This window comes from Rhinolophus hipposideros (assembly GCF_964194185.1).
Source record: "Rhinolophus hipposideros genome assembly, chromosome: 17".
Lineage (NCBI taxonomy): Eukaryota > Metazoa > Chordata > Mammalia > Chiroptera > Rhinolophidae > Rhinolophus > Rhinolophus hipposideros.
The window spans coordinates 37709700-38286415 of record NC_138063.1 but is presented as its reverse complement, the minus strand read 5'-3'; the positions used below and the strand labels follow the sequence as shown (position 1 = coordinate 38286415).

General features: G+C 39.1%; 4 protein-coding genes, 2 long non-coding RNA genes and 1 pseudogene across 21 annotated transcripts in view; 3 read left to right on the top strand and 4 right to left on the bottom strand.

Moving 5' to 3' along the window:
- Nucleotides 1-68071, top strand: part of TAF4B (TATA-box binding protein associated factor 4b) — a 108747-nt gene extending 40676 nt beyond the window's left edge. For all 4 annotated transcript variants that reach the window (XM_081078423.1, XM_081078422.1, XM_081078421.1 and 1 more), the window contains 6 exons: nt 13538-13707; nt 18817-18947; nt 23832-23957; nt 30354-30410; nt 44863-44973; nt 66244-68071. In XM_081078423.1, the coding sequence (XP_080934549.1) occupies nt 13538-13707; nt 18817-18947; nt 23832-23957; nt 30354-30410; nt 44863-44973; nt 66244-66411 (763 nt within the window). In that variant the 3' untranslated portion in view covers nt 66412-68071. The remainder of the gene's footprint in view (nt 1-13537; nt 13708-18816; nt 18948-23831; nt 23958-30353; nt 30411-44862; nt 44974-66243) is intronic.
- A 49932-nt stretch (nt 68072-118003) lies between these two features.
- Nucleotides 118004-292119, bottom strand: KCTD1 (potassium channel tetramerization domain containing 1). Of its 3 annotated transcripts, none has more exons than XM_081078324.1 (5): nt 292029-292119; nt 163523-163701; nt 140572-140716; nt 125575-125880; nt 118004-121704 (listed from the first exon to the last, which is right to left on the bottom strand). In XM_081078324.1, exons 1-5 carry the CDS (start codon nt 292035-292037, stop codon nt 121546-121548), a joined length of 798 nt encoding a protein of 265 aa, XP_080934450.1. In that variant the 5' UTR covers nt 292038-292119; the 3' UTR covers nt 118004-121545. The 3 variants fall into 3 exon arrangements, with proteins under 3 accessions (XP_080934450.1, XP_080934451.1, XP_080934449.1); XM_081078325.1 differs by lacking the exon at nt 292029-292119 and adding an exon at nt 209836-216775; XM_081078323.1 differs by lacking the exon at nt 292029-292119 and adding an exon at nt 207680-209748.
- On the top strand, nt 236569-247823 carry LOC308509796. The gene is made up of 4 exons (XR_013995254.1): nt 236569-237995; nt 242176-242344; nt 243939-244116; nt 247003-247823. It is a non-coding gene; the product is annotated as an uncharacterized lncRNA (long non-coding RNA).
- LOC308509797 lies at nt 284336-388925 on the top strand. Its single transcript, XR_013995255.1, has 4 exons — nt 284336-284726; nt 341075-341168; nt 369916-370146; nt 388193-388925. It is a non-coding gene; the product is annotated as an uncharacterized lncRNA (long non-coding RNA).
- On the bottom strand, nt 353841-354154 carry LOC308509727 (large ribosomal subunit protein eL42-like; annotated as a pseudogene). The gene has a single exon. The product of its transcript is annotated as a large ribosomal subunit protein eL42-like (transcript).
- A 64507-nt stretch (nt 388926-453432) lies between the features above and the next one.
- Nucleotides 453433-467829, bottom strand: AQP4 (aquaporin 4). 7 transcript variants are annotated; one of them, XM_081078321.1, is made up of 6 exons: nt 467717-467807; nt 464195-464609; nt 463085-463249; nt 462712-462792; nt 459162-459326; nt 453433-453679 (listed from the first exon to the last, which is right to left on the bottom strand). In XM_081078321.1, the coding sequence occupies exons 1-6, from the start codon at nt 467746-467748 to the stop codon at nt 453650-453652; spliced, it is 888 nt and encodes a 295-aa protein (XP_080934447.1). In that variant the 5' UTR covers nt 467749-467807; the 3' UTR covers nt 453433-453649. The 7 variants fall into 7 exon arrangements, with proteins under 7 accessions (XP_080934447.1, XP_080934444.1, XP_080934448.1 ...); XM_081078318.1 differs by lacking the exon at nt 453433-453679 and adding an exon at nt 466677-466744 and having other exon boundaries at nt 454864-459326; nt 467717-467782; XM_081078322.1 differs by lacking the exon at nt 453433-453679 and having other exon boundaries at nt 454864-459326; nt 464195-464486; nt 467717-467829.
- Nucleotides 467830-496768: 28939 nt separating this feature from the next.
- Nucleotides 496769-576716, bottom strand: part of CHST9 (carbohydrate sulfotransferase 9) — a 250880-nt gene continuing 170932 nt past the window's right edge. For all 4 annotated transcript variants that reach the window (XM_081078312.1, XM_081078311.1, XM_081078313.1 and 1 more), the window contains 2 exons: nt 531949-531986; nt 496769-507521 (listed from right to left, as the gene is read on the bottom strand). In XM_081078312.1, coding sequence (XP_080934438.1) covers nt 506430-507521; nt 531949-531986 — 1130 coding nt within the window. In that variant the 3' untranslated portion in view covers nt 496769-506429. The remainder of the gene's footprint in view (nt 507522-531948; nt 531987-576716) is intronic.

The window sequence follows — 576716 nt, the reverse complement described above, 5'->3', positions numbered from 1 at the left end:
GGATCTTATATTAAAGTTTGCTCCAAAAAACTCATTAGGGCTTATATTCAGGGGATGTCATCCTGAAAAATCATAGCTAGGGCTTATTTTCCGTTTAGGTCTTACTATATACTAGCTTAACCTATATAATGTACAAAAACTTTGCTCCTTTGTTGCTCTTTCCCGATCCTTTTAGGTTGTTGATGTCACAGTTACATCTTTATACCTTGTGTGCCCCAAAATATAAACTTACAATCTTTTAAATGCATTAGTGTCTTAGGTTATGTATTATAGAAAACAAAATGTGGAGTTATAAATCAAAGTTTCAGTAATTCCAGCTTTTAGACTAACAATTGTCTTTATCTAATGTGTCTCCAAAGTCATAGAAAACAAAAAAATGGAGTTACAAACCATTATTAAAATAATACTAGCTTTTATAAATGCTCATGCATTTACCTTTATTGAAATTTTAATTTCTTCATGTGGCTTCAAGTTCCTGTCTAGTGTCCTCTCATTTTGCCCTGCCAGACTCCCTTGAGCATTTCTTGTAAGGTACATCTACTGGTACAACAAAACCTGAACTCTCTCAGGTTTTGTTTATCTGGGAATATCTTAATTTATCCCTTACATTTGGAGGTAAGGGGTACAAGAATCTAGATTGACTTTTTTTTTTCTTTTAGCACTTTGAATATATCAGCGCATGACTTCTAGCCTCCAAAGTTTCTGATGAGAAATCTGCTCAGAATCTTATTGAGGATCCCTTTTATGTGATAAGTCACTTCTCTCTTGCTGCTTTCAAGATTCCCTCTTTGTCTCTTGAAAGTTTTATTAGTGTCTCATCCTGGGTCTCTGAGTTCATCTTACTTGGAGTGCGTTAAGCTTCTTAGATGTTTATATTTATATCATTCCTCAAATTTGAGATGTTGTCAGCCATTATTTCTTTAAATATTCTTTCTTCCCCTTCTGACACCCGTACAATGCATGTGTTTGACCGTGTGATGGTGTCCCATAGGTCCCGTAGGCTTTGTTCACTTCTCAACCTTTTTTCTTTCTGTTCCTCACACTCAATAATTTCCATTTTCTTACCTGCAAGTTCACTGATTCTTCTGCTTTCTCTAATTTGCTTTGAATTCTCTAGTAAATTTTTCATTTTAGTCACTGTACTTTTCAGCTCCAGAATTTCTTTTTGGTTTCTTTCTCAGTTTTCTCTCTCTTCATTGATACTGTGTTTCCCCCAAAATAAGACCTAGCCGGAAAATCAGCTCTAATGTGTCTTTTGGAGCAAAAATTAATATAAGACCTAGTCTTATTTTACTATAATGTAAAACCGGGTATAATATAATATAATACCGGGTCTTATATTAATTTTTGCTCCAAAAGTTACATTAGAGCTGATTGTCCAGCTAGGTCTTATTTTCGGAGAAACAGGATAGTTCCATTTTGTTCATACATCACTTTCTTGACTCTCCCCATATCTTCATTGTGTTCTTTGAACATCTTTAAAACAGTTCACACCCTTTTCCCTTACTCATTTCCTTGGCTGTTCTTGGGATTTTGCTGTTCTGTATAAATTTAAACATCAGTTTAAATCCCACCAAAATCTCCGCTGGAATTTGAATTGGCATGGCCTTGAGCCCGTAAGTCCACTGTCCTTCAGCTGATTTTTGTATATTTTTGAGCCTTCAATCTATGCACATGATTTTTGTCTCCATTTACACATGCCTTCTTTAACAGATTGCAATAAAGTGATGTATTTTTATTTGTATAGGTTGCACACAATTTGTTGCATTTATCTGTTGTATTTATTCCTAGGCACCTTTTTATTCCTATTATGAATAATATTTGTGGTAATTGCCTATTCTGTTCCTAGTATATAGAAAGCAGATTGTTTATTTTTTTAAACCATATGCCAATTGCCTTGTTAATCCTTCTGATAATTTTTAGATTATTTTAGGTTATTTATGTAGACAATGATGTCAGCAGTGAGATTAGAATTGTGCACTGACTGTTTTTCTCCTTTTCTTTTCAGTACTTTAAAAATACCTTTCCATTGTTTTCTGGTATCCATGTATGTGTTCACTTTCAAAGATAAAACATGTAAAGAAAAGTCACCCTGAGTTAAACTACAGGGAAACAGCAACACATTTGGAACTCCAATGACTTCAAACATTGGATAATCAAATATTCATTATTAAAAGCTGTTATAAAATGGTTAAAAATAAAATGTGGAATCACAAAAATGAGCAAGTAACAATTATCTATGAAGAAATGAATATAAAGATTTGAAAAAGAACCAAATAGGACATTGAGAAGTGAAAAATGTAATCGTTGAATTTAAAACTTCATTGGATGGGTGAAGCAGATTAAACCTGAGGGCCCAAATCAGGTTTGTTTTACTCCATAGAGGATTTATGACTTTCTTACAGGAACTAAGGATGACTATTGACTTGAGACCACTGTAGCCATGTTCTAGGGAAGCTGACTTATTAACCAGCAGTCTCAGATAAAATTTCTCCACCTAACAGAGGCCCAAGAACTAGTGCTAGCCACAGGCATTTGCTCCTGAGGCAGTTCTGCCTTTACAGTGTGTGTGCTCATTGCTTATTTTTGCTGACACCTTTTTGACAACTTATGTGCACCCAACACTGGAATGAAAATGTCTTATGCTGGTCTAGTTATAATACCATGTAATGTCTCCTCAGTAAATCTACTCCACTTACTGCCTAAAGCCAAAGTGTCACCATTAGTATTTTTGGGGGGAAATTTCTAGCTTATTACTTTTGCTCATTTTTCTATTGAGTGCTTATTGCTTTCTAGATTTATATATATGTAATTATTTGTTATATATGTTATAAACATTTTTCTCCTAATCTTTTGTTTAATGTATAAGTTTGTTTTTAATGTCTTGTTATATGAAGATTTTCAAGTCATAATACTAGATATATCAGTCTCTTTCTATATGACTTTTGAATTTTACTTTATTCTAAGAAATTCTTCCTTGTCCTGTGCTCAAAATGATGTGCACCTATATTTTCTTTCAAGACATCTATACACACACAGCTCACATGTGCACACATACCTTTTCATCTTCAGTAATTCTTGATTTCATTTTTGTGAATGTTAGAAGCAGAAATTAACTTTTCCCCAATTGGATTGCTCGTCTCAAAAGTAGTTACTGAAGAATTCATCATCCTGACCTTTCTGACTTGAAATGCCACCTTTATCATATGGTAATTTCCCAATTACACAAAGGTGCATTGCTAGCATTTCATTGTAAGGCTATGTATTTGTTTTATTTCTATGTTAATATTTTTGTATTTCCAATTATACCTTCATTATTGGTTTTTATATCTGATAGAGTAAGTCCTTTTTCTTTCTTCCTTTTTAATCCAAGATGTCTTGTTATTTTTCTGTCACACATGAATTTTAGAAACGGCAGTTCTATGAAAGTTTTCCTTTGAGATTATGTGATTAGGTTAATGTTGGGGAGAATTGACTATTTTATGATGTGAACCATTTTGAACTATAGTTGTAGTTGTTAGAATTCCGTAAGGTTGTAGATACAAGAAAAACTGAAGGCAGTGGCATAAGCAAGATAGAAGATTCTCTCTCATATTCAGGAAAAATGGAAGTAGGCAGACCATTGCAGGTATAATAGTTCATGGTTTTAGGGACCTGGGCTTCTTCTTCAGTTTCTTTCTGTTCTTCAGTCACACTAATCATATTCCCACTGTACATTATTTAGATGTGATATTTCCTGGATTCTGTCCCCCAGTCTTCATATGGTTTGGTCATTCTTATTTCAGTTTAAAAGTTTCAGTTATCTTTATTTAGAGAGTCTTTGCTTGGCCAGTCAATGTAAAGTGGCTTCTTAAACCATATCCACTGCCTTAAAGCACTTACCTAAAATTATCCTATTCATTTGTTTACTCTTCCTTGTTTCCTACTCCTTTTTAAATCTGTCTGAGAATTTATAATAACTTGTTCACCATTGTATAATGTTTAGAACAATGCCTGGTTCATAATAAGCATTCAAGTGTTTGTTGAAATAATGAATTTTGAAAAAGAGGAGTACCTATAATCTTAACTATTTTTAAGATATTTTTTGTTTTTGCACAAAGATAGTTTTTAATTTTGTATAATGCTTTCTAGTAATTTGGGTCATACGTGGTTTATTCATATCTTCTTATGGTGATATTTTTTTTTTTATTAAGTTTGCTTTTTGGATATTAATATCACTTCAGTTATTGCTGAAATGAAGCTTAAAATAGACCCTTGATTTTGACTCTTGTTAAATAAGAAGAGGTATTAGTGTTTGGCATTAAATCTTGTCTTGACTTGACTGGAAGAGGTTTAGTAACATAGAATGGTATCTACTTACTTTTTCAAAACTACTCGTTTAACTGAAAATTTTTTTCTGTTTGGGACTTTCCACTAAGAAAATCATACTTTCTATTCAGCCTGCCAGTACCCTAGGATGAATAAGGGAAGCTATATAGTGCTTAAACACCAGAGGGTGCCAGAGATTCATGTTTATTCTTCAGATTTCAGAATCAGAAGTGACAAATATAGTAACCTGTGCATATTTGTATAGTTAGCCCTATTGAAACTTGAGTGGCTGTTTGATAATAATAAGAAATTGTTGATTTTTTGAAGATATGATAAGGCTTTATGGTTAAGTGGTGTTTTTTGTCATATTTTAGAGAGAAATAAAATATGCATATATATATTTCTTTTGTTAGAGAAGACATTTTAACAGCTAAGAGTTTAGTGTGGCTTTTTAAAATTTTTCCTTTAAAAGCTGCTTTTAGAAAATAATATAGGAAGGGTGGCCAGTTAGCTCAGTTCGTTAGAGCAAGGTACTAATAAGACCAAGATTGCTGGTTCGATCCCCGCATGGGCCATTGTGAGCTGCATCCTTCTTAGAAAAAAAAGAAAATAACATAGGACAAGATTGCGTGCTATTTGCATAAATAGTATTATTCCACCAACTGTAATGTCCATTTTTTCATATTTCAGGAGTCAGATTCTCTAGTGTAAATTAAATATGTGTTCTACCTTGCTTCATATGTAATTTATGTTTGGTTATGTATTTATTAAGAGTCCATCCTTATATGTACAAGTGTAGCAATGATGTACATTGGTTATATATATGGTTAAATCATTCCAGAGCAAGGACTTAAAGAGAAAACAGTTTCTGGCAACAAAAAAAACCCCTCTCATCTTGTAAAGACAAAAGAGACAGGGTTTAAGCATCCATGTGAGCTGTGCCCAGGTAAATTTAGTGTTAAAATTCAACAAAAGAAGTCTTCTTGGAGTGGTTGCCTTATGCTAGATCTTGTTAGAAAATAGGTTATTAAATATTCCTCACAGGGAAATTACAGAATGAGGACTTGGAGATGAGATTGAAGTCTTTCAAAGTTTTTAGCCAGATTTTGTCATAGTAAAATGTCATTTAAGAAAAATTATGTTTGTACTTGAAAAGTATGTTTGTGCTTACATACAGAACAAACTGGGAAGGAAAGACATTAGAAGTAGATACACTATAAAACAAAGGTTAAAGTTAGGTGGGCAGGAGACAGGCATATCTTTTTTATGTCATGGGTATCCTCAAGAAAGATCAAAGCCAGGAGATAGTGATAATGTTATGGTATGCTCATATAGTAAAAATTTTTTAACATGATTCGTCATTTAATTAATATACAAATATAGGAAAGGGATGGTAGATAATTTTGAAACAATTTATAAATACTTGCTAGTATAGATGAACAATTTCAGAATTACCCAGGGAACTTGTTAAAATTCTTGATTGCGGGGCTTTTCCAGAATGAAATCTCTGGAAACTGGACCTGGGCAGGAATCTGTAGTTTTAAAATGGTATCCCTGATATTCAGTATAGGTTTAGGACTGTAAGTATAGACCATCAGGTCTCAAAATGTGGTCTATAGAAAATCGTTTTGAAACTGAGATTCTTTCAGGGGTTTTGTGGGGTCAAAACAATTTTCATAATAATAATAATGTTATTTGCTCTTTTCAGTATATTATTTTAATTGATGGTTTAAAAGCTACGGTGGTAAAACAACTGACATCTTAGCATTGATCAAGGCAGGGACACCAAGCCACACTTATAACCATTTATTTTTACCTTCACACACTCACAGTAAATAAAAAGAAACGCAGCTAGTTTATTTTTTTAATGTTTTTAATGAGGCAGCACACATTATTAAGTCTCTACCCTTGAGTATACACCTTTTTAACATTCTTTATAACAAAATGGGAAGTTTGATAAAGTTGTTCTGTGCATGTCAAAGTATTGTGGTTGCTTCAAACACTTGTGCCTGTGTTTCATTTGCGAGCTGAACTAACCATTTTTTTCACGGAGCACCATTTTTAAAGAAAAACTGATGAACTACAATTACTTAAACTTAGGAATTTGACAGGCATTTTCTTGAAAATGAAAAAATGAGTCTGTCTCTTCAGGGAAAACAACTGACAGTATTTTTTGCCAGTGATAAGGTTTGAGCTTTTCAACAAAATTGGAAAACTTATGAGTTTAATGACTTCCCCAAACTTAGATTTTCTTTTTTATTTTTTTTAAAGATTTTATTGGGGAAGGGGAACAGGACTTTATTGGGGAACAGTGTGTACTTCCAGGCCTTTTTTCTGAGTCAAGTTGTTGTCCTTTCAATCTTAGTTGTGGAGGGTGCTGTTCAGCTTCAAGTTGTTGTCCTTTCAGTCTTAGTTGTGGAGGGCACAGCTCAGCTCCAGGTCCAGTTGCCCTAGTTGCAGGGGGCGCAGCCCACCATCCCTTGTGGGAGTCGAACCGGCAGCCTTATGGTTGAGAGGACGCGCTCCAACCAACTGAGCCATTCGGACCGCAGCTCAGTTCAAGGTGCCGTGTTCAATCTTAGTTGCAGGGGGCGCTGCCCACCATCCCTTGCGGGACTTGAGGAATCGAACTGGCAACCTTGTGGTTGAGAGCCCACTGGCCCATGTGGGATTCAAACCAGCAGCCTTCGGGATTAGGAGCACGGAACTCTAACCGCCTGAGCCACCGGGCTGGCCGATTTTCTTATTAGATTGGTGCAGATATTAACATGTGAGTTTGAATTATGTGTCTAAATTTGGAAGATCTGTATAAGTCTGAACCCACTATTTTTCGAATTACCAATACCTGATGTTACAAAACCATGCATCAGGAAAAGATCCATTAAAAATTAAGAGAACCAATGGATTTTTAAAGAGATTTGAAAAAATAGAAAATATTGCCACTCTTTTCATTATTTTTTAGTTTTGGTATTGTTAGTTTTCATAAAAATGGTATTTATGTTAACATGTAATTGTTTTATTTTTCAGTGAGTAATACCTATTTTTAGTTTCTAATACAGTTTTTATTTAAAATTGCATAATAGGTACAGTTGTCACCTCCATTTTGCAGATAAGGGGATTGATGAATAGAGATGGAAAGAAAGTTGTTCAGTCATCCTTTTAATAATTGTCAGAATGGGGACTGAAACCTTGATTTCTCTCCTATAGAATTGGTACTCTTAATTTTGTTAGCTCAGTATTTTTCTAAGCCTGTGTAGTCCACAGACTATTTCCATCACAGTTACTTAAGTGTATTTGTTAAAAAAAAATACTCCGGGTAGACCCACTGAATGAGGATCATGAATGCTGTATGTGTGATTGTGAGACCTGCATTTTAAATATACTCTTAGGTGGTTCCTAAAAATCACTAGTTTGAGAAGCACTGCAGTATACTATATTACATTTGAATTAGTAATAAGAAAGACAAAAGAGAATCTCCCCTGAGAAAAATAACTTCAAAAAAGGTATAGAAGGAGGAATAAACAGAATGTGGTGTGAGTTTGCATGCTGGCTACAGTAGATTAGAGTATGCCTGAGAGTGGTGAAAAAAGAATATGGAAGTCAAACTTCTTTCCCGGGGATTAGTAATCTAAGGGGACAGTTTGATCTTTTTAAAATAAAATTTTTGTTTATGTTTTTAAAGCAATTTATTTATTTGACTAGGTAATACATACATTTTTGCATGCAATTCAAAAGGTACAAAGGGACATATAGTGGGGAAAATAAGGTTCTCCCTTGCTTGTTTTCCCCTCTGCTACCCAGAACCAACTCGGTGCCAACCACTGTTAGCAATTGATTATGTATCTTTGTAGGTATAACCTTTTCAACATAGATGATAGTATATAATATATATGTTTTACATTTTGGTTTCTAGTTTGGTAGTAAAACTACATATTAATTGTTATTTGGTGTTTTTAACAGTTACATGATGATGGACATTAGGTTGTTTCCAGTGTTTTGTACAGGGAAAACAAAACGGCAATGACTGTCATTTCACCTAGTTTCTAAGAAGAACAGGTATTCATTTTAAATTGTCAGACAATATTAAATAACTCTCCATGGAGGTTGTATTAACAAATTATATTCTACCAACAAAGCTTAAGATAACATATTTTCACATGTTCTGGTAAACTTTAAAAAAAAATTGCCAATCTAATAGGTGAAAAATTTTGTATTTCTCTTATGAGTAGGATATAACATCATATATTGAGTCATTTTAAGTTTTCTGTTAATTGAAGATTCTCATGCTGTCTTTGGATCATTGGTCTTTTCCTTAGGGATTTGTAGGAGCTCTTTATGTATCAAGGTAATTTTTCCATGATATGAATTACTTCCTTCAATCCTCTGTCTAAGATGTAGGGACTATAATGTCCCCATTTTACTGAAGACGCAGGTTTAAAGAGGTTAATTGATTTGCCTTATTTCACAAAAATAATAAGTGTCAGAATCAGGATTTTACAGTAGGCAGTTTGACTCAGAGCCCTCATCATTTTTACCTACTGTTCTACTTCCCAGTACGTTGTAATAGAAAACAACACACTGCTCTGAGCACATAGCAATTACTCAACTATTTAAGTACCATTTACATACCATTCTCAGAAGAATGATATGTGATAAAGATGATTAACATGACCAATAAAATTAATCTAGTTGGAGTTTAAGGCCACTCCATTGATTATTAGAAAACAGTAAGACCTGCCATAACCAAGACAAAACTTGCTCTCAGAAGTTAAAAGTTATAGCAATTGGACAAAAATTTTAAAAGTATAAAAACAGATTAAACCAGCAGTTCTAAAGTAGGCATTGGAGGTAGGCCTGGGATATAGATAAGGCTTTGACAACTGAAAAGATAATAATGCAAAAGGAGTTGAAGACTAGGACGGGGGAGGAAATAAATAGCCTGAGCAAAGACTAGAATCAGTAGGAGCTATTTGGTAGTGAATAATGGGAGGGAGGAGGGCTAGGTTAAGGTTATTACCTGGAAGACATTGAATATCAGGTCAAGTTCATGGGAACAGGAAGGTTTTTGAACAGGAAAGTGATGTGATTCACTCTGCTTTAGAAGAATTAGTAGTCTGGTGCTATTTTTTAAAGAGGGTAGGAGACATTTAAGGCAGGCATAAGCAGTAGTTAACTCTATCAAAAGCTAAAGAATTTGATCAGTTTCAGAAGCCAGACTACAAGGCATTCATGAAAATTAAATAATACTTCTTTAATTTTTATATAGTACCCTATTACACCCCACGGAATCATAAGTTGGAAGCCTTTTTCTACTGACACACTATTAGATTTGTTTTTTGTATGTCTTATTAAAACAAAATAGATTGTTTTTCATAGAGCCTTCATCAAAAGGCACCGCATTAGACCAGAAGACTTGAAGACGTGGTTCAGAGATTCTCACTTTCTTTTTGAAAATTAAAACCAAACCAGAATCACACACACGCATCAATATCTAAGCCTTTATTACTGCCCTGGCCTGTCTCAGCCTTATTGGTAATGCTGCTACAACACTGTGTCTTTACTTTCCTACAGTCTGCTCCCTTTCTTCGGGGAAATTTGAAATGGCTTAGGTGCTGTTTATTGTGGCACCTTTTCCTCCTCCCTCAGGAGGGTTTTCCTCTACTCCTGCTGCCCTCTGTAACCATAGCAACTGGCAGCTATACTAGAGGGAGTTGTGTTCAGCTTGGGGCCAAATAGGAGGGAAGACAGGCAAAAACAAACCTCATCGGGCGGTTTGTTCCCTGCTTATTTGGAGAGAAGGGCTGCAAGAAGATTCTAAAAAAACATGAGATTGTCTTCTCATTGATGAATTCTATTCCATTCTGGTACTATGCTAACTACTGGTAGTAAGTGGGCCTGGTATTGGTCTCTGCAGCCTGTGTGAGATCTTGCAGTTTGCAAGGCCTGTGTACCTGGCATACAACTGAAATTGTAAACATTCAGTGTTCTGTGCATGTGTATAAAGGCCATGTGTTTTATACCTTAAACAATTCTGATTTTATTTTTAAGGGAAGGATAAGGTTATAAGTCTAAGCTTCATCTTATTTTTTTCTATATCAAGTTTTCTTTAAATGTTTGTTTTTTTCTTAAATCACTAATCACTAATTTTGTACATAATACAAAATTCAAAAGGCAGAAAGGAGTATAATATAGTTTAAATCTTCCTATCTCTGTTTCTCTATTTCCCTCTCCAAAGGAGAATATCTCATGTATCTTTCCATATAAGTGTATGTTTGTGTATAATTTTTGCAAGGTGCAGCGTATTCTGTACTTTGTTTTTCTTTTCTTTTTTGTTTCTTCAGTGTACAACTTGGCGATTGTTCTGTATCAGGTCAAAGAGAGCTGCCTCGTTCTTTAAGTGCCTGAGAGGGACCTTAGAAAGTACCTACTCTAAGTTACTTGTTTTTCAGAGGAGGAAAAATTTGAGTCCCAGAGATACTGAGTAACTGGTTAGAATTCTGTTTCAGAGTGAACTGACTTTTCACTGATGTGCATTTGGTCATTTTTTAAAATAGGCTTTGTTTATTAGAGCAGTTTTATGTTCACAGTAAAATCAAATGTAGAGAATTCCCCCTACTCCCACCCAAGCACAACCTCCCTCATCAATGTCCCCAATCAGAGTGGCATGTTTGTTCCAATTGATGAACCTGCACTGACACATCGTTACCAACCAGAGTCCATAGCTTACATTATGGTTCACTCTTGGTGCTGTACATTCTTTGGGTTTTGCAAATGTATAAGGACATGTATCTACATATTCATCTCTCCCTCACCTTTAATTCCTGGCAGCCACTGGTCATACTGTTGCCATACTTTTGCCTTTACCAGAATCTCATATAGTTGAAATTACCAGTATGTAGCCTTTTCAGATTGACTTCCTTCATTTAATAATATGCATTTAAGTTCCCTTCATGTCTTTTCATTGTGTGATGGCTCATATCTTTGTAGTGCTAAATAATATTTCATTGTTTCGACGTACCACAATTTATCCATTTACTTACTGAAGACATATTGGCTGTTTCCAAGTTTGGGCAATAATGAATAAAGCTGCTACAAACATTCATGCACAGGTTTTTGTGTGGACATAAATATTTAGCTCCTTTAAGTGAATACTAAGGAGAGCAGTTGCTGAATCATGTGGTATGTTTAGTTTTGTAATAAATCGTCAAACTGTCTCTCAGAGTAGCTGTACCATTCTGTATTCCCACGAGCAATGAAGGAAAGTTCCTGTTGCTTCACATCTTTCTAAGCATTTGGTTTTGTCAGTGTTCAGAATTTTGGCCATTTAATAGGTGTGTAGTTATCTCGTTTTAATTTGCATTTCCCTGGTGACATAAGATGTATACACTCTTTTCATATGCTTATTTGCCATCTATATACCTACCTATATTCTTTGGTGAGATTTCTGTTCACATATTCCAATGTTTTTAATTGGGTTTGTTTTCTTATTGTTGAAACTTAAGAGTTCTTTGTATATTTTTTATGACACTCCTTTATCAGATGTGGTTTTGTTTTGGTTTTTTTGATATTTTCTTCTAGTCTGGCTTATCTTTTCATTCTCTTGGTTTTTAAAAAATACTTTTTACTCAGACTTCTTAAAATACTTTTTATTCTGATCTTGCTTCATCTTTAGGTTTATAGTTCCACCATCCTTACACTTTAGATGTTTAAATGTTTCAATGTTTCTGGACATACTACTTTATTTACATAGGTGGCAAATTGATTCGTAGAACCATTCTGAGCCTCTTATACCTCTGACAATACTTGCTCTGTGACAGTTGATAAGGTGGAGTTCAACCATTTTTGTGTAGTTTTTTAATATTGCATATTTCATTTGGTGATTTGATATACTAATTTTTTTGCTTTTTTTCCCCATTGCAGAAACATACTTTTTAATGTTGAGCTTTTAAATATACTGTTTTGATTATACAACCATTGTTCTTTGTCTTTACTTTCAACTACTGTGTCTAACACTTAACTTTTTTTCACTTAGTTTGCATCTCTTATATGTTTTGAGTATGAACCCTTCCCCACTGCCAATGTGCTGTATTTTAAAGTTGAACACCAGGAACCTTCATTTTTTGAGCTCTTGACAATCACAATTTATTTACCTTGTCTGTAGATAAATATGTTATCACAGAGAGGTTCATGATTCAAATCTATTAACGTGAGACCACATGATAATACCATTTGAACTATGCAATAAAGAGAAACACCATTTTTTATATAATAATGGTTGTGTAAATTATGTTATGCATTGTGTGTGAGTTATGATCAGTAATGTACTTGTTATATAGGTGATGCAAGAATTTTAGTATTTTCTCTCTCTCTCTCTCTCTCTCCCCCTCCCTCTCTCCCTCTCCCTCTCCCTCTCCCTCTCCCTCTCCCTCTCCCTCTCCCTCTCCCCCCTTTAAATATATACACGCATCTTAGTACTGTAGCCATATAGCAATTTTGTTAAAAACCACTATTTAATTTTGCTTGTTCAAATAAAGGGCTTAAACATATTTTGTGTTTTATATGTATGCCTTTTATACATGTATGTGTATAATTTTATATGTTATATATAGGCTCTTTGCAGCCGTTTGTTCAAGGATGCAGTTTAATGAATTCAATTGGTACAGACGGGAAAGACCAAAAGTCTGAAGCAGAGACACAAAACTAGTTTTAACTGTTTGGTTTCAGAATAGCTAGTCAAGAAAGCTTCTTCTCAAGGCCCTTTATGTGTGTATTGATCTCTTAGGACTGGGTGATTTCTCCTGCCCCTTAGTGAAACACTGGAGTGCACTGGGGCTTTTAATCATTTTGGATAAAAATAAAGAAGTCTGTTTTCATTTCTGTGTCTTTCATTTCAGGGGATTTGTGGATAACTTAGTATAAGTTCCACATTCCTTTTGGTGTATCTCATTTACTAAACAAAGGGAGAGATGGGCACTAGAAGACAAAGTTGCTTATGATTTATTTTTCTGATATTAAATTTACACACTGATTGGAGACACCAATTAATTTTAAAGAATTACAGGGAAGATAGTCATCCTTTAGTTCTTCTCTTGCTTGGATAAATTGAATAAAATCATGTCTTTAGTTATAAGGAGAGATCTATCTATAATTCTTTGCTCTTTTAAATCATTCATACAGAAAGCACCACCACCACCAGTACCAAAAAAGCTCTATCTTTGTTTTCTAATAGAGAGGAAGATGACATCAATGATGTGACTTCCATGGCAGGGGTCAGCCTTCATGAAGAAAATGCCTGCATCTTAGCAACAAACTCTGAATTGGTTGGCACACTTGTTCAGTCATGTAAAGATGAACCATTTCTTCTCATTGGAGCTCTACAAAAGAGAATTTTAGACATTGGTAAGTGCAAACTTATGATTATTGACCTAATGGGACTGTCTGTTCCATGGAAAATGTTATCAAAGAGAGAGCTTTGATTGGTATTCCTGGAGCTCTGAGGCTTACATAAAGCTCTGGAAATAATTAAGATGTCATAGGTGTTATAGAAAGAAGTATTTTAAAAATTATTAACATAACTTCAATCACATAATGTATGGTTTCTGGTTTAGATAATAAAAGTTAATATTTTATTTATATTTCTTAATGGGAGAATAGATGTATATAGTTTTATATGAATATATACAAATGATACACTATTTTTTTCTGTCCGGTTTCTTCCTTGGTTGGCCTTTAGATGTGTATGTTTACAAATGCACACTTAGGTTACAAGTTTGTTTTTATGAAATAAATAAACAGCTAACAAGATTAAGTCCTTTTTCTTTTTTTTTTTTAAATCTCAACCCTGAAATTCAAACCCAACCTTGGCTTAGAAGAATATTAGGGTTCTCTCTAGGTCCAGGAGTAGTTGTTAGGTGGCTGCAGTGTATGAAAGGAACTGAAAGAGAACATAACCAGTTTTATTCTGGAGCCAAACAGCTTTTTTTGTTGTTATTTAATACCAAACTCGCAATAATGTAAAAGACTACAATCTCCCTAAATTAACTGAAAAAAGAGACAGTTGGGAGAGATATTATTGTGTGAGTTATCAATATTTGTGTCCTGACCCTGGGTCTTATTTGAGACCAGCTTTCCTCCTTCACCCATATCAAATTTGGGGGCCAGTACTAGTGACCTTTGAATATATTTGACTGTGAACCTTTACATTTTATATTGAAGGACTAACACAAAAGTGTGAAGACTTCTGATTTTAGACGTGTCCATGATATGTTTAAGGACTATACAGCGCATTACTATTACATATTTTAAGTTTACTTTATAAAATACTAAAAAAAGAAATGTTTGAGCTCCTACTGTATGCTATATGAATTACTACTTTTTTTTAATCTCTATGTTGGGCATATATTATGTTTTTTTGATCATGAAAAAACTAGAATTTACAAGTAATCCAAAAGGATGGGAATTCAGAAGAGCTAATTGTAAAGTGTTTATTTGCTATTGGCTTGTGTTTTGTTTGACTTTCCTCCCCCACCCCTCTTCCCTCTCTCTCATTCTCTCTGTTTTGTTCTTTGCATATGTATTTTGTACTGTACAGTAGCTAGTTCCTTAATTTTGGAGCTAAATTAAGTTCAAAATTAATTGGAGTTAATTAATTAAGCTTAGGCACTATACCTTCCTGTGACAGCTTGGGAAATTTCCTGGTGTTTGAACTCCTTGTAGCCTTATAATTATGTGGAGCTTAGGTAGAGTGGAAGTAAATACTTAATTTTTTCAATTCCCTGCCTCCCTTAAACAAATTTTATTTCTAGCATTATTTAAACCTTGATTATATGATAGGAAAATTTTTAGCATTGACAGACCAATTTTGATCGTTTAGGACAGGGACCGGCAAATTTTTTTCCATGAAGGGCCAGATAGTAGTAAATATTTGCCTCTTTGTGGGCCATGTGGTCTGTGTCACGACCACACAACTTGGCTGTTACTTTGCAAAAGCAGCCATAGACTGTAAGTGCATAGATCAGATTGTGTTCCCATCAAATGTTCTACCCTAAAAGAGACTACATTTAGTTTGTAGCCTCTGCTTTCAAGGAGAATTCTGGGGACAACTATTTGTATTTTCAGTTCTTAATGATGAAGCATAAAATTGTCATTTAATATGATGGGAAATTGCAAAACTTCTTAATTACCAACCCTTTAAAAAAAGAAAAAACTGAATAGAGTTATGTATTTTTAGAAATGTTTTCTATTTATAGTAAAATATTATCTTTATAGAACAGGTCAGAACCAAGACAATTCCTTAATAACAGGAATTATAAATTTACCCAAAGAATCTTTTTAGAAGATTTTTCTACTCGAATATGTTAGGAGAGTAAACGTGCCATGTTCTCCCTTTTTTGCTAATTACCTAAATTAAATTACACAGACATTCTGTAAAATCACAGAACAAACTTGCAAGCACCAGTTATATCTCCTTAATCAGTTAATGTTGACTTTGTTGAAGCGGGTGTTTATTTAAAAGTGGGAATTTTTCCTTGTTCGAGAAAAGCGAGAAAAGCGTCTAGGAGCTGGTTTGGGAAACAAGGGTTTTTTGAATACTTGAATATGCTAATCACCATTTGAATTTCCCAGCCCCCACTAGCCACATTGGCACATTGCTAGTTTCTCAGACAGGAATTTTGTACAACTGGTTTTGTATACTGACAAGACATGTTTTAAAGTAAGCAACCAAAGGCCTCAGGTTGTGTCTTCTTGGTTGTGACACCTAAAAAGGTGTAAAGTTTATACTACCCCCTAGATTCTCAATTCAATATACTCTTAGCAATGGCTAAGAAAAAGTAAAATAAAGCAAAAAGTTTTAAAAAAAAAGTGGGAATTTTTTCTTACAGTATTTAACTTTGTAACTGTCATTTTTTTAATACTAAGTTTATTGGGGTGACAATGGTTAGTAAAGTTACACAGTTTTCAGGTGTTACAATTCTGTAACACATCATCTATACATTATGTTGTGTGTTCACCACCTGGAGTCAGTTCTCTTTCTGTCATCATATGTTTGATCCCTTTTACCCTCATCTACCACCACTCCCCTCCCCTTACCCTCTGGTAACCACTAAACTATTGTCTGTGTCTATGAGTTTTTGTCTCTTTATTTGTTTGTCTTGTTCCTTTGTTGCTTTCAGTTTTATATCCCACATATCAGTGAAATCATAAGGTTCTTGACTTTTTCTGTGTGATTTACTTCGCTTAGCATAATAATCCCAAGATGCATCCATGTTGTCGCAAATAGCACTATTTCATCTTTTCTTACGGCAGAATAGTATTCTATAGCGTATATATACCACAACTTCATGCAATCATCTATATACCACAACTTCATCCAATCATCTATCGAAGGGCACTTCGGTTGTTTGCATGTCTTGGTCACCGTAAATAAAACCGCAATGAACATTGGAGCATATATATCAACTAAAAAGCTTCTGCACAGCAAAAGAAACCGTCGATAAAATAAAGAGGCATCTAACGAATGGAAAAAGATATTTGCAAACAATGCCTCTGATAAGGGGCTAATATCCAAAATATATAAGGAACTCGTACAACTCAACAACAGAAAAGTAAACAATCCAATTAAAAAATGGGCAGAGGATCTGAATAGACATTTCTCCAAAGAGGTTATACATATGGCCAATAGACATATGAAAAGATGCTCACCATCACTAATCATCAGAGAAATGCAAATAAGAACCACAATGAGCTATCATCTCACACAGATTAGAATGGCTATCATCAACAAGACAAATAGTAACAAGTGGTAGAGAGGCTGGAATGAGCAATGCAGATGGGTGCGGCCGCTATGGAAGGCAGTGTGGATGTTCCTCAAAAAATTAAGAATAGAATTACCATATGACCCAGCAATCCCTCTCCTGGTTATATACCCCCAAAATCTGAAAACATTTATCCCTAAAGATATAAGTGCTCTGATTTTCACTTTGTCATGTTTTATTACTGGGTTAGTGAAGATACTAGAACATTTCATTGTTCATTAAGCCTTGGAATTTTTGCATATCCTAGCGTTGTTTATTTCTAGTATTTAAAAAAATATGGTCTTTTATATAGGATGAGTTATCTATTTTATAAATACATATGAAATTATTTTCAAAGTTTCCCTCCAAAACACTTCAGTATTTGTAAATGTTCATTTTCTTTAATTAAACATGAACTGGCATGTCATTCCCTATCTACCCTATTTTTAGTTGTAATTTTAATTATTGGGTTGTTTTAAAACTGTTACTGCCCCTTATGTAGAAGGCCCCCACTATTTGTTTATGCTAACGGTTTTAGTAAAGTAGATTTGACTTTGTAGTGTGTTTTCCCCTCTTGAATCTAAAATTGGTGATAAATTCAGTTTTGCTAGAAAATAATGGACTGCATTTTGAAGGTTTGGCATAAGAGAAACTGGATAATTTTATGTCTTCTTCCTGTCTGGTTTACTATAGCCTGCATTTTGAATTAAAATTTAACTTTTATTATGGAATAATATCAAAGGATGTATTTCAGATTTGTTAGCTTTTAAGTTTATTTTTGCTATACTCATTCACACTTTGATTAGTATACAAGAGTATATTTCAGATGGAGTCCAAAATCAGTGATATTTTTTAAATTCCTGTGTATTTGCACGTTACAAAGAAACAACAGCACTATTAAAAGCTCATTTAATTAGAGTACCTAATTGCCTATATCTTTAGATTTAGGTCTCTGTTGATACAGGTGGTTTCACTGAGCTGGAGAATTACTATTTAAATTGTGATAAGGCTGATTTATAAATGAACTTTTGCCTTTGGGTATGTGGTCCAAATTGTTTTCCTGAAAGTTTCTTCCTAGTTAGCAAAAGGAAGACTAGAAGTTTGGTTTATTTATGGAAGGAGATATAGTGGAAAAAAAGTTATCCAGGCTTTGAACCCATTTCAACTTGTAATTTAATTACCAGGTCAATTTATCACAATGAGTTAGTGCAAAATAAGTATGATTGGTAATGGACAAAAGGAATATAGGTATGTCTTGTAGACAAGGCATTAACAGAGACTCATAATCTGAATCCATTGAAATAAATGTCATAAATTGTTAACAGTGTCAAAAAGGACAAAATGTAATTTTCTATTTTTTTAATTACTAAAATTAACAGAATATGGCACTGATTTCTGCAGTTACCATTTTTCTCCCTGAATGCTAGCCTTGATTTGTGTTCTTATTAACTTTGTCCTATAAATGACCTTGCAAGGAGAATGATTCTAGAGGCTAAGTGAAACAATGTCTATATTTTCTGAGGCTTCAGGCTAGGTTTTATTAATATAATGTCTTAAGATCTTTGAAGTTGTGACTTTACCAGGAAAATCATAATCTGCAAACCTTTATTCATAATGGGTATGACTTCCAGAGGGAACCGAGTACCTGCTGTGCTAATTATTTCAATTATCAGCCTCCACTAAAACACGTAATGGATTTTCTCTGCTTCCACAGGTAAAAAGCATGACATTACGGAACTTAACTCTGATGCTGTGAACTTGATCTCCCATGCAACACAGGAGCGATTACGAGGCCTTCTAGAAAAACTGACGACAATTGCTCAGCATCGAATGACAACTTACAAGGTAAAGGAAATCGTTGAAGTACAGACTCCTCTCTTATTATGTTCAAGGTAGTTTTCTCAATATAGATTTATATTAAAGTATATTTTTAAAGAAAATGATTGACATATTTCATGTTGGTAGAAAAATCAGTCTCATTCCTAATTTGCCTTATTTAGATACGCTTACGTGACAAATAAAATAGAGCTTAAAATGGTATCCAAAGCTTCCGTGTCAGGTAGATTGAAATATACATCTGTTCTGCTTGAGGCTTCTCCTAAAGCTTTTGATTGGGGAGCAGGCTATGTTAGAATGGAATATTGGATAGTTTTGTTCTCTTCAGTGATCTTTTCTGCTAATGCTTCTGTCCTTTTTAGAAAGTTAAATGATTACATTGAGTGCTAATACTGGTGCTACTCATTACCGTTATTGGCTGCTTTTATAAAAAATTGAATGTAAGAATACCCTAGTGGTGTGAACCAAATCACTTGCCATTATCAAGATGAACGCATTTGATTTATTTGAATTATGGTTTTGGTGGAGAGTGAATATATTGGGTGATGAGGGATGAAAAAAGAAAGCAATAACCTTTTTCCCTGATACCAAAAAATGTTCATAGCTAGATTTTTACAACATAGTGTCTGTAACCTTACGAGGTTTTTAGCTTGCAAGAATGGTCATTGTCATGATGTCCTAGCCATAGCGTAAAAGGAATCCAGGGCAATATCAGCTACTATACCACTGGTAAGTTCCCTGGAGGAATCATTCTATTTTCTCTCCTTTCTGCGTCATTTAGAACTTTGGAAGGGCTGTTTATAGTTGCTGAAGTCCTCACTTGTATAAATCTTTGTGAGAATTGGCTGGACTGACTTAAAAATATGTGATCATCAGGAGAAAAAGAAAAACAAAAAACCCAGTATCAGTTTTTCTTTGTGTGTGTTTCTGGAATTTATCCATTCTAGGTCATCTAATTTGTTGGTATATAATTGTTCATAGTATTATAATCCATTTTATTTCCTTCTGTAAGGTTAGTAGTAATGATCCCACTTTGATTTTTGATATTAGTTCCTTAAAGTATAAAGTAATTTACTGATTTGAGATCTTCCTTTTTAAATATGAGCATTAACTGCTATAAATTTCCCTCTGAGCACTGCTTTCACTGCATTCTATGAGTTTCGATACACTGTGTTTTTGTTTTCATTCATCTCTTAAGTATTTTCAGTTACTCTTGAGATTTCTTTGATCCATTGGTTATTTGAGAGTATGTTGTTTAATTTCCACGTTTGTGAGATTTCCAGGTTTCCTCCTATTGTTGATTTCTAGCTTCATTTTATTGCCACCAGAGAAGAGTCTTTGTATGATTCAATCATTTTAAGTTTATTGAGGCTTGTTTTGTGACCTTACAGTCTGTCTTGGAGAATGTTCTTTGTGCACTTGGGAAGAATGTATTCTGCTGTTGCTAGGTGGAGTGTTCATATGTGTCTGTTATATCTAGTTGGTTTGTAGTGTTAAGTTCTCTATTTTCTTACTGATCTTCTGTCTAGGTATTCTATCCAGTATCGAAAGTTGAATATTGAAGACTTCAGCTATTATTGTAGAACTATCTATTTCCCTTTTCAGTTCTGTCAACACTAAAGTTCAGTTTGCTTCATATATTTGGGGGCTCTGTTGTCTGGTGTGTATATCTTCTTGTTATATCTTTTTGATGAATTGGCCTTTTTGTCAATATATAATGGTCTTGTTTATCTTTTAACTGTTTTTGACTTACAGTCTATCTTGCATGATATTAATATAGTCACCTTTGCTGTCTTTTGATTCTTTTTTGCATGGAATATCTTTCACCATTTTTTTCACTTCCAACCTATTTATGTGTGCTTTAATCTCTTGTAAACAGCAGATAGTTGGATCGTGTTTTTTATTCTGCCAGTCTCTACCTTTTGATTGGGGAGTTTAATCTATTTGTCTTTAAAGTAATTACTGATAAGGAAGAACTGCTATTTCACTCTTCTGTATGCCGTATAGCTTTTTTTGTCCTTCATTTCCTCTATTTCTGCCTTTTTTTTGTTTGTTTCATTGATTTGTTCTTGTTGTATACTGTTTTGATTCTCTTCTCATTCACTTTTGTATATTTTTTTTAGATGTTTTCTTAGTTGTTACCTAGGGATTACATTAACATGCTAAATTTGTAATAATTTAATTTGAATTGGTAACGGTTTACATTCAATTTGGGGATATGGAGGAATTAGCCTCCCCTTTGGGCTCTTTACTGTAACTTTTAAAAGAGTCTTATAATTTTTCAAACCTGGATTCTTCCCAATTCCCACCTCAGTTACCGTGATATTTCAGAGATACATTGGGCACTTTCATTTAAGATGGGCAGTTTGTATACAAAATGTAGCACGTACAATTTAGTATAGAGTAGAATTTTTCCAGGTAGTGTTTACTATTCTGAGTGCTATCCAAAGCTCTATTGTGTACAGCCTTCAGATGAAATTTCATCTGTTCGTATGTCAATTATATGTTCCAAGAATTTAGTTCCTTTGTGCAAAATGGATAGTATCTACCTCACCTGGAACCTCCCTCAATAACTTAGCTTAACACTAACACTTCCCTAACCTTAACACTAACTCTTAAATACTGCCTATCCTGATTGATTTTTCCCCTTCCCACCTTTACCCACACTTATTTCGTAATACAGCTAATGTCATTGTCTGAATTTGTACATATAGAAATGCAAGTATGTTATCATTCTTCTTTTAACAGAAATAATAATCATTTAATTACATTTGAATCTACTTTAAAATTATACTTATTTTTAGACTTTGACTATAGTAATCTTTGTATCACAGATTTAGCCCTGTCTTTGTATTTCAGTTCATCACTGATAGAATTTATTTTTATCTATATACAGTGTGGGAAATTTTGCTCCATGAATTTCACAAAAGCTAGCTACATTTAATAAAAGCAAAATCCCACCATCTTTTTCCATTTGATATTCATCTACTTTTTTTTTTTTCGGGGGAGCTGTATATTAGCATTGAGTTTTATAATCGCTACCTACGATATCCATCTACTTTTGATCATCTTTCACCTGGTTAGGTATAGTTCTCTCATTAATCACAGTCCATAGCCTAAGATTTCAGTAAAGAAGTAGAAAGTGACATGTGAGGTACAAAGCTTTTGATCTTTCTGCCAGGTGTTTTCCCACCAAATATATATTATAGTCTTCTGCATGTCAGTGGCTGTGGACAAGCTTCAGTGTTTTCCTGTTGAAAGAGGTTAGAGTGCTTTCTTTACGTGGGATTCACTTGATGTTGTTATCATTTAGTCTAGGTCCTTATATTTTCATTGTTAAACCACCATGCTTTGGTGCGTGAAGACTTCAGTTAGGCCAGCTGGGTAGACAGGAAGGAACGTGATAAGGTTGGGATTACTGTTGTTTAAATAAGGTTGGGAACTCAGTAGGAAGAAATAGGTGAGGCACTCATTTGTTTAGTTTCTGGAAGAGCAAAGGAAGAATGCATTCATTAAGCCAGATGCGAGTTAGAGAGAGAGAAGGAATCTTAGCATGGGAATGAGATTAGGTTAAAGTTTAGAAAGTCTGTTCTTCTTTTTAATTTAGTGTTTGTTGTCTTTTTAAAATTAAATCCTGTCAGTAAGCTATCTGCAGTGTATCTGAATACAAAAAATGGTAAAGATGAGATATTTAAGAAACCTCTGTTTATTATGTTTATACCTCTATGGTTGGCCTATTATGTAGTTCATATTCTAGTCTGTATTATTTAACTTTAAAAGCATTTGAGAATTCTTTTTATATTACATATGAAGTAAAACAACTAGCACTAATACATCCTTATTCATTATACTATGTAATACTCTTTTGATCTAGTTAAATACAAACAACAAAAATTTAATTTAAAAAGAATCTTGGGCATATTGAAATCCCAGTTAATTGAATCAGCCATAAGCATGAGATAAAACAAAGATGGGAGTGGAATTGTACCCATGATTTCCAAGCCAGACACTGACTGTGGGACTGAATGTTTTAGAACATTCCAATTTTCAATTATACAGTTTTCCTTAGTCCCTCTACTTATAGCTGAGATGTCTGAATTACTGAGATGAGTAGATGGCAGGATGTCTTAAATGCTGATTGGGAAGACTGCCCACTACCACCTCTCCCTCCCACAAGCATACGCACATATATATATTAGAGAGGAGAGAGGTGGTTGTATCAGATAAAGAAAATGAAAAAATATTTAGATTGGAAAGCCATGTCTTATACTCTAGGAGATTAAATGGAACAATGTAAATTTTATCATTTTATGGAACAACTAAGACAAATAATGACATTTCTGTTATGGATGGCTCTCATTTATAAATTGTATACTTAATTTCTTTGTATTTTTCTACCAAGTTCATAGTTTAAGGGAATCCTCAAAATGGTTTAGGATGTTAATGTTTGCCATTAATCTTATGTTGTTATTTTGATAGAAGCTATATTCACTTGACAAGATAGACCAATCCAACAATAAACAAGGGTGATAACTTTCGTATTTGGTATATTTTTCTGTGAGGTGATTGTTTTTCTTGTTTTTTGTCTTTCTCTGGCCTAAGATTTAATTAATCATGTTAAGGTCTGCTCAGATAAGGTCTGTCCCTCTACCCCAGATGATGCTAACTGGGAAAGCTCTTTGAAATTTAAATGCTTAATCACCACTCAAATTTTAAGGATGATTAAAGTTCTTTTTTTCTTAAGTTTGTGTAACAGCAATAAAAATATTACCTCTTGAAAATTTAGCTCCCTGTGTACATTGGTGTTGTTGCCTTAAGCTGATTTATAGCAATACCTAATGTAGAATGTGTTGCTTGGGATCATCATAAGGCTTTCTTTTCTTTTTTTTCCAGACAAGTGAAAATTACATCCTGTCTAGTGATACCAGGTCACAGCTCAAATTTCTTGAAAAGCTGGATCAATTGGAGAAGCAAAGAAAGGATTTAGAAGAAAGAGAAATGTTACTTAAGGCAGCCAAGGTAAGGTCCTACCTGATTTATGAGTGAGCATGACCTTGCAAGGAGGTCAGAATTGGCTTTATCATTGGTTGACTGTCTTTAGATTTCTCTGAAGGATTCCTTAAAATTACTAATAAAATCTCTCACTGGGATGGTATGGTACAGTGGCTTTCAGTTAATTTAGTTTAATGAGACGTAATCTTTTGTCTCCTCATTCTCAATATCTGTGTGCCTAGTAGCATCGTACTTACCACCCTCACAAGTAAAAATCCTTTCTAAAATTTTCACAGTGTTTTTAGGGATATGATTTGAAAAGTGCCAAGTCGTAGTTGAGAGAGGAAAATTTGGAGAATGGATAGGCAGGATATGGGTAAGTATAAGAGTAATTAGGATTATATGGAACAAAATATAGCATGCCAGAAATGAGTTAGAGAGTGAAAGAGAGAACAGGTGAGGATATTGTTTATTTATTTCCTTTCTCCCTTATTTAAACATTTTCCTGGACTCTTAGTGGCTGATGGAGTGAAAGCTAAGTCTATTACAGTTTGTATTTTTGTTCCTCCACATTTCTTTTTAGGCCTAGGGACTTTGCACATAGTCGTAAAGGTTGGGCACTAGTCTTATTTTGTGTTCTAAACACCTTAGTTTTAATTTCTAGTGTTTTTGGCAGCCTCCCCTTTTGGAGTATTTGTTCGTAATCATAAACCAATCACTTTTTAGAAACTAACTTTGTTTTGAAATTGTATCCTAGCTAACAGAAAACTAGCCAGAACTATACAAAGAAGTCTCATCTTCTTTTCCTAGATTCCTCATTTTTAACATTTTACTGCATTTGCTTCTACTCCACCTTTTCTATACACATACATGTGCACACACAATCATTCTTTCATTCTCCTGTCTTTCAATTCAGATATTTTTGTATATTCATAAGGTTGTACAACTATCTCTAATTAGTTTTTTTCTGAACCTTTTGAAAGCAATCTTCAAATCATGTTCCATTACTCCTAAACATTCTAGTTTGTATTTACGAAAGCAAGGACATTCTGTGGTATAACCCTGAAAGTCAAGACGTGAGCATTGTAACACCACCATCTAATCCACAGACCCCATTCAAATTTCATCGGTTGTCTCAGCTCTGTCTCTTTTTCCTTCATGGTCCATTTTCCCATTCAGGATATATGTTACATATAGTTGCCATCTCTTTTCAGACTCCTTCTGCAGATTTTCTCAGTCTTTCTTTTTCTTTCATGTCTTTGACAGGTTTCAAGATCTGTAGGGTGACTCTCAATCTTGATTAAACTCATATTTCCTCATGACTTATCTTAGATCATGCATTCTTGGCACGAACAGATAGAAATGATGCTACATTGTTCTCAGCTGATCATATCAAAAGGTTGTGTGGGTACCTACCAATTCTCTCCATTTTAAGTTTGCATTTTCCCCTTTGTAATCAGTGAATTTTTCACAGGAAGGCATTCCAAGATAAACCAATATATCTCATTCTTTATTCACACCTCTATGTATCAACTTGAGTATCCATAGATGATATCTGCCTGAATCAGCCACCTCTATGATGGTTGTCAAATGGTGGTTCTTTATTGTCATCATCTCTCTACATTTATTTGCCCTCTACTATGTGGGAGGGCTTTCCTTTTTCTCTTATTCATTCATTCATGCATGCATTCATTTATATCAGTACGGACTTAGGGATTTTTATTTGATCCAACAGATTGTAATCCATTACTATTGTTATTTATTTTGACACTCAGATTGCTCCTGCTTGGGAGAACTTCTCAGCAGGTACTTCTGTCCATTCGTCACGTCTCTATCATTCAGTGAGCACGTCTTTACTTTCTGGCACAAGATATTCCAGGCCCAGCTTTTACTCTTCCTTCCCAGGCCTGGAAGCAGCCATTTCTGCAAGAAACCCTGTATCTTTTTAATTGAGGATGATATCCACAGACCAAGATTAGAGCATACAGTGTGTTCATTGCTAACGGGGCCGTCTCAATGGACAAATCTAGGAAATATATGTATGGTATGTATATGTGTATACATGTGTGTATATCTATAGACATACATCTGTATTTCTTTGTGTGTATATATCATTAAACCATGAGTTTATATGGATACCTCCAACTACAGTCAATATCTTAGGTTCTTTCTAGCCTTAACCTTTCCATGTTTACAAATACTTTCTCTATAGTCAGAAACTTGGCTCTCACTATCCTTGATATATTTACTTATGTTCTCAATTTACTTATTTGATCATTGTCACTAACCTCTCAAACAGCCATGCTGGTTGACTCCTCTGTCTGCTGTTACTATTACCTCTGCCCTTATCTCATTGTCCATGTAATTGGCTGCCATGCCCAGTGGCCCTTGCCTTGGTGAGTCTCCCCAAACCCTCATCACCCTGCATTCCTAGCCACTGTTTCATACCTTCATGTGCCTTAATCTCCTGCAAGGCTGTGGGCACTACAGCCTTGTCACTGTGCAGCTTCCCGGTGTCCCACAGTCTGTCTTCATGCTGAGCCCTCCTGCAATGGAAAGGGCAGCTGGGAGAGGAAGATGCGCTTTCTTGAACCCTCAAGTGTTGTAAGGAAAGCACAACAAAGTGTAACGAAGTGGTGTATTGGTATTTTATTTCCAATTATTGTGCTGCAAACAAGGTGACAAACTATTAAATATTTGTTTAGTTATTACTGGATATAATGTATTATACTTGCTCTGACTCCCACTTGGCTCTTCCGCCTGTATCAGACTTCTAAAAATTGGAATGTCCCAGGATTTACTCCTAGGCCTTCTTTATCTGCATTCCCTCATAAATTTGTATTTCCCACTCAGTCTACATTTTGGAATTCTGGACTCATACAGCTAACTGCCTACTTGAAATTTCCATTCAGTTGGCCAATAGGCACCTCAAATTTAATGTGTCCAAAAGAATTCCTGATTTTCCTCCCCACTCAAAATACCTTGACTAGGGGCCGGCCCGGTGGCTCAGGCGGTTAGAGTTCCCTGCTCCTAACTCCAAAGGCTGCCAGTTCGATTCCCACATGGGCCAGTGGGCTCTCAACCACAAGGTTGCCAGTTCGATTCCTCAAGTCCCGCAAGGGATGGTGGGCAGCGCCCCCTGCAACTAAGATTGAACACGGCACCTTGAACTGAGCTGCCTCCCGAATGGCTCAGTTGGTTGGAGCTCATCCTCTCAACCATAAGGTTGCCGGTTCGACTCCCGCAAGGGATGGTGGGCTGCGCCCCCTGCAACTAGGGCAACTGGACCTGGAGCTGAGCTGTGCCCTCCACAACTAAGACTGAAAGGACAACAACTTGACTTGGAAAAAAGGCCTAGAAGTACACACTGTTCCCCAATAAAGTCCTGTTCCCCTTCCCCAATAAAATCTTTAAAAAAAAAAATACCAAAAAAAATACCAAAAAAAAATTCACTAAAGGCAATATATGCATTTGAAAATTAAAATGCATCTTTTTGTTGACATATATTTTCCACTTCATATACATATATATATATATGTACATATATATATATATATTTCTTTTTCTTAATTGGAATTATTTTACCTTTTTCAAATTAGGATACATTTTTTTAAATGCAATGAGTGAAGTGACTTTGAAAAATAATGTAAGCCTGGAAAAAAATAAACACTATCGAACATTTAAAAAAAAAAAATACCTTGACTTGAACCGGGTGAATAGAAACCTAGGAGTCTTCTTTAACTCCTTTTTCTCTCCTCAGTCAAGTTTTTTTTATAGTCTTTCCAAAATGTATCCAACTTCTATTCATCACTATTGTCACTGCTCTAGTCTAAGTTATCTTTCACGTGGACTTTTATATAATATCTTCTAACTGATCCCCTTTTTCTTCTACAACCGTTTTTCATCCTATCTTCAGAATAATGTTTTCATAAAAAGCTGTGTATGTCTCTGTTGCTTAAAAGCCTTCAGTAGCTTCCCTCTGCATTAAAATAAAACCCAAACTTACTAAGTTTTTTAAGGTCTTACGTGACCTGGCACCCCCTCACTTTCTGAGCTCGCCTCATATCACTCCTTTCTTCACTCACTCTGCTCCAGTCCCACTAACTTTTCTTTGTGCCAAGCTTGTGCCTCCCACCCCCTTCAGATATTAGACAACTAATTAGGCATCTAAAACTGAACATTGAGTTCCCGTTTCCCAAATCTGCTCTGGTCTTCATCCACTCAGAAAGTTGGCATTATCCTTCCAGCTGCTTAGGACAGAATTCTAGGAGTCATCCTTGATTCTTCTCTTTACTTCATACCCTACATTCAATCCATCAGTTAACCTGGTTGGCTCTCCCTCTAACATATTTGAATCTAATCAGTTATCTTATGGCCAATGACACTAGTTCAAGATGCCCTCTTCTTTTTTCCAGCCTTGCATTCACACAGTTGTTTTTGGACAGTGTCCTAATTGCTCTGTGGGCCTGTGCCTCCCGCCTGGGATCCCTACGTGTACCATCCACATAGCAGCCAGACTGGTCTTTTGAAAGTGGCATGTCAGTGGCATCTCACTCCTGTGCTCCAGACCCTCGGGTGGCTTGTTCTTACAAGTACAATTGAACCCCCACTCCTTATCATGGCCTACAAGGCAAGACGTATTTAACCTTGTCTCCTTCAACTCTTCTCTATGCTCTAACCACACAGGCCTTTTTTCTTTCAAGTATGCCAAGCTTGTTTCCATTTTAAGTTTTGGCAATTACTGTGCCTTCTGCTTGGAGTGCTCTTCCCCCAGATCTTTGCATGGCTGCCTCCTTCTTGACATTCAGATCTCTACTGAAATGTCACTGCTCACAGATGTCTTTCCTCCCATCCTAGCTGAAGAAATGCCGCCCACTCCTTTCTTCCTATCACATTGTCCTATTTTATTTTTTTTATATCTCTTATCACTTTCAGTAATTGCTTTTTTATTTTTCCCCATCATAAATGTTTTACATATTATGTGTTTAATTTTTATAAAATTGTTTTATTTTTCTTTTCTTAAAATGTAAGTTACTTGAAAACAGGGGCTTTGTCTTGTTATTTCGTTGGTCTATGTCAAAGGCCTAGAACAGTGGTACACAGAGTAGAATTTTTACTGGGGATAATCAATGAATATTGATTGACTGACAAAGACTGGATACCCAATGTGTCCATTTTATAGTGAGCAAAAAATTATATATTAATACATACACATATGCACATATTTTTATATAAATACATATATACAGTAGATTTTATGTATTTACAAGTGTATAAAATACTCATTCTTTCCTAATATTACAGGTGGAATAACAAAGGAGTTTGTCTTAGTTTGGGCTGAAATGAAGTTGTTTTAGTAGAGTAGGGACAAAATGAAGAAAAAGAATTACTAGTTTTGGGTATGATCCTAGGTAAGTATTTAGCTAAGGTTTAAAATTAGAAGGCACTCTTAAACAATTTGTTTCTTGTATCTCCTTTTAACAAAAGTACTGATAAACCAGTAAAGCTATCAGGTAAACTTAGTGAAATAGGAAAATTCTTTTAACTTTTATTTTGTGAGCTATCTTTGATTAGCTGGTATTGCATTGCATAGAACAAATATTTAGCTTTATAAGGCGTCAGCTTTGTTAGAATGAGAAGGATACACCTATCCCAAGCATGTTTTTCAATGGACAGATGTTCACGGTGTCAGAAATAAAGTTCCTTACCATTCATTCCATCATATCATTACATATAGAAGGTAGCTCTCTTCTTAATAGCAGTTCTGTAAGATTGTTCATTTTCAGAATGTTCAACTGAATCAGCATGGAAAGCGACATTCAGTAAACATTTAATGAACATTTACTTGTGCATAGCATTCTGTTAAGTGCTTGTAGAGGACCCAAATATGGGAAGACTCTCTAATGGAAACATTGCGATGTATCTGCTGCTTAATTTTTTTTAAATTACACTTTCGAAGGGAGAGAGGTTTAGTTCAAAGCTAGTCAGGCTCTTGATTATAATAGTCTTTGAAATACCATATGCTTTTCCAAAATCGTTTCACCAGAAGATCAGCCAGTATTGATTGTTTTTTTTTTTCATTTAAGCCAACAGGTATCCTTCTTTTCTTTTTCTTCATCTGTACCAGTCGTTTTTCAGTATGTAGTGTCCAAACAAGAACAACGTCATGCCTCAACTGGGCATGACTGACATTGTTAGCATCATTTTCAGTGTGAGCTTCCTCTGGGCTAGAACTGCAGCAGTCGCCCAGATGATGGGGGTGGGGTGGGGCGGGGAGGGAGTGCACTGGACTGGATTGAGGCGTTTTCCCCTGGAGCTAAGGTTTTCGATCACAAGAGAAAATTGTCATTTATTAAATATTTAACGCAACTGTGATGTTTAGATGCTAGCAATTTCTATTAAAATTTTTGTTTCCTTTGATAGAGTCGTTCCAATAAAGAAGATCCAGAACAGCTGAGATTAAAGCAGAAAGCCAAAGAGGTAGGACTTTCCAGTTACCATGTTTGTCTTTGTGTTTGAGGGAAGGCTGGCAGCTCTCTCCTGGCAATTAGGTCAGGGTTTATTTTGCTGTTGCATACCATTTGCAGAAGCCTTGGGGAAGGACAGGAACTGCTGAAGGCAAGGGCAGTACTTCAAATGAGGTCAATGAGTGATGTGCTCTCTTTTTAAAATTTATTTTCAAGGCTTAGGCCTGTCTAGAAATGGCTCTTTGTGAACTGCAGCAGTGCACTTGGAGGAATATAATGTGGGATTAAAAAAAAAGAAAAAAAAAAGAAACTTCTGAGATTTAGCATCTGGGACTGTACAATAGGCTACATTTTTCCAGGGTAATTGTTCGTTTTGTAAATCTGATACTGCTTATAATTCTTTGGCTGGGAGGCGGTACTGGGATTTAGTTTCAAATGGAAAATGCCTCTGGCTTTTAATTTTCTGGGCCCAGCAGTTTTCTGTTCTGGAATGGAGCCCTTGTTTCACACAGTTCATGTTTAGCTGCAGGGGTTTTAGTTTATAGCTTAGACTGGTTAAGCTTTTACTCCCAGAGGCCTCTGCATAGCAACTGTAGAAATCAACAAATAAGTTCATTTATGTCTGCAGCCTCCTCTCACTAGCTGACTTTTTACATTTCCCAATATCCATTTCCTGACTTTTCTAGCCCCAGAGAAAAAAGCTCCACTAATTGGAGCTTATTTTAATTGAGCCTTAATATTGGATCTCACTGGAGTTGCCCCCAGAGCTGCTGAGAACAGAAGGAAATGAAAGTACCTAAGGTTGAAGATGCGGTGTGTGTGTGGGTGTGTGTGTGTGTGAAATTTTTCACTTGACCTACAGATTCTTTTCCCTGCTGAATAAATCATCAAGCCTGTTCACTTTTCTGATTAAGGATCTGACAGCAGACAATAATAAAGACAATTGAGGTGTGAGACGTGTGATATGGAGCTGAAGAAATTGGTTTCTATAGTTACTTGACTGATTTCATGCAATTTTTAAGGATCTTTGTGCTAAATAAGAGTGACTTCCTGAGCAACCTTTTTTCTTAACTGTGCCTCTTGAACTATGAAATTTGTTGTTGCTTAACATTGCTGCATTCAGTTCCTAGGTGCCAGCAGCAGCTGGTTATTTATGAATGTTTTAAAGGCCCTTATTGTTTGGATTAATGTAGGAGCTGAGGCAAAACAAATGGAAATCTAGTAAGATTCTTACAGTCAGCCTGGTGGGTTTTGTTGTTGTTTTTGTTTTTGTTTTTCTTTCACTAAAATGAAGGAAAATATGTGAACTCTGGATGGGGGCGCTTCTGGATTGGGATGAGGAGAACTGGAAAGGGAGAACATTAAAAAGAAATGAAACCAGAAACATTTTATTCAACAGCAAAAATTTCTCATACTCATTTCTTTCAACAGCAAAATTTTCTCATACTCATTTCTTTCCAGTGGAAAATTTATCTAAAAAATATCTACAAAATTAATATGAGAACTGGACCTATAGTCCTTTATAAGCAAGCCTGGCTTGAGGATAGATTATTTGGGGATGGGCAACCTGTTACTGCTCTGAGTCATGGATAGCCCTCTTTGATTTAATTAAGGGCTGAGAAGATGCTTATGCACTGTCTTCTAATTGAATCCCCTTTTTCGAAAATATATATCACAAAGTTCACCCTTTTATCCTTAGAGATCTTATCCTGTCTGTTTCCCCTTCATAAATCTTCCTAAACAACTGGATCTTAATTGTTTTCTTCAGGTTTGTATCGGATGGGTTTGTTTGATTTTTCTCTTAATATTGCTTTTCAGTATTCCCTGAGGAATGAACAGTGGACAGCATTTAAAACAAAAAATTGTAAGAGGAAATGTGAAAAAACAACAGCTCTCTTAATAAGAGCAGGTGGTACCAAACCTGTTTTTCTCTCTCCGTTGCACCTCCATTTAGTTCTTTTTCAAAGCAAAATTAAATGGACTCGATATAATTTTTCCAAAATATTTCGAAAGTTTTCTAGTTGCTTCCTATCTTGAATCCGCTTGATTAAAAAACAAATCAAATACATTGGCCCCATTCCAACAACAGAGGCAGGCTGTATTAGTTGTAAATGTTTGATATAAGGAAAAAATTGCCATTTTGTGTCATCCCCCTGTCCCTGGATCTCTTAATAACTTGAATGTTCTAAGGGGCTGTAATTTAGAATCAAACACGCGGGCATACCATATTTTGTCTAGTTGAAAAAATCATTGCCCCCTATCTTACTATAGAGTTGAATTCTCTTGTATGGTAATTTGTAACATTATCATTTGGGATATGCTAATTGTTATCAAGCTGGTATAAAGTATAAAGCTTTGGTTTGTGATTTTGTATAAAGATTTGGTTTGAGAGAGTGGTATTTAGCTATTTAGGAAGTTTTCTTTGTACAATTGTAAAAATTAGCATAGATTCCTTACAGTTGCTTGATTTAGAACTGCTTTGCTTTCTTTTTCCTACCTACCTATCATGCAGGTCATAGGAAATAGATTAATGACAGTATTTTATGAATGTAGAACTCTGAAGAACTGTTTAGAAAAGTTTCAGCCTTTATTGATGCTGGGAAATGTTTCAGCAATGCTATTTGTCATATAAATATTAAATCATTATTTGAATCCTTTTCATGCATAATTTTGTAACCCATGTTTGCTTTTACCTGTTAAGGACTAGAGTTTGGATCTTGATCATTTTTCCTGTGGGAAAAAGCAACTAACCCACTTTTAGAGGATATTTGGTTCTTTTATTCTGTGTGTAAGGACAAACTTAAATTGGGCCGGTTTATATAAACGTGTCTAATAATTTTTTTTCCTCTTTTCTATTGACTTCTTCCAATGTTGTCATTTTCATTTGGCACTTAAAAAAAAATAGACTGCCTTTGGCTTTACCTCCAGCCTCGTCTCAATCCATTGCAGTAGCTCCCGCTCCTTACTGTTCTTACTGGCCTGACAGGTTATCTATCTATTTGAAAACCGTATTGTTGTCTGTCTAAAATGTCTGTGGGTATCTCTGTAATTCACGCATTTTAGTCTAAATTTTGGGGTTTTTCCCTTTTACTGTTTTTGTCTGAAATAATGTGTTCTCTCTGTTGTAACTTTATATTTTAAATGCTGATACTTTTAAATTTTGATTTTTAAAAAGTTTTCCTAAATACCTTTCCTAAAATGAAAGTACTGACGTTCTTCCATTTCACCCACTACTTGTGAAAGGTTTTAAATAGATTACTAATTGCCAAATTCTAATTTCAAACAAGCAGGCGGATCTTTGTGAAATGCAGCTGCAGACTTGTGTGAAATGTGTGCTGTGTCCTAGATTACCATCTAGCCCTCAGTGTTTTCCTTGCTTACCACGTCATCCAGAATTCTGCAGAGCAAGCCATCTGACCTTGGAGTTCAAAGATCTTGATTCCTTACACATTTGTTATATATATTGTGACCCTTATTTCCTTTTGAATATCTTCTTTCTTCTTTGGGAAATGTGAGTTGAGTGCATCTGTGAGACAAAGAATTCATTTACTTTTAAATTGTTCCTAGCATTCCCACTTTCATTTGTTATCAGACAATGGAAAGAAAGATAAAAAGGAAAGCAAGACATGTACCTGCTGGCACATTAGCTTCACACTGCAAGAGAATAAGTATTAAATGATTAAAATGCATAACAGATTAGAAAACTTGTACCCTGAAATATTTAGGATTTTTGTTTATAGAAAATATAGAATATAAAAACTCTTAAGAAGTACAATTCTCCATAAAGCGTTATCGTACAAGAAAAAAGATACCGCATAATAAGGGCCATTACTGATTAGAAAAATATATGATTTAGATATGAAAAAGTCAAGGGATATTTTTGGAATGAAATTTAAAAAGATACGGAGTCAGCGAAACATGACATTTAATGTGATTAAATTAGAGCAATTTATATTTCAACTTTATGCTAGTTCTGTGTGAGCGAAAACTCATGACACTGGAGAGGGAAAAATGAAAAATTTCTTATTAAAAGTACTTTCTAGCAATCAGATTAGTACAGTATGGAGAAGACATTCTTAAAACGACTAGTTATAAAGAAGTTGTATAGGTAGCAGAGAAACACAGATACAGATATTTCAAAGCATTGATTGTCTAGGATAGTGGTTCTTAAACTGGCATGCATGAAAATAATCTGGAGCACTTGGTAAAAATCCAGATTGCTAAACCCCTCCACCAGAGTTTATGATATAGTAAGTCTGAGTGAGGCCTGAGAATTTGAATTTCCAGCAAATTTCCAAGTGATTCTGCTATTGATGCTTCTGCTCTGGAGATCACACTTAGAATCATTGGTCTTAGGAGGAGAAAGAAGGAGGGTTTTGAAATCTGTCACTTAATTTTCTGTTGACTAAATGGACATAGAAGGTTAAACAAAATACTGTGATTAGGGAATCTAAGAATTGGCGTCTTGAACTGGCATAGTTCGTTTACCATCCAATTACCATTTCAATAGATTCTCTCTTGGAACCAGGAAAGCTACACTAAGGTTTTCTGTTTTGTTTTTTTTCTTTAATGGATATTTTTATAAGAGACTATTATTGATTGTATCTCTTGATTGGTGTACCTTACATTGAAAAAATAATATTTTATTTAGAGCTTCATTGGAATGTTACATGCATCCTTAATTTTAATAGTATAAGATCTGTGTGTCTGAGAGACATGTTACCCATTTGGTAGAAGAGGTGTATATTATTTTTTTTTAAAAAAGCATTGAACTAGAAGTTAGGAGTCTTAGATTCTGGATTCAGTCTGCCATTATCTAGATATCACTTTGGGGAAGTTAGCTTTACCTCTTTGAACTTAGCTCAAGTACCTTGCATTTTAAAAAGAATGTAATAATTCATGCTCTGCTTATGTTATACAGTTGTCATAATTTAAGGAAAGGTGAGGTACAAGAGGAAAAACCAATAGCTTCAAAACATTAGCTATAAGAAAGATGCCATTTAAAATAGATGCCTCCAAGCTCTTAAATGTAAACTTGAGAATGACCATGGATATGTTAGGTATTTTTCCTTCCAGAGGACTGGAAAGGAGAGATGAGAAAAATGTAAGGGTGAGAACTGGGGGGGGAAAGTTCTGTAATCTAATATGAAAACAGCAGAATATATTTGTTTTGAACACTACATAAATCAAATATTATGTTTAAGGGCAAGGGAGGACATGTCTAATTGAGATTATGTGGAATATGCTATTTTCCTGAAAGATAGGGATGGATTAGAAACGGTGACTAGCAAGGCCTCAGAGTGTACATTTCAAATCCAAGAATCTCAGGTGTTCTGGACAGTCTCCTGATATATGAACTAGCCTTTGTGGTTGGGAGAAAAAAATAATCAGACCCAATACGGTTTGAATTGGTGGAATGTCTATGTAGTAATTGTCTTTGATGGGTTGAAAAATATAACTGTGTTCCTGTTGTGGTATCCTTGAATTTTGAGTGTGGTGGGTGGGGAGTGGTGATTTTTTTTATATATACCTTGCTTTTTTGGTTTTTTTGATTGAAGATTCATCTGTTAACAGGGTTTGGTCTGATATTGTTTATGTGTTCTATAGTATAATATTTTGGGATTTAACCTTGCTTTCCCCATAAGTTATAGTAATTCAGAAGTAACTATAAGTATGGTTGAGATTTTAGTTTGGTCAATTAATTTTTCCAAAGCATACCTAAAATTCTTTTTAAGTTTTTATTATTTAAAAAATGTCTATTGTTTGATGGTAGGTTTTCACTATTATTTCTATGTATACTTAACCTTAATTGTGAAATCTAAAGATATCATTCTTAATTTTTTGTATGCTGAATTCAAAACTCCTTATTTCTTTAGATTTTATTCAAATATTCCTATTTGGAAGCATTAGCTGTTTTACATTGCTGCTAATATATTTTTTATTGGACAGCGTACATAATCCTTGGAAGAGACATTAATTTACCACTCTTTTCCTTTGCTTTATACCTTATTATCTCTTTCTAAAAGTTTGTAGCAAAATCCGACTGAAATTGACACCACATCATATTTTTGGATCATTTGTTATGGACAGTTCTTTGTTGTCTTTTGTACTTTCAGTGGCTGCATTTTTTTTTTTTTAAATATCTTGCCTTTCTTAAGCATGGAAAAGAAACACATTTTTTGGGTTTTCCATACTGTCTGTCATAACTGTCTAGATAATATCATCCTTCCTGTTACATATGTCTTTGTATCTGTTGAGAGTTGGCTCTATGACTCTTGGTTTTTTCACTCTTCATTTAGCTCTTCTGATTCTTCCTAAGCTTTTGCTTTCTGTTTTCATTAATTGTTATTTTTCAATATGTTTTGTTCTTAAAAACTGTGTGTTTAGCATCAAGAAGTACCTCTGTTGAACTTTACCTCTGAGAGTTTGTGTGATCTTTAAGGTAATCTATTAATGTGTTTTGGGTCTTGATTAAAGTCAGTACTACTATAGTTGTACTTTAAAACGAACAGAGACAATTACTAAACACCAGGGATGAAATAATCTTCAAGTACTATTGCTCTGTTGTGCCCTAGGACACTGACTTGAATTTTATGGGACCTCTACTTGATATCAGAGGTACTGTAATAAAGGAAATGAAGGCTTCTGCTTTTTATGCTAGCTATAAAGAAAGGAGTGAGGGTTCTCTCAAAAAATATGCCAAGTCTGTTAGTTCTCTTTGCTGCTATAGGTGAGCTGGCAGGCTTGAATTTTATTAAACAAAGTCTAGTTGGAATATAACAGAAGCCTGTTGTCAGAATTCTGGTTAAACTAGCATTTAAAAGTTCCAGCGAAAATGGAGTAAAATCACTCCACATTGTCTCTACCACTGAATACATCCGTAAAACCTGGACAGAGTACATGGAGCAGCTATTTGAGGGCTCTGAAAAGTAAATAGTAGGCAAATTGTGGAAGAAGATGAGAATTCAAAATAGCACCAACGTGTAGGGTTACCATCTCTCCACTTCCCACTCCCTGCCCCTCTCCCTCATTCTTTCTGCCACTTAACCCTAGACATGGTCAAAATGACTGAAGTGTGCAGCAAAGCATAATAACTAAAGCTCCAGCTTACTGGCTGGAGTACTATAAAGAGGAGCTCCAGGGAACCAGAAATTACAGGGAAGATTGTGGAAAGGGAATAGCTCAGGAAAGCAACCCCATGTCATTGTTTTAAACTCCTATGCGTACTCTTGAGCTACACATTTGTCGTATGTAAATCTGATTGTAATTAGCATACAAAGACTTTTAAGTACTGAATTAACAAACCATTGCCAAGTCCTAAACTGACCACTGAGTGACACATATTTCGTACAGATCCAAACAGCATTGCAAAGGTTTTGAAAACTGAACTGACGTTGGAGTCATAGACCATAGAAGTCAAGTTTGAACTTGCGGGGTAAACCTAACTGACCTGTTCTGTATGCTAAAACAAAAATATGAACATTCTCCAAGGGATTTAAAGAAGACCCAGAGTCTTGCAACATAATATTCAAATATTCAGGATATGATCTGAAATTACTTGGCGTGAAAAACCAGGAACATCTCAACTCTCATGGGAAGAAACAATGGACAGATGCCAACCCCGGGATGGTACAGATGTTAGAGTTATCTGACAAACACTTTAAAGTAGCTACTGTAAAAATGCTTCAGGAAGCAAGTGCACACACTTTTGAAATGATTGGAAAAATAGAAAGTTCCAGCAAAAAAGTAGCTGATATAAAGAATAAAGTTCTAACATGGAAATTTTGTAACTGAAAATGACAATAGAAATAAAACACTCACTGGATGGGCTGGATATCAGGAAAGAGATCACAGAGGAAAGAGTGAGGGAACTTGAAGATGGATAAATAGAATTTACCTAATCTGAAAAACAGAGATGAAAATAGATTTAACAAAAGAAAAACATAGCGATCCAAAATGGCAGAGTGGATCAGTGCTGAGCTTGCTTTCTGCCATGACCACATTAAAATTAACAACTAAACTACAAAACAATCAACCTGCAAAACCATCTGAAGTCTGGCTGATCATAAGTTTTATAACTAAGAATATAAAGAAGAAGCCACATTGAGACTTATAGGATGGGCAATGACATGGAACAGGCTGGCCAAATACTTGCATGTGGCAGCTGAGAATAAGGAAGGATATCTCGACCACAGAGGTTCCCTCCAGAGCAGCGGGGGACCCTAACCTCACACTGGCCTCCCCAGCCTGGAGTACCACTGCCGGGAAGAAGAACCCATACAACATCTGACTGGGACAGAAGTCTGCAGGAAACCCAGACATCCTCTTCATGGGTTCGTACACAGACTTGCTCACAGGCACTCACCCTGAGCTCTGATGGAGGGACAATGATTTGGGAGGCATCAATGACATACAGGGAGAAACTGAGTTGCATGACCTCAGGGTGAGGACTGGAGGAACAGCCACCATTTTCCCTGTGTAGAATCCTGCTCCCGTGCAGTGGGCAGGCAGGTGCCATCATTCCTGTGTTGGCCCTCTCCCACATGGCCAAATCTGAGTCTTCACTGCCTAGTGAATTCCACTCCACCCTGGTGACTTCATGGGACCCGGAATAGTCTAAAATAACCAAAACGTTTAATCCATTTATACACTGCTTTTTCTTCATGGCATTATCCCCATAAACTTGGACTAACATGTCCCTGATTTCACTTCCACTCTTGCTAAGTTTAACAAGAAATTTAATGTTTGTTCGTTGCTCTAATTCAAGCTCAGACATTCTCGCAATGGCACACAAAAACATTGAAAAATAATAATGAACACCACTGAGGAAGACACCGCCACACGTTGACAGGAACCCAGCTGTGAACAATGATATGCCAAGGTTACGAAACCTTACCGGCTATTTGTACAGTGCTGCCAGTGTAAGCACATGGTGGCCAGTTCACAAACTTAATTGTCAGACCTCATACAGTGAGATAGAGACAGACAGTCTATTCAATAAATGGTGTTGGGAAAACTTTACTCACACATGCAGAAAATGAAACTGGGCCACCTTCTTACACCATATTAAAAAATAAACTTAAAATGGTTTAAAGATTTAAATATAAAACCGAAACCACAAACCTCCTAGAAGGAAACATAAGCAGTAAAGTCTTTGACGTTGCTCTTATTGATATTTTTTCTGATCTATCTCCTCAGGCAAGGGAAACAATAAAAATAAACAAATGGGACTACATTAAAATAAAACGTTTTTGCATAGCAAAGGAAACCATTAAAAAAAAAAGACATCCTACTGAATGGGAAAAGATATTCACCAATGATATATCTGGTAAGGGGTTAATATCCAAAATTTGTAAAACACTCATACAACTCAACACCAAAAAGTAATTCAATGAACAAATGGACAGGGGACCTGAATAGAAATTTCTCCAAAGAGTACATATAGATGGCTAATGGACATATGAAAAGATGCGGCACGTCACTAATCATCAGAGAAATGCAAAGGAAAAAAAGCACAAGACCTGTCTGGGTGGCTATCACCGATAAATCAACAAACAACAAGTGATTTTGAGGATATGGAGAAAGGGATCTCTTGTGCACTGTGGGTGGGATTGCAAATTAATGCCACCACTATGAAAAATCATTTTGCGGTTTCTCAAAAAAATTAAAAATAGAACTATCTTATGACCCAGCAATTCCACTTCTGATTATTTTCAATCTGAAGAAATCCAGAACATGAATTTAAAAAGATATATGCATCCCTATGTTCACTGCAGCATTATTTACAATAGCCAAGGTATGGAAGCAACAGAAATGCCCATCATTAAATTGATTGGTAGAGAATATATGGTATATATATACACACACTGGAATATTATCTAGCCATAATCAAGAATAAAATCTTACCATTTGCAACAACATCGATGGACCTAGAGAGTATTATACTAAGTGAAATAAGTCAGACTCAAAAAGACAAATACCATATGATCTTACTTATATGTGGAATCTAAAGAACAAAATAAATGAACGAACAGAAAAGAAACAGACTCAGAAACAAAAAACAAACTGTTGGTTTCCAGAGGAGAGGAAGGTTGGGGAGCTGGGTGAAAAAGGTGAAGGGATTAGGAAATATAAATTGGTAGTTACAAAATAGTCACGGGGATGTAAAGTACATCATAGAGGATATAGTCAATCATACAACTATTTATAATGCCAGGTCTATACTAGACTACTCAGGTGGATCAGTGCATAAATTATATATAACTGCCTAACCACTATGCTGTACACCTGAAACTAATATAAAGTAATATTGAATGCCAACTGTAACATAAACAAATAAATACATAAATAAATTAAAAAACAAAAAATCCTGAACCTCAGAGTCCTGCAGGACAGTGATCAAAGTATTGACAGTTGTGTCATTGAAGTCTCAGACGAAGAGAAAGAGGCAGTTCCTAAAAATTTTTTTGAAAAAATAAAGCATAAACCCTCCTTACCCCCAAATTTAGAGAAAGCCATAACCCTAAAGATTCCAGAAGCTTGGTCAGCCTCCAAACAGGATAATCACAAGGAAACTCTGGCTAAGTCACATCATAATCAATCCAAGAAAACTAAAGACAGGAAAAATTTTGAGACTAGCCTTAGGAAAGGATCCCTTTCTAATAGGGGAACAATAATTCAAATGACTGTAGATTTCAGAAACCATGGAGACCAAAAGGAAGTAGTAAAATTTTTTTTTAATTAAAGTTTACTGGGGTGACAATTGTTAGTAAAGTTACATATGTTTCAAGTATACAATTCTGGAATACGTACGTCACCTATGTATCATGTTATGTGTTCACCACCCAGAGTCAGTTCTCCTTCCATCACCATATAATTGATCCCTTTAACCCTCATCTACCACCTCCCTCGTAAAATATTTTTAAAGTGCTGGGAGAAAAGAACTGTCAACCAACCTAGAATTTTATATCCAGTAAAAATATCCTGCAGAAATGAAGGTGAAATAAAGACATTCTCAGATGAGGAAGATGAGTAGTATCTGTTACCAGCAAACCTACTCTAAAAGAATTGCTTAAGAAAGTTCTTCAGAATAAAGTGAAATAATACCAAAGGAAAACTTTCAATACCAGGAAGAAAGTAACAGAAATGATATTATAGACTATTCTTCTGTTTTTGAGTTTTTTAAATATGTTTAATTGAAAGCAAAATAATATTGTCAGGAAATTTCAATGTATGTATATGTAATCTATCAAACCAAGTACGAGTATTAAAATATTACCACTAATATTCTTAATGGTGACAAGTCTGACTCCTTTCTTCCGAAGATTAATAAAAAGGCAAGGATGTCTGCTTTTATCACTGTTATTCAACATTATATTGTAAATCCTGGCCAGTCCAATAGGCAAGAAAAAAGAAATAGAAGGCATATAGATTGGAGAGGAGAAGTAAAATTTGGTTGTCCTTTCATTCTCGTAACTGTATCTTTTTTAAAAACAAAAGTTTTAAATTATGATGAAGCCCAGTTTGTTAAAAAATAACTAAATAAAAAATAAATTTTTTTAGACCCATTTTGGGTGTCACGTCTAAGAACTCTTTGCTGGGCCCCAAGTTATGGAGATTTTCTCTTCTGCCTTTTACTAGAAGTATAATTTATAGTTTACATTTGGAGTTAATTTTTGTATAAGTTGTGAGGTGTGAGGTCAAGATAGATATTTTTTGCATGTGGATGTCCAGTTGCTCCAACACTTGTTGAAAATACTTTCAACAAATGAATTGTTTTCCACCCTGGTCAAAAATCAATTAACCATATTTATGTGGATCTACTTCCTAATTCTTTGTTCTGTCCTATTAATTTATGTGTCTATTCTTTGTTAATACCACATTATTTTTATTACTGTAACCTTACAGTTCTTTAAATTGAGTGATGTAATTCTTCCAATTATTTTCCCTTTTGTTTTCAAAACAGACTTAGCTTTTCTAGTTCCTTTGCCTTCCCATGTAAATTTTAGAATCAACTTATTCATAACTATAAAAACCTATTGGAATTATGTTAAATCTGTAGATCAATTTGGAGAGAATTGAAATCTTTACTATGTTTAGTCTTGCAATCCATGAACACAGCACGTCTCCACTTATTTGGTTTTTTTTTCAATTTTCATTTCCATTTTATGATTTATAGCATACAAATACCTGTACATGGTAGATTTATACATATTTAATTTTGAGGGGAGCTATTATATAAGTGGCATTTTAAAAAATTTTTGTTTCCAGTTGTACCTTAATGGTATTTAGAAATATTATTGTGTATATGTTGACCTGTGTTTTGAAACCTTGCTAAACTAATTAATTTGACCTAGGAGGATTTTGGTTTTTAGGTTTTTTTTGTAGCCAAGTAGAGGTTTTCTGTGTAGATGATCATGTCATTTGCAATCCTGTTTCCAAGCCTCTAACTCAATTGCTGGCTGTTTTTACTGAACTGAACTTGTCATCTTGGCCCACTGGTGTATGCGAAATCTGCATTAATGCCCAGAAATTCCTCCTGTTCCAGTTAAAAATGCTTGTTTTTCTGTATTGTGCTGGCCAAGATACATTCTTTTTGAGAAAGTGTTGTAGATATAGAGCCAACCAAAACTATAGTCAGTTTCATTTTTGTTAGGGTTTTACAGAATTTTCTATAACATTGTATGTGAGATTTCAGAAAACTAAAGTATAATTTGCAGAGTGGGAGAAAATGTTTTACTACATAGGAAGAGGATTTGAACATAGAGGTCAATTTAAAAACTTTTTATTTGGTGTGACTGTCTTGCAAATAGCATTTGTCTACAGGGAATGACTTTGAAATATAGCTTGTTGTTTGATTTGTGCTGCAGGGTAGATTAACTAAAATCATATTTTGTCACCTTGAATTTCAGAATGTGACAGCATCAGACTGTAAAATTATATATTTTATTAAAAATGCCAGCATCAATAAAAGATGGTTTACAACTCTTGAAACAGTTTTCTATTCTAGCAATTTATATATAAGGAAACACGCAATTTAAAAGACTGGTAACTGCCCTGTAATTGTGGGCATTACACAGTGGGAAATGGGAAAATGGTTCTTAATTTATTTTCTTTAGTTAAGTGTTTTCTGTTTTATTAAAGATTCAATTACCTATGGCTTATTCTTTGTCATTGTCTAAAATAATCTGAAATGATCTTTAGTTTGTATCTCCTAGAGCTGCCTATATCACCACACTATTTTCTGTTTTCATCCTGCTCTTTTTTTTTTTAATATGTTAAAAATTTGATTGGTGCTCTTTTAAAAAGAATATTCTCAGTATACATGTAAGGTTCCCCAGCAGATTACTTCCAGTTGACAATCTTGGAGTCTGATCTTTTTTGAATATTTGTCTAGCAACCAGAGCCAGGTTCTTTCTTCCTTACCCTCCATAGTAATAAGATTTTAACAGGAATTGAGCATTTTTTCTCTTCTGGAAAAGCTTGGGGACCTGTGTAGTGATATTTTCTTTTGACTTCCTCACCTTGTTTTTCTTTTTAAATACCATTTGACACTTATCTGTCATGGTTAAATGATGCTATATTTCATGCTTTTATTTTTCAGTTTTAATGTTTTATTTATCTGACTTTTAGAGGGTATCTTTCATAAGTACCCCTGGAAAATTTAGTACTTACATGCTAAAAACTTATACCTTGCAGATTTGGTCATTCTGGTTTAAATATGATGAAAGTATACAGCAAAACAGTACTAACTCACGTTCGATTTTTGGCATGAAGATAATAGAGTAAATCCATGAGAAAATGTGCTGCATTGAAAAGGGTTGTAATGAGAACATTTGACTCTGAGTTCTGTTTCTCCCACTTTCTATTTGTGTGACCTTTACGAAGTTTTTCTAACCTCTTAGGAGCCTCACTGTCTCCTAGTTAAAAAAAAAAAAATAATAGTATATTTATAATTTTCATGTTATTATAACAGTACGTACTTTTCATTGTGGTTGTGAGTTAAATGAGTTAATTTTTAGGGAAGTGCTTTATAAAATCATAGAACTATTTACTGTAAAATATAAAAACTTTTTATTTTTTAAGTAATTTTCTTTGAATCTGAGAAGCTTGACAATAGTTTGGCCATTTTCTTTGCAATCTACTGTTCAATTCTTCAGTCATTTCTTACCTGTGCTTAAACAAAGAGATTAAGCTCTAAATGCCTTTCTTTCCTTCTTTTTCTCTTCTTTGTTTCTTCCTTACCTAAATTCTGCCTCTTCAATTTAGAGATTCAGGACTGAAAAGTTTGTTGTAGTAAATGAATCAGGAAATGATGTGCCTTTACCTCTTAGGGGAATCGAGTATTTATTTTACACTGTAACTTATGTGGTGAAGAACACAGACATAGGCTTAGTGATCAGTTTCTTCCTCCCTCTGAGAATATGTGTAAATACTCCTTTTTGTTTTTTCATTCTATATTCTAGTTACAACAGCTGGAGCTCGCACAGATACAGCACAGAGATGCTAACATCACAGCTCTTGCAGCTATTGGACCAAGGAAGAAGAGACCACTAGAATCTGGGCCTGGAAATGAGGTATTGAAATAATATTTATTTTATTTTTCGTGTCAAGAAAGCAAGCCAAAAGGAAGCAATGACATGCAAAGAGTTTACCCTCCCTTGCATGCTATTACTGTAAAATGCTTTTGAAAACTCGCCTTTGCCTATTTTATAAAATCTTATTTTTTATCTCATTTTAAAGAAGTGTATTGCCTTGAACTTTACTCCTACTTATGAGTTATTTTATACTTCTTTCTGTCCCCCATCTCTAGTCATAGTGAGTTCACTATCTCAGATTTTTATTTCTGTGCATTGTTTCTAGCCATTTTATGTAATCTTCTCCCCTCTGTGTATCTAAATCCAGTTTGTCTGTTAAGATTGAATCTACCCTCTTATTTTTTTTCCATGAACTTTGACTATTCTTTCCCCTACTGACTTCTGCTTTTCTGAGCACATAATATGTTTGCATGGCATTAATTATTCTCCATTCCTTGTATGCATATTTTTTCTTCTTTGAGATTTTAAATTTCATGAGCAAGACTGTAATCCCATTTTTTTATATTTCCCACAGACCTAGGCACATATATACTCAATAAATATCGTTAATTATTTGATTAACACCCATGAAGGTTCTTACTCACGTCTTTAGAACAATTATTTGATACCATGTTAGATTTTCAGTTGATCATCGGGGCTGAGACAGAGGTACATAAGAGTCCAGAGATAGGGTCAGCAGTAAGATCCACAGCTTATCTGTTCTGCTCTGTAAAATTTAAGTGTGCTTTGAGACAAGCTCCCCCCTAGCATTGACCCTTAACATGGACCCTTAACATGAAGGACAATCATCTCAGTAGAGGACAGATTTTAAAAATCCAGTTTGTTGTTCATTATAAATGTAATTAATGCAATGTGTTCATAAGCAAGAAAAAAGGTTTCACAGTTATAAAAATGTTTAAAAAAGATAAATGTTTACTCCTTACAGATTTCCAGAACCCCATCCCCTGCTCAGTCAATTGTAACCACCATTAAGATTTTGACATAGCCTTATAGAATTTGGTTATGAATGTGGGCTTGTATCTCATATGGGTTCACAAATGCACATTTTTGTTTTTACTTAAATCTATACCTGTTGTTCTGCCTTTAAGATTTTCCCACCTTTCCATAATCTCTCTCATGTAATTTACCTCCATACTTTTAAAAGGATGATTTACAGTCAGCCCGCTGTATTTGCCGAATCCATATCCTCGGATTCAACAAACCATAGATTGAAAATATTCTAAAGAAAATGTTAATGTTATTGTTGATGTGTATGGTATAGTTAGGCCTACGATGGTTGCATCTGTACTGAAAGTGTGCAGACCATTTTCTTGTCATTATTCCCTAAACAGCACAGGATAACAATAATTTACATAGCATTTACATTTAGGTATTATAAGTACTCTAGAGATTATTAAAGTACATGGGAGGATGTGTATGCAAATACTATGCCATTTTGTATAAAAGACTTGAGCATCTCTCTGTGGGGGTCCTGGAACCAATCCCCCATGGATACCGAGGGATGACCGTACTATGTTTACATAAACATAATTTATCTAACCAGTTCTCAGATGGGCATTTTGGTTGTTTCCATGTTTTTTATTGCCTCATTGAACATCCTTGTACTTACATTGTTGTATGCTTGTCCAAGTAACTCTAGGCCAAATTCCTAGACATGGAATTCCTGAATTAAGGGGTTTGCATAATAGAAAAAGCATTTATAAAGATAGCATAGTATAATGAATCCCTGTATACCCAGCACCCTGCTACAACTACTATCAATTTATGCCTAATCTTGTTTCACTGATATCCACACCAACTTCCTCAGGTAAGGTTTGTGTTCCTTGGGTTATTTTAAAGTCAGTCCTAGAGTCAATATGATTTTGTTCATAAGTGTTATTTGTTGCTATTGATTTTTGATAAATAGTTTTAAAGTGCCCTCTAAGTTGTATCGATTTTTACACTCATCCATGCCTATTTTGCCACTCTCTCATTAACACTGGGGATTATCTTTGCCATCTGTGCTTGAAAATGCAATTTTTAATAGTGTTTAAATTATGAGTAAAACCAAGGTTTTTTTCCTATGTATAGTGACACTTTCAATTCACTTTTTTTTCTACTGAGTTATATTTTTTAATTGATTAAGAAAATGGAATATTCCATACCCACCCCCAGTTTTCTTTCAATTTGGGCATTATTCGTCTAAAAGTCTTTTTTTTTGCCCTCCTTTAGAAATGAGTCTTGTTTTTGTTTTCTGGGCTTTCAGTGTATTTATTAGAAAGGCTTTCTTTTTTTTTAATTGAGATGTAATTCTCATATAACGTTATATTAGTTTCACATGTACAATATGATTTCATATACTATTTATGTATTGCAAAATGATCACCACAATAAGTCTAGTTGACATTCATCATCACACAGTACAATTTTTTTTTCTTATGATGAGAAATTTTAAGATTTACTCTCCTAGCAACTTTCAAATATATGAAACAGTATTATTAACTATAGGTACCATGCTGTACTTTATATCTCTAGGACTTATTTATTTTATAACTGGAAGTTTGTACCTTTCTTAATTAGAATTATATTAGTACTTTTATCATTTTACTTTTGAAGTACAAATCATTGATTCATTCAGAATTTCTTTTGAATGAGAGTTGAGATATGGATTTATCTCTATTCAGTTCATCTTCATTCTCCCGCAGACTAGCAAATTATCCCAACACTGTTTACTCAGGAATTCTTTCCCCACTGATTTGAAATGCCACCTTTATCACACATAGTTTTGTGTTGAATACAAATTCCCATATGTATTGAGTTTGTTTCTGTATACTATGAGCCAGTGTTATCTAATAGAACTTTCTGTGATGAAATGTTCTGTGTCTGGTGTTCTGAATAGCCACATATGGCTGTCGCTGTATAATAAAGTTTTAATTTTTATAAATTAATGTAAATTTTAATAGTCACATGCAGCTAGTAGCTATTATATTAGTGCAGCAAGACTAACCCCTTTATGTATATCTATTTGTGGCTATGTATTAGTACCAAATCTTTTTTTTTTTTTTAACCATCTTAACCATTTTTAAGTGTACATTCAGTAGTGTTAAGCATATTTACATTGTTGTGCAACAGATCTCCAGAACATTTTCATCTGGCAGCACAACTCCCCATTTTCCCCTTCTTCAGCCTCTGGTAACTACCATTCATGCCCCTTTGAGTCTATGAATTTGACTACTTAGATGCCTCATGTGAGTGGAATCATACATTATTTGTCTTTTTCTGATTGGTTTATTTCACTTAGCATAATGTCCTCAAGATTCCAAATCTTAATTTAATACTGCATATTCAAAAATATGGTAAAATTAGTCCAGTAGATTTTTTTATGTTTCTACTTTTCTGGCACAGGATGACCCACTGCCCTTTATTTTTGGTCTATCTGTGTAGAAATATGTAAGTATTTTATTAAGACTGGGGCATGCTATTTCATCATTAAGCCTATTCCTATAAATAGACCTAGTTAGCATATTTTTTTCTTTGGGGCAAGAATAGTTATTTGTATTTTTTTTCATTCACATAGTTCATATTATTTCTAATATTATAACACCTTTGAGAAAGAGTTCAGGAATGGCTAAGTTCCCGTCCTACTTTTCTATATGGTAGCATTATGCAACCAGTTCTGTTAAATGTTTGTTTTGTGGGAAGCATAGTAGCATGTGGGATAAGTACATGTGCTTTGGGTTCAGACAAATCTGGGTTTGGTTCTTCTCGCTTAAGTTTTATAACCATTGACAAGTTCTTTAAACCTCTTACTTCAATTATCCCTATCTGGAAAAAGGGTATAATGGTATAATGCCTGCCTTATAACATTTTAAGGGTTGGATTATGTAAAGTGCTTAATTACTTCCTGGTCTAAAGGATAGGCTTAATAAATTGGTCATAGTTGTCATTATAGTACATAATAGTATCATTATTTTAGCATTTAATAGTATTTTATAACTAATATTAATGATCCATAGTGAATTTGAAATGTTACTCGTTAATCTCTCTAGAGCATTGCTTCTCTGTCTCATTTGAATTTGTCAGAAATTTCGGAAACATTACACATTTTCTGGTTTATAAGCAGAGAGTTTTAAGCGTTTTCATTGATTACACACTTGAATCTAAGAAAGTCCATAGGGTGGGGAAGAGAAATGTATTGTTAGTGTTCAAAACAGCGATAAAAATCTGTTCATATGATTGTCAGCATCAAAACGCAAAATTATTTTTAAGTTCAAACCAGATGTGTTCTAACTTGAGAATATAAATATATTTGTCTGTTTGCTTGGTGCTTCTTCAGTTTTGAGAGTTTAGCCATGTGTGTTTTCCTGTATTTTCTGAACTTGAAGCTTATATAGTTGTTCAGGCTTTTGCTGAATTATTCAACAGCCAATACTTTCAGTAATGATGACCTGAATTGAAAACATCCATTTCTTTAACGAGCTGGTAACATTTTAATACAATCCTTATTTTGAAATTAGCAGAAGACTGCTATCTTTTTTGTTGATATTTACTTAGGTGTTTTAACTTTAAAGGCAATATTTTAAAAACAGGAAACTATAGAGAACACTTTCAGTGTTTAAGAATACTACTTCTGACTTATTAGGTTGGTGCAAAAGTAATTGCGGTTTAAAACGTTAAAAATAATTGCAAAACCTGCAATATTTGCCCCTCTAGTAACAAATTGTATTAGTCAAGATTGTTAAAAGCTCTTTAGTCACTTGTTTTATTCCCTCACAACACAAAGACGATGTTGTGTGAAACCATTTATATTTTTAATATTCTCTACCTTGGAAACTGAAGCTTTAGTTTTTGTTTGTTCCTTTCTTTACAGATGGGAACCTAAAATCTTACATTTTTAATTTAAATTTGCTAGAATAAGCATGTAATCCCAGAGGGGAGAGAGGTACAGTCTAGTTCTTTGAAGAGTAACTTCTTAGTTCAAATGTAGGTTTTTTTATACTGAAGGGGAGAGCTTTCAGTTTAGAAGGCTGAGTAGAATGATGGAGGTTTAAAAACTGGTAAAATTCAGATTAAGCTTAGTACCTTTACCATTTATAAATTACCATTTTTGTATGTAATAAATCAAAAATAATAAAAACTTGGGAGAAATTAGTTATAGACCTTCATCCTTTAGTGCTTTTTTCTGTTATGTAAAACAAAGCAAAACTGCCATATATCCTTGAAAAGATCTGTTTGTACAATTTATATATTAAACTGACCTCTTACAGATTTAAATTCGGTATCCTCAGAAGTCTTGGTAAAGTTGAAATACATCAGCTACTGTCTCCTCATTATCCTGGCAAAAAGCAACACGTACCAGCTATCATTTTGAACCAAATATTTATACCATAAGCCTGTTGGTTTTAAGGGAGGAAAATAGTTAAAATTTACCACTTGGAGTACTTGAATTTGTCCTTAATTTACTGCTGTGATTTGAATTTACATATAAGAATATATACATATAGATATGTATATGAAGTTAGTTTTTAAATTAATGTAAGCTATGCAGATACTTTAATAAGATATAGAATATTTACGTATTTACGAATGTATGTATTGTATATATATATATATATATTGCTTAGGTGATGTGTTCGGGGTACTTTGGAATGTTAACACATTAATAACTTTACTTCCAGCACTAATTTTAGATCCTTGGATTAGAAAGCATCCTTTTTTCTTTCCTATTAGTAATACATTCAAATAGTTCATATAACTTATTAATGATCCAACATTCATAACAATTTTTGTTGACTATAAAGATAGGTTTTATTTTAACCATGTAACATATCTAAAAAATAATATCATTAGACATAAAAGTGATTTTTGGAGCTATAAAAGTGCAAGTTTTGGAATGTCAGCATGCAGTTTTAGTTTTAGTGCTTTTTTACAAACAAATGAGGCTTCCTGAGATCATTAAATTATTCAATTGGTTTGAAAATCCTTATATTTCTTTAAAAATTGAGCGGTTACAGTACCAAATCAGCTGTGCTTATAATACTCATGTGTCTAGTATGTAGTGTTTAAAATAGTGTTCATTTACTAACCAAAACAAAGAAATTATCGTGTGGGTAAGTATATGCTTTTTCTATCTAGAAGCAGGTTAGAATGCTACCCTGTATAATTCTAACTCTTGGCGATAAGAGAAGAAAGGGCTTTTATGAAACTTTGTTTAGCGATACATTAGAAAATTTGAAAATCAATTCTAATTTCAGAGAAGTTAGAATTTTAATTCAGAGATGAATGTCAGATATTGATAACAGTTTTGCTCTCTCTCCCCACGGTTAAGGGTCCATTCCTAAAGTGTGTTTTCTCTGTATTATACGTTTTTATTTGTGTGCATTAAAAATAAGGCATTTTATTTTGGGCATTCTTGTAAATATTTATTTTTAAATCAAGCATTCTTTAAATATTATTAACTAGGAAAATATTTGGATAGAATCTATAAAAAATTCTAGTGCAGAACCCTAAGTCTATATTCCTAACCATTTATATTTGATGGTCTCACTATAAGATTAATAATAGAAATCATCTTATTGCAGTATTTTATGAGCAAACTTAATGAATATAGGGGAAAAAGAAGGACCATTTTAGAATAACATATTAAGTTCTACTGTCAGGTATATTTCATGCTGTGGCTTACAGAAGAGTGATTGTTGGAAAAGAGATGAACTTTTGAAAAATCCTGTGCCATAAATAGTATCCCACAGTAGTTTGTTGTAGGTATTGTTAGAACTTTTTGTATAAACCTTAAGGTCTTGTTAGTATCTATTTAGCAGCTACCTTTTGTGTCAATTTACCTTTCCCTTTAGCTCTGATTTGGTGTTTAAAGTATTAGTTTGTTTAATTTGTGGGGGGGAAGAGGATGAGATGGGCAGAGGGAAAGCAGTTTTCAGAAAATTAGGGGCAAACGACAATTAAAAATCAGGATAAAGAAATACATGATGATGCTATTAAGGAAACAGAAGAGTTTTAACAATTTTTCCCATCTGTTTTCTTTGTTGTTATTTGGCATATCTGAGTGTGTTTAAAAAAAAAAAAGAAAGAAAGAAAGAAAAGAAAAAAAAAGGTGGTTCTGCTCTGCTAGATGCCTGGTCCTCTGAAAAACAAAGCATATCATTAGGGCTTAGCTCATTTTAGGTAAAGATATCTCAGGATTCAAAAATTCACTCTATCATTATTTTTGGTACCAGATATACAACTTTAAAAATTATGTAGAAAATACAGCCCTTTTTAGGAAATAAACTGGACATACTTGAAGAAAAATCAGAAGTTATCTATGAATCAGTGCTAAGGCAGTAAAAATAATTAAATGCATAGTGTTTTGAAAAAAATTTTCTTGAGTTTTGTTACATAACAAGTGTATGAGAGGGTTTGAGACAGATAAGGAATAATTTGTATTAATTTGGCAAATTTATATTGAGTGCCTATTATTTGAAAAATTTCCTTTCATTCGTATGAAAAAATAAACCTATAGTCATTTTAATAGACAGACAGAAATCACCTGACCATGCAACTAATTTGAGTATATCTGAGAAAAAAATTATCAGTCATAGTTAGTTAGTAGCATAAACATCCTCTCCCTGTTCCTTATGATTTAATATTATACTGTCAGTGTCTTAGGATGTCCTAGCTACTCATTAGAATTACTTAATGGAGTCCCAGAACTACCTCATGAGTTTTTGAAGAAATCTGTGTAGTAAATAGCCATTTTCCCCACCAACAGTATTCTCTCTCCCTCCCATTATTTCTGTGCTTGGATTGTGTGTTCCTTCTGGGAAGTGAAAGTCAGCTAATTAAGTGCTAGGTAATGATGCATCTATTTTTTTTAATTAAAGTTTATTGGGGTGATAATTGTTAGTAAAGTTACATAGGATTTAGGTGTACAATTCGGAAACAACCAAAGTGTCCTTCGATAGATGATTGGAGAAATAAGATGTGGTATATATACACAATGGAATACTATTCTGCCATAAGAAAAGATGAAAAATAGTACCATTTGTGACAACATGGATGGATCTTGAGATTATTATGCTAAGTGAAATAAGTCAGACAGAAAAAGTTGAGATGCATCTATTTTTTAAAACACGCACAGAAAGCACTCAGCTTCCTGCTCACAGCCAAAAATGAAGTCTGGGGGAAGATGGGATATCTTGCAAAGACAGTGATAGTTCTGTCCAAGAGCAGAGGATACTCTGATAGTTATTGTGTGTGTCTGTATCAGGTAAGAGGAAAAGTCAGGAGACAGAGTGAGATGGAATCCATTGCTTTGTCTTCTTCAGAGAGAATGGTATTAGGAATTTCTGGACTTAATTATTTTCCCCATTATTACCTTTCCAAGAATTATTGCAGCATGGTACAGGATAAAGCTTCCAGAGTAGTAGGCCTGCGGTGGCCTTCTCAGAGCACACCACACATTTCTTTGTACCTGTCAGAAAATATTTTGTTTTTATTTCTTGACTGTTCTTCACTATTTCCACCCATCTTTACCTAAGGATAGTTATATAGAATTATTAAAACCAGAGCTCTTTGAAATACAGTATTTAGATTAGATTTCAGGGATAACTTTTCTGACAGTGTTTAAGCTTGCATGAATTTACCTAGGTATATAATCTCTAAGATCCTTTCTACTGCCAGCATTCTTAAGTCTTTAAATTTCTCTGAAATGGAAAGGGTTCCCCCTAGAAGAGCACTATCAGAAGGTAGATTGCTCATTCAACAAATGATTTGCGGAGGGAAGAAGGAGGTCTCCCATGTCTGCCATGCTTTTAAGATAGTACTACTTCAAGCAAAGAGAGTAGAGTAGATAGGTTTTTATTTGGGAGAGAAGAATGTTTAACTCTGGTCATGTTGAAACTGTCTAAATGGTGTAGAAGAGTATTAAAAACAGCTCCTGTTTCTTGGGTATCCTTTCTGAAAAATTTCCATGTATGTATCAGTTTAAATAATATAAACTTACCATTTTTATAGGTGAAAACCTACTGAGTATTTATCGACAAGTACATATAGTTCAACCTAATGCAGTTGTGTGTGTGTATAATGCATATATAATAGTTGACCTTTATCAAGCACTTAGAATGTATTTATCTTTAGTCCTCATAACTCTTCTCTAAGATCATACTATTGTTTTCCCTAAATGAAAAAATTAAGATACAGAGGATTAGTTACTTTTCTAGAGTTCCGCAATTAGTAGGTAAAGGAGCCCAGATACGTATCAAGAAAATTTGATGTTAATCATTGTAATGGGATCCTCCTAAAAGTACAATTCTACAAATTGTGGAGTGTGTCTTGGACATTTTCCCATACTGGTACATACTTTTGTGCTATAATTTACTGATGCACTAATAGGCATTTAGAATGTTTTCATTTGTTTATTATAAATAGTGAACATCCTGTATCTTCGTGTACTCATTTATTTTGCAGATTGATTTCTAGAAGTAGAGAACTTCTGGGTCAAAGGGTATGCACATCTTAAATTTTAATAGATATTTCCACAATGCTTTCCAAAATGTTTGTGCCAGTTTCCACCACTGTGTGAATGTGAATTTTTCCATTCCCTTGTTAGCAACAGATTGATCAAATATTTTTAAATGTTCCAGTTACTGCAACTTCTCATTTATTGTATCTGCCATGCCTGTGTGCCTTCTTCAAAGATTGAGGTTCTATTTTCTATCTGGAAATGTGATGTAGAAGTGTTGAACAACCTCTAAAATACCCTATGAGGGAAATTCTTGAATTTTTAAACTTTATTTAAGTATTAAAATTATTGATGGACAATTTTTTCATAACTTAGATATGTGTGTATTTTGAAATAGAGAACCAAGTTGAATTCTTATGGGTATTTGAATCACCTTACATCAATGTCGTTCTATTTACCAGATTTAGTAGTTTTCATCATTTGAGGATATTAGTAGATTATAATCGAAATATTAAGCCTGAAATGGTTTGGGGAAATTCAGTGGCTTAACCTCTGTTAGGGGACAAACAGAATTTCTCAAAGACGTTTGTCTCTTTCTGGTTGTTACTATGGGTGATTGTTCGTTCCCGCAAGTGCATAGTAATTTAACTAAAAGGCTATTGACATGAAAGGGCACAGCTTTAATCTTCACGTCCTTGAGGGCACAGGCAGTGCCATTCTTTACCTCTCGGTTCTCTTTTGCCAGGCTACAGGGGAACCATAATTTCTGAAGTGTGCATTGTTATCTATTACAGCTGACTTACTACAGATTTAAACAGATTTATTATCATCTAACACTTTCTGTAAATATCATGTAGATTCATTAGGTTTTAGAGCATGCTATTATTACTTTAGATAAAGAAGCCAAGATATATATTTTTTACATTTTATTTTGTTCACACTTCCCTAAATAAATCTGCCTTTTTCATTAATGACTTAAACATAAATCTAAATGTTAGTTGGCTCTTTTAAATTTTCCAGAGATTTAAAAGTTAACTCTGTCACCTATCTTCAGGGACTTCCTGGAAATATGTTGAACTGCACATTATGGGTTTATCTTTCCTCCTTCCCAGATTCCCTTAAATGTTAGTAAAGGAGTGAAAACAATATAAATATATAAGAATAAAGAAGAGAGGAGAGAACAGCACTGAGGGTATTCATTGGTATTTGAGTTGAAATTGACTTAGATTGGAGACTAGAAGCATTCTTTCTGGGGGAAAAAAAACAAAACAAAAACAAACTAGCCAAAAGAGGAGGCCTCAAATATTACTAGTTAAGTGCCTTTTAAATATAAACACATTGGCAGGGAAACCAGATATTTGAGGAAAGCCTCTTACATGAAAGATAAAAAGGGAAAGATGGAAGAAAAACAAAGCATGAAGAAGCAGAAGGAAACTGGGGGAGGTAGGGGATGTGGAGCGATGAAGAATATATTGCAACCATATTGAAACAAAAATAAAAAGCTATTTTAAAAATTACTAGAAAAAAAATGAATGACCACTTAGAAATTGAATGTATGATAGCAGAAATAAGCAATGATATATGGATTAGAAGTTAAAACTCAAGGTAGATCCAAGAGAGTTTTTTAAAAACAAACAAACAAAGATGGTATGATGGATTTGTATTGTGTCAGATTAACTAACATAGTAGTTTCCCAGAGCTCTTTTTGTTTCCCAGAATTCTTTTTCTTGCATAGTTCCTGATTAGTGTGGGCCATGAGGCATTTTGATTTTGAAAGTCAGAAGTGAAACTACACCCATATTCTTCTTCTTAGGAGGTCAGTGTGGGGATACTGGGAGCTATTGCAGCGCACACATGTTGGCGTGGGAGCAGTGGCGCTCCTCAGCTCCCCCCACACCCTCGCTTTTGGCTTCACCTAAACCTGGTGCAGGCCCGACACCAGAGTCAGCAACTGAACATAAATTGTTTGATCAGGCTCACATTTACGTAAGACCAAATCTCTGTAATAATGCTGTGTTCTGTCATCCCTAGTGTTCTCTGATCAAATGCTGACTTATACAAAAGATTGTACCATAGAAGCTGCAAAGAAACAGCACCTTGATGTTGGGTTCCTGAATCAGTTCTGGGGTTTCCACAATTGGTTCTCTAATTAGGTTTAAAGTTGTTACTGACCTTGTTTCTAGAAGCAAAAGGAACACGGGTGGGTAATCCATGGCATACAGTGGCAAAACAATTACTTTATCATGGATAGGCACTAATAATCAAGTTCCCATAGAAGGCAAGGCTTTGGGAGACTATTTACTATCACAGAACATTTTAGTGAAAATGAAAATAATGGGATAGGTTGATCCCTTCCTTCACTGTACACTGGGAAACTTAGGGAAGGAAAAAGCTTTAGATTCTGAACTCAGTATCCACATGAGGGAGTGAAAGCCTCTGCAATTGCGTTAAAAGAAACCCTTATTTCCTGTAGCCAAAGACAAGATTTCTGAAAATCAAACCAAAAGTGTTGTCCTACAGGTGGCTGAATTATAATGCAAATTAAAATCTAGTCTTGTAGAGTCTCTTGTGTTAAAGTTACTGACATTGGGAAAGAATGGAAAACTGAAAATCGAGGTGGGAATATGGTCAGATTCCAATGAAACGAGATACCTTGAACTCTTCAATTCTGTCTCGCCACCTTTGTCAGTCCTTCTGCCCCTGTCTGAGGGAGCTTAGTCTCCTGAGGAGTCAATATGGCTTCCCTTAAGTAGTTGCCTTGCAAGAGGTCCTCAGGACCTGTCCTCACTACCTCCCATTGCTTCTATACCTATAACCAGACTCAAGTTCCAGCAGCCCCAAGAGAGTGAGATGCTAAGTGGTATTAATACTACCCATAAGGAGGTATGATATACAGGAAAAGAATTGCATGATTTTGCCTGCAGTTACCTGGAGAATGCTCTGGGAATGGATCCTGAAGGTGTGGGATCAGAATAGAAGGAATGTAAAGTTGGATCAAGCTGAATTTTGATGTGGACTCACTAAACAGAGATTCCAGATTGAAGGTATTAGGTCAGAGAGCTAGGAGTAGCTCTAACAGTTTGCTTGGTTGGTTGAGTGAAAACTACATTAAAGGTGGCCTAAGTTAAGTAAAGTTGGATTGATGTTAGAACTTTATTTGTGTTCTGTAGGGGAGATTATTCAAAGGCTTAGGGAGATTAGAATGCTGGGGTGAATTTTTCATTAAAAAAGGGGCTTCATCAAACATGTTCCCTTGGGTCTAGAGGGCACTCCTTTTCTCAAAAGTTCTGAGATATACATTCATTAGGGGAACCTCTTGGCATCCTTGAAGAGCTCAGTTGGCTAACTTCTTTAAGCCAGTAATGACAGGGGAATTGTTGTCATCAAACTAGGATCCTAAATTCAGTGGGAATGATGTTATCTCAGGTGGCTGAGGCAGGTGGCATTTCATTGCTAAAGGTGAAATGAATGTGGTTAGGATGAAGGTCAGCAAAGCCAAAGCACTAATCAGAATAGTCTGAGAGTCAGGGATCTTTGGCACTGGCTAGTTGATCATAGCATCCCTAGAACCGAATAGGTGAGCATCCTGGTAAGTCTTCATTGATTTGTACAAACAGAAGAGCTGTAGACCTGGGGGACAGAAGTGTGACTTGGATGTCCTCAGTAAAGAGTTAAAGCCCCTCAACCAGTCTTCACACTTAAACCAGTTCACAGACCCAGAGACCTTTGAATGAAAGGAAAGCCAGGTCCTCTTGAGGAAAGACCCTGATGTAGAGCCAAAAATTTATGCTGTGAGTCTCCTTCTGGCCTGTCCCCAAAAGACTTGTAGCCATTTACTAGAGTGACTGGGCATTGGGAAGAGGAAATTACTAGACATTTTAGGGATTGCTGAACACTGACTCTGAACCTAATGAATTCTAGGAGACTCAAAACACCACTGTTTTTAATCAGTCAATGGAGTTTTGGCTTAGGTTCATCTCACAGTGGGCCCAATGTGATTATTTCTATATTTTTGGAATGTATAATTGGAACAGACATACTTAACAACTAACAGAGTGCTCACATTGGTTTACTGACCTATGGAAGTGAAAGCCAAATGGAAACCACTAGAATGTCATCTACCTACCAAAACTGGAAACTGTTACCTTGAGAGATTATATAGAGCCACCATTAAAGATTTGAAAGATGCAGACTTGGTGATTTCTACCATATCCCCATTCAACTCACCTATTTGGCATGGAAGAAGACAGACGAGAATGATGGTGTTAATCAGGTGTTCACTTCAGTGGAAGTTATTATTCCAGATGTGGTTTTGTTGCTGGAGCAAATCAGTGCAATCTGTGGCATTTGGTATGCAGATACTGATCTGGCATATGCTTTTTTCCCTCTATGCTTATTAGTAAAGCCATCAGAATTAGTTTGCTTTCAGTTGGCAGACTCAGCCGTGCACCTTGACTAACCTGTCTCTGGGCTAAATCAAGCCTTATGTTATAAGATAGGCTGCAAGGACCTGGATAGCCTCTCCCTTCCACAGGTCATTATGCTAATCCAAATATTGATACCATGCTTATTGGAGCTGGTGAGCTAGAAGGAACATCTCCTATAGACATTTTGGTAAGATGCATGCATGCCAGAGGGTGAGGATATATCCCACAAAAATTCAGGAGCCTGTAATCTTGATGAACTTGCTGGGTGTCCAGTGGTTTGGTGCATGTTGAGATAACCTTTCCAAGGTAAAAGGCAACTTGCTGTATCTGTCTTCTCCCATCACAAGGAAAGGGGCACCTTTAGATTTTAAAAGCAACATATGCAGTTGTACCTCGGTTTTCGAACATAATCCATTCCGGAAAACCGTTCGAGTTCTGAAACGTTCGAAAACCGAGGCACAGTTTTCCCATAGAAAGTAATGCAAAATGGATTAATCCATTCCAGACCTTTAAAATCAACCCCTAAAACTGCAAATTTAGTATTGATGTTACTATCTAATGATACCATAGATCCATAAAATTTACGGCGTTCGTAAGCCGAAATGTTCGTCAACGGAGACATTCGAAAACCGAGGTACTACTGTACCTCATTTGATCTGAAATGGGGACTGTCCACAAGCATTACTCTATTGCCCTAATCAGGAGTTCAAAGCTTACCCCTTTCTTTTTTCATGTAGTGTCTGGAGTCTATTCTGTCTACTTCTCCTCTGTTTTATTTCCAGTGGGTCCATCATTGTCAATTCTTCCCATTTCCCTTTCCTTTCCCTGTCACTTAAGCCTGTTGGTTCCTCAGACTAATGATTTCTTTAAGCATTCCTCCCCTGTGTCTGTAATACGAATTTTTATATTTAAAATTTTTATTTTCATCAAAATGTTTATTGTAGAAAACTTAGAGAAGGAAATTAAAGTTCTCTACATCTATTACGTTTTTACAAAATTCATAGTGTAGTAATATTTTTTGTTAACCTACTTTTTTACTTAATAATATAATGTATCTTACCATGTCATTAATGTTCTACACATTTCATTGGTGAACTACAATTTTTCCATCTCCCTTATTGGACACGTTGTAGCTTCCAATATAATGTGTGGTGGCAGCTTCATGGGGATGAGTAGGTGAGATAAGTTGTTAGAGGGCTGTGTGATGCTTGGGAACAAGCCATCAAAGGAGTTTATATTTTTCTTCCAGATTTATTTGGCTTAAAGCTAAGAATGACAGCAAGATCTTGATATTGAAATCCCAAAGCCCATACTTTGGCTTATTTTCACTGTTCATTTATATAAGTGACATTATTAGGTGGCACTAGACACACAATCATACTACAGACATTCGTTGGATACCAACTAAGTTCCAGACACTATATAAAATATTGAGAGGTACAAAATCCTTCCCTCTTAGGGAACTAGAAAGAGGTAGTTGCGTTGTACTGAATACATGTTATGGTAGAGTGAAATACAGAGTACTATTAAAGTACACGGGAGTTGTACCTCGTCTAGACTTAGGCTGTGTTAGTGTTTGTAGCATTGGGGAAGCATGCTACCTGAGTTGAGTCTTAAAGAGAACTTAGTTGATATGATACAAGGATAGGACAGAGAGATTAGAGAAGGAGTTCCAGGAAGAGAGAATTACTGTCTGGCGCAAAGAGGAAAGGTGTTCTGTGGCATGATCAGTAGTTTGAGACAGGAAGAAAGGAATGAGATGAGACCGTGGGGAGAGGCTTTAGCAGGCTCCTAGATGAGAGTATATGTCATGCTTGGGTACTTGGACTTGGTCCTGTGGGAGATTTTTAGGCACCGGATTATTTTAAGCAGGAAGACAGTATTATCAGAGTATTTACTATTTTAGAAAGATCATTCTTACTGCAGTGTGAGCAATATTAATACTGGTAATACGGAGTTTTTTTAGAATGTTGTTGGAGTTTTCTAAGCAGAAAATAATGGAAGTGAAAATGTAGAAAGAAGTAGATGATTTGGAAATTGTTAAGGAGGTAGAACTCGTAAGTGACAAAATGCAGAAAAAGAAAGGGTTATGGATGACACCCACTTTTCTGACTTGGGCATTGGAGGTTGAGTGGTATTACCTCTCCTTTAAATAAGAAAGGGAAGGAATATGATTTGAAACATGTTGAATTTAGGATACATCAATTGGAGACTTCATTAGGAAATTGAACAGTGAGGTCTTGAATTTAAGAGAGCATTCTTTTGTAGATAAAGATGGGATGGGGGGTGATCATTAGTATAGGACAAACCAGTATTATCTTTATTGCTCTCATAATAACACAACTAGTTAGAATTCAAAGCCCGTGGTTACACATCACATCCGTCTGTTTTGACATGTTAATTCTGTAAAGGACTGTGGAAACAGACTTAGAAGTGACAAAATTCTATGGCAGGCATTAACATTCAGGGTTGTCAATACTCTGAAACAACTCAAAAGGAATAACAGGAAGGTGATAAAGGGGAGATCTGTGGCTTCAGAAGTTCTGCTTGTTGACCAGCAGAGGGCAGTAAGTCTCGCAGCTCAGTATTTTCTTCTCTGCTGTCCTTAAGGCCTAGAAGCTCAGATCTTTTGAATATAGATTTTCTGTGTTCTTGTTACAAAAGGCCAAGTATCCAGGGCACTTTTATGTATCCTTGCTTCCGAGACTTAGAAGATGGTTGATTTTTTTGTTGTTGTTCTGAATCGTCATTTCACCCTCTATCCCCATGTCTAGTTCTTTTTTCCTCCGTAGGACTTGAGTCGTTTTTTAAGAGCTGCCATGGTAACATGGGGTTTGGGTAAAACCAGGTAAAGAGTCTGAGAAATGTAATGAATCTTCTTGTTTCTCTCTTAAAAATGTCATTTTTTCCTAGTTTATTACTAAGATTCAGGGACACATTTGTGTTTTCTTAAAGTCTTATAATTCAGGGAATAGAATGGAAGTTGACATTAACTTCTAGAGACAGTATTGATAAGTTTGGTTGATTCTGCAAAGCAGCAAGCTCTTCCACTGTTTGATTGGAGGAGCCTTTGGAAAACTTCCTGTCCCAAGATACACTCTTCATTTGCCTGCCACATGTCTGAAATGCCCATTAGTGTATTTTTTAGCTTAGGCGTTCAAAGTCCACTAAATTCAAAATTCTCACTGGGAGGGACAAGGTAAGTGTGGCAGGATAAACAGTTTCTTTAAGTTAGCTAGGACTTAAGAGAATAGAACATGGGCAGGAAAGTTTAGTTAGTTTTAACTAGGGGATGGAAGAAAAGGCCTGGAACTAAGATTACACTGTTTCCTGTTTATAAACCTTCAGTGTCTCCCAGTTGACTAATGAATTTATTATGGTAAGTGCCAACATTTATAGAGTATAGATTGTACACCAGATATTGTTCTCATTTAATTTTCAAGCCAACCCTGTGACATAATTACTGTTACTATCCGTATTGTGCAGATTAGGAAACTGAAGCACAGAGAAGTTAAGTGATTTGTCAGAGGTTGCTTATGGCGGAGACAGCGGGTGTTTACCACTGTTCAGTCCTTCTGTGTGTCTTATGCTGCCTAGAGCAGTTCCTTGTCCATAGTAGGAGCCCAGTGACCCAGCTAACTTCTGAATTGAATCAACACAGGGACTAGCAGGAAGCTAAGTTGCCTTGGATTCCGGTTCTTGGAAACAGGCCCATATGAAGTTATTGAGAACTTCAGGATTCATGAAACCCTTGGGCTCATAAAGACCTTATTTCTGCTTCTCACTTGGTATAGCAGTAACATAATTTAAGGAAATGTGGAAAAAAGAAGTAGAGAATCTTCGAAAGGCTTTACTTCACAGCACCCACTCTGTTGAGGGAATAAAAATTTGGGTACCTGTGATTTTTAATTACTTAGTGTCATTTTTAAAATGGTGTTATTTTTTTGAAATTGGTAAGTGATGATGTTCAGTTTTTTCTTATTGGGGCAGAAGAGTACCTCAAAAGTTTTGTTACAAAAATAAGGAACTTTGTTTAGTGATATAATTGAACAAACTAATCGAGGCTAACGTAATTGACCTGGCAGTGTTAGAGTACATTAACATTTAGGTTGGATTACACTTCGAAGAACATCTGTTGTGCACTAGATAAGTGAATTATTTCTTTCATCTTCATTGAACTTCGTGTTCCATGCTACCTTCTTTTCATACAGGTGAAGAATCCAAATTAAAGAATATCCTCATGTAGAAAATCAATTGGGAAACCCCTCTATTTCAGAAATAAATAGTACATTGTCACACAAGTGTTTTTTGTTTTTTTTCTTAACAAATTCTGGTTTCTTAACTACGTTAGTGTACTTTGGCATTGACAGTATAGTGTGACCGACCAGAAATCAGTCCTGAGTGGCTTGGGGGAAAGGACTTGGTGGGGTAGAAGAAAATTAATGCTGATGGTAAAAAGACAGGTTTGAGTTTTTATGGCTTGAAGTTAACTGTGCACATTCTGCCCTCTTTACCATGGTTAATTGAGAAGTAGCTGATTATTCTGCCAGGTCACTGTGAAACTAATAAGTCAGGTGGTGGACTTCCCCAAATCATAAGCACATGAATAAAAATGCTATGTATTTACATACAGGTTCAAGAAAGATAGGCTTTCTAAGTCAGTTACTATTTGGGTGAAGAGACTGCTATCACCTTTGTAAAGTTGTGAATTATGAAAGACATTTCTGTTGGGTTACTGAATGTCCCTTGGGGTTGGTTTCATTTATAACATTGCCTCAGGCCTTCTGCTGCATCCTGTTGGAATGACCTTTTTAACCCAGGCTGGCAGCTGTAATATGGCTCTGTCCCCTGGATTCTTTAGGCTTGTCACATGACAAACATGAACTGTGACCCCTTCGTTCCTTACTAAGATCATTAGGTAGGTCTCTTTAAATTTTTTGTGTTTAACAGTTTTGCCTTGTTTTCTTTCCTGTTTTTTTCTTTGTTCTTGTTATTATTTCCTACTTGGCCAAGAGTTTTTGGTAGTGCTTTATTTTTTTTTAATTGAAGTATAACATTGATGCAGAAAAGTACACAAATCATAAGTTCACTGAATTTTCACAGTGCAAACACACCAGTGCAGACAGTACTTCATACAAGAAAACCTTTCCTATCCCCTTCTGGCTACTGGTCCTCTCCCTCAGTGGGAATCATTATCCTGACTTCTGTTGCTTTGCCTGTTTTTGAACTTTATAAAACTGGAATAAAACTGTATGTATTCCTTTGTGTCTGCACCCTTTCATTTAAAATTTTTGTGACATTCATCCATGTTACTCAGCTTATTATTGCTGTGTACTATTCCATTTGTATAAATATTCCACAGTGTATCTATTCTACTCTTTGGGCATTTGGGTTTTTTCTAATTTAGGGCTGTTACAAATAGTACTGCAGAACATTCTCAGACAGGTCTTTGGAGGAATATATGACATATTTCTGGGCGTTTATGTAGAAGTGGAATTGCCAAGACATAGTGTATCCATCTATTTAATTTCAAAATTCATAGAACACACTATAAACAACTGATGTTAGACAAACTCTTGGTAGGAAACGTTTATAAACATATATAGATTCACCTTTAGCATAATATATCCGATTTTTGGCTAAGAAAAGTGCCTCTGCGTTTAACTCTAGTATACAAACAAAATTGCCACTCATTGCCCGTGACACATTTTGCTAACTTTCTAGTGCATACTTTTTTATCCAGTTTCTAAAGCTGAGGTGTTGGGCCCTTTCTGCAAAAATCGTAGGAAAATATGTTGACGGTGATCATTTACAATAGTTAAGCTTACATCTGAGTTACACCACCTCTAAGCGGTGATGTTAGCAGGGAAGAGTGAGATGCTGGTGCTTGACTGGCACGCTTAGCCGAAGTTACAGAGGCTGACACTTGTATTTGTACAAATTGCATTCATTACCCAGCACCCTGCAGAAATAGTGAGAGCCTGCCTTATACTGTGTGTGCATGGGCTCCATGATAAGCAGCAGGCAATTGTGCAGCCGATCGTAATCATTTTGTCCTTTTTTTAATGTGGTTTTTGAAAATTTGTTCCATAGCTACTTTTGTACAGGTTTAACCTAATGAGTGTAGAAATGCGATTGTGCTATCATATCCCACCAGAACTGAATAGTATCTTTTAAGGAGATTTTATTTGACCATCAGATAAAATGCCTCCCAGTCATTCTGTGAATGTGCATGGAATTAAGTTGACTTGTTTTGACCATAGTGTTTTAAACCAGTACATTCAATTCAAAAAATATTGCTGGTAATCTACATTGGTCTGTGCATTCTACTTAGTCCTAGATGGCATAGAAATGATCGTCCCCATCCTCAGAAAGCTGATGATCTAGTGGGTTTGGGGTAGTGGTGGTAGCCATTTATAAGGCAGTTGGCACAGTGAGGGTTAGTAGACCCATTGGAAACGGGTCTTAAAAGATGAGTAGGTTGACCTGGGATGGCCTTTTGCTGATCTTTGCCTATTGTCTAGAGTCAAGATGCTTTGTAAAGGAGCAATGGTAAGTAAGGCTGGAGGGAAGCCAGTGATGAATTTGTACCTGATTTGATGAATAATACAGCACAGTGACAAAGAGTACTCTCTTTAGATCAAATTAGAAGTTGAGTACAAGATCAGTTTTTCTGTGTGACCTCAAATAGGTTGCTTACCCTCTCTGAACTCAGTTTCCTCATTTGATAAATGGGGCAGCACGAATATATCATGCTGCAGTTTTGTATGAAAGAGCTTATGTGTGGAAGAAGATATAATGTGTGGAAGGTGCTTAACAAGTGCTCGAGTGGCTACTCTGGACAGTGGGGAGCCATTGAAGATTTTTGATCCATGAAGTGATAGGATCTGAACCATGTAAGGCTTTTATTTTTATAATTGACACAAAAAAGACTGCACACATTTAAAGTGTATAATCTGATAGGTTTTTAACATACTCATCGTATACATACACCTGTGAAATCATCACCACAATCAAAATAACGACCATATCCATTATTCCCAAAAGTTTTGTCTAAGACCTTTAAAGAAGAAAGCCTGATCTGCAATGTGCAGCAAAGAAAAAAGTGAAGTAGAGCCTGGAAGTGGGGAAATCAGTGAAGAGGCTATGGCCACGGCCCTGGTGGGACAGAAAGAATGAAGGAGGTCACGAACTAGGTGTGGCAGCCAGGTGCCCCCCCCAAGAGACCAGGCTCTTGGAGGATAGGGTTAAGCCCCCATCATGGTGTTCTCTCCTGCACCTAACTCAGTGGCCAGAGGCTAGTGAGCTCTTACATGCTGAATTGACAGGTTTCCCTTTATGAATGATTGCTTATTTGAAATTTATTTCTCCCTTTATTATGTTTAGGGCTTAAAAGACAACCTTCTTGCTCCTGGAACATCCAGCCTGACAGCCACCAAGCAGTTGCTTCGTCCAAGAATCACGAGAATCTGCCTCAGGGACTTGATATTCTGTATGGAACAGGAAAGGGACATGAAGTATTCTCGAGCCCTGTACCTGGCCCTTCTGAAGTGACCACTCCACTTTCCATCCAGATCCTTGCTGTTTACTGCCAAAGAAGACATAAAGAGTATTGTTGCACTGTCCTGCAATTTCAGTTTCTGGAAAATAATTATTGCTAGGGAAGACCATTCTTTACAGTTATATACTGTTATTAAATCTTACTTATACGTCCCATGGGGTTCTTAATGACCAGAATTCGGCTTTGCCATCTGAAAATGGTTATGAAATACAGTTTACACAGCAGTAGGCATCTGCCTACCTGTGCGCTTAGTCACAGCAAGGCAAGGCCCTGTTTGTTACGGCCTGTTTCATGTGCCACACTGTTCACAGGTGAGGTGTCTTTCCCTAATGCAGCCTGCATTGAGGTGTAGGGGAAAGAGAGGGTCACTGCTTACCAAAGAAAATTGTATTTCACCATGTACTGAACCTATCTCAAAGTGCTAGGTTTTCTGGGCTGGAATCAAGTTGCTTAGTGAATTATGACAGTCACCTTCTGTAGTTGAATGTGACAAGCCACAGAGTAAGGCCTGTGGTAACTTTGGTCGGCCGAGTCCCAGTATTGTCAAAACTGAGACAAATGGGGATACTTTGTGCCTGAGATTGCTATTCTCTGGTTCACATCACCATATGCTGCTTCTGATACCAAGTGAGGGGACATCCTTGTCAGAGAAACCTTAAAATTGAAGCTGCTAATATACCTCATTGAAAAATGGAAAAGGTGGAAAGTATTGGAAGGAATGATGGGACATTGTGTTCAAACTGATGAGGGGAAAATGAAAATGGAATCATAAAATGGGAAATGCACTGCATATGCCTAAGGGAAGCAGTGGTGGAATTGGAACTCCAAAGCAACTGTACATGTTTTAGTGACAAAAAAAATCACAACCCAACCAAAAAGGAAAATGTTATCAAACATTTTCAAATTACAGTATTTCAAAACGAAGTTATTTTTTGTTTTTGTTTTTTTTGTGTGTTGTTTTAAAACACAAGGACAGTTTTGTAAAATCTTTTAGTTACCCTGTTTTAAACATCTTGTTGCATTTAAAAAAATCCTAAGTGATGATTTTAAAAACTTAATAAGGACTCCAAAAGGATTCTATACTGAAAAGTAATGTCGGCATCTCCCTCTTGGAGATCTTGTCTCTAAATATATTATGAGAAGCATGTTATATATATTCATCTGAGGAGGAAGCTGATATTTTGCAAACCAAACCTGTTTTTTTTTAAATTCCACCTGTGTGGCATGTAGCTGGTGACAAATAATAGCTGTAGTTACAATCACATACAGAATAAATCCTCGGAGAAGTTTTAAAAAAATGGGAAAGCTGTGCTTCTTAGAAAAAGAATTCAGGGGGGAAAAAAACACCTCAAGTATGTTCCTCTTCATCCTGTTCTTCCCGTTGGGACTGTTATGGCCATATTCTATACTCTAGTAAGTTTTAAATTGGCCACATTTTTGTTTCAGCAAGTTATTATGTAAAATGCTGTAAATTATGTATGTGTTAAAAGAGTACTTTACGAAGAGATGTATACCTAAAGTTGCTTTTGTATATTTAAATGCTTAGCTTTATTTTTTGTAAAGTACAGCATACTCCCATATTTGTGTATGATCTTATTGATCAGGTGTTTAAAGTGATTTAAAATACTTCATTAAAATAATTATTTTATTATAAGAATAACTTTCTTCGGTCACTGACTTTGAAAACCAGCTCAGAAGCGGGGAGCTGGGCAGTGGAACTCTCTTGTCTCTGATTAATTGGGAGTGGCAGCTTTGGGGTTCCAGAACCTCACTTCAGATCCAGGTTTTACTATATCACTTTCTGTGAAATAGTTGTAAATTTGCATGCTATTTGACTCTCAAAGAAAGCTTAGCGCATTCTTTACAAAAGCTTTTCTTGGCCCTACAAGGTTTTCTTACTAAGGTGTTCTTTTTTCAAAGTTTATTTTTAATATACATTTTAAAACTTTGTGTCTTGAAGCATATCTTACACACAAAAGAACAAATACAGTATATCCAAGGTATTCTTTTGCTCAATTTGCAAATGCATTCTCTGTGACTCACATGGTGTTGCCAATTTTTCAATTCACAAAAACCTAAATTTCCACTTCTTTCGAAAAAGTACAAGATCCGGAATCACTACATATACCCTTTTGTATAGCAATCCCCTGGAACCAACCAATGGCTGTCCAGTTTCGAGATGGGGCATACATCTACCTTCCCTTGACTTATCCTTTTAAGCATTGAGGTTTGTGATCCTCTGCCTTCAATAGTTATCTTGGGTGATCAACAGTAAAATGGGAACATACCAGAAATTCTCCACTCCATCTAATATTTTAAGCAACTTTATTGAGGCATATTTTACATACAAAATTCACCCATTTCATCCATTTTGCTTTTATTATGTCTGACTTTTTAAATGATCCCCTGAACAGCTTTAAGATTCTTCTCTTAAAAAGAAGCCAAGTTTGACATTAAAGCCTGTACTTCTTAAAACCTGTATTTCTTATAAACCACATTTGAATTTTGGCAAAACTTTGTTTAGAACTAAGACCATTTATACTAGTTATGTCATGGTTGCAAGCAAAGAATGCAAGCGATGTTAGGGCATATTCTGGAGAACAGTATGGAACCAAGATCTCAGGTTGATTAAGGTAGACTTTATTCCTAGTTGTACGATGAACCAACTACGTGTTTATAAAACTTTGACTTCAACAAGACTCACTGATTCTGCAGGAGATAAAGGTATAAAACATCGTGTTAATACATGCCCTGGTAGCCCGTTCCTATTTTGTTGTTTTTAGCATTATTTCCAGATAGTTTCCTGTGCCTTGCTGAACTGAAATGGCTTTTATTTTTTACATTTGGGCATGATTTACATCTGGTATCAATCGTTTTCTCTGACTTTTTAACCACCTCTTAGTATTTTCGTATGCATTTCAGATTGCATTTGTATTGTACTGGTGCATTTGCTTTTTCACTGAAGTTGTTCCACCAGTTGGAAATTGGTCCTCAGCAAAACATTTTTGCCATACTTTTGGGGGTGGAGGAATAGTGAGAGACCTGTGCTGTGAAAGCAGGAAAACTAAAGTGTTCACCGCCATGTACTGGAACACTGTCAGGGTTAGGTGACAGGAACAGATATATAACAGTATTAGGTTTAGAATTTATGTAGACCTTATACATTGAATATTTGTGGGAAGAAAAGCCTCCTAAGAAACTCATTTTAAGATTTTTGACTTTGTTGGTAAACCATGATGAGAGCAATTATAATGGCAACTCTTCTTTAAAATAGAATGCCCGATTAACACCTTCCAGAGTTCTCTTATTGTAGGTGATACTGAGGCAGTGTTGCCCTGTCTCGCGTCTGCCTCCTGCACATGCAGCTGGACCATGTTTCTGAGCCTCCCTATAGTTCAATGTGGCCAAGTGCCTGAGGACTGGCCAGTGAGGTGTAGGCAGAAGTGATGTGTGACATTTCAGAGCTGGCTCTGAAACTTGCTGTGTGACAACTTGCTGTGTATGATCTCGTGTTCTCTTTTCCTCTTCACAGAGACCTCAGAAGGCTCCTGATGAAGATGACAGAGTCGCCAAATTGAAGGAGCCTTGGTCACAGTTGTGGCAACAAAAGTGCCTGCTAATCAAAAACACTTATTTTGGATACAAGTGAGAAATAAACATCTAAAGTATAAACCACTAACACAATATATCTTAGAGCAGTTAATTAAGTATATATGATAACTATAATATGTTTTATAATCTGTAATATGACTAAATTAGCTAATACAGATAGCTACTGCTATTGTTATTTCTGTCTTACTGATAAGGATGCTGGTGTGTGAAGAGATTTGGCAATTTAGTGGAAGTCACTAGAGGAAGTAATGGAGTTGAGATTTCATCCTAGGTGTCTCCAACCCCAGAGCCTACTCTCTAGATCCCTACACTAAGTTGGGGGTTTGTTGTGTTGTGCTTTGTTGGTTTTTTAATGCTTCAGAACTGATCTGTCCCATGTGATAGCAGCTTAAATATCTAAGGATAGCTATCCATTTCTTTTCCTACATTTAGTATTCCCCCTCTATAGGCGGAAAAGTCCCAGTTCTTTCATTTCTAACGATATAGATTCCAGGTCTCAGTATTTTAATTGTCCTCTTGGTCATATTTTGCTATGCTAAAGGCCACATTAAAATGTGGATCCGTATGCCAAATACAACCCCAGCAGATGGGACTGGAGAGTAGGGAGGGTAATGGACCCATGACTGCTTAGGTCCGAATTTCATATTGTTATCAGGTATGCAAGGTCAGATTGCGGTAGTGTGAACTTGTGGTTAACCAGTCACCCCAGGACGTTTTCCCTCGATACTGGAGAGTAGCCAGACGACCAGCAGCAGCATCTTCACCTAGGAACTTGTTGGAAACAAAGGATCTCCAGCCCCACTCCAGACCTACTAAGTCAGAACCTGCATTTGAGCAAGATTCCCAGGTGACTTCTGTGCTCACTCGAGTTTGAGAAGCACTTCTTACTGATCAGTTGCCTTGTCAACCTAAAGAGAAAATTCTACTGCTCTGCTCTGTTCTGCTATGCTTCGTTTGGTTGGTTTGGGCCTGTTGTTCTAGCCAGTCATGATCTTTTTTTTTTTTGTAACTTTTATTTATTTGTGTTTTTCCAGGACCCATCAGCTCCATCCAAGTCAAGTAGTTGTTTCCATCTAGTTGTGGAGGGTGCAGCTCACAGTGGCCCAAGTGGGGATCGAACCGGCAACCTTGTTGTTAAGAGCACCGCGCTCTAACCAGCTGAGCTAACCGGCTGCCCCACGTCATGATCATGTAAAGGTTGATTCTGTCACTTATTGAGAACATTTGGGTCTGAGTGGCTAAATCAACTACGCAACTCCTTATCCCTCTCTGCCTTGTGTCACCCACAGATTTCATAAGCATACCTTCTGTGTTCATTCAGCGTGTCCAGCAATGTGTTGAACATGACAGGCCCAGCTGTAAAACCACGCAGCCTGTTGCTGCCCTCCAACATCAGTCTATTCATTAGCAGTGTTACCACCCTGCAGCTGGCTGGGACTGCATCTAGCTGATAGTGCTATTGCAGAGTTCACAGAGCTTGCATGAGCACCTCTAGCGAACTTGCTGAGTTACAGGCACCACCTAGCACATGGTTAACCAGACATTTCGCAGAAGAGCATGACAACGGCTTGGGAGAGCCCCAATTGTTATGAGCTAAATTGCATCCCCCACTCCCCAGATTCCTATGTTGATGTCCTAACCTCCAGAACCTCGGAACGTGACTGTATTTAGAGATGGGGTCTTTAAAGAGGCACGTAAGTTAAAATGAGGTCATTAGGGCAGCTGTAATCCAGTATGACTGTGTCCTTACAAGAAGAGACTAGGACACACATGGGTACAGAGGGAAGAACATGTGGGGACACAGCAAAAAGACAGCCATCTACAAGCCAATGAGACAGGCCTCAGAAACCCAACCCTGCTGACACCTTGGTCTTAGACTTCTAGGCCCCAAAGTCATGAGAAAATAAATGTCCGTTGTTTAAGCCCCCCAGTTTGTGGTACTTTGGTAGCCCAAGCAAACTGCTACACCATCCTCTCCCCTCTTCCGCCATTGCTCTTTAGGGGGATTGGTCACCTGGCTAAGGCAAGATGATCTGAGGTGGTACCTTACTATCTGTGTGAGACTCTTGGACATAAACTATATTACATTAAAATGTCTCGGGGGTGTTTGCTATAGTAAAATCCTAGTGGAAGTAAAGGATTGCCTCAAAGGGAAGAATCACCTCTAGATGTAAAGATATAGAGAAGAGTGCTCAAAGTGGGTCTTAATGAGACCTTCCAGGGAAAGTCAGAATGCAACACCTGAGCCAAGCCTTGTATTCTGTTTTCTGGGAGAATGAGAAAGGCATTCACCATTCAGCACAAACTCCCGCAGCCCCATCATCTTGTCCCCTCAATGTCACAATCCCTTTCTGTCAACTCTAGTGCTTCTGATGTGACAGTGCCTCACTGCTCTGTGCTTTTCCTACGAAGTCTTCTGCTACCGCTTTTGTTCTCAATTTAGTGCTTTCTCCTCATATTTTTGCACCTGGGTACAATGCTCTGTGTGTGACATTCAAACCTCCTAAGAGAGAGGAAGTGGTTGGGCATATTAAATGCTCTTCCTTTTGGATCTCAAGTGGCTGGCCAGCCTGCAGATGGCTACACTGGACTTAGATGCTGGTCCTCGGTGCAGACAGCCGGGACCAGTACGGCAATGTCACAAGTATAAAGCAAGACAGGTCACGTGCAAGGAAGCTCCCTTGGCCGTGTTGTTTAGAGGGAGGCTTTAACATGGCAGGCGTGATACACCCTTGCCACTCAAAGTGTGGTACGTGGACCAGCAGCGTGGGTCTCACCAGGAGCGTGTTAGATGTAGAACCTCAGCCCCCCCGCCCCCGAGCTGCTCAGTGAGAATCTGTATTTTAACAAGGTGCCCAGGGCATTTGTGCATGTGGTAAATTTGACAAATACTGCTCTACCAACACTCTCATTGATTTGTAGTAAATCTGGACATTTCTGTATGTTGGATTTGCTTAAAACTGCCTACCCCTGTGGGTCAGATCAGAGCCAAGCTTAAGAATTTCAAACCTGTACTGAACCTTGGCCATCTAATCAGATTGCAGAACGAAAAGTTGAAGCCCGGAGAATTTGGGTAGTTTGCCTGAGGGCACAGCACTAGAATGCATTTAATTATGCACAATTTTCTAGGAACACGTAATATAAAAATATATTTTCTTATGCAACCTGGCAATGCCGAGTCCATCTCTGAGCCAGATAAATTGAAGAACTGGGCCTAAACTTACTAAAGTAATGTACGAATTAGCTGGCTACATACATTAACTGCATTCAAAGGGGTTAGTGTAATAGAGGGTTAGAGAAGTTTGAAGTTAGAAGGATTGTCTGTCTTCCAAAGAGAAGCAGCACCATTCTTTCAGTGAAAGGGCCAATATTTGGCAGTTCACTCTATCTGGTCTTACTCTCTTAGAGATTATTGAAGTCTGTCTCATTTCTAAGCAGATCCTTCCACATCTTTTATATTTTAAATTTCCATTTTGATTCATATCAGAATGCTTTTGACCTACAGAAGTTATTAAGCAGAAGCCATAATAATAAAAGTAATTTTAGTAGTAGCACAGATAGCAATAATGGTAACTACAGATTTTCGTTCCACTGTATGAGTGAGCTGTGTATGTCACATTGATATAATCCTGAAAAAAATGTGTCATTACAATCTGGAGAGTTTTCCCTGATTAATTTTGCATTTTATTCATAAATTGGGTATAGTTTTCTTAGGTTCTGTAGGTCACTGTTCATTCAATATTTAGCTACAGAATATCCATTTTACAGAGCTTTTGAGGTGGTGGAATTATACGTATGAATTACTCAAAGGAATTTTAGAGAGGCTGAAACAGACACCTCTTTTGACAGGTGAGGAAAATAATGTCCAAAAATGGTTGATGGCAAAGCAGAAAGTAGAGCCCAGGGGGACAGAAATTTGAATCAGCCAACAAGCCAATCAGGCGTTCCCTGTGGTCACGAGCCTGGACTTGGGACATCGGGCATTTGCTTGGGCCACCTGGTAAAATATTTACCCCTGTTCCCTAATGACAGGCCTTCACTTTGGCTCTTGTTTTCAGGTCTACAGGTTTCTTGTTTGTCCATTGGACACTTCAATTCACTCTACCGTTTTTCCCAATGTGAATGAAGCACTACTGCTCTTGTCTATGGGTTTCTGTGTTCATTGGTTTTGTCATGCATCCGACAGACGTATAGTTGATGCCTACTGTGTACCAAGCACTGCATCTTATACAGTCAGATTCCAGGAGGAAGAAGACATCCGCCCTGCCTCTAGGAGCTCCCTGCATAGTAGACAGAACACACAGGAAGCAGGTGACCGGAACACAGTGTGGCACGCGTGAAGGATAAACCAGGTACTGTGGGAAGTGTTTTGTTGTTTGCATCAACCTCTGTTTGTTTCACTTGCTGACTTGTTTTTCAGTTTCTTTTTCTTCTTGAAAAAAGAATAAATATCAAATAGCTTGAGGATAGTGATACCTTCTTTTATTTTATCACACGTCCATTGTACCCAAGCACAGTGATGAGTATGTGGAGAGAAAGCACGTGGGAAAGACAAACCTGTCACCAAATAACGGCATGGGGTGTGCTACGTTTTGTGACAGTGGGTATGCAGGCCCCTTGGGGTACACAGGAGGAGGGCCTGCTCTGGAAGACGTGGGGACTTGGGAACTTTTACACTAACGCATGAAGAATAAAGAGCAGTGACCCAGGCTAGGAAGAAGGTTGTCCAAGCAGAAGGAAAAGGTGCCATGACATGTCCTATTTGAGGCGTTGTTACTTGACTACTGAATGCTGGAGCATGACAGCTTTCTTAAGCCAAGCTAAGGAGTACAGGACTTAACAGACTGCCTTGCCAGACCCCTCTGGTGGTCACACAGGACCTGTATCCCAAACTCCCTTGACCCTGGACCCCTTTAAATTAGAATATGTTGATGGTACATATAACAGGCCTCTCATGAAAGGTAATGCCCACTTGATTTTATGTATAAGAAGTCCTCAGCTTTCACATACTCTCTACTTTTGCTCACTGTTCACGCACACATCGGCCAAGCTCCATCCATTGGCTTTGGTCTTCCATGTATGGCAGATCTAATGATACGGCATCTCATGGCAGCCCTGCCTGCCTGCCAAGCCCCATCACTGAGAGAGTGGCCAGTGCATGGGTCACTACTTAGCTGCCTGAGCCAGCATTTGAAGGGGACCCCACTGAGCCCCCGCCTTATAGAACTCTGGGCCTCTTTCTGGGGACTCCCCTACCCCACCCTCTCTTCCTCTTTGGTGGGAATTATGAGGGAAGGTTAGGGTAGGGACATAGCTTCAGGTTGTCTACAGATGGCCTTACATGTGGGGTTGGCCCTGTGAGGCCCTACTGGACTTGTGACAAGCGAAAGAACTGCCCCTTCACTGCAACCTCACTTCGGGAGAAACCCACATCTGGTTAGAGGTTTGAAGGTTGAGGGAGGACGTATGGGCCCTGGCAGGACTGGTGGGGGGGGCCTCAGCACCAGCAGGGGCCCTCTCCCCAGGCACTGGGCACCTGGGAAGCTTCTTAGCTGCCTGCCAGGTAGCTTAAGCCTGGGGGAGGAAGTGCTACAGAAGCCATAATTAGGGACTTTATCATCTTTTTTTAGTTCCTCTAGAATGGAAATTCTGAAAGTCAGCAGGAGCCAAACCGGCTGAGCAGGGCCTGGTGGTTCTTCTAACTGTTGGTGGCAGCATAGGCCACTTTTGAGTCACAGGCACTGCCTTCTAGGCTCTTCCCTGAGGGTTCAGGTGGGTCTTCTGAGTGCAGAACCCTTTTAAGTCACCTGGAAGTGCCATTTAAACCATGAACCATGGCTAAGCATGTTCAAATGTGTTCTGTTATGAAGACGCCCCCCACCCACCACCTACTCCCCACTTTCTGTCCATGGGTCCATGGGCTTGTCACAGCGGTTCTTTGCAGCGTGCACTTCCAACCTGCAGAGCTGGCTGTGTCTCCTGTCTTGCTGTAGCCCCTTCTCCTCCCACAGGTTGATGGTCATAGGATACCCAGCCATTTCTCCCCCACAGGATTGGAAGTTGTCCTTCAAACTGGAAAATAGAGGAGACAAGCTTGGTGTTTTCCCCTCACATTCCCCTGTTCTGAGAGTGAAGCCTCTGGCTCCACAATCAAGGTGGATAGACCTGTTTTACTTCCAGATCCTTATACCTCTAACCAGAGCCCCACATCTTCCCCTCTGGCACCAGATAAAGGCCTATTAACCAACAACTGGCTCCCTACTCGTTTGGGAGGCACTAGTTTATTGCCCAGTAGCCTAGTCTGTTGCAGGAAGGGATTCAAGGGAAGTAATGCCTTCCAAATACCATTGGCTCCTGGTTGTGCCCCAAGGGTTTATGAGGGGCCAGGTGGGCATTAATAGGTGCCAGGGAGATTAGTATGTCTCCTGAGCCCCTTGAAGCCCTATGGGTATAGCAGTCACAATCTACAAAAGGCTGGAAGGGAAGCCCTGAGTTACATCAGGTCCAGGGGATGTTACCTGAGCGACTAATACTGGGCTGAGGCTGGGCCTGGCTCACGACCACGTGTCAGAAATGTGGTACTGGAGGTCAGAATGATAAAGACATTTGTTTTGCGCCTCAGTGTGAGACAGGAGGCCAGCAATGAATGTTCTTGGGATTCACTCCTAGGCATGTCCCCAAGGAGAGCGTACAAAGGGCAGAGAGAGGGTCACTGGTCCTACACTCAGTGCCATATCTTCCTACCCCAAATCTAGATTGGTAGCTTGACACGGGGGCTGCATAGCTGCTATCTCCGTAGTACAGGAGCTTGAGGAATCAGGCCGGGTTCATGCTGCATGCCATGGGTGCCCGTTTGTCTCACAACTCGCCCCCAGGATGGCGGAGGGGCCCGAGTGAGAGGAGCACAGAAGGTTACGTGGGAGCGAGTGAGCACTGGACAGTATCTGCCTCAGTCCTGAGCGACGCAGCACCTGGACACCTGTCTCGCCTCCCACCTCTGCGGATCTGTCTGTGCGAGGGGAGAGATGTGCTTGTGTGATCATTGGCTGATTCAGTATGCAAACACCCAGGGCCGAGGCTAGGGCACGTGAGTTGCTTAGGAAACCAAGAGGTAAGGGAACAAACTTCCTACCAAATCGGACACCCGATGGATATTTTCTTCCAACCCAGGACAACCTTTGCCTCAAGAATTGCAGCTTTCGGGGAGTTTAATGGAAAAGAGTTGTGAAATCTTCCCTGGCAGGAAGCACGGCGTTTTAGAAATGTCTTAGGCTGAGCAGTGGGCAAGCGCAGGAAAGATGGGACTGGGGGGGCTCGCTGCCTCTGCAGCGCCCTCTGCCAGCTCATTGGTGTCCACGCCAAACGTCTTCAGGTCTAAATAAAGAACATCGAATGCAATATGAGAAACAGAACCACGGGAGTGTCTTTTCATCCTCGATTTAACAATTTCAAAGGTTCATCTGCTGTGTTTTCAGGGGGAGGGTGAGGAGGGCCCCTCACTTATAATAAAAAAACAGACCTCAGCGTCTTCTGTAGAGCCGAGGCCTCTGGTTGGAGCCTTTGAGCTCTGGGAGCTTATTGTAAACATCAGTATCGCCAAAACCCACAACTGAGTGCTATTACTGGGAAGTAGGTGGATGAGTAAATTTTATTTATTTATTTATTTATTTTTAATTCAGCAAATAACGTGGCTTCAATCTGTATCTTTACTTCTCACGCGCTCTGAATTTGCCAAGCTGTTCAATCTCTTTTACAGAAAAGTATGTGCCTATTTTATTAAAACAAAAGCCTCTTAAAATGCAGATGGTATGCTTCCTGCTTGCTAGTCTCACAGATTCCTTGTTGCAACTGAAGCGGGCGTGTTACTTTGATAGTCATATGAAATAACCTTAACTTTGCCTGGGGATATTTATAACAAAACATGCAGAATTATTGCACCATAAAGCCTGCTTCACTGATTCTTGCTGATTAAAAACTTTTTTTTTTTTAAGACTAATGTAATAAAAGCCAAAAGACCCACCAGCTGGAGCTCTGAAGACAGCCAAAGTGGAGCCACGGAGACTCCCCCTCTGCCCTTTGATTCCAACCCTGTGCGGGTAGAAGCCCCGCCAGCTCCAGGGGCCTCTTCCCAGAGGCACTTCATGCATCACCTACCTTCCCCATCCCAAGCAGAGGCGAAGAATGAATGGCCTGGGAGGGACAGGCTTGTCTTTCTGCCACACTAGAGGCCAGTGCCAAGTTTTGCTTCAGGAAAAAAAACTACGGCAGAGCCATCCCTGGTATTAGGCGAGGCCATCGTATTTCCACCCTGTCCCTGGGCAGACAGGCTGAACAGGACTGAGGCATTTTTAATTGATGCTAGAACCTTGCAAGGATAAGAAACTGGCAGGAACTGACATAACCCTTTATTCATCCTTCCAAGATGCCCATTTACCAGCACATGCTCAAGGGCACTGTGAAATCGGGCCCAGTGGAGTTTTTCCCTTGGCTGTTGGCCAGAAGCAAGCTGGTTTCATCAGGCCCTGAGTGTAGACGCAATGTGCGTTGTTAATTGGTGCATTCAGCGTTAATCCTCATTTTCTTTGGGTGCTGTGAGGAGTTTTCCCATGACCTCTGACATTTGGTGCCTGGTCTTTTGGGTCCTAAGCAGCAATACCACCACCCTCTTTTTTCATTTCCTCTCATTCTTCAACCACCCCCTGTCAACCCCCACGTGGCCACACATACGTAACTCTTAATCGTCACAGAGATTTTCCTGAATCTAGCTCAAGTGGAAAACCTGTTTAAAGAAAAGAAAAAAAAAGCATTGTCTTATCCTGAGGGATGATTGAAGAATATTACAACACATTCCTCCCAAGGCTCTTCTGGCTGGAAGCTGGGGCTGAGTAGGAATTGCCATTCTGTAGAGGCACCTTTCGGCCATTATCAACTGCCAATCCTGGGTGACCCTCACAGATTGTTTTTAATAAGATTGAATAGAATAAAAAGACTAATGATTCAGGGAACGCTGTTGTACCCAACACCCATTTTTTAAAAAAAGATCATCGCTCTTACCTCTGGCGTTTCCTAGGTGCCCGCCTTGTTCCATCTCCTCTCAAGCCCCCTTAGAAGTGATTCATTGTGCTGAGTTTGTGTGTTCACCATTCCCTTGCTTTTCTTTGTATTTTCACATATATTAGTATCTCTAACCAAAAGATTCAGTTTATATATTTCTGGACTTTACAGGACGGAATAATATTCTTCTGCAACTTGCTTCTTTCTGCCAACATCAGGCACCTGAGCAACGTCTTTTGGGCTGGGCTGTGAATCGTTAGGTTTCACTGCTGCATTGAATCCCATTGTATGGAGATGTTGATGCTGAGGGACTTGTAGGTTGTTTTCAGGTTTTTACTATTACAGACTTCCCTGCTACGCTCTGTACATGCTGGATATGTCTCCTGGTTCAAGACTTTCTCCAGAAGTGAAATTACTGGGTTCTAGGATATGTACTAGGAGTGGCTAGGTCAGTTTCCATTCTGCCATGGCAGTGTAGTAAATGTATTGTTTCCTTACCAACACTTGATAATTGTTTTAAACGTTTGCCAGTCTAGTGTGCAGAAAGTGATAGCTCACTATGGCTTCAATTTGAATTTCCCTGATGGTTAATGAGGATGAGTATCTTTTAATATGCAACTTATATATTGGGAAGCACCTATTCAACCCTTTTGCCATTTTTTTGTTGTTGTTAATGGATTTGTAGGTGTTCTTTATGTATTTTGGATACCAATCCTTAGTCAATTATGTGTGGTGCAAATATATACTCCCAATTTTGGAGTATTATTTTACTCTCTTTAAAGTGCCTTTTGATGAACAGAAGTTATTAATTGTAACATAGTTAAATTCTTTAACCTTTCCTTTTAGAATTTGTATAATTGTGTCTGGTTTCAGGAATCCCTCCCTACGACTTCCCTACTATGTATGAGTTCATAAAGATAGTCTCCTATGTTGTTTTTAAAAAAGTTTTATAGTTTTATCTTTTGCATTTAGCTCTTTAGCCCACCTGAAATTGATTTTTTTTAATGGTCTGAATTTAGGGTCCAATTTAAAAATTTGGGTTATCCAAATGGGTTGGATAAGCCATTATTCCACCAATTTATTGAATAGTCTATCCTTTCAATTGATATGTATGATGCCAATTTCATATGTACATTGATCTCTTTGAGGCTCTCAGTTCTATTGGTCAATTTGTCTATCTCCAATACTGCACTATTTTATTTATTATGGCTTAAAATGAATATTGATATGATATAAGTTCCACCCTCTTCCTCCCCCATTCTTCTTCAGGAATGTGTTGGTTACTATGCTGTTTTTGTCCCGTTTCACTTCCATATAAATTTTAGAGTTAGTTTGTCAAGTTTCACAAAAACTCTGTTGGTATTTTGACTGGAATTGAACTAAATCTGTAGATGAATTTGAGGAAAACTGGCATCTTTGTTGATTAAAAATTTCTGATATTACTTTAAATTATATTCTTAAAACAAATGTTCTAGCATTTGTTGTCAACAGATGAAAATAAAATTGATTTTTGTATATTACTTGTATATCCATCCAGGACCTTACTAAAATTCCATCAATACTAATAATCTTTCTGTTGATTTTTTAGGGTTGTTTTTGAAGACAGCTGTATCATCTGCAAATAACAACAGCTTTTCTTTTTTCCTTTGTGATCCTTTCTCTCTCTCTCTCTCTCTCTCTCTCTCTCTCTCTCTCTCTCTCTCTCTCTCTCTCTCTCATTTATTTCCTTCCTCTTCCCTTGGCTTGAATCTCCAGTACAAAATAAATTAGAAATAGTGGAATGGACACATTTGTCTCGTACCTGGTATTAAAGGAAATACATATGATGTTTCACCCTAAGGATGATGTCTGTAGAATGACATCTAGGCTGAAGAAGTTCCTTTATACCTTTAGGTTAAGAGTTTTTTGTTTGCTTTGTTTCGTTTTTTAATTATGAATGGATGTAGTATTTTAACAGCGACTTTTTCTGCTTTAACTGATAGAAAACTGTTTTCTGCTTTAATCTGTTAATAGAGTAAATTATATTAATTGAGTTTTCTAATGTTTATGACCAACTAGGTCATAATGATTTTATACAGTGCTGGAGTTTTTAGTCTTCTGCTTATCTCTTGCTGCATAAAAAAACTACCCTCAAACTTAGTTGATCAGAACAATATCTATTTTGTCTATAATTTTGTAGATCAGAAACTTGGGCAAGACTCAGCTCGGGATTTTCCTGCTCCATACGGGCTCATTAAGGTCACTTGGTGGAATTAAACTGGCAGATGGGCTGCTCAGGCAGGTCCAAGAGAGCCTCATTCATATGTCTGGCGCCTTGATAGAGATGGCTGAAAAACTGGAATCCTCCGGAATTGTCAGTTACAATGCCTTCATGTTGCCTCTCCAGCTGGCATTTTCAGGGTAGTCTTACTTCTTACATGGCAGCTAAGGGCTCCTCGAGAATGTCTCTAAGAGATTGAGGCAAAAGCTACAAGCTTCTTCTCACTAGCCTAGGAAGTCATGCAGTTGATGAAGTGCTTTTCTAGAGCCAACCTAGATTCAAGGGGGAAGAGTCTAACCAATTTGAGTAGAGTCTAACCAATTTGACTCTACTTATTAGTAGAAGTAGCAAAAAATGTGCAGTCATTTTAATCTGCCATAGTTAGCTAACAGTTTATAATTTTTACATTTGTATTTCGTAAATGAGATTATAGCTTCCCTTTCTATTATTGTCCTTATCTGCTTTTGATACCAAAGTTATTGTAGCCTCATTAAAATGAGATAGTGAGTCTTAACCACTTTTCTCTATTTTAAAATAATTTAAGATGAGTTTCATTCTCGAATGTTGGTAGAACTTGCTGATAAAATCATCTGAACTTGGGGTTTCCTTTGTAGAAAACTTTTAATCTATTATTTTAATTTAGTAAATGGTTCCATTACTATTTGAGTTTTCTATTTTTTGAGTCAGTTATGTAAAGTTATATTTATCTAGTAATTTGTCCATTTCGTTTACATTTCAAATTTATTGGCATAAGTTGTTTATGACAACCTCTTAAATCTTTGTAATGTCAGCAGCATCTGTAATTGTGTCTCATTTTTCATTTCTGATATCTGTGTCTACTCTTTTTCTGGATTGATTTTGTCAGAAATCTATCAATTTTATTAGCTTTGTCTACAAAACAACTTTTGACACTTGATTCTATTATGTTTTTGTCTTCTATTTTATTAATTTCTTCTCTTCTCTTTATTTCTTTCATCTTTCTTTGGGTTTATTCTATTCTTATTCCATCTTCATAAGCTCAATTAATTCTATTATAAGTTGTATGCTTTAGCATGTTTGAGCCATTGGGTATAAACATATTTTAAAATTTCCAACCATTAAGGAACTATCTTTTTGTTATTGATTTCTCATTTAACTACGTTGTAGTCAGAATGTGGTCTGTATGATACTAATGCTTTAAAATCTATTGAGGCTTTTTCTTGACTCACTGTGTTGTCACTGAAAATAATTTATATTCTATAGTTGTTGGGTACAATTTTCTATAAATATATATTAGATCAATCTTATGGTGTTCATAATTTCTAGATTTGTTCCATGCTTTTTTGCGTTTTTCTTATATTCTTGATATTTCAATTACTGGAACAGGTATAATAAATTATCCTGCCATAAGAGTAGATTTACTCATTTACCCTTGTAATTATGTATATTTTTGTTTGTATATTTAGAAGCTATATGTGTTACACATGTGTGAAGTTGCTATATTTCCCCAGTGAACTAAAACTTTAATCACTGTGTGGTGATCCTGTTTATTTCTAGTAATGCTTCCTGCCTTGGTGTCTATTTTGTCTGTTGTTAAGTACACCAAATTTTTGATTAACATTTGCCTAGAATATCATTTTCAGTTGTTTTACTTTCAACCTTTTATGTTCCTATGTTTTAAATGTGTTACCTATTAATAACATATAGACAAAAATTTTTAAACTGAAACTTTGTCAATTTATTTTGATTATGATTACTGATATATTTTCCATTTTATTGAAAGCTTTCTATTCGTCTTACCACCTGTTTATTTTTCTCTCCTTCATTGTCTTCTTTTAGTTTTTTAGTATTTGTTTTCTTATTTTAACTTTTCATTATAGAAAATTTTAAACACATACGAAAATGGAGAAGTCATCTCTCAGCTTCACCAAAGATCAACACTTCTTTTTTTAAATTTTATTGGGGAATATTGGGGGATAGTATGTTTCTCCAGGATCCGTCAGCTCCAAGTCATTGTCCTTCAATCTAGTTGTGGAGGGCGCAGCTCAGCTCCAAGTCCAGTCACCATTTTTAATCTTAGTTGCAGGGGGCGCAGCCCACCATTCCATGAGGGAATTGAACCAGCAACCTTGTTGTAGAGAGCTGGCGCTCTAACCAACTGAGCCATCCGGCCACCCCTCCAGAAGCTCAGCGGCAGCTCATTGTCTTCAATCTAGTCGTGGAGGGTGCAGCTCACTGGCCCATGTAGTAATCGAACCAGCAACACTGTTGCTCAGAGCTCACGCTCTAACCAGTTGAAGCATCTGGCCACCCCAAAGATCAACACATTTTATCCATCCTCTGTATCTTCCCCACAACCCAACACTGGATGATTTTAAAGCAAAACCAAATTATCATATAATTTTATTTATAAATTCTTCAGTGTACGTCTATAATATTTAAGGTCTTTTATAAAACAAAACCACATTACCATTATTACACCTTTAAAAAATAGTAATTATGTAATATCATTGAATATCCAGTTAGTGTTCAAATTTTCCTAATTGTCTCATGCACACAGGTTTTTGTTTGATGGTTGGTTGTTGTTGTTTTTTTTAATTGGATTCAATAACTTCTACGCACTTATTCTTTTAGAAGAAACATTATTTTTCTTATCTTATTTCCCTGTTACTATCTTTGAAATTATACACTTAATTTCAATATTTTTATTATTATTCTAGAAATTCTAACTTACCAATTTGGTCTGAAGTTAATCAGTATTTTTCCCCTCTTTTTGAACAGTATGTGATTTTCAGAACAATTTAAATCCTACCAAGAAACCCCTCCTCTAATCTAATATTATGTTACTGATGTTTTCTGTTTTGGTTTATTAATTCTCACTTTGATTGTATCCAATCAACTTTTATTTTTTAAAGGAAGGAGTATTATAATAGCTTTTCAATGTATTGGGGATATTCTTCTTTTTTTATTTTTTTATTTGAGAATATTGGGGAACAGTGTGTCTTTTCAGGGCCCATCAGCTCCAAGTCAAGTGGCCATCCTTCAATCTAGTTGTGGAGGGCGCAGTTCAACTCCAAGTCCAGTTGCCATTTTTTGATCTTTAGTTTCAGGGGCGCAGCCCACCATCCCATGGGGGAATTGAACCAGGAACTCTGTGGCTCAGAGCTCACGCTCTAACCCACTGAGCCGTTCAGCTGCCCCTCCAATCTACTCTTAAACTCAACTACTGAGTTTCACATCTAATTATCGTTTTCATTTTTTGAAGTTTTATTTGGTTCTTTTTCAAATATGGCCACTTAAAAAAAATATGGCCACTCTTGCTCTTTACTCATATTTTAAATTTCTTATTTTATCTTTTAAAACATACTAAACATTTATTTCATATTCTATATCTGATAATTCCGTGGATTTGATCCTCTGTTTGTTTGTTTTCCCCTGCTCGAACTCATTTGTGCTTTGTTTACTTTTGTATTTCATGATTCTTTCTTGTGAGCTCATATCTGTGGGAATTATTTGAGGCTTGGTTGATGAGTTTCTCTTAGGTAGATTTCTATTTGCCTTTCAGGAATCAGGGGGAACCTCCAATCATAGACATCTTTAAACTAAATATTCAACTTGAAGTTTTTCCATCCTCCTTAATTCAAGGTTCAAGGAGGCAAATTCTTTGCACCCCCTTGCTGGAAGCAGTAGGTGGGTCTCTTTCTCAGTTCACTGTATCTTACATGCAAGATACAACCCACTGGGGTTCTAACTTTATGCAAGTGGATCTTCAATTAGACTTCATACCTTTTTTTTTTTCATTTACTTTTTAAAATATTTTAATTACAGTTGACATTCAATATTGTATTAGTTTCAGGGGCACAGCATAGTAGTTAGATAATTATATAACTTACAAAGTGATCCCCCCTTATATACCTAGTACCCACTTGACACCATACATACCATGTTTCCTGAAAATAAGACCGGGTCTTATATTAATTTTTGCTCCAAAAGATGCATTAGGGCTTATGTTCAGGGGATGTCATCCTGAAAAATCATGCTAGGGCTTGTTTTCCGGTTAGGTCTTATTTTCAGGGAAACATGGTAGTTATTACAATATTATTAGTTATATTCCCTTTATATCCCTGTGACTGTTTTGTAATTGCCAGTTTATATTTCTTAATCCCTTCAACTTTCTCACCCAGTCCCCCAACCCATCTGGCAACCATCAAATTCTTCTCTATGCCTATGAGTTTGTTTCTATTTTGTTTGTTCATTTATTTTGTTCTTTAGATTCCACTATAAATGAAATCATATGGTATTTGTCTTTGACTTATTTCACTTAGCATAATACCCTCTAGGCCCATCCATTTTGTCACAAATGGTTGACTAATATTCTTTTTTATGGCCAAGTAATATTCCATTGTATATATGTACCACATCTTCTTCAACCAATCCTCTATGGATGGACACTTAGGTTGTTTCCATATGTTGGCTATTTTAAATAATGTTGCAATGAACATACAGATGCATATATCTTTTTGAATTAGTGTTCTGGATTTTTTTCAGATAAATACATGTATCCAAAAGTGGAATTGCTGAATCACATGGTAGTTCTATTTTTAACTTTTTGAGGAATCTCCAAAGTATTTTCCATAGAGGCTGCATAATTTGCAATTCCTCCAACAGTGCACAATCGTTCCCTTTTCTCCACATCCTCACCAACATTTGTTGTTTATTGATTTATTTATAATCGCCATTCTACCAGGTGTGAGGTGATTTCTCATTGTAATTTTAATTTGCATTTCTCTGATGATTTGTGTCATTGATCATCTTTTCATATGTGTATGGGCCATCTGTATGTCCTCTTTGGAGAAATTTAGACTCCCCACCTTGATTGAGCCCAATTTCCTCACCCAACAAGGCTGAGAAAATCAGAATTCAAGTTCACTGTTCTAGCGAATGTCATCAAGGTATAAACTGGCTTTAGAATTTTGCTTATATCTTTGGGGGATTTTTTTTTACTATCACTTACTTTTCAATTTTGCCATTTTTCTGGCCAAATTCAACAGTGATTTTTATATCAGCATTGTTAATTGTTTTCCAAAGGAAGATATGCCAGTGTATCTTCTCCATCATGCTTCCAGAAATATGCTCCCAATATTTACTTACTACAACAGTACTTACGACTCCAGTTCCTATTCCCAGAGTGCTAATTTTTGCTAGACAAAGATTTGGGAGTTTGTCACTTCAATAGACCAAGCCCATCTGGCTGCTTTGCAATCCCTGTCTCCATCTCTTTCAAATTCACCTTTTTATTTTTTTCACTTTAACCCCTGACCCGCTACTTTCAAGGCTTCCCTGATCATCAGATATGACTTCTCTCTCATACTCTGTCCACTCTGCTTTACAATATCTCTTTATCCTATTTATTCCCCCTACTTATTTTTTCTCTAAGTCCCATTCAGAGAGTTGTTTCTCCTTCAAAGGCCAACTCTTCTATCTTACTATGAATTCCAGCTTTGCAGCTGAATTCCTCCTTCTCCATACTCACAGCTCTGCATGTTTTACCAGTCATATAGTTGCTAATCTTCCAAGGCTGAATATAGTACTTCCTCTTCTGTGATGTCCCTTTTGAGATGTCCCTTCCCCTTTCATCCCAAATGTTCTCTCTGAACTTCAATAACACTTTATTGTTAACATGAATATAGGGTTTCCACCACCAGGCGATATTACTATTTGCATAACTATCATCTCTCCTACTACACTGTGTGCTCCTCAGAAAAGGCACTGGTTTTGTTTTATTCTGATTATTTCATACTGTGCTGACCAAAATAGTTTGCTCGTTTTAGATGCTATCAGTCTAACAAGTGACTCCGTTCCTGACCTCTCTAGAGATCAGCATTTTGTAACGATCTCTTTTTCTTACTTGCTCTCCATCTTTACTAGATCCCTCCCTCCTATGGTCAGACACACTCAAGCATTTCACTTTGAAGAGACATAAAAATATCTTTTATTAGTCCTGCTGTTCTCTTTTCTGTCTTTTCCTTTCTAAATATCTTAAATATAGGGTCTATGACTTCTGTCTTCTTTCTTTGCTCTGAGTCTTTCTTTCCCCATCTGTGATCTGACTTCCACCCTCACCACTCTATTGAGATTACACTCCTAAAAATGAGTTTTCTTTCTGTTACCACCACATCCTCCATCAGCTTCTTGTACCGGATTCTGAGCACTCCTGCTGGGAAAGTGTTCTCTGTCCCAGGAGACCCTGCTGTGCTAGGTTCTCCTCCTGCCGTCTAACTGCTCTTCTTTTATGCCCACCCCTCCACCCAAGCCTGTTCTCAGCTTGAAGCTTTCCTCTCTGTACTGGAGGATCCCACTTCCTTCGTGACTTTAGCTATTATTAATGTGGCTGCATTTCACATCTTGATTCTCTGTCCCTTATCTCTTTTAAATCTAAAATCTTGCACCCCTAAATTCTTCTCAGACATTTTCTTTAGTATCCCTATGCTCAAGATGGCTCTCCTTCCTAAATATTTTTGCATTCATCTCTTCTATTACATCCTGGGTCATTTAGGCTCAAAATTCTCCACTTAGGTCCCTCCTAGTTTCATACTCCACTCTCCCTCGCCTACTATCAAGTTGGTTCAACCTTCACAGTATCTTTTTCCCTTCCAGTTGCCATTCCCCTGGTTTAGGACTTCATCTTCTGTATTAGTGTGCCAGGCTCCCTGCCCCTGCCTCTGCTATCCATTTCTTTCTCAGGTATCCTGTACATCATTGCCTAGTATTCCAGAAATTCGCCACCCCACCCCCAGGATATTATGGAGGGCTATGGCAAAAGAGTATGGATTTTGGAATCAGACAAATCAGGCTCTGAATCCCAACTCCACTGTGTCCTGGCTGGGTAGTGTCACTTTATTACACTTCTATGAGGCTAATATCACCCATCTCATAGGATTTCAGTGATTATTAAATGAGATGATATAATAAAGTTATTTTTCTATATTTAAAAAAAATGTTAACAGATGAATAAGCAGTTTTAGAGCAATTAAATAATTTTCTTTATGTTACAGTCTGTAAAGCAGAGCGCAGTGTGTAAAGAGGTTTTTTCACACATCTCACAGGTCAAGGTGACTGACTATAAGCCTGCATTGATCTCTATTAATGTGTCTATATTCCTAATGTCCAGAAACATATTCTAGATCCATCTTCAGGATCCACGAAAACACTGACCGTGATGGGGCTGGAACAGATCCAGATTGATATCAGAGGCTGAGAGCAGGGAGGGAAGACAAAGCCATGTGGAGATGGTGTGGAAGCCAACAGATGTGAACCCTGGGAGGTGGACACAGTGAGGTGAGAGAAGGACGCCTGCCCAGCACGTCACTGGAGAAGGAGAAAGGATGTGGAGTTCATTGTGTATTTTTATGATGTGGAGTGAATTTAATCTTGTTCTACCTACAGCAATTCACTCTTTATAAGGGTCGTGGGGATTTGGCCAATTGTGAGAATGTGGTGATACTAAAGCTCATTTTATGAGATTGGCAGTCCTAACTTTTAAACCATAAATATCATCCTTTAAAACAATGAGGATGATGGCTTTGAAAAATTCCATTTGATGATGGAAAGTGCAGTCATAGAAAACACGAAAACAAAATTTGGGATCCCCACTTGTGCCTCAGTCCTGGATGTGGGCTGTGTAGGCACCCAGTGCCATGTGACAGCCTGGGGGAGCCTCCCACCTGGGAGCCGTTGTGATTAATGCTGCCGTCAAGCAACCAAAACACCCAGGAGCAGAAACTTTTAGAAAGATGGGAGAGAAAAAGGAAGGGGAATGCATTTCAATTCATGACAACCCAGCCTTTGCTTGTCTCCATGGATCGTGGGTCATGCGTCTCACTCCTTCAATATGGCGGCAATGTGGCCTCAACTTACTTGCCTTTTGCTTGTGTCCAGGAGCTGTGTCTTCTCCCTGTGCCTCACGCCCCTAGATCAATGCTTGAGGAAACCATTCATTCAGAGTTCCTCAAACAAAAGTATTTTGTGGTGGATTTTGTTTGGGAAATGCTGCATGTTATTCTCCCCGTCTGGAGATTCACAGTGAACATTAGCAGTTATTAAGACTCTGGAGGGTTTTTTTGCTAATAACCTCCAGAGCCAGGGTGATAGTTCTTGGGTTGTTTCTAGGGCCCAAGCCCTATAGGAGTTGGGCTTAAGGAGTCACAGAAATTCTCACATCTCCAGAGATTTCTGTTATTTCTATTATTTTCTGGCAGTAGCTCACCAGCAGGCCGGTCAGAGCACACTGTGGAAGGAGGAGCAGAGTCTCACCTCCAACCTGCCGAGGACCAAGAGGTTTCAGTCATCATTTCTAAAAATGCTTTAAATAATTTTCTTCCCCATTCATTTCTCTGTCTGGTAGAAGGGAGAAACCCCACTTTTCTGTGCGGATGGACATTTCGTTGCTCGTTTAAACATGTAAAGTATGGTTCCGGGACGTAAAACTTGAAGTAGTGTTTTTGGAGCCGCTTGCATTGTGATGGCAACTAAAGACATTTGCTGGTGTGCAGTGTGCATGGGGCAGTGGAGATGGTGGATAAGCTCAGGAGAATCAGGGGGAGGGCCATCCACTGCCATTACTAGAGGCCAAAGGACAGATAAATCCAGGACAGTGAACTCACAGGGGAAAACTGGTGCCATTGGGTGGGCATACCACAGGGGTTGTTACGGGGGTAGTGAAGACAGTAATTTTACGAAAAATCAATTTTCCGTTCAGACCATTTCTAACTGTTTGACTGCTCTGAAGCCTCCAGATTGAGAATATTTGGTTTAGGGAATTGGGCAGAAATTGTAACAGCTCACTTTGATTAGACTCTCTCTGTGTGCCAGACACAGGGTTAGAAAATGCTTCATGTCCATCTTCCCACTTCATACTCATGGCACCGCTGTGACTCATGACAACAGAGTATTATTATGCCCATTTTACAGATGAGGAAAGCGAGGCTTAGTGGAGCTAAGTCATACCCTCCTTGAAACCCAGACATGTTCTGCTTCAGGGTACAGTGGAGTATTGTGTGGAAACTTCCTCTCATTCCAGGCAGAAATGGAAGCACTAGAGAAATAAGAGCCTAATAAATTACATCTATGTTCAAAAGGCTGCCTTCTTACACACTGTCCGCTAGGAGAGGTCCTGGCTCACTTCTCAGAAGGGTGGGAACAAGCAGAGTCTTCTCTTTGCCGGGCTTCTTATGTGAAGAAGGGGAGACTGTGGGTCTGACCCTGAAACCTGATGGGATTCTGCAGGGCACACAGAGCAAAGGGGACCCAGGGTCAAAGGGGAGGTATGAGTGCTCCCAAAAAGAGGATTCTCACCTACCTTTTTAAATGCAATTTCAATTCTACATCTCCCAGGGATGTAGTGAGAGAAATTCTTAGCGAGTTTCGGAATGAATTTGGCTGGTTTTCCTGTAAAATATGTAGAAGAGTTTCAAAACTCTGCTGCTGCCAGAGCTCAGACTTTAGGTGTTGCTACACAAAACAATCAAGTCCACGCGGCCCCTGACCCTGGCAGTGAGCTGTATGCAGGGCCCCCGGGGAACCTTGGATAACTTCCTTGGGCTGTGGCAGCGAGCCTCACCATCTGGAGAAGAGCGATTTCTGGAAAAATTGTCTCTGAAAGACGTTTCTGTTAGTATAATAATTTGTGTATTTATAACATGTAACATTAAAAAAAGCCAATATCCCATAAAAGATTAAAATATATATTTTTGAATCCTGTATTTGAAGAAAAACTAAAATAGCTATAATACAAAGAAAATACACATACACGTTCTCTTCTGGCCAAGACTGGAAATTGTCACCTGTTGGGGGTGGATTCATGCACCCAGAGCTGGCTTCCAGGAATGCGGTCTGGCCGGTCATGCTCAGGGCTCACATTCAGGACCCTGAAATTGGTTTAATACTCTCCTGTTGCAGTCTGGAAATTCTGGGCACTCTTTTGGGCCCCCCACATTTTCACTTTGTACTGGGCCCCATGAGCTATGTAGCCTGTCCCCCCTCACTGGTTTCTGTCCTTGCAGAATGAAGTAGAAGCCTGTATATCTCTTAACCCATCCTGAGCCCACTTCCCCCACCTGCTTTCTCTGCTTCAGCAGGACCCAGGGCTGCTGGTTCCATGGACAGTTCCTGGCTCTCCCCACACAGTTTCTTGCCTCTGACTTTGCTCCTGGGCAGTCCTTTCACCCTGGCCTGGGCAGTCTCCCTTCCCACTCCACCCTCCTTAAGCATCCTTCCTCCCTGCTGCTGGCCTGGCTTGGGTGCTCACACCCCAGCGCAATCTCCCAGCATACCTGCTGTGTTACACCCCCATTCTTGGCATCTGTCCCCCACTACCCAGTAGCCTCTCCAGGCAAGCACTGCCTCCCAGCCATCCCACCCAAATATCAGGCAGTGCCTGATACGCCTCAGGAGTCAGCCAGTGCCTGAACGACTACAGCCGCTTCATTCATTCAGGGGCACTCAGTGGGAACACCATAGAGGGGCTTGTTCTCTCTCTGGATAACATCCCAAACATCCCTTATTCAAACTAAACTCGTTTCCTAGCTAAAAACCGTTGTCAAACACTAGGCTCTCACCTCTTAAAGTGTGTGTGTGTGTGTGTGTGTGTGTGTGTGTGTGTGTGTGTGTGTTTACTAAAGCTACCAATAAATTCAAAACACTTTGTTTAAACCTACCTTCTCTCATTTTTCATGGAGTTAGTGTTCTAGTGGAGCTTCAGTTTTTGTTAAAAGGAGGCCATCTCTCATTTCTTACTTCAGCACATGCAGACTTTTGCATGGAGGGTTCTTTTATTCACCCAACTTAACATCTCAGGGCGATGGTTGGCTCAGTCCAAGGGGCAATGGGCTTTGGGCTGTGGGCATCGCCAGCTCTTCAATTGTCCTAGTTTCAGAGCCAGCTTATCCACTAGGTACAGCACACACAGGGCGTAGGTCCCAAGAAAATGTTTTAATTTCTTTTGAAATCGGAAGAAAAACATGAATATAATACTATATAACATATAACATACAAATCCAGTCTGGATTATGTTTGTCTTCATGCCAGTGCAGTCAGAAAATACAACTTTTAATATTTTTTTGTGAAGGAAGGGGCCCGGGGAGATAAAGGTGACTTGGGCCCCCCAAAAGCAGAATGTGGCTCTGCATGTTTGGCCTTACCTATGTTACCAGACACCTCACCACTTCTGCCTTCAGGGTCTATCAGCAGCAAGAAGGTAAGACAGACAGTTCAGAGGTTTCATAAGAGCGGGTGGGAACGTGTTCTGAGATCCCTCTGCCCCCTATGGCAGCCCTAAGAGAACACTAGTATGATCGTGGCTTGAGGGAGGGAGGGCTGCTGTGATTGCTTATCCCCGACAAGCGTGATGAGATGACTCAGCACAGAGGCCGAAGCTGGGCAAGCCCCCGCCTGGTGAGGTGTGGAGCAGGGGGCACACTGCCCACTCTCCTTCCCTGGGATGAACGCCCTCTGGTATCCTGGGGACCCAGGCAGCTCTCAGGAGTCTTTGTCGGAGTGGATGCTTATCGTGAAAGCTTAATTTGTGCATTTATTCAGGAAAATTTATTTTAACTCCTGGAGTTTTGAAGGATTGAGAAGCATGTGTTGAATAGAATTGATTCTCTATGCCTCGTGGGTAAAGCCCTGAGCTCCACTGTATCCTTGGGCAGCTTGTGCCTTGGGACAGATGCCTATTGGTAAGTCATGAAGCTACCCTGAGGTCAAGCACATGGAGCTGACAGTGCAATGGACCTAGGGGGACAGGTCTCACTGTAGCTGCTCTGGACCAGCACCTAGGCAATCTGACTGAGATGCCAGCTCCAGTACTTTTAGCTGTGGGCCCCAGTACATTTCCAAGCACTAAAAGTATGCCAGGTTTTGGACAAAAAACTCTACATGCACTTCCCACTTCAACCTCACCACATTCCTTTCAGGGAGGTGCTATTGTGCCCATTTTACAGATGAGGAAACTGAGATGTAGTGAGGATGTGGAGACACAAGTGAATTTTTCAATGGATGACACTCAAGTTCCCCGGCAAAAGGTTCTCTGGTACCCGGTGCTCCTCTCCCTGAGGAAGGAGGGACTGTGTGTGGTCCTCATGTCCCCTCTGTCTTCATGTTCCGGCCCTGGCATTTCCCATACCTCCCTGAAGAGCCTACATTTGTGCTCAAATTTCTGGTACCCTGGAATGATTTGGTCCTCACCCTCCAAGGCTGCTTGCATGCCCAGTAGGAAAGGAGAGCCGTCCTCCCCTGGATTACAAACATGGCGGTCGATGACCAGGGAAGGCAGCACCCAGACCCCAGCTGACCCCTAGGAGTACCAGCCTGCTTTCCCCCACCCCATGCCTGCAGTTGCTTGTGTCCATTAGCATAATCGAGGTCAAGCAGAGTTCCCACAGTCACACAGATAGCACAGGGCAGAGCCAGGACTTACACCGGGCTGAGTGATTCTAGAACATGTGAGCTAAACCATGGCATTCTTTCTGCTTAGGCAGTTTCTTCATCAGAAACAACTTAAACAATCCTTGCCCTGGCTTTTTCACTAGGTTTTTGGAAAAGAAAATGAGATAATGTATGTGAAAGCACTTTATACTCACCCTTCTTCATCTTCAAATTCCTCAGTCAACAGTTGGTTTTGTTGTCTCGATTGGAGCAGTAACAATTTCTGAAAAGCAAAGTTATTGATATGTGCAAGGTCAAAGTCCTTGAGGGGTTGCATTTCAGCCTGGTGTAGAGATAGGAAGACAGAAGGCTGACATCAGGATATCTGATTTCTAGTCTTGGCAATGTCATTGTACTTATTTTCCACCTTTAAATGTGAGAATCACCCTGTCATTATGGAGCACTCTAACCATATTCTGTGCAAGCCCTGGGGGCACAGCAGAAGTCACAGTTCTGGCCTTCAATATGTTCAGCCTAGTCTTCCTGGCAATGTTTGGAGAAGTGTGGTAGCCCATACTATTTTTTCCAATTAATTGCTGCCCTTCTTGTGAGAAGATGATTTTCTCTACCCTATTGACATTGGCTTAGGCATGTGACTTACACTGGCCAATGAGACGTGAGTGAACATGGCATATGCCACTTCTGAGCCACTGCATTTCACCACTAGTTCTCTTATTCTTTTTTCCTTCCTTCCTTCCTTCCTTCCTTCCTTCCTTCCTTCCTTCCTTCCTTCCTTCCTTCCTTCCTTCCTTTCTCCTTCCTTTTCTCCTTCCCTCCCTTCCTCCCTACCTCTCTACTTTCTTTCTTTATCCTTTCTTCCATTTTTTAAATTCCAGCAAATATTTATTGAGCTCCTGTGATATTCCAAGGCACTGGGCACTAGCGTGACCACAGTGAACAAATCAGTGGTTCCTCTCAAGGGGCTGGCGGAATGGTATGGAGTGAGTGGGCAGGGAGGACAACACCCACCTATTTTGTGGGTTTTTTTTTGACATAGAAACCTGAAATATTGGTATAATCTTCGTATATTTTAGTTATTCTAAATGTAGACCTCTGATTGAAGATGAGATAATGTGGAAAGATGAGGAGATGAAGGAGAAAAATGGTAACAGAAAATCACTAATGGTGTCTCCTGAAAAATCTCTGTAGGTCTATCGGGCTGGGCCCTGGCATCTTCTGAAGGCTGGTGCTACATGGGGATAAAAGATCATTAGATCCAGTACTCCCCAGACTTTCCACAAAGTGGCCCTAGGGGCACAGCAGAGTGAATCACTGTTCCTGAGGGAGACTTAAACTGAGCATGAAGCTGCCAGATACAAGAAAAATTTCTTTGAAGCATCTTCTGTGATTTAAAAATTGATGTAATTTTTGCATGCTTTTCATAGCATAATTGTTTGTTTTAATATAAAAAATTGTCCTCCCACAACCACATATTGTACAATTCCATTTATATGAAATGCCCAAAATAAGCAATTCTATAGAGACAGAAAGTAGATTAGTGGTTGCCTAGGACTGTGAGAGCTGGGGGACATGGGAGGTGATGGCTCAAGGGTACAGGTTTCTTTTTGGGTGATGGAAATGATCTAACATTGTGTGATGGTTACACAATCTTTGAATACATTAAAAATCACTGAATGGTATGCTTAAATGGGTGGATTGTATAGGACATGAGTTACATCTCATAAAGCTGTTTAAAAAAATTGTCCCTCCCAATATTCAAATAAAATTGGAATTCTGGAAAGATGAATAACTTATAGCTTTTCACCACTGAGTAAGCTGGGGTTAAATGCACCAATTTAGTAAGTAAGATTCTCGTCCAATTCCATCAATTTACAGATGTATAGAAACCTGAGGAGGTGACATGACTTGCCCAAAGCCACCCAGAGTAGGGAGCAGAGCCAGGTTTCCTGAGTCCCTGCCCAGGACAACAGGGCAAGCTTCCAAATGTACTTTACACTGGACTTGCATTTGCCTTGTTTCCCGTTCCTAAACCACTTACTTACCAAGTTGGTTCAGCCACACATGTTCTCTGGTCCATGTTGTTTGCCCTTCTCTGGCTATCCACATCCTAGGTGTTCCCAAAACAAGTGGCTAAGCTGCAGATCCCTCACCCCCACCTTCCAGAGGGCTGAGTGGGAGTGGCAGGAGAAGGAGGGGCCTCATGCATTTCTGCTTGGGTCCCACTAAGCCAAAGCCCAGTTCTGCCTTCCTTAGAGAAGCTGTGGGAGTAGGATCCATTATCTGTTGAATCATGGAAGAACCAATGGTATCTGGATGGAATCTCAGCCAGGACACTTTCATCCTAACCTGCCCGGCATTGGGCAAGCCGTGAAAGTAAACTGCTAAAATCAGATAGGAGGAGAGATCATGTAATAACCTGCAATCCCCACGGCCTTGTCTCCTCCAGGTGACCTCATGCCTGGGGATCCATGGGTGTGTCTGGAGCACAGACCCTTCCTGCAGGACCTTTCCACTGAGGGACTGGCTCAAATGCTATCTGGTAACTTTGAGGCCTCCCTTCTGTGTGGCTCTATATGCTTTTTGCATCCATTCTTTCATGAGACCTTTACAAAGGTCCTGCAAGGTGGACAAAGTGGATATTATTTACCTTCATTTTTCAGATGTGGAAATCAAGGCTTAAGAATGCAAATTGCTTGTCCAAGGTTTTTAAGCCAACAAATGAAGGAGCTGGGTCTGCTCCATACATCTAGTCCCAGGCTATTTCCACCAGGTCCTGAGCTCAGATTAGCAGCAGTCCTGGAGAAGAGTGAAAAGGTTGCCGGTGGCCCGAAGGACAGTGTGAGCATTAATCATCCTTTTGCATTTGAAGCCCACCTCTAGGATAGCTTTGTTTTAAATTCATGCCCAGGGCTGAAGTTGGATCGAAAGGATGTGAGAGATAGCAGTCCTAAGTGTACTCAGAAGTTTTTCCTAATAACTAACTCTCTCCCCCCTTCTCCCTTTCTTGAATGCGAGAGGATAAAGAATGAGGGGTCATAGGCAGAGACGTCAGTGAGAGATATTTCATTGAGGAGGAGGTGTTCCACTACTGTTTTTCTAGCCGGTTAGCAACTGGTCCTGGAGGTTACTCTCATAGAGAACTGTCTAGTCCTTACACAGCCCCGTGAAGGAAGTGTGGAAAGTTTGGAGTCTGGAATTCTGGGGCTGGGCTGTCACACTTTCCCTGCCAGATGAGAACCCCCCGTCCGACTGATTAGAGTTCAGACATCTATCTTTTAATTCAATTTGTAGAATTAAAAATTATCTGGTTATCTAGTCCAGAATTTTTAAAGCACTTTTAAAACTCTACAGAATCCCTTTTTTTATTTTTTCAAAATAAATAAAATATTCATAAATCTGAGAAAAGGAGAGCTGGAAAAAAAGAGGTGGGGTGAGCCAGACAATACAAAGTAATCCTAATAATGTCTTCAAAGTTTGTTGACCATGCAAACTGGGATTACAAAGTTATTAATAATGTTCCTCAAATGTAAGTCTATTTATTTTTAAATTACGTACATGTGCTATTCTACGATATGTATATTTAAATCTATTCCCACATAGAAAAAGTTAAAGAATGAATTAAAATATACACATAGAAATTCTACTATTTGTTTTTTTCCCTCCTCAGTTGCGATGTGTTATTGTGTTTCCCCGAAAATAAGACCGGTCTTATACTAATTTTTGCTCCAAAAGACGCATTAGGGCTTATGTTCAGGGGATGTGATCCTGAAAAATTATGCTAGGGCTTATTTTCGGTTAGGTCTTATTTTCAGGGAAACACAGTAGGAATAGACTTAAAGTGCTCATTTTGGAAAACTGTGCATCAGTCACTCTACAAGCTGGAAAACTTAAGAGCCCTGAGGTCAGATGTTCAGTTTTAGGTTAACTTTTGTTCTGAGTTGCAGCCCTCCCTTATAATATTACTTCATTCCATTTTTTATTGTGATAAAATATACATAACATAAAACTTACCATTCTTACGTGTACAGTTCAGCGGCATTAATTATATTTGCAGTGTTGTGCAGGCATCATCACCATCCATCTCTAGAACTTTTTCATCTCCCCAAACTGAAACTTTGTGCTCATTAAACAATAACTCCCACTCCCTCCGGCCCTGATAACCACCCTTCTACTTTCCGCCTCTGCAATTTGACTACTCTAGGTCAGTAATTATTTGTAAGCTCCAGTGTTGACTCAGGTGGTGGTTTGGCGCATGGGATTCAGTGGTGAGCAAACGAAGTTCCCGCCCTCTAACCGCCAGTCAAGTCTGCCTTAATTCAACTAACTGAACCTAGCACTGCTTTAGGTTAGTGTCTTTGGGGAGGCAAGGAGGTGGACTGTATCCAAACTTGTGGCCAAGTGTGGTCGTCAGGGGTAGATGAGATAAGAGGTGTGGGAGAATGAGGCTGGAACTGAGGTAGGTGTGACAGATGATTACCAGATAAAAGAGAAATACCTTCCTATGGAATTCCTAAAAAAAATTGGGAGAAAGGTGGGACTTCCTGCGTTATGTAGCTTGAGGCTGTATTTATTTTAATTGAATGCTTTAGGGAAAGGTGATCCCAAAAGGCTGGGGGACATGGAACATTAGTTGTCTCATTATCAGTAAACTTCTGATGACTCAGGCTTCAGGACTTAGGAGGAACAGGTTCCAGGTGTGGAAAGAACAGGAGAGGGACAGGGGCTGCACGTCTCAGGGTAAAGCTTTGCTGTGTGGCTGAAAGGCTCGCCACATCTACTGGGTTCCATATTCTGCCCGTCTTTACTTTACGATAAAATTATTCATTTCCAGTGTGGCCAGTTACTCAGTTGGTTAGAGCATGGTGCTAATAATACTCAGGTTGCCGGTTCGATCCCTGCATGGGCCACTATGAGTTGTGAGCCCTCCTTAATAAATAAATAAAGACTTGCTAGTTCTGCTCTTACTAGAAAAAAAAATTATTCATTTCCAATTACAGGGCTGGTCAAAAATCAATACTAAGGTGGGAGAGAACAGATCATTTTTCTTGAGGAAGTAACGGTTTTCATTAATTTTTCATTAGTGCTGCCTTTGTTTTGCTATCCATCACTGGTGGACCTATAGTCTGCATTTCAGCAAGTGTGCGTGATTCTTGGATTCAGGAGATACTGGTTGATGAAGCCAGCAGGTTACTGCCCAGGACTACTGCCTGTGGAACCGGTTTAGGTGATTGTTTTAAGATCATCATCTTGGTCTTAGAAGCATCTTATTTCCACTCACTGAAACTCAGTCCTAATTCTATTGTGCAAATTCTAGTCATAGAGTAAATGTGTTTTGAGCTTCTGTCAATTTATTTTCAGGAGACAAGTCAGTCTCTCCATGGGCACTCTTGGTGTGGATTGCTATGACAGGTACACTTGTCTGAGGGTTGCCAGCTTTATGCCTTTGGGATCTGTGGTCTCGAATGGGGAAGAGGGGGAGGGCAGTTTCTTGTGGCTTTGCATATGTGCTTCCCTGTGCTTTTAATGCAGTTATTTTATTTTTAACACTTCTCCTCTGTTCCTTAACCTCAGCCTGCCGCATCGTCTCAGAAGCTTAAGCATCTTCTCTATGAAGCCTTCTCAACTCCGCCCCTTAGCAGAATTGCTCGACTGGTTAACCTATCCTCTCGCCCTACAGTATTAAGCTCTTTATACGATAGTGTACTGTCTGTTCACGTGGGTCTTCCCTAACCAAACTTCAGTTATCTGAGGACAGGGGCAGTGCCTTTTAATTTTTTTATTTTTAGCACCTAACAGTGCCTGGGCAATGGTAGGTGATCAATGAATGTTTATTAAATGGAAAAAAAAAGACTGAAAGTCATTCCCGGGTTTTCTAAGCAACAGTCCTCAATAGCAGTGGGAGGTGAAGCAAGCCTGACCCTACCTCAATTGATGTAAAAAAACTAAGTGCTAATCTTCACTCTGTGTCTAATTAGCTGTGTAACAATAAGTTACCAACACGGGGTCCTTATCTATAAAGAGGGGGGCATTCTCTCCTAGCTGTAACATCCGTAACCCCAAGAACCTCTGCCCTTGGAAAAGAACTCTACCCTGTGCTCGCTCCTCAACCTGTATGACACATGAGCCTCCTAATGCTGCCTTGCTGAGCTGGTCCCTGCCGAGGCCACTGGTCCCTACTTCTCAGATCTCCAGACAAGCCTCGGGAGCTAAGCCTATCTCTGGTTGTTAACCCAGCCTCTCAGCCAGCTCCTCAGCCTTGCTTCATCAATTATCTCTGGACCCTTTTTTGTTTTCTAAAATCTATTTAGATATGACTACATTTGGGACAACCACCCTCATAGAAAACATTTTAATTACTCCAGAAAATTCCCTCAAGCCCCTGTCTAGCCTCTAGCCACTAGCCCCCACTCCTCACCTCCCTCCAATTGGGAACCACTATTCCGACTATTATCACTGGTGACTAGTGTTGCCAGTTCTGGAACTTCAGAAGTGGAACCAAACAGCATGTATTCCTTTAGTTGCTCAGTTTTTCGTTCAACACAATCTTGAGATTCATTCATGTTGTTGCAGGTGTCAGTTGTTCATTCTTTTTAATCAGTGAGTAGTATTATGTTGTTTGAATAAACCACAATTTATTTACAGACTCTCTTCTTGGAGGACATTTGGATTGTTTCTGAGTTAGGCCTTCTTGTGTTTTTAACTTCTTTTACATTTGGCCATTTCCCCTTTATTTCTAAATCTATTAAAGTCATTTAAAAAATTCACCCCACTTACTAGCTATGTGACCTTGAGCAGGGGACTTAGGCTCTCTGAGCTACAGTTTCCTTACCTGTAAAATGGGAGGATAATAGTATCTTTGCATAAAATTGTGTGGGGCATTGTTTGGGGTAATAGTATCTTTTTTTATAAGATTGTTTTGTGTATTTTTTTCCTTTTTCATATTGCAATGTTTTCAAAGAGAGTCACATAAGAATACAAAAAAATGTTATCATCCCCTCATTCTAGAAATAAATAAGAAGGGCATAAAATTTCTTTTTAAATTGTGACACTTGGAAGGTTAGCACCAGCATCCAAAATGAAGAAAAAAGGGGAAAAATCATTTAATATATTTCAGATTACTTTGGTTGGGATTCTCCCCATTAATATTTCTTCTTTCATTTCATATTATCAAAACAGTAAAAACCAGAGGACAAAATATATATATATTTCATATTTATATGAATACATACCCAAGTTATAGTTATTAGGTTCATATATTGAAGCACTTAGGATATTACCTAAAATATAGCAAAGATGATATAAATGTTTGTTATTATTATTGAGCTGTTGTGAGGATTAAGTGGGTCATATCCTATTCATAGCAACATCCAAGAAGCATGGATTTTGAATCTCATTCTTGTTACTTATATCCCTTCTTATAAACATCAGGTAAGGTCACTTGTAAGTCTGGTATTAATTGTTTTTTGCAAGAATAAGAGATGATATGAACAGATACGGTTCTCAAATATTTAAACTGAAACTCATTATGACCCTAACTTGCTGAGCCTGTACCCTCTGCAAAGACATTGTTAGGAATTGCTGGGGTAAAAAATATTTCTAGTAATTCTTGGTCTGTAGAATGTAGACAATAAAAACTATATCAAATGACTCATGTTAAGACATGCCATTTTAACAAAAGAAAAAGTTAAAAACAAACAAAAAAAAGGATCTCTTTTTGAATGCTTTAGGGAAAGCATTTTCCCTAATAGGGAAAGCATTTCACTCTGCTCTTTCCTCTGGCTACTTCCTTGGCCCTCTTTTCCTTCACAAGGTCTTAAAAGAATAGTCTGCAATCACTGTCTTTGCCTCCTCGCCTCTGACTCCCTCTCAGTCTGCTGTGTCTGCCTGTGGATCTCAGCGCTTCACAACTGCCTTCTCCAGGGTCGGCAATGGACCTCGTATTTGCCTAACCTGATGGTTTCAGTCCTATTCTCATTTGACCTCTCTCAGACATTGGATACTTTCATTCTGTTTGAAATTCTCTCTCCACCTGAATTTCCCACCCCATTTCACCCTGGTTTTTCCCCTCTTTCTGGGCCCTTCCTTCTGGGTCTCCACTCATCTCTAAGAGTTGGTGGCCTCTCCAGGCCAGGACCATGCCTGCCTGTACACTCTCCCTGGCTCCATGGGCAACCTCTTGCCAGTCACCACTCCAAAGCCACATGTTTAAGCTTAATTCCTCTCCCCAGTGCCCAGTCTGACTGCCCCGTCTCTGAACCTCTGGTTGCCCACAGGCACATCCTCAGCCACCGGCTGAAAACTAAACCCTGTTGAGAGAGCTTTTACCTGCCCTGCCAAGGCAGCTTCTTCCTGGCCTCCATTTCTTTCTTCTCTTAAGGGCTCCCCAACCATCTGGGAGCCTGGGGTAGAAACTTTGGAATCATTCTTGATTTTTTTTTCTCTCCTTCACCATCCACATCTAATCGCTCATCACATTCTGTTGTTTCTACCTTGGAAATACCTCATGAATTTACCCCCTCTCCCGCCTCCCAATTGCTTTCATTTATCATAGCTCCATGAGACAGCTGGAATAATCTCCTGATTTATCTCTTCAGTCTCTGTCTGCTCTACTTCCTACTCCATTCTGCCACAAAAATAGTGTTTCTTAAAAACAAATCTAGTTATATCACTCTTCTGCTTAAAAATGCCAATGATTTCTTGTTGCCTGTGGCTGGTTCCTACACTGAGCCCACCTGGCTTCCGGGTCACCCTGGAGGTAGAACTCTGGGGCCCACCTCATGGATTCTGAGACAGGCCCTGGGGCCTGGATATCTGCAGTAAAAAGAGCTCCCTTCCTAACTTCCCCGGGAGGGTCTCCAGCTCTCTTCCCTGCCCCTGCCTCTGTCCTGCGAGGAACTGGCTATTTTTAGTACACTGGCATCGTGCTTGTTGGAGCCTTTGTCCTTTGCCAGGCTATTGTCTCTACCTGCAACACCTCCTGCTTCCTACTCCCCTGCCTTTGTCTTCCTGGTGGGATCATCCTACAAGATTTCACTCTTATCCTGTAATGCAGGATCTTAGCTCCTGCTCCCCGCACAAGAATGCAGGATGTGGTGAGGCCAAAAAGGAACCGCAACAGAGCCATGGATAGGGGAGTCATACCACTATATTCTCTCTGGCGGCTGGGTTGGAGATACAGGAAGCAGGCTCCACATGATGCACAATCCACCGACACTTCTCTGCCAACCAACCCACCAACCCCACTTGCTAGCTGCAATCTGCAGTCCGCTTCTCTGCCAACCAACCAACCCCCTAATGTAGCCATGACAGTTACATTGGTGGCTAATGGCTGACCGGTAACAGCTGATGGCCAACTAGCCACAGCTGATGGCCATCTACTACCTAAGCCAGCACCTTTCCACGTGAGGCTGAGAGGCTGAAAACTGCTCTCTGGGACTCTGTCTCCACATATCCCTAGCTCTGTGAAGACTTCTTCTGGCTTCCCTAGGATGAATTCGTTGTTCCTTCCTCTGTGTTCCCAGGGCAGTCTGCACATACCCCCATCAGGGCATTTACCAACTCGGCTGACATACCACAAGGCCATTCACTTCCTCTTGCTGGGAGCGTCTTCCTCAAAGGCAGGACACCATCTCCTCCTGCCTGCACCCTTGGTGTCTGGCACAGTGCTTGGCATGCCAGCCCCACTAAATGCTTGGCCAATGAGTTAATGAATGAACCTCCCTTTTTCCTTCTTATTTTAAGCACTGTTTGTCAGATGGCACCATCAACAGTGCTAAGATTTAAAAGCTAGGTGTGGTTTTGTAAATGTTGCTTTAGTTAGGGCCTCCAGTTTCTGGAGTCAGTTTTGATAAATTTTGTTTCACTTGTTTCTTTTATTTCAGTAGAAGAACATTAAGGAGAGGTTGAGGAAGGCCAACAGGAAAGAGAATTTCAAGCCTATCATATGAGCCTTCTCAACTCTGACGCCTACCAAGGCTGTTTTATTTGGGTATAAAAGATTCCCCTATTTCACTGTGAAGAACTTTATAGCTGACAAACCCCACTGAGGAGTTTTCCTAGCTCCTGTGAGGTAACGTTCATTTCTTCACCGGCAGGGCACTGCCTTCTGGCCTAACTTTTGTAGCCATCATAGGGAAGGTAGCAGCAGCAATGTTCAAGTCGAGCTGAGGGTGACGTCTGGAAAAAAAAAAAGGTAGTCTGGAAAGACAAATGTAGGGTCAAGCACCCATTTGGAGGTCAAGCACCCATTTGGAGTGGAACAATCTCGGAGTGAATTTTTCTTATCGGTGGGCTAGGTCATTTAAGTTAGCAGTCAGCCTTGATTTTATTTTATTATTCACAAGAAAGCAGGAAGATCCCAAGGAAAAGTAAGAAATGTGAAAAAATGACAAGAAGACTAAAAGTGAAGCTTTTAGTTTTGGATTCCTATCCAAAACTATAGGAATTTTGAACGCACACACCAAAGAAGGCTCTTTTAACTTTAGTCAAAATAGAAGAGGAAAAAAATAATAGTGAAAATTTATCGAGCCCTGTCCTCTACGTGTATTTAATTCATTTATCCAAATCCTCACAAGAGGCCTATGGGGTAGACACTGCCATTACCCCTAGTTTATAGATGAAAACTCAGAGGCACAGAGAGGTTGCCTAACTTTCTAAAGGTCACACAGCCAGTGAGCACAGCTCAGGGATCTAAACATAGACTGGTATCCATTGCACACAATGCTCCTCAAGAAAGGAAGGAGGGAGAGGTCTGCTGCTGAGATGAGTGCAATGTTATTTGTGGTGCATTTTGCTGCTGTGCTATTTCTGCCTTCCTGATCTCAGAGAAGGGACTTCAACTTGGAAGGAGGAGAACAAATACAGGAAGGAAGGAACTGGACTTTGGGATTGGTGCAGACTGCGGGCAGGCACCTGCAGCTTTACATGAATTTAAGTCTCTTGGTTCAGACGAAATACATTTCCACATAAGGAAAGGACTTGTAGATGTGTTAACTAGTGAGCTTTCCTAGAGAAAGGGGGTGAGGGGAAACATTGAAAGTCAGTAAGTGTCCAGTTATTAAAAAAGATCTAAAACCAGACTATTAATGGCACCTTTTCTGTATTACGTAGGATGTATAAATTGAAAACAACACAAACCAATGTAAGCAGTTTAAGTAAAATAGAGCTTATTCTGAGGTTACAGAGCTGTCTCACAGAAATGAGAGGAGGGAGCCACCAGGTCTCAGGAGTGAACCAGAACCAGAGAATCGCTTGCTGTCAGGGCTGCTTCTACTGTACGTTCTCTGAATTTCCTCTGTGCTGTGAACTTGGTGGCCCATAGAGCCCAGGTTGATAGTTCCTCTTTCTGAGAGCCTAGTCAAATTGAGACCAGATTCTCTTGGTGGACCCAATTATATATTGGAAGGTAAAGGACGCTGGGCTGGTCAGTGGTGGGGAAGGTCCTGGATAAACAGCGGCGTCGCCTGTATTGGGGGTGGGATGAGGAAAGGGTGCCTGTACGTGGTCAGTTCACAGGGTTATTGGGCAGGGGGATAGGGAACTGTTCTCAGATGGGGGGTATCTAATCTGATACCCAAATTTCTCATAGACTAAATGTTTATAAATATCCCCAAAAAAGCAGACACTACCCCGACACCCCTCGGAATAAAGTCATTTCCTTTTTGATGGACTTACAGATAGACAAGGAGAATGGTGTAGACATGATAATCAGGGTGATTTTGTGGAAAAGCTATAAGGGCACCCACTTCACCTTCTTTTTTTGTCTTTGAGTGGCTGGTGCATAGTGCAGTGCTGGTAAGTATTTCAGAACTGAATGAATGAATGAATGAATGAATAAATGAATGAACTGTGTTAAGTGATAGCACAGTCCTGTGAGGTCATAGCTGTTGAGAACGCCTGTCCCCACAGAATACTGATTAATGGACTGGTGTCATCCTGGAGAGAGAACTTTGTGTGCTGCAGTTAGACAATTGCGTCAGTGGCTTGGGGGAAAGACTGACAGGCCATGCTTACAGGATTCTCAGGCGACTCAAGACTTGAAGGAGACTGAATCATATCCCAAAGGACAGATGCAAGATTCCCAAAGCACCCAAGAGGCAGGATGAAACATCAATTCTGTGTAATTTCACTGAGACGAGTGGCAAGTTCTTTATTTGGTTATAAATGATCAGTTGTTACAGGGATACAAGATAACTGGCTTGATGGAAGTTAAGCTCAGGGTGGCGTCTGCTTCTTGGGCTGCATTGAGTATACGGTTGACCTTTCACAACACAGGTTTGAACTAGGTGGGTCTACGCATACAAGGATTTTTTTTCAATAAATATACAGTTGGCCCTGCATATCCCCAGGTTTCAAATCGGCTGATTCAACTAACCGTGGATTGAAACAGTATTTTCGGTCTGTGGCTGGGAATCTGCATATGCGGAGGGTTGACTTTATGCATTGTTCTATACCATTTTACATAACGAATTTGAGCATCTTTGGATTTGGGTTTCAGCAGGGGGCCTGGAACTAATCCCCTGAAGATGGATGACAACTATAGGTGAGTTTTTAGGAAGTACAAAGTTATAGTGGATTTTTTACTGTGGGATGGGTAGATATTTGTAATGCCCGGGTTGTCCAGTGGTTAGCTGTAGTCAAAATCAAGGGCATTTTAGTTGAAGAAAATGGGACTGCTTAATCTGGTGAAGAGAATATTAAGGGAGGATCCAATGCCTTTCTTCGAACAATACAGGCCAATAGACCAAGGGGAAGATGAGCAACTAAGGGCAAGTTGCCTTTGACAGCAGCGAGCTCCCCATAATGGTCGCAATGGCTTACATTTGTGCAGGGCTTAGCTGTTAAACATTCTCTTTCTTGTTTGTTCCCCACACAGCCTTTGGGAAGACTTGAGGCAGATGACGATGTGCTCTTATTATAACTAAAGAAAATGTACAGCTAAAGAATGTTTAAGTGACCTGCCCAAGGTCACATATAGCTCAGAAGTGGCAGAGCTTAGACTGGAACCCAGGTGTTCTGCTTTCCAGTCTGAGGGACTCCCTGAGTTTCCAATGATCAGGGTGATCCAAACCCAGGATCAACCCATCCAAACCCAGGGTGTTGAAGGTGTTGAGGAGAAGCTGGAAGACCATGGCAGTGATGCCATGGAGGTGAGTGCGTCCTTGCCCCCGCTCTGAGTGTCTGTGATTGTGAGGATGCCCGTGTAGGATGTTAGGATATCTGTGTTCGTGACTACGGTATGCAGATGATGAGAGATTAGAAGCCATTGACGCCCCTCTTCCACCCCCACCCACTGCCAACACCAACATGGCTGTGAGGGGAATGCTCAATATGAGGGCTGGAAGACAGCGATTTCCCTGACTTCAGGGTCCTGCACCATTTTTCAGTGAGTTATGTCATTTATTCAAAAGGGGGATTTAATGAAAAAGGAACAATGTGTCTGATACCTGGGGCTTTACTTCAAGTGTTATTACTTCTGAATTAATTGCAAATTTAAGCTTTCATTTATCTGAAACTTCCTAATTGGTGGGAGTGGCAAATCAGACAGACTGAAAACCCACTTTTTATGGGTTAAAAAGTGCTGGGCAATATGACAATTAAATGCAATGTGTAGTCCTTGACTGGTTCCAGAGTCCACAAACAAAACAGTTGGGAGAATTTGAATATTGACTCTGTGTGTGTGTGTGTGTGTGTGTGTGTGTGTGTGTGTGTGATATTATTGCATCAATGTTAAATTTATTGGGACTTATGTAGGAGTATGTTCTTTTTCTGAGGAGATTTCATGCTGAAGTACTTAGGGGTGGATTGTCATGATGGTTGCAATTTATTTTCAAATGGTTCAGCAAAAAAATACACACACACACAGAAGGGAGAGAGCAAATGTTAACAACTGGTGAATCTAAGTGAAAAGTATATGGTATAATTTGTACTATTGTTTCAACATTTCTGTAGGTTTGAATATTTTCTAAAGAAAGTTGGGGCAAAAATGGTTAACACGGAAATAAAGGCAAATTTTAAGAAATACATTTACTGTATTGTGTGCCTGAAAATGAAAAGCTCCAGTGGTAAGTAGGCAAGTTGAGGCAAACCATATTTCCTCTTTTCTCAGCAGTGGAAAGCCAGTAAGCTACATAATAAAACAAAGGCTATTTTGTGTGGTAGATGAACTCATTTATCAGCTGCATTCAGACTAGAGAGGCAGAAGGAGAGATCAGACTGTTTAATTTTCTTTTCTCCACCCCATCCCATCACTCTGATTAACCCTATAGTTACTTCTCCACACTGCTAAGAGGAGGCAGCCTTACCTAAAACTCGAAAATAGCAGGATTCAAGTATGATGTTGCCAGGCATAAAACATCTTTTAAATACAAGCCGTAATCACTTTTGTATTTCTGGCAAATACTCATAGTTTTAAAAAAGTTCAGAATCTGAGAATCTATTTTTAAAAGATGTTTTAATGTTTAAATTCAGATAATTTGCAAGTAATGTTTTTAAAATTTATTATTATAAATTTATTAGTACAAATGCATCTAGAGAGTAATATAATTATTTTACAAAAAAAAGTTGCTGTGAAGTGTTTGGGTTGCAAATGTGTAATTTGGAACGTTATTAAACTTGTAGAGATACTTTTATAGATCTGGGAAAAGTTACACAAGCAGCATCCAACATGTTTGTCAATCTGGTGTACCTCTCTGAACCCCGAGATACCTGTGGGACATGAGCGTGATGGTTGACCAGCCCTGCCTTAGTCTCTGATTTCCTTCACTGATTCACTGTTTAGTTCATCCAGGACACTACTATTTGTGTCCTCTCACTTTTTTTTACCTCATCTGTCTGGCTAGAGGTTTTCTGATTTTCTTAAAGAACCAACTTTTGATTTCATTGCTTTTGTCTATTGTTTTCTGTTTTTCTAGTTTATTGATTTCTATTTTTTATTATTTTTGTTCTTCTGTTTACTTTGGATTTCACTGGCTCTTCTTTTTCTAGTATCTTAAGGTGGAAAAAGCTGGGGTCATTGATTGGAAATCTCTCATCTTTTCTCATATAAATGTTTAGTACTCCAAATTTCCCCCTAAGTACTCCTTTGGTAGAATCCCACACATTTTGATATGTTGTATTTTCATTTTTGTTCAGTTTAAAATACTTTCTAATTGCACTTTTGATTTAGTCTTCAAATATTTGGGAATTTTCCAGAAATCTTTTTGTTATTAATTTCTTTTTAATTTAATTCCATTGTGGTTAGAAAACATTCTTTGTATGACTTAACTCATTTCTTTTTTACATTATTATATAAGTCATCTATATCCTTACCAATTTTTTGTATACTTTTTCTATCAATTCTGGAGAGAGCTGTGTAAAAATCTCTAACAATAATTGTCATTTTCCTATATCTCCTTGCAATTCCATCAATTTTTAGTTACCATATTCTAATGCTCTGTTATTATGTGCCAAAAAAAAAGTGTGGTGTATATTTTCTTGACCTCTGTATAATTATAAAATATCCTTTTCATCCTTGGTAATATTCTTTGCTCTAAAATCCGCTTTGTATTAGTATAGCAACTCTGACTTTCTTTTGATTAGTGTTAATTTAGTATATCTTTTTCCATCCTTTTACTTTTAACCCACATTTTATTGAAAGTGGGTTTCTTGTAGACAGCATATAGTTGGATGTTATATTTTCATCTGATCTGACGATCTTTGTCTCTCAATTGAGGTGTTAGGCCATTTACATTTAATGTGAGTATTGATATAGTTTGGTTTAATTCTAGCTGGAGGCTCATTGTTTTTAAACTTATTCTATTTCTATCATACTTTGTTTACTTTTCTTCATTTTCTACCTTCTTTTGGATAAAATGAGTATTTTTTTATGATTTCATTTTATCCCTATGTGCTTATCAGCTATAACTCTTTGTTGCATTATTTTCATGGCTGCTTTCGTGTTTATAATAGCATCTTTAACGTATCACAGTCTGCCTTCAAGTGATATTACATCATTTGACATGTAATATGAGAACCTTCTACTTCCATTTCTCCCTTCCTTGTGCTATTGTCATATGTTTTACTTCTACAAATGCTATAAATCCACAATGCAGTGTTGTTATTTGTCTTCAAATAGTCAATTAACATAAACATATTTTAAAAATGAAGACTAAAGCCTTTTATGTTTACCCATGTAGTTATAATTTCTGGTGTTCTTCTTTCTTTGTATATATGCAGGTTTCCATCTGGTATCATTTTCCTTCTGGCTGAAGGATTTCCTTCAACATTTTTTGCAGAGAGGTCTGTTTGTGATGAATTCTTTTAGTCTTTGTATGTCTAGAACAGTCTTTATCTTGCCATTATTTTTGGAAGCTGTTTTTACTGAGTATAGAAATCTAGGTTGACAGTTTTGTCTTTCAGCACTTTACTGTGGTCCCAATGTCTTCTGGCTTGCATTGTTTCTGACAAGAAAGCTGCTATTATTTTTGTCTTTCTTCCTCTGTTTGTAATGTATCTTCCCTCTCCCATGGCTGCTTTTAAGATTTTTTTTCTGTATCACTAGTTTTAAGCAATTTGTTTTTCTTCATGTTTCTTTTGCTTAAAAAGTTCATTGAGCTTCTGGGATCTGTGCATCGATCATCATCTTCAAATCTGGAAAATATTCAACCAGTATTTCTTCAAATATATTTCTGTTTCTCTCCCCATATTCCTTGAGAGAGACCCCAACTACATGTATATTTGGCTGCTTGAAGTTGTCCCACAGCTCACTGATGCTCTATTCATTTTGTTTCAGCCTTTAAAAAAATCTGTCTCAATGTAGATAATTTCTAATACTTTTATCTTCAAGTTCACTATTTTTGTTTCTTCCCTAATACGTATTCTGCTATAATCCTATGAGATGTGTTTTTCAGTGTCTGAATTACAGACACTGTAATTTCCATTTCTAGAAATTTGATTTTGTTCTTTTTTTTATATTATCCATGTTACCATATAGCATATTCATTCTTTACTTTAGCTCCTTAGACATATGGAATACATTTTAATAACTGTTTTAATGTCTTTGTCAACTGATTCTATCATCTCTATCATTTCTAGATTAGTTTATATTGATGGATTTTTCTTCTTAATATGGATTGTACTTTCCTGCTTCTTTGCCTGCCTGGTAATTGTTTTTTTAACATTTTTTATTTTTCATTTTTTTGTTGGGGAATGTTGGCGAACAGTGTGTTTTCTCCAGGGCCCATCAGCTCCAAGTCATTGTCCTTCAGTCTAGTTGTGGAGGGCGCAGCTCAGCTCCAAGTCCAGCTTCATCTTAGTTGCAGCGGCGCAGCCCACTGTCTCATGTGGGAATTGAACCGGCAACCTTGTTGTTAAGCGCTCACGCTCTAACCAACTGAGCCATCCGGCTGCCCCACTGGCTGGCAGGTCAGCGGCAGCTCGCTGTCTTCAATCTAGTTGTGGAGGGCGCAGCTCACTGGCCCATGTGGGAATCGAACTGGCAACCCTGTTGTTCAGAGCACGTGCTCTAACCAACTGAGCCATCCGGCCGCCCCTGTCTGGTCATTTTTTAGTAGATGCCAGATATTGTGAATTTTACCTTTTAGGGTGATGGGTATATTTGTATTCCTATAAATATTCTTGAACTTTGTTGTAGCATGAGGTTGAGTTACTTGGAAAGAGTTTGATCCTTTGGGATTTACTTTGAAGCTTTGTTAGGTGAGATCAGAGCTATGTTTAGTCTAGGGCTAATTTTTCCCCTACCACTGAAGTATTCTGAGTATTCTAGCCAATGCCCCATTAATTATGAGGTTTTCTACTCTGGCTGGTGGAAATAGGAACAATTGCTGGCCCTGTGTGAGTTATAGGGATTGTTTTCTCTAATTCTCCTGCATAGCTCTTTGCCTAGCCATGGGTAGTTTTCTCAGACACATGCACTAATCAGTACTCAGCTGAAGACTCCACAGATACACTCTTCAGTTCTTTCGCCTTCTCTCTCAGAGCTCTCTCCTTTCCATTGCTGTGAACTCTGGCTGCCTTAGTTCCTTAGACAGCAACCTCTGTCTCTTGCACTCAGGAAGACCACTGACCCAGAGGCCTGGATAACCCTACCCTGAACCATGTCTGGAAACTTTCTCAAGGCAGTTAGGGAAACCGCAGGGCTCACCTCTCAGAAATCATTATCCACCTCTCAGAAATCATTTGTCTCATGTTCAATGTCTTCAAAGGCATTGTTTCATGTATTTTGTCCAGTTTTTTAGTTGTTTCAGGTGGGCGAGTAAATCTGTTATTCCATATTAGTCAAATATTAAAGTTGTCTATGACTTTTAATTGGACAAAATCCAAGTAAATATTTAAAAACTCATAGTGCTTGAGGGACTTAATATTGCTAATTAACGATGCCCTATTATATGTTATTTTACATATTTTAATTTAATCTAGTTCTTATGAGTACTAACAAGTTCTCCAAGTGATGGAATTAGTAACATGAAACCCATATTATGCTTTGTTCTAAAAATAATAGATTTCATTTGCTTATTTCATCTGTCATCAACAAACATTTCTTTAGCACCTATTAGGTGTGACATAAATACAAATAAGTTAGATTTCTTCCATTGAAGATCTTAAGTTTGGCCCTTAGATATAGGCATGTAAATAGATATTTCAATATTATGCAGTAAGTGCAATAATAAAAGTACAAATGGGGTGATTTAGAATCACAGGAAAAGGTCAGCGAGCTGAGGGGCACATGGGAAGTTGGTAATAGGTGAAAGAGGACTTGAAGAATGAGTGTATGTGATTAAGCAAATAAGGACAAATAAATTGCAAAGCAGGGAGACTTAAAACAATATGACACGTGGGGGTGCTAAAAGCATTAGGCAGGAGGTCAGGGGTGGCCACAGATGAGGTTGAGGGGTAGGCAGAGTTAGATGAAAAAAGACCTTGGATGCCCCCTGAAGGAGATGAGATGATTCTGAAAGCAATGAGGAGATATTTTTGGGCTTTTAACAGGGCCGTGAGGAGCAAGCTATAACGTGGAAGATGTGTTTTAGGGGCAACACTCCAATTCCCAACAGAAAAACTATTTAAGATCTTATGGAAACAGTCCACACAAGAGGAACGGATAATATGACATTGGGAAGTGGTTGTAGAGGCGCAGAGGAAGAGAAGGATTTGAGAAACATTTAAGAAATACTTTCTGTAGAACTTGATGAGTGACTATCGTGGGGAAGGCAGGAAATGGATTCCTGGTTTGGATGAAAGGAAGCATCTTGAACTGAGATAGGAAATCTAACAGGAGAAAGGAAAAGTCTCAAGGCCAAAGTAAGTTCAGGTCTGGATAGCCAAATGAAAACATTCTGCAGACTGTACACCTGTCATTGCTTTTTATACAATACAGTGAAATGATCTGATTATGTCTTAATCATCTGCCTAATTAAAAGTTGAATGGTAGGATGATGTCTTATTTTTCACTGTATCCCCATTGCTGGTTACCTTGCCTGAAGCTCTGGGAGAAGTCAGGCCTAAACCACAGGTGATAAGGAAATCACTGATGGATGCCATCACCCAGGGAGAGAGTAGACCGAGAAAAGCAGTGACACAGAAAAAGATGTCCATGCCGAGAATTTGAGAAATGAATGACCTGTGGCCTCACATTGTTATGTGGCTCTTCCATGGGCCCTGAAATGCCACCTAGATGCAGTCCTATTGCTTTGTCAGTGTTTTTTGACTTAGGTAAGGCATTCCCTTTGTGCATTTTAAATATTAACATAAAGGCTTTTAGTGATTGCACAGAAATCATTTTGATTTATCATGACTAGCTTTGCTTGGAAGAAAAGTTCCAAGTAGTGGGCATGGCTGTGAGTTGGGGGTGGAGGGCAGTTAATGCAGACTGGACAGACACCGAAATCTATTGAAAGAAAGGATTGGGGTCCAGGGTATATGTACTCTGCCCCTTGGTCCACAACTATGAGAAATAACTCTGATTGTAAAAATTATAATGGCAGTAGGAAAAAGATTATACGGTCAAAGTACTATTTTAGAAACACATCTATTCTGCTTAAAGTAAGAGGTATAACTGAATGATTTTCATGAATACACAACCTACTTGACATAATTCCATAATTTTAAGTAAGAGACCAAACATTTTAGAATTTGACTTGTAAGTAAACAATATTTTAAATAACAAAATAACATTTCAAATAAAGATTAATAATGAATGAAAAATGTAAATTTTAGTGCTCATGAGCTATTTACCTCTCATCATTTCCTCTTGCCAATCCACTTGTCCATTACTGGTGACTAATAGGAAAACTAGCTCCATCAAATAGATTGTTTAAGTTGCAGGCCTTTAGATGATCCTTTAAGGCGTCCTCAGACAGGATTTAGTCAACTGTCCCTACTGGCCTTGCTTCTTTTCCAACTAATGTGATGCTTCCGTGACAAGGATTTGGTCTTCAGATTCCAGAACAGGCTTTCCAAGTCAAGTTCCAGTTTGAATGGAATGCACAGCAAATGTTTCTCTGGCTTTTTCAGTCCTGCTAATCAACAGCATGATTTAATATCTGTACTGCCTGTTCCTTATTCTGACAAGCACAATCTAATAGATGGAGGGGAAGGAGTGATGAAACACTGTGTTTCACACTGAGAGTGAAGGGGGAAAGGAGAAAGAGAGAGGGAATGAACTTGGAGTCATGTGAAATACAGTCAGATTGAGCTCTCTGAATCTAACATATCAAAGCATATGCAAAGGAGTTTTGTGGTAAATGGTTAGGGTTATAGACTTATACACCTCTTCAAATTCTAAAGGTTTGAAATCATCATTTAAATGTCAAAGAAACGCACACAAATTAAAATAGGGGGAAAAGGGATTCCTGCACAGCTGTGGCAAGCTATAGTTACAGGTGGTAGATGCTATTATAAGTATTTCCTATCTGTAAAGTTTCTGTTGATTCAAGTCTCTGATAGTTTCCTAAGAGGAGGTGAAGAATTCCGTAGCTGGTGGACTATTTCCCAAGGATCAGGCAGTTATCTACCTAAGTAGGAAAGGATGAAGGCTCTCAGGTTAACTTTCAGGTAAATACTTCCTCCTGCCCCCACTAACTCCGCCTGAAGTATTTAATCCGGCCTTCAAAAGAACAGAAGCCAGCTGTTATTTAATAAACATCGATGAAGTCATAAAAAGGCATGTCACAAAAGTACCCTCAGAAGATTCTCATCTATGGTTCCTAGCCTAGATTGACGGAGCACAATTCTATTACCCAGTCTTTTCCAAACTTGCCTCATAGAGTTGCCTGTGATGGGCATTGTTAAAATACAGATTCCCAGGTTCTTCCCTTAGAAGTTGAAATTCAGGACATTTATGGGGAAATGGGGTGAAGAGGATGGTAATGGACTAGAATTTATAACTTTTAACAAGTGCTTTTTGTGTGTCTTACAAACAGGCAAGTTTAGGGAACCCTGACATAACCAATGTAAACTTTTTATTGAGAAGAGCTGCTTGACAGTTTCAAAGTCAGAGACAACACATCTTCTCAGAGCTTTAGTCATGCATATTAATATTAGTTGGTTTTGAATGTTATTAGTAATTCCTATTCTACAACCAGTAAGTTATTGCAGCGGTATTTTTGTCTAGTGTCTTATAGTGAAGTACATTACAGTTGCCAATCGCAGAGTGTCATGCGGGCGGCCTGCGGGGTCTCAGCTCCCGCTCCCCACACAAGAACACGGGACATGGTGAGGCCAAAAAGGAACACCCACGGAGCCATAGGTAGGGGAATCACACCATTATAGTCTCACTGGACGTTGGATACACACGACGTGGGACCAGCTGTCCACTTTTCTGCCAACTGACCGACTCCACTTGCTAACTGTAATCCGCTGTACGAACTGCAATCCGTGTTTGCTAGCTCAGCCACCATCTTCTTGCTAGCCCCCATTTTCCTGCTAGCGTAGCCACGGCAGTTATATTAGTGGCCAATGGCTCACTGGTTACAGCTGACGGCCAACTAGCCACAGCTGATGGCCTTCCAATCACAGCTGATGGCCATTTACTACCTGAGCCAGCACCTTTCCACATGAGGCTGAGAGCCTGGAAACTGCACTCCTGGCTCTGTCCCCACACAGAGTAAAGTCATTTTTTTTGCATGAGTTAGGAAATCAAAAAGAGTGCAAGGTATTAATCTAACGTGTGTGTGTGTGTGTGTGTGTGTGTATGTGTATTGTTCCAAGTTTCTTTTGAACTTTGCAAAATTTTTGACTCACCCGTGTTGTCACCTATAAAACTGGGCTAGTATTGAATGCCAACTTCCTAAGTTTCTATGAGGACTGAAGGAAAGAACACTTGTAAAGCTCTTAGCACAGTGCCTGGCACATGGTAAGCATTCAAGGAGGGTAGTTTATTGTTGATATTGTCAGTTATATACCAGGATTGAAATCTTTGCAATCAAATGGTAGTATGCCTAAAAGTTTGCCTCAATTTTTCATTTTTTTATAAAAGTTATGTCCGCAATTTAGTTCTGTGCCATCACATGTAATTCCACCCAAATGGGATTTTTCTAGAATGTTTAATCTGTTTTATTACTTCATAACTCTCAGAATTATAAACTCTGCAAACGCTTTGTTTGGTCTGTACATTGGAAAAAATAAATTGGTTTCAACATTTGCTTATCTAGAGAGTTCACACAAAAACATCATCTCCAGTTTTTCTAGAATAACGAGGTTTAAGTGTTCAGAACCTCTTGTTCTGCAGGAGAACCTGTGGAGTTGAGTAGGGGCTGCCCCATTGAATGGGGCACACATGCTCCTGCTTGTTTCTCTCCTAACTGAAGTGACTCATCTGACCCTTGTAGATATCTGAGTTTGTCACCCGTACACCCATGGTGATGTCGTATTTTCTCATATATCTTTGGATTGTCATTTTTCTCATATATCTTTGGATTGTCAGCACTTAGACAGCTAAGTCATGATGGATGAACTGGAAAAACAGCGACTTAACTGCCCCTCATTCTACAGACTGTTCCCAGCCAATCAAGACAGCACACCCCCAGGTGAATACGAGTCTGACAATTAAGTTTGAGAACTTGTTGCCACAATGTTGCTAACCTTTTTTGATATCAGCAGGATTATTCATTATGAATTTGTACCAACTGGACAAGCAGTTAACCAAGTTGACTATTTGTAAGTGCTGAAAAAGCTGCGTGAAAAAGATGACCTGAACTTTTCACCAACAATTCATGGCTCTTACATCACGACAATGCACGAGCTCATAAGGCACTGTCTGTGAGGGAGTTTTTAGCCAGTAAACAATAACTGTATTGGAACACCTTCCCTACTCACCTGATCAGGCCCCCAATGACTCCTTTCTTTACCTGAAGATAAAGGAAATACTGAAAGGAAGACATTTTGATGACATTCAGGACATCAAGGGCAATATGACGACAGCTCTGATGGCCATTCCAGGAAAAGAGTTCCAAAATTGCTTTGAAGGGTGGACTAAGCACTGGCATCAGTGCATAGCTTCCCAAGGAGAGTATTCCGGTGACCGTAGTGATATTCAGCAATAAAGTATGTAGCACTTTTTATAGGATGAGTTCACAAACTTAATTGTCTGATCTCATATCTACAGAGCCCACCTTCTATGATTCTTCAACACCTCCTGACTGAAGTTGAATCCCTAGCCTGGCATTCAATTCCTCTCTCCAGTCCAATTCCACCTTCCTTTTCCAGCCATGTTCCACCCTTCCCCAATTAACGCAGCTGCAGCCCACTCCATGCTCTGAACCCACCTTATGCTTCCCCAGCTCTGAGCCTCTGACCTTCCTCTATCCTTGCGAAAGCTTACCCATCTTTTAAGTGCCACTTCCCTTATGATGCTTCTCTAATTTCCCCAAGCAGATGTACTCCCTTATCATTTAGCATTGCTATAATCTTTGGTTTATAAATATGAAATGACACATATCCCATAGTACCTTGTACTATGTAATTCCCCTAATTCTGCCACTTGATGAGTAGGTCCCCCCCGCCCCCCGTACCCTATGGCAAAAACCATGTCACGGTCATCATAGTACCACCAGACTAAGTGGCCAACATATTGTTAGGGATGCTCAAAATATTTAAATACAGGAATACATTTCCACGCAGAAGAGAAAATGCTATTAATTCATAATCTACCTTCTTCCTCATCCTATTACAACATGAAAATTTACTTTTTCTCAGTTTGTTTTGAGCCGTCTCTATAAAGCTGAAATGAACATTAGCCTTTATCATATCATTTATTTGCTGTCTTAGAGTTTTAGTTTCTTTAACTGAGAAATGGGGATAATACAACTTCTAGTGCGGTCAAAAGGATTCAATGAGTTAATGCAAATTAAGGTGATTGGCACAGAGCAAACATTAAGTGCATAGCTGTTATTATTATTTCTATGTAGAAACTCACCTAATATTTAGAAACCAGTTTAGAAGTGGCTTGCTTCGTTCTATTTTTCTAAAATGCTTCTTAGAAAAGGGCAGATCAGAGGTTGATGTTTGTGTGCCCTAGACTAAGGAAATGTATTTTGCTAAAACAAAAATGGGTTATTTCAAATACCAAAGGTGCAGGCAACAGTAGCTTTTTTAAAAGTACATTTTTATAACCACCAGGGTAATCATTGATTCAGGAAAAGATTACCAATGAATGTTCAAATCATTAGGTGAAAGTGTGTCGAGGAACAGAATATTTGCACAGCCTCACGGATTTATCCCACAGATTACTTATTAATTACAAAGAGGAAAGCTACTTTTACATTGGAGAAATCTGGTGACTGTTATTTCAACCAAGGGGTCAAAATTAGCATCACCAAAGAAAAACCGTAACTGACATGCAATAAGATTTACATTAGCAGAAAATAAAAACAGATAGAAAAAAAATCACTGTCACTATTATGGGCCAAACTGACCCTTGCGATGTGAAGCAATGAGAAGGACATAACATCACCTATGTTGTACACATATAAAAAAGAAAAAAAATTAACCTGACTCTACCAATGAGGGAACAGCCAGACAAATCCAGATTGACAACAAACTACAAAACAATTGACCTAGATTCTTCAAATAAATCAGTGCCATAGAAGACCAAAAAAAATAAAGGGGGAAGGGTGGGGGGAATCTTTCTAATTTAGAGTCTAATAAATGCAACACATGGATCTTAATCAGATCCTCTAGAGGGAAAGTAAGCATAGCTGTAAAGATTCTTATTGGGACAACTGATGAAATATGAATACGAGCTGTGTATTGGATAATAAAAGGTAGGGAAAAATACATCTGTGACTCAATTATATTTTGATTGATCAGCTCTTTCCTGAAGTACTTTGGTATCTAAGAATCCATATGTTTTAAGACCTACAAACGTGAAAATTACATGTGATATGGTTGCTCCCTTGAATTGGATCAGAGTTTTTGTAGAATGTGTAGATGGGTTATAGTTATATAAATGGGCATAAGAACTTAGAAAAGAACAAAGTGGATTAATAGCTAAGGCACGGAATTCGGTGAAATAATTTATTGGGACTGTACCAAGTGCACACAGGGAATGTTGGGTAAATGTTAACCGATGACAATAATCAGCAGAAAGTCCCAAAGTGGGGGCCCTTGCTTTGATTTAGGGAAATTCTGCCTAATGAGAATAGATTATAAGTAAAATCATACAGCAATTTCATTCTCTTTTCAGGACAAGGATGACCAAGCAGCCAGTGGGAGCAGTCCTGGCTCCCATCGGAGACAGTGGTGTATTAGTCTCAAATAAGGGGAAATTAAACAACTATGTGGAAGACTGGCTGGCAGTCATTAGAGTAATTCAGCATTTGGGCTGCCTCTCTGTTTCAGGGGGTGATAGGAGCTATTATCAGCTTACTTTTAGTTTCAGAAGCCAGAGATATTTTCATTATTAGTGTCCTTAGGCACAGACTTTTTAATTTAAAAAAAGAAAGGAAGCTCTGGATGGAAATAGCCCATCACCACAGGAACGTCTTCATAGCAGAAACAGATTACAGTTTACCTGTCAATCTTATCATCGTGCCAGTTTGACTGTCTGGAATGAGGAAGTAGGGAAGAGAGGTGTTGGCAGGGCTGACAGAGGAGCCTCCAGAATCACTCCTGCTGTGAAAAAGCTGAGGGTTTAATTCCAAAGCGGTATTGAAATCTCAGGTTTCTTACCTCTTTGGCTAATAAGAAAGTGATCATCTGGCCCTGAGATTTTCCTCTACTTCTTCCCAAGCCAAAATACACTACTTTTTGGATCTTTTGGACAGGTGCTATAGTAGGTTCAAGCTGGCTAAAAATTCTTTGTCACTGTCTCCATCAGAAGGTGGGTATTATTTTCACTCCCCTTGAATTTGGGCTGGCTCTGGGTCTATTGAACCAACAGAAGTTCCCCTCGCCGTTCCAGGCCTAGCCTTTCAGAAGACTGCAGCTTCTGCTTGCTCCCTCTGGGAACACTTGCGCTTGGGACACTCCCTCTTGGAACCCAGCTCCCATTCTGGGAGGGGCTCAAGCCACACACACCCAGAGGCCCACAGCCAGAATCAAATGGCAGTCCCGTGGGGGAGCCGTCTTGAATATCCCAGCCAGTCACAGCCCAGATGACATCACAGCCTAGAAGCAGCTCAGTGAAGGCCAGTCCACAAGAGAACCACACTCACAAGAGAACAAAATGTTTTTTCAGCTGCAATCTTAGTGTGATTTGCACTGTAGCAATAGAGAACTTGAAATTGTAAACAAAAAGTTCACAAGAAGGAAGATTTATCTTGCTAACCAATGCAAAATAACAACGCACAAGAGAGAATACTTGTTGAGTGGAAACACAACTGTTCAGAACAGGTGACAACATCCTTATCCTTTAGTGGGTTTTGACCTCAAAACTGGCCTCAGCTTTTAGGCCTCTTTTTGATGTTCAGCACCGAACATTTTAAAGAGGAAAATTTCATTTTAATATAACCTCACTCCAACATGTGTGTTTCACACAGACCTTGTTTTTTAAACAGAGTTTATTGTATTTAATACATTATAAAATTTGAAAAATTGTAGGAAAGCAGCAGACTCAAACTGGAGCAACTCTAACAAGTAATAATTCTGGCCCCTTTGCAAAACTGATCAGTTTAAAAACAAAGTAAAGTTCACATCTGTGAGGCGAACAAAAAGTGTGACTTCTGTACAAACTACATTTAAAATGTCATGTCTAACATCTTTTGAATGCAATGTGCTCATAAGAGTTTTTCTGACATCCTGCCTGGTCCCTGCCTAAAGAGAGACATAAAACCTCCATATGCAAACAAACTCAATTCAAGGTATGTTTTTTTCAAAAAAAAAAAAAAAAGGAAAAAGAAAGACAAAAGAAAAAGAAACAATGGATGGCTGTTGGCAATGGAAACTGTAAGGAGATGCGTCCTCACTGCTCATGGCTTGTTTATTGGTCAGAGGCCTTGGGAGGCCCAGGACACTTCACGGCCATCACAGCACCAACTGTAGCTACCACCTTTTTTTTCTTTACTTTTATTTTTTTTTTGCATTTCCTACCTTTTGACATATATATATATGTATATATATATATATATTTATATATTTTTTACACCTTGAGGATATCACTATTCCAATTGTTCCCATGTGAATACAGGTGTGGTCTCTATTGGATATAAATGTGTCTTTTTATTCAATTCTAGGTCCAGGACTTGGTTTGCTGTCCCAACTGCATGTAAATGTCCCTTTTTTGTTTTGTCCCCTGTTATTCGTTATGTATGGTTTTTCCTTTTTGCATAAGAAATATGTCCGTTTAGTCCAGAGGCTCTTGCTTTATCCGGATGACAGAGGGCCCACGGGGTGTTCGCCTCAGTTCTCGCCGCAGGACATATTCGCTGAACTGAGACGAGTCCACTCCTCCCCCACAGGAGCCCACGATTTCAAATCCTCTTTGCTGCAACCTCTCGAGGACCTGCGAGGGGCCAAGACAACCATCTGGTTAGGGGTGAGATATGCCCTTTGGCCACATAATCAACCCAAAGAACTGTCCCAAAGTTTGAGATCATGTGCAGCTCTGGTTAAGCTTATCCAACCTCTAAATCTCTTTTGAGTTTCTGCTTTCAAATGAAGATTCTGGATTAAAGGGCAGGAGGGAAAGAGCAAATGTTTCTAATACCTAAATTGTGCCTATACATGCTAGCTTTCCACATGCCAAGTTCATTTAATCATTACAACCACTTGGCATAATGGGTGGTGGTAGCTCATTTTATAGATGAGAAAATTGAGGCTCACAGTTAGTAAGTGATGGAATTGGGTTTCCAACTCAGGTCTGTTTGGAAACGTGTGACACTACCTTCTCTGCAAAAAACAAACAAACAAAAAAAAAAGTTTCATGTTTCAAAGCTTACTTACCACAAAAATATATTCTATGAGATGAAGGATATGGAAAGTCAGTGATATTATCTGAATTTACTAACCGTGATTCACTCTCAACTCATCCACTCTTAACTCTGCCATTGTTCAAGTTTCCCAATACCGAGTTGATATATTTCAGCTTGGAAGATTGATGTCATTTCAAATAGCAGAACAAATGGACTACTGGAGACAATGGAGGTTTGTCTCCAGGTTTTCAAGTTTGTGACATTTGGAATAGATTTATTGCCTTGCGTGCATTCAGGAAGGCAGGAATAAATGCAATGGTGATATATTAGAATACATATCCAAAATAAAGAAATTCTAAATGTTTCCTATAAACATAAGCCTAATCTATTCTTTAATTCTGAAATCAAATACCTAATGCCAGAAAGATCCCCGGGTTTGTCACTACACACTCTTAAACTCCGTAAACAGTTCCTACCTACATCTCTTAGATAAGCAAAATTAGAGGAAACTGAACTCGAGCATTCTGTTTCTTTAGGAATCCAACAAATATTAGACTTGCAAATATTCCCTGCCAGGATCTGAATATAATTAAATTACTTCTATATCTGTCTACAGGCAAGATGACAACCATAACTTTAGAAAAATGTCTGCCTAATGTCTTTCTGAATGAAGTAAAATGTTATTAAATAACTTTCAAAATGTAGTCAATGTAAAGTGAACCCTTACTGTTTTTTAAAATTATTATTCTTTTTTGGTCGCCTGCTTTTATATGGAGTATAATCAATCTTGTAAAATAGGTTATCTATTATAATAGATAAGATTAGATATAATATAATAGATAAGACTGGACAGCAAGAGTACGCTTTCTGAAAATTAAAACTTCAACTGTTGGCAAATTAAAGCAAAAGTCCTCATGAGAACAAAATGAACGTTCTACCCTGCATGGCTCTCTTTCTGGAGATACAGTCACAGTGCATACCCATGTATACCAGTCAGGAGAAGAACGAAGACACTCCGTAAGTTCAAAATCAGTATGAGCTGTGGTGAATAAAAAGGCAAAGAACAGCTCACTCTCAGATTTCCCCAGTAGGGACAGGAATGTAGCCTGTCAGCAAGAAAAAGTCCAGTTTGTTTGGCCAAACCCTCTTACTGGAAAGGATTCATTGCTGCGATGAGGACAGGAATTACAAAGGTAGAGGGATCTTTGAACGATAAAGAACTGAACTCTGATCATGTCTTTCAGTTATAGTTGCTAAATTGCTAATATAAGGAAATCCCTAAGCTTCCCTGGGAGTTCAATATGCATAAGATAATTATTCAGTATGATCCAATGTTACCTTGGATGTGGTCAAAGCTTATTCCAACAGGATGCAAATAGCTTATGCTCCTTGGCCATTATTTTTTTATTTTTTATTTTTTTAAGATTTTATTGGGGAAGGGGAACAGGACTTTATTGGGGAACAGTGTGTACTTCCAGGACATTTTTTTCCCCCAAGTCAAGTTGTTTCCTTTCAGTCTTAGTTGTGGAGGGCGCAGCTCAGCTCCAGGTCCAGTTGCCATTGCTCGTTGCAGGGGGCACAGCCCACCATCCCTTGCGGGATGGCCTTTATTTTTTAAACATCTATAGCAAAGTTCCTTCATGTTAATGATCATTGGACAATATTAAAATCACTCCATGGGGTCTTGGGTCTCTGGTGCCTTATCTGGAAGTCTCTGAAAGCCTAGAGGACCGTGCCTATTTTTTGGTTGGAGGAGCAGGAAGCTAGAGTGGGTCATGGCTGTGTCATATGACAACGTTAATCCATGGGAAAATTTCCACATCTCATCAGACTTGAATGATGAGGAAACTTGTCAGGCACATGAATTTATGTTAGTTATTCAGTGGCCTGAGGGGTGGGGCAGAGGCTTTCTGTATGAGAGATGGAGCCTTAGAGAAGTGATGAAATTCTGTCCGGGCTCTGAATAGCTCGGCTCTGCCCCTTCCTCCGTGCAGAGGAGAGGAGAGGGGAAGGCCTGTCAGGAGGTCTGACTCAGGAACACTGCATGGGTGCACTTCTGGACCTGGGCACCCCCCGAGAGTGTGCCTTCCTCTGGCATGGCCCAGGCTTAGCTTCTGCCAACAGTTTCTGCTGTTCTGCTCTCAGACATCTGTTCATCAATTTAAAAAATTATAAATAGTTGTGGAATACTCAAGAGGCAGAATGACAGAGTGGGTGCTTCTAGTCTTTGAAGTTTGGGAGAGGTTTTGTTGGGTCAATATTGATTGAACAAAGTCATGGGCCCATTCCAATTAAAAAGGAGGTGGAACCCCTATTCCATTGTCTTCAAATCGTTTTGAGTCCTGTAGACCTGCAGTCAAGACTCAAGTATGCCTCTGTTTTCTCATCAGCAAGATAGAGGGATTAACAGTGTTCACCTATCAGGGTTGTTATAAGAAGACAGTGCATGCACAACCCTGAGCCCAGGGCTGGCACACATTAGTTAAGATGATGGCCATGCCCACCAATGTCTGAGGCACATGGCACCATACATGGTGTAAACCAAACTTCTGAATTCCACCCTTAAGTCTCCTTCTCCCATAGATTTCTCCATCTCGGAAAATGGCAATTCCATCTAGTTCCTCCATCAAAAATCTTAGCTTCCATCTCACAACTTGCAGCCATCATTAGAAAACTTTGTTAGTTCTACATTCAAGATATTCAGAATTGGACACTTCTCAACTCTTGCTTGGACCATCACTTTCCCCTTGGTGATGTGCGACTGGTCCCCTTGCTTGCACTGTCTTCCACAAGCTGCTGGAATACTCATTTTCAAATCCGAGTTGCATCACGTGACTCTTTTGATCAAAATCCTCATATGGCTTTCCATTTTACTCATGCCAGCAAATGAACCAAAACCCAAATAAACCCAAACCAAACATGCCAGAGTGCTTACCAGCCTCTCTGAGGCAATCCACGATCTGCCCCTGGCTATCGCTGGCTTCTTGGCCCTTCCTGTCCCAGCTGCACTTTCTTCAAGCCGCACTGGCTTTCCTGATATTCCTCAATATGCCAGACATACTCCTGTCTCAGGGTCTTCAGAATGTGCTGGTCCCTCTGCCAGATACTCTATCCCAGATATCCTCTTCTCACGACCTAACATTTTTATGTTGGTTATTGTTTACCCCCCACTCCAGTCCCATAATGTAAGTTCCATGAAAATAGAGCTGTTGTCTCTCTTTTTCTTTTCTCTATCTCCAGTGCTCATACCAGCAACCGGGAACATAGCAGAAGTTCAATAAATATCTGTGGAACAATTGAATGAATGCTGTGGAGGGGTGAATATGTGTATCTACCCAACAGAAGCGTTACCACAAGAGAGTTTTCCAGTTCTTTGGAGGAAAGATACCATGGGAAGGCAAGGTTAAGTAACAGCATTAAGAGTGACATTCGATGCCACACAATGTATGACAATGCTATACCTGGACAGAGTTGAGGTGACAGTAGCCATTCAGGGGAAATCTGATGACGTGCGTTGAGTCGTGATTCCAGCCTGCGTTGACAGAGTTACACATCACGTCGCCGATCTCTGGAAACACTTCTTCTATCAAGGATTTGTCACCACTGAGTGTGATCCTTTCTCCGAGGTCTGGGGCAACACGTACCACAAGGCACTCACAGGGCCTTGAAAAGCGACCAGTTTCTCTGTCCTGCTTCCATCTTTCCATCTCCAATAACATGGGCTGAAGCTGAAAATATTTTGCCTCTTCATATAACAAAGTGTAGTCCTGAAAAAAAAAACACCCACACATTTTACAGTGCAAAATACAAACGGAAAGTACTGAAAATGTCCACATATAAGAGGACATTGATATTATACCCCTGTTATATCAATAATCAAATCTGGGTGTAAATTTCTCACTTATAACACATTTGTACAGATTTAATTTTCATTCATTCATTCATTCATTCAGTGATTATAAAAGGAACTAAAACTATTAAGAGCCAGGTGGACCCTCTTTTAATTGCTTTACATGAATTAAGTCTTATAATCCCCATCATTGCCCAGTGACTTGGGAATCATTTATTATTCCTATTTTGCAGATGAGGAAACTGGTACGTGAAAGGATTCGCCCAAGACTTTTCTCTTTTCGTAGGAAAATGCCTTTGGGTATTTAAGGTTTGGTGCCGGATGGAACCCAACATTGACTGAGGTGAAGGAGGCACAGCTGTGCTCTGTTCACTGGCAGCCTATACACCAGGTCACCTTCAGGGGCAGCTCCAGAACTTCTCGCAGGAGATTTGGGGGTGGTGCGTGTATGCCCGGAGGGTACGCTACTTTCATCTACACTTGGGAGTTGATCTGTGATGGTTTGACGGAGGCTGAAGGACCTATGGAGACTGACACAACGTCCTCAGCCACCCATTGGTGCCGCCCATCATGAAGTGAGAGAGGCAAACAACATTAGGCCTCGACTCCTATAAGACAGGTGCAGTAAAGGAAGCTAGTCCACTTCTGAAAGCGCCATCACCCAGTCTTTAGGTATGGTTTCTTTTTCTCTTGCGTTTAAAAAAAATCTGTTGAATTAAAACAGAAATCTAACAAACAGGTATCAAGACACACAAACAAGCTACTAAAGAGGAGGACAAAGCAGGATGTGGGGAGGCAACCACCTAGGAACACTGTTATCAAGCAGGTCAATATTATGTCTACACGTAGCTATGGCCACAATCATCTCTGCGTGTGAGGTAAGTGGATACTTGTCCAGACATGTCAACTGAGAACATTTTAATCAACTGACGTAGGCATTTCTGCCTTGGTTCCCCGGGCTGCAGTTGGCAGGCGGTGCCTGGTGGTTGCAGGAAGGTCAGTGCTGTAACCCAGGGCGTGAGCGCTGTCAGAGGCCTCTGCCTTTTGGAAGGGATGGAGCCTGGGGAGAGGATGACCACAGAACTGTTTTAATTTGGCACTTGGCGCTTTCTCTTGCAAATGAAGCAGCAACTGCAGCATTATTGAAGGCTTCCAGAGAAAACAGTGTGGAGAGGTGAGAGAGTACTAGTCGGCCTCTAGCTGGATCATCCACTTTCTATTGAGAAACCTGGGCCCTGCACGAGATGCTATCATCGATACTCGTCAGCGGAATGGGCTGCTGCCTTATTCTGTGCTCTCCATGCAGCTCCATCACTATAGGAGTCTTAGTGCCCTACAGGAGAGAGTCCCATTGCGCTGAGAATCTTCATTCCACATATTTCTCCCTGCTTAGACTCCGGACCCACAGAGATACTGTTTGGTTTGAGGACTCAGAACTAGTCTGAGGGGTGGCCACTGTTAAGACAGGGCAGAACTGAGGTTCCCTAGCTCAGCCTGAGGATAGGAGTGGGGAGACTTCAGGTTCCTCCTGGTCAACCTGTGGCCCCCCACGATGGTGGCCTTGCCAACTTTGGAGTACACCAACATCTGGTATGTACCTGACTTTGTCAACTGTGAGAAGCTGACCTCAATCCTTCACTTACTTATCAAGATGACAGCTCTTAAAAAGATTTAAATGCTACTTTGAAAGTTACACAAGCAGCAGAAGCGCGAAGTCCTGCTACTGCTTTTTATTTTTCTATGAAATTTAATTACAAGTTTCAGCACAAGGAAGATTTGGACTCGAGTGAAAATATGTATTGTCTTTCTAGAGTCCTCAAGTCCTCAAATCTTAAAGATACTTAGAGCAGTCTACTTGACCAGTCTGGACCCTATGGAGGAATCCTTTCTAACGTCACTAAATAGTGACCATTCAGCCTCTGATCAATTACTTTCAGTGATGGGAAGTCTACTACCTAATAAGGCATAGCATTTACTCTGTATCTCTGGTTATTGTAAATGTCTTCGCTAAAATAATCTGAATTTCCCTGTAATTGCAATTTATTTGTCCTAATTCTGCCCTCTGGGGTTTCAGTGATCTTAATCCTTCAAACATTTGAAGACAACTGTGATGTCTCCAGATTATTCAGGCTGAAAATACCCAATCTTTTCAGCTCCTCTTTATTTGTTATGACTTTGAAGTTCTTCAACATCTGGTATGTACTTGACCTTCTCAACATGTTCTCTGAACCCAAACCAGAACTGACCCTAATACTGTAGATGTGACCTCATGAGCACATTGTACCACCTTTGCTGGGTTAGACACTCTAACCACTGTTAATGCAGTCTGTATTAGTTTCCTATGGCTGCTGTAACACTTACCACAAATTTATTGGCTTAAAACAACATAAATTTATTCTCTTACAGTTCTGGAAGCCAGAACTCTAAAAAGGGGTTATGAAAGCTGTGTTTCTTCTGGAAGCTCTAGGGGAGAATCCATTGTCTTGTCTTTTCCAGCTTTCAGAGGCTGCCTGTGTTCCTTGGCTTAGGGTCCTGCATCAATCAGCCCTATCTCTGCTTCTGTTGCCACATCTCCTCTTACTTTGATCTTTCTGCCTTTTTTCATTCATAACAACCCCTGTGAGTACATTGAATCCCCCTGGATTATCTGGGATAATCTTCCTCTCTCAAGATCCTTAATTTAGTCATATCTACAAAGTCCTTTTTGCCATGTAAAATGGCATATTCATAGCTTCCAGGAATTAGGAAGTGGACATCTTTTGGGGGCCATTATTTTGCCTACCACACAGCATAAGGCTATATTAGCTTTCTTGGCAGTGCCATTACTCTGTTCACATTTTGCTTACAGTGAAATCCCTATGCCTTTTTCACAAGAGCTGCTCTTGAGCTAGGTCTTCCTCATTCAGAATTTGTGAAAAATTTTAAATCCTCTTATTATTTATCCCTCTTTGAATTGCATACTGTAGGTTCTGAATTGGTTCCAATGTACTGAGAAAATATGGATGCCCTTTCTCAACGTTCCAGGTCTCCCTCTCATTTTTGTGTCGTTTCCAACTAGGTGTCCTGTTTCTATACATGAATCATTTCTTAGAGGACTGAGAGGACAGGCTTTTGGTCAGGTTGATGCTCAGGTAATAAATCATGACTCCGGCTTTTGACTGTTCAAGCAGTTATAAAACCTGTAAGTCTAAGATCATCCAGCCCATAATTGTGGCCTTTGCCAGAGTTTTGTTGAAATACCATGTGTTTGGGTGGGACTCCTGAGGGGGAAGGCTGCAGGTGTGAGAGGCCCAAGTCTCCAAATGGCCTAGATAGTCTCCTTGACTATTTAGGGCTCTAGTCTCCTTATCTGTAAAGTGTATTAAAGTTGCTGCCAGCCCTGATATTCTGTGAGTCTAGTCTACGACAATCCCTGATCTACCAGTTTGTCTAGCATAATAACCCAAAGGCACTGAGGCTACCAAGTCCCTTTATGCTGACTCTGAATCTTCACTACCTTTTGGTTTCCTCTGAGTTCACAAACCACGTATGTAATAATACACTTGGAAATCTCACTATGGACTGACAGAGTACCTCTCTACGTAATGGTCATAGTCATCATTATGTTCTCTTGGAACACTAGAGAAACACTGGCCCTTATTAGACGTTTGGCCCCGCTCAGTGATTTCTCAAGGACTCTGTAGTGTTATTAAAGTGAAGGTTTAAAAAGGCTCCCCCAAAGGTCATCTGTCACCTGGGACGTAATCTCATGGGCATGGAAGTACTTCAAGTCACCAGGCGTTCGTTCTTTTACTCTCCTGACTACATGGGCTCCATTTCTTTACCACACTGTTCTGTCTAGTCTACGCTGGGGGGAGCGGACGCTGGAGAACAGCTGAGCACATGGGTTTCACTCCTCCATCAGCTTCTGGCGCTGAATTGCCTCCAAGAGTCGGCCAGCCCTAGAACTAAAAAGGTTCCCTTTTGTTGTTGTTACCATTTTCTGCACGGTTAAGTGCATGCTGGCCATTCATTTTCCTGGCAGCCTCCTTTGTATTTGTCTTTCTCCATTTCCCAAGTACGCTTCCAACCTCGGCTTCTCCAAGTACCTGCAGAGCAAACTCAGCCCCAAGGCTGCTTTCTTTAGAAACCTCATCCTCCTTTCCTTACTCAATCAGGATCATTTCACTTTATTATCTAAATCCCATATTTTTTAGGGTTTATCATGTTTCCTTTCAGATTTTCTAGTCTTGTGCTCATTTCCTTCTGGTCTCTGAATCTTTTGAAATCTTTCCTCAAGACTCTGTTCTTATCTGACAATGCCCACCATTCTTTTCTTTGGTTTTTATAAACGCTAGCCGACTCATTCTTTTATGCGCAAGGTACGAAGTGGAAATGGGCAGGAGTTTATGGGGCAGCAGCAGGTTCTGCCCCAGTTCTTCTTTTAAAGGAAATGAATCCAAAGCATCCACGTTTGCTTTCAGCAAAGCAACTCCAGAATGTTCTAAATGCCACTCTTCTCTGCTCCCATACCAATTTTATCTTCTCTAATTAAGAAACCATCATCCATATTTCTTGCTTAGCCTCATATCTAGTTAAAGGGAAATAGGTTATTCACAGACCTATTACGTATCATGGTTAAATAATTTTAAAATCTTAGAGTATATATTTTAAAAATAATTATTCTTTGGGAATTTACAATAGTTTTTCAAGGCAGGAAGGTCAAGATCTCATTTTAGAGATGAATAAACTGAGCTTCCCTAAGACTCTGGAGACAGGTATATGGAACAAGAAGGTAAATATGAGTGGACTTCAAAAATGCAAATGGGCCATGTTTCAAAAGCTTATTTCTTGATTAAATTTTGGAATTCAGAAAACATTTTCCCTAGAGGGAGCAAAGTGATATATACAGTGGATTGGTTTCCTGTGGCTGCTGTAAGAAATGACCACAAATTGGTGGCTTAAAACAACACAGATTTATTCTCTCACATTTCTGGAGGTCAGAAGTCTGTAATGGGTCTATTTAGCACGGGGCTAAAATAAGGTGTCAGCAGGGCTGCCTTCCTTCTTGAGGTTCTAGGGAGAATTGGTTTCCTTGTCTTCTTCAGCTTCCAGAGGCTGCCCACACTCCTCGGTTTGTGGACAGCAATCACAGCACTTCCTTCATCACTTCTCTGACTCTGGCCCTCCTGCCTCCTTCTTTCACTTATAAAGACCCCTATGATTCCCTGGGTCCACCTGGATGATCCAGGATACTCTCCCATCTCAAGACCCTTAATCACATCAGCAAGGTCTCTTTTGCCACAAGATAATATAGTCATAGGTTCTGGGGATTAGGATATAGACACCTTTGGGGCATAATTCAACTTACAACACACAGGTGCTAGTTCCACAAAACAGTTCAAAGGCTTATTTAACTCCTAATGTACTTGAAGTTTTACATAGTAGTTGACAGGTTCTCATACTCAAAAGGCAACTCAACCTCTCAGTCTTTTTAAGATTCCATGCCGGGCACTGTGGGCGCAAAGCAGGGTTCTTCTATGGGGAATGCTTCAATTCCTCCCAAGGGCTCTAGAAGCTATTCTCCTATCCCTGCTGGGGACAGTGGGGTCCTGCTCCTGGCCCTCTTGGCAGTGCTTGCATGCCCAGAAGGCAGGCTATGTATAGATCAGGGTACCCGCCAAGTAGACGTGCCAAGAAAAGGAGGGGTAATGCAAATATTTTATATTTTACATGTCAAACATAGCACACAAGTAGTGGTCATCTTAAGAAAGAAAAAAAGAAAAAATAACAACAACAAAAACACAAAGCAGAACTCTGCAGGACTTACTTCCCTGTAAAGATTGTTTTTTGAGCTGGAGGTGGCCACAATAGTTTTTCCAGTGTTCACCTATCCAGTGGCACCCACTTCCAGCTTTTCCTGTCTACTCTTGTTTTTCTGGGGGCAAGGATACCCAGCCTCAGATTTATCCTGATGGCTATTAAAGGAAACAGAAAAGGGGCAGTGTCTTTTCTCTACCCAGGCACGATCTCCACCCCCGACCTTCCAAATCTCAGAGAAAGATTAAAGTATACATAGGTGATAATGACCAGGTGCTGATGGCAGAGCTGAAGGCAGATTCATCTGCATTTTGAAGCCATACCCTGGCTTAGCAAGTTACCTAGACACTACGCTGCAGGAGTGAGACCTGATGTGTAGAGTGTGGCCAGGGCAGGGGCTAGAGATGCTGGGTCTGGGGGAGCTGGGGGGGCTGGGGCTGGCTGCCTTGCCCGCCTCCCAGTCTTCTTTCTTGGTTCCTGCAGCTGGTCCTGCCTCTGAGGGAGTAACCTTGGGAGAGGGAGAGAACTGGGCCTGGATAGGAATACTAAGAGTAACAGTCTCTGTACCAGGGATGCAAATTTTACGTGGCAGCAGCTGAGAGTATGGGCTGGAGCAGACGTTCTAAGTGGGTACTCTCTCAGGTACTGGAGAAGAACGAACTTCTTGCGGGTCCACCCAACTCATCACTCTGCCTTCTCTGAGAAGGTCTGAACTTCAGGAGTGGGTACTTAGAAGCCATGTCTGTGTTGCCACAGATGATTGGCTAAAGCATAAGCATCAGAGCCAAACTGAACCAATCATATGGTCTCTCTGTAAAACCAAGGAAGGGAAAAGAGACCCTGGCATGGTTGGCGCACAGCCAAATTAAGGGCAGTGCTCTAGAAACCCACAAAGTCTCATGACAGATCTTCAGAGTTCCACCTGAGAGATCTCTCCCACTAGTTCGATGAGATAAACTAGTATCCTTCCCATAAATATTTTCTTCCTTTTTTCCTTAAGCTAGACTACTGGGCTTCAGCTGGAAGTGATTTTGACCCTAGAGGACCCCTAGAGGACATTGAGTATCTGGAGACATTCTTGGTTGTCATAACTAGGAAGGGGAGTGCTACTGGCACCTAGTGGGTAGAGGCCAGGGATGCTGCCCGATAGCCTACAACGCACAGCACAGCCACAAAGAATTTAAATTCTACCACAAAGAATGATTTGGCTCAAGATGTTAGTAGTACAAGCTGAGAACCTCTGAGCTTGACAGAGATCATTTTTGATGCACCCTAAGTAAGCCAGCCTGATCAAATGGTTGTGGTGTCATTAACGGAGATTCAACCACATGTATCTGCAAATGTGATGTAATATGAAGTACACAATATCACTTCTCCCCAAGATGTTTCACCCCAACAAGTTTTTATATATAACTTACAGTTTACAGGACATAAGGGGGTCGAGTAATGGGCTGAAGTGCATATGACAAGGCCACCAGACAAATCCAGATGGTGGGACATTCTGTAGGACAACTGACCCAGTTTCTTTAGCAAGTTAGCATCACATGAAAAGGGACTATGGTAGATAATAAAAGGAAGGGACCTAACTGGATCCAATATGTGATCTTGGAGCAAATACCATCTTGGAAAAATCATCTGTAAAGGACATTTTGGGGTCAACAAGGGAAATTTGAATATGGTTGCAGTATTAAATGAAATGAAGTTTTACTAAAATGGAAAGGTAGAGATTATTGTCTAAAATAAGCATAGAAAATTCAGAAGGCTGTGTACTAACGTTTTGTCACTGACAATCTCTGAGCGGTGGGAATATGCTATTTAAACTATGTTTTCCTTGTCTATATTTTCAAATTTTCTACAATGTACATATACTTCTTCTATAATATTAAAAGTTATTTAGGGGCCGGCCCAATGGCTCAGGGGGTTAGAGCTCCGTGCTCCTAACTCCGAAGGCTGACGGTTCGATTCCCACATGGGCCAGTGGGCTCTCAGCCACAAGGTTGCCAGTTCAATTCCTCGAGTCCCGCAAAGGATGGTGGGCGGCGCCCCCCGCAACTAGCAACGGCAACTGGACCTGGAGCTGAGCTGCGCCCTCCACAACTAAGACTGAAAGGACACCAACTTGACTTGGAAAAAAGTCCTGGAAGTACACACTGTTCCCCAATAAAGTACTGTTCCCCTTCCCCAATAAAATCTTTTTTTTTTTAAGTTATTTAAAGATAGGTAATAGAATTTTAACTTAAGCCAGGAATAGGTAAGTTGGGGGCTGCCTGCCAGCAAATTTCTCTATAACTAGAAAGGGTGGGACATTCATCCAGAGACCACAAAAGATGTTAGCAACAGGGGGGGACACTTACCAAAGATGTTCAGAATAAAAGCTAGAGAGAGTTTTGTGGTTCTCCATCAAAAAGGGAAACAGAGGTCTGGACTCCTGGTGTTACTGGGAATTAGAACTGTGTGTGTGTGCATGCGTACATGCATAAGCAGAAAATAAAGCAACAATGAACAAATCAGTATAACTGGTGGGGAGGGGAAATTAAGGGAAGAGGGATAACACAGTCATATCCATAATAAAACATTGCAGAGAAGTTCTATAACAGCTTTATCTAGAGAACAGATTCCAACAGCTTTCAGTGGGTACAGAGCACAAGTGGCTGCCACTTAAGTAGTGTTCTGAAATACAAAATTCCCTAAATTTTGTATTTGTAAATGTCACATGGGCATCTAGCTCAGTCAGCACATTTGCAGAATGAGATTTTTAAGGGGCATGCAATTGCTCAATCCAGCATTGAACTGCTGGAGAGGAAAGCAGGTAATCGAGGAATGCTCTCCCTAGTAAATGTTGTAAAAGAAATCCTCTCCAAATGCCAAATGCTATGTCCCTTTCCCAAGGTCAGGAAATAAACTCCGATGAGGAAGAAAGAACCTATTATATTGTTCCGGGACAGGCAGACTAAGAGCTCACCTGTGCGCCCGTGTCTGTGATTCATACAGACTGGCTGCAGTTGGTGCAATTCTACCACCAGCCGCAAGGGCTGAACGGCCACCTCAGATTCCATTCTCCTGCTGCTCCCTCCTGCAGGTTCCAGAACACCCTGTAATTTATAACCTGTCACCCAGAGGTTTCGTGGGAAACATTTCAGGGCCCTGGGATACGTGAGTTTCACTTGACATGCTTTTTATCTTTTTCCCGAAGCATGGGCTACAGCTAAATCCTCAGACAAGTAAAGGGTGTGTTCTGTACTTAGAATTGATGAAGAGCAGGTCTCTCAGGTCTCTGGGATCCTAAGGGAGTAAGAAACGGTGACTGGGTGAGTCCTCAAGGGACTGTCCTCTGCAATCCACCACTGCTTAACTCCGGAAGTTCTTCCCTCCTCAGCATCTAACCTGAATGCTCTTGGAGGAAAAATAATGCCTGCCATATTTAAATGTATTTAAAATACCTAGTTCACTTTCTGGAACATAATACAATTAAACACAACTAAATACAACTAAAAGCTATTATCACTTCTCTAATTGTAATTTCCCACAAATTGTTTTGTATTCCCTGGAGTCTGCATCTCTTTTAATTGTGAGAATTATAAATTCATATATTACCCTGATAAGTAGCTTAAGATGATGATATTCTATACATACAAGTTTTATATTTTCCATTTAGTCCTATATGACTCTAAGTAGAAGTGAAGTGCCTTATATTTAGCTTCTGGTCTCCTATTATTCTTTTGATCCTTTTCTGCCGTGTTTAAAAATCACTTTTTCAGCCTCCTTTGCAGCTAGGGGAGGCTCAGTTCTGGCTAGAGCTATAAAGGGAAGTCTCCTTGGGATCTTCTGACAAGGACGAAGTATTATTGCCCCTATTACACACCCTGAATGAGGATATTATGCCTGGAGCTGTGGCAGTCACCTTATGACCTTGAGGTGACAAGCACGTGGCTAAAACATCCGCACGGAAACCAAAAAATCAGAGTTCTAGTCCTTGATAACATTACTGAGCAGATATCCCTGCCAACAACTACGGACCTCTGACTTCCTACGTGAGAAAAACAAATCTCCATTCGTTTAAGGCACTGTTGATCAACTATTCCAACACTTGTAGCTGAAAGCATTTGGAACTTACAGCTGGGTGTATAGTGTTAAACAACAGAGATGAGTAATTACAAATGTACTGTGTGTGACGACAGAGAATCAGGGGGATACAGGAAAACCTAAACTAGACTAGGCACAGGACGTCTTAGTAATGAATACAATGAGCCCTGAGTGACAAATAAAGGCCAGGGAAAGAGCATCAGGCAGACAGAACGGTCTGTTCTGAAGGGGGCAAAAAGATGATGTGTTTGAGAAACCACGAAGTCCTATAAGGCATATGTGTAGGTTAAGAGTCAAGTGAGGTAGGCAGGGGCCAGAGCCTTCTGGACCTTGTGGGCTCTCACAAGGATACGGTGCTTTCCTCCGTGAACACTGGGAAGCTCCTTATGAGTTTTAAGCAGGAGTGAGTCATGATGCACTATCGTTTTTAAAAAGTGTCTCTTGATGAGAGATGGGGTGGAAGATGGAGGAGGGGAAGAGGGAGGATGGTATGGCTATAAAGGGGCAACAGGAGGGATCTTTGTGGTGATGGAAATGTCCTGTGCTTCCACTGTATCAATGTTAATATCCTGGTTGTGATGTTGTACTGTAATTTTTCAAGATGTTACTATTGGCGGGAACTGGGTAACAGGAGCTCTCTGTTACTTCTTACAACTGCATGAGAATTTACAATGATCTCAAAATAAAAAGTTTAATGGAAAAAAGTGTCTCCCGGTTTCAACATGGAGAGTGGATGAGAGAGTCGAGGGACGGGAGACCAACTATGAAGCGACTCTAGGTCACCCACAGAGTGGCTGGGCCTTGGACTGGGAAGGTGTGATAAGGAGTGGATTGATTCAAGAAATATCCTGAAGGTACTATGGATAGTCTCACTGATGAACTGTATGTGGGAGGTGATGCATCTTTTACTGAGATAGGACACGAAGGAAAGGAGCAGGTTTCACGGTGGTGGCGGTGGGGAAGGGGAGGTGGGCATGGCCAGCTCATGTTTGGGCAGCATAATTTAAGTAGCCAATGAACTATCCAGGTGGAGATTCTGAGAGGGCATTTGGAAATGCAATCACCTGAAAACAGAAATAAAATTAAAATTTCCCTCCTTCACCCCCTTTTCCAACTCCACTATCTTCCTTCCAGGAAAACATGAGAGAGTAAGAAAAAGTTCACCGCCCCCTTGCCGCTATGTCACACCTTCAACCCTTCTCTCTCTACTCGCTTAATTGCTCTCCCACACAGGAAAAACTTCACGCCTGATTGGTGAACGCCTGTCATGGGTGGTGCCAGGTTTGATTAGTGGGGCTGAAGTCCGTGCCTCCATACAGCAGGCCCTCTCCAGACTTCTTCTTGTGCCCAGGGCAGGGCTCAGCCCTGTTCACCTTCATTTTGGGGTCAGTGTTTGTTTTCTAGAAGCAGTTCTGACTTTCTTCTTAGCCCTCTGTCCACCTGCAGCTAGTGTGTGAAGCGGTCTGCTGTCCTCAACTATGCAGCTGATCATCCAAGCAGCCTGGGGGCCTGCTGTCTAAGCCCGGCCAGCTAGCTTTCTCTGTGGTCCTGTCTGAGCATGTGTGTCCCCAGATTTAGACTGAGGGCTGGAGGAAGGAGACTTCACTTCGGCCTCTGCATAAGGTGCTTGCCAGATGGAATGGCATGAGGGGAAGGCCGGTTTGAAAATTGTCATGGAAAGAAAGAGTATATACAGTACAGTACATTAAAGATTATCCTCCAAAACCTTTTGGGAAGGCGCTATATTAGAAAGAGATTCTCAGTACGTTTTCCTTCCTGAGGTGGAAGCGATCGTCATTGATGAAACAGCTGACTTTCATCTAGGAGCCATGCTGCACAAACTAACTTCATATATCTTTAAATCCCGGAATCACGCCCAGCACCATTAGATGCACACTCTTTGAGAGGCTCTGGGACTTGCCATTGACTGGGGAGTAACAAGGTCTCAAATCTTCCTCAGGCGCATTCCACGGCTGCAGGGGACTGCACACACTGGTTGCAGTTATGACTCTTATTTCCCAGCCCAATGTATATAATTGTTTTCATGTAGATAAATGTGTACATGCCCTGTTGCTCAACAGTCTGAAGGAGAAGATGGATGAGAGGTCCCCTGAACCCCTTATTAATTTGGGGTCTATTCTTCTACATCTTTTTATGTTTATACGTACATATACATAATTTTTTACATAAATAGGCACATACAATACATATTGTGAACTTAACATTTTCACTGAACAACAAAATTTTGGTGATTCCCCCCCCACACACACATCAACAGACAGAGAACTACCACATTCTTTTAAAACAGTCCATAGTGTGGATATTCTGTATTTGTAAGCACCTGCCATTGTTGAACATTTTTTTTAAGTTCTGTTCAGTTTTTAGTGTTACAAATATGGCCACAATAAATATCCTATGCACCTATATCTTTGCATATATATGTGACTATTTCTAAAAGATAAATCAATAGACATGGCATTGATAGATCAAAGAGTATGTATGTTTGAAAACGTAAATACTACTGCTGAATTGCCCTCCAAAAATGTTTAATAATTTTCAACTCCCAACCACAATGGATATTCCCCAAGACTGTATATTATCAATTTCTTTAAAAAAATTTTGGACAATCTGTTGGATAAAAAGGAGTATCTCATTTAAGTTTTGTTTCTCTGATACTAGGAAGATTGAATATCTTTCCAAATGATTATAGGTGATTTCTATGTTTTTCTTTGGGAAATTCTTGCAGGTTGATTTTTAGGAGCTCTTTTATGATAGGCATTGATTTTCCATTGCAAATATTTTTCTAGTCTGACACATTGTTTATTTGCATATGGTATCTTTAATTCAAAAAGATATTTAAAGGATACCTTCTGGGTATTAAGTCTTGCTTAGGTAGGCCCTTTGTGCCTCAAAATTATATTTTTAGAAATTCCTTTATATATTTTCTAATACTTTTACAGCTTTAATTTTTATCCTTATTTCTGGAATATTTGTGAACTTGTGATATGAGATAGGGCTCTGGCTTTATAATTTCCCAAAATGTCTGGGCGCTAATTATCTCAGTGCCAATTTCTGGTTATTCTTTTCTCACCTTTAGAACATGTGAAATTCCTATACACACACACATCTGTCTCTGGACCCGGTTCTCCACTGGTCTATTTGTAAATTTTATTTTATTTTATTTTTCCCCTTCTTCTGCCTCCCCTCCAACCCATTCCAGTTCAAGTCGTTATTTCTTAGTCTAGTTGTGTAGGACACAGCTCCCTGGCCCATGCTGGTATTATGAGCCTTGCGCCACCGACCCTCCCCGCTGAGGCAGTCGGTTGGTTGACTGTCATCGGTTGGCTACTCACAGCAGCTCACGGCAGTCCTTGCCCGCTGCCGGCCACTCACACTGGCCACTGGCCGCTCATGGCCGCACATGGTAGCCCACGGCAGCACACTGCAGCCCGGGGCAGCACATGCCGACATCCGGCTGCTCACAGCAGCCCAGCTCCAGGGAGAGCCGTTGTTCACAGTCTTAGCTATAGAGGGCGCAGCTCACTGGCCCACGTAGGAATCCAACCAGAGACCTCGGCAAACCACGTGAGCCACTGGGCGGGCCCCTATTTGTAAATTTTAGCGCTGTCAGAATCAGACTTTTTTATTACTATAACTCCATAGTATGTTTTGACGTCCGGTAAGACACATCTATCGCTGCCCACCACTATTACAACTCCAATAATCTATTCAGCTATTCTTAAGCATTTTCCACTACACAAACTTTATAAATGGATCAAATTTCATTTTAAAAACAAATGATCAAATTTCATTTTAAAAATAAAATGCGTTTGCATTGAATATGTAGAGTAATTTTGGGACAGCTGACATCTTAACAATATTGAGGTTTCCTGTGCAGGTACACAGAATGTCCCTTCATTTATTCAATTCTTCTTTTATAACTGTAGGTAGACATTTGCAGTTTTCTTAACCAGGCTTTACATTTTTCTTGTTATGTTTATTCCTAGGTGTTAAGAGTTTTTGTTACTGCTGTGAATGGTATATTTTCCGTTATATCTTATTTTTCCATTATATCTTGCTATTCTATAGAAAAGCTATTGATGGTAATATACTGATCCTAAATTTAAATGCTTTAATGAGTTCTTTATTAGTTCTAATAGAATTTAGTTGATTCCTTAGAATTTTCTTTTTAAAGAAGTATTAACAGCTCCAAAGATTACATTTTTGCATATTCACTTTTAATATTAACACTTTCTATTTGCTCTTCTTATCTGATTCCATTGCCTCAACTTGCCAGCATAATGTGGGACTAACTTTAACATTTTTTACTAACTTGAAAGGGAACAATTCTAAAATTTTAGTGTAAGTATGTTTCCTTTAAATTTCTCGGAGGAAAAAAGTCTCTATTGAGCTAAGGAAGTTTTCTTTTATTCTCTACCTCACTAAGATGTGTCAGAAATAAGCTTTGGATTTAACCAACTTATTTTCAATGAATTAAAATGAATTGCAATTCAATTCTTTAACTAAAAAGCAGTGTTCTTGGGTAATATAAACCTTTAATGACCATGTACTCTATTTCATGAAGAAAGTATAATCAAGTCAGAGACCTCTGATGCCTCTCAAGTTGTTATATGTTAAAAATGTAAAACTAGAAATATTTTGAGGGGGAGCACATCAAAACAAATCATATATTTATGCTATTGGTAATTTAAAAAGAATCCCTCACCTTGAAATCATCAGGAATGAGGAGTTTTGATGTTCGTAGAAAATTCAAGATATATCTGAACATCTGTCCATCTCTGTCAATGAAATAGTGCTGTTTGAGACTGTCCAAAACAATGGGCTCTGTACCATCAAAAAGTCTTCCGATTCTGTGACAGAAAAGAGGGAACAGTGAAGACAATTAGAATCAATTGTTCGGCTACTAAAACTAAGAGCTACCATTTTGTGTTACTGTAAAAGGTAGCAGTTTCGAAAAGGGAAGGCAAAAAATCACCCCTTAAGTAGTTATAGTTCTTTGAGAAGTACTGGTCCCTGCTTGATAAATATCTCAGGACCAGACAACTCAAAATAGTCTTAGGCTTTCTCAAGTAAATTCTTTTATTCACAGTCTTTTACCTTTAATGTTCCTGTCATGATGATTATGGCTAAGTGCTGTCACTGTAATGGACGACCATGTCTTCCCCCTTGTGTTACTTAAAACAACCTTCTCTGTTATTTAAAAAATGTATTGCTCCAAAGTGTCTTTTAAATAGATTCTATGGAAAAAGCAATTTTGTTTTTAAGAAACCTGTTTTCTGAGCTTTTCCCACCCATGAATCCCAAACTTGCCAAATACAAATCAATGTCTATATGCTAACATCTACATTTAATTATAAAAAAGAATAAATGAAAATATCACTCGTCTAGGAGAGTATGTTTTCCATTAACAATATACAGTCTAGTTTCTTAGGTCTCAACAAAAATCATTTGCAACTGCAGGCATCATTATAAAAAATACATATTTGACCACCCCCAAAATATGACCTAGTTCTGGAATGTAAATGGCTATGCATAATTTTTAAAAACAGGAATCCATTTGTTTTTCCCATTTATAGAGTAAACATTTGAACAGTGTGCTACAGTTAAAGTATTTTGCATTCACTATCATTTATACCTTTAAGGAAGGCTGAACCTAGACACTTTAGTATATATTTAGTTAATAGAAAGTGGTTACATCTATACTATGAGCAAGTAAAGGGTTGGCTAATGACAAACAAATATCCTTTATCAAAAAATAGAATTTACACACTAGAAATCACTTCCTTTACCAAAAGGTGCCTTTTATTTTTCATTAACAGTGTAGGCAGGCAAATGGCTCCATTTTTTAAGGAAAAGGTTTTGCAGAACTCATAACAGCTGTATCTCTGATTTGGAACATCATTTTGTTGCTTTGAAGATGATTTTAAAATCATACATTTTCTAATCTTATGTAGAAATGGGACAGATGTAATGGTAAATCAGTAATTTCACCCCTCTTAAAATACAACAAACAAACAAATAAGAAAGCTGCTCCCTTCCCTCCCCAAAAGAAAGGTGTATGAATTTCTGTTTCAATAAAAACCTTTTAAAGATAATTAGAAAACTCCTGTCCTATGTTAAAGTAGTAAATGCAAAGAAGAAAGCAACTAATTATGGTCACATCACATTTCTAAAACTCAATATATTTTTCTCAGCTAATGTTTTAGTCCAACTTTCCATGAAGTGAGGTGATTAACCAGGGTGTGGATTGCAACCATCCTAGGATTGTTGCCCTGCATGCTACCTTGTCACTCATTTCTCATTAACACATCGATCAAATGGTAGGCTACAAACAAAAGAGACAGTGAAACTAAAATATACTTAGTCACTTATTTATAGTGTTTCCAGGATAGTTTGATGCACGATGGGAAAGAATGAGACTGGTTTGCCTGTTATTAAAACATTTTACTCCTCACTGTGAATAACATGATAAATTTACAGTTGACGGGTAAGAAAAGGCAGCTATATTTATTAAGTGCTTTCCAGGTAACTCGCACTATCCTAAGCACTTTATATATGTAGCAAAACCATTATTCTCCTTTTAAAGATGAAGAATAGGCTTAAAATGATGACTAACTTGTCCAACTAGTTAAGTAGCATTGGAGGATTTGTGCACAGTCTGTTTGATCTTAAAGGGGCCTCCTTACAATGATTGGTATGAAAAGAATTACCACTACCTAATGAAAGCTTTTGGTCTAGTTTTTATTTCTATCTTATATTTGTTCAGCAAGAGCCTTACAATGAAGCCCAAATGTATATACTGATTATTTTTGTGGCTTGAAATAAATTGGTATCAAGGACTACAAATCACTTTCGCAAAGAGATGAAAAGTAAATATTTTATTCTTAAACAAATCCTATGCTTTTTATACTGAAGTGCTCATTTCCAAAATCTAGATGGATGTACACTGGCACAAAGTGAGTGATTACTAAATCTCTGTGGAGTGAAGAAGTAGAGACTGAGCAGGGGGTGGAATGAGGCTCGGCCAGTTACCAGTTGTAACCTGGGTGAAATGAATTCTCTGTGTCTCCATTTCTTTTATACAATTGTGTTTGTTTTTTTAAAAATTGCACTAACTTATTCTCCGAGTTGGTGAGAAAATCAAATCAGGTCACGATATACTCAAAACCAGTACAGCAATGGAAGGTATCCCAAAATAGCAAACAAAAATGTCTATAAAACCAGTTTTTAGAAGGGTGCAGGCACTAAAAGGAACAGGATTTGAGGAGTAAAAGAGCAGTCTTGGCTGAAATGTCAAGACCTCTTAGGTCTTATTGTCATCGACCTAAGATGGGAGAGACATACCATTTGAATGGCTCAAATCCCAAAAAGACAAAACAAAACAAAAAAACTGCCTCTGGCAGATAGAGGAAATGTGGCATAGTTGCAATCAGAAGCACCTTTACCTCTGACTTAGACGAAATAGGAAAGGCTGCAAAGGAAAAAGCAGGAGGGAAATCTGAAAGGAGGCCCAGTGCGGGGACTGACTGGTGGCTACAGCCTCTGAATGAGGCGGTGGGAGAAATGGAGTCTCCAGGAGGAATCACTTGAGAAGCTGAGAAAAAAGACTGGACTCCACCAGGCAACTGAGAAACTCCAGTCGGACAGCGGTCCTGTGTGCGGAGCTGCGAGGGCCCGGAACCTGCAAGAGACCCTGGAACCTTGGCGGCGAGCTCGCACCAGCGGGGGAGGGAACTCTTGGCGGACCGGAAGGCCTGAGTGTGGCCGGAAGTCCCCGCAGGCTTCCTGCTCAGCCAGACACAGCGGCGTGGGTGACCCCGGGGCTGAGAGGGCAGGGGCTGCGACGAGAAGAGGGGACCGGCTTGGAAAGGAAGAGCCTGAGCACCTCGCCCGATGCACATTCCTGACCGAGGTGAAAGGCCTCTCAGAGAAGAAAGAGGCCCCCGTGTCTGAAGCAACCAAGGGATGGGAGTAATGAAAGTAAACACAGTGCTGCTCAGTTTTGCTAACTTTAAAGGGAATGAATCGTGAAAACAATGTGTAAAGGACAAGGCTCTGCCAACGGTCGTAAAATGGCGTCCCGGGGTGGGTGTTTGAGATTGGGCTGAATGTGCTGTTGAAACGCATTGTTTGGCTAAGCACATAAAGGGGAAAATCGACACAGGCAGTATTTCTTATGGACATATGAATGGAGTTACAAATCAAAACTGCTGTGATTTGTAAACTCTGGTGCCTGAAAACTATGTGGAACTGATTACAGTTTACTAACCTTAGAGAACATTCCTGTTTTTCAACTGACCAAGACCAAGCTGGCTCCAGATGATGTATCACTGCCGTGTTGTTGTTGTTTTTTTTTTTTAACACGCGTTGATGCAAGTGGCAATGCTCAGAAAACTTCCTTCCACAATTTTATCTTTTTTACATTTATCTTTTAACATTTTATTTTGGACATTTTCAAACTTATGCCAAAGCAGAGAAAATAATATAATGAACCCCCTGTTGTGTCCATCTAGCTTCAGAAGCTGTCAACTCTTCGCCAATCTTGTTTCACTTATACCTGGATGCCTCACTCTTCCCCCACTGGGATTTTTGAAGTAAATGCCAAACATGCTGTCATTTGATCTGTCAATATTTCATTGACTAATAGGATTACAAGGGTTCGTTAAAAATATGCATGCATTAACAGATATGGAAATAAAATACACGCCTGCTTTTTTTTTCTTTCTTCAAATTGGGGAATATTTGGGAACAGTCTGTTTCTCTTCTTTCAGTCTAGTTGTGGAGGGCGCAGCTCACTGGCCCATGTGGGAATCGAACCGGCAACCCTGTTGTTCAGAGCTTGCATTCTAACCAACTGAGCCATCCGGCCGCCCCTCCTCCTGCTTTTTAATATTAACATTCTGTTGATTACTCTTGTTTATAGAGCAAATAATGCAGGACCAATCTCCAAGGAAATTAATCTTCTTTTGGTAGAAAAATGAGTCTCGTTCCCCACTATGGCTCCTCCTCTCCCTGGCATTAAAGAATGGCCTTAAATGAAAGAGAGTACAGGGCTAGGACCTGATTTACCTGGCTTAGTATGAATCAGTCACTAAGAATTTATTTTTTCTTGTGCAGTCATTAATTTATAGAACCTGGTTTCTCTAATTTACTGTGACTCGGTTCCTTAAGAATTTCTCTTCCCTCCTTTATTGTGTAGTCATTCAGTTATTCAGTCATTCTTTTTGCCAGTATTCACTGAGCCTCACTATGTGAAATACAGGGGATGCAGCAGTAAATAAGCCACACTCCTCGCTTTCATGGAATTTAATAGTCTATGGGGTAGGAGTACAGATCAAGTGCAGTGAGATGGAGTATGTCACTGGGTGTATAGAGAGGGCTATGGGAGTACACAAGAAGTGCACCCAACTAAGTTTTGGGAAAGCAGGGAAGAAAGAAAAAGTTCACTAGAGACCTGAGAGACAAGCAGAAATTGGCCAAGTACAGGGGTGGGAGGTAAGGTTAGATAAGAAAGGAAAGGGGTAAGGAAGCTACAAAGGCTTGCAGCTGAGAAAAACCTGGCATGTGATTACTCTTCACTGGGGTGTAGAATCAGGCCCGCGTCTGAGGCTGGAGCAGCAAAAATCAAATCTTGAAGAGTTGCATAATTCAGGTCAATAAGTTTGGATTTGGTTTTGAGGGCCATGGGAACTGCAGTCAGGCTATGCCCTCGGCAATGTCAAGGAAAAGAGCAAATTTAGAAGTGAGAATTGAAATACTGTATCTGAAGTCACATCTCCTCACAGATGCAATTTGTGGCTTATCCAGATTGTTGTCTCCTTTGCCTTGTTTTTGACTGTGTCATTTGCATAGAGCAGTGGTTCTTAAACCTGGCTGCACAACTGAATCACCTGCTGGGCTTTTAAAAAACACGGATGCCTGCCACCAGATATTCTGAGGTCATGGCTGCGGCCCAGGCACCTATCTGCGCTTCTTAAAAAGCTCCTCACATAAATCTAACGAACATTTGAGTTGAGAACCAGTGCAAAGGAGGGTGAGCAGAGAGACTGACGAGGAGCAAGTCACTGTCGTCGACTCGAGATGCTTTCAGTTAGTCATTCTGTCACTTTGAACTGTCACAGCACTTCTTAAATAGCCCACCATCATTTTAGAAGCGAAGGATCTCCAGGACCACCTACTTTAGCCTCCCGTTTTACAAATGGAGAAGAAGACTTCCAAATATGTACTGCTCAAGAATGCACAGCTGACTAGACACTGAACTGGCTCTAAACTGGCTCTGCACCTTAGGGCAACTGCTCTAATGATAGTTACTATTTATTGAGTAGTATTATCTGCCAAAGAGTGAGCTGGCTATTTTATGGGCTTTATCTCATTTAATTCTTATAATGATCCTAGGAGGCGGCCATATTATTCCCATTTGACAGATGAGGAAATTGAAGCCCAGAATGGCTGTCACTTGGCTTAGGTTACAACCTAGGTCTTATGCTAAAGCCTGTATTCTTGACTATGAAATATATTACCTTTTCATTTACAATTTAAACACACACACACACACACACAAACAACAACAAAAAGATAACAACTGAATAACTTCCCTTGGGAAATGCACAATTTTTACTGTTCTGAAGAGTCTGCTAATAGTGTTGTGTGTTATCCCAAGAAAGTTTGTTTATTATCAACCTTGTAAAGAAACTACTTAATAGCTGGGATACAACAAGTTGAGGCACAGGGGCTTAGTGTAGTTGAGGTCTGGGTATACTGAGAAGATACCCTAAACTGAAATGAACCAAACACCCCAAGACTTTCAAACTGTTGGTACAACCTTGAAGGGGTATAATAAGGGATAGGAAAGTGAGGATTTTTAGTACAATGAAAACTTTTCTGAGAGGAATACACATGAGATTCCATCTCCATTTACCTTGCAGCTTTTGTGTTCTATTATGTGCTGTGTCCCTACATTTAATCCTGAAAAATCCCAGTGGGATTTGACACTTTACAGCTAAGGAAATTTAACTTAAAGAGGTTTCCAACCCTTCTGAGACACCACACACCCAATCCTCCCTGTGCTGTTTGGTGAACACAATGTCCTTGCCCACCCAGCACTATGGCAACTCTTGCCTCTGGTAAAGCAGGGCCTGTAACACAACCGCAGGCCCTGCTTTACCAGAGGCAAGAGTTAATTCTTTCCACTATCCAGAACTGGAAATTACACAGGCAGGGAGGTGGTAAGAGAAGGGCTCAGCTGCAGTGCCCGAGGGAGGGTGGAGAAGACCCACCCAGGGGTGGGGTGGAGAATGAAATGCCAAAGACAGACTAAGGGATAAAGATGGTGAGAAAAGGGCAGGACAATGGTTGTTGGGCCATTTCACCCGTTTGGCACTTGTTGGCCAAGACATACCTTTTTGCTTCACCTCTGGACTTTCAAGCCATGGAAAATATAGTTTGGACTTGAGGAAAACATTTAATATAGTTTCTGGTCCAGATTTATTTTGCTAAGCAATTCAGAGGCAACCTCTAAATTACCTTTTTAGCATCAGTTTTTGGGGATAGTTTTAAATTATAAAAGTAATACTTATTCATTGTTGAAAATTGGAAGAGTACATAGAATGAAGCAGCAAAACAGAAAAACAATCTTATAAGTCCAACAACCAGTAGAGCATTACTTAAACAAAAACATCCAATTTAAAGAGTATTTTTCTTTTGGATAATTTTGTTTTCAGAAGCAGCTATGACTTCATATTTTTTTCTGTCTAATCCAAGTTAGTAGATTCCCAATCAAGTTTTTGTCCTAATATTTGAAACCTAAGAAAAATGGCAAATGGGGTAGAGGCCTGGGTGAGGATGTGTATGTTTGTGCATGCACAGTTGTGTGTGGGGGTGGGTGTGTATGTGCATGTGCAGCTGTGTGTGGGGGTGGGTGTGTATGTGCATGTGCAGCTGTGTGTGGGGATAGGTGTGTATGTGTGCATGCACAGCTGTGTGTGTAGGGTGGGTGTGTATGTGTGCCTGAGCAGCTGTGTGTGGGGGTGGGTGGGTATGTGTGCATGAACAAGAGGTGTGTGGAGAGCTGTCACTGCAGGTGGGACATGAACTTAAATAGAAAAGCAGGGAAGAAAGGAGACAGGAATACAGGGGACAGCATTGCAACCAATGGGGACTTTTTCCTCTAAAGAGGAAAAGGAAACAAAGTAGGTAGACCAAAAGAGGACAGCTAGGTTGGTATCTGAAACTTTTTGAAATGTGAGGGTTCAACAATGTATTCTCTCTCTTTTTGCATATATTTTTAAATGCCCATCGTAAAACGTTTTTCTTTTTTTTTTAAAAAAAGGGAATGTTATGCTGGATGTTATTATAATGTAAAAGAATAAAAAGAAATCACCAGTCAACTTACTGTTTTAGAAGTCTGAATGATCATAAACAGCGTTTAATTTGCTTAAAGTATTATAACTGTTTAAAAGTCTTTATAATTCTTTATAATTTCCGCACTTGGGAAATTTCATCTATGTTTCATGAACACAGATAAAAATTAATTCAGAGCTTGTTACAGAGATGGATAGAAGTAATTTAAGAAAAGGGAGAACGTACCTTCTTAGTAAAAACAAACAAAATAAATTATATCTACTTATGGGGAAGTAATGTTTCCAGAACATGTTCCCTGAGGCGGCATCATTTTCTTAAATGATACACAGAACTGAGGAACGTAAGGGAGAAAGGAAAGGCAAGTTTAAAATGTAAGAGAAAGTCTGAAGAGCAAAGCCAACTCAGAAACTCAGCATTTTGGAGAACTGATCATGGATGGTGCAGGCAGAGCTCAAGGCCACTCCGGGGGCTGCTAATCCTCCAGGAAATCCATGAGTCTTACCCATGACTCTTTGGCTAGAAACATATTTTAAATTAGGAGAGTTACATTGTCTGTTTACTATAAACAATGTATTATTGTAATTAACCTGATTAAAAAAAACACCAGGATTTACATACGTAGGTTTTTTATTTCTACATTTATTGAATGCTTACCATGTTCCTGGTGCTCTGCCAGGCCTCTTAAAATGAGCACCACACAGTCCCACTGGGAGCCATGGAAGGGCAACAAGAGAGGGCCCTAAGCAGCCCTGAGGCAGGCAGGGAAGGCTTCCTGTAGGAGGCAATGCCTACGCAGGGCTTCAACAATCACTAGGTGTAAGGAGAAGGGCACAGAGGCTTGGAAAAGGGATTTCGACAAGAAAGAAAATGATGGGTGAGATCCCCATCAGCAAGTGAAGAGCATCACTCTCAAAGCGCTGCACTGAGCAGAGCCTCTAAGGGCACTATCGTTCACAAGAGTTTGGGCACAGTGCTTTCAGTCATGTCTTAGGAGTCCCTGGCACATTCAGCTCTAAAACTCCTAGACCTGGGTTTGAATCCTGGCTTTACCATCTTTAAGACTCAATCAGTTTGAGTTTTGACTTCTTCATCTGAGAAATGGGTAATACTAGCCCAAAGACTTCTTATGAGGAATAAATGACTGTAATAAAAAGCTACATCTACTGAGTGTTCACCACATGCAGGGCACAGTATTAAGACTTCCTAACAACACTGCCTGATAAATACTATCACCCCCATTTAATAGGTGAGGGTGCTGCAGCCAGCAATTCGCCGCGGAGGCCAGCCCAGAGTCACTCCCTTATTGCCCGCTCTGCTCCTCAGTAAAGCGCTGGGCCTGCTGGCATGGGCTCAGTAAACGCTGACCGATTTTCGCCCTCTGAAGAGTATGTGCTATGCTAAAACAGGGTCTTGACTGTATGTAGAATCCTGTCGTGCATCTGGAATTGGAGGAAAGCTTTTCAGATAACCTAGTCCTGCTTTCTGGTTGAACACGTGCCTGCTTAAAAATGACTTCTAGGGCAAAGGGCTATTTTTCTATGCTCAGTCCAGGATCAGACACCATCATAACCTCCCTTGGGAGCCCACTTTGGTATTTTCAGCTCCAGTGGTTTCTGTTTAGGTTTTGTCTTGCTTTCTGTTTGGGCAGGCAAGCATGCACATGTACACGAGCCTGCCCCCCACAACCTGCCCCCCACCCTCGCCCAATAGTCTGCTCTGTATCTGGAGGAATTTCTGTCACACTCCATTTTTCTCTTGATTTCAAACTCTAGAATATGCTTTTCATTAATAATTACTATTCGGAAAAAAGTTATAATAACTTTTTGTTATAATAATGTTATATAATCATGTTATAATTTTGTTGTAAAACGTTACAATAGCTAAGATTTTTTGAGTTTGTGTTAGGCATTCTGCTTCCTTTATGGATGATCTGATTTAATCCTGAAGACAACTATATAAAGTATTTACAGGTAACATTTTTTTCCCTCTAAGGAGGGCGCAGCTCACAGCGGCCCATGCGGGGATCGAACCAGGTATTAGCACTACACTCTAACCAACTGAGCTCACTGGCCACCCCTTACAGGTAACATTTTGAATTTACTGATGGAGAAGAAGGCACTGAGCCGTCAGGTAACTTGCCAAAGGTTGCTGAGCTATACAGACTCTCTTCCCCAAAGAGTGAGGGCCAGCCGATCCTCCACGCCATCCCTCACTCTCAGTGTCCATCTGTGCCAGAACGTCCCGCTCCTTTCCCGCCCTGGCACCTCCTGCCAATCTTTCTTCATCTTGCAGTTGCACTCCAGTTTTCTTGTTACATAAGCACACTCTTTTGCATGTGTTCCCAATGAATTGAATCTGTTTTTGAGTAATCGCTCTTATTCCTGGGCTTCTGAATATCAGCACTCCTACCTATTGAACTAGTGCATCCCTATCTGATGATATGTTCCCGATTCTTCCATCTGCACCATCCATCTCTCTACTACATGGTATGGACTCTTGGCCCATCCCTCATGATAACTGCTCTTCCAGTGGCCCCTCTCTCTCTGCCGTACTTTGACATTACTGGTGATAACAGCATGTGGAATGGAACCTAGCCCCATTTCCTTTGGTATTTACTATTCCAGACAGTTGGAATTCACTTACAATGTCATAACAGTCACTTCAAATAAAAGCATCATATTAATTATATGACAGTACAAGAGGACTATGGCAAAGCCACCTGTCTCAATTTTCAATTTATCAGTTTTTTCCTACTGGTAATGGGGCCAGCAAAACAGCAGTCTACAACGAAGTATTTAAATCTTTTGTTTAATACCTATAAGTGAAAAAACCTCAGGCTTAACACAGTGCTTAATAAAAAAGAAAGAACAAGAAAGATATAACTTACCTAGAGTCTAGGTAAATGCTCTTCAAAAACCTAACAGAAGATGTATGGAAGAAAATAAGTGAATCCACCCTGACTGCTTTCTACCCCTCCCCTTCATCCCCCCCCCCCCACACACATTACTGATACCATTCAAGGTGTTACAACAGCAACAGAGAATCATACAAATACTCACGAGTATGGAAAGGTAGTTGGATGAACGAAAAATGAATGAATTATTCTGTCACTGTATGACTTCAGAATGACTAGCTAGCTTAAGAATGCTTTCAGAAACTAGGTTTTACGATGACAAAGCCAAAGGGAGGAGATAATAGCCTCAGGACTGTGAGTTATACCTCCTTAGAAGAAGGAAAGAAAGCTGAACATTGGAGAAGAGTCATATTTATATGGCTTCAAAAGTACATAAACATCTTAAAGAATATATAAAATGTCCATACCACCCTTGTGTTTGGAAAAATGTCTAATTGCTTCTTCAAATCATGATGGATGATGTGCCTCGTTGGCTTGAGAAGCTAAAGATTTCTAATTTATGTCGAAAGACTGCTTAATTAAATTGTCACCAAATCAAAATGACATGTGCAAAATATTAAGTATATATCAGCTCATGATTCAAAGACAACATGCTTGGTGTGTGTGTGGTTGGGAAATAATGAAAGAGACTGCTGACAGCATTTTGCCTTTGGCAGCACCATGGCCAACAATACACTGTCGTAGGTGTGTGTCTTGTGTAACTGTCTACACCCTTCTGGGGCTCAGGCTCGGTTTATCATAGTGCAAGAATTTACCCAGAGGCACCAAGCCGGTCTCTAGACACACTGGGAGGTAGGTGTATCTATTGATATTTCTCCCATCCCTTTCAACAAAAAACCCAAACCAAGCCCTAACCTGCAAAACAGTTAAAGAAACAAAAGTTTCCCAGCTAATAATAAGAATTCTTCCTTTTTTTTCTATTCCTTTTAAGATGACCACATACATAAGTAGATAAGATTTAGTCGTCATTTGATATCATTATTTCCCATACTTATTATTCCTATAACTTTTCATTTGAAGTCCTGGGTGACAAATCCACTAAAATCAAATATCATCTTCCAAATAAATACTTTTGCTAAATTTTAAAATCTACATAAAAGATTACAAATGGGCTGGCTCTTCAAGAGTCTGACAGGACGTGTACTTGGAAATACAAACCGTATCGTCACTGTTTGGTTTTCTAATCATCTTGCCATGGTGAAGAACAGAGCTTTGTTCATATTTAACGTAATTCACTAGGTTTGCTTGGTTGTTACAACCTTATTCCAGTCTATTTTAATGTCTCCAACATTTTTCTCTGAATTCCACCTTTCATGCCATCTTGTTCCTTCTGCAATGTATCATCAAAATGGTGATGTTTTGATGAAATAGCTTCCTTAGGGCCCCTGAGATTGTGGATCAGTGGGATACACTACGAGATCCTTCTTTTTTTCTTTGATATTGACTGTTCGCACTGCTTTGAGACTAGAAGAATTTTCATTTTTTAGGTAAGCTCTAAAGCCAGCAGGGCTTTCTAAGCTGTTGCTTAAAAAAATCAATTTTCAGAGGAGTGGCAGGGGGCTAGCCAAGCCTAATGAGGCTGGGTGGGAGTTCCGGAATACAATTCAGCTCAAATCACGGAAACAAGTTTGGGCGAGCTCAGATTCACCTTTCAGTTATAAAGCTCCCTCAGCCTGGCAAGGTTTGCCACTGTTTGAAAGTTGTGGGTAGCTGTTATGCACAGTTGTAATTTATCTTCTGAATATGGGGAACACAATAACAAAAGTTGCACAAAAGTAAAAATAATCATTACCACCAAAAAAGATAAACAGCAATATCATTATGAAGCAAACTGACACATGACATTTATGTATCAACGGGAAGCCATTATCCAGTGACAGTGTGATTTCCACTGACACTGCATTCTGATTAGATTAAGACAGTCCAGCAACTAGCCAATATAATTGTGGATCTGAACTACAGCTTTTTAAAAAAACACTTTCTTTTGCAAATGGGATTGCCACCAGATTGGAGCTTCTGGGTGTCTGTCTGCCTTTGGAATATGAATACGTGAAATGCGCACACCTTGTAAGAGTACAACTGACTTCTCATCCTCCACCGCCTACCACACTCCCTCATTCTCCCACCAGGACCCCTCTGGGCACATTCGGAAGACCGGCAGGTAAAGCACTGCACACCTACTACTGTACACTCTTTGGGGACCAGTTATTGCTACTATGTATCTGCAGGCATCTTGAAAGTAATGTTCCAGGAGCTGGATATTGATAATTCATCTACTTAAGGCCATGAATCCTGCATTTGTAATGAAAAGGAACGGCATTTTAATGGGTTATTTATATAATAATAGACTGAACTGTCTGGCAGGAGTAGTGAACCGGACTTTTCTATGAACACACCTCAGGTTTCAGCAGAGGGCATTTGTGTGTTCAGTGGAGCCATAAGGTATCCTTCAGTGCGACTTTCTGAATTTTGTTGTAAGTTCTCAAAGTTCAAGTGCAAGTTACAGCATCATGGGTTTGGGGTGTGAATAAATGCTTCTTTTTGGAAGTTAAGGAGGGAAGTTTATTTTCTGCATTGGCTTAATAAAAAGAGATTCCCTCAACTTGAGAATAACTTGCACATTGTTTTATTACAGCAAGAATATACACAAAATGGACAGCTCACCGTGTCCTGAAACAGCGGTGCTTCCTTTCCGATATAAGATTTTATGTCTATACGCAGTAGATCATGGTGGTCTGGGGAGATGATATCAGAGCTATACAGTAAACGCAGCAGTAACATTGTGGGGTGTAATTTTCCTGCCCATGAAGTTCTCTACATGGCCAAAGTGCAGTTTGTCTTTTGGAAATTCATCTAAAATGTTTTAATGTTGGTCCTCATCCGCCATAAAGAAGCTCTTAAACAAAATGCTAAACCTGAATCAGCGTCTTAAGACTGACAGAAACTCCAGGGTTTGAGGGGCCAACGTTAATGAGATTTGCGAGTGGGGTTGTATGAAATAACAATGCCAATTTTAAGCCAGCCCTTTTGATGATATTGGTCTCAAGACCACAGTAAAGTGGAGCATATTTTTCACACACTTTACCTTGTAAGAGGTCACTCGAATCTTCTATAAAATACCTTACTAATTCACTTTTCAGACAAGTAAATAGAACATACAATTTATTATTATAAGAGTACTTCCTTATGTGATGAGAGGAAGCACGAAAATATGATTTAAAAAAAGAGCAAAGTGACCTTGGCCTTGCTGTATGACACTGTTTATCATGATAGATCAAAATGAGTACAGCAGTATTATTGTCCCAAGGGATAAGAAGCAAGCCACAATCAATAAGAAACGCTTTGCTGTAAGAACCTGTCCCCGCCACACCAACATACTGCATGTAGACAAATTTATGTTTCATCACCCTTCTCTGAAGATCTGATGACCAAACTCTGAGACGCAGGTGAATCGTCTGGTGTTAATGAAAGCTGCAGATTCCCCTCACATCCTGAGATACAGATCATGTAAATGGTGGATAGAGCTTAGGAATCTGCATTTTTAAAGCATTTCCAGATGACCCTGATATGGAGGGATTAGGGACTCGGTATGAAGGAAAACATTCTGAAGGCAAGTGTCACCATTCTGTTCACCTGTTCCCTTGGTGTCTGGGTTGTAACAGGATTAATTTATTCCCTTCTCCTTACTTTTTCCCTTCAGGGTAAACAGACTAGAAAATCCCCTTCTGGGCTCTGCCTTGAAGAAAAAAGGATGTAAATCTTTGTGGCCCAGATTGGACTAGGCCTGCCATTACATCCCAAGCTCATCCTAGCACCTGATGATTCGAAATGTTTGAGCTTCATGCTGCGTCAGCCCGATGGTGTCTGAGTTGTTCTAGGTCATAGCAAAACTCATTCAACTAAACTAAGCAAACTCATTCAACATTCAACAAATATTTATCAAGCATTTGCTGTGTGGCAGGTACAGAGTGCAAGGCATTAAAGACTATTGGTGGGTCTACTATTGTTTAAAAACCAAGGGGATGGCTTTAGAGAGCAAGTTTTACAAATGAAGTTTTAAAAATCTTTGTAATTTTTTTCTGATTGGTACATCCATTGTTTTGTGCACAAGTGTGAACCCTAAGATAGTTTGCTGCTTTGGTGAACACTTGGGTCTACAGTTCTGTTAGCAACAGGAGGGGAGGACCCAGCAGGTAGGGGGTGACTAAGGCATCAAGGAGCTCAGACACTCCCAATGTGGTGAGCAGCCCTCCCTATCCCAGTGTTACACAGGGTACCATTCCTCTTGGTGGGCTCAGCCTGCTAGGGCCAAAGCTGGTCATTGACTACTGTGCTAATGATTTTCTCTTCAAAGGTATAACCAAGCAGCCATCTGCAAGTGGCAAGGTCACTGGTCCAAAGCTAACTTTGTCTCTTGCTGTAGGCAGACTTTGTACCCTGGACACAGGAGGCTGCAAAGAACTTTCTGAAACCCACAGGCAAATAAGAACAAGGCTTTATCCCATTGCCCATTTAAGGCGGTGCTTTTCATACTTTTTAAAGTTATGACACACATAGAAAATGACAGCACTGTATTTGTAAGACATGGGGGAACAAGAGAAGGCTGCTTGTGGCCGGAGCTGACCAGCCTGGACGCACCAGGTACCTCAAGGGCTGAAGGGATATTAGGTGAAGGCCATTTTGAGAATACAGTGGCTTGAAATACCTGCCCTCTTGGCTAAAGACCACCTTGAGAACATAGTTCCAGAAGGTGGTAAGATAGACTACGCGGCTGAATATGGGAAGCATTAAAACATCCCATGGCCAGGCCCCGCCTTAGACCAATAAAGTTGGAATCTTTGTGGGTAGGGCCAGGCTTTTTTTCCTAAAGAGTTCCAGTGGATTCTAACATGCCCCTGGGGTTGGGAAGCAGGCTATAAAAGAGGGAAAAACAAAGTGCCTGGAGTCAGAGTAGGAGTTGGAATCACGGTGGTTTGCAGAATAAGACTGAACAAGGTTGCTTAACCTGTGTTCTCATTTGTAAATGGGGATAAAGAACAGCCCCTACCTATGACGTTACTACAGCACATTAAATGAGATAACATGTAGGAACCCAGCCCAGGCTTTACACTTAACTTTCTATTTTGAATAGTTCTACTCAGATATTTACCCTTCATGGTGTTGAGGCTCTGGCCTCTATCTACAATATTTTACCCACTAATTAATTCGCATATTAAGCAAACTTTTGAATGTTCTCTCTGTGGCAGGTACGATACTAGGTACCAAGGACACAAGGATGAAAATGAACTGAGAAAGAGCTCTCCAGGGAGAGGGTTTCTTTCTAAGCTGAGATCGAGTTCTTGGTAAGTGAGAAGTTAATAAAAATGAAGAACATGTCCCACAGTCCTTCTCTGATTTGTTTTCATGCAAGATACCCAGTGTTGTTCCCATGGTCTCTGCTCTGCCACCCCTCACCTTCTTCCTGCTCTAACCTAGTAGTGGGCTAAGGGATCAACCAGCCTGGTTATTACTGGCCTCCAAGGGGCTTCTGCCCACATTTATTTCAACATCTTTTAACTCTCTTTTGGTCAAAACCAAATATAACTTTAGTGACTAACAAATGCAAAATTAAAGAAAATATACCAGAAACAGTACTGTGGTTAACATACTAGTGAGGTGATCTGAAGATGATTTGACCTCGAGCTGTTCCACATCCATGGAAAGTTCACTATGGATTTCCCTCCCACTGTAATGCAGGGTGAATATATATGAATAGATTCACATATATTAGCCAAACATCAGGTAACAGGAGGTGAATAACAAAACAGGTATTGATGATAGATTAGGGGTGACTTGTGACAAAAATCTGTTTCTAAATCTACACTAAAATGTAAACTTGATTTTGTTTTGAAAATTCAGATGAGCAAATAAAGATGTTCCCTGAAAAAAAATAAAACAAAATATAGGAATAAAATTATCTTTAGGCTGACAAGAAGGGGCAAACTACATCCCAAAGTGGGCCTGTTTATTCTGTTATTTTTTTCTTACTTCTTACTTCACTTGGTACTAACTCATATACTGAGTTCATTGATTGTTTACTTGTTGATGATCTGTCCTCCCCCTCCCCCACATATATGGCCTGGCTGATGGGGAGCACAGAATCAATCTGTTGAATGAATGAAAAAACATGCCAGGGAAAAACTAAAGGCAACGGCATACGGCTGCATTTTTCTTTGAATCATCCTCTAAGACAAGACTTTATGAGTTAGATTACTTGAAAAGCCAGGTTTATTTTCTCCCCAACTGGCAAAGGAAGTTTGCTGAATTCTCTTGTAACTCAGTGTAAGTTACCGAAGGACTGGTTTTTCAGAACTAAACAGAAAATCCAGTTTCATCATTTAAAAAAAAACACACACTTCTCTTGAAGTTGGTTTCATTTACTCTTTGTATAACTGAGGAACAATTTTAGGAAAGCCATATTGGAAGATGAACAGACCAGAAGAGGAAAATTTCCCCTATTACCCAAGAGAAACTTTCCATGTTTCGTTTGCGAGGCGCTTTTCCTCCTTTAAATCTCTCCATAAACGAATTTTCTTATTTTTAAGATCAACTGATCTTAATAATCAAAACTGTTTCCGTTAAGTAGACTGTGCTCATTTTACGCATTTCCAGAAGCGCTTTTCACAGCAGCAGGAATATGCCTTCTTTATCCACTTGTGCTGAAACGATGGATTTCAGGTTGACTTCTACTTGTCTAAAAACCCCAATAACCTATTCCATGACTTTTTAACTTGATATAGACATTGAATTATAAATCATGCTGATCTAAGGAACAGGTTATAATGAAAAGATTTCTGTCAGTGCCATGCAATCATTCTGAAAGAAAGCTCGGGGAACTGTTTGGCAAATAGGATGCATTTCTTTTTTGGCATTTTTGTTGAGATCCTGAAACATGGGCCTGTGTGATGACGCTGCTGAGCTATATGTCCAGGGATGGTAGTGTTACTTACATCTGTGAAGTCATAAAGTCCCACATGGAATCCTCAACCCTAACACAGGATTACAGAAAGCTCCCTAGGTCAGCATATGACAATCACGTGGAAATCCAAATGTTAGAATTCAGTGGTCATGAGAGTGTTTGTACCAATCCCTTAATGTTGCTCTCATCCAACTTTCCTTTCAACGTAGCTCCACATAAACCATTCCTTAATGGCTGACACATCTGAGAGTGAAGCAAGCCAGAAGCCGGATCTCTGCTGGCAAAGCATCTCCATCCTCAAGCTCCAAATACACACAACCCCTTGGGTGGCCATGGGTGTGGACTGTAAGGCTGAAAGCCCGGTCTCTTGAATTTTGCAATTACCTACATATGCCAGTGTGCTTAGTAACTCTGCTACTATTTAGGAGAGACCAATTTAGCATAATCTACTTATGTGGGAGTTAACTCATGTACTGGGTTTAAAATATACAAAAGCTCTGTCAAGCTGTCAGATTGAATGGCTCAGGGGATTGTAACATGAGATCTTGTCTTTCACCTCTAGGTCTCTGGCTGGCAGTCAGCTCTTTCAGCCAAGACCCCTGCCTTATTACCACCCCATAGGTTTGGTTAATTAGCAGTATCAGCCCACTTTCTGGCTTTAAAAAAATCCACATCTGAATAACCATCAATACAGCTGCTATTAATATTGTTTTTGTTTGAGGTGACAATAAAGGATAAAATAGACCTAACTTTGCATTCAGGCTGTCTTCTTTTAAAGTAATCATACAGCATTTCTTTAATATCACACACATGTGCCTCAGAGGACATTTCAGAATGTCAACAGATTTTAAGAAGACCATGTAATTTGGTACCAATCTTAATTACTTACGACAAATTATTCAGATACCTAGGTTGTTTGTTATCAATGATACGAAGAATGATGCCTTGGATTTCTGAATCAGATATATCAGATCTGTCCTTAAAATTTGCAGGGCCCAGGGCAAGTGTACAAGTGAGGCCCACCTCCTTCCCATATGTCTAGATATTTACAACGTATAAATCAAGCTAACAAACTGTTAAATAAAATACATTCCATCTTCTTTGTATATCCATTTAAAATCTTTTCATGATGGTGATATATTTTTCTTGACTTTTTTTGTTTTATTTATTTAATGTAAAATTATTGCAGATCTGAATGGGTTTTTTTCTTGGCAATTGCAATTCAAAACAGCATCCAGAACTGGAGACTCATAGGCTCCTCTAAAAGGGAACAGTGTTTATCACTGAGGTGGTGTGGATCAGCCTCTGTCTCATAAACACATCCAAAGAGCTGTTTTGTATCTTACACAAAACATTGGTAAAAACAGAGCACATCACTGATGTATGCAAAACCTCAGTTAATTTCAAAACATCAGTCCCTTTAGTGAAAAAAAAAAACAAAAACCACCTGATGTGTGATTAACTTTGTGAGATGTAAAATTAACTTGCTTATTGAATCCCTACTCAGGGCTTACAAGCCAACAAAGACAATTTTTAAAAAGCACATGGTTACACATACAGTGGAACCAGGTAACACTGGTAATCAAAGAAATGAAGACCAACGGTATTTTCTTTTGACAGAAGGGTCATTATGATATAGAAGAAATATTCATGAGGAAGAGCCTTCTATTTGCTTGACAGGACCATACATTTTAGTGTTGTTCAAAGCCAGTTGGTGAAAATCAGGATCTCTTAGGAAAATCGCAGAGATTCCTATTTTATTTGTCTGGGGCAGGGCCTTGGATGGCCTTTTAATGCTTCCCAGGTGCGTCTAATGTTTAGCCATGAGGTCCACTGTACCACTTTCTGGGGAAGATGTTCTAAAGGTGGTCTTTAGCCAAGGGGGCAGCGCATAGAGACAGAATAAAAAGTCACCTATAGTATTTCAAAACGGAGTCAAAGCCCTTTGCAGGACCTTTGAAATTGTAGAAAGCCATTACATCTTTTAAGACCACTTGTTATAAAGAAATGATACTACAAATCTGCCCTTGAAATCCTAGAAAACCAAACCGAGAAAAAGCCCTCTTCCCCTCTGGGCTACACCAAGGAAAAGGCAGGGGAGAGAGGAACCATGTGCTCTTTGGGGGGTGGGGTAAGGCAGGGTCCCATAGGGTGAAAAGGGTTCAATGTACCCTAGAATCTAGAGAATTCGAATTGGAGTTATTTGTAATTCTATGTTCATGGGCATTGTAACATCCTAGGATTTATCCCAAAAAGATTGATGATATGCAATAGATTTGCTCAGAAGTTAGAGGAAGCACCTGACATCTATGGGAAAAGCATGAAGACCTATTTCTTCCTGGTATGTTTGACTACTAATATTTGCATATGGATCCCATTAAATTGATTGTTGCTTGGAAATGAACATTTAATTACTTACCAAAAACAAAAATCAAAATACCAAGAGGGAGTAAAGCAACACACAGTGGTCAATTAAATATCTACACCTGTGTCATCTGCTCTAAGTGTAAGCAACAGAAACAAAAGTTACTTTACAATGCTTGTTTCGAAGAGTCTTGGCATATGTTTCAAAAGATCTCCTAATGATAAAGATGATCTGGGAATGCTCTGCAGTGCTGTGACAGGTGGGGGCATTTAGACAAAGGGCCAGAGGTGCAGGCGAAGAGTCCCTTGGCCTGTAGTAATTCAGGCAGAATCCAGAAGTGAGGCTGTTTCCATAGTCTGGGAAGCAAAGGAATGAAATATATCTGGAATTTGGAGGCAGTTTGAAAAAAAAGCAACTGCTGGGTTTGGCAGAAGATTAAGTACAAAGGTAATATTATGTGTTGGGCGCAGGGCCATGGCGGACTTTTCGTAATCACATTTAATCCTCCCAATAACCTTGCAAGAAGATATATTTGTGTCAACTTTACAAGAGAGAAGACAGGCACTCAGAAATTGGACCTATCCCTGGACAAACAACTATCAGATAAATGGCAGCATCAACATTCAAACCCGGCACTAATGAACCGCCAATTATGTTTGATGTAGCTCCCATTGTACTGTGGCCTGTTGGTGACAAGAAAGCATAGGGAAAAGGAAGATAAACAATTTTATTTTTTCTCATTAAGTTGGCGAAGGGGATATTAAATTTATGATGATATACGCATCAGGTTGGGGGAGGAATAGGCTCATTCTCTTTAAAAATCAGTGTATACTTCAGGACTGTCCAACAGAAATAAAAGGAAGACACATATGTCATTTTGTGTTTTCTAGTAGCCACATTAAACAAGTAAAAATAAACAGGTGAAATTAATTTTAATGACATTTTATTTAACTCAATATATTATCATTCCAACATGAAATCAATATAAAAAAATATCGAGAGTTCACATTTTTTTTTGTACTAAGTCTTTAAAATCTAGTGTATATTTCACACTTAGAGGACATTTCCGTTTGGACCAGCCAGATGTGCAGTGCTCATTAGCTCACCTGACTAGTTAGTGGCTGTCATGAGACAGTGCAGGTACCAAGAGTACTGAGATGCATGGAATGTGATGCATGTCCCGAGGTGGGGCTAGTGAGGGTCACAAAGTAGTCTCTTAGAAATACCCATGGAGAGGTGGCCAGAGGAAGACTCTCCCAATGAGACACTAGTCAAGGACTTTAATAATGTGAAGCACCAGAATGATTAAAGTGACAAATAATTTGAGAGAGAGGAACTGAATAAACGGAGTCTCTGACACTACCTTCTACCACTGCCAATGGGCAAAGTGATACCAGGGAGATTCCCCACAGCCAAAAACCCCGTACGTAGGGCCTCAGGCAGTGGGAAGAGACCTACCTAGCTACAATGAACTCTAGAAGGAAACCTGCTGCTTACGTCACATGCAAATGGTGTCGTTATTAACTTCCCTCCTGTATGTATCAAAGTTTTAACATCAGATAGAAGCAAAAGGTCATCAGACCAGACCAGGGAATGTTGTTACAGATGAAGATTTACTTTTCGACTCTTATATATGTTTTCTGACTTGCTGCCTAGAATTAAGTGTTCACCTGAAGAGGCACAGTGATTTTCTATTATTGCTGCTGCTATTAGCAGAAGGTTAGAAGAAATGGAAACAGACATTTAAAAAAAAGAACACTACTTATATAATGATATTCTTGCAAATTTTAGCTATCATGTAACATGATTTTGTAGCACCTACTACAATGCACTTAGGGAAGGTGGGGACTTTATAATACTAATAAGTGACTGATATGATCATTTCATTTAAAAATACATAGTTACTTTGGATAACTGATTAGATATCTATTTTTAAAAAATCATTTCATTTTGACTGTAGAATCTGGAAATCGAGAGGGAAAATATTTCATCTTTCTTCTTCTCAACCTTTACATTCTCTCATAAAATATCAGGTAGTGGAATGAGATTAACCAAACCAAAACAAAAATCCAATCTTCATGCAGTTATTAAGGTGACAGTGATTTTTATGTTAGTGCTATCTACTTAGGCTGCAAGCTATCTGTCACTTCCTAAGAGGGTCCTGAAAATGCAATTGGTGCCCTTCTGAAGGCCAAGCAGTGCGCTTCCATTTCATATGAACAGAAACAAGTACAGAAACACACTTTTTCCTGACATCAGGCCATGTGAGTTCATGCCTCCTACCCTATCCACCAGCAGAGCTGGTGAAGATAAATTCCCCTATAGGATCTGGGCATGGCCTCCAAATCTAAGCAGAACCAGGCGGGTTGTCCTGGGGTGCAAAGTAAATTGTTTCCTTGGAACTCCTTTAGAAATGAGTGTGTGGGGGCATGGGAGAGAGTATTGCATAAGCATGGTGTATACTGTCTATTTGTAAACCAATCACCATCTTCATACAGTTTCTATGCTTACTTACCTGCCTTGAACTCTCGTGAGTTCCACTGCCCTTCATTTTTTTTTTTTTTTAAACAAGACTATCTTGGCTTCCTGAACTTTTGAATACTGTTTTAAATATATTGTCTCACTGGTAAGTCTCTCTTACTTTTCTTTTTCTCTCTAGTTCACGAGATGGTAGGCCAAGTTGTCTGTAAAATTCTAAGAACTGATAAGAAAGTACGTTTTAGAAGAAGAGGACAGAAAAAAGGTACGGGGTAGAAATCACTGTCCTTTACGTACTACACTGAAAACATGTGAAGATCTTTGCAGAGTGAAATATCCCAGAACTCCATTCTTACGTGACATTTTTACGTGTACTTGACTAAGCTATGAGTCAAGCCCTGACTCGTAGAAGATTTACAGCATGTCCAGGAGCAGCCCTGGTAGCAGGGTGGCCCGCACGGTGCTTTTATGTCCTAAGCCCGGCCCTGGTGAGGCCAGGCTGCTATGCTGGTCAAAAGGAAAACAGTTAGATCATCAAATACATGCACTCCTGAGCGTGACATTTCTGTTTTTTGGATTACCTTGATTCAGGGTATTTGGTGAGGGTGGCCAGGCTGCTGGTGTACATGTGGCCGCCCACATCGATGTGGACGGGCGCATTGGATTTTGTGAGTTGTGCTGGAGTAGGAATGCCTTGGTTGTTCAGTGGAGATGCAGGAGATCTAGTGATCAGAGGTCTTGACATATTGGGCCGACTGTCCTACAGAGAGACAAGCAAGTTAGACATGTTTTCTTTTTTCAGTGGAGAGAAAGGAAACACATACATCATCAAGAATAAGCCAGTGACTAAAGCTGATATTCATTTGGCAATAAAATCTAGAAAATCAGCAAGCTCTCACTTTTATTATAATGAATGTTAGAAAACCAAATTCTGTAACAAAGAGAAGGAAAACTTCTCATGCTCAGAATCAAGAAGCTGGACTAGTGTTCATTTCAAATCATCCTGAGTCCTATGGTGAGTTTTACTAATGGATTCTCACACTTAACAACTGGCAAATGGCATGTAGAGAAGTACCATTCATTCCAAATGAAAAGGTAATCAACACTTAAAGCACATTTAAATAAAACACGTACGCTTTATCCTTCTCTTTGAAAACTTCCTTATTGCTATGCAGTTGGAATACAGACTTTTCAACCCTCGTGTTCTACAAAATGTTTTCCTCGTTTTCTATTTTTCAAATCAGGAAAAAGTGGGCATGACTGGTCTAGCCATCAGCTCACACACTTAAAGCAGGCTTGTAAATAGATACCACAAGTTTCTAAGTCAAAAAATTAAAAAACAAAATCTATCCACACTCTACCCATTAGTTCCCTGTTTCTCTTCCTGAAAGACTGTGGGCCTCGGGACGCTTTCAAAAGAGTATATAGTAGGACCGGCCCGGTGGCTCAGGTGGTTAGAGCTCCATGCTCCTAACTCCGAAGGCTGCTGGTTCGATTCCCACATGGGCCAGTGGGCTCTCAACCACAAGGTTGCTGGTACAACTCCTCTAGTCCCTCAAGGAATGGTGGGCTCCACCCCCTGCAACTAAAATTGAACATGGCACCTTGAGCTGAGCTGCCTCCTGGATGGCTCAGTTGGTTGGAGCGCATCTTCTCAACCATAAGGTTGCCAGTTCAATTCCTCAAGTCCCACAAGGGATGGTGGGCAGTGCCCCCTGCAACTAAGATTGAACACGGCACCTTGAGCTGAGCTGCTGCTGAGCTTCTAGATGGTTCAGTTGGTTGGAGAGCATCCTCTCAATTACAAGGTTGCCAGTTCAATGCCTCGACTCTCGCAAGGGATGGTGGGCTGTCCCCCTGCAACTAGAAATGGCAACTGGACCTGGCGCTGAGCTGCGCCCTCCACAACTAAGACTGAAAGGACAACAACTTGACTTGGAAAAAAGGCCTGGAAGTGCACACTGTTCCCCAATAAAGTCCTGTTCCCCTTCCCCAATAAAATAAAATAAAAAAGAGTGTATAGTAGTCCCCCCTTATTCACGGTTTTACTTTCCGAGGTTCCAATTATCCACAGTCAACTGCAATTTGAAAATATTACATGGAAAATTCCAGAAATAAAGTTCATAAGTTTTAAACTGTGTGCCATTCTGAGTGGCGTGATGAAATCTCCTGCCATCCTGCTCTGTAGTACATGGGACGTGAATCATCCCTTTGTCCAGGGTATCCAGGCTCTAGATGTTCCCCACCCTTAGTCCCTTTATCAGATGGTCTGTTATCAGATCGAGTTATGCAGCATGGCCATACGAGTTCAAGTAATCCTCTTGTACTTAACAATGGCCCCAAAGCACGAGAGTAGTTTAAACCTTATCATAGGTACGTGTGTATAGGAAAAACACCAGTACATACAAGGTTTGGTACTATCTGAGTTTTAGGTGTCCTGCAGGTAAGTTTGTACCCTCTAGTGATGAGTATGTGCTTATGAACCCCGAGCAAGCTGCTCTTCTGTATGCTGGACTTCTTGAAGAAACCAAGTTTCCAAGTGGAGCTGAGGCAGATGTCAAGGTACAGTGTTTCGTTCCACAGGCAAAGGTACAATGTGAGCCAACGGCAGGAGGAGGAGATCACACGGTGGCAGCAAGAACATGTGAAAGAAACCATACTCTTGAGAAAATGAAATATCACATCCTTCCCATGGACATAATATAAATATTTCAAATACTATCCAAACATGGTTGGCTGCTTCGAGAGCCCAAACCACAGACAAGCCAGGTCAGGTCTCCGGCACTCAGTGAAGGCGTCAAATATTTAGAATCCACAATTGAGGAATAAGCTAAAATAGCCTTTATGACTGAATTCTGAACACCACAAATATACTCTCAGATTTATAATTTAGCCAGAGATTGTTTTCAAACATGCAAACAATGTGTGCCAAAGCCAGTGATGAGGCATAATAAAGGGATTTTGAAAAATGCCTTTGATGGAGATTACAAAGGGGAAGTCATCTAATTTTTGTGCATAAAACCCAGCACGATAAAATATAAATCTGCAAAACATCATAGATTTTATGATCTGAAACAGCTTTAGGAGTTACCTGGGGTACAACTGTTAGACTACTTAGCATTAACCACATGTCCAGGCAAGACGGTGAATGCTACCCGGGCTTTCTGAAACCCTGCATCTACTGTGAATGGAGTGGTGTCTGGGTCTTTCCACAAAACTCTGACCATCTGTGTTGTGCTTTTCTCCATGCTGAATTAAACAGAGCCCAGAAGCAGTCACAGAAAACGAGTTAAGATTTTATTTCTTCAACTGAGTGGTGGGTTCATGGGTGTTCATTATATTATTCTTTATATGTTCCTGTATATTTTAAACAATGGAAAATAGATATTGAAAAGCACAAAAGGATATTTGTAACATAGAAAAACGAAGTCAAAGAGGTACTGGGTTGAGGGAAAGAACTGAAAAACAAAGACACCGTTGGTGGGAAATATAAAACAGTTAAGGGTCAGAAATGTTAAAAGTTGCATTTTACAATCTGGATGACAGAAAACACCTATTTCCTTTGAAAAGGCAATCATATAACGTCTATTTTTAAGAGATACATACGACCTGACTTCCTTTTAGAAAATGATTTCCTGGCTAAAGACACACCCCCCACACACTTCACCCTTCGTTATAGTTCAGCCCATCATAGCACTGCAGGGTCTGTACTAGTTTTTCAATTGGACGCATTCTATAGCCTGCCTGAGGGCGCTCGGGCGAAAACGAACAGATTTGTGGGGTTAATAGTGTAGTTAGACTGTGACCTCATCCAGCACAGCTCTAACACTGCAAGGTCTATCTAGCAGAAAAAGCATAACCGATCAGTTGAAGGATTCCAGATTTGTCAGAATATACACCATTTACGTTGTAAATCATACATGTATGGATATTGTTAAATTTAAAATCAAACCAGTGTTTCTTCAGCTGGGGTGTGGGGATTAATCCTTAAGGGCAAGGAGGGAGTTTCATGATGGCTGGGCTTGGGCTGACTCTAGTAGGACTGTGAAGTGTTAGAAATGGTCTCTGGTGAGCCTTCCCAGCTCTTCTTCTCCTAGTCTCTCTCTTTCCATCCTGGTCTGTCTGCGTCCCCTAGTTAAGATCACTTCTAAGGCATTAACTGGTATTACCTAACAGAGTCAAGGGTTTCCCAATCAGCATTTTCTGTATTGGTGGGCGCTGAAAGCACTTTTAAAATCCACAGGCTGGGGTTGGGGAGGCTATTTGGGGCTGGAAGGTCTTGGTGCTTAGAGCAGCCACCTCAGGAGTTACTGCATCTACTCTAGATGCCTCGCTGAGCACACTTCTGGAACCCGCTTCCCTCACCTGTGACAGGAGCTGACACTTTCTTCATCTGGGCACTGAGGTCCCAGATGGGATGCCTGTTCCTGCAGTAGTCATGTCCCTACCAGCCGGAGGATGAGACTAACACTCAGAATGGCTGACTGAGCATTGCAGAGAACCTGGGCTCTCATTGACGTTGAGACACCGAGACAAGGGACTCGGAGCCTCCTAGTCTAGATTTCCTGTTGCTTGGGCAAAAACGTTTATTTTTAAAGTGAATTTGAGTTAGGATTCCTGTTACCTATTCTGAAAGAATACCCTGCCTTTCCATGGCTGCCTTTCTGTGAGGTCATTTGGCTTGGGGAGACCTGGCCCGTGGTGCCAAGGACAGCTGCCTGGTGATAGATGCAGCAGAATTTTCTATCATATTATCGCCATTCTTTAATTCTACTTTCCCATCTGTCCTTCCCTAGAATCACTCACCCCTTAGCATCTCAGTTTGCCTATGTCTTTCAGTATTACTTCTCACTAAATGAAAACCACGAACTTGAACCAGGAAGGGTGTGCAAATGTCTTAGATGTGCCATCCTCACTACGGAGGAAACAGCTCAGAGCACTGATGTATACTCTGAAAGGTGTCCAGACAGAAAGTCGTCTCTAATAAACCCCTTTCTGGAACAGACTCCTCACTCAGGTGGGAGGAACTCTGCCTTAACACTAAACTACGGGGTTATTGCCCCTTCCTTCTGCAGCCCTTGGTTCCTTCCTTCCCCATTATTTACGAACAGCTCCTAAGTGCCAGGCACTGTACCACGGAGCGGACATACAACAGCGAGCGTGACAGACGGCTCCTTGGCCTTATCAGGCTTGCTGTTCAGTGCGAGAAAGAAGCCAGAAAACAAGCAACTACTAAGAGGCCGAGGAAGGCCAGGTTACTATGGTAGCTTAATTGAGAAAACACGTAACCCAGGCTGGAGGTCAGGGCATGGAGCAGAGTGGGGAAGCTTTCCTGGAGACAGTCTGAGCTGAGATCTGATGGATGAGAAGTCCGCACACAATGGGAAGCTGGAAGGAGAATTCCAAGCAGTCTTGCCAAGGCCCCAAAGTGAAAGAGCATGTGGAACATTCTAGAAATTAAAAGTTCAGCAGATTGTTTAAGAATGCTCCCACTTATTTTTTTCCCAAGGTGGGGAGGGGAGGCTAATGCAGGGAACAGAAGCTTATAACATCATCATCTGAGAACCACAGAATTGCAGTTGATCTTTGAACAACATGGGTTTGAACTACACAGTTCCACTTATATGCAGATTTTTTTCAATAAATACCTGCACTGTGTTCAATCTGTGGCTGGGAGTCCGCAGATGCAGAGGACCAACTGAATGCACTGATGTACGCCATTTTATATAGGGGACGTGAGCATTCTCAAACTTTAGTATCTGTGGGGGATCCTGGAACCAACCCCCTATGGATACTGAGGGACAACTTACGCTTTGGGGGGGGTCAAAAGTTATACTAGTGTTTTTGACAGTGCAGGGGTCAATGCCCTTAACCCCTACCTTATTCAAGTCTCATCTGTAAATGATAATTTACAATGAAAAAATAAAACACACCATAACATCCTTATGTCTGGAAAAGAGGAAGAAAAAGAGGAAGAGTGCTAACAGCCACCTTCCTAAACAGCACTGTCCAAGAGAACTTTCTGCAATAATGACAAAAACCTTCTATATGTGCGCCATTCAGTATGGGAACCATGAGCTATATGTGGCTCTCCGAGTATTTGAAGTATGGCTAGTGAAAAGTGAGGAACTGAATTTTTAATTTAATTAATTTAAATTTGAATTTCGGTAGCCACATGTGGCTAGTGGCTATCATACTGGACAGTACGGTAAACTCTGCTTGAATTTTTGTTAATACATGGAAACCCAAATCATGACAAATATGAACTGATCACTCATGGGGAAATGGAGAGGCAGGGGTGTTTTCGAACTGAATACAAATGGTTCACGACCCCACAACACATGCATTTCCCTCTTCCCTTCCAACACTATTTCTCCTTCTTTACTGATTTTATGAAAATAAAAGAAATTAACAGCCACACAGTGAGGAAAAAGAATGTTGCACACACAACATCTATGGGTCTCACAGAGAGAGAGGACAAGACACCAGACACAAAAGCACATTCTGTAGGATTCCATTCACACCAAGTTACAGCCAGCAAAATGAATCTGATCAGAACGCGGGCCACCGGTGGTGGGGTAAGGAGCCTTCTGGAGAGCCAGAAAAGTGCTAAATCTTGATCTGGGTGGTTACATAGTTGTATCCACATGGACACCTAAGATGGATTTACCTCTTGTCTAAGTTCTACTGAAAAAGAAAATAAACCAAAAATAATCCTGGAAAAAAAAACTCCTCCAACAAAACATTTTACTGTTAAGATACTCATTTAAATTTGTGTGAAACGTTGACTTTTTTTAAAAGCCAAAAAGATGTTTATTATTTCCTCTCATAGGAGTCACCAAATGTGATTAAAATACTCTTGACATGAAACAGCGCCTGAAATTTTATTTCTAATTCTTCTTTACCCCATTTCTATCCTGGATGGATTTTCCAGGCATGTTGATCAGTTTACCTTTAACATTCCCATTTCTCAGCTGCCTTCAGTCTGTGGCTTCCTTGTAGCTTAATTATCCATCTCACCTACCTAACAGAGCGGCAATGATTTTTTTGGTAGGAGAATCCTTCCAGGGATTTGACTCCAGGCATCTTTCAAAGAAGCTAACGAAAAATTTGCCTCCTAAATCTAACCTAGCTGTGTGCTGTTCAAACAGGAGCCCCAGGGGCACTGCCTTGAACAAATGAGCTGAAGTTTAAACTGAAAGTCTTAATGACTTTATTTGTTAAGAATGTCTTACGTCATGTTTCACTATCAAGTTGAACTATATTACCTTTTTCGCTGGGAAAAGAAACAGATTTCTTAGAGATATTTCCAGAGAAGCACATCAATAGTAAAATGCTTATCTATATTATTTTATATTGTAATTCATATCATTCAATACAGCAGCAAAGGAATTTAATACAAATCATACCTTTCCCACAATTTTCAACCTGGATTTAAAATACATGTATTTATCTCTTTCTCTCCCCCCTCCGCCCCCACACCTCATACTCAAGTAGCGTCTATATAATTTGGAATGCTTGGAGAATGCAGTGTTCTGATTAATTATATTTTCTGATAGTGGGCCAATCATTTTTAGGGCATGCAAACTGTAATCAAAGTATCTTAGGCCAGGATCCTGTTTCCTGGGATGGTAATTTGTGGTTGCCTTGGGAATGTTATTTTAGGACTGACACAATCCTATTGGACTCACAATAATGGCTCTTGTAGAAAAACATCACTATACCGACCAGTTACCTAATCATATAACAAGACTCTCAACCACAATATCAATGTATTTTGTAAGAGGCCTCATTTGTTTCTTCATTCAAGTAATACTTATCGGACTCCCACCCTAAGTCAAGCTCTACGGTCTCTATTGACTAAATAGAATAATGACCCTGAAGAGAGAAAAAAAATGTTTTCTTATAATTTCACAAATTAAAAAAAAAAAAAGCCCCAGCCGTGCTTCAAAATTGATGAGTACTGTACATATAATTTATTTAGAGGAGGGTTCCTGTCAACTCTGAAGTAAGCAGAGAATTAGAATGAAAAGTCTTCTGAGCATCCAAATTTGATATCTTCAATTCACTTTATTCACAGAAGCCCCCTTCAAACTCATAGAACCTACTTACTCTTAATTCATACATTCATAACAAGTGTAGTCATTGGTTTTCTAGGCCATACAAAACTTATCCAAAAGTAAGTCATTCCAAAATCAAACCCCAGACCAACAGATCAAAAAGTATATAACATAGCGAAGAAAGATTTCTGCCTGAAAATAGTAAAGAAAAACATTTTTTTAAGGTAAGACAACTTTCACACTATATAGCTGGAAAAGTCACCTATGCACAATACTCAGAGGGTACAGGAGAAGGAGCCCTGGTTTTTGGACTCTGAAGACCTGGTTTGAGCTCAGGATCAGCCTTGGTGTCATCCTCAAGAAGTTACCAAACATGTCGGACTTTAGTTTCCTCATCTGTAAGACAGGGATGAATCTTCCCACTCTACACAGAGGGAAAGTCGGTAGCTGGTAAGTTATTTCATTGTGGGGTATAGATAAATAAAAAGAAAATAGGACAGAGCCTAACAAGATGCTAGTTATGCGCTTTGAACAAAGTGTATGAAAGGAAGTAGAGGATGAAATCATTATAGCAGGTTCAGAAAATGAAGTGGCGCTTGAACTGTATTGATCTTTCTTTTCAGGTCAAAATCTTAATTTCACAGCTTTGAAAAAAACAAAAAATAGGGGGCTTTAAAGTTTCAAAATGACTAACAATTGTGTTAAATTAATCTACAATTACTTCCTAAGCTGAAATACCAAAATGTTACTCTTCTTACTACTGTTTATCTATTTCAATGGACAGTCTCTGCCAGATCTGAAGTGAATGCCCTCAATGTGCCTTTTTGTTATTTCTTTTTCATAATGAAATACGTATCTGAGAAGCTCCCTTATTCACTTACCAAGCTGAGATCATGAAAAGAACAACTATTTGCCAAAATTTCTCTGCTTTTTTCCCCAAAAGGACAGTGAACTTGAAAAAAGAGAACATTTTGATAGAATTTTGCTGTGTTTTCTGTAGCTGGGTTAATTTTTAAATTAGATTTCTTGGATATTTTTAAATGCACTTAAAACATCACAAAGTATTTTTAGATGCACACTACAGCCCAACTATAAATGTTACTAATTTAAAAAAATTAAAACATTAAAGTTAAAGCATGCTCTGTAAAAGTTCTATGATCCTTGTAATGTGGAATCCTCAAATATGAGGTAGGTCTTATTTAAAAATAACGTGCCCTGGATTTATATGCTGGTGCATTCCTGGCTATATCAAAGTATTATCTGCCTCCCCCGCCCCCACAATGATTTGTTTAGAAGTGTCAATAAGTAGTTCTCAGAGCATTTAAAGCATAATTTGAGTTAAAAAAATTTTATTGACACAGGAAAAGGCCATTTTTGCAGAAGCATGAGTATGTACAATGAGAAATTCTGGAATTAGACTCCATCGAAATATTAAAAGAGCTTGGACTGGGTGATGATGTTACAGGTAAATTTTGGTTTTGGTTTTATTCTTTTGTATTTTATAATGTTGAATATTTATTACTTTTGAAATAAAAAAATGCTATTTTAGAAAAGGAAAAAACTTACTGCCCAATTAAATCAATTAGAACATACTTGGCATGCTGCTATATTTTACCTTCACAATCAGGATTTTTTTGGACATTTTTAAATGAAGGACTGAGTGAAGAAATACAGAAATGGAACTGAACTTAGGGATAATGCTTTCTTTCCCTTAACTTTCTTTCCAGGGAGGAAATTGTGCAGAAAAGAAAATTGAATAGGCCTCAGGTCATGGTATGCTCGTATTTAGCTGACACAGAAGTCTATTTAGTTTGATACTGAAAGAAAGGGGCAGGAGCCTATGGTTTCCACACTGTTGGGAACTATCCAGCCGTCAGCCTCCTGTCCCACCCCCTGCCCCAGGTCCCCTCCATTGCCAGATCTAAAACACAGCAAGAGCAAGATGATGAAAGCTGTACAGGTATACACCTCCTGGGTTTCCAGAAGCCGATGTTCTGCATGCACTCTCTTGGAGGAAGGTGCACATAGTAGCAACGGTTGGCAATGAAGCAATCTCTAGAGCTCTCAGAGGGCCTTCTAGTCTGAAACCAGAAACCTCTGCACAATGTTAAGTATTATCACCATTTCACAGAGAAGGAAGTTGACGCTGAGGTCAAGTGGCTCAGCCTATAATTATCTGGTAATGAATTTACTGGGATAGTTACATGCTAGCCATTGCGTACCAGGATAGGGTTTCCGCTCTCCATTACTAGGCTACCCGTGCTCTGGCTTTCACAAGAAAAGGGACAGATTTGCCTTGAATCATCCACATTCTTTCACTCAGTCTGTTCTGGGATGAACCCAATTGGTTGGACGGTCACTGGTCACACAGAAGGCAGGAGCCAGCTGGCCCAGGAAGTGAGCTCCTCCTCCCACCATGGACCCTTTATTTCCACACCACAGAGAAGTGGCATTTTATTTACTCCCCTAACTGCTACTCCTAGATGTTAACTACAGGACACATCTGCCTCTAAATAAGACAATAAACTTGACTTATTGACTTCGATGCGGTCATAAAAATTCCTTATCCGACAGTGTCAACAGCTAAATTCCTTCTAACCTTAACTGAGTCCCTGGGAACTTCCTCTTAGGGATTCTTAGATGTCTATTGGCCTGAACTTTTTGCATAAAAAAAATAAAAATTAAGATACACAGGTTTGTAAATGGCTGACTCTAACTTACATAGTAGCTGTGTTCAATAAGTTCATTTGCTCCCGTTCATTCATTTAGAAAATATTGGCTGGCTACACTATTTGGTGCTGGGCTGGGCACTGCATAAGTAAACTATTCAGGGAGTTGAGTCTAATTTGGTTGAGTCTAATTTGGCACAGGGAAATCCTGATGACAAGAGATCCCTATGTAAATAAAAAAAATTAAATCAAATTATGCTTTAAATGCTCTGAGAACTACTTATTGACACTCCTAAATGAATCATTTTGGAGGCAAACAATACTTTGGTATAGCCAGGAATGCACCCTTCTTGGTTATATGAATCCAGGACACATTATTTTGGAATAAGACCTACCTAAATTTGGGAATTCCACATTACAAGGATCATATTCCTAACTTTGACCCAATTACCTTTTAAAGAGGAAACTAGCTGTAGTGCTTCTCACAGCGTTGATATCAATAGAGGTTTCTAAATTCAGAAACGTTTTCCCCAGGATGTGAGAAAGCAGAGACCCAAGTTTTAGCAGGGGCCATGTCACTGATGAGTTATGTGGCCTTGGCAAATTATTTCATCTTTCACTTCAAGTTTTCCCATTTATAATATATGCAGTTGAATCAGTTGTTCTATAATGCTTTTTGCAGTCCGGATTTTTTTTAATACATATAATTCTGTGATTTTAAAAAGTTTAAATGATAGAAATTCAAATGTCTTAAGAAAGTTAGCATTTTAGGATGTCTGCATTGGACTTTAAAATTCCTTTGTACGAAAGGAGAACTGGCCATGAAATGAAAGGAATTCCAAGATTATAAGTGAAAGGAAAAAAAAGATACCAACAAAGAGATACTTCTTAACAATCACAGCATTTTCTCTAGCTGATTAGGAAGATTAAATTTTAATCACTACTGCTTTTTATTAGCCTTCACTGACAGGAGGAAATGGCCAATAAAATATGGTACTTAATGAGCAGAATGCCTACTTCAGAGAGATTCTTTACGTAGTATTGTTTTATTGGAATATTATTTATTTATATTTTGAATTGTTCTAAAATACTAGAGCCGTCTAAAAGCAGCTTATTTTAGATTCCCCTACAAAATAGAAAAAAAAATGTTTTAGTGCTGAAAAAAAAGGATGCTTTTTAAGTGAGAATCTCTTATAAACAGACTCAGTGTCATCTTTTCAAAAAGACATATTAAGTAATAAAAAAAGTTGGGACGACTGAGGAAAGTAGTCTCAATGTTTGCGCACCAGTTCCAGTGGGTGGTGTGTTGTGCTGAGCGGCATGCCAGAGGTCTAGTAGTTTGCCAAAAATGCTTCTCCTAGGTGAAATCTGCTGTTAGATGGGATCTTTTATCCTCATAGATGCAGACTGATTTTCTTCTGGTTCTTTGGGTCATCCTGGTTCTAAGTTACATTATTTCCAGTTGAATTACATTATTCCCATTTGAACTGGTATTCAATAAAAGTGGAGGTAAATCAATGGGCCACTTTGGCTTTGCTCCTGACGTGGCCAAAGCTGGATCTGCCAGCAGTCATCTGTGGCCACTGACCCTGGGAGCCCAACAGTGCCTGCAGCTGAACTGCTGGCCCTGGAATGAGCACAGTAGACTTGTTTCTCGGATATTTTAGAGGGGACATTGATTGATGAAACCTCCTGCTTAGGACCTGATGGGGGGAGGAGATAGCATTGAAAGCACAGATTAGGAAGAAGGCAAATGAGCAGTAAAGACAGCAGTGAGGCAATCATCCTCTTTGGTATTTTATTGCAATGAGCTATACTTTACAATTTTCACCCTGTAAAGGAGACATCTGTGTTCTTGGAGAAGTATCTTAAAATACCAACAAGAGTGAAAAAACAAACCAACTTTTTAAAGATCAATCTGAGTGGCGAGAAAAGGATGGTACAAAAAATGAAAATGCATTAGAAAAAAAGCATACCTGGAATTTATATACTACACGCCACCTTACTGCATATGAAGTAGTTATCTATGAGATACCAGAATGCCGAAGACTTTATGAACAATCGTAACCCATAAGTCTTTTAAAAGGTCCAGAGAGAGAAGAGAGCAAGGCAAATACTGCCTTTTGCAAAAAAGGAAAACTGAGGCAGGAATATTTCGATTAATTGCCCTAGGTCAAAAAAGTCAGTTGATTTAAAGTGAGAAGGAAAATACCCAGGATCTCAGCCTGCATTCTCCTGTCTCAAATGTGGTGTCTGGGTCTGCGGCAATCAGGGAGTGTCTGACCCACTAGGGGTTGGATCACTCTGAAAACAGGCCTTTCATTTGCCCGTGGCAGCAGACGGCATTGCACTGGAGCATTTCCGCTACAGGAAGTGAAATGTGTAGCAGAATGTCTTTGGTATTCTTAAAAGCCCCAGCTTAATTTTATTAGATGGTTATTTAACCACAAGCCACGGTATATAATGCCACCATAATGGTGGGGGTGACGGGATGAGATGGGTAATGAAATTTTCTCTAAGGAGAAAAGCGGTCAGTGTTAGAGAAGCAAGAGAGGGACAGAAAACAGCCCAAGAACAGAGGCCAAGAAGAAATGAGAAGACAAAAAGGAGCGGAAGTGGGGCAGGAAGTGAGAAAAGGCCAGTAATGTGGGAGGGAGAAGGGAAAAGAAATTAATGGTAAGGAAAACACAGGAAAGACAAGAAGACAGAAAGAAAACTGTGGGGTGGATCAGACTAGTTTTATCCCCTCAGTTTCCAACCACCTGTCTACTTCCATACTCAGGAGGTCAGTTTCTAGTGCCTGTCAGCTTACCCATAGCTCCTGTTGTTTATTCTACAGTAGAATCTTACGTGAGTAGGTAGCCCTGAGAGAGGTTTGGGAGGAGGGCTTAAAGCAGGGGTGTCCAAAACTGCGGCCCGCGGGCCAACTGCGGCCCGCAATCCATTGTTAATTGGCCCCCAGCAAATTCCAAAAATATATTTAGTTTACTTAAATAAACCAGGTGAGGCAATATGTACTTCACCTCGAGTGAGTGGCCCGGCTGTTTGTGTATTTTACCGCATATGGTCCTTGGTGAAAAACGTTGAAAAAAGTTTGAACACCCCTGGCTTAAAGGGTTCCCCAGCTCTTGCCATTTGCTGTTGTCTTCTTGATAACAAGTCTGAATGATCCCTGTACGGATTGCTTCCTTCTGAAGATGGTGGGGCTGAAACCTAATTTTTAGAGAACCTTGACCTAGATGGAAAATGTGCCAGTAAATGAGCTCACATATAAATGGGTCTAGCCTGTAGAATGGAAGATCACAGGCAGCAACTGAAGGCCTACAGATACAATCAGAATGAAATCCGGGGGTAAGCACTACTCAGTTATTCTTCCTCTCAACCCCCCACAGTACTTAATGAAATACTTTATTTTTGTACACAGTAGAAAATGAATAAACAGCCCTGATGATGACAAAGCCAAGTCTATAAGGCTCTATAATTGAGTGCTCTGATCTCCTTCCAGTAAATGATCTCAGTGATTTTTTTCCCTTAGGGCAGTGGGCCTCAAATGCCGTTTGTTACTTACCCATCCCGCCCATCAAATAAAAAGAAAAAACAAAACCCACAATCTCATGGCATTAATAGACACAACTGTCAACTAAGGAAAAATTAGGTTCTAGTGAAGTGAAAGAGATTTTGTGGAAATAAACGCCTAATACTTCCCAAGGCAGAAGCCCAATGCTGCCATACTGCACAGTAAAAACACCCATGCTGTGAGGAGCTAAGCCGTGCCAGGCTCGCCAAGGAAGCTCTGGGGTTCACAATCCACACCCTGAGAAGCAGGGAGGTAGGTTGAAGTGTTGGTGTTGCTGAGGTTTAGAAAAATGACAAGGTGGCAACCACCCAGCCCTGTGGAGCTGACTGAGTCCTGCAGCTCTGAGGGGCAGACGGAGGGTGGGCGGGGAGGGGGTGGTCAGCACCAGAGTCAAACTCCACCAAGTCCCAATCCAGAAGAAAGCATTTTCACGAATGAAATGTACTCAGAATCACCCTTGGAAATCAACCAGACTGCAGGCTCTGTGAGGATGGGAACTGTGTTTTGGTCACTGTATCCCCAGTCTCTGGCACAGAACCTGGCGTTTAGTAGGCACTCATAAACATTTGCAGAGTAACTTAACATTGAATTCCAGAAGCGCATGGAAAAGGTGGGTGCACCGCAGCTCCCCTCTTCCCTTCTGTCACAGACTTCCTTCTCTTCTCTCCTCTCCAATAACCATATAAGGTGTTAGATACACTTTAGTGTAGGGACTAGGAGCAGAAGGGGAAACAAAAAACTAACCTGGGGCTGAAACAGGCAGAATACTTCATGTAACGTAATATAGCAATATAGCTGCCCATTATTTAAACACAGAGACGGCGAGCAATGTTATGAATAACTTAGGTGGACATTTATTTCAGTAATAAAAGTAATAATATTTTTAAATGAAGTATTTTATGGTATGATCTTATGAACTGACAGCTACTCTTTATAAATTCTATTTGGGAACATATTACTAACGCATTAGTAACGGTACCCAGAGGCAAACCAGGATCATGAGCTCCAGGCCCACAGTGTTAGGCTTCAATCCTAGTGCTACCATGCGCCTGCTGTGCGATTTAACCCCTCTGTGCCTCAGTTTCCCTATCTTTAAGATGGTCATAATGCCTTTTATGATTATTGTGAAAAATCAGTAATTCATGTAAAAAAGTAGAAACTTATGAAAAGCATGTACCTAGTGCCTGGAATAGAACTAAAAAAGTTAAGCTATTATTTTTAATGATGGTTTTAAAGATTTAACAAATGATAATTTATTATTTTAAAGGATTTAATGATTATTTTTAAGGGATACTTAAAAAATACCAGTCCATACACATGTTGCTTAGACAACCTTTCTTATCTCTTTATGTCCTCTGTTTTCCAGTGGTTCTGAACGTGCTGTGATAGCCCCGCTTACACTACGTAGTAGGGAGTGCTATACAAACACTCTTTGTCCCTCCTGTCCATGGGTTGCGCAGTTGAAAATGCACAGATGTGGAGGGATGACTGTGTACCTTATTCTACGCCATTTCATACATGGGACTTGAGCATCTGCAGATTTCGGGAACCAATCCCCCCACAGATAGAGGTGTACCCAGAAACTTAAGCCTTACAAAGTATTATCTGATCTACACAATGTGTATCAACAAACTGCTGATATTAAGCACCAAGAATAATAAGCAGTAAATTCATTTATTCCCTGCTTTTCCTTTATTCTCAAATATGTTTAAGTACAACTTCCATCTCAATGAAGACAGTTAGTGGATGATAATTTGTCAGACTTTCACAAAAATGTTAAATCTCATTATGTAGTGTTTTTAACATGTCTTCAGAAACTCCTAACTCTAATGTGGCCTTTGGTGGCTACTACTTAAAGACTTCCCATGTGAATGCAGATGTCCTCAGAAATACGCAACACTCCTTCTTTCTGTAGTTCTTCTGTATGAGAAATATGCTCAAGATGAGACTCTGGCACGCAAGTGATGTTGAAATGTTAACTACTTTTTCTAAGTCAGTCCAGTATTTTATGGAAAAACGTTTTATTAAAACAACAAAAACAAAAATCTGTATCTTCACATTTGAAAATGACCTGGTTTTCTAATGGAAATCCTAAACTAAAAGGTAAGCAAACGAAGTTAATAATAATGGCACTTAACTTTCCGGCCTGTTTATCACCATTTGGAGAAGGTGATCTGAGTATTAATATTCACTCAACCATTTATACAAACTAAGACGCGAAGGAAATTCCATCACTGAAATTATTTTACCTGCTAATAATGTACTTGATATCCTGTTTCATGTAGTTGGGATAAGGAAATTAAAATGTTAAACAAATTATTCAGTGATTACCTCTTCTCTCTCTAAAGCTATCTTTGGTTGCACTAATATAATTTAGTTGAATGGTAATAAAGAAGGAGATAGGAAGAGGTAAGGAATTAGCATACTTGAAATGTAAAAATAATTGTGGAGAAGGACGGTAGCTGTTCTAGGTAAAAGTCTAATATTCGAAGCCAATTGCCATTTCTTACTCTTAATTTAAAAATCTGTAAGAAAGCATCAAAATCAATTCAATTCAGTCTTAATGAGACAGCTCCAGCAGAAGTCTATTCACTGTACCTGTTCTAATTAGCATGAATATGTCCTCAATGTCAAATCTGACAATACGCTTAACTAAATTAATGTTAATCCCGTAACACAGGATCATACTTGAGTTAGCAGCTCTAAAACAGAATTTGCATATTAATATTTTGATAATGAATAGCAAATAAACTCAGGACTGGAAAAGAGCTGGTTCTTGACTGTTTCCCAAAAAAGGGAAACTGAGGCTCAGGGGGACTCGGGAGCCTGTGCAGGGCACACAACTGAGAAGCATGGCTTCAATGCATGAGTGTGCCCAGCCATTTTCTCTCTGCCATCTCCCCAGAGAGGCCTGAAATCCTGTGTAACTTTGTAAATAAAGGAAGTCAGATGATATCCCATCCTAAATTATTGATGACAAATAGTATTTGTTAGGACTCCACAACAGAAGACCTCAGGTACCCCCATGGAGGTTATTAAGTATAATTCCTGCTTTTTAATTGCTACGTAAGCTGAAATTACTACCTTTTCAAGATTTATACGAAGATAATGTGAAGATTTAGTTTGAGGTGGATGTCAGCACATACTAATTGACCTTCATTCACACGTTTCAAAAGTGATATGAAGGAAGGATAAAGAATGAGGAAAATACGGCAATTGGAACTAAAAACCCCCAAAACTAAAATAACGCTAAAAAGATGGTGCTAGACAATTCCATATCTTAGCTTTAAAATGTTTAATATGTTCCAAATAAGAAACTATAAAATGATTTACTTGAAATTTATTCCTGTCAATGTTTACACCAGCCTGGCTGGCACTGGAAATATTGAGATAGGTCAGACAGTCCCCGCTTTGAACTGGATGACATGAAAACATCTCTATATTGGGCTGGCAACTCCTGTGTTAATTTCCTAAAGGCTGGAAATTTGGAGAGCTGGGTTCAAGTGTTCCTGGACACACTGGCTGTCCGAAGTCACTAAACCTTAACCTGTAATAAAATGAGGCAGAACTGCTCTCAGGAATGCCCACGTTTGTTCATGTGGAATCTTCTTTTCAGGGAAAGCTTACAATTTAGTCGTAGATGAAAAGCATAAAAAGGCAGTGCTGCTGGGGGAGGGGGTTAAGGAGGCAGACAGGCCCACCCTCCCCTGCCAGGCCCATGCCTCCTAGAGGAGGGCAGACTGTCCAGGGCAATGATGGGTGAAGAGCTCCTGTCTGGATGACCACAGAGGGCTTCCAGTGGTGACAGCCTCTGAGTCCACCAGTGACAATAATGACAAGTGGCATTTTGGGGGCCCTTGCTAAGCACCATGCTGAACACCTGACATGCATGATCTCATTTAACCTTTACAATAACCTGGTGACACTTCACTAAAAATACCATTACAGGCATATTCCAATATTATGAAGCTCTAATCTTGGCAAACGGTTCAACTTTCCTCAATTAAACCCATTTTCCAGGTAGCAGTAATCGAAGACAAAAAAAATGCCCCAATGAACCGTTCTTTTTAAAAATGGGGAAAATAATATTTCACAAGGCTGATCTGAGGATTTCATGAGCGTGTGAGGTGTCTAATACAGGACGACAGGCACAGTAAGGAAATGATAAATGTTTTTATAAAAGATCTATCAAACCCATGCTCCCATCTAGCTACAGAATTCTAAGGGTTGAATTCTTAGCTTAGAATTCTAAGCTAAGAATTCTAAGTTACTAAAAACATCTACACTATATTTCTGTGGATTAATGGTGTACTTTAAAAACAGACACAAGCAAAAAAAAAAAAAAAGCCAGCACAGAATATACGGGGGGAGGGGAGGGAAAGGCAAAAAAATGTATATACATTTTAAGAGACGTTATCTATGTGTTACTTTTTGAAGTTGAATTGAATTATGATAGCAATGTGTAGTATGACATTCGCTAAAAAGATGGCGTTAATCAAATGAATGCTACCCTGCTTCCCCCAAACTAAGACATAAACGGAAAATCACCTCTAATGCATCTTTTGGAGCAAAAATTAATATAAGACCCGGGATATTATATTATATTAATTATATTATATTAACTATATTATATTATATATCTCATATTAATTTTTGCTCCAAAACACACATTAGAGCTGATTGTCCAGCTAGGTCTTATTTTCGGGGAAACACGATAGCATCACTATGCGACTGGCAGGACAGTCAAAGAAAATGGTGAAAGCATGGTTGTTGTTGGAGGAGCACAAGAACATTTTGAAGTGGTATTTGAAATACAAGAACATTGTAGAAGTACGACGACAATGGAGGCGTGGGTGTGCAACAGAACCTCCAACACACCTAATTGCACGCATTCGTGATAAATTTGAGACACATGGTACTATGTGTGACGTGTACAACGGAAGATCCCGGAGGCTTCGCACAGCAACAAGTCCTGCTTCTTCTGCTATGGTGTTGGAACAGTTTACACTGATGGTAACCACTTTGAGCACCTCTTGTAATTGCAGAAGTCAAACGTGACTTGTATTCATCTTTCGTTATTAGTATATATTGAGTATTACAATTTTAATACAGTTTTTTCCTTTCTTAAATTGCGCACACATTTTTTTGGCACCCTCTCTATATATAATGTATAATTTCATTTATACAAAACACTAGAAAATGTACAACTACAACTAACCTCCAGAGGCAGGAAGAAGACCAGTGATTGTCATGGGAGGAGGGGTTGTCATGGGGAGGAACAGGAGAGAACTTTTAAAACGATGGAAATGATCTATAGTATTTTGACTGGAGTGATGCTTACATACATCTATACATTTGTTAAAACTCACTGAACTGTACACTTAAAATGATTGCATTTTGCTGTGTAAAGGTGATTCGAAAACTGAAGAAAACAAAAGTAATTCTAAGAAAAAAAAAAGCAAGCACAAAATTTCACAATTGGATGTTTAATCAAATCTCTTTTCTCTTGCATGTTCTTATTGGGATTGACGTACTATACTGCTGTTGTGGGTAGAATTGTGTCCCCCCAAATATTCACATGCTAAAGCCCTAACCTTCAGTACCTCAAAATGTGACCTTACTTGGAAATAGGGTCCTTGCAGATGTGATCAGTTAAGATGGTCACACTGAGTAGGGTGGGCCCTATTCCAATACAACTGGTGCCCTTCTCAAAGAGGGAAACTTGGACACAGGGCGGCACACAGAGAGAACGCCACATGAAGGTCAAGGCAGAGATCAGCGCAATGTGCCTACAAGCCAAGGAACACCAAAGATTGCCAGCAAATCACCGGAAGCTAGAAGCAAGGTCTGGAAGAGACTCTCCCTCACAGCTCTCAGAAGAAACCAACCCTGCCGCCACCTTGACTTCTGGCCTCCAGAGCTGAGAGACAATAAATTTCTGTTGTTTAAGCCACTTACGAGTAGTCTGTGGTATGTTGTTATGGCAACCCTGGGGAACTAATACAACAGGGTACATTTTGTTTCTAGTTACATGAGGTTTGAATGCTTTGGCCAACGGTAATTTTCTCAAGTGTAATCACATCTAGCTGGCCTCTATCCCCAAGACAAGAATCTACCACACTCTACTGAACAGCAAATCTGCATGGAGCTCATGAATAATAAAGGTTAGTGTTTTCTGAGCACTTACTATGCTCCAGGCACTGTGCCCAGTACTTTGAGTCAACTCATTTAATCTCTGCAATAACTATAAAGTAAGAATGAATATAACACCATTTTCCAATAGAGAGACTGAGATTGACAGAGGCTAAGTAATTTGGCCAAGATACAAAGCCAGTAAATGGCCGAGCCCTACGGTAGATTTCAAGCCTCTCCCAGGGGGCCAGTACACTGCTCCACGAATCTGAAAACAATATTGGTGGCTGACAGCCATGTGGGTAACTACTGCAGTTTCTAAATTATTAAGAGCTAAAATTATTAGAGCTAAAATTATTTTAAGTAGTGCCAACAAACTTTTACAGAGATGCTTTATTTTTTAAAGTTACTAAAAAGTTACATTTTTTCCTGGTGATGTTGTAGAGTTGTGTTTCCCAAAATGTTATGAGACATAGCACTGCTACATATTACCAGGCGGGTGGGGGGAGACAGGAGGGAGGGGAAGGTGGCAAGTTAGGGATCAAATAAATTTGGAAAACATTGAGTTAAACAGGTTTCTTTACACAGAGTTCCCAAGATGATGGCATCGTTCCCCAAACTTACCAGACCCAGAAACCCTGTGTTTACAGATGCCTATTACTGCAGGACCCGTGTTTCCCCCCACTTACTTTGGGGAAAGTCAACTGTGCAGTGACTTACTTTCTGTTTGAACTTGTTCGGCTATTGGAAGATCCAATGTTTGCATCTAGAAGATGTGGACCAATGTTTACTACCTCAAAAGGTTGTCATAAGAAAAAAATAGGTAATATACATGAAAGGGTATTAAATCTGAAAAGCACTGTGTAGTTTGCGAAAATCGTACTATTTTACACAGTTTTTGAGTTTGGAAAAACAGTGAGGGGGGGGCCTCCCTTAACATATGCAGATTGCTGACTCTTCTTTGTTCCTTTAAGAAAAGCTTCTAACATATTGGAAAATGCAATTTGTGGAACAAGGATTAAGATTTAGGTGATTGAACTCTGGCTGGAGCCATTCAGAACCACTCTCCGGTTCCAAGGTCTGAGCACCCTCACTAGAAAACCAGGCTGAGACCAGGGTGGCTCCAAGCAGAGAACAGACTAGAATCTACAGTGCAGGAACACCCTGACTGAACAGAATCTGAGGGCTTCAGGAGTGGCCGTGGACACAGGGTGTGGGGTAGGGAGGTGTTAATTCAAGGGCTTGTCAACTGTTACCCCTGTGGCTTCTAATGCAAATCTCTGAGGGCCCCTGCCTCCCATCCTGCTGCTGCCCTGTTCAGGACGTACATCTAGGAGCCTGCCTTGAGGTGAGGCACTCACCCAACAACTGGATTAGGATTTTGGACCCCCACTGTGCAAACTACCTGCTGTCCAGCAGGGGGGCCTGCTTGTCGCTGGGGACAGCTCCCAGGACCATATCAACCCTTACCCATGGACCACATTTGCCTGCTGGGAGTGCCAAGATGCAGGCGCTCACAGGCGTCCCTTATCAATTTTACATTTTGGTAAGGGAGAAAGAAAGACACCAAAAGATTCCAGTAGAGTATAAATAACGAGAATGTTCTAGGTCCCATTGTATTTCCAAAACACTGTGTCTCTGCAGATAGAATTAACTACATGATTTTTATTTTTCCCTTGGCAATGATTTGTATTATTTATGTGAGCCCCCAAATTCACTCATGCTCGGGAATCAATATCACCATGACATGATTCCATCTTCTTTCTATATTGTCCTATTCTTTCCAAACCTTTGAGCAGCTGCCATACACCCACACTTTTAAGAAAGCTCTACCTTTCAAAAATGAGGGAGGGAAATGGAGAAGTGGGGATCAGAAGTAGGAGGTAAGATTCTTTATGTTAAATTTTAGCACACACTGTATTAAACCACAAAACATTTTATATTAAAAAAATCTAAAGGTACAAAACTACATATGCCCTTCTGGAGTTATTTGTTAGAGCCACAACTTTTATTTGTCCTCTAACAAAATGCCTTGATCTCATGTTTGTATGTACCGCCTGGATGAACTCCACCCAAAAGGTCCTCTGGAAAGAATGCTAAATATCAAGAGCTCATTTCCCTAAAAAAAAAAAAAAATCTCTCCAATCTCTCAAAAGGCCCATTCCATCCCAGTCTTCCTTTGAGGAGTCCAGCAAAGAACAGAATTACCCCCAAACCAGTTCCTATCATCTTGGCTTATTTCTCACATGCAAATCTCTTTCTACCAGTAAGGACTTTCCAGAAGGCCTTACGGGTTAAAAGGAAGATACCACGAGCTAATCTTCAGTCTGTGTTGCAGTGTGCGAGGCATGGTGCTCAGGGTGGTACAGACCCTCCTCGTGAGGCAGGGCTGCTAGTATGGCTACCTCGTCAATCAAACGTACTTAGGGTGCGTAACCTGCTTCAGGCCTCACAACAAAATGCAACGACCCATGTGCTGCAGTGCGCTCTGCAATCTGCTTATTTCCAGGGCTGAATTCTGTGATAAGGTAAATCTGTGTAAGCCAGTGTTCATAACTCATCACTTCCAGTGATATCCAAATGACTATTCCACCTCATTCCCTTCTTTGCGCCCCAGAGTTAGTTACCGTGTTTCCCTGAAAATAAGACCGGGTCTTATATTATAGTTTGCTCCAAAGACGCATTAGGGCTTATGTTCAGTGGATGCCATCCTGAAAAATCAGGCTAGGGCTTATTTTCCAGCTAGGTCGTATTTTCAGGGAAACAGGGTAGATTGAACTAACTTGGTATTTCCCAAAGACTTTCTAAAACTTTTGCACAAGCTGTTTCTTCTGCCTGGAACGTTCTTCCGAGGGTAGACCCCTTCAAGTCTCTGAGATTTCTTTCCGGAATGCTGCATCTAAGCAGCGCCCCTCGCCCATAACCACCAGTCATGTCCCCTTGTTTTCATTTTCTACAGAACACTTACTGCTATGTTATATTTTCTTGCTGTTACCTATTTCTCCTTTTTTTCCGTCTCACACCTCCTAGAATACAAGCTCCGAGAGGGCAGGGCCCTAGTCAGTCTGGCAGATCACTGCCATTTCCAGAGCCTACGCAGCACTTGTGGTAGGTTTTTACTGAAGAGTAGTTGAGAGATGTGGAAATTATTTAGCTATCGCTAACACCCCATCCTCCAGGGCAGGGCCTTACAGTGCTGGAGGCAGGAGGCCAGTCCTTCACAGCATTTTCCTCTGGGTGGAAAACAAAAATCCAAGGAAGCACAAAATTGTGAGGTAGTTGAATGAGAGAAGAGACCAGCAAGGAAGCAGCCCTTCACTGACATGTTCAGCACCTGGAGCCCGGAGACCGCCTCTTGCACGCACAATGAACCTCAATCCCTGACCTTCAGGACATCTGGGGGTTCCTTCTAGCTCTATGAGGCTGTGGTCTGGATAGGCATGCCCCAACAGCGGAAGTGCAGGATTATTTCAGGGACTCCACTGATGACTATTTTCTTATTTCTCAATAGTTATAATGAGTGTGTTTCAGTAAGTATTAGAAAATATAACTGTGCATCGAACATGTGATTTCCCCCGGCTACTATCTCTGGGGATGAGTTGAAAATTGTGAATAGAAAGTACTAGATATAGATGAATACGCGCAACACGGGAAAGAGAACAAGTCAGCACAGTGGTGCACAGTGACGTCGGAGAAGCAACTCCTGTTACTCCTTTCTCCTCCAGGGCCTCCAGAGGGATGCTGGAGACAGAGGAGAGCTGGGAAAAGACTGGTCCTGAAAAGACTGGTTCTGAGATAAAGAAGGTTCACACCAGGGGCCCTTCCCTAAAGAACTGGTATTTTGGTCCAATTCACCCTGCACATTTCCCAACAACTTTCAAACAGCACAATTTATAGTTACCAGTTTCCCTGGCTTTACAGCAACATAGTTTCTGTACAGAGTAGCAATGAGTAAAAAGCAGAGTCCTGAACCTAGTGCTTTAACCCCTTAATCGCCAAACTACCTTTCTCTGTCTGTTTTAAGGTCTCTGCCAGGAATATTGGTCAGGGCCTTTGAGAAGCCACAGCTTCTCTTCCTTGGCCTTTTAGGAACAGAAATCGACTCTGCAATAGATAGGAGCGTACCAGAACACATCTTCAGTTGGACGCCAAGGTCAAGGGAGGCTCTCTCTGCCCTTTAATCCATCATCCAAAGAGGTAGGGAAAAAAAGCTTCTGGTGAAATGTTCACTACAGAGAAGCTACAACGGGGGGAGGGGGCGGGGAATGTAGTCCCACAGCAGCCTAGCCAACTGTCCCTCCATGTCTTTCCTTAAGGAAAGAAGAGTCTGTAAGACTGTGCCTTTCTGGGACTCTGTTCCATCCTTGTGTTTACACCTTATGTCTCTCTGTCTGATCCCCAAAAGATGGTTTGCAGCCAAAGACGGGTAAGATATCTCACGGGAGATACAACCTAAGCCAGGCGGAACAGAGTGGGGACCCCCAATAAGCTGCCTTAAACAAATATGGGAAAGGGCCTTGCCTCCCCTTCCCCCTGCTTGGGAAAGTCTGTTGCCGGCTCTGGCTTTTCCCTCACAGCTGTCAGTTAGAAAAGTAATGAGGAGAACGAAGACCAGTTATCTCTAATATCTGAGAGACTTAACACTGAGAAGATATTTACCTTAAGTAAGATATAGTGGGACCTTGTACTTCGGCTGTTTAAAGACTAAGATAAATTGGCTTGGGATGTTCATATGATAAGTGAGTCTCACAGACCGTGCCATAAAACACTGTTACTCCCTTGCATACTGGTCAATAAAAGCCTCCAGTCGGCTTTGTTCGGGGCTCCAGTCCTCTGAGACTGAGAGACCCCTGGCCTTCTGAGAGATTTAACAGCATTAAGTCTCTGTTTGTTTCTTTCTTAAAAACTTAACCCAAACCGCTCCTTCTTGCATTCTCACTGCCCGTGTTGCGCTGGACGCGACAGGGGAATACTTACAGAGAGAAGAGTAACGCTGGAATTAGATGTCATTGGCTTTAAAGTCATAATTCCAGGTCAGTGACTGCCTTTTCTTTTGTGTACAAAAGTACTCAAACCAAAACAAAGCTCTTATTAAGGTTCTATCGAGATCTTTAGAAAGGAGAGACTGAAAAACAACTTTTTATGTTTACATGGAAGAGGATGACTGCAAACAGAGGGAAGGGCGAGATGAATAGGGGGACAACAGAGGACTTCTGGGTCAGGGGAACAACTCTGTATAATACTATTAATACAATGGTAGACATGTCATTGCACATTTGTCAAAATCCATAGCATGCGCTACACCAAGAATGAACCCTAACATCAACTATGGAGTTTGGGTGCTAAGGAGGGATCAATGTAGGTTCATTCATTATAACAATGTGCCACCTCTTTGTTGTGGGTATGTTGCTAGTAGAGGAGGATGAACCTTTTTGGGGACAGGATGTATATATGGGTACTCTCTGAATTTTCTGCTCAATTTTGCTGTGAACCTGAAACTGCTCTAAAAAAATAGTTTATTAATCAAGAAAAAAATGAATTTAAAAAATCACCGTGGTTGCCAAGTGACACTAATGTTTTTTTTCCAGAAAAAGCCAACAACTAAAAGCCTATTTTTTTCCCTTATGAGCACCTACTTTACTCAAGCCCAACTCAGACTGAAGTCTGCAGACTTGCAAGATACTTAAAATCAGTTAAAGTGATGCTAACAAGAGCCTGTCAGAATTCCAAGAAACTCAAGACACAGCACATTTGTTGCACAAAACTCAACTCACTCGTTCTCTCCCTAGTCTGAGAAACGTTTTCAGACAGTGTTTCTAGCTTTTCTTTCAATGGGCCCCTATGTTGAATTTGCTCCTTGCTTTGTCACTGACTCCACTCAAATACAAAGAAAGGATGTGTTCTCCTCCTTAAATGGGGAGGACTTGAATGAGGACGGCCCTTTAAATGGGAAGTAAGATGCTCTTAGGACCATGAATTCAGACTCCCCAGGGAGCATGTCCAGTGGAAGTTAGAGGGGACTCTGAAGACCTTCCAGGGAGCTGAGGCTGCAGTGCTGTCTGAGTCTAACCTGAGTCTCTTTTCCTTCGGTGGTTTTACAAAAGTAAATAAAACAACCAAAGCCAGTCACTCAACTATCATTCAGATCCTGCCACCACCTGTCCTTATTCTCTATTGACTCTCTCCTTCCCACTGGCATGCAAACGTGTCCAGGTCTCTCCCATCTTAAAAAACTACAAGCTTTGTGCAGTGGCAGTATCGTAGCCAATGAGGTTTATCCTAGGCGCGATTATTGCTAATTGAAAAAAATACAAGATCTCCCACAAACGCTTCTCCAGCCCCCACCTACCTCCAGCTAGCTCCTGCTCTCCTGCTCCCTCTTACTGTCAAATCTGAAAGAAGCCCCCTCCCTTTCTGCTGGCTCTTCTTTCCTCACCTCTCATTGTTCCCTCAACTCACTACAGTGTGGCTCCTGCCCCCTGCACATCCTCACCCCATGAAACTGCTCTGCGCAGACGACTAAAAGCTTCCCTGGAGAGAAGCCAGAGGACATACGCTGAGGCCTCGTCTTACTTGAAGTGTCAGCTGCATTAACAAAACCAACCACTCCCTTGGCTCCTGGTACACTGTACCCCATGCGTCCCCTCCCTCTCTTCTGGCCCCTGTCGTGGCTCTATGCCAGCAACTCCTCTGCCCTGCCTCCGAATATTCAACTTTCTTGGGGGTCTTCTTCTATTCTCCCACTAAAATTTCTTTCAAGCAAAACAAGCCACCCCAAGGAGCGTCAACGATCATCTATAAACTGGTTAAAAATTCAACATCTCCAAAGCAGAACTCACCACATCCTCCGGTGCTCCTCTAGCCGTGGCTAGTTTCAAGCAGCACCTCTTTCGCCTTTTCCTCTGACAGAACACCTCCATCCCCCCCCACATCAGCATCCAAGTCCTATAAATTCTATCTGCTGAGTATCTCAGAACCATGTACTACTTCTCCCATCCCCACTGCAACCATCTTAATCCTTACATACCACAACCTCCACCCTTGCTCTAGGATTCCTTTGCAATCCATGGCCCAAGTCTCAACTGAAGAGAACTTGTTTAATAAAAATAAAAAAAAGACTCAAAAGCAAGTTGCATTCTGTCCTCATCTGCTAAAAGTCTTCATAACTGCCCAGACCACAAGATTAGGTCTGAAACCTTTAATACGGTCACGGTCGCGACACCACAGGGCCCTTGCTAAACCCTTCGGCTTTCTCTCTCCCCACGTCCCCATCACTCTCTATGCACAAAGTCCACAGAGTTCCTTTCTGTTCTGGAATATTCTGGAATGTTCCATACTTTTTTCTGTCTGGGCCCTTAGTGATGTACTTCCCTCTATTACCATGGCTCTCAGATCAAAAGCCTCCTTCCTTTCTCTGTTCTCTCTGTACCCCCCTGAAATGAAAACAAAAAGTAAAGCCCCAAAGAGAATAAGAACCAAGAGGGTTAGACTGGTTGAAAAAACAATTACCTAGTTGGAAAAACAGACAGGTAGGTTTATATCCTTTTCTTAACTGTACTTGCCTTCTCAGACGATGTTCTTTAAGTTTAAAAGAAAATGTAACCCAAGGAGGTGGTGACTAAACCAGAACAGACGTAAGTTCCCAAACAGTATTAAATAACTGTGAGAGGACTGACTTTATTTTCCATAGCTAAGAACAATCAAAAGGGAGTCAAGTCCATGATAGAATCTCGTAAAAGTAGAAAGGCATTAGTGTCAACAGTCATTGATATTTCTCAATACTGTATATGATATATCCTAATCGTCACAGAATTAACACAGGACAGCAAGAAGAGGGCAAATAAAAACCAGAAAAACCTAAGGTAGACAGCTGGATAGGCAGACAGCTGGATAGGCAGACAGAGACAAGTCAAAGGAACTCTGTTCTGTAAACCCAAATTATAACACTGACCCCCTAAATTTGGAGTTCCCTCCCTAAGAAATTCTCAGTTGTGCGCTGTCAACTCTATAATTTGAGCAAATACTGTATAGTGGATGACTCTGTGAAATCAAATGTATAACTTGTAAGACGGTTTCCCTTGGTTGTTATGGGGTTCGAGGTTGAGCCAGAGAAAGGCAGAAGAGAAATGTTGGTTATGGAGAAAGGAGAAAGAAAGAAAATCTGAGTTAGGCTGGAGGTAGAGAGTGAAGAACGCTGGTCCAGACCTAAAATCCAGGTTTGGCAACCTCGGGGCATGTCCGTCTTAGTCTTGACTCTCCCTCATCCCCAGAGGACGCAACCTCACCAACTAGACCCACACCTCTACTAGGAGAGCGCTGCTATCATCACCACATTTAATGAGGCTGGGGATTTATCTGAATGTATGTGATTCCCGCTGTAGCTAAGAAATCAACAGAAGAGAACAAATTAAATTTGGAACATATGCAACAGAGAACTTGCCTTAATCTTCAGGAGCACTGTCTTAAACCATCTGACCCTTCAGAGCATAGCTCAATGCCAGGTGTGCAACAAATATTTAAGGTGTGTTTTTTTACCTTATGTCCTATTGGAGGAACTTTTTATTTCTAACCTTCGTAACCAAGGAATTCATTTTCATTTTTTTCAAATAAGGGTGAAATATTAGATCCTTTCTGCTGAAAGGCTAGGCGGGTAAAGATTATAAATTAACTTTAAGATGTTATTATAAAATATCTATATTTATTCCCATAAATACTTTTGAGTACCCAAAATGTGCCAACCACTGCGCCACGCACTGGGAACAGAGCAGTGAGCAAAAGAGGCGACATCCCAGGAATGGACCTTATGTGAAAGGTAGAATGAATAAAAATCATGAAAATATTAACTCGCACTCTTAAAAATATACTACCATTCATTTTTAAAGGGCTACTGTGCATACAGCAAATAAAAGATAAAATAACCCTAAATCAATTAGAAAATTTCAACCACAAGTTGCAATACATTAAATCAAACACATTACTTTATATATCACCTTAAGTCAAATATTGCAAAAATAGCATCGTGTATATAGGTATACACATATATATCCTTAAAACATATCAATCCCAACCAGAAATGGCAACAGATACTGTAAGTATACTAAGGTACGTTTAACTTTAAACAGTCTGACCCAATTATCAAACCAAGGACAAACGAAGGCTCTAAAACAGAATTTCCCTCAGTGTATCTACACGGCGATCTAATTTGCAAACATTTGATTTGTAAAAAAATTGATGTGCAGATCTTTTTGCCAGAATAGAATCATAGGTTCTTTGGGTGGAAGGGATTCTAAAGGTGACCAGACCAGATATTCCTAGTAATAGTTGTCTTATTGAGAATGGCTTCTTGCTAATTGGTTTAAGTGAGTTGGCCAGATTAATCCCCAGTGAGGTTAGGATATAGTTTAGCACCATTTAGCCAGCAGCAGCCATGCCAGCTGATCCCTCATTCTCAAATGCTAATCCTACGATTCTTTAGCATCACAAATACAGACTGAGCATTTCACAAACAAGTACCTCCTTGTGTTAATATTTTCTTTTGATTCCATCAATAACACCTTAGCCACTTTCTTTTACTGGAGGTGGGGAAAAAAGCATGGATTTTCTGACAGACCTAGTTAGCAAGGCAGTTTGGGGAAGTGTGTACCCAAGAGAAAAAAGACCTCAGTCCCTTAGACACTCATGCAGCATTTGATGGCGTGGGAGAACCATGCCCAGGATTAGAATCAAGACTGAAGCGATCTCATGGTAGAGGTTACACAAAACCTTGCAAGTGAGAAGAAGGGGCTTTGTTTGCCAGAAAAGACACGTTTAGCCTGTGAATCGGGATCAGTTCCCAACTCGGGATCAGATTCTGATACTCAGTCTCTCTCTGGGCTTCTAGTTCCTCACCCCACCTACCAAGTTGAGGTGGTCACTTGATTTTTTAAGAAAGGAACTATGCTAACACCCATTCTATACAGTTTCCCCACCTTTCCCCTAGTATTTTAACCAGGGAAACTCTAAGTCTGATGTGGCTCTTCCAAAAGTGACCACCTTTACCTAGAACAGTGGAGAAGACCAGTCACGGCTCCATCTGCTCTGGGTTCATGCGGAGCCTTGTCTGTGATCATGTCAGCAGGGCTTGTCGGTGTGTGTGGCCTACTTCGTGGGACCCAACTGATGGAGGAAATGGCACATCAGGAGGAGGAAGGAGCCACCCCATCATTTCAGTCTACTTTAATGACAGTTTTGTTAGTTTTAATGTCCGTCATTTCCCCTTGAATGTCAAGTCCATGAGAAATGGGACCTTCTGTCTTGTTCTTTACTGGGTCATCGGTGACTAGCACATAGTAGGTGTTCAATAAATATTGGTTGAAAGAATGGACACGTGAGAGACCTGGGATACAGTCCTGGGACTGGCTGCTGAACCTCTCTAACCTGTAAGAGGGTTTATGAGGATTAGATGGAATTATGTGCACTGGGGATTGACAGGAACATGTTACATATTGTTGCAGCCCACGACAGGCCACCCCAAAATATTCCCCAGTGACATATTGATTACATTGAATTCAAGTTACTTAACCAACAGTTTGTGCCACAAGGGCACCTTGACCCTCCCTTGGCTCCTCGAATGCAGGAAATAAATCTTCCATATGAAAAGTGTCCTCCCTGCACCTGGAAGACACCGCTCATTGTTAAACACCTCAAAACCAAAAAGTGTGTGAGCAGATCTTAGTGCCTCTTTTCTAATTTACTACTTTGTTTAAATTCCCTACTAACAGATACCCAAACCTTGCTTAGATTCCTTTCTAATGAGCACTACCTTTTCTTTGTCCTGTCAATTTCTTACAAATTTATTGTTTCTTTGTCTAAAAAGTATAAAAAGGTGCCAGTTCGATTCCCGCTTTGAGCCTCATTTTATGACATGAGCAACACACTGTGATTCTCCCGTGTGCATATATGAAATTGGTTTTTCCCGTTAATCTGGTTTTGTGTTCATTTTATTACTTCATTCCTTGTCCAGCCCTAAGAATTCAAGAAGGGTAAGAGAGGGGAATTCCGCCCCCCTCCCAGACAGTATCTACGTTAGCTATTGGATCAGGTGGAGTTCTTTGGAAATGAGAGGTACAGCTGATACCAAGCAATGCATGGAAAGCTAACAATCTAATTAGAAGTCATACTTCATGGTGCAGATATTTACTGACTTTATTTCTAAACAAGTTGGTATAAACTAAGATGCAAATTGTTTCATGATTTATGTCAGTTGAGGAAGTATTTTATTTGTCAAGAAGGAAAAGAGAGTTAAGGGAATGACATAATCTCCCTCAAATTAGCACTTTAACACAAAGAGTACTACTGTCCCATGCAATCCACTGTCAGAAAGTTTCATACTCTTTATTGTATCTGGATGACATCTTTTCTCGTTGTAAAGTGGCCATGAGAATGTTTTTAAAACTTATTTTTCAAAATTACCTGCATTTTTATCATCTGGTCATATGTATTGCTTTTAATGATAGAAGTTTAAAAGATCCTAGTTGTATCTTCTATCCAATTAAGTATTTGTTTATTCAAACAAATTATAATGTGATTTGCTGGGATCACAACATTCTAATAAAAATTATTTAAAAAAATCAATTTCTATAAATTCATTGCTTATAATTAGGAAAAATCAAATTTATATTTTTAATGAAACGAATCATTTTATTGACTATTGAAGACTTATGCTGTCCATACGTGTAAGTCATTTCAACTTTTTTCTGTTTAAAACCTACTTAAAAGTTAATCCAAAATTAATCCTTTAAACATTTTATATAAAGGATATTTAAGTTATCCTCTTCATGATATAACTGAGGAGAGAACAAAAGCTTGAGGATATAATTTTATTTTTATATTTTAGTGAGTTATACACTGGTTCCAACAGGGATACCCAGAATATGCATCTTTCTCAAACTGTAGTTTTCATTATTTGCTTTTCGATTATTGTTATTTTACTCTTATCATAGATGTGGGTTCTCCATCTGGTTTCTTTGCATATTTCCATTCTTTCACTTATTTTTATGAATTTTGGGGCTCCCCTGTCTTAGCTTTAAGAGAATATTGAAGATCACTTGTAAACTGTCCATAATCCCTCTACTTTTCCTCTAGCCTGTCAATAATCTTTAACCAATAGAATTTTTTTTAAAGTTTATCAGTTATTGAGCACTTACTATGGGCTTTTGTTAATCACAACAGTAGCAATTCCCACTAACCCCACTTAACAGATGAGAAACTAAGTAACTTGCCTAAGGCCACTCAAGTTCATTATTCACATAACTTGAACTTGGTCTATCCTTTGGTGAGTCTAGTTAGAATGGACAGAGATTGTGTTTTGCTCCAAACTTCCCATAACACTAGAGGTGCCTTAGTTTCTTACCTCCCCTTTCCTTTTGTTCCTACAATCTTTTCCTCATTTTCCTTTTTGCACCTGTGTCACCAGTGTCCTTTATTCCTTGTGTTAACTGTATGTCTGTGGATGTCACTTCCCAAGGATGTGTTTGCAATAAGAAGTCAGGTGACCCCAGGACAACAGAATCAGCTTTGCTTGCCAGCTAAGCAAGTACTGCCTGCATTCAGGAAAAGCCTCTGCAGGAAACCCTGTCATCCTGTGCCAAGGGGTACAAGCCTTGCCCCACAAAGCACCTTAGTATTATTAAACATATTCTATTTGTCAGGCATTTTATAGTCATTTTTATTGGCTCTTTTTACTAGTCATAACTCTGCATCAGAACTGTATTCACTTTTCTTTTAATTAAGTGCTCTGAGTGAAGTGGAAAAGACTGAAAGCCTTGGGGAGCAAGTCTTCAATTGCCAAACAGTCGGGGAGCAGATACAGAACCACAGAGACCTGCCACCTGCTCCCAGGGCGTGTCAGACCCAACCAGGAACCAGCAGGCACTCCACCATTGCAGAAAGGGCTCCTCACAGAGCTCAGCTTTATATTAAGAAAAGACCCTCAAATTACTATAGCTTTCAGCCACTGATGTCTTGAGCATGTGCTGACATTTGGAAGACCGGGCCATTCTATGTCATCCTAATCTAGAATGTTCCCTTTTCTTTTCCTGAAAAACCGAGAGCACAAAAACTCATGTCCTTTTTTTTCTAATGCCTAACTACACCGCTTTTATAACTTTAATTATAGACTAAAGTTAAAAAGTACCACTGTATAAGAAGGCTAGACCTGAAGTTGGAACTGGAACTTTTAACTTTGCTCCTCGGTAGCGAAGTGAACTTGAGAAATTGCTTAACTTCTCGTCAGTTTTTCTTATCTGTAGAACGGGTATAATCATAGTTCCTATCCTTCCCCCTTTAGCTTGCTCATGCTGTGTGTGTACAGAGTATCACAGGACTTACCCCACAGTCAGGGTTTATTCTTCAGGTTGCTTGTCTACCTCCCCACAAGACTGAGTGAGTCTTCAAGGATGAGGATTATATGTATGTCTCCACCGTCTATCTATCCCAGTACCTGACACTAGGAAGTACCCTACAAAGTTTCCTTAGCATGAAATCACATACAAGAAAGCCCTTTGCAAACTGTAAAGTGTTATTCACAAGTACCTCAGTAATTGATTATTCACAGAATGGGACCACAGACCAGAGATGTGGAAGAAATAATGCAGGGTATAAAAGGAGCCAGGCTTTCAGTAATCATAAAAGCTACAATTAAAATGTAAACTGTACAATACCAGTTCTGAATTTCTTTGGATTACTGCACAATATTCAATCATCCACTATGTGGATTAACAACACAGGGAACATTTAGAGGGGGTGATATGTAGGAAGATGTGGCAGCCTACCTCATGTTGGGAGACCTACAGTTGGAGAGTACTAAGACTTTCCCAAGAGGTCTCAATGTGAGAGCAAAGAAAAGGCTTAAATTTTTGACAAGGCAACATTTTATTTTTTCCAAGTTTTCACATTCTCCTTACACACTTTTAAAGTTTAAATGTTTAGTCTTTCAGTTTGGTTCATCCAACTTTGGTCCCATTTCTTAGGTAGTATACACACTGTTGACTCGCCAGGGTTTATTTGTGAGCAGTCATTAAACAAGATAAGACCCCCTTCTTCCTCTCCAACAGTCTTCTTTCTGGCATGCCCTAGGTATTCCCATGCAATTTCTCCAGGTCACCTCTGAACTATTTCTAAATTATTCTTTAGCTTCAAATTCCTACCGTGGTACATAGGAAGTGCTCAATAAACGCTTTTGTAAATGAATCCTGTGTTCAGAGTATTTCTGTATAGGATTCTCCTTCACCTTGACTTTTCACTTCTTAGATCACTCACATCCCAAGAGGTGGTTCTAAAATAGCTCATTCGAGACAGTAGTTAAATGCCAGGCATAGAATCTATGATTCGTGATTCTCTTCATAATTAAACAAACAAACAAAAAAAACCCCTTAGAAACATACCTGGAACTTTACCACTTCCCCTCCCTTATAAAATAATCCTGAAAACACTAGCACTATGAATATCCTACTGCTAATTATAAAAAATTAACATGTTAATAAACACCAAGTTGAGGGGAAATGAAATGAAGCCAGCACAATCAGTTTTCTAATACTGTTGTTATACTTTTATTTAGGTCTGTGTGCTTCTGCAGCAGCATGTTTTTAAACTGCTACCTCGAACTACTGAAAAATAAATATTCTACGAGTCATTTTTTCTAGAGTAAAAAAAAAAAAGAGATATTTGTTCAACATGGAATGTCAAAAATCTATTTATATGTAATTGTCAAAAAGAATGTCACAAAATAGAAAATGACATTCCTGATAAGCTGGCTTAATAAAATTAATAGAATTATTAGTTATTAATTATGAACTAATAAAATTCTAAAAGCCCATGAACTTATCCTATAAGGAGTATGGTGGCTAAGTACTGTGAATATTTGAAGGGCAAATTAAATTAGAGGTAATAAATCCTGCATCATCATATCAATCATTTCTATTTTATAAGAACAACTTGTCAAACTAACAACAAATTATAAGTGGCTAATTGGTCTGTAATGTTGCATCAAAACACCAACTAATTACTGATTCTGCAGTCTTTTGAAAACACATATTAGTACACATCAACTTGAAGTGGAACTTCCACGGATTTATACCGTCTCCAAGACGGTAGTCAAGTATTAGAAAATCATAGCCCAATTATGTATGCACCAGGGAAATACAAATACCACAACATACAATCTAGCCAAATACAGGCCCGACTTCTAGAATACTTAAATTAGAACTTAACAAAAGTTATTGCTATAATGACCGTCATAATGTTTTAAGAATCCCAGTATTATGACCACTCTCCTAATCCCAAAATATTCCAGATAAAATTCAATCATTTGTGAAAAGCTGTTGATTTCATTCTAAGTCAACTTCCATGAATCCGCTGGAGTTCAGGCAGCAATTATGCCCATCAGAGCTCCCCTACCTCCTTTAGCACTTGAAATTTTCCAAGGCTCTGTAAAGAGAAATGGGAAAGGTCTGCAGAACAAACCTAGAAGCAGATGTGGACATAAATCCAGCCTGGGCCACAGCATATGCAAATCTTAAAGAAAAATAGAGGAGAGAAAACCAGGCTTTGGGGTACATAGAGCATCCACATGGATGGGCTTTCTGAGGTAACAGTGAGAGGGAGGAGGGTCTGGGTAAGCCAGGACGCAAGAGGCCTTGGGAGATTTCCTATCTACTAGGAGACCAGAGGAAGGGCTACTAAGCTGAGTCAATGGACGCCCCAGAAGAACCAGCAGAGAGGCCTTGCACAGCACCTGGATAAGATATTTATAAGAGAAAACGTGAAGACTGAAACTGGGACTTTATCATCCGATCAGTAGTTTCTCAAACGTAAAACATTCTGTGCTAAGATAATAAAATGACAGAACATGTTTTTAGCACTTTTCATTTAGCAGTTCATTTAGCACTGAGGACCACAGACCCTACGAAGTATCACCACTGTCCCCATCTGATGGAGGAGGAAACTGGAGCATAGGAGGTTCAGCGCCACGCGGAGATCTGGCCCTGTAAGTCTGGCCTGCTCTCAACCACTGCAGGACAGGGCTTCTCAAAAGAGACTGACACAGTCTCAGTGAAGTCTCAGTGAAGGCCGGAACCACATACAGCGAAACAGAAGCATTACATGCTGGTAATATTTTTTTGTGTTCTCTGCTTTTCGTCTTGTCCTGTATTTTAACAAGTTCTCTATTCTTACACGACTCTAGGAAAGTAGTGAAGGTAGTGATATGAATCTAATGTTATATCACCTTCTCTTTACTGGATTCTTTTATTTGAACAGTTGGTAAGAATTTGGGAATCAACAGACCATGGATTTAAAAGCAGAGACTGTGGAATCAGACAGGCCTGGATTCAAATCCCCACAGTTACTTACCAGTTCCTAGCCTTTAAGCAAGTTAATCAACCAACCCGTTAACCTTAGCTTGTTCCTTTGGAAAATGGAGATAACCGTAACTTCTTGAAGGGCTGTGAGAGGATTAAATGAGAGAACACAGAGCACGGCTCATCAGGATGTTCTGTGCATATCGATTGCCTGGGAATCTTGTTATAAGGCAGGTGCTGATTCAACCGGACACACTGGTGAGATTCTATATTTCTGATAAGCTCCCAAATGAGGAAAAGGCTGCCAATACGGGGACCCCTTTAAAGCCCTTGGTACATGTTGGCTATTACTAATGATTACACTCCACTTCCTAACTCCAGAATCAGAGAGAGGACGGCAGAGATGAGGACGGCAGAGTTGACATTAAAATCCTGCCAAGAAGGAAATCACGTTAATCTCTAGAGGCTGCAGCCCACTGAAATGAGTGCCTCATGGCCCCAACACTCCCTTCAATTGGATCTCCACTCCTGGCTGGATCGGGTCCAACTGTCCACTCACTGACTCAGAACAGCTAGGAAGCTAGGAATGATGAAATAGTTCACACTTCTGAGTTATGTTCCTGAAAAGCTACATGGCAAAAACCATAACAAGTCCACAAGCTCAAGAAACTCACCCTGAACACTTATTTCTCAGACTACAAAATGAGGGTTTTCTCATGGATCAAATTTCTGTGTGTGTGTGTGTGTGTGTGTGTGTGTGTGTGTGTGTGTATGAATATATTATCCATGAACATTTTATATAAACAGAAGGGGAGGTAGAGAAATTTAATTATTAAGTTAGAATATATATTGTTTACTTACTAGCTTGGTCCCTGGCATGCTTCGGTGAACAGTGGCCAAGTGGATAACGGCGCTATAAGTAATAGTTCCCTTTTTCTCATGTTAAGAGAGGAAGGATGGGGATTAAATGATGGGACACCTGAGTAAACTGGGTTAACCTGGACGGGGGACATGGAGGTAAACTAGAAACTGATGATTACCATCTGCCAAACTAGTCCTGACATTCTAATTTGGTAACCGAATTACTCACAAAGGAAGTGACATTTATCTCTGTCATCCTTCAGCATTCCTTTCCAAATTCCTCTCCTTTTTCCCAGCAGCCTACCACCTAATACTCTCTTAAATCTGTCAGCCCGTTCAGGTAAGCACATTTTTACCTCCTTCCTCATAGACAGGTTCAAAATGCCCCTCCTCCAGTGTTCACTGCCAGGTGATCAGGGGAAAGCAATTATTAAAGGTATGAAAGAGCTGAGATACTCCCAAGGAATGGATTGCATTATAAAGATGATTTCTGAACGTCTATCTTTGGGTGGAAACGGAGCTGAAGGGGTGAGAGGCAGAGAATGGTCTGGTGATGTGGGAATAACTGAGCACATCCCATCCTCTCCTTCAAGGTCTCCCCAAGTTCCCTCAGTTTTCCAGAGTTATAAAATGGACTCAACATGGGAGAACGGAATCCTCAGACTGCTCCTTCAGCACACTTCGGGACTTCCTTGTACCCCATATATTAAAGACAACCCAACTTACTGCCTGGCGACCCAGCAGCAGCTGAACTGTTTGAATCACTAAACAGGAGTCACAAATCTTAGAATGTAGAGGGTTTTCAGAAAAAGGAAGTTCCCACTGGGGTTCCCACAGCAAACTGCTGTGATGAAAACTCCAATTAAAGCTCAGACATTCTGGACTTACAATACTGTAAGATATCTCCTACTTCCATTATTTTTGAAAAATCTGTTACCCAAGACTTGGGCAAAGTTTAGGATGTGCTATGAATAAAAATTTATCAGTCACTAATGAAAGTTTGCTGTCATATATAAATGTACCTTTTTTAGGGAGAAGGAAAAGGCTCTGTCGGGTTGTTAAAATACAACCTGAAAGGAGGAAGTCTGACTGTAAAAGAAGTGTTGAACAGAAGGATGTGGAGAATTACTGAAAACCTAAAACATGTCCAATTAGGTTAGGCCTCCTACAGTACTAGGGATATACTACTGTGGTCTGCTGTTTAATTTACAGCCATGAGCGTGAAACAATACAACCTCATATGCAGATTTAATCTCAGCCCAGAGCCCTGCTGTAGTGAAGTATCTCAAATGGCTGAAACACTCATTCATTTCTAGACCATACAGAATAGAAGCTCATTCTGTTATAACTCGACACAATTCAGAGCCCACCGTCTCTCAAAGGTGAATAGGAGGCAAAGAGAAACTTCTATAAATCTGAAAAACCAGAGCCTAAAACTTTACAGAGCTTAAAACTTTCAAAGTGCATCTGTTTCCACTGTGATGTTCAGGCATCAAGCAGAGAAGCACTTCAGCTTGACGTCCACAAACTTGCCCATCCTCTGCAAACCCCTACTGAGGGCTAGCAGGGAATCCTGTTCCTCTTGGCAGCACTTTCAAGGTACAAAGAGACTCAAGTAACAGCGGTTGAATTGAATTAAACATCTTTAGAACACCACTAGTGTTAAATTAAAAACTGCAAAAAAAAAAAAAAAGTGCTTATCGGCACAATGCTTCAAATCCTGAAGTTGTATTTTCTTTCATTTTAGTTTATCAAGGTCAATCAATATCCATTCTTGGACCAATTAATCCCCACTTCCCTATCCCCTACCTAAATTCCCTCAATGAAGTCTTTACAAAGGTATCCCGACTGATGGGTATGATGCAGTGCAAGATCAATCACGAGAAGTAAAATAGGCCCTAGAAATAAAAGTTTGCGCATATGACAGACCCACAGATTACTAGTTTATATGTTTAGTTTATATGTTTAGTTCTAAAATTTTCAACATAGGTAACCACAGAGCAACTCCTGTATCAATTTTCCTTTTGAAATGGCAGTTAAGATATGGAAAGGTAACTTGAAACTGAACTTTTTTTTTTGGTTTATAAAATATAACTTTATTTCCTTATTCTGCTACTACTAGGGCAAAACTGAGCTTTTTATTAAATAACTGGAGTTTTGACTGGGCAATGCCAAGGTGAGGACCTGCCTAACTGGTCTCACGTACAACTAGTGGTCCTATTAGATGAAGGGGCTCTTACTAGAAATCCATTTTTGCAATGACAAGAAGATAGCCTTTTAGGTGACATTTGTTAGGGAAGCCAGATTTTAAAATCAGGGTGACAAAAAGATTTAAGTTTTAGATGAATGGGTTCCACTTTCTCTGTGGCAGCAAATACTTCTCTTTCCTGGATCAGATTTTTGTTTTTTTTTATAATTTATATGTTAAAGGTGTATAAGACAAGGTAATACTTAGACGTTCATCATTTATATCCCTCACACTGTGAACCCCCCCTCCCTCTTGGATCAGATTTAGTAGATAATGAGCTGACATACATGTGGGTTTATATCAATTTAAAATAATACACCTGAGTACTGATTCCCATATAACATCCAAGAGTAAAAAGTATAGATTTCTTTCCCAAATGTGACTGTTGCAAAACACTGAGTGCATATCTTTTAACTTTCTTTATTTTGATCTAGTTTTAATACTTAATGAGGCCAAAATCTTGCCAGTGAGACTACTTGCCAAGTGGAAAACAGATTAATTTATAGAGATTCCTAGTACAAGAGCCAAATTAGTAGGTGCTCAGTAATTGTTTCCTGAATGAATGAAAAAAGTTACATAGTTAATGTTAATGACATTTAGTTTCTCCACCAATCTGAACTTTCCATAAAGGAGAGCAAACATCCCTGCAGCAGAAAAAGGAACTTAGCCACACGATAACATTAAAAATCAGGAAAACATCCATTTTGAACAGAGCAGTTAATCCTAATAACTTCAGAAAACCATTGCAAAAAAAAAATGTTTTCTCACAATGGCTGTAGCTGTTAAACAAACTACTCCTTTCACATTTATAGTTTGTATCCATCTTTAAGTAGAAAAGAGTATCCATTCTCCTAGTCTCCAAATGCAAAATAAGACTGGCGATTATTTCAATAATACATAAAATGCATGTTTTTTTTTCTATTATTAGGTTGGTGCAAAAGTAATTGCGGTTTAAAAGGTTAAAATTGCAAAAACCGCAATTACTTTTGTACCAACCTAATGGAGAGCTGCAGTATTCCTTCTCCCTTCCCACACTGCAGCACCCGAATGTGAATGAAAGCTGGTTACTTAGTGCTATCAGCATCTGGCTTCCCCTGAAAGCAAGGTCATGAACGACTCTGTGTGCCCCACAGGGAAGCTGCTCCAATTTTCAGCTTGGAAACTTAAGGACCAACTCTGACTCTCCAGTGAAGACAATGAAACAGAAACAATGGATGTGCACCACTGACTCCAGAATCTTTCCACTAACAGATTTCCTACTTACAGAGTGTATCTGGAAATAATCTGGGTTAGGGTCAAGGAAGTGAATTTACTTGCAGCTTTGTCACTAGCTTCCTAAGGCTTCTAAGTGTATTTTAGGGAGCTAATTTTCACTTTTTCTTTTTTAAGGAGGGTGCAGCTCACAGTGGCCCATGCAGGGATCAAATCGGCAACCTTGGTGTTACTAGCACCATGCCCTAACCAACTGAGCTACCCGGCCACCCCAATTTTCACATTTTTTGTTTGGTACTGGAAAGAGGCACAATCCAGAAAAACTTAAAGTAACAAACTATGATATTTAGAACCTAAATTCCAATAAAATATAGCATTCTCCTTTTGGGTAAATGATAAAGACCAAAGTTACAAATCTCTATCACCTAGCTAAGCTGAAGTACTATTCTCTGAGGCAGAAAAAATGCTGCATTTTCATGCAAAGAGGCTAGCTATGAAGATGTAGGCTAGGCCTACTACTCCTCTTAAAATGCTCTCCTGTTGCCTCAATAACTGGATCATCTTAGATCACAACAGCAACATGAGGAAAAAGGGAACTAAAACCACCCTTTACTTTGAAAGCCATTCAAGAGAATTAAAAAGTGAATCAATTAAAGCATCCATCACCACCCCCAAAAACAAATGCCACGTACATCACGAGTAAAAGCACAAATTCCATATCTGTTAATCCTTGAGTGTATTCATTTTTTAAATCAGTCCCATAAATGACACACTTATTAACACCCTCAAGAAGTAAAGACTCAATGCATTTAAAGTAACAGGCTCCTCATTTTTTGAGAAACTTGCAATATTAGAAGAGAGGCAAACCATCAGGGTGTGACTAATTTAAGAAGTCTAGAATAATATGGTCAATAGTGGAATTCAGTGTCACACCACTTTGATGAGGTCCAGTCAGAATTAAGGGTAGACAGTCTATGTTTATAATTAAGTAATAATGACTGAAACTTGACATATACATGGCATTTCCTGGGGATTAATGGCCAGCTACAGGAATTGACAACCCAGGGCAATGCCTTGGGACAGTAACCCCAGCCATTAATCCCCAGGAAATGCCCTGGACCTCAGTTGTTACAGTGACTTTAGTAAATATAGGAACAAAAAGTTTAATATCAGCTTTCTACTTAAACATTTGTTTCATACTTAGAATGCTCACACTTCATAGAGTTCTACAGGAGTTACCAAAGAGTTCCTGTAACCTTCTGAATGCTGATTAAAAAATAAATAAATAAATACATAAATTATCGGGCCAGCCTGGTGGCTCAGGTGGTTGGAGCGCCGGGCTCCTAATGCCAACGTTGCCGGTTCAATTCCCACATGGGGCAGTGAGCTGTGCCCTCTACAGCTAAGATTGTGAACAACAGCTCTCCCTGGAGCTAAGCTGCTGTGGGCTGCCAGGGATTGCCAGGAACGGCCAGTGGCCAACGTGGGCTGTGTGCTGCCGTGGGTGGCCGTCAGCCATTGTGAGCGGCTGGCAGCAGGCAAGAGCTACTGTGAGTGGCCAACCAAAGGATCGGTGAACGACTGCCTCAGCTGGGGGAGCACAAGGCTCATAATACCAGCATGGGCCAGGGAGCTGTGTCCTACACAACTAGACTTGAGAAACAACAGTTTGAACCAGAGTGTGGGGGGAGGGGAGGCAGAAGAAGAGGGGAAAAAGAATTTACTCTAACATTAAGTGAAAAGCTTGCTATTAAATAGGTGCAAAGAGAACAACTTTTTGTAGTATTTTTTACAGGGGACTTAGCTAAGATAATCTTTGAGAGCTACAATAATAATGTAACCAACATATGGACATTCAAATCTATATTTAACTTGGGAGTTAACTGACAACTCAAAAAAATAATAAAAGAATCAGCATTCAGGTTTATAGGACTGACTTATCTCACTCAGTTAAAATAAGACTGAGACAAAGTGATGGCATTACTTAGAATAAAACAAAACCAACAAAACAACCCCACAATCATTTGCGGATTTTAAGGCATGATTCTATATAACACTAGTGTCAAGAAACCAGCAGACAGAAAGATGCCAGTTGACAAACTGTTATTCTAAGTAGATATATACTTTAATAAAATTTCTTAGGCTTTTAATTCTTAATCAGATGCTATTCTGAACCGACATTTTAAGGGTTTTTACTTTAGCAGAAGAATGTGAATATTTTTGCTTTCAAAAGAAAAAACAAACCCAAATTCTCCAAAGAAGAGAAAAAATTTTCCTCTTCACCCTTTCAACTCCCTAAAGCAATCTCCTGGTCTGTCAGAAATGTACTACACACACTAGAAGTACAGAAAGGAAGACACAAAGCCTACAGGTCTTGTGTATTTTAGAGAACTTTGGTGTTTATATTACCATTCACAGCCCCTTTCTCAGTTGGCCTTGAAGCTTGCTGATTAGCTGGTAAACGTCTGAAAGGGTCAGTTTGTCCAGAACTGGAATTTCCACTTTGGAAAAAGCACAGAGGTACCTGACATCTGTTCCTTGAAGGGCCTGCACTACACCTCCAGACTTACAGCTGAAATTCCTACTTTTGCTTGATGGCAGGGAGGTCACAATTGTAAAACCTCCAGTGGCTACTCCTGCCTGCAGAACAGAGCATAGTCCCCTAAGACCTCTGGTTTGTGGCTCCTAGAGTATCCAAAAGATGAAGCATCCACTTAAGCCCTGAGTCTAGACCTAGAATTTGACACTGCTTAGAATAAACTAATTTTAATGTTGAAACAGTTCCCTCATCTATGATGAGGACACTGAAGCCCAGAGAGGTGAACTGTTTTGCCCAAGGTGCCTCAGCTTGAGCTACTATTCTTATTTGTTCTTGCCACACTCCGGTGCTGTTTGTCTTAATTACCTAGATTCCTAAGTCTTATCTGCCCCCTAGATAGTGAGCTCTGTAGGGCTAAGAGAAGACAGCAATGTTCAGTGCCCACAGTGCTGGACACTACAGAGCATGCTCTAATTTGGAGCCTGGCTGGTAGGACAGATACCCTTTCCATCTAATGTTAGCAACTGACTTAGTTTATGGAAGCTTCCCCCCAAAATCACTTTACATTCAACTACACGTTACTGGCACTCAACTGCCAGTCTCTACACTCCCCACCCCCTTAACAGGAAGTGGAATTGGCATGTTTTCTATTTAATAACTTATAACTGCTTTTCTAACTTCATAAATTATGGTGAATATGTAACAGAGTATTTTAATGGTTACTTTATTCAAATATATTTTAAGTAACTGCTTCCTTTATATGTGCCCTATTCCTGCACTCTTTGCTTTATAAAACTCATGCATTCAATGGGGAGACGCTGCCAGGGCCAAGCTAACCCTTCTCGTTCTGCGAACTTGGAAGATTCTAGCGTTACTGCGCAGCCGTGATTGTTAGGGCGCTTGCCCTCTCACATCTTTTAAGGTGAGGAGTAAACTTTTCTGAAAAGCACCCAAGAGAGTTAAGTTGCTAAGGGTGAAAGCGAATCCGATTCAGTCTATTTGCTACTTTTTCAAACTTCCCCCAACCCAGACCTCCATTAGCACAAGTTAGTCCCGAAGTGGTACCACAGAAACATTTCATGCATAGAGTTTAGTTTGGTTACCTGGGTGGGGGAAACAATGGCAGGTGAAACTACTGTGGGAGAATTGGTGCTTCTGTGCCCATTGGCTTCTGGAAGAAGAGGCAGGGGGTCGTGTTTCACGGAAACCACCACCACCGCATCCACAGGTTCCGAGGGGCGGATACAAAGTCTTTTGGGGGAAGAGGGACCGCAGATTTCCCCCGACCCGAACACCGACTCGTACAGGGCGCGCTTGGGCGCAGCCTCGGATTTAACGTCGGGCCCGATCTGGCTGTCTTTGGGGAGGATATAGGTGTTCCCCAGCGAGGGCGGCTGGGCGCGGTGGTGGTGGGAGGGATGTGTAGGGGGGTGGTGGGAGTGGTGGCGAGCCGCCCCATTCAGAGCCTCGGCATAGCAGCCCTGCGGGGGGGGCGCGCCCAGTTTGGTGCCGATGCCCGCGATGCTGTTGAGCGTGGCGATGGAGACGGCGCCGATGCAGTGGTTGGTGTAGGTCTTGGAGAGCTTGGCCGCCTTGGAGAGCATCTGCATCCTGGTGCCCAGCAAGTTCTTGCCGATGGCTTTGTTCTCGTACCAGGTCACATCGCCCTCGCTGCAGTGGTCCCGGGGCCGCTGGAAGAACGCCTTGCAGAGGGGGTTGCGCTTCGAGAGGTACTTCACGAAGCTGGCGTAGGGGCAGAACTCGGTGCCGGTCTCGTACATGCGGGGCAAGTTCTCCTCGTCGCTGCTTTCGGCGCGCTTCTTGCTCCACGACGACGAGCGCGACTTGTGGTAGGGCCCGAGGGACTTAAAGTAGACGAACTTGCGGCCGTCCTCATCCATGGCCAGCCCAAAAGAGTCTTCCTCCAGCTCGCGCTGGTTCTCGCGGCCGCGCGTGCAGAAGTACATGCACGTCTCGAACCAGACCTTGTTGAGCAGCCCGAAGGGCGTGTTGGTGCTGAAGACGCTGGAGGTGTAGAGCTTGCGCAGGTCCGCGCGCGTGATGGCTTGCTTCTGCACCACGGGCCCGGCGCCCTGCTCCTCGAGCTTGCGGATGACTGCGGCCAGCGTCAGGTTGGCGCTGCGCAGCTCCGGGTCCTTGGTGAGGTCGAGCGTGCGGCAGTACGGGGGCTCGTTGAGGTAGCGGTTGAGGGAGCTGCGGATGCTGATGAGTGAGGACTTGCTGTAGAGCTGGCCGCTTTTGGAGCGGGCCTCGGCGTAGAAGGAGCGCAGCACGCGACACAGCGCCCCCTTGTCCATGGTCTCGAAGTCCGGGCTCTGCGCCTTCTCGCTCAGGTACTCCCGGAAGATGCGCACGGCGTAGCGGGTGGCCAGCCGGGTGTTCTCGCTCAGCCGGGCCCGCTCGGGGCGCTGCAGCACGTCGGGGTCCAGCTCGCCGCCGTCCCCGGGCGGCCCACCGCGGGCCCGGGGCGCCAGCAGTCGCGGCGGCGCCTCGGGCTCCAGCGCCGCGCTCTGGTCCATATTGATCATATGGACCGGCTCGGGCTCCAGCTCCTCCCCGGCCGAGTCCTCGGGCTCCAGGGGCTCATCCCAGTCCAGCCCCATCTCTTCTTCCTCCTCCTCCTCGTCCTCCTCCAGCCCCCCACCTCCGTCCTCCTCCTCCTCGTCCCCCGTTATCTGCACCTCTTGGATCTCGTCGTCCTCCTCTTCCTCCTCCTCCTCCTCCTCCTCCTCCTCTCCCGCGCTGCAGTAGTGCGGGCGGCCGTGGCGGCGGCCGCGGCCCCCAGCTCGGCGCTCGCCCTCGCCCCGCTCCCCATTGTTCTCGGCGGCGGCGGCGGCGCTGGCGCTGCCGCCCGCGCTGGTGTTACAGTCCCCGCTGCCAGGCATTCTCGCCATATTGCCGTCTCTCTGCCAGTCCTCGGGCAGGGCGCATGCGCTATATTGGACCGCAGCGCTGAGAGCTTTTGTGTTTAATGACCTTCAGCTACCGGGAGGCAAAGCCGGGCTCTTAAAGGAGCCGCGCTCCAATTGTCAGTTCGGAGCGCTGCTCCAGAGGGGCAGCGACGCGCAGGGGATGGAGGGGAGGCGGGAAGAAGTTAGGCAGGGAGAGGGTAAGGACGGAGGCTGGCTGGACCCTCTTCCTCCCCCATCCCTCTCCCCACTCCTAAGAAAACTTGGAAGGGAAAAAAGGGGGGGCGGGAGGGAGAGCTGTCGGTGGGGGTGAAACACTCCCAACTTACCCTCTGGCTGAGTGGCGCGCGGGCCCGGGCGGGAGAGAGGGTGGGCCGGCGGGAGGGCGGGGCGGTCTCGCTTCTCTAAGTAATGCCCGAGGAGCAGTGCCCCTTCCACCGCCCCTTCATTGCCCCCCGGAGCCGGGGGTTCAGGGAGGCGGCTGCGCCTGGCGGGCCTCGGGTGTTGCTTTGAGAAGCCCGTGTCTGTGGCCGCCCGGAGCGGAGTGGAGCAGGCAGGTTAATGAGCAGGGTGGAGGAGGCTCTGCGAGGCCCCGCACCCTCTCTGCGCCCGCGGCCAGGGCGCAGCGGGCGAGGCTTGGGAGCGGGATTGGGCTGGCGGCGGCGGCGGCTCCCCCACCTACTTGCTGGCGGCGAGGCGCGGGGGCCTGGGGCCAGCCGCACAGCTCCCAGCTCCCTTTCCGACTCTTGCAAAGGAGCGAAACACGCCCCACCTCAGCCTCTTCCCTTTCGACTTATCCAACAGCCACTTTTAAGCTGTCATTAAAGACCTGGGGCGCTCCCCGTAGGTTTGGGGCAAGTCCGCGCGGGTCCAGCCAGCCTGGGGAAGGAGCGAGAAAGAAAGACTTGGGAGGGGCAGGTAGGAGGGGAGACGCGGGGAGAGGCTCTCGGGACCCCAGGGACCCCTCCCCACCCGCCCAGGTCATCGCCCGCCCTGCCTCGGAGCAAATTCACACAACTCCCTCTAGCGAGGCGCTCCACCTGGTAGGAGCTAGAGCAATGCCGGTCCCTAAGGCCCGCGAGGCGGGCGGGCGGAAAAAGTGAACTTGGGTCTCGGCCGCCCCCGCTGCCGTCACAATTCCGGCAATTCGGATCACCAGCGCTCTCTCGTTCCAAGTTTGCCAACCGCCATTCGTTCGCCCTCCGGGCTGCGCTGCCTCCGGCGCGCGGGGGCGGGCACCTCCGAAACTGGAAAAGCAGCCAAAGAGCTCGCCGGGTCCCGCTTTCCCATAGGAGACACTGTCCCACTTCCAGCCAAACGCCCGCCTCCGGCGCGCCCAGGCTCTGTGCGCGTCCTCGCGTCGCCGCCTCCTGCTCCGCGGGCCCAGGGGCAGCGTCCCCAGAGACGCCAGAGATCTCGGCTGTTTACTCGGCGGCACAGCCCGGCCACCTCCGGAGCTCGCACTGCATCCTAACTTTCTCCTCTTTCGGGCAGCCTGGCGCGCGGGCCAGCTCCGAGCCTCAGAGACTAGGGGGAACCGATGGAGTCAGGTCCCCACGTTGCGACCCCGGGCCGGGCGGCCCTTCTGTGAGGCAGCCTTGCCAGCACGAGTGCGTCCTCAGATTTGTCTCCCAGTCCGAATTCTCTGCAGTTCGTCTGTGGGAGTCTTGTCAATTGTCCATTTCCCTCTCCCCGGCCCTCTGTCTTGCTTTCCAGCAGTTTATAATTTTACGCATCAATAGAAACCCATCCGTCAATTTGTAATTAAAAAAAAAAAAAAAGGGAGGAAGGAGGACAGGTCTCGGGGCCGCGTGGGCGTCTAAGTGGGAGTTGATGGTGTCTTCTCTAGAGATCAGTCCTCGCCCTCCGCATGCCTCCAGGCCTTGGACGCCGAGGAGCGTTGGGGAAACAACGCCAGGTGAGAACAAGTTACAGCAGGTCCCTGCCTCGCGGGCCCCCTCCTGCTCCTCGGGGAAACACACACACACACACACACACGCACACACACACTCCCTGCTGCTCTGCGCAGAAAACCATCACGCGAGGCGAGGAATCCGGAGGTCACACTCCTCGGGAATCGTCCCCAAGGTGCAGCCGGCTTTGTTCAAACTGCACTGCCCACCGCACCCCTCAAAATATATAGAAAGGCGTGTTTTGTTTTGTTTTTCCCCCCCGGAGCCCAGGGCAGTAGGCAGCTAAGTTACACACGCGGACCCGCGCACTCGAGCTGGCACACACCAGTCGCACACGGTTACTTCTGGAGGGCTGGCCCTTTGTCCCGGGATGCGCCCAGGTTTTCTGGCCGCCGGAACGCTAGGGCGAGAATTTCAGCGAGAGAACTCAGGTGGGCGCCAGTCAAGTTACCTACCAGGGGCTGCTCCCCCGCGGCCCTCACCGCGAGCGCAGTGAACCAAGGGACTGTGCTCCCAGCTCCGCCTGGGGAATCAGGCCCACGCTCCAGCCCAGGAGTTTGAAGCCGCTCCCCGGGTCTCCCCACTTCCGCGGGCAGTGGGAGTCCCTCCGTCCCCCAGCTCCCCTCCCTGCCCCGAGAGCTGCTTTGAATTGCTCGCAGTTTGCCGGAGGCGGTGTGCTGGGTTAGACGCTCCGGGAAACAAAGCAACCAAAAACAGCTCCCAGTTGACGTCAACTTATTTCCAGAAAAGAAAATAGTTTTGTGCTCCCAGGACAAAATAACCCCCAGGGCAGGTCTCCACTGGAAAAAGTCAGGGGGGCGGGGGTGGGGAATAGCAGAACAAGAAAACCCCAAGCATAGTAACTTTTTAACGGACTTGGAAAAACAACAGTTTCAGATGCTGCCTGAACAGTTTGCAAACCACAGGCGAGACCCCCGCTTACGTTAGATACGAAAAAAGCACCCTGGAAAGTGTGCCTTGGCCTGATTATAGGGCGACTGTGAATCTGTTTCGTGGCACCACCTCCTGCAACGTTACCGAAATTCTTTGCTCCATAATGATACTTCATCAAATATTGGGAAAGACCTCTTCAGATTAATACCTACAGTATTTACCAGGAAGAACACCCAGAAAAAAAAAAAAAGCAGTTATAAACCTCCCCTGTTCCCTGACCAAAAAAAAAAAAAAAATGTTGCTAAATTTTTAAAACACAATACAAAATTATAGTTGAGTTCATAAAGGTTTAATAAGTGATCCCTTAAAAACATCATGTGGTTCCATAAACTCAATTCCAAACTGAAAGAAATCAAAAACTTTCTTTTTATTTTATTGGAGAGGCCACATTGGTTGACTTCTGCCTATCGACCCCATCCAGGATTCCTTCACTTTGATTCTGCCCTATCATGAAGTCCATTCAGCCCACCACTTAACTGACAACTGCCAGTCTCTCCTTTATAAGGAAGCTTTCTTTACTTCTTGTGCAGAATGCAAAGCTTCTTTGTATAAAAAACAATTCCAGTACCTTATGGAACATTTATTGAATTTTTTTAACTCTTAGAAGTCTTTAAGCTATGCTAAGATGGTTACAATTTCAATAGGATGCTGCACATTTTTGTCTCTTTTGTCATCATTATAAAGTAGCCACTATATATGTGTGTTTCTTCATTTCTTAGATTACTTAAAAGTAGTGACATGGCTATTTTGGAAAGAAAAACTGCAAATGTTTCGTCCTCAGTTTATAACCCACCTACTCCCATTTTCAGGTTCACAATTTATTAAAGGTTATGCTCTCAAGAAACATTCAGCTCTTTCTCCTTTTGGCTTCCAATCTTCTGAGCATTATCTGTTATGTAATTGATACAGTTGCTTTTCATCTGCCTGTACTAAACCAATATACCTTTGTGGTTTAGGCTGCTACCTGGGACCTGGTGAGCAATCCAGTTGTTTACCTTGAACAAATGAATGAACAGGATCTGTGTTTAGTGAAATCCTATATTTAGCAAGAAACTTTTTTTTGTGTGAAAAATCTAAAATATCATGAATCTGAATTTCTATCTTAAAAATCAGGACGCTACCCAAATTCTTGGACAAATATATGGTGATGGAAGGAGAACGGACTCTAGGTGGTGAACACACGATGTGATGTATAGATGGTGTATTACAGAATTGTACACCTGAAACCTATATAACTTTACTAACCATTGTCATCCCAATAAACTTAAAAAAACCTTTTTTTTTAAATAGAAAAAACTCAGAAAAAAATCAGAACAAGGCAACATTATTGTTTGCAAGTGAACATGAATGTAATGACTGCTTTGGTTTATATTTCCGTACTGTGAATTCCCTTTCTAGTAGAACACATTGTAGGAAATTATTGCAGAAATAGAGTGAGTGACCAGGGAACGGAGGTATCTATGTACTAAGAGAAGTGGGTAGGGGAGGATTTAAACTGAGAGATTCAAGGAATTATGTGGCTTTTGGGGGGCCTCTGCCCCCCAGAAAAAGCATTTAGTTCATCACTTTAAGTCCCTTTTTAGTTTATAACTTGTTTTTAGTTCATTACCTTTAAGTCAGGCTCTCTTGATCACTAAAAGATTCATAAAGTATTTTGGAGGTAAAATATGAATTCCAATTGAAGCTATTATGACATATCTTTATTTCAGAGTTTCAGTACTAAATTGTTGAATTCAGTTGAAGACCATCTTGAGTAGTTTTTCTGAACTCAGATGGCAACAAAACCTATGTAATCTAATTCTACAAAGTGGAAGTAAACAAAACTCCACAAGAGCAGAAACTGTGTCTTATTTATTACTGCACCTCTGATTCATTTCCAGTACAGTTCCTTAGCATATTTTAGCATAGAGCTGGCACATAGTAGACACTCAATAAACCTACAGATGTTTATGTGTGGAGAGAGAGCCTTGGACATGGAAAGGTATGTCCACAAAAGGTATGTTGCAGACTGGTTAAAAGTCATCTTTGAAACCAGACTGCCTGTGTTTGACTCCTTCTTTGGTCTTACCAGCCACCCTCTTTTATATCTCACTTCTCTCATTATTTTATTATCTGGATGATAATAAAAACCCCTGCATCATAGGATTGTTGTGAGAATTAAATGGATTAATATGAGTAAAGGATGGAACATTAGTGTCTGGAACATTAGTAAGCATCCAATTGTTAGCCTTTCCTTGTTAATGCTCTAATATTTTCCAGGCTTGATTATAAACAAGCAACCCAAGGTCAGAAGGCTCACAAAGTTTAAGGCATTTGCTCAAAGTCTCCCAGACTTAGGTAAGGCAGGAAAGTTTGGGTCCATATCCCACGCTTGAGCCACTTACCCAACCACATTCAGCTTCTAGGAACCAAAGAATGAAAAAAAAAACAACAACAACAGAAAAAACAACAAGGGAACTATTTGCCATCTTTAAAGTAGTTCTGTATGTCATTTGATTTGGGAATCTTGGAAAGCCAGAATAGTACTAACATAAGGCCTTAGACTTGTGAGCACAGCAGAAGTGGCCTAAGAAAGAGTGTCACCTTTGTCACTTGGCACCTAAAAACACTGGTACTGTTTTCCTGGACTATTGGAAGTAGGGAACCATTTGTGTCTTAAAAGAATGACAATAAAGAGTTTAGAGGCAAAAGGAATACCCACAAACCCAACCAGACTAGAGGTGTTTTCTACTAAAATCCTGGGCTGTTCTGCCTAAATCTCCTGGGGGAAAGGAGGGTATTACCTATTTTTATCTTTGATGCTTTGTTAAAAAACAGGTCAGCTTGAACTTAACACTGTGATTGACAAGAGTAGAATTTTTAGTTTCTTATTGCTACCTGATAACTATAATTCTTTACCTTTTTACCTAATAATCACCTACCCCCACTCTCCTAGGTGTTTTGAAAACAAGTAATGTGTGAGGGGAGTGTAGTTTTCCTAAGTCAATTGTGTTTTTGTGTAGCTTAAAAGTGTGCTATCTCTGTTATAATATTCTGATAATGAAACTTTACTTGGTTAGTAAAGAAGTCAAATGTGAAGGCTGTCAAAGTTAAATGTAAAATTAATAATGATAATGGTTTCTTTATCTCCTAGTCATGCATTTTTAAAGGGCATGTGGTATTAAAGCGGATGTTAGTCCTATTATTAAAGATCATTTATTTCAATGCCATTGCAATACTAATTAAGGTGGGAAAGGAGATAAAGATATGTGCTAATGTCATGTAACAAATACATATATTTTAAATAATGGAGGAGACTTTTACAATTGTCTCAGAACAAAATGTTCCTGAAACTACCCGCTACATTTTTTTAAAGCCTATTAAGTTAGTAAAAGCAAATAAAACAACAAAAATGTAAAGAAAAAAAACCCAACACTTTATATTCAAATAATGGTATGAAAATGTTATTCTCATATTTTTTTTATTGTCAGTATCAAGTAAGATAGCCTTTTAAGGAAGCAATAGGCAACCTCTCAAAAACCATAAAAATATTCACATTCTATTACCCAGAAATTTGTTTCTGGAAATTCATCTTCTTAAGGAATATCTTGTTTGTATTTTGGTAAAATTTGGTTTATTGCATCTAGATAACTTGAACAAATGAGTTTTACAGTACACATCACAAAGTGTGCTCTAGAACTACATTTCACAATGTCTTGGAGACCTACCTTTGTTTACAAAAGTTTAGATTGTAAGTATTTGTTGGATGAAGGAAGGAGGAAGTTCAATTAGGGAGAGCCATGTTGTATAGCAATGTCAAGTGCTCTTTGATGAATAGCGATAAATGATGGTGAAGATAAAAGGACAAAATAAGATCCATTTTAAATCTCCTATTTCGATATCTTCATGACTTTGAGAAAGTTTAAGGACCAGATTTTGAAGCTCTAGATATCAGAAATTAGTATCTAGGTATGTTGTGGCAATTCACAGGATGTACTGACGAGTGGGTATGTACCTGCCCCGTGGCTATGTTTCTAAATGAACTAAAACAGAAAAGAAAAAAAATCCCCTTTTAAATACCCAGAAGCACTAACCCACATTTTGAACTAATTGACTTACTTTTTCTTAGGAAAGCTTAATTTAACTGGTAGGGGCACATGGGTTTATCTGAATATTTAAAGAAGCCCTGGGATGGGTTTGTTCTATTTCTTTAATTTGATGCCGGAGATCCAGGCTTTGTACCTGATGGAAGAGGGCAGCCTTGGAGGGGGGCAGAGAGCAGGCCACATTGTGACCTAATCCCTCTATTTTGGGATCTAAATGAGCAGAGCCAGGGCACGGTTGATACCAATAGCACTCATAATTTTTCATGTTTACTCTTCCTGCAGTCTGTGCTTTGATTAGGGTACCCCGAGGGTCACATGTTGTCATTACTCCAAATAAAAACAGACTCCCTTGATAGTAATTGCATCTGTTTGTTTTCCTATCTTTTCTCTCTTTATGTCTTAGCCCCTAAAATATAAAAAGAAAAACAAGAAAAGCTGTGGTTTATCATTCTTTTCTGATTATAAAAGAAGTCAGTCTTCATTGCAGAAGGTTTGGAAATTACAGAAATCTGGTGCATATATATATATATATATATATATATATATATATATGCACCATATTTCTTACTTGTTAACATTTAGTGAGTGCTTGCTGCGGGTCTGGTCTTTTATGTTAACACTCTTAAGTCATTCTCATGAGTATGTGTGAGGATTGTTCCTCTTTTCCAGATTAGTAGAAACCCTGAGAGATTAAATAACTTGCCCAACATCACACAGCTACTGAGGGTGGGACTCTAGAGCACACACATTTTCTTAACCAGACAAGTCCTTCAGTTCTATTTCCACTGCCCAGGGGAGAACAAAAACAAAAACAAAAATAATCCTCTTTACATCCAAGTGTATTTCTATGAATTCCATCTCACATGGTTTACTGTGTAAGTACTACATGTTTCAAAATCCATAATTCAAAATATGTCATCAGTGGATTTTTGGCGAACTCTGCGAAGCACATGCAAAGAGGCAGGAAGAGCCGAAGATTCTCTCCAGGAACACGCCTGGCCTGACTCCAGAGAGGGGTGAAATTTCAGTAGGTCCCTGTGGTCAATAGTTTGCCTTCTGCCTTTCTTGTAGTTCCCTTATTTCCATCTGCTACAGAAAACACACATTAATCTCTTCTTCACCTCTAGGAAGTTGAGTTGGACTGTCAGAGTTTGAGGACTGAACCTCCATTCAGGTCCTTTTTGCTGTCCATCTGGTAAAGCATAGAGAATACAGCTTTAAATGGATGATCAGTGAAATGCCAGGCAAGTGTTTGCTCGGGCTAATGTTCCCAGTTCTGTGGTATTTTGGTCATTGAAAGGCTTTTTGTGCCTCAGCTCCATGTTTTAGTGGCTCACATGCTTTCTAAATTCACTATTAATTTAGCTTTCCTGGAATTATTGGCTTTTTAGATTAAAGCCTGAGGCGGTTTGTGTACTTGAGAGGGCATCAGAACCAACCAGAATCACCTAGGGAACTTCTTTTAAAATGCAGATTCTTAGGGGCCAGCTCCAGAGATTCTGATTTAGTAGGTCTAAGGTACAGCCCAAGAATGTACATTTTTTAAACACACAGCTCAAACAGTTTAATACTAATCCAACAACACACCCCGAGAAACGCTGCCTCAAAAGCTAATATAATTTAGCAAGCAATAAAATAGTTTCCTCTCTAGCAGTGATTGATTACTAAATCATTTGGGGGCCATGAATTATTTGAAAATTGAAGGCAAGTTATGAAACCTCTTCCTTAGAAGATGCACAAGCACAATTTTGTCTACAATTTTGAGGGGCATCAGGGTCAATTTGCATTCTTAAAATGCTTTTACGTGGTCTCCAACACCATTTTAATACTCTTCCTCCTCTGGTCAAAAAGTCACCACAGCTCCTTTCTTTAGTTTCAAGTGCAAATTCCCTGGGATCTTGGCCCCCGTCTAATTTCCCAATGTTCTTCATTGCATCTTCCTTACAGGAATCCATCCCTGTGTGGGAGTGGGCTCCAGAGGGAACAGTGCTGGAAAGGGCAGAAACATGGCTGGGAGTCCCCAGGACACTGATCGTCAAACTTGAGTGTGTATCAGAATCCCCTGGAGGGCTTTGTCAAAACGCAGTGCTGGGCCCACCAGGATGTCTGAAGCAGCAGGTCCATAGTGGGACCTGCGAATGTGCAATGGCTCAGGGTATGCTGATGCTGCTAGTTCCCGGAACTCCACTTTGAAAACCACTGGCCTAGGAGAAAGATAAACATATCCAAAGGGAAGAATCAACCCAGGAAAGGAGGAAAGATGAGGATAGAGGTTGAGGGCGTGGAGTCCAGTGAGCCTCATTGAGTCAATTCAGTAGGACCAGGGGAAGGAATCTTTCATATGACTATGGCTGAGCCGGTGATGGAGGAGTTGTGAGGAGGCTTGAATCAGCCCTAACAACTAGCTTCCTTTCTGACTAGAAAATGTCTCCTCTCTTCCCCCCCTAAATTGTGTTGATTCTTTAATGCCTAGCTCCAAATCCTGTTTCTTCATGAAGTGTCCTCCCACCGTTGCAGCGTGAAACCAACTATCACTGCTTTTGACCCTGACGGCCAGGCCCTACTCTCAGTGTCACAGGATGGGGCACTGACCTTTGTCCTTTGGTGGTAAGTGGCAAGTTCTCAGGTTGCATTTGACTTTTCTTCTTCTACTCTTCACCCCTGGTTTCCTTCTCTTTGCCAGGCTTCACACTGCACAGTGACTCTCAACCTTGACCACACCTTAGAATCACTAGGGGGAGCTTTTATAAAGTACCAAAGCCACTGAATAAGAGAGAAATGTTAGCACTCGCCACACTCTCCCCAAGAAACAGAGCAAATAAGGCAAAATTCTAAAAAGTGTTTAACTTAGGTCACATGGTATTCTCTCTACTTTTGCGTTTTGAACGTTTTTCCAATGAAAACGTATCGATGCCAGATCCCCATCCCACCCTCTCTGACTTCTTAAAACAAAAGAGCCTGCAGTCAGGTCTGAGGCCCCTGAGAGCCACTTGTACACTCTCTGGTTTTCTGTCTCCCAGTTACTTCTTTTTACCCTTCTACAGGCCTCTCCTTACCATTGAGTGCATGTTAGAATCACCTGGAAAACTTGCAAAAAATACTGATGCCTAGATCCTTTCTCTAGAGAATCTGATCCAATTGATCTGGGAAGTGGCCTAGGCATGGGGATTTTCCTAAGCTCTCTGGGTGATTCAAATGTGCAGCTAAGATTGAGAGCCACTGTTCTAGACTGGAAGACCCATTCACACATGTCTGTGAATATTCAGGGGTCCTTAATATAAAGTCTTGGGGTTCCTGGGTGGTATTCAAGTGGTCTGTAAAGCTGCAAAAATTGTGTGCAAAATGTTCTATATATGTACATCTGTATATTTTCCTGGAACAAGGATTCATAGCTTTGAACAGAATCTAAAGGGGCCTATGACTCAGAATAGTTTAAGAAACATTTGTACAGATATGAAGAAATAAGCACATGTATCCTCTATTGCTAGAAGTATAAATTGATACAGTCCTTTTAGAGGACAATTTGGCAATAGCTATCAGCACACAAAATGCACATCCCTTTCAACCCAGCAATTCATTTCTAGGAATCTAGGCTGCACACAAAGAACAATGTATGAGGATGTTCTTGAAGCATTATTTGTAATAAAGCATCATCGGATCCAATCTAATTCTAGAGGTGGATGGTGAATAAATAATGTCTCATCTATTCAAGAGAATAGTAGCTGTAGATACAAAGTATAATGCAGGCTTGTGAATACTGAGTGGAATGAGCTCCAAGGCCTTTTTTTTTTTTTTTTTTAAGATTTTGTTGGAGAAGGGGAACAGGACTTTACTGGGGACATTCCAGGACATTTTCCCAAGTCAACTTATTGTCCTTTCGGTCTTAGTTATGGAGGGCGCAGCTCAGCTCCAGGTCCAGTTGCCATTTTCTAGTTGCAGGGGGCACAGCCCACCATCCCTTGCGGGAGTCAACCAGCAACCTTGTGGTTGAGAGGATGCACTCCAACCAACTGAGCCATCTGGGAGCTCAGCGGCAGCTCAGCTCAAGGTGCCGTGTTCAATTTTAGTTGCAAGGGGCGCTGCCCACCATCCCTTGCAGGAGTCGAGGAATCGAACTGACAACCTTGTGGTTGAGAGCCCACTGGCCCATGTGGGAATCCAACAGGCAGCCTTCGGAGTTAGGAGCATGGAGCTCTAACCGCCTGAGCCACCAGGCAGGCCCAAAGGCCTTTTATTAAATGAGTAAAGAATATAAATGTAAAGTAGAGTTCATTTGTTGAAAAAAACTGAACTAAAATGATATATGCATATTTTACAAATGTACCCAATAAGCCTAAAAAACCACAAGAATGATCTTCCTACCACTCCCAGCCTCCATTCTAGATATTTCAGTTATACTGCCAGACCTTCTAAGGAATGCTGCCTTAGAAAGGCAGTGGACGCTCACAGCCACTGAGGAAGGGACAGATGTCAAGTTCCATCACATGACCACCAGCCCTAACTGATTGCATCTGGGATAGGTTCCTGGACAACCAATCTGTAGGCTAATCAGAAGCTTGGATTTAAACTCCTGAGCCAGTCTATCTAGGAATTATGACTGAAGTTAAGTCAGCCAGTCGTAGTGAGAAGTCTGATCTCCCCATAATCTTGACTCTCGTCTAAATTCCCAACATTTGAGGGTGACCAGTTAGCTCAGTTGGTTAGAATGTGGCTCTAATAACACCAAGTTGCCGGTTTGATCCCCGCATGGGCCACTGTAAGCTGTGCCCTCCTTAAAACAACGACAAAAAATAAATTCCCAACATTCTTCATCGTGTCTTCAGAGCCACTGAGGCAGCCCAGTTGTGCTCCTGACTCCTGCTCCTGCTGAGAGCCTTGGTGGTGGGGGTGGTGGGCACAGGTAGGCACTACTCTACATCAAGACTCACATTCCAATCTGGCCTCCAGGAAGCCTGATGCTCCAAGAATCCTGACCTTGGTTTTCAGTGAGGTTCCACTTCCATTATAGTCCCTGTGCAGCCACCCATGACTTAAATTTCTCTTGCTTACAACCAAGAAATCCTAAATATGCCTTCAATGTTTGACCAGGTCCATCTCCCAAATTTCAGACTCAGTGAAAGTTACTGCAATTCACCCTTTATCCAAGATACAAAACTGGACATCTCTTCCTTCTCTTTCATACTCCTTCATACCTGCTACTTCTACTGAAGCACCAATTCTAACTAAAGACTTGCTTTAAATCCCTCTAGCATATCTTCGTCCAAGTATGAATTGTCTTTCCCTTCGTAATAGTTTAGACTGCCATAACAAAATACCACAGACTGGGTGGATTAAACAACAAAAATTTATTTTTTCACAGTTCTGGGGGCCGGGAAGTCCAAGATCAAGGTTCTGTCGGAGTTGTTTTCTGGTGAGACCTCTCCTCCTGGCTTGTAGATAGCTGCCTTCTCTCTGTATCCTCACATGGCTTCTTCTCTATTTGTGTGTGGAAAGAGATAGAGATATCTGGTGTCTCCTTATAAGAACAGCAGTCCTGTTGGATCAGGGCCCACCCTTAAGACGTCATTGAACCTAATTATCTCCTTAAAAGCCCAGTCTCCAAATATAGCTACACTGGGAGTTAGGTCTTCAACACATGAATTTGGGGAGGGGGAACACAATTCAGTTCATAACATCCTCCAAACCTGCTCCTCCCTTTGTTCTCGTTTCTGCAGTACAGACAAGCTAGGAACCCAACAGTCACCTTCACTGGTCCCTCATGTTCAAGTCAAATTAGTCTCATTCAGCTCCTGCTCTGCAGCACCAATGGCCTCATCCTGATTCAGGCCACCTCCACTGTTCTGTGACTCAGGGAACAGAGTGGAAGCTGAGCATGAGGCATCCCTCCCACAGAAGAGGGAGCAGCTCCACATGCATCCAGGCTCTGATTAGTTTCTTGTCCTTGGATAGCCATGGGATGCCTACCCATCCTTGAACTCTTGTGTCCCCTCCTTGGAAACCAACAAGCCCAGATTCAAATGCGCTCCCTGCCTACTCTTTTAGTGGAGCTCATCATCCCCCAACATCCACCCCAACCTCTAGCTACCAGAAGTAGCCATTTTTCCTTGAAAGCACTCCTCTTTTAGCCTGTATGCCTTGGCTCATATTCCCTTAGCCCGATAACCCCTTACTCAATGGCTGAACTCCGAGATCTTTTTGGAATGTTACTTCCTCTCGGAAGACTTTTCTGATTTCAGCAGGTTTGGAGTTCCCTTTATAACGAGACGGTATTATGTAATGGTTAAGTGCTTGGGCTCTGGTACTAAACAACTTGTATTTGAATTCTGGCTCTGCCACTTCTGTGTTGTGTTATCTTGGCAAAATTCTTCACCTCTCTCCGTCCATGTCTTTGTTTGTAGAATGGGGGATTGTTGTGACGATTGAGTTAATGGAACAGTGCCTGTCACACTATAAGTGCTTAATAAATGCTAGCCAAGATCATGATTCTGTGTAGTACCCATAGCCCTGCCCACTGAATTGTAAGCCTTCCAGTCTCCACTCAAGCCCTCTGAGGAACTTTCTCTGACTTCCTACAACCAGTCTCCCCATGCTTCCTGGCATTCTAGACAGACCCATGTTTTAGCAGTTGCATGTATTGCTATTGCTATTCTCTGCTTAACTAGACTCTTTGGCCTTCATGAAAAGAGAGGAGCTTAATTTCTCTTCTTTTGTATTCCCTTTGCCTAGCATGGTTACATAGAAGGTACTCAATAGATGTCTGTAACGTGTGTTGCAATTGTGAATTTATTTGCTGGCATCACCCATTAGTATGTGAGTTCCTTGAATCCATCTTATTCTTTGTATAAGAATTCTTTGTATATTCTTTGTGAGGTGATAAGTTAGACTGAACACAGACTTGGAGCCAGACAGCCTCATTGAAATCATGGCTGTGTCACTTCCTCGCTGTGTAACCTTGAAGAAGTCGCTCTTTCAGTCTCATTCCAATGAACTTGACCCATGCCCCCAGCCTGGGCTCTAGCTCTCTGCACTGTGCCTGACATCTGGACCATCAATGCCCATTCGCATCCTGGGCCTTTGTCCATGCAGTTCCCTTTTGCTTAGGAAGCCTTTTTCTATTACACACTTGTCACATTCCTACTTATCTGTTATGACTCAGCTCACATGTCTTAGAGGCTTTCACGAATCACCCCTGTTCTTTGTCCTATGCTAATACTTCTATATTATTTTATTATAATAATATTTCCACAGAGAGGTGTCAGTGTGCCTGTATGGGTTTTTTTTTTTTAGAACAGCTTTACAGGGTCATAGAATATACAAGGTCAGACAATTGAGATCTCGAACTCATCCTAGAAAAAGTGCTACACACCTCATTGCTGAACATCACTACGGTTGTTTTTGAAGTACTCCCCTTGGGAAGCTATGCACTGATGCCAGTGCCTAGTCCACCCTCCAAAGCAATTTTGGAACTCTTTTTCTGGAATAGCCATCAGAGCTGTCGTTGTATTACCCTTGATGTTTTGAATGTCATCAAAATGTCTTCCTTTCAATATTTCCTTTATCTTCGGGTAAAGAAAGAAGTCATTGGGGGCCAGGTGAGTAGGGAGGGTGTTCCAATACAGTTATTTGTTTACTGGCTGAAAACTCCCTCACAAACAGTGCCGTGTGAGCTGGTGCATTGTCGTGATGCAAGAGCCATGAATTGTTGGCAAAAAGTTCAGGTCGTCTAACTTTTTCACACGGCCTTTTCAGCACTTCCAAATAGTAAATTTGGTTAACTGTTTGTCCAGTTGGTACAAATTCATAATGAATAATCCTTCTGATATCAAAAAAGGTTAGCAACATTGTTGCAACAAGTTTGTAAACGTAATTGTCAGACCTCGTACAGTATCTATTCAAAACAAGGCAAAAAGAAACATCTCAAAACATCAAAAGGAAAGAGATACTTGTGATTATATCCTAGAATGATATGATAATGTCATTCAAGTCTTCTCAAGAGTTAGACCAACTTTTCTTTAAAGAGTGGCTATTTCAGGAGTAGATGAGAGGAAAGGAGGTGAAGAATTCATTAACATTGGTAAGGTCCTTTGAAGATGAAGACTGCCAGGTGAAAGTGCTAAGTATCAGATTACTATGTAATTAGGGATCAGGTCTGTTCCAGATCATCCCCATCTCTGGCAGAGTCTCTTGATTTTTGCAAACAATTGAATTCTTTCATCCATAACCTTTCCCTTCAAATGAATATGGTTCTGAGGGAACCATCAAAGGACTTGGGGATCATCAGCTGAATCAAGTTGCCTTTACATATTATGTTATGGAAATGAAATCTTTATCTTCCTTTCTGTTTGCAAGACAGGAGGAAGTGATTCTCTCTTTGAAAATGAAGCAAACCTTCCCAGAATGTATGCTGGACCTTAGAGAGAGAGAAAAAACCCAACAGGAATGCCCAAAGGTGCATTGAAGTTTTCCAAGGCCACCTGCAAGAAACAAACTTGCACTTCTTTTTTCAGTGACTTTCATTTTGTGGGCATTGGTTTGATTCTTCTGCATCACAGCTTACTTTTTGGAATAAATTAGACTGTCTTTAATTTGCTGCTCAATGCTTGTGAGGGGGTGAGCATGCTTTGTTTCCAGAACTTCTTCCCTGTGCGATGCTGACGTGTTAGTGCCAATTTTTCTTTTTTTTCAAATGGAGATGGAAGAGTCAGGTTTAGTACTAAGGATTAACTCAGCAGTAATTGCTAAACTCTTTGAAATCATTAGATGAAAGGCAAAAATAGATCTGTACTAAGTATATATGTCATTGCTGGTTTGTTATTATTGTGGGAATTTGCCATTCAAAGAGTATTTTATTACTGAACAATTTTCTCTCTGAATTTGTGACATCTTAAGTTTTACTTAGGAAATATATGTTTCTTTCACAAGTATTCTTTACATTTCTTATCCAAGTTAGCTTTTTATCTTAGTAGAGTGAGAAGCTTGTGGGATATAGTCGTATCTGTTTTTTTCATTCTATACCCAAACAAATCTAACACAAACCCAGGCACAGAGGGACCAACAATCATTGGTTGAACGGATCTGACTTTAATGGCTTGCCATTTTGAAATGTGATCAAATAGCTGTAATTAAATATTGTTTCCTCTTCAATTAAGTCAATGTAGGATTTTGGCATTTTGAACCATTTCTCTTCCTGACATTCCAATTTTCAAGGTTTCATGGACTGTGCAAAGATCCTAGCACTCTATCTGTGGTCTGAGCAGGGAAGCATGAAGCCGGATTCCATAAGGACAGCCATGTCTGCCCAGGCTCCTGCCTGTGTTTTCCCTGGCTGCACTTCCTACCCCACCAGGTCCACACCTGCACTGCAGAGGCACCAGACCAGCTTCTCAGAGCTCCTTCTGGCTGTCCTGAAACAAACCAACAAAAGCTTGCCACTCCGGGTATACTGCCAGGGCTGTGAGTTGTTTAACAATTCACCGAGAAGACAGCTCTGAAATTGCTCCTGCCTACAGAGGGTGAGGGTGGGTATATATAGAGATTTCTAACTTGACAAATGCATTTGGGAAGTCTGAATTTGCAGTTCGGAGAGGCAGCTTACTCATGGAGCATCTGTGTGCCGAAATCCACAAGGCTGGCATTTGGAGGTTCATCTTGACTCTACAGGTTCTGTGGTCTCATCTCAAAGTCACAGCCCACACAACTGGGCATTTCCCCTGGTGGCTTGGAGAACTGTGGTAATCTCTGAGATAAACCACAGTCCAAATAATCCCCAAATTCTGTTTTGGAGGCAAGATCTTGAAGGGGAGTGGGCGGGGTTGTGAGGAAGCCATCTGTTCCTTTCCATGCAGGAACCTGGGCCCCTATGTCCCAGGGCTGATGCAGGCATCAGCTTTGAGGTTGTTGTCACAAAGGGCTTCCTGAGGTAAAAGAGCAAGGGAAAGGCTTCTCTGCTATAAGAGGCTGTGTGGGAGCAAGGGAAGAGGAGAAATGACTCTGACGGTCTCCTGCAAATCCTCTCTTTCTCAGTAGAATCCAAATGCTGATCAGGCTTCCCTTGATACTAGTTGCCTAGTATTCCACACATTTTTAAAAGAGATATATCCAAACAAGACCAATGTCTCTATCTTTTAGTACATCCTATTGGACAGGGCATTGGATGATTTCTGCTGATCTTTATGTTAGGATAAGAAATCTTCAGTCATGTCTCACTGTTACAAGAAATGTGTTACTAATTCTAAACTGTTGAAATCAGAAAATTAGTTACATACAAATTATATAATAACCACCCTGGAATCTATTTGTAATTCCCATGTGATTTCTTGAGAATAACAGGGTAGAGTGGTTGGTGTAGCTCCAAAAGAAGACCCATCTTAGGGGTGACGTGGGAATGAGAGGGAACTATTATTCTAGAAACACAGACCATAGCAAATTGGAACTGAAGACACACTGTGAAGATGATTGTGACTTCTTCTAATCTATGTAAAACAAGAAAAAAGCAGTTCCTTTTCCGTCTCTCTATCTCTCCCTGTCTCTCCCCATTAGAAAATAACCATCAATTTTCAGAAAATATTGTTTATGCAACCAAAATCAAGATAACCAAGACCTTACTTTCTTAAACATTTGTAGGATTTTAAGTTAGGACATTTTAGATCACTTTTTTCTCAGGCCACTGGAAAATTCATTCCTTAACCTGTTTTCTTTCTACTTCACAAGGCACGATGAACAGATTCCAAAAGGTGATGTCAAATGAAACCCCCCAATACAGCAAAAGTAATGTAAGTGGAATTATCCAGAGGAAAAGAGTGGAGGAGTTAACAAATATAAAGCAGACCAGCTCATGAAGTTTTAAATAATTTTTTCCATCAACATAAAAAACAAGATAAAGAATAAAACCAGGAAGGTATGTGTAAAGTCAGTCATTTATATAACCGTTGCATTTAAAACCATTACACTGTAGGATAGTACAAGCAAAAAATGGAGTAATTAACATGATCCATTGAGAGCTTAATCAAGGCCAGCAGTCTGCTCCCTGTTCATTTGTAAGTGATTTGCTGCTACTAATACATTTTTGAGACAGAACTCTATAGAACAGAAGCAGAACCCTGGAAACCCAGCAAACAGCCCTCATATCTTCTTGTGCTCAACTGACCATTGTTGGTACACTTGAAAAAAATTTTTTTTACACTTGTAAAATTTAAAGTTGCATTTCAAATGTATTTTCTTGGTGAAAGTGAAGTGTTATTTTTCTTTTCTTTCTTTTCCTGACATGAAAATTTGGTTTGGGTTGGTGGTAAGGGAGAAGAATTACTATGTAACATTTTTTTAAACAGGCAATTAGCCTGTTAATTGATCCCTTCTCCACTGCACAAACAGCATTTTAGCATAAGAACTGAGCTGAGGCATCTTTAATAGTATGCAATTGACCTTTGTATGGAGATTTAGAGTTTACAAAGCACTTTCATATGTATCATCTCATCTAAATGTCACAACAAAGAATGGAGAAGTGCTATTGTTATTTCCCACTTGACATTAGAAAATTGAGGCAGAAAGCATTTAAATAACTTGCCCCAAATTATTTAATTCAGGTATTAAGATGCCGAGTCAAGAATTGAACTCAGTATTTCCATCCCAAATCCTATATTCCTTTACTGCACTACAGCCACCACCAAAAAGAAAAAAGAAAAAAGAAAGAAAGAGATAAGAAAAAAAAATGTAGCACCTTAGGGGGCCTCTGAGAAATAAGCTTAATGCTTTGAGCAGAGTTTCACTCAGTAACTGATAAAAACCCACTCAAATCTCTCCTTTCCTGACAACTCACAGCCAAAATGTCATGGAAAAGAAACACTTCCTACCTCCCTCGCTTTTTTCCCCCACCCAACACTCTTCTATTCAGGCTGTCAGATTCTTCTTGCAAAGCATTTGGGACTCAAATCAAGATGGGAGGGGGCACTTTGCCTTGATTCTCGTCAATGACAATCAAACTGTTACATTAATTGTTGAGGGGGAAGTAGGGGCACAGATTATTCACAAAGAACAGCTATTAGGTTGGTGCAAAAGTAACTGCGGTTTAAATTGCAAAAACCGCGATAACTTTTGCACCAACCTAATAATTCCCAGTTCACCTCTCGTTATGAAATACCTCCTCTAATTTGATCATAACTGTCTTCAGGTTCAGACCTGAAATTGCCAACTGGAACTTAGTTTTAGACAGAAAGACATATTGCTTATAAAGTTATTCACTCCCAGATAACTGATAGTAGTATATTGTCTGAGAAACTGAATTAATTAGATATCGGCAGTCAATTAAGGAAAAGATCATGTAGATTTGGCACTGAGGCCCACCAAAATCATGTGCAAGGCAAAGTTAGGGGAATGCCAAGGGCTCGTGAGTAAGAACAGACAATTGGTTTGCAGCAAGAACTTATCTTCTCTGCACTCAAAAGATCCTTGACTACAATACTGAGAAAAGACTTAGATTAGTAAAAATCATTGCCCAATAACACAAATCATGCTACACTCACATGTGAGGTAGTAAAGCAACTAAATTCCAAACAGGGAGAGCTACACCTAAGTTCCAAACAGAAAGAACAACCCAGGAGGGCTTCGTGAAAGCAGGGGTCCTTTGTGTTACCTTTTGGGAAGTGTTTGCTTAGCCTTGTGTAGCTCTCATATCAAGGCCAACACTCTGCTACCTGTTAATTTGTAAGTGTGCAAATTAACAGGGAGCACACTTTTAAAAAGTGTGCAGAGAAATTTGGCAAAGAAAGATGTTTAAGACAACCAAAGATGGAGGGCAAAATCTGAGGAACATTGGAAGGAGAGGCTCTAGAACGGACAATTGATTAAAAGGAATCCAACGAGGATGTCCTCACCAGGGAAGTGGTGAGGACATCTCCCTTGAGCCCTTCTTATTTACTATGAGACCACTGACTTTAGGGAAATCAAGACTTTCTGGACTAAAGTTCCTTCATCCGAAAACAACCAAATCGCCTTCTTTCTCTAACATGAAAGACTTCTGTGATTCCAGTAATTCTCACCTCAGGGACAGGGAAAATGGTGCTTTAATTGACTGAAATGAAGAAATTAGGAAAATGAGGAAATTTCGAAATTTCCTTCATTAGGGGGATTATAACTTTATTCTAAGAATGTTCCAGTCTTACTCTGTATTACTTTCTGAGAATGCCCCAGTATACTCTGCATATCATTTTCAGAGTTTAACTCCATTACTCTGAAGATACCCAGTCATACTCTGGGTATAACTCTATTATACTACTCTCTGAGTGTGCTCCAGGCACTTCCATGGTTGTAAGGATTTTTTTTGCCAGATGAAATTTTCAAATTCTTCACTTCTGTGCTACTAATTAGAAAATATTTTTACTGGAAAATATCCTTTGCATCTAAAATTCCTCAGCTTTCTTTTACAAAATGTAAGGGCTCAACAGTATATTTCCAAGTAACGCCTGAATATGGGGGGAAAAATTCTTTCTCTCGCTAGTTGGAGGGAGGGACTGAGTCTCATTCATTTTTTTCATTAACAGGAACCAGTGTTGCCCCTTGCACATACTAGGCCAGTGAATACACGATGAATGAATGAATGAATGAATGAACTAATTAAGTAAATGAATGACAGAGTTCCAATTCTTGAAACTTTGGAAAAACTGCCATAGCCTTAACAAAAAGAGAAGAAATAATCAAGAACACTATATATTACAATTTTTTAAAATGCCTATATCTGAGTGATTGTTCAAGGATAGTGTTTTATATAACATATAGGTAGGTATTCTGGAATCATGTATGGTGATTGTGCATATTAACTGGCAGTCATGGGGTAACCCATTTCAAATAGACATTCCTTAAAAAAAAAAATCACAGGGCAGCAAATGTAAGCTTTGCTAAAATGTACCTACATATAAAATGCTCCATGTTCTCTCTTTAAACAAGAGCATGAAGTGTTTGGCGTGGTAGCAAAGAAGAACAAATTAACCCACTGAGTGAGTTTCCTCTGTTTGAATGCGAAATAGTAGATGGTACCTAATTCTACATCTACTTTTTAAACTGAACCTAGTGGTAAGGTTTTTTATTCTTAGCTAGCACCATTACACAATGACAAATGAGATTTCTCTTGGTGTGAGAAAATTACCTCAGGTAATTCAAGGAAAGAGAAGTCACAGGCATGGTACAAACCAGTACATTAGTCAGATTATAACAAGGTCTTGTTATTGGTTTTGGGTGGTATTTTGTTAGGGCCAGAGTTATCAGAATATGTACTATATTTCACTTTCAAGTATGCCATCATCTCACAATCAATGAAGACAAATGTGAGTCTGAGGGAAGATCAAAACTCTTTATGGAGGTTATTCTTCCCGTGATTTCATTGTAGATAAAATGAGGTAACCTAATGACAGTATGGGGCTCCCATTAAAATCTATCAATGTGTGGGTCACGGCACCAGGTGAGGTGCTTGGCTGCTTCCAGAGGTAGGAACTGCAATGTGGGATGTAGAACAGTAGTGATGAGCCACTTGGGGTGGGGCTGCCAAACACTCCCGTTTTCTTCACTTTAAAATGTCTTTCAATCAAGCAACCAACAATTATTTATTCAGGAATTGCCCAGCATGGTGGTAATCTCTGAGATCAACTACAGTCCAGGCGAGGAGCTCCCATTTTTGTTGCCTACAGTAAATTCTATTTCATGATGGTCGTCATGTTTCTCAGAGCAGGTCAAACTAGAAGGTTAAACAATATTGAAAAAGCTCAAGTGAACAAAGGCCCTCTTCAAATGGCTATGGTTTGGAGGAAATGATTTTATTTTATCTTAAATATATTACTAAGTTAAAGGGTGGTTTTCCAAGATACAAACCATTCAAATGTACTGTTAGCTGATTCATCGATACCAGTGGTCCTAACCCTATCAAACTCCATGCCTCCTTTTCATAACATATATCTTGTAACTCCTCCGTACTGTCCTACAATGAAATTCATAGACAATATAATCTATGTACACACACATGGATGTTCAAAAATCATTATGTTGTGAGTACTAAAGTAGTCAAATTCATGGAGACAGAGAGTAGACTGATGGTTGCCAGGGGCTGGGGGAAGAAGGGAATGAATGGGGATTGTTTAGTGGGAACACAGTTTCAGTTGTGCAAAATGAAAAGAGTTCTATGGATAGAGGGTGATGAGGGTTGCACAACTATGTGTGTACTAAATACCATTAAACTGTAAACTTAAAAATGGTTAAGGTGGTAAATATTATGTTACATGTATTTCACCACAATTAAAAAAAATCATATTGATCTTCTTGTAGTATAAAAGAAAAATAAAGGGAAAGTAACATATTTCCAAATAATATGAACAACACAATATGGATGACTGGGCACAACGATACTAGAAGATGTAGGAGTTGGTTAGAAGCTGGCTGGATATGGAATCACCATGAATGTGAGCAACACAAACATAGTCTGATATGTGTGTTTCTAGAGCAGTGATACTGAGGATGGCTTTTATCAAATGGTGAACAACTTTTGGGAAGTTCTGCACAAAACAAAGCACAGTTTTGTCTCGATGTCTATGGTAGTTGCATTTTTGGAAAGATTCAGCATATTTAGAATTGTGCAAATGATACATTATGTTTATATGTAAAACACGTTAGATTCTTAGATAATTATACGCAGATTTTTCACATAAATACTGGGTTGTGAAGGATACAGGACGTCTTTGTGCTCCAAGACTTGTAGCACTGCAGGATATCTTCCATCCCTGGCCCCTGACCACCAAACACCAGTGGTACCCCAGTCATTGTGACAACCAAAAGTACTCCAAATTTTATCATTCCCTTTCTTGAGAGCTACCAACAAATGGTGACCCAACTTTATGCCCTAGATCCAACCACTCTCTCATTAATGCTGCCTCAGATTTCTCATTCCACAACGATTTCCTCATTCTTGGAACTCATTTGCTTGATCCATTTATTGATCCAAAGTAATAAATCATTAAGTGGCTTTTAATTTTGTTGCCCAATTAGCTGAAAAGCAGATAATAGAGAATCTTAAATAAACATTTTTCCTCTATCTACTTTTATAAAAATTGACAAATAAACGAGCTGATATCAGATATTGGTTCTAAAAGTTAACCTCAGTGCGAGTTGCCATGGGACCCCTCACCACTGCCTTTCAGGCAGGTACAGTGTCCTGGAATACCTCCGAGTCATTTAAGGAAGATTAACTCACATTCAAAGTGGGTCCGAGTTAACACATACTTTTACCATGTATGGTCTTGTCATGGAAAAAAGTTCATAATTCTCAAGAAGGCAAGTGCTTTGAGGGCAGGCCTTTGTTTTCACATTTCTCACGTCCCTCCCATGTAACCATTAGCGCAGAAGGCACTCAATAAACATCTGTTGAAATGGATTGAATTTATCCATGTAAATTATTTATGGTAACCACCAATATTGAATTCATCAAAACACCCTTGCTTCAATCCCTCCATATAGATGGAATTTTCGTGTACTATATTTCCCTTGCAAGTATGTCAGCATCTCACAATCAGTGAAGACAAATGTGAGTCAGTTGTAGTGAAGATCTAAATGCTTCATGTAGGTTATTCTTCCAGTGATTTCATTGTAGATAAAATGACGTAACTTGAAATCGGCAGAGTAATTACGTCAGATAGCCTCACTTCATCATTTATTCATTCCCAGGATAAAACTGATTCTCCTGGGCCTTCTAAGAAACACGTTTGGCTAAGACGAGCAACCCCCAATTTTAGTGATATCTTTGCTGTGGAAAAAAAAAATAATAAACATGTAATTAAAGTTTGCAGGTGCAACAATCCTGCCACCAGGAGCCATGGAGGAAACCTGTGAAGTTATCCTGAGCAATTTTCTCTACTGTAATTTGGAAATTAGCCCACCTGGAGACATAAACCCACAATTTCCTCTGCTATTGTCTTATCATGTTTATCTTGTCTTAAATGCGGAGACTCCTGTTGCAAAAAGAAACACGTTTGAACACCGAAATCTCAGCAATTGAGTAGAATATTTCAGAAGTTTGAATTCCGAGCCCATTGACCTTCATGGTGGCTGTGAAGACCATAAAAACCAACCGAAAGTACTGCAGGGCAAAACTAACCTGCCAGAGAAACACTGCTGAGTGCTGGCATCTCGGATACACGTGCAGACTTGAAACGCTGCGTGCTGTGCCAAAGCCTGCCTCCCTCGGAAACCACAGGCAGCCTCTGGAGAAGAACAGGGCATGCGTGTGTACAAGGCTTGGGAGACAAAGTCTGTTGACACCAAATTCAGAGACCCCCTGAGCAAAACCATTTGTAACTTTCCCCTCAGTCTCTTCAGGGGCGGAGGGAGGGGCCCATTTCACCAGAAGACAAACCAGAAATACTGTGGTCTATTTTGTTTCTGCAGGTCCCTATCTGAGTGACTTGGGGAAATGGCTTTCTTAGCCTCAGGCTCGCCACCTGTAAAAGGAGAGTCTTTATTTGCCAAAGTGCTTTAGGATCTTCAAAGGGATGACTCTCGACCATTATTCACGGTATTTGTACATCTTTTAGGCTGTGTTGGTCATACTTGATAGCGCTCTCCTACTTTCTCAGGGGGGTTGGATCATTCAAAAACTTGAGAATGTGGTCTTCCCTTTCTCCTCAGACCCGCCCCAAAGCCTCAGTGAACACACCCACGCTTTGATTATTGGAGCTCCTGAAATAGAGCCTAGGGTTGAGGCTCTAGTGTCAGTCATGGCAATGTTTGGTGTCACTTTTTAACATGACTTGTTTTCTTTTACTTCACACAAATATTTACACATAAAATACCTCCAGAAGTATACACTCCATACATGCCTTGACACCCATATACTCGTAGCTGTCCTCCATTTGGACATCATGGCTTCCAGGAAGCCTTACTAACACTGCCCCAACCATCTCAGTGAGGGTAGGCGTCCCTTTTATACTCTTCTCCAGCATTCTGTGCCTACATCTATCAGAATATCACCCTGTATTGTAATTGAAAGCCTTTTCTTTGCATTTATGAACACATATTTAATATATCAACAAAAATATTTTTGAAAACAGAACAGAGTGATATTTTAGGTATTTTCCCGTGTCTTGCTTTTTCCCCCTTCTGAATATGTAAAATACCTCGTTCTTATTTATTTATAGGCTCAGAATATTTCTTTATTCAGGTATTCATCTTCTTATTTGTTCATTATAAAACTGTTCAATACACTAATTTTAAAAATCAAACAGTGCAGAAGGTATAATATAAAATGCTTCTCTTGGCAGTTCCATACGTCAGAGGTAAACACTTATAATTGTGTCTAGTTTTCCTACTTTTGGTGTTTATCTCAACAACTCCAAATTACTTCTTGATTTCTCAACACTAGATATTATCTGTCAACTCCTTGATAAGAAAGTTGAAGAATTTCGTGTTTTTACTCCAACTCCTTCTACCTTTCCCCTACTGATTTTCTTTCTGTCCTTTATGTTTAGTCATTTTAGTGGTTACACTGTTGACCTTACATAAAGTCCTTAAAATTCTATTTCCCCCATAAGCCATAGCCAGCAACTACTGGTATTCTGTGTGTTTTCCAGATGTCAGAGCATTTACACATCCCCGCTCCTTCTACTTCTTCAAACTTCTCTCTGCGACACCATCACCAGCAATATTTGCGTCTGGGCTTTCGCAGTTTCCATTTCTCCTGTGCAATGCCCCTGCTTTTGGCATCCAGAAATTAGTTGAGATTTGTTGTCTACTAATGACACCTACCTTGTTGTTAGAGTTGTTATCAATCAATTCTTTTTTAGGATATCTTTTTAATGATCTCTATGGGGGTTGGGGAGGTAGTAGAGATACTTAACCCTTCAGCTTGAACTGGGCTCTTCTGCTTCTTTTGAATGTGCTTATTTCTTTCAGATAAGCGCTTTAATGTTTCTTAGTTTTGATTGCTCTTAAATACAATTGTGTATATGATTTGAATTGTGTTAGAAAGAATATAAGGATTTGGAAAGATGTCAGTCATGATCATTATTTCCATGCCATCACTGTACTCACTTCAGTCTTTCCTATTTATCCATCTCTACTCTGTTTCCCAATAAGCAATGATAGCAAAACTCTTCTGTAAATAGTCATATATTTTTGCTCTCCCATAAATCACTTTTACAAACCTTGGTAGCATCATGTGGTTTATAAAAGATCTGAACAGGCTTTAATGAAAATATGTTTATGCTAAAATTAAAAATCTATCAAAGAGTTGAAATTGCCTACATCACAAACTATTGTCACCGTTTGTTCTCATGTCCTATCTTCCCAAGTAGATAGTAAACTCTTTAATGAATTACAAAGAGCTTCTGAGGCTGCATTTTATTCTTTAAAAACAAAAAAGTGTACCCAACAAAATACATGTCATATAGTTGGTGTCCAATTAGGTTTGCTGAACATAAATGAACTGACTTCAGTTGACTCGTCACTACGGAATTCTGGGCTCTGTGCCATGGGAATAGCATGACTTTACCCATTTCCAGCCTAGATCATTGAAAGAAGGAGCCCTTGAAATGCCTGACAAACTCTCTTTTAATCATAATTATACATGACTTCTCTCCTCCTTCCTGGTATGGCAATATTAAATGCCACAGGGAAACTGATTTCAATTACGGTGATGCCTTACCCTTCTGGTTCATCAAATTACACACACACACCACTTCCGTGGAAGTTATCCAGTATAATTCTTAGTAGTAGGGAGCATGAACAGGGTGCCAAGTACGTAGGAAGTGCTTATTAGGAGTTAGAAAGCAATATAATTACCACATGCCAAATGTATAGGAAATAAGAATGCTTTTCAACAAAGCCAGGCTTATTTTATTTGTCCCATATAGCTCCCACAGGATCTGTTCTTACCTGTTTCACTCACTCCACCAAATACTGAATACATATGGAAGACAAAAACTTAATTAAGAAGTAGGAAACACTAGACTACAAACTCCTTATTTGTCTTCTTCTACCTTGCACTCCATAGGTACTCTAAACTTATCGGATTTTTTTAATAGCTAGTAGAAAGGAAGTTAATTTTTTACAACGTGGGCTTTTACTTGCCATCACACACACACACACACACACACACACACACACACACACACACACACACACATAATAAAAAAAAATTTTAAAGCATCCAAAAGCCTGGATGTGCTAGGGTGGTTTTTAAATTTATAAAGAGCTTTAGAACTGGAAATTGACTCTGAAACTAGAAGGAGAAAACCAAATCTCTCAGCTTCAGAGTTAAAAACAAAGCACTTAGGTGCCTACCTATCGTTCCAAGGCTTCAGTGTGGCCATTTCTGGATGATTTCATCCTTGGTGCTTAGGTCTCTAGAGGTGGGAAGGAACCTTGTTTATACTTTGAGTCATGGAAGAAGTGCAGAACAATGAAGAAAATGAGAGCTGCCCCCATATGTGCCTCTTCGCTATCTGACCAGCCAAATGGAGGTGTTGGCCAACAGTAACTTGGTCCTCACTGATTCTCTCTGAAGCAGGTAAGTTCCATTTGTAGTAAGACTTTCCATGTTTATGAGAGTTCAGGCTCCACCTGCCAATGCCAAGTGGGTGACTTGAGAAGAGACGTGATTCATTTAGTCAACAAATATCTATTGAGCACCCACCAAATGCCACACCCAGACCTATGCTGTGGGAATAAACAGCGAGTAGGGTAGGCAAAGGTCCTACCCTCATTCTGGTGGGGAAGACAAACAAGAAACAGGTGAATATACAATGTAATGTCAAAAGTGTCCTGAGTGCAATGAGGAAAAACAAAGCAGGGTTAGCCAACAGTTAACAAGGGAAAGGCTTTGCTACTGTAGGGGCAGAGCCTTTAAGGCCCAGAGAATATAGAGCTCAGTGAGCCATGATTGCAGAGTGAAACTGGTGCCTGAGTTATTCTACCAGATCTATATTTTGGTAAGGACAGGTCACACTGTGATCATCAACACTGCTGGGACAAACAGTGACTGGGAGCAGGCCTTTGTTTTTTGCAGTTGAGGATGTGATTTATTAGTACTGCTATTACTATAACGATTATTACCACTGTTGGGCTTGGCAATGAAGTTCTCATTGTTTCCTAATCTGATTCTAAAAGAGGCCACTGAGACTCATAGCTCACAGGGCATTCGGGAGGCAATGTAGCAGAATAGTGTAGAGTAGAGGTTATTGAACTATAGCCCACATGCCAAATGCAGCCTGCTGTCTGTTTTTATTAAAGTCTGTTTTATATGACTATGGGCTAAGAACTTTTTGTACATTTTTAAATGTCTGGGGAAAAATAAACATAACATTTTGTGACGTGTGCAAAGTATGTGAAATTCAAATTTCAGTGTTTATATATAAACTTTTATTGGACCATGCTCATTTTTTAGGTATTGTCTATGGCTGATCTTGTGCTACAACAATAGAGTTGGATAGCTGTGATGAGACTGTGTGGCCCGTGAAGTCTAAAATACTTATGATGTGGACCTACAAGAATAAATCTGCTGACCCCTGGGTAAGAGTATGGACTCAGCAAGAAACTGGCTATATAGCATTTATGGTATGTGCTGAAAGAAAAAGAATACTACAGCCATGAAAGAAATTAGATAAATCTCTATATATTGCAACAGGAAGATGTTTGTGATATAGTAAGTTAAACAAACACAAAAAAAAATTGAGTGCAGTACATTTGGCTTCTCCAAATATTCCACTGTGATACAACTGCTGTTTTTTTCACTGTCATGTCCTCAGTACCTAGAATCTTGGGACCCGAGTTACTCTCTCAATAAATATTTGTTGAATGACTATAACACGACATCTAGGGAGGGAGCTATAAAATAAAATGTAAGTTTGGCGGTATAAAAACTAATATATATATATATATATATATATATATATATATATATACATATATATTTTTTCTTTTCTTAAAAAATATATATTTATATATTTTTCCTTTCTTAAAAGGTGTAGACATATTTTTGGCTATATGTAGCCAAAAATATTAAAATTGTAATACTCAGTATATAACGATAACAAAAGATGAATACAAGTCACGTTTGACCTCTGCACTTACAAGAGGTGCTCAAAGTGGTTACCATCAGCGTCTAGACACTTCTGATTATGGCAAACTACTGCTTGAGCAATGTTGACCAATGCCCACTTGTATACATTTTCTTGGCACCCCAATATATGTATGTGTGTGTGTATATATATATATATATATATATACATATATATACATATATGTATGTATGTATGTATGTATACATATATGTGTATACATATATATGTGTATATGAATATATATACACATATATATGTGTATATATATATATATTTCTACCCGCTTGGCATGGCAAGATTACCATGAGCTAGGTCAAAAGACTAACGATAAACCTTAAAAAAAAGTATGAAGAGTTTGTCCTTAATTAGCTCCTACAAATCAATAAAAAGACCAACAATAACCCAATAGAAAAGTGGGCAAAGGATATCAACAGGTAATTCCCAGAAAAGGAACTGCAAATGCCTCTTTCACCTATGAAAAGATGATCAAGCTACTTATAAGAGGAAAACAAATTAAACTAAATGAGAGTATTTTTCCCACCTCTCAGCTAATGAGGACATATTGTATCAGTGGAATTGTGCACTAGCAAAACTTTCTAGGGAGTAAGTACAATTTGATAACATCTAACCAAAATTTAAAGTGCATACACTTTTTGACCTAAGGATTCTAATTCTAGAAAGTCATCCTCTAGAAATATTCACATTTGAAATAATACAATTGCACAGTTACTTATTGTGACATTGTTTTTAATCCTAAAAACATTGGAAATAACCTAAATGTCCATCAGTAGGAGAAATAAATTGTGCAGCCTAAAAAATACCGTGAAGCCCTAGAAAAGAATGAGGCAGATTTTCATGTACAGATATGGAAGGATCTCCAAATTATATTAGGTGAAAAAGGCATAAAGCATGTAAGTAGAATGATACATTGGTTTAAAAAAAGAATTAAATGGAGTTCCTTCCATAGACTATCTTTAGAAAAATACAGAAGAAAGTGGTAACAGTGGTAGCCTTTGAAAAGGGGAACTGTTTGGCTGGGGAACAGGGAAGAAAGGAGCCTCAAACTTTTACTTCATACCTTTTGGTCATCTTAATGTCATATTTAATAAATATTATTAACATTGAAATACGAATTGTATGAGTTTGATTTTGAAAAAATGCAGAATATACATAGGAAAATTTGAAAGAATATATACAATTAACATTATAGGGAACTTTTAAATCATACATTTCTATAATGTTTAGTAATGCGTAGATAGTAATAGAAAAATAAACTGTAATAAAGATACAAGAGAGCACAAGTCATCTGGGCTTCTATTTATTTATTCAGAATGTAAGACTTACTATGACAGCTGCTAAAACCACCAGTCATCTAAAATCTGTAATTTGGCTCCCTGCGACTTTATTCTGTGCAAATGGTTACTATCTGATGCACTCTACTGTACCTTACAGGAATTCAAAAGCACTTGGCCATAGATAAGTTGAATAAAAATGGATAAAAGTCCTTTCATCTGATCCTGTTATCGTCTAAATCTCAAAGACTCAGTGAGGTTACTTCTCAGTCATTTCAGCTATCATTTTGATTACATAACATTTTCTTAGCAGTTTTTTAAGGAAATTTTAAAATATCCTTTCTGTTTAAGACAAGTTACTTAAGAAAAGTATATCAAAATACAAAATCAACTCCTAAGGACCCTGGGGGAAGAGTATGATAATCTCAGAAGTGGTATCTACTCTCTTACTGCACAGGATAGCTGCCCAGTTTCCCTCCAAGAATGCCAGCCTTACCTCAGTTTTGAGTCTGGCTTGTTATTTTACATCCTCAAGTTAACATCAGTCCAAAGATCAAGGGACAAATCCTACACTGTGGCCTCTCTGTATTTTCCACATACCAGATGGGTTTGATGTCGGCCTGGAAAGTTTCGTTTAACTGGAGGCCATTCCTGGTCTGGAAGACCAGGATTCTGAGGCAATATTAGGATTGCAGTGACAGCCATAATAAGCCATGATGATAAAATCCTGGACAGAAATTTTCCTGGAGTTGATCTACCTACGTTTCCAATACCATAGCACTAGTTTTGAAATGTGACTAGAACAGATTGAGATGTGTTGTAAGTGTAAAATGAACACTGGGTTTTGAAGACTTAAAAAACTAAACTAAAATAGAACATATCATTAATCATGTTTTATATTTGAGTGGATGTTGAAAAATAATATTTTGGCTATAGTGGGTTAAACAAAATGTATTAATAAAATTAATTTCATCTGTTTCTTTTTACTTTTTTCATCTGGTCACTAGAAAATTAAAAACGGCATATGTGACTTTCACAGAGTCCAGTAACCGATATCTCGCAGATAAAGAATTACCTAACTAGGGTAAGTCCAGGTACAAGGGCAAGAAGGCAAAAAATGGGATTGTATTCAGTTTAATGGTCCGAGTCAGAGAACTAATTACATATTTTGCAACTATTATTCAAAGTGTCATATTTTATTGAATTATGCCATGAGATGCATCTGATTATTTTTTTTACAAAGCAAAATTGGCAAAATGAGAGCAATAAGCACCATTTGGACAGACTGTCCCTGATGATAATTTTTAAATCTATCAAATTTGATTAACTGTGGTTAACACTTAGGAAGTATTATATTTCAATAAAAGTATATTATAAAAATATTAAATAAGCAAACAAAACTAGCACAGTTTTGACCCAATAGATTTTCTAGGAGCTTTGGAGGCTTTTCCGACCCAAGTCAGTGGTCAGCAGTCATCACAGAGAATAGAAAAATGGTTGCCAGGGATTGAGGGAAATAGAGAGAGGTTGGTAAGAAAGTGCAGACTTTAAGCTTAAGATGAATAAGGTCTGAGGAGCTAACGTGTACATGGTGAGTAAAGTTGATAGCCCTATGTCATATAACTTAATTTAAATTTGCTTAGAAAATAGAACTTAAATGTTTTCACCAAAAAAATAATAATATGTGAGGTGATGGATATGTTAATTAATTAGATGGGGGAATCCTTTCACAATGTACAAGGTGTGATAAAAAGATACAGTGAATTGTGCTGCTGAGTGCCATCCAACGGAAAATCAGGGATACAGTGGTGCCTCGGTTTTCGAACGTGTCCACTGATGAACATTTAGATTTACAAACTCTGTAAATTTTATGGATCTATGGTATCATTAGATAGTAAAATTCATTCTAAATTTGCAGTTTTAGAGGTTGATTTTAAAGGCCTGGAACAGATTAATCCATTTTGCATGACTTTCTATGGGGAAACCGTGCCTCAGTCTTCAAATGTTTCAGAACTCGAACTGTCTTCCTGAACAGATTATGTTAAAAAACCAAGGTCCCACCGTATACAATATGGGAAGTAGCACATTGCATCTTAGTAACAGTGTGTGGTGAGTTTCACCTTGTTCAGTGTAGTCATTCAGGTGTGAGCTATGGTTGAGAGAAGATGTGTTTTAAAGTGTGCCGTAGATCATGGATCACGAACAAATGCATTAACATGAAATGGGCAAATGTTTTCCTCCATCATGACAACATTCCCTGTCACACATCGCTTCTGGTATGGCAATTTCTGTCAAATAAAAACATTACAGTGTGTCCTCATCCACCTTATTCACCAGATCAGGCATTGCACCACTTCTGGCTTTTCCCCAAAGTCAAAATGACCATGAAAAGTAAACGTTTTGAATCGACTCAGGACACTGAAGCAGCCATGACAGCGCAACTAAAGACACTCACGAAGGAGGACTTCTAGAACTTTTTCAGAAAGTGGCAAGAATGATGAGATAAGTATGTTTAAAACAAGGGGGAGTGTTTTGAGGGGGATTAATGGCAATGTGTCTTTTACTGTAATACATTTTTTTAAAATTTAAGCATTCACCATAGTTTTTGATCACACTTTATATATACATCAAATCATCACATTGTATACTTTAAATATATTACAATTTTGTCAATTATACCTCAATAAAGCTGAAAGAAAAATATTTTTATTTTTTAAAATTCTGAAGTAATGAAAGCCTTGGAAAAGTTATTTAGATATTGTCCTGGTATTTGGTATTATATTCTTTAAAACTAATCAATGTTCCCATAATACTTGCACCACATTTCTGAAATTCTCAAGAAAAACTAGTTATAGAAACTTTTTCAGACTTTAAACTTCAAATGGTTATCTAAAACGTGCTAACAATGCTTTCAAAATTTCTTGGTCACTGTGGTAGTTATGAATGGCCTACTGATTAGCTATTCCCTTTCTTTCTTGCTAACAGAATCCCAGTTTTGTTCAGGCATCTGGTGGCCATGTGTACCAAGGGAGGCTGGGCCCCTTCCTGGCTCTAGGGTCCGTCTTGACTGGTTTAAGCCCAGCAGGGTGATTCTATCCCCTTGCCAGCTCAGAAATGGGCAGGCAAGGCAGTTCTGACCAGTGAGAGATGAGGACAAGTTTACTGGAGTAATGTTATGTGCTCCTGCTGATAAAAGGGTGCATGAGAAGAAACAGCTCCTTTCCCCACTTCATGTAGTCCTGCTACGTGTGATACCTGGATCTGTAGCAGACCTCTTGTGACCACAAGCGGAGCCCATCTGAGAAGGCAGAACTGAAAGGAGGAGGCAAAGCTTTTGTTGTTGAGCTCCTGAATTAGGAAACCCTGAAACAACCCAACCTCTGTACTTCTTCAGTAACAATACGTTTTTCTTATGTATTAGAAATGAGTTAGACCATTTTTGAGTCCATTATAATTTGCAGCCCAAAGCATCCTAAATGACGTTACTTATGTTGCTTATCTATTTAGAAAAGTAGCTGATCAAGCAATAACTTAAAATGTACAGTTGTTTTGTTTTAGCAAGGCTTCTCTTAGAAAATATAAACTCAGTCAGGCTTTCTTTTCTGCTTGTCTGGCACCACTGTACCTGCTGAAAAATGAATAGCTACTTGCAGGGCAATGTTAAAAGGTTACATGATGCATCTGCAAATATTTACTTATTTAGGTTACTATTTATGTTCTAGACAAAAATGCCTATATGCATTTTTGTTTTTCTAACTCCAGAAATCTGGATCTATTATAACATCAAATACAGGATTTTGTCATATGTTCAATAGATTTTGGCTAGATACCATATTGTCCCTCTCACAGGGATTAATTTAAAAAGAAAACCATCTAAATAATGATTAAAAAAAAACAAACTTCCATGTCCAATAGTCCTGATAGTAAGATCATTGTTGGTTTATTTGACAGACCAGGAGAGCTAATTATCGATTATCCATACTAAGGGGAATGTAAAGATCAATGGCTCTGATTAGATAATGCACATGAAAATACTCTGAAAAACTAATTTATTTTCTATCTCTTTAGCCATCTTTAAGGACTATTTTATCCTCTTGCAGAAAAGGTAACTGAAGATGAATGATACAGCATATTGCCCAAGGTCTCCCCAGCTGGTAAAGAAGAGGCCCTGAACTGGGATTGAACCCCACGTCCATCTCATGGTCGAGCCCAGATGCAACCCAAATTGCTGGAATTACCCCTTTGCCTTCACCATGGCCACCTGCCTGCAAAAATTGTGTACGTAGCAAACTGCTCAAAAGGTGTGTAGAAGGAGAGGGTAGGAGTCAAAGACTTCCATCACCTCCACTCCTAGAAATCAGCTGTACAAATTCTCTAATTACTCTTAAGTCTTATCAAAGTAATTAAATAAATATTCTGGTACAATGAATTATATATAACATTAGAGCCTAAAATCACACACTTACACAGGAACCATAACTACTGGTTACTTTGGTACTCATTAACAAAGGATCAAGCTCTCAGTTACCATCTATTAAGATTAGAATTGTCTCCATTCTTAAAACCCATCCTTTAAAAACTCCTTTTTATTACAAAAACTGAGAAACATGGTTTTGTTCCACTTTACTGGAAAAACAATTTAAACAATCCTGCAAAACTGTTTAGTTCTTCTGCCATGAAGTATATGAAGACGCCTGTGGTCCTGTGAAACTGCAACATATCCTTTGCAGAGAAAAACATGAAAAGGATAAAAACCGAGAATTCTACAGTTACTTTAGGATTGTTCATTCACAATATTTCCATGGTGACCATATCACCAAGCTGTAATGGTCTTATGCCTATCCTTCCATGCTTACCAATCTCTAGGTCTCTCTCCAACATCTGGTTGGGATTTCTACCTGACATCCTTACTCTACCCCTATTCAGACAAGCCTCCTAGACGAGTTCACAGTCCGTGCTGATGGTCCATTCAACAGGAGCCCCATATTCTCCTGGCCTTCGCTACTCCAAAGATCTTGACCTCCACGCCACTTCAGCCACCCACGTCCACGGCCTTGACTTACAGCTCTGAAAGTTTAAACATTAGTCTCTTTTTCTCTGCAATTTCTTATTTTCTAGTTTTCTCATGGCCCTAAAGGCAGCGATGCAATGGGCAAATAAAACACAGGTTTTGGACCCAGAGAGATCTGAGTTTAAATATTGGTTCTGCCACTTGATAGCTGTGGGACCTCAAGCAAATGACTTTATGTTTCTAAGTCTCATGTTCTTTAGCTGTGAAAGAGGGATAACAGCACCTGTTTCGCAGGATTGTAATGTGGGTTCAATCCTGGGACTGAAAGGACCAAGAAATGCATTTAGCTGATGCTCAACAAAACTAGTTTCTCCCCTCCCTTTCCCTATTTTCTAGTTCTCTGAGATCTCAAAGAGAATGCTAGTCTCTTGACCCTTCCAGTCTCTCACCCTCTCTGGGCTTTAAGGTCAGTCATTTTATTCGCTCTCCCTGGTGGTCCTCTGTTGTCCCTCCACATGGTCCTGGTTAACACTTAGCCCTGGAAAAATGTGACACTTCCATGGCTCACTCTTGCTGAGGCCATTCAGCTTGGCCAGGAGGCCCTGGGCATTTCTGTTTTTGAAACTTCTCATCTATTTACTTAAGGCGTAGGAGAGGGGTAGGGGTAGGAATAAAAGGATAAGGAGCAGCAGGAGGAGGGGAGAAGAAATGTGAAAAAATTGGTATCTATTCAAGTGTTTCTGTTTGGGGGAAATACTTTGTCGCTGGCCCTGAACCATTAGCATAACAAGTGGCCATGAATCAGCTGGGTGAGTTGGGAAGCGGAAAGTGGACAGCATAGCTCCTCCCCTTCTGTCCTTCAGGCATTCCCCTGTGCTTTTCCACACCATAGTCTTAAAGGGTTGCTTCCTCTCCTGCAATGGGGGAAGGCCTAGGTCAAAGGTTGCCAGCGATAGGGTGGGTAAGTTTGCCTAAATCAATATTAGGAATCCCATTTACCTGTAGCTGTGAGCTGCATTCTCCAATAGAAGCTTATTTATTAGTAAAGGTTAAATATTAGCATCTCTATGCTGACTCTTATTTCTTAATTGATGTTAGAAGTCAGTGAAGAGAATAATTTTTTATTGGGTTCCCTTAAAAATCCTAAAGTTTGTACTTTACACAAATTAGGTTTTTAAAGTTAAAATATAGTGAGTGCATTGTGACTGTGCTATTCATATGACAGAAATTGAAACAAACCACAGTGTATGGTAGGTAGTGCAAACTGGATGACTACAGCACAAACGCCATGGGGTGAGAGTATTTCCATGCTGCCACTGTATCCTCATGATCCTGAGATGGTTAATTGTTTGTGTCATCTTGGCTGGGCTGTGGTGCCCTGCTATTTGGTCAAACACCCGTCTAGATGTTGTTGTGAAGGTATTTTTTAGATGTGATTAACATTTAAATCAGTGGACACTGAGTAAAGCAGATTATCCCCCATAACATGGGTGGGCCTCATTCAATCAGTTGAAAGCCTTAAGAGAAAAGACTGGAAAAAGGAATTCTGATTCCAGACTGCATTTGAACTCAAGACTGCAGCATCAACTCCTGTTGGAATTTCTAGCCTGCCCTGCAGATTTTGAACATGGCAGCCCTCACAACCACATGAGCCAATTCCTTAGTGTGTGCGTGTGTCTCTCTCTCCATCGAGTCCATTTCTCTGGAGAATCCTGAGTAATAACACAGAGCCCTGTATATAGCTATACTTAAACACAAAGTTGAAAGTCTAAATTTGAGGACGTTCATGAATAATGTCAGGCCAGGCACAGGGGTCTTCCCCTCTCCCCCCAGTGCATTCCCATGATAGGCCCTGGGCATCACTATATATTTATTTCCATCTACTGTTCAGCCCTTAGGTTCACTAGGATTCCTTCATTCTTCTCTGCGGTGGCAGAAGCCCCTAGTGTACTGCCAATAACCTTTCTCTTACTCTTTGGTAGAAACAGAATCCTCGCTTTTTAGGTGAACACTTGGCGGCTATCTAGAATCAGAACTACATTTCCTTGCAGGTAGAGGTTGCCATGTTATTACATTCTGGCCAATGGGATGTAAGAGGACGCAGTCTGCGCAACTTTCAGGCACTGTTCTTCCTTTCTCTTTCTTGCTGGCAGAATACAATTGTGATGGCTAGATCTCCACGAGGTGACTTTGGGATGGGCAGCCATGCACAGAGGAGCAATCACAAAGAAGCCTGGGCACCAAGGACTCCGTGTCTTCACCTACCTGAGCACAACTACTACTGGATTTCTTGGGCTTCTATCTATTTTAATTAGGCCCTCTTAAAGTTCCAAGGTTTGTGTAATAAGGGAAGCCTTTAAGAGTAAACACGTAATGTAACCTAATCCTGACTAATGTACCCAGTAGGGGATTTCTAGCAAGGGAATTTAGTGATTAAACAACTCATGTTTTGAATTCAGATAGAGCTACATTGGGTTCCACCTTGCTTTTAGGAACTGCCAAATTAATTTCAAAGTGGCTGCATCATTTTACATTCCTACCAGCAGTGTAGGAGATTCCAATTTCTCCACATCCTCACAAACACTTGTTATTGACTCTGTTTTCGATTATAACCATCCTAGAGGGTGTGAAAAGGTATCTTGTGTTTCCATTTGCATTTCCCTAATGACTAATGATATTGAACATCTTTTCATGCGATTATTGGCCATTTGTATATCTACTTTGAAGAAATGTCTATTCATATCCTTTGCCCATTTTTAAATTGTTTGAATAAGTTTTATTTTGTTGAGTTCCAAGAGTTCTTTATGTGTATTCTGGATACAAGTCCCTTATCTGGTTGTGATTTATAAATATTTTCTCCTATTTTATGTATTGTCTTTTCATTTTCTTGACAGTGCCCTTTGAAGCAAAAAAAAAAAAAAAGCTTATAATTTAGATGAAGTTCAAATTATCTATTTTTTTTAATTGCTTGTGTTTTTGGTGTCATATCTAAGAAATCATTACCAAATCTGATTTATTTCTATATTTCCTTCTAAGAATTTTACTGTTTTAGCTTTTACACTTAGGTGGAAGAATTAACTTTTTGTATATGGGATATATATGGCATATATATATATATATATATATATATATATATATATATATATATACAATTTTGTATGTTGTAAGGTAGGATACTTTTTATTTCATTTTCTAGTCACATGTTTTGCATGTGGCTATCCAGCTGTCTCAGCATCATTTATTAAAATGACTATTCCTGCTTCATTGATTTGTCTTGACAACCTTATTGAAATTCAGTAACAATAAATGTAATGGCTTATTTATGGACTCTCAATTCTATTGCATTGATCTATGTCTTATTCTTAAGCCAGTATAACACTGTTTTGATTACTGGAGCCTTGTATTAAGTTTTAAAATTGAGAAGTGTGAGTCTTCCAACTTTATTATTATTCTTTTTCAAGGTTGCTTTGGCTATTCTGAGTTCTTTGCATTTTTACATGAATTTCAAGATGACTTTGCCAATTTCTGAAATGTAAGCAGCTGTGATGGGGGGGTATAATTTCAATTTTATTTTACACTTTTACTTTTTCTCATAGATATTGCAGAATATATTGAATTAAGAGAACCTAGGGAGTGATAACTGTCTACACATTTAGTGGCACAACTAGGGACAGGTAGACAATTGCAATGTAAAACTTGCAATTGGAGGTAAAACTGCTTCTACAGTGAACTGAAATCCTTGGTTGCTGACAGAATGCCCCCTGGCTTTCAAACACTAAGTCTTTGTCCGTATACAAAAACCAATTGTACAAAATCCCTGTCAGGACAAACAGTAGCAACGGGAGTTATCGGCACGTGCCAATCTGGATGGTGGGGGCTAGCCAGTCTGAAGGGAGCAGGACCGGCAGGAGGCTGGAAAGTTCAGGATTTAGGGTAGAAGAGCAGCCTGGGAAAGTCAAATGGTTAGTGCACTCCTCAAAAACCTTCGTTTTCCAAACCAGGTCTTTGGATGCTTTTCTCAAACATGGTAAGCAGCTGTGATTTTGGCAGAGACTGCGTGGAATCTATAGATCAATTGGGGGGGTGGGGAGAATTTCAATCTTAACAAAATTAAGTTTTCCAATCTGTGAACCTGGGGTGTCTTTCTATTTATTTAAGTTTTCTTTAATTCAAAATATTTTGTAGTTTTCAGTGTACAAGTCTTGCACTTTATTACATTTATTCCTAGGTATTTTATTTTTTGACACTGTTGTACATTAAATTGTTTTCTTAATTTCATTTGCAGAGTATTCATTGCTAGTGTATATAATTGATTTTTGTATTTTGATCCTATATCTTGTGACCTCGTATAACTTGTTTATTATAATATTTTTTGGTGGGTTCCTTAGTATTTTCTATATACAAAATCAGGTCATCTGCAAATAGAGATAGTTTAACTGCCCTTGCTAGAACCTCTAGTATAATATTAAATAGAAGTGGTGAGGGGAGACATTTTTGTTTTGTTGCTGATCTTAGGAAGAAAGCATTCATTCTTTCACCATTAAGTATGATTTTAATTGTGGGTTTTTTTTATAGATGCCATTTATCATGTTGAAGTTACTTATTGCTTTCATTATGAAATGGTGTTGAACTTTGTCAAATGATTTTTCTGCATTGATTGAAATGATCACATGATTTTGTCTTTTATTCTGGTAATATGGTATATTACACAATTGATTTTCATGTTAAGCCACATGCATTCTTGGGATAAATACCACTTGATCATAGTTTTTTATATGTGCTGGATTGAGTTTGTTAGTATTTTGTTGAGGATTTTTGCATCTATGTTTATTGGGAATATTGATGTAGTTTTGTTTTCAAGTTTTTTGTCTTTTTTGGTCTCAAAAAGAGTTAACACTGGCCTCATAGAACGAGCTGGGAAGTGTTTTGATCTCTTTTATTTTTTGGAAGTATTTGTTATTTATGCTTAACTAAAACAAGCAAATGGTACAAAATACATATCACAGTTATGAAAGTGTTTTAGTATAAGTCTTTTCAATGCCCTTCCCTAAGTTCTCCCGAGAGGTAAAGATCTTTATCTGTTTCTTCACCAGGCATTATAAATTTATCAGCAACATAACAGAACTCATGAACTTCCCTTGGAGATGTGCTCCTCCTCCTGGTCTAAGAATATCATGATCCAAATAAATCTTATAATCTCTTCCACATTTGTTATCAGTTCAGATTAGGCTCAGCTGTGAATAACAGAGACCCCAAATAACAGAGCCCTAAAGGTGATAGTGGTTTATTTCTCTTTCACTTAAAAGTCAGGAAGTAGGCAAGCAGTCCAGGGCTGGTTTGTGGCTTCATTCTATTAACTCTCTAGGAATCCAGGCTCCTTCCAGCTCACCACTCTGCCATCCCCAGGGTGCAGACCTTATCTTTCTGGCCCCAAAATGAATGTTTGCATTTCTGGCAGTAGGATTGAACAAGGAAAAAGAAGCAGGAAAGGGCAGGCCTTAGCTGTGTTTTAGTGAAGGTTTCAGGAAACTGCTTTTTAACACACCTGTTTACATTGCAGTGACCAGAATCCTGTATTCACATGGTCTCCTTTAGCTGCAAGGGAAGCTGGGAAATGTGGGCAAAATGGGCTCATGAAAATTAGGAGGTTTATTATTATGAAAAAAGAGGAAAGATAACAAGTAGTTACTACCACACCTTCGATCTTTCATTTGTCCCCAACATTTTTTCAAATTTGTTACCCCTTTTTCTTTTCCATTCCTCCTTTCTTTGTTTAAACCCTAACTACTTCTCACTTACATTACCATAGTGGCTTCTTCACTGGTCTTTCTAACTCCAGTCTATCTTTCCTCTAGGAAATTTTCATATATGTATATATTTTAAATAAAGATGTAATTACGTCAATCACAGGATAACTTTCCAATTTCCTAAAAAACAAAAACAAACCAAACTCCTAAATGTGGTTTATAAGTTCTTCCATGATCTAGCTCTAGTCAACTCTTACAACTTCATTTCTGTCCATTTCTCCCTTTACTTGAACTTTATGCTCAAGCCATGCATAAGTCCTGGCTTTTTCCTGAATATGTAATATTCTTTTGCATCTTAGTAACTGTGGATTGATTGATTGCAAGTTTTTAACCCTCTCTGTTTACAATATGACTTTGTAGTTCTTCCCATGAAGAGATGGGGTCTATTTCCCCACCCTTTAAATCTGGGCTGGCCTTGTGACTTGCTTTGGCCAGTGAAATAACTGTGTGCCAGTTCTGAGCCCAGGCCTATAGAGCTGCCTTGAGCACCACTGCTGTCTCTTGGAGCTCTGTATCCCCCTTTAGAACAAGCCTGGGCTGGCCTGCTGGATAATGAGATAGTATCTTGGTAAGCAGAGTGATGCTGAGTCAACCCAGCCAAGGCCAACTCTACTATCCAGCCCTCAGCTGACCTGTCAGCTGACCTGTGAGTCAGCCCAGCCAAGATCAGCCAAGCCACTCTCGGATCAGCAGAATGCATTCACTGACATGTACACTCATGAGACATAAATAGTTCTGTTTTAAGCCATCAAGTTTGGGGAGGCTTGTTTGTAATGTTCATTGTGGCAATAGCTCAAGGATATAGTGTTTTTATATGAGTTATTCCTTTGCCTTGAAATGCCCCCCCCCCTTTTTCAGTCTAATAATCTTCTAAATCCATCTATTAAGATCCAGATCAAAAATAATCTTAATTGGGAAAGCTTCCTGTCCCTATCCGGGCAGATCTAGCTACTTTCTTTGAGGAGCTTCATACTTCTGTTATAGCCTGCAACCTAGTTACTTGTCCCCATATCCATCTCTTGTTTAGGCTGAGCTGGTTGAGGGTAAGAATGACCTTTCATATCATGTGCACAAAAAATATTTTTTGAATGAAGGAATGAATAAATGCTAGGATGTGAAGCACAATCCTTTGCCTTTTCTCTTTCTTCCAAACTATAAATATACTTCCTCTTTTGTCTAGGCCCTTCCTTCTGTGATGCTTTCCCAAATTTCAATCATATATCACATATTGGCTGATGTGTTTATATCTCTTTTTCCCCCCACATGTGGCTTTTAAGTCTATGCAGTGTTATATTTTCCTTGATTGATTCATAATCGCCCATATTGGACAGTCATGTTACTTGCAAATACTCTGAAAATTTCAAATTCTTAAAAGTTTCTCAATTGTTCAATTTAATTTTTAATCACATTCACTGCTAACCTTGTAAATGGACTAAAAATTTACCTATTTGCTTTTCATGTCCTGTTGTCAGCTTCCTTAAACGTGATTAAAAGTCATCCTGTCTCTCATCTTATTTGCCTCAGTCATTTTCTGTTGTTAAGTGAGAGTAAAGATGGCTGAGTAAATTGTTATAATCACAGGCTTATTGGCAACTACATAGGATTTTGTGACCTGTGGTTTCCAGTTCTTCACATTTCAGCCCATTCACTGAGATATCCATTTGTTATACGCCAGTTGGACATGGCTCAATTGTCAGTCCTTAGTGCAAAATAATAAAGTTGTGACAGAAAGGACCTGAAGACAGGCACAAAAATGATCTTTCTGATCACTGTAGCACCCTGGAAGGAGCCTGGGAGATGACAGCAGACCACTCTCGGGTAAGGCTTTTGTGGGCTGCTCCCCGTCCGTTGTGCCACTAACCCCCACCTCCTGACCCCTTATTACCCTTTATGGTGCTTTATGTGTCAGTCCCCAAATTCTGAATGTGTAATTAATCATATCCTGTCTTATTGTGCATAGTGATACCTCACTGACTTTATATTGAACACAGTATACTTCATTATTTTGGAGGAGGAAATCTACTGGCAAGAAGTATGCAGTGTGCCTCTTGCAAGATCTGATTTTCATCAGAGAGCTTTGCTGTCACGAGCCAATTGTTTCTGATGTCAAAGTTAACAATCATTTACATAATAACACAACAATAACATTTAATGCCTTTCATCAAACCAGACTGTAAACACTAATTAGTTATATTTCATTGTATTCTGGTGAGGCTCAGTAAATTATGATGCTTGTTTTATAGATACTGAAACTGAGACAAGAGATGAGTGACTTGCCCAAGGCTGCCAGAAGACGATGTCAAAATGAGGGTTATAACTCTTGTGCCCTGTCCGCTAGACCTCTGGGTTCATAGGATACATTTTTAAAAGTAGTACCAAGACCTCATATAATGCAATGAAAAAGTCCTGCCATGTCAGCCATTGCATTTTGTATGACACATTTAAATAAAAATCCGTAAGCATTAAATATTTAAGAAGAGAAAATTTTAATGAAAGGAGTAAACATTTCAAGTGCCTGGCAGTAGCACACATGGCCTAATTCTCTTTAATGGGCTCTGATTTTAAAATGAATCCAGCCCCAGCTTTCTGATGCAGTACACTGCCATGATGGGCAAATTAAGCCACTGCATGGAGGCAGAAGGATTTCTGCTTAAGCACCAAGTTAAGCCCACAGGAGGTTAATGGGGCCAGATTACCAGTGATGAACTACTGTACCTAAAAGTGGTGTTTCACCAACACCTGAAAGGACAGAGATGCCTCACTGTAAAGTTCTTTGCTCTTTAAAATTCTGGGTACAATTTGTTTTTTAAATCATTGACTGATACCCACCCTCCCATTAAGATTATTTCTCAGAATTGTATGGAAACCTTGCCTTTGAGCTCTAATAGTGACTCCAATGCTCAGAGTTTTAACATGCCTGCTTGTCTAATCATCAACAAAATTTTATGTTCTCTTAGGGGCTGAAAACTACAGCCTTCAAATTCTAGAAAGAGCTTTCAAAATGTGACTTACACAAGCATAAAACCAATTGTATTTCATCTGGGATATTCAGTTAAATTCAAAGGTTCCAATGGTCAACTTTTAAAATAGGAGTTTCAAATGTGAGCCAGATTCCCTTCCTAAAATATATAAAGTATACCAACTTGCTGATTTGGGTCTGTGATCTGCAAAACGGGAATATTTGCACTGTATTCACCTTGTGAATATTTTATCTACTAAACATTTAGCAACTTACTCAAAAATGCTTCACTTAAAAGTTGATTTTGAGAAGCCAAGGGGACGAGACATGACAAAATGTATGTGGTGCCTGTCCATATTTACTCTGTAATCCTATGAATAAGTAAATAGAAATGTACATTGGTGAGTGTCAGGGAAGGATGGTGTGGTAGATCAAAGACGATTAGAAGTTCTTCAGTATTTATCCCATTAATAAGTGGGGACTATTTTCCCTCCCCCTTGAAATTGACCTGAGCCTGTGACTTGCTTTGACCAAAAGTAGGCTGCTCAGAAGCTGCATGACTTTTGAAGCTAGATCATAAGAAGCTTTGCTGTTTCCACCTGCATTTCTTGACTCTCTTGTTCTTGGGCTGTTCCCTTTCAGCAGTCAGCTTTCATGCTGTGAGAAGCCCAAGTTACAGGAGAGGCCATATGGAGACACTCCAATAGCCAGCCCTCGCTGAGCTGCCCACAGCACAAGTAAGCCATTTTGGATGGTCCAGTCCTAAGAATCCCTCAGCCTTTCCAACATCTCAGCCCACACCACACAGAGAAGAACAACCCATTCAACACACAGAATCATGAGTAACAACAAATGGATGTTTTAAGGCACTGAGTTTTCGGATCGTTTGTTACACAGCAATAGATAACCAGAACAGGAGGAGAAACAATTTTTAGAACTGTAAAAATAAACAATTTTTACAATTATGGGTATAAATCACCATCACTATAGATTCTGACTTTATCTTCTATGTGAGCACATATACAAGGTGTGATAAAAAAAAACTACAGTGAATGTTGAAATTTAAAAATTTATTACATTAGAAGACACATTGCCATTAATTCCCCTCAAAATATTTCCCCTCGCTTTGAGCACACTTTATCCCATCATTCTTGCCACTTTCTGAATCAGTTCTGGAAGTCCTCTTTTGTAAGTGTCTTTATGAGCATTTATGAAACAATGTGCATAGAAAATGGCCTGAGAATCAGGCAAACAGTTTCATCCTCCATCATGACAATGCTCTGTGTCACAAATCACTATGTCAAATTATATATATATATATATATATATATGTGTCAAATTATATATATATATAATTTCAATATGTTAAATAAAAACATTATGGTGTGTCCTCATCCACCTTATTCACCAGATCTTGTACCGTGTGACTTCTGGCTCTTCCCCAAAGTCAAAAGGACCATGAAAGGTAAATGTTTTGAATCGACTCAGGACATCGAGGCAGCCACGACACCACAATTAAAGACACGAAACAGGATTTCCAGAACTGCTTCAGAAAGTGGCAAGAATGATGGGATAAGTGTGTTTGAAGCGAGGGGGAATACTTTGAGGGAGATTAATGGCAATGTGTCTTTTACTGTAATACATTTCTTTTTTATTTAAACATTTACCATAGTTTTTGATCATGCTTCACATTATATCCTCACCAGAGTCCCTTACAGAGAGAGTGAATAAATACTCATTACTTCCTTTCCATCTTTGCTTGTGCTGTGCTCCCTGTCAGAAAGCCCCTACCCCCTTTATGCCTATACAAATATTACCTACCCTTTAAGGTTCCATCTCCAAGGTTCCTTCCCCATTCATTCTAGTCCTCAACATTTTCTCTCTTTCTGACCCCCTCTAAGGTTCATTATCTGGACAACTCATTTGATTTTTTTAAAAACAGCTTTATTGAAGTGTAATTGATACATCATAAACTGTACATATATACTGTCCGATTTGATAAATATCTCCATATGTTTATGCTCATTGAAAACATTATCACAGTGAAGATAATGAACATATCCATCACCTCCGTTTCCTCATGCCCTGTTGTAATTTCATCTTCACACCCATCTCCCCACCTCCACTCTATACAATCATTGATCTGTTTTCTGTCACTATAAATGAATTTGAAGTTTCTTCAGATTTATATAATCATACAATATGTATCTTTTTGGTCTGGTTTCTTTCACTCAGCTTAATTATTTTGAAATTTATTCATTTGTTATATTAATTGTTCATTGATTTGTTGTTGTTGAGTAGTATTCCGTTGTACAGAAACACCAAAATTTGTTCCTCCATTAACCTATTGATGGCATTTGGGTTATTTCCAGTTTGGAGTTTTAATAAATAAAGCTACTATGAACATCCATATGTAAGTCTCTACATGGTTACAGGCTTATTATTTCTTTGGTAATTATCTTGGAATAGAATGGCTGAATCATATGGTAGGCATATGTTTAACTTTTTAAGAAATTGCCAAACCGTTTTCCAAAGTGGCTGTGCCATTTTACGTTTTCACAATGTTGTATGAGAGTTCCAATGTCTCCACATCCTCACCAACATTTGGTATGACCAATCTTTTAAATTTCAATCATTGTAATAGGTGAATAGTGGTATCTGATTGTGGGTTTAATTGGCATTTCATTAATAATGAATGATATCGAGTAGATTTTCAAGTGCTTATTTGTCATCTGAGTATCTCAGTTGGTGAAGTGTTTTTTTCCAGATCTTTTGTTGAATTTTGGGACTTTTTTGTTTCCCTGTTCTTGAGTTTTGAGATCTCTTTATATATTCTGAATACAAGTCCCTTATGAGACATATACTGCACAAAATCTCAAGTGTTATTTTGAAAATCAAAACTTTGAAAATTTTTTCAAGTTCAATTTATCAATTTGTTTTTTTTTATGGATTAATCTTTTGGTGTTGTAGTGAAAAAATCTTTGCCTAACCGAAGGTCACAATGATTTTCTCTTGTCTTCTTTTAGAAGTCTACAATTTTAGGTTTCCTATTTAGGTATATAATCCATTTTGAGTTACTCTTTGTATATAGTTTGTGGTATGACTTTAAGTTTCATTTTTTGCATATTTTCCATTTTATACAATTTTTTTACTCCCATTTGTTGAAAAGACTGCCTTTTCTCCACTGAAATGCCTTTGTATCTTTGTCAACAATCAGTTGTACATACACATGTGAGTTTATCTCTGTACTCTCCGACAAGCAATCTCTGTCATCCTTATCTTTGTTCTTCTGTAGTAACGTGTCTTTTTTCTCTGGCTTCTTTTAAGATTTTCTTTTTATAACTGATTTGAGCAATTTGATTAGGACATGTCTTGATGTAGTTTTGTTGTCTTACGTTTGGGGTTCATTGATATACTTGGTTCTGTGGGTTTATAGTTTTGGAAAAATTTTGGGCATCATTTAGCCATTATTTCTTCAACTATTACATCTTCTGTACTTTGGCTCTTTCTCGTCTTCTTTGAGGACTCCTATTATAGGTATATTATTAGGCTGCTTGACGTTCTCATATATCTCATTGATGTTTTTTCATTTAAAAAAAATTATTGGGGAATATTGGGGAACAGTGTGTTTTTCCAGGACCCATCAGCTCCAAGTCAAGCTGTTGTTTTCAATCTAGTTGTGGAGGGCGCAGCTCACTGGCCCATGTGGGAATTGAACTGGCAACCTTGGTGTTATGAGCACTGTGCTAAACCAACTGAGCCAACTGGCCTCCCCCTTCATTATTTAAATTAATTTCTGTCTGTGTGTTTCATTTTGGATAGTTTCTATTGCTATGTCTTGAGGTCAGTAATCTTTTCTTCTGCAATGTGTAATTTGTTATTAATCCCATTCAGTGTAATTTTCATCTCAAACCTTGCAATTTTTATTTCTAGAGCTTGATGTGGGTCTTTTTTTATATCTCTCATGTCTCAACTTTATGGACATGTAGAAAACAGTTACAATAACTGTATAAATGCCTCAATTTGCTCATATAATATCTGTATTAGTTCTGAGTTGGTTTTGATTGATTGACTATTCTCCTTATTGTAGATCATGTTTTCCTGCTTCTTTGAATGCCTGGTAATCTTTCATTGGATGCCAGACATTGTAAATTTTACCTTGTTGGGTACTGAATACTTCTGTATTTCTAGAAATATTCTTGAGCTTTGTTCTGGGATGCAGTTGTTTGGAAACACTGATCCTTTTGGTCCTTGCTTTTATGATTTGTTAGGTGGGTCTGGAGCAGTGCTCAGGCTAATTATTCACTACTAAAGCAAGACTTTCCTTAGTAATCTACCCAATTGTCACGTGAATTATAAGTTTTTCCAACCTGGATAGTAGGAATCAATCCTACTCCTAGCCCCGTGTGAACACTGGGCACTGCTCCCTCCAGAGCTTTGAATGGTCTTTTCCAGCCTTCTGTAATTTCCTCACATGCATGTGTTGATTCTATTCTGCTAAATACAGCAGGGTACACAATGCAAATCTCCAGTGTCCTCTCTCTGTGCAACTTTCTCTTCTCTGGTGTTCTCTTACAAACTCTAGCAGCTTTAGAGTTCCTAAACCCTTGGTTCATCTCCTCAGCTCAGGGAATGCACCAAGCTCTCTCTGGAGTCCCTCTCTATTATGAGCTGAATTGTGTTCTCAGCAAAAAATGTTGAAGTCCTAAGCTCCTGCCCCTCAGTATGTGACTTTATTTCAAAATAGGGTGTTTATAGTGGTAATCAAGTTAAAATGAGGTTATTAGGTTGGGAGCTAATCCAGTATGACTGGTGTTCTTATAAGAGGAGGAAATTTGGACACAGAGGCCCGTACAGAGCAAAAACGTTGCAGAGACACAGGAAGAATGCCATCTACAAGCCAAGGAATGCCTGAGGCTACCAGAAGCTAGGGGAGAGGTCTGAAACAGATACTTCTTCACAATCCTCAGAAGGAACCAACCCTGCCAACACTTTGATTTTGGATTTCTAACCTTTAAAACTGTAGCCAATAAATGTTTGTTGCTTAAGCTGCCAGTTTGTGGTACTTAGTCATGGCATCCCTAGGACACTAATATATCCTCATTGCACTATAGTCTGGGAACTCTCACAGCAGTAAGCTGGAATAATCGTAGGGTCCATGGAACTTTATTTCCCATCTCAAGGACCATAGTCCTTTTTAATCTGATAGCCAGTGTCTTCAAAACCAATGTTTTTGATTTTTGTTGTTCTTTCAGGTGGAAGGGCAAATCTGGTCCCTGTCACTTCCTCTTGACTGGAAACAGAAGTCCTTGCTCATTTCATCCTTAATTGCATGGCATCCACTATCACTGTTTAATATTCTTGTGACTGGGTCTTGGATTGTCAAGGGGATTATGAACCTTGAGATCAGAAGCCACGTCTAATAATTTTTTGTACTAACCACAATGCCTGGGCTAGTGCCCTGCACACAAAGAGTGCAATACATATCCGAGCTAAACAGCACATTTTTTATTTCCTTGGATTCATCATACTAAGGATTGACTTGTGATAAAAAAACAAACAAACAAAAATCAATGGATGTGAGATTTCTTATTCAACTTGATATTTTTAGTGAGTGAAAAATAGCCTGAAACCAAAATATTTTTGTTCCTATCTTGTTTTCAAAGAAGTGACATTTTCACTAGTTCCTTTTTAAATTAACAGCCATGTACTTTACAGCACAGAGCTGTGGAAGAAATTCTAGGGCCCAAACCATCCATACTGTGAAGTAAAACAAACACCTATCACAGCTCATCTGGATTTCCTGCCTGTCATTTTGTTGCTCTTTCAGCTCTTTTCAGAGAAGGATATAACACTATCTGGTACCCAGGCTTTCCCTGACAGGGGCATGAAAGGAATAACTGCGCATCACATTTTTTGTTTTCATTCTAGAGATTCAAATTAACCCAGTTTTTATTGTACTGCCAAAGGACGGTGTCCACTGAGATACAGAGGATACACAAAAAACTCTAGTTTAAAATTTTCCAAGTATAAACTGATTAAGATGTAGGGCTATAGATTCATGTCTTTAATATATCATTTACAAGGCAAGCAGGAATTTTTGTCCTGCTTTGAACAAAGAAAGAAGAGGCATTTTCATATGACCAGACAGCCAATAAGAATGTGCTAATAATATAATTGTATACGTACATTCAACAATCATCAAGAGTGTCCCCACCTCAGGGCTTTTATATGTACTATTCCTTCTGGATTGCTCTCCTCTCAGATATCTACAAGGCATACGCCTTCATTTCCTTCAAGCCTATGCGCGAAGATCACCTTTTCAACAAGGCCTTCCCTGATGACCCACTCTAAAAGAGCATTGCAGCCTCCCTCTCCTCCTCCAGGTGACATTATTTTCACTTATGCTGCTTTATTTTCTTCATATCATTTATCACTCACTTTGTAAACAACTTCCCATTTACTCACCTGACAGTTGAGTAAAATATACACGTTTATTTAAAACATACGCATTTATGTATTGTCTATGGCCCCCCACTGATGACAGTATATAATTCAAAAGAATAAAAACTTTTTCTGCTATATTTTCAGCATCTAAAACCTAGTGCACAGTATGCATTCAATAAGTATTTACTAAATGAATGAACACATATTTGCTGATTTCCTACTCTGTGTAAAGGCACTGGAGGGGACTATGGTATGAATCACTCCAGTCTTTTCAAGGAGTTTATCTTCTACGAGGAAAACAAGCACAAAAATCCAGGACTATACTACAAAGGCAAAAGAATGGATTAAATAATGTATTTTGAAAGCACAAGGAAGGAGGGGTGAAGAGAGGCAGAGTGGCTTTTGAGTTGACCCTTACAACAGAGGTTTGATGACCCTTACCACAGAAAGGGGACGGCTGGGGAGTCCTGCCTGAAGATACAGAACGAGGGGCATTTGGAGCCCTAGGAGAAACGGGCCTGTTTTGGACCTGCGAGGAGAAAAGCGTGGCAGGGATTGTGAAGGTGTAGCAGGAGATGTGGCAAGAATGGAGGTTTTAGGCCTGATTGTAGAAAGCCAGAAAAGGCTTTTAAAATTTATCTTAAAGGAGTTAAGTAAGGTAGTGTTTTAAAACCATCGTTAGCTAGTCCATCTCCTATCCAGGAAACCTGGATGTTTATCAGCATATATTGAACTGAACTCATCAATGTGGTTACTATGCTTATCTTGTTCCCCTAAATAAATGAACTGACACTCTTTGTCCTAATAATTATATTAATAATACATACCCTGAAAGTGTTGCTCTACTGTAAGAGTGATTAAGAGCTTTTGCTGACAATTTGCTCATTGATTCATTTAGTTGTTGTTGTTGTTGTTGTTGTTGTTGTTTTTAATAATAAACTTACCTTACATGGGATCTTCATTTATGTTTCTGTACAAAAAGGAACCCAGCATTTTCCTGAGGAAACCTGCAGATCTGGACATATGTGCCCAATGAATTTGATGCAATCAGTAGAAGGAGAGAACCGTGAAGTGGGACATATTCTCTGCACTTGAGCAGAGAAACATTCTGGACCGGTGGAAACCTTAATGATTATCAAAGTTTTGTAAACAACTTCCCATCCCATCCCATCCCTTCTCACCCCATCCAGCTCAAACCAATCCCATCACTTTATAGATGAGAAGCTAAGGCTCCACAGATGGAATGACTGGGTCAGTGGCTCCCAGCTGCACAGTGGCTGAACCAAACCTATGAGTCACGTCAGAGCTCTTTCTACCCCTCTCATCTCTGGACAAAAGCAGGTTATGTCAGGGCTACTGGAAACCACAGCATCAGTGTGGCCACTCTGCTAGTCTGTCGAGTTTTGAGGAAGGGATTGTTGGTGGAAGAAGAGAGAGAAGAATTAAATAATTGAAGAAATAAATAGTATCAAGCATTTTAATGTTCAAATGAGGATCTATTGTGAGTAGAGTGCAAAATTGACTGGGGTTTTAAAGCTGAGCCAGGAGACGTCAAGAAAATGTCTGCTTTGGGTGAGCTCCTCCAGTCTCTGTACCCTGTCCCCATAAAGTGCTGGTCACTTACAAAGTTTGAGATGACGTTTACTACCCCACTGTGACTGGAATATGAACACTTATCTGTTCTGAAATGGGAGTGTTTTTGCTGGATGGAAACAAGGAGATCCCAAGGATAGGAACAGGACTCTAAAGAAAACATTACAGCACTAGTTTATAGAAGTAGGAATTTAAATCCTAAGTGCTTTCAGTTGTCATGGGAGATAATAATTTCTTCTATTTTTAAACTTCTTTCCTCCCCCCCTTCTTGTCCTATTTGGACCTCAGGTGCTGAGTTGGAATTAATCACACTTCTCAACTCATGGCTTATCATCCTGGCTCTGTGCCAGGCCCTCACTCGATTCAGTGACTGATAGATTGATCAAGTACCTTTCATCCCCATCCACCCCTCCTCCCCCAGAGGTTCCTTTTCTTGGTTTTATTGTGAATTTCTTTCTTGTACATATTCTTGCCAGATGTGGATTGTTGCTTGAAGTGCCCATTTCTTTTTTCACTTTGTACTATTCCTTCAAGGCCCATCCATGATATTACATTTACATCTAATCCTTTACTTCTAATGTAACCTAGAACTCCACCACGTTTGCTTATCCATTCTCCCAGTGATGACATAGAGATTGCCTAGTGGAAGGCTATTTCATAGGGAATGGGATGCTCAGTCTAGTCCCATAGGGTTTTACATATAAATTCAATTCGTTGTATTTCACCAATATGGGCAACAAGCGAAACTTATCTCAATTATTATTAGACTGTTAAGTATGCTCTGCCTGACCTTGATTTAGTGGAATAAGGAAGGGAAAGAGGATGGGAATTGTGGAGTTTGTTTTTCTATGCCCACTTCACACCGTTGAGTGGTGGACCCACTCATTTTATACAAATTGGCCATTCCAAGATAATCTTTCAAAGTCACTTCTGTAGGCTGAGTCCATTCAAAAACACTGCTCAACAAATAGATTATGTCTTGAGTACTGTTACACTCACAGTCAAGGAACAGGCATTGCAATAATCCACAGAGCTAGTTATGTCAGCCAAGAGGAATGCATGCTGTCAAGTGCCCGTACAAAGATGTGTATCATAGCTGAAGCTTCTCAACATACTTTTCTCCCGTGCTTTTTCTGGAAAGGAAAGTCTCTCAATAGTCACGGTAACTAACAATTTAGCTTTTGAAATATGATATGGGAAAATCAGGATAAACAAATAAGAGTCTTTGGGATACTTATTGAGCTAAAAATATGAGAAACCAAATGGGATACTGTTTTATAAATGATGAGAGGTATTTTAAGTAGCCAACAATATAATTTTAATGCATTTATTTTTTTGAACTATGCCACAGTCTCCTGTGTGGTAGAGAATGGCTTTGGCATTTAAAATGTGGTGTCCAAGTCTCCCACATGTTGGTTATAATAGAACCCAAAGTTGGATAAGGCAAGAGAGGGTGTGGGTGGAAGAGAGAATTTAGCTTAATGTATTTGTTTTTATCCCAAACAGCTGAGAACTTGGTGTTAAACACTGAGGGACAGATAGACAAGGAGGGAAGGAGGACGCGAGGGAGAGATGAAAAGAGAAGAGAGAAAAAATAGTAAGAAAGAAAAAAAAGGAGGAAAGACAGAAAATCTATGTGAACTTTTGAAATACAGCGCTTCTTAACACAGTCCAGATACGCAGTGCTTCTTTGTTGACTGCTTCTTCTTATGCCTGAGTATCAAGACTATCTTATTGAGGAAAAAACCTTGAACTTGGATAAATATGAAGACCTCAGTTAAGAAAAATAGACCCTGGGGTGGCTGGATGGCTCAGTTGGTTAGAGTGCGAGATCTTAACAATAAGGTTGCCAGTTCAATTCCCACATGGGATGGTGGGCTGCACCCCCTGCAATTAAGGATGGAAAACAGCGACTGGACTTGGAGCTGAGCTGTGCCCTCCACAACTAGATTGAAAGACAATGACTTGACTTGGAGCTGATCGGCTCTGGAAAAACACACTGTTCCCCAACATTCCCCAATAGAATAAGAAAAAGAAAAAAAGGAAAAAAAAGAAAAATACACTCAAGGCCATGTGACCTTGAGCAAGTCTTTTGATCTTTCTAAATCTTATTTTTTTCTCTTGTACAATATGTAGGACAAGTATCTTACAAGGGATTGTGCAGACTAGGTGAAAGCTCTTGGAAATTGTTAAGTGTTATACAAGTATAAGGGATTCTCACAGGTTCAAAAGAAGTTCTACCTTCAAGTAAGTTAACTGAATGGAGTAGGGAGATGAAACAGCACACTTTGTTTTAGTACTGCTGTATGATGAATTATGTTGTCTGTGTGCTTTCAGACAACCCTGCCAAGTGGACTGGAGCTCATGCTGCGGGGACTGGGTGAGTTCCACTTACCACCTCTAACTCCATCTTTAGAGACCCAGGAGTCAAGGACTCAAGGAAACACATTATTGGAATAAACAATACCTCACTTCATCTTATACACTCAGCTCCTCAGACAAAGATAAATGCAAATGGGAAGGAACTTAAGGCAAGAAAGTGTTTCCAGACTGACCCTGTTGACCCATTTTATTTACCATCCTGTACAAGACCTGATGTGCTGCAAATCCACTTAGTGTTCTGTTTCAACTTGGTTTCCAAATTGGTGGTGTTGTTATTTAGAATTAAAGTCGCTGCATTTCAAATTGACATTTGGGAAGTTCTACATAGAAGAAGTACATTTTTGTTTGGATGGTTCCCTTTTCAGTGTTTCTTTAAGATAGGAAGATCAGCATTTTACAATCCTCCATAAAAAGCCAGTGCCTATTTCTTTTTTGCCATAGATGGAAGTTCTATACATCCTCTGCCCTCCTTGAATTTTTGCATAATTAGTGTCCATTTTGAAGAATTAGCTTAATCGATACTGTCTTGATCTCGAATTTTCAGTACTACAAAAAAAAGTTAGTCTAGCTATGTGTGAATATATGCATATGCCTTTGTTGTGATATTGTGACTTATAAGAAATATATACAGTATTGGTCTTCATTCCCATTTCTGGCACAGAGCTCCTAAAACCATTGGAATTTCTTAAGTGTTGAGAACAATAAAGGTGCCCTGTGTCATATTAATGAGGTGACCTTTGGACCTCACTGAAGGATGGGAGGCTGGTTGCCAGGAGAAGCAACCATGTGATTAGAGGGTTGGAACTTTCAGTCCCGTCCCCTGACCTCTGGGGAGGGAAGAGGGGCTGGAGGTTGAACCAATAGCCAATGGCTAATGATTTAATGAACCGTGCCTAAGTAATGAAACCTCCATAAAAACCCAAAAGGACAGGGTTAAGAGAGCTTCTTCTGGGTTGCTAAAGGTATGGAGGTGCTGGGAGAATGGCTCACCCAGAGGAAATGGAAGCTCCATGTCCTGTCCCCATGCTCTGTTCTGTGCATCTCTTCCATCTGGCAGTTCCTGAATTATACCCTTTTATAATAAACTGGTAATCCAGTAAGTAAATCTTTCTGAGTCTGTCAGCTGTTCTAGCAAATTAATCAAATCCGAGGAGGAGGTCCTAGGAACCTCCAATCTATTGCCAATGTGTCAGAAGCACAGGTGACAACCTTGACATATGACTGGTGTCTAAAGGGGAAAGGGGAGTGTCTTGTGGGACTGAGCCCTTCCTTCACTTGTGGGATCTGATGCTATCTCTGGGTAGATAGTGTGAGAACTGAATCAAATTGTGGGACAAGCTCGTGTCCGAGAGTTGCTGATTGGTGTGGAAAACCACTCACTCCCCCCACACATTGGAATTGGGTGCAGAAAATTTTGGTTGTTTACACACTATTTAGTGTGCCCGAAGTAGACGCTAAACTCCTTTTGGATAGGAAATTGAACTGTGTAATTTTTTGTCAGGTCAAAAATATCAAACATCAGCAATTTCATATGGTTCAACCCATTTTATAACGTCATCTTTAGTGATACTGTAGTCCAACTCTGCCACGAGCTATCCAAATGCATTGGTCATGGTTCCAGAAAAATACCCTTTGTGGAACCTGGGCCCTCCAAGGAAATGTTCCTTTGTAATGAAACGTATCTGTGATCACCTGACTGTCCCCTAAATTAGTGGTGGGTAGCAAATTATTTTTTCAAAATCACTATGCAGTTTAACATTTGTTTGAATTTAGGCTTGGATGCTGCTTTTAAATTTTATGCACGTGACTGGTTTTTAGTACTATGATTTGAGAAGAGTGATGTCTTTTTAGTGAATGTGTCACGTAGGCCCAAAATTACTGACCACTTTTGATAGAAGTCATGACTACCCAATTACTCATGAGGGAGGCACCGCTAGTCATCCCTCTTGCCCAGTAACTCGCTGGTGGAATTGTCTTCCTGTGCCTGACTGAAAGAGGAGGACAAAGCAGTGCTCCCCATGGATTCTGCAGCCATCCTGATGCCAGGATTATGAACTTGGCCCCCAAACTACTTCCTAGCATACTATCTGCCAGGAATGGTGAGAATAAGAACCTTCCCTGGGCTCAGGGCTTCCTTGCCCTCCAGAATGGTAAAGTGGCTGTAGATTTTACTCAATGTAAAGGCACACTTTTCAGTTAATTGTTTATTTTTCATCTGGAAGAAAACAGGTAATGCTTCATACTCACTTTTTTCACCTGTAAAACAAGGACCCAGACTAAACAATTTCTAAGGTCATTTTTAGCAAACACCATATGGCTGACCAGTGACTTTTCGTTGGTAAGGTGTTAATACACCTGTTACATGTGTGCACACGTGCGTGCGCGCACACACACACACACACACCTTTTATTCATAACTCTGATTTTAATTATAATTTCCCATATAACGTCTCCATGCAAGTTTCTTTCAAAGAGTGAAAATAAATCTTTGTATGAGCAATACACATTTTGTGAACAACTTCATCACAGCTAAACCAAATTTCTTTAAACATGCCAAAGGCACCAAGAAGGACGACTTGAAAGTTCTAAAGGAAGAGTTTGCATTTGGAAAAAAAATAGTAAAAAAGTATCTGAGTGATTTCTTAAGTGGTGAAATCCCCCTTTTGCCCCTTTTCTTGAGTTTTAAAAATAGCATAAATGGAATCTTACTCAACTTTCTATAAGAAAACATACCTTTAGGCTGAGAGACTACATTACAAATTTCATACTAAAGAATTATTTTTTTGGTGTGGGGGGGAAGTCTGGGGTGGAGTTATAAGAGCCTCAAGATAGAGGCTTCTAATTAAATTGCCCTCTCAACCAGAACTGCAGAGTATACGCTATAATCACCACAATTCGGTTTAAATCTGGGACAGAATGATAATTTTGTTAGTTCAGAGGTTTTTAAACTATGGCTCATAACTGCTGGACAGTTTCCGATGATTTTTCAAAGTTCTGCAAGGCGTGTGTATTTGCTGGGGGACCAGGGGACTTTTGGTAAATGAATAAATAAGAAAGATTTCACAGTCTCAGGAAGTTTAAGTAGGTCTCCGATGATCAGGAAGTGCTGTCGTTGTCTTTCTGGCTTTGCAGATGACAACAAATCCACAACAGATTATTAGGGAGGATGTTTTAAATGCATTCCCTACTAATGGTAATGGATTTGCCCTTATTCACCTGCACCCTTCATCCCAGTTTATCCGCAGGGTGGGCTTAGGAAGTAAAAGCTGATACCTGAAGTAGGAAAGGGGAAACAGATGAGACAGGTCCAACCCAAGAGCTTGGCCTCAGCCCAAGCCAATGACCTGAGCTAACCGGTCAAAGGCAAAACAGATCGTTCACTCATTCATTTACTCAATAATCTTGATTGAGTTCAATGTGCTAGATGAAGGGGATACCGAGGCAGCAAAGATGCCCAGGATTAAGGAGCTTACATTCTTGGGGTCTTGGGGGGAGTAGATGTTAATGGATAAACTTAGACGTAATATGTTAATTAAAATTGTCATAAGAGCTATGATAGAAATGTCAAGATTTACTGAGAACGTAGAACATGAAAACAGAGCCTAGTTAAGCAGTGAGCCCAGGATAAGCTTCACTGTAAAAGAAGCATTTAAGCTAGAACCAAGGATGAGAAGGAAAGTTGACCATGCTGTGGGATCAGCATTCCAGTCAGGGACCAGCAAAGGGACAAAGTCCGGGCGGTGGGAAAGACATTGGCTCTTTCAAGGAACAAAAAAAGGAGCCCAATCTGTCTAGAGCAGTGGTTCCAAAGTGTGGTCCATAAAACGCTGAGAGTCCCCAAGACCTTTTCAGGAGGTCAGCAAGGTCAAAACTGCATTCATAATAACACTGAGATGTTATTTATTTATTTTTTTTAAATTAAAGTTTATTGGGGTGACAATTGTAAAGTTACACAGATTTCAGGTGTACAATTCTGTAATACATCATCTATATATCACATCGTGTGTTCACCACCCAGAGTCAGTTCTCCTTCCATCACCATGTATTTGATCCCCTTTACCCTCATCTACCACCCCCTCTCCCCCGAGATGTTATTTTGTTTGTTTGTTTGTTTTTACTGTGTTGACATTTACACAAATGGTGAAAAAGCAAACAGTGAGTAAAACTGCAGGTATCTTACTGATAGTAAAGGAAGGCAATGACACCAAAAGGTAGAAGTGGTTACTGTTTTTCACTGCCACACCCTCAGTTTTAAAAAATGCCTGTTCACTTAAGAATGTCCTTGATGAAGCAGTAAAAATTATTAGTTTTATTAAATCTCAACCCTTGAGTACATGCCTATTTAACATTCTGTGCTGCTAACTGGAAAGTATGTATAAAGCACGTCTGCTGCATGCTGAAGTATGAAGGTTGTCTCAAGGAAAAGCATTTGTGTAAATGACTTGTGAGCTGCACTAGCCACTTTTCATGGAATGCCATTTTTACTTGAAAGAACAATTCAGACACAGCATTATTATTAAGACTTGGGTAACTAGCAGACATTTTCTTAAAGATGAATGAAGGACGCTTACCACTTCAAGGACAGCAACTGACAGTATTTGTTGCTAAAGATAAAAATTAAGTTTTCAAGTAGAATTTTGGAAAGCGTGTGATTTGCTACTGTGATTTTGCTATCTTCTCAATACTTATACTTTCTGATAAGATTGATGGTGATAATATTCTAGGTACCTGTCAGACAATATAATCACTAATTGTTCCACAGAAATTTATCAGAACCTCCTTTGTGAAAAACTGCATTTTATTTATAAATATACAAAAATTCTAATTAGACTAAAATCAAGCACCATACCTGCAAACCAGGTAGGGTTTATTTCAGGAATGCATAAGTATTTCAGTATAAGGAAAGTAGCTAACATATCAGTACTTAAATGAGAAAATGAATATGAGTTTTATCAATAGATGCTTAAAAAATATTTGATTCAATACAGCAGACTAATAAAACGCGGGCTAAAATATGACCAAAAAAACACCCCACTTAAATATAACAAAAATATTTCCAAAACCCCTCTACTAAATGTCTTAATGGCAACACTAAGACCATTTCATTTAAAAACAAGATCTAAACAGGAAAGCCTCTTATGACCATTACAATTTGATTTTGTCTTGGGAAATCTGGTGAATATAATGAAAATAGAAAATGAATAACTGGAATAAACACTTGAAAAGAGAAATAAATACTGTGTGTTTTTGCTGGTATGAAAATCTAAGAGATCCTAGTGTTTTTCTTTTTAAATCACTAGAATTAATAAGAGAATTTAAGAATCAGAGAATATAAGATAAATACACATAAATTATTACCTTTTATTTATTCTAATAATAAGCATGTAGAAATTGAAAAGGGGAAATATTCTACTCATAAAATAGTGAGCAAAAATATCAAGAAATACAGTTAATAATAAAAGTACATCTATATGAAGAAAACTAATCTTATTAAGGGTCACAAAATAAAGTTCGAACAAATGGAAAGAATACCACATTCTTGGATGGGAAGGTAAAATATCATACAATTATTAATTCTCCCAAAAGAAGTATATAAATATAATCCATTACACTTACAATTGCACAGGTTTCCTTTTTGGAGCGGGGAGGAAGTAGATAAAATTATTTTAAACAACATAGGGAAGAATAAATGCTCAACAACCAGGAAAAGAATAAAGAGTAACAGCAACAAGGGAATTGCCTTAGCAAACATCAAAGTATACTATAAGGCCGTTATGAAACAAATATCGTATTGGTATGTGAATGAGAAATAAATCAGTGGAAAAGAAATGAGAAGCCTGAAATAGTCTTGTACACGAGAATTTAAGACACATTATACATCAAATGTGGTAGTTCAATTTAGTGGGACAATAATAAATTATTTAAAAATGATACCAGTATAACTGGCTATCTATCTGAAATAAAATTGCTATTATATTTTATACCATATACAAAAATACATTCCCCAGATATTAAAGTCTTCAGAGTAAACAACAAAACCACAAAGTACTTCAGCAATATCTAGGAGACTGTGTACAATCTAGGGACAAGGAAACTTGAACAAGATTGGAAAACACTGAGACTATAAAAAAAATATATGTATCTGACCACAATAAAACTGTGTATGGCAAAAAATATAAACAAATTCAAAAATATATATGATAGAATTGGTTAAAATATTTGTAATGACCAGTATTTATAATGTAATATGTATATTAACTTATATAATGTAGAAATTAATTATATGGGAATAAATTATGTATGAATTAATATAGGAATTAATTTATATAATATAGAAAGAGATTTTATAAATTGGCAATTCAATAGAAAAATGATCCAAGAACATGAAAAGGCAATTTACAGAAGCACAAATCTACACAGCCAAAAAATGTTTGAATTTGCCATAGTTGGGGAAATACAAATTAAAGTAACAACAGGACATCACTTCATGATCAGCAAGCCAGTCAAAACAGAAAACAACTATAATATATATTATCAGTGGAAATGTAAATTTTATAGCGTTTGGGGAAAGAAATCTAGCATTACCTATTAAAACTTAAAAATTCAGAAAAACATAAACTGTGGTATATACATACAATGGAATATTACTGAGGAATGAAAAGGGATTATTCTACATGCAGCAACATGGTAAAATCTCAAAAACACAGTGATAAAATAATATAGACACACAAAGGTCCAGATTGTGTGATTTGATATATTCCAACTTTTAGAACAGGGAAAACTAATCTGCAGCATTCAAACACATGTATCAGGATATTTAATTAAAGCACTATTCAGAGTGGCAAAAAACTGGAAATAAATTGATTACAGAATGGGTAATTATAGCCCATATCAAGGACTAGTATACTGCCAATGAAAAAGAAAAAGAAAGGGATAGAAGTATACCAGTTGGCTTGGAGGGAATTTCTACCAAGTATTGTTTATAAACAAGGTGCAGAAAAGTACAACAATATAATCCCATGTTTGTGAAACAATGACCCCCATCTCTATATCTAAATGTCTATATATGTGTATATGTATGGATGAAAATATGGAAGATACATATTAAGTATGTATACATGGTCTACAAGGGACGGGGAATGGAAGAAGGAAAAGAAGGGAAAGGGAGCATCAAGCTAAAAGAGTAAAGGCTGAGCTAAAAACATGTGAGGTGTGATCAAACAATACAGTGAATGTTTAAATAAAAAAATTGTTACAGTAAAAGACACATTGCCATTAATCACCCTCAAAATACACCTTCTTGCTTCGAACACGCTCATCCCATCTTGCTACTTTCTGAAGCAGTTCTGGAAGTCCTCTTTCGTGAGTGTCTTTAGTTGTGCTGGTATGGTTGTCTCAATGTCCTGAATCGATTCAAAATATTTACTTTTCATGGTCATTTTGACTTTGGGGAAGAGCCAGAAGTCGCATGGTGCCAGATCTGGTGAATAAGGTGGATGAGAACACACCATAATGTTTTTATTTGACAGAAAGTGTCGTACCAGAAGCGATGTGTGACACCAAGCCTTTGCGTTGTGGTAACAAAATACAGTGAATGCTGCTGCCAAGTGCCATCCAGCGGAAAAACCGAAATCGCCAATACGGGAAGCAGTGTGTGGAACCTTAGTAACAGTATGTAACAAGTTTCAACTTGTTTGGTGCAGCCAGTCAGGTGTGACCTACGGTTGAGAGAAGGTGTGTTTTAAAGTGCGCACTAAATCATCCTCCATCATGACAATGCTCCGTGTCACACATCGCTTCTGGTACGGGAATTTCTGTCAAATAAAAACATTACAGTGTGGCCTTATCCACCTTATTCACAAAATCTGGCGACTTCTGGCTCTTCCCCAAAGTCAAAATGGTTTAGGACATGCAGGCAATCACCACAGCGCAACTAAAGACACTCCTGAAAGAGGACTTCCAGAACTGCTTCAGAAAGTGGCAAGAACGATGGAATAAGTATGTTCGAAGTGAGGGGGGAGTATTTTGAGGGGGATTAATGGAAATGTGTCTTTTACTGTAATAAATTCTATTTAAATATTCACCATATTGTTTGATCATACCTTATAGTATATATGATATGATTATATTTATGCTTCTGTGCATTTAAAATTTATATTTATAGAGGATTACTCAAAGAAAATGTTGTCTATCTTGTAGATATTTTGAATTTGATCCTTGGATTAAAGTAGACCTTCAGAACTGTGTATTCAGACTACATCATCCTGGTGCTTCTTTATTTTTACTGAATTGAACTTTAGCTTTCTCTATTTAGAAGAAACTAAAGCTGTAAAGCTTAATTGACTTGTGCAAATGAACACAGCTAGAAAGTGGCAAACCAAGGATTTGGACCCAGGCAATCTATCTTAGGTGCAAAATGTAAAGGGTTACTGACAAACGGCTCGGCCTCATTCCTCTCACTCTAATCCTAGCCCCCTTGGATCTCGTCTTTATTGAAAGTTTGATATTTTGCTCAAAGATTTTTCATACTGATTTTTATTTCAAAAATATTGCATTAAAACATTATTTATCTTGTGTGCTGATTTTTTTTTTTTTTGGCACCTCCTTAAATGCTGTGCCCAAGTTAAATGCTGCACTTGCCTCACCCTAATCCTGGCCCTGCTTCTCTCTCCGTCATTAGGCAACTATGTGAAACTAAGCCAAATGCTGTATCTCTGAGGTTCAACTTTCTCACCTATAAAGTGGGGATAATCGTTTCCCTGCACACTTCACAGGGCTGTGGTGAGAAACTAAGAAAACATGAATAAAATAGGAGTATTGCTTGTGGAATGTACATATTTTTGCTATCAGAGTTGCTCATGAAGGGATAAGCAAGTTGAATCCCCCAGACTTGGATGTGCTCCCATGCACTTGGCCTGCTCACACCCATTGCTGGAAAATCCCCTGTAATTCCAATCTTTGTTTGGATGGCAGGGGTGGTAGCCTTCATCAATTGTGCTGTCCTGTGTCTGAGTAAGTGGCACGAGAACATCTCTCTTAAGCTAGAGCAGTGCTTCTCTAACTTGAATATGCACACAGATCTTGTTAAAAACCGCATTCAAACTCTCTTGGTCGGGGGTGGGGCATTTCCAACAGGCTCCCAGTCACCATGTGACTGGTCCATAGACTTCACACACTTTGGGTAGTGAGAAAGTACTGGGCAAGACACACGGTGAATGGGTCAGAAAGACGGAAATGCACCAAAATAACGATAGGACACTACACACCATGGCTGTGAGCATTTTAATTCTTACACGAGCCTTGTAAAGTGGCTTCTATTGTGTTGCTGCCTACTACCTAAAGACTACCAAGAACACACCTCGAGTCGCACAAAGTTAGATGTATTCAGCTTGCTGCAAAGGAGAACACATACCAAGGAACATGAGGGAGGTAGAGGGGTTTGTTACGGAATTTGGGCTTGTGCTGGGGGAGTCTCAGGAGGGTTAAGGGGTAGGTCACCGGTTCTGGCCTGGGTGTCATCCAGGCACAAGGGCAATTTGATGATTGGGCGTCTTCGTAATTTTTTTTTTGTCCAGGAAGACCAAGGATTAAAGACGATTGAACTGCCCCTATAGAAAAGCAGTAGTCACACAAGTTAGTCCAAAGAAGGGGGCATTAATTATGCTTGTGGTTGTAAAGTGTTTTTCTCTTTGTTTTGTGTCATACATAGTCATGAGTGGCCTTGTGGCTGGTTTATTCCAACACGGCAATGGAATGACCTTGTCTGATTATTGTTTTTATTCTGCGAGTGATGTTTATATTCCTTTCAGAGCATTGCAGCCAGCACTGTCCAGATCTGAGCAAGCCAGGCCTTGATCCAGGCCCTGTGTCACAGAGGACCCCTCACATTGGAGCAACTTCCCTGGAATTTTCTAAGTCCCTCCCCAGTCCCTCCCCAATCTTGCCCAAGCCTGTCAGTGCCATCATGCCAGGGTGCTCTGAGCCTGGACTGGAACTCACGTGGGCTTCAAGCCCCATTCTTACCTTCAGAGCACTTTCTGAATCTCTACCCTGAGCATGAGGTCGCCCTAATGCCCTGAGCAGCCTCACGATGTGTGCCTTCTGGGTCATCCTTGGTCCTGTGTCTGGACACTTGTGCCAGGAGTGCAGCCTGTTCCCCTAAATGCGGAAGATGCATGAAGATTCCCAAGTACCATGCAGAAAAAGAAATCAAAGGCCATGTAAGCAGATTGTTCCCACTGGTTGATGCAGCATTTCTTTTGCAGAACTGTGTGAGATTGAGCTGCCAGAATGGTGCTGACGTGCTGATTTGGAGTGCCTCGATTTTTTAATTTTTACATTTAGTGGCGTATTTATTTTATGCATATTTTTATTTTCATTCAAAAAATGTTTAGCTCTATTGAGGTGTAATAGACAAAATTGTAAGATATTTAGTGTACATTGTGGTGATTTGATATACGAATACATTGTGAAAGGATCCCTCCACCCCGTCTGGTTAACACATCTATCACCTCATATATTTACCTTTTTTTTATGAGAACATCTAAGATCTACTCTCTTAGCAAATTTCAATTATACAGTACAGTGTTATCAACTACAGTCACCATGTGACACATTAGCTCCTCAGACCTTATTCATCTTGTGTGTGTGTGTGTGTGTGTTGTGTGTTATTAGTTTCAGGTGCACAAAACAATGTACTAGTTAGACATTTCACCCCTCACAAAGTGATAACTCCTTCCCCAAGCTATTGCCCCTCTGACATCATATCTATCTATTACAATTCCATTGACTCTATTCCCTATGCTGTACTCCATATCCCATGACTATATATATATATATATATATATATATATATATATATATATATATATATATATATTAAATTATAGTTGACATATAATATTATTCAACTTCAGCTTCAGGTGTATAGTGCAGTGGTCAGGCATCTACACTGTCCATGAAGTGGGCTCCCGAATAAGACATGTTCCCTTCTGACACTCTACAAAATCTTTACAACATTGTTGATTGTATTCCCCAAACTGTCTTTCATGGACCTTGTTCATCTTATAGTTGAAACTTTGTACACTTTTACCAACCTCTGCCTACTTCCCCACACCCTACTCCAGCCCTTGGCAACCACTTTTGCACTCTGTTTCTATGAGTTTGACTTTTTTTTCATATTCTACTCAGATTTTTATATAGATGGGTCTCTATAAAAAATATTTGCCTGGGGCCCCACCCATCCAAGGATTGGACCCATCACAGCCTCTCTGGGAGCTGCCAGGGCCATTTTTTACCTTCTCAATTATTATCAACTCCCCTTCACCCCCATAAAGAAGAGGAAACTGAAGCAACTTCCCCATAATGCCATAGCTGGTGGGTGGTGAAGCTGGGACTCAGGTACTCTGATGAGCATGCTCCTGAGGCTGGTGCTCTAGCCCACACACTCCCCCGCCCACCTCACCACCTTGGGTGACTCCAGCTCTATTGTCTAGGCTACGTCGTATACTGATGGTGTTTTGAACATCAATGCTTTTCAAGGTGCTTAAATGGTCTTTAATGTCTTTTTCTGCATGGTACTTGGAAATCATCACTCATCATCCACATTTTGCTCCCTCCTCTTCCTGACTCTATCCCTCCTTTGGGCTGATACTGGTTAGGGGTCCCTTGTGCTCCTCTGGAGCCCCAGTCTGGATTTGTCACAGGATGATGGAAGCACTCCAGAGCATTAACCTTGGTTTTATGTGAACACCAGAGACTGTGAACAACTAAGAATGTCCTCTCAAATGGCACGGGGCCTATCCAGATTGCTGGGGGTGGTGCTGAGGTTAGCTGTGAGGAGGAGGTGCCTGCGTGTGGGCAGGAAAGCGCAATGTGTTAAGTATTCTATTATGGGGGCAGCCCACCTAGTGTGGTCACCCTTCCCCCTGCTGATTTCAAGAACTAGAAACAGAACGAGGGTGGGCCATGACTAAGAGGCTCAGCATCCTTTCAGCAGAGAGAGGTAGCCCTGTAACTTCCGTGGGATGAGCTCTGTTTTCTTCAGTTGGAGAAGATTCCAGAACACCAAAGTATAAGGAAGGCTCCTCTGTGCGAGTCCAGTGGTCAATCCACCTTATAGGCAGTATCTTCAGTGGAAAGAGTATCAACTTTGGAGTCTACTGATTTGGGCTGGAATACCGGCAATGCCAGTATGTGAGCGATGCAGCCTGTGAAAGTTACATAAGCACTCTGTGCCTCAGTTTCCTCATCTGAAGAGTGGGGATAATAATTCCTCCCTCAAACGGTTGTTGTGAGGTTTGAATAAGAGGACAACAGTACAGTGAGGTACCGAGTACGCTGTAGTAATTGTTATCATTCTTTGTGTCTTAGGCTGCTCTATTGAGGACAGTCTGAGATCATGGGCTGACTCTCCCTGGTGTCACTTCAAAATGTTAGGGAACTCTCTCCCACACATATGTCGTAGTTTGATTTGAAAAATTAGTTACAAATCAATCATCTGTCAATATGTCCCAAACCTTCTGCACCCATTTTCTATTTTCAGCCTATCATGAAGTTCAAATGCTGTGCAGCCTGCTGGTAATACAGAAACTTGACTTGTCCCAAAACTGCCTCTCTCATGGGTCAATGATGAATTGGTCCAAGTTCACTCGGTTCCTAACCTTCATAATTTCATCGACACTTGAATATCTTCTTTTTCTTTTTTTAACAATTTATTTATCTCTCAACACAGTTTTTCTGGTAGCTTTGAGACTTTCTTAAAGTGAATCTGCAAAAACATTTCAGGGCTGAACATACCCTCCTGTTTTCTTTCTCACCCTCAGTGTTTCTGTTCTGGTGGTGTTTTGTGGACTATTTAAGATGTGGAAGTTTAGCTCGCAGCCCTTGTTTTGGGGGCCCAAGAATCTGGGTTTGAATCATGTCTCTACTCTTATCTGTCAGCTGTGTGGCTAAGTGTAAGATGGGTGTGACATTAATACCTGCCACTAGGCTGGTGGGGGTCACAGAGCCCTTTTGGGGAAGTGCTCGGCAGGGTGGCGCAGGGCAGAGCCCAGGCACAGGAGCTGTGGTGGCCCTGAGAGCTGTCTTCACTGGCCAGTCCACTTTAGAGCAAAGCCACGTTTCCTCTGGCCTCAACTCCTGCCAACTGCCTCTTACCTGACTTCCTGGCCTCCCCGCACTACCCATTTTGCACACTTTTGTTCTTAAAATGTGACTTTAATTATGTTGTTCTTCTACTCAAAACAGTCTTCAAAAATCCCTCTTGATTTATGTTGTGTTTAGAGCCCTGCATGGAATAGCTTCCCAATTTCCTCCCTCCCTCTTCTCACCCTCCTTTACCTCCACATCCTTCCACCTGTCTTCAAACATCAGAGGATCTTACAAATATCTGGAGATGCCAAAAGGGCTGTGACCCAGCGCACAGACTTGGGGAGCTCTCTGTCCAGTTGGCAAGGGATGTGACGAGGCCCAGAGAACCCAGGGAACCCAGGGGGAGAAACACAACACTGCCAGAGAAGCTGAAATCTGAACTGCATCTCCACATGTGAACGGGGGTCCAGGTGGGGGTGTTTAAGTCAGAGGAGATGAAAGTTCTTGGGAAAAAAGGACACAAAAAAGAGAAGATGATGGAAGAACACACCATTTGGGGGCAAAGAAGTCTCGAGAGGCTGACGCCAGGGGCATAAATGGGATAGTGAGAGGTAACACCAGGAAATGAAGGTGCAGGGACTCCCTAGGCCAGCCCAGGGCTTTGGGGTTAGCCTGGGGGCAGTGGGAAGTCACTGAACTTTCCTAAGCAAGGATGTAATATCATGTAACTTCCAAAGAAAAGATCAGTTTAATGATCATAAAAGGATTTCACGGTTATTACAAAGAATTGAAAAAATATAGAAAATATAGAAAAGTGAAAATTAGAAAATAAACGTCCTATAGCCCAGTGGTAAACATTGATGACATACTGTATTTACTTCTTAATCTCTTGTGACTATTGTGTAATGAGTAGTTACTATGTGCCAGGCTTACTATGTGCAAGACTTACTATGTGCCAGGCATTGGCTTGGCATTCTGCTACTAGAACTCTCCATAGGCAGTCCCAGAGCTGAGACTCATCTATTCATTTTCCTTTTCTCATTTCCCCATTGATCTCTATTGGTTGTCCCTCCATCTTCTTCACTCCCAATTAAGGACCATCCCCTCATCCTAGAACTCAAGGTGCAGTCTTTTCTGTATGCCATGTTTGCCTATCCATTTAACTCTTTGTAGGTATTCACTAATCTGGTGGGATTAAAATGGGTATAGCCTGTTCCACGCCCTTTCTATCAGCACGGAACTCAGCAGTTTCACTAGTCCTCCAGATAACTATAATGGCAGGTGACACATCTCCACCAAGAGCGTCACAACTTCATCTTGAGTTCCTTCAATCCTTGTAGGTTTCATATAGAGCCAAAAAGAATCCTCGTGTGTGTGTGTGTGTGTGTGTGTGTGTGTGATGAGCAACAGTAATAATTACGATGACAACGACATTGGTATTAGTAACTACCATTTTCTGAGCACTTAATGTAAGCAAGGCCCTATGCAAAGTGCTGTATAGACATTGGTCCATTTAATCTTCCCTTCCCTGTCTGTTATTTTTCCATGCTCTGTGAAATCTCACGGTTGCTCTTACATGACTGCAATGCTAGGTGGAAAGCTTTGGCCTTCCCTAAGGGGGTGTCATGGGAATAGACTCAGGAACTTTCCATGATCAGCACAGAAGCTTTGGAAGAAATTTCTGGCAGCAATGAAGTGACATGACCCGATCCTGCCTTACTTCTACCTGTTATCACCTCTCCCTCAGAAAGAGTGACTGGGGTCTGAATGCCACAGGTCAACTTGGGGAAACAATGACACTTGAATTGCCCCCAGAGATCCAGTGCCTGTGGGGCATGTGTCTGTGACAATATTCTAATACATAAGCAATGCTTGATGAGATTCTAATTAAATTAAAAAGAGAAGCTAAGAGTTCAGGAAGGAAAGTGTCCTTAAAAAGAATAAAGCGTTCTCCCAATCTTGATTTTTCCAGTTACACTCTTGCTTAGGACTATTACCATTTCAGTTGGAAAGTCGTAGAAAACCAACAGTGTTGATGTAGAAACATAGAAAACAGAGCAATAACTACTCCCCATTTCCCTAAATTGTTTGAAAAAACATTTAGTTGAGAAAATAAAAAAAGGGAACTTCACTGAGGGAAATGATTGGATTCAGGAACGAGCAGAGATTAAGTTTGTTGTTTTAGATCAGTTAAGAGGCATGAAATATTGGAAGACTGCAGAGGTTCTGGTCCCAAGAGAAGTTAGAACACCCTAGGTTTTGCAATGCTGCTGCATTTTGAAACAGCACAGGAACACACACTAAAATAAAAGGTGACTTGAAAAGTACAACCTGCGAGGGAGGGGAGGATGCAGGGAGGTGAGAAGCCAGATTGTGGTGGACATGAGGCATGCAGAAGTAGCTGTGTGCTGGCAGTGAGGGGAGACAGGAAACAGAAGCATGGGGCAGAGAGGTTGTCTGTTTCATGTTGAAGGATGGCGTCTTAGTCAGTTTGGGTTGCTATAACAAAATACCACAGACAGGGTGGCTTAAGCAACAGAAATTTATTTCGCACAGTTCTGGAGGCTAGGAAGTCCAAGACCAAGGTTTTGGCGACTTGGTTTTGGCGATTTGGTGAGGGCTCTCTTTCTCGCTTGTAGATGGCTGCCTTCTAGCTGCATGCTCACATCACTTCTTTGTGCCTCAGAGGAGAGAGTGGGCTCTTTGGTGCTTTTTCTTATAAGGAAGCTAATCTTATTGGATCAGGGCCCTACCCTTATTACCCCATTGACCCTTAATTATACCCACAAAGACACTATCTCCAAATACAGTCACATTGGGGGTTAAGGCTTAAATATCTAAATTTGGGGGGACACAGATGGATTGTTGTGCAAATGGTTGAAGGCTAAAGGGAAGAGGCCAATGGAGAGAGGAAAGTGAGACACTGAGGAGGGTCAAAAGGAAAGGAAGAGAAGACTAGAGGAGCCATGGAGGGGATTTTTGGTTTCGGGGAGTGGACCTCAGTAATTCATGAGGCCAGTTTATCTGATAAGTGGGAATGGGCTTGGAATTTGAGAAGAGTAATAAGATCCAGAACAGCCTCTGTGGGGAATGAAATAAATTAGTTGGGGACTGCTGTGTAATATCAAGGAACCAGCCAAGGAGAGTTAACACGATTGCCATCCACATAACAGATTTAATGTCACCTTTTTCTGGAAGTCTCTACTGACCACACCTTTTAAATTTTCTGCATAGCACTCAATCATATCTTGATTAAGTTCTTATGTCCCTACTAGGATGGTAAACTCCATGAGACCCTCAGTCTTTTTGCCTTGCTCGTTGCTGTATTTCTAAGGCTTAGGGTAGTGCCTGGCACAGTAAAAACCAAAGAAATCTCCACTGAGTAAACAGATGAATGGCTGCAATGGCACCCATGAGAAGAATTACGTGACATTCTACTTGTGTCATTCAGGTTCCCAGGATTAAAAGTGTGTGTGGGGGGGCGGGAGGGGGTGTTATGCAGGAATGACAAGGTGGAAATGACAGGGCCATATGATGCAGGAATTAAGGGTGCTAGTGAGCACACTGTGGACATGTGGTCCATTGAGCCCAGGATGAATGAGGAAGGAGAGATGATAAGAGAAGCAGGGAGGGAGGGAGATAGGGAGGATCATAGAGCTGGGAAAAGAGGAAGCAGGGAAAAGTCAAAAGGCAGGTTTAGTGGGAATGAGTAAGACTATAAGATGCTCTGGTCAAAAGGAGAATGCTGGAGGGGGAGACAGCTGAGTTGGAGAAGTGCTAAGTGATGAAAATATCCAACTGTGTCCATGGCCCGTGGTTGCCAATAGGAAGTGGAAGGTGAAAGATACTGAAGTTTAGCCCATGAAGGCATCATGAGGCAGGGCAGCCTTTCCTAATGTGTTCCAGGAATAGTAATTCTGAGAGTTGATTGGTATTCACAGAATAAAGGGCTCTGTGGCCAAATACGTTTAAAAAACATGAGTTAGAAAAACGATTCACATATTGTAAGGCTTCTACAAATCTTTAAAAGACTTTACAAGAGGGTACAGTGTTTCCTAAATTTATTTGACCGATGAATTCTTTTTATGTCCCTCCAGGAGTATCTCTAAGGTCTCCTGTTTCGTGTGAACAGAGGTTCTCAAAGTGTGGTCCTTAGACCAGCAGCATCAGCCTCCATTCGGAACCTGTTAGAAATGCAAATTCTCAGGCCCCATCCCAGACCTATGGGTATCTAATCAGAAACTTGGGGTGGAGCCAGGAATCTGTGTTTTAACAAGCTCTGCAGGCAATTCTGATGCATACTGAAGTTCATAACAACCAAGCTAGAAAATACTTTGTAGAAGACTTAATTCATGTTCATCTTTGGGAAAGACTATTGGCTAAGGAGTGGGATAAGTCATTCATGTTAATGCTAAAGTCACATAGTATATGACTGCATGAGCTGAAATGGAGAAGAAAAATGTGTATCCAATAGTAATGTGCAAATGAAGATTGAAAAATTTAATACTAGCCTAATTAACAAATCACATCGAAATATTAATAAAAATGACTTTGCATTACCTATTCCTTTGGATTATTCATACTGTTAGGTCCCTCTCTTAGCATGAATCAAGAGTGGATGTTTCTCCAATATACTGTGTCAAGTTGTTGGTGGGGGGGCGAGGGAAAGAAAATGAAGTTGAAATTTATTTCCTTTCTTTTCCTTTTTCCATCCTTTGACAGAGTTACAAAAAAGTAATTATGAGGCCAAAAGGTAGACATCGGTGGAAATAAGAGAAGATAGATCATAGGGAAACTATATCATCAGCTCTTGAATAACCAAAAACTGACCCTAAGTACCTGTATTATATGTGTGTCTATATATATTCATATTTAAAAACTGATTTTAAAAGCAATTATTTGCAAAGAACTTTATAAATAGATCAGTTCAGAAGTACTTTATCCACTTCCATATAAATGGTTATTCCATTAAAACAAATTTATCAAAAGGTGTAATTTTCAAGTGTCAAAAAAAGTACCCTACTCCTTAGCAGAATAATTTGGAAACATGTTTATCATACATTTACAGTTTGCAGCAGAAGAGCAGTAAAAAATAACTCAGATATATGAATGCTTTGAGTGTACAATTTAAAAAACAGCATGACTCTAAAAGGAATCTGGGTGCAGGCTTTCAAAAGTAAAATCTGAATCTAAGTCTAAATCTTAAAATGCATTTTGACTCTGAATTTTACCAGGGATAAAGAAACAAAGACACCCCTTACCCCCTGAATAATTATGTATAGCTAAATGATCGAGTGTTTGAAAGTACTTTAGCTAGAAATATTCTTAGTTTCTAATGCATTTAGACATAAAGACATATCAGAAATGAAAGAATAACATTTGCTAAGATTTGCGTGAGCACAAAAGCTTAATTGAAAGTAAAAATGATGAATGTCCCTGATTTCTTAAGGTGTAAATTTGTAGACCTTCTCTTCTGTCTTTCACTTACTTAGCCCTGGTTCAATGCTCAGCAATATACGTGACAGGCAGGGTCCCCTCGACTCCACTGGTCATGAACTCTTGTGGCTATTTCAACCAAGTGGAGATGAGCTACTCTGCAGGTAGGTCTAGATTGAAACCTGTTTTTCCTATAGAAAACCACCGCAGTTCTCATACAGTTAGTTTGACTCGGGCAACCTTAGAATGACCCATTTCTCTGATACTTTCATCTGTGAAATACAGTACTATACTGCCAGCCGCCGAGGAAAGGCTTCATTCTGAAAATCTGGCCCTCATTTAGAGAGTTGTCTGGGCATACTGCAGAAAGTTTAGTCCAAAGTCGTTAGATTCCAGATTCTAAAACTTGCCTTCCGCGCCAGACTTGCAGTGTCATTTTTGATCATAGAGAAGCTGAGTTAGTTCATACTGCAGGTGAATTTCTTTCACTGCCCTGCGTTCCTGGCTGTGCTAAGAGCTGGCCCCCATGTAGGAGAGGAAGGCAATGGGCAGTGAGCGAAGCACCTGGATCTTGTTACTTGCTCGTTAAAAGATGAGTGATGACTCTCAGAAGAGGAAAGCAGTGGTAGAGAGGAGTGGGACCAAACCCAATCTTTGTGGGCCATTCACCATTTCTGAAAATCGTTCTGAGGCTATAAATATCTAAGGGACCTGACATAAATTTTAAAGGGTAAGGCATTTAACATTTTTTCCCATACCTTCTTTTATACAATTGGAACATAACCCCCATATACTGTACTCTCATTGTTGATTTATCTCTAAATCACTCTGGCAGTTACAGAATGGCTTACCCTCTAGCACTTTAATATATTCGAGTTTGCCATTAATTTGTTTTCTTGTGTTTCTTACAGAGTGGGGCACAGAGTAAATGTTTTTTCTTTATTTAGTAAGATGGGGAAAGTAATAGCGTCCACCTTATAGAGTGGCTGAGAGGATAAGAGGCATTAACATGTGAAGTTCCTACTAGCACAAGGAAAGTGCTCCATAATTACCAGCTATTAATAACAATCATTATTAATAAGAAGTAGAAGTGCCTGGGTTAAGAGCATAGACTTGGAAGCCTGAGTGCATTGTCCAAATCCTGGCTCTGTCACTCACCAATATGCGACCCTGGGCAAGTTAATCTCTCTCTGCCTCCATTTCCTCATCTCAGAAATGGGGATACCAATAGTACTGCCCTCACAGGTACTGGATGAGGATTTGACGAGATAAGGTAGTGTAAAGTCTAAAAAAAAAAAACAGCCTAGCACTGTGCTGAAGCATTGTACTGTTACATGTATTTAATTCTCACAACCCTCTGAGGCCGTTGTCATGCTCTCTATTCCAACAGATAATGAAACCAAGGTTTAGCGTCAAAACAGCTAACAGTAGGGCCACAGTTCCAAGCCAACTGGAAGACCAAGCTCCTTTCACCACCCCACACGAGAGGATTCCAGATGGGCCTTCAGTTGCACACAACACTGATCCATTCCCTGGCAGCACTTGCCTGCTTAAAATAGGTTATCACCTTTACCAGTACTCCCGATTTCTAACTGGCAGCAAGTGCTCTCCAACCCAGAGCATGTGGTAGCCTCCTACACGCTGGAGGCTGATAGCATTTTCTTCTGTTGATTCGCTTAAGTGCACAGGAAAACAGACCTTTTACTTATTGTTTGTATCTCTGGCAGGAAGTGGATTCTAACAGAAAGCGCCTGCTTTCTCTCCCCGCCCTCCCCCACGGCACAGGGCGAAAGGGCGACTCCCAGGTGTGCATTCTTCCAGCGGACCCTATAGAAGCCCCGTTTTTCCTGCAGAGGAGCCAAGGGGGGAAGTTGAAAGTTGGCTCAGACACCCTTTTCCACTGAGGGTGGGGCGTTCGTGAGAAACTTAAAAGACCAGAGGCTCTTCTGAGAATTTGCTAGTGGATGTATACCGCTGCCATCTGCTGGATGGAATGGGTATCAGACCCGCTCCCTTGTTTCTTTGCTGTATGATAAGCAGATTCACTAAGGCTCAGAACCTAGCGGTTTCCTCATTTCACAACATCACTTCTAAATGTCTGCAGAGTTTGGAAATCTCACGGCAAGCGTGCACAGGAGGACCTTCATGTGAGTAATCGAAGGTAAGCCGACGCTATGTCTTAAGTTGCGTCCCGTTTAGCATTGGTCGTTCCCCAGATTAAATCTGGTCCGTTCCCAAATGTTTCATCTACCGGTAACTGGTTAGAAAAAGCCCATAACTATCAGGCAATGGCATCTGGAAGAATTTGGACCCTCTTGTCAATGGCAAAAAGTACTTACCATCTGCCTTTATTCTTGTGTTCTCTGAAATTCTGTGTTCATGTATCCAATAATTATTTACTGATCACTTATCCTGTAAGCCAGGCACTGTATGATGAACTGAGGAAGCAAAGATGAATAAGCACAGTCCCTGCTCTTAATAATATTATATGAATATTTTCTGAGTGCTTACTATGTCCCAGGCATACACCCCGTTATATCTCATTTACTCCTCAGAACAATCCTCAGACCTATTATCTCATTTACAATATTCTCATATTATTGTCTCCTTTATAGTCACTATCTCAGTTACAGTTCTTAGAAGCTTAGAGAGATTAAGTAATTTACCAAAGATAATACAGTTAGAAAGAGCTGGAGTGGGATTTGAATATGGGATAGGTATTTGGGGTATGTAGGTAGAGGACGGAAGTGTTGACAACATGGACCAATGTACTTTTTTCCTCCCACAGAGAGAGTCTGGTCTTTCGTTTTATACACATTTTCTGTTTATACACATTAGTTACAAATTTCCTGCAAAGTGAAAGTGCTACAAAACAGTAAGTGATGATAGCAGTAAATGCTTTGGAAAGATTTATCAGGAAGAATAGCCCTTCCTTAAGTAAGCATTTGAAATCTATCTAGTTAACATTCTCTTCAGTTCATAACTCTTCTTAATAACAGCCTTGGTGTCAGCAGCAGGACTTGAATTGTTCTCAGTTCTTATTGGATAGAAAACAAATGCGTATTTTGGTCAGCATGACAGAGTATGTGTGAGTGAATGATTTGCTCAGCAAGAGCTTGAGAACAATTCAGATGTCTGAGTCCAACAATCTCAAACCACTGTTCATTTTTTTCTTTTTCTCTTGGTATAAGAGTAGGATGCCGGTGCTGGTGGGGAGATACCAGGAGTGGATGGAAGGGAAGGGGAAGGGAGGAGAGGATGAGTGGAAGCTGCTGGAAGGGAAGATAAGCACTCTGTGACAAGTACCTAGGAAAAGTGCTCAGATAGTACCCGCTGGTCATTACGAACTAGGAGAGCATGAGGACAGTAGAGTGGCTAACAGTAGGTAGGGGTTAGTAGTCAGCCTGCTGGGCTAGGGTCTCTGTTCTGCCACTAGCCTAGTCTTTGACTTCAGGCATTACATAACCTTTTTAATGCTTAGTTCTTTCACCTGTATGCTGGGGGGTGGTTGCCTCACTGTTTTGGAAATTCACGGAGGTAATCCAGACTGGCCTCTGCTACTTGCAGCAGGAGCTAGAGTTCACGCGTGTCCTTCAGAAAAAAATGCCCTTCAGTGTTGCTTGATGCTCCTTATTTGCACATTAGTTTGCCATACATACTCTTGTGTTTCCTCTCAACAATCCTATAAGGTAGGTTGGAGAGATATTATCATTCCCATATTTACAGAAGAAACGAATCCCCAGGTGACCTGGCTAAAACCAAGAGGTTTTTCCAACCAGAACCTGCCCTCAGGGCCACCCCCATGAGAACCACCAAGAAAAGCATCTTATGAATTGAATATATATGCGTCAAACCCCTATGCAGAGAGCGATGTTCAAATTATTTCCTGCAAATAACTGAAATCCCAATATCTGGGCAGGAGCTCCAACCTGGAATTTCCTGGGAGGAGTACAACCAGAAAGGGGAAAAGCTATTAGAAAACACTCATGGCAGATTTCTTTTACTGAAATTCTTTTCCTGATATGTTTTGATGTTGAAAGAAAAACTGCATGTCTAATTTTAGGTTATTTTGAAATGAATCAACTGTTTACCAGCCAACATTCTTTGGGTGGTGAATAAACAGTTTTACTGGGCAAAACACTATTTTCCAATGGTTATACATGTTTGTGAAGCCAGACATGGAACGAGTTTTAGAGAAAAGACAGTAAATGCAAAGAATGGACAAGATATTAGAAATACCAAAAAAACAATGTCCACTTAAGAAACATACGAACATGTTGCACTGAGATAATAGTAGGCAGGATCAGTACAGAAAGTTAGAGACACGTGCGGGACAGATGCACTAAAATCTAACTGGGAGGAAGTAGAGCTGAGTATACGTAAATCAGACCAAACTTGACCATATTAAGGAGCTGAAAAGTTTTTTCAGTGAGTGATTTGCAATAATTGTGCCCATTATCTATATGTAAGTGGCCTTTTAAAAAGCACGGTTGGAAAGTTAATTTTTAGTTATTGACTACATGTTTATAATATTTTTAAGCACAGTTAATTTGCACTAAAAGGCAGAGTTGATTTTGCTTCAGAAGGTTAAACACAGGCCTCATCAAATGATGAAGTCCAATTTACTGGAGTTGGATAAGTGAAATATCACGGTACAGTTCATAAACGAATAGGCATCGTGGATAACAGGATAGGAGCAGGGAGATCAGTGCCTGACACATAGTAGGTGCTCCATACGTGACTGGGGAGCAATAGAGGGATTCAAGAATGACTTTGGTTTTCCCTTGTTAACTAACTCAGTTACACAGGAAGTGAATGAGGCTTATCATTGCTCCTCATTCTGGCTACTAGAAATGAAGTGAATGGTATGAAATCTACCCAGTCTTCAGAATCCTAGTGTCCATTCGATGAATATGTCAGAAACCTAGCCATCCACTTGACATTTCTCTCTGTCCTTGTTGGCCCATAACCTTTACTATGTAAATCCTTTACTATGTTCTATCAATTTTAACTTCTACATAGATCTCGGATCCTCCTGTTTCCCCTGCCACTACCCTAACCCCAGCTATATCTCCTCTTGACTGGAGGATTGTAATAGCCTTTCAAGGGCTATGCTTCCCTTCATTCTGGGTCTCTCTATTCATTGCCCACAGTGACACCAGAATTATCCTTTCAAAACATAAATCTGATTATGTCTCTGCTGCCCCCTCCCAATCCCACTGGCCCACCCCTTCACACAGCTCTTAGAGTTAAGACCAGGGCCCTGTCCCTGAAGCCTGCTCTCATCTCAGCCTCCTCTCTCCCTCTACCCCAGCTAGTTAACCCTTGAGTTTTTCTCCCTTTGCTATCTATGCTTCTCCCAGCTTGGCAAATGCTGTAGCCTCTTCCCTTGGCCTGGAGCTTATTCCCTATTCTCTCTTTTTCCCTTGCCCCTGCCTATCACTTAAATCTGTTTGTCACACTTCCTCTAGAACCCTGACCCCAGTTCTTAGCCATTTTGCCTCTCTCTGATTAATGCTAACATAGTCCCAAGTTCCTTTTCCTTCAAAGCACTAACTAATCTGTGTGTGTTGTTCAACTGATTGATTAATGTCTCTCTCCCAATCTGAATCATAAACTCCAGGAGATTGGGGACTTGGAAGGCTTTTTCTCATCATTGTGTCTTGGGCATTTAGCACAGTGTCTTGCATACAGGAAGCACAAATAGTTATTGACTGAAGGAATGAACTGAATGAATACTGGCTTGTTATTCTGAAAGGTAATCTCTATTTTGTTTTCTACATGATTTTCTCAAACCAAACTCATCAACAAGCACCATATGATATACATCTAGTGCATTTTTATGAATGAAAAGCCAGAGCACTGTTACAGTGCCTAGGAAATTGAACTGTTTCTTTTGCATGAGTAAGCTATAAAAATAAGCATACACGCTTGCATCCAAACATTTCATTTTTATTCCCAAGATGGTTCATCCTAAAGATAGAGAAAATAAAAGCCCCATTTGCTTGGGAAATTATAAACGACAGTTCCCAAGAAGGTTCAGAAATGCATTTTAAGATCCAACTAAACAAAAGCCTTGGTGAACTAATGTACCACAAACAAATAAACACCCTTTGAATGACTCAAAAGCAATGTAAATGAAGATATTAGCATAAAGCATTATATTTCAGAGTTAGGAAACAATCACTCTGATGTTAGAAATGTCAAGACAAGAAAGCACTTTTGTGCAAGCAACTTATTGCTAAACCTAGAGCTAAATGGAAGTTTAATTTTCAGAAAGTTCTCTGATATAATACATCTTTCACCGATTACTTTTACATTTAAAAACAGATTGCTTCGGATAAATAATTGTATGCCAAAAGGTCCATAATGTTATTTAACAAATTGAATAATGTTTTCATCATCATCTAGTAGAAGTCTTATTGCAGTTACTTTCCTAGTACTTAGTATAATTTGCAGAATGATTATTGAATATTCTCCAAAATAAGTACCTCACATCAGAGTAATCTGAATGGTCAGTAAATCATTAGTACTTAAATTAAGTATGAACCAAGCTATCATCGCGCACCCCTATCTTGCAAGCCCTGGCAAAGAATTACAAACAAGAAAATCTTACAGCTGGAAGAGAGACCTCTAGTGTGTGTTAGAGAACTTTATATTGCGCTTCGGGCATAATTAATACAGCAAAATCACTGCAGTCATTTTGAATACTGCGGTGGGAGATTTTTTTTGCCAACTATCATTCACGCTCAATTCATGTCAAAATTTCTTCCCAGCAAATGTCTAATATTTTGCCTAATTAGTTGTTTTCTTTTCAATAAACATATTGCCTAAACCAATTAAGTTTTCTCTGTGATGTAAAGTTTTAATATTCAATGGTCACCTTTGCAACCTAATTAGTAAACATTAAATCTACTGTCATCATAACAATGCTAACACTTCTTTCCAGTCAAGCAGCAGCAGGATTCCTGAGCCAAATTGTTGCTGTTAGTAAGCAGTTTCCTGAACACCAGACCCTCACTGTAAGCCAAATGCCACACAAATATAAACGGGAGGAATAGATCGGCACATTGCCCATTATCCAGGAGACAAATGGATCCATTACTATTTCAAATTCACCAAGTAGGTTAGTTATTAGTTTCCACAGACTCCCATATATGCAGGTAAATTCCTTGATGTAAAATCAGACTTAATGAATCACTCTATGCCATCAGCCCCAGCCTTTAAAAATCCTTTATTTTCTCCCTTTTCACATTAAAAACACATTTGAGATACACATAGAAAATGTTTCTCTAAAAAACACACACAGACACACCAAACAGGAGGTCTCTTAAGGAGTCTACTGCTGAGAAGGTAAAAGCATTTTGCTCATTTTTAATTTGCTAAAACAATCCAAGCATGCTTGGTACCCAGAGGGTATTCTCAAATAAACTTGTATCTCTAGCTGCCAGCTTAGTTGATTGAAAACAGAAGGCAAACGTTTCTTAAAGAATGAGTATGTTAAACTGTTATGTCTCTCCCAGTTCCACCAAGGTTGGATACACACACACACACACACACACACACACGCACGCACGCACACACGCACACGCACACGAGTCAAGGATTTGCTTGAAAGCAGCCAGTTCTATGATCTAAAAGGTAATGCAGCAGTTGTACCAAATTACTTCTGCCTACTGATGAGCGCCCCTTAGCCTGTGCCACGGGCATAGGGACACTTCCTGCGTGCTGTACTCCACGCACAAAGCCGACAGCCCCATTTCCAACTTTGCTAACTTAGTTGGCTCCCGCCCAGCCGGCCCCCGAAGCACAGTCACGGTGAAAATGTTTCGATACTAGAAAATAATTTCCACGACAGAGCAAGTGTTCGAAAGCACAAAGGCAGACACTGCCGACCCGCGCTAGCTAGGAAGTTGCGGTACTCCGGCAGCTGTGCGGAGTACGCGTCCAGGTAAGGGAGTCCTGCACCATAGGTCTGTTTTCCTCTTCCTGGATGTTTTGGGGGATCCACCGCACTTTTAACGCGAATTCGCCAGAACGCGTTCCTCCACCCCACCCCGTTCTTTTTCCAGGAGGCGCGGACTCTTATTTTCCAGCCAGGTCTCTCTTGGGGGCGAGAGATGAAGCACATTTCACGTTTCAACAGAGGGGCGGCGGGGGTGGGGGGTAGGGGTAGGAAAGAAGTCCGAAAGGAGCCAACTGCATCCCTCCCGCCCACCTCTGTGCCCCAAGCGCCGGTTCAGACGGCAGAGACGGGAGGTGGCCAGGAAACTCTGTCCCTTTAAGGGAACCTCGACCGCCAGAAGGGGAGGGAAGGATGCGGGCTCCGGACTCGGCGCTGCAGGCACCGCGGAGTGGAGGCGAGCGCAGCAAAGCCACAGCCATTACCTGCAGCGCTCACATCCTTCCCTCACCCTTCTGCCCCCTCCCCCGTCCCCGCCTCCCAAGGAGACTTCTAATCCGGAGCATGTGCCGTGCCCTTTATCTGGGAAGGAGGTGGGGAGGAAGAGGAATGAGAGCTTTTAAAAAATAAATGAAACGTTGGCACCCAAGGTGGGGGCTGGAAAAGGGAGGGAGTGGTGGGAGGGGGCTTTAAAGGCGCCCGGGTGGGCGAGGCGGCGAATCCGGATCAGCCCGGCCGGAGACGGACGGCGGACAGAGCTGGGCACCCGCGGCCGCTCACAAAGGGGAGCGGCACGGTCCCGCCCCAGCAAAAGGGGAAGACAAAACCGCCCCGGGGCCCAATCCGCTCCGCAGCCACAATGGCGTCTTTCACGGGGTGTCCGGGGGCGCCACCGAGGCTGCCTGCGAGGAGGGGGCGGTGGTTCCCTACCCCCTCCGGCAGGACCGGAGCCCCAGGGGCCGGTGCGCTCGGGTGAGGGCGCTGCAGCCAGCGGCGGCTGCAGGTCGGGGCCCGCGGCGCCGGGAGGCTCCCGACGGGGCCGCTGTGCAGACGCCGAGCTCCGCGTGGGGGAAGAAAGGGACGCGCGCGGTTCGGGCGAGGAGGGAGGGGTGAGGGGAGGGCGGGGGGAGAGCCGCTGCCAAGCGGCCGCCCGGGAGGCTGGCGCGCGAGCGGCGGGCGGGCGGCGTTGGCACAGGTTCCGAGAGCCGCGGCGGCTCCGCTCCGAGACCCGGAACCGGGCCCCGAGTTCCGGAAGCCCGGCCCCGGCCCCCGGCTCCCGCCGGCCGCGCCCGCTCCTCCTGCCCGCTCCGGCCCGCTCGCCCAGCTCCCACTCGGAGAAGAAAGCCGAGAGCCGGCACAAGCAGCCCCGCAGGAGGAGGCGGCGGCCGCTGCCCTGCCTCGGGTCCCAGCCGGTCCCGAGCCGCCGCGGCGGGCTGTGTGTGTGCGAGTGTGCCGCGCTCTCGCCCCATGCCTGGCACATGCGTAAAAGCGAGTTGCGCCCAAAGTCCCAGCCATACCCTCCTTAGCAAATAATAACAAACCCAAACCGTCAGATCTTACCTGAAACATTGAAGCACAAAGTCTCTCTCCAAGTCCCCTTTTCCTTTTCCTCTCCCCCCTTTTCCGATTTCTCTCCCAGCGATCTGCTCGGCTCGCCACACCAGAGAGAAATGCAATAGCTTGGCTAAGGTAGACAGAACAAAATACAGAGAAGAGTTGCTCCAGGGCTTTGAAACCCCTCAAGGCAAGGATCAGGATACAATTAGCTCATGCCTCTACCTCCAGTCTAAATCAATCTCCAAAATAAAACTTAAATCAAATTAACATCACAGGGCACACAATTGATCTCCTTCAAAAATAAAGGTCTACCCATACGTATAAATATACAGATAGTTAATTTTTTTCCAGATTTTTTTTGGGTGGAAAAACAGTCTTATTCCAGCCTCCAACTTGCTTTTTACTCTCCTCTTGCACAGAAAAGCTGATTTTAATCGTTGTGATTAGTTTTGATGTAACGTTTCCGCGGGCGATTTCTGCAAATGGATGGAGTGTTTCTTTGCCAAAAGAGGGAAAAGCAGCAGATGATGATAATTATAAGGATTGTTGGTTGTTTCTTTTTATTTGTGTTTAGAGCTCTCTCTTCACTTTCTCAAGTTGACCTGACATTGCTGCTACACTAAGGTCGCGCAACTTGTTGAGAGGATCACCGCCCTGTCTGATCAAAGGAAAGGTGATAATTTGGCAATAGAGCCGCACATTTTTGGTTCCTTTGGCGACATAACGTCCCAAATGACGTGGATAAAAATAAGCACATGCAGTCTGCTTTGCCCCAATCAAGTCTGAATCAGCGCCTGGGGGTGATACACAAACTCATTTCAAATGTTCAACCATGCAGAATTGCAAAAAGATTGAAGGAGTTACACTGGCTTTTTTTTTTTTTAAATAGCTAAATTAAAAGAAAACAAAACCTACGTTGGGTGCAGCCAAGGACCTACCATTTAGGTTTATTTAATCAACCTTCTGAACATACCTCCCCTGCTCCCTTTTCTTTGCTTCTCTCCACCTGGTATCTTTTATAGGGAGGTTTGTATAATTCCATTATTTGACGGAAGTGCTCAACAGAGCCAAAGAGACTCTAACATAAACACATTTCCCCCGACTGCTACTCCAGTTCTGACCTCCCCCACTCCTCATCACTTCAGCTTTCTCTCTAGGTCTTTGTTCAAAGAGATTGTGCCTGAGTCAGTTGTTATCTTAATTCTTTTTAGTTAGAGTGGGATATTTGGTTGTAACTCAAGGGTCACCTCCCATTAGTGTTATATCCTTGCAGGATACTTTTTGAAATGGTATGTTTTTTGAGCATTTCACAGTTCATTAATTCAAAGACTTCGCTGACATTTCTTCTGGAGAAGACCAGGCTGTAAGGCCGAGGATACTAAAAAAAGAAATCAAGAAAGAAACAAAACATCTAAATAGAACCAGACATGTCCTGTGAATACCTGCAATTGGCAGCATTTCATAGGAGGTATTTTTTTAACCATCATTTTACCTTCTGTAATAACCAGCAGAAAAGGGAAGAGCCAAGCTTTTTAAAATATATAGTCAATCAGCTCAGTGCTATAATGACGTAAAAACTAATGTCATAATGAGAATCAGGAGTGTTAGTAGATTTTTTAAAAAACATTAAGTTCATGTGACAAACGTATCTGGTTTGAAAAGATCAGTCTTCTATAAGAAGAAAAAAAGAATGGCTTATAAAACAACACAAAACAAAATCATGTTTTTCTTTGCACATTCTCCCCCCACACACAAGATAGATATATCCTCTGATCTGCTAAAAAAATGTTTTTAAATGTCCAGAAAACTCCAGATTCAATTGAATAAAAACTTTGTTCTTGCCCCCAAATCACACTAAATGTTAATATATTAAGGTGAGAAGAAAAGAGACCATGGAAGATACATCCTCAATTACTGATATGACTTAATACGTGGAAGGTGTGGCCTAAAGTGATTTTTAATCAAAGTCTGGGGATCATTGAATCATGTTAGAACTGAAAAGATCCTTTGTGAGCATCCAGTCTTTCCCATTATTTTACAGATGAGGAAACCAAAGCAGCTTGCCCAAGGTCACAAGCTAGCCAATGACAGGGCCAAGACTAGGCCACAAGAGGCAGGATGAGAAGAAAGTTGAGTGATGTCCCCTGAAGACATTCACCCTGAGAAACTTTGCACAACATTCTAAATTGTGCTGACATGACTTAAAAATCGTATTTTTGGAATTCCCTTTTTGGAATTGTCCTAGAAACCTGTTAGTACATTATTTTAAATGGCAGCAAATCCTTGTCCTTTGATGTTTAACTTTTGCCCCCCCTCCAAAAAAAAAAAATCAGGTCTGGGAATAAGTGAATGATGAAGATGGCTTATGCTATTTAGAATCAAAAAAGAACATATGACTAAACACATTGAGACCAGTTTTCTTATTAGTTCTTAAACGGACTAAAGACAATTCTCAAAATGTTGTAAGCAATAGAATTGCCAGGACTTTGCTTTCCAAGATAACTGCACTGAAGGGAATTATATTCATTTGAACAAATTAAGTTCTGAAATGTTCATTTTTAAGATGTTTTAATACGTTGGAATGGCATCACTTACAAAAGGATGCTCTTTTTTAAGCTTCAGGTTATTGACATTTTAAAATGATCCAACCTATTCAGTTGATCAGTAAATCTGTGGCAATCTCATTGGCAAATACACTGCAGAGTAAGGTCTCCTTTTATTGTGGTGAGGATCTTAATTTTCTTTTAGTTTGAAGGAGACCCAAAGTTGAGACTGTGGGGATTCAGAGTGAAAACTTGTTTTGTACCATGCAATACAAAGAGATGAATACAAAGAGATGCAATACAAAGAAATGTATATTAAACATCCTTCTAAAAAAAAAATCCTTCTAACCTCCTTTTTTAATAAATAGTGGAAGTGAGATCAGCAGCCTAAAAACCATTAGCAACACGGAGACAATGGCAATAAAACTGCCAGCTAGAAAACAATCAGAAAGAAAGCACAGACCTCTGTTGCCATCTTCCAGAGTCTCGCTATCAAAATGCTGTCTACTGCTTTTTAAAGGCATAAAAACAATGATAGGATACTTTAAATTGAAACCAGGAGCTTGATGGGGAAAGGTTTAGTACTGTGACTGTTGAGGAAGAGAACATGGGATGTTCTTTAAGGGGAGCAGCAGACCTTTCTAATGTTAACGGGACAGCTCATGTCCTTGCGTTGTAGTCATTGAACCCTCAAATTACAAGTTCTCATGACATATCGTGGCTTTGTCCAGGATAGCCCTGTGGTACATTCTTGGTGGCAATTTGACAAGATGTGGACATTACTTGTTGATATAAAATGTGAAATTGAAGAGCCCTTCACTGAAGAAGCCAGACACCAGATCAAAGTTAAAAATTCCACTGTGTTTTCCATCAGGAAGGAGAGAGAAACCTCAGTGCTTGAGCTCAACCTGGATGTGAGTGGTTATCATTAGGTCCTGCAAGGCTGCCACGCTTTTCTCCCTACATGTCACTAAATGACAGTGTTTCCATCACTGCTCCAGCAGGATCCACCTATAACTACCACGAGAGGCCCTGCAACACAGGAAGGCAAATGATGTTGTTGTATTTTATCTTTGAGTCAGTTTTTTGGAGGGAATTACCTGTTTAATATCAACCAACCTGAAACTCCCTATAATACTCTGGAAGGTGCACATTTTTCTGGAGTGGAATAGAAGCATTAATGAGCTCAAACAGAATGGGTTTGGGATTTCAGGAGGTTTGGCCCCACCCACCGCCTGTTTCTAATTAGTCTCTGGAAAATATATTAGTTTTCTATATCACTGTCAATGTTAAGAGTCTGTAATATCTCACTTTCTGAAAAGGTAGATCTTCTAACAGTGGCAGATCTGCTGATAGGCATCAATTTCAGCTCACCCATAATTCTGAATAGAAACAGATTCCAAGTCCAGGTACTGAAGCCCTTCAATCAGTTTGGTCTTTTATCAAAGTTTCTTCTTTAGTTGTGCAATGTGAATACTGGTTACAATCTCATATCATAAAGCAACATAGAAGGTGAATGCAGAAATAAAACTTAATTGTGGTGAGACACCCTGACTGCCGTTTTAGATAGTCTTATTCAATAGAGAAATACATTCATTGACAAGGAAATAGATATGTGAAGAAAGAGTTGTTAAGCACCCATATTCGTTATTGGCATTTAATATTCTTTAGTGGACATTCTATATTTAGAATAAATAATTGCAAGTAGGTTTTATGACTCTAATTGAGTTACAATCATAACTCTGCATCTTAACTTTCAGTGTGACCTGATCCTTACTTTTTTTAGGCATAAAATATAAACGAAAACTTCGATCTTGAAGCATTAAATTTTGAGGTTAAATGGGACAGTATGTGGAAAATATTTAGAATTGTGCCTAGCATACAATGAGTTCTCAATAAGTGATAGCAGTTATTGTCATTATGGCTTGTCATAGTTATAAGGTGGTCCCTTGCAAAGTGTTACTGTTTAAGTTAGCACAGAAGAAAAATATTTATGCAGTGAGAGATACCTAATATTTCTGTGGCTGATCTTTTTTAAGGACAATAACTAAATCTCATTTTATTCTTTCCTCTAGAAATCACACAGACACCTCATGTAAAATAATGGAGGAAATGAGATTTTGGCTGAGGTAAATTCTAGCTGTGAAAAATCATACCTCTATCATGATGTTTACTAGGGAACAACATTCTTTGTTCCTTTGAGGATCCATGATTTTTGACAAGAATGCCTCACACATACAAAACAATTAATTAAGCATTTTGTATAATGGCTTGTACAAGAAATGAGACTCAGCTAGAATTCTGCCATGAACCTCTTTTTTCATAATTATTTACTTTTTGCCTTTCAGGAGTTACAGAATCAGTACAAGCAAGTGCCTTAAAAACAAAATTTAAAAAATATATATAGTTTTCAAAATCAGAAGAAATGAACTTCAGGGCTGATTCAAATCTTTAAGAAATACTCCAGTCAATCAATCACGTATTACCCAATTTTCTACATTCTCCAGTTTATGTAAAGTCTTTCCCAAGTTTTAGACCTTATCATTTTCAGATTATTCCATGTCATCTGGTAGGTTATTCATTTTAAATCTATTCAATGGTTATTTTAAGGAAATATTTTTAATAAGGTAAACATTTTATTAGATATTTTGTTCTATGTCATATTTCAGTTTCTTAATAGTAACTAGTTGGCATTGAAAGGTACTTCTATTTGCAATGTAATGCGTCTCATGTACAGCCCATCCGGCAGAGAACCACTTAGCTGTGCTTCACTGTTCTTCTGTCTGAACCAAGGCCATTCATGAGAAAGCCCGTAATACAATCTAGGCCCCTCGGGGGCACCATATACATTTATGTAAGTTATCTCTTCTTGCATCCTTTGGGTGTCAGAACCTCTCAGCTTTGCTAACCATAAAATATCCGCCTTAAGCATATTACTAACTTTAAAACTCTAATGATATGGATGTCATATTTCAATTTTTAAAAAAACCTTTCCCTGCTCCACCCCTGAAAAAATCCTATGAAAGTTATCCAATGAATCATCCTATGGTTAAAAACATAAGATTTACTTAAAAGAAAAAGAAATATGAACATGCTCTAGTTAAAAACAAACCCAAGAAGAAAAAAATATCTGGTCAAAAATAATAATTAAACAAGAAACAAACATATTACTCTTCAAACTATTTTAAGTACCACTATACACAAACTGCTACAGGAAGCAAGAATCTGTGTACTTTCTTTAAAGTTATCAAGAGAGAAAGCAATTTCTAGAGTTTTAATGAACATAGAAGCCTGATCAGTTACAATGGGCACCAGGAGGTGGGAAGCAAATTGACAAGACTATTCAGCATGGGCGTTTAAATGATTTCAATATTGTTCTTAATAATAACATTAATGATAGTAGTGATAAAAAACAATTATGAGTGATGGTAAGGAACTTCCATTGTGTAAAGGCCATATGGTTATGAGAGTCAAACATGAAATTCTAAAATTCAATCCTCAATCTGTCCCTGTAAGGTTGCTTTGTAGATAATGGATATCTTAATTTTTAAAAAGAAAAAAATATATATATCCATTGTACCAAACGAACAGCAGCTCCTGCTGAGAAAACAAAGCCTGTGTGCGTGTCTATTTCTTTTCTAGTTGTTGATATCCCTAATCAAAACAAAGACTCTGAAAGAGCTTATAAGATAATGATAGTCACTCATCAGACTTTTATTTTTTGCTTCTGAAGATTTTTGATAGGTAAAGCATTATTATAATCCTATTATTCCTCGTTTTCCCAAGTGTGGGGCAGGAATTTCTCCCAGGTTTTCTTCTTACAGTGAAGTATGCTGAATGAGATTTTGGGGGGTGGGAGGGCCTAAACTTTTGGTCTGCAACAAACACATACTTTAAAACATATATGTATACGTTTATATAGGAAAGCATCTAACTCAAAACCTGGAAAATGGTAGATACATCATTTTAGTTTCATTTACTATACCCAAGGTTTAGCTGTTGCTAGTTTTTAGATTCTCTGGCTGTGTCAAAATACAGTGGGGACAAAAGGACAAAAATTGTCTGATTCCACTTATATGGAGCACCTACAGTAGGCAAATTCATAGAGACAGAAAGTACATCAGTAGTCACTAGGGCAGGGGGAAAGGAGAGAAAGGGGAGTTACTGTTTAATGGATACAGAGTTTCAATTTGGGAAAGGAAAAAAGGTCTGGGGATGGATGGTGGTGATAGCTACACAACAACATGAATGACTTCACACCACTGAACTGTATACTGAAAAATGATTAAAATGGTAAATTTTATCTTCTTTATATTTTACCACCACCACAACACGTAGAAAGAAAAAAATACTATACAAACATCAAAAAAATATGGTGAGTGGATACAATGCGTTAAAAACCAAAACTAAACAAGGCATCTGGTTCTCTGATCTTCTTAACTAGTGTTACATCCATAACACATGGCCAATGAGTTGCACCTGGTGGTGGCTACTTATCAAGCAGTGGGGCAGAAAACCCAACTCTGTGTTGGCCATGGCATTGCATTGAAGGCCCACCTTGAGTGTGAGCTCAGACAGACCGCTTCACCACTCTGTACACACCTCAACTAAAATGCCCCATTCATTGAATATTCCTTCATTGTGTTATGAAAACTTGAATATTCTGAGTCAGGTCAAATTCCTGGAAATTGAAATTTCCCAGCTTTTCGCCTTTTGTAAAAGCCTACTTAACACAAAAATTTGGGGTGTGTGGGTGGGGCTAAACATTTGGTCTGCAACAAATAAATAATTTAAAACTTTATGTAGTAAAAAGATATCAAAAACAAAACATCTGTGTCTGGATACTTGGAATTATGTAGGCAAAACAGCTGGCTGCTTCACAATAGTTTAGATGTTCCCTATATGTTTGTCATTGTGTAGTCATGACCTTGTACCTGAGAAATGGGAAATCTAAAACAGCTTATAGATTAATAAAATAATTAAACTGAATCATTTGTCATGTGTTATGGATGTAACACTAGTTAAGGTGGGAATCAGAACTGGATGCCTTGTTTTGTTTTGCTTTTAGAATTCATGAAACTAAAAATCTATGTTTTTACTTTTTAATTCCTCTTGGGGTTTGGGTTGGGTTGGATGAACCACATATAGCCACAGCCTTAGTTTTCTTGCTTAATTTCTTGTGGCCATCTAGAGATGCTTAGATCTGTTCATTCAGCCTAAATACTACTTCCTTTGGCCTCATAGTAACTTGTTATAGATTTGGTGATGTCCTTTTATTTCTGAGAAATTGATGTTTTTTTAAATTCTGGAAACAAGAGAAACCTTTAGACTTTGAAGAGTGAGAACACATCTTTTCCCTGTTTCCTTCATTTCCTATAGAAATGTCATTCTCTGGTTTTTAAATCTGTTTAACCTAAAAACTGGTCTCCATCGACTGTTCATCTTTTATTATTTCTTGTGGTTTCTCTGTAAGGAATGTTGATACTAATGGCAGAGTGGCCTATCAGAATCACAGTTAGAGACATGTCTTTTCTACATTTTGGTATTTTTCAACTTGTCCTCCCAGAGTTGTATCTTGGGTCTCCTGGAAACTTGTCTAAGTAAAAGGGGGAGTCTTGAACAGAATGAGAAGTTTCTCCCTTGTGTTTGATCTAGAGAAAACAAAGCCTATGGTAGTAACTTAAGAAAAAAAATTCAAATGGATAATGAATCAATTAAGGGACAGACTCAATTCCTTTTTTTTTTTTTTTTTTTTTTTAGACCCCATTGGGGAAGGGGAACAGGACTCCACTGGGGAACAGTGTGTACCTCCAGGACTTTTTTTTCTAAGTCAAGTTACTGTCCCCTTAATCCCAGCCATGGAGTGCGCCGTCCAGCTCCAGCTGCTGTTAGCGGCAGGGGTCACAGCCCACCATCCCTTGGATGGGAGTCTAACCAGCAACCTTGTGGTTGAGAGGACACTCTCCAACCAACTGAGCCGTCCGGCAGCTCAGCTCAAGGTGCGGTGTTCAATCTTAGTTGCAGAGGGCAGCCTTGGGTATTAGGAGCATAGAGCTCCAACCACCTGAGCCACCGGGCGGCCCCAACAGACCCAATTCAAGCCGTCCACTTTTCTGCAGGTTTATGGGAAGGAGGATTGGGATTGGGTGGTGGAGAATGAATAAGCTTACTTCTCCCTTTCCTTCTTTGAACTCTTAGAAGTCACAAGTTCTCATGGCCATTCCCTGAATGAAGAACTAGGAAGAGTAAATTAAGATGATAATGTTAATCTCCATTTTCAGGCAACATATTTAATTTCAAAGCTTCTTGACATAGATTTGAGTCTCTTTTTTAATCTTTGATAAATTTAGCCTTAACTGGCTTTGCCATTATTCTATCTAGTCTTGTTAGGATGTTTCTTCTTTTCTAACTTTCCTTATTCAGACTGAGACAATGAGAACTTATATTTGTACAATATACCAAATGCTGTCACCTCCATTACTTTATTTGATTCTCTCCACTGGAATAGTTATCCTAATTATATTGAAGATGAGGAAAGGAAAGAGTGCTCCCCCAAAGTTGTGCAGCAAGAGGAAGAGCCTTATTTTGACTCCAAGGCCAGTGCTCCTTCCACCAGATAAGAGCTCACATTTGTATTAATAATAACCTGTCACTTTGCTCTCAATTGTGTCTCTTCTGTACCTATCTTTGGCTTCTTAGACCAAAACCAGGTTCTTGTAGGAAGCATATATAAACTGATATCGTGAATGAACATTTCAAATAATTTGTTCTATGCCACAATATTCTGTAAGTAAAAGAAATCAAGTCAACCAATTTTTTTTTTTTTTTTATCCATGGGGTACCCAGCTCCTAGCTTGAATGATGAAACAGGAAGGTGACTTCTTCCTTTTCCTCTTCCTCCTTTATCCTCTGTCTCTTGCTCTGAAGACTTTGACTCTCGCAGTTGTTCTGATATCATCCCCTTGTAAGGCCTCCTAAGATTCTGTGATGATCTCTATACACAGAGCCTGGTTCCTAGGAAGAGTTTATATGCTCTGAAACATTCGTGGGTTAGTCTAACCCACATCTCAGATATATCAAACAGGTGCAGCTATCTTTGGAATCCTCAGTAAGACCATTCTGCCCTGTGGGTGAGCAGGAAAGGAGTTACTTTGCCCCAAAGGAAGAGAAACTATTAATGGTACAATTGAGCCTTTCTATTGCTCATGCCCACCCTCATTTTTTTTTTTTTGAAACAATAAAGGAAACAGGCAGGCAGGCAGGCAGGCAGGCAAGTATCAGAAAGTATCTTCCCCATGTTGCTGTGCTGAAAAATACCCCTGCAACACTGTGTTGGGGCATGCTCCCTATAACTTGCCTTTGCTCCCAGGGTCCGACACAGGGATGTCTGGAGGCCGAATGGGCATAAATAGGAATTGAGAGGGCCGACCAGAAGGTCTCCATTCTTCAGATAACCCATTCATACTCTATCACAATTTTTAATCTTACATCACATCTTTCTTCTTCTAAGTGCTTCCCCTCATTTTGTGTTGGTAACAAACAAACAGAAAGGTGTTTCCCAACAACAGCCAGTTCTAGAGGAACACCTTCACAGCCTAATCGGTTGGCTCTTAATTTCAGAGAAACTTGACTGTATAGGTTTCCTAGTTAGACTAGGAAAACCAAATAGGAGTGCGGACACTGCCTCCCTGAGGCAAGCTGTGTACACAGAACAGCTACTATCCAAAGGAAGCCATGGCTCTTTCTCTTTGTAATGACTATCCCCAACTCCAGCTTCAGTTACAATGGAAATTTTTACAAGATCAAAGCTTGAACCCCCTGCTCAGTTCTATGTATCATGCATCAAATCATAGAAAAATCCTGCAGAGGTCTAAATTTAACACTTTAAAGTTGTCAGATTCTCCCAGTTTTCTTTTCTCTGCCTGCGTCTCCGTGTGCAATTTCATATGAATTAAGGTAGAGAAATGCATATTTCCTTTTGAAAAAAGAAAAGGAAACAGTTCCTACAAGTGCAAACAAATTCCATTATTTTTTAATGAATCTAAGATTTCCCAAACTGAATTGGACCCTGAACTGGGTAGTCAGGTACTTTGCCTCTGGCAGAGGCCACAATGTAATAAATACTTCAGGGTGAGGGAGAGGAGAGCCCCTCACACAGAAAGCCAATTGTACCATTTTATATAAAGAGGAAATTTCTCTCCCAAGCCCCGCGGGTGGTCTAATAGCCTAAAGCATCAGAATCGATTACCCTTGACTTGCTTAATTCCACATGTCCTTGGTAGTCAACAAAAAGCCTGGCTGATGTGGAATTCTAAATTCCACATTCACCACTATAGTAGTTAGTTGTCTGGACAAAAACAAGAGAAGGTTTAAAAGAGTATGACTTCAAGCAACTCCTAATATTGAAAACAAGCCAGTCAACCACTATCTCCACAGCCTTTGGTGTTATGCAGAGAGGTTGCTTCTCCCCTTCACACTCAAGAAAGATGCTTCCTACAGTAGAGACCCTCCTCTTCCTGTGCTTTCTGATAACATAGACTTCTCTTGTTGATAGAAAGGGCCTGGCCCTCAGAAGTCTCTCAATAAATAAATCCATCTCTAATGTTTTCTTGGAGTAAAGACCGAAATTTCTCAAGGCCCTGTTTGATCTAGCCCTTCTTCCTCTGCACCCAGGGAGGCTTCTCTCTCCCCACTCTGGGTTGCACCTGATACTTTGGGTCTCCTTTAGCCCCTTCCACTCAGCTCACTGCCCCAGGACCTTTGTACAGGAGGCAACTCCTGCTCATAGAATGCTCTTTCTCTCTTCTGGCCTAGTTACTCCTGCTTATCCTTCAGCTCAAATACCACTTCCTCACGGAAGCCTTACTTCCCCTCAAGACCAGCTTAGTGCTCTGTGTTGTAAGTACTCATAGTTCTCTGGACTTTTCCTTTACAGTATAATCAGTTTGCCATCGTGCATTTGTTTATTATTTGATTACCATCTGTTTTCATAAAGTAGGAACTATATCTGCTTTTTCTCATAAGTGTCTCCAACACCTAACATAATGCTTGGCACACAGTTGGAGCCCAATAAATACTTGTTTATGAAGGGAAAAATGAATTATGAGTGAATGAATATGAAGGAAAAGACACATTAGAAAAACAACTGAGGGCCGGCCAGGTGGCACAGGCGGTTGGAGCTCTATGCTCCTAACTCCGAAGGCTGCCGGTTCGATTCCCACAGGGGCCAGTGGGCTCTCAACAAAAAAAAAAAGAAAAAAAGAAAAACAACTGAAAGGAAAAAAGATCGAGATTGTTAACAGGTAGTAGGGGGAGGAATAAGTGCCCTTGGGAGTTGGTGATTTTATGAGTTTGGTATTAGTGCTATTTGTTTGTTTGTTCATTTGTTTATTTTATCATAGGTTTCCAAGTTCCTGGAGAACTTACTCTAAAATCTAAGTTTCCTACCCAGAAGAATGGAGAGCAGAGACTTAATCATGTATTTGTATACCAAAGTTCATAGCAGCATTATTCACAATAGCCAAAAGGTGGAAACACCCAAATGTCCATTGTTGGGTGAACAGATACACACAATATAGTATACATAAAATGGAATATTATTCAGTCTTAAAACAGAATGAAATTCTGATACATGCTAAGCATGGATGAACCTTGAAGATATTATGCTAAATGAGAGAAACCAGAAACAAGAAGATAAATATTGTATGATTCCACTTATATGAAGTACCTAGAGTTGTCAAATTCATAGAGACAGAAAGTTACATGGTTCTTGCCAGGAGCTGGCGGGGAGGAAGGAATGGGGAATTAATATTTAAGGGGTATGGAATTTCAGTTTGGGAATATGAAAGACTTCCAGAGATAGATGGGAATGATGGTTGGATAATGATGTGAATGTACTGAATGCCCCTGAACTGTACACTTAAAAATGTTTAAAATAGTCAATTCTGTGGTGTGTGTATTTTACTACAATTAAAACAGAAAAGCAAGGAAATGCTAAACACACACACACACACACACACACACACACACACACACACACACCCTAAGACCCCTTCAACTTCAGAGTCCATTTGCTTAAAATGAAGTTTCATTGTATTATACCTATATGATTCTGCTTAAAACATACTTGTTTATTACCTTTCATTTGTATTTTCTGTTTTTAAAATATCCAGCTCCTCCTTTTTGTCCTCATGTCGAGTGGGGATGCGAGGACGAGTACACGTGTAATGTATGCATCAGTGTTTTTTTTCTGCAGAGGTACCTTCTCCATTGATAAGATAACACAGACTATCATGCCTCCTCAACAAAACATCAGTCCTGAAGTTTGATCCCATTTAAACTTCCCATAATTAAGCTGTTTTCAAATTAGAAGCCTCTCTAGGAGAAACTAATAGTCTTATTTTTGTACTTCCTCTGAATTTGTATATTTAATTGGCTCTCAGATCTAATGTGTCATTTATCTATAGAAATGAACAAGTCCAAGAAACAATTACAGCATTTAAAGACAAATCTAGACTTTCTTTAGGATGATATGCAAAGGAGTACGGTTGGTGTATGAATCTCTAACACTGGTTCTCAAATGAAGAATGATCATCTAGAATGTAGGTAAAAATCCCCTGTAGATTTCCTAGACCCTGGTCTTGGAAAGGCTCACCCAGCAAGTCCGGTGTGTGATGGTGAAAATCTGTATCTGAAACTGTCACCTAGGGCCATTTTGATGCAGGAGAGCCTCATGACACACAGAAACACTGGTCTACCTCGTTCACTGTCTTAGAGTAGGAACCTTTAGAGAGCTCAACTAAATCTGTATTTTTTGTCTTAATATTTTGTATTGTACTACTTTGTAAGGAGAAGACCTTGAAATTGCCCTTGATCTGAATTCAGTCCTCTGTGGAAAATGATTTTCCACAATCACTTTTCAGTTCCAATTGAGAGCTAGTAGTTGACAAATTTGGGAGGTCTCTGATTCTACTGAGAATCCAAGGAAACCATGAATCCTCTCTCTTCCAATATGAACTTGCAAAAATTTCCATATTCCCTCCAAGAAGTCTTGTCCCCTTGAAGTACATCTATAGATTCCAGGCACATTACCCTGTTCTAAGTCCTCTTTCTCCCAGAGGGGCCCCTTCTTCATTATTAAAGAATCACATAATTTCATATTTAATGGGAGATTTAGGGATCATGTAATTCAATCAAATAGGTTATTTTTTAATAGTATAAGAAACAGAGGCCCAAGGAGATTAAGTGACTAATGTCATGCTAGATTAAAACCAAGCTATCTAGATTTAGTTGAAGGTTCTTCCGATGATGCTTATTCACATTTGTCTAGGAGATATAACTGAGAACATCATCAAGCTGACTCCATTTTAATTTGTGGAACCTGTTGGTTCTCTCCCCCCGACCCACACACAGGGTTTATTGGGTAACATTTTGGAATCCATTGAGGCCAAGCATGTTTTTAAGAGTTTATTTGAAAACCATCTAGTCCTAGCACATCATTTCAAAACCTAAAGACCCAGGCCCGTGAACTCAAACTGCACCTGCTTCTTACTCCAGAATGCTTTTATGTAAATCTCTGGGGTTTGATCAGGATGTTTGGATGTAGAGGGTATAGCAATAGGAATGCAGGACTAGATTACACTGAGCTGAACTGTGTGGTACAGGATGTGGTGGCCACAGGGTAGGTGGTAGAAGAACATAAGAGAACAAACTAATGGAGCCCCATGGCCAAGCTACATGACATCTGAGAGAAGTAATGCAGTGTAGTGAAAAGAGCATCAGCTTAAGGGACAAAGTTAGTTGTCATTTATTACCTGTGTAACCTTGGTCAAATGAACTTGTGATCATCAGTTTGTTTATGTATAAAATGGGGGTAATTAATACCTACTTTGTGGTAGTGGTAGATGGATAAGAGAAAACACATATAAAGCATCTGGTGTTTAATACACATGTAAGAAATGCTCATGTCTATGAACATATGTACGCATATATATGTATAAGCATGGTGTATGTATTTGGGTTGCAAAGGAAAAGCCAAAGCTTTCTGGTATAAAGTCTTGCTTTAAAAAATCCCAAGTGACACTCTCTGAAACACAAATTTCTAGAGGATTTTAGGTGTTATGAGAGTTTCTGTGTAACCATTGTCATGGTCTATTCTTTCTTGCTTCACTCAAACATCCTGAAAACAAGCTGAAAGGGAAATCATGTGTCTTTAACTTATCCCCCAAATCTCAGATAAAAGAAAGCAAACATGTTAAATTCTCAAAAAACGGTGTAAACTCAATAAGTGTTTTATTTCCCCAGTACGAAATGGACAAAGATGAGTCCCACCAACAGTGTTTACTGCCTAGTTGGGAAAATAATGTTTTTTACAGGAAACAACTAGAGATCAATGCCAGGTGGTATGCAAACCATTACTAACTAGTGCTCATTTCAGAAGAAGAAACAATCTTAGGAGCTGGGGTTGGTCAGGAACATATCTTGGGAGATTACCTAGGGTAGAATTTGATAGTGTGCTTTAGAGGCAGACATATGGGGACGAGTCCAAAGCCCACTATCAAATACATGGGGAGGCATATTTTTGTTCAGTCACTAAATTGTAATCCTTGATCACTTCACTTGCAAAAAGAAGAAAATGATATTTACTTCTCAGGATATTGTAAAGATTAAACAAGATAACATATACGAAACACTAAGTACAGATGCTGGCACACAGTAAAAAATCAACAAATTGGCTATATGAATGTTTCTTGTTAAAAGTGAATCTTAGATAATAACAATTGTTGCCAAGGATATGGAAAAATTGGAATCCTCAGACATTGCTTGTGGGAATGTAAAATGGTGCAGCCATTTTGGAAAACAGTCTGGCAAGTCCTCAAAATATTAATTGTGGAGTTACTATGTGACCCAGCTGTCCCGCTCCAAGAGAAATGAAAACATATATACACACAAAACTTGTACACAGATATTCATAGCAACATTATCCATAATAGCCAAAAAGTGGAAACACCCCAAATTTCCAAACTAAAAATAGATTCATGGTTGCTAGAGGATGGGGTGGGTAGTGGGAGGAAGAGAAATGAACACTAATGAACTTGAGGTTTCTTTTTGGGGTGATGAAAATATCCTGGAATTATTCTGGTCGTGATGGTTGCACAATATGGTGAATGTACTAAATGCCACTGAACTGTACACTTTAAATGTGTGAACTGTATGGCATGTGAAATATATTTCAATAAACATGTACAGAAAAAAGGTGAATCTTAAAAAGATGTGTGGTATTTGGATAGGTCGAGAGGAGAAGGAGGGCAGAGCAGATGAGAAAAAGACCATGTGATCCAAGCATGTCAGCATGGGTTTGAGAGAATTTGCACTGAAGAATTAATTGTGGGAGGGGTTGGAGAGCTAAAGTGGGTCATTTAAAATTAGGTATAGTAGTTCAGAGTTAATCTTAGAGGCAATCTGAGGCCTCCCTGGGTGGTAGTAGGGCAGAGATCAAATTTTTCAGATTTCTCAGAATGTCATGGACTGGAGTGAGCGGGGAAGAAAAATCGAGGGAAGGAGAACTGTAGTAGCTTCTGACAAAAAAGGAGACAGCTTTGTGGGTGTATGTGTTCATGCTTTGGTTGGGTCTTTAGTCCCAACAGAAAATGCTTTAGTCTGGAGTGAAGGACCCATGAGGATCATGGCTGAGCCTCTTGAGAGCTATAGCGTGGGGGTCGGGCATCCAATCAGCGATACCAACCGTGGGTGGCACAGCCCCGTTTGGATTTCTTGGCGAACATATAGAGGGCCCCCATCCTCCCTCACAATTCATTTCGCTTTCTGTGAAAATTTTCCTTGAGGTAGGAAGATCCTCATTTTCGGTACAGAAGAAACACAAATATGATATTTCATATCTTCTCTGCCATTTTCACCCTTCCCTGTAATTGGAAACTCTTGCCCCCAGTCTCACTTGTAGGATTCTGTCTTCAAATGTAGAATTTTCTTCTTCCCCTCATCAAACCCTCCCTGTCTGTCTTTTTCTGTCCTCCTTCAAATTTTCAAGATCTTTTATTTTATTTGTCAGTTCTTTTGATTAGCGATGGTAAAGGAATAGATGGGAGGAGAGAGAAAATTCTTTCATTAGTTTCTGATAAAGTGTGCAGTTTTTAAAGGCTGCTTTCATAAATCTACACACTTTTCTGTTCAACAGTCTCCAATTTACCTCCCTCTTTCAGACTTTGGTTTTGTGCTCGGAGGCACGGAGACCTTGATCACCTCTACGTGGTGTCTTAACTAGCCTGCAGCTGATTCTGAGGGTTGAGCCTCTCTTTGCCCTTCAGCTTGCTATTAACCATTTTCTTCTTATTCCTGGATTTTGCCCTTTTCCCTCAAGTTCACTGTTACAAACTTTTTTCTGGGGAGTCACCCTCAATTATAATATCAAACCTAGTTCTTGTGGTGATTTAGCTGCCCACTGCAGCTCCCACACTCAGACTTCCACATGTTATATAAGACTGAATGAATTCTCTCCTCCTCACTAGCTGACACCCACACAAGGTGTATGAAAAAGGAGTCATTTCCAAGGCATCGGTATACCACCTTCCCTCATAGCACCTAGAATAATGGTTCATAGGAAAAACCCCAGAGTATCTTTGTTGTTTTAGTTACTATTATTGTTTTAACAACTCAAGTTACTATTCAGTAACTAGGTGTATATATATTTCTATAATATTTAAAATAAGAATCTTTGGGGGTGATTGGGCTTTGAAACCTAATGTATTTCTTTTTCATTTTTTAAAATTACTTCCCCCTGTGAGACACATACAACTTGGGCTGTTGAGGTTTGGGAAAAAGGTGAAGGGACTTCAGGGTACTTGTCCTTGGGCAGCAAAATTTATCATAGGTTGCTTCTTGAACAGTCTTCTTCATTCTATGGGGGACTCTTCTTCCCTCCTTTCCTTTCTTCCTATGCTTTCATTTCCCTTTTGTAGAAGTGTGACAGTTGCTCTTAATTTCCTTTCAAGTGGAAGTGAAAGTGTGTTTATCGCTCTTAGGCTTTCTTTGCCCTTATCTTTCTAATTGCCTGTCTTCATCCACTGCATCCAGACTTTACTCATTCTTTAAATCATCAAAGTAAGCTGAAAAACCAACCTCTGCATTTGATTCTGAGCCATTACAAATGTCATTGGTCTTCCCAGAAATACCTGTCACTACTTCCTAGTCCAGCAGCACAGCTCAGCTCCAAACCAGCCTGAAGGTTTCTTTCCATCTTTCAATCTATTTCAAATATATACAAGATATTCACGATTTCTCTGGAGTTCTTAGGGCCTGAGAACATTCTGGAGATCTTGAACCACTCAGGTCCAGTATATAATCTATTGCAGTTATGAGGACGACCCTGCTAATACACCCTAAAGTCAACCAGAAGTCCCTGGTCCTGGGCCATCAATGATCTCAGAACACCTGATCCTTCTCTAAATCAGAACACCTGCACAGCCTTCTCTAAACCAGTTCTTGTCCTGGACTTCTGGGGCTTTCAGAATATTGCCACAAGGTCTGCCAATTAAGTTCGCGAACTTGCCACCGTGCGTTTACATTGGCAGCACTGTAGAAGCAGCTCGGTAAGGCTTCATAACCTTGGTATATCAGTGTCTCACAGCTGTGTTTGCGTCGATGTGTGGTGATGTCTTGCTGAGTGTCATTCATGATTGTTGTGTGTTTTTGTGTGCTATCACGAGAATGTCTGAGCTTGAATTAGAGCAATGAACAAACATGAAATTTCTTGTTAAACTTGGCAAGAGTGGAAGTGAAATCAGGGGCATGTTAATCCAAGTTTATGGGGATAATGCCATGAAAAAGACGGCAGTCTACAAATGGATTAAATGTTTTTCTGAAGTTAGAGAATGCGTCACTGATGAAGAGAGGTCAGGGCGGCCAGTAACGAGCAGAACTTATGAAAACATTGCAAAAATTCGTTGAATTGTGTGTCAAAATTATTGGCTGACTATGAGAAGCACAGCAGACCAAGTAATCATCGATAGAGAAACAGGAAAATCTAAACTGAAAACCTTGGCATGAGAAAGGTTGATGAACAAAAGCAAATGACAGTTGAAGTTTGCCAAGACCTTTTGGACAGGCCATGTTTTGGGCCATGTTATTGCTGGTGATGAAACATAGGTGTACCAATACAACCCTGAAAAAAGTGTCAAAGTGCACAATGCAAGTCAGCCAATTCTCCACGACCAAAATAGTTTTGTCAGTCCAAATCAAGAGTCAAAACGATATTGGTAACATTTTTTGATATCAGAGGGATTACTCATTATGAATTTGTACCAACTGGACAGTTACCCAAGTTTACTGTTTGGAAGTGCTGAAAAGCCTGTGTGAAAAAGTTATATGAAAACAACCTGAACTTTTTGCCAACAATTCATGGCTCTTGCATCATGACAATGCACCAGCTCACATGGCACTGTCTGTGAGGGAGTTTTTAGCTAGTAAACAAATAACTGTATTGGAACACGCTCCCTACTCACCTGATCTGGCCCCCAATGACTTCTTTCTTTACCCAAAGATAAAGGAAATATTGAAAGGAAGACATTTTGATGACATACAGGACATTAAGGGTAATATGATGATAGCTCTGATGGCCATTGCAGAAAAAGAGTTCCAAAATTGCTTTGAAGGGTGGACTAGGTGCTGGCTTTGGTACATAGCTTCCCAAGGGGAGTACTTCAAAGGTGACCATAGTGATATTCAGCATTGAGGTAAGTACAACTTTTTCTAAGATGAGTTTGCGAACCTAATTGTCAGACCTCATATTCATCTCATCTCATTCATTCATTCTTCCATTGATTCATTCTCATAGTCAGTCCACAAATACCCAGAGAAATACTGTGAGGGTCTGTGAGGTGTATAACATAAGACCTAAATTATAGTCTTAGGATATTGCCTCTTCCGAATCTCATTCTTAGGAAATAGGCTTCGGGACCCCTGAAAAAGGAAAGATCATGAATTTAGGCTGAATAGACTGATGTCCAACTGCTTCCTTATTCAATTCACTTTTCCGTGGGTCTCTATCACGTATAATTATTTTCTCTTGATGTTATATTGTATATTGTCTTTTCCCCCTGGGTGTTAAAAACAGATTGTTTTCTTTCTTTGAGGTGTACATTGATCTAAAATTATGAGATTATAATTTGGTAGTAAATGCTATACATTGAAAAATACATTAACTATTGCTGACTTGTCCTGATAGTATTCTGTTTTGCTTTCTTTCTATCTCTCTGAAAAGCCATCTAGCCCTTTAAAAAGATCAGTGTTGCAAATTTGTTAAGGCATAAATTGGCTAACTTGTTCTCTTTTGTATTATGACTCCACCATGGTGACCTCAACCAAGCAGAAAGAAGATATTCACAATATCTTGGTAGGGATTCATACAGGAAAATACTAATAAGGAAAGAAAGAAAATAGCACTGGAAGCCCATAGATTCTCTATTTATTCATTGACAAAGAAACAGCCACTTAAAAGTGGATTTTCAAAGAGGAAAAATCAAGTGAAAATAAAAGCTTGTTTTAGAAATTTTAGTTTAAGTTGAAGATTGTTTATTTGCTCATTCCTTTTTTTTAAAGAGAGACTTTTAAAATCAGAGGAAACTATTGCTCAGCCTTTTAACTTAAAAACATTTTAGCATTTAAGTTGGCTCATTCTCTGTCATTTTTTTTTTTTTTTTTTTTGCTACAAAACAAAACAAACAATCTCATAGATACAGACAACAGAATGGTGGTTAACAGAGGGAAAGGGGGGAGGGGAGAGGATGAAGAGGATAAAGGGGGTTAAATATATGGTGATGAAAGGAGACTAGACTTTGGGTGGTGAACACACAATGGAACATACAGATATTGTATTATAAAGTTGTACACCTGAAATTTATATAACGTTATTAACCACTGTTACCCCAATAAATTTATTAAAAAATAAATAAAATAAAATACATTTTCAATTACAGTTGACATAAAAAAAAAAATTTAAAAATTCCCTCTATCTACTTTGAGATTGATGTATTCTTTCTTATTCTTCTGGAGTGGTATTTAAAAAAAATCTGATTAGAAGCCACAGTCATTCTATCATTAGAACACTGGACCCAAATAATAATTTCATTTCATCTGCTTCACAGAAGATCACCAAAAATTACACTTGTCATCAAGGTCTTATTGGTGTTTTTTATTCTATCAGGTACAGTGTTAGCAAGTTAAACAAACAAAGGAAAACACACTGGGATAAGAAAACTAGTTTGTTTGTTGTATTTATATTGTGGCCTGGTTGACGTAGATAAATAACTAGAGAATGATATGTACTGCCATTGACTGGGAACAGACAATGTGTTACAAAAACTTCTGTGAACTCTATGGGGCTAGTCCTGTTAGCCCCCATCTCTCTAGGGTGTGAGGGGTTATGACTCTCCATTTTCGTAAGAGAAATCTGAAGTTCAGAGCTATTAAGTAAACTATTCCAGGTTACACAAATTTAGTATTTCAGTGAATTTTAGATATCATTGGTTATTAAGACCCATTACGATTTTACATACCACTACGGAAGGAAGAAATATATCCACAAGTGTTGCACGGCTCATCCTCTCTGCCATCAAGAATATTGGTGATGTAGCATTTCCTAAGTTTGCTCCACTGTTGTCTCTAGGATTCCCTTCTGAGCCATTCCACAAGTCTTATGCTGTGTGCAGACAATGACACAATGGCCAACTTCAGCTTTTGTTAGATGTGTTCTGATTTCTGCAATATTAAAATGTGAGTAAATATTGTCTTTAGGTTCAAATTCAGGTCTCTTTCTTACCCTAGACACTGTCAACTGGCCAAAATAACTCTCCAGATAACCCACCAAAAGAACAGTTTATTCAGAAAAGAAAAAGAAACAAAACCACCATAGCAGTGTGAAAACGCAGTCCTCTGGCCAGGTTCCAACCAGCCAAAGAGAGCCTCCTTCCCCACATGGCCTCTATATAAATGGATTCCCCCCCCCCCAGCACTTCGCCCTCCCCCTCCCCCCCGGAAGTTACCACAAAGTTTCAACAGGTAGTCAGGACTAGAGAGTTAACAAGGGGCCCACCTCCACCCATAGTCCTCCCAGCTCTATGGTTAGTCATCACAAGATGCCAGTTCACTTTTATCAACACAAAGGAGACTTTTTTCTCCTAGTTCCAGAAGTCAATGTTCACAACAAAGGGCAGGAGCAGGTGCTCCAACTTCTGCAGCTCCTTACCTCTCACTCAACTGATAATATCTCATATTCCTTTGCAAACTGATGAAGGTGGGTTGGTAAATCTTTGTGGGGAAAGGAAAAGTCAAAACCCAGTGAAGACCTTGTTCTGGTCTTGTTTCTGTTTTAAGACTCCCTGATGATTTCAGCAGAAGTTCTCTGGAACACACGATTCCATAAACATCAGAGTCTCTGGAATGTGAAGATTCTGCTCTTAGATTTTGTGCAAGGAGATTGGTGAAGAAAATCGTGAAGTAGCCAAGTACAGTTGACAGCCGCTCTGAGGAACTGATTGTACTGAGTCTCCTTGGGACTCCGCAACTGTGGCATCCAATACCCACCGCTTGTAGCTACGTTGGGCTGAAAAATACTACAACCTGTTGTGGAAAAAAACCTCACGTCTGTAGGATTTAGGGGGGAATTTATATTGTCATAAGTCAATCTTTTTTTTTTTTTTAAATAAATTTCATTGGGAAACAGTGTGTTTCTCCAGGGCCCATCAGCTCCAAATCATTGTCCTTCAAACTAGTTGTGGAGGGCGCACCTCAGCTTCAAGTCAGTCGCCCACCATCCCACGCGGGAATTGAACCAGAAGCCTTGTTGTTGAGAGCTCAGGCTCCAACTAACTGAGCCATCCGGCTGCCCCTCTGGCTTAGTAGCAGCTTGTTATCTTCAATCTAGTTGTGGAGGGCACAGCTCACTGGCTCATGTGGGAATCAAACCAGCAACCCTGTTGTTCAGAGATCACACTCTAACCAACTGAGCCATCCGGCCACCCCATAACTCAATCTTAACACATAATTCAATCTGCCTGGAGAGATGACCCAGAAGGATAGAATCCACTAAGGAAGATCACCCAAGATGCTCATGTTTTGTGCATGAAAAGACATCTGTACATATTTTCCATTTTGCCCTTTTTCAGTTTTCTTTGAGCACCAGAGTTTGTTTATTTGATTGTTTTATATTTTGGCAGCTAGGGACCAAGATATTTCTTTTCTGTTTGTTTCTCTAACTCTTTTTGCAGTTTAACAAGTCAAATACAAAACTCGAGGGACTTAATAAGCCTCGCAATGGTGTTGTGCATAGCATCACGTTATTGATTGGAAATACTGCATTGGAATGCCCTAGAAGAGCCCCAAACCAAAAATTTTAGATGCCTAAAGCTTTGAGCTTTCCAATTAGGCTGAAAGCTTCCCTTGATAACCAGTAGCGCTGAAGCTTTTAATATTGTTTAGCTCTATCCGTTATAAGCAATGTTTTCTTTCAAAGAAACGTTCCAGTTACAAGGGAAGGCTAGTGGATCACTCCATGTCAGTGAAGTAGCTCATCTAACCCACTTGCACAATTTCTGATCAAATATTCCATCTGAAAAAAATTTTTCAGTTTAGCGTAAACTGATCATAATTGGGAGCAAATGCTTCTTTCCCTTCCTCAATGCTATCTCCTCCTGTGCAGCCTATTTTGCATCCAAAGATACATTTGAAAGTCGAAATCCCTTAGAGCTAAATATTCTAAACTGACAGAAGAATTTCTAGTGGCACACCAGCCTAGAGCCATGTTTTTATGAGGACATCACTTTCTATTTCTAAGCTGCAGCATGCACTCTTGCTTCCTTATTGCTGGGAGCCATGCCCCATCAACTTGCCTCCCTCTCAGCTTTTAATGTTTTTTTAATGGAGTCCAGTTTTCCGCCTAAGTTATGGCTAGCTTTCTGACAAACCATCAGACACCTAAGTAACCATAATGGAGGTGTTCAGATGTGACATGGGGAAAAAGCAATGGTAAACTTTCATGCCTTTAAACAAAGCCACATTATAGTAATTCATTTTTACCTGGCTTTTGGGTTAGCCTTCAAGGCTAAAAGGGGCTTAAGAAAACATTTTAAAAATTAATAGGTGATCTGAAGTCTTTTCTTGTAAGCCAAAAGCTAAAGTAATCATTTCTAAATCTGGCTGGCATGCTGCCTGAACAGTGAAATCTCAGTACTGCTGCGTTTTTTTTTCTCAAGCATCAAATTACTCATGTAGCAATGAAGTTAGTTATCTAATGACATAATGCAAGCCTACTTTGCAAGTATCTGGTTGTTTAGAACTGAAGAAAATAATTGCAAATTAAAATGAATGATGAATCCTTGAGGATGCAAATTCATCAGGGAATATGGGCATTTCTATGAGAAAGGAAGAAGTATGTACTCTTGAAAGTCAGCAATTTAGATGGCTTTATCTGTACAATTTGGAAGATACTTGCAGAACAGTTGGTAATTAAATGTGCCCTCAGCTGAGAAATAATGCCTGGGCTTGCCTTTATGGTAAGTGAAAGGTAAGTGTTCTTGCTTTGCCTGGGCTTTAAGATTTCTGCTTGGCATCATATGAGTTTTTTGAGACACCGGTTGTGAGGGTATACACACTCTATACAATAATATGAGTAAATGTCATGACTAAGAAACAGGCAGAATTCATCTTCCTAGATTCCCAACAACTGGCTCTTTCTTGGTATTCGGGTTTCAGCACAATGTCTTCACCTCCCCAATGGGGCCTTCCCATCCATGTCTGCTCATTCTATGTCATCATGTTCCTTTATGGATATGTCACTAAACTATGGCCTTCATTTGTTTGCTGGTTTGTTGATACCTTTGCTTGGTAGAGAATAAACTCCTTGAGTGAGGGATGATATCTGTCTCCTTCTCCAACTCCTAGAAGCAGATATTGAAGATCTTCAATAAGCAGTGGTCGAATGAATACCTCTATGAATGAAAGAAAGTACAAAGCCAAAGAAAGTTATAGAACGTTGCATGGCTCTTAGGCTTGGTATAAGATACAGGCACATGTGGAGGCTAAAATGTAGCCTAATGAGGTAATTATCTTTATACTTGAAAAAAATCCCTATGACATCTGGCACAGTATCTACTATTTTACACTATTGAAGGTTTAGCCCTGGAGAGGTCTTGGGGAGATGAGCTGGTGTTGCAATTCATCCCGTTGAAGATATGGAGGATGTGCTGCAGGGCTGGACCTCTCACGGTGCCCACTGACTGGGCCTTCCAAGTTTAAGACCCACAATAACAAGTTACCTGGATTGACAGGGACCACCCTGTGCAGTGTGGGAGTTCTATTAGCTCAAAATTCCTTGAATGAAGACCTTTTCCTTGACAAAGAATGGAAAATTATTTTACCACATAATTAATATTTTAGGTGCTTTCTGTTAAACCAGTCCTTGCCATCTTTTACACAGATAAAATCTGTTCTTACCAAAAAAGAAGTTTGGCTAATGGAGTCAGAGATTCATTAGAAAGATTAGTAATTTTTAAAAAGTACTTCTTTGAATTTGAGGTATTTTACAGGAAAGGGCCTAGTTTGATGTTGCCCAGTTTAACTTTTCATCCAAATTGCCCTAAAGGAGTGTTTTTTAATCTGATGTATTTTTATCCATATCTTCTGAAGTGGCACTGTTTATTTCTTTCCTTTTTTTTTTTTTTTTTTTTTAACAGGAAGGTAGAGTAACATGGAAAACAGCTTTTATTCACTCCAAGGACAACTAACTCACATACAACGAAGGGCAGAATTAGTCACTAGGTGCGTATATTAGCTTAAGGGTGTCATGAGTGTGTGTGTATCTTATTCAGGAACTTCTTTAAAAATTGTGATTAGTATCTAATGCTAATGGTATATTTTCATTTTTAAAGTCTGAAGTCTTTATTTCCTTGAGATAGTAAATGAACTTCTTTTCACCTTGTTCCTGGATGCTTTTCCTCCATTGCCTTCATATAGACACACGAACCCAGGCCTGCAGGCCTGCAGACTGTCCCCTGCAAATGGTGGATTTTCCAATAAAACAGTTTCTCTTCATATTATAACTCCTGTCAAATTGAATTAGAAATATTTACTAAACGCTTATTTATATTGAAAATGTGTATTTTCTACCAGATGGTGTATAAATAGAAAAGGAATGAACATTTTCTTATAGATTGTATCTAACGTTTCTGTTGATCATGGCTACCAATGGAAGCCATCTAGAGGATGAGTTTACAAGCTTAGCTAAATGTGGGAAACAGAGATACAATCATGTTCTTCCTAGCCAAAGCTCATTAATAAAATTTTGGTCACATCCAAAGACTTTTCAAAAATGGGGTTTGGGACAATTTTGTGTCCAGTCTTTAATCACAACCCAGCATGTCTCTCTCATCACGTCAGTGGTTTCAAGAGGCTAGAATATAATGTATGGATAATGGCAATGACTGCTTTGAAAACCACATATAAAAAAGCCGTAATTAATGGCTTTGATGTCATAAAGCCACAGCCCACCAATCTGATGTCAGTGTGATGAATTAGGAATTGTCAGGCTAAAAGTTATTGGCTTTTAAAAAATAAGGAGTCAATGAAATCTTCTAGGGAGGGACATATATATTAATAGACTCTGGGGTAAAAGTTAATGTAAATCCCCCATTGATGGAGTTATTTAAAGTATTTTATACAATGCTTTCTAAAATAAAAATGTGTGGAAAAAAAGGGCAGGTTGGAAGCTAGTAAAATTAGTATCTAGAGTTCTCATAAGGTATGGCCTTCTAGAATTTGTCACTAAAGCACTGCATTATGTTTCCCCCCAAAAAAGGGTGAGAGAAGGGAGAACCCAGAATGAGGGAGATGAGAGAAGGAAGAAGGATGGGGAACAGGAATATGGCCAAACTGGAGTCTCATCTATAAACTGGGCAAGAAAGGGTTCCCTGGAGAAGTTTGCATGTAATATTTAACTGGTGCGTTCTTATAACATCTTGACTTAATAAAGAGACTAGCAAAAGGAAAAGAAGAGAAAAATGAAAGAAGAAACCCGAAGCAAGACAATAAAAAGTTTCCTCCTCACACCCACCGCCTTAGGGGTTTTTCCTTTGCTCCTCATAGCTTATTCCACTGAAACTCATCAATTTTTGCTTTTGTGCTGGAAATGCCTGAAAACATTTGAAGCTTCACAGCCACCCCTTGGAGTGAGAAGGTTTCACAATGCCCGCTGAGCCTCAGGGCGGTGTGTCCCCAGGGAAGGCCAGGGGGGCACAGGATAGGGGAGAGAGGCGTTCTTTCTCTTCCTAGTCAGGGATCAAGTGCCCTTCTCCCTGCCAGCCTGCGAACAAAGGACAGAACCTCAAAGCTCCTGCCCTAGCCTGTGACCTCGGGGCCCAAGGCAAAACATTTTATCTCTGGGTCCTAGTGACATAAGCTCCTCAGGCTCTGCAATTGTGGTTCATGATGTGACTAGAAACCTTTGATGGAATTACTATTGCCTTCTATTTCTCTGCCCAGCCATTTATTATTCTGTATATTTTTGAGAGCTGTGGGAAACTTTCATAACCAAGCCTAAGCCAGGCGAAAACTTGTCCTATTTGGAATTTGTAATGAAGTCAAAACATGGCCTGGATTTTCTGAAAGGCTCCCTTTGGCTGCCTGCAACAGCCCGAGGGCACAATCAGACAGGGATGGAGAAGGCCTGGGAGCAGATTTTGTTACCAAGAATAGGACGGAACAATATTTGCCTCTAAAACACTAGGGCAGCTAGTTACCTTCTCAGCTGGAAGAAGTGAGAGATAAATGCGTATTTCATATAAAGTGCAAAAACCAATTCTTTCTTTTCTAATTTTCAGGATTTCCCCCCCTCCTTCTTAATTCCCTCTAAACAAAAGGCGAGGGAGAATTTTTAGCATATTTGATTTCCTGACCTAAGGGAAGAAATTCTTTATTTCAGACCTTTTGACCTCCTCAAAGAGCTGTTACTTTTCCTGAAATGAAAGTATGGTGGAGATTGAATAAAAATTCTAAGACATTTAAAATGATGGTGGAAAAAAAAATAAAGGGATTGTGCGTTTTGAGAATGCCTTCTTTTGTGCACTGTGCATGTTGGTCGGTGTCGGATTGCAGAAAAATACTATGAAAAACCAAATTTCGCTCTGTTTGGATGGAAATCTTCGCCGACTTTTTAGAAGCTCCGCAAATTATTTACTGGCGTAAACCTGAATCCCTCCAAAGCAGCTTTAGTCCCTAACGAAAGGGGTCAGTTGTAAGATGTATTTCCTAATTTTTATTTAAGTCAAAGGTTAATAGTAAAAGGGGGTTTGGTCCCTCACTGTTTCAAGTTAATGTTTATTTTTCCCCATCATTTAAAGAATTTCCTAAGGCCCTTATTTCACTGCTAAAAGCAGAGTAAGAGAACTGAAATTTCATGCCCTCAGGCTTGAATAAAGGAATAAAACCAGCACAACATTTGCATCTATTTAACAGTCTCAGTTCCAACAGCCCCCTCACAGGGAGAGGGGAGAACCATATCTCGAGGTTAAATGAAGCTATTCTGAGATATTTGTCAAAAACACAATTCAGAGAAAGATCATCATTGTCAGAAATGACCTAGGAATTCCAGGCCTTCTGATGGAAAACACAAAGCTTAGAAAGGTGCGTTCTCTGGCTTCCCTGCCTGCCGGGATATCAGTGAACATCAGCTAAAGGTGGCTGAAGAACCAATTTCATGCATCTACTGTATGAGGAAATGAACTGAGCCAAGGGCAAAAATAAAATTATACAAATGTTATTATAGACTAGCCTGCTTCTGTCCTAGTTTAATTCAAATTTTAGTGCTGCAGGCTGTGCTTCTGGCAGTAGCCTTCCTGAATAAATCAACATTTGCTTACATCTAAATTATTAGGGGAGCATGTGACTTTGTTTATTGTATAAATTATACGCAAGGTTAAAGCATTAACTGTTCAACTGGTTTTGTTCTGTCGGTCACCTCACCGACACTCCCCCAAATCATCTCTCCTCAAAATAGGAAATCAAAATTGGAAATTACTCTGACTTTTTTTTTAGACAAACCAAATAAAGCCGCAAAGCATCATAAACCTGAAGTATTGGATAGGGGCACTGCTAAAGGTGAGATGGGAGAGAGTCTTAGCATTTAGGAAAAAAGAAAAAAAAGAGTTAGGGCCCAAGAAATTGTTCACATGAGCTCTTATATACGCTGTCTGCACAAAGTGAAATGTAAATAATCAATTAAGTTGATTAAGACAGCTAACCAAATGGGATAATTTGATACAAAACTAAAGAAAGCCTTTTGGCTAACTAGACTTTCAGTAGGCAAGGAATTTTAAACTATACGGCAATGTTGTATGCAAGCATTTCTTATTGATTTTATCTATTAGAAAAATAAAGTTAGACATAGACCTTGTGAAAGTGCACTTACAAACAATAGGCATTTTTTGGTCTTTGCACCTCACTCTGAGTGGCTCCTGAAAGCCAACTCACACGTTTGGGAAATAAGCATAAGGCTTTGATAACTGGACAATGTGACTTTCTGATAGCAGGTGTGTCCTCCTGCTCTTGCAACATCCGATTTAAATAAATACCAAGTAGACCAATCAGAAGCAAGTGTTTGTTTCACAAACGGTTCTTCTTTTTCTAAGGTCATCCACAGTAGGCTTCTTTTAAACTTTGACCTTTCCCACAGTAATAAATTAATCAATTAACTTATAAAATTGTAAATTAAATTCAGTTGAAAATATTGAATTCAGTCTTTTTCCAAGAAAACGACAATATGTTGTTTGTTTGTTTGTTTGTTGTTTTTCTCAAAACCCTTTCTAGAAACACTGCAGGTCAGAAGATTTTTGTACAGAATGACCCTCTCCAATGTATGATTTAAATCTAAGGTGCTCACGAGGAGAATCAATTTCCTATTCAGCTACTGCTGATTCTTCCTGCATCCTAAACTGGGCTGTGAGATCTTGGACAGTGATTCTCCAAATGTGTTCAATGGGCCACCTGCAACGAGGAGTGGAGCCCAGTTACCTGCACTGTAACCAGCTTCCACGTGATTGGGATGCACAGGAACTAACACTTTAGAGTGACTTTTGCAGGGTCTAATAAGCAAACTATCTAGATCTATATACTCTTTCCTTCACGAGTCTGCATCATCTTCCATTCATGTCATAACCGGGAGGCCAGCGGCTCTACACCAAAGAGGCTGGCCAATCCCTGTCCTACTCTCCTCGGCCCAGGGAGGGTGTCTTTGGCGCACACTCAGTGACACCATAGTTAATCCTGATGTAGTGAGACAGTGCACCGATGAAACATGGCCGCACATAACTGCAATTCCATTTGAAATAATTTACCGCATGTACAAATAAATTGTTTTTCACCCAATTGGTATTTTAAGAAATGGCTTTTTTAATAGCAAACACATCTAAATGGAAAATGCAGAAACTTTGGAATCAGACAACGATGGTTTCAAATCATTTTCGTTGTTTACCCTTATGGGATGTTTGGCAAAAATGTGAATGTCTCTGAGCTCAGTTTCTTTGTCTGTGATATGGGAATAATTATTGTAAACAGGCTAGGTTTGAGAGAAAATAAACAATATGCAAGTCATGTTTGGGATATGTAGATGTTCAATGGATGCTAGTTATTAATATTTTTTTTCTCGTAACTCAGATATACCCATCTTTGATGATTCTCATTCACTTGTGCTGATTGTCTTTATATTAAATATGGAAATACATTTAAAAATTTTTTAAATGAAAATATAGCTAACCTACAATATTATATTAGTTTCAGGGGTACACCATAGTTATTCAACATTTATAGACCTAAAGAAGTGATCACCGTGATAAGTCCAGCACCCATCTGACACTGTACCATGCTATCACAATATTATCGACTATGTTCCCCATGCGGTATATTACATCCCTATGACTTAAATGTTATACACCTGGAAATTCGAACCTCTTATTCCCCTTCACCTTTTCCCCACCTTTTAAAATTTTTCAATTACAGTTGATATTCAGTATTATTTTATATTAATTTCAGGTGTACAGCACAGTGGTTAGACATTTATATAATTTAAAAAGGAATCCACTTGACTAATTTAGTACTCTCCTGTCACTACACAGTTATTACCATATTATTGACTATATTCCCTATGCTTTACTTTCTATCCCCAAGACTATTTTGTAACTACCAATCTGTACTTCTTAATCCCTTCACCTTTTTCACCCTGCCTCCTAACCCCTCTCCCATCTATCAGCCCGATAGATCTAGTACCCATCTGACACCATACATACTTATTACCATATTATTGACTATATTTTTTATGCTTTACTTTACATCCCATGACTACTTTGTAACAACCAATTTGTACTTCTTTATCTCTTCCCCTTTTTAACCTGTCCCCCAACACCTCTTCCATCTGGCAACCATCAAAGTGTTCTCTGTATCCACGAGTTTGTTTCTGTTTGTTTGTTTTGTTCTTTAGATTCCACGTATAAGTGAAATCACATTGCATCTGTCTTTCTCTGTCTGATGTACTCCACTCAGCACAATAACCTCCAGGTCCATCCATGTCACCACCGATGGCAAGAACCATTTCCTTCCGTGGCTGAGCAACATACTATGGTATAAATATGCTGCCTCCACTTTTCCATTCATTTATTAATGGGCACTTAGGCTGCCTCCATATCTGGGCCATTGTAAACAATGCTGCAATGAACATATGGATGCATTTGTTGTCTCCTCAGAGTAGCATTTTGGGTTTCTTCGGATAAATACCCAGCAGTGGGATTACTGGGTCTTTCTTTGTCTTTTGTTATAGACTTTGTTTTAAAGTTTATTTTGTCTGGTATGAGTATTGCTACCCAGCTATTTTTTTGTTTGTTTGTTTCCATTTTCATGAAATAACTTTTTCCATCCCTTTATTTTCAGTCTGTTTGTGTTTTATAGGCAGCATATGTAAGGGTCTTGTTATCTTATCTATTCAGCCACCCTATTTTTTTGATTGGAGCATTTAATTCATTTACATTTAAAGTAATTGTTGATGGATATGTAGTTATTATCTTTTTATTTTTCATGTTTTTTATTTTATTTTATTTTTGTCTTAAGGATGTCCTTCTAGGATTTCTTGTAATACTGATTTGGTGGTGATGTACTGCTCTAGCTTTTTCTTGTCTGGGAAGCTCTTTGTCCTTTGATTCTAAAAGATAGCTTTGCTGGGTTGTAATCTTGGTTGTAGGTTCTTTCTTTTCATCACTTTGAATATTGCATGCCACTTTCTTCTTTCCTGCAAAACTTCTGTTACAAAATTGGCTGATAGTCTTATGTGTGCTCCCTTATACTCACAGATAACTAACTGCTTTTCTCTTGCTGCTTTTAAGATTCTTTGTTTTTAACCTTTGGCATTTTGATTATGATGTGTCTTGATGTGGGCCTCTTTGGGTTCATCTTCTTTTTTAAAATTTTTTTTTAATTGAGGAATATTGGGGAACAGTGTGTTTCTCCAGCACCCATCAGCTCCAAGTCGTTGTCCTTCAATCTCGTTGTGGAGGGCACAGCTCAGCTCTAAGTCTAATCACCATTTTCAATCTCTAGTTGCAGGGGGCGCAACCCACCATCCCATGCAGAAATTGAATCAGCAACCTTATTGTTGCGAGCTCACGCTCTAACCAACTGAGCCATCTGACTGCCCCTCGGAAGCTCAGTGGTAGCTTGTTGTCTTCAATCTAGTTGTGGAGGGCGCCGCTCACTGGCCCATATGGAAATCGAAGCAGCTCTGTTGTTCAGAGCTTGGGCTTTAACCAACTGAGCCATCTGGCCACCCCTAGTTCATCTTCTTTGGGACTCTCTGTGCTTCCTGGACTTGTATGTTTATTTCCTTCACCAGGTTAGGGAAGTTATCAGTCATTGTTTCTTCAACTAGGCTTTTAATTCCTTGCTACTTCTGGTACCCTTTTGAGGCTAATGTTGGTACCCTGGATGTTGTCCCAGAGGCCCCTTAAACTGTTCTGTTTTATTTTATTTATTTATTTTTTTTGCTATTCTGACTGAGTGTTTTCTGCTATCTCATCTTCATAAATTGCTGATTTGATCTGCTTCATCTAATCTGTTGATCCCCTCTAATGTATTCTTCATTTCAGTTATTGTATTCTTTATTTCTGACCGGTTCTTTTTTATGTTTTCTATCTCTATTTTTATGTTTCCTATCTCTTTGTTAAGTTCTCCTTGAGATCACTGAGCATCCTAACCAGTGCTTTGAACTCTGTGTCTAGAAGATTACTTGTCTCCATTTTGTTTAGTTCTTTTTCTGGAGCTTTGTTCTGTTCTTTTATTTGGGACATGTTTCTTTGTCTCTTCATTTTGGTAGCCTCCCTGTGCTTGTTTCTATGTATTAGGTAGAACTGCTATGTCTCCCAGTCTTAGTAGAGAGGCCTTATGTGATAGGTGTCCTGTGGGGCCCTGCGGTACAGTCTCCCTGGCCACCTGAGCTGGGTGCTGAAGGTTTGTCCCTTGTGTGGGTTGTGTGTGCCCTTCTATTGTCATTGAGCCTTGGTTGCTGTTTGGATGTCAATGGGATGGATTGACCCTCAGCATGACTTGTTGTGAGGACTAGCCATGACTACAGTGGAGGAGCTGTTGCACAGGGGCTGACCATTTGCAGCAGGATTTGTTTTAGCAAGGTCTCTGGTATCTTTCCAGTCTGCCCTTTGAGTGTGTTGTCCTTGGAAGTGGTTGGGTGATGCTCCTGCTAGGTTTAAAATTGGCCACCAGGCATACCATCCCCCAGACGTCCTGGGAGGTGTCCTAACAGAGGCCAAATTCAGCTGCAGACTGTGCCCTGCTCAGAGTCACTTGGCATGAACCACAAAGCAATCCACAGATGGCCACCACCACTCTGGTCTTAGAGGAGCCTTGAGGGACCAAGCCATGAACTGAGGCTGGCTGCTGCTGGTGCCTGGATTGGGACTGTTCTGTGAGAGGTAGGGGGTATACCAAGCCAGATACTACTTGTTTTGGTTTTGTGAACCTTTGAGAGAGTTTAGAAAAGCTTACAACATGAGCCATGACAGGATATTTATATGGAAAAGCCACTGGAAGCAGTTTGGGTGTGCTGAAAGTTAGGTGGGGCTAGGTCTTATCAGGTGGGGTGGATGAATGTTGTTAGCTATGTTGATGGAGACTCAGATATGGTGGCCACCTGAGTGGGTGGGGGAGATGATAATTATTATTACTCACTATTTAAAAATCGCTGTTAAATCCATAAATATTATATAAAAAGCTAAACTTTAAAGTGCTGATTCACTGATGCTAAGGAAATATTGGGAAGTTTCTGGTGGGAAAAGGTAGGGTGCCCTGAAAATGAACACTCATTTCCTACCCAAAACGTGGAGCCTGCAAACCTTTCCCCAAGTTTCTTTGGGGAGGAGACAGAGAAGAATAATATGCATAGGAATTACAGAGGGAAGTCTTTCCAGATAACTGCTACAGCTGGCATTTTTATAGAGACTGTTGGAAGACAGAAAATTCACGAGATGAAGATTGTACATGAAATGAGAACTTTAGACCATTGAAGACAGCCGAGTTAATTATTCTCTAGTATTAGTATAAAAGTTTTCATAAAAGAGATGTAACAGAGTAGGATGCAGAAAAGGCTCAGCAGGTGAAACAGACTTCCGATGACCAAATGAGAATACAATACAGAGAACAGAATAAAGACTTGGCTTTAGAGTCTTACCAGTTGCCTAATGGACATAATTGAATGCCAGGAACAATAATGATGATGATGACAATTTTCAAGTGGCCTGATCTGGCAGAGCAGATAATAGTAATCCTCACAAAATGATATCTTAAGTTTTATCCCTGTCATACAATATATTTTCAAGTATATTATATTATTTAATTATCATATCAAGCCTCTGAAGTTAGTTTTGTTCTTAGCCTCAGGGTCTTGGGAATGTCTTGAAATGCGGTTATATCCTGAGTCATGGAAAATACCAACTGAATCCCACATTGTGTGTGAAATATATCTCCATAGCTCAGATTTGCTATCTGCTCAGTGTCCATTTACTATTTTTAAGGTGAAACGATATCCCAAATTCCTTTGGGGAAACCACCCATTCTCAGGCTACAAAGTTTAAAAGGCATCAAATCCATCCCTAACACCAGGAGTGAGTGCTGATTGGACCAAAGCAATCAGCATGCTGCTTTCTTCTTGAGTACAGTGATTGGTTCACTCATTGGCCATGCGACCCAATCAGAGCCATGTACAATAAGACTGTTGCTACAATTGCCATCTTGTTACCACTTATAGACCAAGAAAGAGGCCTATGAGCAGAGAAATGCAGAGCAAAGTTAAGAGATGGACAGAAAATGGGTCTTGGTGGCATCAGTGGAGCTCAAATCAAACCATTCCTGAAGAGAGTCCCATTTTGGACTTTTCACTTAAGTGAACCCATAAACTCCCTATGGCTTAAGCCCATTTTGGTGGAGTGTGTTTTTTATTTTCAACAGAAGAGAGTTTTACTTGGGAAAGAATCTCTTGCTACCACTCTATGCCATGGGATTTTATAGATAAAGTTTGTTCATTAGGAAACTATTATGTAGAACAAAGAAAAAATGTAAAACTGGGAAATTATGGGCAATTTCGTACTCTGAGAAAATATGGACGATGTCCCCAACATAGAGAGCATTCTGCAGAGGCTGCTAGTTAACTACTCTGATATTTGTTCTTCCCTCTCAAACTCCTGATTTATAACTGGGTTTTTGAAAGACTTTGTCAGATGTCTTATCGACTCAATGTGGTCATGTGACTATACCCTGAACAACGGGATTAAAACAGTTTCTCCAGGTAACTTTTTGGCATGTGCCCTTTTTCTTCATTTTTTACTTCATCTTGCTGCCTAAAATGGGGATGGGATAACTGGAATTCTAACTACCATCTTGTACCATGAAGCCAGAGCTCTATCTCAGAAATGGCAGAAATATGATCTGAAAGAAGCATGGGTCCCTAAGGACTTCAGGGAGCAAACCGTTTTATTGTCCTGGCTTACCTACACCTGAATTTTCACTTGAGAAATAAATCTCTGTCTTATTTAAATCTTTATTGTTGAGTTTTTGTTAGTGTCAAGCTTAATCCTAACTATTACTTCCTGATAACAGTTTTAAAAATATATTTTATAAGAAATTAAATTATTTTCTCAATCTCTCTTTAACTATTCCGAAGCTGAAAATGGGTGCAGTTAATGTATGCAAAATCCGTAAGATGTTGACATATTCTTTCAATATACGTTATATAAATAACTATCACAATGTTCAAGTTAAATTCAATGCAAGACAAATGATTCAGTTCTTCCTATATTCCCAGTGCTGTGCTGGGATTTGTCAATGGTAAAGATGTGAATGGAATACACAAATTTAATTTAGATTCAAAATCCAATTATATCTCATGTTCAAAGATGAAATTTTGGGATATCTTAGGGGAGGAATAAAAAGTAAGGTGTAATGTATATTATAGTTTGCATAAATGTTATCTAATGGTATAAACACTGCCTCACATGCCCTGTCTCACAATAGCTCTGATTCAGCTTTTGCAGGTATTTGTCAGAGTTGAAATTAATAAAGTACATGGGAATCAATAGAATCGATTCTATTTGTCTCTATTTGCTGAGTGAATTTGAAAGAGAGCAAGAATTTTTCAGCTTTAAAATTGGGAAACTTAATGAATGTCATGTAACCTATGAAGAATTTTGAATTAGTTTTTTAGTAACCTCACCATAGTAGGTAAATAAAATGTTCATTTTTATGTTAAAGTATATTGAGGCAGAAAAGGAAAACTAAAAATGACCATGGGGGTTGGTGGTGGTAGAAATTGGGAATAGCATTTATATCGCTTTACCTTGGTGACTACCCATCTACCCACATGTTTATATTTGGGAGTTAGTGGTGATTAAGATTTGTTTGGTTGGTGAGTGTCATTTTCCAAGGTGTGCTGGAATTCCTGGAAGAAAAGTGTTCTGTCAGATGTGAGGAACGCAGAGAAATAGAGGAAAACAGACAATATAAATGTATCAGTTTGCTGTTGCTGTGTACCAAACCACCCTAAAACTTAGTGACTTAAAATGACAACCTACTTAACATATGTTTCTGGTGGTTGGAAATTTAGGTTTGGCTCCATTTTGGTTTTCCTCATGTATCTGCTGCAACCTCTGGGTTGACCAGATGGGATTTCTGGGGGTTGGCAGCTCTCTTCCACATGGTTTCTCATCCTCTAGAAGGATATCATGAGTTTATTCCCACATCAGTGACAGGCCTTCCAGAGAAAGTGGAAGCTCACAAGGCCTCCTGAGGATTAGTCCTGGTCTAGTCTTTGGTTATTTCCATGGCATGCCATTGGCCCAAGCTAGCCCTCTTAAGAGAGGGACTGGAAAGTCACATTTCAAAAGGCATGGATGCAGGGAAGGGAGAAATGTGACCATTTTAAACCCATTTACCAGGATGGACAGTATTGGGAAGCTGACAGAAGATAGGCTTGATTTGCTGTTGCACGAGTGAACAGAGAAGTAGGAAGAAATAAAAAAGGATATAAACAAGGGAGAAAGAAGGGCATCAAAAAGCAATGAGTGATTAAAATGTGATACAAATAGCAATAGGGAACCCCAGAAGACCCTTAAGCAAGACAGAAATGTAGATGAAGCAGAGGGCATGTATTAACATCCACAGAGTTGTAGGGGACTTCTGGCTAAGGGCCTAGCAAGATAAGTAGAGCATTCGTATCTCTGGGTTTCTGAGTTAATGATGCCAGCAGTCTCTGGACCAGCCAAATTGTGGCGGATTTATTATTTACGTTACATTGAAAAATGAAAACATATGTCTACATTTTCAATGCTTTGACAATACCATTGAACATGCTGTAGAATTTTATATCCAGTAACAGGATGCAATTTTCCTATCAAATAAAATTGCTCTTTGTTTTCTGTACTCTTTATTATTATGGAAATTTCACAGTTTATCAGCGACAGTGAAGTCGACTGAAATAAGGAGGCCACTTATGTAAGCTATTTTTTCCCATCCTCTAAATATCTCGATTCCCTTTCTATTAATGTTAATATTGTTTTACGTTAATAACATACTTTTTGTTTTGTTTTGATGCAATACAGCCTGATCCATAGAAGAACGGCAAATGTTTTAAAAGCTCTCTGGTGGAATTGGTAGTGAACTGAAATAACTCTAGCAAGGGAACATCTTCATGGCATCCTGTCATCTCACTTTCTTCCTCCTGCCTCTGTCAATAACACATTGCTGAAACCAACAAGTAAGGAATTGCTTAGGGCCTGGTTAATTTTGCTGACTTCTGCAAAGTATGCCTGACTTTGTTTCTAGTGACTGTAAGAGGAATGGTAGGTAATTTATGGCACAACTGGACAATTTTGTGAAATACCCCCTCCCCGAGGAACAATTTAGATCCCCTTCTCCTCCTCTTCCCTCTCCTCTTCCTCTTCCCTCTTCTTCTTCTTCTTCCTCTTCCTCTTCCTTCTCCTTTTCCTCCTCTTCCTCCTCCTCCTCCTCCTCCTCCTCCTCCTCCTCCTCCTCCTCTTCCTCCTCTTCCTCCTCTTCCTCCTCCTCCTCCTCCTCCTCCTCCTCCTCCTCCTCCTCTTGTTCTTCTTGTTCTTCTTGTTCTTGTTCTTCTTGTTCTTGTTCTTCTTCTTCTTCTTCTTCTTCTTCTTCTTCTTCTTCTTCTTCTTCTTCTTCTTCTTCTTCTTCTTCTTCCTCTTCTTTCTATCTTCCTCCTCCTCTTCCTCATTTTTTTCCCCAGTTGCCAGTGTGACAAGAGCAAGTACCCAAATACTGTTAGCAAATAATGTTCTTTCCAAGCTTGAGTTCTGGAGTAACAATGTGACAAGGCGTGTATCACTAGCAATGAGATGAAGTTAATAGGTGCATGTTTTGAAAAATATACAGTGTTCAGGTCTGGTACTTCCTATTTTCGCTCCAAGTGGTCTTCAAGTTCTGTCCCCATTTTTTATTTTAATTTGTTGTTAGAGACTTGGCTGATTGTGGACTCTGAGCAGGAGGGCAACATTGACAGGCAGAGCAAGGACAGATATGGTGGGAGGGTCCTTCCCTGGTTAGGGACTGAAGAATAGTTGTTGAACTTACCGAGTCTGACAGTTAGTAGGGAAAATCTTCAGAAAACGTCCATGTGCTAAAAAGAATATTTAAAGAACAAATGAATGTTTCTGGTAGTGTGTCTTTGTTATGAAACCATGTCTATTAAACCTTGTGGCTAAGAGTATGATCTTCGAAGTTAGTTGCCACCCCTTTCTAGCTGTATGACTGTGGGCAGAATATGTTAAATCTCAGTCAGTGTCAGTTTAATAACATCTCATAAGATTGTGACAAAAATTAAGTTAGATAATGCATTTGCTGCACAATGCTTGCCACATAGTAAGTGACTGGTGCACTGAGCTGGTGCTCATCATTGTCATTGTCATTAGTCAGACTCTTCACATCCATTTTCGTATCCTGGCATTCAAGGCCAAAGCCCACCAATCTGGCTTCATCCCTAATATGTTATGCACATAGTAGACCCTCAACAAGTTCTTGAGGAAGAAGAGAATGACTCCATCAGTACAATTATATTTACAGTGGTGTCTGTGTGCATATATATGTGTATTTGTGTAAAGAAGGATTTAGCCCCAATAAGTTGATAAGTGCCTTGATGACACAAATGACTGGTCACCAAGGATTTCTTTGCATCATGGATTTATTCATGTGTTTGTTTAAAAATTCTAAATGGAAACCAATAACAAGTGGCTAAGAGCAGAGTCACTCTCAGGTGTCCAGGCCCTCACTGTCTTAATCGCTCTCTTATCTCCCAAGGTGGCCCCACAGGCCTCCTGCGGAATCTTAGGGCTCAGAGGAGCCAGCGTGACAACAATTACCCTACAGAAATCATCAAAATGAATGCCTTTACTGTTTTAATAATGCTTTTTTAAAAAAAAAATTTTTTTTTGAGAAAAGGCCAGTATTTATAGCTAACAAACTAAATTTCAGGCAAGGTATATTTCACAAAACTCCAGACATCTCAGACACCAGGACATGGTGATTAATATGCCCTGTTTTGCAGGGAACGAATCGGAGGGAAAATCTAAAATTATGAAGTACAGAAAACATCAAGAATGTGTTCAAATTTGACTTTCCACACTCTGGTCTCTAATCACTCAATTTCCCAAGACTTCCTAGGGTGTTATCTTCTTTCTAATTGGTGCTGTCTCCTTAGTGTCCCTAATTATACAATCTCCTCTTGCTTTTAGTGACCTCTATCCTCTCCTTGTTTAAATCCTATACATCTTTCAAGTCCTAAGACAAATTCTGTCTCTTCTAGGATATAGTTTCCTACTACTCTCTCCCTTATTTAGATCCACACAGTGTAGCATTTAATTGTTTTGTGTTAGCTTTTCCTTCCTAAATAGGTCACGTTCTCCTTGAGGGCAAAGATTATGCTTTGGTTTCCCTTGTTTCTCACTCGGAGCCTCTCCAAGTGATAGATACTGAGTAGGTGCTGATTAAATATTTGTTGATTGATTTCCTGCAAAGGGGTGGCTGCAAACTAAAGTTAAACACTAAACAAACCAATGCAGTGATCTGAATCTTCCTTTGGGGAGATACTCTTATGGGAATGGAAAAAATTCTTCAAAGAGCCCTGTCAGCTAACTTTCTTCTTTGAATGCCCTTTTAATGAGGTGTCACATGAGGGAAGTGCAGGTGGCAAGAGTGGCTGTTCTCTCCTGAAGGGCATGGGGTGGGTTACCAAGGACTTTCTAGGGGCACAGGGGCTCTGGGCACCCAGCATGTGAGTGGGATGTATAAATAGAAAATGGAATTGTAATGCTGCTACATTTCTGTTAGTACCCAAGTACGTGTAATGTACATTTCTGACCCACAAACCAGGATGAAGAAGGGTTTAATTCTGATAACTGACAGCTAAAGAAGAAGGGGGGAGGGAGGGAGACAGGAAGGGAGGGAGAGTGAGAGGGAGAGAGGGAGAAAGAGAGAAAAAGTGAGTCTCTTTTGGAGGTTGATAATATTTTCTGAAGTTGGAGTGGAGAGAGCTAATAAAAAGTGCTTGTCTGAGCTTGGCAGTGGTAAATGGTGACTGAGAATTAGCCCCAACCTGCTATGTCCAGCCTCTTCACAATTTACCGAGAGTTTAAAGGCGTCTTTCCAGGGCAGAGACTGGGGAGGATGTCCATAAGCAATTCTTTATAGGATTAAAGCTTCAGTGCTCTAAAGAAAGGGAAACAAATGAGAGGCATACAAGCAAGACTGGGGTAAATGGGTGCAAGAGAGAGAAAGGATGTGTGGATGGAGGTCTTTGTGAGCACACATACTTCAGAGTTTGAGTATGGTGAGTGGCTGAGATACTTGCAAACATTTAAACCACTGCTGTGAGTTGACTCTCATACACTTCTGACAGTTAAGCAATCATACTATACAGAGAATTTGAGAATTTGAGGCATAAGCAAATCGCCTTGTCTTTGATATTTGAACAAGTATCATTCTGTCATTCAGCTAAATATTCAATAAGAAGGGAAAACCAAGGATTCTCAGGTCTGTGAAAATCAGTGATAACTTCCAACAGACATAGACACCAACTCTAGTTTTAAGGTATGCTGGTGAGAAAGTCATATGACTTGCTTGTCCATTGGCTAACTTTGGCAAGAGTTACCTGGGAAGTCAATACAGATTGCTTTGTGATAAGACAAAATGGTCCCTAACGTGGATATTAAAATTCCTAAGTAGAGTTTTTATTCCCACTCTGGACCCAAAATGTTCCTTTTATAAAATTATTATTTTCAAAAGAATTCCCTTGAAATTATAATGGAACACATGAAACACACACACACACACACATGCCCTTTTCCCCTTATCTCTCCTCTTAGATCCTTGACTTTTGCTTCTGCTTAAAATCTCTCAGGATGGTTTTTGTATCTCTTTCTGGCGATGAGTGTCATCAATGGGTTCTTTTTCCTTTTTTTTAAAATAAACTTAGAACTTTTTTTTCCAAAAGGGTGCAGCTCATAGTGGCCTATGCGGGGATTAAATGGCAACCTTGGTGTTATTAGCACCACTCTCTAACTAACTGAGCTAATTGGCCACCCCACCAATGGGTTCTTAAATACTGTAAAACCACCAATGTCCCATAGGCATACCTGGGGAGACTGTTGGGTGATACAAAGAAAGGAAAGGCAGATGAGAAGAAATGACATTACTGATGGAAGAAGGCATAACCAATGTTTGGAAGGTTGGATATGGAATGAGCTGCCTGCTGTTGCCATAGGTTCCCAGGGGGTGTTCATTAGCAGGGGATACTACAGGCAAATTGCTAGTTTGGTTTTACCAAAGTCCTGCTTGGCAATCTGTCAGTGGTGGGTGGGGTGGCCTGCCAAGTGGAAGACACTGTCAGCCGTGACTTTTCCTCATTGCCAGCATTGAGAAGGAAGAGAGTAAAACAGAAAGCGATGGAGATCAAATAATACAGCAAATGGAAGAGATGGTGGGAGAGAGAACCTCGCCTCCTTTACGATTTCACTCTCCTTTATGATTTCAAGAGTCCACTGGAAGTCCACTAGTGTCATGCTTTCTGAGTGGAGTCTGGGGCTTCTGGAGGTCCCCAAGACCCTCTTGGGAGTCTATGAGGCCCTCCCTTTCCCAACTATCTATGTGTGTGAGGCTAGATCTTCTTCAACTACATCAGTTAAGCCAACTAACCACACTCAGTGAATGTAGAAGCAGATGTGAGAATCTAGTTATCTTTTATTAAGGCAGATATTAAAGAGATTTACAAAAATGTAAAACAACATTATTCTTCTTACTAATTTTCTGTTTTGGAGAATACATTTAAAAAAAATGAAACATGCTATTTATGTTATCTAAATATTCTTTTTTTTAAATTAAAGTTTACCAGGGTGACAGTAAAGTTACATAGGTTTCAGGTGTACAATTCTGTAATACATCATGTATATCTCACATAGTGTGTTCACCTCCCCAGAGTCAGTTCTCCTTCCATTACCATATATGTGATCCCTGCTACCCTCATTTACCATCCCCCACCCCCCTTACCCTCTGGTAACCACTAAACTATTGTCTGTGTCTATGAGTTTTTGAGATTATTATGCTAAGCGAAATAAATCAGACAGAAAAAGTCGAGAACCATATAATTTCACTGACATGTAGTGTATAAAACTGAAAACAACAAAGGAACAAGACAAACAAATGAAGAAACAAAACTTATCTAAGTGTTCTTTTATGTCACAATGTAATGGCTTTATTATTCTTTTAAAATAAATTACTACCTGAATATTTAAAAATTTTCTGTTTTAATTTCTAATACAGTCAATAGAGATAGATATAACTCACATAAAGAACGGATCTTTGGAGTTCACAATGACTGTTAAGAATGTAAAGAAGTCCCAAGACCAAAGAGTTGAGAACCACTTCTCTAAAGAAGACCTATGTGTTCCGGAACCAGTGCGGGAGTAGTGATTCTTGCAGAAAGCTAATACATTTCAGAGACATGTTCACTCTGGAAAGATCATCCCTTCCTCTCTAAACCAATAGCTTGATTTTCACTCTCAAGTCAAGTGTCCCATGTGAGTTCCAGGTAGTTTACTTTTCATATTTTGCAGGCCCGTTTGATCACAGCACATTTTTCCTTATTGACTCTAACACAATGGCATCACCTACCTCATGTCTTCCTTCTTCCTGTGGGTCTCTACATGAAGCGCTCCATCCGCCTTTACACACTATAAACAAGGAGGATGTGTACTTAGCCCAGAGGTTTCGTCAAGAAATGAAAGCGAAGAGACTCAAGTTTTGGTCTTGGTCCTCCTCTTGGCTTCAGGAAGAGCATAATTAATATAATGAAGAGATGAATTCATGTCTTAAAAATGAATAATTGTAGGTCATTTTGCCATAAAGTTATGAAGAAAAAGAACTCTTTATATGTAGATACATTCCTGGCCACAATGCTCTTTAGAGTGGAGCCAGAGAATTCCTCCCCCTACTTGACTGCTGAGAAAGAGGTGTTGTGATATAGATATACTTGATCCTGGACAGCATGGCTTCATTCTGTCGACAAGTGGGCTGGAAATACTGAAACCCAGGATTTAGCAGGTTTATCTCCAACACAGGTGTCTCTGGAAAAAACGGACCTCCTTTCTCAGGTACACAATTTTACCACATGGCAGAGAGAGAAGAGTTAAGTCAACATCCCCAGATGATTTCCCAATTAGATGCTTTAGTCTTTCTTTCCTGGTGAGAACTGACAAAGAATGTGCAGAGAGGCTCAGTGTGTTAATGCTGGTGCAGTTCCCTCTGAATGGGAATAGGTACAAGCATTATTTCCAAACACCTCCCTTCATCCATTCAGGGGGTACTGAGTGCCTGATATGTGGCAGCTGCTGTGCTAGTTGCTACTTTTGAGAGAACCAGCCTCGAGCAGGGAGTTTCTATTCGGTTCTGGAGAAGCCAGGAGGCACAGGGCCAGATTCCTTGCAGTCTAGAAAAACCGAAGGCTTGATATCCAGGATTACATAATGAATACCAGGTGGGAAGGGACAGAGGTGGGCATCAAAGTCCAGCCTGTAGATCCATGAGCTCAGAGCTGGGGTGATAGGTCACACCTCACATTGTTAGGAACAAGAAAGGGGGAGTCGTGTGTACAGCAGTCTTTCTCCCTGGCTACACACTTGCAGCTTACCTCTAGGAGCCAACAGGTGTTTTGTTGGTAGATGAGTAAGATTTGCTTAAAGGGCTAAGGATAGAATAATCGGAGTTGGATTTCAGAAGGAGGATTGGTTACCTACCTACTACATGCTAGATGTAGGCCCTTGTCCTAATATGGTTCTTGGGTCTCCAATTTTCCTAATTCCTCAGGACTCTCCCTTTCTGGAGGATAGAGTTAGGGGTGTTTGATAGTCTTCCTCAGCACCCATGGTAGCTTGGCTACTGCCATTACCTGTCATCACAGCTGTGGCCAACCCTAAGCTTCCTCCAGCACAGCTGCCAGCATGGGGCTGAGATCGGTTCTCCCTGGACTTCCATTTCTCATGAGGTTGTCCCTCCATCTGGTTTGTCCTCTTCTGAGCGCCACTATCCTAGCTCCAGACTTCTCGGAGTTGGAGGGTATCCCTCCATATCCCAACTAATTACAACTCTTTGATGATCAAAGGGTCTTGCTCTTGGCATTTTGTAGTGGCCTCCACTGAAACACTTAGAATGGGTTCCCCATAATCAGAGCTGGCAAGTCCTCAAAGGGCACATTTGGTGACACATCAACTGCATTCTTCATGCACTCTGAACCAGAGGTCTGAAGGTAGATCACATGGAAGGTGATCACATAATCTATGGTCCAAACAGTGACAATTTCGACAGTGAATGGAAGTGCTATGAATAATTATACCAGAACAATAAGGGTATGTCAGGATTGTCTTTCTGGTCTTTCCTCCAACGTGCCCAATTTTTTTAGGGGTGGTGCTGAGATGCCCAGTTATTCATCTTAACAGTTTCCTTCTTATTTTCTCCCAAAAAGGTCTAGGGAATTCTCATATAAATTGCACTACTTTTGACTTGCTCTGATAAAATAAAGAGTAGATAACATCTATATAGCACTTACCATAAATTAAGCTGGTATAAACAAAAAATAAATAAAAAAACTGTTCTATGTGTTTCTACGTGTGTTAACTTATTCAATCCTCACATCCTCCTGAGACTGGTGTTCTATTTTTATTCCCATTTACAAATAAACAAACGGGAACACAGAGGTTAAATAGCTTGTGCAGGTTTGCGTAGCCAGTAAGTAGCAGAGCCAGGATTTTAACAGAGGAGGCTCCAAGGCGTGGGCATATAAACACTGCGCTATCCTGTTGCCATCGTGCAGCCTTGCCATTTAGTCCATCCCACATTTATTGAGAGCCTTCTATGTGCCTGGAAATGTTCTGGGTATGGTGATGCCAAGGTGAATGGATATGATGCCTGCTGATGGTTCAGTTCCCCAGCAGAGAGAATCAATCATACTCATCCTTGTATAGTGAAAAGAATGTATAGGGTCTCCTATGGAGAGAACCAGCTATATCCTCATGTAACATGCAGTTTTACATTCAGCTCACAAGCTATTCTATTTGGATGGCTACCACCAAGTTACCTTCGTTCTCAATTCTCAGACTTCTTAATTACGGGTTGTCCTTTAAACCCATAATCAAAATCCTTCAATCAGAGGTAGTGGTCCCAAAACAATAAGCACTATTTATGAAACTGCCAAGGGAACGTTCTCAACAGTCAAGGAAGGTTAATCAGAGCACGCTGGTGGCTTTGTCTGTGATTGCCAATATCCATGCCTTCTCATTTGGGGGGTGCTCGGGCTTTGCAGGAAGGAGGATAGGAGCAGAGTCTCCAGGGACATTTTTTCAATATGCTTTCCACAAAAGTATGATATCTATGATGACTATATACCATTTGGGACTATCTTGGTTATGGTTTCCTCTAAGAATTCAAAATGTTGAAACACAAGCATTTGCGTAAAACAAGAGGTAGGTTTTAATCTTGGCATGCAAAGAACTTTTTTTTTCTTTTTCTTTTGGCAGGAGCGCAGTTGTGAGCAACAGAAAGCTTATTGTTTAGCTTGTCAGGGCCCTGTGCCGGCCAAGGAAATGCTGATGAAGTAGTTACACTCTGCTGAGGGGTGAGGGGTGGAGGTCCCCATAAGAAAATAAGACAGCAAATGGATGCCCTGCACGGCATCCTTCCAGTAATGCAAAGACAATGCTGTGCATGTGCCTGTGTGTGCATTGAACATGAGAAGAACTACGAAAATGAACACGGAGCCCTGGTGCCCTGACTGCCCCCAGCTCACTGGTATTGTTTCGCCTGCTTTGACCTACCTAGTGCTGTGCTCTGTATAAAGCATACGGACATTCCTTCCCATACGAGTCCCACACCACCTCCAGGTTGTTGTATTTGAAAAACTCTGGAGGAAGTTAGGATGTGAAAACAGTGTGTTCGCTAATAGTACATTTCTCAAGCATGCTTTTCCCTAACTATCTAGCACGCTGAAGTTAACCTGTTATCAAACTACATGGAGTGCTGCTGTCGAAGGCCCAACCTGATGACAAGTCCTTACATTGAGCACTTTGTAGGGGTCAGGGATTGGCTGGTGACAAGGTCACCACTGTCATCTCTGATCCTCATACCAATTCTCCCAGAGGTAGCTAATGGTAAGCCATTTTACAGATGGGACAAGTAAGGCTTAGGGGGTGTAGACAATTACTTTTAAGTAGTAGATACAGCAGCATCCAAACCTAAAGCTGGTCAGACTGCACCAACTCGCCATGGGCTCCACCCTATATCTTCTCATGCTTGCTGAAAGGAACCTTAGAAAAAATTCTTAGTGATGTGTTCATATTCAAATTAATGAGCTTTAGCTCTGGGATTGGAAACTCCTAGAGAACATGGTAGTGTGTGTGTGTGTGTGTGTGTGTGTGTGTGTGTGTGTGTGTGTGACAGAAAGAGAGAGAGAGAGAGAGAGAGAGAGAGAGAGAGAGAGAGAGAGAGAGAGAGAGAGAAGTAGAGACAGAGACAAAGACACAAGGGAAAGGTTTGCTAATACAGATTGAGCACAATCTTAAATTTCAAAGAATTTGTCCCCCACATTTTATTATAAAACTTTTCATACACACAGTAAAGTTGAAAGAATTTTATAGTAAATATTTGTATATTTGCCACCTAGGTTCCATTAATATTCCTAGATGCCATTAATATTTTACTATATTTATTTTAGCATCTATCTATCATCTACCTATATCTCTATCATCTATGAGTCTCTTTTTTTGATGTATTCCAAAGTAAATTGCCACATCAGTACTCTTCCATTAAATACTTTATAATGCACGCATTTAGCTAAAGTTCAATATTTGTTTACAGTTCTTTTGATGTAAGATTTACATGCACATTTGCTGAGTTTTGATAAATGCATGTATCTGTGTGATCCAAACCTCCCTCAAGATATAAAATATTACCATCACTTCAGAGAGTTCGCCTGCATTTCTTCCCAGTCCTTCCTGCCTCCCCTCCCCCACTGACAGAGATAACCACCCTTCTGATTTTTCCACCAATGTACTCTTGGTTGAGGCTTCTTCCACGCAGCATATTTTTGAGAGTCATCCATGTTGTGTGTATGTGTAGTTTCATCCTTTTTATTGCTGAGTGGTATTTCATTGTATGAATATGCTGTAGTTTGTTTATCCATTTTCTCACTCATGGATTTTTCCCAGTTTTTGTATTTCATGAATAAAGCTGTTAGGAATATTCTTGTATACATCTTTTTGTCAGTATATGTTGTCGTTGCTCTTGGGTAACTGCCTGGGAGAAACATTGCTGGGCTATAGGATAGATGTACCTTTAGTTTTGTAAGAAACTGTCAGACCCTTTTCAAAGTTGTAGCCTCATTTTATAGTCCCACCAATAACAAATGATCATTCTGGTTGTTCCATATCCTGGCTAATGTCTGGTGTTGCTTGTCTTTTAAAATTTAGCCATTCTAGCAGGTATTTGGGTGGAAAATTGATGTTGATAGCAATGATGATAGTTATAATGGACTGAATGATATCTCTTTAGCATCAATTACAGCTGATATTCCTTAGATTTTGCATGGCAACTCATGACTTTAGCTCTCTAAGTACCCGCCTTAATGTCTTCTGATTGACAGATGGGAGTGCTCGGGGCAGTACCGATTTTCAGGCTAATGCTCCTAGTACAATAAGCTCACTTAGGATTTCTTTGTGTAGCCTGGATGTTTAGCTTTAACCCTTGTGACATTTCTTAGCTTTGCTTCTTTGTCAAACACACTTCTTAATCCAGATTGCAATTTCTCTTCCTTTTCAGAGTTGTTACCCAGCAAAAGGTTGATGATTTAAATGTCAAAAGAAGCAGACTCCAAATAAAATGCAGAATAAACAATTTTGAAGACTTAGACCTTTCTTTTCTGTCATTGTTTCTTTTCAAGCCTCCTCTGATTCCCACAGAATGGTATGGAAAAAAATGAGCTAGGAGTTAGCAGAGCTGGCCTTCCCACTTAGTTGCGTAGCTATGCTGCTGGGTCATTTCATTTATCTGGATTGAGTGCCTTGACTTTTTTGGGACTCAGTTTCCTTTCTCGTAGAACACTAAGGCTGAAACAAATTATATTTAAGGTTTTACGTCATTTTGAAATTTCAAAAAAAAAATTCTTCTAAACAAATTTCTGTTTTATTTAGAAGTTAAGAAAAAAATTAAGACTATAACATATTTTAATTTAAAAGATTTCAAAAGTGATTTCAAAAGGTGCTACATCCCCTCCAGCACCTTAATGATACCCTGATATATTCATGGAAACAGGTCTCTCTTTTATATTTTGATTTAAAGGTTTCCTTAATTATGCCCTGGACTGTTATCAGATACTACACTTCATTCACCAGGAAGGATTCTACCACAAACTGCAGAGGTGCTGGGAGAACGGGTATGTATTTTGCATTTGCTCTGAGATCCTTTTTGAACAGACTAGGTGTTTGCACTGGACTTGTTGATTCCCGCCCCCCCACTTATATTGTTATCCTGTGCTGTCCAGTGGTTTTGCAATTGGGTGGTGGTGGTAAAGAGAGAAAGTATGTCTGCAGGCAATCATTTTGGAACAGGAAGGAAGGGAGATAGGAATAGCTAGAGAGGATTGGCTTCAGGGGAAATAGACAGCCCAAATCTCAGTTAAAAACGCAAGATAAGGGTTGGAGAGATAGAGTCTGCTGATAAAGGTGTTTTCCTTTGCACTGCTACTAATGACTTGAAAGTATGGGAGATTTTCTTGGGTTTTTATTCCCTGAAGCCCCAGGAAGAGAAAGTATCCTGGTCACAGAGGAAACCTTCAACTATAGACAACAAACAGTCCTCAAATTCTCTCACGCTATAAGGTTTCAAGCACAGAATTCTTGAGCAAACACACCAGGTGCCTCTGCATTGATTCTGATTTTTGGTGCTAAACAGAGAGCACTGCAGATGATGCTGAAGGTCAAACGAAGGTAGAGAAACCGCAAAACAGCACGACACACCACCCAACTGCAAGCTAATTGGGGAGGAAATGGTTTCAAACTGACAGACTGTGGCCTGATAACCAAAATCTCATAGGGACAAAAGGTTCTTGTCATTTAAAGGGGTAGCTTTGCCTATTTCTATTGTGCAAACAAAAGAAATGAAAACCCCCTTGTGGGATGGGAAGTTCTATTAGCAGATATTACCATCGTTGCTTTTATGCCCTCCTGTGTCACAAACCCTGAACATGTGCTGCGTGTCCTCAGGCACTTATTGGTTAATTTACTTATTCAAAGTAAGGCAACAACAACAAAAAAGCAACAGAAAAACCCCAAACAAATTACATACTGGGGCACAGACAGCATTAAGATGCAATGCACAATTTTGATATGTGGGTTTTTAAAAGAAATGTGTTTGGTCTGAAATTGTACATATGTTAAACTCCAGAGAAAGTAAGAAGACTACAACAGCTCTTCTGGGAATTAAAACAAAAATTCTTTCAAGGTATTGCCCTGTTGAGAACTAGGGACACTTGCTATAATATCAGATACTACTCTGTAGCCTACAACAGCCATTTGGGGCTTGCCTTTAATCAATGTTCCAATAAAGGCCACTGGAGGAGGCCAATTTTTTTATCATATGGATGTGGTAAAAGTTAATTATATACTTAATTATATCCTTTGGTTTTGAAGTCTTTATAGAATACCTACAAAAGTAACCTTGTATATATTCCCTTATACTTTAAAGCTGAAATGTAATGAGTGGAATAATACAAAATAATTAATACTTTAAACTTTGTATTTATTTGGGTCTTCAAAAAAGACCATTCGGCTAACTCTTATGACACTGCTTTGTGGCTGACCAGGCTTCTCTTACATTTTGCTAATGGGAATAGTCTAATCCAGAAATATGAAAGAACTTATTTACGTCACAAAAGAAGTTGTGGTAACATCCAAACCAACCTTTTCCTCTTGTCTCAAAAGTTTATTCATGGGTTCTTTTACCATGGACTCGGAGAGTCCTGTGTATTTTGTGGGTCATTAATATATTCAGCTCATTGTCAGTCATATCACAATATTTAACTTTGGTTTGAAAAGTACCTGTGTTTAAAAGAAATGAATGTGAGCTGGAGTTAAGAAAATTGTAATCATAGTTACTTCCCATTTTATGTTTCTGAATAGAACATATGGAGAAAAAAAGAAAGAAAGGAGGGAAGAAGGAAAGGAAGGAAGGAAGGAAGGAAGGAAGGAAGGAAGGAAGGAAGGAAGGAAGGAAGGAAGGAAGAAAGGAAGGAAAGAAGGAAGGAAGGAAGGATTTCCCAAACTTGAGAGCATTTCGAATTAAGAAATCCCAAAGAAACATGTTATGTTTTTAGTGTTTTAAAGTATTTAAGGGACTTTCTCCAACTGTCCAGAAAGTATGACAAGTCTATGGCACAAAGGACAGTACTGGATGGTATAAAGTTATCATTTGGCCTGTGGAGAATTTAGAAAAATGCCAGAGGTTTATGAATAAAAGTTACTTACAAACCTATGCGTTGGGTGCCTGGTACACGAGTATCAGTATTCCCACGAGAAATGTGACTTACCAAACAAATTGAGTTTTATTAAACTCAAAACCCTTAGATGAGCACCAGCTCTACATGCAAAAAAAAAAGTTATTTCACAGAAAATGAAAACTTACCTGCCCTATAATTTCTCCCCTACCAATTTATCATAGTACCAGAAATGATCAGTAATTGTAGCCATTACTTTTAAGGCTCTCTGTCCATAAAGTCCCTATTAAAATGCAAATATGCTACTCAGTAATTCATTTGCACTTCAGCAAGAATTTGTTTATCAGATCAGAGGAGGAAAGGGATAAGAGCAACGAATGGGAAGTAGGAGGTCTAATTTGATTGTAAAAGAGGCTGGGAAAAAGGTTTTCAATAGACCCTGTTGTCTTCATTGTGTGCCTTTGTGAGTGTATATTATATTGCTTTAAATATACCCCTGACATTCAACTCTACCTCAACTTCCCACTATGTTCTTGTTTTTTCTGCGGCAGTATTTTCTGAGCAACCTGGGAAGAAGTGAGCTCTTCCCCATTTGAATTCCTAACATTTATTACTTCTATCATTCATTTATCAAATCTTGTCTTTGTTGTGGTTATCTTTTCATGTGAACACACCGTTTTTTGTTTGTTTGTTTGTTTGTTTGTTTGTTTTTTGCCAACTTCAGTGTCAGTTCCTGGAACAAGTTCAGGAACCAGGTTAGTGACCTAGAGGAAGACAGAGAGTAACTTGTGTAGGAGCAAGAAGCAATGACTGCTGCCTATCCATGTAGCACTCTGGGTTCTTTCATGATGCATTTACCTGGATTCTGCCCTCTGCCACTTTCCTTCAGGTTGATGTCTTCCTGGCTTTGGTTTTGGCTTTATTGTCCAGATAGTTTTCAATCTCTTGATCCAACAAGGTGTTATCCATCGAGCACTAAATCATTGCAGGGACATTTTGTCAGGTAGGGTAACTGTACTCTTCTGGTGCAATGGATAGTGTAGTACCAGGACCACTCTGGAAGTCACTATGGCTCTGGCTCCTTGGTCATAAAAAACGTGCCTGTTTCTGGCAGGACACTAAGTATCAGGTTCTGGCCTCTGGATTTGAGGCCCTGACAGAATTAGGTCATTGGAGAATGGTCCTATTTGTGGGCAGCAAATCTAGCTACTCAATCCACTCAAGGCTTGGTGTGGATGGTATGGTAAGCATGACCTCCAATGATATGTGCCCTTGTATAATTTCCTCTCCTTGAGTGTAGGTTAAGACCTGTAGCATGTTTCTGACCAATAGACTATGGCAAAGGTGATGGGGCATCACTCCCATGACTATGTTACATTATATGGCAAAGGAAAACGTCCCTACTCAGTTGACTCTGAGTTAGTCAAAAGGGAGATTATCTTGGATGGGCTTGACCTTGGTGAACCCTTTACAAAAAAGACTGGGGCCCTCCCTGAGGTCCGAGAGATTCTCCTTCTGGTCCTGAAAAAGAGGCCAGCCATAATGAGTGTACAGCTATAAGGAAATGAATTCTTCTAATAATGACATGAGTTTGGAAAAGGGCCTTGAGACTCAGAAGAGACCTAAGTCTTGGACAACACCCTGATTGCAGCAAAGGGTACAGTTGTGGTGTGCCCATAGCTGTGGAAATTGAGATCATACATGTATGTTGTTTTAAGCTCTAATTTTATGGTAAGTTATTACACAACAATAGAAAAATAATATAGATGGACACCGCGGACAGTTACTCCACCTTTAGGTCAACCTCCACTGATATTTATGTGGATGAACATATTGAGACAGTGATGCTCTGCTTTATGACACCATTGAGCAATACTACATCACTGTTAAACAGGATGGGATGGACTTGGTGGTGATGCAGGGTGGGTGACAATCTCATGGTAACTGAGGTTCGAGGAAATCACGGATGTACTTGGATTCAGAGAAAGCCTGTGTTAACATCCAGAAGGGGAGGAATGAAAGCTGAAAACATGCTTTCTGCTGAGGAAAGCCAGTAATCTTTCAAAATGATCTGGGACAGAGTTTTCAGAGGAAAACAATAAATGAAGCCAGTGGAGGGGCAGGCAAGAGAGTCCCATGTAATCAGAGTGGAAGTGTTTCCTCTTGATTGACAGCCCCACAAGAATTACATAGAATAGGGAAGAGGTAGGTTCCCAAAGAAAGTGATATAGAGAAGCCAGAAAAGTAACAGATGTCCAACTCACCCTATAAATGCTTTCACATTATCAGTATTCTACTAATGTTTGTAGATAATGATGATAAAGTGTTTCCAGGGAAGCAGAGAGTTGGTCTTCAAAGAGAGGAATTTTGGGCATCCCTGGGGCAAGAAAAGGCATTGCTGGGGGTGTGGAAATTGCCGAGGCTACTGAAAGGTGAGAGAAATTTTGCTCAAAAAGGAGACTGGGGTGAAGGGTGTTGCTAATAGTGAAGATCCAACTTTTCCTACTTCACATTTTTGCCTGAGGCTGATCCTGGCTTACACCAATGTATTGGCCCAGGTAAATGACTCTATAAAACTAACATGTTTTCCAGCAATTTCCTCTTGTGAGGGGTGACAAGGCACACTTTCTGGCTTTGATGAATTTTTTCAGATAGCAGGAGGCTTTAGTCCGCCTCAATACTACATCAATTTCAAAGCCTCAAACTGTGTATTATAATTAGCAGTGCAAACCTCCAGAGAATAATCTTAGTCTGAAGAAAATATTGAGTGGACCTGTGGAGGGTCCCTGTAAGCTTTTACTTTTTTCCTTTAATGGGTTTTGGTGTCCAAGCTGAGTGAGGAAGCCACTCTTCAGAAGATGGTGTCTGATGCTGAGATGACCTTTATTAATAAATATAGGCCAAATGGTAGCAGAATTCCATGTTTAAGGGCCCTTTAGTAATTAGTCTTCAGTATCACAGAGAGAATGAAAATATGACAATATTTCTATGGAAGAGGAAAAAACACACTGTTAGGCCAATCTGAGGCAGTGAGACTCGATTCTCAGACTCTTGTTGGACATCTCAGAGAAGTGTATGCTTACTCTTCTCCACTGGTCTTGAAGGTGAGAGTGTGTAAGGTCTGGAATGGGGTGGGTCTCCATGAGCACAAAGCCTCCATGGAGGAGAGAACAATCAAGAGATAGAGAAAATGACACCGAATCTTTGGTGACATTTTTGAAGCCCTGATCAAGCCTAGCTGAAATTCTACCTTTGTGCACTAATACATTTCCTTTTTTCATAAGCTAGTTTGAATTGGGTTTCGTCTCACTTTCAATCAAGAGTTCTAATAGTAACAATATTAAAAAATTGTCCTTAACTGACAAAACAGATGCTATGATAGTGAGGAATCATTTCACTGGTTCAGACTCTGATAATTAAAATAAAAATTTTAGGCACAGCATTTATCTTCCTCTAAATGATACTCATTGCTTTTTCTTGACTTTTGTATAATTAGGGTCCAGCTCTGTTTGAATTCCAAACAAGGCCTGAATGAATGAAATTTTATGTCTGGGCTACAGCGGGTTCAGAGAGGGTCGGGCTTGACACAGGTGTTGGGACAAATGTATTTTGGCTATGTTGAACACAGGATTTCTACAAATAAGAAGGTACTCTTAGAGAAGCATTGTGCTGGGTTAAAAAGAGCCCTGGGCAGGAGGCAGGAGAGAATGGGGTTGTGCCTCTATTAGCTTGTGACTTGGGGATAAGGAATTTTAGTGCCCAGGGCTCAGCTTTCTCATTTATAAAACAAGGGGTCTAAGCTAAATGATCTGTAAGACCCTTCCAGCTCAGAAGATCTATGACTTAATGCATTGAAGCACCCAGCCGGCCCTCCTGGGACAGTGTGAATTTCTCAGCTTCCTGGGTGTCTCTGATAGAGGTACATTTCCTTGGAAGGAGATTTCAGGTGTGCAGCTGTCTACCTTAGAACTGCCAGGCTGCGTGCTAATGGACTTTACATTCTTATCCAATGGCTGTTTGCTTGATTTCTAGTATTACCCAAGGTTAAGTAGGCAGCTGGCACTATATGAGAGGAGAAAAAAAAATTGGATAAAAATAATCCGTTTCCTCCCCATTCATTTAATTAAGGCAAAAGTCTGAAGAATTTATCCTATTTGAAAGAGCACTAAAACTTGTCTGAAGTCAAGAAGCAAGTTAGTGGCTGGGCTGGGACTGGGGCCAAAGTCTCCCAACCTGTGATCCGGGGGTGGCTCAGGGAAAGGATACTGAGAGCCAGAGAGATAAATGTCACCTGCTTCAGGACGCTGCCAGGGGTTCTCACAGCATCTCTGCTTTAGGGATGAGGTAGTTTCCTACAGAGTGACCTCTGTTCCCTACAGTGAGTAGCTGAAACGGCAGGAGCTGACAACGTGGCCCTTCAGTGAAGCTCCTCTTGGGTCATGACTTAGAGAGGGGGAAGCCAAATCCTCATTGGCATCTTGACTTGTTGCACCCCACTCATCTCTCTTTAAATTGAGATGTCATTAAAAAAAAAAATTGAGATGTCATTTACAGACCATAGAAGGCACCGTATAAAAGTATACAATTCTGTGGTTTTTAGTATATTCACAAGGCTGTGCAATCATCACCACTCTATCTAATTCTAGAACGTTTTCATCACCACTTTCAAGGTTCATCCATCTTGTCGGCTGCATCAGTACCTCAGTCCTTTTTATGGATGAATAATATCCCATCGTGTGGATAGAACACATTTTGTTTATTCGTTCATCATTTGACAGATGTTTGGGTTGTTTCCACTTTTTTGGGCTGTTAAGAATAATGCTGCTACTGACATTCACGTACACATTTTTGTATAAAGAAATGTTTTCATTTCTCTGGGTCTATCCCTAGGAGTGGGATTGCTGGGTCATATGATAATTATGTTTAACTTCTTGAGGAACTGCCAAGCTCTTTTCCACATCATTTATCTCTTTTTAACCACAGCTACCCAAAGAAAAATAGACATTTCTGTCATCTTTGGATGGAAAGGATGTGCCATAATGTTATTCACGTTATTCTTTATGTATCTTTCTTATATCTTATCTTCTTCTTCTAATGTTATAGTTGTTAGTGAGCTGGAAGAAATTTCAACTTTGGATTTTAGAAAGGCCTGGCATGGTGCCTTCAGTTTTCTGAGTCTTAGTTTTCTCATTTGTAAAATGGGCCCGTAATTGCTGTGAGTCTTGAATGATTGCATAGAGCTCTTAGCAAGAGCCTGGCGCTAAGCACACATTGACTCAGCACTAATACCTCTTGACCTCCAACAGAGGAATGATGTCTTTGCTCTCTGTATAGCCAACACTGGGCAAGGTTCCTGACCTAAGTAGTTGTCAATACTTGGTTGTTAAATGAGTGAATACATGATAAGAGCATGAGAAAATGCATTCATGTGCAGAATAACACCTGTATGTAGTAGTTGTTCAATAAACGTCAGTTGTTCAATAAACGTCAGGTGATGGAATGAATGAATAAGAAAGAAAAGAGCATTAAAACTGCAGAAGAAATGCTATTATTTAAAAAAAGGTCCTGACAGAAATAGCTCTCCCAGCATTTGGGAGACTGCCTAAGATCACTCAGAGGCAACATATGTGCAGCTGTCTCTTCCCCTTCGAAATTAATAGGTCTGTGCTCAGGCTGCTGCTTGTCTCTGTATGGGAGGAACGGCCTTCTTATTTTTGGAGTAATGATCGCGTGACAGTTTCCTGTCTGTCATCACTGGGATCCCAGTAGGGAGAGAGCCAGAGAAAGCCTGTCTGTCCTGCTCGAATGCTCCCGTTTGTTGTTTTCATGCACTGGCATCCAGGAATGCAGTTCTGGACATGCCAGGGACAGCCTGGCACACAAGGAGATAAGACAATTTAGCTGAACACAAATTGAATGATTGCAGCCGCAAGTCCCAATCAAAGAGATTTACTGTGTTTTTAAAAAGACACTGATGTTGAGTTGACTAGTGAGAAGACGCATGAAGACTGCACAGAGCAAGGAGCCTGATGTGAACCATGAAATAAATGTGGCTGCAGCATCTGAGTCACGATTGCCTAGGAATATAAATCAACCCCGTACTCTGAGATTAAGACGTGCTTTCCAGATAGCTGGCACTTTTTTGGAATAGTGCAAGTTTTTGTTAAAAAGACTTTAAAATGCACAGACGATAGATGGATAAGAATCTGGAGACATTTCCGTTCATGAACAGGAGTGATTTTTCTCTGCTGTAGATTTTTTTTACAGAAGGTCAGGAAAAGTGCAATTATTTAGATAACTCAGGCAGCAGAATCCTGTGGAAGGGACGGTGGGAAGGAGTGTAGGGCCATAAATTCTTATAGATGGTCTGTTCTTATTGATCTGGTTTAGATGCCTGCCTCCCATTTCTTTTTTCCTGTTCTATACAATGGCACTCACTTAAACCTACTTATAAATTCACCGTGAAATACATAGCGTGGACTGGGTGTGTGTGCTTCTGGTGACAGGAGGCTGGAAGGCAGGGCAGATGATGAGATTAAGGTATCTTTTTGAGGGGCTTTGCAGGCTGTGCTAGATGGACTATATATTGAACCCCCCCAGTTGGGCATCTCACTGTATATGTCAGAGAATTCAGGGCTAATGGTGAACCGAATCTCTCCTTGTCAAGTAGCTCACCGTGTTTTGGTTTTTTTTTTTTAGCAACAGTTCTGAGTCCGTGGAGTCAGCATGGAGCACCTGCCTGGCTAAAGGAGAGGTCCCCCCCGCCCCCTGGGGGTCTGTTCTTTGTCCACAATAAGAGTGTCTCTAATCAGTGTTTTCCAAATTGTGTTCTGAGAAGACTTAGGTTTCCTGCGAGAGCAACCCTGTGGCATTCTGAGACAGTGGGGAGGATATGTGGATGGGGCACTGGGCTCCAAACCCTCCTTCAGCACCGTTTTGCTTTTCCTGTCCTATAAACGTGCACTTAATTAAAGATGTTATTTGCAAATGAGATGTGCTTTTCAAACGTGTTTGAAAAACCACTGGACTTGTGTGTCTCTTAAGTTCCCTTCTCATTTTAAAATTCAGAGACCTGAGTCTCCAGCTCTTCCCGGCCACCTGGATTCCTTTCTTTATGTTGGGAAAGGTGAGTTGTCAAGACGAGTTTTAGCTCAGTGCTATGGTGAGGGCCTGCTTCTATAACTCACAACCTGGTCGGATTTATGTGGCCTAAACCCCTGGAACAGGGGCTGAGAAACCTTCCAGGTCTAATGATAAGTTTCACACACTCTGATGACCTCAGTTAGGAACAGGTGAGCTTCGACATTTGCATCTGGCTAAATTGCACAAACCCAGGAACTTGTCACTCCTCTAGGGTGAACACCTCTGCCTGTCTCACAAAATGGGCCTCCAAAGTGGCCTGAGAAAGTTCTCCTTTGCTTAAAATATATTGCCTGACAGCCTGAAGGCTTGCACAGGAGGCGGGGATTGGTAGGCAGCTCAACACCCGCCTGCCACGGGCTGCTTGGCGTATCTGCTCATGAAGTGACCATCTGCATCAAATAATTATAAGTGGTCTCTCCTGACTGCTCTCCATGTGCTGGCACAGACTGAGGGGAGGCGTCCCCTTTATGGCCACAGGAGCCCAAGGAGGAGAGGCTGGGGAGGAATCACGCATATTCCTCCACTAGAAGGCACACAACCTGCTGAGTGGACAGGTGCTGGTAGTGTGATGTCCACGGGCAATAAAGCCGGCCTGTCCTAGGAGCTGACATCTATATCTCCATCTCGCTGGATTTCAGCCCTGACACAGCATAAGGAATGTCACTCTCTATTATTCGATATTCAACATGTGTCTCTGTTGCATTGGAAGCCGTGGGAGCAAATATCTTGGTTACAACGGCCCTCTCACTTCAGCTTGATGGGCTAAAACCATTCAGTGAGACAGACAGTGGTGGGGGTCACTAATCTTGTGTCGTCTTCTGGTTGTGAGCGCTGTCCAACATCTGCTGACACGTTGAAATGATTGAGACTTAGTTTTTGTGTTTGGTCATTCTGGCCAAGTTCAACCTTTCCTTTGTTAGCTAAATATGGTTGGCATTTAGACCTGATGTTTGCATGCCTTTGTGCATGACAAGTTTTACCCCTTAACGTTTTAAATGGTTAGTGTCACTCTGGACCCCATACTTTAGCACGGTGCAAAGTGTAATTTGGGTCTGCCCACACCACCTTTACTTGTCTCGGGATGTTTCTGGTTCTGACATTGGCTTCCTGCCAGTTCTTTCTCCTCTGGCACTTTCTCTTGTCCTGAGAAAACCTCTGGCCAAGCAACTTCAGGCCTGACTAAGCAGACACCATCAGGTGAGTGGTGTGATTTTGTATAACTAGGGGCAGAGAGAACCCACTTCTATTTGCTGAGAGAGGCTAAAAAAGCATCTAGGGATTTTGAATATGTGTTATATGATGGAGAAAAGATGACAAATGTATTTCCACTAGTGTTTTAAGGCAGAATTCTAGAAGGTCATTCCAAGAGAAGGAAGGTTTTCTTATGTAGCAGACTTCAGTTTCATCATTTTTAAATAAAGACACATACAGGTATATTTAATATTTCTTTAAAAACATTAGAAAGTAAGAAATAACATCTATCTATCTATCTATCTATCTATCTATCTATCTATCTATCTATCTATCTATCTATCATCTATCGTCTGTCTCCATTTACTACCATTCTAAAAATCCAGCACTAATTTAATTTGTCTTTCTGGGTAAATGCACTTTTGAATTTTCCTGGGAACAGCAGAAAACCTCAAGTACAACACATGTAGACAAGAAAAAAATATTAGTACTAAGTTAAATTCTTAACGAGAAATTTCATTTTGTCTTTTAATTCACTCTAGAGAGAACATTGGCTTTAATTACAAGCATTTTACTTGCTTCCCATTTACACAATTCTTTTACATCATTATGTTATTTGGTTCTTCTAAAAAATGGAGAGAAGGCTATATTGTAATTTTTAGATCAGGAAACTGAGCTGTGAGAGATATAAGAAGAAGGCAGAGTAAGCACACAGTGTCCTGTCCCACACCCTTAGAAATGACAGAAAATACACACACACACACACACACACACACACACACGCACACACTCAAAGACAAGAGTAGGAGTCTTCCCAGTGGACTATAAACTATAAGGAATCCTAGAAAGATGGAAAGCAGACAGATATAAAGAAAGACACCCAATCTGAAATGCTCACAGAGAGTGCTTTTGCAAAGAATTGGAGAAGTGGCAAGTGGGGGTAGAGGATACTGGAAGCAGGGGGATTTGGAGGCACCTAAACTAGCACAGCTCATACCCCTCTAGTGGGAGATGCTGGCTTCAGGAGTGAAACCCTGGCCTTTTCTCTCTAATGCCTGTGTTCTTGTAACAACTTCTTATATAGGCACAGGAGACTTTGGATTGGCTGGGTCTAAACAATGCAAAGTGAGTAGAAATTTGGCAGCAAATTGTTAATTTGAGCACCGTGCATCAGTGAAGTGTATAATTTAGGTTTAATCATGACTTTTTCTGTTTGATCTCAATATTTTTGTTTTTTGCTTTAAAAATAATTTTTTTGTGGTATAATTTACATGTAATAAAATTGACCAATTTTAAGTGTACAGGTAGGTAAGTTCTGACAGATGTATATGAGTACAGTGTGTAACTACAACTGCAATCATGATACAGTGCCTTAAAAAGTTAAACATAGAATTATCATACAAACCAGCAATTCCACTCCTAGCTATATACCTAAGAGAAATGAAAACATATGTTCACACAAAAACTTGGATACAAATGTCTATAGTAGCATATTTAATCACCCCCAAAAGTTCCTTTGTGTCCCTTTGTAGACATTTCCTTTTTTCTTTTTACACACAACAATCACTGATTTGTGTTTTCATCACCATAGTTTTATCTTTTCTAGAGCTTCATATAAACAAAATTACACTGTATGCAGTCTTTTGTGATTGGTTTCTCTTGTTTATCGTACATTTTTGAGATTCATCCATATTATTTCATGTATCATTAGTTTGTTCATTTTTATTGCTGAGTAGTATTTCATTTGATCAATATACCGCAATTTGTTTATCTAGTCAACAGTTGATGGACGTTTGTACTATTTCTAGTTTTTGGTTATTATGAATAAAACTGCTATAACCTTTTGAGCACAAGACTTTGTGTCAATGTATATTTTCACTTTGATAAATACCTGAGAGGGATCGCTGAGTCATATGGTTTGTGTATTTTTAACTTCATAAAAACTGCCAAACTGTCTTCCAATGGATCTCTACCATGTTGCATTCCAACCAGTGATGAATGAGGGTTCCACTTTCTCCACCTCCTGTCAGCATCCTACTCAACATAGTTTTCTATGGGCGTGTGATTGTATCTCACTGGTTTTAATGTGCGTTTCCATAAACACTAATGGTGTTAAACATCTTTTCCTGTGGCTTTTTTCTTTCATTTTTTCTTTTTTTTTTTTTGCCATTTGTATATCTTCTTTAATTGATGTATTTAATCTAATGTTTTGTCCCTTTTTTTTTAAGCGAACATATCCTCAAGATTTTATTGTCTTCATAATAACACAAACTATGAAGCTTAGACCTGGATCCCCTGGCCCTTTCTCTTATCTCTTCCCTATTCAAAATGCTTGCATCTCTTAATAGCCAGCATTCTCTTAGATCTGCAGTTGAATTCAACGGACTCAAGCATCAAGACAATGTTCTTTGTAGTGTTAGCCTTTTGGGGACCATCGGCTTAGTCTGCTCAGCAGAACCACTCTGCTTCCTGTCAGAACGCCACTTTCCCTGTGCATACAGAGCATGCTTGCCCTTCTTGGACCGTGTCACTTTGTGGGGTTGGTGCTTGTCACACTTACAAAAAGTCCAGTGCTTTTTAGAAACGTCCACCATGTTTACGAGAGCACGACTGGCACAGAAAGGTGTCCTGTGTTTTAATTGGTTTTTCTGCTAATTGACTTTTACAGATACAAGGCTTTTTTATTCGGTATATATTTTGTAAATTTTTTCTCTAGTCTGTGAGAGAAAGAAGTCCACCTTGTTTCTGATTTTAGGGTTAAAGCATTTAGTCTTTGTCATTAAGCATAATGTTTGCTGTAGGGTTTTTGTAGCTGCTCTTTATCCAGTTGAGGAAGTTGCTTTCTATTCTTAGTTTGCTGAGAGCTTTTATCATGAATAGATGTTGACTTATGTCAAATGTTTTTTCTGAATCTATTGAGATGAACTTGTGGTTTCTCTTTTTGAGTCTGTTAAGATGGTGAAAAACATTGATTAATTTTGAATATTAAACTAATTTTACATTTCTGGGATGAATTCCACTTGGTTATAAGATGTTATCTTTTTTATGTGTTGTGGGATTTGATTTTTAAAACTTTGTTAAAGTTTTATTGTTTGTTTGTTAAGATTTGTTTTATTGTTTGTTAAGATTTTATTATTTATGAGGGAAATTGGTCTGTAATTACTTTTTTTAAAATAATATCTTGCCTGGTTTTGGTATTATCATAATGTTGGGCTCATAAAATAAGACAGGAGGCATTCACTCCTCTTTTATTTTTGTGAAAAAAATTAGCATAGAATTCATATTATTTATTCCTTATGTGCTTGGAAGAATTCATCAGTGAATTCCTTATGTCAAATTTTCTGGATTCTCTTCATGTGAAGATTTTAAACTATGGATTAAACTTCTTTCTTTTTTTAAAAAAAAGATTTTTATTAAAAATATAGCTAACATATAATATATTAGTTTCAGGAGTACACCATAGTTATCCAACATTTATATACCCAAAGAAGTGATCACTGTGGTAAGGTCCCAAAACTATCTGACACTGGACCACAGTCACAATATTATTGACTATATTTTCCATGCTGTACATTACATCCCCATGACTTATTTGTTTTATACCTGGAAATTTGGACCTCTTGTTCCCTTTTACCTTCCCCCCCCCTTTTATTTTTTGAATTACAGTTGATAGTCAATATTATTTTGAATTAATTTCAGGTGTACCGCATAGTGGTTAGTATATGATATAAGGAGTGATCCCCTAACTAGTCTGGTGCCCACCTGGCACTATGCGTAATTATTACCATATCACTGACTATATTCCATATGCTTTACTTTACATTCCTATGACTATTTTGTAACAAGAAATTTGTACTTTTTAATCTTTTCCCTTTATGCAGCCGTACTCCCAACTCCCCTCCCATCTGGCAACCATCAAAATGATCTCTGTATCTATGAGTTTGTTTCTGTTTTGTTTGTTTATTTTCTTAGATTCCACATATAAGTGAAATCACATTTCATCTCTTTCTCTGTCAGACATACTCAACTCAGCACAACACCCCAGGTCCATCCATGCTGCTGCAGATGGCAAGAACCCATTCCCTTCCGTGGCCGAGTAATATTCCATTGTGTATACTCTTATGTGCTACCTACTCTTTATTCATTCAGCCATCGGACACCCAGGCTGTCTCTACCTCTTGGCTATTGTAAACAATGCTGCAATGAACATATAAATGCACATGTCCCATTGAAGCAGCGTTTGGGTTTCTTCAGATAAATATCCAGAAGTAGGATTACTGGGTCCTTCTTTGTCTCTTGTTCAATAGCCTCTGTTTTAAAATCTATTTTTTCTAGTGTTAGTGTAGCTACCGTAACTTTTTGTTTGTTTGTTTCCATTTTCATGAAATACCCTTTTCCATCACTTTACTTTCTGTCTCTATGTGTCTTTCAATCTGAAGTGAGTCTCTTGTAGGTAGCATATGTAAGGGTTTGTTTTCTTATCCATTCAACTTTCCTATGTCTTTTGATTGGAGCATTTAATCCATTTACATTGAAAATAATTGTTGATAGATATGTAGCTATTTTCACTTTATTATTCATAAATTTGATATTTTTTTCCCTTCCATCTTAAAGAAGTTCCTCTAACATTCCTTGTAATACTTATTTGATGGTGATGAACTTTAGCTTTTCTTTTTGTCTGGGAAGCTCTTTATCTGCCATTTGATTCTAAATGATAGCCTCGCTGGGTAGAGTAGCCTGGGTTGCAGATCCTTGCTTTTCATCACTTTGAATATTTCCTGCCAATCTCTTCTGGCCTGCAAAATTTCTATTGAGAAATCAGCTGATAGTGTTGTGGGCATTCCTTTGTAGGTAGCTTACTTCTTTTCTCTGATGGCTTTTAAGATAGTCTCTGTCTTTAACCTTTGTCATTTTAATTATAATGTGTCTAGGTGTGGGCCTGTTTGAGTTCATCTTCTTTGGGACTCTGCACTTTCTGGGCTTATATGTCTATTTCCTTCACCAGGTTAGGTAAGTTTTCAGTCATTATTTCTTCAAATAGGTTCTCAATTCCTTGCCTTTTCTCTTCTCCTGGTAGCCCTATGATGTGAATGTTGCTATGCTTGATGTTGTCCCAGAGGTATCTTAAACTAGCATAATTTTTTTTTGATTCTTTTTTCTTTTTGCTGTTTTGATTGGGTGTTTTGAGGTACTTTGTCTTCCAAATTGCTGATTTGATTCTCTGCTTCATCTAGTCTGCTGGTGATTCCTTCTAGTGCACTTTTCATTTCAGTTACTGTAGTTTTCGTATCTGATTAGTTCCTTTTTATGGTTTCTATGTTCTTTTTTTATGCTTGCTATCTCTTTGTTGAAGTTCTTACTAAGTTCCTTGAGCATCCTTACAACCATTGTTTTGAACTCTGTATCTGCCTGCCTCCATTTTTAGTTCTTTTTCTGGAGTTTTCTTTTGTTCTTTCATGTGGGATGTATTTCTTTGTTTTCTCATTTTGGCTGCCTTGTTGTGTTTGTTTCTATGTATTAGGCAGGCTGCTATGTCTCCCAGTTTTGGCCAGTGGCCTTACATACTAGGTGACCTGTGGGGCCCTGGTCATCTGCTTTGGGTGTTCCAGAAGTGTCCCTTGTGTGGGTTTGTGTGCTTCCTATTATAGTTGAACATTCATTGCTATTGGCACATCATTGGGTGGGAGTGACCCTCAGGCTGATTGGCTGTAGGGTTTTGCCACATACACAGCTTACAGGCTGCTCTGCAGGGGGCTTACCTTACTAAGTGGGATTTGCCCCAGTGGGCTCTTGTGCCTGTTGAGACTGCCCTTTGTCTATGCCACTTATGGGGCTAATTAGGCAGTGCTCTGCTGTGGTCTGAAGCCAACCTGCAAGTATGTTGGTTCTGGGGCCTCTCAGGAGGGGCTCCAATGTAGGTTCAGGTCATCCACTGCCTGTGACCAGCTGGGGACTACTTGGTAGGAGCTACAAAGTAATCCACAGTTGTTTGCTGCTTGTGTTAAACCTGGAAACACATGGGAGAGGCCATGCTGTGAACTGAGGATGGCTGCTACCAGTACCAGGCCTAGGGTAGCTCTGCAAAATGGCAGGATACCCTGAGGTCTGCTGCCACCTGCTGGTTCCCTTAAGGTTTGGCCACTGATAAAGCCTCATTTGGTTTGCAAGTGGGTGAGGCAGGGTCTCAGGGAGTCATTAGAAGAGTGGGAAGAGAGGTGTTCACCAGGTTATGTAGATTCTGGTTTGGTGCCAATGCTGAGCCTGGAGCTACTCAGCAAGTCTCAGAGCACACTGAGGTCAGTTGCTGCTCAGCTGGGTCCAGTGGACTCCAACAGTTTTCCAAGAAAGAGTGTAATGTGAGTGGGGCTGGCTGCTTTTTTGAGAAAGTGCCTCCAGCATTGGAGTAGTTGGATGGGGCGGGATCCCAGTGAAGCTCACCAGGCCAATCAGATTTAGATTTGGCCATGTGGGGCTGGGCTCAACACAAGAAAGATAGCGTCCACCTACTGGCTGCACTGGAGATGGACCCCACAGGGAGAAAATGGCAACTGTCCTGTAGCCCTCTCTGTGAAGCCACACACCTCAATCTGCCCCCTGTATGCCTATGATGCCCTTTGAGTCACTGTCCTTTTCTTCGGACCTCAGAGTGAGTGCCTGCAAGTGAGTGGGTCTGTGCGCGGTTCCTTTAAGAGAATGTGAGTTTCCCACAGCCTTTTGTCCCACCTAGACAGTTAGAATCCCATGCTTTTCATAGCTAAATGTTGTGGGGGCTCCCATTCCTGGCACCAGTACTCTGGACTGGGACCCTAGTGTGGGGCTGGGATCCCTCGCTCCTTCAGGGGGAACCTCTGCGGCCAAGATATCCCTCCTCATTGTCAGCTGCCACACGGAGGTTTGGGGCCCATTTCACGTCTCTGCCCCTCCTACCAGTCTCGATGTTGCTTCTTCTTTATATTCTTAGTTATAAAACTTCTGTTCAGCCAGACTTCAGAAGGTTCTCCAGGTTGATCGTTCTATAATTTAGCTGTAATTTTAATGTGTTCATGGAAGGAAGCAGGTACAATGTTTATCTACATTGCCATCTTGGATCTTCTCTCCTGGATTAAATTTCTTTATATAAATAAAGCTATTCAGGTTATCTATTTCCTCTTAAATTTGTTTTGGTTGTTTGTATATTTCAAATAATTTTTCGTATCATTTAAGTTGTCAAATTTATTGGCATCAAATTCAAAACATTTTCTTATTATCTTTTCTAACAGCTGTAGGATCTGTAATGAAATCCTATCTTTCTTTCCTGATGCTGGTGATTTGTGTCCTCTGTCTTTTATTTTTTGCCAGTCATGCTAGAGGTTTACCAATTTTGTTCCTCTTTTGAAAAACGAATTTTTTTTCACAGTTTTTCTGTTTTCAATTATATATGTATATGTCTGCATACAAACACAGACACAGACACACACACACACACACACACACATACACATAGTTTTATGGCCTACAATATAATCTATTTTGGTGACTGGCCTAGGCATTGTTGAGTGGAGTGTTCTAGAAATGTCAGTTAGGTCAAGTTCATTGATAAGGTTGTTTTAATCTTTTGTATATGTATTGACTTTCTATCTACTTGTTGTATCAATTACTGAGAGAAGAGTTTTGAATTCCCCAACTGTAATTGTAGGAATGCCTATTTGTTGTTTTATTTTTTCAATTTTGCCTCATATTTCGAAACTCTGTTATTAGGCACATAGATTTAGGATTATTATGCCCTCTTGATGTGTTGACCACTTTATCGTGAAATCTCTTTCTTTATTCTAAATAATATTCTGTGTTCTAAAATCTACTTTGTCTAGTTTAGATTAATTTTAATGGTTCTATTTTATCTTTAATTTTTACTTATTAGTTATAGTTTGCTATTTTATTATTTATTAAATTGAGTTTTAGCATCTACCTGCAAGTTCTATCATCTCTGTTATTTCTTGGCTTGTTTTCATTAATTTTTCTATTGTTATAGAATATATTTCCTCGCTTCTTTTTATGCCTTATAATTTTTTATTGGATACTATGTATTAGTATCCAATGAAATATTATAGTAAAATCCACATTATGGATTTTACATTGTTGTGTGCTGGATTTTTGTTGTAGTTTTAAAAATATTGTTGGGTTTTGTTCTGGTCCACAGTTCAGTGACTTAGAATCAGTTTGCCTTTTTGATTTGCTTATAAGTTTTGTTAGGTCCGGTCCAGAGCAGATTTTAGTTTATGTCTAATTTAATCCTTTAGTAAGGTAATACTCTTTTGTGGATATTATCAGATATCCCATATTAAAATGTCTCTCCACTTGTCTGGGGTGGGGGACACAGACTATTCTCACCACTTTGTAAGTTTTGGATATTGTTCTGTGTATTCATTTCTGGTGCTTCGTTTTCTTAACACTGATAATTTTTTCTTGCGTGTGAAATTAGTACTCAGCCAAAGGCTCAAGGGGACCCTTCTACAGATACCTGTGCTCTCTCACTATGCAGTTCCCTTACCCCTGGTTCTCTATCCCTCAAATTTCAGCTGCCTTGCCTTCTTTGAACACTGTCTCCTCAACTTAGGAAGACTACTGGCCTCTGCTCAGGTTCTCCCTCCCTGCCCTGCCTTCATCAAATGTCATCAGTCACCATTTGCTCAGGGATCACAGTTCCACACTACCTATTGTTTAATGTCTGAAAATCAGTCCTAGGTTTTGTCCTTTCTTGTTGTTGTTGAAGGCAGGGAAATAAATACAGTTTCTGTTGTTCCATCTAGAAGCAGAAATCTTGTGTTATTTCCTCTTATCAAAGGTATTTTAAAGTTGGAAAATAACAAGTTCAGAAGAGACTTAAAGGTGAATCCTTTATCTTTCATTTCTTTGCTTCCAAAAAGCATCTACAGTGTAACCCATTTGTCTTCCAGAATTCCAGGACTTTTTGAACTCAGTTCCATTGACAAGAAATTGAAAATAAAAAAGATGGGTTGGGTATGTTTATTGTACACTGAGTTCTTAATGAATGTGTATTTGTCTCCATAAATATCCCATGGCACAGTCTGATGTTTCTGAGGACCTCACAGAGGTTGGTCATGTTCTTTGGTTTGACTTGTTTGTGTTAGTTGCTTAGGAGAATGAAGGTTAGCATGTTCTCCCTGTGCCTCTGTAAGGGTCCTCTCTGAGGAGTTGTCTGTTGAAACCCTTGACCGACAAGTACTATTGGTGGCATCAGAAAAATTCAGGAAATAAAATTCTGAAAAATGTGTACCAAAGAACCCCTAAGTTCAAAGGGAAGTGAACCTGTCCTCTTAAGCAGGATTGAGACAGCAAGCTATAAGCATTTTGTTGAAGTCTGGTATTTATATTAAAAATCCGTAAATGTAATTTTGTATGTGTTATATTTTGAAATAGTGTATTCGTGGACACATTCAATGTGTGGATGCACCACAATATTTTGGTTCTCTAGCATCATACAATACATTTCAAGAGTTGGCCTATGCAGAACCCCACTACCCTTTCACCATGTCTATCAGCCACGTGTGAGATTAGTCGTAGTCATTACTCTCCTTCTCCTTCCATGTTTAGCACTGCTGAGGAACAGGAGCAGATAACGTGTTACCTCATTTTTCAAAAGTTGTCCATACCTGCTCTGCTGGCTTCATGAATGTATGTCTTTTTCATAGCAAGATAATAAAGACTGTGTGGTGACCATGTCTGCAGGGTCACTTGTATTCCCTCCAGAAGCTAGTATGGTGCTGGAGACAAAAAAGGCACTGAGCATTTAGGGACTTATTAAGTTAGATCAGGTTAGCTAGGAGTTTTGCATTTTCTTGGAACCATTAAAGATTAATTGATTTCAGTTCATTACTTTTCCTTGTTGAGTCCTGCTGTAAAGATCTCTCTTCTCCCTCTCTGCTTCCTTTCTTAAGCTGGATGGGGTGCTAGGAAGACGAGGAGGATTAGGAGATGGGGTGAGTAGTGGAGTCTATATTCCCTGTGTGGCTACAACAGAGGAATGAGTCAAACTCTTATTTCTGCTAGCCATCCAAATGTCTTTGTGCGGTAGAGAAGAGCTGGAGTCATTGCTTTCAATTTACTAATGGAAAACAGAGACCCAGAGGGGTTAAGTGATTAATCCATGTTTACTTGGGTAGAGTTGAAAGATGGAGAAGAGGACAGCCCCTTCTAATTCCACTATTCTTAGCATTGTGCTTCTTGTGTGGTCTAATGTCTGAGCTAAGTAACATCTGCTCCTTAAAAAAATACATATTTGCCTTTCTAAAATGAATACATTTCACGAAGTGGATACATCAATTTAAGATATTTGGTCAAATCAAAGAATGAGAAGCAATAAATATAGTCTTCTGAACACAACGGTAGTTCACAATAGCTTCCTTGTTCTTCGTGGCCACTACTGCTACTCGAACTTTCTCTTTGGGGACAAAAATCTCCAAGTGCATTTATCTTAGGGTAATAAATAAGTAATGCCTTTACAAGCATTTTGGTTACCAGAATACTAGATAGAAAGAGTTAACCATTATTTCTCCAGCATTTTGAAGGTGTCACTGAAAATTACATATACAATCTTCAGTGCAAAATAAACTGCTGTGGTTGTGCAGACTATGTGCCATTTCATACACAGAACTACTCCACTAATGGTGCCTTAGAAACCTGAGAAGCACACTACATAGTGTTTCATGATTTTTAAAAGTCCTTTGTCATTTAGTGAAAGGCAGGAATAACCGCTAAACCCTAAAAAAGATCCTTTGATTTAGAATTCCTTACATGGCTAATCTTTTCCATATTACTACGTCCCATACCCAGTTTGCAATCAGCTAAGGTGTGTGCTTCTGAATTCTTTAGGGTCAAAATGCAACATCTGGCAATGGTGCAGGTAACAAATGGGAGATTAAGTTGCTTCCTCTTAGACTGCATCTTTCTGTTTTGTAAGCCTGCTATGGGACAAACACTTAAAACTATTAAATAGAGATCATTGTTTAAATAAAGGATATTATTGTAATCCATAAAGATTTAGAGCTCGATTAGGGTTAGGGGAGTGACTTGAGTTTCATTCTTTTAGGGAGGTTATATATCTGTTGTTTTGATCATTCATCCCAATTATTATACTCACAAAGCTGTTCAATACAGTTGCCATTAACCACCTGTGGCTATTGAACAATTGCAATGTGGCTGTGAGAGACAGCACTGCTTTAAAACTTTTCTTCTAGTGGCTGTTCACTTGTCATCGTCAGGAAAAGCAGGAATAGAAGGGAAGGAGTCAGGTGACAAGCACTTTTTGTGATGTATGGATGCAATAGGGACTGAGCTAAATAAGTATGTAGGACTTGAATTCTTTCAGTTTGGCCCTCGGGGTGTTGGTGAACTTGGCAAATACCGTGTTTCCGTGAAATAAGACCTAGCCCAACAATCAGCTCTAATGCGTCTTTTGAAGCAAACATTAATATAAGACCCAGTATCGTATCATCATATCATATCATATCATATCATATCATATCATATCATATCATATCATATGATATCATCATATCATGTTATATTATATTAAAAACCTGGTCTTATTTATAGTAAAATAAGACTGGGTCTTATATTAATTTTTGCTCCAAAAGACGCATTAGAGCTGATTGTCTGGCTAGGTCTTATTTACAGGGAAACACGGTACCTTCCTTTTGTGATGATCCTTTGGATTATCTCTGGTTTTTTACCCTCTAGACAAACACTGTCCAATAGAAATATAATGTGAATCACATATGTATATAATTTAAAATTTTTCTGTGACTACATTTAAAAGGGAAAAAGAAATAGGTCAAGTCAATTTTAACGAGATATTTTATTTCCCTTAACATGTAAAAATATTTTCCTTTAAAAATGTAATTAATATAAAAATTATCAATGGGATATTTTATATTTTTTATGGCATCTAGTGTTTGAAATCAGGCATGTATTTTATACTTACAGCACACTTTAAATAGTACAAGCTACTTTTCATGTACTCCATAGCGTTAGGTGGTTACTGTCCAGGATATTTTGGCTTTAGTTCTCAAACAGGCAAGGGGAAGATGTAAACCGTTATGTAAATAAAGGTAAAACACGTCATAGTTATGTTCATGTTGTTACAGATCAGGTTAAAATGTGAGTACGGACTTGTAAAAAATTTTACAAACCTGGAATGATGTATATCTCTAGAAACTGAACTGGAAGTAAAAGGGAAAAGAACTAATATCATTGATCACCGAAAATGTAGTAACAGGAACTGTGCTAGTTGCTTGACATATATTATTCATTAAATCCTCACATAACACTCTATGAGTGTTATTATTGGCCCATTGAAAGTTAATGAAACTGAGACAAAAGGGGATTAGGAAACCTGCCCAAAGAAATACGGTGATGAATCAGTAGGGCAGCTGGGATGCTATCTGAGCCCATACTGCCTAACTAGTTGTCATAGATAGCCTAATTCATCCTGAGATCTTAGATCACCCTTTACCCAAGTCCATTTAACCGTAGATTTGTCAAAAAGACTTGACCATGCTGTTCTCTAATACATATCAAGAAACCATGCACACTATACAATTTCCGATCATAGTTTTTATTTTCTAAGTTTTATGGCTTTTGTTATACATCCAGGAAAAGATGTGAAAGAAACAGAGATACCCATCTTGTAAATAAATAGATATGTAGATAAATAGACTATATTTGGTGGATGAGAAATACTGTTGACCCAACTGATTATAGCCAGATGCTGTCTTTGGATGACATGGGACCAGCTTGTCATTTGTCTTCCGATGTCTCCTGTGTCCTTTATTAATTAATCTTCTCACTGAACACTTTCAGAGTTTCTTGTATGTTTATTGGCTTCTGAATCTCCTTCCAACTGTTAAAACAATGTAGAGTTTAATAAACACAATTCTGGAATTTGATCCATTTATTTGCTAGGACTCTGAACCTGGCTTTCTTTTCCAAAGGACTTGGTTTCTTGCACACTAATCAGGGCCATTTTGCTAGTTTCAAATCCAGGTAGGATGTATAAAGGCAAACTGGCATGACAAGTGACTCTGTAGGAGAAAGCATGGTGACTGCGGACCTCTGGTCTTTGAAGGGCTTGGGGAGAGATGAGAGCCTTCAGAGAGAAAACTGCAAATTGAACATATTCAAAATAACACACAAATGAGCACCAGGTTATTTTGCTATGGAAGGTTAGGTACTGTAAGTGATGAGCAGACATGCCCTAATTAGTTCAAGATTTTCAAAGGACACATATTGCCACAGCCCAACCCTGCAGGCCTCTTTTACTAATTCAGAGAGCAACTTAACCCAAAGTGCCTTCCCCACCACTTCCCTAAAAATTCAAAGTTTGCAAAGATTAAAAGCCTTGGTTGCACTGGAAATTAAATGTAAAGGAATGCAAATTCTTTTTGCTGGTTACAGAAAGCCTGTCCGAATCATATTGGTCAGTTTGGACTCTTCACCTCTAGAGAGACAAATAAACAATTTCTAGAGACTTTCTTTATGTGAAAGATTAAAAATAATACAAAATTTGGTGTTTTCTGAAGAGAGCTAGTATATTTAACTCTGAAATGAGGTAGAAAAGAACCTTGCATTGTGCCACATATTTTAAAAAATCTTTTAAAAATTGAGGGGGAATAATCAAAACATGGTTAAAGATTAGTTAATCTAACCAGGATTGATAAGAATTTGTAGTAGGACGTGCTTATTTGTTCTAGATGTGGTTGTTGTTTTCATAATGTTAAGGCCTTGCTGACTTTGTAAATATAATCTTTCATAAGGAAGAATAAATACCCAGACCGAATGACCCCCAATTCAAACCAAATTGCCATGGTGTTTTGGTGTGTAAATGGAATTATGTTCTTTATAGCAGTGGTTTTTAGTCATGTGCACTGGGTTAGATTGATTGTCAAATTTGGGGAAGGGAAAGAATTTCCCTCTGGGGTGTACTGGCAATTATTTTTCAGTTGTTTTTGCCCTGCCCTGGAGCATGAAGCCAATATCATTTTTAGGATCAGGTGAGTTTATCCAACATGATCAATTTCCTGTGATTGTCTGCTGCTGTCAGTGTGGGGAGGGGAAAGCAGATCTCCTTGATCACTTTGACACTAAAGGCTGTCATTTGGAAATTGACCAGGGCATAAAACTCTGAGTCCCTAATGACAATCACAAAAAGATCAAGAGACTAACGAAGATGTGGAGAGAGTTGGGTTAGTACAAAGTGGGTTAGCCCTCACCCCTGCCAGTCTTGCTCCCTCTAATGAAGCACAGCACTGGGTAACTGGTGTCGAGTCCTATTGCATTATGTCTCTAGAGTGTTCTGTCAGGACCGGAACAGGAATGTGACATGACAGACACAACAGAAGGTAATGAGTCAAATTCTCCCTGCTGCAGAACATCACCCTATATAGGAATCGCAGGAGCTGAAGAAGACGCCTTGTTCACCATTTGGAGGAGCAAATGTGCTCCATGAGCACATCCACACAGGGAGCCGTATTTGACAATTTGTTGGGTTTGCTGGGAACTGGGCCAAATCCCATGGGTGAAATTGTCCCCTCACTAATTCCTAGAGCTCTTTATCTGCCCCCTGGAGTTTCATTCTTTGGTTCTATTTCTGTCCTCCAGACATTTCTGCTTATTGGTGCCTTCCTGTCTTCTTCCCAACTTAATTTAAATCAACAAACACTTATTTAGAATTTATTAGGAAGCTTCTAATTGTTGCCCATGATCCTATTCCCATGGCTATGCAATCCACTTTCCACAGACAGCCCGAGTGACATGTAAAGACATGAGTGAAGAACATGTCGGTCACTTGCTTAAAATCCCCTAAAAATCTCCCAAACTTCTTTGCCTCACCTGAAAGGTCCTACATGATGCCATGTCCTCATGGCATTCTAACCTCCTGTCATCTTACTCTGCCATCACTCAGTACACTCCAGTCACACTGATTTTCTCGCTGATCCTTCAATACACCCACCTCATCCCTGCCTTGGTACAGGGGATTTGGAATCAAGGAGTTTAAGAAGGAGGGCATGGCCAACTGAGTGTTGAGTGTTATTGAGAGTTTGAGTATGCTGGTTGAGAATCATGCACTAACTTTGAGAAGATGGGGGTTATGAGAGAGTCAGACAATAGCATCTTCAGGTGGGAGTGGTAGCCTCATTATAGTGGGTGGAAGAGAGAAAAGGAGTTGAGGAAAAGGAGGTCATCATTGGAGGCAGAAGAGGACGTCATTGGAGGCAACTTTTTCTAGGCATTTAGCTATGAAGGAGAACAGATAAATGAGGCATCAGCTGGTGGGGTGTGTGTGATAAAGGGCTGTGTTGCTGTTTTATTATAGCAGGTAGTTAGTAGAGCATGTTTCTGTGTGATAGGCTGCATTAGAGGAAGAAATAGTTATTATGGATAAACTTCTCCAGAAATGAAGAGGGGTGAAGGAGAGTTTGTGTATAATGTACCGTGTACGATAGGAGTCTCCCTTCGTAACAGGATAGAGGGCAGGGAGCACTGACAGAGATGTGGGCAGGCTGCCAGAATTGTTTGGGTAAGACATTGGCATTCTTTTCTCATGGCTTTTGTTTTCCCAATGAAGCATGAAGTAAAGGCAACAATTATGAGAGGGAATGGGAACGGGTTGCTGTACATTTGAACAGAAAGAGCAGTGAAATCACCTTTTTGGAAAGTGAACCAGATAAAGGAGTGTAGCAGGATTTTCTAGAAGAGTTGAGTACCCATTGAGGATTTGTAGTCATGAATTTAGAGGAAACAGGAATGTGTGTTCCTTCTGGTAGCATCCAGCAGTGGGAAGCAGACCTGGAATAGTCTGAGAGAGACCAGGGTTCGAATCCTGACTGTTTCTCACATGTTATTAGATTTTTGAGAAAAAATTACTCAACTTTCCTCAACATTAGTTTCCTTATATACATAGAAACTGGATATAATTTCTATTATTATTATTTCCACCCAGAGTGACTGAAGTTAGTCTTTAGAAACTTGGCTTCTGGCATTTACTTTTCTTAATGAATGCCAACTGTTGGTACGTCAAAGGTACTGGGAGAAAGTTCTGGATGTGCACTGAAAGACATGGTAATGTTCCTTAGTCTCTTGCACAGTAGAGATGGCAGAATTAACATTTTCCCAGATGCACAGAAGATTTAGGGTTGTCTTAGGTGATATGGTAGTTAAGGGTTTTTTCCAGTATTAAAGACCAGTAATAAACAGTATACCTTAGAAAATAAAAAAATAATCCAGTATTATAGAACTAGCTCCACCCCGACATGATATATCTAATTGACTTCATTTTGAATTACTGTTGAATTTGGCCCCTTTTATTCATATTCAATTTGATTCTTCTCCCCATGAGTGGAAGAGGAGAATGTAAATCTGTGGAAGGATACCCTGTGATAGTTCATTTAAAAGCAGGAGAATTAAGTATCTTAATTTGCAAAAAACAAAACAAAACAAAAGGCAAGAGAGTTTTCTTTTTACCCCATTTCTTCTCCCTCCTCCTTCCCCCCACCCCACTTCAGTTCAAGCTATATTTCTCAGTCTAGTTGTGTAGGACACAGCTCCCTGGCCCATGTGGGAATCTAACTGGAGACCTCAGCATTAGGAGCACAGTGCTCCAACCTCCTGAGCCACCAGGCCAGCCCCCAAGAGAGTTTTCTTGAGAAAAACACCGTTGAGCTACAAAGCAAGTTAGGCACGACTCTCCAGCAATTTATCCTGAACTATTTCAAACATATATAGATATATATGGGTATAGATCTATACCCATCATCCAAATTTGACACCTGCTTAATTTACTCCTGCAGTAATTTAAAGAAAATTCTCAGATATCATAACATTTTATTTGAAAATATTTTTGCATGATTTTCTTAAAGATAAAGACTATTTAAAAAATACAATCATAATAGCATTATACCTACCATTTTTCGCATTAATTCCTAAATGTTATTAAATATCCAGTCAGTGTTCATATTTCTAATTGTCTCATTTTTTTGCAGTCTTTTTGTTTATACTGAGTTTATACTGTTACTTCCAATTCAAATTTAGGACTGCAGGGTTTTTACTCAACCTTTTTGATCTATTCTCTTCTTTCGTCATTCTTTACAATAGAAGGTTTTTCTTTTTTGTAAGATAAAAGTATTAAAATGAAGAGTTAAACTGGAATGTGAGCAAGGACAGATTACTCTAAATACCGTTTTTTTGAGTAACATGAACTTCCTGGGGATGCAGGGGCCTCATGGAATTCAAGTTTTGATAATTGAGACTGAGACTTTGTGATTCATGGGATGATAACACTACAAGAAAGGGAAATACATCATTGTCACCAGGAAACAAAATATATTTTAAGAGCCCTGGAAAGTTGTATTGTAACGAATTCATAGTTTTGTACAATTCTGCATTTTTGGATAAGAAGAAACCAATGTATTAATAAAAAGAAAATGTGCCTCTGTATTCATGTGAATAAACCCCTTTTCAGTTGGTTGATTTGGTTTTGAGCACTGACGTCATTTAATTTTATATTTAGTTATTTGCATGGAGAATTCCAACAAGGGTCAAAAAGTGTCTAAGTAACAGTTTTGCCAGATTGAAATAAATAAATAAAGGGATTTACAAAGGAAAAAAAGGATTTTGGAAATAATCTGCTTCTGATCTTAATTGATTCCTTTGCTAAGGTTATTCAAAAAATACCAGACCATCCCATCAGTTTCTATCAGACTTTGGGAGTGCTTGATGATACATGTAGCCTTCTGTCAGCAATATGACTTGAATAAACAATGACAGGGACGTTTAGAAAAATGAACAATACTCATGGTAAGAAAGTTAAAAGAAAATTGCTTGGATTGTCTAGTTTATATCCTTCACATTCCTTCATTCTTGGCTGTTAAGACCCCAAATTGCAGACCCAACCTCAACCTAGTCTTGAGTCCTCATATAGTACTCATATCACTACTTATGAGTTAATACTGATTAGTACTCATACATCCTTAGGCTGGATAAGATCAAGGAATTATAGCTCAGCACTCTTAGATCCAGTATGAGGGAACCTGGTACAATACCTGTTGCCATATGTGCTCAATGTCCACTGAATATGAACTTGAACATACCGGTATTATTAGCGCAAGGCCTTTGGATTGAGATTGGATAAGTATGGGGTCTGTGCCAGGTTTCTTGGGGATATGATGGCTTAGGACAAGAGGTTTCCTGCTCTTCTGGAGTCTGTGCTTTTGTGTTTTGTCCACTGCTCTCAAGTCTCAGTATTTATGAACTGCCGAAAAATCTTTTTCTTTAGTGCTCCTGTCTTGCTTTGTTTCCCCAGTTCCTTTTCCAGGCATAAGAGTTCTACCCCTGAACCCCAGTTAGTTTCTGGGTCCCTGCAACCCTCCAAAGAGTTGTCCATTGACCTCTGACTAGAGCATCATCCTCTCCTGAGCCCTGCTCTGGGAACCCTGGGCTTCTTAAATGTTGACAGCCATCCATAGACCTCCTGCCTGCTGGACTGCACCCTTCCTGGTTCCTGCGACTGGTGCTCTGATCCCTCCTGATTCAGGTAAGTACACCACGGCGGCACATGGCCTAAACTATTCCAATAATATGAAGAAGGAAAAATAGTGTGGAGACCTTTCCAAAACCTGACATCCTTAAGTTCAGTTCTCTAGCCTTCTGATATAGATATTACCCAAGCATATCCACATGACAATTGAAAAATTTCTGATATAGAATTTGATCTGCTCAAGGTCAAATAATAGAAATATGGAGACTGCCTGGCTCTGTCACTTACTTGGTGCATAGGCAGTGTGAACTTAGGAAAATTACTCAACATTTCTATACCTGAGAGCCCTCACTTGTCAACTGAAGATGATAATAGTATTAATCTCACAGGACTTCAGTGAGGATTCAATCCACATAACTGGCTTAGAATCATGCCTGGCACATAGTAAATGCTCAACAATGTTAGCTATTATTGCTGTCGTCATTAGTTCCATCATTAGATGGATTAGTTTCCTTTATATATTTGATATTCATTCAGAGCAGCTGAATGTCTCTAAAATACAAGCTTTTGAAAAAGAACACAAAGGATTAGTCATGTTGGTATTGAAGTAAGATGAGAAGTGACCTTTGAGCAATGGATTTGGCAACACAGAGATCACTGGCAACCTTCACAAGAACAGTTTTGGTGGAATGATGGAGATGCAAGCCCAGTTAGAGTGAGACCCAAGAAAGAATGAGCCAGAGCTTGCTGAGTTCTACAGAGTCAGAAATGTGCCAGCCAATGTCTTCTGGGTTTTAAGTAGCACTGCATGTCCCGTGTGGTGGCCTGTACCCGGTCTTTCCACGGGGCACAGGCCTAGACAATGAGGAAGCGTCTCCATGCTATCTTCCTACAATTTCTTCCCCTTTCCTTCCCTTTTCTGATACCTTCTCTGCTTCTAGGTGCCCATTTAAAAAATGTTTTCTAGAAGGTTTCCTTCCATTCAACTCAAACCAATTCACGCAGATAGATATCAGAGTTCAATTCACCAGTTTTCCCCAGACATATGCTATCTTTACAGAAATCATAAATTCCTCTTAGTATTGTTGACTCATGGTTTTTTGCACAGAAGACTCTCGGTTGATAAAACATAATCCGTGCTTATAGCAGTGATTGGGTGCCTGCCTAGGATTCACGTCCACAGCTTTTTTCCAGTAGTTGTTAGATCTCTGGTTAGGGTTTCATCATGTATTCGTTAGAGTCCCATAGAGAAATGAGATATATACTTGTTATTTCAAACAGAAGTGGGTTTAATACAGGGAATTGGTTACATAGATGTTCAAAGTTTGAAAGAGCAAAAACGGGACACTTAGCTAACCAGAAATCAGGAACCACTGAATGCAGCTACCATGTCTAAGTCTGGGGAGAGAGGAGGCATTAAAATGTAAGCTCCTGCTAGAACCTAAGCTTCAGGAGAGCAGAAAGTTTTGTTTTGTTTTCTGATGAATTCCATGCCTGCCACATAGCAGAGCCTCAATAAGTATTAGGAGATGAATGAATAAGTGAAATACAAGAGAGTTTTGTTGGGGAATTCTGGGGGAAAAAAGTCTCCTCTCTGTCCTGGGAGAGGTATCAGAAAAGAACTTGTCTCTCTTTTGGCTACTGTGGCATATCAGTGTGAAGCCTGGAACTGTTGGTGCCATTTTGTGACCATGAAAAAGAGTTGGGTTGAAGTTGTCTGTTCTACAGAAGGCAGAGTGAAGGAATGGAAAGGACCTGGACTCTTGCTTAATGACATTTTGAGTTGCTTAATCAAGCAGACCCTGAAACCCATCTTCCCACTGACATTCCAATTATAACAGCCAACGCACTTCCTTGATTATTTAAAACAATATCTTAACTGATAGAATTTCTTAGATTTCATTTCTCTGATGGCTGGTTTGCACTCGATTTTGAGAGGAAGGAGTTAGTTTGAGAATGAATCTAGTCATGACTTAACCTTGGCTGATCCCTATATAGGTAAATATAAATCGGTCTTAAAACTTAAATCGGACCAAGAACTGAGGCAGCTCCTCAGGAGGGCTGTACTGATTGGTTTAAGTCTCTTAACTCAAATGTCCCATAATGGAAGTAAAGCACCTCTCACAATATTCATTAAACATTAATTTTCCTTCCCCTCATTCATAGCCTTAGGTTCAGAGTAATCTCTGCAATTTGACAACTGGAGGCCAATTTCCAGGACAATTTATACCATGAATTTCATTCTTTTTTCAAAACTTGGGTTCCCTGCCCCTCCTTCATGAGGTTTGTTTGCCACTTAGGAGGCATTAGTCCTGCATTTCTTAGTATTTTCATTTAGGGGACCACCATTAAGGGCATGGGGACTTTTCAGTTAGTACAAAGCTTGGGATTTATTTGTTTGATTTATTAAAAATACACCCTAGCCTGAGGGTCTCAGCTAGATTCAAACCAGCAGCTAAAATTTCCTGTTAAGAAAATGAAATCCCCCCAAAACCACCCAACATGGAATGCAGCAAAAGTACAAGGATAGGCATGCTGCCATTTCTTCAAGGTCAACAAGCTGGCAGGCTGGTGACCAGGGATGGAGAGAGTTGCCAAACAGGACTGGCCTCATGTGAGCCGAGTGTTCCATGAACTTGTCATTAAAGGGCACTGGCCATCCACTCCTCAAACCCACTATCAAGAGTAAAAACACACAGATCTGTATTTTATTTCCACACCGTGCTTGAAACGTGCCCAAATAGAATTCTTCTGGGTGAAAAATCACCTGTAAAATAAAATTGTACAACCTGGGCTAATTAAAGAAGGAAGGCTGTTCGTCATTAACATTTTAATATAAATTGATCAATAGTTTCCTTCAAATACTTAGTTGAGACTAATCTTCTGAGTGAAGAGAAGAGAGAGGAGGGAATTTTGGATCGTGGGGTATCATGGGAAGAGACAGGCTTGGAGAATTTGGGTCGAAATGCTATAGATAAGGGCACCTGGAAGATAGGAAGTCAGTGCCAAGTGTGGGAGAAAATTAAAAGAAATTCTACATGTCATTTACTTGCCAGTCTTGTCTATCCAGAATTAAAGGTCCTTCTAAAACCTCTCAGTTGGGTCTTTGCTGGTCTAGGTGGGAGACAATAGTATGAAAGGTGCAGCTTATTCTTATTGTTATAACCTTTCAGAAAATGAGAACTAATATCTAATAATTCTTAACAGTTGGAATAGAATAGGATTCAGAGGCAAAGGGAGATTGGCTGATACTTGCAGTAGAGCAGTGGTTCTCACCCCAGAATCCCCTGGAAGACTTGCTCAAACAGTTTTTGATCTTCAATCTGGGGAGGGACCCGGAGTATTTGCATTTCTAACTTGTTCCCTGCTGATGGTCAAGCTGCTCATCCAGCAACAGCACTTCGAGAGAACCACTGCAGTAGGGAAATTTACTTAGAGGCTAGCTTCAAGCGGAGACTATTGCTGAGGGGGACTAGGCTGAGGCTTGTTTTTATAAAAGACGTTATAAACTTACACTGAAATGGAGAATGTGAGTGTATTCGGTTTCCTAGGGCTGCTGTAACAGCTACCAAAAACTGGGCAGGGGGTTTAAAAACAACAGAAATTCATTGTTTCACAGCCCTGGAGTCTGAAGTCTGACATCAAGGTGTCCGCAGGGCTGGGCTCTCTGAATGGCTCTAGGGGAGAATCCCTTCTTGCCTCACATAGCTTCTGGTGCTTGCTGACCACCCAGGTGTTCCTTGACTTGTACATGCACCACTCCAGTCACATGGCCATCTGCTCCCCGTGTCTCCTCACATCGTTTCCCTTAGTGCATGTCTGTGTCCAAACTTTCCGTTTTCATAGAGATATTGATCTTATTGGGCTAGGACCACTCGAATGACCTAATTTTAACTTTATTACCTCTGAGAAGACCTTATTTCAAAATAACGTCCCATTCTGAAGTACTGGCTTAGGACTTCAACATACCTTTTTTGGGGGAACACAATTCAACCTGTAACAATGTGTTGAACCATTACCATTTCCCAGCATCAAAAGACGACACTAGGTTCTATATGCATTTGGTACTAGTATGCAAAATAATTTAATTAGACACAGAAAAGTAGTGCCTACGGCAGGCTTTATTGACAGTAGACAATATAGTACAAAAGCATACACAATTTAAAGAATTGTGTATTGCCAACTTGTCAGATTGCCAACTTTCAACTCTTGTGGGGTTCTCTTTGAAATGGTTAATTGTTACTTTACATGTGATACCATAACATTTTGCACATACCTTTTTTTAATTATAAAAATTGTTACATTCTATTATGGCTAGTTATTTACATCAATGTCTCTAAATTCTGAGCTACTTGAAGGTAGGGACTGTGTTGAAATCATATTTACATTCACAGGGCCTGGCACATAGTAGGTGTTCAGTTTGGTGAACAAAGAAATTGATAATTCAGAACAGCTTGGGATTTTGGCAGGTGTTTTTCAGTGTCTCTGCTGACCTCTCAGGTAGAAGAAAGTGATAATGTATAAGGCAATAGATGTACTGGTGTCACCAGAAACCATCTTCCACAGCTAAACTTTGAAGTCGCATTTTCATTTTAAAAAATTAATGAGGATTATGCATTCTACTCTGTAACACACTTGTGTTTGTTTGTATTAAAACAATGATTTAATGTATTAAATGTATTAAAATAAAAATAATGTTTCAAATAAATTGCTTAATCACCACCCCCATTCCATCCATCTTCAATTTGAGAAAAATTGTCACCCCTGGGAGGTATGCCATATTTATCTTATGAATGTGTTTACTACCTTGCCCTGGGCGAGGCACCCACTAACGAGCCAAGGAATAAGGAAATCCTATGGGTAGAGGGTGAGTGGGAGTATAGCAGGGAACAAAGAAGTTTGGGGCAGGGCTGCAAAAGCTCTTAGAGAGTTGACCGAAGGAGGTGAAGGGAACACAAAGGATTCAGGACCTATTTACCTTGCAGAGAGCCAGGCTAGCCTGAAAGTTTATCGTGTGAGGTTAGCGTCGCTTAAAGATGACTGGTGTAGTGCTGCACACTTCTCTTTTTTCTCCTTTTTTTGGGGATGGTGGGTGGGAGGGGTGGCAGGAGCAGAGAATAAGCAAAGTAAGGGAGGAGAGAAGGAAAGGAAACCCACAGGGGTGGCTCTTGAGGGGCTTTGAAGTGCAGGTATTGTGATTGTAGAATCAATGTAGAATGTGAGGGCCCATTTTCTTGAAGGAGAGACTAAGTTTTGATGCCTCGGGCAATGGGAAATGAACGTTGGGACCTCAGAAAAGTGTGGGTAGTTGAAAACAATGGGGAAAACAGCCTTTAGCAGTGACATTGAGAATTTGTTGAAGAAGAAAGGTATAAGGCTCCAGAGAAGGGGTGAGGAGGGACTGCAGGTCTCTAGAACATCTGAGGGGTGGGGCAGCCCTTCACTGAAAGCCCTGCTTTCTCCCAGCACAAGCTCTAAGCATTTCTCTTTATCCATTGATACCGTCTGGCTTATAATGGAATGTGCTTCTATGTATCCATGAAACATTTACATGCTGTAATTAATTCAAGGTTTTGGTACAAACTACTCTGTTCCTGAAAATCATGGAATGGCATTTCCACATCAGTTTATAATCAGCTGTTTAGCTATTGCCTGGGACAATCTCTTAAAAAATTAAAAGAAAGAAAGAAACAAAAAACATTTTCCGCCGAACTAGAGCACTGCAATTTTGCTCTAAAAATTTGGCACAAGAAATTTGATTTTACCTCACATTTGAGATTCTCAGAAGGTATCCTTCCACCCCTTTAAGGCAGCTGTGCAAATTAGCATAGGTCTTTAGGTTCAGAATTCAAAAGCAAGCAATCTAGTTTAAAAAAGAAACCACAATATCAGGAAGAGTGAGAATGAAACAGAAATTTGGAACCCATCACGTGATGTCTGTTGGCAGATGTAGCTCACGCTGTTAGCTGTGATTCTAACACTACTCTGTGGCAAAAGCTGGTTAGAACTTAACATATTTTATGGGTCACGAGACTTTGTGACTCTATCTGCAAATCTGCCCTAAGGAATTGTCTTTTTATGCCTTAACTGTTCCTTCCAGAGCTCACTTTTTACAAAGAGTGGGCAACCAGAGAGATCTTTGTCCAAATAAATTACATAATCCCTCCAGGAAATGCCGAGACAATGTACAGTTGATGAAATGGAAACCCTGGCACCGTGACCTTTCTCCCAGATATCCTAGGACACACATTATGCTTCGCTGGGCAAACATCCTCCTTCAAAATGGATTCAGTTCCAAAGATTTCTTCCCTCACTGGGGGTCAGGAGACACACGAGGTGGCAGAAGTAGTGAAGAGATTTTTTTCTTTTAATAAAACTATTACCTAATAGTTCTACAAGTGGGAAGTGTACACGCATTGCATGGTTAAATAGAATTGTGCCCAAAAATAATAACCTAGTCCTTGCCCCGAGGACATAACAGTATGAATGATGCAATTCAAGGAGAAAGGCAAAGGCAGATTCCCAGTGTCAGCATCCTTCCAGCCTGTAGCTCTATTTGATACTTATTTACGTTGGTATACTGGTTAAGCAAGGTAAGTATGGCTATTTGCTGAAAATTATCTTTACTTTTTCCAGCCTAGCTGTCCAATGTGTTACACTTGTTAACCTACTTCCCTTTGTGAGAGGCATATAAAATGTATGATCTGATTCATGCAAAATTTATTTAAGCGTGTTAACTTTGTGTATATTTACTTACAAAGCCTCAGGGTTGATCAGCAACACCAGAAAAAAAATGATCTTTTTGCTTCCGGGGCTGTTACTTTAAGAGTAATTATTCTGCTAGTAAAGATGACAATAACTCCAGCATGAGTGCTTACTTCGAAATGACAATGGAATCTATGTGTCCTTGAAAATTTTAATTCCTGTAAGTGTCATCCAGACTAGATAAAATAAAGAGCTTGGGTGTAGTTGTTTATTTGTGGCTAATTAGTGAACTATATTCTCTCAGCACAAAGAAGACAAGCTGTCTCTAGCAGATTAAAGGGTCAGAAAGTTCTAAGCTAATTTTCTCATACTTGGGCAATGCACCTGCTCTTTTAGAGGGCAAAAATAATTCCAGCTCTACAATATTGACTGAAATTATTTTGTGTTACAATATTATTCAAGTGTATATGGATAGGTCATGTGCAAGGAAAAAAAGGTGTATTTTAAAAAATGCTTGAGTGCAGGTTTGCATATATATCTATTAGATAAAATTGCTAATTATATTATTCAAATCTTCCATATAGTTTTATTATTTTTAGTTTGCTTGATCTGTCAATTGTTGAGGGTGTATAAACAGAGGGTGACAAAAAAATGTATACACATTTTAAGACAGAAATATATTATATATATATATATATATATATATATATATATATATATATAAACGATAACAAAAGATGAACACAAGTCATGTTTCAGTTCTGCAATGACAAGAGGTGCTCAAAGTGGTTACCATCAGCGTCCAGACACTTCTGATTATGGTGAACTACTGCTTGAGAAATGTTGACCAAAGTGTCCACTTGTCTACATTTTTTTGGCACCCCTGGTATATGTTGGTTTTCTAGAGTTACTGTAACAAATCCTCACATATTTGGTGTCTTAAACCAACGGAAATTTATTCTCTCACAGTTCAGGAAATGAGAAATTTGAAATTAAAGTGATGGTAGGGCTAGCCTCCATCCAAGGCTCTCGGGGGAAATCCTTTGTTGCCTCTTCCAGCTTTGGGAGGCTCCAGGCTTTGCTTGGCTTGTGGCTGCTTCACCCTAATCTGCCTCTATTTCACATAACCTTCTCCTCTGTGTTTGTGACTTCTCCGCTGTCTCTTGTAAGAACACTTGTAATTGGATTTAGGGCCCACCAAATAATCAAGAATGATCTCATCCAGAGATCCTTAATTACATCTGCAGAGACCCTTTTTTCAAATAAGGCCACATTTACAAATTTTGGGCAGGATGAGAACGTATCTTTCGGAGGTCACCATTCAACCTACAACAGTGTATTAAAATTTTGCACTATGCCTGTCCATTTTCAACTCCTCATGTCTCTGCCAATTTTTATTTTATGTATTATTAGGTACCTGAAGGATGAGAAACCACCCCCCGCCTCCAGCATTAATTGTTCCTTTTATCATTATACAGTGACCATTTTTTATGCTCTCTCAATTTAATTTTTGTTTTTGCCTTAAGTTTTAGCTGTCTGATATGAATACAGTTTTTCCAACTTTCTTTGTTATTTTATTTTAAATTTTTGTGTTTTATAGACTTTTAAAAATAGTTTTTGAAAACAGTTTATAACTGAACTAAAATCTATTCAAAAGTAGAGAATATAGTGAAAGAACTCCCATATACACCTTAACTGGACTTACCAGTTATCAAATTTTATCACATTCGCTTCCCAAACCCTTTAAAAATGTTCATTTTCATTTTGTTTTCTTTGCAGAAGAATTTTAAAGCATTTCCCAGATATTATGTCAGTTCACCCTATGTACTTTATATTTATCTCTAAATTATATGAACATTTTCTTTCTTATATAGCGAAATACTATTATTATAATCCAGTACAAGGTGTGTCATGTGATGTCTAAATTCTCTCATTGTATCGTTGTTAATGCTGTTTCAATGTCATTTCTTGCAAACTTTTCATAGACATAAACGCAATTGGAGATGCTAAAGTTACATGAAAGCACTCTATTATTATGTAGTTATCCAGGTGATAACAAATGTGCTTATGTTCATATTTATGAAGATTATCAAGATGGAAACATAACATTAAAAAACAATTCTTGTAGAAATCTTTAGGTTCCAAAATATTTATCTGGTTGATGAAAGCTGGTCTTAGAAATACTACCGCTTAGTTTAGTCCTCAATCAGATTTATAACCAGCTGGTTTTGGAAAATATTCTTTTCAGCAGATCCAACTCAGATGCCAGTTCTTCTGTAAAACTTTCTATAATCTGGGGGGATAAAAAAAATTAAGCCTACTGTATTAGGATTCTTCAGAGAAAGAGAGAGAGGTTGAGTGAGAGAGAGAGAGAGAGAGAGAGAGAGAGAGAGAGAGATTTACTTTAAGCAGTTGGCTCATACCATTGTGGAGGCTGGTCCAAAATCTGGTGTAATAGGCTGGCAGACTGGAGACTCAGAGAAGAGTTGTAGTTTAAGTCCAAAGGCCATTTGCTGGCTGATGCCCACATGGCCTGCCCACATGATGGAGAGTAATCTGCTTTGCCGAAAGTCAATTGATTTAAATGTAATTCCCTCTAAAAAAAATGCTTTCATAGAAACATCTAGAATAATGGTTGGCTAAATATTTGGGCACTGTGTCCCAGCCAAGTTGAAAACATAAAAGTAACTATCACATCTACCTTATAGTTTTTGTCTGTTACTTGGTTACCCATGTGTTTTTATGTCTTTCTCATTTTCTAGACCACCTCCAGGGTAGGCTCTGTCTCAGTGTCTAGTATGGTTCCTTGAAGTTAGTTGATGTTGGATACATGTTAATTTAATTAACAGTAAAAGGGGAAGCAGGGAAGGAAACTGAAATGCATTCCATGTCATCTGATCCTGAGAAGACATAAAACAGTTCTGAGTTCATAAAACAATTTATTTGTAATATTTGTAATAAGAAAGCACATACTTGTTTAAAATCACATACTTATAATAAAATTAACTTTTACTGAAGCTGCCTATTACATGCTATTCTAGGTGCCATCCATGTTTTTCATGGATCATAAGGAGGTATCTATGTAGAGTTACGAACTCTTACCTCCTCTTACTGGGGAAAGGATGGAACATGATTCTTTGTGGCCTGTTTAGTTCTTTAACTCTGACATAATTTCAGGGATTGATTTAAGGCTTTTTTTGGGAGGGGAGTGAGGGAAGCAGGGCTCTTGAATGTTTGTATCTCAAGCACACGTAAATTTAGCTACATCATAGCAGATTGAATTGTTTCAAAGAAATCACATGTATTCCTTTAATTTTTGTGTTGGTGATTTTTTCTTACTTGCAGTAGTCCCTGGTGGGGATATTAGTATATTTAACAGTTATTATTGGCTGAGTTGCATCCTATCCAATTTCATATGTTGAAGTCCTGAGCCCCAGTACTTCAGAATGTGACTATATTTGAAGATAGGAGTCTTTAAAGAGATAATTAAGTTAAAATGAGATCATTAGTGTTGGCTCTAATCCAATATAACTGGCTCCTTATATAAAGAGGAGGAGGGGAGACCACATGAAGACACAGGGAAAAGATGGCCATCTGCAAGCCAAGGGGAGATGGCTCAGAAGAAACCAACCCTGTGGACACCTTGATCTTGGATTTCTAGCGTCCAGAAATGTGAGAAAATAAATGTCTGTGGTTTAAGCCACACAACCTGTGTTATGGAAGCCCTTGCAAACAATACAACTGGATTTTTCATGTAAATTTCTTTTTTTTTATCACAATGAGATTCTTCCGTGTTTTCATTCCTTTTGCAGCTAAAACAAAACTTGATCCCACCTGGGTTCTACCATCAGTGCCCTCGTAAAACTGGCTGTTTGGAGCAGAACATTAAAAGTTGAAACAACTCAAAAGTCAGATAATTCTTGGCTTCACATCTTTTCTTACCACTGCAAATGGCTACAGGGTTTAGGCTAAACTATTTAAGAAGGACCTGGCATTAGTTTACATTAGATCAGTAAAAACCACATGAGACAGAGAACATGCTCCATTTTGCTGGATGAGATCTGGTGTAATTAAGGGTGCCTATGAAAACAAATCTCATGATTCAAATCTGGGCTGGTGCCAGTTAACCATACTATCTATCTGTAGGTTGTACATCATTTTTGCAGTTGTTGTTTGGAAAAATTAGACGGGCGGGTCAATGCATTTTCATTGTCACTGCTGGAAATCTAAAAGAAAACGGCCCTCTGGGGCAGTGTCTTCAACCCTCTACAAAGTTTAATACTTTTTATTATTGTTGTTAATTTAATATGAACCATAATAGGCCCCCTTTCTTTGTTCTCTGTGGACGCTATCTTGTACTTTAGAAGACATGCAAAAATACAGTTACATGTTTGTTTGAAAATAAATAAGTTTGTTTTCTTTCAGTACTTAAATACAGAAAAAAATCAGAAAATACCTTCCTTCTCTATTCAAACATTGATGTAATCCATACTTTAACTGAGTAGATAATGAACACATTATATTAAAAGTGCTATGTGTTCACTCCTGAAGCTTTTATATATACAGTTAATTGACCCTTGAGCAACATGGGTTTGAATTGTGTAGGTCTGTTTATATGCAGATTTTTTTCAATAAATACTATAAATGTATTTTCCTTCCTTATTATTTTCTTAATAACATTTCTTTTCTCTAGATCACTTTACTCTAAGAATAAAGTAGGCTATACATATAACATACAAAATATGTGTTAATTGACTGTATATGTTATTAGTAAGTCTTCTGGTCAACGTAGGCTGTTAGTAGTTGAGTTTTTGGGGAATGAAAATTATATGCAGATTTTCCATTGCATGGAGGTCAGTACCCTTAACCTCTGCATTGTTTAAGGGTCGACTGTAGTCATACATCTACTTTTTGCTCTTTTTACAACTTCTTGGCTCCTTTTAAAGTTTGATGAAATGTATCTCTTTCTATCCTTGATCAAACAGCTTAAGCTTCTTCTGCATGATATGATTCTCAATAATATTGAAAGGTCTGAGATATTGTCTGTATTTAAGACGTTGCGAATAGTCTAGTATTATTGTAAGCTGTGCAGCATCAAATCTCACATAAAACCGAGATCTCAATTTGTCATAACCCCTGGTCATGTCTAGTTTTTCTATAAACAGATTAGAATTATTTCCCCTTTTGATCTGGATTCACTAAAAAAGAAATCTCTCAATTTGGGATAAAAGCTTAGGTTATTATTATTATTATTATTATTATTTAAGTTAGAGGAGCTTGTTTCTGACAAAATGAAGGGATTGGGAGCCCACCAGCCCTTGTGCAAGTTTGCCACCTTTCTCTTCAGCTGACAGTAGAGCTATAGAAATCTAGCCCCAGGCCTCTTTCAGTTTAAATCCCATGGTCATCTCCCATTTAGCAAGAGCAGGAGATAGGAGATCAGAGATGAAGCAATATTAAGTGTTACCCAGGGGACCCCTCATTTGGAGTGGGGAATGTGTCACCTTTAGCCTCTTTCCTCTGTCTCTGAGACCTGCCAAGCATTACCCGGCTGCCAGTTGTTGGCTGGAGAACGTGCAAATTGGGAGCTTTGTAAGCATTTCTGTTCCTTTTCCTTGGTTCTAAAGTCTGTTTATGTTTCATTATCTTCTTCATCCAAGGTGAACATGCGCTATTAGGCTGTGCTCGTAATACAATTGTTTGGCTTGTGTACAGAAATATTCTCACATTCTTGCAGGGCTGATTTTCTCCATGCAAAGCACAAAAAATTGCTGTTCCTTAAATTTTCTCTCTTCCCCTTGTATAGTGAAAAAAAAGATTCTTGGTTATTTACCCAAAGTTCTGTCACATTAAAAGAGAGGACTACATTGAAAAGATACCCCAAAGGGGGAAGCTTTGACACAGAAGCACAACATGCTTTTGTTTCATGGTTTTCTAAAAAGATACCTCCTTTAGATGGGAGCCTGAATGCACATACTGTAAACACAAAACCCGGAATTAAGAAAGGCAAACCTTTTTTACTCAACAGAATTCTGTACAGGTCAAGGAAATGCCAAACTTAACAGATGTTCTACTCTGTGCCCTGCAGGTCAATAAATTAAAGTTTTGTTGAACCAGGAAGAGGAAGGAATTCCAGAACTTCAGGTCCCCAAGTGGAAATGCCCCTTAGGACAAGTCTAAACTAGGGAAATAGCACTGGAGCTCTTCCAAGTCAGTTGGCCCGGTCTAGTGTAACTCATTTCTGGGGACCCTGAAGCTGTTTGTTCAGCTCTGCTGTCTACAGCACTACGATGTCAAAGGGAGTTAATCATTAGCAAGTGTGAATAATGTCAGTGTAACAAGGCATGATTGCAATTCTCTCTGTTTTGACAAAATTTTAAGCATTTGTCAGAATTAAAAAAAAAAAAAAAGAACACCAACATGACCACAGAATATTAAAGTAGCATGAAATTTTGGGGGCAGTTAATTCACTTTCTAGCATTTTGTTAATAAATCACCATTTTCATTGTTTTTCTAGAGGAAAGGGTGGTGTGATACTCTTTAGATGATATAGGACTACTGCCTCGCTTGGGATAGTCTGATCCAGCTCAAGGCAACTTGTCTCCTGAGAATAAGTCTTTGGAGAATGATCTAAAGATTTAGGAGTAGAGGCCCCAAACTTCCTGTTCTCCTGCTCCTCTGTGAGAGCCACAGTACTGAGCCCAGCTGTGACCCAGAGCCTATTAGGCTTCTCGCTTGTCCCTGGGCTGGGGATCATAGTGAATCCAAGACTTCTCTTTGGAGGAGAATCACAGGAGCCCTGGGTCCTGGAACTCTGGGTTTAGAGATAGGATGGAAAGTAACATTCCAGCAGGTATTTAAGGATGAATTTTCCTTGAACTCATCTGAGTTCTGGTTGAAAAAATGGTGATCATTCTAAAACATAACCAAGAATTTCAGTAGCCACCCAAAATGGCTCCCTGGTTTGAGGATCAAGGGGATGATGTGGTTCTCAGTCAAGCTTTCCATGATAGCAGCTGAGTCCCAGATCCTAAATTGTCTCTGAAAATCAGTCACATGTTATAACTGGGACAATTACAAAGTTCTTCCAAGAAGGTGCACAGATGGACTTATCTTTTTTCTGGGACACCAGCACCCCTCAGATAGGCACTTCTTCAGTTAATGCACCATCATTCATTTACCTTGTTGCACAATCCAGAAAGTCAGGACACATGGAGTTAGCTACCAAATCCTATTTCCTAAAATCTCCGGTTAGCCCTCTTCTCACTCTTCCTGTTGCCATTAGTTTAGTTCGGCCCTTGTCATATTTCTCTTGGACTCCTAGCTAGTCTTCATGACCCTCAAATTTAGAAAGATGCGATTGGAGTCACTTCTTTAAAATGAAGTCTTGACCCTAGCCCTTCCCTGCTAGTTCTGTGCTCCCCTTTCTGATGGATAAATCCCAGCCTTTGGGGTGTGGTCTGCAGTTTGCCTTCTAACTAGGGCTCTGTCTTCCACACCAGCCTCATTTCCATTCTCTCCAGTCTTACACCACACACTGGAGTTTTTGTGTCATGGAGTTTCACACCTCTTGGCTCCTTTGAGTTTCTCCCTCTACCTAGGACACCTTTTGTGCATGACCAACTTGCACACTCCATTTATCTATCCATAGGAAGCCTTTTTTTTTTTACTGCCATTCTCCTTTTCCTCTCCCCTGTCTCTACCACCTTGAGCTAAGCAACCTCTTGTATCCTCCCTAAGTCCCTGTCTATTATCTAGCAAATACTTTACCACATTGTGCCAGAGGCATTCATTTATGTCTCTTTCCTTTCCTAGTTTATAAGATTCTGGAAGGCAGAGCCTGTCATATTCATTTTTGTGTCTCCATCTCCTAATACACTGGTACTGAGCGCTGTAGAAGTTTGTTGAAGTTGTTTGAAATGAAGGCTAGGCAATTGTTAGCATTTATGTTCAAGGAGATAAACTTGATTCAAAATGCCATACTTGGTTAGACTGTAAAAGGAAACGATCCTAACTTAGTCGTTCTCAGCCTTGCTGCTCTTTGCAATCACCGGGAGATCTTTAAAAACTACCCAGGGGAAGCTGGTCTTAATGGAGGAGGAACAGGTCTGCTTGGGAAAATTCGTGAGAGAACATCCTGGGTCCCATTTCCTGAGGTTCTGACCTAATTGGTATGGGGTAGAGCAGGACATCAGGACTTAAAGCAGTTCTGATACTAATGTGCGCTGGTTGAGATCCCAACCATATTAAGGAGACATTGGTACTCTTGTTTTGTTTCCTGCTGTTATGTCTTTCTGACATGATTCATAACTTCTTTCTCTTTCTATTACTTCACATATAGAGACCAAATACAGTTAAGGATTCAGGCCAAGTATGGGAGAAGCTCTTAACCCTGGCCACATGGTGGAATCATTACTCAAGAAACTTAAAAAATACTGATGCCTACAGCTTAAAGAATGCATTGGCTGCTCTGGATCACTCTGGATGGCAGCCTTTGTGTGCCATGATTACTCTTTGGGCAAAGGGATATCCTGTCTTAATATTAAGAGAAGGAAGGAGAAAAATTGAGAGAACAGAAAAGGACAAAATTAGGAGGGAGAAAAAATTACATAAGACACTTAATGGGAACATTTATTAATAATAGAATTAGGTTCCATTCAGTGACACTAAAATAAGTCATAGGACATTGCTTTCATGTCATGGTTCTTAGCAACCGATCCTTAAATTTGATAATAATTATCACAATGTAAAGGGACAGTCAAGATTTATCCCTGCAGATAAATGTCTTCATCCTTTAGGGAATCTGGTACAAAAAGGGGGACCAACAGAAGGATTTCTCCTTTCATACCTTTATAAGATACTCAAATGGCAAGGTGACACTAGTAGTTCACTGGTAAAGTCATAGCCGTAATGCTTTATGCCTTGTTAGTTCGTCCCACAGAACATTCAATCGTTTCCAATGGAGCACCCTTTACAATTTCCTCTAAGGGAAAGAGAGGGGATGTAGCTGCTTTCAACTTGCTACTTGTGGATATAGTTTGTCATATCTATCCAACTCCACCCCTAATTCATTGCATGTGTGCTAGAACACTTGAAAGCAGCAAACAAGATGGAGAGAATAGCTTTTAAAACACAAATTTCAAGGAAGTAGTTTATAGGGGCCAGAGTGTTATATTATTTATTTAAATAGAAGGCATAGCAAGACAAAATGAAAATGTAAGTACTCTGAATTTTGCACTTTCACAAGGCTCAGTTGTTGATGATAACATTAAGGAATGATGAGTACATGTAGCCTTTTAAATCACGAAAAGTTGATGGGATACATGCCTTTTTAGGCAGAGCCCACTGCTCTAGGTTTAAGAAGGCAGATGGTTTCTATCCCCTGATGGCTTTGGAAGGTGTCTTGGACTCTGTCATTTTCAAGCCAGATGTTTACTTTTGTAACACTGCAGAGAACTACTTCCATCCTCGTATGTCTAACAGATGCTTTGCCTCATCACATACATAGAGGTGCTTTTGCTTAGCTGTCTGGATAGGGGGTTGCTTCTGAGACTTCCATAGGGCCTGGCCTGAGCAGCAAGCAGTAAAGGCTTATTTCTACTTCCATTCTTTTCTTCCTGTTCTTTTCCTCTATGTGGGGGCACCTCTGGGGCAATTGTGATTCTTGTTTTTCCAATACTACGAGGCAGCAAAGATTGCTAGGATTTTGCACTTTTTCTATTTTTTTAATTAAAGTTTATTGGGGTGACAATTGTTAGTAAAGTTACATAGATTTAAGGTGAACAATTCTGTATTACATCATCTATTGTGTGTTCCCCACCCAGAGTCAGTTCTCCTTCCATCACCATATATTTGATCCCCTTTGCCCTCATCTACCACCTCTTTCCCCCCTTACCTTCTGGTAACCACTAAACTATTGTCTGTGTCTATGAATTTTTGTTTCTCATTTGTTTGTCTTGTTCTTTTGTTGTTTTTTGTTTATATACCACATATCAGTGAAATCATATGGTTCTCTGCTTTTTCTGTCTGACTTATTTTGCTTAGTGTTATAATCTCAAGATCCATCCATGTTGTCACAAATGATCCTATATCATCTTTTTTTACTGCCGAATAGTATTCCATTGTGTATATATACCACAACTTCTTTATCCATTCATCTATCGAAGGACATTTTGGTTGTTTCCGTGTCTTGGCCACCGTAAACAAAGCTGCAATAAACATTGGAGCACACGTGTCTTTATGGATAAATGTTTTCAAATTTTTTGGGTAGATACCCAGGAGAGGGATTGCTGGGTCATATGGTAATTCTATTCGTAATTTTTTGAGGAACCTCCACACTGCCTTCCATAGCGGCTGCACCAGTCTGCATTCCCACCAATAGTGTATGAGGGTTCCTTTTTCTCCACAGCCTCTCCGACACTTGTTACTATTTGTCTTGTTGATGATAGCCATTCTGACTGGGGTGAGGTGATATCTCATTGTGGTGTTTATTTGCATTTCTCTGATGATTAGTGATGCTGAGCATTTTTTCATATGTCTATTTGCCCGTTGTATATCCTCTTTGGAGAAATGTCTCTTCAGGTCCTCTGCCCATTTTTCAATTGGGTTGTTTGTTTTTTTGTTGTTAAGTTGCATGAGTTCATTGTACATTTTGAATATTAGCCCCTTATCGGAGGCACTGTTTGCAAAAATCTTCTCCCATTTAGTTGGTTGCCTCCTTCTATTGTTTTTAAACACCTTATGTAATAAGAACAAAAATGTTGAACAAGCTTGAATGGGTGCCAATTTTTTTTGGTTAACTTTTTAAAAAAAAGATTTTATTGGGGAAGGGGAACAGGACTTTATTGGGGAACAGTGTGTACTTCCAGGACGTTTTTCCAAGTCAAGTTGTTGTTCTTTGGATCTTAGTTGTGGTGGGTGCCATTCTACGTCAAGTTGTTGTCCTTTCAGTCTTAGTTGTGGAGGGTGCAGCTCAGCTCCAGGTCCAGTTGCCATTGCTAGTTGCAGGGGGTGCAGCCCACCATCCCTTGCAGGACTCGAGGAGTTGAACCGGCAACCTTGTGGTTGAGAGCCCACTGGCCCATGTGGGAATCGAACCGGCAGCCTTCAGAGTCAGGAGCATGGAGCTCCAACTGCCTGTGCCACCGGGCCGGCCCGTTTTTTTTTTTTTTAAAGTACTTATCTTTGCTATTTTTCATATCTAAATATCATGGTAGATAGTTTGTAGGACAACTTTTAATGACCCCTCTCTCCTGATATTCACTGCCTTTTGTAACCTCTTCTTGTGTACCTTGCTTTAACAGGTAGCATCGTCCAGTCTTGAGAGGATGCAAATGTAGTGATCGCATTACAAGAGTTTGTAACTTTTGTCTTGTCAGCAGACCCTTTTTTTTTGTAGGCCTGTTATCATGTTTGGGAAGCCTCATGGGAAAGATCTGAGGGAGCCTCCAGCCAGCTAGAAACTGAGACCCTCTATTCAATAACCCAAAATGAATGGAATCCTGCTAACTACCATATAAGTGAACTGAGAAGAAGATTCTTCCTCAACTGAACTTTCAGATGAGACTTCAGTCCTTGCTGACTCCTTGATTGCAGCGTTGTGAGAGACACTGAAATACAGGACCCGCTTACATTATGCCCAGATTCCTGGCCCACAGAAACTATGAGATAATAAATGTGTGTTTTTTTTAAATGGCTAAGTTTGTGGTAATTTGTTACATAGCAGCAGATAACGGATATAAACATTATTTGATAATATTGTGCTATCACATACAATTCTTCCATTGTCACAAATGTTTAGGCTTGTCTTATCTCTATAAAAATATTATAAAATTCTGAAGCAGAGAGATTGCTCCTTATATGCCTTGGCATCTCTGTCAAAGTATTTAATGAAGGATTTTGCATATAATAAACATCCATTAAATATTTATTGAATGAATGAACAAAGGTATGTTTGTTCTTGATATTTTCAAAAAGTGACTTATTCATGCCTCTGATATTTGGCATCTGTGATTCTGCTATGTTTGTGTAGTTAAAAGGTTCATGCTTATTACTGCTCAGTTAATAAATAAAAAGTGATTTTTTTCCCCACAAAAGCATTACAGCTATTTTTTCCCCCCTAAGATTTTGGAAAATAAGTGGTCCTATTTCTTCACAGTTTTAGTGAAGAGCAAAATTGTATGTACTTTAGAAAGTAGGGTAAAATAAACAGACTACAAATTCTGGGTCCTGATCATTTCCAACTGCCTCTGCCCACATTTTTCGTACTATTCACCACAAATGGTCATCATTGAGCTGGTCACCTAAGAAGACATACTTGTCATATGTTAAATCCTTATGTCCTCAGATAATAGAAAAATGTTCTGATCTCTTCTTTTGGCTGCTGAGATTTATGTTAAGAAAGACACATGTCAAACATTTACCAGTAAGACCTAGACAATGAGGAAATATCAATATAAAAACCCAATAAGTCATATTATAATTAATAATTAGCTTCCTTTTTCCTTTTGAAACATCTCTTTTAGACACAGAGATAATAACCATGGAAACGTGAGAAAGGTCATATTAAGGGCAGCCTTCCCACTCTTCTCTAGAGGAAGTAATCCTTGCCTTTATCTTTCCTTCCTTTATAGCACAAGATGCTTTCAAAAGAGACCACTGACTTCCCTTTTCCTACTCCATTGCAATAGCATTATGGGGTTTCGACTTCGAAGCTTATAGCTGTCTGTGTTCTGGCTCTGGCAGAAAGACATCCTCTCCCTTAGGCACCTTGCTGCTTAGCTCACTGCTTTGAACTACAGCCATGTGGGTGTGTGATCAATCTGTCCTCCTCAAGAAATTCAACTAGGGCGGGCAGGGAAATCCATCTGGATCCTTCATGGCTCTTTGAGAAATGGGGGAGAGCCCATCAAGACTGAGCAGGCAGGAATGGCTGCCAGGTGTAGCTAGAGACCCCTCTTTGGTCTAGATGGCTAAGGACATAACATCCTAAACCTTGGTCTCTGGACACATTCTTTCCTGGTGGGTAGACAAGGCTAAAGTTAATGGTGTTCTCAACCCTCATAGGAGTATTTCCAATTCTTACCCATGCACTGTTTGTAAGCATGGTTCAAGAACTACATGGGCAAACAAAATATTGAATTTCAGCAAGGCAGCTGGCAAATTATTTTATGAACTTGAGGGAACATGTGGATTGGATGATCTTATGTTTAGGCAGTATTAATTGAACTACTTGTTCCTGGAGATTGCTTACTAAAGGATTATTGTCAGCCTGGAGGGTTGCAAAGGGTCTGTCTTTAATCTGTACTGTTCAGTATTGCTTATCGGTGACTTGATAACACGACACACTGACCATCTTTGTTGATTATGGGAAGCAGAATGAATTTAGCAAAAACATTGAATGACGAAAGTAAAATCTGGAAATATTGGAAGAGTGGGTGAAACATAACAAGATAGACTTCAACAGGGATAAACATAAAGTCACACACTTTGGTCACATACACAAACACACACGCGCATACACATGCATACACACATCGCAGCACTATGCATTCTCTCCCAGATGAGGGAGAGTTGGGTTCTGAAGTGTAGTATTCAGGCATTAGGGATGGGGATGGGGGTGGAGAGGGCAGCATGGCATTGTCTTGGAGCAGATGTTGAACCCAAAGCTGGCCAGGTCATTCAACAGAGTAATATCCAAAGAAGTTAGAGAGGGAGGGAACATCTGGCTACACAATCAGGCAGATAGAGATCTGTGAAAGAGAAGTCTTGAAGAGGGTGGAGGCAGGTTGTAGGCAGAGCCTGGGGCAGTTCCTGTGCTGATGGTTGCTTTGCTGTTTTTAACTGTTGCAATGGCCTTAGGCATGGGTGGGAGGGAACAGTTAAAGACACCAGCCAGGTGTGGACAAGCATAAATAAAGAAAGGAGAAACTATGTCAGGAATAGCATATAGAAAAAAGACTCAGGGATTTCAGTTGAAAGCATGATGAAGGTCAGGATTAGAATAGCACATTTGATCTCTAGCTGCACTGATGGGTGTCAATAGTATTTGCAACAAATCTTTGTCTGGTAATACCAAGTGTACTGAGTCCAGTACTGGGTAACACACTTTGCAAGGATCATTGACACACCAGACGGTAGCGACAAGAGAAGCTTCATTCATTCATTTATTCACCAAATATTTGTTGAAGATTTACTAAGTGCCAGGGGATTTAGCACAAACAAGACAGACGTGGTCTTTTTTCCCAGTAAGCTTATGTTCTAGTGGGGAGAGATAGGCAGCCAAGTAGTGCACAAATAAATAATTGTATATAGAAATTGTATATAGGAATAAGTCTTATGGAAAATAAAATTGGATGGTGTGTTCGAAAGTGACTTAATAAGTGATGGGGGAGGTACTTTGCTTATATAGAGTGGTCAGAGAAAACCTCTCTGAAGAGCTGAAATCTAAAGAATGAGTAAGAGGCAAGCATAGAAAGATCCAGGAAAATAATTCAACAAGCTGAAGGAACAGCTAGTGCAAAGGCCCTGCAATGGGAAAAAGTTAGGAGCAAAGAGAAGGGGCCGGTGTGTTTAAGAAGCAATGAGTGAGGATGACAGTAGAAGGAAGTGAAGTCAGAAAGGCAGGAAGGATGGTGGTGAGGACTCCAGTGAGGGTATGCAAGACAATCCCATTTATTTTGTTATATGAAACAATCATGTATGCAGCCAGGTAATGTTCTAAATACTTCAGAAATATGAGCTCATTAGTCTTCATGACAATGATTGATAACTAATAACCAAATTACTTTTTATGGTTAAAAATGCTTTCAGAACTCTTATTTCATTTGTAACATACAAAAATCATGTTAAATAGGACTTTTTAACATAGTGACTTTACAGACCTTGAAAGTGAAGCACAAAGAGATGAAATGACTTGCCCAAAGATCAAATCCTGTACTGTTTTCATTCTTGATGCTATGCTGTTTGAATAATAATCGATGAAACAGGGAGTGTTTAATGTGGAGAAGATATGCCTCCACATGGAGGGGGACACTATGACCATGTTTGAATACTTGCTGGATTCTGCTCAGCGAACGATCATCTTTGACCAGAGACCCTCTAAGTCCTCTCTTCTCACTGTGTGGAGCCTAATATTTGCCGAGTTGTTCATCTCTTTTGGTTGTGCATTTTTTTTTGTTTCATGAAAACCTCAATCTACTAGAAGAATGTTTTAAATGATTTGAATTTATTGTTTTGATCCTTAAATTAGGGATGAAGTAGAGTGGCATATGTATGCTGCTCTCATTTATTTAGTCAATTTACAAATATTTTATTGTGCAAAGAAAATATTGGGAAAAACATTGTTCTTGGTGCTGGGTATAGAGAGATGAATGAAACAGGTATAGTTCCTGTCCTTACGCAGCGTAAGCTCTGGTAGGAGAGATAGACAATAAACAAGATTAAACAAAACCTATGTAATTTCAAGTTTTATTAAATACTAAGGAAGCAATGAAATGCATTTTTGTTATCTATTGCTGTATGATAATTCACACTGAAATTTAGTGGCTTTGAACAACCACCGTCATTTATTTTGCTTACAGATTTGCCATTTGGGCAGGAGTCAGTGGGAATAGCTTATCCCTGCTCCACCGGGTACCAACTGAGGTGGCTTGACGGGGGTTGAAGGATCCACTTCTGAGGCAGCTGACTCACATTTGGGAGCTCAGCTAGGGTTGTGGCTGAGGGCCTCATGTCCCTTCTACTTGAGCCTCTCCATGGAACTGCTTGGGCTTCCTCATAGCATGGTGCCTAGGTTCCAAGAAATTTAGTATTTTCAGATCGGAGCCCAGGAATGGGCACAGAGTCACTTCTGCCACATTCTATTGGTCAAACAGTCAAGTCCACCTCGATTCAAGGGAATTTAGCCCAAGAGTGGTCATAAGCCCAACTATTGATGGAAAGAATACACACATACACACACACACACACACACACACACACACACGGCCATCTTTAATCTAGTAAAAGCTGTCATTTCATATGTTTCTATCTTTAAGACCAGTATCCCAGAGAGGGTTTATTTTTGCTTACAGGTTTTTTCTTATAATTGGGATATGTTGACACTGGCTTATAGGTGCTGGCTGAGGTGTGAGTTTATGCTCCAACTCATGAGGATTATTAACAGACTATCATGTTTCTCCCCGGAGTATATATTTTCTATGAAAAAACACCTCTTTATTAAACAGCTAAGAATAAAAGAGTAAAATGTTGAATACTAATCTCTTTGTAAAAGTAAGTCTGGATTGTGTATATTTAAAACTTTAAAAAATCAATAGCCCCTTAATTCTGCCATCAGGTTCTAAATTGTATGGGTTTTTTTTATATACTGTAGGATATCAGAATCATGCCCAGCTTCACGTCTAGAGCCTTTCAAAGTGTTTATTTGACTATCAATGGATGTCAAAGGTATATTAAGAAAAATCATGCTTAGTTTGCTTAGTTGTTAGCTAATGAGCAGATGTCTTTTTGGTTTTCTCACTCTTCTTGTTCAGTTAGCCTCCCCCTGCTGGGTGAAGGTGGGAACATCTGGTTTGAATTCCATCTCTACCACTTAACTATTTTCCATGGATCATTGGGTAAGTAAGGTAACCTTTCTGGGATTCAGTTTCCACAGCTGGAAAAAGGAGATAACAATACCAACTTGAAAGGTATTTTGGAAGATTTAATAATATACATTAAGTGAATCACCTGTGCACACAGTAAGCACTCAATTAAAGTTAGTTTCCCTTCTCTTCTCCAGGCTTTGCCCCATCTGTGTCCTTGCCTTAAGGCAGTCATCAAGAGAACAATACATTACACAATAGCATATTTTCAGTAGTCCTCACTTCACTATCTCCCCCTTATCACTGACTGTCTTTGAGACCTTGGGAGCTAAATATGGTTTTGCTGATTATAAAGAAAAGACACACATGCCTACATGCATACACGTTGTGTTATTTCTCTCTTTGTTCACTTAGCGGTGAGACTCAAAGCCTAGGTCATTTAAAGACTTGTCTCCAAGTTCTGTTACAAGAAAAACTAACCCGAACCAAGTACTTATTACAAATTTGGACAGAAATAGAAGATTTCGGAACACATGGATGGTTTTTCTCCACAACAGCAAATGTTTCCTTTATTTTCTTCCTTTCACTGGTGGCCTCGTCCTTTCCACCTTGCTATCAGCCCTGCAAAAGGGAAGGTGTCAGGGCAGAGAAAGGCAGCCCCCTCCCAAGTTAAAACTATGACCCCTGAAGACCCTACCTGTGGATACCTTAGAGCAGCCTCGTTTATCCATTCCGGAAGGTTTATTTATTCCTCAGATAGATTCTCTTGGCAACCGGCGGATCAGGAGAGGAAGGAATTACCTCGGATGGCTGGAGCGGAGAACTAATGAAGGGAAAGCTCCAGGGCTTTGCCAATGGGGCATCTGGCCGAAAAATCTGTGGATGAATCAGCACAAGTAGACTCTCGCTGTTACAAAAATGACCAAAATTGCATGTTCTAGTGATTATTGCTGATGGTATCATATTAAGAGTGAAGAGCTGCTGTGGAAGAATACGTACTTTTATTGGTTAATGAAATGTAGGAATTCACAGACCTGAATTGAGTCTTCTGAAAGCAAGATACCAGTCTCCAGACACCTTTCAAAGTTAGCATTCAGACTTTTCAAATTGTAGGCTATCTCTACATGCTATTATAAATTGATCTTGACCTACCCTTTACTCCTAGAACCATGAAAAGGACTGTCCTTAACATGGAATTGGATATTAAAAGCAGTTTCTTATCCATGTATCCTAGAGCAATCAGTGACCTCCATGATTAATTAGTACAGGAGTGATTCCTGAAATGCTAGTCGCCCTTCTATGGCACAAAATCCCTCTGTTCCTCCTTCCTTTCTTTCTTTCCTTTATTTTTTCTCGCTATGTAACTCTGGGTATCCAAATCTAAATATCATTTGTTCTAGATGATTAACATAGTTTTTATGCCTGGCAATTAAAACTGCCAAATATTTTACATTTTTGTATAGCCAAATTTCAAAATCACATCTGAAAAGTACAAACAAGGAAATCAGATACAGACCATGACACTAAGTTCAACAGAAAACAGGAGGTAAGGGCACAGTTAAGTTTGACAGGCCTTGGATAAATACCCATGTAATGGTCTGTGTCTCAAACAGTTATTTTACCTCATTGAACCTGTCTCCTCATCTGTAATAATGGAGAACCATAATAATGACCTCAACAGATTCTAATGTGGCATAAATGAGATAATCTATATAAAGAGTTTGGCTCAGTCCCTGGCACAGGACAGACTCAATAGGTATTATTAGAGCAAGAATATATGATGTGCCTATAATCTCACTATATAACCTTAGAGAAGTTATTTAGCTATCCCCTCTTATTTTATGTTTTTTTATTTTCTTATTTCGCAGGGTTGCTACGGTGATTTGGTAGCTATTAATTCTGTTCTTTGTTGGTATTTACCTTTGCGTATGTGTCTCATCTCATGCGTTCTGTTATGTCTTAGAAGGCAGGGACTGTATTTCACATCTCTTTAATTATAATTTATTTCCAATGTGACTGTCAGTGCTCTCTCAATGCTGCTTGATGATCCTGGTGATCAAATAATAGCATGTGGTGCAAGGAAACCAATGAAGAGCAGAAATTCAGCCTTCATACGCCTGAGAAGCCTTCGAGTTTGCCGGAGAGAAGAACTCCCTTTTCCTTTATGTCTAGAGACTTCAGTCTTCATCCTGAACAGTCATTTACCTCCCTCACCCTCATTGTATGAAAGCAGTGCTCTCTCAATGCTGCTTGATAAATGTAAATAAGTCATCACTACAGGAAACACAATTCCTGATGACTATGTTTGTTTATAGAAATCTTCGTGGTCAAAGACTATTACTCTGACTTTTGGTAAAGATATTCTATGAATATTAAGCTTTCTTTTATTGTGGTAAATATACATAACATAAATTTTGCTATTTTAGCCATTTTTAAGTGTATAGTTCTGTGGTATTAAGTACATTTACAGCGTTGTCCAGCCATCACCAGCATCCATCTCTAGGACTTTTTCATCTTTCCCAGCTGAAACTCTGTACTGAAACATTAAGCACTAAATCCCCATTCCCCTCACCCCGAGTCCCTTGCAACTACAAATCTATTTTCTGTCTCTATGAATTTGAGTGCTCTAGGTATCTTATATAAATTGAATTATACAGCGTTTGTCCTTTTGTGACGGACTCATTTTCCTTAGCATAATGTCCTCAAGTTTCATCCATGTTGTAGCATGTGTCAGAATTTCCTTCATTTTTAGGACTGAATAATATTACCTAGTATGTATATACTATATTTCTTTACACTTTATTTATTTTGACATTCAATATTATTTTACATTAATTTCAGGTGTACAGTGTAGTGGTTAGGCATTTATATAATTTAAGATGCGATCTCTCTGACTACCACACCTGACACTATACATAGTTATTAGGGTATGATTGACTATATTCTCTATGCTTTACTTTACATCCCATGACTATTTTGTAACTACCAATTTGTACTTCTTAACCCCTTCACCTTTTTCACCCTGCCTCCCAAACCTGATCCCAGCTATCACCCCAACAAATCCAGTACTTATCTGACACCATACATAGCCATTACAATATTATTGACTATATTCCTTATGCTATAGCCTACATCCCCATGACTACTGTGTAACAAACAACTGATTTGTACTTCTTAATCCCTTCCCCTTTTTCACCTACCCCCAAACCCCGTCCCATCTGGCAACCATCAAAATGTTCTCTGTATCTATGGTTTAGTTTCTGTTTTGTTTGTTTGTTTATTTTGTTCTTTAGATTCCACATATAAGCAAAATCACATCGTATCTGTGTTTCTCTGTCTGACATACTCCACTCAGCACAGTACCCTCCAGGTCCATCCATACCACCACAGATGGCAGGAACCCATTCCCCATCCATGGCCTAGCAATATGCCATTGTATATGTATACCACCTCCTCTTTATCCATTCATCAATCAATGGACACCCAGGCTACCTCACATCTTGGTCATTATAAACAATGCTGCAATGAACATATGGATGCGTTCATCCCCTCAAAACAGTGTTTTGGGGTTTTTCAGATAAATAGCCAGCAGTGGGATTACTGGGTTCTTCTTTGTCTCCTGTTATAGCCTTTATTTTAAAGTCTGTTTTGTCTGGTATAAGGATTGCTACACCAGCATTTTTTTTTTTTTTCCATTTTCATGAAATGTCTTTTCCCCATCTCTTTACTTTCAGTCAGTGTGTATCTTTAGATCTGAAGTGAGTCTCTTATGGGCAGCAAATGTAAGGCTCTTGTTTTCTTAAAAATTCAGCCATGTTACTTTTTGATTGAAACATTTAACCCATTTTCATTGAAAGTAATTGTTGATAGATATGTAATTATTGCCATTTTATTGTTTATATTTTTGTTCTTTTTTTTCCATCATAAATAAGTCCATCTAAGATTCCTTGTAATATTGGTTTGCTGATAGTAAACTCCTTTGGCTTCTTCTTGTCTGGGAAGCTCTTTATCTGTCCTTCGATTTTAAATGATAGCTTTGCTGGGTAGAGTAATCTTGATTGTAGGTCCTTGGTTTTCATCACTTTGAATATTTCCTTCCAATCCCTTCTGGTCTGCAAAGTTTCTGTTGAGAAATCCACTGATAGTCTTGTGGGAACTCCCTTGTAGGTAACCAACTGCTTTTCTCTTGCTGCCTTTAAGATTCTCTGTCTTTCACCTTTTGCATTTTAATTATGATATGTCTTGGTGATGGTCTTTTTGGGTTCATCTTGTTTGAAACTCTCGGTGCTTCCTGGCCTTTTATGGCTATTTCCTTAGACAGGTTAGAGAAGTTTTCAGTCATTATTTCTTCAAATAGATTTTCAATTGTTTGCTTTTTCTCTTCTCCTACTGGTATCCGTTTGATGCGAATGTTGGTATGCTTGATGCTGTCCTAGAGGCCACTGAAACTATCCTCATTTTTCTGGATTCTGTTTTCTTTTTGGTGTTCTGACTGGGTAAGTTTTGCTACCTTATCTTCTAAATCACTGATTCTATCCTCTGCTACATCTAATCTACTGTTGATTCCCTCTAATGCATTCTTTATGTCAGTTAATATTGTCTTCATCTCAGACTTGTTCTTTTTAAAAAAATATTTTCTATCTCTTTGTTGAAGTTCTCCCTGAGCATCCTTAAAACCAGTGTTTGGCATGCTGCGTCTGGTAGATTGCTTATCTCCATTTTGTTTAGTTCTTTTTTCTGAAGCTCTGTTCTGTTCTTTTATTTAGGACGTGTTTCTTAGTCTCCCCATTTTGGCTGTATCCCTGTGTTTGATTCTATGTATTAGGTAGGGCTGCTATGCCTCCCAGTCTTAGTAGAGTGGTCTTATGTTGTAGGTGTCCTTACTACATTTTCTGTAACCATTCACCTGTTGATGGACATTTAGGTTGTTGCCATACTCTGGATATTGTGGAATAATGCTGTTACAAACATAGATATGCACATTTTTTATACTGTTATAGACTATTATTATGTACTTGCTAATGTAACTCTCAGGTTAGTTCTTTTCATAAAAGGATTAATGCTGGCCACCATACTGTAGTGATAGATTTTCCCCCCTGCATCAAAAAGGAAATGAATTATGTCCTTTTTAAAGGAAATTTAATTTAAAATTTATACTCATGGGATTGGCATCCATGAGCCATATTGCAGTTCTACCTCCCTTTTATTCAGGGAAATGTTTCAGAAGAGTCCTTACTGCTTAAAATTAAAGCTTGGGAGTTACTTGCTTGGGTTAGAGTCACTTAAAAAAATGTGAAAAATAAGACGACCTTCAAACAGGCCACAGTGCTACTTGTTTCAGATACATCATGGAAACACACTTCATCCACCCTGTGCCAGGCTTCATGCCGCCATTTGAACTGGTTTCAAACTTCCTTGTTGTTTACAAGGAAAGGGCTCTAGCCATGTTGACTCTATAACTCAGAGCGCATATGTCAATCCCAGTGCTATTATAAAGAATTCATGGCCGGCCTGGTGGCTCAGGTGGTTGGAGCTCCATGCCCCTAATGCAGAGGATGCCAGTTGGATTCCCACATGGGCCAGTGAACTGTGCCCTCTATAGCTAAGATTGTGAACAATGGCTCTCTGTGGAACTGGGCTGTGATGAGCAGCTGGAGGTCGGTGTGGGCTGCTGTGTGCTGCTATGTACTGCCGAGGGCTGCTGTGAGTGGTCAACTGATGACCGGCGACTGACTGCCTCAGCCAGGGGGGAGCGCAAGGCTCATAACACCAGCATGGGCTAGGGAGCTGTGTCCTACACAACTAGACTGAGAAACAATGGCTTGAACTGGCGTGGGGTTCAAGGGGGTGTGGAGAGGAGGAAGAAGGGGAAAGAAAAGAATTCAGAGATCCTAGAATTGATTAAAAAAAAAATCTGAAGGCCAAGGTTTCTTTGAGCTGTTTAAGTCCTGGGCACCAATATTTGCAGATGCCTTCCTGCTTGGGGAGAAGCAGTGACATTTGCACCTCCGTGTGTAGCTAAACTTCTTGGGTAAAATGAGCCTTGTTTTCCTCCTGCTGGTGAGACCAAGGAAGAATTTCTAACATTTTTGAAGAGAAGCCAAGTCATCCTATTTTTGACCGTGCTGTAGCATGTAGAGTCATCTTTGTTTACCGTGTATTTGCTTTTGACTTTCAGTGGGTCCTAGTGCCATAACCAAAACAAAGACAAGGAAATAAAACAAACAAATGGATGGAAAACAAATCTAAAGAAAGACTTAATCATTTCCAGGTATGACCAACTTGATGGTAACATGGCTCTCAACTTATATGGTGATGTTATGTGAGAAAACAGCTGTGTTTTGCATAAATTATATGGTCATCTGTGATGTTATAACACATCTAGCCAGTATCAGGCACCCATGGTGACATTCTCCTGTGTTCCCTCTTCTTCTTCCATTTCTACCTTGGTGACTTAAGGGACAGGCATTGTGAGCACAGAGCTAGTGGGGGCCTAGGAGTCCTCAGGCAGCCTGTCTGTATGGACAGAGTAATGTTGGATACAGGGGACCTGGTGTATTAATGCCCAGCACATTGGAAGCCCTCAGTATACAGTTATTGGAAGAATAAATGAATGAAGCAGAAGCGTCTTTGTGACCAGAGATACAAATTGACAATCAATATCTAATATTAATTTCACTTTGCAGATGGAGAGACTGAGTTATTGAGAGGTTAATTGATTTACATGGGCTCAGCCAGCTAGCTACTTAATGTCAGGAACAAGACCAGACTTTATGTTTCTAGGCTCAGAGCCGAAAGTGTTTATACTAGATTTATGTACTTGCTGACCCGTTCCTGCTGATGGCCACTTTGATAAATCATCTCAATTAGAAGCAGATGTTATCATGGTATACACAGAGACATGTCTTCCTGAGGTTCCAAACAGTGAGGTTATTATTTTTATGGCTTCCTGTCTGTGTGTGGATGTACATTTATAAACCTTCACAAACAAATAAGCAGACAATAGAACTGCAACAATGGAACTAGCAGTGGTGGCATTGCAGTTTTCAGAAGACCTTATGCATAAAGACGTATGTATTTCCCTAGAGATCATGGTCAACCTTGCTTGGAGAATGAGCAGTAAAACTAAGAGTTTGGTTTGTTGTATAGAGTAATCAGAAATCACTCACATAGTAATGGAACTTTCTGGGAATCTTGATGTGGAAAACAATAATTATAACAACCATTCCTGCATTTATGACATCTGGTATTAACTGTCACTTTCTGGGAATCTTCACTTGCATGTGGAGATTTTCTTAAATCATTTCTTTCTCATTTAGTATTCATATGGCTTTTATTTTCTTGTAATAATTTTCTTTTTGATTATAAATTTAATACATGTACATTTTGAAAGAATTTGGAGAAGACACGTAAAGGTATAAAGATAAAATATAAACCACTTGTAATTTACTACACAGAGGTAACTTACCATTGATAACATTCTGAGATATATCCTTCTGTTCTTTCATATATAATACATTACATATACATGCATATGTATATACATATGTATACACATACACACATTCAAAATTGTGATCTATTATACATTTTGTTGTACAATGTGCTTTTTTTTAACTTAAAGATATATTGTGAAAATTTCTCCATACAATTGAATATTTTTCTAAAACACAGTTTATAAAGGTTTGTGTGTGTGTGCATGTGTGTGTACACATTTTCATGGGTGGGCAAGGGCATGTGGTAAAGGGAATAAGGGGTTGAGGGGGTTGATAAGTTGAGTGACCTTCATTCAGAACTTGGGAGTCTCGGTGCTTCAATTCTCAGTTGATCCCTGAAAATAATAACATTAAATGTCTATTTTTTAAATCTAATGTTTCCTTTTTTCTTTTTTTAAAAAAGTTTTTATTAAAATATAGCTAACATACAATATTATGTTAGTTTCAGGTGTACACAATAAGGATTAAAAATTTATATACCCAAAGCAATGATCGCCATGATAAGTCCAGCAACCATCTGACACCGTACCACACTATCTCAACATTATTGACTATATTCCCTATGCTATACATACAGCCCCATGACTTATTTATTTTATACCTGAAAATTTGAACCTCTTATTCCCCTTCACACTTTCCCCCTTTAAAATTGTTCAATTGTAGTTGACATTCAATATTATTTTATATTAATTTCAGGCATAAAGCATAGTGGTTAGACATTTATAATTTTAAGAAGTGACCTACCGGACTAGTTCAGTACCCACCTGGCACTATACATAGTTATAACCATATTATTGACTATATTCACTATGCTTTACTATACATCCCATGACTACTGTGTAACAACAAATTTGTACTTCTTAATGTCTTCCCCCTTTTCAGCCACCCCCAAACCCTTTCCCATCTGGCAACCATCAAAATGTTCCCTGTATGTATGAGTTAGTTTCTATTTTGTTTGTTTGTTTATTTTGTTCTTTAGATTTCACATATAAGCAAAATCACATTGTATGTGTCTTTCTGTCTGACACACTCCACTCAGCACAGTACCCTCCAGGTCCATCCATACCACCACAGATGGCAGGAACCCATTCCCCATCCATGGCCTAGCAATACGCCATTGTATATGTATACCACCTCCTTTTTATCCATTCATCAATCAATGGACACCCAGGCTACCTCACATCTTGGTCATTATAAACAATGCTGCAATGAACATATGGATGCGTTCATCCCCTCAAAACAGTGTTTTGGGTTTCTTCAGATAAATAGCCAGCAGTGGGATTACTGGGTTCTTCTTAGTCTCTGGTTATAGCCTTTGTTTTAAAGTCTTTTTTGTCTGGTATAAGGATTGCTACACCAGCTTTTTGTTTTGTTTTGTTTGTTTTTGTTTCCATTTTCATGAAATGTCTTTTCCCCATCTCTTTACTTTCAGTTGGTGTGTGTCTTTTGATCTGAAGTGAGTCTCTTATGGGCAGCAAATGGAAGGGTCTTGTTTTCTTAAAAATTCAGCCACGTTACTTTTTGATTGGAGCATTTAATCCATTTATATTGAAAGTAATTGATAGATATGTAGTTATCACCATTTTATTGTTCATATTTTTGATCTTTCTTTTCCATAATAAGTAAGTCCCTCTAAGATGCCTTGTAATGGTTTGCTGGTGATAAACTCCTTTGGCTTCTTCTTGTCTGGGAAGCTCTTTATTGTCTTTTGATTCTAAATTATAGCCTTGCTGTGTTAGAGTAATCTTGGTTGTAAGTCCTTACTTTTCATCACTTTGAATATTTCCTTCCAATCCCTTCTGGCCTGCAAAGTTTCTGTTGAGAAATCCACTGATAGTCTTGTGGGAACTCCCTGGTAGGTAACTAACTGCTTTTCTCTTGTTGCTTTTAAAATTCACTCTTTGTCTTTAACCTTTGGAATTTTAGTTATGATGTGTCTTGGTGTGGGTGTCTTTGGGTTCATCTTGTTTGGGACTATCTGTGGTTCCTGGGCTTGTATGGCTATTTCCTTAGACAGGTTAGAGAAGTTTTCAGTCATTATTTCTTTGGATAGGTTTTCAATTGTTTGCTCTTTGTATTCTCCTTCTGGTACCCCTATGATGTGAATGTTGGTATGCTGGTTGTTGTCCCAGAGGTCCCTTAAACTGTCCTGATTTTTGGGGGGTTCTTTTTCCTTTTTGCTATTCTGATTGGGTGTTTTCTGTTACCTTATCTTCTAAATCCCTGATTTGAATCTCTGTTTAATCTAATCTACTATTGATTTCCTCTAATGTATCCTTCATTTCAGTTATTGTAGTCTACATTTCTGACTGGTCTTTTTGATACTTTCTGTCTCTATTTTCATTTTCTATCTCTTTGTTGAAGTTCTCCGTGATGTCACTGAGCATCCTTATAACCAGTGTTTGGAACACTGCATCTGGTAGATTTCTTGTCTCCATTTCATTTAGTTCTTTTTTCTGAAGCTTTGTTTTATTCTTTTATTTGTTCTTTGTCTCCCCATCTTGGCTGCTTTCCTGTGTTTGTTTCTATGTGTTAGGTAGGGCTGCTATGCCTCCTGGTCTTAACAGAATGGTCTTATGTAGTAGGTGTGCTGTGGGGCCCAGTGGCACAGTCTCCCTGGGTGACCAGAGCTGGGTGCTCCAACTGTGTCCCTTGTGTGTGTTCTGTTTGTCCTCCTATTATGGTTGAGCCTTGGTTGCTGTTTGCAGGTGAATGGGAGGGATTGAATTCGGGCTGATTGGTTATGAGGACTGGCTGTGACTACAGTGGAGGAGCTGTTGTGCAGGGGCTAACCCTACAGAGCAAGTGGAATTCAATGTTTCTTTAAAGTCACATGAAATTTATTCTTGCACCAGATTTTGCATAATGATGCACACTTTTATGTCATTTATCCATGTGTATTAATTAAATTGCAAAATCCTAAAACCAGACAAATAAATAAAAGAAAACAAGAAGGACTGGCACCAGCTGTCTTTCAGTCTCTTGCTTCTGTTTCTAGGATCAGAGTCTCCTATCTCTTGAGCATGCTCCCATTTGGGATGGATGTGGATGATGTACAGGCAAAATTAGACAATGTCCTGTCATTATTGTATCTTCACTAATAGAAAGTTATGGGAACAGACTGGGTCTCAAGGCATTGTCTGATCAGGCAGTCTACACCCGTGTGGGGTTCTGGTCTTTCTCTCCTATTGCAATGCAGTCCCTTTACAGCGTCGAATTCTCTCATCTCCACACCCCATTCCCAGACTCCTATCAAAACAAGGCAAGCTTCCCACTGGCTCACCTAAAGGCTTAAATTACAATGGTAACTTTTCTCTTGTTGACTTTTGACTTTTAATACCCTCACCAAGGACCAATTCAATTATGGGGTAGCTCATTATCTTGTGTAGAGTGACATGGTTTAGTTATACTTGGGGACAGAAACAGCATTGTGGCCATGTCTTATTGACCAGTACAATATTATCTTTGATTTAATTGCTCAAAACAAATACTCTACATAAAAAAGAACTTGATAACTAAAGAAATACATTTAATATATGAAGGGAGATAATTGTGTTCTTTAGCAAATTCCCCATAAATTCTAAAGCAAGTATTTTGAGATAGAGTTATACACATGTTAATAGAGAAATATTATAGTTATCTTAACAAATCTAAAAGTAGTTTAAAATAATGTTTTTCTAAAATTATGATTTGTTGCACAGTTAGAATGTGTCATATACAGTCAGCTAAATTTAAAATTTTTATTCATTATTTGAAAAAACTGGGGCTCAGAGTGGTAAAATAACTTGTCCAAGACTACATAACCAGTGAGTTCCAAAGATGGAAATTGACCTCTAAAGCCCTCACTCTTAACCATTTTTTGTCTTCTAAAGAGAACATTTTTTTAAACTTCAAGATGTGATGTAATTTCATTTAATACCCATCTTACCCCTCTGAGATGTTGGTCTTTTTTTACTAAGAAGGAAATGGAGGCCTGAAGAGATCAAGAGAACTGTACAATGTACGTGCTTATTATGTGGCAGATGAAGAATCTAATCACTAGTCTGTGAAACTTCAGAGCATCATGAAATTCCAGTGTACTATAATTTCTTCTGGAACCTATATGTTTTGAAGTATTTTTAATTTCTCAAAATAAACCCTACTTCGACCTCCATTAATTTCTCCGACTTGAGGAATCACTAGAAGTGGAAATAAAAAGGATTTGGATATGGAGGGAAGAAAGGAATCCAGAAAAATATGGGTAGGGAAAGAAAAAGGGGAATGTTTTTCCATTAGCACAATTGAAATGCTTTTTGAATCATTTTTTTCTTTCAATCAATTTCAGAGAATGCTCTATTTATTTTTCAAACCTGGCTGGTATAATTTTGATATAGTACTTCATATATTTATAATCTTCACTTAAGATCATCAAATGAATTTCCCCAGTGTTTTAAATAGCAGGCTCACCTGCCTAGAGTTCTCTCTGTGGGAAGGGTGGGGGTGTGGCAGGGTGCTGTTCCCCTAAAGGACAAAAAGACAGAGCTACAGGAGCTCTGACACAGGAGAAGATCCAGAAAAAGTAGGACACCCTGGAGGGTATTTGGCATATAACAAGGTTGAGTTACATCCCAAACGAAGCGAAATCAAAGCAGCCTGGCCTCACATTGGAGATGGGAGTCTGCCTAGAGCTGACACAGCCAGGCTATGGAGGGGCTTAATGACAGGGAAGGAAATGAAGACATTCCTCAGCTCTCCACCCACCTTTTTATCCCCAGACCCAAAGATGCTGTATCGGATTTCATGCTAGGTGGAAAGAGCACATATGCTGCCCGCAGATGCCTGTGTCCACAGGTCATTTTGGCCCCGCCTGAAGTCAGTGTTTTAAATGCATCTTCAAAGGAAATCCTAAAGGAACTCTTTTCCCTGCCAAAATACATATGTGTGTGCAGCATATAGATGCACATTCTTGGTGATGACGAAGTCTTCAAGGAAGGAGAAGTTTTGCTCGGAGTGCCCAAAGCGTGCCTGGCCATGAGACCTGAGAGAGGATCTGCATGTGTGAGCAAAGTCTTTGCCAGCTGATTGCTGTGGGGATCAGAAAATGTTCCCCGGCCCAGAGTAAAATCTTCCAGCCAGCTCAGGAAGGGTTGGCCAAGGTTTTATATGGGAGCTTGCATTTTTTAGGCAGGCAAAGTAGTTGGCATCTATGCAACAAAAGCATTCCCTAGTGGGAAGAAACATCTTTTACTTCTCTGATGTATGCCTTTCTCTGTCCAGGTTGCCTCAAGTTTTTATTAGTGAAGGCAACTTCATAAATTCAAGCAAACAAAAAAAGACAATGTCACCAAGGAAATACATTATAGGATACATACACACACATACATACACACACACACTCACACACACCAATACTCCTACCCTCCTACCTTGGAATCATAGTCCCAACAACTAATATCTTAATACCTTTTTAAGATAGCCCTTGCATTCAGAAATATTTTTACCTTTGACTAATCATGTTTTGAAATTATTCTTTATATAAACCAGTGACTCCCTGGAAAGCCAGGGTCTCACGTTTAGATTTGATTGTTCTGGAGTGGGCCGGGGGCTTGGGAGTGGCTCTAACGTGTGGCTCTAACATTCAGTCAGGGTTGAGAACCCCTGGTACCTGTGGAGAAGCACAATGGACTGGCCCTCACCTGCTTCATGGACCATTCCTACTAGGCCTGGAGGACAGGACAAGGTCAGAACTCTGAGTTTAAGCCAGATTATAATATGCTCTTAATGTTGTATTTTAGGTAGATTTCGTGTATATTTTACTGTCATGATTTTGAGATACAGGAAATCCTTTTGACCTATTGATTTTGTGGAGCAGGTCTCCAAAAGTGTTCAAATCACTCACAGAGTCCTATGTGACCACATGATAATCTTTGGGTTTAGCAGACTGTGCTAGCCTCCAGCTGTAACATCCCAACTCCCCTGTCAGGAGACACACATCTGAGAAAACACACTGGCATCTTTTTATTCACCTGTAAAATGAAGAAAAAAACAAATATAATGAATGTTTAGATAGGTTTAGATAGAATCCCACTGGTCATTAATTAGCCTTTTCAGATTACCATAATTATATAGTGCTTCCTGTTGTTTAGCTGAGGAAGTGGAAGGAAGTACATGGGTGACTCGGTCAGGGTTATCTGGTTATGCTTGGAGCAGCCTGTTCACAGGTTCAGACTATAGTGAGTCTATTTCCTTCATAGAGCATGGCTCTGTTGAAGCTGCAAGGAGAAATTTTTTTAAATTAATTATATTTTTCAGTTACCGTAGACATTCAATATTATTTTATATTAGTTTCAGGTGTACAGCATAGTGGTTAGACATTTATATAATTTATACAGTGATCCCCCAATTAGTCTAGTACCTACCTGGCACTATACATAGTTATTGCAACATTATTGACTTTACGATTGGGTAAAGAAGTGGTACATACTGAAGGGGCCAAAGAAATGTATACAAGTGGACACTTTGGTCACCATTGCTCAAACAGTAGTTCGCTGGAATCAGAAGTGTCTGGACACTGATGGTAACCACTTTGATCACCTCTTGTAATTGCAGAAGTCAAACATGACTTGTATTCATCTTTTGTTATCGATATATATTGAGTATTACAATTTTAATACAGTTTTCCTTTCTTAAAATGTGTATACATTTTTTGGCACCCTTTGTATATATGATGGAATATTATTTGGCTATTAAAAAATATTGAAATCTTTCCATTTGTGACAACATGGACTTAGAGGATATTATGCTAAGTAAAATACGAGCTCAGACAATTAAGTTTGCGAAGTCATCCTAAAAAAAAGTGCTACATATCTTATTGCTGAATATCACTATGATCACCTTCGAAGTACTCCCCTTGGGAAGCTATGTACCAATGCCAGTGCCTAGTCCATCCTTTAAGTCCATCCTCTTTCTGGAATGGCCATCAGAGTTGTCATCGTATTACCCTTGATGTCCTGAATGTCATCAAAATGTCTTCCTTTCAATATTTTTTTTATCTTTGGGTAAAGAAAGAAGTCATTGGGGGCCAGATCAGGTGAGCAGGGAGGGTGTTCCAATACAGTTATTTGTTTGCTGGCTAAAAACTCCCTCACAGACAGGCCTTGTGAGCTGGTGCATTGTTGTGATGCAAGAGCCATGAATTGTTGGTGAAAAGTTCAGATCGTCTAACTTTTTTCATGCAGCCTTTTCAGCACTTCCAAATAGTAAACTTGGTTAACTGTTTGTTCAGTTGGTACAAATTCATAATGAGTAATCCCTCTGATATAAAAAAAGGTTAGCAACATTGTTGCAACAAGTTCGCAAACCTAATTGTCAGACCTTGTAAGTCAGACTAAGAAAGATAAATACCATATGATCTCACTTATATGTGGAATCTAAAGAATAAAATAAATGAATGCACAAAACAGAAACAGACTCATAGATACAGAGAACAAACTCATGGTTGTCAGAGAGGAGGAGGGTTGGGGAGTTGGGTGAAAAAAGTGAAGGGATTAAGAATACAAATTGGTAGCTACAAAATAGTCATGGGGATGTAAAATACAGCATAAAGAAGGAAAATTGGTTTTTGAGGTAAGGATTAAGAAAACTCAAAATGTGGAAATATAATGGCTTGGTGCGATGTCAGAGGGATAGTGGATGGGGGGAGGGGGGTCCACACAGTGTGAGGGATATAAACGGTAAATGTCTAAGTCTTGTGCACCTGAAACTAATAAAAAAAAAAAGAAAACTCAAAATGTCTTTAGATCTTAGGGTATTATTTTTGGCTCAGTTGTAATACCCCAGGAGCCTGAATAAAAACATTTATTAAGCTATGTTGCATAACATAGTATAATTCCACATTTTAATAATAAATGTATCAAATACATATCATATAAAATATAATAAAAATATTTATAATTACCTTTATAGGATTACCGTGTTTCCCTGACAATAAGACCTAGTCAGACAATTGGCTCTAATGCATCTTTTGAAGCAAAAATTAATATAAGACCTGGCCTAATTTTACTCTAATATAATACCGGGTCTTATATTAATTTTTGCTCCAAAAGATGTATTAGAGCTGATTGTCCGGTTAGGCCTCATTTTCGGGAAACACGGTATTAACTGGATACACACTTTTAATGTATTATATGGATCCTATGAAGATTCTGTAAATTTGAGAAAAGTCAATACACATTTCCCCTAAGATATTTTAAAACATATCCATGGTATAGTTTGGACATTTTAACCTAGGTAAGCAGCATTTAATTTTATTTTAAAATATTATTGACTTATTTTCAAATACTCACATAGTTCAAAATTCAAAAGGTGCAAATATTGAAAAGCCTTCCTTCTACCCATCTTTCAGTTACCCACTTCCCCTTCCTTGATTCAAACAGTGCTATCAGTCTTCTGTAGAGAGAACTTTTATTATGTGATATTTAGGTAGAATTGGAGGATGAACTAGAACAATCTCACTGAAAGCAAAAAAAAAATAATTTGATGGAAAATGGAGTAAGAAAGTGGCATCATCTTTAAATATGCAGTACAGCAATATTTACTGCCAAATTACGTTTCAACATCAATCTCTAGCAATTGCTGCCCAAGCGTAGTGCCTTCTCAGTAAATGCTGAAGAAATATTTGCTCACTTAACTGTTGATGGAATGCTATCTTCTTTACACATCATACACTCCTGTGTGCTTTCTTCTGTTTCTTGACCCTCTGGGAAGGCTTAGAATTAGGCAAGTTGGGCCTCCTCACCTTTGATTTCCCTGTTTGCTGGCCAGCCTATTATCTATCTTGGTGTCACTTGGAGAGGTCAAAGTTTCCCACCTGCCCTTCCCATGCTTGCAGTTTGCTTGCAGTTCGGGTAATATCTTTGAGCTTCAGGTCGTATTCACAGTGCTGAGAAACTTGGAGCACTTTCTCCTGAGATGTGGGGCAGGAGAGGGCTGAGGCGCTTCTCCTGCCGTGTTAAGAGTTGCCTCCTACCTCCCCAGCAGGGAAGAGAGCCCAGTTGGGGTGAAGAAGCAGTGTTTTTAGTCGTTGCTGCGTGTCAAATAGGACTTCCTATTGTTTTGTTTATCTTATCGGCTAATTCTGTGATTTCAGTTCCAGAAGGGTTTGCCAGGTGGCAAATATTCCGTGTGACTGAGAAAGAGCATAGCAGGGAGAAACAGCACCAGGCTTTCTCCCTGCTATGTATTGTTTGGACCAATACAATGCTGACTCCTATTCTTTATCATCTTTTCCCTCTTTGATATCTTTATTGTGAAAAACCCTGAAGACTATGTGAAATGGGCTCTACTGGATAGGTTGAAGCTAAGAAACCAGTTTCCTTAGCAACTGTAGCCATACCAAAGGCTGGCAAGTCTTCCTTGTCTCATTTTTCATTTCATTTTCGGTGGTCCCTGAAAGAAGGTCAGGTGCTCTGTATTAAGTTCACACTGCAGTTTTGCTTGTGGTACCTTCTGTCTCAGAGCTGGGGATAGCCAATCCCTATGCAAGTCACAGACTGCTTTTGTTGATTTCCATTAGAAATGAGCACATACACGCAGTCACATTTTGCCATTACTTCACAAAGAATCACAGACTATTCATTTTGTCTGTGAAGAGTTCAGAAAAAGCATAAGGGCAAAGGACAGCATAGGCCACACATATATTTACCGGTCATCTGTCTTTAATGAGAGTTATTCTGATTTTGAAAGCCTATCAGAATATTATTGGTAACAGCAAACAGCACCCTGATTTTTTAAATTCACATTAGTCTTCCACTAATATGATTCCTCTTCTAAAATTATATGCAGCATCTACAATTGAAGTTTATGGTTGATTTCAAGTTTCTAAATTCAATGCAACAATATTTATTGCATCTCTGATTCACTAAGAACTGTAGGGGATAAGCAGATGTGGTAAGATGGTCTGTGGCCTCAAGGAGTTTCAAATTTAGTAGTGGGAATAAGACAAATACAGCGTAATTATGACAAGAAAGAAAGTGATAAATGATGCAATGTAGTAGTTATCCACCTTGACTGAATATTGGAATAACCTGGGAGTTATAAAAACATCCCAGCGGGGGGTCCTCCCCAGAGGTTCTGATTTAATTGGTCTGGGCTGCACCTGGGGACTGGGATTTCAGAAAAGCTTTCCAGTGCTTCAAATGCACAGTTAAGGTTAAGAACCACTGGCAAAGAGAATCCAAGAGATGTCTAAGAGACACATTGGTTTCCTTGGGATAAGACAAGGCTTGCTTTCAGGCAGTATGTGAGAACAGGAAAAGTGGGCGTGATTCCAGAGGAATGTGGGAGTGAAAGGTGGTGTTTGTGGAGGAGGAAAAACAGGAGAAAAGGCACAGAAGTGTGAAACTGGGGGTTGGATATTTAGAAAACTGTGAATGTGACCTACATGTATGCTGGAGGAAAAGATAAAGGGAAGAGGCAGATTGAGAAATACTGAGGTGGGGTCAGGTGTGAAAAACGCTGAGCTGGAGGCGAGACCTGGTTCAAGTTTGGTTTTCCTGTTTTAGCCTTGGAGCTCTTTATGGATTTGAATCTATTTGGGGAGGAATCAAACAGAAGACAAGAAGAGAACTTATTGTGGGAGAAAAGGATGAATTCAACATCTGACAAAATTGCCATGTTATAGATTTAGGAGGAAACTTAGCAATAATTTGGTTAAGCTCCTTTGTTTTCCAGTGAAGGAAGCCCTAAAGGAACTGACCCGCGAGGGTGACATGACAAGTTAGTGGGCTGTTGTGATTCCAAGGTCAGTGGGGCGTCCAGTGGAGATGTCCACCAGGCAGTTTACAAGCAGGTCTGAAGCTGAGGACAGAGGTCAGGGATAGAGACACAATTCTGAGAATAATTTTCAATGAGGTAGTTAAGACTGGAGGGCAAGGCAGGAATGCAGAAAGAAAAGGGACAGTGACATTTAGATGAAAAGAGGAGATTATGAAACTAATATGAGAGGCATAGAATAGTACCAGAGAAAGAGGAGAATCAGAAAAATTCAGTGGTACAGAAGTCAAGAAAGAGTGGTCCACAGAGGAGAGGTCTACATGCAAAATGCTGCAGAGAGGATCCAAGCAGCAGGGCTGAGAAGAGACCTCGGGTGTGGCTTCTCTGTAACCTATACCTTCTTGCAGCCAGTGTGCTGTTTGAAGAGTGGCCGGCGGGTCATGAATGAATGAATGGCCTCTGAAGAAGCTACTTCGAGCTCTCCTCATGAGCTGGAGAGTTTTCCAATTCTCGCTTTTAGTAATTTCTCATCATCAAAACACAAAATGATTGCAGTGAAAAATAGACTAATTTGCCTTCTGAGGAGAAAAAAGCCTCCAATTCTAAAATTTTGATGAAGACCAATTAAAAAGAAAAAGACATTCCGTACTATGACCTTGAAAAAATAAAATAAATAGCTTAAAAACAAGATCATACTTAGTTATCTTTCCACCGTTTGTGTCTAAGTCATTTAGAAATGAATGACAGTGGATAGTGGGGTGGGAACTTATGTGCATCATATTTGATATACAGATCAGGAGAGAGAAGATGAGTGATAGGTTGTGGATGGAGAAAAGGCAGACTCTGGATTTTTCCCTTTGGGGAGTGAGAGCGGCATGCTTCAAGCTATTTAGTGGTTCTGCTTAGCAGTAAGAATACCCGAAGGCGGCATGCCTCCAAAACTCCCATGGTGGCCCAGAAAAAGAGAGTTAATGAACAGGGACAGACGCTACCAACAAAAGAAGAAATGCTTTATTTATTATTCACTCATCTCCAGGGTCCCCGTGCTATTCAAAATTAATATGCTTTCTAGAATAATGGCTTGTTTTGACATAGCTGTGCTTATCCAAGCACGTGCAGCATTTTTCTGAGGGCCAGGAGGAAGCCATGTAATGGAGCATCCCCCACCCAGTCTTCCAACCCACAGAAGTCATCTAGTGCCACCTCCCACCCCAAGGTAGGAATTACCTCTCAGCTTTCCTGACCAGGGCTGCTTTAGCTTGCGTGTTTCTAGTGAGGGGGAATTCACTACCTAATAAGGCAACCCATTCCATTTTTAAGTGATTTTAGAACCTTTAGGAAGTTTTTCCATGTGTGAAATTTTTCCTTTCTGTACCATCTAGCTTGTACCTACCTGATCCTAGGTCTAATCTCTTTTAGAGTCCATCAAGCTCTTTATTAACGATTGAATTTGTATTCTACTAATGGAGTCCTCATTTTTATTTACTTTATGAAGTGAAAAAATCATAGCTTATGTACTCAAATGAAAATTCTTACGTATAATGTCTAGGTCCATTTGGGGCCCTCCATCCCTTTAAGAAGTCCTTGAAGTCAACATAACATTGATAACTTCATTTGCTCATTAATCTTAGCAGAGTCTAGGCTACCCTTAGTAGTTTTCCTGACTCGAATGATCTATTATGTGTCTTTGACAAATGTGTTTCTGTGCAGGAACTTTTGTTCCTGTGTGCTGGGCCTACTGAGTGGAGCCAGTCTATGGTGTGAATGCAAAGATACCACTTTTCTTAGTGATGAACTTGGGCGATGTCTGAACTATCAAAAAATGTAACAGTCATCACTTATAGAGTAAATCTTAGTACTCTTTTCTCATTGTCATGTTAGAGAAGGGACCATGCTAAGTATTTTTCAAGATAGCAAAGCACTGTAGAAGGCCCCAGTGAATATTTGGTAAATTTCTGCTGAATTAACTTGAATGGAATCTGCTTCAATAGGTTTTTCTCTCTTTCCCCTGAACTTTCATTTTCCTGTGGGGGTATGAGTGAGGGTCTTCTCCATAAAACAACAGAGACATCTTTTGATAATTTCTACTTCTGTGAAGTGTGTTTGGATTCTGTAGCTCTTCTTTGCAAGACTTGATCAAGGATTCTGTTAGATGTTATTTGAAAACTTTTTTTTCTCAAATTGATAATACAAAAGAGAGAAAAGTTAGAATAATCAACTCATCTACAGACAAGTTGGATTAGGAATCTATGTTAGCATGCTTCACAGGCCAGCAGAAATTCCTACAGTTCAATATCTCAAATATCCAAAATGCTTACCTTTTTTCATCTGGGCTCTTCACAGTCTTCAGATATCTGGATGACTATTTCCAATCACAGTTATTCATCAGAGAATTAACATTGTTATTTTTGTCCACAATGACTAAGAGAAATGGAAATAAGTTGCAAATGATTTTTCCCCCATACATACTTATTCAGGATATTTTTTCCTGATTCCTCTTACATAAGTTTAAATATAGTGAGACTTGAGATGAGACCAAATTTAAATTAGACGTTGCTCTCTTCATTCTAACAAATGCCCTTATATCCAGCTCTATTATTTTCAGCCTGTCAGGCAGTCGTGCTAGTGTCACTTGGCTGGTGTGGATTCATGAGTTGCATATGTGTTTCTGGATACCAGATGCATTTGTAAGTCCCTCTCTGTCTATTCTCGGCAGCCAGTCTGTCAATCTACTTAATGATTGTTCCTCTTGGCCTTTTTAGAAGGCATTTATGTACATTAATGGTAGAAGTTTTATGTACAAATAAAATTTGACATGGTTTTCAAGTGTTGGGTTGGCATTTAGTGGATATTTTAATGCTTCCTCTAAATTAGAGGGCTGTTAATTTTACTGGAAGGCCAATCCTTGAAAACAAAGCCAATAGCAAAGCACCTCTCCTTTAACCCTTCTGTTGAGGTACAACTTTTTCTACCACTTAATGAAAGGACAGTTCAGTAGATGACAGGCTCTAGATGCTAGAGTATTGGAGGGGCTATGTAGAAGGAAAGTATGAAAAGAATGAAAGGTTGGTTAAACAGAAGATGTGTGGAACCTATAATTGTGTGAGAGAGGAGAGGAAGGTTTGGAAAGCAGAGATCTGAAGGTTAAGTTTTAAAAAATTACCTTGTCTCTGTCTCTGTCTCTGTCTCTCTCTCAGTCTCTCTCTCTGTCTCTCTGTCTCTGTCTCTCTCTCTGTCAAATTTTGTGATGGGAACTCCTTGCCTATAGTGGGGTGTGACATGTTGTAGAATCTGGTTGTACCTGAATCTTCCCTCATAGATATGGATGGGTTTTGGGGAGAGCCAAAGACCTTTTTTTCAAGGCCTATTTCCAATGGTACTTTTTCCACAAATAGTTCGAGTCTTCCGAAACTCTGTGGCCCTCCCAGGGCATTCATTTTGTCTTAGACCATTCTCCTCATTATTCTTCAAATTGCTTGCTGAACTGTTTGCTCCTTGAGGGTGGGGCTAACCTTGCATCATTTTTGTGTCTGTCTTCTACTGCACTTAGTGCAAAGAAGGCACTCTCCAAATGCTTGAGTTGAGATAGAAAGACTGGAATTGAAAGAGTGAGAGAGAAAGCAGGAAAAGCCTCTTACATTTTCAAGAGCTGGAGATCCACTCCAGAGGCCACCCCGGGGAAGAAACTGGCCCTGTGTCGTGAGGTGTGGAAGCTGCCGTTTTGGTGGAGGGAATGGCTGTGAAATCCTGCTAGGCATTTTCAAGCTGATGTCTTTTCAGAATCCTCAATTCTCTTGGGCACAGCTAGACTCTGAGGAAGAGGTTGACTCTGTCGGGTCATTAGCAAACATTTCACCTCAAAGTGCTGAGGATAGGGAGGGAGAAGGCCTGGAGGATGAGGCCAGCTCAGGGTACCAGGAAAATAGGTCAGAATTCTGAGTGGCATCTTGTGTGTTTGAGGACTGTGACACCATTCTTTAAGTAAAGTCTCCCAGATTCAGTGGATGACATTGTCTCTCCTTTATTTCCTAAACCTTTTCAACCACACTGATCTGTGGAGTCCCAAAATAGAGGGGTTTCCTCTCATTCATCCCTGGGCTTAGCTTGGTGCCTGATACCAGATGTGAGCTGAGTGAGTGAATCCGCCAATCCTTGTTACGAGGCTTATTCCCATGTGCCTACCTCCAATTTGATGTTTCTATCCTGTCATTACACAGCTGACTTTTCAAAGACAGCTCTTAGTTTTGAATTCCGACAGTGCTTAGCTAAATAATTAGTTTTTGTAAAAGAACAATGATACATTTTAAATTAAACTATTGTCATAAATGTTTTAATTTTTTATATACTAATTAAAAAATCAAAAATATTTAATTTTTATTAATGTTTTTATAAACAAATAATTCTTTGTTTAAGTTTATTCTATAATTTGATACTTATAACATGCTATTAAAAATAATAGTTTAAAAATAAGTAAAATACCCATGAACCACCTAATCCAAGACCTATAATGTTACAAAAACTTTCATCTTGTGTATTTTTCTCCTACTCCAAACCCTGCTTCTCTCCTAACATTCATGTTTACCTGTTCATTGCATTTAATCTAAAATACAATTTTATCTCAATGTATATATACTTAAGCAATGTACTGTTTAGTTGCATTTGTTTTTAAGTTCTATTAAAAAAATCCTACCATCTTGTTTGTATGTTTCTGGAACTTGTTTTCTTTGCTTAAAATGATGTTTCCAACATGTATTCATGTTGCTGCATGTAATTGTAGTTTATTAATTTTCACAGCTATGTAATATTCTGTGATGTGAAAATACTACAATTGTTTTTTGTTTTTTTTAATTTCCTGTTGACGGACATTTGGCTTGTTCATTGTTTTTACTATTATATTTTGCTGGTAGGCATCAAGAACGTGTGTAAATGTGTATTTGGGGATATACACTGCAAGTGTTCTACTTGGCAAACCATTTTCCAAAGTGAATTACCAATTCATTCTCCCACCAGTCATCTATGGACTTCCCCATTTGTCTGCGTTTTCTACAGCTCTTACTTAGTATTGTCAGACTTAGCTTTTTTTCTTCCTTAAACAATGTAATGGATATAAGATGATATATGACTTTCCATTTCTCTGCTTTATAGTGGGGATGGGGCTCAGAGTATGTTTTGTAATATGTGCTTGTTGAACTGAGTTTATCAGAAACTCCGTAGAACTTAGGGCAACAGACTCTTAGAGTTAGATAGGATTTTATGGAATGGATCATCTGAGAGAGCCAAGAATCAGAGGGTAGGAGTCTCTCTCTCTCTGTCTGTCTCTCTCTCTCTCTGTCTGTCTGTCTCTGTCTGTCTGTCTCTCTCCATATACATACATATATTTATATCTTTATATCATAAGGATATGTTTGTGTGTTATGAAGAACATACTGACATGTTAATATTATCACAGTCCCCGTGCCCGGGAGGAACGGAAAGGAAAGGAAAAGATGAAAGCTGTGCAAGCTGACAGATTTGTTCTCCTGGAAGCAGTGGTGACAGTAACCACTCTGCTAAAGAGATTGTGGGCTGTGGGGATCATCACCAGCTGGACAGCATTATGTAAGAGAACATGTGTGCACGTGTGTGCATGTGCTCATGTATGAGGAACAAATATCTGTGAAGGAAAAGTATAGACGAGAGAATTTTCGTTTTATTTTTGTTTGTTTGTTTGTTTGTTTCTTTTTTTTTTAGTAATAACGGATTTTGGAAGCTAGAGAATTGAAGAGGAAAGAAGATTCTAGTAATATTGTTATGATCTATGCATTTTTCAAGGCTCATGAAGAAATAAAACAAAGGATTTGAGTCATCACTAAAGTCCTGTTGGAGAACTAGACATCTTTATTCTATTTAACTTGACACAACTTTGTGATGGAACCAAATGAACTTCATACAAATTAGTACATATATTCACATATATCCTAGAACAATTTACATATATCTTAAAAATACTAACTCTGAACATAGTAGTTGGAAAAATATCAAAAGTTATTGAAAAATATCAAAGTTATTATGATCAATACCAGTTATTTCACTTAAATATAATACAGGATAAGAAACAAATACTGCATGAACAAAATATGATGGAGATTTGCTTTTTCAACTATAAATATCTCCTCATGCCCAATAGTCCTCTTTCAAAAGATTTTTAAAAAATACAATCTCCACTGAACACTTGATGTTTATAAACTAATAAAAGGCAAGTAAGTAGAAATATTCTCCTACTGAATCTTCATCTTAGCTTTTGGTTTCAGGTACAATAAAATCATTTCAATCTATTTTAACTTGTGTGCAATTTTGGAATTCTGTCATACTATGTGAACAAGAACCTAGTTGTATTTAGCTGACATTTCCATTGTCAAATCTGCTCATTAAAGCCAAGCTGTAACAGCATTTCTGGATGGTCCTCTCAGGGAACTACATATCTATTTGTTTACTTATTTAATGTGACATTTCTTTCAGAAGCTACTTTTTCCATTTCTGTCTGTAATATGAAACATTTCTTTTGTACACTGAGTAATAAATAAAAAAGAAGGTAAATGAAATGTATGCCTTGGATATTTTAGCCACTGCATTACACTTAAAATGTGTCTCTTTTAACCTATAATGGATGTACAAAAATACGCTCCGAGTTTCTCGGGTCCTCCCACTTGGAATCCCTTGTGAAGCACCATCTTAGATAAGGCTGCATGTGCTCTCAGGGTGACCTCTTCTGTTGTGAGATCTTTGTTTTCATTTATACAATGTCAGATACTAGAATATAGAGAACCCTATACCCAGCTGGATTTCTGACCTCCACATTATCCCGAGTACCCGGGCTTTAGAAACCATTTTGCAGTGACAATCCCCTTGTTTCTTTTCACATACACCCTCTCTCCTGCAGTCCCTTCCTACAATCTGTCAGACAGTCACTGATTTTTCTTCCCTGGCAAGGCACTGTTACCAGTAATTGCAGAAACCATTAATAAAGTGGGTGGGAGGGGGCGGGGGGAGAGGGAAGCGAGACACAAAGGGAGTAAGTATTGTACATAGCCCACAGACTTTTCCCTCCCACACATATGATTCTCTGTTGTTTCCCGCCTCACGTGGGAAAATGTCCTGCTGAAAATACACCTTAAAGGCAGCTCTGCCTCAAAGATATCACATATGCATATTAATAACGCACACTTTGTAGTGCCTAGAGTTGTTTTTAACGAAGCAACTGAAATATACCAGCAACTTTCTTGTCTCCTTCTGTGTGCTGCAGAGGAGCCCTAAGTGTGGGCTTGGTGGCTTCTGTCACCAAAAGAGAGATGAAAGAGGCATGGTGAGTGATTCTTTATGACAGAAACAGAGAGGGAAAGAAGCTTCGCTGGATGAAATCAGTCCATCTTCTAGGAAGACCATAGCTTTAGGAAGAGCTTCAGCACAGGAAATGGTCACAGATGTCAGTAAAAGAGTAAGCACAGGAGAGGGGAGGATCTGGAAAGGAAAGCCAGAGGCAGACAAGAAGCTATCTGAGAGAGGGTCTTTGTCTGAAGAAGCAAGAGGATTCCTTGAACCCTGAGATGAGTTTTCCTGTCTTGCCTGCTGTTCTCTCATTTTCCTACAGGACTTTACAGCTTGCTTATTTGAGAACGGATCACCTCTGTTAGCTGGGCCAAATGTAAACTGGAATTTCTCAGAACAATATGGTTTACTCTATCAAGTTCCTACTCCCTGGGGCCCATTGCTCTGCTTCAGAACAGCTGATGCTTTGGGGCTTGGCAATGAGCAGCACTGGCTTTCCTTTTATTATTAGACCAGCCCAAGATGCAGGTATGGTCTCTCTCAAAGTCTAGTTAGCTCATTACGTTAGAACGTGATGCTAATGAGACCAAAGTAAATGATTTCAACATCTCATGTTTTAACTCTGTGTAGAAGAACATTTCTTTCATGCTCATGGAATTTAGTCATAAAGAGAAATAGTATCGACTGCCCAAGATAAAGCCATCATTATCACTGGGAAACCAGACAGGGCTCAAGCTATTCCTGTGTTTCTTATACCCATTCTTTCCATTCTGGGAGGAATGGCCCTCATGAACTATCACAGCTCACTTCAGCAGTCTTCTAACATTTTCAGTGTTTTTAGTTTCTTCTCACCTAGTCATCTTACACGTGAAGGTCAGGTGTAAATTTACTCATATCACTTTACTCAATGGCTCTGAAATTAAAACCCAATTCCTTTGTATTTAAAGCTTTCTGAGTTTGATCCCAGCCACTTCTAATTTTAACTCCTAATTTACCTTATCGCTCAGCATTGCAGTCAAATTGGATAATCCATTAGCCTCAGATTGTTTCCATGTTTTCTTACCTTTGCATCTGTTCTGATGTTACTTCTGGCTGGAACACTCTTGACCCAATTTGGTCTCTCAACATTCTTTCATTTCAAGGCACTGTTCAAATATTACCAGTTCCATGAAAAATTTTCTATTTTCACAAATGAGGAAAAAACTATCCTCTGAGTGTCTCTTTGTACCTCTTTAGGAGCATGTATTTTTTTTTCTTTCATGTAATCATTTATTCCTTCAATAAATATTAAGTGAACACCTAAAAGTGCTAAACATTGTGGTACATGGGAAGTTAAATATAAACATATGTAACCTTCTTGTATCAGCTAAGTTTATGCTAGCTGTTCTAACAAACCCCCAACTTTTACAGATTTAACATGACAGTCCAATGTGGTATTACTGGTTGGAGGTTATTCTTTACATGTTGATTCAATATCATTCTCCTTTAGTTTTATCTATCTATTTTATCCATTAGTTATCTATTGCTGCATAAAAAATTAGCCCAAAACTTACTTGCTTAAAAAAAAAAGCCCACTTACTATTTTACAATTTCCGTGGGTCAAAGATACAGGAGAGGTTTATCTGGGTGGTTTTTCATGAGGTTATAGTCAAGCTGTTGGCTGGGGCTGTGGTCACCTGAATGCTTGACTGGGACTGGTAGATCCACTTCCAAGATAACCTACTCACAACACCTCATCACGCGGGCCAGTCCATCGAGTGTCCTCATGGCATAGCAGCTGGCTTCCCTGGAGTGAGAGACCCAAGAGAAAGCAAGATGGAACCTGTCTTTTATGATCTATGCTTGTAAGTCAGACTCTGTCGTTTCTGCATTTTATGTGTTAGAAGGGAGTCATCAATTCCAACTACACTCAAGGGGGTGGGAATTAAGTTCCAATCTACCAGGGAAAAGTATCAAACAATCTGTGGACTTATTGTTAAAGTCACCACAGCATGGGTCCTATGCTCCTTCCATTTTGTGGGGTACCACCATCATCCAGGGCCTAGATTATTTAGCTTCCAGCAGATGGAAGATGAAAGCTTGGAAAAGGCACACCAGCTTCTTAGAAACACTGATCTGAAAGTGACACATATAGTATCCATTTTCATTTCAGTGTAGAGTATCACATGGCCACCTGTGGATTCAAGGAGTGGCTAGAAAATGTAGTCTCTGGCTGGGGTATCCATTTCCCTGTGACATCCCTCTGAACTTCATCTCCCCCCACCCTAAATGTTACCTTCTTCAGGGCAAGAACTATTGTCCTTCTCTGTATCCCCCATTATACAAATAGCACAGGACTTGTGCAGAAGAGGTGCTCTTTAAATATTCCATGAGTGAATGAATATATGAATGATGGGATGGTAGCAGTATTTTTCTGTATATTTCAAAAGATAAACCTGGGCTTGCTTTTTAACTAGAATACACATCAAATATGTTACTCAAATACTATTTAAAACTCAGTTGTGGCATATGTGTCTATGTTCAGATCTACCTAGGCATTATGGTTCTCTTGCAATTTCTTATGAATTATTTATTTTCCCCCCTCTGAACTTTCTTCAAATGGCACATTGCAAAGGAGTAGTTCTTTACTAAAGAATATTATATATAAAGGCAAGAATGTTCAAAGATTCTCTGCATCACTACACAAACAATTCAAGTTAGATGCTGCCAAATGCTAAAGTGATGAGATCACAGGGTAGCTGAGATAAGAAATGCATTGTCATAGCAACCAGAAGACCTCAGTTAAAATGACTGTACTTCAACTTAAAAGGTAGTTCTAAGAGCTTAAATATGCACAAAGCAATGACTAATTTTCTAAAGACATCATTTAAATACAAAAGGATCTCTTTAAACTTTTCTGAGTGAGTATAATTTGGAAACAATATAATGTGGGAAAATGCCAAACGAGAGCATTATGTTTATGGAGAACCATAATGTTTAATAAGAACAATAATTTATATTCATTGTTAAATATTTATTATATTTTGTTGAAGTATAATTACTTACAATGTTATATTAGTTTCTGGTGTACAACATAGTGATTCAATATTTATATACATTATGAAGCGATCACCACAATAAGCCTAGTTACCATACAAAGTTATGACAGTATTATTGACTATCTTCTCTATACTGTTTGTTACTTCCCGTAACTTATTTATTTTATAACTGGAAGTCTGTGCTCCTTGACCCCATTTACCTTTTTTGCCCTTTCTTCCATGCTTCCTCCCTTTGGCAACCACCAATTTGTGCTCTGTATCTATGTAGCTATGACTCTGTTTCTATTTTGTTTTGTTTTTCAGGTTCCACATAGAAGTGAAATCATATGGTATATGTTTTTCCCTGTGTGACTTATTTCACTTAGCATTATACCCTCCTGGTCCATCCATGTTGTTGTGAATGGCAAGATTTCCTTCCTTTTTATGACTCCCCTACCTATGGCTCCGTGGGTGTTCCTTTTTGGCCTCACCATATCCTGCGTTCTTATGTGGGGAGCCGGACTAGAGACCTTGAGTGACACCCTGCATGACAAGGCCTCCTTCCCTAGTGTCTCCTTGCCCAGCTCTGGGTTTCAGCACAGGTATGGCCTACTAGTGCTGCCTCTGGAAGGCAGGTAACAAATTGAAGGGGGGCTGCACTCAGCTGCAAGTTATCACATAGCACCTACCGTGTTTCCCCGAAAATAAGACCTAACCAGAAAATAAGCCCTAGGATGAGTTTTCAGGATGACATCCCCTGAATATAAGTCCTAATGCATCTTTTGGAACAAAAAATGAATATAAGACCCAGTCTTATTTTCGGGGAAACATGGTACCACTCTTTTCTCTATACCCTCCTCCTGACCCGTACTGGCCTTAGGTTGGTGTAAAAGTAATTGAGGTTTAAAAGGTTAAAAATAATTGCAAAAACCGCAATTACTTTTGCACCAACCTAATACTTTATTTATTGGAAACACCAAACATTATTTTCAACCAGGACATTATTTTTCTTAAATGTCATTTCTCTTGCCTCTAGAGACGTTGCATACACATGTATTAATGAAACTGTTGTGTGATGTCATTGTGGACCTTGCCCACGTTGGATGATTTGTTTAGTTTACAAGACATCCAGAACCTAAAACACGGCAGTGATCTGAGCACTTAGCATTTACCAGTGTGGCAGGAGATAGCTGAAGTGCAAGGATGAAAAGCCAATTTATGGTTAGGTGGCTTGATTTTAGCATCTTTTGACCTCATCCTCTCACCATTTTGAGGCACCACATTTAATGTCATTGTAGTTGCTGTAAAAATGGGAAAAAATCATTAACTCTTCTTTCACAGTTTCTTTATGGTGATCCCTTTGCCAAAGAACAGATTTACCACCCTTTTATTTATTCACCATCGCCCAAAACTTAAATTTTCTTCTGTCTCTCTCTCTGTCTCTCTCTCTGTCTCTCTCTCTCTCTCACACACACACACACACACACACACACACACACACATCTACTGTAAAAAAACACACACACACACAAACCAAATCAGGGTGGCTGATGCAGAAACCATCTACTTTCAGCACCTGCCAAAGGGTGGAGCTGCTGAACCACAGACGACTGGTGGTACTGCTTTTTTTCTCTCCCATCCATGCTGCATTTATCTGCGATTTAGGCAGACCCACACTTTATCACTTTTCTTTATTTAGTATTGGGTTCTTAGTTCTTTTCTTTCCTAATAATTCTACCCTGATTGTAAATGGGATATAAATTCCTTCACACTTCACCTCTGTGATATCAGATCTGATTGGGGACAGGTGCTCAAGGACACAGCCCTCAAAAAGCCTGTCTTGATGAGACATGTGCATAAAATGTAAAGAGATGAGTGACTGGAGAAGATGATAACACAGAAAATGTGTTTCTTAGGGAAGGACTGTTAACTTTAACAAGTTTGGTTTTAAAACTCTGTGCAGGACAGCTATTTAAAAGTTCCAGTATAAGACTGGTGGAGATAATAAAGATGCCAGGAAATTTAGCCTGAATTTCCCAGATTTGAAGGAAAGCAGTAAATTAGGTCTAGCCTTTCTCAGTTTTTCTCTTCATTCAGCATAACAATGTAGTTACACATTTTTATTTATTTATTTATTTATTTTAGTTACACATTTTTAAAAAGCTATTATCACACCTAGTTGATATTTAATCTGAATTTTAAAATTAGAAGCATATTCAAGATCTTCATTAGAGCTATAAAAATATTAAAGCAAGGCTACTGCTTGTAACCGTGACAAAGCCATTTATGTACTTTATCATTTCACTTTAGAAAAGAGAAACTTTATATTTTTTAAAAAGTGTCAACATGCACTTAAATCAGAAGCAACTGGTGTCACCATTAGGTGGCACACTGCAGCCACCAATCATTTAGGGTGGGTTGGAAGCAAGCTGATGCACTAAGGAAGACATTTCTGGCCCTTTCCTTGACCTTTCTAAGATTGCAGAAGACAGTGCATGTGGAAACCAGCAGCAGGAGTTTTTATGAGTCTCTGACACTCTCTGTTTTAACATTTGGTCTTTAGCTGCGACGACTGCTCCTTCAGATTCTCCTTGCCCCCTGTGGTGTCCGAGCCAGTTGCCCCCTGCTGAGTTAGCTCTTTCAAAGGCAGGATTTTTCATTGGCAGCTACACTGTGCATGTCAAAACCTGCACTCCATTTGGACTGAAGTCTCTATTTTTTGGTATTTGCTAAATTTGCTGTCAACACAAGTAATCTAATCTGTGTTTTGTAACAATTGCTATTCTAGAATCCCAGCCCTGCTTTCTAATTTTGGGCAAAAGTAGAAAAGAATTGTTAAAAAATGAAATCATGGTAATTACTAGGACTTTCAGCATCTGCTAATGTAGCATTTTTCCTTTAATCATGTCTTATAATGTGTAACCTTTACTTTCCCAGGGTCACATTGGCTAGAGGGACAAATGCCAAAGTGCAGTTAACAGTAATGAGGGTGGCGAAAATCATCTTTGGTTCCAGGTTCTCCACCAGTAGTATCTCAGAGCCCAAGTCCCCAAATTGCCTGCTCTTCCCCTGACAGTTTCTGGCTACACAGGCTCTTCTCCTTGGGGGCCATAATGATCTCTTTTTACCAGGCACTCATTGCTCCAAGTTCTAGCTCAAAGAAGAGACTTCTTAGCTGCCCACAATGACCCTGCCACTCCCGTCATTGTTTTGCTATCTGTCACTCCTACCACTAAAGGCACTCTTGCTGGGCTGCGTGGGGCTGACCTTGGACTTCCAGGATTTTTATAATCTTCTCCCTCTAAGAACATGGAATACATTTCCCTGAGGCTGGATGGGAGCAGATTTAAGTGGCAGCACCAATTATCAATCCAAAAGTGTTTCCTACTCCAGCCAGCAAGCCATACTCCAGAATGAAGCCTTGGCCCCTTGCGTCATGATGTTGTTTTCCTCTCACCATCTGCCTAAGTTCAAATCATGGCCATTGCACCTCCTAGCAGTATGATTTTGATTCAGTTATTTAGCCTCTCTCTGCCTCAGTTTCCTCATAGGTAACATGGGGTTAATCACAGGATCAAATTCGTACAGTTTTTGGGACGATTCAATGATTCAATGCATGTGATAGGCTTAGAACAGTGCCTGGCACAGAGTAAGCACACAATGTCAGCTGCTATTATTAGAAGGGTTTGATCTTTATAGTTCAGGGACTGACCACTAGTCTCTATTTTTCCAAAGGGCCAGGTGAGAATTATGCTTAGGATGTCCGAGGTTTTGATGCAGTATACCAGAATTCTAGAGGAATGTAGGGAGCTTTAAGTTGGTATCTCTATCCTCCTGTTTCTTACCCATGAAAGTTCCTTGAAGTAAACACCTCAAAAAACTACTGATAGTAAAATTACTGTTGACCTAGTGCCAAGACTAGAAAACAAGAACAAAATCCTCAGAGTTTGCTTTGTATTTGTGAGTCTAGTTAGACATTCATTTATTTTTTAGTCGGCAGTCTCCCTTTCTCCTTCCTAAGAGGACACCGAGTTTCCTTTGATAAACCACTTTCCCTCAATTTTAGCAGTAGGATTAAATTTACCCCTTGTTCCAGGGTAGTCCCTGATTGGCCATCAGATTACCCACCCCATCTCCTGTGGCCACTGTGATTGGTTCAGTGAAGGACCTTTAAACCAATCAGGACCAAAGAGAGTTGAGGAGACATTTGCTGGGGTTTCTGGGAAAGAAAAATGAAATACTTCTTCCCAAATGCCATAGGAGGAGAGCTTCTTTCTTCCTCTGGATGATAAGATGCGAGGATGTGAGATCTGGAAACTGGCAACGTCAAGAGGAAGTGAGCACCAGGGAGAGACAGAGAGAACTTGGCCTTGGGCAATATCTTTCCATCTGCTGGATCGAACTTCACCACAACTTCATCTGGCTTTTTCAGCTACAACTCAACAAAGTTGTTTTATTAGATCAATCTGAGTTGAGATTTTGCCCACTTGCACCATAAAAGGTCTGTCCCTGCTGAAACTGCATCGCAGTTAAAACAGTCCTATGGCAGGGAGAAACACTTTATGGTTTAATGAGATCAAATTTGAAAACTATTATTGCTATCTCATTCATATTTAGCTGTCTAAAATATCTAAAAATTTCAAAGCTTTGTATATTTACATATGACCTCCCTTGATATGCAAATCCAGAGGGAAGTCATTTGTTAAATTGTATTACCAGGAGCGTGTTCCATCTATCAATTAGGAAATGTCCTTTCTTGCACTTTTCTAAAGGAAAATAAATCAATGGTTGGCACATAGCAAGTGCTCATGGAATGCTTAAGAAATGGGGTTTCTGGTTACTTGAATTTCTGATTAATTGAATGTTAATTAGAAACTCTCCTCTCCAACACACGTAACTTACCATTTCCTCTCTTTAGAAAATCTTTGTAAAATGTATGAGTGCACTTTCTTTCCTTGGTAATTACAGGATAGTGAGCATAATTGCATTTTTGATGATTAAGAATTTTACAGTGCCTCAGGGTTCTCAGTCCGAGTATAAATTCTCATTGTACAATATTTTACATGGAGAAGTTGAAGGAAATTGGGTTAAATATGGATTGATCCTGAGACATTCTCTAGAAGTTTATTTTTTAAAAACTCCGATATCTACTAGTTTTCATTGTCTTTTGAATTTTTCTTTAAAAAATAATTTGTGCAAAAAGTTTAATCAGAATTTTGATTAGCTGGATTCTTATTAAGGAAAATTGTATTATTTTTTAAATAAACTATTTTAACACCAATATCAGTAATTGTGCAGTAAAATTATTATATTTTTATTAGTTTTGGTGCACAAAGCCATATAATAGTCAGACATTTACATCTCTCACAAAGTGATAACCCTCCTCCCCCAAGCTACTATACCCTGACATCTTATATAACTGTTACAATACCATTGACTGTCTTCCTTATGCTATGCTCCACCTCCCATGACTATATAATTTTCTTATAGTTGACCTACAATATTATTCTATTTCAGCTTCAGTTGTACAGCACATTGGTCAGGCATCTACACAGTCTACGAAGTGATACCCTTGATAAGTCCAGGGCCCATCTGGCACCTTACATAATCTTTACAACATTGTTGATTATATTCCCCATTCTGTATTTCTTATCCCGATGGCAGGAAAATTACTAATGTGGGGCAAGGTTGGAGATGGACATTAGGAAATATATGGAAGAAAAGGGACCTGTCATTGGCATTAGAAGTTTCAATGATGAGGTTATACTGAGGGTTAATTTGATTGTATAAAGACTCAGTAATGATCCAAGCTGACTGGAGACTGTAAATTCAAGGAATGGGCTGGATGTTGATGCCAGGACATTCAGTAAGTAGGAGTCGTGGTTGTCTCTTATGTTCCTTTTGTAGAGCGATGGCCTAGCATTTCTAGATTTTCCCATACTCTGTGGCTATAGCTAACTCTGGTTGGTTATGTAGAGAGGTTGACATACAGTGAACATATCAAGCCAATACATACTGTTTTTTGGAAATCTTTTCTCAAGGTTCATCTTTTCTAGTTATTTTTCACTACTGACTGATAAGCTGTAAGGGATTCAGGAATTTGAGAGCAGGGACATTAGCTCCTCTGTTCCCATCAGAGGTATGAGCAATAGCCAGAGTCAGAGATCAGAGAGGGACACAGAGTCTCATGAAGTGTTGATATGGGCTGAATTGTGTTCCCCCTCAAATTTGTATGTTGAAGTTCTAACCCCCAGGACCTCAGCCTGTGACTGTATTTGGAGATAGGGTCTTTAAAGATGTAATTAAGTGAAAATAAGGTTATTAGGATGGATCTCAATGCAATATGACTTGCATCCTTCTAAGAAGAGTATATTAGGACACAGACACGCACACAGGGAAAATGACATTAAGACAAAGAAAGAAGAAGGCCACCTACAAGTCAAGGAGAGAGAACTCAAAGGAAATAACCTTGCTCATCTCAGACTTCTAGCTCCCAGACTGAGAGGAAATAAATTTCTGTTGTTCAGGCCAATCAGTCTGTGATACTTTGTTATGGCAGCTCTTGCCAACTGATACATGGAGTTATCCAAGAAAGGAGCAGGCTGACCATCAGTTTGTGGCCAGGAATGGGATGGAGAAATTATAGGTCAAGTCAGAAAGGTATGAAGGCATCTCATCAGTGTTTAGGTTGCAAATATCAGGTTGCAGAACATGGAAAGTCACTGGCTGGGGACCAGCAGGTGGTAGTGGGGCCTCCCCTTTGTCTCAATCCTCTTGAAGCTTCAATTCCCCTCTTCCTACCCTCTGTTCCAACTGCCTTCTAGTCATCAAAAGGCCATATTCTTGGATGGTTCAGAAACTGGCATTGGATAAGTTAAAATTTTGTACTTTTTCCAGCTTAGTGTGGCCTTTGCTAAGGTCATCCTTTATGTGAGTGTTATGATATTGATCTAGCATCTATAGGGCATGTATGTTGAGTTGTATTTATAGTAGTAATGATGAGAAGGGAAACTCTCTCATCAGTCTTCCCTATGAACATGGCTTTGTATTTGTGGAGAAATTACAAGGGTTGGAAAACTATGTATTTGCTGGAGGACTGATGAGATTGAGATGTGGTCCATAATTAGCATACTAACTTCTCTTCTGCAAAGGTATTTATTTTCTTCTTCTTTTGAAATCTTGTTTAACCTCAGTCATTCCTCATTAGCACCACACTATGCTCATTTAATTTATAGACAAAATATTTTGCTCCCAAGCCAATCAGCCACCACTAGGCTGAGTACTATGGGGATTATAAAGATGAGTTAGATAGAGTCCACCATCTCAGACTCCCACAGGGGAATGATTCTAACATGAGGAAGACTGTTAAATGTGCTACAATAAATGCTATGAATGGATTTCATTAAGAGAAAGGAGAGAGAGGATATTTCTAACTTGGGAGCCATCTGGAGGCAGATGGGATTTGAGTTAGGTATTGGCGGAAGTCTAGAATGATCACAGACTAGGGGAAAAGAATTTTAGGAGGACAGAACAGCCTGGACATATGCACAGAGGCTGGAGACAGCGGGGCTTGCTCCAGAACAGAGACTAATCCAATGAGGCTGAGGTGAAGTTACCTGGAGATTATGTAAAATAAGAGGGTGTAGCTTAGGGAAGACTGGAATTGGAGGCTGGGGCTGGGTAGTGGATGGCTATGAATGCCAGGTTAGAGGAAGATGGGAAACAATCAATGTTTTTGAAAAAGGGAGCTGATGTGGTTATACAGATTTTAGAAAAGTAATTCTGAGGGTAGAATGAAGAATGAGTGGCATGGGTGGGAGTGGAGGCAGCAAGACAGACTGGAGCTGTAGTGTCCAGTTTGGAAGCTACTGTAATAATTTAGATAAAAGTTTATAAGATTATGACCTAGGAAAGTGACAGTGGTAAGGGAAAAAGACGCCTTGGACTCGGGAGGTGTGGAGGCCCAGTGTGAGGGAGGTGAAAGTGAGTCTAAGGTTAAACGCAATGGGGAACCTAAAGGAGGTAAGAAAAGAGGACAAAATTTTTAAAAAAAAGATGAAGTTATTTTTGAATATGTTGAATTTTGTACTCATATGTGTACATATTCAGCAAGTGAGCTAAACTTGGTCCTTAAAGACGGGAATATGTCTTATTCACCTGTGTAACTTTAGCATCCAACAATTTACTTTTTTATTTATTTGCCCATTCACTCATTTACTCATTCATTCAACCAATATTGATTAAATGCCCATACTGTACCAGGCACAGGGTCTAGCATATGGTAGGGAACCAGCACTATGGAAAGGCAAAGCTTGGGGGAAAAGTAGAGGTTTGCTGTATGAAATCCTTTTTCTACCTGAGGGTTCCTTTTCCAAAGGCCTTTCATTAGGCATTGAAGATTTTGTATAACCCAGTGAATAAGAGTGTGGGTTTAGAAGTCAGTGTTTTGGATGGGAGTAATCCCAATACAGATTATATGTTCTTGTACACACTATTTACTCTCTTTAGGCTTCTATTTTCTCATATTTAAGATAGAGATAATAAGCATACTTGCTTTGTCTTCTAACATATGAAATAATTTGCCTAATGACTGTTATTTTCTGTCCCCCCCTAGAGTGTTAGCTTCATGGAGGCAGAGATTTTTATTTGCACTGTACTTGAAGTATCCCGTGTGCTGGGCACATGGTTTCCTTGGAGATAGCTCTAAGGAAAAGAAAGCAGAAACAGTGGGCAGGAATGATTGGAAAAGTCGGAGGAGAAAAAGGCGGGCATCTGGTTCTGGAAGTCAATGTAAGAAGGGGTTTCATGGAGAGGATGGTAAATCAAGAGTGGATTCTGAGGAAATACAGAGAAAGAGAAGACCCAAGGAAAAGTCATTGAATTTGGTAATTAGTAGGTTGTTGGTGCCTTAGAGAGCCCAAATACCATTGTGTAGTGACAGAAAAATCTGATAGTTATTGAATAGAGGGTTAAAGAGATGGAAGGATATGGTGACAAGTTACAACTACCGTGTTTCCCTGAAAATAAGACTGGGTCTTATATTAATTTTTGCTCCAAAAGACGCATTAGTGCTTATGTTCAGGGGTTGTCATCCTGAAAAATCATGCTAGGGCTTATTTTCTGGTTAGGTCTTATTTTTGGGGAAACACAATACTGTTTCCAGAAGTTTGGCAAAGAGGAGGAGCAGGATGGCAATTTATCTTGAGGACAAAAATGGTTCAAGAGAAAAGTTATATTTTTAAATCAAGGAAGGAATATGCTTAAGGTAGAGATGGAAGATGTGAAGAGAAGCAATGATCCATAGGTTAAGTACCTGAGGAAGGGAGGAGTGGGATAAAACCCTGAGGGAAAAATTAGCCTTAGAAGACACTTCTGGTTGAGGATAAAAAGGGAAAACAATGAGAAATAGGGAAATTTGAGGCTTAAGGGAGAATAATTGAGGGAGTTCAGATGGAGGGCATCTATTATCTTAGTGAAATAGGTAGCAAGGAAATCTGGCTGTGGATTGGTGGGTTTGAGAAGGGTGGAGAAGAATTGAAACAGCTGTAAAGGGAAGCTCAGCAGGGGTGAGTAGAGACAATTGACTGGGTTGCTCAATGGATTGAGGCGAGGTGGAATTAGATGACATGGACAGGTTGCAGATCCAACCTACTCAGTTATGTAACTCCCTCTACCCCCAACCGTGCTTTGTGTTCAAAATGGGGATCAAAACAAAATGGCTGACTGGGAATAATGTGAGATTAAAAATTAGAAGGGAGGGTGTAGAGGTGGAAGAATGGATTTCAGAAAACCAGCATCTTAAAAGTATGTCTGAGAGAATGGAGCAGGAATGGTAGGGGCTTGAATGAGGAAGAAATTGAAAGATCAGGAAATTGAAAGCCTGGAAGACAAAGACCAGACTCAGCAGCAGTGAGAGAGGAAGGGAGAGGTGGGAAATTTGGTGTGTTCATGAGATTTAGTCACTTTTTTTTCCAGAAAAAAATATGTGGACATAATGAAGTTGGAAGTTTTCATGGGTTAACTTAATAAACAACACGCCACTGTATTTTTGGTGCACAAGTATACATTACTGTTTCCTGATGATAACAACCACAGTGTAGAAAGCTGAAGAGGGCATTTGTTCTAGATCTGTGTGTAACAATGAGAGGGAGGGGACATTATCCCTCAACTAAGTCATTTTGTTCTTTGAAGTTAATCTTTGGAAATAGAATCTTAGCCTGAGTTTTCCTTGAAGTTTTTTCCAGATGAATGCTAAGTTATAGCAGAGTTTAGGCTAAGAAGTTTCTATTTCCTCTTTCCTTGGCTGTGGTAGGAATCAAAAGAGGTGCCTTTAAATAGAATACATGGTGTTGTCTTATTAGTTGCGGTGGCCTGAATTCGTGGGCTTTGTGTGGGCTGAGTGGTTACCACTGATTCTACATGAGCCTGACAGTGTCTGGCCACATTCCTATCAGCATTTAAGGAAGTAGTTCAGTTAATGGACCTCTTTTGACCTTTGCACAAGCAATAGGCTCACTGCCTATGCTGCCTATATCTAAAACACATCTAGGAAAAATTCTACAGCAGGCCATGTTCCCAAGGTAGAGGATACAGGTTCTGTCCAGCAGCCATTAGGTGGTGCTGCCTAACCAACATTCCTCACTCTGTTAGGCCACCTAGAGGAGTCCTTTTGCCTTTACTGTGGGTACAATAATATATGATAATCTTTAAAATGGTGAAGTGGCTGAGATTTCTGTATCACCTCTGTGAAACTTATCAGATTCTATCTTTTTCTTTCCCCTCAAGAGTAGCCAATAACAGCTTTAAGGAAGCAGCAGACTGGGAAATGGCTGCTCAGACTGAAAACAGTCATTGGTGTTTGAATAGCACTTTCTACTTTACAAAGAATTTTCACATGTCACAGTTCCTGGAATACAGTAGGTAAGCCCTCAAAAAATTATTGAATGAATAAGTGTAGTACTGTATGGAAAAAAAAGATTAACTAATGTAGCTGAATTTTGATAATGTAGAAATCACTTTAGAGTTAATTTATGAAAAGTGGATGTTTCTGTGAGACAATATACATGACTATTGATAAATATGCATAATCATACTTATGCATCTATTGCAGGGGTAATTATAGATGTTACCTTGTTAGCAGAAAACTAATATAAACAAAAACAGTTTATATTAAGAATGTGCTCTCAGACTCTTCTTTCCAATGACTCCTAAATTGAAGATTAAAGATTTTGTTCTACATTATATATTGCTACATATGACATACAACTTTTCAATCATCTTAAATGATTTTGGGAGCAGGTAAGTTAAAAAGTATTAAAAGCAGTATGTACAGTTTCTCATACCATTTTGAAGAATATTCTTATTTACTCATGAAATCCACAAATTTTAATTTACATAAGCAATGTAACTTTCCAAGGTATTTTGTGGCTAGCCTCTAAAAACTCCTCCTTGTAGTATATTCTTGGGAAGGAAATACAATCTTTGACATTCTAGCTCTTAATTCTGACATTCACAAGCTAGCTTGTCAGGACCACAAACTCCAGGAATTGCCTTGGATAGTTTCTCCTCTTGGAGACCCTGGAGATTAAGTGTGCCCACAGATTCTTGTATTGACTTCTGCTGGGGATTGCTGACTCTATAAAGGGAACCCATATTGTGTCTAGGGTTCTTCAAGTTTCATCCTAAAAACACTTGGGATGCTGGAAGTTATATGGTTCCTACACAAAGTGTACCTAGGACTAATGTGACAAAACATCTACATGTTTAAATTTGAGAAAAGATACCCATATATCACAAAAAATAAAGTATGCAACTCTATAAATTTTGAATCATGTAAGTAAGAAATAAGAAGTATCCCTTGTTCATTCTTCTGATTTCATTCTCTACCAGAAGTCGTTATGTATGTTAAGTATGTCAGTAAATCAGTAGTTAAGCATGATGTGTATCCCTTTCAACTCTTTCCTATATTGTTACATTTCCTGTAGTTCTATATATCTCTTTATTTGTAAAACAGACTCAATAGTTTTTTTCTTTCTTTTTTTAAACCAGAAATGGCTGTATTCCATTGTACAGATGTATCACAATTTTTTTCACCATTTAAAAAATTTTTATTGCTGGTCATTTTTGCAATATTCCCTGTTTTGCTGTTATAAGTGCTGCTGCAATTAATATCCAAATGCAGATGTATTTGCATCTATGGACTGTTTTAAATTAGTGGTGTTGTATATGAGGAAACTTGCATGGCATAGTACCTAACACTTAAACCTTTACCAATATTATGATCTACGTTGTAGATCACCTTTTGTGGTTTTGTGCAGGGAGCAGAGGATAACTCATGCTCCCAGCACTTTGGAGGTGTCCCTGCTCTTGGTTTTAATTGAGTACATATTTAGAAACTTCCTGTCAAAGGAGTGTGGTGGTGGTGGGGAGATCATCCATAGCTCTTCACCATTTTAAATTCTCCTGCACTCCTACGGTTTTCGCTGAGAGTGTTTTATCATCATCACCACAAGAAAGTTGTAGCTCTTTAGTCAATGGCTCCCCACCTCTTTTTTTTTAAATTTACATTTTTTATAGTATTTAACTTCTTTATAGAAAACATTCCCAATTTTTCTTTTCTTTCCATGTCTTTCCTTTTTTCCTTCTCTCCCTCTCTCCCTCCTCTTGCCTCCATTTTGAGAGCACAACTTTATTTATCTTTCTGGTTTTCCTTGGAATGCTCCCATTGGAATTACATTATTTTCCCCCCAAGGAAATTCTGAGTTTAAAGTAAAAATAAACAGGCTACCAATATGCTATTTCTCTGCTATCCCCTTTTTGGTAAGTAAGGATTGGTGGTATCCCAGAGAATTATCAGCTTTCAGCAGTGAGCCGCAGTAAGAGTATGTTCCAAGATTTCCTCTTAGAATTCTGCTGAGACAAAGGTGACTGTATCTAGTGATGGGGAGCTCTGGGGATCCTGGGAATGACCGTGTTAATGGTGTGGTTTCAAGATGGCTCACCTTGCAGGGTGGATTTTTCTTAGAATTTAAAGGGAGAGTAATTTGACCAAGACTGCAAAGTTAAGAAAAATGGTTGTAGTAATTATTGATTGTTAAATACAACTAGGGGAATGATAGGGATATAAAGAGACGATGAGTCTAGAGAGGAGGCAAGGAAAATTCTATATTATAGAATTCACAATTTAGCAGGTGTTTTTAGGGACATGGTTTAACTTCTATTATTTCCTAATCTGAATATATTACATCACATTTTAATAGAATTTTATTATACTTATTGGGTAAAGTTACAAAATAGTTATTTAGTAATTTTTTTCTGATGTGTCACTAGCATACATACATGGCAAAGTCAACATACATTAGAACAAACAAATCAACTCTTTTTATTTGATGAGTAAACTGAATAGATCGTACATGATTGACATGCTCCAGTCACTTTAACTACAAAATAACAAGATTTTGTTCAGCTGTTTAATTATTAAAGGTGGCCCATTTGGGACTGGCTATTTGGAAATCAATTTGCAGCTGGGGCATTTTTCATCGTGACAGCTAGATAGCCTCAGAACCATGTCCTAACAGTCTCTGATCATCTACATAGAAATAGTCATAGCTTCTCTGGATGAAGACAGAGAGTGGAACATGTTGCCATGTTTTGTTTTCCAGAATCTAAGATATAATAGATTAAACCAAAGCAATAATCAGTGTTCCTGATCCTGCCTGAGATTTCCCTTTATTGTTGTGCAAGAGGAAGCCACACACATGAAAAGCCATGTGCTCTATTACTTCTCAACTTGTGATGTCTCATCTGGAAGTGGTGTGAGCTCCCATCCCTCAACATTTTTTTTTTTTTTATGATTCCAAGATTAAAAGACCATATTCCATCTTACTTTTATTATGTATTTTATGAGAGGCACAAAATCAGTAACTCTTATTGGAGAAAGGATTTGTACTATCTAAGCTGGAAACAGATGCTAATGTCATCCTATTGGAAACATCACTAGCAAGGATATACATAGCATTTCTGTATCTTTCAAAGGTGGAATGCCCCTGATGGTAAAAGAAAGGAGAAATTACCTCAATATAACAGCAAAGTACCATTTTCACGTGTAAGATAATAACATTCCTCTTCTTTGACCAAAGTAGAACGCTTAGTTGAACATTCAATCAAAAAAGTCAAAGAAGGGAATCATAAAAAATAGCTTATGCATATCTTACAGACTTTATTTAAACACGAAACTCATAATTATACACTAATTCACCAGCCTAGTGAAGTAGGTCAAGACCTCGTCCTTGAATTTGGATCTGCTGATGAATGTGATTCATTGGCTCTTATGCACAAATCACACCCATACAACATCACTAACACTGTTCAGCTTCAATTTCTTAAGTGAACGAAAAATTACAGAAACTTACAAAGCAATACGAGATCAGTATTCTAGATTTTTATGATTTCCTCCCTCAATCCTTTACAGTTGTCTTGCTCACACTTAATATAAAAGTATGTTTTTATTTCTCTTTCCAACACACTTAATGTGGTTTTTGTAGAAACAGATCTTTTGCTCTTGGTATTCATATTAATTCCTTTTAATAATACTTAATTGAATTACATAATTACGGTAACAAGTACAATGGGCATCGCTGGATTTAAAAACAGGAAACTGCCCCTTTGCCCAGCATCCAGTTCAGGGCAGAATTGTATGGGTACACCAATGAGTGGTTTACTAGTGGTGGGAAGTGGCATTCTCTGGGAACCAAATAGTATGTTTAACAGAGGGCAGTGAGAGCCCCAGTTAATCTTTCCTGGTTCGATAGAGCTGGTTGGGAAAGGGTTTTTGAATCATTATCATCAAGTATGTAGGTCTTTGTAGATCAGTGCACAACTCTTCCATATTTTATTGCATCAACATACAGAATGGTAGTAACCCTTAGATAATACCTCTTGTCTTTAAACAATTACGATATAGAGTCCTTTTAAATCTCGTCTTGACTTAGGACATCAGTGAGTCTTTCTTCAGGCAATAGAAATGTGTAATTAATGAAATGCACTAAAATGCTTCTGAGTGCAAGCTTTCTCACGGCAGGGATATCAAATTCTAGTTCTTTTTTTCTTTTTCTAAAAGACATATGCATTATAAACAATAGGAAATATCACATTCAACAACAAAAGTGAAAAACCCTCCATGTAATTTAATGTTGGAAATCCATACTGTATGTCTCGGATTGAATTGAGAGGTGGAGATGAAGACTTTTACTGCCCCCGGAGGACTGGTAAATGTTGATGGCTGTAAGTCTGCAGGCAGTCACAGAATGCCCAGTCACTATGTATTTTCATTGCTCCTGATATTTCGGAGCTCTAGGCTACTGCCCGTTCTGCCTAATGATAGGGCCAACCTTGGCTGGGAGCTCTCTGAACCTTCCCTCAGGGCCTCCTGGTGCTTGTTCACCCCTTGACATCAGCCTTCAGTGTATATGAAATAGGAATTTTAACAAAAGAAGGGAGAACAGAGATGTGGCTGTGTGCTCATCTGGCTAAACTCCTAACATCTGATTATTATATTTGATTTTTAAGTCATTCTGAACTCTATCTGCCGCTCTGCTCCCTTTGATCTTTTCTCGGCATCACAACTTTTACTACAAAGGTAATTTCAAGGGAACATCTCTTAGCATTCAAATCACTCCTGCATCATGTTAGCCTGTTTGTTTGGGATACCAGCTTACAAGATGTCCTCTGAATGATTGCTTTTAGTGAAAAAAAAAAAAAAATCAAAGTGACTTGAGGAGCAAAAACTTTGATAACTGAATACATGTGAGGTTCCTTTTGCAACTTAGTGGGATAAATGTGAAAACTGATTAGAGATGAGCAGGGTTGTTTTCTAGATTGTTTGCAGAATTCTAAATTCACACTGAGAAGGCACTCAGAGGAAGTGGTGGTTCTGTGAGCCTTCAGAAGCACCCTGAAGCCAGGTCTGTGATTTAAATATTTTCCAATTGGGTGATGGGTTTTCTTTATTGTCAGATGTTTTGGGCTGCAGCGAGGAGAGTGCCTTCTTGTCCTCAAAAGGTTTTTTTCCTTATTTACTTCTGGGGCATCTCTTGGAATTCTGGTGATTTTGGAGAGATTTCCTTCCCCTCCACGTTGGCCGGGCACCAGGAATGCAACCTCCTTTCTCCATCTGCAGGCCCTCTGGAACTAAGAAATGTGCTGCCTCTTGGTTAGAAAAGGAATCTTCAGCACAAAACTATAGAATGATGCTATCTTACCATTGTTTCCCTTAGAGTGAACAAAGTCTTACGATGACTTATAGTAGCAAAAATCACTAGATATCCTCTTGTCACCTTCAATCAAAACACTGAGAACTTACTGTGGACAAGGCATGACATATATATGTGTTTAATCCCTCCAATATCTTTAGTGATTTCATCATCCTGTTCCTTGAAGGAGGAAAACAGGGTTTAGGAAGGTGAAGTTCCCACAGCTGGTAAGTGGCGAATCTGGTGATGCAGGAGATTTTTCTCCTGTGAGTGAGTGTGAGTGAGTGATTGACGGGATCATGTCTCTTGTGAAACCGAAGAAAGTAAACACGGACCAAGAAGAGGCAAGGAATTGTAAAAGAGGATAATTTATTAAAAAGCAAAGAAATGCAGCTCTCGAGCGGGAGGGGGTTCACAAATGTGGTGCCCCCCGACTGAGGCAAAAGCTCTTACTTTTGTACCTTCCCTTGCCTGTTTGGGGAAGGGGAACTGGTGCCTTTTAATGGAATTCATTTACCAGGTTTGTTCTGTTAGCCCATCCTGAGGGGATTAACAAAATAACCCATTTCTATCTATCAGATCTGTTCCATTTGTCTGGCCAAAAGGGATTTATGAGATAATTTATTAACCTCAAGGCGCTGTTACATTTTGTCCTGGAGTGAATGAGTTACTTCAGAGCCTGGAGTTTTAGGATGTGGCTGCCTTTTGTTTATTCCACCAGGGACCTTCCTGTCTGCCTAACAACATGCTAACTAACCTGTCTCACTGGGACTTAAATGAAGTTCTATCTAGCTTCAAAAATGGTGGTTTTAACTAGGAGACGTTTATGTCTCTCTCCGAGTATCATTGTGAAGGTTTCCTCAGTATTATTAATTTTTAGTTAGAGAAATGTAAGCAAATATTCACCTATCCTCTTTAATTCCTGGAAAGGAGAGCAAAATGAAAAGGTGAACATTTTAAACTATTATATTCTTAACAGATCATCTTACATGATGCGGAATAGATACCAGACTTCTATCATCATAGTATATTTATTCGTCATAGTAAAAGAAATATTAGTAGCTATTGTCTCACAGGTAGGAAAGAGAATGAAAAATATTCAATAATGATATAAAGTATGAACTCAGGAGAAGGGGAGACTAGTCTTGCTTGTGAAATAACTATCAGCTCACCAGTGGGTGCTTATGGAGAGCCACGCTTGGTGAAGCCACCATATCCAGTTTTTTCTTGGTCCCCTTGCAAGTGGGACTAATTTTTCTTTGGTCCCCTTGTCAGTGGGCTCCATGCCTGGCAGAGGCTGACATTCCTTCTGTTGCCTAACTTCTCCATGAGCTTGCTTTCTGATGCAGTTTCATAGTCCACATTTGCACTGGCTGGCTATCCCAAAAACAAGGGCAATTTTCCTTGCAAGTGTTTGCCAGGGTGTGGCCTAACATAAAGAATGATTTCATATATAATTGCATAACATTGTGATGAATGTTTTTAAACAAAAAATACCTCAAAGATAGAATTGCCAAGCTCAAAACGATCCAGATGGAGTTTTTGACCTCTTTCTGCACCAACATTTCCTTTATGTTCTTGGAAATAGCTGGGGAGATTTTTATATCCATTCACCATTTCAATCCTGGGACTTGGAAAGTTTCTCTCTTGTGCTTGAAAGAGCAGCGTGTGCCGCTATTAAACTTGAACTGTCTGGACAGCTGTGAAGATGGAAAAGAAATACCACGCTTGGAACATTTTCATTTTGTTGTGTATATATAGTCCTTATTGTGCAGCTGGTCTGAATTTTCTCTAAAAAGATGATGCACAGCTGTTTCTCTGAGGCAGTACCTGAAGGCAAAAATCCCGACCCATCACCCCAGAATCTTCTGCCTGATCTTGGCAAGCCATTTTGTCCTTACCTCTGTTGTGTATAATCACAAAAGATTGCTATTTATCTGAATCTTCTTTAGGATATAATATGTGAGCTCATTCTTAGAAGTTGCAGGAACACAGCATTCCATTGTAAAAGATTTTCTACATCCCTACTCCCCCCTCACCCCATTTTCGCAGTTTCCATGGCAACATTTTGCTCTGATGGCACCTCCAGGATTATTACTATCATCACAGTTATTTCTTCTGATTACTATTGTGGCTTATTGTCATCAACATCATTTTGACTGTCAGTAGTCACATCCTGATCCTTAACACCTGGCCTTTGGGGAATGTCTTCTCAAAACAGTGGAAAAGTGAAAAAAATTAGAATGTAAATCCCAAGAGATTACCAGTAGTGCAATTATCCTACATCGGGTTTATTTTTTCCTTTCCTCCTTTGTTTTCCCACCAAGTCATTGCAATCCTTCCAGCATATATGTGGGTAAGTTTGTCATAATACCAAGATAGATGCCCTTGTTGCCACTGCTGTTGTTTTGTTTTTAGAGAAGGAATGTGTGTGGGGGGAGGGACGAATTCTACATCTAAAGCCTTTTAATACTACTAAAGGACATTTTCCTTAAATGTTGGAAACTAGTTGTTTATAGACCGCGCTTTAATAGAAAATCATCAACATATTTTTTAATGCCTGCAGCCAATCCTGTGACCCTCCTGGATAGGGGAGGGGAGAATAGGCCTCTTGAGGGTGACACGTGAGGGTGACCCCAGTGTCTGTCGGCTGGGATGCCCTGTACCTTTGCGATCTGCTTACACTTAGCTTGAACTTCCTGCCTTCTGGGTCATGAGCGTCCAGAGCTTACATTTTATTTTCTGCAAGTTACCCCCAACCCAGCCCCACACATGGGATAAAAACAAAACCCAACACAAATTTATTTACTTTTTTGGTGGCACTGGAGCTTGTTCTAACTCAGAGTCTTGCCTCACTGCCTCCCAGTCATGGGGAATGCAATCTCTGATGCCTTCAGTAATCCAGGAGGTGACATACATGAATCAAGCGGATCTGGTGAAAGAAACAGTGTGGAGTGGGGAGAGCACACTTGTCCAGAGATACAGTTCATCCAAAGGGAGCACAAGCTACTTATTACCAGCCCAGGGCTGCTCATGAGGATGGGGGTCCAGTGTTGCTTCATCTTCAATTTTTAAGGAGTTTACAAAAATTTCCCCAAATTTCAATGTTAACAGGTATTAAAAAATACACTGTGCAAGATAACATTTTATGGATCAACACAACATGTGGAAGGAACGGACCTCGCCTGCAGATCTCTTGTTGTTTCTTCTATCGTGATGTTGGGCAGGGGGCTCTCTGTGCCAGCTCGATCTTTCCCCTCCTCTCCATGATGCCTCTGCATTAGGATAAATTTCAAAGCATTCTGGGATTCGAGGACTGGTCAGTTCTTTGATTCTAACTCAGCAGCAGCAGGGATTGAGAATAAATTGAAAGTAAACCCCAGTCCCAGCCAAGATTCTGCACCTTCAGGATCCAGCCCTCACCATCTTTGTCTTCCAATTGTTAGGAAAGATTGCACCCTTCCCTTCAGGGCTTGGCCAACTGTCAGAGGAAGGAATTAAGGTACTAATTAAGGTTATTTCACTTTTCTCTCTCTTTTGGCAAACAGATGGCTCAACCCTACCCTGGGACTGTTTTTTGTTTGTTTGTTTTTCAAATCTTTACAAAACCTACAGAACTCCTACGGTTTGCACTTCACATGCTCTCCAAGAACTCGGTTTTGAGCTGACTGCTATTTTAGCTCTTAAAGACTATCTAAGAGAAATAATCTCAGCTGTTGGAAGCATTACAATGTAGGAGTTAATAGCATGAACTCATATAAGAGACACCCGGATTTGAATCCAGGCTCTCTCCCTTAATAGTTATTGGCATTTTTGAGTGAATAGGTAAATAAACACCTCTTTTGTAAGACTGATTGAGGACTACATTATACAAGGCATCTAAACTATTTGGCACAGTGGCTGGTATATAATAATCACTTACTAAATGCGAGTCATAATAATTATTCCTGTAGGTTTGCTGTACTCTACTCCTATAATATACTGAGTAATGAATAATTTGTATGTCTTTAGCTAAGTTCCAATAGTTCTATTAGCTAAATTTATATAGTGCAAATGATTTTATTAAGTTCAATATTATGCCCCTGGCTTTAACTAAGTGTTGATTTAAGAAATGGAGACTTTGGGGTCATCTCTGGAGCCATTGATGAGAATTTAAGCAGTGTGGCATTCAGGAGCAGAAGCTTGGGGTCCAGATTATGTCTGCTTCTTTCTAGCTGTAACCATGGGCAACTTCTCTCTCTCTATGCTTTTATTTTCTAACTGGTAAAGCAGGGATGATAATCTATCTTGCAGTGCTGTTATGATAATTGAATTATTGATACATATAAAGACAGGTTGCCCCAAAACAGATGTTCAATATATATTAGCTATTATTTTATAAGAACTCAGGATAAATTTAGAATTTAGTACAAAAACTAAAATAGTAAACGTTGAAGAGTTGGTAATTTTCTTTTTACATCATGGCAGATTTAATATAGGCTGTTACATTTCCTCTTTTCACTTGACATCAGAAATTTTAGAGCTAAATTTAGCACTTATACAGTGCGTGCCAAAAAAACGTCTACACATCTTCAGAAAGGAAAAACTATTAAAATTACACTGATGGTAACCACTTTGAACACCTCTTGTAATTGCAAAAGTCAAATGTGACTTGTATTCATCTGTTATCGGTATATATTGAGTATTACAATTTTAATACAGTTTTTTCCTTTCTTAAATGTGTATGCATTTTTTTGGCACCCACTGTATAAAAACATCATTCTGTCTAAAGCCTTTGTTATTTCTTATATTTATTCTGTGTACCTGAACATCTTTTTAAAATATTGAAATCTATTGTGTGTTCACAACCAAAAGTTTAGTTTCCATTTGTTACCATACATTCAACCCCCTTTACTCATTATTAAATTATAATGTTGTACATCTGATATTTATATAATGTTATTAACCAATGTTAATAGCTCAATTAAGAAATGAAATCTACCTTAGATTCTTTTGGGAAGCAGATAGGGGTACATATGATAAAATCATGAATTCCATAATAATATGTTAGAAAAAAACGCATTTTAAGTGGTATTTATGTCTGATAAATTTTATGTGATCTAAAATTTTCTCTGTAATCCTGTATAAACTTTTTATATAATCTTGTATAATCCTTTTTGAATAATTAAAATAACATTCAGTATTAATTATGATTCAGTATAAAATTTTAATATAATATGTTTCAAATGCTTATAACTAGAAATTACAAAATTATTGCTGGAAGGACTTGAAAAGTCCAAATTATTTTCCACTATTCATGTCATAGAATCATACAACTTTAGAATAAGATATAATTTATTTACTTTTCATGTTTTATTTGGCTCGAACAATAAAAAGAGTCCTGACCAACTTAATTTTCTGTTAATCTAGTTTTAATTTCTTCATAGAAATGAGGCAAAGCTGTTATAGTTTCAAAGAATTATGATGCTGGAGAATCTCTCCAGTTGAGTATTTCATTTAACTCCTTATCAAGGACAGCCCCTGAACCACTTGAAATAGGAGGATATGAATTGCACATTAAAATCCTTTGAGAAAGAAATGTTAAAGACCTTCAGTGGTAAATTGTTTCAAAACTTTGCACTTCTGTTCTTTTTGTTTAATTTGAACCTCAAATTGAAACTAAAACTTGTACCTCTACTGGGCAGAGGAGAAATAATTGATAGCTATTGGTTGTGTAAGAGTCCATTGTAGAAAACCAGTAATGGCAATTCATTCATTCCATCAGTCAGTTTTCAACTAGTAAATATTTATAGGTTGATGTCAGTATGCCACACGTGTGCCAGGTTCTGGAGATGCTCCAATGACCCCTTATGCTCAGCGAGTTTTATGAACTAGTGGGTGGAGAAAAATAACCAAGTGGAAAAGAATTTAGAAAATTTTCTTCTGCTGCCTCTGTTTTGACTAAGACGACATAATAGACACAAGAAGTCAAAGTCAATGTGGAGCAGGTTCTCTCTGACACATAATTACAAAGTAATGTACTAGAATTAGTCCTTTAACATTTGGTCCCCTCATCCAGATGAAGGGTGTATGATCTGTAGAGCAGAAAGAATTTGAGAAGACTTTCCTTGGAGGAAATGGTGTGATGAGCCCCCAGTTTTTACTTCGAGGGGTAGGATGGGAAGTGAATATCATATTCTTAACCTCAAACCTTTAGTATGAACTTTGAGAGTTGCTATGTGTTTTGGAAATGGAGGTCACCTTGGACTGAGGTCTAACTCTTGAGAAATCTAGAGGATGGAAGAAAGATGATGAGTTGCTTTGCTGCTACAGGCATCAGCCTCCATGCTGTTTGTCAGAATAGATGTCTGAGTGTTTCCCATGAGAGAAAGGGCCAGGGTGGAATCATCTTAATTCCTGCTGTGAACCAGGGACTGAAGGCTGACTGCAGGCTTGGGAGACAGAATACAACCCCTTCAGCTCATCTTGAGACTTGTGAGTGAAGAGGCCCTAGGGATGGGAATGCGAAAGAATTAAAAAAAATAAAAATAAAACAAAAAATGCAACCTGTGAGGGAGTCAGCATTAATAATTTGCCAAACAATCATTTGCCAGACCAAAGAGCTCAAAGCTACACCAGTATTTTTATTTGTTAAATCTGGCAACTCTGTTTGCTTACTTTTCCCTCTGCCCACAGCTGAATGAGCAACTGTGGAAAGGGAAAGGGGGAGGACAAGGAGACTGGTCACACCTCCTTCCTGGAAATTAGGCAGCTACTAAATGCAGGCCTTAGTGAGGGGAGAGGGATCATTCTTAACTTTGAAGATGAAGAATTGCTTAATATTTTGGTCAGGAAACATTCTAGTTAGTGAATCTGGTTTTGTGAATTAAAGTGGATCATAGGACTTTTTTATGTGAGTAAGCAGAAAATCATGGGGATCTACCAACTTTCCTTCTAGGGACTGGGAAAGATTATCCCCACTGAATAAAAGTTTAAAGGGACAGAAAGAGACAAAAATAAATTTGTGTTTTATTCACACCAACATCCACATGTCTGATAGGAGGAGTACAGGGTATTACGAGGGGAGATGTAACAGAGGCACTTAATGTAGCCTCAACAGGGTTCAGAGGAAGTAACACTGAACAAAAAGTGGAAGAGATTGGAGGACTTCTATACAAAGATGGCAGATTAAACATTTTAACTCCTTCCCAACATCCCCATAAAAACAATTCTTTTTTTTTCTTCAGTATTTCATTTTATTAACCAAATTTTGGCAGTTGGTACAAATTCATTTATTTATTTTTTGACATTCAATATTATTTTACATTAATTTCAGGGGTACAGCATAGTGGTTAGACATTTGTATAATTTAAGAAGTGACCCCCCTGACTAGTCTAGTACTAAACTAGCACTATATATAGTTATTACTATATTATTGACTATATTCCTTATGCTGTACTCTACATCCCCATGATTACTTTGTAACAACGAATTTGTACTTCTTAATCCTTTCCCCTGTTTCACCCAAGCCCTCAACACCCCTCCCATCTAGCAACCATCAAAATGTTCTCAGTATCTATGTTTGTTTCCGTTTTGTTTGTTTGTTTATTTTGTTCTTTAGATTCCACATATAAGGAAAATTGTATTGCATCTGTCTTTCTCTGTATGATATATTCCACTTAGCACAACACCCTCCAGGTCCATCCATTCCACTGCGTATGATAAGATCCCATTCCCTTCCATGACTGAACAATATTCCACTATATATATGAGTGAACGTACCATGTCCTCTTTATTCAGGGACACCCAGGTTGCCTTCATGTCTTGGCTATTATAAACAATGCTGCAATGAACATATGGAGGCACACATATCCTCAAAGTAGTGTTTTGGGTTTCTTTGGATGAATACCCAGAAGTGGGATTACTGGGTCCTTTTTTGTCTCTTATTATAACCTTTGTTTTAGAGTCTATTATGTCAGGTATAAGTATTGTTACCCCAGAATTTCCTCCCCCACTAATTTCCATTTCAATGCAATTACCATTTCTATCCCTTTACTTTCAGTCTGTGTGTGTCTTTCGACCCACACAGAAGTCACAGAAGTGAATCTCTTGTAGGCAGCAGGTGTAAGGGTTTTGTTTTCTTATCCATTCAGCCACTGTATGTTTTTGATTGGAGCATTTACATTGAAAGTAATTGTTGATATATATGTAGCTATTGCTATTTTATTCATATTTTTTTTTCTTTTTTTTATTGGGGAAGGGGAACAGGACTTTATTGGGAAACAGTGTGTACTTCCAGGACTTTTTCCAAGTCAAGTTGTTGTCCTTTTAATCTTAGTTGTGGAGGGTGCCGGTCAGCTTCAAGTTGTTGTCCTTTCAGTCTTAGTTACGGAGGGCGCAGCCCAGCTCCAGGTCCAGTTGCCATTGTTAGTTGCAGGGGGCGCTGCCCACCATCCCTTGCGGGAGTCGAGGAGTTGAACCAGCAACCTTGTGGTTGAGAGCCCACTGGCCCATGTGGGAATTGAACCGGCAGCCTTTGGAGTTAGGAGGAAGGAGCTCCAACCGCCTGAACCACCAGGCTGGCCCCTATTATTCATATTTTTAATTTTTTTTTTCCATCTTAAAGAAGTTCCTCTAAGATTTTTTGTAATACTGGTATTCTGGTGATTAACTCCTTTAGCCTCTTTTTGTCTGGGAAGCTCTTTACTTGTTCTTTGATTCTAAATGATGGCCTTGCTGGGTAGAGTAGTCTTAATTATAGATGCTTGTTTTTCCTCACTTTGAATATTTCTTGCCAATCTCTTCTGGCCTGCAAAGTTCCTGTTGAAAAATCAGCTGACAATCTTGTGGGAAGTCCCTTACAAGTTACTAGTTGCCTTTCTCTTGCTGCTTTTAGGATTCTCTTTTTGTCTTCAACCTTGCTATTCTAATTATAATGTGTCTTGGTGTGGGCCTGTTTGGGTTCATCTTCTTTGGGACTGTGCTTTCTGAGCTTATATGTTTACTTCCTTCACCAGGTTAGGAAAGTTTTCAGTCATTATTTTTTCAAATAGCTTCTCAGTCCCTTGCTTTCTCTCTTCTCTTTCTAGTACCCGTATGATGCAAATGTTGTTACATTTTGTGTTATTATACAGATCCCTTAAACTATCCTCATTTTATTTTTTGATATTTTTCTCTTTTTGCTCTTCCAATTGGATGATTTTTGCTACCTTGTCTTCCAAATAGCTGATTCAATCCTTTGCTTCATCTAGTCTGCTGGTGATTCCTTCTAATCCATTCTTCATTTCAGTTATTGTATTCTTCACCTCTGACTGGTTCTTTTTTTATGGTTTCTATGTCTTTTTTATGCTTGCTGTCTCTATGTTGAAGTTCTCATGAAGTTCCTTGAGCATCCTTACAACCAGTGTTTCAAACTCTGTATCTGGTAAGTTGCTTGCCTCCAGTGTGTTTAGTTCTTTTTCTGGAGTTTTCTTTTGTTCTTTCATTGGGATGTATTTCTTTTTTCCTCATTTTGGCTTTCTCTCTGTGTTTGTTTCTATGTATTAGGTAGATCTGCTATGTCCCCAGGCTTGCCAGGTGGCCTTATGTAGTAGGTGTCCTATGGGGCCCAGTGGGACAGTATCCCTTGTCACTTGCATTGGGTGCTCCAAGAATGTGCACACTTCTGTTATATTTGAGTTACTATTGGCATGTCAGTGGATGGGATTGACCCTCAAGCTGACTGGCTGTGGGGTTTGGCCACTTCTACAACTTATGGGCTGGTGTGCAGCGGTCTTACCCCATGGAGCGGGATTCACCCCAGCCAGCTCTGGTGCCTGTTGAGACCGTCCTTTGGGTGAGCCACTTGTGGTGTTAATCGAATGGTGGTGTTAATCGAATGGTGCTCTACTGTTGTATGAAGCCAATTTCCAAGCATGTTGGTTCTGGGACCTCTTGGGAGGAGCTCTGGTGCAGGCCCAGGTCAGCCATTGCCTATGACTGGCCAGGAAGTACCTGGTAGGAGCTACAAAGCAAACCTTGGTTGGTTACTGCTGGACCTGGAGGCATGCGGAAGAGTTCACACTGCAAACCAAAGACAGCTGCGACCTGTACTGGGTCTGGTGTAGTTCTATAAACAGCCAGGACACTCCAAGTCCTGCTGCCCACTCCTGTAAAGTTCAGCCACTGATAAAGCCTTGAGCAGTATGGAGTTGGGTGTGGCAGGGTCTCAGTGAGTCCTCAGGGTGGAGCTATTGGAGCTCTGAAGCCCAATTCAGATTCAGATTTGGCCATGGGCATTAGGGGAAGGCCCAACACAGGAAAGATGGTGCTCACCTGCTAGCTGTACAGGAGAAGGACCCCACACAGGGAAAATGGCAACTCTCCCTCCACTCCTTGCTCCAAAGCCTTACAACTTAGTCTTTTCCTATATGTCTCTGACGTCTGCCGAGTCGTTGTCCCCTTCTGGAGGCTAGGGTGAGTGTGCACCAGTGAGTTTGTGTGTGGATCCTTTAAGAGGATGTCTGGGTTTCCTGCAGCCTTTCATCCCACCTGGACGGTCGGAATCGCCACTGTTTTTCACAGCCAGATATTGTGGGGGTGCCTCTTCCTGGCACCAGTACTCTGGGCTGGGGAGCCCAGTGTGGGGCTGGGGTCTCCCACTCCTCCATGTGGAACCTCTGTGGCCAACATATCCCTCCCAATTTTCAAACAGCATGTGAGGATTTCGGGTCAGCCCATTTCATGTCTCTGCCTCTCCTACCAGTCTTGATGTGGCTTCTTTAGTTATAAAACTTCTGTTTAGCTACAAAGAAGTTGGTTCTTCAGGTTGATTATTCTGTAATTGTATTTTTGATGTGTTCACAGGATCAGGCAAACACAATATTTATCTACTCCTCCATCTTGGCTCTCTTTCCCCCATAAAACAATTCTAAAATGATTTTTAGAAAACATCTTAAGCCCCTAAGGATAGGAAAAACAGAAAAAAGGAGGCAATAACTACAACATTTTGTAACCTGGAAAGCAGATGAATGAGTGGTAAAGAACTGAAAGTTAAGCTAAAGTAGAGAAAGATGAAGTCCAACTCAATTTATTCAGAACCCACAGCTCAGAAATGGGTACCACCTGGAGCTTCTAGAAGTGGGGCAGTTAGAAAGACTAAAATGAGGAGAATTGATTGAAAGTTTTTGAAGTAGTCAGATTTCCAGATCCTTTGCCAACTCAACAACCAACAACCCTGGCAAGAGAAGGAGGATTTATTTTTTCTAAAGAGAGAAACTGGGCTCAGTTGAGGATGGAGAACACACATTTTCCATACTGAAAATAGGAGATTAAGGAAATGTATACAATACTGAATGTTGAGACCATCCCCCTTCTCACATTTGCTTCCAGACATTGAACAGCCAGGCCTTTACCTTCCATGCAGGGGACTGAAGAACTTTCTCTGGGGAATCTGACCAACCCAAGAACAAAGGCCCAGAGGTTTTGATATCAATGCTTCCTCACCTAAACTGCCCAGTCAGATCACCCTACAGTGAAGTTCACAACTGAGAAGTTCCACACTTGTATTTGAAAGATTTGGTCCCCACACTTAAATGTGAGCAGACAGTCAAGGATAACCAGACATCTGAGTAAAGCATCTGATATAGTACAGAATGTGCAATATCTGAATAATAGGAGCTCTATAAGAGAAACCAGACAAAAATAGAAAGATATAAAGAACAATTTAAGTAAATATTCCAGAATTGAAGGATTGGAGTTCCTGACTGAAAAAGCTCACCAAATGCCTGTAGTATTTTCATACTATAGGACAAACAAACAAACAATCAAATGAAAAAACAAATAGGAAGATCGAGAATATGAGAAACACATGCCCCTCTGACCCATATATTTCAGTCAGATCTCTTAGGCCTGTTTAAATATATCATTCATTTCCCCCCTTCTGATTCTGATAGTTATACATGTCCTTTGTGGAAAATACAGAAAGTACAACACACATATTATCCCAAATTCCACAGTCCTTAGCTTTCCACATATTTTTAGAAGTAGTCATTGGGACTCATTTGCCATGCCCATGAAGGAGCCACCTCTCTTTGTTTCATTTGGGGTAAATTTGTTCCAACTTCTGAGACCAGATCTCAGGATGCTTCATGACTAAAGCAGAGTTACTCTTTCAAAAGGTCAATGAAAGAAAGTTAAATAAGCTTGTATTTACCTCTGCGTTTGTGCATTATAAGCCAATCATTCTGGGGCTTGCAGAAAAACATTTTTTTGAAACAATCAGTAACTCAGGCAATTGTTTTTCCAACATCAAACAATTCCATAGTCAGAATTCCTGGGGTCTCTCAATGTTTCAAGGAAATATCTTCCTTTCATGTTAATTTATGATCTTGAATGCTTTATAAAATGAGCCTTACATGTACTATTTGTAAGTAGGTGACAAAGTTCTTTTAAAACTGCTTGAATAACAGAAAAAATGACATGCCTTTTTGAAAACAAAATGGGCCATAATAACGTGAGGCAGAACATGTAAGAAGGGATGTAATGGTTAGAACTAAAATGCTGCTTGACAATTACTTTCAACTTGAACTTAGGTGAAGAAAATCAGAATTACAATACTCTTGTGATTAAACTTTGATGAGATGAAAATGTCATCATTGTTTGATGAGAATTTTTTATTAGAGTTCAAAGAATATAAATGATTTAACCACAATGTACCAACATCACAGGGCTGAATTTTTCTCAGCTGAGAAAGGATGAGTTTTTCTCAACCCTTCATTACTGTAGGTCACTAGAGAAATCTCAGCTGCTCTCACTCTTCAGTTCTATGACTGTTTCCATAACATCAACTTTTGAAACAAGATAAAACTTACGTCTTTTGTGATAAGTTTTGACATTGAAATCCTGGAGTAGCTTACTATGAAGAATTATTTCCAGGAGCCATGTGCTGGAATTTAGCCTCATAATTTTTCTTTTCTAAGGAAGTCAATTTTAGAGCTAGATTTCTTGAGAGAACTGGGAAGATCCTGTTTTCATCCTATGTTTATTGCTGAAAATCAAAATTCAGTGTTCTTTCATTCCATGGGAGGAGTCTATTTCTCTTGAGCCTGACATTTTAAAGATTAAAATTGAGATAAGGACTAAAGTTTCTTGAAGACAATGCATAGTCCAGTTTTATTTGGGGCACTAATTGCAATATAGGATGAGAAGAATACCCTGACAGCACAGGGACTTTTCTCAGCATAGGGGCAACTGCTGTCTTGGCAACTCTTGTATGTGGGAACAGGAATGCAGGGACCTCTTCCCATTCACTTTGCTGTTACTGAGGGAATCCCGCCCTCCCTTGTTTCCTTTTATTCCCCTTTGGGGGCCCAAAATTTAAACAAATAGTTTTCACAGTCATTGGTTGTATATTTGTATATTTTTAAAGATTTTTGTCTTCTGAGGATGCGAGTCAAAATATCTGGGAAATTATTCTACAATCTTGTACTTTGGAAACATGGAAGTACTATGTGTGCTCAGTTCTGTTTTATAAATGAAAAGATCTCTCTTTTTATTAAAGGAAAGGGAAAACACTGGCAATGGTCATTCTGTTCTATTATTTCCCAAAGCTGCTGCCATTGTAACAGTATTATAACTTGGCCCACTTGAAAATGGCTTTATTTTATTTTTAAAAAATATGTTTTGTAAGCTTTACAGGCTTGTTTTAGGGTACGTCATCATAGACTTTCTCAGATTATTGCTAAACTCCATTTTATTGATTCCCTTATTAAAAATGTATTTTATTTAAATAAAATAAATAATTACCATATAAATGTAATTTATTAAAATTTTCTATAGAGCCTTGAACAAAATAAATACTCAAGCATGTATATTTATTTGGTGATTAATGGGTAAAGAAGAATCAAAATACATATTACTTGTCTCCATGAAGAGAAATGATCAAATTTTATAAAGACCAACCAGGAAATGGGAGCTAAAAAGTGGAAGGTATATTGTACAAGAAGTTTTTGTCATACCTCTGCTTACTAAAGAAAGAGTTTTCTTGGCCATTCAAAGTCCCTTTCAAAAAATACTTTGTAAGTTTAGCTGATTTATCCTTGTGGCATTTGCACTTTAATATTTAAATCTTCCTTCACAGGTGGTCAAAATGATAATCAGAGGTTAAGTCGGGAACAACTGAGAGGTTCAAACACACTGTAATCTCTGTTGGATATGAAAAGTCAAAGGCTGGGAAAAAGCAGATAGGAAAGTTGGAACAATTGGAAGCAGATAGCACTTGAGGTAAGATGTAACACAGGGCAGTGGCTAGGAGTAGACGGTCTATGTACAGACTGCCTGGGTTCAAACCCCACTTTTACCACTTAGTAGCTCTTTGACTTTGAACAAGTTACTTACCTTCCTTAGACCTCAGTTTCCTCACCTGTAAAATGGGAATAGTAGCAGTAGCTACCTCATAAAGTTACTATGACAAATGAGTACACAGTGTAAAGTACATCTCTGGTGCAGAGCAAGTGTTCAATACTTGAAAGTTATTATTATTATTATCATTATTTAAATGTGGAAGACCATATTAATAACTTTACGAACTCAATTCTCTTTTCTGGACCAAATGAAACATATCTTAAACACTTTCTGACAATTATACTATTTTTCTAAGGAAAAAATCAATGAAAAATTTCCTAAATGATCTAAAGTATCCTAAAGTAAAGTCATTGCAGCAGTCAACATTGTTCTCCTATTTGAGACCTTTTCTAAGTTCTTTAATACTTACTCCAGGTCTGTAGTACTTAAATTAGGGCAATAAATTAGTAGTATGGATAGAATATAATTTTTACCACTTAAGGAAAGATGGCTGATCGGAAATTAGGCTGATAGATGAATGGGATGACTTTGTGTGATTTAGGGGAAGGACATAAGGGATTGGGATTCCAGTTTTTGCTTTTGTACTAGGTATAATATTGGATAATTCAGTTAATCTCTTTGACACTTAGTTTCCTCTTTGACACGTTTGGAAATGAGAATTATAGGAATACTTACCTCACAATGAGCTTTGAAGAGTAAGTGATTGAAAATAATATTTATAAATTATAAAGTCCTATATATATATATATATATATATATATATATATATATATATGTTACAAATATATATACTCATTGTTGATAATTATTGTAATCTATGCATTCCTCCTCCTTGGCCAATGCTTTCATAAGGAAAGAAGGAATATAGGCTATGATTTTTATCTGTTCACAGATAAACTTAATACCTCCAGATTGGAGTGTTTCATCCATCCATCCATCCATCCATCCATCCACCCATGCATCCATCCACTCATTGATCCATCCATCCTGCATTTATTGAGCATTAGCCACATACTATCACTGTACTATGCACAAAGGTTGCAAACATCAATGTCATTGTTTCTCAGAGACTTCTGGACATGTTGAGGTAGCAGAACTCAACTCAGCTTTTTAGGGTCCTCAATGTCTCCTTAAGCCTCAGGAGTGAAGAGATGGGAAAACTAAAAAATAGTAAGAATTAATTCAGTTGGCATATGTTTTGGACATTTTCCAAGCAGGATAATTATCTAAAATCAGGCTGACATTTATATCTCTAGCTTCCCATGCTTGTTAAAACACTTTTCTTGCTGAAATACTCATTGAGCTAAATTTCATCTAACATCTGGCCATTGTATAAATATAGCAATGAAAACATGTCTTGTTGCCTACACATTAGGTATAAATTTTAGAAATCCACTTAGTGTTTCATTCTTTCTGTGCATATTTCCTTTTCTTTTTCTTTAGTGTTTAAGCTAATTTCAGTCTCCTGACTAGAACTATAAGAATTCAAATATTTAGCACACACCTATATAACAGCAAAAACCAACTAGATTGAGTGAGGTATAGCATTTTTGTGGCCTTTTCTACTGATTGTAAGATATTCCTTAAGTTTTTTATTCATTCATGCAACAAGCATTTATTGAGTGAAATGTCAAGCTTAGTGCTCCATGCTGGTGGGAGAGGGGCATACAGAATAAATACAGCAAAGTCTTAGCCCTTAAGGAGTTTAGAACCTAGTAGGCAAGAGAGACCTACACAAATGATTTCACTACAATGTGACAAATACTGTAAAAGAGGTTCATATCCACTTGGCTCCTAAGGCATAATTCACTACTCATCTGATGGGCTGTACACTGCATAAATGATTGTCCTCAATCCTTCCCTGAGAATCTATAACCTCCCCGATTGGGGAGCCTCTCAAACCAAGAACCCAAGCGCATAAACCAGTACTCATTGTACCTATTTTATCCATCTGCTTAGGCAGGCAGAATCTGCCAAATGCCCTGAAGATAATTATGTATTTGGCAATACCGACCTCATTTGAGTCAGAGTTGTTTAGGTTTTCTCTTTTAGATTCACTGTAATAATAGCTGATATTCAATGGCCTATTTTACATAGATGTAGACATTTAAAAAATTAAGCCCATGAAAACCCCATTTTCACTGTCTATATCAGGGCTCACCACAGTGTGTACTCTCTCGGCAGACTCCCAAAAAATACATTTTGTTATATGGATTCCACCAAGATTTCATTTGGTGTTGGCTATAATCACATGTCTAAATCTTCTGGTCAGTCTAACAGATGCTCCTAAGCTGTGACTTGCAAAAACTATGAATGGGTTTTCAGACATCATCAAACACAATGCTTACCTTTTAAAACATTAAAAAGTTTATTTGCACAAGCTTAGTACTATGAGATACAACCTAATTTATGGAAATCAAGGCTAATACTTTAATAGATTATTCCAAATATTAAACATTACAGTTTCAATCTCCTTAACATTAGTTCTAATGTTGGAAGAATATTTCAGTTAATGAATAATTGTGAATATAACCATATGTTCAGTTTATTCTCACCAGTTTATCATGAATTACAATTTCATTGTGATTTGGGTCATAAAAGTGATAAACAATTGTGTATATATTTTCATACGTTGCCTGCTTATTTAATTACTCCTGAAGAGAATTCAGAAATTCATTCCAATGGGTTATATAAATTAGGGATACTTTTTAGCTCCTGGATTTTTAACATGCATAGGTAACACTATAACTGCTCTTAAATTTAACGTTCATTGCCCATGTTATATAACATGTATTTGATATGTATTTTATAAGCTATAGTCCTTTGTGAAAGTTAACATCCACAGTTTTTGAGCTCTGAATTAAATGTCTTCCACGTATTTCAGAAAATTATGGGTTTCAAGTTATTGCTGTTTTGGGGTGAAAGTACTATTGGTAAAGTACTACAATACCAATGAACACACATAAAATTTGTGGTAAAGAAAGTGAGTTTTGTTATATTTTCCAGATTATAACCACTGCTTCCTAATAATTTTGGTGCCAGAAACATATTATGAAAGACAAAATTACAGTCAAGTATAAAATATTCTGAATTTGCATATTCTCTTGTGTTTATGATAATTTGTATTGGCTTTACATTGTTTGGTAAGGTGGTTTATTGAGCTCCCAATGTCATGTTCAGTTATCACAAAGGCAAATTCTCTGTCAAATATGCACGACATGTGGGGATCATGTCAACATATTTCAGCAAAGGGCCTTGTCAGAATTAATTTTAGCATTTGAATTCGCTACTCGATTTTGGAATTTTCCTGTTCATTTTGGAGTTTAAACCAGTAAGTGAGTTTTCTGGTTTCATGGCCTAAGAAGAATATTCTGTGTCATTTGGAATCAGACCTCTAATAATTAATCAGATAGCATAATTCCTTCATCTATGTTTTTCAAATATTTTTGATCTTGTAAAATCTTCAAGACTGAGGGGCAGCTCTAGCTAGCACCTATCAACTGCATTAGGAAAAGGGTCAGACAATAGAATGTGTAAGAATTTATAAAAAAGCATTGAATGGCAGAAATGAAATGTAAGAATCTTAAATTTTGGCAACTTCTTAGATGCCAGAAAAATAGTTCCTGCCTAGGTAAAAGTTTAGGTAATCTTCAATGGTGAAAACATGCATTCAAATTGTGGGCCCCAAGTTATTAAAAAATCCCTGAAAACTTAAAAAATGACTCTTACCCTTTGAACACTTTTGACAAACTATATACATGCTCAGGGTAAGGACCACCTTACAATTTTGGGGTGCTTGTTGTACTTTTCCTTAGGGAAGAGATGGTTGGCATCATTTCCTGGCTGGGCATAATTCATTTATGTCCTTCCCGTGTTTCCTCTCTGATCTCTTTTCTGTATATCTGTCAGTGGCACTCTCCTGGGAGCAGCACGAGGCACTTCATTAATAAGAAGGGATTAAAGGAAAAAGCCCTAGTCTCCTAATACACTTGGATAATTTGGTGCCATCCACAAGGCAATAGACCCCTGCTGCATAGATGTCATTAGAAAGGTACAATTTCATTACTTTTTACTGGCAGAGCCTTGAGTGAAATACAAAATATGTTGTCTCATATGCAGGAAAAAGAAGTGATAAAGCTTTCACTCACTGCATGCCTCTAAAATAGTAGAATGCAAAAATATATTTTATGGTTTTTATGTTGGTATTAACTTCCCTTAGTAGTCTTGGAAATCATACTTTTGTTAAACATTGAGCAAAATAAAGACTAAAAGAAAATTGTTCATATTCTTAAATCCCAAATGAAATGTATGTGTTTTTTTTATTAACTAACTCTTGTTTTGAATACCTACTATGTGCCACGCACTCTGTTAGCTGCTGGAAAACAAAGTATGAAAACATCATTACCCTCCCCCCTCCCTTTAGCATATACTGAATGCTCTAACTGAGAGTGAGTGGAAAAGCGATTTATAAAGTAAAATGTATGGCTAAATAATCATGATTTTGAGTCAGTAAGTTGGACGCATATTGGGAAAATCTGCTTAACTTTTCCTTATTAACCTAACTGATTTTTGAACTGACATACTCACTGAAGGTGGCATTATCTTTTGAGCCGCACCACCGCCAGTGTTTAGTCTTTAGTGGTATATTGTGCAAACGTTTGAAACGATGGGCATAAACCATCTTTAGAATAGCATCCTAGTTCCTACAGATACTGACCCAAACAGGAAGCAACGCGCATCTCTGGCAGAGGCTGTGGTTGGCCACACCCTTGAGAAAGGAGCCTGGGATTTCACTACCTGCTGTAAAGACTTGCCAGTGACACTCTCTGGAGCCACACTGGTATGATGACTCTCTGGGAACCTCGGACATCACTTTTCTAGCACCGAAGAGAATCAGGTTTAATAGTGGTCCATTATCTCACTGCCACAGACACACAAGTGCATTAATACTAAAAAGTGGTGCACAGTTAGAACTATGTGTGAGGGAAGAAAGCCCTTGATTATAAGCTATTTACAAGTCACTCTTTTCAGTGATAGGTTTTAGCTTTACTACTAGCTTTTGTTCAGTGAAATTAACATTTGTAGCTTTTTATCTAAGACAAAAGCTAGACTAGTAAGTTAAGATGATAGAAACTGGGGTTTCCAGACACCAGTCTACTGACATAAGGCAAAAGAGTGCAGGAAAGAATATACTATTTTGACAAATAAAATGAGTTAGTAATGAAAATATTTAAAAAATGTGTTGGGTTATGTACAATATTCTACAAATGAAAGATTGGTCATCTAGTTAGCTTTGAATACAGAATGTTTTGATGTCCTTATTTTTTTATTTTGCAACCATGTCGTTCCTTGTCTCTATTTCATTTTAATTCATTAAAGTATCATCACATGCACAGTGAAGATAATCAACTAATTTCATGAGGAGTGAGACAGCATCAGAAATTGGGATGGGCAGGACCAGTTTACACCTTCGAGAATGAACAGAGCTTAATTATCAACAAAAAAGTCAGGACTCACCTAGTTATGTTCTTGTTATCAAAAATATGTCTCAGCTAGTGTTTAAATGTAGATAGCCAAAGTTACAAACAAAGAAAACCCCCAGTTTGCCAATTAATTTTAAAAAATAAGCAAAGTGGTTAAAAGCTTAGATTGTTAATCTCCTGTGGTGTATTTGAGGATGTGCACTGAAAACAGATCAACTATTTGAAACCGGAATTCAGATTTCCTTTTTCCTTATGATTTTTGTATCATGGTAATTTTGCCCCACCCCCATAAGATTTTATGAACCTGTTTGTTTTGAATCTCAATAGGTGTCCCTTGTGATTTGGATGTCTTATTAGGGGGAGCTAATAAATATACAGGATTTTTGGACATTCTACAAATTTCTGCGTTTTAGTTCCTCATTACGTTGGGCATTGAAAAGGAGGAAGGAATATTATGAATTAGAGTTCAGGTTAAAAGTTGGGTGTTTGAAATATAAGTGGAAATAATTCATTAGCGATGACTCTTAATATTCTTTTGCCGAGGTAGTTTATAAATAAGGGATCACCCATAAAAGAGCTTGTTATATTTCCTCTCTTGGATGTGCGCAACTCTGTGACATACTGTACTCTGCCATTGATAAACCTGATTTAATGTAATAAATACTCAAACGAGGATTAGTGTTACCAATTTCATGGTAGAGGAGGAATAATAGGTTTGTCTATATTTTCTTTCAGGCAAGACTTAACCAGATTTTGATATACATTTTAAATTGATGATTAATAAGTGGCAACTAGATTAATTAGATACATATTTGCTTCGGGGAGACTTTAAAATGATTGTTTGTTTAGATTTTGAATTCACGATAGGTTTCTTCCATTCCTCCTTGGTAAATAATGAAATATTTATTATCTAGACTGAGTAATAGGACATGAAACATCAAACCTGCACATGTCTAATTTATAACAAATCTGTTTCCTTAATGGGTGGAAGGAAATCTGAGGATAGTTCTAAGGATTCTTGTCTGCTTTCAGTGCTATCTTCTAGTCATACTGAAGACAACACCTCTCCAGATGGGTCCTTCCCCTTCTTCTCCTCACCTCGGTCAATGTCAATCACGTGCACCACCCCAGGTTTTAGAATCAAGTCGTCGGTCTCTACCTGACTTCTGTTGTCCTCTACCTCCATGTAGCTCCCCTTTGTTTGCTGGGCTGCTTTGCTGAAGGCTTCTTTAAAACGACGTTTGAGTTCAACATCTGGACAGAAGACATATTCATAAAGTCCACCGGCCAGAACAGCTCCTATTATCGGTCCAACCCAATATATCTGGGGGAAAGATGGAAGAGTTATAGAGTTTAAGTAGAAAAAAACTATTCCTTTGAACAACTCATGAATATAGAATTTAGCTGGTTTAAATTAAGAGAGGGTCATGTATGGGTCATAAATATTGGAAAGAGTATAGGAAAATACATCAAATCCATATCAGAGATTCACATATTATTAAACAACATTTGAACAGAAAACAAGAAAAGACTGTTTTCTCTTTCCCTGCTTTTAATAATTAGTTTTCCCCCCATTTTCTGATAATCCTTAAAGTAAAGATAGCTCCTCTTTGGTGGTACTGCAAATTAAGCAGACACTAAGAATTCTTCAACTAAAATAGAAAAAAAAAAATTCTGGAGAGTACTTATTCTACTTTCTTAATATTGCTATTTTACATTACTTTTCTGCATAATTATGATCGTCGTACAGATTTTATCATTTGAAGCTTTAGTTATTCAGTACAGCATGAGAAATGGAATCCCAGCTCCACCACTTAGCAATTTTGTGAGTGTTTGCATCAGTTACTTACTTCTTAAACCTTAATTTCCTCATCTGTAAAGTGGGGATTATAGTAATACATACCTCATGGGCTCTCAGGATTAAATTGAAATAATGCTTGTAAAATTCTTAATAGTTCCAATTTCATAGTAACCTGCTCCATTCCATGTTTCCTAGACAAGTTAAAGATGTACGTGACTAGGCTGGCCATAAGTCATTTATGTTACATGCTTTTCCTTTCTAAAATTTGGTGATTTATTGAAAATCTCATGGTTTGCTCGTTACTCTTCTTACAGAGTGCTTTTATCCCGATCATTCTCATGATAGTGACTCGGTGAAAAACCCTATACTGAGTTTATGGATGATGATTAGCTGAGGATCATCAAAATTCCATAAGATTTTTAATTCAATAAATGGAAGCTTTTTATCCTATCACTTATGTGTCTAATAAATTAAATTTTGAATTTGGGATAAACTTCAATATTTGCTTTAGAGCATAGGTAGGCCGTAGAATATTACTTTTCATTCAACAGATTCACTTGGGCAACAGAAACGCTGTTTATTGAGCACTGTTTCTGAGCCAGCTGTACTTAGACCTTTTCTCATATTAACTCATTTAATTCTAACAATAACCTTTGAGGTAGATATTATTATATCCATTTTATAGGTAAGAAAACTGGCACGCTGAAAGGGTAAGAAGCTTGCTTAATATTTCATGCTTAGCAAGTGATCAAGCTAGGATTTCAGGTCTGGCTGCATTCAAACCTCTCTTTTGAACTATGTACTGTTTTCCACTATGCTACCTTCTCTCATTTGAAAAAAAAATGTGGTGAATGCTTCTGCTTAACACACTCTCTTGTAATTAATGTCACTTAGCATCCTCATTGCAAAATCTAAAGAAAACTCGAACTTTAAGATGAAGCTGAACACATATGCTTAACAGGAAAACCAATGGTAGAGTGGCTACAAACCACATGAGAGTTTACATTCTCCATGCTCTTTCAGAGCAGCCCTCCACTGAATGTCTTTACTCTTTGTTTTTTTGGTAAGATCTCCTTAGTTGTGTTCTAGTCCACAAGCTGCAAATCCCACAAGGGAGACTAGAGACTGCTAAGTGATCATGGCACTTTCTCAGAACACCCATGAACAAGACATCTAGCTCCATGTTCTCAAAAATAAACAATTTTGAGTTGCTATTCCAAAACAAAGTCATACTTTAAAATAACTTTTAAAATTTATAAAGCTAAAGAATTTTTATTGCTGAAAACACAGAAAAGACAGAAAAGAAAACACAGAAAAGTACAAAGAAGAAAACTAAAATAACGTCATTAATATTTTGGTTTTATTTCTAGTCTACCTATCATATTTGCAATAAACTTTAACTTAGTTCTAAATTTCACATACCACTGCTACAAAGTGGACATTCATTTTCAGTAGGATTAAGTTTGTTATAAAATAACAAGAAGGAGAAAACTCTGATTCAATCAACAGGCTAAGCATTTTCTTACTCTTTAAATTATAACTAGTTTACCACAACTAACTCATAATTAATAAAAATATATTTTCATTCAAATTTTAAAGTCCTCATAAATTAAATTTAAAGTTGTCATTTTTCTACATTTTAATTATAAAAATAGTTTGAATTTAATAAGTTGAACTAAAAGTTGTGCTTTTAGCATAAGATCTATATATTGCCAATTAAGACTTTACATTCCTGTTAATGTGGCAAATTTTTTGAGACACAAATTTGGAAATAACAGTAGCAAAATGACCAATTTCGTAGATAGTATTGTTGACTGAGTCTTTGCCTGTCTAGGTCCAAAATCTTGCTTTTGAACAACTGATTCAAAGGCTGTTGTTTAATGATGTAGATTATTTGTAAAAACTTGATACCCTTTTCTTAGAACTGAAAGCCCATTGCAGTGGTGCAATTTCTTCTTATTTGCAAAGTACACCACAGTTAAGCGGGTGTGACTAGGTCAATAACAACTGTACGCATGAGATTAAAACACAAATGACATATTCTGTTATATTCATAAATTAAAAGTTGTAAAATAGCATTCAGAACATACAAATGACAATAAAAGTTAGACCCATTTATGTCTCATATTTTTATTGATTATTGTAAGTTAGTATGTGAGTGCCCTTCAAAACTGCCACATTATTCATGTAAGGGATTTAAATTCCTTTTTTTTCGGTAAGAAACAATTAAAATACAGTTGGTTGTGATATTTAAAAATGGGTATGTTTTCTCTCCAAAAGCATTGCCACCACATTAATAAGTGGGTTAGGCACGAGACTGAAAAGTATGCCTTTTCTGAAAGTTATTTTTTCCCCTACTATGGTTATGGTGATACTAGAGTAAATATTTGTCCCATTTATTCTTCACCATCTGCAGTTCAAATGCTTCCAACGTGCATACTATTAATTGGGTTCCTGCTTTTGTAAACAAAAAAGGTAAATATTGTTGCTATGGGCAGTGCTTTTAAGCATTTCTTTTTTCCCCCCTCATCTTCTTTTTTGCAAGCATATTTTCTGTTATTGCCCAAAAGTCTTTACTTTCAATTATTTAAAAAGCATATTCACTAGACTATCCTGATTTTAACTTGTTCCACATAGGCAACCTTCTTGTAAGAAATATTCTGCTGCAGTCTGTCAGATACAGTGCCCAGAGCAGTGCTTCAAAAAAAGAAAAAGACTATTACTGAAGACCAGAACAGATATAAGGTGAAATGTTTTGCAGTAGATCTGTGCTAGTCTCTCCCTAGTCTTTATGAAAGATGTAATAAAGTTGGGGTTCAAGGTTGAGAGGAAGGAAGAAAAAAGTTAGTAAAATAATGAAAAAAAAAAAGAGAGCTCTACAGGTAATTGTCCTCAACATGATAGTCACCCAGTGATTTTCCCAATTTCCCATGATAACTGCAGGTCCAAAGGATCGGGCGGGGTTCATGCTGGCACCAGTGTAATTGATCTATAGGGAAAAAGAAAACAACTTCAGACATTACTGAAATAGGCTACTGACAGATATCATTCATTGCAATGTGCTACCATTTACAAGGGTAACTAATCAAGGAATTGAGGAATTGTCAAGATGTTAGCAGTCAGATCAACACTCTCATCACAAAGTTAGTAAAATAATAACCTAAAATGGACAGACGTGGCTGGATATTAAAGAACTACAGTTGTAAAACACATTTTCAGTCCAGCTCTAGGGTGAGGATAAATGAAATGGATCAATTATTTAAATGAACTTGGAAACTTACTGCAAATAAATGTCCAATTGCAACAGAAAATCCAATTGCTAAAGCTATTGAACCAGTGACATCAGTTCGTTTGGAATCACAGCTGGCAAAAATAGTAAACACCAACTGAAATGTGATTATCAACTCCACCAGGAGACCATGACCAGCAGTAAGATTTCCATGAACCTAGAAAGAGAAGAATATTCCACTTGAGTTGAAGCAAGAGCACACTTTCTATGATAACATGTCATTGTGAAAAGCATATTTTATCCCTGTGAAAACTGATGGTTGAGTTTTTCTGTCTCACCCACATTTGAGACACTGCCCTCTCCTCCCCCCAAAAAGAAGGAATACATTTCTACTCATTTTAGACCATCATAGATAATTAATTACTCTTACAGGGACAAAGTGGGAATTTGTGCTGAATGTCCTTTTCTACAAAGGAAGCAAAATGTGCCACTGCTGCACTTAACTTAAAAAAGAGTTTCTTGAGAGTCTTGTAATTTTATAAGGCAATGATTAAATCTATTAATTACATTTAAATTAATTAATATGTATTTCAGTTAAAATTTAAACCATGTGTGATTTTTTTCATCAACCCTGGTGCTGAACTAACAAATGATATTCCTAATCAGCTTAGCACTAAACTAGGGTCAAATGCCAATTGACTTTTTCAATTGTGACCCTTGATGTAGATCATTTCATATCTCATGCACATGACAAGAAACAAATTGTTTCTTCTGGTAGTGAACCAACAAATAATTGTAATTAAAAAAATGTCTTATGCTAAATATAGTTACTTGGATGGGGATGTGAGGAGAGAGAGAGAGAGAGAGAGAGAGAGAGAGAGAGAGAGAGAGAGAGAGAGAGAGAGAGAGAGAGAGACCAACATAATTTTTGTGCCATCCGGACTTAGTAATATTCAAGTCACTCAATAGCAAACAATGATTTCCTACGGATATATTCGATGTTGCCAGAATCAGTTTTTACTCTTATTAAGAACCATCAGAAATTCCCTGGGAATAAATGAGCAATTTTAGGAATATCTCTCTCAGGCCACCAAGGTGTCATTGAATAGAGCCTGCAAGCAACCTGGAGTCCTAGTTTGAACATAAGAACTAAAGATGCTACCGTGGTGACCCCCAAGCCTCCCACCACACTGGGAGGTGTGACGAGGTAGAGAATCCCCGCTCCGATGATGGCGCCCAGGCACTGAGCTGCAATGTAGAAGACAGACTTGGCGATGCTAATCTTCTTGGTGCACACCATGGCCACCGTCACAGCAGGGTTGATGTGGCCACCACTGATGTGGCCGAAGCACTGTACCATAGTCGCAATGCTGAGTCCAAAGCAAAGGGAGATGAGGACCATGTCAACGGGTAAGGGCTTTTCAGTTCCACCCCAGTTGATGGTGGATCCGAGGCTGAGGAGAACAAAAATAAGCATAGCCAGAAATTCCGCTGTGACTGCCTTCCAGAAAGCTTGAGTCCAAACCCCTTTGAAAGCCACCATGATGCTTTCTCTTCTACACAACGGTCCACACTTACTGAAAAGAAAACCAACAAACAAAACAGCATCAGAAGCTACCAATCCAGGGTTTATGAATTCAGGTAAAGACACCAGGTCTGCAATCTTGCCCTACTTTGGGGGAGGAGCCCCCAAAGGTTCTTTGCATACCAAGAAAGAATGCTTCTGGAAAAATCTCTCTAATTAATTAATTAATTAATTAATTAATTGTCTCCTTAATTAATAGTCAATAGATTATTATTCTAGTCTCCTTTGATTTAATATTCAAAGATCCAAGTTATCTGAATTGTCTGAAAATGCCTAAATCAAGTTCCTTAAAGAATTGCAAATAAAATATATTGACCTTGCAGTTAATTCGCTCAGAGCAACTTTTTAAGTTTCAAAGTACTTTTTATATGCCATTTACATTTTGAACATAAAGCAACAAAGCAGGGAGGTCTTCCTCGGTTTTTTATTTTTATTGCTCAAAATGGCATTTTGAAAATGGATCTCCGATTCTCCATCCCCTCTTCCCCAGGAGAAACTCTAGATCAAAGTAAGGCCTGTTAGGAAGCCAGGAATGCTGGAAGTCTGTCTTTCCAGAAGGTAAATTCGTTGTGGGGAGTGGAGCTCATGGTGACTGGCAGGGGCGGTGGGACCAGGTAGGGCCTGAACTGGGACAGGGACACCCCTTCCTCTGTCCAGCCAGCGGGGAGGAGTCCCAGGGACATTATGCGCCATGCGGGGCTGGGAAGCCTCACCCTCAGGCTCTAGAGGAGAGCCTCTCAAAGGAAGGGGGAGCAGCCAGACAGCAGCCAGATGGACAAACACCTGGGACTCTCCCTCTGACCGCAAGTCCGCTGTTGTCCCAGTAGGTCCAGCAGCCTGGGAAAGCTGCATCCTGGCCTCCGCAGCGCTTTTGCAGTGTTAGGGGACAGTCACTCCTCATGCCTGTCCCTCTCTCAACACCTGACCTTACCCCTCAGATAAACTCCGAAAAGTATCCTAGAGGCCAATGTATGCAATCAGCAGCGCAGGCACCCTGCCTGCCTTTCATGGGCAGCCACATGCAGATGACAGCGTGTGAGGCAGATCTGAGGAAGGCAAGTGTGTCAACGGGGTGTGGCAAGGAACACTGGTGCCCCAAGCAGGAGCCTCCATGGAAAGCGTGTTTTCTCTAGTGTCTTCTTGATGGTCTTCTCTTACTTCTTCTTGGCCCTAGAAGACCACATGCCTCTACCTGAGGGAGTCTGGGATACCTGTGTGTGTCCCAGTGGAGGGAAGGGGGTAAAGGAGGATGGGGAGCAGAAAGGCAGCCTTTGAGGGCTAAGACCGTTTCTTTCTCTAACCTAATTTCCTCTTACTGACTGAAGATCTTTGGAGCTGAGAAGAGATGGGGTTTGAGGATATGAACGCCAACTTCTCATTCTGGAAAGAAATGACTAGGATTCTCTTTGGAGTGGGCAATTACCCCACTTACCACCTTATTCAAGACATTTGCCCTTCCCCTTTGCCTGTGAAGAGCAGCAAGAGTAAAGGAGTGTGGAGAGCATTTAGCAGAGACGCTAATCGCAGGGGACTATAAAAGTTAGGCAAGAAAGCCAAGTATTTTAACAGATTAGAGTGATTGCAGCCTTCCTTGATATATTACTGAGAGTGAGCCCCCTCCCCCCTTCATTCTCTGTTGCCAGGAGACTGGGCTCTGCATGGGCAATGGGAAACGCTGTGCCAAAAAGGGCTAGGGGAATTCTCCCTTGACCTTTAAGATCTCAACTCAGCCTTGGGTTTGATATGGGGCTTTGCTTCAGAGTTGGAAAGAGAAACCCATTTTCTGCCCAAGCCCAGGTGGCTCCAGAAGGGGAACAACCAGCCCTGCCCCAACTGTCTGGTGCCCAAATGAACTCCTCATGTAATTATGAAAAACCCCAGCTGGGAGAACAATGACATCACATTCCCTAGAGGAAGAGAAAATAAAGAGACAAAAACAGCACTTGGAATGGGGCAGGGAGGGTGCCCTGGGAGAGACATTAACAATATCCCCAAGGAAAAGAAACTCAAAGAACTCACAAATTGAAAAAGAAGTTATGAGAGTGGCTTCTGAACTCACCAGCAGCCCACGGCTGTAGCCGGGATGGCAAAGGGCAAGGAGCTATCACAGGTGCTGGTCGTCTGTGTCTGGATTTAGTGGGAAAAAGGAAGCTGGTTGGGCAGGAAGCACAGGTCCCTTTTCAGCATCTCAGGAGATCACCGGGGTAGGCGGGCCCTGGGAAAAGGCCGCCTCCATGCTACACCCCTTCTCCCCTCACTTTTCCCGGTTCCGTGAGTTTTGGCTCCCTGTTTATTTTCTCATGCATCTGTCTACCTCTCCAGAGACCTAATTTAAGAAGCCCAGTTGCTCTTTCAGCTTCAAATGTGCATCAGCCAGAGAAATTAAAAAAAAACAAAACAAAACAAATACCCCACAAAAACTCAAACAGATAAATATACTCTTTAAGAGTGCTTGTAGCTTTTTTTTTGTTTTTTTTTTTTTTTGAAAATCCGCAAAATCTGGTTTTACTCCAGGGCAGTGACCAGCCTTAGTGGGCTGCAAACCCCAAAGTTTCCCAGCACCATTTACATACCTTTGGCCTTACAAATGCTCACCCCAGCGGCTCTCTTAGCTCCCTGCTATTATCCTCAATGTTCCCTTACATGTTCACACTCGATGGAAATGGATCAACACCATTTGTTTTGCTTCTTTTGCCCCAGAACAAAGGGGGGTTTGTTGATGTGCCTGCATTGTACCAAACAGGACACATTTCTTTCTAGCTGAACACCCAGCCTGATTTACTTCTGGATAGCTGAGCCCCTGAGTAAGTAATTTTTCTGATGAAAAATACTGCAGCTAGATTTCCCTCCACAGGGTCATTTTCCTGTGTTTTTCACAGGTCTCAAATATGTGGAGGATTTTGCTACAAAGCATCCTTATTCTACCTTTTCTGTGCCTCTCCTATGAATATGCCCAGTACCCAGATCTAAAGAACCACCTACCTGCCCTATAGTTTTCTTCTAGATTCTGCAGAAAAAGGCACAAATATCTGTAATAAGAGTCAGAGTTTCATTTTTTTTGGCCCTGAGCATTGTTTCCTAAGGCAAAGAAGGACTTACCCCCACCGCCTTGCTGCGGGTCTGTCACTCATGCCTTCCCTGGCCAGAGTGCAGCTCTCATTGCCTGCCTGCAGCTCCCAGCTCGCCGGGAGTCAGATTACGGCCACTTGTCTGATTGGGTTTTTGGAGTCTAGGGGTGGAAAGATTCTGCACCATGTGGCAATCGCTAAGTTATATTTGAACTTGACATAACTTTTCGCTACCTGATCACTGTAGACGTAGGGCACTTCAGGAACACAAAACATTTGCTTACGTTATGTTTCTTTAGCTGGCAATCTTTGAAAATGAGGATTTCCCCAACTCTTTACCAGAGTTCTTCCCACCTCAAAGAATTGCTGAGAATTTGTCTGGTTTGGATATGTGTTGTAGTTGAAATTAGGTAACTATGAGAACATAGATTTGCATTATCCAGCAGTTGAGATGAATTGAATGGCTGCAGTGCAGTCGTTTTTGAGTGGCAAAATATCTGGTAGCTTTCATTTGAAGTTTTTGATCTGAGAAGCAGCGTTTTAAGCACCATAGATAAGTGAAGATCCATTTGTAGTCTGTGTGCAGCACTGATTTGGATAATAAGAAACAAGGAAAAATAGGAAATAAGAGTACTTATAACAATTGTTGGGTAAAAAGGAACAAATTGAAAAAGAACAGAGGTTGGGTGGGGACAAAATTATTGGGAAGTGTAGGTAAATTTAGTATCTAGAAAGCTAGGGGCAGGACTGACTATCTCATTTATGGAGTCCAGTGCAAAATGAAGGCAGGATTCCTTGTTCAAAAATGAAGAATTTTAAGATTGCAACAACAGGACTTAACACAAAATGTGGGGTCCTTCTAGGCATGGGGTCCTTTGCGACTGCACAGGTGGCGTGTCCATGAAGGCACTCCTCCCGACTGAGGAGTTTGGTGAACTCTGGCAGATGTGAGAATTAGCTGCCCGCATTGCTGTCTCAATTGTTTTTCTTTAAATGGACCTCAGATGCTTAAAATTGGAATAATCATAATCCTTAGCTTATGACACTCTGTCGTCACCGGCACATATATGGCCCTCTTATTTTATAGCAGTTAATTCATTCTTTTTTAATAATACAATGAATATCTGTCAATGCTCAGACCAACAATTAGAGCGGGGAGAACTCACATCTTCATATTGCAGTCTCCCCATCCCTGCCCTGCCTCTCCACCTGACATCTCATTTCAGATCACAGTTGTTTTCAGAATGAAGTGTGGCAAGGAAGACATACAGAAGAGAGAAGAACAAAAGCTGTTATACGTTCACATCACAGTTACAATTTTTTGTTTTCTTGTCTCATCTGGTTACTTGAGACTTGGGAATGGGTTGAAAAGCTCTCATTAGAAAGAAGAATTAAAGGTTTGAGTGTGAATTCCAGAGGAGCACTTTATTACTGTTTCAAGCATTCTCAGATAACACAGATTAAATTTACATCCTTAAGAATGTGGTTGCACAGCAATGATTGATTTCAGCCTCCTTATAATATGTCCCCTGAAAGTCAGAATAAATTCTGATGAGAGGGAAAGGGGGGATTTATGTGAATCCACAAAGAACACTTAAATCATTTCATGCTGATTCTTAAAGCTGTTTATCATTCAGATGTTAGAATGAGGTTTTAAAAGAGGTGCAAAACGTTTTTTAAAAAATGTGTAAACTGACTTTCTAGGAGATGTGCTAAATGTAATTGCTCTGACCCTAAGAACATTGAGGCAGAAGTGATCCTGAGGTCTATGTACCCAAGGAACAATGCTGCAGTGTTTAGGCTCCTCCTCATGAATGAGAACCCACAAAGCATAGTGCTCCCTAGGACTGCAGGTCCTTGAGGGGAACTTTTTTTAGGTCCACTCTTTGCAAGTCTCGCTGGGCTCATTAGCATTCACTCCATGACCTTGGCAGTTCCTGTCACCATTTTACAAAGTGCCAGCCAAACTTGGTTACCACAGTTTCTCAGACCCTTTCCCTTTCTTTTAGCTGGCTGATCACTCCCCTGGTAGAATGTGTTGACAGTCCAGTTCCTAAGGAATGGCTATTCCCATCAAGGGAAGGGCCACCCTAATTGGCACCAACTCATAGTGTTATTAGTATTCTCAGCAGAGAGGCTTAAAATTGACCAGGGATTAACCCTTCACCTACTGGTGGTAGTTTTTCTCGTTAAGTATTACTTGTTAGATTTGAGATGGTATTACTTATCTACCTGCCACACTTTTAGCCCTGCACAATAACCAGCTACTTGCCTCACTTTTCTTTGGATTAGGGACAGAAATTTCCAGTAGGATTGTCTGTAGCAATGCAGGCAGGATATGAAAGTGGAAGAAAGCAGCTATAGGGAGCGGCTGGATGGCTCAGTTGGTCAGAGCGTGAGCTCTGAACTACAGGGTTGCCAGTTCAATTCCCACATGGGTCAGTGAACTGTGCCCTCCAGAACTAGATTGAAGGACAATGACTTGGAGCTGATGGGCCCTGGAGAAATACACTGTTCCCCAATAAAATTAAAAAACATTCCCCAATAACATTCCCCAACATTCCCCAATAAAATAAAAAAAAAAAAGATAATCATTTAAAAAAAAAAAAGAAAGCAACTATAATGTGCTTGTGGTGATGGTGGGGGGCAAGATAAGGTGGGGAGCCTTGGCAAATATAAGTAATAGTTTCTAAGTTGATTTGTTTTGAACTGACTTGGGCCTAGAGCCAGATGAGATTTGGAACCAAAAAAAGCATTTTTTTTTTCCCATTGATGACTATAGAAGGCCCTAATTTATTTAAAAATGAAATAATCTATTGCTTAAATCCTCTTGACTTTCTTACTGTATAGACCCAATGATCCTTGGGGGAAGGATAGTAACATGGCATGCTGATTTTAAATTAGCCGTTTATGTCAGGCAAACTTGTGAGTTTTCAGTCGAATAGGCTGGCGAGGTTGTAGGTCAGTAACATAAGGAAAACGAAAAAAGGGTAAATAAAAATTTCTGGGGTACTCAGCAAAAATTAACTGATTGATACACTTCACTTCTGAATTTTTAAACTACTTACACCACACTGCTTTCCTTTGGTGCTGATGTGTATCTTTGGGATTTACGGGCTGTCTCCCACCTTGCGTTAGAACTTTTAATATTCCTTCATGTGTTCAGAGACTGCACTAAAAGAACTAAAAGTGCCAGCAGTGCCTCCGTACCAGACGGGAAGTGTCTCCAGGCTGGTAGGGGCAGATTCAATTGCAACTCATAAATCTTATTTTGCTTTTCACGAATGGCAGCATCATGAATTTTCCCCAGAGCACTTATATATCAGTATGTTCATTAAAAACAAACAAATCAACAGAACAACAACAGCAGGGATAACCACCACCACCACCACCACCACCACCACCATAACAAAGGGCTGTAATGGAGCTTTGTTCCTTTCTCAAAGAGGTGTTGCCTTATTGTTGTAATTCAGAGTGGTTTCCAGAAATAACCTTTACCACCAAAAGAGTAAAATAAAAGTGGCAATGAGAAAACACCAAAGAACAAAAATGTTTGACTTAGCCTCCCATTCTTCAGTGAAGTGAATCTGAGAAAACCTTTCCAATGATCGGCTAAATCTTTTCACGAAATCCTGCCCCCATGCCCCATGGATCCAGGTTTTCCCATTTGGTATAGCAGGCACATTTTCCTTGACTCAGATCCAGGCGGACTCTGCATTGGCTGGGGAGTTGTGCTCTGCTGACATTTAAGGCAGGAATTCCCTGGGAAAATAGTCAAGAGATTCTTTTGGTGCTGCTGGCTGGGCTCCAGAGGGTTTAGGGTTCCCCTCTCTAGGCGAATGGGGAGAGAGAAAGGGAGGGAGGGAAAGAGAAACAGAAGGACTTTATTGAGTGACTGTATTTCATCTGAAGCTTGTGCAAAAAAAGCAGTTAATGTGGTTGGATGACTGGATACTTTTCTTACCCCTTATCTCTTACCCGGCTACTATAACAGTTCAGATTTTGGTTGGGTGTTTTAAAGGCTGGTTAGATATCCATAGTCAAAAATCAGTTCTCTGGGAAGCAACGAAAATTGGGATCTAATGGGTTGGACCAAAATATTTGAAATGATCAATAATTTAAGGGTAAACTGTAATAGTAATCATTCCAAAATTTAAATTGAATCTGAACATATTAAATAATCGTTCCAAAACTTAAATCTGAACATAAACCAACACTTTGGTCATTATTATCACCTAGAATCATACAGAAAGTTTCAGAATATTCATGTTTTTAATAGACTAACAAAGATATTCCCAGTTTGAAGGAAAAAGCATGAATGTTTAAAATTCTGTTCACAAGCTGGCTGTAAGAGGAGGAGAGGATCAAAACACTAGGCAGTTAAAAAAAGGCTTTTAAAATTACTCTAGAAAGAGTATTTTCTAAGAAAAGAGCAGAAGTGGTCGTAATCTGTGAAAGCCAAAAAGTGTAACTGACTCTCAATTGTCAAGTTATTTTGGAATTCCCTCAGATGACCCTTCTAATAATTTAGTCAAAACTTTACTTTGCTTCTTTCCGAAATCATTGTGCATCCTTTTCTGTAAATTCTGTACTTTCTGTACTTTGTTTCCTACAATCAGAAGAAATCTACAACTGAAGAAATTCACAGAGCCTGTTAGAGGTGTTAGGTCTCATGGATGGTTTCATTTTGCCTGAATGTCCTTATCTCTAGCTACCCCTCAGCCTGTATGCCTGGGTAGGGTCCCATGCTGTCACCGTATCTTGTCAGCTCCCACCTCTAAGGAGCCAACTAAGGTGATCCTTTCATCTTCAATCCTTTTCCCTTTCCTCTTTGCCACACGATCTGATCTCTGATTCCTTTTAAAACACTCCTTAACATTTATCTTTCCCATGAAACCTGCTCATTGCAAACTTGCTGGGCTCTAGTTATTTAAAAAACCCACAGCAACCCATGAGCCTACGTGATACTCCACTTATAACCAGGTAATGTATCTGTGTCACTCACAGTGTTTTGATACTGATTTGCTCTCTCTTTTTAGATGTAAACTGAAGTTGTGGGCTACCTACGTTCTATTAAATTTCTTACAGTAATCATGATGATGGTGATGATAAAGTGACAGTAATGATTTTGGTGATACAATACCATTGTACAGTGGAGGGAGAAAAGGTAAGAATTGCAGTCTTGACTTTATCACTTCACTCTTACTGGCTGTTGGCCACTTAACCTTGCTGAACCGTTTCTTCATCTATGAAATGGAACGTTATCTCTGTCCTCTCTTCTTCAAAGTTATGATAAGTCCAGATGCCCTCCTCACCCCATTCTGGTATTGGACCACATCTTGTGTGCTTTTGTAATACTTTGGTTCCCAAGATCTCATCATACAATTGTTCCAAGCATGCTGGAATCAGCTGTTTACTTGTCTACCTCCATCACTAGTCTGTAATTGCAACAAGAGCAGGCAACACTCTTTCAGTCATTTTAGTAATTACTTAGTCTTAGTAATAGAATTATTTAGTCTTAGTAATTAATTGCTATATACTCAGTACCTGGCATAGATCCAAGACACATCTTAAAAATGCAAAACTTTTGTGGAATAAATAAACAAATGAGTGAGGCTCAAACAAAGTCATATTAGCAGAAGTGCGTTGCAAATTAAATTAATAAATGTAAATGATGGTGATGTTTATGATAAAAAAGGGCATTTGATTATACGTAACGAAAGTCATTCAGGCCAAACCTCAAAAAGTCATGCATTCTTAATCTCATTTTCCCATTTACAGAATCAAATGATGTCTTTTCTAGCTCAGGTAAGAACTTAGAGACAATAAGTCATTAATGTATGTATAAGTGTTTTGAAATGAAGAGCTAGGCAATTGCAAAGTTTTAACATTAATGTAAAGACTTCATAAACTTCAGGTAGACATACATAATTTCAAGGCCACATTTCAGGATTTAAGGCAGAAGTAATATTTTTAAAAACTTTGTCTTAGGATTAATCTAAAATGTCTCAGCAAATTTTATTTAAAAATAAGAAATGGACTAGTATGTCATCTCTCATTGGCTCATTAACTCTTTGGGGATGACAATAAATGACATTTAAGGCTCTCACATTTCCACTTAGGTTACTCAGTACATCTGGGAAAAATAACACTACTGAGGAGTGATAATTTTACAAATGTATCATTTCTAAAGTAAACTTGCTCCTGAATGTCACTCAGCAATCCTATAGGTCCAGAGTCATCTGTCTCTGTCATTCTCCAGTTAGGAAAGAGATGAAATTTTTTTGCAACCACGACCTTAGTTGAAACGGAAGATGACTGTGGCTTTCTTAAACAAAGTAGACTTTATTGAGAGGATATTGAGGCCCAAAGAATTGAAGGGAAGCTGGAAAACTAGCTTGCAAGTAGCAAGACCTCAGGTAGCTCCAGAAGCTGAGGCAGGACCTATAGACACCTCAGCTGCTGGGATGGATTGCAGCATTTCTCTTGTTTGTGCATCAATGCCTCATAATGTAAAGTCCTAGAAGTGAGCGTTCGATATTACATCTAGGAGAGAGATGGCTTCCATAGAGGGAGACAGTCACTAGGAATTATCCTGCTACACTCACTGGGAGAGCACTAATAATGATAGCAGCTAACTCTTTTACATAAACTCTTTTCATCCTCACCTCCCACCATCCCTGACACCCTTTCTTTTTTCTAGTTATATAGGACTGTTTAAGACTGCTAGGCTGCCACAACAAAATGACACAGACTGGGTGGCTTAAACAAAAGAAATTTATTTTCTCACAGGCTACAAGTCCTTCCCTAGATAATTTACACTTTGTTCTTTAAAATTCAATTTGTTTCACTCTCTCTGTAAAACCTTCCCTGTCCGTCTAATTTTATTTAGATGCCATTTCTCTTTTCTTTCACAGTATCTTCTAAATAGCTTTGTACCTCTCCAATTTCCATGCATGTAAATACCAAATTCCCTTCATATCCCTCCCCAAAAGAAGTGGGTTTCTCCAATAAGGGAGGTACAAAAATCAGAGGCTTTATAAACAGTACCTGATAACAAACACTAGAAATTGTGTCCAAATAGAATTGTATTAGTCATAATTATACTACTTGATAATGAATGGTTGATGTCTTTAACTCAAGAAATAAATTCTTTAGGGCAGAGATTGTGTGTTAGTTATTTATGCAACCCTGGAAAACAGAAGGTGGCCTATATATTCTGGTTGATTGGTTGAATACATGAATGAATGAGGATTTTACAAAAGAGGTTTTAGACATTTTTCAATGTATTTATGAGGTAAACAGAGTTTTGCTTCCCTGGTTTGGATCTGAGTTAATGGAGACTTTAAGTGACTTGGAAGGTCAGAGGTTAATCAAACCACATTTGTTATATTATATATATTATATGAGTACATTTTTCTGCCTACTGTGAGCTATTGCTGCATTTTTTAAGTACATTAATTTTTTTATATATTATGCTGTTTATCTAAGAGACTTAAAAGGATGTTTATGCTTTGATTTTCTTTGGAAAGAGAATAGTTTGTAGGAAAATTAGCTAACTTCTGGGATCATTTGATAAAGTTCTTTGAAAATATAGAATTCTATTCTTGTCAACTGGTTTGGTAATGCTTTTTGAAAGTAACATTTTCATTTAAAATGGGAGGGACTTTTCAAAAGAATAGCTTAATGAACCAGTAATATACTGACATAGTGACCTATGATTCCCATTGATATCTGAGAGTGGTTGGTACAATAAAACACCGTAACAAAGTGTAAAAAGTTTTATAGGTTGCACTCAATATACAGTTTATAATTTTGTTCTCATAATTTTCTGTGAAGAAATGGATGTTCACGGTGAAGGCAGGATGTGTAGATCACCAGTTCTCAACCAGGTATGACATCAGATTCACTTGTATGGATATAAAAATGATAGCTCCCTGGGCACTATTCTTAAACTTTTCTGGTTCAGTAGATCTGGAATGGGCCTTGGGATTCTGTGATTTTAAAAAGTATTATGAGTAATTCAACCTGTGGTTGAAAATCATTAGTTTATATCCATCACTTCAATAGTTTGGCTGGTGCAGGAAGAACAAAATAGTAAGTGTTATGGACAGAATTACATTTCCCTCAAATTTATATGTTGAAACCCTAATCCTCAATATGACTGTATTTGGAGGTAGGGTCTTTAAAGAGGTAATTAAGGTTAAATGAGGTCATAAGAGTGGGGCCTTAATTTGATAGCACTATGTCTTTATAAGAAGAGGAAGAGACATCACGGTTCTCTTCCCACCCCGCCCCCCTCACCCCCCTCCCCCCGTCTCTCTCTCTCTCTCTCTCTCCATGCATGTGCACAAAGGAAAAGCCATGTAAGGACACAGTGAGAAGGTGGACATCTGCAAGTCAGAAGAAGAGGTCTCACCAGAAACCAACCCTGTCGACACCTTAATCTTGGCCTTCTAGCCTTCAGAACTTTGAGAAAGTAACCGTCTGTTGTTTAAGCCACCCAGTTGCAGTATTTTGTTATGGCAGCCCTAGCTGATGAATATATCAGGACTTTATTTCTAGGATACTGGAAATATAACCAAGTGAGAGGGAGAGAATATGTGAATAGCAATGAACAGGGGAAAAATCCCCTGAAATTACTGAAAAGGAAGGCACAGCCAAGGGAGCCAGAACCTGGGAAATGTGAGAACTGGGATTGTAGAGAGAAGGTCAGCCTTGGAGGGAACCACAGTCTAACTTTTCCATGTATTTCTCCATTTGATCTTCCCAATGCTTCTGTTGATAAGTAGATGAGGAAACCTGGTTTTACAGGGGTCAGGTTTGTACGGTTGATCAGTGGAAGACCTAGGACAAGGAATGTATATCTTTTTCTAGTAAGCTCTCCTATCCACAGCATTCCCCAGATTTCTATCATTTCTCTTCTACCTTCACCATTTTGACTGTATCTAAGTCAACTGCTTCCTATTATTTTATAAATATGTATATATATATAAAGTCAATTCATATTTTCCCACAGCATTATTCTATGCAACAATATCACCAATTTGATATGTTAGTTAGATTTTAATTTTTATTATTTTTTAAAAATGTATAGTTTATTAGTTGTGATGTGGGAGGGACTATTCTGAAAAAATAAAGCAGAGAGAAGGATAGAGGTATCTTGTGATTTTGTTTATTTATTATTTTTTCCAGAGGACTTTTTATTACCTAAGATTCATTTATTGTGGGCCATGCTTCAGTCAGATGGACTTCCACCAAGTGCAAAGAAACTGCCCCTCAACAACATTTTATTTATTTTTTATTTATTATTATATTTTTGCCTAAGATTTTTATAATGCATAGTAAATTCAGTATATACCTTTCAGAAGTCTATTCTGTGTACCACCTTGCATACCATCAGTGTGTATAGGCTGCCTCCATGATAAGGAGTGACAGACACTCTTTGGAAAAGGAGGTAAGGAGGAGAGGATTCAGAGGGAAATGCCTTTGGTCAAGATGGAATGAAAAGGGAGAACAATGAAGATTTGTGTGTATCTCATTTGAAGGTCATAAAAAATGGTTAGCCCTTTAGGCTATACAGATCAAGGAATGTTTGATAGAGCAGCACAGAAATCATTACAGAATTAATTACTTTGGAATAAAGGATTTGCGTTTTTCAAGTGAAAGGCTTGGGCTCTCATGTTCATCGGTACCTATTATGCAGATTAAAGAATGATTTAAGTGGTCATAGTACCGTTGCCAGACCTAGACAATGGGGCCCTGCCCGGGGCACCTCCTCTGGGAGTACCACCCTCTTAGGCACACCAGAGTCCTTCTAGACCACACTCTCCACAACTGGGTCTCAGGCCTGGGCTGGCCTCTTTTGCGTCCTTCTCCTCACCTGGAACACTGTTGATGTGTGCAAGCTCATATCCCAGTGGTGGCCAACAAAGAGCTATGAGCAGATGAATGTGCATGGAGCTTGGACTGGGGTGTCCACACTCAGGCATGCGAGGCTCATCATGGTATAGTCTGGAGCTGAGAATGGGAAAACAGTGGGGGGACCCATACACGCAAATATTAGGAATGGATTTGGTTAACCCAGAGTAGGAAAAATGAGCCAAAGATAGGGAAGTGATTCCCAGGCAACAGGAGAGACAGTGCAAAGGGACTGTGCACTGCAAGTTTCATCATTTGCACATATTTTCAGTTCCTGATAGGAATAGAATTAGCCAATGCTGTGCAAATATTGTGAAAAAGACTCTATTTAAAATGGAAACCTTGAACAACTGCAGACCAAGAGGTGGAGCTTTGTGTGCAAAGACCAAAGTCGTCGAAGTCACCACTGTGACCATTTTGATACAGACCCAATTGGAACAGGGAAATGTAGGACACCCAAGAACAGTAGAAGGAGTGGAAACAGGAAACAAAAAGGGGCTGCAATGGGATGAACACAGAAAAGCTCTCCCTACTCACATTTGGCTAAGATTTTCCCTAATTCCTTAGAAAAAAGGACATGGATGTTCGCCTAGAAACTACACTAAACATTTTTGGTTTCAATTAGATACATATGTATTGAACAAACTCTATCTTTCAGGTATTATGTAAGGCATTGGTACACATAAAATAGTATGAAAATCAACTCCTGGGGGTATCAAGTGGGAGAATAGACCGTAGGTGGAGAAAATTTAAGATGGAGAAAATTTGGAATAATTTGTTTAGAGAATGAGCTAAGAAAGGCACATAAAATAAATAATAGGATTTTGGTCAGCTTTTTTTTTTTTTTCCTTCTGGGAAAGGGTTAGCATTTTTTTCACTTGTATACGGGATAGCTGTATCATGCTGGGCAGATGTAGCACTTTGCTATTATCTTTATTCAGAGATTAAGTATACTTTAAGGAGATGTATCTGGTTGCCAAATTAACTAGGGGTGGATTTTGAAGTTAGCTTAAATTTGTAAGGAGAGCAGCAAAATCTATAATTTTCTTTAACAATGCTCTGCAGTCAGGAGGAGGAACAGGAAAAATGAATGGAAGAGCTTGCATCAGCTTAGCACAGTGTCCACTTTAAAAAATTCAGCACCTGCTGAGAGCAGCATTGAAGTGGCTGGCCGTGCCACCTAGGTTAATTGTCATCATCATAATCACTCACTTGTAAAAAAATTCGAAAAAATTTAAATTACTTGACATATAATATTATATTAGTTTTGGGTGTACAACATAGTGATTAGACATTTGTATAACTTACGAGGTGATCTCTCTAGTAAGTCTAGTACCCATCTGACACCATACATATAATCACTAATTTTTAAACGAGCTCTTACTATGTGCCAGTTTAGCTTCTTAAGTCTTTAAATACATTCTCTCTGGGCTGGGTAGGAGACTTGTGACCACAAAAGAGTTAGCAGGCCAGGGAAGATGGAAAGGCTGAGTGATTCCAGAGATTGGTGAAGGTTCCAGAGATTTGTGCTCAGTTGCTTCCAATTACACTGCTGATGAATGGAATTTCAGTGTGAAGAATTTAAATATATGGCTATACCAGAATGAACACCTGAGATAGAGTATATTATCTTCTCTGAAGATCATTAAAAAATTGGATAGATTTTTTTTTTTTTGGCTCTTTGGAATATTTAGATGTAGACTTTTAAGAAACAGGGTTATAAACAAGAGAATTATCTAAAATCCATTTTTATGTTTAAGGATGTGCAATTAAGCTTGGTCTTCTTTGTTTAGTTTTGATTTAAACTTCTACTGATAGAAAAAGTGAGGGTTTAATCTCATTATTTAGAATTGAGAAGATAGATTTTCCTTTTTTGAGGAGGGCACAGCTCACAGTGGGCCACGCATGGATCAAACCGGCAACCTCGGTGTTCTTAGCGCTACTCTCTAACCAACTGAGTTAACTGGCAACCTGAGAAGATAGATTTTCAAACAAAATCATTTGGCTTCTGGTGACGTGGTTGAGAATTGTGTCTATCTGTGGCAACGTTTCCTTTCTCAGGGGAAGAAAAATTTCAATCCAGATTAGTCTTTCATTTGGTTAAGATTTGGAAATATGGCCATATCAGGAAAGGAATTTGTTGTCATTTCCAGAAAATCTTAATTGGCATGTGTAAAAATTAACATTTAGACTTCTATTTAGAGGCATCTGGAAAAAGAGATACAGATTTTATCCCACCTGGCCTGTTTGCTTGTTTGTGGGTGTGGAACAATCTTAATTCAGACATTGCGGATGTCAGGGGGCCATGTGGGGAGACTCTTCTGAGAAGCTGATTGTTCATGCACAGCAAAACTCGCGTTCAATTACTGAAATCAATTTTTTCCAGTGCCTCAAAGCAGGGACTATTCTGAGGCCTTTGAAAGCAATTTTTCATTTTATATCTTTGGAAAACTGACACATCACTCTGTTTGCTTTGTAACAGAAGAACTGATTTAAAGCAGTTTGCTGCTCTGACTAGATCTCTCTGCCTCTTCAACCCAGGATGCTGCCTGTGATCCTTTATTCTACTCTGTACCATAAGGTGGAAGCCCAAGAGGACTCTCTAAGTAGGAGATGAGTGGCAGAGTGATAAAAATCGAGCGAATCTGTGATTTAACTGGGGAGATTTTTTTCTCTGATATTGTACTGATTCCTCTGTCAATTTAGTTGCTTAGAAGCTTGTAAGACTAAGCAAATGGCTTTTAGAGAATTTTCGTTTCCCACATAGGTAGGTCACCTACTTAAAATCTTATTTCCCAGTTTAAATTGTTTTCTAACTAATAGGTTATACCTCCATCAGTAATCTCTCAACTATAAGAAAAATATGATTTTTTTTTCTCCTAGTGATCAATACGAAGTTCACCATGTTTCTCAGAACACAGCATTGATCACTGAGAGCCTCTATGTACCTCCTCAGTCCTCGTGCCGGGAATATTAGCTCTCAGGGAAAGAGAGAGGGAGAGAGAGAGAGAGAGAGAGAGAGAGAGAGAGAGAGAGAGAGAGAGAGAGAGAGACAGAGAGAGACAGAGAGAGAGAGAGAGAGAGAGACAGAGAGAGAGAGAGAGAGAGAGAAAGAGGAAATCCATTGTGCTATATGGCTGGTTTCCAAACAAGTTTTGCCTTGCAAATGATAGTTTTATAGTACTTTAGATTCTTATATGTATTACCATTTAGAATCCATATTTTGTAAGTTTGCCGTTACTGCGAGAACTTTCATTACAGCCTCAAGTTTGAACCCCAATAAAGCCATATCCCAGAGCCTATAAAAGTGCATGAATGATGCTCACATTTCTTGGACAGTGACAGAATGGAACGGAGAGTTGGTGGGCATGGGTGGTTGGGGGGAGAGGTCCAGGAGCTGTGCCTTCTTTGACCACAGGGCAAGGTCAGTGGGGCTCATGTAGGTGACGTCACTTTCTCCTTGTTCACATAATATCGAGAAAATGTACCTTGGTTCTCAGAGAGCGCTCCAGGATATATTTATACAGCCCTCGAGAAAAATTTCTTGAACATACGCTATGTGCCTGGCACTGTGTGTGAGCCTTCCTAGCACTTGAATGTGAACTGTAATAATAAACTAACTCATGGCTAAAAGTTGTTTTGTATTTCGATCCTTTCTGCCATTTGGTTTTTAAAATTTTAGCATTTTCATGAAAATTATTATTACCTATATATATCAATTTCGTTGTTAAAAATTAATACCAATTTTAAAATTTTATTTTGGGCCACAGGCTTGCAAAGCTTTATTTAGGACTGCAGTAAGTAAAGGTCTATGCCTCAGAGTTATAGAATCACTGGAATTCAGATATCATCGAGTCCGATTCCCTCACTTTTTAGAGGATGAAACGGGGTCCCAGAGAGTTTTATTGACAAATGCAGAGCATTGTGTTTTTAACTATATTGTATACCAGAGTTTTTCATAAAAATTTAATTTGGGTTTCATTATGATAGTTAATGTCTGATACTTGGAGAGTATGGAGATTGAAGAGGATTTACTAGATTGAAAGGGTGCACAGCATCTAACAGCAGAGAGCGTATCCCTTCTTAGGTTTTTCTTTCTGTGCTTCCATCCACATTAGTCACCTTTAGCCACCCCAGAAGACATCTTCTTCTCTTCTACCTGAGCATGATTTTTTTCCTGTTTGCTCTGACAAGATGCTAAGAGCTATTACATAAGTTCTTTCTTAAGCCACAACCATTAAATAAGTATCCGCTGAACTTAGCCTATAATCCACACAAAAAAAACCCAGACATGATTCCTACTCATGAGATGAGATAAATACATATAAAAAGTGAATAATGTATCATCTTTCAAATTATTGTCAGATAATGGCCTAAATGAGCCAGGATGTATATTATAGGTAACAAACAAGGAAGACATAGCTGAATTGATTCTAAGGTCAGAATCTGGTGAGGTGTTAATTACACACTTGGTGATTGCTTTCTTGGTTTGCCCATTCAGACTACTTATCCTACTGAGGAAATGAAGATAGAAAAGGTCAGTGGCTTATTTTATGCCAATACTTTGGAATAGAGAGCAGAGACTGTTTGGCACAATAAAAATTGTGCCAAACTTTTTAGACCACTTAGAATGGCTGCATTAGAGAATTCAAGACAATGCCTGTCACCATCCTTACAACATACAAGTGATCTTTGTTTGGTGTGTGCCTAATCCCTGCAAAAGCCGTCTACAGGGCTGTGGTAGTTCATGGACAGGGTTAAAAAGGGTGTATGTTAGGAAGTTAAATCACATTTGGAGAGGAGATGCCATAAGGTAGGGCTCCAAGGTTTCCTGGTCACAACCTTAAATTTGGAATGAAAAAGATACTCTTTTGTTCAGTGTTCAAGTTGACAGTTTGCTCTGCAAGAGACAGTCAACTGCTGACTTCATTTGAATATACTTGGAAAGAGAAGAATTTAAACCGGCCGTGAATAGGAAAAGAAAGCCAGTTTTTCTGGAAACATCGCCAAAGCCCAACTATTTCTCAGAATTTTCAGAGGCGCCAGAAGAGTGTTTGCATTTCAATGGAAAAAGTTCTGAAAGCTCTGGACACTATTCCCAGTTTTACTTTTTCACTGAAAGGCAAAAGTCATTGCTGTGAATAAGGGATAGAAACACTTGCTAGGGCTTTGCAAAAGTGAAGAGAATGGACCTCTGGGAAATTTTCATTGTTCAATCCTTTGCCACAAAGCTGAGACATAGTAGACTGAGTCGTAATGGCAAATAGAAAATAAAAGTATTGATAACGTTCATACAAAAGAATCCAATGTCCAGAGCCACTTTCCACTAGTCTTTCTGAAAGAAAGACAGAACTTTTTAGGCTGAGAGAGATGTAGTCGCAACAACATTGCAATAACATAACCATATTCCTCATAAACACATACTCATCATGGGTATTTAATCCTCTCACATGCTACAAATACCTGGTTAGGTAGCTTCCAGCTTTTAGTGCTCCTAAGAGACAATCTTCTGGAAAAAGAATCATACTATTTTGAGTTGTGATTTGGAAAGATTTTAAGTAGACCTACAGTAACAGTCAAAAGTACACAAAGCTCAGGCGGCTGGATGGCTCTGTTGGTTAGAGTGCAAGCTCTGAACAAAAGGGTTGCATTCCCGCATGGGACGGTGGGCTGCGCCCCCTGCAACTAAAGATTGAAAACTGCGACTGGACTTGGAGCTGGGCTGCTCCCTCCACAACTAGATTGATGGACAACTACTTGGAGCTGATGGGCCCTGGAGAAACACACTGTTCTCCAATCTTCCCCAATAAAATTAAAAAAAAAAGTAGAAAAAACTCAATATGGCACATTAAAATTATTTTAAGTCTGTCTCATCTTTCTACAACAAGCTTGAAGGTGGCAGTGTCCAATAGAAATATAATGTGAACCACATATATAATTAAACTTTTCTAGTAGTTACATTAAAAAAGTAATGGTTTAAAAAAGTACATTAAAAAACAAACCCAGATAAACTTAATTATATACTGTATTTTATGTAATCCAATATATGTAAAATACTATCACTTAAATAGAAAATCAATATAAAAAATAGTAATAGAGCACTTTACAATTTTTTCTTGTTTGAATTTTGTAAGTATTCTATATTTACAATCTCTCTCTGTTTGAACACCTAATTTTCATTGGAAATACTTGATTGGTGTTCTGATGTTTTAAAATGTACAGTTGAAAGAGTAGATTCACAAACATACTTTAAATGTTTCAATAACTGAATTGAGTTTTAAATCTTAAAATTAAATAAAATTTCAAGTTCAGTTTCTCAGTTTTACTAGCCCCATTTCGGGTACTCGGTAGCCAACATGTGGTTAAGTATCTACTGTGTTAAACAATGTGGCTCTAAGAAGTTGCTAAATGTTTATTTTTATTATACTCTAATTTTGTTATTTCAAATACTAGCTTATCAAGTGAACTTCTGAAAATGACTGATGATACCCTTTTTATATAGAGATATTTTGGGGGTATATGAGCTTTAACCTGTCATTTGCTATAAAAGTCTCTCTCTCCATTTAAGATTAAGTGTGCACATCTTGCTAGAACTTTTCAAAACCTTTGCAAGATTTGCCTGTGGGACCCAGGGAGTCACTCAGGGGTGGGAGACAAAGATGAGGAGGTAAAGCAGGGTCAGAGGAGGTGCATTTTTCCACTCAGGAATGTATATATCACCTTTCACATTACATGACATCACTACATATTTTCTGATTGTTAAAATAGATTGTTTTCTATAAGAAGTTAAGAACATTCAGGTAAACCATAAGAGATAATAGAAGCCATTCATAATTCCATCACCCAGAGATAATCCATGGCATCACTGAATATACTTCTTTTCAGTTTTATAAATTTATTCATATAACGACGATAGAATCTGCTTTCTGTGCAGATTCTATAGTCCTTAGGAGGTCTTATCTTGATGGCTAGTAGGGAAATGTTGCTCAATAATGAACAATATTTCAGTCTAAATAATATTAGCGTTCTGTTTCAATGTCAAGCTTTTCAGAGTATAAGTCCCTATCAAGGCTAGTTTAAACATTTCCTCTTGGATGAGCAAGAAGTCTTTCTGAGTTAAATGCTCAGTCTTTCAGAACGGCCTCTTCTCCGCTGCTGCCCAGCTCACTGTTTCTTTTTTCTTTTCTTTTCTTTTTTTTTTTTTTACCTTGTTCCCCATCTTTGGAGGAAAGCATTGGATACGTTATCTTTGTTAGTTTTGATAGCTACCTTCATTTTCTAGTTTTCTGTGAGTTTTAAAAAAAGTCATACATGAGTGTTGAATTGTATCAACTACTCTTTCTGCATCTCTTCAAATGATCATATGGTTTATCTCCTTTATTTTATTAATAATACATATTACACTGATTTTGTAATGTTAAACCCATATCACATTCCTTGGCTAAACCTTACTTCTTCATGTGTGTTTTTCATTTTATGTAATACTGGATTTAGATTTGCTAGTCTCATAAAATAAGCTAAACGTGTTCTTCCTCCTCTATTTTCTGAAAGATTTTACGTAAAATCGGAAATATTTCCCCCTTAATTGCTGAATGAATCTAACAGTAAAACCACTTGAGCCTTAAATTTCCTTAATGGGGAATTTTTTTAAATAATAAATTCAATTTCTTCAATAAATAAAGGGTTATTTACATTTTCTGTTTCATCTTTTATCTATTTTAGTAAGCTGTATTTTTCAAGGAATTTGTCTATTTTATCTAAGTTGTCAATTTTGGAGGCATAAAGTTGTTTATAATATTCTTCTATCTTTTTTTAGTATCTATAGGAGCTTTCATTCTGGATAAGGGTAATTTGTGTTTTCTCTCTTATTTACAGTCTAATAAGATTGATCCATTTTGTTGAATTTTTTCAAAGAACAAAGTTTTACTTTATTTTCTTTATTACCGTCCATTTTATTGATTTCTGCTCATGTACTTATTATTTCTTTCCTTCAACTTCTTTTGAATTTACGTTGCTTTTCTATCTCTAGCTTCCTAAGTGGAATTTTGTGTCATTGATTTTAGACCTTTTATATATTCTGATAAAATAATTTAAGGAGGAATCTAAGCATTGCCTTAGCTGCATACAACAAATTTGGATGTATTGTATTTTTATTATCATTCAGTATGCAATATTTTCACACTCCTTCTATAATTTTTTCTTTGGCCCATGGATTATTCAGAAATGTGTTGATTAATTTCCAAATATAAGGAGTTTCCTTAGATATCTTACTATTTCTGATTTCCACCTTCCTTTTATTGTGGTCAGAAAACATACTCTGGTTTTAATCTTTTAAAATTTATTGAGACTTGTTTTAAAGCTTAGCATATGGTCATTTTTGTAAGGATTTTTACATCTGTGTTTATGAGCAATATTGATCTGTAGTTTTTAAATTTTATTTTAATGTCTTTATTTGGTTTGGGTAACCGCATAGAATGAGTATGGAAGTTTTCCTTCTGCTTTCTAGAAGAGATCATGGAGAATTGCATAATTTCTTCCTTAAATCTTTGGTAGAATTCACCAGCGAAACCATCTGAACCTGGTGCCTTCTTTTTGAAACATTATTAATTGCTGATTCAATTTCTTTAATAGATATAAGGCTATTCAAATTATATACGTCTCTTTGTGTGAGTTTTGGTAGTTTGTGTCTTTCAAAAAATGTACATCTCAGGTAAGCTATCAAGATTTGGGGCAGAGAGTTGTTTATAGTATTCCTTTAATTTCCTTTAAAGTCTATGGGATTAGTAGTGATGATTCTTCCTTTATTTATGATATTAGTAATTTAAAATTAATAATCTAAAAATAGGTTATCTCCTACCCACTACAATTTTTCTGAATCCAAGCATTCTTCCCTTTTTTAGTCTATAAAAGATTTACATGCCAAACAAAGCTATTCTCCCCAATTGTCTTTTGGGTATTCATATTATGCCTCCTCAAGGCCTTTCTTCCATCAGTCATTCTTTTCCCTCCTATGTCTTCAACCTCTTCATTTTTGCTGGTTATTTCTTCTTACATATACACACATATAAGTCTCTCTCATCTTAAAACAAATCAAAACCCTGAAGCTACCATCCTATATTTCCTTTTATATAGCCAAAATTCTTGAAAGAATAGTCTATACTTTTAGCTTAAATTCTTCATCTTTCATTTCACTCTTTCATGAATTCAGTCTGATTCTCACAGGCCACACACTCAGGTGTGTACAAACTATGCTTTCTTTGGTTTTATGCAGCATGACTGAGTTGCTTATTCACAAATTCTGAGTAAACTCAAATCGTTTAGGGTTTTCAGAGTATCTTATAGGTCATCTCTGCCAATTTTAGGGTTCACCCTTTCCCACATTTTTTTCAAGTTGACTTTCATTTCCAAGCAGCAGAAAGAGCACCACAGCCTTTGGAAGGAAGTTCCTGCTCTAGCATCTGTCCCTGGCTGGTGTTACACCCTTTGAGCTCTCTACGAGTCTACCATGATCTCTGGTTGCTGATACCTGCCATTCTGCCATCTTCTGAGATCAATGTTATCATGTCAGAGTGTTCCTGGTGATTGGTCCACACGCTAGGAGTTGTCCTCACCTCTGTGTGCCCCTTGAAGTCTGCTGCCAGATCACTACCTTTCTCCATGTAGCTCTGGGGAACAGAGGGCACATGTCACAGTTTTTATACTGTTCCCCTGGAGATTGGGGAGCTGTCTCAGGTTCTCTTTCCCAGATATGCCCGCTCACCTACTACTTTGGCTCTTGTGTAACTCTAGAAAGTACTTAATAATTGTTTAAGAATGTATATAGGTAAAAGGAGGCATTGTTGCTATTAACACTGCTTGCCAACTTCTTTATGGAACTAGCATGAGATTAAGTCATTGGGCCTGCTCTTTGATAAAAGACATCCCATGTGATTACAGAATATCAGAAAGGAATGTTTTCTTTTCATTACATCTTTAATTTCTCTATCATAAAGCAAGCCACATGTAAGAGACTCTTATTTTAAGGTTACATTTTTGTAAAACCTCTTACTATTGGTCTTTCTTTCCTTTTGTGAGCCGAAAAAAGAATTTAGGGATAACAAAATCTCCCTTCTTGATTTTTCATAGAAGAAAACTGAGGTTTTGTGGAGGAAATGACTTGCCCCAAATTAGATACAGGTTAGATTGTGCCAGGTTCTTCTAATTCCTTGTCTGGATCTCTTTCTAATTCATTGTGGTCCTTGCTCTCTACACACAACCAAAGAAATCGTCCTAGAATGCTGCCTTGAACATGTCGTTATCCCAATGCCTCACTATGGATCACTAAATAAAGCATCAACTCCTAAACCAGCAATAATAGTTCCCTAATCTATTCCCTCAACCTATCTTTCTTCTTGCCTAAGTCCTATTCACAATCCAGCCAATCTGGAATATTGGAACTACTACATGCTTATTATCAGAACTACCACATGCTTTCTCTTAAACACACCTTTGCCTATATTGTTTGCACTGTGCCTGGAAAGATCTTCTCTTTCTATTCCTCAACTTTAGTAGTAACCTGATTCAAAGTTTAGGATGTAGCTAGAATGATGTTTCTTTAATACATTATTCCTGAATCTCTGCACTCATGGATGTAATTTCTCAGTCCTTCAATTTGTCATAAAACTTTCTTTACAATGTTATTGTATGAAATTTATCACATTCTAAGTTGTTGAAAATTTGTATTTTCTCTGCTACATTGAATGATCTTTGGTACAGAATTTTATTCATATGCCTATCTCCTATAGAGTTTGCATGTACAAAAGAGGAGGAGCTAAATAATTCTGTTAAAATGAAATTAAGTGTAATGAGAAAATATAAAAAAAATTAGTACAAACAATGCTAGAACAATATAAATTACACTTCAGAAAGTTTAGTAGCTTTATTTCTTCTGACTTTGTGCCACTAACTATTCAGAAAAGAAAATCGATGATTCACGTTTGGAAAGAGCATCTTAAATTCAATTTTATCTTGTAATTTTAGGGAATATGAAAAGGCCTTCAAATATTCCTAAGAAAAATGAAAGATACCTTTTATAGGATGATTTTAGTTTAGTCTGACTTATAGTTAAAAGGACAGGTGTCTAGGATTGTCTGTCAGCTTTTCCAAATCCTGGGCCAAGTATAGATTTAGCTCCACAATGAAGGGCAGCGGTTTCTCACGAGGTCATTTGTGTCAGCAAGGTGGGAGGCTTGAAGGCCATGGGAGATGGGTGCGGGTTATACTTTGTCCTTGCTCCTCCCCACTTCATGTCTATCTTTCCTCCCCAACTGCCTACTCTGCTTACTTCAGGATCACGCCAGACACAAAAGCAACAGCCAAACAAAGACTGTTTAACCAGTTCTCACAGTGGTATAAGATCAGATCTCTACAATGAATCCCTCATTATACATCAATCTTAATGGTGTATTTGTTGATCAAACTCTGATGGATACAAAATTTGGTACTGGAAGAACAGGAATAGAACCTTAAGAATGGGCTTTCTGAATTGATTCTGGCTTATCTGGAATTGGTTCTCTTAACTGATAAGACTTAAAAGCATTAATGGCACTGTTTACAGTGATCAGGGGACACATAGTTCATCACATTTCAGTGGCAAACATTTAATTAAATCTTCATCTACAATCAAGTGCCTATAGAAAGTATGGCTTTAGGTAACTAAATATTTGCTACCACATTCGTGAAAATAAGGAGTATAATGGGATTGGTTGTTTGCTTTTAAGTATACTGAAGAGCTTGGGGAAAGAAAATGAATTTGGTGCTTTCAATTCCCAGTACAAGATCTACACAAAGGATCTGAAAGTCTCTAGGAGTGCTCTCTCCCCTAAACGTTTATATTCTATAGCTGCAGAGCTGGGATTTCTGAAAAATCAGACCCAAATTCTAATCTTATATGTAGCTGGATTACAATATAAAATGATTCCCAACTTCGCTGGATCTCTTATGTTAGATTGGGAAGGAGAGGGATTCTAAAAACTGAGATGGAGAAATATGGATATATTTTCATGAAGTTGGGAATTTTGAATCCTTATATTATTGTGCCAGTTTTGTGCCAGTAGATGCGGTTGCTCTCTCTACCCATGCCCGAGGAGATTTTTCCAACATCTGGGGAACATGTGTGGGAATTGATCCTAGGAGGTAGGACCCAGACAGAAGGGAATTAAAGTTAGATCTGGCTGAAAAAGTTCCATAGTGAATGAACTAAGAGTAATAGTGAGAAAATCATTGCTCCTTCAACAGTGGGAGTGATCCTATGTAATCCATCTGTCGTCAGGTGGCCAGCGGATGCTGCTGGGACTGGCGATGGTGTAAAATCAGCAGCAAGAGTTGGGGTGGGGTGGAGTAGCATAATGTTCCTTTACTGTTGGCATGTTTGGCACTCAGTGGCTTTGGCTTGAACTGCTTTAGTGAATGAAAGTACTTATTTCTGAGGTCATATATAACCTCCATTTCTGTTACTATGGCCATTTAATTCATAAGCCCATTGAAATAGTAGAGAGGTTACCAGCTTCTCCAGCCCCCATTAGATGTTCACCTTCAACTAATCTGACTTGTGAGTCCCACAGCTCATTCGCATCATGAAGTTGAAGACCTTCCAGGTGGCAAGAGACTGGCACAGGTCAGATGGGCCAATAATTCATCACCTATTTATGTGATTTACTCATATCGTCTCGAAATGCCTGGCCTGATTCTAAGTACAACATTTCTGTTGTATAATGGATTGTTTGCTGTGCACATCTAACCTTATAATTTTGTGGATCTGATAATACTCCATTCTAAATAGGAAGCTCTAGTTACAGAAGCGCTTGATGTCCCAAGGTCAGGTAGAGTTTCTATTAGGTGCCAAAACAGTTATTTTTCAAACGGAGGGTAGACTTAAACTGTTGAAGGCATGGCTTTGCTTCAGAACCCAAGAAGTATGTGCTGTAGCTCTCCTGTTGGAGCTTGCCAGAAATTGTACACAACATCTTTATCCATCATAGGCATATCTGGTACCACCAGGCATGTTGGGTCATGTGGCCAAATGGTAGAGCAGCTTGTACCTCAGCCTGGTCCTTCTCCAGAGTCCTCTCTTGGTGTGAGCTCCAGGTGAACTGGAAGTCTTTTGAGTGGCTGTCAGCATGGGTTGGATAAGTATTCCCAAGCGTAGTATTTGCTGCCTCGAAAGTCCAAAGAGGCCCTTCAAGAACCACGCCTCTTTCTTAGTGGTAAGAGGTACAAGGTACAACTTGGGGGAATGCCCCACATCTCCCAGACTGCCATACCCCTAAAAACTTAGCTGACGTGGCAGACTCCTAAATTTTCATGAGGTTTATTTCCCACTCTATTGCACACATGTATCTTCCTAGGACAGCCGGGGGAGGGAGGATCTTTCTATTTACTCTTCCACAGGGCAAATTAACCTGATGTTATCAATTTAGTGAGCCAATGTGACGAATTGCAGAATGTCAAGATAGTCAAGGTCCCTATGGACGATACTGACACAAAAGGTAACAGAATTAACATAGTTCTGGAGCAATATTCTGTCTCTTCTCTGTGAAGGTGCCATGTGTTTGATCTTTTCTACTGAAGAAGAAGAATGCTCTCACTAGATCAAAATGCACAAAGCAGATGTCAGAGACTGCGTTGATTTGTGGCAGCAAAGACACGGCATTTGGCCAGCTACCCCTTGGTTTGGATAAGAGTAGCCCTTGAATAGGGATATATTACAGAGCATGACCCTTGCATCTTTTAAATCTTTGAGGACTAATCTAACACTACTCCTGGGATACGGTATTGCTTTCGATTTAGCATCAGTTTCAGAGGATTCCACTTGTCTTTTCCTATCAGAATGGCCCTGGTTCCATGGCTAAGTAGACCAATGTGAGAATGATGCCGTTTCTAAATATATCTATACCAATTACAAACATAGACACAGGAAATAAACACAGATTAGGTCTATGAACACATTGGACTGACTGAAAAACAGACATGGGTTGGAATTTCATTTATTACCAGGTCTCCATATGCCTCCAGTCTAACTGAAGGATCATGATGGTGTTTTGGGTCCCCAGGCATCAATGTCAGTTCAGAACCTATCTCTTACAGACCTGGAAAAGACTGGGTATTTCCCCAGTGCACAGTTACCCCAACAAATGGTGACAAGTTCTTTGAAAATATTGGGGAAATATTTACTGTGTATTTTTGCAGTAGTTTTTCAAGGTCCCTCATCAAGGGGATATGATCTTCTCACCAATCAAGGGGCTCTTTCTGTGAATCAACAGAGGTATAAAACTACATGAACATCTACGATTTTCCACTGAGGCAGAGGATTTTACCATCTGCTCTTCATGCTCAAAAAAATTGTTTGCTTTTCTTTCTGTTTTTTTTAAATAATCGTTTTATCTTTCAATTACAATTGACATACAATATTGTATTAGTTTGAGGTGTACCACACAGTGATTAGACTTATGAAGTGATCACCCCAATAAATCTAGTACACATTTGACACCATGCATAGTTATTACAATATTATTGACTATATTCTTTATGTTATATTTTACATCCCATGACTATTTTGTAACTTCCAATTTGTATTGCTTAATCTCTTCCTTTTTTCACCCACCCCACAACCTCCCTCCCAGCTGGCAGCCATCAAAATGTTCTCTGTAACTATTAGTTTATTTCTGTTTTGTTTATTTTGTTCTTTAGATTCCACATATAAGTGAAATCATATGGTATTTGTTTTTTTCTGTCTGACTCACTCCACTCAGCACAATACCCTCTAGGTCCATCCGTGTTGTTGCAAATAGCAAAATTCCATTCTTTTTTATGGCTGAGTAATATTCCATTTGCATATATTCCTGTTATAATCTTTGTTTTAAAGGCTATTTTGTTTAGTACAAGTGTTGCTACCCCAGTTTTTTTCTTTTCTTTCCATTTTCATGAAATATCTTTTTCCATCCCTTTACTTTCAGTCTATGTGTGTCTTTTGATTTGAAGTGAGTCTCTTGTAGGCAGCATATGTGTCTTGTTTCTTTTTTACATCCATTTAGTCACCCTGTATCTTATGATTGGAGCATTTAGTCCATTTACATTTAAAGTAATTGTTGATAGATATGTAGTTTTTGTGTTATATTATTAACATTTTTTTGTCTGTTCTTTTTTTCTTCTTCTTCTTAAAGAAGTCCCTCTAACATTTCTTGTAATACTGGGTTGGTGGTGATGAACTCCTTTAGCTTTTTCTAGTTTGGGAAGCTCCTTATCGGTCCTTTGGATAATAGCTTTGCTGGGTAGAGTAGTCTTGGTTGTAGGTCCTTGCTTTCATTACTTTGAATATTTTGTGCCAATCCCTTCTGGCCTGCAATGTCTGTGTTGAGAAATCAGCTGACAGTCTTATGGGGACTCCCTTGTATATACCTTACCTCTTTTCTTTTGCTGCTTTTAAGACTGTCTCTGTCTTTAACCTTTGGCATTTTAATATTGATGTCTCTTGGTGTGGACCTTTTTGGGTTCATCTTTTTTGGGACTTTCTGCACTTCCTGAGCTTGCATGTCTATTTCCTTTACCAAGTTAAGGAAGTTTTCTGTCATTATTTCTTCGAATAGTTTTTCAATTCCTTGCTCTCTCTCTTCTCCTTTTGGTACCTCAATGATGCGAATGTTGATACACTTGATGTTATCCTAGAAACCCCTTAAATTACCTTCAGTGTCTTGAATTCTTTTTTGTGCTAAAATTTTTTGATTACACAATTGGCCAGCTATTTCACCTCTAGATACAAGTGATCTATTAACCATTGCCATAGATCCCTGCAGACCGAACCCCTTATTACCACACTAGCCTCCTTTCCCATTATGATAATCATCTACTTTATCTTACAAAGCCAAGTGCATACCTGGCTTCTATCATTCCAAACCCCATCATCTCTGGTGATATTATAGAGCCAACTTCTTTCACAACATCTTCAGCTGACAATCCTTCCCAGAAAAGTGTGCTGAGCTTCTCACTGTCACATGTGTTTCCCCAATTCCTGCTGATACATATTGGTGAGGTCTTGCAATGCTTTTGGCATGCAAACTATTTTATTCCAGAAGTTTCTCTCTTAGGCAGTGCTGACCCTGATTATCAGCTTGGAAATAATGAGGGATAGTAATAGATGGTCATGAGGAAAATGAGCATTGTTTTATACCTGCTTTAGGTATGTTTTCGTGTGGTCTTCATGGCAGGTGAGATTGTTCACCTCTGGCAAGGGGTTTGGGGCTGCTTCTGTTAACCTGGGTGATCAAGAATCTCAGATTCTTCCATCAAAAGGAACTCCACCTAGATCTAAGTGTCCCATTCTCTTCCCATTTAGGGTCTTGATCTTGACATAGAGGAACTATTGAGGCTGTGTTTGCAGCTCTCCCACCATTACAGTTTGAGTCTGGGCCGGATTTTCAGCACAATCTGTCTTGCTGCTTTAGGTGTTGAGAGCCTATTGCAAAACCGTCATGAGGTCTGTGGCTTTGAAATTATGCCTTGAGGTGGCAGTAGGCAACTTAAGCCTATAATTTTCTTTCTTCAAGGTTTCAAATGCTGTTAAAAGAAGCCAGTCCACTCCTCAACTTATAATGATCATTGTCCAGATAATACATATTCCAATGACTCACCTTACACTTGGACCTCATCTAATCAGTAACTAATCACAGGTAAAAGCCTTAGTAACTGTGATGCCACTTCTTGCCAGAGATTACCATTACCACACTCTTAGCTCGAAATGTTGTAATCCATTCTACTGGGTTGAATAGTGACACCTAAAATTCATGTCCATGTGGAACCTCGGAAGGTGACTTTGTTTTGAAATAGGGTCTTTGCAGATGTGAGTAGTTGTTAAAATGAGATCATACTGGATTTTCGTAGGCCCTAAATCCAATGACTGTTGTCTTTATAAGAAGACCATGTGAAGAGACATCTCTGTGGCAGAGAGATAACACCATGTGACAATGGAGGCAGATATTGGAGAGATGAAGCTACACGCCAAGAAACTCCAAGAAAGCTGGCAACGACCAGAAGTTACGAGAGAGACATAGGACCAATTCTCTCTCAGAGTCTCCAGAAGGAACCAACCCCACAGCCATGATTTTAGACTTCTGGACTTTTGAACTCTGAGAGAATAAATCTATTCTTTTAAGCCAACCAGTTTCTAGTACTTTGTTACTGCAGCCCTAGGAAATGAATATACCCAGATTCCCCAGGAAACAGCATCTGAGGCCATGGTCTTATATGCTACTCTGTTATCAGGTAATACAATTCCAGTGAGCAGAAGTGAGGGTCAATGAAGGGAGGATGGCCAATGTGAGGATGGGATATCTACCTGGTTGCCATTAGCTACAGAACCATTGAAAAAAATGTACAAACAATGTCTTGGTACTCTCTATTGAGAAGAGAAAGAGGGAATAATATATCTAGATGACCACATTTCCCATTGATCAAAAGTTCACCCAATGGGGTATTAACTTTTCTCCACTTATAGGTTGCACATACATTGGTACTGGGTTTTCTTGGTGGGACATCTGGAGCCATGCCAAACATGCAGCTGCTATTAGACATCAGACACAAGAAAGAAAGAAGGAAAATGGATAAGCTCCTCCCTTCCTTTACCTCTAGTCTCCTGAGCCTTTCATTGGTGGAATCCAGACAGATCCAGCTGAATCATACGCCTGGGAAATGAATCAGCCTCTAGGTGTCCTTTGATGTAGAACAAGGAAGGGTGAGAAATGAATCTGTGGGCCAGTTGGCCAGAGACAGGCATAACAGGCATGGTGGCATGAGGAAAAGGCACAGCAGTGATTTCTAAGAATGTGCCCGGCTGCTGTCAAAACAGCCTCTTGTTGCAGCTGCCTCTCTTCACTGCATAGTAGATGGATCCTGATGACAGGGGGACCATTTGGGCCCATGTTCTTCTCAAGGCTGTCTTACCCAGGTCATCTAAAGAAAGCCCACTTATGACCATGAATAGGGGGAGATCTGAAACACTCAGATTAAACAATAATAAGTAGTTACATTAGCTAGTGGGTGAATGGAAAATGAGAAAGTAAAGGCCTATTGTATCGACTTCATTAGATCACTTGCATTAGTAGAGAGTTGCGGATTTGTCTATTGCCATGAGTACAAAGTGTTACTATGTGGAGCCTCATAAGATTTGTGGGGAGGGGCGTACTGAGGCGTGATAGATTATACAGGTGAAGAAGCATGACAACAGTCAAGAAATACCTGGAAGTCTAGAGAAACGTGAAGGATATCTGTTCTATGAACTCCATACCAGACGTGAATACAGCTTGTTAAAAATTCAGCAAGATGGAGCTTTGGAATTGTATGAACCCATGAACATTGGTGTGAACTGACAGTTTTCTCAAGCCTCTCTCCTGCCCATTTCAATTTTTGGAAACATTCCATCATCACATTACTCCCAAGTTACATTAGATCAGTTAGTGCTTTTGGTCAATATAAAGGTCATCTGTTAATTTCCCCGTCTTTTCTGCTACAGAACAAATCCATAATACACTCTTGCCTTTTGTTACCTGTAACACAGACTTTAAGAATGCAGTCATAATGCAGTAACCCCTATGTAATCCTTTTAGCATTTGTCAATGTCTTATGAAAGAGGAAGACTGAAATCCAGAGCTCTGTTCATTCAGTTGCTCAACATGAGTTTGCTGAGTGTCAGCTACATGCTTGGTGCTGAGGAGAGAGCAAGAAACGTGAGACTCTTCTGGGACAGGGAAACTTCTCCTTTTCCAATGGAAATTTGTAACTTTGGAAAAATTGCAATGAATGACTGAAACTCATCTTGGGGTCAGGAATGGATTTTCTGAAGAATGACAAGGTATTAGATTGGCCCACCGTGTTCTAAGTTCAGGGAGTTGCCCTCAGAAAGGCTCCAACATAGGCAAAAAGCGTGACTTATCTAAGGAGATAAAAGTTCAGCCTGGTCAGTGTGTAGAGCTAATGAATAGAAGGTGAACGAGGTAACGGACTTTTATTATTTGTTCCTATGTTATGGTTAGAAAGCCCATTTTAAACCATTATCTTATCAAAAAGAATCAACACTTGAATGTCTAAAATTTAATTAGATGTATGTTTATTAAGCAAGACATGGTTTCTATTCTTGGGTAACTTAGAATCTGACAGAAAAGCTAAGACACATTTCCATATTGTTATAATACAAGTCAGTATGTGCCTAAGGGAAGAACACAGTGCTAATGTGAACATTGGGGTAGGTGTGTGGTATATGTGCCTACATTTATTTCTTCAACAAATATTTAACAAGTGCCTTCTCTAGGGTTACAAAAATGAACAAGACAAGGAACTGAATCTCCTGGGGGAGCCAGACACTCACATAAATAATTAAAATTCTATAAGTGCAAACATAGAGATATACACAGGCTCTAATGGAAGAATGACAATCATTATTTTTGAGCACTTATTAAACACTTTACAAACATTTTCCCATTTGTTTCCCACAATAACTTGACAAGGTAGGTATTGCTATCCTTATTTTCAAGATAAGAAAACCAGCCTTCAGAGAAGCTACATAAATTGGAGAGGTTCCAAAGTTTAAAGGTTGAAAATTTGAAATTCCAACCCAGTTTTCACTGACAACAAGACCCAGCATACAAGACCCACCATAGTATACTGTTTTCCAGTAGCACATGGGTGCTCAGAGCAGGGCTTCTCATTTGAACCATGTCATGAGCTGAGTTTAGGGATTAGGAGATGTGGGAGAGGTTAATGGAGGTTAGTTGGGTGCTTCAGTAGAGGGAACAGCATGAGCAAAGGCCCTGGAGGCAGGAAACCCCACAATGTCGGGTGATCATGGCCATTCTAGGTTGTTGGAGAGTAAGCAGAGAGGCAAGAATTGGCAGGAAATGTGATTGGTGAAGAATTGGCACCCTGGAGGATATTGTGTGTGTTAGGAAACACAATTGTATGATGGGAGCCATTAAAGAGCTTTCAGTGGAGAAATGCCAGGCTTGAGTCTATATTTTAGAGTGATAACAAGGGCAGTGGTGTGGAGGATTGTGTTGAAAGGAATAAAAGTGGGAGAATAGTTAGAAATTGTTGCAGCACTGCAGGCAAGAGAAGGTGAGGGTTTGACTTAGGGTAGCAGTGGAATGGATGGGAGGAGAGGAGAAACTTGAGAAAAATGCAGGTGGTGAAATTAATGGGCTTCCCCATGGCTGTGGGGAGTCAGCACAAGGAGAAGTCTGGCTTGACTCCTCAGTTGCCAACACGGGAGACAGAGTAGATTGGATGGTGATGCCATCGAACAAGGGGAAAACAGGTTTAGGAGTTTAACTTTAGTCATGTTGAGTTGTAAGTGCCAATGGGACATCCAGGTGAAGAGGTCCAGCAGGAAGTTGGAAATTTGAGTCAAAGTCCAGGACAGAGGTGTGGGCTGGAGAAAGAGATTTGGGAAACATTATCCTATGGGTGGAGTTAAAGCAAGTAGAATAGAAGAGATTCCCCAGGCAGAGTGGATGAAGTGAGCTGAGGGATGGTCATGGGAGAGGAGGAGAGCAAGGGAGTGGGGTGCAGGGATAGGGGTTAGGGGGGTGGTATTATGTTGGAGAAGGCATGAGAGAAGGTTATTAAGATAGAAGAGAAATGGATACTTCAGGCAGAGCAAATAATAGGAACAAAATAGCGGGGAAAGCAAGAATGTTTTCAAAGAATGTGATAGTTCAATTTGGCTGGATAATAATGGATTTGACACAGTTATTTGGTGATATTGGGCAAGGGTTATATTGTTGAGGGCCTTGAAGACAGGCAACAAGAAGCTGGGAGCAGAATGATGCTGTAGGAAGTTTATTTTCAAAGTGTGTAGAATGGATTAAAGGGAGGAGTTATGTGTACAATGGAATATAATTCAGAATTAGAAAGAAAGCAGTTCTGACATATTTACAACATTGATGAACCTTGAGGACATCATGCTAAGGGAAATGAACCAGTTACAAAAAGACAAATACTGTATGATTCAATTTACATGAGGTACCTAAAATAGCCAAATTCATAGAGACAGAAACTAGAATGGTGATTTCCAGGACTGGTGGAAGGAGAAAAGGGAGTTATTTAATGGGTATCGAGTTTCAGTTTTTGCAAGATGAAAGGAGTTCTGAAGATGGATGGTGGTGATGGCTGCATAACAGCGTGAATGTACTTAATGACACTTAAAAATGGTTAGGATGGTAAATTCTGTTTTACCACAATTAAAAATTTAAAAAGAAAAAAGGAGGAAAAAAGGAAAGAGTGATGAGGAGTGGGACATCTTTTCAGAGGCTATTTTGAATAGTTCCAGTCAATGCTATTGTGTCTAGACCTGGGTAGGTAGCAGTGGAACTGTTAGTGGGTCACTATGAAAGGGCTGTGTTTGTACATCAGAGGTGGTCAAATGTTGGCAATGTCATATGATTCAACTTAATAGAAAGGCAAGTAGACACAAATCCTTTAATGGAGTCCAAGAAAATGTACATTCTTACCATTTAAGTTAAATTGCAAAATATTTCTTGGGGCAGTTGCTTTCAAACTAATTACTGAAATAGCAAAATATTTTCCATTTTCAATCATCTCAGGTCAATTTGAAAAATGTTTTTTTATTTTTTTATTGGTCTTCATTTTTTTCAGTGTGACGTTGAGTTGCCAAAATTGCCTTCAGTCTTTTGTGTTTCAAAAGGGGAAAGTTTTCATTTTGCCATTTCATCCTGAAAACTTTCAAACACTTTGGGCAGTGCCCAGGTCTGTCCCCATAACTCACTTCATCATTTCAGCTCTAGTTCTTGTGGTTGGCAGCCCGCAGATGCCAAGTTTCTGCTTTAGTGCTGGTCCGAATCCCAGAGGGCTTTGTTACCAACATCCACTGACCCATCTATGAGCTGAGAATCTTTAATATTTCAACAAAGTAACAGAATGAAGGCAGCAAGTTTCCTTATGAGTTATAATCAATGGGGATTAAAGAAAAAAATCTCAGTGCTCCACTCTTTTCTGAGGACTTGTTAAGCTAAATCAGGGTTGATTGTTTCCCTAAGGTTAATAGCAGTCATCCCAATAATATTATCATTTTAAATAGGTGGTTCCTCTAGCGTTCTGAGAATACATCTCAGTTCATAATATTTCTGAAGAACATTTTTCTAAACTTTGGAGACATTTTGAGGAAATGACTGAATAAAATGAAGCCCTATAAAATTTGCCACAGGTTTTCTGCTCTTCGGGGATAAGTCATGATTATCGCTTCCCATGGCTGAGTTTCTGTTTTTCTCCAACACTTTTCTCAAGTGTTGAAATGGGAAGAAGAGGAGGTTAGAGCACAAAGAAGCAAAGATAGTGGCATGTTAGTAGGAATGCTAGTCACCCAGGAAAATAGCAAGAATGGGGTGGAGAGGAGTGTTATGAGCTAGATAGGGAAGTCCTTAAAGAAAACGGGGAACTATGCAATTTTCAGAGTGTTGAAGGCAGGTTATGGAACAGCAGTCTGGATGCATCAATGGGAACCAGCTTTTGTCCCTAGACTTTGAGGTTGTGGGGGCCTGGGAGAATGACTCCTCTCTGCCGGAGAGGGGAATAGGGAGAAATGTTGTCCAGTGGCTAAGACAGAAGGGTGCCAAAGAAAGGTACTGGATTTTCTCCCATCTTTGTTATTGGTCAGAATAAATTTCGTCAAACAATGAAATATTGTTTGGCAATTCCACTGGGTATAAGAATAAAGGACAAACAGCACTTTGAGTGAGAATGTGATGACCTCATGGATTGCACAACACAAATATGGTAGAAGAAAATGTTTAGGAATTGCTTTTCCTTGGGAATCTTGGTGGATGAAAGAACACACACTTCAGAGCAGGAGTTTAAAGGTGGGACACTTAGGGGCCAGCCAGGTAAGGTCAATGAGTGATGTTGGCTAGGTGAGGGCATGAAGATGCTGTTCTTCAGTGAGATGTCTCTGGCTTCTCTAACGGGGCCCACCTTCATTCGGCCCACCTATTGTCAGGTGGGCATGTAAGATGCAGGGTAACAGAAATTCCTTATTATTGATGAAAAAAGTCCCAATTTAAAAATGTTGGCAACTAATTCAAATATCAGATAAAATGCATTGTAGGTCAAACCAAATGTATCTGTGGCCAGATCTGGCCTGTAGACTGCTGCTGTGTGGTCTCGGCTTTGGAGTCAGAGGGGACTTTGGCAGGAAGCTGGCTCTGGGGCTTGCCATTAAGGCTCTCTGACCCTCAGTTTTCTCATTCATAAAACGATGGGTGGAATAATACCTAACTTTCATTTTTTTTGATCAGGATTAAACATACTCTTCATGTCATTAAGTGAATGTATGTAAAATATTTTGCCAGTGTCTGCTACTTAGTAAGTTGCTCAGTAACGGCACTCAGTAATTGACCAAAGTCATTACCTTCGCAAACTTAATACACAAATAAGTCATCTTAGAAATGTAAAAAATTGCTGTGTCCACAGCTATGTTTTAGGTTAAGATGTGACTATTAACATTGAAAAGGCGTGTGGCTTAGAGCACTTCCCTCAATTGCCCTGCACTAGTGCCTTCTCTTTAGATCCACTGATCTTATACATGCCTGAAAGTCATGAAGCAGAAATATATGCATTATACACTAAGAGAAGCTGTAGGTGAACCTTTCAACAACCGCATCAGAAACATCTATTAAGGTAACGCTTTCCATTCAGTGCTTTGCTAGAAATGGTGCAAAGTGAATTAACGGACACAGTTCCTTTCCTCTCAGAAGAACTAAGATATATTCCAGGGACAACAGAGATTTTTAATTCATATGAGGAGGGATCTAACAAATGAACAAATTAATGAAGCAAAGAAAAAGTAGGGAAGGAATGCCTTCATTTATTGGTATGAGAAAAATCTGATGCGAGTCACATTAGCTGAAAATCATTTTGCCTTTTTCCATTGATCAGAGAGCTCATGAAATGTGAAATTTCAAAATTGAATAATCTAAAGAGATTCTTTCTTGAGTTAACATAAAATGAATGTCCAGATACATAGAGAGGAGAGTATTTCAAATATAGTGTAAGACTTGAGCAGAGGCTTAGAGATGGGAAAAAAAAATGATTGCTTACATGGATTTGAAAAAATTTGTCTGGAAGGATATGACCTTGCTGAAGAATTAAGATGTGAGTGACTAGGCAATTCTTCTGCAAACTAAATGATGTGAGGCAACATCCTTCTGTAGAACTCAGACTTGGTCTTCTTCAGGTAGGGTGTCCCCCAGACCTGGAAAACATCAGCCCTCTTCCAGCTGAGCACTTACTTATCTTGACCTTTTTTTTCGTGGCGTTTTTCAGTTGGTTTAAGTCAACCTGCTGCTCTATTCTTTTCTGTAATCTTCCTGAATCATGTTAGGGTTATGTAACAACTATATTTAGTACTGGGGATGAGAACTCAGGAAAATGAGACTCTGCACAATTGTTTAGTTTCTAACAGTAGTATGGAGCATTCACTTTGACTGACTTGCTGAGTCATGACCATCTTCAGTGGCCATCAAATGCCGATGTGGGGAAATTTGGCCCGACTCTCTACTTCTTGGATTATATTTTCTTTGACCTTGCCCACAACTATAGCTGTCTGGACTTTCTTGTCAAAGTGATAGTTTATTTTCATTGGGCTAAATTTGTTCCAGGGACTTTCCCCCCTCTTTTTGAAAACATTGTGTCTCATGATCAACAGATTAAAAAACATGGGGGGAGGGAAGCCTAGTTTCTAACAAAATCTTGGAATCTGTCAGTTTTACTCAGCAGGAATAAAGGGATAAATTGATTTGAATTGTGATAACTACCTGGTTGAGTTCCACATGCACATGCATTTATATCCACATTTTTATTTAAGAAGTTTCAAGATGCCAATATATATTTCTTGCCTTTAACTGTTATGAATACATGTAATGATAAAACAAAAGTAAATATGTAAGTTGATAATATTCTGAGAAGAGACTTTGTGGTGGTGTTTGCTGCTTGGGTTCATCCTGCCTCCTTATCTATTTACCAGCAGTGTCTCTTTACGTAAGTTACTCAACCAAACTCTGCTTTAGCTTCCTTTATTCTATAGTGTGTGTGTGTGTGTGTGTGCGCGCGCGCGTGTGCGCGCGCACGCTAACAATAGCACCTAACTTAGGTTGACTAAATGGAAATTAAATAAATTAATGCATTTAAAGCACTTAAGTATTGAATAAATGTTTCATTATGACTATATTATGAATATCATAATGATTAAGATTGAGATTGGGAAGTATGACTTTAAAAGTGACACTAAGCTGAGGTAGCCATGGTCTAAGGTTATCAGGCAGTTGAGCTACTATTAAAGGCTTTGGCCAACCATTCTTCAACTATCAGAGCAGGTGGGGTGTTAGCCATGGGCAAAATTTCTCCTTTGCCATATTCCACGAAGGCCTAGCAGCTAAGATGCTCCAAGAAGCCAAATGAGAACTCACCTTAGGGAGATGTTTGCTGTATTCCCAGCCTACTAATTCCAAGTTCTCCTAATTCAGGCTGTGATCTTTTCAGAGGCAATTCTAAAATTCAAAATTCTCTGCATCTGCTTATATATCCCCTTCAGCTAAGAACTATATATTTTAGAAGATAACACCTTTTTGAAGAATAATTATTCATGAATAAAATGTAAGAGTCTCTTTTTCCCCTCTTTTTAATTATAATTGGGGTCCAAGTAGTTTTTGAATTGCTAGATAATATTTTATAGACCGTGAAGTTAGAGAATTTATCAAGTGGCCTCATATTTCCATTGCCTGAATGAATAGTTTCAAACCCATGTGAGAAAATCAGAAAGTTGGGTGCCCTGCACACACATTTCCATTGAAATCTATGGCTCCTTCTGGTCACAGCCACATCAATAATGCACATCTATAGGTAGTTTACCAGGTTAAATAACTGTGGTTTGGGATTTTATTGCCAACTTGTTACTCTACTAGTAATTCCAGACAGGGGAATAACAGAGTGAAGGGGCCTGCCCAGCGTGTTACTGCTGCCTGAAAAAACAAATAAGATCCTTAGGGTTTAATTAGAGAACTAATAACTATACCTACAGCCTGCTAATGTTAAAACGGGAACATGGGACATCTGGAAGATAAGTTTAGATTTGGTCACTTGCCTTTGGGAGTCTAAATCCATGAGATTTTGACTGTCCAAAGGGGCAGTGGCTCTAATACCTGGGGTTTGAACACAGGCAGAAATCACAAAGGTGATTGTGAGTTGGTCTACAAAGTGGAACAATTCAGGAGAGATAAATGGAATAGGTATTTCAAATCACAAAAAATTCAGGATGATGACTGGCTTCTTTGGCCCAAACTTGAAAATAAGTCATTTAAAAGAAAAAATTGGTACATAAAAAATGTGTTCTTACTTCATAAAAACTTACATGGCCTCTGGAACTCACAACCACACAAGATATCAGCTGGCATCAGAGAGTTTGTTTAGGAAAAGAATGACTGAAGCATGACCTATGGTTACACGCGTTTGGTGGAAAAGGTCAGGAAAGGAGCATATATTGTAAAAGGTATAGAACAGCTTTGATAGGTAGCGATGTGCGTCATTTTTTTCTCTCACCTCTCTTCTCTACCACCAATGCCAAATAATCATATATACGTATATATACATATATATATATGATTAGTCATGTATGTGATTGTTTTATATATATGTATGTATATATGTATATATATAACTATATGTATAGTTTCACACACACACACATTCCACCCTCTTAAGTGCATGAGAAATGTTAATAAGAGAGATAGGACCCTTGCTTCCATTTTTTTCTTTCCAAAATTATGAAAAGAAAGGTTTTTGTTTGCTTGTTTTCTCCTTAGGTGGTTTAGGAATAACTCTGAGAAAAATGTCTCTATCCTTCATAGCAGATCCCATCTAAAACTAGTTTTGTATAGTTTAGGAATAAAATTTCAGGTTTCTTGGTATATTTTCTGTGCTGTCTTTGTCTAAAAAGGTCATTTCAATATCTCTAAGTTACTAGGAATTCACTGTACATGGCATAGGAAAATTTAAATTATACAATTGAAATTACTCTAGAGTACAACTCCTTAAAGACAGAAAGTACACCTTAAGACTATGGTCTAGAGGCAAGAGTAAATGGAGTGGAAAAGTGGTAAAAGGTTGATTTAGAAGGTTTAATATTATGATCTGGCAACCGGTGGCCTCTACCCACTCAATGGGAGACACAGATGGGATAAGGCAGGTATGTGTAGAGTGAAGTGATTCATGAATACTCAGCCACAAAGTGAAAAAAAATCAAAATGGAATAAGTATGACTATAACTGTCTTGGTCTATTAGTATTCAAATATTAATACTTACTTTCCTTTTAGAGATATTACTGATTATTTACTAATGAGAATAAAATGATGGTTTGGGGAAAGGAACATGTATGTTCAAGAAATGCATTTAAACAGAGTTTGAATGACATGTGACTTGCTTAACTCGGGGTAACAGTTGACTTGTTAAAATGAGTTTCCCATCCTGATGTGTCTTCTACTTTAGGGTTCCTTGGAAAAAACTTCAAAAATGCATTGCAACTTTTCACTGAGGTGACACATGGTCCTATTTTCCGAAGACTTTGATTTAATATTTAAATGCAATGGTATCTGACTTTGTTAGTACAGAATATTTAAACTTAAAAAGAAAATACCTTAATTTGTTTATGCATAAGTCTATTAAAAACGTTTCTAGGGGCTCTTGTTATGTTTATTCTCTAGAACATAACCTATTTTTGAAGTGGTATATTAGTTTTAAAGAAGTCATTCCCAAGCTAAATAATTAGACTGAAAACAGAAGCTATTCTTAGAGTACATTCAACATATAAAGCTATGTATATGATGCTTTGATTCAAATAATATTCTTATAAAACTTTGTTATTGTTTGAGGTCTATATTCAGATTGGCAACTTTTGTTTTGATGATTATCCCATCCCCCACATAACTTCCCCCCTGCCCAATTAAACCAGAATTAGGAACATATTTATATCTGATAAGGCTTAAATTTCTCAACCGCTTGCTTCAGAAGCAAAGACCTTTAGTGGTTGTATTCATTTTGTCTCTGCAGAGAAGGCTCAGAAGAAAACAGAATCAATTCCCTTACGTTTTTCTGGAAGAGGAAGGTTGCTTTGATCTTAGCATGTTGTGCATTTTTTATTGGCTGTTGAATATAAAAAGCCATAGCCTCATCTGGTTTTTCTGTTAATTTCTCATATTGTAAATCACATAATGCCTTGTCATCTAAAGTAAAATGGCTAGGTCCAAAATATCATTTCAACATTGATTTATCGTCACAGTTGATAGAAAGAGGTCCAAGATGTTAGAAAACTATCCAAGGTTTGATTAATATGTCACAGACTGCTGAAAATATATCCATGCACTTTAGACAACGAATTCCAGGATGTAGACATTCACTAATGCTATTTTAGATCCCTTTTTCCTATCATTACAAAGGGCTGCTGTAGCTAATGTAGCAGCTGCCTGGGTTATTGCTTCTATAATATAATCCATAATGCACAAGCAGCTCTTTTCCAAACATTTTAGAGCAACTCAAATTGTTTATATGTCTCTGTTAGGTAATTTTCCTATAACTTTGTGCCAATTGGTGTCATACTATTTGGAAGAAGTCTTCATTAAATCAAGACAACTGCACTTAAATTTCTCTCATACAGAGAATTACAGGAAAATTATAGCTAGCTCATTTGAGGTCATCATGATGACATAGATGCAGGGTTTTAGAAAATGAATGCAAACTACAAAAATGGAGTTGTATAATTAAACATCAAATAGTCCAAGTAATAAAAGTCATAGATTAATTGTCTCTCAGTTCTAGTCAGATCCTTTAAATACTGTCTCACGACTTCAGCGTTGGTTCTTTCATCAGACGAGTGCCTATCCTTAAAGTTTGGAAATTTCAGCTCTTTTGGAGCACCAATCATCTCTAAAAAGTAATTGGCATCTTCTTCCAAAGTCTCAAATTTTCCGACAAAGTCATAGTTGATCAAACATGGATAGCAGAGTTTGCTGACCTTTTCCCAGTGAATGTCCATTCCTACTGGACGGTGAGAATCCAGCAAATAGTGGACAAACTCTTTGAATTTGACTCCAGATCCATTATTTAATGCTTCTTCACAGGCATTTGGCCGATATTTCTTTATAATTGCCTTCCCAAATACTGGATGGTAATAACTATTGGGGTGTTCAAATTTGTCCCTAAATGCTGACACTAATCTTTCCATGGGATCACGAACAAACACAGCTTTGGTGTAGGTATTCAAACGAGTATATATCCCTTTTAAGTCAAAGCTATCTAGTTTTTTCAAATGCTTCCCATAATGAACAGCATCATGGGAGATATTGTACGCAGAGGGAGCCAATCCATTTAATACCATCAGAATTCTTTTCCAGTTGGAACAGCCAGCCTTTGGTACTTCACAATATAAGATTTTGTGTTTATCTTCTACATAGATTCTGGATACCATATGAAAAAGCTGTGATTGAGGATGACTTACGCCACCATATTTCTTGCAAAATTCCTGAAGGAAAGACCTGCGCTTCTCTTGGGTTTCATCAGTTCTCCTCCATTTGTTGTCTTTGACTAAACTTTTGTTTAAAGGGTGAATGGCCAATGGCCAATTCATTTCTCTGAACTTCTTGAAAAGGGTCTTAGTTCTTTGACGTTTTTCAATCAACTTAAAGGTGGGTGACTCTGTGGTCTTGCCCAAAGCTTGACCCTTTCTTTGTGAGTGGCTAGTCTCCATTAAGACCCCAGTAGACCTCTCAGAATTAAATAGAAGATTTTCCTTTTTTTTCTTGGGATCCTCAGGGATGTGGTACTTGGGGTTCTGTTAAAATAGAGAAGGAGAAATGTTGAAAGCACACTCACAAATGTGGGTATATTAATAGGAACTTAATGTGGGTATAATAAAGGAACTTAACATAGTTGTTTTAAAACACTATCGAGGAGAGCACATTTCATATAAGCTGCCAGAACAACTTACCAAAGCATGCCAAATATATACTTTATAGTAAGCTTCTTTACAGAAAACATAACAATGAAAAATGGCATCCATGCATCATTTTGGACCAATGTTTCACATTATATATGATCTATATTTGGGTTACTTGTATGTTATTATTCATTTAATATTAATGTGCTGCATTACACTAATAGATTTTTCTTATGCTAAATTATCTGAAAATTATTGGGATAAAACTATTAGTTGATTTGAATCTATGTTCTTAGTAAGTTTGTTATTGTCTTTGTATTACCTTGGCAACTATTGTTGTCAGTCATATAACCTTACAAAATGCAGACAAGAAAGAAAGAAAGAGAGAAATGAAGGAAAGAAAAAAAGTATCCACAAGATGGAAATGAAAGGGCTCTGAAATTTTCATCTGAGCTCTGCCTGTAGCATAATAGAATATAGCTCAATTATTCTGTAGGTCAGTGATTGTTGAGCTATTAGCAGTGTGTTACTTTCTAGCACTGATTTAGTTAGTCCATCTGAATATAGATACAATGTAGTTGTGTTTGGATGGCAGTTTCTGTTATTGTTTTTGGGGGCATTCTGTAATGCTCAGAGTCATAAATTACAACTTAAAATTGTGGCAAGGATAATTATAAAACCCTGATGACCACTTCTGTGTTCCAGGTACTTACAAAAAATATTTCTTCCCGGAAAATGTTTTATTTTTATAAATTCATTTATCACAATAATTTAAGAACTATAGTCATACTATCATATAATTTAATTCACGTGTGAGACCTTCTGTCTTTCCCAAGTGCAGAATGGCTAGGGAATTCCAAAAAGTCTACCTGATGTCCCTGCTATATAAAGTTGTATCAAAAGTAGAATTAGCATTTAGTTCTCATGTCAGCAGGTTGAGTCTGCCCATCTACCATCTACTCTTCCTCTGACTACATCCTTCCTACAACTCTCACGGTGACTGGATAAAGGAAGACATGGAAGAAGGGATTTACAAGGTGGCCAATTAGTCCCCAATTTTCAGGGACTAAAATTGCGACGACTTGGCCTTCTACTCTTGCTAGACTTGGGAGCCTTTGGAGGGCTCTGAGCAGAGAAGTAACATGATCTCACTGAAACTTGAAAAATATGATTGAGGAGAAGACTGGACTGAAGATACACATACATATAGGGTCGTCAGTATGTTCTTGGAAAAATTAATGAAGAAATGATGTGCTGGGGGAGTAATGCATGAGACCACCAGTCTAAAGTGGGGAAAAGTTCCTAGAAGACATGTGTATATAGATATATAGATACAGATATAGATATATAGATACATTTACCATTGTATCCCCAAGTGTCCAAAATGGTCTATAACCTATAGCAATTGCTCTAGAATATTTGTTCAGTGAACAAATGAAAGAATGAATGGAATTAGGTATTCAAAGATGATGAAGAATTTTCCAGCAAATTGAGCAAAAGAGCAGAGGAATGAAATGCGGTGGATGGCAGCCACCTCCAGGCATCATGGTCCTTTCAATAGCTAAGCTTTAAGGGAGGGTACCCTGCTTCCTTCTAGTGCAAGAAGATCATGTGAATAACCCCTGATCACCATACACCAACTTGTGTAACTCCATAAAAAACAGCTGCCGTAATCTTCAACTCTAAAACCATTTATCTGCTGTCTTCTCAGAGATTGCCGGGATGACTTCAACACTGTGAATCCCTCTTTACTCTGATAAAGTTTTCACACATAATATAAAATTTGACTTGAAATTTGAAAGCTCATGGGGTTATTGGTAGACCGCATGGGAAGTATTCAGCCTAGGCTGGAAATAAAACTGCCACTCTATTTCTGCTGTTATTTCTTCAACTACTATAAGTATAAATATAATTGCTAATCTTATTGTTTTAATAGTAGTAGTATTTTATCCTAGTGACCTAGTGAATTTCATGGTTCCCCAGTGTTCATTATTATCCAGACTATACTTTGTGTGCCCCTCCCATACCCCTAATTAGTTCTCTTCCTGCCCCACTAACAAAAACAAAAACAAAATCAGCCTTTCACTGTGCCCTCTGGACCTTCTGCTTGTGGTCATCAAATTCCCCTATAATCTCCAGGGATTTCTGGAGTGTTTGTTTCCCGTGACTTTCTCTAAATGAAACCTGGCTGGTCCCCAAGACTCTGCTTCCCTTGCAATTTCTCAAGTAGACGAAACTTCACTTATTTGAAACACTTGTCCCTTAGCGGGCAGAGAGGAGGCTCTTTCCTTGTACTCCACTGCTGCTTCCAGGACGTTTCTCCTGGCAAAACCTCCTGCTTCTGTGAAGGACATGTGTCCTGCTGAACCTTTCTCAACCCCTCCTCACGCTGTCATCTGCTTTTACCCTTGATCTTGTCACTTTATGCTCAGATTTTGCTTCTTCCATTCCTACTCTTGTCAGTATGTGTAGTGACTCTGACATCCAATGAATTCTCGGTAGCTTGACCACCTCACCTTGAATAGAAGTGTTCTCTATTTCACACAGACCTTGCCCTTGCCAGGGCCTCCACCACCCCCACCATCTCTCTGACCACCATCGTCAAACTTTCCAGCTCATTGCTCCAGTTTTGCAATTCTGTGACCACTTTTTACTATATTATCTAAGCTCTCAGCAGCCAGCCACGCTTGCTCTGTTTCCTTTAGCTCTTAGAAAGTCACTTCTATAAGGAGCTGGTTCTTATCTCTTTTGTCTAAATTATATTTCCCTCTGAGATTTTTCTCCCACAAAACCCTGCTTATTTTCCTCATTGCACTTATCACAATGTGAAACAATTTTATTTCTTTCTACGTTGTCTTTTCCCACCCCATTCCACCTCTCTTGCATTAGAATGTGCCTGTAGAGGTTTTATATTTCTTGTTTTCTGCTTGATCTCTGGTACTTAGCACCAGATCTCTGGTACTTAGTGCCTGGCACATAGAAAATGATCAGTAAGTAACTGTTGAATGACCATGTACGATTATAATGTAATGATGGGCTTCCACACAATTGTTTCATGACCTTGTTGAAGAAAAACAGTGTTAATCAAAAGGTCAAGGTTAACAGATAAATACTTCACCAATTCTTGTTAAGGTGCTGAAATTATCTGTATTCAAACAAACCCTTGGCAGAAGAGAAAATAAATAAACTAGGCACACGAAGAGGTGCTTGTGCTAAAGTATGGGTGTCAGGCGTGGAGCCTTACCTGCTGGCCAAATCAGATTGGTTCAAAGTCATTCAATGCTGCCTCGGAAGCCCTGGAGGCTTGCCAGCAATGTGGACTCCCAAGCCTCACTGCAGGCACCCGGAAGCAGACTCTCTGGGGAGGGGCTCCTGACTCTAAACAAGCTCCCCAGGCGCTTCCCAGGCAGTAATGGCATTTGGGGACCACTGAACGAGAGTACAGCAAAGGAAGGTAAAAAATCAACAGTTCATCTGGTACCATCTAGGAGAGAAACACACTCAATATGCTGGGCATGAATATTTCAGTCAGCAGAGACCAATACTCTGTCGTAGGCAGGGATGCCCCATCAGCCTTCACATGGACCATGTGAAATACTCTTCATGTTTATCCATTCCCTTTTGCTGGAGATCCATGTTCCCCAAGCCACTTTCTAATGACTAGCTGGGCTAGAAAAATAACTGCATGAGGAAAAGGTTCATTGCTCAGAAATTAGACTTCAATCTCCTGTTAGTTTATTTAGCACAAGTCAGGTTCCTCAGCTTGGACTAAATGGGCAAAGTGTTAATTCTAAGTAACAACACCCAATGAAGCATTTTTTTGTTTTGTTTTGTTTTTTGGATGTCCATTAGACCTTCTCCCAGAGACCCTTATCTCACCATCATTCACCTTATAAAAACCAGTATTAGGATATGGTGACATCTCTCCCCACCCACAGCCCAACTCCACTCCCTTCTAATTGCGGAGACGGCTTTCCATGAACGAGGGGTTTGGACAACTAAAATCAAGCTTAATAGTGTTTTCTTTTCAGGCTTATATTTATGAATTTCCATCATCATCATCATCATCATCATCATGATATCAAGAACAGCAACAATAATAAAAAAAGTAAACTCTTACATCTCCTTTCCTTCAGAGTACTTCATTCTGATTGTCCCTAAAGCAAATATAGGTTAAGCCAAATTTATCTTGTTCTTTCTAAAAGTGGCTCCGCCCGTACTCTTTGCTATTTCTGAAAAGGTTCTATTACATTCCAGTCACCCCCTCATGAAATCAAAGAGATGCTTTCACAATCAGAAAGTAAACTGGTTAATTTGCATCTCATAATGTCTTTTAAAAAATCTTTTTATTTATTTCTTAATTGGATATTCTTAAGTATCCTCCTAATTAGTCTCCCTGAAATTTATTACCAAATTAGTCTTCCTAAAACATTTTATTTTTTATCACTTAAAATTTGGAACTGGCTCAACTATATATATAAACTAAAGTCTCAATTCTTTAGCTGGCCTTGGCAGCCTGTCACCCTAGAGCCTCTTGTCATTTTATGTTCTGCTCCTGTCCTGACATGTTCTCTGTCCTCTACTTGCTTCCATCAGGCTCTCAGCATTCCCCATCAATGTTCTCCCCCTTTCTTGGGACTTTGCAAATATCCTAGGCTGATAGAAAATGAAAACCACCCCGGTCTTCAGCAAGGAATGCCACTCTCTACGAAATAACTTTAGCACTTAGTCCATACCGCCTGTAAGGAAAGTAATTCTAGTCTAGCTTACATTGTTATTTGATTTTCTCACTGCAGAAACTCTTTTAGCCACAGCTAAATTGTACACTATGGCAGAAAGCTATAGTTTTCCACAGACGCCTTTAAAGAGTGGCTATTGTGGTAATGCTAGTGGAAAGATATGTAACTGTAGATGAAAGAAATGAGTATTCCAATAAATCGAATGAAAAAAAAATTTGTGGAATGTTCACTAACTGCAGTAAATCTGAAAGTCTCATTCTTCTTTGTTTTTAAGGTCTCTGTATCATTATACCTCCCCTATGAAGTCTCTGATCTTCAATATTGATATGAATTGTTCTTCCTCTCTTCCTCCCACCCAAAGTCGTGGAGCATCTGCTACAAACAGACATTGTGCTAGATGCCAAGGAAGGCATGGTGGATTCAACACATGTGGTTTTTGTCCACACGGAGCTGATATTCTTGCAGGGAAAAATATATTAAACAAATAATTACACTATTATATAATCTATTACCATAGAGGCAAAGGCTCCAGCTTCGTGTATCAGAGGCTGGGAGAGCAGAAATGAGAGTATGGGGTATAAAGACAAGTCTGACCCAGGGTGAGAGTGCAGTCTTCTATTTAGCACATTTTGTTTTACTCTAGTTAGTTGTTATATTTAGTTGTTCAGGTGACTCTCTCTATATTTTAAGTTTACTGAAGGTCAGAGTGTAGTTTTGTAAGTCTACATAACCTCCACTAATATCTAGAATAGTTTCTTGCACAAACATATGTTTTGAATTTAACTGAAGGGCAATATCATTCCTGTACTGCCCCTTATTCAGGCAACTATTCACACTAGCTTTATGCTCTTGTCAAGGGTGGTATTTCTGTAAGACTGTATCTGCTATTGTGTACCTGATAGAAACTATGTAACTCAATGACTTTGATCATTCATTCACTCACACACTATTGAACTATTAAAATATGCTGTTTTTGCCATTGTATAAATAAGGATGAAATAGATAAACTTTATAGCTCCTTGAGGATGCCAAAGTTTAAATGGGTTGATAAAAATAAGAAGTTTATGGAAAAAAAAGTGACAATTGCCATAGGAAAGGATTCATAGGGTGTTTGTGGAACAGAGACAAGAGCACTTAATTTTTTTGAAAACATTTCTTTGGGGGACAAATTACACAGAGGAAGTGATGCCTGAGATGGGTCTGGGAGGATGATGGGGATATTGACAGGTGGCTAAGCCAGGGATGGGAAGAATTGTGCATTCCACCATGCAAAGGACACTCAGGACACCAGATTCAGATGAGAGGCAGAGGCAGGCAGGGTTGGGAGTCACTCCAGGAGGCCTTGTGCCCATATAAAGAGTCTAGACATTGCCACATAGGAGACAGGAATTTTCAATAAGGCGGGCACTTAGAACGCACATTCTGGAAATTATTTGAAGCAACATTAGGAAACTGACCAGACTGGAAGGAGTGCAGGTGAAGGAAGTGTAAAGAACGGCTTCCCATTTCCCAGAGAAAGGAAGTAGGAGTAGCAAGTGTAGGACGCTGTGGGGTGGGTGTGGAGCCTCGCTATCTCTAATTTCAGACCTTCTGAGTTTCAGGTGTCCTTGGGAGATGTGGATGTGGATAGCAGGACTCCAAAGCTGGATATACAGATTTGGGAGTTGGCTGGTGGAGGCTGAATTTGTGGGCCTTGGAGGCAGTGCTTCGGCAGAGCAGCAGAAATGATCCCAACGTCTGCCATTTACCAAATGCCTGCTATGGGCCGGACCCACAGCGCACACTGCCACCTGTTGCCATGATAATCTTTCACTTCCTTTTTCCAGGTGAAGAAATAGAGCCTCAGAAATATTAATTTGTTTAAAGCACACAGCTTGAGAAAAAGGACAATGCACGAGCCCAGTTCTTTTCTGGGCTCAAAGACTTCCTGCTGTCATGGTACCAGGCAGAGGAGCTAGGAAGATCTAGGCTGGCATCTGGAGGATTCCACCACTGGGGCAGGCTGAGGATGACTGGCTCACAGTTTAAAAAATGTTTTCCTCTTCTGGCCTGAGTTCTGAAGGGGGCCATGACTCTCTCGTCTCTTCCCTGTGCAAGAGAAGTTAGGCACCAGCACAATCCGTCTGTATCAGAAAAGCAGTAGAAAGAAGTGTGAAACACCCAAAGCCCTTTTGTGAAATTCAGAATCCAAAAGGGTGGGAAAGTAACAGTTTCCCTAGTGGCAGCTGCAGGGCTCGGTCTGGACCCAGACTTGAGTTGTAGGAACAAGTTTGGTTTCCAGTTTCTCCTGAAAAGGACAGGTACCCTAAGAAAGACAGGACCTTGGAGCGGATAAGAGCACAGCCTGCGTGGGGTGGAGTGCTGACCGTGGGTAAGCTTCTTTGCCTTGCTGGAACTGGGTTACTTTATCTGAAAAACGGGACAACAGTAGGCACTAACTCAAAGGTGGTAAAGATCAAATAAGGCAATAAGCAAAGTGCTTATAAAACTTCTTGGCACATAGTAAGTGATATTATGCCCAACTTTTGGGAACAATGTATTTGCTTTCGGCTAAGAAGTATTGCTTGCTTTTACAAAATCAAAATACAGCACTTGTAGTAATTACATATATTGTCGCCTATGTGTCTTTCGTCCTATTACGTACTGGTGCTGATGGTGCCATTTCTGAGAATGTCCTAAAAACTGTAAACTGTGTCTGTTGTGGGGGGAACTTGGTGGGCAATTAACAGACACATTTCACAATGATAATATTGGTGACTAGATGGTGATTCCCCCCCTTTCTCATTTAGCTTTGACATTTTTCTGATTTAAGTATATAATATTGCTTTTATAATGTACCTTTGGTGATTTATCTGGAATCTAGATATAAGTGCAACTGCGTTTCTTCATACCATCACGAAGACGTAGTTATTTCTAGTCGTTAATAAGAGTAATGATGGGAGTGGATGGGATGCTTGAAATCCCATCTTTTCTGAGGATACAAATCAGTGTTTCTCTGCTGGCTCCTCTGTGCCGCAGCTACTTCTTTCAAATCTTAGGTCAAGGGCTTCCGAAGCTGAGTGCTTGGTTATGAAAGGAGTGAAGGCTATGACTGCATTTCCAGTAGGACATTGGGGATAATTGGGACAATATAGTCCTAATACTCAATGCCATCTGCCCCTGTCTCCTCCTCCCATTCCTCCATCTCCAATTATTCATGGAGCAAACATTTCCTGAGCACTTACTGTGTGCCAGGTGCTGGGCTGCGTGTTGGAGGTACAGCTAGCAAGCCAGACTCGGTCCCTGCTCTTATGAGGCAGCCTCGGATCAGGGTGGGGAAGGAAGATACAGAAAAGAAAACCAAGAATTAGCACTCTTATGGCAGGTGATCAGATGCAGGAAGAACGTAATTCTAGGAGAGCACACACGGAGGGCATTTAATCTCCGCGTGGAGGTAAGGGAGGATTTCTTGGAGAAAGTGGGTGCCACACAAAATCATTTCCTGGCTCTGTGTTTCCTCTCTCTGGAACATGCTTTTCCATTTTAGTTGCCTAGTTAAAAGGCCCAGGCACAGAGCAAGCTAATTGAATCACTGCATCAACCCAAAGACAAGATATGGATATATACATTTTACAGATGAAGGGCTTGACGTTCAGAGGGCTTACGTAGCTTGCCTAAGCACAGCTATTGATAACACTGTGCATCAAACACTGTCTCAGTCATTTATGTCTTTTTTCAGCTGCATCACATATCAAGCAATCTGTTCCTTGTTTAATGCCCATTAAATGAATCGATGTAAGTAAAGCACAACGCATGTGCCTGTTACAAGAAGGGAAGTTGGGAACCTGGATTTTTGAGTCACATGGACCTGATTTGTGTCCCCGCTCTATCATTTTCTATGTGGGTAACATTGGTTAACGTATGTTAATTTCTAAGCTTCATTTCCTTGTCTGTAAAATGAGAATAATAACAGCACCTACCTTGCAGGGTTGCTGAATTATACGAAATGCGTGTAGAGAGTGCTCAACACAAAGTATGTTTCCTATGCATATTAGATATTTTTATCGGTTTATTCAATAAATCTTTATTTACTGAGCATCGCTAATGACCAGCATTTTCTAGGTGAATATTAGTGTTTCCTTCTGCTTTTTTCATCTCCTCCCCTGCTTCTCTTTCAAAACACTTAGCAAAGTTAAGAGCACATGATAAATGTATAATGGAGATAAAGATGAGTGGAAGAAAGATGAAGACAATTGAATGAAAAAGGAAAGAAAAAAGTCAATTCAAGTGGAGGAAAGGCAAAGAAAGAAAATAAGAAAAGAAAGTACTGTGATAGGTAATAGGAAAGAATAATGCACACTTGGGGTTAGCGGATAAAGAGGGACACTAGTGAATTTTAGCCCTCCCAAAGATGCAATCTTCAAATCATTTAAATTGCTTAAACAGAAAACAATAGTATTGGTAGTGAGGCTATTCAGGTTGATCCAACAAGCTAATTTCTATGGTCACCTTGGAAGCAAGAATTGAAATTATGATTTTGTTTGCCAGTTCTTTCAATTTTGGATTAAATTCCTTTCTATTTTTTCCCCTTAAAGTCAAAGAAACAAAATATGAGCACTGAGGATATAACAAAATGTGAACATCAAGGAAGAATTTCTATTGAGCAAAGTGTGTTCTCTGGTGTGGCAAGACGCTGAAAAATAGACAGAACCTTAATGTTTATAAATAGGTAAGACTTCTCCCAAAGGGGTCCAATATGCTTTTATAGATTTATCATTTTATGTGTCTTTTAAGATTTTTTTAAAATGAGGTATTCTTTTGTTCTCAAATTTAGAGATAAATTAAGATAGATTTGTGTAATAACTTGCCCAAGTTCACTCTGCAAAGTCAATGGAAAAGTTAGGAATGTAGTCCAATTCTTTATTTCCAACCCAGGAACTAGAAGAGCTTGCTTTTTCTAGAAACTCAAAACTTAATGCGGAGCTGCAACTTGATCAACTGAAACACATTCAAAATGTTTGCTCCTTATTATTTTATCTCCTAAGTTGTGTCTGCGTATGTCAAATGTGGATGAGAATAATAAACTACAGTCACTTGCATTTAGCATGAAACAGGTAGAATGAATGGATGTTTGATTATTAGAATTTTGATATTTCACTGGAATTTTAGATATCTAACAATTTGGAATACAATTCTTTAATGTCTGTAAGTCAGTGCTTATTTTTCTAAAAATGAGTATTTGCCAGCCAGCATCTCTTCCCCTTACTTTGAAGATGAACAACAGTAACGTGTATATCTGAGAGGGTTCTAAAGGTGAAATGAGGAGGTTACCCTGACTCTCTGATGCCTGGTTCTAGGGAGTTCAGTTGCTAGGCTGTTCTTGCTCTTGTTTTCAGGAGTATGGTGGGGAAGAAGGAACCAGCTTCCCTGGGTTGGAATGCCTAAGTGTAAAGTTTTCTTTTATTGGGGGGAAGGTTGTTATGGGCGTGGGTAAGCAGGCAAGCGATTTTCCCAGGCAAAGGAAACGAGTCTCTGAGGTGATACTGGAATTGGACACTGAGAGGGGTGAACTAGGGAGCAAGGGAGGGTCAGCAGTGGAGAGATGTGGGGTCTTTCCACACAATGGAAATGGAAGTGCAAGAGAGAAGAAAGCTGTTGTGAGGCCAGGAACACGGTGGCTAGATAGATCAGCCCAGTACATAATCTTTCAATTTTGAGTCAGGTCAACTAGGTCCTCCTCTTTGGACCCATTTACCCAAAGCCATGCTAAAACCCCAGCCCTCTGATGGCAGGGACAGGTGAGTCTTTTTGAGAGTTAATTAGATATATGTAGTTATAAAGTGCCTAGTATAGTGTCTATCATATAGTGGCTTTCTCCAAAATGTTAACACATCCCGTCTCTGTGCCTTTCTGCTCTGATTTCCCCTCGATATTGGACATGCCATTCAGAATGCCTGCCTTGCCAACTTCAGACTGAAATGAGTATGACATCATGTCCTGTTCATGTGTGCAGTCACAGGGGTGGACACTGTTCAGTCAGGAGTGGGCATCTCCCTCAGGGCAGCTTCTCCGTAGGCCAGCTGGCAACCAATGAGAGGACCTGTGCAATAGCTTCTGCCCAGGTGTGTGGATGAAAACTAGCTAAATCCATTAGTCCTTCTCCCCTCTGGGGAGAATTGAAAAATATGGGGAAGTTTGGTCAGCTATTGGTAAAAAGAAAACAGAAAAAGAACAGCCATAAAGAGAAGCAGAGCCCAAGACAATAGCTGGGTCAAGGTAATGATGGGGCTGAGGGCTTTAGCACCGGTGAGAGCCCAGTTCCAGGCAGAAACACCCACGGGCCTGTTTCTTCCCCATCCATTGCCTACTAGTCAGTCCAAAGCTACTTGAGCCCTGGAGACAGCAACGCCAACTGCAGCGATACTGGCAGGGTCACATTCCATTTGTCTTATTTGGTTAAACATCTGCCAGCCCCAGATCAGATTTGCCGGTGTCAGCACCTTCGGGTGACACACAGGTCCCTCTGGCTTATGTTGTCTGCATATGTGTCAACTCAGCTTTACTCAAGTCTGCCTCCTCAAAGCCTGGCCCAACTCTTTTAGTCTAGGGCAGGCAACTCACTCTGGTGCTACCACGGGTTACCTGGGTGCTGTGCTAGGAAGCGAGGGTCACCTGTGGCACCAGATCATGCCACGGGGCTCCTGAGGCCATGCAGAGAGGAGTTTCTTTGGGGGAATTTCAGTCTGAGAAAGAATGAAAAGGAAGAATGTAAGACAGAAACTCGCAGCAAAGCAGAAAGACAGAGTGGGTTACTACAGTGTTTCCCTGAAAATTAGACCTAGCCGGACCATCAGCTCTAATGCGTCTTTTGGAGCAAAAATTAATGTAAGACCAGGTCTTATTTTACTATAATATAAGACCAGGTCTTATATAATATAATATAATAAAGTATAGTATAGTATAACATAACATAATATAATATAATATAATACAATATAATATAATATAATAAAATATAAATACCGGGTCATATTAACTTTTGCTCCAAAAGATGCATTAGAGCTGATGGTCTGGCTAGGTCTTATTTTCAGGGAAACAGGGTATATGAAGGGGTCAGAGTGAACAGATCTTTAATAAAACAAAGTGATAATAAAATGGATATCTGTAAGATCTCATTTCTTCATGCGTTAAGATAAAAATCTGTCAATTTTATTTGTAAGAATACCATTTTATTAATCTAAATTTTAAAGCTTTTTGGGGTCGTTTCTCCTGAAGATGATTATACTTGACCCAAGATGTCATTGAAATGACTACTAAGAAGCATCTATGGCATGGCCATCGTCTCTCCTTTTGGTCCCCCTTTCTTTGCAAGCCAGGTATGAGTGGCACTGGTCCTGATCCTTTAGCCTGAGGATGAGAGTGTTTGGTGTCTGTACAACCTTATTCCCCAGAGCTGGTATAGCTTGAGCTCCCACTGGATATAGGAGGATCGCAGAGGGTCGCCTGCCACCTGCAGCCCAGCCTCGGTAAGTGCAACTGCACAAATGGTGACATGGAGGGGGATCTGGGGGCAGTCCAACCTTTCTTCAGGCAGAGCCCAAGTACAGGAAATAGCATATACCTGCAGAACTGTTTCTTTCCCACCTATCACCTAACAGTCCAAAGCTACTGAACCCTGGGAAGAGCAATGCCAACTGGGAGAGCACAGTGACACCCGCAGGGCTGGTCTTGACATCCAATCACAATTCTCTAATCTATTCTAATAATCTATTCACAGAGACCCAGGCGTCATCAAGCAAGCAAGCATAATTCTCTGAAGAGCTTTCCAACATAGCATCATTACCCTTTCTCCTCACTATAATTCTGTAATCTTCTCCTTGGAAGGAACAGACACATTTTGGTGTACCGTGTTCAGAAATAATATCACAGTTTGTTAATTCCATTTATGTCCCACACAAGGAAAAACTGTCCACAAAGAAGTCTCAGGCTCCATACAGGGCATTTCTTAGGGCCTCCCATAACTGTGGGTCTATAGCCAATACTGTAACAAGATGGAAGTGGGTGGCTTTAAGCACCATTCACCTCTGAAAACCAAATAAAAAAATTGCACTTTTGGATCATTTCTCAGATCAACGTTGTCTCACCTGTTACTCATGACCCATCTGTTGAGATTCCCAGGTCCAGAGCATGCTTTCTCCTGAGTGAGGGGGGTATATTTATACCAATTGGCAAGTGAGGTGAGTTTGCCTGCCGTGACTCCTGCCAGGGCTCCAGTCCCCTTTAAAGGACAGCTCCTGGACGAAAGCCATAGGGAGAGGATGGTTGGTGAGAGTGGGTTTTGGATGTATATCAATGGAGGGCTTCATGTATGACACGTGCTGTTCAAACAAAATAATCCTCACCCCAGCTCTAGCAGGTCGTTATGATCGTGTTTCCATTAAACTTGCCAGGTGTCTTACTAACGGCTACAGCTGGGATTAAAACCAAGGCTTTTCTGGCTCCAAAACTGTGCAACACAGGCTTACCTCACAGGGTTCTCAGTGCCATCACATCTGTAATTAGAAGAGTGTTACCTTTTGATTTGATCCAAATGAATACCATCCTTCCTACTGAGCCTCCTTGAGGTGGCTGAATGTGCCTGAGTCAGCTCTATTTAGAGTGGACAGTGGACATCACCCAAACATTGGTTGCTTCTCTTCTCCAATTCGAATTATGCCAGCTGGGTACCAAGAACCGATGTTCTACTGTACGACCCCCAGTCCTTGGCATGGCCAAGGAGGTGCTGGGCTCTTACTCTTAGAAAACCATGATGTAAGCTCGGGCTGCCTGGACTTTGGGCCTCTTGTTTTGTACCATAAGCCACACAGAGATTCTGGTCATCTGCTCAGCTTTTATGCCAGCCTTTGAACAAAGCTCTTTATCTTCAAGGCATCTTTACTTCCTCTTCTGCCTCTACACTCCCATTAGAAACACATATATCCTACTTGGTAGTTATGGAGTAGAGATACCTTCACTCCATCCACAGTGGCCTTTAAAAAAGCTTATTTTATATCTTGGCATTTCAGTGCATGCAAATCTGGAAGAGCACAATAATATGTAGGCACATGTGAGCTGTGTGCCTGGATCAGGGATGAAAGGAGGCAAGTTGCAGGTATCTTTCAACCCCTGTAAACTCCCAGTGATTGGAGAACATGGTCCTCAGGGCTTTAGACCACCAAGACTCTAGATCTATGATGTCATCTTCATGGCGATTTACACATTGAGGAAAAACATCTATTTCCTGTCGTGAGTAGAAGGACACTTGAATGTTGAGTTGTAACATCTTCTAACTCCCCAAACTCATCAGCAGGATTGTCCTTCCTCCGGGCCTTGGCTATAGACTTATTTTTTGCAGAGTCTAGTTTCCATGTTCTAGGTAGTAATTTAACAGATCGGTGGTCAGAAAGATGGAAGCAAAAATGGTTTGTATGCTGCATTTTGGTTAGTTTCTCAGGGGCTATATAACTCTTCAGGGTGTTGTCTCCAAGGTAACTGGTGTCACTCTGCTCTATTAATCTCATCTCCAACCTTCACCCTGGTACTTTTCCCTTCAGTGTCTTATTCAAGACCTGCATGGTTTCAGAATGAGAAGGACGACCTTGGCAGTCTACCGGTGCTCAGACTAATTTGCAAAAGAACCCTTGAATGTTAAGGTAGGGTGTGAGACACCTATTTTACATCTACTTCAGCCCAACAACTTGTGAAATGGGACGGAGGTAACACTGAAGACTGGACTTAGATTTTACCCCTGTTCATGCTTCACTTGCAACTATCAGTTGACATTAAATCAGTACTTTTCTACAAAATCAGCCCCATTCACTGGAATAGACTACCTGACTAAATAACTTGGGGGTCCTTGACTCAAATTCCCATCTGTAAGATAGAGAGAATGATGCCTACCCAGTGTCGTTGTGAAAAAGGAATGGAACACATACATAATGGCTAATATGCAGTGCTCATTAAATGGGGTTTTTAACCACAACTTTTATGTTCCTGCCAAGAGTATCACCTTTCTGCAGTCACCCAGGAGACCTTGTGTTAATCTTTGTCTTCAATTGTTTATTCATTTCTTATATTCAGACGTGAGACTCTATTCATCTTTCATCTATTCACACCAAACTGTTCATTCCCACTATCCATGTAGCACTTAGACACTACGTTTTCATGCCCAGATTATTGTCACAGCCTGCTAGCAGAATTAATTAATCAATGTATTCATTTGAGGAGTATTTATTAAGTATCTAATATGCACACCATTTAATGGCTCTGGAGATACAGGTGCAAACCACTTTGACAAGGGTCCTGTTCTCATGGTACTTATGTTCTTGTGAGTGACGGTTGGTAATGAACAAGTCAGCAAATGAATACATAAGGACAATTTTGATGGTGATTAGTGTGATGCAAATACTGTAAAACAGAGTGATGTAACAGAGCTTTAGTGGCAGGGGAAGGCGGGGAAGACCCAGGGAAGATCCATTGCAGAGAAGCTGCTTGAGCTGAGCTTTGAATGACTAGCAGGAACCCAAGATCTGGGAGCAGAGCATTTCAGGCAGGGGCAGTGCCAAGAGCCCTCACATGGGAACAAGCCTGGACAAGTGGGAGGCCAGAGGGAAGGCTCATGTGGTTGTTACATAAGTGGTAAGGACCCAGTAACACAAGCTGAAATCAAAGAGAAGGGAAGGACCACATGTTGTAGGAATGTCAGATCATGGAGATCATGGGAAGGACTTTGGGTTTTATCAGAGGTGTAATATGAGCGACTGGAGGTTTTTGACAGGGGGGTAACATGATGTGATTGACATTTTGTAGAGTTCTCCCTGCTAGTCAAGTGGAGGATGGACTGGGGGCTGGTCAGAGTCAAATTAGGAGATTATCAGAATAGCCTGGAGAGAGATTGGTGGCTGGTACCAGTGGAGATGGAGCAAAAAAGAAAATACAGGATATGGTTTTAAGAAAATTCCAGACTAATTTTCCTGAGGCCATTTCTCAACTCCAAAACTTTCGGTGCCACCACATTCACTTCCTGCTGAATCAAATCTGAGTAACTTTGGTTCTCAAAGTCCTCCATGACCTTTCTGTGGCCACTTTTAATAGATTGTTGGTTTCTTCAAACTCCCACACTATCCATACTCTGTAATTAATAAGCAAGTAAGTAATAACATATTCTCTGTTAGTCTGTGCAGCATTTAAGGTATGTTAGTCTTCTTTTTCAAGATAGAAAATTCCTTTAGAACAGGCTCTCTGCTAGCACTTTCTTCCACAGCCTCCATCGCACTTAGCACAGCTCTAAACACAGGGCATGTGTTGAAATTGCTTATTGATTGATTAAAAACATATACCACTAGCATTTGTCTCTTCAGTATTTCTCTTATATGAAGAAGGGTGATTATCTGTCAATATTCATAGAACCATTGAACCAATATGCAATGCATTAATCATCTCTGAAATAACCAAATGAGGCTTTCTTGTAATCTTTCTATTTTGCTGAGATAATTTCACTTGCTTTGGAGTTTATGAGGCCATAAGTGGCTCCCATCTGTTGATGAACATATTTCTAAGAGTCATTTAGTCTCAAGTATGGAATACTTGAGGGGAAGTTAAATTGTAACTTTTATATTAAGTGTCATCTTAGTAACAGAACCAAAATTGGAAGCATGTGTTTAATTTTGGTCTTTCATTTTCAAAGCTTTAGGTCAGGCAAAGAATTAATTTCATTTGCTTAAAAGTAGATTATGCCTAATAAAATCTATTTTGTTTATGGTCACATTTTAGTCAATCCATTCCCTTAGAAAATGAAAGAAATCTGATTGGCTAATCATTCAACATAGTAAATTACATTGTTCTTACATCCACAGAACATTGGCCTAATTAAATTATCCAGTAATGGTATGATGAAAATATTCCCTTTAATACATTTTGAGCAAGGCACATACCAGTGATGAAACACTGAAAAATCTTGTTTATTCCATCCTTGTTTGAGGATTGACCACAGAATGTAATGTAACATTTCTGGAGATAATAACTTTTTCCACATTAAGGATAATAAAGACGAGGTAGCTTTCACTGGGATCGTTACTGGTACTCTGAGTTTTTACTACTTGTTTGTATATCTTTTTCTTCCCAGAAATTTGTTCTCTGATTACTGCTACTTTACAAAATAAAGTTTAAATAAAATTGGTTTTAATCTTTGCATAATAAAAGAGATAAGTGTGATAATTTTCTCTCTCTAATGAGAGGTAGGTCACTAACAGTCTAGGGCACTTTCTTTCAGTCGTGAGATTTTCTCAGCAAAATGCAGGAACATTTTCTCAGCAAAATGCAGATACCTACAAAGTGTACACACAGTATCAGGAAAGTCCCTTGATGGATACCAGGGGTCCATCCTAAGAGGTCTAAACCATATATAAAGCACAGTTTCCATGGAATTGCCCCAGCATTAATGACCACTACTTTTATTTTTTTCTTTTGGGGCCTTTAGAAATATGTGTTGTGGCCAAATGTTGGAAATAGTGAAATTCAAACTGATAAAGATTTTAAAAAGTGCTTTGAGTTGTAAACATAAAGGAAATAGCCATTTTAGCATTGTTATATCAAATATATCTTAATTTAAGCAATAATAGGTATATACTGTAAAGATATTTCTGATCCTTTGGTCACTACATCTTAAAGTACATTTTTTTCATGTGTGTCAACAATAACTTTTATTCAACATGATGATAACTCAAGGGCTTTTTTTCACACAATTTCAGAAGATACCAAGTTTTCACTTGAGCCTTTTATTTAGTTATTTATCATGAGGAGAAAGAATAACTTGGGTAAAATAGTGACAAGTGAAATACAGTATTTCAGAATGTATATTCAAATTTGATGACAAATTGGTTCTTTGGCCCATTTTGATTATAGTTTAACCAAAGATGTGAAAGAAAGACTTTCTACATGAAGGTGGTTGAGTTACCAAAGGCTGAAAGGTCTCTACCAAGTGTGCTCCTGGCTAGTATAACTTGTTTACTATGGTTTGTTGCTAGGTGTTGAGAGAAAAATCTCGAATGATAGTGTTAACATTTTGCTAATAAAATCTGCTAAGCTGGAAAATTTCAGTTACCTAGTTACTTATCTTCAGGTACAGATGCTAGCAAGTAGGGAGGGATATGATGAGAAAAACTCAGAGGAGGAAAAAGAAGAGAAACAGATTGACTAGAAATCATTCGTGGAATAGATTTCACGGGCTTCTTGGGTTATAGCATCTTAGGTGCTGAGATTCTTTTACACTAGATGGTAAGTTACCCACTTTTATGCTTTTTAATAGATGCTACATTTTTAGCACAGAGTTTCCATATTTCCTATTTTCTCACATGAGTACATATATGATGACACTGTTATTACTTATAGTGAAGAACTTACAAAAGACTTTTTAGAAGTAAGGTAATTTTCTGGAAAATAAAAGAACAAGAGAGCATTTTATAGTTGGTGAAAAGATTTCTACTTCAATTCTTATTTTATGTTGCTGCTACTATGTTTCCCTGAAAATAAGACTGGGTCTTATATTAAAGTTTGCTCCAAAAGACTCATTAGGGCTTATGCTCAGGGGATGTCATCCTGAAAAATCACGCTAGGGCTTATTTTCCAGTTAGGTCTTATTTTCAGGGAAACATGGTAGTTCTGTCTGGGCTCTGCCGAGGAAAATTGCCAATGGGCAACAGATTTTCCCAATGTATATATATATCTTTTTTTTTTCCCTACAGTTTTTAATCTCTTTTCAAGGTGACAAATCGTTTTTCTCTTAGATCAGATTCATTTGATTTTTCATTTAATTAAAAAAGTAATTTAATGCTCAACAGGAACCCAGAATGAGTGTATGCTCATCTTGATTGTTAAAACTCTGAAACAAAACAAAACAAAACAAACTATCACATCATAAATATTCTAGAGCCTCATAAACAATTGCTTCAGTGTTGGTGTTCAAATTAGAGTGCTGATTAGGGTGGTCATAGTGGGAGCTTTTAATTAATAGAACAACTTCCAGAACAAGTAGTGACATAACGCAATAGTGAAGAGAAAGAAGTTCAGAATGAGATGCATCTGGATTTAGATTCCAGCTCTGCCACTCACCAGCTGTGTGCTCATACATAAAGATTAAAGCAGCATAGAAGAGTAGCTGGTCCTTACGCTGTGGAGTTGGATTGCCTGCTTCCATTCTTGTGTGTGATCTTAGGCAAGCCACTTAAACTCACTTTGACACTCCCTTGATTTGTACCTACCTCATAGGGTTGAGGCTGTGAGGTTTAAATGAGATAATTTTATGTAAAATTTAGCATAGTGCCCATACCCAGAAAGCTCATTAAGCACTTAATAACAATGCTAACCGTTATGATTATTAATTTAGTGCTAAGCACAGCAGGATCTGAAAAATTACTAAACCTTTCAAGCCCAAGTTTCCACCTGTATAAAAAAGGATTAAAATATGCATAAAATATGCAACCCTCCTAGAGTTGTTGTGACAAATAAATGAGATGGCACATTGAGTGACCAGCACAACTATTGGTTGTAATTGTTCAGAAGCATTCTGAGTACTTCAGTGAGAATTATCTGCATATTTGATTGCTAATAGATCTTGCAGTGTTGCTAATAAACATTTTTCTTTATTCCAACCATTACTTTCTTTTTGATGTTCATGCCTTTAAAATAGCCAAGGGCCGTTTTCTCCTCCTCCCTTTGTCATGGCAATATAGTTCCACAGACTATTGTCTATTTCCACAGACACTCTTACACAATATTATAACTTTCTCAGCTTCCCATTAAAGAGGTGAGCCGTTGACAGTTACACCTAAGTATTTTCTACATATGAAGCCATCTGACCTTTAACAAATACCATCTTTATAAATCCTTCTTTGTTAACAACCATTAGTGCCACCATTTGTTGATCCTTTCAGCCTTACTTTCAAGCGTTTAGAGGAAGACTCATAAGTTGGATAGCTTTTTGAAAACACAACATCCAATTCTAGAAGGTAATCTTAAAAGAGAATTAGGGGGCTAGAACCTTTGCTAGTTCCATTCATGCTGAACTTGCAAAGAGAAACTCTCTTTAAGTCAAAGTTGTCTCCTTGAGTGCATGGGCATTTTGATAAGAATAGTGCAAGGTAATGCAATCCCACTTTAAATTTAGAAGTTGTAAAGTTCACGCTACACTGAAAAGGCAACAGTGAATGGCATTGCCATGCTTACATTTGAGAAAACAGTCAGGTGCCCAAGTCTTGATCCAAGCTGTCTGTCTAACATTCTATAGGCAATTATGGAATGTGGACACACAAGTGAAATAAAGGTCTGAGTCTCCCTGCCCCTTGATTCTTTCATTCCCCAACTGTGTGACTATTATTTAGAGAGACCATGTGCAGTCTTAGCTTGTCCCTTCTGTTTCTGGTTTAAATTCTTTACCTGGAGGGCAAAGGACAACACCTGGTTCCTGTCTTCGAAGAACAAATGACACACCAGGTTTGAGCAGCTCAGGGTACGGGGAGTAGATTGCCTACATTTTGCAGTTCCTCTCGCTACTAGGGTAATAATTTAGTGAGCTGCAGAATTTACATTTGACCAGAAATTAGGTGGGTGCTTTTGACGTACAAGGTCTAATGGTGGACACAGAAGTGAACCAAACATTGTTTGTTCTCTTTGTGGTGATACGATCTAGTTAGAAAATCATAAAGGTATATAAATAATTAGACTATCGATTAAAAAGAGCAAGGGTCTATATAGCAAAGGGACAGAAAAATAATACAGGAGCATAGAAGAGGGAAAGATTATTCTTAGTTATAGGAGGAGAAAAATTTTATGAAAAAGCTATTTGGGTTAGGTTTTGGAATATGAGTAAATTTTGTACATGCAGAGAAAGTGGAACAGTGTTATATAGGACCGATATATAGACAATGTGTCACAGAATTATACACTTATAACTTACATAATGTTACTAACCAATGTCCGCCCAATAACCTTAATTAAAAAAAGCAAAACAAAATGCTCAGTGGTCAGAGGGAGAGATGGAGTAGATGGAGTGGATGGGGATGATGACTCTGAAGTTTCTGGCTTGTTATGGGCGATGTCTCTCAAACAGGTACGTTCAACTCTTAACTCCTAGTACCTGTAAATGTGACCTTACTAGGAAATAGGTACTTTTCAGATGTAATCAAGTTAAGATGACCTCATTAGGGTGGGCCCTAAACCAATATGGCTGGTGTCCCTATAAGAAAAGAAGAGACACACATGGAGAACAGCCATGTGATGATGGAAGCAGAGATGGAAGTGATATAGCAACAAGCCGAGGAGCGCCAAGATTTCCCAGCTGTCGTCAGAAGCTAGGAGACAGGCAAGAAAGGATCTTCCCCTAGAGGTTTCCAGGACAGCATGATCTTTCTGACACCTTGATTTTGAACATCTAGCCTTCAGAACTGTGAGATAATCCATGTGTGTTGTTCGAAAGCACCCAGTTAGTGATCGTTTGTTACAGCAGCCCAGAAAAAAAAAAAAAGTGAGCTATAACAGCATCCCTGGTGTTGGCTCTCTCTGAACGGGGCAGTCAGTGAAGGGAAGCTTTTGTCGTAGCCAGCGCCATTATTTTGAATGTTCTCTGTAAATTACACATCTTCTCCACATGTAACAGAGCCTGGTGGTGAGTGTCCCTCTGTCACCTAGCGGTATTCATTCACTATGGGCTTCAATGATCTACTATACAAAAGCCATAAACAGAAGGTATTCATTTCCTACAGGTTCTAATCGTCTACTATATAATAAGGCAGTTTCCAAAAGTTAAGTTTTTACGTTCGGTTTTCCCATATTTTAATTTGGTTTCGAAGGTATTTTTGGTAGTATTTTAAACTACTATCTTTAATCTACCATAGTAAAAATTATTCAGGAAACTTACAGGAGATTTCTCCTCCACAAGGAACATTTTTCAGACAGAAAATTGTTGCAGGATTGAACTGCCAAAGAGAGAGCTGAAAAAAATGGGTCATGCATTCATCCCATTGTGAGACGTCAGCTGCCAAGTGGTTCACTGTTCATTTTTGTCCTCCTCTCGTAAACAAGCTGTGTTTACAAGTTACTTTTTAGAAGCATACTAATTTCCCCAGTGAATTACACAGGAAAGAATCCAGCGTTCACTCCCGAGAACTCTAACAGTTGTTTGTTCTCAGAGCTCAGGTGTGGTAAAATAGCTGTGGGCTAAAAAATGCATTCTGGATATTGGCCAGTAGGCTAGAGCTTTCCCTCCACTCCAGCCCTGATTTCTCACATTGGTGTGGAACTCATAGCCTGGCTAATGAAAGGATGGGGGAGGACTCGATTTTCAATTTCAATTTAATTACACTATCTATAGTGCCTAGTGGGAAGGATTTAAGGGCAAGATTAACGCTCAACAGTGCTCTGTTTTACATTCCTTTTTGATTATGAACACTGTATTGATTATCTGAAGTGAGTTTTCAAAATGTTCTTTAAGGGCCAAATTCTTTTGATGATAAAGTAATTTAAAGAAGGGGAGGGGTGACTTCATTTCTTGGCTCTTTGCCAAAATTTAGATAAGTTAGAGGTATAAGATACCTCTTTGAATTGTATTGCTAGTGCATTCTTTTTTTTTCTTTTTTTATTACTTTCATGTGTACAAAACACTGTAATAGTTAGACATTTATCATTTATATCCCTCACAAAGTGATAAGCCCCCACCCCAATCTACTACCCCTCTGACACTTGTCTTATTAGGGAAACCACTTCAGGGATGCTGGTGCATTCTTGAAAGTGGGGAATACCTCCCTCCTCAGGAGAAGAATGGAAATTCTATGAAATTCTATTGTAGAATTAGAAATACCAGCTGGCAGACACTGATTGAATCACAAAAACTATGGTATCTGTCCTGAGAATGACTGTGTAACTAATGTACTTAAGACCATAACTTCTCATGTTAAAGTCCAAAGAATTTCAGCTTCTTATTGGGACTGGAAACCATTATGATTTTATCTGGCATCAGATCAACGTTTAAGATTATGAGTAAATATTTGATGTTCTATTTTGGTGTCCACATATTCTATATTAGTTCAGCCAAATGTTAAAAAAAAGGAAAATACAGGAAATGAAAATATGCCCCTAAGAAGTAGTCTTAATATATTTCTTGACCAACGGCTTTTAACTTGTTAAGTTAATAAGGAAAACAGTTCTCTTTATAAGGAAAAGTATTCCCTTTGTGACTTAAATAAATAATAATGGTAGCAATAAACTTTACTGGGTAACTGTTGTTCAGCCTTCCCAAACCACTTGAGTATATACATATAATTGAAAATACAGTGACAAAGAAACTAAGTTCAAAAGGCAAATAAACTATTTGAAATGGCAAACTGATTTTGCCAACACACAATGACAGCATTTTCAAGTATTAAGATGGCTGATACTTCGAGTCAACATTTACAATCATATTCAAAAGCAAAACGATACCTGCTAAACATTAGATTTTGCCTAGTGAATGTGCAATATAGTATATTAGCCAAATTACTTAACATTTTTTAAAGCTTGATGAGTTACAGGGCATCTGGCACAGATTAGTTAAAGCTACAACTTAATTTGGGTGAATGACAATGGGACTAGAATTGGAACTTATTTTGAAGCCCATTAGGAGAAGATTTTGAAAAATGTTCCCTTGACTGGTGTAAATGTAGATTTACCACTCTTCTCCTTGGCAAGGGTGAGTTATAATTTATGCCAGAAGAGAGCAAAAACAACAAAAATACGTGGAGAATTGTGTCTGTGAGTGAAAGCTGAGCATATTTGCCATAGGCCAGTGTTTGCATTCTCTGAGTCTAGTTTCACAGGAAGCATTTGAAGAAACTGCAGCGGGACTGGCCTATGGAAAGAGAAGGTGGGGTGGGGAAGACAGGGTTTGGTGCAGGCCATCCTTGGTTTGTGTGTGTGGCTGCATGTCTCAAGCCCCTTAAACAGTTATACAGAGTGACTCCAGCTACCAGTAAATATAAAAAATAAATCAGTAAAAAGACAGGCTAAGAAAATAGTGAAGCAGACAGGAAGGCATAGGCTAACTGTGGGTAGGTATCAAAGACCAGAATGGAAAGTCAACTTGTACATTTCCACTGCTAGGAGTTCAGCTCTTAACTGTTTGGGAGGGAGTGACTGGGCAAAGTAAAACTTGGGAAAATCACAGAGGAGAGTCACCTCAGTTAAAGGAGAAGTAGATAAAAGTATCTATTTGCAGCCATGATGGTATCAAAGCAGAGGTCAGGATCTGCTCAGAGGGATGTGTACACACTAGACCTGGCAGAGTCCCACTCTCCACTGTTTCCCATTCTTGGGGAAGATGGTGTGGAGGGAAGATTGAGGTGGGGGAGACATGGAAAGTGCGTGATCATCCACATATGACCAATTTATATGTTCTCAGAACCAATGATTTGCATATTGCTCATACCCAATAACCAGCAATGCCCTTTTCATATATATATTTTTATATGCACAAGTGCTTAATTATTAACATTTAAAGCAAAATTCTATATTACAGTTTATGAGAAGTGAAGAAATACCTGGTCGGTGTTATGTTCCTGGATTTTCTCTCTAGTCACTGAAAGAGAAAACAAAAATAAATTTAATATGGAAGTATACAAATGAAGAAAATACAGTACTGGCTTTGCGTTGTTCTCACTTAAATGTCCGATAGCAGTCGTGGGGTCTCTAAGCAAAGATTTGTATCAAAATATGAACATCTAAAATTGGTCCAATAATTGGAATTTAAAAAAAAAGTGAAAATCTAAATAACAAAGATAACAGAAAGACAAAGATAACAGAAAACGAAATGGAAATCCGGTGATACCAGAAAAATGTATTAAACTCTGGCAGAGAAATGGTGAAGAGTTGAAAAGGACCGAAGAAAAATTTGAACAATGTCCAATCAAAGGTTTCCAAACAATGACAACCTGTTCAAGTATAGTACTACCACTGAGCTCCTGCAACCTTGAGGACCGACTAGACCAGGAGATTTAAAGGGGCCGATGGAAGACGTGCTACTTTTAAAAACTGTTCTCTTACCTGTGAATATGATAAAGACATGGTTATGCCTTGTTGTAATAGTACTGCCAGAGGTTAAAGTATAAGCCAACAGTTCTATAAATGGTATCTTGATCAGGAAAGAAACAAATCAGAGTAACGTATGAAGGCAACATGGGGAAAAATAATGACTCTAAAACAATAAGCCTTAATCATTGTAATAATAGCCTGAAAGTGATCAATGTCATGTATGTCTTACATAGAAGGAAAATAATCCTTAGTAATAATAAATACCCAACAAACCACTAGGAAAGAGAGAAAAGAAGAAATTTTGTGGCATTGCTTGTGAGCATCTTGGTGTGAAATATACATTTTATTAAGCATATCCTTTTAAAATTTTAATTAAGATAATTGTGCAGTCACGTGTATTTGTAAGAACCAACACAGACAAATCCTGGGTACCCAGTTTCTCCCAACGGTAACATCTGGAAGTCTATAACACGGTATCACTACCAGGATACTTGACATTGCCACAGTCAAGATAGAGCATTTCCATTGCCACAAGGATCTCTCACAATTTCCTTTTATAGCCACACCCACTTCCTTCTCACCCTCACATTTTAAGTTAGCTCTTTTTGGCTCTGGCTCCCTAGTAAAAGGAAAAGCTTCATGGGTTAAAAATGATTAGATGGATCATATTAGGGCATGAAGTTGACTACTGATGAATTCCGGACCATATGAGACACTTTGTTTTGTGCTAGCAGTCCTTTTTATATTAGTTCCCAATTGATTTTCCAAGAATTTTAGTGTCCTAGTAACAGTGATTATGACAAAGTTCTTTTTTCATCTTCTATTTTATTCGGTCAACGTCTGTGGTATCCCAGTTCTGTATTAGGAACACAATAAGTGTTCAAAATTGTGGGAATTGAAGTGGAAGACTGAGAGTTAATTCTAGACAACTTATAACATCATGTTTTACACTTTCCCTGAAGATCGATACTATTTTAATTGTGCTTTTAGTGTGAATTTACCCAAATTTCTACCCTTTTCTTTCACTAAACTACTGTTTAGTAAAATAAGGTTGCTTAGCACAGCCACAATGAATATATATGTAGGCTTCTTTTTAATTGCATTGTGTATTATCTGTAATTAGGGGCCTGAGGTGGTTGCAGGCAAGACATTAGCAGGGCAGGCATAACCCGAGAGCCTCAGTTGTAAGTAGAAACCTAAGACAAAAACCTGGGCTGTGTCTTGGAATGACAAGACAAACCAGATGCAATTTTTATTGGCAAAAGGTCAGAGTGAGCCCAGAATTCGTGGCACCTGTTCAAATAAGGAAGAGGTGGGTGACTGTTGGTGATATAAGTAGTGGGGAATATATCCATGTTTTGGAGGGACTTAGGTACCAGGTTGTATACAACTCAAGGAGCAAGGTACAAGCCACACTGGGGGATTGAGGGATAAGGCAAGGGCTGATTGACAAGGCAACAAGCAGTTTTCCAGTTACTGAGGTCAGACAATTGGTTCATCATGGGGACCCGGGAGCCAGATAGACCATTTCTGTGAGTTACAGCTATTTAAATATGAGAAAAATGATCTCCTCCCTTGAGCTCTTAAAACTCTCATAAATTAAAATACATAATTATATAATGACTTTGTGGCCCTAATGGTTATGATTGCTGCTAATGATAATATTTTTCTCTTGCTTATGGATAGTCTTAGCCTGGTGGAGATATAAACGTTCCCTGGCTGATGCAAGAAAAAAGGAGGGAATCCCACTGCAGGAAAAATCTAAGTCATCCCCAAATTTATTCAAATCATACTTGAAAACGAGGAATGGAATTTAGGGGATAAATTTTAACTGCATAAGGCATTGCTAATAAAAGATTAAGAACTATGTGGTTTAGCATCTTTTAATTATTTTTTTTAGCATCTTGAATATACAATGTTTCAAATCTCTGGTTGGATCAACATTATTTTGCTCAGAGGTTTGTGGACTTTGCATACTGATTCTTTCCTGTTTCCAAGTACATTTGCTTTTAGGCTATTTTTATTCACTTTAAAGGAATTTTAATAACTTTCTGTTGACAGCATGGACAGCTGGTCTTGAGAATTAAAGAAAATTCACTTGCTGACTGAGGAAGGAAGTGACATCAATGAGCTTCTAAAGTCAGCCCAGAGGGGGAAATTGGCTTGTGAGAGAGTAGCCTTTCATTGCACTGTATTTATCGAGCGATGCCTTGAGATGCAAATTGCTGTATCAATCAAACCTATGGTGCCTACCTCCAACCAACTTAGTGCAAACTGAAGGAACAATGCCCTGAAACACTGAGAAGAAAAAGAATGAGAAGTGCGGGAACCTAGGGGCTAAGTGAATTATGGGAGCTTAGGATCCTCTCTCTCTGTGCTGATACTTCATTCTCTGTCAAGCCTCAGTTTCTTTGTCTAAAAAATGAGTTTTATATAAACTGTTGGTTGAAGTCAGTCTTTGTCGATGACAGATGGCCAATAAGAACATATACTAATATATATATATATACATATATATATACATACACACACACACACACACACACATATATATGTATATATATAGTACAAACATGTTATCTTGCCACTTGGTCCCAAAGAGTGCTATCAGTTGTTGTTTATCCCCCACTGAGAGCTATCTAGAAACAAGAATGTTTAGGTGTCCTATATAGCTACTTCCTTGATCTTTTGATATTTTTTAAATTGATATTAATTATTTACAACTTTACTGCAGAAAAAGCCAAGCACCAAATCTGGACTTTAGATAATAATGACAATAGTAATAACAATTATTGGCATCATAATGAATGACTTAATTCTTTACCACCATCAGAATATTTCCCTCTGGAGCTGCAGTTATCCATTTTTCAACGATAGCTGTGGTGCAAGTGCTTGAGTGTGTATGTGTGGATTGTGTGTGAGAGAGGCAGAAAAGTGCCTACATACATTTTATGGGTATGAGTTAAAAAAATAAATTGCTGATTATTTATTTCTTAGCTCATTCTAGGATGCTTGAAGGGGCTAGAGTGATGGTTCAATCACAGTTACATAATTTGAGATTGAGTTAACAATCTACAGTCAAACGAAATTTAATTCAGCCCAAGAGATAGATGTGTTAATGCTGTCTTCTTTTCCTTATCTACAAAACTATTTGGGGTATTCAATTAAATTTTCCAATTTTATGACCTTAAATATGTAACTTGAACCTCTCAAAAAATACTGGTTAAGTAAAAAAGAATGGATGAGGTCTCAATAGCTACAGTCTTCAGGCCAAAAAAATTTCAGATCATCCCCACGCCTGGATATGTTTTGACTTTAGCACAACTCATATTAAAATAATGATATTTTAATGCACTCCTATTCTGGACAATATTCTAGGTACAGAGGTAAAGTAGAGAAAACATGATGAGCACACAAAAAAAGGAACAACATGAAATCATGAAGCCGTAAGGAATTTATTGGTAAATTGTATAGTTAGGTCAAAAGGTATTTAAATTTTGATATAGTAGAAATGAAAACATAGGTGGTACACTCTTTGACATAGGTGATAGAGATGATTTTTTGGGATCTGACACCAAAAGCAAAATTAAATAACTGAGGTGACATCACACTAAAAAGCTTCTACACAGCAAAGGAAACCACCAACAAAATGAAAAAATCAACCTATGAAATGGGAGAAAATATTTGCAAATCATATATCTGATAAAGGGTTATTATTCAAAATATATAAAACTCGCATATGACTCCATCGCAAAAACCCAAACAATCTGATTTTAAAATGGGCAGGAGATCTGAATAGACATTTTTCCAAAGAAGACATTCAGATGGCTAACAGGTACATGAAAAAATGCTCAACATCCCTAATCATCAGAGAAATGCAAGTCAAAACCACAATGAGCTATCACCTTACACTTGTTGGAATGACTAGAAAGAAATAACAAGTGTCTGTAAGAATGTGGAAAAAAGGGTACCCTGTGCACTGTTGGTGGGGTTGTAAATTGGTGTAGGCACTATGAAAAACAGTATGGAGGTTTGTCAAAAAATTAAAATAGAACTACCATATGATCGAACAATTTCAGTATTGGATACCTAGCCAAAGAAAGCAAAAACACTAACTCAAAAGATATATGCACCCCTATGTTCCTTGAGGAATTATTTATAATAGCCAGAATTATTTATAGGAACAACCTATAATACGTGTCCATCGATGAATGAATGAGTAAAAAAATGTAGAATTCATATACAATGGAATATTCCTCAGCCATAAAAAAGAATGAAACCTTGCCCTTTGTGACAACATGGATCGACCTTCAGGGCATTATGCTAAGAAAAATAAGTCAGACAGAGAAAGACAAGTACTGTATGAGCTCACTTACATGTGGAATCTAAAATATAAACAATCCCAAACCATGCTCATAGATACAGAGAACAGACTGCTAGTTGCCGGAGGCAGGTATTGGGGGGTTGAGGAAATGAAATGGGTGACGGGGGTACAAAGGTGTGTAAGTCCTCATATAGTAGACACAGTGATGGATTCACTTGCAGACTTTTGTAGTCCTGACTTTGCCTCCATCAAGCTGTATGGCATTTGACACATAACTTCACTTCTCTAAATTTGATTATAGTTACTTAAGTTCTTTGGCCCTACAAAATAATAAGGGGGATTGAATATCTCCATAGAATTGATACAAATAAACAAGTGAAGAGGTCACGTTTGGTGGGGGAATCTTGGGAGGCTTCATGGAAGAGATAGCATTTACTTTGGATAGGATATTAACAGAAGAAGATTGGAGGAAAGGTATTTTGTGCAGAAGGAAAAGCATGAGCAAAAGCACAGAACCAGGAAATGCATGGGGCATGCATGGGGCAGGAAGTAGGAAATAGTTCTGCTTGACTAAAGTATAGTCTATGTCAGCAAATAACAGGGACAGGGAAAAACATACCACGATGGATGAATATCATGGACGGCTCTGAATATTTGAGGAGAGATTTTGACATTTGTTTGGTGTGGAGCTCTATAAGATTTTGAGCCAGACAGTGATCAAAGTGTTTTAAGATTAATCTAACCGTGCTATGGCTTGAAGATGAGAGATACCGGTAAGGAGATGGAAGAATGTAGGTGAATATGAGACACATGGTGTGAGTAGAAAGGACTTAACAATTCAGATGAGGGGCTGGGGCAATAGGACAGTGAAAAAAAAATGAGTTGAAGATGATTGACATTTTAAGGTTGGGTACTTGGGAGGAGATATTCTTAATGTAAAGGAAATAGGGCTGGTTTAAAGAAGTAAATTTGGTGAGTAAGGGTAGAGGTGGGACAATGATCTCAGTTCAGTTTTTGTTAAGTTTCAAATACCAGTAAGATATTTTGGAGGAGGCAGAAAGCAAGCTCGGGAAAGGCGATCTTTTGCAGAGAGATGACAGGGGCAGTTACAGGATGTAAGACACTTTTTAAAGTGTAGAAAGGGCAAGAAATGCCAAATTAGAACTCTGGGAACCAGTTCTTATTTTATTTGAATAATTTGATAATGGAATGCAAATTCTACATCATCTGCACTGAGTAAGAGACAGTGTCTCTAAGCTAACACAAGGATTTACTATCGGGAAGTAGCAAATTAGAAGTTTGGTTTCAGAGCTTAAATTCTCACTGCTCCTGGATCTGAGTCAAAGGCTACCATTCTGACACCAATTCCAATGTGTGTTTTTCCTTTAACACATTAGACAATTACTCAATTCTCTGCAGATACCTACTGGGTATCCAACAAATTTAACTCAATTCTGACACTATCTATCCAGAGACAACATCACATCTCACAGGTCAAGAACAGTCTCATACTGCCCCCCATTCTCACCCCCCCATGCCAGTTTCAAGTCCAGGTTGTCACCTGTAGATCAGAGGTCCCCATAAATGCCTCCTCTAGTATGATTAATTTGCTAGAATGACGCACAGAGCTCAGAAAAACATTTTCCTTACTAGATTACCAGTTTATTATAAAAGGATGTAAGTCAGGAACAGCCAGATGGAAGAGATGCATAGAGCAAAGTATGGGAAAAGGGAAAAGAGCTTCCACGCCCTCTGTGCGTGAGCCACTCTTCCAGCACCTCCACATGTTCACCAATCTGGAAGTTCTTCGAACTTCATCCTTTTGGGTTTTTATGGAGGTTTCATTACATTGGCACAGTTGATTAAATCATTGGCCATTGGCTATTGATTCAACCTTCAGACCCGTTTCCCTACCCAGAGGTCAGGGGAGTAGGACTGAAAGTTCCAACGCTTTAGTCATAAGTTTGATTCTCCTGGCAACCAGCCCTCATCCTTAGGTAAGGTACAAAAGCCATCTCATTAACATAACAAAAGATAATTTCATTGCTCTCATAACTCAGGAAATTCCAAAGGTTTCAGTAGCTTTGTGCCAGGAACAGAGACAAAGACCAAATACATATTTCTTATTATAAATCACAATATCATAAAGGCAATTGCAAGTTCTAGCAGAAGAAACTTAGGCTCATTTCCTTATTTATAAACCAGTGCTTATGAAAGTTTAGGATTTGTCTAAGGACACCAATCAAGTTAATGACAGAGCTGATTTTAGTAATGGTCAAGAGTGAGAACAAGTACTGAAGTTCCCCCTTATCCTCAACAGTTATGCTCCAAGACCCCCAGGAAATGCCTGAAACCACAGGTAGTACCGAACGAACCCTATATATACTGGTTTTTCCTTTGCATATAATCTTATAATAATGTTTAATTTACAAATTAGGCACAGTAAGAGAGTAACAGCAATAACTAATAATAAAATAGAACAATTAGAATAATATACTGTGATAAAAGTTATGTGAATAGTTTTAGTGCCATTATTAAGTAAAAAATAAGGGTTACTTGAACATAAGCACTGTGATACCATGATAGTCAATCTGGTAACTGTGAAGACTACGAAGTGACCAACAAGTGGAGACTCTGGACAAAGGGATGATTCATCCTCTGTCCTGGGCAGGACAGAGTGTGACAGTGAGAGTTTTCATCACACTACTCAGAATGATGTACAATTTAAAACTTATAAATTGTTTATTTTCGGAATTTTTCATTTAATGCCCGTGGCTGACAGCAGGTAAGTAAAAAGGTGGAAAGTAAAGCCATGGATAAGGGGAAACTACTGTAAACTTGCCCCAAGAAGACATACAAATGACTAACCGATTTATGAAAAGATGTTCAGCTTCACTAGCTATTAGGAAATGCAAATCAAAACTACAATGAGATATCACTTCACACCTGTTAGAACGGCTATTGTTAACGAGAGAAGGAATAACAAGTATTAGAGAGGTTGTGGAGAAAAAGGAACACTCATACACTGCTGGTAACAAATGTAAACTGGTACAGCCACTATGAAAAACAAAATGGAATTTCTTCAAAAGATTAAGAATAGAATTACCATATCACCCAGCAATCTCTCTTCTGGGGATCTACCCCCAAAAATCTGAGAACATTTATCTGTAAATATATATATACTTCTGTGTTCATTGCAGCATTATTTGCAGCGGCCATGACCTGGAAACAACCGAAGTGTCTTTCGATAGAGAATTGGATAAAGAAGATGAGGTACATATATGCAATGGAATATTACGTGGCCATAAGAAAAGGTGAAATACTGCCATTTGCGACATCATGAATGGATCTTGAGATTATCATGCTAAGTGTAATAAGGCAGACAGAAAAAGTCAAGTACCATATGATTTCACTCATATGTGAGATATAAAACTGAAAGCAACAAACGAACAAGACAAATAAACAAACAAAAACTCATTGACACAGACAACAATTAGGTGCTTATTAGAGGTTAAGTGGGGGTGGAGAAGGCAGGAGAGGGTAAAGAGGGTCAAATATATGGTGATAGAAGGAGAATTGACTTTGGGTGAATAACACACAATGCAATACGTAGATGAGGTATTATAGAATTGTACTATAACTGCAAAGCTGTGTAATTTTAGTAACCAATGTGCCCCGATACATTTAATTAAAAAAAAAAAAAGTCTTGGCTTGAATCTCAGTTTCTTTACTACTCTCTGTCTGGGTGGCCTTGGGCAAGTAGCAACCTCTCTGAGCTTCCTCATTTGTAAAATAGCGATAACAAACATACTTACAGAATCATTTTTAGTGTTTCAATGAGTTAACATATATAAAGGGCTTAACACTATCCCTGGCATCATTTCTCATTCTCTTGTATCACAGGATGCACTAGCAAAGGATAATAAAACCAGATTGTTAAACTCTAGATGGAAACTGTTTGAATGTGATTAAGAAGAATAACAACAGATTTCAAGACAACAAAGTATTCTGTTCAAAAATGATCAGAGAGTATGGAAGAGAACTAGGAATAATATGTATTTTCCATGTCAAAACATAAGAAAAATTAGTCACATTTAAATTTAACAAATCATCTAGAAGTTTTGCTTAGACAATTAATACAAATTAAAATGTGTGGATTTCTATTTTTATCGTAAAGCATAAATGCATAGGAATATATCTGCATCCTGTTTTTGGCCTCTATTTCCCAGACTGACACACTGCACAGGAGAAAAAATCCTGCTTCTTTTGCTCCAGTGAAGTGGGGGTGGAGGGACCAGGTGAGACAATGGCTGTGAGTCTTCCCATGAGAAGTCAGTGCCTCTCTAGTGAACCGCTTCTGGTTCTCATGCAAAACATTCTTTGAGAGGAAAGGTGTGCACAATCTCCTGCTTACCTTTTGATACTCGTTAGGGTGAAATATGATATGGCACCTGAGAAAGACTCTCTCCTTGATCACACTTTAGTTAGTCTTCTCTGAACCTACTCCACTAGGCGCTGAAGTTGACTCCATCCTGTCTTCTGCCTACCTAGCCCAAATCTTAGCAAAAATCCTGCTAAGTAAGTTTAACAAGAGGCCTCCCTCACTTGATATGCGATCATCCTTGAGATCTGATTAAGTTTCTCATTCCCCACCTTTGATGTTTAAATCCTTAAACTGTTTTAGCAAGAATCCTGTTAGGTCAGTTCCGGAAGAATCCCCCTACCCTTGATGTACACTCTTAGTAATTGCCCATCCACTGACCCCTACACTCTGCTCATATGCTTTAAATTCCCATGTATCCTTTTTATATTAGGAGTTGAGCCCAACCTTCCTCTTCTATTGGAACAGTCCTAAATAAAGTCTTCCTTACCATGTTAAGAGTCAGAATAAATTTTTTAACATACCTAATATTTTAGCGTTAAATTTATCTTCTTTCCTTTATATTCATTACCTGTCCCAAAACTTCTGATTTTGTTAATTGCTTATTAAATTTGCAGATCCCATGCATTCTAGTTTCTAATAATCCTTAGTGATGGCTCAACTGGCCTTAGTATATAGTCCAGGAAACTGTAAATGACATAATCAATCAATGTTAGACACTGGATCACACAATGTCACTTGTAGTAGGGTCCACATTCTTTTTAAAAGTGAGCTTTGCCCCATCCCCCCTAAATTTTGGAAGTGGCGAGAAATATTAGCTTTTATTTAAAAAACAATCTAATAGAGATTTTTGAAATGGAGTGTTGTTGTTTTTTTCCTTTTAATTTCAAGCAAGATTTTTAAAAAAACAACAACACTGAATTGAGACAGCTGGTTATTCTTCTCAGCTAACTTTTAGAGTACTAGAGACTACAGACTGTACATATGGGTGTTTTTTCAATTACATCTTTTCCATACATCAACACTCACCCACTTAAGGCTAGAACTAGCTGAAAGGATTGTTAATTAATCGTTAGTCAGTCTCCCAGCTCTTTGTACATGATGTAAACATACCTCCAAAGAGCTTGTTTGGATAGTGTAGATTTCTGTTCCGTGGAGAGAAAGAATTAAGGCCATGCCTTTTTCAATGGTCCCTCAGTAAGATCAGTGGGTCTCATTGTGGCATGTGGTGGGCGCCTGTGGTTCAGGCACCAGAAACCAAATGTAAACAGGCAACATTTGGCTCCATGTGGCACCATTTTCCCAGTATCAATATACCAGATATTTTCCCGTACAATACCAACTGGATAGACTCATGATTTTGATACTTTTGTTTCATCTCCCTTGCTCTTCTATATATATTTTTGGCATTTTGAGGAATCACCTCTCCCTAACGGGGGTTGGAGTGGGGAGGGTGGTAGGATAGCATACGGAGGTGTCGCAAAATCACTTCTGTGGTGGGAATCTTTTTATAACACCCAGGAAAGGGTAGAAATAACAAAGTTGAACATAGTCTATAGTTGAACCACAGCAAGTTCTTTTTTAATCAGATAGTTATTTTACATCATTAAAATTAGAGGGAAATCATTAGTCATTTGAATCACAATTGATTTCTAGTTTCTTGCTTTGTGTAAGAAAAGATTTTTGGATTTTAAAACTCACCATTTTTTTGCTTAGCAAGAAAATGTAATGATACTTCAGTTTCATAATGGTGACAGAACAATTTCTTTCATTATCTTTCCCTTCTACTTGGAAAACGTATACTCCTGTCAAGTTTAGTTGTTGCTAGGAAAGTAATAATTTAAACAAGTAACTTAAACCCATGAAGCCCTAAACCATTTTATACAGGAATTATTATATGATATTCTGTTTTAGAATTTCCCATTCTTCTTCTGTTTCCCTTTGAAAAAACAGAGAACATAAACTTTTAGAGTTTTATGGTATAGGCAAATAACATTAATTCTGCTGGAGTGCTATAATGAGTGCTTACATCAAAATATTTCTCCTTACATTTAAACACACCCAAGTGTTATGTACAAATAAGAATTTAAGATGCCAATTTGTCTTCTCTCACTGTCTTGCCCATTCCATCATCTCTCTTAAACCAAGTTAGGATCATATCCAAACTATGAATAAAAATAAATTTATAAAATACAGATGAAAACAAGCAAACTATAATTACCTGTGATCCTACCACCTGTTAGAAAAACCTGTTAACATTTGTGGTACACCATTCCAGATATTTTATTCTTACTTTTTAAAAAATGGTATCATCTAAATTTAAAAAATTTTTGTTCATATATTATGAATAATCTTTATGTGCCATTAAATATTTTCAATCTGCATAATCTTGAATGGCTACATAGTAGTTTTTAAATGTACCAAAGCTTCTTTAAATCTCCATTTTGAGATGTTTAAGTTATTTTAGTGGTTTTTTGGGGGGAGGAAGGAAATCTTATCATATGCAACACTGACCTTATCATATGCATCCATGACCTTTCTTTAGCACAAATTCCTGGAAGTGGAATAGATGGATTAAAGAGTTTTACTAAGAGTCTGATATTAATACTAAGACTATTCCTAGGAGCCTATTTCTCAGCATTTCTGTAAATTCAATTTAAAAAAAGTTGTTGGCAACTTTTTAGAAAACATGTTGTTTATGCAATCCTATTGTTTTGTCTTTCATTTTTTGTTATTAGAGAGGATGAACATTTTTATATGCTTATAGAGCGTTTACATTTCTTCTATTCATCTCTCTGGCTCCCTTTTCTAATAGAATATTTCGCTTTCTCTTATTAATATTCAGTTTTGCCTGTCATTCATTTTGTGAATATTTTTCCTACATTGTCATTTTCCGTTACTCATTTATAATGTTTAGGCAGTAAAAGGGTGAGCTAATGATTGCACCGGCTAGTATTTGGTGAGCACTTACAATATACCAGTATTCTGTGAGGCACGTCTGTTATTCGCTTAGTCTACTCAACACTCTTACTGAGATAAGGCTATTGTCATCTCCAGTTGTGCAGATGAAGAAGACTGGGGCTTATAGAAGTTAAGGGAGCTAAGATTATACAGCTGGGAAGTGCTGAGCCCAACCTCCTGACTTCTGAGCCTGCCATTATTCCTTTCCCGCCTTCATTGTCATGCTTAGAAAAGCACAACTCTGTGCTGCTAATAAAAATAACAAAGTCAATCTGAATGTAACCATATAGAACAATATCATCATTGTATGCTCAGAACAGTGTGTGTAACTAATCTGCTTTAAAAAGTACGTATATTTATATACAAATAAAGAAGTCAGAGGCGATGTACTTGACCACTTATTATATGTAGATCCTGATGGGAGAGAGGTGATATTCACTTTTAATTTAGACACATCTGGTTTTTCTTTCTTTTTTTTCTTAATGTTTTATTAGAAACATTTACTGCATCAATTTAAAGAGAACGCTATTTCTGTTTTGGATAAGAGGGCATGGCTGGGGCTTCGAATATGCCTTTTCTTTTTTGCACATATAGGACAGCCCTTCATTTGCTCATCCATTTGTTCAACCATGCAAAATACATGTTTGAAAGTCTGTGTGCCTTGTGCTGGTGTTGAGCTGGATACAGGGGAATACAAAGATGAAAGGATAGGATCAGTCCCTCCTCAAAGTCTAGCAGGCAAGCCGCACAATTTCAATGTCATAATTGTTAGGAATGAGGCAGAATGCAATCAGAACAGTAGGGAAGGAGGCCGATGTAGGCCTGGCGGTGTCAGGAAAATCTTCTCAAAGGAGGTAGCATTCAAACAGAGCCATATGCCTACAGAATTTCTCCTTCCCAGTTGCCCCTGTCTCTGCAGTCTGGGGTGGTGGTACCAACTCTCCCAGCACGAACCTGAGGTGACTACGTTACCTCTTGTGGTCTGATCCCTCTCTCCTTCCCTACATTTTGGAAGTAGTCCCTTTATAAATAGTTCCTCCTTCACTTAACCCGAGTGTGGCCTCTGTTTCCTTGGGGACACTCACTGATACATGTCAGCTTTGGCCTGGGGGCAGCTGCAACCCAGCTGAGCACTGACAGGGCTGAGGATGGCAACATCCTTAAGGGTGGCTGGCATACCACCTGGGCACAGAGATCAAGGTCACTGCAGCAAATACCTGTAAAGGTGTCTGTTGCAACGAGGGTGGGGAACTGGCAGGTGGCAGGTGGTAGGTGGTCCTGTGTCTATGAATCAAGTAGGACAAACTGAAGATTTCTAGAAATCATTATTGAGATGGAATGAAGCCAGAGCAACATGATCGATCTTATAATGATAAGACTTGTTGCTTGCTTGTTTTAAACTCTAAGGCTGATGTCTTCTGAGAAACACTCATCACTCAGATGAGGAAATCGAGGCTTTAATAAGTTATTTAATTTGCCCATTCATTCAGAAAATCCTGAGGGCATACTAAGCACCAGGCGCCGTCCCGAGGATAAAGAGCTTTCCGCTGCCCCATGCTGCCTCCCTTCAAGTATTTGACAAAAATCTCATTTTGCCAACACATTACTTAAAAGATCACTCCTCTGCCACTTCCTGGGACACCACAGACCATGGAGCTACTTCTGCATTGTGTCTTCCTCCAGATGCACACTTTTAGTTAAGCCTGGCAGTCTCTCCAAGCTTCTAGAACTCAGCAGCCTGGTAAGTCATTCTCGGGACTAGTCATAATGCTAATGCTGGTGCTTATTACTGAGCCGTTGGGTCTGTTTTTAAGAACACAGAGAAGGAAATGATTAGCTGCCTACAAGCTCCCCCAGCTGTTCAAATGGAAAAACTTCACAAAGCCCTAGTGTGCTGGGTGCACAGATTCAAGCTTGTATTTTTAAAGAGCATTAAAAACAATAAGTGAAACAACTCTTTATGTGTCTCTTCAAATGTAAACACCTCTTGCAATTTAAAGAATATCCTGCAGCAGTACAACGTAGTGACCAAGCACACAGTCGTGGGTGTCAGACAGACATGGGTTCCAGTACCAACTCTTTTATTTACCAGCTGTGTGACCTCAATTTACTTAGCATCTCTAAACTCGGATTTCTTCCTCTAAAGTGGGGATTATCAGAATATTATCTACCTCATGAGGTTTTCAGGAGGCCTGGGTGACACAGTTCATGTATCATAATTAGCACAGGACCTGGCACAGAGTAAGTGCTCAATAAATGCAGCCATTTCACCCCCCCCCCACTTATCCTTAAGACTGTTTACCTTAAAATAAAAAAAAAAATTTTTTTTCAATTACAGTTGATATCGAATACTATTTTAGTTTTAGGTTTACAACATAGTGATTAGATAGTTATATAACTCAGAAGTATAAATGTAGCCACTCTTATTACGCATATTATTTCTTTTACTTATTACAACTGTAGGAAGGGAAGGGGAAATCATGTACAACCCAAGCATTTGTAGCCAGGGAAGCAAAGTCCTATTTTTATAAGAAGAAAATCTGAGATAAGTTTGGAGAGAAATCATAAACTTCATTTAATGTAATAAAACAAAAGCAGAACTAAGATCTCAACATAAGTAACACGAGTTTGATGACATTTGCTACAGTTCTAAAGCTTTATAAAAATTGGAGAACAAATCTAAATCCATATCATGTATTTTATACCATTGCTCACATTCAACTTAGCCACTAATAAATTAGAGGAAGAATTGATGGATTTACTGAGCAGCAGCTCTTATCTTATATATGGGGTCTGACAATTAAGTTCGTGAACTTGCTGCAATGAGGTTGCTAATCTTTTTTGATGTCAGAGGGATTATTCATTATGAATTTGGACACACAGTTAACCAAGTTGACTATTTGTAAGTACTGAAAAGGCTGCATGAAAAAGTTTGACGACCTGAACTTTCCACCAACAATTCATGGCTCTTGCATCATGACAATGCACCAGCTCACATGGCACTGTCTGTAAGGGAGGTTTTAGCCAGTAAACAAATAACTGTATTGGAACACCCTCCCTACTCACCTCATCTGGCCCCCAATGATCTCTTTCTTTACGAAAGATAAAAGAAATATTGTAAGGAAGACATTTTGATGACATTCAGGATATCAAGGGTAATATGATGACAGCTCTGATGGCCATTCCAGAAAAAGAGTCCCCAAATTGCTTTGAAGGGTGGACTAGGCGCTGGCATTGGTGCATAGCTTCCCAAGGGGAGAATTCTGAAGGTGACTGTAGTGATATTCAGCAATGAGGTATGTAGCACTTTTTCTAGGATGAGTTTGAGAACTTAATTGTCAGACCTTGTATTTCAATAAACGACATTTACAAGATATTGGTTACATAAAGTGTATGTTGGTTCTTGATCACCCATCTGGTGCCCAGATAAGGACCGGCTTCCTTAGCTTTAATCTGGTTTGGTCTGTTTCCACCTGTCCCAGACAGAGGGCCGGGTGGGTTGTGTGGTGGGCAACTTAGCAAAGGACAATTACGTATGTGTACAAATGCAGGCAGAGATAGTGGAGAAGATATTTTATTTTTCCCTCCAGGAACAAATATGACCATTTTAAGCCTGAAATTTCCTTTTCCCATTGAGTGCACATTGCTTATATGTGTTGTTTTGTTTTTCTTAATGCATTGGCAGTATATGAGAAAATCAAAGCGAGGCCTAGACGATAGCAATGGAACATCGAGTATTCCTTATGGCAGAGCTTCTCAGGCAGAATCCTGTGAAGGGGAAAGAGTTGTGCTGACTTACTGACTCCCTAAGTCTCCAGGCCCTTTGCCCTCTCAAAGATGATGTATATTCCACACCAATAACACTATTTTCTATGTGTGTGGTGATGCAGAAAAGGATGGAAAGCTCTGTCTTGGAGAAGGAGAAGCTCTGGGCAGAGCCCTTTCAAAGCAGGAACAAAGGAAATGTACAGGGTTGATCCTGTATTTCACAGTATAACACAAAGAGGGAGCACAAAGCAGCTATGATGAGAAAGAGGTGATATAGCAAATAAATGTGCCGGGAAAGGAGTAACAAGGGACGTCTTTTTGTCCAGTGGTCAGAGATAAGGACAGGCCAATATGGCGGGAAATAGAAAATAAAAGGCACTCTTCCTTCTTTTACATTCAGAATAATGATCTATTGTTTCCCTTCATTACAGTTGTCCAAAGTCAAGGACTTATTGGGAAGCTTAGTAAAACAATATAAAACTTACTATGAGGAACTACTCCCAACTAACAGCACTGGGCGAGGAATTATTTAGGTTTAGAATTTTAGCTGATTATGACTGGACTATTAAACTCACGTGAGTGTCACCTGGTTGGTGGATCATGGCCTGAAGCTGCACTGTGCAGCTTTCTAGGCATTTTACAAAAATACTCATCTGAGGTAACATGTATTAGTGTCCTAGGAGTGTTATTTCCATTTGAAAAAGCAGTCTGTTTTGGGAGTGCAACCAACATATAATTATGTGAAGATTTGTACATGGAAACCCTAGTGGGGAACTGACAATGCATTATTTATTTACTCCAGTAATGTTGTGTTCTTTTTGTATAATGGCACCCCTGGGCAATGGACCATCTGGCTTGCCCTTTAATTTGACCTTGGTCTGTAGTATGGGCTTTGGAACCCACAGACCTGAGTTCAATTTCGAGCACTGACATTCATTAGATGTGCAACCTTGGGAATTTATTTAACATTTGCAAGCCACAGATAGCAAATAAGAGGGATGTGGAGAACAACAGAATTGATTTCATGATGTTGCTATGAAGACTAAATGAACAATGTGTGCCAAGTGCCTAGAAGAGCTTAATACATGTTCACTCTTCTCTTTACTCCTATAACAACAGTAAAAAGCACATGGAGAATTAATGGTAACAAGCTCTTATATCAGTACCATTGGATGTTGAATTCACAGGGATCAGAGAACCTTGTGTCCAATTGGTAGGCCTAGTGATAAACTTAGGAAGGAGTATCTCATAGTAGGACAAGAAAGAATACTGAAAAAGTGGACATTTAGGGAAATAACCCTCTGGAATCCTGACTCGATCACCCTGAGATGGGACTCCAATTAAAACAGAACAGACCTGTATATGATCTCAGTTTGTATATCTAACATTATGTATATGATTTAGTAAAAACATACAGTTTTTTCATAACGCTGCTTTTATTTTTCTCAGCTAATTGTTTTATTTCTTTCTAAAGTCTCCGGGATTCCTAATTGATAGACCCAACTGATCATTTAGGCTGGGAAGTATTAGGAAAATTCAATACTATCAATCATATGAGTATTGTTGGTAAGTTGGAAAGGTAACATACTGTATAAAACTTAGATTTCTATAACAGCTATTGTAAAAAAAAAATGTCCAATAAAAAGTATAATTGATAGGACACTTCTATTTTTTAAAAAAAGAAATCTCTTCTAAATACTTGGAAAAGATCAGGCACAGCAAAAGTGCGTCAAAGCCTTAAGAAATATGTTCTTGTTTTCCTATACTCTTAAACAGAAATATACAGTTATTTTAAGTTGCGAGAATAGTAATTTAGTATTTTGAGGATTAAAAAAAAATCATTTCCATGTCTTAAATTCTTTTGAAACAAAAAGGCAGGAAATATAATTATTGCATATAGTACTTTTTAAAAAGTAAATTTTATTGGGGAATGTTGGGGGACAGTGTGTTTCTCCAGGGCCCATCAGCTCCAAGTAGTTGTCCTTCAATCTAGTTGTGGAGGGCGCAGCTCAGCTCCAAGTCCAGTCGCCATTTTCAATCTTTAGTTGCAGGGGGCACAGCCCACCATCCCATGCAGGAAGGCAACCCTGTTGTTCAGAGCTTGCGCTCTAACCGACTGAGCCATCTGACCACCCCTGCACATAGTACTTGATTTAAACGAAATCTTTGATGAAATGCTGATATTAATTTGAAATCTCACTCTCACACGTAAATATCTACAACAACAACAATACACACACACACTGTCTCACACACACACACACACACACACACACACACACACACACACCTTGGTTTGTTCATAAGTGTTTGGCCTTCCAATGAATTAATCACAGAGCGACCTTCCTGTTACGGCATCGTCTTCTCAGCTGTGCCATCAGGCTCACCTTGGCAATGTTAGAAAGGATCCAGAATGAGTTGGTATCAACTTAACAAGTGAAGAGCAATTGGCTATTTTGAGACACATGAATTATTTTAGCACTTTAGTTCTCCCTCCCTGAGTTTTGATCACTAGTAACATGAAAACAAGACTTTAATTTCCTCTCTAAAAGAGATTTGTAGAAGTTCCTGTAGTAGTTCAAAAAGTTCTGGAAAGCTACATAATCTCCTAATGTTCCAGTCTGCGGATGTCTTGGGCTAGCCTGAGGATTCACATAATTTTAATTTCAGGAATACTCAAGCAAACACTACAGATACACTTTTTGGGGAAGAGGTCAAAAGGATAGTGTGACCTAAGTATTGTGGGCTTTATTCTTTCTCTTATGAAATTCTAATAGTAGTCATATTCATTGTAAAAAAAATTCCTACTGAGAAAGGATAAAGTGAAAATTAAAAGTGTCACCTCATCTCCAATCCTATTCCCCATGGGCAGCCACAGTTAACAGGTTTTTGTATAGCATACTGAAAGCTTTTGTTGCATGTACAAGGATTTTTACATTTGTTTTGGCTTTTAACACAAAACAATGCTAGATATGCTGTTTAGCTACTTCTGTTTTCTCTTTCTTTTCACAGTATATCGTTAACATCTCTCTGTCAGTCCATAGATACATGCCATAGTTTTAAATAATTGCACTGTATTCTACTGAACAGAAGTCCTGTCTCTTTTTAGCATACGTGTTTAGAAATTTCTTTATTACAAGCAATTTGTCAATGAACTTTCTTTTATCCTTGTGGACTCATACAAATATATTCTGTAGGTAAATTCTTACAACTAGAATTGTTTGGCCAAAGGATATGTCAATTTAAAATCTTGGTTATTATTGCTAAATGACTATAAAAAAAAGGTTATGTTTTCCCCACATCCTCTAGCCTTTAGCTTTATTAAGTCTTGAAATCATTGCCATTGCTACCTCATTTTAAAAACTATGAGTGAGGTTGATTCTTTTAAGTTTACTAATGATTTGTAATTATTTTTTTCTGCGAATTGTCAACTTTTTTATTCATCTACTTTTTACTTATAATAGTATATTGCACATTAAAGACATTGCATATTTGTGTGCCAAATTCTGAAGGATTTCTAATTCTTTGCTCTTTTGACATTGATCATGGAAATATTTTTTGTGTAGATGTTTTTATTTTTTGTAAAGTTTTAAAATATTCTACTATGCTGCAAGCACCTCATGCCATTTTTGGAAAGGCTTATCCTAATTCATGGCTTTTTAAAAAAATCAGCTATTAATAATATTTTCTTGCAGTACTTTTACGATTTATTATTTTTTGATGATTTCTTATCTTATACATAAAATTTTGATATGCTTGAGATTTATTTTGGTGAAATGTTTGAGGAAAGGACTTAGATGCATCTTTTAGATGGCTAGCCAGTTTTTTCCAAACTATTGATCGAAGAATACACCTTTCCTCCACTGATTTGAAATGCCACCTCTACTTATGCGAAATCTCTACATGGGTTCCAGTTTCCTCTCAACTGTGCTTCATTGACTCTTTTGTCAATTATTATTTAAATTTATGCAGCTTTATGTCCTAATGTTTTACTATCTAATCTTCCTTTTTAATTTCTCTTTTTTTTCCTGTTAACTAATATAAGGGTGGACACCTCTACACAGGCTGAAGATGACCTCTAGTTGCTAGTGCATATTTGGCAGTTGTGCTTGCAAATAGAAATGTTTTTATTCCACAAAATAATTTTTGAAAGACTACAGGGCCAGGCATTGTCCTAGGCTCTGAGGATAGAGTAATGGATATAAAGAAAAGGTCCCTGTTCTTCCTGAATTTACATTATAGAGAGTGGGGGGAAACAAATAATAAGCAAATCAACAAACACGGATGTAGCGTAATATTGTGCCATGCAGTGGAGTGAGGGAAATAAAGTAGAGTGATGTGATACAGAGTGAGAGGTGGGAGGCGATCTTTTAGATAAGATGTTTGCAGAAGATTTTCTGAGTGACATTTGAGCACAGCCCTGTTAAACTTCAGTTTATCATATCTAATTTCCTTCTAAATAACTTGTTGCTTCCGTGTCTAAAATAGAATTTTTCTTCTTTCCCTTTAAATTGGTTCCCTTCTGGTATTCAGTATTTTGGTCAGTGTTATCATTTTATCTCTAAGTCATCCAGCCTCCAAACGCTTCAGGTCACTTTTTCTTTTTTTCTTTTCTTTCCTAGCCTGCCACTTGGTAGGTCTAGAGCATCTTCTCTAGAACATCGGCAACAGCCGGCTCCTCCTTGCCATGGCTGTGACAGTGGCACACGCTTTCAGTTTCCCACAATAAGATTATGGCATCTTCCTCCATGCCAGTCTCTCCGCCTCCTCTTTTCAGCACCGGCTCACTCTGCTGTAATATTAACCGTCTACAGCTTTCCGATAAAAAACCTTTGAGCTGCTGGTGGAAAATATTTTTGCCTGCAGAATGAAACAATAGACTTCTTCACTTAGATCCTAGATCCTGCAAAATCTGAGGTCTGTACAATTCTGAACTCTTCTTTCCAAATCAACACTTGTACTGCCAGGTACTATTCGAAACACTGAATGTATTGAATCATTTGCCTTCACGACAACCTTTTGCGGTAGGTATGATTATGGTTGTCATTTGACAAATGAGGAAGTCGAGGCACAGGGGAAGTTAACTGACTGGTCTAAAGTCCCAGAGCCATCGCATAGCCAGGCTTTCAATCGCAGAAGTCTAGCTCTACAGTCTGGCCTCTAACCAGAGTGGTATACACAACCTTCTAATATTTCAAAATCTATTCTTGCGTGCGTATGACTGACGCTGTTCCTCCAGGCAGGAATACTCTCTCTCTAGCTCTATCTCTTTGTCCAAGTCCTCCAGCTCCAACTGAAGTAGCCTCCCACCCCCTTGTCTAACCAGCCTCACCCTCAGGAGTTGTTTCCCTTCTGAATTCTTAGGACACCTTTAGGAGTGTATCCCCTTCTACTACACAGCGGTGCACAGTATTTTGTCTATGTGTTTGTTTCTATAACTAGATTGCAAACCACGCTAAGTCAGTCACAGTGGCTTATTCTTCTGGGGCCTAAGAAAGACCGAGTTCATGCAGTAGGTACTCAGTGTCGATTGTTGCCTGGGTCAGTCATAGAACATTTTATGGAACCTGTATCCAGATATTATCGATCACTTTAGCATGCTTAAGTTTAAGACATGCCACGTAAAAACTTATGAGTAAAGATAGAGAAATGCACTCAGCAAACACTACCAAGCATACATGCTGCACACCAGGTTTTGTTCTAAGTTCCTGTGTTGCACCAGTAAACAGACGAGGCTCAGTCAGATTAGGCCAGGTGATGTATAACAAGTGGTCAGGGACCACGCCCGACAGAGAAGCCTCCATCTTTAAAGGAGAGGGATGCTGTGTTAGAGGGAGGTGGGAATGTGGCAGAGAGGGTTCTGGCCAGGAAAGGCTCTGCCCAGATGTGACATACATCCTTTCTGCTCACCTTCTATTGGCAAAAAACTCAGACAGCCTATCAATGTCCCCCTAGTCATGAACATAGACCGCTACACTAGACCTGGAAGAAGATAGAGCCAAACGTCAGTGGATGGCTCTCATGGCTACCCACAGACAAAGACTTGTGCCTTCTGAAGCTTATTCTCGTCTCTAGACAGGCACACAGACAATAAGTTATAGATACAATAGGCAACTAGGCTATAGAATATGTTATGATAAGTGTTATGGAAAAAGAAAAGGTAGAATGGGGCAAGGGGGCTGGGAGTGCCAGGGCTGTGGTGAAGATGGCCCAGGGGTACAGTGTAAACTGGGGTGTTCATTAAGGCAATGCCATTGAACAAGGACTTGATGGAGGTGTAGGAGTTAGTTAGAGCAACCCAGGAAAGGGAATTCTAGGTGGAGGAAGCAATAGGGAGTCTAAAGTGAGAGCGTCTTTGTGTGTTTGAGGAACAGCAAGGGAGCTAATATGGCTAGGACAGATGGGGACAGGCAGGGACCTAGGAGCTGAGGCCGGAACACGTGGGGCCTTGGGGGCCACTGTAAGTGTTCTGAAAGACAGAGGGAGCCATGGCAGGATTTTGAGCTGAAAACATAACATGATTTCACTTCACTTTAAAAAGGATCTGGGTTAATAATGAACCCTTGAAGGGTGACCAGGCTGTGCAGGAATCCAGGTGAGAGCGGTTGGTGGCTCACACAGGCTGATGACATTTTTTTCTTACCACGGATTCTGATTTCAGATTACCTTTCAGGTGTGTGTGAGTGTGTGTTTTAAATTGCAGGTTTAGTTTCAAACACTGCATGGCACTGAGAATGAAATCCAGCTTCTTCCCACGGCCCTTACGATGGCCTCTGCCATCCTCCAACTTCATCCTTTGACACTCTGCTCCTTGTTCAGGAATTCCAGCCACACTGGCATCTTTTTGGTTACTTGATTACCCCCAGTTCTTCCCAGACTTGCGGAACATCCCCTTTATCCAGAACACTCTTTTCTCCTGTCTCGGTTCAAATGTCTCATGTTAGAGAGGCCTTCCCTGACCTGGTAGCTTAAAGAGGGCTCTCCTGGTTATTCTGGGTCCCATCCCTCTGTGTATTTTCTTCTTGGTTCTTATTACAATCTGCAATTCTGTCATTTATTTAATCCTTGTTAATTGTCTGTTTTGGACCACTAGAATGCAAGCTTCACAAAATGGGCAGCTGGGACGGGGTCTGTCTAGTTCTAAGTAGAATTCCCAGTGTCTAGAATAGTACCTGGTAGTATTAGGTACCTGACACATGTGTGCATGAACAAACCAATGAAAGATGAGTCCCAAAAGGTAAGCTGGAGTTAATGAGGCCAAGACACAGGTCAGGGGATAAAAGGTCCCAGAGGAATTAAAAGAGACTTTCAAGTAGCTCATAAAAACTTGAGGAGGTGATACTTTAGATAGTGACGTGTTATTTGAACCCCAAACTTAACCATCACTCTGAGCATGCGGGGCACTTTCTATTTTGATGATCTATTTTTGTATCTGTTTCTTTCACCAGGGGCTATGTGTTACTCTTCCTTTTATTCCCGATGCCCAAGTGCTTGACAAATACTTTTTGTACCCAACTGTACAGACTATTCATATCTTCTAACTCTCTCACGCTGAGCTCTCTAATTAGGTCTTTATTAAAAATAAAATCTTATCATGAATCTTGCAGGACCTTCGTGGAAAAAACTTTGCACGAATGCCATGATCTTTCAGACACATTGAGATGTTCCTAATCAAGCCACCATCTGGACCAGATGTTTTATTTAACTGTATTTTGTTGTGTTCCATCAATTTATGACCACATTACAAAATCTGAAGTATAAGATTTGGACTATGATCTGTGACAATGCAGGGAAATGTTTGTTTCCTCTTTGAAGTTTTAAAACCCAATACATTTTGAAATGAAAGACATAAGGGACTACCAATAAAATTAAAATCAGTGTTTAGGAATAGGTAGTGGACACTGATAGATATTAGTAGGCATGGGAAGTTCTTTAACCAGGTGGGAGATGGTTAGTAACTGAAACACAGGTAAATGCTATACTTTCCACTTTCTCCAGTAACTTTCTAGAACACTGATGGGCTACTGAGAAGAATAGGCAACATTTAAATGAGAAGCATGAAGAATGTGGGGAAGGAAGTGGTAGGAGTTGACAAGGATGTGAAGGGTGTTTTCTGAATTTTAAAACTGTTGTTGAGTTGATTTCCACTGAAAACCTATTAGTGATTTTAGTATTAGATTAAAATTCTGTTTTAGGTTAAAAAATTAGTTTGTGTTTAACTGACTATATAAATAGTGTTTGTATGGTGTTTGGCAGTTTTCAAATACTTCCACAACCCATGATCTCATCTGGTCCTCCCCACAATCCATCAGAAGGCAAAGTGGGTATTATTATTTTCATTTTACAAATGAGAAGAGAGAGGCTCTAAGCTTTGGGTAACTTGCCCAGGCTCTAGAGCTGTTGAATGGCACAGCTGCCAACATAGGTCTTTTGATAACACATCTACTGTGTCCTGTGAACCTTTGTAATTTAAATGATATTAGGCCTGGTTCACCTAGGCCAAGATTACAATGAGGATGTGCTTCCAGGAGAAGCCAGGAAGGGGTTGGGGAGCAGGACAAGGGGGGGAAGCCAAACAATGGTGATTCCAGAAGTGCTGGACTCAGTCTGATTTTTAAAGAATTTTTTAAGAGTTTATTTGAGCCAAACTGGGGACATATGCTGGGAGCAAGATTTGAAATGTCCTGACTCAGGCTGATTTTTGAGGCAGGGGCGCTGTGGAGCATAAATTACACCTCAGAATATCTTCCATCTTCAGTAAAGGAGTTAGCCTTTTATATTTCCACACACTTCTTTCTATATTGGCCAGACAGTGGGGAGTGAGGGGTTGGGGTAGGGGTAGGGGTGGGGGTGGTGCCCCACCATCTTAGAAGAGCACCCAGTGCCTGGTAGTAATGCACTGAAGGGTGCTTGTTAACAGCCAGACATACTTGATGGAACTCTAACAGTGCACCCCACATCTCTGCTAATCAGGAGCATTAAATGAACTACTGTAATCGGGATAAATAAAAGCAACTTAGTATTTTAAAAATGCTATACGAATATAAGAAATCATTTTATTCCGGTGCATTCTTAGGGCAGACTGAATCATCGCATCTGGCACTGTCTGTGAAATCAGAATCAGAGCTGCAGTAATCTGATTCTCTCCTGGAGGAAGCTGATATAAAGACACTCACTTAGAAAAAGGGGGTGTGATCCAGGTTGGACATTGTTTCATTAAAGTGACAGAAATTAATTCTATTAACACATTGTGTTCTGACAAAAGCTCCAGCATAGAGGACAAGTGAATTATCTTTGAATCGCATAATGTAAATAAATGGCAGACCCTGAATGTGAACCCAGGTCTCCTGATGCCCAGTCCGGTCCTTTCCAGATCAAGCAACAGAAAGCAACTTAGTTTTGCAGCTGGGCAGGGCGTGGAAGTGAGGGGGGCGTGGGTGGGGGGTGGAGGGGGAGGGATTAGAAGAGTGTTCGCTCCCTTGATTCCCATAGTCAGCAGTCACAGAGCCTGCTCAGAGGTGGAGAGGAGGTGAAGTCTCTCGCATATTTTTGAAGTCCTCTAGCACAGGTGGACCCTTGTAAGACAAGAAAAAAAGCTCCCCTCTGACTCATCTGTAGAGGCTGCTTAGAGTGGCAGTAACAGGTACAGAATCCACATAGAGCTCAAATGGGAAACCACGAGGGCCTGGTGAGGGAAGAAGCTTGGGGCAGAAGTGAGCATTGCTCTCCAATTAAAAGAGGAGGAAAAAATCCATCTCCCAGCATTCTCCATTATGCAGCCCTGTGAAGTGTGTATACATTGATGCCTGGGTTAGAGGCTTTATTATGCCTATTACCCCCTTTTATAAGGAATGGTCTCTTCTGAAGGAAGAATGAAAGGGAGATGTGGGATCTGGGGAACGCTGTGTGCCTCGAGTGTGGTTTCCATGCCCTTTGTATGTGTGCAGGACTGGCATGAACCAGAAGCAGGCCGCACAAAGTCACAGAATCATCTTATGAGAAGTCCAAAATGCATACCCCATTCTATTTTCTTCAATTTCTAAAGAAAATGTGCATCTCTAAAGAAAATATGTTACTTGTGAATATATAAAACCATGTAATTTGTACTGAAGTTAAAAAAAAAAAAGTTTAAACCAAACCCAGATGTAAGCTGTCTAAATGCTTGGGTTAGAAAGAAGATCAGGTCAAATACAACAGCGGGTCCTAAAGCGAGAGCAGGCTGCAGGGAATACAAATCCATCCACATTTAGTCTAAATGTAGAGTGACCTTTCATTACCAAGCCTTGAGCTTAAAGTTGGCGGCAGTTATTGGAAATCATTTCCAAAGGTCATTCGTTAAAAAACAAAAAAAGTAATATGGATTTAAACATGTCTCCCACATAGGTAGAAAGCCAAGTCTGCAATGCAAGTAGGAAGTAATATGAGGGAAATCGTTGTAGTGATGAGTTTTGACAACAATCTAAAAAGTCTAGAACCACACAGATATCAATTTAATTTTCTTTCCTTACCACTAGAATTGTTTCTGTGTATAACGCTGAGCTATTTACCAACAACATATGTGTAGCAGAAAAAGAATGTGCAATATTATTTAGGAGGGAGTTGCTGAGAACCAGTTGCTTTCATTAGATGAGGGATAATTTTATACTGAAGCCAAGGAGAGAACGTTCCAATGAGCAAAAGTCTGACTGTATTCCAAGTGGTGACATTTATATGCTGGGTGTCCAACATATCATTAGAAATTTTTCAAAGGACATATATAGCTGAAGTCACTAGGGCATGATAACATGTGTCACATTAATAAGTAAAAAAAAAACTTCACTAGCTCAGCAGGAGTGCAGAAACATTCTCATGTTAATCAGTGAATGCTAAATGAGCCCACTTTTTAGATGTGAGCAGAAGGAGAGCAGGTGTGTAAGGAAGAAGACATGCTTTGATGGTTCTCAAAGACATTCTCTTCTCCCGTGCTTTTTTTTCAATGTAAAATGATGTTTAATGTGGAACATCAATTTATTTTTCTCAGAGTAAAACAGAGATTCTACTTTATTTAATTAGGAGTCTCTCTGTCTCAAAGATTTCCTTTCACTCTTCCTCACTAACCTCTCTTTCTCTTTTTTCTGGTTTTTGCATTAGTGTAATTCTTTTTGTACTTCAGAGTAGATTCCTTAAGGACAATGACTATATCTATTTAAATGATGTATTTAAAGCCCATATGTTTATTAAGTATCAAATGAGAGTATTAATAATCCTTTTGTTCTTTTTCTCCAACAAAAACGTATCTATCGTGTGCTAGAACTCTCCTAAACACTAGAGCCATGTAGATTAAAAATAAGCCACCTTGTGTGCCCTCACAAATGTGGGTGTGCTTTTGTCAGCTGAGGAGAGTAGCCTACCATTTTTTTCAAATAATTGTTTTATTTTTCAATTACAGTTGACATACAATATCATATTAGTTTTAGGTATTTTGGTATTTGTGACACAGAGGAACAAACACTATGTTCAGAAAGAAATCTGGGTTCTAGTGATGCTTTCAACACCTACCAACCTTGTAACTGGAGGCAAGAAACTTCACTGAAGTATTATTTTCTTTAACTGTAAAATGAGATAAATGATATCAGCCCTAAGTACCTCATGGGGCTGTGGATAAAATAAAAATGAAAACTTTATGAAAATGCCTCATAAATTTCAAAGTGTTATGCACATTTAAGGCACTGATGCATTTAGTAAATGACAGATTCAGTGCTTAGCTCTGTGCTAAACAGAGTGGGTTCTCTACAAAGGAACGAATCCAAGAGCGAGTTAGGACCTTAGCAGACAGTAAGAATTTTCTAGGTGACATATGTGACACACCTGTATCTGTAGTTTTATTGTTTTAAGGATCAGGCCAGTATGTCAGGGTACAAGAGGGTCTTTTACCTTTGAGAATGTTATCCTTTGTGCTACTGTGTCCTGGAAATGTGCCACCCAATTATATGTATACATATAATTGTCTATATTATATCCCCTTTAAAATGTGAACCCTTTGTGCTTTTTGTCCTGCTGACAACCTCTTGCATCTTTTTCTTTCATTATAAAAGCAATATATATTCATAATGGAATATTTGAGAAAGGCTGAAAAGGAAAAGTGAGAAAAATATCACCCATAATAGTGACATTATCCTCAAACAACCACTAGTAACACTTTATTTCTTCACTTTTTTCGTTTGTGTGTATCTGTATCTACATCTCTCTCTCTCTCTCTCTCTCTCTCTCTCTCACTCTCTTTCTCTCTCTCTCTCTCTATATATATATATGTATATAGATATATAGATATATATAATATTACTAAAGGTTGTCTGAGGATAGTGTTATTATGGGTGATACACACACACACACACACACACACACACACACACACACTGGGGGTGCTAAAAAAGTGTGTACAAGTGGACACTTCAGTCAATGTTGCTCAAGCAGTAGTTCACCATAATCAGAAGTGTCTGGACGTTGACAGTAACCACTTTGAGCACCTCTTGTAATTGCAGAAGTCAAATGTGATTTGTATTCATCTTTTGTTATTGGTATATATTGAGTATTACAATTTTAATACAGTTTTCCTTTATTAAAACGTGTATACATTTTTTGGCACCCTCTGTGTATGTGGTTTTATATAGTTGTGGTCAAACTGTGTACCCAATGTTACAGTCTGCTTTTCTTTTCCACATAACGTAAGGAAATAAGATATTTTCTGTCTTTCCATTTCCTTTCTCCCTGTTGTCATTCAAAAACTCAAGTCCCACACTTTTCCTTTTGCTAGCTCAACTCGTCCTGCTAATTTGATTTACATGGGCCTCATATGTATTCCAATAACATGGTTATGCCAACACTGGAGTCCATCTCTCTCCTTCCTGTAGGAATCATATCTACCTGACTTTGTATACATAAAGCCTAGATCAGTGCCTGGCAAAGACTACTCAATACATATTTATAGAACAAATCATGGAATGTTGTAATAAACTCTTAGCAAAAATCATGAGTAACTCAGTCCTTTGAGTGGATAAACTATAATTTCCTTAAAAATCTCTCTATTTCTGGTTTCAATATTGTTACTATGTAATTAACATTCTTTTTAAAATTTTATTTTATTTTATTTTATTAACATTCTTAAATATAACTTTTAAGCTGAAGATTCAAAGAGGGTGAATTCTAGGTCTAAACGTGTTTTTTTTTGACTCTTGACATCAACTCCCCAGTTGCTTCTAAAGACGTTGTACCTAATTTTACCATTTCTAGACCATATCCTAACATTCGTTAAGACTCCATGGAGATAGCATAAATGTTTATTCCTCCAGGAAGCCTTCTCTGTTCCACTACCACCTCTGACCTGTCAAGCTTAGGTACACTTCCTCTGTGCTTCTATATAGTTTCACCCATAGACTTAAGATGCTTTATTACAGTTATGTATTTGTTCACCTTTCTTCCAGACAAGACTATGAGCTCTTTTAAGGCAAAACACAATTCTAACCAATATTTATAATCACCCATGCCTAGGAGTATAACAGATTCTAATACATTCTTGTTGACTGCAAGTAGTTAGTGTTTAATTTAATTATATAATAAAATTGACCCATGAGTAAGGACAATAGTGGCAATAATTATTATGCACCAATCATAAGGTGGAAGCCAGAGAGATATAACAGACTATAGAATTAGTGAAATTCTTTACTCTGGAAATCTTGTCAGAATTAATGTTCAATACATGCTATAATGTTGTTATTCAATGATTCACAAGCTCGAGTCAGGAAGTTTCACAACGATGAATTTTTCCCTGCTTCATCAACCTGCCTTTACTTTGCTTTGTACACCAGGTTTCCTTCCTTTAAAAATTCCTAGCGTTTACTATTTCAGCATGCAGATTCAATTACTGGTCGTACTGCCTAAGGCAAGCAGCCCTATCAGTTTCAAATCTGTTAAAAAAGAAAGTCCATGCTTTTCTTGGGGGGAAAAAAAGATTTTATAATTTATAATAGTTAATAATGAATATTTTACCAAGGCAGAAAATGAGCAAGTGAATTGAAAGAGGCTACGGGATTATTTTGCAGCAATCCATTGGCCAAAACAGAAGAAACCTGAATACTCCGTGTCCTAAACCCCAGTGCAGAAAGGATATGTAAAAATGAAGTGACCTTAAAGAATATAGGTACTGCCTTTCACTTCACTGGTCTTTTTTTCAAAATGCTGATCAATAGTCACCTATATAAAAATGATTCTTAAATACGTAAACAGAGTTCTGTTATGTTGATGGAAATGGATTAAAGCTACAGGAAGTTCCCTTTATTCTCATTTTTACACATGTTCTCAGAATAGAGTTGGAATATTGCTTTTTTCCTCTACTTTCCCAAATTAAGAAGTGAATTGAGAGATTAGAATTAATTGCAGAATGAAGTTTTGTGAAATAAGGGCTTTTCATTAAAAAACAAATAAACCAAAAACACCTCCCCAAACCAAAACAACCATAAAATAAAGCATCGGCAAGACACTCAATGTTCCTTTTTACAGGACCAACACATCATAATGCATAGCTAAGTACAATCCTTCACACCTAAATGCCAATTTCTAAATAGAATCTCACTCAGGACCAATGCAAATATGATGTATATTCTTCACTGTGAGGTACCTATCTCCATTCCATTCACAAAAAGTAGCCACTCACGTCTGGCATCAATCAGCATGTGAATTCCTCAAGTACTTAGCTTCAGCAAGTCGTTTTGCTAAGTGGCATGTTTAGAGTAGAGTTAATCATTCCAGTGTTACTAATTTCCATTGTAATGAGCACTTGAGAATGAACAGTAAGTTCATTGTTAAGGAATACACGTGCAATCCTGCTCTCCATCACCAATAAACATGAACCCATTTTCAAACTCTCAGTGCTTACCCTTGGCACATGGACGTTGGAGGTATGATTTTTGTGGTAATTATCCCACTTCAAATGTCTTCAGTGCTTTGTAGTTAACAAAAACTTCCATTACACAACCCTGTAGCTCCAGTAGAAGCAGAGGTTTGACAATTTAATTATTGCTATTAAATTTAAAGCCAAGTCTAATAATTTCGGACAAGCCTCCTATCTTTGTGAGCAAATTCAGTGGGCTGAGTGAACTTACTAAATCCAGTCCCTTTATTCTTCCATCCGGTCATACGTAGCCCTAGTTCAAGTTCTCATCAATTTCAACATTTCTTTTAACTGGTCTTCTGTACTGCAGTCTCCATCCTCCCCTCCCCACTTCCCAATCAATCCTCCACATAGCAGTCAGAGTGACCTTTAGGAAAGCAAATCTATTATGCTATTTTCCCTCCTTAACATCATTCAATGGCTTACAGCTGCCTTCAAGATAAAGTACAAACTCCTACACAGAGTAAACAAGACCCACAAGGCTCTTCAGGGTCTGGCTTCTGCCCAAGGGCTAGGTGCAGAGCCTCTAAACATTGAAAAGATTATGGAGCCCTATTTCCTCGTCCCTTCACCCATTCATAATGAAGAAAAAGTCAGAAACCATAAACCACAAACACATATGGATACTGTAGTTAAAATTATTGCTTAAACCACTTCTGATTATAAAATTCTGAAGGAATTTATCAAAGTTAAACTGCTCTTCCTCTTTTTCCCTCCTCTGCTTTACCGGTGTTTCTAAAAATTGGCATACTAAGCCAATTGGGTGATCTAGAGCTATCTCTCCAGCAAACAAACAAACAAACAAACAAACAAAAACACAAACAAGACAGCAGCAACAACAAAACTCCACATGTGCCATTAAGTAACTAATTCATTCACTCATTCATTCATTCATTCACTTATGAACCTTTGAGTGCCAGATACTATACTAGTTCGTATTAAGGATTGGGGAAACACAGCAAATGTGATGCTGTAACTTTAGTATGTCACCATTTAGAAGGGGGAGTGGAAAAGGGTTGCAGAATCCTTGGAGATTTTCCAGTGTTTCCTTGAACACTTCTTGTGACAGGTATCTTAGTGCTTCTTGTTTCCTTGAAGTTTCTACTGACTGTACCTTGTTATTTATTGATTTACTCGAAAATTATGCAATTCCTTTCCACATGACAGTCCTTCAAAAGTAAAACTGAATATAATTCATTTACTTAAAAATATGTATGAACACCTTCTGTATGTCAGTCACATTCTGGGAATTCAAAGGCCCCGCCTTAAGCTCCTCATGGGTCCTAGTGGTATATACAAATAAGCAGACAGATAATGACAAAGCAGTGTGACAAGAAGAGTGACTGAGAGGACTGACTCTATACCTCTGTGTGTGTGCGCATACATGTAAGGAGAGAAAAGAGCTGATCTCCAAGAAGGGATTAGCCAGGCTAATTATTCATGCTGGGAATCCAGGCAGAGGCACTGTCAGTACATACCGACCTGGAGGTATGACCATGCGTGATAGGTTGAAGGAACCCTCTGTAGTAGGGATGGAGAAAGTTAGGCCTTAGACCAGTGTGTTTCAAATTTAGTGTACCTGAAGAACCTGCTCAAACAGTTGTCTAGGTTCCACCTACCAAGTTTCCTATTTGGTAAATAGGAAAAGTGGTAAATTGGTAAAGTGAATTGGTAAGTTTTGGGTGAGGCCCCAAATCTGTCTTTCTAGCTAGTTCCCAGGTGATGCTGATGTTATTAGCCTGGGGAACCACACTTTGAAAACCGCTGCCATAGACAATAGGTAAGAAGCAGATCACAAAAAGCTTTGTATATAAAACTTACATGTGCCCTATGAGTATAAACACTAAAGCTTTGTAATTATTCCAAAGTTATGCCTTTTGCAATTGAGTAAATCGTTACTGAGTCCTGCCACATGCAAGGTACTACTCAAGGTCCACGATCCAAGGCACTATTCTAGGGCTAATCCTTCTTCACCTTCACATTCCCAGTACTTTCAAAGCCCTTCCCTATCGGGTTTTCACTAACAAAATGTAGTTATCCCTTTTGATGACACTGACTTATGATTACCTTAAGCAAGACTTTAACGTCAAAAGACCTGAGCTCAAAGCTCAGATTTGCACCTTAACTCATCTAATTAATTTAACTCATCTAATTGTAACTTTCCTCACTTAAAAAATGAGGAAACACTGATAGTGATTTTGTGAGGATAAAGTGAATTATCAACCTGCACAGTGCCCTTAGCATAATCAATGCTCAAAAAGTACTGGCTCATAAAGGATGGTCCTTTCAATTAATTTTGCTGCAGCAATTGGTTACTCCTATCTTGACCCTGGCTTCACATCACAAACAAAAATTAATTCCAGATGGAATATAGAACTAAATGAGAATGGTAAATAATAAAGCTTTTAGAACAAAACGTTGGGTAATATATTCATCAGTTTGCAGTAAGCAACAACTTCTTAAAACTGTCTTAAGAGAACTAACCATAAAAGAAAAATCTGATAAACTTGGCTACATTAAAATTAAAATTCTCATTATCCAACGAACCATTAATAAAGTAAAAAGAGCATTTGCAATGTATGTATCTGATGAAGGAATATATAAAGAATTCCTACAAATCAATAAGATTAAAAAAATGGAAAGGACTTTGAAAAGGCACTTCATAAAAGAGGATTACCAAATGACTAAACACATGAAAAGCTACTCAACATCAGGGAAAGGAAAATTTTATATTATCCACACTCCCACACTTACCAGTATGGCTAAAATAAACAAGGAAACAGTGTCAAGTGTTGGCGAGGATATGGGACTAAAGAAACTCGCATACACTAATGGAGGAATGTAATTTATATAATCACTTTGGAAAACTCTTTGACAATCAGTATTGACCAAACCTGAGCATATACCCATCCCACGGAACAGAAAAATCATAAAATTAAAGAGAATATAAACTTTACATTTTATTCTCTTGGGAAAAGTCAGAACTTTTAGGTCCAGAAATGAAGGTGGATAGCGAATGGTGTTAGTATACTTGTGTCAGTGGCTGTCCCATAAGAAATAACAAAAGAATCTAAGAAATGGTATTCATCTCTGAATTTTTATGGTATCACTATATGGCCAAAATACCCATCAAGCCACATGTATTGCTACTAAGCCACTGGAAAGGCAGTTTCATATTATCTTAGTAAAAATGGGACAAAGACGAATGAGGAAACAATGTGATAAATGAGTAAAAGGAGAAAAACTAAAGAAAAATTAAATTCAATTTAACTGTGTTTGAAGAATTACAAACAATCCTAAAACTACAAGGGTTGGAACTATGTCTAGAGGAAACCAAACCAAAATAAAATAGAACATTTACTTTGTTCTGTACAAAGCCAATGAGAAACGTTCAAACTGAGAATGCACAGAGAGATTTTGGTTATAAAATAACTGATTGTATTAGTTTGCTGTGGCTCTCATAACAAAGTACCACAGATTAAATGGCTTCAACCACAGAAATTTATATGTCACAGTTCTGGAGGCGGAAGTCTGAGACCTAGATCTTGGTAAGGTTGATTTCATTTGAGGTCTCTCATTTTAGCTTGTGTATAGACGTCTTTTCCCTTTGTCTTCACATGGTCTTTCTGGCATGTTCCTGCATATCTGGTATCTCTCTTTGTATACAAATTCCCTCTTCTTATAAGGATACCAGTCAGATTGGATTACAGCCCCCTTAACCTCATTTTAACTTAATCACCTCTTCAGAGACCCTATCTTTAAATATGGTCATATTCTGAAGTACTGGATATTAGGACTTCAACATATGATTTTTTGGGGGAGAAACAATTCAGTCGATGCCACTAGTCTTCAGAAAAAAAATTTATATAATAATATATGTTTAACAATAATGTAAACAACCTTTTAAAATTAAAAAGTAACACTGCTTACTAAAAACAAAATAGTTAAAAATAACGCTAGAAAGATTTTTGTTTTTTTCTCTTGTAATTCTTCAGAGTATTAAAGTATTCTAATTTATAAAACTATGACCAACCAAATGTTTATTCTGTGTGTGTGTGTGTGTGTGTGTGTGTGTGTGTGTGTGAGAGAGAGAGAGAGAGAGAGAGAGAGAGAGAGAGAGAGAGAGAGAGAGAGAAGAGAAAGGGGAGAAAGACTGAGAATTGAAAGGGATTTTTCTCAATACCTTTTCTCAAACCCCTTTTCTCAGTCCTCTTTCTCTTTTGGTTTCTTATACACAGCTATATTAGGTGGTCTCTAAAATGGCTTTCAAAGACCCCTGCCTCCTGGTATTCATAACCTTGTGTAATCCCCTCCCCTTATGTGTGGGCTGGATTTATTGATTCCCTTCTAACAATTAGTATATGGTAGAAATGCTGGGATATCACCTTTAATTTTAAATTATAAAAAGACTATGGCTTGTGTCTTGGGTAGTCTCTCTCACATTGCTCACTTTTGGGAAAAGGCAGTTGCCATGTCGTGTAGCAGTCTTGTGGAGAGGCCCATGTGATGTATAGAGCTTGGAAGTAGCAAGCTTTAAGTTGCCTACAGTCTTATGGGAAATCCCATGTTAAAACTCTAGCTAAGCAGTCGCTGGTTTCCTGACCCACAGAAACTGTGAAACAATAAATGCCTACTGTTTTCAGCTGCTGAGCATTGGAGTAATTTGTTATACAGCAATAGACAACTAATACAAGTTTAGCCTACAAATATCAGACAAAAATTCCCTTCGGAAGCTGTAGCTCAAAGACATATGAAAAATTAGCAATTGTTTTAAAAATCTATTTCAGACAATTTTTATCAACAACTTGAAATCGAGAATAAAAATCTAGGATGAGTCCATGTCACAGTTTTCATTTTTATATTTATTTATTTTAAAAATTAAATTATTATCAATGATTATTTTATTTTTTATTAAATGTATTGGGGTGACGTTGGTTAGTCAAATTACATAGGTTTCAAGTGTACAATTCTATAATACATCGTCTATGTATTGCATTGTGTGTTCACCACCCAGAGTCAGTTCTCCTTTCATCACCCTATATTTGATCCCCTTTACCCTCTTTTACCATCCTCTACCCCGCCTTACACTCTGGTAACCACCGTTGTCTGTGTCTATGAGTTTTTGCTAGTTTGTCTTGTTCATTTGTTGCTTTTAGTTTTATATCCCTTATCTGAGTGAAATCAGATGGTTCTCAACTTTTTCTGTTTGATTTATTTTGTTTAGCATGTCACAGTTTTTAACACAACAGGAACCTGAAAGAGAACTCTTTGCCCTGGCTTCCTATTAAGTGAAAAAGGCTGAGCCTGTGTCTTAACTTAGTTACTTTTCACTTTAGTTCTATAATTATTTAGTTCAGGTTAGGTTTTCCTTTATTTCAGTTGAAATTTCAGTTTCCCTTGTAAGAGAAAACTGAAAAATATCAGAGTTATCAAAGACCCTGCTTTTAACAGTTTCAGTAATAAGAAATTACATAGCTACTATCCAATGCTAATCTGGGGATAGAGGCAGATGTTCTATGTATGCTCACATATTTTGTCGTTAAGAACTGGATCTCATCTAACCTCTGAATCCCACCACGCTTTGTGCGACACTGCATCTTGTGGTATTCGTGAGCCTACTCTGTCCATGCAGGATTCTGGGGCAGGCCTGGGTGTCAGCTCTAAGAGACAATTCATTGTGTGCAGTTCTTATATCCGCACACTTGGTACTTATACTCTTATTTCTTATACTCTGTAATCATGGCTTTTAGCCAGCAACATATCTTTATTGGAGGGCTCTAAACACAGGAAGTCAGAGAGAGAGAAAATCTTTTCTTGATCAGTGCTTTTATAATTATTGGTCAACAGTTACGGTAGCAATACTTCTACAAAGAGCAGAACCAAACTTCATAGGCTAGAGAGGCTGAAAGAGAGGAGAGAGGATTGCTGCGCAAAAGGATATTAGAGATTGGGCAGTTTAATAAATTTCCTAGACCGACTTGAGGATATCAATGCAAGTGAAAGGACTCTTTTCGATTTCTGTCCAATAGTCTCTTGATCTTTAAAGGTGTGTGTGTAGTATGTTTAAATGCATGCCTGTGTGTTCAATTTAATGTCAGATATTATATCTATGTGTATATATAGGTATATCAACTATGGCTAATCTCTTATTATGACTTTATGTTGCTTATCAGCGAAAACAGGAGAAAATTAGTTGATTTGGGCCATATTTTTCTGTTGTCAACAATCCTTTGTATCTTTAAACAAATATTGTACAACTGTCAAAAATATACAGTATTTTTTTAAAAGTATTTTAAATGTTTCAGCATAATGAGTTATTGCATGGGTCTTGAATTCTGACCACCTGAGCTCCAATTTTGCTCTATCACGTACTAGCTAAGTGGGCAAGTTGTTTAATTCCTTGAGCTTCACTTTTTCACCTTTAATAGGGGACAGTAGCAGACTTAACTGACAGGGTTGTAAAGTGCTTAGAACACCCCCACCCCCAGCCTTTACTCAATAAATGTTAGCAATCATGCAGAGGATGGAATAAGTTTTCCTAAAATAAGTCATTCTCTACAATATAGCTACAAAAAAACCCTAAGATGAGAAAGTGCTATTATTAGTAGTATATAATTTTTAGCTATAAAAGCCAAAATGTTCTAATATTATCTATTACGAGGTGCAACAGTTATAATGCAATCCATCTTTCTAAACCATCTTTGAGAGTTTGCTTACTTATTATTACATAATCTCATTGAAATAGTTTCCATGGCATAGAATGAAAGCAGGAACCGCTGTGTAATAGAGATATCTCTCTAAACAATGGATGATTTCCAGCCTAGCTACATGTAAAAGGATTGTCCCGTTGGCTATGATTCCATGGGAAAGAGTCTCTGCAAAATAAATTGGAAACTTTTGACAAGGAATAATAGGTTAAGATAGCTATCATCCTGTAGCCTGCTGGTCATTCTAGCTCCCTTCATATTAGCACATTACCACCTTACTATGTTACTGTCACTGTCTTCTAGGCTTGAGAAACAAGGCATAACTATCATTTTTCTCATACAAATTTGTGCCACAGGCCTCTGGTCAGTGCCTGGAAAGGTCCCGTACACATACCTCTTGCCATGAATTTTCCCAACAAAGCAGACAGTTCTACGCTATGGAATACAACCTTGAATTATGAAATTACGAAAAAGTAGGTTTTTAAGATTTTATATTTCCATTCTACATTGCTGGTTATTTTGTAACTTTTTAATTCTGTCATCACCAGCAGCAGCAGCAGCAGCAACAGTTATAGCCAGTTGTTGCTGAAGGGCACAACCCGAGTCGGAGCTGAAGACCCCGCTTCTCGTCTTTCAAGGCACAGCCTAAAGGTGAATTGTGTGAAGCCGTCCTGGACTCTCCTAAGTGTACCCCACATCTCCTTTCATTGTGGCCTGATGGCTCCCTGCACATGTCTTTATTGTGGCACTTGTACAGTTGGGCCTCACGTACTGGTTTGCACACCTATCTTCCCTTCTGAGAGAATATGTGTAAGTCCCCCGTCTCTGCAGCATCAGGATTTGGTACTGGGTTAGATACAAAACAGATATTAAAAAAATGTTGGATAACTAATGAGTGGACAGGAGAATAATAAAGAAGATAAAACATGAAAATAAGGAAATGAGTCTAAAGAAATCCAGGGAGGCTATGATTTCTTACTCTTCTTTTTCATTCTTATCAAATGGGAAAGAGTTTCCTATACTTGCAAATGCTGGAAAGTCCTGATTATTATGTGGGAATGTACGGAAAGGACCTTTTAGGCCATGCTTTTAGGCCATGCTCTTTCCCTCACGGGACAGTGGGGTGCACTGCCCACGGCACCGATGGCTTTTTCCCTGGGTAGCCACAGGTTCTAGCCATCCCTGCAACACCATCCCCCCCACTCCCCCCCCGCCCAAGTAATTCTGGCTATCATTCCATTTGAAAGAATTGGAGCTACTTTTCACTCGGGAGAACATAACAAAAATCATTTCTTCAGAACTAAATTAGGATGGACAACCTTTCTCTTGGGAAGAAAAGCAGTAACTGATCATGATAATGAGATTGTGCAACAAGCTTTGAAAATGCTTATACCACATTTATACAGAATAGTATTTGCTTACACTTCAGATATTGCTGTCGATTTATGGTTCAGAGCCACATAGCAGGTAATAAATATGAGTATATCAATTTATTGAAACCATTTTATTACATTTGTTAAAAATAAAAATATTATTTGCCTGTTCAATTCATATTAAACTATAGTATTCAAAATATTCCGCTTTGGATTTTCAAAATCAGTTCTGGCAGGATTTAGCCCATAACACAATAATTCATTTTCTAAAGTAAATATTACCACTGCTGCAGTGTACTCTCAAAAATTGTGTTCCAGGCATGATATTAGATTTTTATTCCATATCATTGAAACTGACTTTACTGGGTCTCATGAAATGCATTTCCAAACGTAATTAAATATTAAATAAGATCAAATTCAGTATTTAATTTTAAATTTAAACAAAAAATTTAAAATTATATAAAGAAAACATGGAAGTTAGAGATAGTAAAAAGATTTCATTAAATTATATCATTTTCTGTATCTTGAGAAAGTTGTATTTTTTCTTTCTAACTCCTTACATTGTAACCAAGGGGATAAAAATTACCTACTTTTCAGAGATTTTCATAAGTATTATAATTTATGAAATATCACCGACTTAGTAGTTGTACGGTTATTATTACCTAAATATTTAGGGAAGTCTATTGATAAAATTAAAATAAAAATTCAAAATACGTATAATTAATTTAGTTGGACACTCGGATGTTGAGAGAGAACACTGTGCAATCATGCAAATCTAATTATTTAGTGGCAAGTTATAAACTATATCAGTTCATGTAGGGGAAAATATACAAGAGAACAGCATAATGAAATGAAACAGAAAATGAGATTGATGATATACTCATTGGACTCAGTGACAGAATGCTGGTCAATGCAGAGATCCAGGTGATCTGTTGATTTTTTAGAGCTGATTCAGAATGATACTTTCTGAGAGAGATTTCACTAACTAATGAGTTTCTCATTATTTATATTCTTATAATTTTGAAGAATATAATTGTGATTTAAATTTTGAGAAAATTATCTTTAATCAATTTATATTTTGCTTCCTACTACCCCATCCTAGGCAAGATCACACTACAGACACCTCACTTCCCACCCTCACCCCCCCACTCCCATTTCCAAAGTTGTCTATATAGCTAATCATGTTCTCTAGTTTCAACCTGGACCTCTAAGCTGTCTAACCACATCTGCTTTGCAGTTAGTTTTCACATGTGGAACTGTGGATTTGCTGGGCACTTTGGGACTTCAGTAACTTCAGCAGGGAAAAACTGTAGTCATAGAGGAGTCTTTTGAGAAAAACAAGACGAGTTTTGTGGCAGAAGTGTTCACTTACGAAGGGACTTTTCAAAATTGTAGTCCAGGCATTCTTTGTTTTCAGAGAACTCAAATATAGAAAATCCAAAATAATTTATTTATTATTTCAAAATGATATCTGACCTGAAGATAGAGAAATGAAGAAACCCTACCCTAAAAAGTTCACAGCTTAGAGACGCGTCTTAAAACATTTTTTTGTGGTGCAGCATTAAGCTCTCCCCAACACCATTCTGTCTGTCTATCTATCTATCTATCTATCTATCTATCTATCTATCTATCTATCTATCTATCTTCTATCTATCTATCTATCTATCTATCTATCTATCTATCTATCTATCTATCTATCTATCTATCTATATCTAGTTATCGTCTACCTCTCTATCATCATATACCACTGTGGTAGAATATTTAGAATACTCCACCCTAAACAGAGAATTAAGAAGATAAAAAATACACATAAATGGAAGTTCTAATATACATATTCTTCCTTAATATATTATCTTGCATACCCCTTGAGGTATGAGCAGCCCACTTGGGAAACCTCTGCCCCAAAAGGACAGAAAGACACGTGAACAAATAATATAAGAAGGCACAGAGTTTAAAGCAACTAATCCATTGGGGAAATGGTAAGACTTTGCAGAGGGATTAGATTCATAAACTGGCTCTTTGAAAAATGAATAGGATACAAAATAGATAAGGTAAGAGGTGATGATATGTGTGTACATCATGACAAGTGAGTTATTTTTGACACCAGTGTGTTTCATATTTGTTTATTTATTTAATGTTATTGAACCTTTTATTCCATTAAAATCCCATGTGGAAGCTCAACATGTTATATAAATAAATAAATAAAATAAATAAAAGCAGAACTGCTCTGGTTGAAATGGGAAGTGGAGTCTAGAGAGAGTACCTCCTCAATGACAAGAGGGCTCTGTGGGACTCAGAACTCCAGAGAGTATGGTCTGAAAAGCCACTATTTTAGACAAGAGATTTCGCTACATAATGAATGTCTCATTATTTATATTCTTATAATTTTGAAGAGTATAATTGTGATTTAAATCTTGAGAAAATTATCTTTAATCAATTTATATTTTTTGAATACATGTGCCTTTTATGGTTACTGACTTAGGGTCCATGAGGTATCAGTCTAAATGCCAAGCTTCCAGCTGGTCTGCTACTTTCCACTAGGAGTTGAAACTTCTAAATAGAGGAAAATTACTGAAAGTAGAAATTTACCATTTAGAAGTGCATATGAGGTTTGGTAAAATATATTTCCTCTGTTCAAAAGGACGGGAATAAACAGAAGAATAACTACATTACACAAGAATCTATTCATTTAACAAGTATGTATTGAATGCCTGTTGTGTGTCAGACTCTAGTGTTGGGTACTGTGAATAAATTTGAGAACTCACTGTGGTCCAGTGGAAGGAAATAGACAAATATAGTAATGTGACACATACCAAACTTGGATTTGGATATGGAACTAGTTGGAAGGGGAAAGAAGCTTCCATGGCTTGTTGGGTTGGAGGCCAATAAGCCTCCTCTTATTTTGGCTTGCAGAGACTTTATGGTGCTTGGCATAAAAGCATTGTAAAAATAATGAAGTGTGTCTTTGCCTTATTCTGTTTGCTCTGCACACCCTTTCTGAGAGACTTCAACATACATGGCAGGAGGGTGATACGGGTAGTTGCAGCTTTGACAAGACAGAACTGGGTTATTCAGGATCCAGTTTCAGATAAGACATCCTGATAATGGAATTTTGTACTCAGTAAAACATCAACACGAGTGCGATGTGGCAATTGCCATCCACCAACATGGGGAATGGCATGGAATCAGTAACACTTTCTCAACAGAAGGAAAAGTGTGAGCAAAGGCTGGAATCATGAGACACCAACCCAGCCTCTGGACTCAAGACCACACATATACAGAACCTTTGTGCCAGTTACAAAATGCTGTTAATGTGGAAAGACACCTTTTAAAAAAGGTTTCCCCCTGGAGCTGACCAACTAAAGAAAAGGAACACACTTTGGGTGGATGAATTAGAAAAAAGTACCCCTTTCTTCGAGCTAATTCAGCCCTAGGTCAGGACCCACAGCTTGGGAAACAATGAAGGTGAACTTTCAGTTCCCATTCATGCACACACAGCAGAATCCTACCTGGAGGCCTGTATAGGTTCTTAATTTTTTTTTCAAACCATCTCTCATTTAGGAGACTGCAATAGTCTTGCTATTTCTTTTATTCCATGTGTATGCCCTTACAATCCACCTTCTGCAGGCTGCTGGAAGATCTTTCTAAGTACATATTTGACTATATTCCATTTCTCTGTTTTTTTCTTTGACTACAGCAGTAGTATTTAAACGTATCAATTAGACCCAATGTTCTCTTTTATAACAAATGTTTGTGGCCAGTTGTTCGTAAAAAATGTTCTGCTTTCTATACCACCACATACTTGCAAAATGACTTTGCAGCTTCTAAAAAATGGAGTTCATTTTCCCATCCTATGAATGAATCTGGGTGTCTCTGTGACTTGTTTTGGTAAATGAAGTACAGAAGAAGTGATGTGGTGACAGGTCTGAGTCTAGGTTTGCATGGTTGAAACCCCTGTCTCTGCCATGTGACCAAATTGAGGCTAGATTGCTGGAGGATGAGAGACACATAGACCAGAGCTGAAGTCGCCTAGTTGCCCAACTGAGCCTTGGAGATATGAGAAAGTCTGATTAGTATCAGCAAAGCCTACTACGTGACCTCTTAGGGTGTCTGTAAATCACGAGGAAGCCCAGCCTAAATTACCAACCCACAGATTTGTGTGCTAAATGAATGTTGCTTGTTTGAAGCTACAAAATTTTGGGGGTTATTATGCCACAATAGCGAACTCAGAGCTATCTTGAAATGAAACACGTAGCTGTTAAAACTTATATGCACTCAGTATTTAAAATAGTCAGTTAAATGTCCTAATTATAATAAAGGAGAAGTAAAGGGCAATACTTTAAAATAAAATAAAATGAACTTTAATATGTAAGTCTTTAGGTAGACTATCAAAAAGGCATATGAAGTAGTAAGATGAGTGAGCCTATACCTAGAACAGTGAATGTATCAGAAAAAATTCCCAGTCTGATACAGACTGTTTATTAGTGTCCCAAATGTCCAAATCAGCAGCTGATGACACAATTTTTCAAAGGAATAAATCTTGGTTAAGTTCTGAACAAAACAAAAAAGATGGTTTACTTGGTAATTACTGTCTGGAAAATTTGATGTCTATTAAGATAGCAACAATTTCTTTATGTTCATATCTCAAATAGGGTAAGGGTCTAGGATCATCCAATTATAAACATGACAGCAAGAATGTCCACTAGGATTTTAGAAAGTGCATCTGGGGTCAGTTCTTTGTTGGGCAGAGCTGACCTGTGTATTGGAGAGGGTCTAGCGGTGTTGGCTCCCATCTATTAAATGGAAGTGACCTATAATTTCTGTGACAACAACAAACTGTCTTCACAAGCATCCAAAAGTTTTCCTAGGAGGGCATCTGGCCCCTGATGAAAAGCCTGCTCTGTTGAATAAAGTGTTAGCTCCTGCTGTTGTTAAACATATTATAGTATGTTACAGTGCCCTGCGTTAGGATAGTCTGTTTATAGGTTTCTGCTACAAAAACTGAGCTCTTTGCAATCATGGATCATCTTGGTATTCCTAGAAGCCAGAATGTGGACGTGTATAAAAATGCAATATATTACAGTGTACAACAAAAGCAAATGTTAAGGAATTATATAATATTAATATTAATTATATACAAACAACTCCATAGTTATTAATATGTAATATTAATATATAATATTAATAACTATATAGTTATTAACATATATTAATAATGATATAAATTACTATATAAAATGTGATGCTAGCTTAGTGGAGTAGTGCCAAGTAGGAGGAGCAGTCAAATGACAAAAAAACAAAAAAAAGTAGAAAAACAAAACTCTTTTACTAAGTCAAAAAACTGAAATTAAAATTAATACACCTATTTATTATAACTCAACCATGTGGGTTGACTAATTGGATGGGTGGCTTATGATTTGATTTAGTTTTAAATAAGTAGGAAAATCAACGTATTCTAAAAATAATTTTGAAATAACAATTTTGTGAAAAATAGCATCTGAAGTAACATTTGTTTTGTTCATGTGAATAAAAAGTTTATTTAGTGGTTAAGGGCAGAGTTGGGTGCTAAGAGTGGTGTACTGAAACCAAATCTCTAGAGTAATCAGCATAACAATTATACTAATCACTTCCTACCAAAAAAATTGATGGTGTGTAGACTTTCCCATGGCCACATGGTGAGTCAGGGGACCAAGGAACCAAATTCATGATTTCTAGTCCCAGGCCATCATTTCATTATTCAAGAAGACCTAGATGTACCACTCATGGGAGGTTAGCCCAAAGCTCACAAACTAGGTCAGTGGATGAAGTGTTTCAATTTATAGGATGAAATGATGGGCA

Coding starts and splice junctions, on each gene's coding strand:
- KCTD1 (XM_081078323.1), bottom strand. CDS start 209,491: ATGGCGAGAATGCCTGGCAGCGGGGACTGTAACACCAGCGCGGGCGGC. Junction 125,881..140,571: donor TCATTCCTGATGATTTCAAG/GTGAGGGATTCT, acceptor TTTTTTTTTCAG/GACTACACTTTGTTATATGA. Junction 121,705..125,574: donor GTCACCTCAACTCTGTCCAG/GTATAGCATTGT, acceptor GGCCCCTCGCAG/GTCCTCGAGAGGTTGCAGCA.
- AQP4 (XM_081078316.1), bottom strand. CDS start 467,748: ATGAGTGACAGACCCGCAGCAAGGCGGTGGGG. Junction 464,610..467,716: donor CCCGCAGCAAGGCGGTGGGG/GTAAGTCCTTCT, acceptor TTTTCTTTTCAG/TAAGTGTGGACCGTTGTGTA. Junction 463,250..464,194: donor GAGGCTTGGGGGTCACCACG/GTAGCATCTTTA, acceptor TTCTCTTTCTAG/GTTCATGGAAATCTTACTGC.